We start from the raw sequence: 553,483 nt of genomic DNA, 5'->3' as shown, positions 1-553,483 counted from the left end.
TTCAGTCACCCATTCAACAAAACCTTTATTGAGTATTAAGTCCTAGGCATTATGTTAGGCACACCAGAGAATACAAAATAAGTCAGCACAGGTTATTATTCATTTGATGTGATTCCCATGGTCAACCTGGTACCAACCAACCAGAACATAAAATTCCTGCCATATCCCTCCCCTTCTGAGGCTCTTGTTACCACTTCCCAGCTAAGTCCACTGCCTCCACCGTCTTCCTGTGCCTCCTCAGCAGTGCATCCCCACTGGAGAGAACCCAGGTGCCAAGGCTTCTCTCTATCTCTCTCTTTTTTTTTTTTTTTTTTTTTTGAGGCAGAATCTTGCGCTGTCACCAGATTTGAGTGCAGTGGCGTGATCTTGGCTCACTGCAACCTCTGCCTCCTAGGTTCAAGCAATTCCCCTGCCTCAGCCTCCTGAGCAGCTGGGACTACAGGTGCATGCCACCACACCCAGCTATTTTTTTGTATTTTAGTAGCAGGTGCCAAGGCTTCTAAGCCCAGTCTAGCACATCATTTAGTCCACACACAAGGGGCAACGCATGGAGTGGGAGGACAGGCATAGCCGACGGTCCTTTGCTTCAAGGAAGTTATAATCCACTGTCTCTGAACTAGTCAGCTAGGAAATACTATACACTAAGTAGCTTTAAGAGAGATTTATTTTCTCACCACTCTGGAAGCTAGAAGCCTAAGATCAAGGTGCAAACAGGGTGGCTTTCTTCTGAGCCCTCTCCTTGGCTTGCAGGCTGCTGACTTCTTGCTGTGTTTTCACATGACCTTTCCTCTGTGCATGCTTATGTCTGTGTCCAGATTTTCTCCTCTAACAAGGGCACCAGTGTTGTTGGCTTAGGGTCCATCCTAGTGACTTCTTTTAACCTTAATCACTTTTTCAAGGCCCTATGTTCAAAGAGTCATATTCTGAGTACTAGGGGTTAGGATGTCAACATATGAATGTTGGGGAGTGGGCAGCAGACAGAGGGGACATATTTCAGCCCATAACACTAGTGATTCTGGAGGTTTAGGAAGTCCAGAATCTGCAGAGTAGGCTGGCAGGCTGGAGGCCTGGGGAAGAGTTGCAGTTTGAGTCCAAAAGTGGCAGAATTTCCTTTTCTTCCAGGAAGGTGAGTCTTTTTCTACTAAGGCCTTCAACTGATTGGATGAGGTCCACGATATTATAGCCAGTAATCTGCTCTACTCAAAGTCTACTGATTTAAGTGTTAATCTCATCTAAAAATTACCTTCCTGGAAACATATAGAATAAAGTTTGACTAAATATCTGTGTATCATGGTCTAGCTATGTTGACACATAAAATTAACCATCACAGTCCTGACGGCCACTTAGCTTCCCATCTATGTCTACACTCACCCATCCAGAACAGGAGAGTCCTGGTCACCCTGGCACTTGGGTAACTAATCAACTTCCAACCCATACTCTCCAGTAGCCAAATATGTATTATGGCCTCATAACCTGAATCCTAAGATTAGAATTAAACCCTCCCACAAAATGGCCTTCTTTTTGTATTTGACTTTATTTGCCTCTTCCATTGTTTTCTATCAGAGTCTTCAATCCAGCCAAGCCAACCTGCTTGCCATCCTCTTCGGGAAAGGGTTTATTTCCATCTAAGCTTCTACTTCTATCTAACGTGTTCTTCTGTTGCTTCGCCAATCTGTATTTCAACTCTGTCCTAGAGCCCTGCTCAAAACAGCCTTCTTCCCCACTGCCTTTTCACCCAATCCCCCGACTCCCCACTTACCTCTACCTTTAGTCTTACCTTACCTTATATCCTTCTCCCTTTGAATGCTTTATGCCCTTGTGTGTGTGTGTGTGTGTGTGTGTGTGTGTTTGTGGTTTGTCATGTAGATAACACACTCCTAGAATAGTTACCTTATTTTCTCCTTCTCGTTTAATGCCCCATCTATGCCCAGGTCCCCACAGAGTTTTATATCCTATGGTGATTCTGCAATAACTATTGCTGGGAGATTCATTCTAGCTCACTGCTGATAGTGGACATGTATCTACTGTGTTTTCCCAAGTCTGAGAGGCAAAATCTATCCAAGGTCAGACCCCCAGTCTCTGGGCATCCTTCTCTCTCTCATCTGGTGCCATCATCTAAAGGTCGACGGGTAGAAAACAGTGGGCTGTGTGATAGTCATCAGTCTTAACACTGTCAGCAGAAGACACAAAAGTCCAAAAGCTCTTTGCTAGAAACTTTTTCCAGCACTAAAATTGCCTTTAGAAAAATCTGCCCCCCTCCATCCCCCCGAAGAAAAAGAATTTAAATTCAAACAGCCTTTACCTGCATCCTTCCTCTCTCATTACCTCCCAGTTAGTGCTCAGCGCCAATTGTCCATGAAATTCCACTGCTGCTGTTAATGAAATGAAGAACATAAGAAGTTTGTGAACAGGAAGTGTCCGTGCAAACCTCCACCTGTTTCCTCCCTCACTTCCTACTTTCTACTGCTGGCCTCCTCTGCTTTGGTGTGCTCAGTTAGGCATCACGGTCCCGATGGCCCCTTAGCTTCCCATCCACGTTGATTCTGGCTTTCTCCACTTTCTCCTCCAGTTAACAGAGGAGGAAAGGAGGAAAAGGCCTGCAGTGAACTCCTCACTGTGGGGTCTCTCTCCTTCCCAACTATGCCTTGGAGAAAGCACCAGTGTCAGAGTTAGGAGTCCTGATGATTACAGTCCTGGCTCTGCCATTATCTAGCCAGGGGACCTCTGTGAGCTTCACTTCTCAGACTTCAACTTACCTTATTCGAAATTGGGGCTGTTTATATTTGCTCTACCCCTATCACTGAGTCATGAGGATCAAAATGAAAGAATGTATTGAACAATGCTTTGAAAAGTAAATAATGGGGCGCGGTGGCTCACGCCTATAATCCCTGCACTTTGGGAGGCTGAGGCAGGTGGATTACCTGAGGTCAGGAGTTTGAGACCAGCCTGACCAACAGGGAGAAACCCCGTCTCTACTAAAAATACAAAATTAGCCGGGCGTGGTGGCACATGCCCGTAATCCCAGCTACTCAGGAGGCTGAGGCACAAGAATCGCTCAAACCTGGGAGGCGGAGGTTGCGGTGAGCTGAGATCATGCCATTGCACTCCAGCCTGGGCAACAAGAGCTAAACTCCGTCACACACACACACAAAAAAGTTGAAAGTGCTTTGGGAGGGGGGAGGGATAGCACTAGGAGATATGCCTAATGTTAAATGAAGAGTTAATGGGTGCAGCACACCAACATGGCACATGTATACATATGTAACAAACCTGCATGTTGTGCACATGTACCCTAAAACTTAAAGTATAATAAAAAAAAAAAAAGAGAAGTAAATAATGCATCACAAAATAAAGATAAGACCTGCTTGCTATCAACAGATGGACTCCAGTCTTGAGTTTTTGGTGTGGGATCCGATTTCCAGCTCCCTCTATCAGAATCCAGCCATGGGCTCTGGTACTCCCCCAGTTGTTCCACTATTATAAGATCCAAAGGCAAGGGCTGAAGCCATCACATGCCTCCTCACAGAGAAACTTGTGTGGCAGGGGTTACCAAAGGGACTTCCCATTCCATCTCACGTGAAGCTCACCTTTGTTCCATTCTCAGATGACATTGCCCAGGTTCTTTACATCAGCCTCTAACAAGCAGCCCTTTAAGAGTGAAGCCTGGCCACCAAACTGGTCCCTGGTATACTTCCTGTGTCTAGTGCCAAGTGACCTTAATCTCAACTGCAGCCCAGAACTCATTCAAAGCCCCAGAGTCAGGTCTGCATCCTGAAGGAATGACATTGTAAACCAAAAATAAAATTCTAAGGGCCCCCCCAACCATCTGAATGGACTCCATCCTCTCAGTGAGGACATCCCAAAGTTAACCTGAAAGACTGGGGTTCAGGCCGTGATGGGAAGCGGGGGTCGGACATGTCTCATGATGCCCTCCTCCCTTTTGGAATTCAGGAAAAGTTGACCTGCACCAGCATTAACATTAACACAGATTTTAAGTCTGATAAGAAACATTTACAATCCGGCCGGGTGCAGTGGCTCATGTCTGTAATCACAGCACTTTGGGAGGCCGAGGTGGGGGATCACTTGAGGTCAAGAATTCAAGACCAGCCTGGCCAACATAGTGAAACCCCATCTCTACTAAAAATGCAAAAATTAGCTGGGCATGGCAGTGCATGCCTGTAATCCCAGCTACTTGGGAGGCTGAGGCAGGAGAATTGCTTGAACCTGGGAGGTGGAGGTTGCGGTGACCTGAGATCATGCCACTGCACTCCAGCCTGGGCAACAGAGTGAGACCCTGTCTCAAAAAAAAAAACAAACAAAACAACATTTACAATCTACTCTCTCTGAAGCCTGGAAGCTTTATCTGCATGATAAAACTTTGGTCTTCACAACGGCTTACCATAATCCAGACATTCCTTTCTATTGATAATAACTCTTTTAAACAATAGCCAATCACAAAAATTTTAAATGTACTTAGGATCTGAAACCCCCAGCCCCACTGGCTTTAAGTTGTCCCCCCTTTCTGGAGGGAACCAATATGTATCTTAAATGTATTTGATTGATGTCTCACGTCTCCCTAAAACGTACAAAACCAAGCTGTGCCCTGACCACCTTGGGCACATGTTCTCAGGGTCTCCTGGGGGCTGTATCACTGGCCATGGTCACGCATATTTGGCTCAGAATAAATCTCTTCCAATATTTTTCAGAGTTTGACTCTTTTCTTCGACAACATCATGAACAAATGGCACTACAGATCTCCTCCTGGAATAGTGTCCCTCTGTGGTGGGAGGAATATGGGGTGCCAGCAGCCCTTATTTACAGAGCAGCTTTAGCTCAGCCCCTCCAAATGTTCATACATTTCATGATTCCTGTTACATAGAGAAAGGAAACTGAGGAACAGAGCAAAAATGGGATTCTCCCAGCTGTGAGCGCTCCTACCATCTGCTCTTTCCCAGAATCCAAGGTGGTTTCAGCACTCACCAAGAAATCACAGCTCCAGTTCTGGGGACTTCACTGATGTCTAGAACAAAGACTTAGTTAACTCCCAGGCCAGCCAGGCAGCCCCAGTTCATCATGTTGTAGAACTTTCTCCTTAGTACAGCTAAAAACAGAGTCCTTGTCATACAGCCATGAAAAATTAGGCTTGCAGACACTTTGAAGGGTAAGAAAAATGGAATTTACTGGGCAAAAAGAAAAAAAAAATGGAAATAAGGACTCTCAGCAAAGCGAGAGTCTGCTAGCCAGTTTTCCCACCTCACAAATTGAATTCCTAGTTACCACATCCCAGAACAGGAGAGAGAGGCCAGGCTCCTCCTCCCCGCAAAGGGCACGAACTTTCCATGGCTCTACCCTGTTCTTCCAGTATGCAGGCTGGTCAGGGGTTCTCCAGGGATCTTCCCCCTTTGTACGTGGCTTTCTCAATTATATTTCTTTTTTTTTTCTTTTTTTTTTTTTTGAGACAGAGTCTCACTTTGTCGCCCAGGCTGGAGTGTGGTGGTGCGGTCTTGGCTCACTGCAGCCTCCACCTCCTGGGTTCAAGCGATTCTTGTATCTCAGCCTCCTGAGTAGTTGGGACTACAGGCATGCGCCACCACACTTGGCTGATTTTTGTATTTTTAGTAGAGATGGGGTTTCACCATGTTGGCCAGGCTGGTCTCGAACTTCTGATCTCAAGTGATCCTCCCGCCTCAGCCTCCCAAAGTGCTGGGATTACAGGCATGAGCCACCATGCCTGGCCTCAATTATATTACAAGATGACTTCTGAGTGCTGCTCTGGTGACCTCCCCGAGCCTCTGCAGCCTGGAGTATTGCCAGTAATCAAGTGGCAGAGGGTCTCCCTTTCCTCCCAAGTTACCCGCCACACCTTTTGCAGTTGTCCTAGAGGAGCAGGAGCTGCCATGATAAAGGAAGCTGAGTTTTTCACCTTTTAAACCACTGTGACACAACACGTCTCCTGTGGTCTGACTTCCCGGCCTGGATGAGCCAGAACCGGGAAGCCATGAGGGGAGCCAGAGCGAAAGTACCCTTGCTAGAATGCATCCTCCTCTCAGCTCAGCCCCAAGGCTTCCCCAGATGCTCCCACTTCTCAGAGATCTAATTACACATGTTAAGGCAAGGTTAGGGCCGGGTGCGGTGGCTCACGCTTGTAATCCCAGCACTTTGGGAGGCCGAGGCGGACGGATCACGAGGTCAGCAGATCGAGACCACGGTGAAACCCCGTCTCTACTAAAAATACAAAAAATTAGCCGGGCGTGGTGGCGGGCGCCTGTAGTCCCAGCTACTGGGAGAGGCTGAGGCAGGAGAATGGCGTGAACCCGGGAGGCGGAGCTTGCAGTGAACCGAGATTGCGCCACTGCACTCCAGCCTGGGCGACAGAGCGAGACTCCGTCTAAAAAAAAAAAAAAAAAAAAAAAAAAAAAAAAAAGCAAGGTTAGTAGAAGTGGGTGGAGTCTAAATTTTATCCTGCCCTGTGGCTCTGAGGCTTCTAGGAAACTTCAGAGCTTGGGTTTTAAGGTAAAATCCACCAATCTTCAGGTAAAATCCACCAATTCCTGCATGGTGGATTGTCTCCTCAGGGCAGAGAGCCCTTCAGGAAGGCTGGGTTTCCTTCCTTGCAACCCCCTCTGTGACCCTGGGCTCCACCTCAGCCATGACCCTGTCAAGCTTAGCCTACCTTGTCGTGTTCCCTGGATCAGACTCCATCTTAGCAGCCGGAACTGCTCAGTCCTGAGTTATTTACCTGCGGAGGCAGTAAGAGCTTCACAATTAGCTGAGCAACAGCATGGAGGCTTTTATGAGCAGCCACGCTCCCCACCACACTCTGGTGTCCGTAATTGAAATGACCCACACCAGTGATTAGATTAGGGGGCTGAAGAAGCCCAGCATGCCGCCCCCAGCCCCCTCCCCCATCCTGTTGGGGAGGTGATGTAGTTAAGTTTGTGCTTCATTTGGCAGAGGCCATAAAGCAGGAATTGCAGCAAGGTTTTCTGCAGGGGTGGAAGGAACTGCTGGGCTGTGGGCGGCCTCTGTGTCAGGCAAGACTCCAGATCTGAGTGAGAGGGAGCCCCTTGCTCCCCCTTTACCTCACCCTCTGTACCTCTCCCACAGCCTTTGCTGGGCTTTGAACACCTGGGGTGTATGTAAGTCTAGCGGGATGGTCATCCCTCCTCAGTGTCACTGGTGACTCAGGCTGCATATGGACAGCCAGCTCCTGGTCACCCTGTTCATCCTCTCTGGAGAGCACCAGGCTGAGAGCAAGGGAATCAGGTGCTGTTGGCAGTTCGTTTTCTCTCCACGTCCCTGCCCAGTCTCGGCTTGCAGCTCTTCCTTACACGAGCCTCCTTCTCTACCCCAGCCCCATTCTCCTGCGGTCTCTTCCCACCACCTGCCCCTTTTGCACGCGGGGCTGGCTTTGGCCAAGTTGTGCAATAGCTGAAGTTTCCTTTCATTCCTTCCTCTTTCCCACCCATATCTACCCAGGGACGTATGTCGGCACACTGCCCAAAGGACATCTCACCGTTGTGTTCTTCCCAAATCTACCTTCCCGGACACCGTGCACAAATGAGATCAAAATCTTTCCACTGTGCCAATGCCTTTTAAATACAGTCATTTAAAATTAATCTGTTCTGAAATACAAACTGGTGAAATGAGTTCATGCCACATTTTCAACCTGGGGTATATTTATCCCTGGCGTGGCTCAGCAGTGTGCTAGGTATACTCAAAACCCCAGAATGAACATGATTTCCCTCCTAAAGCATTGGTTTTACTCAACAGTATGTTGTTAGGAGAATTATTTACTTTCCTATGAAAATACGTACTGATATATTTTGGTGAAGAAACAAAAATTTAGAATAAAACATTAAAGATACAACTTTATTTTTAAAAATATTTTATTTTTAATTATTAGGGGTACATATTTATAGGGTACATGTGATATTTCGATACAAGTATACAATGTATAATGATCAAATCAGGGTAACGGAAATATCCATCATCTCAAGTATTTATCATTTTTTTGTGTTAGGAACATTCCAATTCCACTCTCTGGTTATTTTGGGTTTTATTTGTTTGTTTGTTTTGAGACAGAGTCTCGCTCTGTCACCCAGGCTGAAGTGCAGTGGCGCGATCTCAGCTCACTGCAACCTGCGCCTCCTGGGTTCAAGCAATTATCCTGCCTCAGCCTCCTGAGTAGCTGGGATTACGGGTGCACACCAGCAGGTCCGGCTAATTTTTGTATTTTTTAGTAGAGACAGGGTTTCGCCACATTGGCCAGGCTGGTCTTGAGCTCCTGACCTCAAGTGATCCACCCACCTTGGCCTCCCAAACCGCTGGGATTGCAGGCATGAGCCACTGCGCCCGGTCTCACTCTTTGGTTATTTTGAAATGTACAATAAATTGTTGTTGACTATAGTTGTCCTATTGTGCTACTGGTCACTAGATCTCATTCCTTCTATCTAACTGGACTTTCGTACCCATTAACTATTTCCTCTTTATCCCCCCTCCCTCCCCACTACCTTTCCCAGCCTCTGGTAACCCGTCGTTCTGCTCTCTGTCTCCATGAGTTCAATTGTTTTGTTTTGTTTTTAGCTCCCACATATAAATGGGAAGATGCAATGCTTGTCTTTCTGTGCCTGGCTTATTCACTTAACTTAATGACCTCCAGTTCCATTCATGCTGCAAATGACAATTTAATTCTTTTTTATAGCTGAATGATATCTCATTGTGTGTATGTACCACGTTTTCTTTATGCGTTCATCTATTGATGGACACGTAGGTTGATTCCATATTAAAGATGAAACTTCAGGCTTCATGGAAGGGGATCCTCTTTGGCTCTGCCCTTGCTTTAAAATATATCATACTAATACAAAATTGGAGGTATTGGCAAGGCCAACAGATCAGGAGACAATTGCTAGAAAAGATAGTTTATTACTCATAGTTCCCAACAGGGGAGCGTGAGCCACACTTCACCATGGGAAGCGGGGCACGCATAGCAGAAAATACCCAGGTTGATTACAGGGTTAGGGGGTGGGGAGGCACTGTGAGGAAGAGCCTTAATTGTTTCTGCAGGAAGGAGCAGGTAAGGCAGGGTAAGCAGGCTTAGGATAGGCTAGCGTGAATCATTTCAGGGGACTCTGGGGCATGGCGGCTCTCCCTAGCTGTCTGATATCCAGCTCTGAGATGATTAGGGCATGTGGATAGTGGCCTGGAGTATGGGAACCTGATAAAAAAAGTTATTGGGGATGTGGGCACTGGATTGGTTTCTATTTGAAAAATTTGCTTGTAGGCGAGTTGTTTGCTGTCTCTAGGAATTGGCTATCCCTGGAAGGCACAGTCTCGCCAAGGTCAGCAAGGCCCCAGATGTCAAAGCATCAGAATATAAAAAATAAAAGACATGGTTAATACAGCCCCTCTGAGATTCCAGTCAGGACGTATCCTTTTCTTCTGGTTTTCTGGGTAGGTTAGCAGAAACGGGCAGCAGAACTCAAAGGACTGGCTCAAGAGGTGAAAATGTTGGATATTGTGGCAAGCATGCAGGAAAAGATATTTGAGGAAAGCAATACCTGGGCAAGACATATCCATTCATGCATTAATCCACTCACCCACTCATTTGGAAGTAGTAGCTTGAGCATCAGCTCTGTGTCAGGGGCCTTGCCAGGTGCCAGAATAGCACCTTGAATAGGACACTCAGAGTTTCTGGCTTTAAAGGAGCTTTTAATCCAGCAGGAGTGGTGTAGTAAAAAGAATACAGGTTTGGGGGTCAGAAACATGTACTTAAGTTCCATTACAGCACAGTTACTTAAAGCTGATGTGGATTTCCTCTGAGTGCCAACCTGATGGTTTGGCAGTAGCTGCCTGGAGTATTGTCTGGAGACAGATTTTTGGGCCACCAGTGGGCTCTGTGGGAAAGCATGCTGTAATGTAATGAATTAGTGCTGTCAGCCACAGGTGACATCAGGCAAGGGATAATCAGAGCTTGCCATGTGCCAAGCAGTGTGCTGATGCTTTGGGTTGTAGTATTCTAGACCATTAGAATTTCTCTCAGTAGGTAGGTAGGTAGGTAGGTAGGTAGGTAGATAGTTAGATAGAGTTATGGATAATACTAGGGATGTTATAAAAATTATATATATGAGGATATATAAAATGACATCTCATAATATGTATAATCCTCATAATAACCTTAGTGTTATCATTCCAATTTCACAGTTGAAAGAAGACTGAGGCATAGAGAGATTAGGTAAGTTGCCCAAGATCACTGAGCTAGAAAGTGACCAAACTAGGATTCAAATCTAAGCATCCTGGGTTCAGACTCAATGCTCTTGGACAGGTGCACTCTGATTCTAGACATGCTTCCTTAACCTCTTTCTTTCAAATAGAGACAGGGTCTCACTCTGTCACCCAGGCTAGAGTGTAGTGGCACAATCTCGGCTCACTGCAGCCTCAACCTTCTGGGCTCAAGCGATCCTCCCACCTCAGTCTCCCAAGTAACTGGGACTACAGGCACGCACCACCATGCCCAGCTAATTTTTGTATTTTTTGTAGAGATGGGGGTCTCACTATGTTGCCCAGGTTAGTCTTAAACTCCTGGACTCAAGGGATCCACCTGCCTCAGCCTCCCAAAGTGCTGAAATTACAGGCGTGAGCCATTGCGTCTTGCCGAGCTTTACTTCTTAAAAGCCGCTCATATTTGCCAACTTTATATGTAAGAGGGAGGGGCTCATGTTACAATAAATTAATTTCATTTCCAACCCCACCACTCATTAGGTTTGTGACTCTGGGCCAGTTACTTCACTGTCTTAGAATCTCAGTTCTTTTCCATCTGGAAATTCTAGAAAGAGGTGAGGTTTGTTTGTTTGTTTGTTTGAGACAGTCTCACTCTGTCACACAGGCTGGAGTGCAGTGGTGCAATCTCAGCTCACTGCAACCTCCGCTTGTCCTGGGTCCAAGCGATTCTCCGGTCTCAGCCTGCTGAGTAGGTGGGATTACAGGCGCCCACCATCACGCCTGGCTAATTTTTGTATTTTTAGCAGTGACACGATTTCACCTTGTTGGTCAGGCTGGTCTCAAACCCCTGACCTGAAGCAATCTGCCCACCTCAACCTCCCAAAATGCTGGGATTACAGGCATAAGCCACTGCACCTGGCCTAGAAAGAGGTGTTTTGCTGAGGTGTTGAGAGAATGGAATAAGATAGATTTATTGTTCAGTTCTCAGGGAGTGGGGAGGGATAGCATTAGGAGATATACCTAATGTTAAATGACGAGTTAATGGGTGCAGCACACCAACATGGCACATGTAAACATATGTAACTAACCTGCACGTTGTGCACACGTATCCTAAAACTTAAAGCATAATTAAAAAGAAAAGAAAAGAAAAGATTTATTAAGTGCTGAGCACAGTGCCTTGCATTCAGGCATTGAAAGGATAGGAATTCTTCTTCATCACCACCTTACCACAGGGCTCTTATGAGAGCCCAAGGAGATCACATATGAAAGCGCTTTGCAAACTCGCCGGGTTTGCTCCTCAGAGTGTGGGTCCAGGACCAGCAGCATTAGCATCACCTGGAGACTTGTTAGAAATGCAGAATTTCAGGTCCTCACAGACCTGCTGAATCTGAGTCTGATTTCCAAGTTTTCTCTCAGGGGAGTGATGTGCACATTTTCTTTGGAGAAGCAGGAATGGAAGAATGATGGAGGTAAAAGGTGAGAGCGCAGACTCAGGGAGGCCTGAGGGGCTGGGTGTTCAGGGGCAGCCCAGTGTTACATGCAGCCCACCCCTGCTACCAGGACAGCTGGGCCCACGGGGCACCTGCCAATCACTGTGCTGCACTCGGTAATCTCCCCGCCTCACAATCAGGGCAGTCAAGCACTCAGCACAGCTGGGAGGCTGAATTATAGGCTGCAGGCAGATGGCAGAGATGGCTCTGCGTGTGCCATCCAAGGAGAGAGTGAGTGAAGGGCAAAGAGGGCCTCTTCCACAGCCCCCTTCCCCTGCAGCGACCACCCTTTTTTCTGGAGAGTGAGACTGGGCTGCCAGCACCGGCGATCAGGTGGGCCCCCCCGCCCGCCGTTTCCCAGAGCTCACTTGCTGCCCTGGGCCAGCCTCCGGGCCCTCCTGCTTGCTAAGTTATGGTCATGGTACCTTAAGGGACGTTCTGCCCGGTGCCCTTAGTTGTGTGAGTCCCTCTTCCTGAGGGAGAAGCTTTCTTTAGCTGAGTCTCCTCCTACAGACTCAGCCCTTTTGTTCATCCAAATGCTTCCCTTTCCCCGGAGCGTGAAACATAAGACATCAGGTGGAGACCAGAGGGACCATGCGGTTGTCATCCTTCTGTTTCTCCAGTTTCTAGCACAAAGGCTGGCACAGGGCAGAGGCCTGGAGAGTTCTGGCTGAAGGAACATCCATGCCATTTTCCCCGGAAGGCAGCCAGCTGGGCTGCAGCGAGGGAAGTGCCTGGCCGCCATCTCCTACCAGAGCCCTGGTGGTGGAGAGTGATGGGGAAAGAAGCCCAGGTGACAGGGGAGGCTGTGCTGCTGCCACTCCTCCTTCCCTTTCCTCCCAGAGGTGCCAGTGCTTGGGGGAGGCATCACTCTTGTAGACTGGATGCTCTGTCTTCTCATTCTGGTCCCAGGCTGCCGAGTGACTTGTTCTCCCTGCCGCCACCGTGTCTCAGCCCTGGTCCCTGGGAGGGATGAAAGCTATCTCCATCTTCCTGATCTTCCCTTTCTGGTGATATTTCAAACACCCATTAGGTTTTACAGGGCATTGCTTCCAAGGCTACAGGAGATGGCTCTGGGGCTGCACTCCAGGCGCTTAGATCCCCCTGAGCCTGTTGACTCTTCTGCCACGCAGCCAGTCCTCCCAACACACCCTACCCCCTTGAGCTTCAGCCACCACATCCCTCTCCCTGCCGTCCTGAGCTTGACACAGAGGGCACTAGGCAGAGCCCAAGCTTGTCATTGTGGCTTTATAGGCCTGGGGTCCCCTACTCTGCCTTTTTGGGCAGCAGAGGGAGAGTATGTGTATGTGTGTCTGAGGCAGTAACTTGAAGTTGGAGGAGAATCTAGACCAACTCATGCAAAGCTCTCATTCTGCAGATGAGACTGAGAGAAAATAAAAATATACCCAAGATAACACTAAAGACAATGATAATGATTACTGATAGCTACTGAAATGGGAAGCGTGTATGTGTCATGCACTGTATGAGGACTTTCCATGGTGAAGCTAATTTAGCCCACATGACCATCTCCCATGGTATTTTACATTTACAAATACAGAAACTAAGGCTCAGCCAGCTTAAGAAACCTGCCTACCATCACACAATGAGTGAGTGAAAGAGCAGAATTTGGTATCAGGATTATTTGCTTGAACATCAAGCAGCTTTAGTAGCTTCCTCTGAAAAGCAAAGTGGTGAGAATAAGAGCCCATGCCCCTCCCACCCCAGGGAGCTGTGGAGGCATTACCTGAGCTCCTGGGGTGGAAGCTGCAGTGGAAGCTGCAAAGGTGAGGGGTTATCATCCCCATGCAGTATTATACCCTGCTGGGGAAGAGGCCGCCGCTCCAGATGAGAAGATGCACACATTGCCTTGGGCTAGAATCCTAAGGCCCCCACGGGGGCCTCCCTGCCCAGGCTGAAGAAATGTAAATGGGAAGGGAAGTGGGGAAGGGAGAGGTGTCAGAAATGGGGCTGCGCTAGGTCAGCATGGTGGCTCACGGCTGTAATCCCAGCACTTTGGGAGACTGAGGCCAGGTGGATCACTTGAGGTCAGGAGTTCGAGATAAGCCTGGCCAACATGATGAAACCCCATCTTTACTAAAAATACAAAAATTAGCAGGGCATGTGGTGGACACCTGTAATTCCAGCTACTCGGGAGGCTGAGGTACGAGAATCACTTGAACCTGGGAGGCAGAGATTGCAGTGAGCTGAGATCACGCCACTGCACTCCAGACTGGGCGATAGAGTGAGACTCCATCTCAGAAAAAAAAAAGAATCTTATTCAGATCACTTCATTAAGTCCTCCCCAAAACTCTCTGGTAGGTGACAGTATCCATCCTCCTTTCAGAGAGGCTGACTGACCTGTCCAAGGCATGTAGCTAGGAAGTGGCAGAGCTGGCATTTGAATGACGTTAGGACAGGCTAGTTTATTGCTGTGGTAACACATGATCCCCAGATCTTTGTGGCTTATGACAGCAAACTCTGTGCCCACAGAGGTCAGCCCCAGCTCTGATCTTATGTCCTCGCCCTGAGACCCAGGCCACTGCAGCCTCCATTGGGAACATCACCAGTTACCACAGCAGAGAAAGATACACATGTGGCTCTGTGTAGTGACTCATGCCTATAATCCCAGTACTTTGAGAAGCTGAGGTAGGTGTGGATCATTTAAGGTCAGGAGTTCGAGACAAGCCTGTCCAACATGGTGAAACCCCATCTCTACTAAAAATACAAGAATTAGCCAGGTGTGGTGGCAGGCGCCTATAGTTCTAGCTACTCTGGAGGCTGAGGTAGGAGAATCACTTGAACCCAGGAGGTAGGGGTTGCAGTGAGCCTAGATCACACCACTGCACTCCAGCGTGGATGACAGAGCAAGTGAGACTCTGTCTCAAAAAAAAAAAAAAAAAAAGAATGCCAGGCATGGTGACTCATGCCTGTAATTCCAGCACTTTGGGAGGCTGAGGTGGGCAGATCATGAGGTCAGGAGTTTGAGACCAGCCTGGCCAATATGGTGAGACCAGCCTGGCCAAAATGGTGAAACCCGTCTCTACTAAAAACACAGAAATTAGCAGGTCGTGGTGGCACGCACCTGTAATCCCAGCTACTAGGGAGGCTGAGGCAGAAGTATTGCTTGAACCCGGGAGGTGGAGGTTGCAGTGAGCCCAGATTGCACCACTGCACTCTAGCCTGGGAGACAAAGGGAGCCTCCATCTCAGGAAAAAAAAAAAAAAGAAGATACACACGTCCTTTCTGCTCACAAGTCAGTGTCCTACTGTCCTTATCATGCAACCCACCGAACCACCACAAGGCCAGGAAGTACAATCCTCACAAGTGCCCAGAAAGGGGGAGAACTGGAATATTCGAGGCACAGTGCTCACAGTTACCACACAGTTTCCAATCACCAAGCTCGACTGATTCCCTCAGTGCACTGAGCTGCCATTTCCTCATTGGAAAGGTAGGAATAGTAACTCTACCTTGCAGGGTCGTTGTGGTGAATAAATGAGACAATATACAAAAATCTCAAGCCTAGGAACACTGAATCGTAGACATTAGTATGTTCACGTGTGAAGTTCAGGAATACTCTGGGGCTGTTCAGTTCGACCGTTTTTCAGTGCAATGACAAATCAAGACACGGGATTTAGAAGAGTCCTCTGAAACAAGAGGACAGGTTTGGGAAGTGAGTGCATGAAACCACCTTCAGGGAACCCAGAGAGGAAGGAAAATTTCCAGGAGGACAATCAGTGGCAACAGCCAATGTGCAAATGTGATTATGTCAGCATACATGCAGACTGCTGAGTGCTTCTGCAGGACTCTTCATTTAAGACTAATTAAATGCTTGGAACCAGGAAGATTGAGAGGGGCCTCTCCAGGAAGCTATTCCAGGCCAGCGAGACACTTCAGGGTCTATTTACAGAGGTGGAATGCTCCAGAGGAGGAGGTAGAAGAGGGTAGCTCTACTGAGAGCACAGAGGAGGAACAGGAGGCCAGAAGGGCTGAAAATCACTCAGGATATGGCGGGGTCCTCCCACCCCAACCTTGGCCTCCGAGGGTCTGAGGTTTCGTGTGATGTAAGAAAACAAAACTAGGGTTTGTGCTGGTGACTGCAAAATGGGCACTGCCTGTGGAATGGCATGGGTTCGTTTTCCTTTGCCACGGTGAAGAATTACCATAAATTTAGCGGCTTAAAACAACACGAGTTTATTCTCTTACAGATCAGGAGGTCAACAGTCCAAAGTCAGTTTCACTGGGTTAAACCAATTCTGCCAGCCGAGTTGGTTCCTTCTGGAGGTTCTCAGGGGAGAATCTGTGCCCTTGCCTTTTTCAGTTTCTAGGGGACACTGGCATTCTTCTGTTCTTGTCCCCTTCCTCTGTCTTCAAGGCTCAAATCCAGTTTCTGCTTCTGTTATGCACAGCCTTCTCTTCCGTCATCAAATCTCCTTCTGCCTTCCTCTAATAAGGACACTAAATCATTACATTTAGGACTGACCCTGGCAACCCAGTATAACTTCTCATCTTAAGATCCCTAATTTAATCACATCTGAAATTTTCCCTTTTGCCATCTAAGGTAAGAGTTATAGGTCCCAGAGATTAGGACCTGGGTATCTTTGGGGCCATTATTCAGGATACCACACAAAGCTTTTGAGATGGTTTGAATAACAAAAGGGCAACAATTGTCTTAGGCCATCTTGCATTGCTCTAAAGGAATACTCGAGGCTGGATAACTTATAAATCAAAGTTTGTTTGGCTCATGGTTCTGCAGACTATACCAGAAGCATAGTGCCAGCACCTACTTCTGATGAGGGCTTCAGGAAACTTCCACTGATGGTGGAAGATGAAGGGGAGCAGGCTTCACATGGTGATAGAAGAGGAAAGAGAAAGAGGGCAAGGCGGCTAGGCTCTGCAACGACCAGCTCTTGTATGAACAATTTGAGCAAGAACTCACTCATCACCATGCGGAGGGCACCAAGCCATTCAAGAGGGATCCACCCCCATGACACAAACTCCTCCCACTAGGCCTCACCTCCAACCTTGGGGATCACATTTCAAAACATGAGATTTGGAGGGGACAAACATCCAGACTATATCAACCATGAACCCTACTGCATCCATAGATCTTTCACTTGGCCCTGGGGTAGGGGGCACCCTGCAGGCCTAGCTGCAGATGGAACCTCTGGGGTGACCCCCAGCAAGCCTGTCTACACGTCTCCCTTCAGCCATGTCGCCAGTGCCCAATAGACAGTGATACAGAGCAGTAATCATGTCATGATTACTGTCGTGTTATCAACCAATGATTACATGAGTTGATTCCAAGAGATATGTCATGGAATCAACCAATCTATTAACAATCATGATTTCAGCATCTGTGTCCTGTGGCTGGCAATTCAGACCTGGGGCCCTGCAGATTCTCTGAGTAGGAGATTCAGTCAACAAATATTTATTGAGGTCCTACTGTGTGTCAGGCACTATTCCAGTCACTTGGGATAGATACATCAGTGAACAAAGCACACAGAGATCCCTGCCTTCATGGCGCTAAAGTTCCATCATTAGAGACAGACAGCAAAGAATCAATTGAAGTCAAAAGAAGTTAATTGTGTAGAATGTTAGGTGCTAATGGGGCTATGGAAAAATAGAAAAAGTAGGGCAGGGGAAGAGGGATCAGGCATGAGAGGGTGGGATGGGGCAGATGAGGGTATTACATGGAGTAGTCACGGGAGGCCTCACTGAGCAGGGGAGATTTATGTAGACTTGAAGGAGAGGGTATTCGCCAAGTGGGCATGCAGAGGGGGAGAGCTCCAGGCAGAGGGGAGAGCTGGGGCAGAGGCTGTAAGGCAGAGCACACCTGGTCTGTGCAAGCAACAGAAGGAAAGCCGTGAGGTTGGAGTGGGCAGACTGATGGAGAAAGTCACAGCAGGCCGGGTGTGGTGGCTCATGCCTGTAATCCCAGCACTTTGGGAGGCCAAGCCAGGTGGATCACTTGAGGTCAGGAGTTCGAGACCATCCTGGCCAACATGGTGAAACCCTGTCTCTATTACAAATACAAAAATTAGCCAGGCATGGTGGCAGGCACCTGTAATCCCAGCTACTAGGGAGGCTGAGGTGGGAGAATTGCTTGAACCCAGGAGGTGGAGGCTGCAGTGAGCCAAGATCACACCACTGCACTCCAGCCTGGGCGATACTCCTGGATGACTCTTTTGAGGGGAAAGAAAGAAAGTCACATCAGGGGAGGACAAAGAGGTAACAGGGGCCAGATGAGCTATGAGAGCCTCTATGCAGCTAACCAGGCCAAACCTGAAAAGAGAAAAGAAGACAAAGCAAAGGAGGGCTGCAAGCACTCTGGTATGAGACTCTCAAAAATCCTCCGAACTGGGAGCTAGTTCCTGTGTTGGGAGTTGCGTGACCTTGCTCGAGTCACCTATCACTGCAGAGATTCACTTTCCTCACTTACAAATTGTGCAGCTTGCACCAGATTCATTCACTCATACACCCATTCCACAGGCTCCCACTAGCACCTCCGAGGCCCCAAGCACATGGAACAGCACTGCAGACACCAAGATGAGTCTCTGCCCTCCCTGTCCAGAGTGCTTCCAGCTCCAACACTTGGTGCTGAAAGAATTGAGGGGTTTGTGCCCAGAGAAGAGAAGGTGTTTTGGTGTAAGGACTTTCACATCAAAAAGAAATTAGTCCCAAAGGATAGGACTGGATGGGTGGAAGTTTTAGGGAAACAGTTTTGGGGGTCAGTGTAGGAAAGAGTTCTCCAAAAATGAAATGGGCTATCCTGAGAGGTCTCATCACTGGAGGTCTGCAAAGGCTGAAAGATCATTTGCTGGGATGTCATCGAGGTTTGTGTGCTGGGAAGAGGCTGGACTAGGTGGTTTTTAAGGCCTGAGGGAGTTTTCTCTGCTACTCTCTCTCTGGAGGACTTGGACACCAAGGCAGGATTGTGTCCTTTGGGATGTGTTGAGGGTCTTGCTTTCCGCTGGGGATGGGCTGCCCTTCCACAAATGCTGAGGTGAATGAGACAATGAGAGACAGGACTAGCTGGATTTCTTAGGCTGACTGAGAGTCCCTAAGCCTAGCTGGGAAGGTGACCTTTTAACACGGGGCTTGCAACTTAGCTCACACCCGACCAATCAGGTAGTAAAGAGAGCTCACTAAAATGCTAATTAGGGAAAAACAGGAGGTAAAGAAATAGCCAATCATCTATTGCCTGACAGCAAAGCTGGGGGGGGGGACAACAATCGGGATATAAACCCAGGCATTTGAGCAGGCAACAGCTACCCTCTTTGGGTATGGGAGCTCTGTTTTCACTCTATTAAATCTTGCAACTGCACTCTCTTCTGGTCCGTGTTTGTTACGGCTCGAGCTGATTTTTCTTTTCCATCCACCGTCTCAGACCTGCTGCTGACTTCCATTCCTCCGGATCCAGCAGGGTGTCTGCTGTGCTCCTGATCCAGCGAGGTGCCCCTTGCTGCTCCCTATCGGGGTAAAGGCTTGCCATCGTTCCTGCATGGCTAAGTGCCCAGGTTCGTCCTAATCAAGCTGAACACTAGTCACTGGGTTCCACGGTTCTCTTCTGTGACCCACGGCTTCTAATAGAGCTGTAACACTCACCGCATGGCCCAAGGTTCCATTCCTTGGAATCTGTAAGGCCAAGAACCCCAGGTCAGAGAACACAAGGCTTGCCACCATCTTGGAAGCAGCCTGCCGCCACTTTGGAAGCGCCTGCCGCCATCTTGGGAGCTCTGGGAGCAAGGACCCCCTGTAACAGTAGTGGCCCCAGGGCAGGAGGGCAACGTGACCTCCTCAGTGGGTCTTGCCTCTCCACAGGGTAGTGTGGGCAGAATTCTCATAAGGTGAGGTGTCCCCTCAGAGGAACAGGGATGTGGCACCTCACTGCCTCCACCCTTTCTCCCACACCTGCCCTCTCCTCATTGTCTCATCTCTCTGTCTACTCATTCCGGGCTACAGGCTCCATGTCCCAGAGCATTTCCTTTCTCTAGGTAATGGCAGCTTGGGGGCCCAAATGTTCCCCATGGCCAGTGAGTTCCATTGTGTTTCACTGCTCGAGACAGCAGCAGACCAGAGTCCAGGCAGCAGTGGGACAAGGACTGTCTGCTGAGCACATTCCCAGAAATAGAGGAGGCAGCCAAGGATTCCAGCTCCAGGGCTGGTGGCATCCTTCCCCCTCAGTTGACTAGCCTCTGAGGGAGCAGGGAGAGCCCCAGGGCACAGGTGCATTTTGCCAGATCCCCCTATTTATCTGCTAACGCCACTCATTCATTCAACAAATATTTATTGAGCATCTACTATGTGACAGACACTCTTCCAGGTTCTGAGATTGGAACCAACAAAATAGATAAAAATCTCTGCCTTGTAGAGCTTACATTCTAGTGGTGGCAGGGGCAGAGAGAGATAATAAACCAGAAAAATACGCAATACATATATGTGGTACGTTAGATGTTGACAAGTGCTATGGAGAAGGACTCTAGAGAGTATTAGGGGGTATCATTTCATCTATAAAATATGGTGGTGGATGGAGAAGGTCTCACTGAGAAGTTGACCTTTGAGGAAGATGATGGTCACTTGGGTCACACTTGAGCTATTGCTTTCCAATCCTCTCTCCAGGATCTGCCCTTGCGCCTTGGAGACAGGCTGCTCAGAATAATCCCTCTTATGTTATATCGCTGTATTTAACTCTTTTAGATTGTTCATGACCTATTCATTTATTTATTAATCCTCTCAATCTCTTCTATTTGTAAATAAAAGGGACATATGGTTTGTTAGGGGTTATATAATTTGATAGTTTGCTGAGTATATGCTACATACGCTGAGTACTTTATCTACAACAACTCATTTAATCGTCACAGCAACCTATGAGGATAAATATGGCCATGCCCCATTTATTTATTTATTCATTCATTCATTAATTCACTCATTCATTCATTTATTTGAGGCAGGGTCTTTCTCTGTCACCCAGGCTAGAGTGCAGTGGTGCTAACATAGCTCACTGCAGCTTCAAATTCTTGGGCTCAAGTGATTCTCCTGCTTCAGCCTCTTGTGTAGCTGGAATTACAGGTACATGCCACCATGCCTGGCTAATTTTTTTCTTCATAGAGGTGAGGTCTTGCCATGTTGACCAGGCTGGTCTTGAACTCCTGGGCTCAAGCAATCCTCCTGCCTCAGTCTCCCAAAGTGCTGGGATTACAGGCGTGAGCTACTGTGCCCGGCCTGTGCCCAATTTAGACTTGAGAAAACTGAGGTTGGAGCTGGGTGCAGGGGTTCATGCTTGTAATCCCAGCACTTTGCAAAACTGAGGCGGGCAGATCACTTGAGGCCAGGAGTTCGAGACCATGCCTGGTCAACATGGTGAAACCCCTTCTCTACTAAAAATACAAAATTAGCCTGGCATGGTGGCATGTGCCTGTTATCCCAGCTACTCAAGAGGCTGAGACAGGAAAATTGCTTGAACCCAGGAGGTCGAGGTTGCAGTGAGCCAAGATGGCTTCACGGCACTCCAGCCTGAGCTATAGTGTGAGACTCCATCAAAAAAAAAAAAAAAAAAAAAAAAGAAAGCAAGAAAGAAAGAAAGAGAGAGAGAGAAAGAGAAAGAGAGAAAGAAAGAAAAAGAAAGAAAGAGAAAGGAAGAAAGGAAGAAAGAAAGAGAAAGAAAGAAAGAAAGAAAGAAAGAAAGAAAGAAAGAAAGAAAGAAAGAAAGAAAGAAAGAAAGAAAGAACAAACTGATGTTCAGTTTGGACACTTTAGTTATTGCTGTAGACTGCGTGATTGTGTCCCCCCCCAGCATTCACATGTTAAAACCTAACCCCCAATGTAATGGTATTAGGAGGTGAGGCCTTTGGGAGGTGATTAGTGTCCTTATAAAGAGATTCCAGAGAGCTGGTAGCACCGTGAATTATGGTTTTTATGATTTCTGTGTAGGGGGAAGAGAGAGTGGATATCAGAATATCTGGGAGAAGGGGCATGCATAATTTGAACCAGGTGATGTTGATATTGCCTTACCCATTCCAGATTAATAATTACTGAACTATAATATTCCCAAAAAGTCTGGTGAATTCTATAGATAGGTGAATTTGGTAGGCAGGGCAATTGTTTCTTTATTCCCATTAGATAGGTGATGAAATTGAGTATGCAATTAAGACAGTTTAGTTGGTTTGCCCAAGATCACACAGTTCACAATGGAACCAGGACTGGGGCCAGGCTCTATTCCATCTTCCCGCTGCTTCTTGTTAAAAACTCACTTCTTTTTTTTTTTGAAATAAAACACTCATTTTTAAAAATAAAATTTAAAGCATAACAGCGTGGAGAGTGAAAAATGTCTTTCTCCCCACCCTGTCTGCCAGACGTACTTTCTACCCTGAAAGGCAGCAACCGTTACATTGTATTTTCCTCCTGTTTACATTTTTCCTCAGTAGAAAAGGCAGAAGACAGGATCAGATCTTCAGGAGTGCTGTCTTAGCTTGGCTGAGGGTTCTATACCAGGTTTGGCCATACATAGCTGAGTGACCTTGGGCAAGTCAGTAAATATCTCAGAGTTGTAGTTCCTCGTGTATAAAGTAAGGGTAATGTCACTGATATGGTTTGCATATTTGTCCTCCAGAAATCTCATGCTGAAATGTGATCCACAGTGTTAGAAGTGGGGCCTAGCGGGAGGTGTTTGGCTCATGGGGCAGATCTATCATGAATGGCTTGGGCCATGCTCATAGTAATGAGTGAGTTCTTGCTCTATTAGTTCACGAAATACCTGATTTATTTATTTATTTATTTTTATTTATTTATTTTTTTCAGATGGTGTCTCACTCTGTCGCCCAGGCTGGAGTGCAGGGGTGCGATCTCAGCTCACTGCAAGTTCTGCCTCTGAGGCTCACGCCATTCTCCTGCCTCAGTCTCCCCAGTAGCTGGGACTACAGGCACCTGCCAATATGCCTGGCTCATTTTTTTTTTTTTTTTTTCAGTAGAGACAGGTTTCACCATGTTAGCCAGGATGGTCTCGATCTCCTGACCTCGTGATCCGCCCACCTTGGCCTCCCAGAGTGCTGGGATTACAGGCGTGAGCCACCGTGCCTGGCCAAGACCTGATTATTCTTAAAAGCCTGGCATTTCCTCCTCTCTTTCTTGCTCCCTCTCTAGCCATGTGACATGCCTGCTCCCCGCTCTGCTTCCACCATGGGTAGAAGCTTCCTGAAGTCCCTTACCAAAAGCAGATGCTGGCACCATGCTTCTTATACAGCTTGCAAAGCCACGAGCCAAATAAACCTCTTTTCTTTATAAATTTACCAGCCTCAGGTATTTCTTTACAGCAACACAAATGGACTAACACAGTCACCTGCTTCAGAGTGTTAGAATGAGTTCATTTAAGAGAGAACATTCCTGAAAGCATGTTGTAAACCATGCATGGCCATACAAAGATTGGTCAATGTGATTATTCTCTGCTTCTGGTTTTTTTTTATTTCCTCTGGAAGAGCTCATGGATGACCATTATGTTTCCACTCCTTCTCAGACTCTGAAAAGGATGGATTGGAGATGGGACTCATTTCCACAGGATGAAAGGATATGATTCAAAATTGTACCAAGTGCAATTAAAGTTAGATATTAGAAGAAACTTTGTTTTAGAATCCCCAAGGGACTTTTGAAGTCTCTTTGAAAATTTCTGAGAAAATACTGGTAATACATTAAGCCTCTGTTTTTCCCAGAAACAAGAAGATGGATAAAATAGCCTCTTTGGTCCCTTCTTTTCTAGAAGTTCTTTAGAATTCAAGTAAGAGGGAAATTTAAACCCAACCACCTTCTGCCCCAGATCCGGTTCCAGGGTGGCCGGATGGGCAAATGGCTACTCGCCATGAATAGGATGACCTCTCTGGTCCTTTCCTCCTTTAAGTTTATTAACGCTCTTGAGTTAGAGAGAAATCTAAGCCAAATGACCTTCTGCCCCCAGGTCTAGCTCTGGGGTGACCAATAGGCTGATTACCCATCACTGTCCCCATTAAAGCCTAGCTTTTCCTACCAGTTTGCTAATTTTAGATACAATTTCCAGGGTGACCTACCCTGAAGAGCACTCTAGAGTCATCTGAGTTGTTTGGGGAACAGAAAAAAGCTTCCACCCACAACTAGTTGAAAAAGCTAGAATTTAATGGAAATTGGGGGAAATGAGGAGGGGGAAAGTTTCATTTTCTAGGAAGGAGAGATACTCAAGATGCTAGAACATTTCCATCTTGAACACCTGTAAGAACTGGAGTGAAACCATCCTTCTGTGCCAGAAAGGAGGGGAAAGGGAAGAAAGAAGGAAGGATCCTGCCTGCTTTGCCATTTCTCACACCCATCATTCCCTGATGGCTTGTATGAAGGATTACCTCCTCCCTTATGAGCATAAGTCCCCGAATCTCCAGAGTTTAGCACCAGGAAGATCTCCAGGCAGACAGAGCAGGAACCAAGGAGCACCATGCAGTTCTCTGGGTCTCACCTTACTCTGGTGCTTCTCTCTCTCATACAGGTGTTGCTGCCACCACAGTGGCCTAACCAGGAACAAAGACCCCTTCCTTCTCTTCCACTCAATGTGGAGCATGAAGGTTGGAAATTTCAGTATGAATACATTAATGGAAGAGACAGGGGCAGTAAGCAAAAGGGGTGTGTGAAGATTGAACTATGAACATGTAACACCCAGGGGTTTCAGTTATTTTAGACCTGTGCAATTTTCCTGAAATAGCTTTACAGAGTCCCAAAAGTACAGCGCCACTTCAGAGGCCCACTTGGGTTTTTTAATTCCTTCTTCTTCTTCTTTTTTTTTTTTTTTGGAGACAGGGTTTCACTCTGTCACCCAGGCTGGAGTGCAGTGGCGTGATCTCAGCTCACTGCAACCTTGGCCTCCAGGGTTCAAGCAATTCTTATGCCTCAGCCTACTGAGTACCTGGGATTATAGGTGAGCACCACCACACCTCTCTAATTTTTGTATTTTTAGTAAAGACAGGGTTTCACCATGTTGCCCAGGCTTGTCTCAAACTCCTGACCTCAAATGATCCACCCGCCTTGGCCTCGAAAGTGCTGGGATTACAGGTGTGAGCCACCGCGCCCAGCCAGGTTTCATAATTCCTATTCCTTACCTGTATCCATGTAGAAGATGGCAATACACACACCCAACCAATAGGAACAACCTTCTGTTCATCTGACCTTTTGAGGTAAAAATCGAGAATAAGAAGCTTCACTGTGCCACTACTTTAAAATTTCCAACCTGTCCGGTTGGAGATCTAGAAGAGACCTCTTACCCTCTTCTAGATGATGGGGACAGGAGACAAAAAATAACCACACCTTTCAGATGAAGCCAAACCCCATGCCCTCAGACCCAACATAATAATAATACACTCCCAACACTCTAGCATCATTTCCCTACCATGAGGAGAGCTGCAGACAGCTCACTGCAGCCTCAAACTCCCTGGGCTCAGGTGATCCTCCCAACTCAGCCTCCTGTGTAGCTGGGACTATAGGCATGTGCCACCATGCTGGGCTAATTTTTCTAGTTTTTGTAGAGGTCACACCATGTTACCCAGGTTGGTCTCAATTCCCGGGCCCAAGTGACCCACCCACCTTGGCCTCCCAAAGTGCTGGGATTACAGGTGTGAGCCACTGTGCCTGGCCACTTTATCTCAATTTTTTCATCTGCGGTATGGGAGTAATAACAATATCTTCTTCATAGGAAATAAAGATTAAATAAGATAAAGAGCTGGGCACATAGTATATGCTCGATGAATGGGGCTACTATTGGTGGAGTGGTGCAGAACAGGGCCATTCCCAGGACCCAGGGCCTTGGTGGAGGAAAGCTCTGAGTCATACATGATAGGACAGCAGGGCAAAGTAGACCAGGAAGGAAGGTGCTCTTCTATGTCTGTTGAAGACACTGCTGTGCCTCTCTCCTTCCTATCATGCCCACTGCTGCCTCTTCGGGCAGGCGAACTAGGAAACTTGAGTCAGGCATTTTGCCATCCTGCTGGCTTCCACCCCCTCCATGAGTAGACAGCCCCTGAATTTTCCAGCCTCCATATCAGGTTGGGTCAAGTCTCTGGAACTGGTTAGCAGGAAAGGTGCTCCTTATCTGACCTCTAGCACAGAGAGAGGTAGGCTCTGCAGGGGCACTGTATGAGCAAGTGCCAACCATGGGTGCCCAACCAAAGGGGCGATAAGGGAAGAGGAAGGTAAATCTTCCCTTTAGCACTGTGATAACAAACCTTAAGCCTCCCCCAGCCCTTTTCTAGCAGGTGGGTCCCTAGTGTGGCCAGATGTTACTAAGGGTCGCAGAGTTTTGGTACATTTATAGGTTTTAAAAGGTCAGGCTCTTTGGTGGTAAAAGTTTTACAGACTAGTAAAATTTTACTGCAGAAGATGGGAAACACAGCTGAAATAGAAAAGGCTGGAGCCAAGAGTCTGGAAGATCTCAGTTCCGTCTGAAATTAGCTGTGGGAATTAAGGCATGTCATGGAGGTTCTCTGGGCTCTATGTTTTAACCTGGAAAATGGGAGCAAGAAAAGCAATAAGGGGTAGGACAAGGGGCAACGGCATCCAGCAATAGGTCGGAAGTTGAGGCCCATGTGTGATCACATCCTTCTTTCTGCAGTACTAGAGCCACTGGACACAAGGGGAAGGAAGGCTCAGGCCTGTGGGTCCTGCAGTCTCGGAGCTTTTCATTACCCAGACTGGATCGCTGCCATCTGTTCCTTCGGAGGAGACTGGCCGTCTGCAGGCAGAGCTCAGGAATCAAATTAGCCCGCCCTCTGCTTTTCCCTCATCCCCACCGGCCAAGGTGAGTTCATTAAGGCCTCGCACTAATTCTTATCTTATTTAAAAGGGGCAAAAGTGACTCCACAGTTTCATCTGAGGCAATTTACACCCCGCCACTGGCCACACGGCTCCAGTTTCCCCTGTCTCTTGTGCCATCAAATCCATTAATAGGACATTTCTTCAGGGGAAACTTGATTGCCGCTCCATCAGAAAGGCACACAGGCAATACATCTCCATCCGAGGCCATGGCCTGCCCGGCTCCCTCTAATCCTGTTACCCAAGGAGCTAATTCTCTAATGCACGCACTGTGCAGAGGACATCCTCTTTCCTTCCTAATACAATTGGATAGTTCCAGAGGATTCCAGGAGCTCAGTGCAGACATGAAGGCTTGGGGCCGATGGGACAGGATTTCCCGGATTTCTCAGGACCTCTGGAGGGGTTGTAACATATGCTCATAGCTGGCACACCACTCCCCCTTGCCGAGAGCCTGCTTTCTAGAGTACTACAGTGGGGAGGGGTGAGCCACACCCAGACCACCCTGACTTCACAGTTCAGCCACCTCCTGCTTCTGCTCCATCCTTCCTCCGCCTCCTCCTCTTTCTTTTCTCCTTTCATTTTCCTCTCTTTTTTCTCCCTTTCTTCTTTGCCTTTTCCACCAATCTTCCTTTTCCTCCTCAGTTTCTTTCCTAACTTTCCTCCTGTCTGGTCTTCTTTTTCTTCTTGTTCCTCTTATTTTTTACTTCTCCCCTCTTCTCCTTCTCCAGATCCCCACAACTGTGAAAATATTGTTTGACCTTTCATTTTTTTGTGCTCCATTCCCTCCCGCTTTGGTGCTGTCCTTCCAGAACAAGTTCAATTTCTAATGCTTCTTCCCAGCTGTCTCCAAATGGTTCAGCTCTGTGGGAGGAATGCGCTCCAGGCCACACCAGCCTAGGTGTGGAGCAAGAGGTAGGGAGGGCCTCGTGGATATACACAAACACCCCAAATACAAAATGGAGCATTGTGGTAGTGGTTAGGGTGTGTCAGGGGAGCAATTAAGTTCTGTTTGCTCTTCAGTGAGGAAATGATTATAATAGCAAGCCCAAATGGGTTTGTTACTGCTAAAGGCCAAACCCTAGCTTATGGCTGTATGAAGGGACCCCATCAACAAATGGCATAATGCTCTATGCAGATTTCATAATGCACATAAACAGGAGGAGAAAGTCGTCTAGAAATTTTCAGATTTCTAAGTGCTAATGGCCACTTACACGTAAGTGGGAGCTTAAATACTTTGTTGGCCAGGCACGGTGGCTCATGCCTGTAATCCTAGCACTCTGGGAGGCTGAGGCACGTGGGTCGCTTGAGCCCAGGAATTTGATACCAGCCTGGGAAACATGGCAAAACCCTGTCTCTACTAAAAATACAAAAATTAGCCAGGCATGGTAGCACGCCCCTGTAGTCTCATCTACTTGGGAGGCTGAGGTGGAGGGATCACCTAAGCCAGGGAGGTTGAGGATGCAGTGAGCTATGATCATTCTACTGCACTCTAACCTGGGTGATGGAGTGAGATCCTGTTTCAAAAAAAAAAAAAAAAAAAAAAAAGGAAAGAAAAGAAAGAATCTTTGTTGGGCTTGAAGACGCATTTAGGAATCCATAGTGTTCTGCTTGGGTCCCATTCAAGACCTCAGCCTGGTGGCCTAGGAGGCAGCCTGGTTCTTCTTGCCTTGCTTTATCCTGCTGTCAAACCTCAGGTATGAGGACATTCATTTTGGAATTCTGGAGAGGTCTGGCTCTATAAATTCTCTAGAAGTTTGGGGCCCTCTTTCTATTCACTGCCTTCATCTCCATTCCCCCAAGGGAAACGCTTGGAGCTGATTGTCCATGTTTTTCTGGACTGTGCAGTGATGAAGCACATGACTTAAGAGAAGAGTAGCCCAGGCTCCCTGAACTTGACTGCATGTTGCAGAACCACACCCCACTAACGGCCACAGGAAAGGACCCCAATGGTGAATGGTATAATGCTTTATGCAGATTTCATAATGCACAGGAATAAGAACCAAGAGGGATGCAGCCCTGACCAAGGTAGTTTCTTTCTTTCTTTTTAACTTACCTACAATTCAGAAAATTCCTCCTTACTGCAGGGTTCCTAGCCTATTCCACACTTAGGGTCAAGTGGAAAATAAATTAAAAAGAAAGAAAATGTTTTGTTGTTGACACTTAACATGATTGGTACAGGGACATCTACCCAAATGGTGAGCTAGGGTAGGACTCCTTCAAATAAAAATGCGCAGTAATTGTTCTTGCAGGCAACTTTAGGGGTACACAGCTGAGGCCTGAGGGATAGATACTTCCCTATTTAACTTGCAATGAAAAAAGAAACACTTCTTTCAAGAAAGACACTTCCATTTAAAAGGAAGGTATTGAAAATGCTTCCAAGGCCAGGTGTGGTGTCTCATGCCTCTAGTCCCTTTGGGGGACTACCAAAAATACAAAAATTAGCCAGGAATGTCTTGCATTTGTAGTCCCAGCTCTTCAAGAGGCTGAGATGGGAGGATCAGCTGAGATGGGGGAAGTTGGGGTTGCAGTGAGCAGTGACTGCGCCACTGCACTCTAGCCTGGGTGACAGAGTGAGACTCTGTATCAAAAAAAAAAAAAAAAGAAAAGAAAAAAAAGAAAGAAAAGAAATGCTTACGAAATGATATCAAGCAAAAAAAGAGGGTACAAAATTATATGTGTGTGATATTTACTTCATTGTATACACATTACTGAAGGAAATTATGGAAGAATATATACCAAAATGTGAAGAGTGGCTGTCTCTGCGTCGTAAGTTTACAGATGATTTTAATTTTTCTTCATATTTTTCTACAAAGTGCACATACTATTATTATTTTTACTATATGTGTTTATTATGTATGGCAAGAATGCATAAAATAAATATGTATAGTAAAAGTTTATTTTTATTATATGTTTTATTATTTTTAATATATATTTTACTCTTTAAGTATGACTAATTAGATGAGCACAAAAGGGCAGACCTGTGGTGACCCCAGTTACCCTTCCTGTAACTGCAGAGGTGCCCAGTCACCTGCTTGGTTATGTCACCCTGGGGAGTAAGAGAATGGCCTTCCTGCTCCTGCCTGACTCACCCTATCCTGCCCCAGCCCAGTGCCACAGAAGCATACTTGCCAAGGGACATCAGTGAAAGCAGCAGCATGGTGCACCTCCCAGGGGTCAGGCTGCACCCTTGTCTCATGGGCTTCTGCAGCCCCTGTCCCCACCTAAGTTACTCCTTGGGGAAACATGGCCAAGCCCCCTGGCTGAATGGGTGGACTGAGCTCCCACAGCATGACATCAGCTAGGGCGGACTTCCCTCTCAGCCGTCCCCTCCCCTTTCCTCCCGCCTGAAACATGATCCAGCTGAAGGACGGATTGCAGGAAAACTTGGCAGCTCCCCAACCTTGGTGGCCCAGGGAGTGTGAGGCTGCAGCCTCAGAAGGTGTGAGCAGTGGCCGCGAGAGGCAGGCTGGCTGGGACATGAGGTTGGCAGAGGGCAGGCAAGCTGGCCCTTGGTGGGCCTGGCCCTGAGCACTCAGCAGCACTCCTACGCGTGGGAAGCTCGCTATGCCGCTGTGGGTCCAGCAGGCGCTGCTCGCCTTGCTCCTCCCCACACTCCTGGCACAGGGAGAAGGTAAGCAGACTTCGGGAAGCAGCAGGACTTGGCTGACCATCTGCTGAGGTGGGGCAGGGGATGCTTCAATCCTCCGAGGGCTGTGGAGAGGAGGGTGGGGAAAGGTGTGGCCGCAGGAAGTTCTGCTATCTTACCACCTATGAGCATGACAGCATTTGAGGCATCATGGTTAAGCTAGAGAGAGTTAGGAATGTTGAGTCCTGGGGTGGGGCAAGAGCGGAGCTTGCAAAGTGGGGAGCAGAGAAGTAGCTTGGCGTATCAGAAATAAAAAGACAGGAACCAGGAGGGGGCTCCTCTCCTCTTTGCCCTTTCCCTAAACTATTTGAATGAAAGCTGCAAGGGACCTTAGAACTCATTTGGTCCACCCTTGCCTGTTATAAATGGGAATGCTGTGGCCCAGAGAGTGGGGAGCAGATTATTCATTCAAGGTCACACAGTTTGTTAGCAGCAGAGTGGGGACCAGAACTAGTCTAGTCATCTTTCCTCAGCTTCACCGGTTTTGTTGCATGAGTTCGTTCTCTGGGCCTGCGGTTCCCCAAGTTCCTTTCCAGGACTAAACTCCAGTAACACCCAATTTCTCTCCACATTCCCTATACCCGTCTTCTCCTGACTCCCTTGAATGTAGGGTGTTTTAGCCACAAAGGGACCTGCTTCCTTTTGCTGCAGACCATGTTCATTCCCCTCTAGGAGGTTTCTCTCCCTACAGAGCTGGGGTGGAGCACACTGGGGCACAATTAGAGGAAGTCATCCAGGGGTTGGACAGACGTGAAGAGCTCTGGGCAAGATGTCCTTCCTCCGAGGAGTGGTCATTTGAGAGTGCTCCGTGGGTTAAGCAAACGCAAGCTGTAAGTGATGACTGTGGTCGAGGGCTTCCTTGACTGAGAAGAAACTGTCCCTCCCAGCAATGGTCCTTTGCCCTGGGCCTGCTGGGATGGGTTCAGTGCTCTCCAAGCTGGTCAGGATCCCAGTCAATAGGACCCAGGCTGTTGCTGGCGTAGTAAAGATGCACACGGGTCTGCATTTGAATCTCAGTTCCTCCACTTGCAGGGCTCGGTGCTCACCTTTCTGGGGCTTGGGGATCCTTGTCTGCAAATAGCCACTCTGGTGGACTGTTCTAAAGTTAAATGAGGAATATGTTCATTGATGTTCTTCCAAAGGAGACACTTAAAAAAATTGTGTGTGTGTGTGTGTGTGTGTGTGTGTGTTCTCTCTGCTCTTCTCTGTCCTTCTGAAGGAAGCCAGCAGCTTATCAGGGAAAAGGGGGTGAAAGGAGGGGGAATCTGCAGGACTGATTTGTTGTACAGGTTGCACACAAGATGAGAGAAGACGCAGTCTTGTTTAGCAAAAGCCAGGCCTGCCGGCACCTGGTTAGTGAAAGACCCTGGCTACCCTGCCAGCTCCATCTCCCCTTTGCTGCCCGTATGCTGACCCTCTAGGTTGTACTCCCTTCACCGTCCCATAAATTTTCACTTTTGCATGTCAGGCCACCCTTCTGGAAGTGCTCTTACTGCTTCCAGTGTGAAAACTGAGCTGCACATGAAATCTGCATAGAACAGGACCAGGGTCCAGGAGCTGGGCTGTCTCATTACTGGTTTGTCCCCATAGGCCACCTGCCCCGGAAGTCGTTTGATTTCTTCTCATTCCCTCCACACCTCGCCCCAACCGTCTTTCTAAGCCCCTCAAGTTTGCCCATACAGCAACCCTAGGAGGTGGACTGGGCCAACCCTCCACCTGTAGCTTGTGTGTGCGTGGGGCAGGGTGCAAGGATCTTCTTGGGGTGGCTTTTGCAGGATGTAGGGGAAATGTCAGTTTTCACCAGATGCCCGCACTTCCTTCTTTCTTTACCTGTTTCATACTCAAAAAGGAGATGTGTGCAGATGCTGAGGTTTGACCTCGGCTGAGGAAAACCCTGATGCAGACCCTTGGGCTTAGAAATTGCGCACTTGGGGTCATGCTTTCTTGCAACCCTCTTGCTTTTAATATCACACCCTGACAGCCAGCTTCCCTGTTGCTCCCCAGAGGCCCTTGCTTAGGCCCCGTGGGCTACCTACTTTCCACCCTTCTTAGCCCTCAACCTGATTTGAACCTCAGCTGTCTCGTGCCACTTGCTCTTCCAAGCCAGATCTCTGCTTTCCTGTCAATGAATGCATAGGTCCTTTCTACAAGGTAATACATTTGAATTATGGTAGAAATCTCTGCAGACAAAATGGTCTAGTGGTGAGAATGTCAGTCTGTGTTTAGAATTTTGTGAGGTGGGATGGTGGGGATACATCTCTTTTAACAGCTTACAAACCAGGGCAAGAGAACAGGGGGAAATCTTGGGAGGCTGGTATCTACTTTGAACTGTTCTCCTTCCCAGCCAGGAGGAGCCGAAACACCACCAGGCCCGCTCTGCTGAGGCTGTCAGATTACCTTTTGACCAACTACAGGAAGGGCGTGCGCCCTGTGAGGGACTGGAGGAAGCCAACCACCGTATCCATTGACGTCATCGTCTATGCCATCCTCAACGTGGTGAGGATCAGCCCCCAGCTGCACACAGGCTGACCTTTTGGGGGTGGGAGAAGGCCATGTGAGACAAGTCACCCCCTATGCAGCTTGGTAGGCAGTTGAGAACCCATAGGACCTACTGTCTGGCACCACAGCTCAGGATGGATTGTAGCATCATCTGCACAGCTGCCCAAACCAGAAACCTGGGGTCACCTTGTGGCTGCTGCTCCCACACCTGTACAGTGAGGGGGTCACTTCCCACATGTGGTCCTTCCTACACTGCATAATGATAATCATCTGTCTATGTCAGCTGTATGAGGATGAAGACTGTCCCATGTATCTCTCTGCCACCAGTGCCTTACACACATCCCTGGTACCTGGCAGGTGTCACTAAATGATTGCTGAAGAATCAGCCAACAGATGAATTATTCCTCAGTTCCTTCATTAACTACCACAGTAGGGTGGGGTGCACTGCTCAGAAGAGGTGGTCAGACACTGTGCAGAGATAAACAAGGCAATTGCAGAGATGCAGTGGCTCTGTGTTGGGGTCAGGTAGGCAGGACCCAACTTCACAGTCTCTACTAATTTTAGTCGACTAAAATTACTCTACTAAAATTAGTCAGCCTGCCTAACTAATTTTTGTATTTTTAGTAGAGACAGGGTTTTTCCATGTTGGCCAGGCAGGTCTCGAACACCTGGCCTCAAGCCATCCGCCTGCCTAAGCTTCCCAAATTGCTGGTGTTACAGACATAAGACACTGCTCCCGGCATTATATGTATATTAGAAGTTGAAACATAAGTCACTGTTGGCAGAGCACGGTGGCTCACGCCTGTAATCCCAGCCCTTTGGGAGGCCGAGGTCGGCAGACCACTTGAGGCCAGGAGTTCAAGACCAGCCTGGCCAACATAGCAACTGCATTTCTACTAAAAATGCAAAAATTAGTCGGGCATGGTGGCACACACCTGTAGTCCCAGCAACTCAGGAGGCTGAGGTATGAGAATCGCTGGAACCTGGGAGGTGTAGGTTGCAATGAGCTGAGATTGTGCCACTGCACTTCACCCTGGGCAACAGAGCAAGCAAGACTGTCTCAAAATAAATAAAAAAATAAATCATTATTACTTCTTTCTAGGTGTGCTCTAGTGAACAACTAACTTTTCCTGTCTGGCCAGGGAGCTCCAGTCTATCTACTTTCCCCACCCCGGCCCCTGCTCTTCACTTTCACTTCCCAAAGCAATACGGACACAAGGAAACCCCTCCTTTAGGGGCTGGCATGTACGGGGTGGCCCTCCAGTCCACAGGGTTACTTGTTCAAGCTCCCTTTCCTTTCCCAGGATGAGAAGAATCAGGTGCTGACCACCTACATCTGGTACCGGCAGGTGAGCAGGCCCGCCCCTCCCTGCCCCCGTTACCCATCCTCCTGGGAAGGAGTCGGGAGTTCGGGAGTTTCAGTGGCCTCATCAAGGGAAGGTGAGGGGAGAGGTTGAGAAGCACCCTCAGCCTGAGATCCAGGAGTGTGGAATCTCCTCATCTCAGGTCTGAGAGTGGAAGGAGACTTAAAGATAGTGGAGGAGAAACCCTCCAACCCCCCTCTGGCTTCTGAAGTTCTTCAAAGCACCCCAAACTATGGCCTGTCCCAGCCTCTGTTGAAAGGAACTCACGAGCCAGCCCCTTCACTCTCAGCCAACTCTGTTTGCTAGACCATTCTTTCTTCTATTCAGCCAAACTGGACAGCAACCAAATTGGGTGATTGAAACAGGACGGTTCATTCCATCCACTTAGTCCTCACATCCTTGGCCATTTCCCCACTCTTTTAGCTTCTGATGGGCCTGGGTCAGCCCCTGGTGTGTGGATATGTCTGAGGCTTGGCAGGAATTCTGGCTTCGAGCTGGGGTGGGGTAGGAAAAGAGTGGAGGTCGCTATCCAAGGGTCCTGCTCTGGAAGCCCCTGCCTGGGGTTGTTGGGGAGAAGTCAGAGCAGAGGGGAAACTAAAGTGACTGAACCCACAGAGGCAGAAGCATGAGGACAGCTGACAGAGGTCATGCCCAAGAGGCTCTGGGGACACACCTGGCATAAGTGGGTCTCTGTTATCCCTCCCCACGGCTCATGGCACATCCATCACCATGACCAGGCATGGGACAGGGCGTGGGGTGGAGGAAGAAGCTAGAATGCTGATCCCTGAGATACTGCTCCGTCCCTGCCTCACAGAGGGATCCCTTACTGCAGTGCACAAAGGGAAGGGACCCAAACAAGCACAGGCAGCCTGGAGCTCCTTTCCCAGGACATCCATCCGAGCTCTCACCTCTGGACCTCTAGGGCCACTTGTCTGCCCCAGTTGCTGGCATCAGCAGTGAGGGAATGACAGTCTACATGCACCAGCAACTGTGCTAAGAGACTGGAATTAGAGACACAAACTAGTTCGAGGCCCTGCTCACCATGAGCTCACAGACCAGATACAGGTACTGACAACTGAAATGCAACAAGACAGCCACTCCAACGTGGCAAGGACAAGGTGCTAACTATGGGAGCACAGAGGAGACGCATGTCACCCAGCCTGTGGTGTGGGGGTCATGGACAATGTCCTGGAGAAGGGAACAGACAGATGCCTTGGCTAAGTCCAGAAGGATGAGAAAAATGCACCTTGGTAAAGAAGATAGGGGAGAAGGAGCAGGATATGCAGAGACATGGAGGTTCCAGCAGTGTTTCATTGCATACGGCTACAGTGTAGAAGTCACAAAGAGGCATGGCCAAAACATGAGGCTAGAGAGATAGCGGAGGTCAGATTATATCAGCCTGTGTTGGCTGTGAAGTTTAACTTTATCTTAAAGGCAATGGGGCACCCCTGAAGGATTTTAAGCAAGGGAGTGCCATGATCAAATTTATATTTTAGACTGGCCATCCTGGCCTGAAAATGGAGAATACTTTAATCAAAACTTAACAACAGCCATCTCCACCCTGTGAAGTAGATGTTATGATCTCCATATAAATACGTTGAGACCAAGATCCAAGAAGTTATTTGTCTGAGATTCTCAGCTGGCGGAGGGGGATCTCACAGTATTCGAAATGACTGACTTCCTTCCTGGGGCAAGGCTGCATCTAGCCGAGTTGTTATGTGTGGAGGCAGAGTGTGAATGAAGAGGTGGGGGAACTCTCAGTTACTGCTGAGGGATTTGGGTGCCACTGACACCTGCTTCCCCCAGGAAGATGCCCACCTGTTGCCTGGGTACTGAGGGTGAAGTCTGCCTGAGTTGCAGGCAACCCTCACTGGAGATGGAGGGGGCTGCCTGTGACCATCCCTGCTCCTCCCCTAGTACTGGACTGATGAGTTTCTCCAGTGGAATCCTGAGGACTTTGACAACATCACCAAGTTGTCCATCCCCACAGACAGCATCTGGGTCCCGGACATTCTCATCAATGAGTTGTGAGTACCATTATCCGTTGTGAGGTGGCTGGGTGACTTAGGGGCTGGAGAAACCCGGGGACAGAGAGACAAGATTGTCACTGTTGCATTTGAGATGTCCCATCAGGAATTGCAGACTGTAGATAAAGCTGGTGTGAGTCCAGATTCCCTTTGTCTTCCCCCACCCCCGACCTTTTTCTGTTCTCTTCTTTTTGAAAACTCCTTCTTTTCGGTGCTCGTTGTTGAAATTCCATACTTTGTAGTCCAAGGGCCCCTGCTACAGGGAAAGAAACCAGTGAATGAATTAACATTGAGTTATAATAACCTAATGGGACAGCTGCACTTCTAAAGGAGACAGTAAATGTTTCTTAAAAAAAAAAAATGGAGCACTTGGCCGGGCTCAGTGGCTCACACCTGTAATCCCAGCACTTTGGAGGCTGAGGTGGGTAGATCACCAGAGGTCAGGAGTTAAAGACTAGCCTGGCCAACATGGTGAAACCCCATCTCTACTAAAAATACAAAATTGGCAGGGCATGCTGGCAAGCACCTGTAATCCCAGCTACTCAGGCAGCTGAGACAGGAGAATCACTTGAACCTGGGAGGTAGAGGTCGTGGTGAGCCAAGATCATACCATTATACTCCAGCCTGGGCGACACAGCAAGATTCTGTCTCAAAAGAAAAAAAAAATTGGAGCACTGATAGTGGCTGTCGCTTCTGGCCTGCAAAGGAGATTTGGAGCTGGGAGACAAGCTCAGACCTCCCAAGTCACACATCTAGCTGACAGGCCACAGATTACTTCCCCAGTACGAAGTGGGTCCCACCAGGCTTTACTCCTGGCAGCCAAACACGGTCCCATTTGGCCCCAGACAACATTCCTTCTCCTCATCCTGCAGGTTCATTCAGGGCCCACCAACTGGGTTTCAGAATTCAAGGGCAGGGAAGATGGCTGGGAAGACAGAGGAAAAGGGAAGGTGACGGGTGGGATGAGCCATCCTCCACCCCATACCCACAGCATTGTCCAACTCCAGGAGGTGCCACTGACATTTTTCCAAAGGAGGTAGTTGACCTGGACCACAACCCATCCCCTGCATAGCTCAGGCTGGAGGGTTCTGGGAAATCCCAGTTTCTGCTGGCTCTCCAGTTTCAACAGTGAAGTGGCCTTAGTCTTGACTTCTCATCTCTCAGCCTGAACTCACAGAAGGCTGAGGGCTTAGCACCCTGGGCTCAGCCCACTCCATGCCACAGTGGTCACTCAGGAGGGCCTACCACTTTGAGATCAGCTAAGAGAGTGGAATGAGGTCTTGTGGGGCTTTTCTGGCTTTCCCCAATTCTTATCCATTTCTCTAGCTCATTTTCATCCAGAGATGATTATTTTCATTTCAAAGAACTTCTAGGGGTGGGAAGCAAAGAGAAGCCAGAGTCAGGATGGAACACAAGATCCTGCTCTTTCACCAAGCCTGCCTGGTCCCACAGGACTGGTGATCCTGGGAGCCAAGCTTTGCCCAGCCTGGGGCAGTGACAGGTTGGGGCCACTGGGCATGCTCCCTACTGTCCATGGCTTTTGGGCCCATGGGTTTTCCTTCCTGCCTTGTGTGGCCAGGAGCCAGGGGAATAAAGGAGAAATGCCCATGACTGCTTGAAAAGTAGCCTTGACAATGGCAGATCAGGAAGCCTAAGATAGGAAGGTTGGAAAAACCGAAGCCAGGCAACACATCCAGGTTGTCTGGCTGCCTATACCCTCCCCGAACTTCATTCCCTACCCAGTTGTTCCAAGATCTTCAGGCCCCCAGAGCTTGCCCTGCCTCTTGAGCTCCCAAACTGACCCCCTTTCCCCGGCCAGCGTGGATGTGGGGAAGTCTCCAAATATCCCGTACGTGTATATTCGGCATCAAGGCGAAGTTCAGAACTACAAGCCCCTTCAGGTGGTGACTGCCTGCAGCCTCGACATCTACAACTTCCCCTTCGACGTCCAGAACTGCTCGCTGACCTTTACCAGCTGGCTGCACACCAGTGAGTATGTGGGCTTCGCCGGGGCAGGGGTGGAGGTTGGGGGACCCCAGGGACATCTGAGCGAGGAGGGCTCCCCAGGGCGCCTTCTTGCATATCCAGCCTGCTAATGCCTTGAGCCTCTGCTTCCTTATCCTCTGCATGAGGTGAATCTGCTGCTCTTGCTGCCCCGACAGTAAGAGTTAATCACTTTTATCAGTAGAAACTTTATATAGCACAGTATATTTTTCCAGACCCTTCTCTACACATTTACATTCACACATTCATGTGTGCATATATATACACACATACACATCTATGGAAAGTACATGGAAATTGCTTTATGAGTTCTTATTTTACATTAATATATCAGTATTCAATGAGGGTGTGAATCAACTGCAAGAGACTCAGTAAGGGACAATTTTTCCCAATATCTCCAACAGGATCTGGCACTAAGCATCTCTCAGATCCATTTATTTCCCTTTACCCCCATGCAAGTCGCCCTCGTCTCCTGCCTAGGTTTCCGCTTTAGCCTCCTACCTGGTTTCCCCATGCATTCGTGTCCCCCTAAATTCGTGATTCTCACAGAAGCCAGTGAGATTTTAGTAAAATGCAAATCTGACCGTGTCACTTAAAACCCCTCAGTGGGATCCCAGATACCCTGGAACACAATCCACCCTCCTGAGCTGACTGCCACAGCCCGCTGCTCCAGGCTCATCTGCTCCCCTGAGCTCTGCTTCCGCCCAGCTGCCTTCCTTTCTAGCCCAAAACCCTCATATTCTTTCTCTTTATCACATGTTGTTTCCTCTCCTATGCTACCTGGCCCTTTCCTCCCTCTCCCATCCTGCCCCACACCTGCTCCCCCCAACCACACCTAGCCTGGCCAACCCTTCTACTCACCCTTCTGATGGCAGCATAAGTTTCAGCTCCTCAGTTTACCCTCTCATCCCCTAGACTAGGCCATCCCTGTTGCTCAATTTATAGCATCCTGGTCCTCTCCCACCTCTGTCACCCTTGTAAGTACTTGTTCAATGTGTCCTTCTCTCCTAGATATAAACTTAGAAAGAGGTGGGTGCAGTTGCTCACAAATGTAGTCCCAGCACTTTGGGAGGCCAAGGCAGGAGGATTGCTTCAGCCCAGGAGTTTGAGGCCAGTCTGAGCAACATGATGAGACCCTATAAAAATAAAAAGTAAAAAAATTTGGAAAGGGCAGGGACATGATTTTTCGCCCACCTTTAGATCCCCAGCACAAGGCCTGGCACAGAGGAAGGGTCTCAGCAAATGTTACCAAGCAGATGAATGCTAGCTAAGGGCTTGCTAGAGGGCTGGTGAAGTGCACACCACCCTGTTGCAAGAAGGCATCCCCCAGGCTGGGCGCGGTGGCTCACGCCTGTAATCCCACCACTTTGGGAGGCGGAGGCGGGTGGATCACGAGGTCATGAGATCAAGACCATCCTGGCCAAGATGGTGAAACCCTGTCTCTACTAAAAATACAAAAAATTAGCTGCGCGCAGTGGCAGGCGCCTGTAATCCAGCTGCTCAGGAGACTAAGGCAGGAGAATCACTTCAACTCGGAGGGTGGAGGTTGCAGTGAGCCGAGGTTGCACCACCGCACTCCAGCCTGGGTGACAGAATGAGACTCCATCTCAAAAAAGAAAAAAAAAAGTCATCCCCCACTTCTGTTCTGATGTATTCATTACCTTAAACTTAAGTTATGACAGTGATGCATGACTGCCTTGACCAAAACCAAAACTACAGATAAGGCTAACGTCTCCTTTGACTTCTACCCTCAATCCCAAACTTCACGAACAACAAGAGTTAACCACTTTTATCAGTAGAAACTTTATCTAGCACAGTATATTTTTCCAAATCCTTCACTACACATTTACATACACACATACACATCTATGGAAAGTACATGGAAATTGCTTTGTGAGTTCGTATTTTAGATAAATATATCAGTATATATATTATTATATACTACTACTTGATTCTTTTTACTCAACAATAGGTCTTGGACATTTTTCGAAGTTCATGCACATTTAGGTCTTCCTCAAAAATTTTAGCTGCTATAAAATAGCTCATGATTTTGGAAGGCAGCTGTGCTCACCACTACCACCAATGCAAACATCTAATGATTTTGGTTGCATCCTAGCTTATTAAGCATTTTCTGATTGATGGATATTTTAGTATTTTCCAATATTTTGCTGCAATGGATACTTCTGTCCTTCCTGGTACATATGTCTCTGCTGCAGATCTTGAGAAGTGGAATTGCATTCTATAAGTGAGGATTTTGCTTATTTTCTTAATTCACTTTTAAAGACAGGCAGTTCCATCAAGGCAAAGGTGAAGAATGTTGACTTTTGTTCATTTCTGCAATGGGCAATTCTAACAGGGAAAGCTAGAAAGCTGTTTGGAAGGGGTGTGTATGTGTGTGTGTTTGTGTGTGCGTGTGAAGGAGAGAGAGCGCTTTCTAATGAATGGTTTGCATGGTTCTTTGCACCGTGTGTTTTCATTTAAGACTCCATCTGCCCTCAGTGTGGCCCTGTGAGATAGGTATGATGAGTACCTCATTTTATAGCTGAGGACACTGAGGCTGAAGGTGATGTGCTGAGGCTGAGGTTGAGCCATCGGATATCAGCTCCCCTTGGTTGCTGCCCACCTGTGTCCCATCATCACAGGGTCCGGCAGGCTCTGGGCACTAGATTCCAAAGCTGGCTTGCTTTATTCTCTCTCAGTCCAGGACATCAACATCTCTTTGTGGCGCTTGCCAGAAAAGGTGAAATCCGACAGGAGTGTCTTCATGAACCAGGGAGAGTGGGAGTTGCTGGGGGTGCTGCCCTACTTTCGGGAGTTCAGCATGGAAAGCAGTGACTACTATGCAGAAATGAAGTTCTATGTGAGTGGCAACGAATGTGGGTAAAATGGTGAATAAATCTTCACACCCGGGTAGACTTAAGGAGGCATACTGGAAAGAACTTCTATAGCCTTTTTCCAACCCCAGGGTTGCACACATCTGGAACTTCAGTGAAGTAGAAGGAGAAACTCCATGAATGTCCCTTACTTATTCTAAACAGCCATAAGCCTGGATTGAGAGGCAGGGTATGGGGGTCTGTCTGTTTTCTTCTCTGAGCAATCCAGGCTGGAAGCCCCATAAAACAAGGAGTCTGAGCTTGTGGGGTGGTTCCTGGGAGCAGAGCCTGTCTGCCCCAGGCTTCCCACAAGCTCTTCTCCCGGTCCCAGGTGGTCATCCGCCGGCGGCCCCTCTTCTATGTGGTCAGCCTGCTGCTGCCCAGCATCTTCCTCATGGTCATGGACATCGTGGGCTTCTACCTGCCCCCCAACAGTGGCGAGAGGGTCTCTTTCAAGATCACACTCCTCCTGGGCTACTCGGTCTTCCTGATCATCGTTTCTGACACACTGCCTGCCACTGCCATCGGCACTCCTCTCATTGGTAAGGCCTCTCCTGGTAGCAGAGCTCAGTCTGGTGAGAAACCCACCCCCTCCCACCTCCTGCATGTGTCTCTTGCCTCTGCCCTGGGCTGCACAGGTGTCTACTTTGTGGTGTGCATGGCTCTGCTGGTGATAAGTTTGGCCGAGACCATCTTCATTGTGCGGCTGGTGCACAAGCAAGACCTGCAGCAGCCCGTGCCTGCTTGGCTGCGTCACCTGGTTCTGGAGAGAATCGCCTGGCTACTCTGCCTGAGGGAGCAGTCAACTTCCCAGAGGCCCCCAGCCACCTCCCAAGCCACCAAGACTGATGACTGCTCAGGTGAGAAACAGAAGGGAAGAGTCCATACAGAGGGGCTGCTTCTGGCTTGGATGTTGTGGAAAGTCTCCGGAGGGCGTGGCTTGCCAAGGAGGTGCTGTGCTGCACATGGCATCCCATGCCCTGCCTTACTGGGGTGGGGGGGGGCAGCCTTCAGCCAAAGGTGTCAGTCCAGACCCTTTCTTCACTTACATAACCTCTCATCACCTTGGGTGTTGACAGAGAGGGTAGGAATCCCAGGGGCTGAGCATGTCAGGAGCTGAGTCCTCTGGGCTGAGAATGGCCTCTCTCTAGGATGGACCCATGGGTGAAGTCAAATGGATGCCCCTTAGGAAATTATTGGTCTCCCTGCCTCACACAGTTAAATACTGCCTCTGGGGTTTCTAAAACTCTTATTCTAAACAGCCCAAAGCAGGGCATGGTGGCTCACGCCTACAATCCCAGTACTTTGGGAGGCCGAGGTGGGAGGATCACTTGAGCCCAGGAGTTCAAGACCAGCCTGGCCAACATAGTGAGACCTCATCTCTACTAATTTTTTTTTTTAAGTTGGCCGGGCATGATCATGCACTCCTGTGGTCCTAGCTACTTCAGGAGGCTGAAGTGAATCACTTGAGCCCAGGAGGTTGAGGCTGCAGGGAGCTGTGTTCACATCACTGCATCCCACCTGGAGACAGAGTAAGACACTGTCTCAAAAATAAAAAGTAAAAACAACAAATACACAGCCCAAAGACCAGGTTCCTTAGAATTTCAAATACCTATGAGGCAGAGAGACATTAAATGTGGAGTTCACACCTCCTGAGGAATTGTTATAGCTACCATTTGTTGTAGTTGGTGGTGGTTAGTTGGTTGGTTTATTTACTGAACATTTTGTGCCAGGCATGTGCAAAGCCCTTTGTCTACATGATCACATGTAATACTTACGACAACCCAAGAGGATTCTCATTCTCATTTTTCCAATAAGGAAGCAGAGCTATAGAGAATTTGCTTGTCCTAAATCACAGAGCCAGGAATTGGTAGAACCCAGGCCCATCCGACCCTAAGCTTCTCTTTCTAACCACTCCTCTCCATTCCACTCCCTTTTGTCCTTCCTCCTGACTAGAGCCAGGCCTTTTACATGAGATTTTTGGCTCGTCTAAGGCCATCTCATCGAGAGCTAGTGAACTAGTCTGCCAGCCTACTGCCTGATTTACCTTGGTGAAGGAAGCCACTTCTGTAGGTGTATTTCCTGGTCCAGGACCTGCAGTCATGGACATGAGAGCAGCACCCTCCAGCCTGCTGCCCCTCTGAGGCAACAAAATGGAGCAGAAGTAGCAGTGGATTGGGAGTCCAGATACCTGAGCCTTGGTGGTCTCATCATTAAATGATCCTCCAAGTATGTGACCACAGGCTAGTCACCTAACCTCTCTCAGCTTCACCATTTTTTTATATGGTGGGAATAGTTGGCTGGGCACAGTGGCTCACACCTGTAATCTGAGCACTTTGGGAGGCCAAGGGGGGTGGATCACGAAGTCAGGAGTTCAACACCAGCCTGACCAACATGGTGAAACCCCGTCTCTACTAAAATTACAAAAATTAGCTGGGTGTGGTGGCACATGCCTGTAATCCCAGCTACTCAGGAGGCTGAGGAAGGAGAATCGCTTGAACTCGGGAGGCAGAGGTTGCAGTGAGCTGAGATTGCACCATTGCACTCTAGCCTGGGCAAGAGAGTGAGACTTAGTCTCCAAACAAGCAAACAGAATAGTAATCACACCTACTCTGCCTCTCTTGTGAGGCTATTGTGAGGCTCAAATGAGATAATGTATATCAGGTTGCTGAGGAAAGCCCATAGGTTGAAAAGCAATGTATAGGAAGGATACTTCGTGACATTAATGATCTGGAAGAGGGGTGGAGGATGTGCGTAAGGAGGGGTATGCAAGGATCCTCAGTCGTACTGGTTTTTCAATTTAAATTGGATGGTGGATTTGCAGGTATGTAAGTTACTCTTTATACTTTTAATGTCTAAAGTTGTTCCTGAACAGCCACGGTGGCTCACACCTGTAATCCCAGCACCGTGGGAGGCCAAAGTAGGTGGATCACTTGAGGTCAAGAGTTCAAGACCAGCCTGGCCAACATGGTGAAATCTCGTTTCTACTGAAAAAAAAAAAAAAAATTAGCCAGGTGTAATGGCACGTGCCTGTAATCCCAGCTACTCAGGAGGTTGAGGCAGGAGAATTGCTTGAACTCGGGAGGCGGAGGTTGCAGTGAACCTAGATCACACCACTGCCCTCCAGCCTGGGTGACAGAGTGAGAAAAAAAATTTATTCCCCCCAAAAATTTACAGGCTATAGAAGCATAAGGGACCATGTTCAGGTCACCACCTGGGGTCTCCTTCTCTTGCCAATGCCCTGCCCTTCTTCCAGCTATGAGAAACCACTGCAGCCACATGGGAAGTCCCCAGGACTTGGAGAAGAGCCCCAGGGACAGATGTAGCCCTCCCCCACCACCTCGGGAGGCCTCGCTGGCGGTGTGTGGGCTGCTGCAGGAGCTGTCCTCCATCCGGCAATTCCTGGAAAAGCGGGATGAGATCAGAGAGGTGGCCCGAGACTGGCTGCGCGTGGGCTCCGTGCTGGACAAGCTGCTATTCCACATTTACCTGCTGGCGGTGCTGGCCTACAGCATCACCCTGGTTATGCTCTGGTCTATCTGGCAGTGCGCTTGAGTGGGTACAGCCCAGTGGAGGAGGGGTACAGTCCTAGTTAGGTGGGGACAAAGGATTTCTGCTTAGGTCCCTCAGGACCCAGGGAATGCCAGGGACCTTTTCAAGACACAGAAAAAGTCCCATGCCCTGTTTGCAATGCCAATTCATCTCAGCAATCCCAAGCCAAGGTCTGAACCCTTCCACCAAAAACTGGGTGTTCAAGGCCCTTACACCCTTGTCCCACCCCCAGCAGCTCACCATGGCTTTAAAACATGCTCTCTTAGATCAAGAGAAACTCGGGCTCTCCCTAAGTCCACTCTATTTGTGGACTTTTCCCCATTGACCCTCCCCTGAATAAGGGACTTTGGAGTTCTGCTCCTCTTTCACAACTTTGCTTTTAGGTTGAAGGCAAAACCAACTCTCTACTACACAGCCCTGATAACTCTGTACTAGGCTTCTCTAACCCCTAATGTCTTTTTTTCTTCATCTCACTTGTAGCAGCTTCCTTGAACACTCATCCCCCATCAGATGATGGGGGTGGGAAGAATAAAATGCAGTGAAACCCTAAACTCTCCTCTTAACCACTTTTCAGTAGCTTTGGGAAGAGGTTGGATGGTTAGAAGAAGAGATTTACAGTTAGCTAATCCCAAAACTTTGGGAGGTCGAGACAGGTGGATCACTGGAGGTCAGGAGTTCGAGACCAGCCTGGCCAACATGGTGAAACCCTCCTGTACCAAAAGAAAACCAAAAATACAAAAATTAGCCAGGCGTGGTGGTGCATGCCTGTAATCCCAGCTAATCGGCTGAGATCGTACCACTGCACTCCATCCTAGGTGACAGAGCTAGACTCTGTCAAAAAAAAAAAAAAAAGATTGGTGCCTCTAGGCCCAGGAAACTGGCAGATGACAAGTAGGTTGAAAAGCATTTGCACAGGAAGGATAAACACCAACTTCATGATATTAGTGATCTGGAAAAGGAGTGGAGGATGAGACTAAGGAGGAGTATACAGGGATTCTGTCATATTGGGTTTTTAATTTAAATTAGATGGTGGGTTTACAGTTATGTAGGTTACTCTTTGTACTTTAAGTAGCTGTTATGAAGAAGAAACACTAGGAGGTGGGATTTAAGGTATGAGGGTCAGGACCATGAATACTTAGCAATGGAGAGAAAAGAGGGGGAATCTCGGCTCTGCAACCCCTTGGAAAGATGCTGGAGGGGTCCACACAGCCCTGTTACCTGGGCTCATGATCTCTTAGTGAAGGTGGGAGCAAGCTCTCTCCCTGCAAGTGGGTACTGCAACGGAACGGAGACGAGAGCTTCAGCACCACGGCCAGCATCATCTGGTTTGGTGTTTGAGAAACACCAAGAAAGCCAAGGCTTCCATTTCTTTCTTTTTTTTTTCTTTCTCTTTTTTCTCTTTCTCTGTCTCTCTCTTTTTTTTTTTTTTGAGTTGGAGTCTCGCTCTGTTACCAAGCTGGAGTGCAGTGGCGCGATCTTGGTTCACTGCAACCTCTGCCTCCCAGGTTCAAGCGATTCTCCTGCCTCAGCCTCCCAAGTAACTGGGATTACAGGCGCATGCCACCACGCCCAGCTAATTTTTGTACTTTTAGTAGAGACAGGGTTTCACCATATTGGCCAGGATGGTCTCGATCTCTTGATCTTGTGATCTGCCCCCCTCAACCTCCCAAAGTGCTGGGATTACAGGCATGAGTCACTGTGCCCGACTTGGATTTCTCATCTCCTTTGGGAACAGTCAGCAGTCAGCAATCAGCCCCTGGCACATCCACCAGAAAGCAGGGCCAGGAGTAAGTAGAGTCAGCAGAATGGTCTTTGATCTTATTTCTCATATCCTGGTTCCCTCTCCCAGACATCAGAGTTTAAGACATGCTGAGTAACAACCAACCCATCACTTCATCAACCTAACAAGTAGTCAGAGAAAAAGAATGTGAAACCCCACCAAGGGTGACCTATCTTAGTGTCTGCAATGTATGGACGAGGCTTTCCTTGGTTCTCCCTGTCTCATTCCAGCCTTGTCCCTCTCCCTATCTTGGGCTGCCTGTCACTCTGAGGAAGACCTGGTGGAGAGGGATTAAATGCTGCCAGGCTAAAGGGAGAGGACTCAAAAGGAATATCTGGAATGAGTTCTTCTAACATTTTCACTGCCTCTTCAGTTGGTCCAGGTCATCCAATTATAAGGGACTCAGTATGGGAAACCTGAAACTGTATATTCCGCTGACCCCAAACTCTGTAATTCTAGTTCATAAACCATCCAGGAGGCTGGGTAGAGGGCAAAACTTTTCATGGGACCTTTGGAGCTTCATGTCTAAAAGAACACAGAGGCTGAGGAAGGGGGCTTATCTAGTTTAGCTTCTCTCAGCTTCTCACCCCAGATTCTTCAGCATGCAGAAAGAACTCATTGAATACTGTCTAACTGGCCAATTGCTCATAAGATGAACTAGGAATGAAGTTTCATCTGATACTTCCACTCCAGACATATGTGCTTTTGATTCTAGTTATCAGGGATTCATTAGAAATTTTATATTTATTTTTGCTTTGTTGATGGATAGAGATTAGGGTCTGCCAGCAAAAAGCAAAAGATTGTGAGGCTGGGGATTGGCCCTCACAGTCGTTGTCTCCTGCTGAGCAGAGATTGGGCTAAAGATGGGGAGTGTTCATCACTTCTTTCTTGGGATGTCCCCTGGCCCCCATCTGTTGGAGCCTGGTCTTAGAACAAAAAGCTGCCCCATTCCACTAGGACTTGCTTGGACTAGCCATGCTGTTTTGGTGATTCTCGTGTCTCAGGCCAGAGGGATAGGAAGGTGAACATTCTGGCACTGTCAATGGATCACTGGTCAGTAAATGGGTGGCTATTGGCAAAGTGTCCAACCAGAGAGCTAGTAAGACACTAATCATCCTATTGATTCTCCATCTTCCTCTCCCCACCCTTCACCCACAATCAATGGGGTGACAGAGCCCAGCATCGAGGCAGCCAATTAACCACCTCAAGAATGAGCCGCCACATGTAACATCTTCTGCTCCAGTAGCTACATCCAATCAGCTCATCGATCTGGCATGTGGGCTGTGTTGCCCAGGTATGAGAAACCGAGGCCCAGACCAGAGAACCCCCGCAGTGAGCTAACTCCTGATCATCAGTACCAATCTTGGTCTTCTCCCAAGGAGACCTTTGCTCCATCGAGGGTATGAGAACACCCAGAATTTCCCTCCCACCTGTTATACCTCCTGGAAGCTGCTTCCTCCCCTCCTCTTGACACTTTAGCCAGTTGCCTCTCATTCTGTCCCAGCAGAGAGGAGACCAGAAACACTCATGTCTTTATAAGTGCTTCCGGGAAGCTTGCCAAGTCTCTCGCCCATCCCCACTTCTCTCCTGCAGCCTTCTCTCTTCACCTACAAGTACTCTCAGTTCTCATTTCCTTTTCCTATTTACCCCATTTCCCAGTGATGTCATTTCTACTAAAAAGATTCCATCAGAGGTGCTGAAAGTGCCCAGCCTGAACCCTTCTGTGAGTTTGTGGCTGGTGCTGCTTCAAAGCCATGGAGTCTGTCTCCTGCCATCCTGGAAAGGACGCTGCCTTTCCTCTGGATGCTGGCAACCTGGCCTCAAGGATCTCAAGGACACCTCCCAGGAGTGGACACTCCGCAGTTTTCTGAATAGCTCAGGCAGGGTGGCTGCACTCAGAGGCCAGGATATGGGCATAGGGGAGATTTCCTTCAGAGAACGCGAGGCAGAAAAGTTGCCTGGTTGGGTGAAGGAGGGGGAGGAAGAGCTTGCAGAGAGGTGCAGTTCAGCATTCACCAGCCAGATCCTCTTCCCTCCCCCACCTCCCCCCAGCTTCTGAATCAATACATTTTGAATCTAATCTAATAACAGAGATTTAATGAGGGGATAATGCGTGTGGAGCCGCCAGGCGCTTTGTCTCTTCTTTCATGCAGCAGCTGGGGCCCATTATCTGGGGACAATGCCCCGTACTAATCACTCCCTCTCTCTCCTCCCTCCCAAATGTTTGGGGAGGGGAGGTGAGCGAGAGAGGGCAGCTCCTCCCTTGATTGGAGGGAAGCGGAAGGGTGGAGGGGGGAGGATGAAGTCGAGAAGGTTCTGGATGGTCCCCACACAATTGTCTTGACCTGACGCTAACTCACTGGTCTTCTTCCCGGACCACACTGTGCACCCTGATCAGTGAGAGGTTGGGGGAGCCCTACCAGTGCATACAAACAGCAGATAATTAATTATCAGCTGCAGTATCAGCTCTGGAAGTTGGGTATTTTTTTTCTTTTTTCTAACTTGGTCCTCTATAATTTAAGCTATCCCATTGAGGCCTGTGATTGGCCAGCCCTGACTGTCATGGTTAGAGAATTAAACCCTGGTTTTAGAGCCCAAGAATATCCCTCTCTGAAATAGAAGCCTGATCTATATTCTCTTTCTTCTATCTGGAGGCATGGAGTTTAGACTGTAGGAAGAACTTTCTGATAATTCTATTACTAACATGAATTAGATCGGGAGTGGAAAGGGAAGGATTGGAATCCCATTTCCTAGAAGGCTTTAAAAAGAGACCTTTATCTGTTGAGGTTGGGAAGGGGCAGATCAGGAAGAAGAGAAGATCTGCCTTGATATCCTATCAGAGTTCCAGTTGGGAGGGCTCCCAGAGCTGGCACACCCGAAGCCTAACCACTCCCATTCCTTTTTTGAAACATATTTATTGAGGACAGCGGAAGAGTGCCGTGTGGACAGGGAGATACAAAACTTGAAATCTGGCCCCAACACAGGCTAGCTCTGAAACCCTGGACAAGCACTTAGCTTCCCTGTACTTCAATCTTCTCACCTGCAAAATGGGAATCATATTAGTACCTGGCTCATAGGTGTGGTGGGGACCGTGCTCCCAATATGGGGCAAAAGTCCAGGGAAATCATGAGTCTGTGGCGGGGAGACGGCTAGTGGCGTGTCAGCCCTTCTCGGATGGCTCACATCTCATTCTGAATGGGTGAGAACTGCTCATAGGGCACTGTGGAAGAGAAGCCTTTCTCCTTCATGTCCCCATTTTACAGATGAGTGGGTGAGATGAACTGGTCACTCAGCATAAGCCCAGAGGGGGATAAAGCTCCTGTCCCTATCAGGCTGAATCCAGACCTCTGTGTCCAACACTTTCCTGACTCTTTTCTCCCATTACCACCTTCTCTCCTTTGCCTCTGCTCACTCACAGCTTCTTTGCACACAGTTCCTCCCTAAAACCACACCTTTGAGTTCCTGCTCTGGGAAAGCCTATGGGACACTGGCACACTTTTCTGGGTCCCTCCTATGCAACACCACCTCCTGTGTCCCTGTATCTGCAAAGGGAACTAAACTCTTGGCAGACAGACACATCATGAGTATGACAGCTGGGACTAGGGGAGCCTGGGAATTCACTACCATGAGCCTGGGAGAACCCCGACCCACCCCCACCACCCCCGCCCCGACCCCTGCCCCACTTCAGATGAGAAAGAGGTATCCATCCTAAAGACCCCAGTGAGATGTCAATCTTTGGCCGGGGCGGCCACAACCCTGCCTTCTAAGTGCTTTCCACAAGGTGGCAGCAAAGTCCAGAAGTTCTATGGAGGGGCCTTTATGAACTATTTTGTTGCCCCCTTCCCTCCCTCAGTCTCAAAATAAAACCCTCATCCCTCTCCAGGGGCCTTTGAAGCCCCCTTCCTTCAAGGCCAGTACTTTCCTTTGGGTCATCATTAAGGACTGTGCTCCAGAGCGCTTTGGAGTGCTTTTACTCTGTTCTGATGCTCTGGCAGAGGCCAGCCCCCAGTCCCCACCCCATCACACACCTGTGCCCAAGCAGCTCCCCCAGCAACTCAGCCTCCTACTTACGTGCTCACACCTGGACCTCACCCTCAGCTACACGTGTAGTTGCTCCAGCTATTTCCCTTTCTGCTCTTGCAATGAAGATATTGATGCCTGATGGCAAAGAAGGCCATTTTACCCCAAACCCACGCATACACAAGCTATGGACTCTCTGCCTTTCTATTCTGCCCATGTCTCTAAAGCCCCAACTCCAGCCCATCCCACACTGGCTCTGAGGTGCTCCTCAATGGTCCTAGGAAATCAGGGGCAAGAGTGAGGTGCTGCCCAGAGCAGGAGCTGAGGGAGGACAAGGTCCGTGGTTAGATGAGGAGGACGCGACCCTGGGAGATGCTCACTCATCGAAGGGCTCCAGGGCAAGGACCGGAGAGAGGAAGTTGGTTCTAGGTAGGGTTTTCATGACCTGATTGCCTCAGCCATCCCATGGCAGGTGCTGTTGCTCCTGCTAGCTGTGTGGACTAGTTTCCTGTTGCTGCTGTAACAAGTCACCAATGTGAAATACAAATTTGTTATCGTACAGTTCTGGTGGTCAGAAGTCCAACACATGGATCCACAGGGCTGTGTTCCTTCTGGGAAATCTAGGAGAGAATCTGTTTCATTGCCTTTCCCGGATTCCAGATGCAAGACACCTGCACCTGTATTCCTCGGTTCACAGTCCCTTTCTTCAGCTTCAAAGCCAGGAGCTCAGTACCTTCAACTCCTCTCTCTCTCTCTCTCTCTCTCTCTCTCTCTCTGTGTGTGTGTGTGTGTGTGTGTGTGTGTATCTCATCTCTGCTTCTCTGCTTTGCTTTGTCACATCTCCTTCTCTGACTCTTCTAACTCTGTCTTGCCTTTATAAAAACCTTTGTGGTTATAAAGGGCCCATCTAGATAATTTAAAATAATCTCCTCATCTCAAGATTCTTAAATTAATTGCACCACAAAGTCCCTTTCATCTTGCACCTTAACATAATCACAGGTTCTGGGGATTGGGAAGTGGGCATCTTTGGGGGCCCATCATCCTGTCTACTATCCTGAGAACTTGGGCACGTTGCTTGACTTCCCTGTTTCTTCACCTGTAAAGGTGACATCATAAAAACACTGCCTTATGGATTGCTGTGAGGAATAAAGGAGCCAATACAGGTAAAGGGTCTGGACAAAGTAAATGGTTGACAAATTTTAACTATGGTTTTATTATTGTTCTTATGCATAAATCTAGAAGCTTCCTGCACAACAAAGTTGAGGTATGGTTCATCACAGACCCGTTGAATTAATGCTGTAAAGGAAATAATACTTTTTATCATACATTTGTGTAAAATGGCAACTTTATGGTGATGAATATTGAGTTCCTTTACAACTTTGTTTTTTTTTTAGACAGAGTCTTGCTCTGTCACCCACGCTGGAGTGCAGTGGCACAGTCTTGGCTCACTGCAACCTCTGCCTCTGGGTTCAAGCAATTCTCCCGAGAACTGGGATTATAGTTCTCATCCTCCCGAGTAACTGGGATTATAGGCATGCACCATGCCTGATGGCAAAGAAGGTTTACCCAAAACCCATGTATCCACAGGCTATGGAGGACTCTCTGCCTTTCTCTTCTGCCCATGTCTCCAAAGCCCCAACCCCAGCCCATCCCACACTGGCTCCAAGGTGCTCCTCAATGGTCCTAGGAAATGAGGGGCGAGAGTGAGGTGCTTCCCAGAGCAGCAGCTGGCAGAGGACAAGGATCCTCCCCCAGCCAGGTCCACACCTGACTCACTTTTGTATTTTTAGTAGAGACAGGGTTTTGCCCTGTTGGCCAGGCTGGTCTCAAACTCCTGGCCTCAAGTGATCTGCCCACTTCGGCTTCCCAAAGTGCTGGGATTACAGGCATGAGCCACTGTGCCCAGCCCCTTTATAACTTTAGAAGAAGAGAATAGAAAAGCAGAGTCATGGAGGTAATGATCTCAGGACACCAGACTGGCAGGAGACAGATGGTCAGGCCAAAGACGACCTCTGTCTTTTCCCTACCTCCCCCTACTCCCAGGATCTGCTCATCTTCCTGGGAAGATGAGGGGTTTAGATGGTGGTAAGCACTTTTTTTTAGCAGAGTCTTGCTCTGTCGCCCAGGCTGGAGTGCAGGGGCATGATCTCTGCTCACTCCAACCTCTGCCTCCTGGGTTCAGGCAATTCTTGTGCCTCAGCCTCCCAAGTAGCTGGGACTACAGATGTGTGCCACCATTTGCAGCTAAATTTTTTTTTTGATAGAGTTGGGGTCTCACTATGATGGCCTGGCTGGTCTTAAACTCCTGACCTGCCTCAGCCTCCCAAAGTGCTGGGATTTCAGGCATGAGCCACTGCTCCCAGCCCAGATGGTGGTAAGGACTTCTTGAAGCAAGAGGTGTTAAACACAGAATGGGTGTAGAATTATTCACTCGGAAGCCTTTAACAGAGACACCCACCCCTTCCAAGCCTCTCCTGTAGAGGCAGGAGATGGACAGGATGACCTCTAGAGACCTTCCGAGCTTCAGGTCCAGGAAATCCTGCCTTTCCATCTGCGTGACACCTAATCATGGGCTCAGGCTCCAGCTCTGTGCACTCCATCCTTTCTTCTTGGCCGACACTTCCACCCCCTTGCCCTTTTCACCCAAGGGCTCATTTTTCTGGTTCTTACTAATGAAACTCAAATCCATATGGGCTTGTCTTTGGGCTTAAAATTCCCATGAGGTGTTCACTCCTAAAAGTCCCCTGAAGGTGAACAGAGCATTTCTCCTCCTACTTTGTCCTCAGCCCGGAAGTGCTCTCTCAATGCCCTCTCCTACGTCTGAACTCTCCCAATAACTGTAATCCACGTGTTTATTGTTGGGTGATTTGTTTAGCATTTATCTGGCTCCCAGCCTGTAAGTCTTGGAGGCAAATATTTCACACCCTCTTCTCCACTCACACAGCACTTGACACACAGCCCACGCTTTGTATTTAGTGAGCATGGCAATGAATGAATGGACTGGGGCTGGGAACAGGGACATGGACCATGCAGAAGGACGATCATATCTGAAACCCTTCTCTGAGCTACTCTTCAGCTCTCACCATCACTGCTGGTTTGAGTAGGGAGAAAGGAGTGGAGGCAGCTGAGAGTGAACCTTCTCTGAGACCCCTTAAGAAAATGAATTGGTGGCTCACGCCTGTAATCCCTGCACTTTGGGAGGCTGAAGTGGGTGGATCGCTTGAGTCCAGGAGTTTGAGACCAACCTGGGCAACACAGTGAGACCCCGTCTCTACAAAAAATAAAAAAGTAGCTAGGCTCATCCCTCTAGTCCCAGCCCCTCAGGAGGCTGAGGCGGGAGGATGGTTTGAGCCTGGCAGGTCAAGGCTGCAGTAAGCTGTGATCGTGCCACTGCACTCCAGCCTGGGCAACAGAACAAGGCCCTGTCTGAAATAAAGAAAAGAAAACGAGTCCTTCTCCCCCGGAAGTTCCACATTGTGTTCTAGTGGGTTTGGGGCTGTGTCTGCCAAAACCATGATCCCCTGTGGCAATGGCTTGACTGGATTTTACTCAGTGCCATATCCAGTCCTGCACGGTGTGCCCAGCATAGGACAGAGGCTCAATCTTTGTAGAATTAATGAAGTGGGTGCTAGCGCAGGTTCTCTTGAAGTCCATTTCCTGTCAGGATAACCATAAAAGTTATCATCCAAACCGGAGAGTTTCTGTCCTGGAAAAAGAAGAGCATTGACAATTGCACATGGACGACACCCTTAGGTGGGGCTGCCCCAGGCACGCAGGGCGTACGGTGACCCTACCTCTCAGGTTCTCCCCTTCTTCCTCAGCTGAGACAAGAGCCCCAGCTGGTTGGGCTGGGAGCTTCTGATTCCCAGGGATTCTCTGACCTGCCCTCTAGAGTCAAGAGATCTCTGGCTAGGGGAGGAGGGGAGAGGTTTCAGCAAGGCCCTTTGTCCACTGTGGGGTCATGGCTTTTCTCCTGAGGTTCGCCTCAGGTCAGAAGAATTTCCTGTGGGGTCACAGGTCAAATGCCGCACGTCCTCAGCAGAGCTAGGAGACCTCGCTCGGCCTCTGCCCTCCCCTCCCCCAGGAAGAAGGATGGGCTGATGCTGGAGCAGGAAGCAGCCACTGAGAGGGTCAGGAGCCCTGGCCTGCAGGCGGGGAGGGGCTCTGAAGGAATCCCCTTTCCTTCCCCATCACCCCACCACCCCTCACCATCAGAAGGACAGGGTTCTGGTCACTCCCTCCACCCTTACCCAGGAGGCATCCTTGTATGTGGGGTGGGTGGAGGGGCGCTACTGGCAAAGGGGACATGCTCCTTTGGGTGGAAAGTTGGCTCAACAGAGCTGAGCTGACAAGGGATCCCCAGATAAGCCATTGCCTTAAAATTCTATTCTTCGATAATAATCCCATTTGTAGAGGAGAAACCCATATACTTCCCTGCAGAGTAAAGAGAATGCGCAATTGCTTTTGCTAAAGGGGGAAATAGATTTGGGTCTCTCCAGAGCTTCCTGAAAGCTCCCTGGGGGTTCCCAGATTTGAGAGTGAAACAGAAATCCCTCTAGGGCCAGGCCATATCTAAGCAGCAGCCCCTCTAAGGGGCCCGATGTCAGAGAGCTGGTGGGAAATGAGGTAAGAAGCCCTGCCCCAAAGTCTACTATGGTGTATGCTGGGATTTGGGATCAGCATCACCATCTCCTGCTTGTGTCTGGGCCCCAGCTTTAGAGCATTGCTGTGTCAGGTTGCACAGGTTGTGCACTGCACAGGCCTGGGTGCACCATTTACACAGACTCTGATGTGAATGGACCCCTGGAGTTGTACCACTTAGGAAGCTCTCATCACATGGCTTTACACATGCTAGTTTCTCTGCCTAGAATGTCATTCTGGTAAGTTCCTACTCAACCTACAAGACCCAACTCAGAGTTCATCTCCTCCATGGAGTCTTAATGTCTTCTTCTTTGGATCATTTATCATGCGCACACAGACTTCTGTTCTATGACTTACCACACAGCGTTCCAATGATTTTTTTTTTTTTTTTTTTGAGCGGCATCTCATTCTGTCGTCCAGGCTGGAGTACAGTGGTGTGCGATCTCAGATCACTGCAACCTTTGCCTTGCAGGTTCAAGGGATTCTTCTGCCTCAGCTTCCCAAGTAGCTGGTACTACAGGCGTGCACTACCATGCCTGGCTAATTTTTGTATTTTTAGTTGAGACGGGGTTTCACCATGTTGGCCAGGCTGGTCTTGAACTCCTAACCTCAGGTGATCTGGCCACTTCGGCCTCCCAGAGGCTGTAATCCCAGAGTGCTGGGATTACAGGCGTGAGTCACCATGCCCAGCCCCAGTGATCTATTTAAGTGTTTGTCTTCCCCACTCTTCTCAGACTCTTAACCTCCCCCATGTCCCTGCCTCCCTAGCACAGTGGCTAGAATATGGAGGCACTGCGTGAATAATGATGACTGAGTATTGGAACTGGAAGGGCCTGTGGGGGATCTCGAACCCTTTTTTTGTACAGAAGAAGAGACTGCGGCCCAGGCAAATGAAGTGTCTTTCACCTTTGCGGCAGATGGCAACGTGCAGGATAGATTCGGGCAGTGACGAGCCCTCAGTACTGGGGACAGGGCAGTCTTACGGGAATGAGAGAGGTCTCTATTCTGAGAACCCTTGGAAACTTGGACCCAAACCTTCTTTTTAGTGGGTTACTCCCTCCTGTCCTCTTCTCTGTCTCCTCTCATTTCCACTGCTGGGCATTTTAAAGGCTATTTTGACTCTCTCTGTTGTAATAAGAAACTAGCAATTAACTATTATAAGGCTGTTTTACAGTCGGGTGGAAGCCCCTTTTACCCACTTTGCTTTAAATGGTTATATCTTTTATCCCTAGTTTTCAGGAATATAAAACTTTACAGCGTTTGCTGCAAACCTTCATACTTTGCTTTGCGGTTTATTGCTCCCTCTGCAGATGTATCTTTCCCATAAATAAGACTTTCATCTGTACAGTAAGTACTGGGCTTCGTCATTGCAGCTCCCTGTGATTTCATCCGTGGAACCTGGCCTTGGAGCACAATGTGATTCATATGGAGCCCCCAGATCCCTTGTCCTGTGATCAGGGCTGCAGCAGCAACCCTGGGATGAAGGAGATCATGGACCCCAGAGAGAGGGAGGCATGTGCAGAATCCTGGAGGGGGTGCCCCCATTCACCCTGTGCCTGATCTGAGGTTTGGTTCCCTGGAGACACAGGTCGAGAGTGTCCTGGCTTCTCCCATCCTTGGTTGGAGAAGTCTTCCCTGGAGGTAGCTAGGGAACAGCAGAAATAGACTTACTCAGAGCTCCCCGAGGCATGCCTGGGCAGAGGATGAACGGAGCTCGTGGGCAGCCACTGCTCTGGCCATCTTGAGGTGCCAGCCTGAGGGGCAATCTGAGCAGAGGCACCATCTGGAACAGCCATGGTGGCAGGGAGAACCACACAGACTCCCGGGTTTGAACTGATTTTCTCTTTTACTAAATTTGGAGTGTTTGGATCAAACACAAAAATGGATGAATGAATAGCCCCTCATATGGTGGCCATGAGAATGGCCTCCCCTGCACCCCCAACTACAGTGGGTGTAATGGACCAAGGACCTTACTTAGCACTGCTCTGAAATCCATGGCAGCCCATGGCTGCTTTTGTGCCAAGGCCACGCTGCTCCTAGCCAGTGACTGAGCGGGACAGGGCTGCTAAGGGAGGCCTATTCCTGGGAGACAGGGGACTCCTCCTAGGGCTGACAGGCTGGAGGACTCCCCAGTGGCCTTGCCAAAGCTTCCTTATGTTGCCTGGCAGTCTGGGAAGATCCTGCCCAAGCTTCCTTCCCTCCCTCCTTCACTCACGTCAGCACCACATCGCAGTCTGACAGCTCTCCCAGCCTTCCTTGGCTCCCTCCCCACTTCCCTCACAGGCTTTTGCCCTAATAAAATCTTTGCACATTTAATCCCGTCTTGGCATCTGATTCTCAGAGGACCTGGAATAGAGCATCTCTCATTTACATAAAGAGAGGACGTTGTATGTATGACTGTCACTGTTAGAGATTCCGTGTCTCCGTATTCTTTGTGTAGATAGTTGTTAGGAAGACACAGAGACAGGTAGAAGTGGCGTGTAAATGTTTATTTGCAGTGCTGGTAGCAAAGGTATATGTACCTCTAGGTATAGACATATGTAGGTGGGTATAAGTCAATAGCTATAAATATACTTTAAAACTTGTCATCCAACACTTGGGAATCAAATGCTAATTAGCTGGTGATGTTATTATATATGTGGAAAGAGTAATGGATGTGTAGCCATAATAGTAATTATCTAACATATACATCTTTATTTATACACATGATTTCACTTAATCCTCACAACAACTCTGGAAGTTCAGTTATGATCTCTATTTCACCATTGAAAAATGGAGGCCAAGAGAGGTATTCCAGTCGCAAGTGGCACAACGTGGATTTGTCTGCAGATAATTGTATGTATATGAAGCTAAACAATTAATGTGCATGCATAGAGAGGAACAGGTGGGTAAAATGCATGTATCTGAACATATGTGGCAGCTATGTGTGGACCAGCAAATAGATTAGGATATATAAACTTCTTCCCACAATCTTGTCTGTAACTTAGGACTCAGGATATGATTTGTTTGAACCTCAGCTCAGACTGTGTTTGAACCCCCATTTCTGCAATCTTATTTCAATGCTCAGCAGTGAAAAACCCCATTGCCTCCTCTTATTCATCTCATCACCTGGATTCTAGGAATCCGCGAGTTAGCTCTAGCACTTGGCATCATCAGTAGCAGATAATGATGCATAAATCACTTTGTGTTTTGTATAATTGTTCTCATGTCTTGTTTTCAAAACTAAACTGCTCTTGCTAAGACCAATAAAGACTTCCTAGTTGTCCAATCCAACGGACACTTTTCAGTGCTCCCTCTCTGTGACATTAACAGTGTTGAGCACACTCTCCCAAATCTCTTCTCTGTGGCTCCTTTGATGCCACCTTGTTCTGACTTTCTTCTCCTCTATCTGGATGCCTCCCTCTCAATCTCCTCTTGGCTGCCCTTTGTCAGTTCTGAGGCAGACACTACTCGTTGCCTACCTAACAGTTTTCTTCCTTTGCTCCTTTCTGATGGAATCCTGATTTTGGCCAAGCATCCCCCTTCCTCTGAGTGGCAATGGAGTTCCTGAGAGTTGAGCCCAGTCCTTACAATGAAGCCTGGTCAGTCTAATCTACTGGTTCTCAAAGTGTGGTCCAGAACTAACAGCATCCACCTCAGCCGGGAACTGTTAGAAATTTGATTTCTTGGCTGGGCGCAGTGGCTCATGCCTGTAATCCCAGCACTTTGAGAGGCTGAGGCCAGTGGATCACAAGGTCAGGAGACTGAGACCATCCTGGCTAACACGGTGAAACCCTGTCTCTACTAAAAATACAAAAAATTAGCCAGGCTTGGTGGTGGGTGTCTGTAGTCCCAGCTACTCGGGAGGCTGAGGCAGGAGGATGGTGTGAACCCAGCAGGTGGAGCTTGCAGTGAGCTGAGATTGCACCACTGCACTCCAGCCTGGGTGACAGAGCAAGACTCTGTCTCAAAAAAAAAAAAAAATTTTGAATTCTTAAGTCTCATGTAAGTCCTACTGAATTAGAAGCTCTGGGGATGGAATCCAGCAAGCTGTGTTTTAACCAACCCCAGGCCATTCTAATGCATATTCAAGTTTGAGAACCTCTGGTCCAAGCCAATCTTGGTGAGTAAGTGGTCTCATTCCCCTTTCCAGTGATTGGATTAGGCACGGATATGATAAAATTTTTGCAAATGCAAAATGAGAAGTTTGCTGGAGGAGAAGGTCTCAGAGAGATTTCTTTGCTTCTAGAAGAGACATGAAGAAGAGACGAGCCCTCTTCATCCGATGAACACTGTGGTGCCAATGTGGTCCCTGGGACTGTGGCAGCCAGGTTTGATAGTGAGGAACAGCCTACAGGCAAGCCAGCATGTTGAGAATGGCAGAGCAGAAAGATGGAAAGGGTCTTCTATGGGTTGAATTGCATCCTCCCAAAAGGAATGTTGATATCCTCATCTCCAGCACCTCAGAATGTGACTTTATTGATATAATAAGACCATTGCAGATGCAATTAGTTACACTGTCTTACTCGAACAGGGAGGGCCCTGCATGCAGCATGACTAGTGTAACAAGAGGAGAGAGACACTCCAGAAGAGGAGGGCCATGTGATGACAAAGGCAGAGGCTGGAGGGATGCATCCACAAGCCAAGGAATGCCAAGGACTGCTGGCAAAACCAGAAGGTGGAAAAGTCCAGGAAGGATTCTCTTCTGCCAGTTTCAGAGAGAGTGTGGCCCTGATGACACCTTGATTTTGACGTCTAGCTTCCAGAACTGTGAGAATACATTGTGGATTTAAGGCATCCAGTTTGTGGGACTTTATTATAGCAGCCCTGGGACACTAATACCAGGACCTCATGATCTAGAAACCAACCCTACAGACACCCTGTCCTGAGACCACTTGTTATGTGAAATAACTTTCCTTATCATTTAAGCTAGTTGAATAGGGGTATGTTTTTGTTTTTCAATTACTGGCTTGCTATAGTTTTCTGACTGATAACTCTTAGGTCTTCGTGTTCCTCAGGGTCTGCTCTTGGTCTCCTCTCTTCTAACTTTACAGCTGGGGAGACCTCATCCACTCTCACAGCTTCAGATACCACCCAGTGGGCTCCTAACCCTCAAATCCGGGTCCCCAACCCAGACTGCATGGTTGAATTACATATCTAGTTTCTACGTAACATCGTCCCCTGGAGATACCCCTCAAACTCAGCATGTGCGATTTCAATTCACTATCAACCCCCTCCTACAAGCTGTACTTTCTATGTTTCCTGTTTCAGTGAATGTCACAACTACCGACTTAGGGGTCCCAACAACACACCTGGGTGTCGTTCCATCTTTTTTCTCTCATGTCTGGAACATCCACAAGTTCTGGGTTTGTTTTTGGTTGTTTTGTTTTGTTTTGAGACAGAGTCTCACTCTGTTGCCCAGGATGGAGTGCAGTAGCGTGATCTTGGCTCACTGTAACCTCTGCCTCTTGGGTTCAAGTGATCCTCCCACCTCAGCCTCCTGAGTAGCTGAGATTACAGGCATGCACCACCACACCTAGCTCATTTTTGTATTTTTGTAGAGACAGGGTTTCACCATTTTGCCCAGGCGCTGATGTGGAATTTTTGAGATCAAGCGATCTGCCCACTGTGGCCTCCCAAACTGTTGGTATTACAGGCATGAGCCACTGAGTCTGGCCAAGTTCTGTTGATTCTACATTTTCTCCCTATTATCTGTTGCATTTATCCTCTCTTTACCATCCACATTTTTCCTGAAAGTCCACATCATTTTTGCCTGGGATATAGCAATACCTAACTCTAGCCTTGAACAATTCTCCATGTTACTGATGACTTAAAATGCATCTTTTAATGTTTGGTAGAATTCACAGGTGAAGTCACTTGGGTCTCTAATTTTCTTTGTAGAGATTTTTATTTTTTTAATTACAGATTCAATTTCTTTAATAGATATAGGAGGTCAGGTTCGGTGGCTCACACCTGTAATCCCAGAGCTTTGGGAGGCTGAGGCAGGTAGATCACCTGAGTTCAAGAGTTCGAGCCAGCGTGACCAACATGGTGAAACCCTGTCTCCACTAAAAATACAAAATTAGTCGGGCCATGCCTGTAGTCCCAGCTAGTTGGGAGGCTGAGACAGAAGAATTGCTTGAACCTGAGAGGTGGAGGTTGCAGTGAGCCGAGATTGTGCCATTGTACTCCAGCCTGGGCAACAAGAGTAAAACTCTGTCTCAAATAAATAAATGATAAATAAAAAAATGCAAGATTTCTCAAATTTTCAATTTCTTTTTGTGCCAGTTTAGTAAGTTGTATTGTATTAGCGGTGTGTCAATTTGATTTAAATTTTCAAAATCTTTTGGAATTAAATTGTTTGTTACAACATTTATAACTTTTTTTTTGGATACAGAATCTCACTGTATTGCCCAAGCTGGAGTGCAGTGGTGAGATCTTGGTTCACTGCAATCTCCACCTCCCAGGTTCAAGAGATTCTCCTGCCTTGGCCTCCAGAGTAGCTGGGATTACAGGCGCACTACAGCCACCAGGCCCGGCCAATTTTTTGTATTTTTAGTAGAAATGGGGTTTCGCCATGTTGGCCAGGCTGGTCTCAAACTCCTGGCCTCAAGTGATCTGCCCACCTCAGCCTCCCAAAGTGCTGGGATTACAGGCACGAGCCACCATGCCCATCCTGTTATAACATCTTTATATTAGTTTTCCAAGGCTACTGTAAAAAAAATCCTACAAACTGAGTGGCTTTCAAAAATAGAAATGTATTTTCTCGCAGTACTGGAGGCCGGAAATGAAGGTGCCAGCAGGGCCATGCTGTCTCTGAAATCTGGAGAGAAGAACTCTTCCTTGCCTCTTCCTAGCTTCTGATGGTGGTTGTCAATCTTTGGCATTCCTTGGATTGCAGCCATATCACTCCAGTCTGCCTGTTGTCACCTGGTGTTCTCCTTGTGTCTCTGTCTGCTCCTTTTTTTTTTTTTTTTTCTGAGACAGAGATGAAGTCTCACTCTGTCACCCAGGCTGGAGTGCAGTGGTTCAATCTCGGCTCACTACAACCTCCGCCCCCCGGGTTCAAGCGATTCTCCTGCCTCAGCCTCCCGGGTAGCTGGGACTACAGGCGCGTGCCACCACACCCAGCTAATTTTTTGTATTTTTAGTAGATATGGGGTTTCACCATGTTAGCCAGGATGGTCTCGATCTCCTGACCTCATGATCCGCCCGCCTTGGCATCCCAAAGTGCTGGGATTACAGGTGTGAGCCACTGCGCCTGGCCTGCTCCTCTTCTTATAAAGGCATTAGAATATTGGATAAGGGCCCATCCTACTTCTATAGGACTTCATCTCAACTTGATTACATCTGCAAGGAATGTGTTTCCAAATAAGGTCACATTCTAAGATAGTGAGGATCTTCACTATTCTAAGATAGTGAAGATTTTAACCTATCTTTCTTAGAGGACACAACTCAATCCATAAAAATCTTATTATAGTATCATAACTAATGCATTTATATCAAAATGCTAAAAGCCAAGAAAGTCTTTTAAGAAGGATAACAAAATTGGAAGATGTACACTATTAGTTATTGAGACTTATTACATAATCACATGCAAACACCGATAAATATACCAACGGAACAAAACAGAAAATCCAGAAGTAAACTCAAAACATACAGACACTTGATTTAGATGAAGGTGGCACTGCACAGTGATTGTGAAATGATGGTCCCTTTAACACACTGGGCTCCACATGGGAAAAAAATGTATCTTGATCCGACTTCACATCAATCACAAACATCAATTCTAGATGACTGATACATTGAAATGCACAAATTAAAATGATAAAGTTTTTAAAAGAAACAGAATACTTTCATGATCTTATAGTAGGCAAAGATTTTTTTAGCTGGACACAAAAAGCATCAACTATTTTGGTGATCTGTTACATTCGTGGCCCTCAATGAAACACACCCGATTGTATTCACTGCCTTGTGTGGTCCCTTTCCCTTAAATCTGGGCTGCATTTGTGATTCTAATCAATAGAATATGGCCTGGCATGATGTCGCATGCAACTGTAATCCCAGCTACTCAGGAGGCGGAGGCAGGAGACTTGCTTGCACCTGGGAGGCAGAGGTTGCAGTGAGCCGAGATCGCACCACTGCACTCCAGCCTGGGTGACAGAGTGAGACTCCATCTCAAAAAAAAAAAAAAAAAGAATATGGAAGGCTGAGAGTGGTGGCTCATGCCTGTGATACCAGCACTTTGGGAGGATTGCATGTGGCTAAGAGTTTGAGACCAGACTGGACAATATAGCAAGACTCCATCTCTACAAAAAATAAAATAGAATACAGCAGACGTGATGTTATTATGCTAGTTCCCAGCTACAGCTAAGGATTCAGGACCCTAGAGGGAACTCTTGCCCACTTTCCTGTAGGAAATCCCATCATACCTGACATCCCTGTTTACTTTAGGAAGCTCCAGAAGTCCAAGCCTTCTTTTAGACCACCTATTAGATCACTGGTCCAATGGATCACTTGTCTCCAAACTCCTGATCATATCTTCTAAGCTGACCCATTTCCCAGATCCTCCAAATGCTTTCACATCTCCTCTGGAGCTTCCAATCTATAACCAGTTAGCTCGGCAATATACTCATGTCTGTCCTCTGAGGACACAGTCTCCTCCGTAGTCCTCTCATGTAGTTCAGGGGTGAGCCCCCCACCACCGTGTTGTATATTTAACAAGTGGCTGGGTGATGCTGCTGCTGTCGGGAATCGCACCCTGAGAACCACCGCCCTTGATTCTCATCCTAATGACTGCTTTACACATATCCTCAACTCTCCAGCTGGGAGGATCCCTCTCTATTGTATTTACCTCGCAAAGCCACAACCTGATTGAGGCCAATTATCCACGTTCTGTGCTCCCACATCTGAGTAGTTGAATGTTCTCGGAGAAAACCAAACTGAGGTGACTGGATTTACCATAAATTCACAGCCTCAAACCACAGTGGACACTAAACATGCACTGGCAAACCTACACTTCACTTTGAAATATTTCTTACTCTCCAAATAATTCTTTTATTATTTCCCGTCTTTTTTTCAAACTTTCCACACCATTCTCACTTTGCTTCTTGGTTAGATGACCTCATCCTTTACTCCTATAGAGAAAATAGGTGCCATTGCAAAGGAACCGCTTCCTCTTCCCACCACCAAATCCACAGGCTGACCACCTCCTTCACCCAGATTCTCACAGGCTAAAATGCAGGAAGGGGGATTCTTTTGAAGGCACCCCCACCTCTGGTGCTCTGAGCCCCACCCTTATTGCCTTCTCAAGGACTCTGCCCTGCAATTATCTTCCCTTTCCTCTGCATCATCGCCATGTTGCCCAGGCTGGTCTCGAAATCCTGGGATCAAGCGATCGGCCTGCCTCGGCCTCCCAAAGTGCTGGGTTTTCAGGTGTGAACCAACATTCCTGGCCCACTTTTTTTTTTTTTTTTTTTTGAGGATCTCACTCTGTTGCCCAGGCTGGTGGACAGTGGCTCAATCATGGTTCACTGCAGCCTCGACCTCCTGGACTCAAGAAATTCTCCTGCCTCAGCCTCCTGAGCAGCCATGTCTACTGCATCATCCTCACAAACCAACAGATTCTAATGTCTCCTATCACTAAGAAAACACAAAACAAAGAAATCTCCCTCGAAACTGCTCCAAAGGGAAATTTGAAATAGCTTTTAATTTGCCTTTCCCACTTCTTCACTTTCAATTCTTTCTTTAACTTAGTCTGACCTCAACACCCATCACTCCGTGAACCTGTCTTTGTCAGATTTACCAGTGGCTATATACAAATGGCTGATAAGCACATGAAAAGCTGTTCAACATCAGCAGTCATTAGGGAAATGTCAATCAAAGCCACAATGACATATTTTTTTCATACCTATGAGGATGGTGAAAATAAAAAAGGCAGACAATAACAAGCAATGGTGAGGATATAGAGAAATTGGAACTCTTATACATGGCTGTTGGGGATGTAAAAAGGGTGCAGTGACTTTGTTTTTTGTTTGCTTGTTTTGAGACAGAGCCTTGCTCTGTCACCCAGCCTGGAGTGCAGTGGCATTATCTCGGCTCACTGCAATCTCTGCCTCCGGGTTCAAGCGATTCTCTTGCCTCAGACTCCCAAGTAGCTGGGATTACAGGCACACACCATCATGCCTGGCTAATTTTTGTATTTTTCGTAGAGATGAGGTTTCACCATGTTGGCCAGGCTTATCTTGAACTCCTGACCTCAGGCGATCCACCAGCCTCGGCCTCCCAAAGTGCAGGGATTACAGGTGTGAGCTCCAGCACCCGACTAAGTGCAGCTACTTTGGAAAACAATTTGGCAGTTTCTTAAAATGTTAAACATAGACCTACCATATGACTTAGCAATTCAACTCTAGGTATATACCCAAGAGAAATGAAAACATATGTCCATAGACAAATTTGTATGCCAATGTTCATAGCAGAATTATTCATAATAGCCAAAAAGTGGAAACAACCCAAATTTCCAACAATTGATGCATGAATAAATAAAATTTGCAATATCTATACAATGAAATGTTAGTCATAAAAAGAATGAAATATTGATACATGCTACAACACAGATCCTTGAAAACATTCTACTCAGTGAAAGATGTCTGATACTAAAGGCCACATATTATATAATTCTTTTATATGAAATATCCAGAATAGGCAAATCTACAGAGGCAGAAAGTAGATTCGTGGCTGCCTGGAACTGGGATTAGGGAGGGTTGTGAGGAGGAAAAAGGGGAATGACTGCTAATAAGTATGAGGTTTCTTTTTAGGGTGATGAAAATGTTGCAAAATTAGATTGGGATAATGGTTGCACAGCTCTGTTAGTATACTAAAAACTGCTGTTACTGTACACTTTTTTTTTTGAGACAGGGTCTTGTTCTGTTGCCTAGGCTGGAGGGCAGTGGCTCAATCACAGCTCCCTGTAGCCTCAGCCTCCTGGGCTCAAGGGATCCTCCTGCCTCAGCCTCCTTGAGTAGCTGGGACTACAGGGTTCACCATCATTCCTGGTTAATTTTTAAAAACTTTTTGTAGAGATAGGGGGTCTCACTATATTGCCCAGGCTGGTCTTGAACTCCTGGCCTCAAGGGATCCTCTTGCCTCAGGCTTCCAAAGCACTGGGATTACAGGCATAAGCTGTTGGGCTTGGTCTACTGTACACTTTAAATTGACGAATTTTGTGACATGTGAATCGCCTCTTGATAAACTTGGGTTTTTAAGAGTTTTTTAATTATTATTTTTTATTTTAAGAGACAAGGTCTCACTCTGTCATCCAGGCTGGAGTGCAGTGGCTCAATCACGGCTCACTGCAGCCCCAAACTCCTTGGCTCAAGTGATCCTCCTGCCTCAGCTTCCCCAATAGCTGGGACTACAGGCATGTGCAACCACATCTAGCTCATTTCAGATTTTTTTTTTTTGTAGCAATGGGGTCTTGTTATGTTGCCCAGGCTGAATTTTAAAAAGCAATTGAAAAACCTTACCAGCAGGCTTCACATCGCCAATTCCCCTTTTCCTTATTCCACTCCCCTTGACCTTCCAGCAGGATTTGACAGTTTATCACTGTCCTTTTCTCTTTCGCCTTCCATGAGCCCTCAGTCTCCTTTGTGGCTCTCTCGGCTGGAGAGCCCCAGGCTCTGTGTAGGACCTTCTTATCATCTCCATTGACACTTGATCACTCTGGGAGCCTATCCAATTCCATCCTATGACTTTAAACACCATCCAGATGCTGATGACTCAAAATAAATCTTAACATCTCCTTCTTAGTCTCAGATTGATCTATCCAACACCTATTCCACATCTCCCTATAGTGATCTCATAGTCGTCTCACACTTAGTATGTTAAAATGTGAACTTTAAATTCCCATGGTCCCCACTGCACCACCAATTTTATTTCTACTCAAGTTTTCCCGTACGAGTAAATGGCAACCCTACTCACAAAACTGTCCAATTCAACCTTGATTTATATACTTTCCTCCACCACTACACCCAATCATTCAGCATGCCCTGTCTGCTATATCCAAAATGCATCCCGAAGTCATCCACTCCTTCCCTCCTTTTTGACACTGAATTCAAGCCACCCTCATTTTCCACCTGCAACAGCCTCTTAACCCTTCTCCCTGCTTCTACTCTTTTTATTACTTTCCCAGTAAGATCCCTCCTTGACTTCCCATGATGTGCCACACCCTTTCCTGCCTCGGACCTTTGAACGTGATGTCCTTCTGCCTGAAAGGACTTAACCCTCTGTGTGGATGATGCATTTTATTTCTTCCTCTCCCAGCTCATGTCACCTCCTCAGAGAAGCCTTCCCTGACAGTTCTTTCTACCTCCACCTCCCCCTCAGTTATTCTCTAACATATCATGCTGCTTTTTTCCTTTATGACACCACAATCCATAATCATTCTCTGTATTCTACTTTTTGTTTTTATTTTTTTTGAGATGGAGTTTTGCTCTTGTTGCCCAGGCTGGGGTGCAATGGTGCAATCTTGATTCACCGCAACCTCTGCCTCCTGAGTTCAAACAATCCTTCTGCCTCAGCCTCCCAAGTAGCTGGGGTCACAGGCATTCGCCACTGCACCCAGCTAATTTTGTATTTTTAGTAGAGACAGGGTTTCTCCATGTTGGTCAGGCTGGTCTTGAACTTCCAACCTCAGATGATCTGACGGCCTCGGCCTCCCAAAGTGCTGGGATTACAGGTGAGCCACTGCACTCGGCCCTGTATCTCCTTTTTATTGTTTTATTTTATTTTATTATTATTATACTTTAAGTTTTAGGGTACATGTGCACAATGTGCAGGTTTGTTACATATGTATACATGTGCCATGTTGGTGTGCTGCACCCATTAACTCGTCATTTAGCATTAGGTATATCTCCTAATGCTATCCTTCCGCCCTCCCCCCACCCCACTGTATTCTCCTTTTATGGGTCAACTAATTTCATAAATATCTACTGTGTATCCTCTGTGCCAGGCACTGTGCTAGGAGCTAGAAGTAAAATGGTAAGCAAACAGACAAGATCTCTGTCCCAAGGAAGCATGTAACTTAGTGAGAGATATAATCATCAAATAATCATACAAATGACAACGTAGCCACAAACTCTGATCAGTGCTTGCAAGAAAAGCTGCTAGAGAATATAATACCTCATATTTACTGAGTGTTTATGATGTTCTGGATACAGAGCCGAGTTACAACCTGTCAAAGTAGGGACTCATGATGTACAAGTTTACTCGTGAGGAAATTGAGCCTGAGTGTAGATAAGGAACTCAAAGTCACATAACTAGATGGTGGCAGAGATAGGGTTCCACTCATGCGTGTCTGACTTTGCACCCCCTGTTAACATGGTCTTGTCTCGCTACAGTCTTTCGTCATTTTCCTCCTATCTTTTTTTTTTTTTTTTTTTGAGACGGAGTCTCGCTCTGTCGCCCAGGCTGGAGTGCAGTGGCGCGATCTCGGCTCACTGCAAGCTCCGCCTCCCGGGTTCACGCCATTCTCCTGCCTCAGCCTCTCCGAGTAGCTGGGACTACAGGCGCCCGCCACCACGCCTGGCTAATTTTTTGTATTTTTAGTAGAGACGGGGTTTCACCCTGGTCTCAATCTCCTGACCTCGTGATCCGCCCGCCTCGGCCTCCCAAAGTGCTGGGATTACAAGCGTGAGCCACCGCGTCCGGCCATTTTCCTCCTATCTTTAGGACTCCTCTCTTCTTAGTCTCTATCATCATAATCACTCTTTTTGCTCAATCTCTAAGTGCTGGCGCCTCCTTGGCTTCTGTTTCCAGCCTTCTCTGCCCTGGGTGTCCCAGCTGGGCTGGAGTGAAATCTGTACACTAGTCACAAAGAGGTAGGCAAATTTTGGAGAGCAGTCTGGAGCTACGTATCTAAATGACAAGCTAGCATTTCGGCTCCTGAGATCCCAAAGCAGTTTTTACTCTAGACCTGGAGGATCCCCGGACAAGGAGAATCACAATGACATTACCCATGAGGGGGCGAGGCTGCACAACCCAGGTGCCCGTCACCAGGTGGGTGCATCCATCAGTATGTGTGGTGGCTGCAGTGTGGAGTACTCTGAGTCCACTGGAAGCAACAGATTAGATATGAACATGAACAGAGCTTAGCAGAAAAGGTAAGAAACAACAGTACAGCCATAACAAAATATTTATGTACATTTAAAATGCATGTACCTTAAGACAAAAACGCATTTTAAGCCGGGCACGGTGGCTCATGCCTGTAATCTCAGCCCTTTGGGAGGTCGAGGTAGGGGGTATCACCTGAGGTCAGGAGTTCGAGACCAGCCTGGCCAACATGGTGAAACCCCGTCCCTGGCCAGGCGTGGTGGCTCACGCCTGTCATCTTAGCACTTTGGGAGCTGAGGCGGGTGGATCACAAGGTCAGGAGTTTGAAACCAGCCTGGCCAACATGGTGAAACCCCATCTCTACTAAAAATACAAAAAAAAAAAAAAAAAAATAGCCAGGCATGGTGGCAGGTACCTGTAATCCCAGCTACTTGGGAGGCTGGCGTAGGAGAACTGCTTGAACCCGGGAGGCAAAGGTTGCAGTGAGCCGAGATCATGCCACTGAACTCCAGCCTGGGCGACAGAGTGAGACTCCATCTCAAAACAAACAAACAAACAAACACCTGACTTTACTAAAAATACAAAAATCACCCAGGTGTGGTGGCACTTCTGTAATTCCAGCTACTCAGGAGGCTGAGGCAGGAGAATTGCTTGAACCCAGGAGGCAGAGGTTGCAGTGAGCCGAGATCGTACCACTACTCCAGCCTGGGCGACAGAGTGAGACTCCATCACGAACAAACAAGCAAACAAAAAACACATTTTATAGGAATATATAAAAGCAAAACCAGCCAGACATAGTGGTTTATGCCTATAATCCCAACACGTTGGGAGGCCAAGGTGGGGTCACTTGAGCCCACGAGTTCGAGACCAGCCTGGGCAACATAGCAAGACCTAGTCTCTATAAAAAATAAAAACAATAGCTGGGCGTGGTGGGGCGCTCCTGTGGTCCCAGCTACTCAGGATGTTGAGGAGGGAGAATGGCTTGTGCCTGGGAGGTCAAGGCTGCAGTGAGCCGTGATCGCGCTACTATACTCCAGCCTGGGTGACAGAGCGAGACCCTGTCTCAAAAGAACAAAACCAAAACCAAAACCAAAACAAAAGCAAATGTACACACAAAAAGTAAACCACATAGAATGGCTTCTTAGAGGTGACACAGGAACAGACATGCAGTACAGATGGGTGCCTGTGTGTTCTACTTGCAGCAGCAGGCCTAGTTTCCACCCATGAGCCCAGCATAATAAACATTAGAAACTTTTCTGTTCTTTTCTTTTCTTTCTTTTCTTTTCTTTCTTTTTGAGATGGAGTCTCTCTCTGTCGCCCAGGCTGGAGTGCAGTGGTGCAACCTCGACTCATTGCAACTTCTGCCTCCTGGGTTCAAGCAATTCTCCTGTCTCAGCCTCCTGAGTAGCTGGGACTACAGTTGCATGCCACCACAACTGGCTAATTTTTATATTTTTAGGAGAGACGAGGTTTCGCCATATTGGTCAAGCTGGTCTCGAATTCCTGACCTCGGGTGATCCACCCACCTTGGCCTCCCAAAGTACTGGGATTATAGGCATGAGCCACCGTGCCCGGCCTCAGCATAATAATCATTAAATTGCCTCCTTTTCTTCTAAAAAGTGCTCTTGTTGGTATGGTAAATATATGGTCACTGTAAATATGAAAATAAGAGGAATAAAGAAATAAGAGAGATCTTACACAGACCTCACATTCTCCAGAGGTGACATGAACTGGGGACTACACTTAACTCAACTGTCTGCACCTGAGATCCAAATCAAAATAAAACAAACCACCAGAACTAGAGTAAGCAAACAAAACACCAGCTCAAAAAACAAAAACAAAAACAACAAAAAAACCGCCAAGATTTACAAAATACTTAGGTCTTCAAGTACCTGTTTACATGAACTGACTCACTTGGGTTGAAGATGGTTGGTGTATGGGGACAGGGACTCTAAGTATCTCCATTTGGATTCCAGGCACAGAAAGCCACATCAGGTGCACTGGGAGCGGGGAGGGGGGAAAGTGGGGGTAGCTGGCAGACGACAAATCATAAGAACTTCGGAGCATCTGGGAGAAAATGCCCCATAAAGGAGACTGGCAAGATGAGGCACATACAACAACAGTATCTGGCAGTCAAAGGAGGGCAGGGCTCTAGGTACTGCAAGGCAGATGGTTTGGAAGAACCCTCAGAACCCAGTGGATGGCAGGTTGCACGCTGGGCTCTGAGTGTGGAGCTGAAGATCTGAGGCAAATCATTATGCTGTCAGTCACTATGACAGCCTCCTAGCCAGCAGGGAGGAAGCATTCCTCTTCTGAACCTCCCAGAAGGCAGCCACGTGGCACCACCTGCACTGCCTACAGCTTCTGTTGCACCTGGGGCAGAACTACGCTAGGCTGCTGACACCTATGAGAAGGCAGGCATGGTGGACCTTCTGCAAAGGTGGGATCAGTCATTAACAATGGATTCATGAATGTGGGTGAAGGCTTTTTAAGATGTCAGGAGTTCTTGGGGAAGCATCTTTGCAAGGATCTTTGGGTGGGGAATCAGCTAATAAAATTGATATTTGGCTAGGCATGGTGGCTTACACTTGTAATCCCAGCACGTTGGGAGGCAGAAGTGGGCAGATTCACTTGAGGTCAGTCAGGAGTTCAAGATCAGCCTGGCCAACCTGATGAAACCCTGTCTCTACTAAAAATACAATAATTAGCCAGGTGTGGTGGTAGGCACCTGTAATCCCAGCTACTTGGGAGACTGAGGCAGAAGAATTGCTTGAACCCAGGAGGCAGTGAGCCAAGATCGCACCACTGTACTCCAGCCTGGGTGATAAAACAAGACTCCATCTTAGAAAAAAAAATTTGATATTTCCCTGTGAATGTGCTAACATTTGTTCCTATGAACTGGTGAGATGAAGGGACAGCTAGCTGACACTGTCACAGTAAAAGGAACCATCTCTCACTTAGTCTCCTCAAGCTAAAACCCAGATGTTTTCATAGACTCTCTCTCTCCTTCATCTTTCAAAATTAATTGGTCCTTAACTCCTGTTCAACTTTTTTTTTTTTTTGAGACAGAGTTTCACTCTTGTTGCCCAGGCTGGATTGCAATGGTGTGATCTCGGCTCACTGCAACCTCCGCCTTCCAGTTTCAAGCGATTCTCCTGCCTCAGCCTCCAGAGTAGCTGGGATTACAGGCACGGGCCACCACGCCCAGCTAATTTTTGTATTTTTAGTAGAGATGGGGTTTCACCATGTTGGCCAGGCTGGTTTCAAACTCCTGACCTCGTGATCTGCCCACCTTGGCCTCCCAAAGTGCTGGGATTACAGGTGTGAGCCACCGCGCCTAGCCCTCAACTTTTTGACACTTTTCTAATCTATAATTATTGTGTAGCTGTGGCTACTGTGCTTGTTCAAGCCCTGTCGTTTCTCTCTTGATGTGATATTTATTTGTCAACTTGACAGAGCCATATGGTGTCCTGATATTTGGTTAAACATTATTATGGGTTTTTGAATGAGATTAAGATTTGAATCTGTAGGCCAGGCACAGTGGCTCATGTCTGTAATCCCAGGACTTTGGGAGGCCAATGCAGACAGAGCATCTGAGGTCAGGAGTTCAAGACCAGCCTGGCCAACATGGCAAAACCGTGTCTCTACTAAAAATACAAAAATTAGCTGGGCATGGTGGCGTGCACCTGTAATCCCAGATACGTGGAAGGTTGAGACAGGACAATCGCTGGAACCCAAGAGGTGGAGGTTGCAGTGGTAGTGAGCCGAGATCACGCACTCCAGCCTGGGTGACAGAGCAAGACTCTGTCCCCCACCCCGAAAAAAAAAGGATTTGAATCTGTAGACTGAGTAAAGCAGGGAGAGTGTCCTCCCTAATGTGGGTTAACCTCATTCCATCAGCTGAAGGCCTGAATACAACAAAAAGGCTCACCGCCCCATGAATAGAGAGAACTCCTCCTGCCTGACTGCTGCGAGCTGGGACATCCATTGTTTTCTGTTTTTGGGATTTGAACTGAAACATCGGCTCTTCCTTGATCCTGAACCTGCTGGCTTTCTAACGGGAACTTGCACCAACAGCTCTCCTAGTTCTCAGGCCTTTGGACTTGGACTGGAATTACACCATCAAATCTCCTGGGTCTCCAGCTTGCCATCTGCAGATCTTGGAACTTCTTAGCCTCCACATCCTGTGAGCCAATTCCTTATAATAAATCTCTTTATAAATATATACATCCATCCTATTGGTCTGTTTCTCTGGAGAACCCCGATACACTTGGATCACTACATTAGCCTCCTGAATAGTCTCCCTGTCTTACTAGGCCACTTGGCCTTCCACATTACTTTCAGAGTGATCTTCCCAAAACATAACCTCAGTATGCCTTTTTTTTTTTGAGACATAGTCTCGCTCTGCCACCCAGGATAGTGTGCAGTGGTGCGATCTCAGCTGACTGCAACCTCTGCCTCCTGAGTTCCAGCGATTCTTGTGCCTCAGCCTCCTGAGTAGTTGGGATTACAGGCACGTGCCACCACGCCCAGCTAATTTTTGTATTTTTAGTAGAGATGGGGTTTCACCATGTTGGCCAGGTGGTCTCGAACTCCTGACCTCAAATGATTTGCCGGCCTTGGTCTCTCAAAATGTTGAAATTACAGGCATGAGACACCACGCCCGGCCCTGAATATGCCTTTTTTATGTCTAGCTTCTTTCAATGACTTCCCATGCCTCCATGATAACATCAAAACTCTTTGGCTCTCCACAAATTCCTTCATGACTAACCACTATCCTATGCCCTTCTCTTACCTCTGTCCACATGCATAAATTCCAGTCTCACTGAACTGCCAGCAGTTCTTCAAAAGGGCCTGGCCACCTCTTCCCTTTCGGAGTTTGCTCAAACTGTTCTTCCTGCCTGGAATGCCTGTGCAGGACATGGCCCATAGCTGGTCTACGGGCTTGACAGCCTGACTCAGAGCCTGCAAGGGCAACTAACTTTTATTCCAGTTCTATACACTGAGTTCAGGAGTGAGCATGACCAGGCTGTGTTGGAGAGCTAGGATCAGGTTTTCATTACGACTTAATGTATTGTGTGCAAACCGGAGCCTGTATACTACTCTAAGATGATCATGCACTCGGTGACCCCAGGTGTGGGGGTCTTTGGCAATAACGCGGCATGGGTCATGTGCTGAATGTTCTAGCCTTGTGGGTAGGTATGGATATGTGTATATGAGTGTGAATGCAAGCACACTCAGAAGCTGAGTGTCAAGGCCCCTCATTTGCACAAATCCCTTCCAAGGCCCTTAAAAGATGAATGTTTGGCTGGCCGCAGTGGCTCACGCCTGTAGTCCCAGCACTTTGGGAGACCGAGGCGGGCAGATCACTTAAGGCCAGGAGTTTGAGACCAGCCTGGCCAAAATGGTGAAACTCCATCTCTACTAAAAATACAAAAATCAGCCAGGCATGGTGGCAGGTGCCTATAGTCCCAGCTACTTGGGAGTCTGAGGCAGGAAAATCACTTGAACCTGGGAGGTGGAGGCTGCAGTGAGGCAAGATTGCACCACTGCACTCCAGCCTGGGCAACAGAGAGAACTCCATCTCAAAAAAAAAAAAAAAGAATGTTTGCTGTATTTATTAGCTTTTTGCCTTTATTTTATTTATTTATTTTTTGAGATGGAGTCTTACTTTGTGGCCCAGGCTGGAGTGCAATGGCACGATCTTGGCTCACTGAGACCTCCACCTCCTGGATTCAAGTGATTCTCCCATGTCAGCTTCCCAAGGAGCTGGGATTACAAGCGTGCACTACCACACCTGGCTAATTTCTTGTATTTTTAGTAGAGATGGGGTTTCACCATGTTGGCCAGGCTGGTCTTGAACTCCTGACCTCAAGTGATCTGCCCACCTTGGCCTCCCAAAGTGCTGGCATTACAGATGTGAGCCACTGCACCCAGCCTTTATTAGCTTTTTAAAATGTGTGATTTGCTGACTTCGTTTTTCATTCTAAATAAATATTCACATTGTCCCTAATTGTATATTCATATTTGTATTATTCTTCTTGAAGAGGGCCCTTCATAAGCTTCACACCCACAACACCTTGGAGAGATTCAGGCTTCCAGAAAATCTAATGTGACCCTCATTTACTCCAAAGCCCTCATTTGCACGGTCCTGGGAAAGCGTGTTGGCGTCTCTGCCATGTGTCCCAAATCAGCTGACTTCCTTCCCAGTCTGTAAGTAAGAAGCCTTGCTTGATTGACCCAAGTGGGGCCTGCACCTGATCTTTCTCTCAATCCTAAACTAATGTGGTCATATAGGACTTCAACATCTGAATTTGAGGGACACACAACTCAGCATGTCACATAAGTATCATCTCCATTTTATATGTGAGCAAACAGAGACCCAAAGGGGTTCAGTAACCTGCCCCCTGCCAGTCAGGCAGTGGGCTGAGGAACTCGGTCTTCTGATTCCAAGTCCTGGTGTTTTCTGCTACATTCCAGTCTCTAGGGTCACAGCCCTGTCCTCTGATTCTTTCCAAGAGCTCTCTGTCCTCACTGTCATCTTCCTGCCGTTTCATTTCCTGCAAAGCAACATATCCCCAGATGCTATGTGAACCCTGGTAACCATGTAACCGGAGGATACATACTGGAGGCCGCATAATTGGAGGGCATGGGGCTAGGAATTCCTAAGCCAGCCCCGGCAGCTGCAGTAGTAGGCGGAGGAGGGAGGCTGAGCTGCAACAGAGAGGAGAGGTCAGGGGTGCACACCCTGAAGCCAAACCAGCCGGGTTCACATCTTGCTCACTCACCTCTCACTGTATGGCCAAGGCCAAGTTACTCAGCCCCTTAGTGTTTCAGTTTTCCCATCTACAAACTGGAGATAATAACAGTATCCACTCTGTTTATTATTTATGGAGATGATTAAATGAAGCAATATGTGACCAGTGCGCAGCACGTAGATGTCCTGAATGAATGATAGCAATAGTAATTATCAGTTAATTAATAATTATTATTGGCTGGGCGTGGTGGCTCACACCTGTAATCCCAGCATTTTGGGAGGCCAAGGTGGGCAGATCACTTGAGTTCAGGAGTTCGAGACCAGCCTGGCCAACATGGTGAAACCCCATCTCTACTAAAAATACAAAATTAGCCGAGTGTGGTGATGAGTGCCTGTAATCCCAGCTACCCAGGAAGCTGAGGCATGAGAACAGCTTGAACCTGGGAGGCAGAGGTTGCAGTGAACCCAGATCGTGCCACTGCACTCCAGCCTAAGTGGCAGAGCGAGACTCCATCTCAAAAAATAATTATTATTAGCAATAATTATTATTGCTATCATTCTCTCTAGGGATAGAGTTTCCTTAGTTCCACGTTTTCCCCATTGAGTTGAATTAAATCACTCTGAGGCGGTGGTCTTGGTTTCCTATTGAACACTTATAGCAGGGAAAGAAAGTCAAAGACAGACAGATGTCTGGACTATACCCAGATCTCAGGGAAAAAAGATACTTGCTTTCACCTTTGAACAACAAGGTTCAAGGAAACGCAAGGTCCTTGGGGTTTCGGGCTGGCAGGACCTCCGAGGCCGTCCTCCTGCCTCTGGGCAGCTGTTTTGGAGAGGCTCTGCTAGTAGGAGGCCCTAAGGAGCCAGGTGATGGCGGGTGGCTGCTAAGAAGCTTTACGGTGTGGCATGATAGCTCCTCTCTTTCAGGACCCACAAAGGTCAAAGTCAGTCCCCGCCTGCAGGGATAGAGAGATATGTGCGGGCAGCAGCTGGGTTTCCCAGCCTCCTGGGTCCCACTAACCAGGAGGCATGAACCTCGAACCCATCAAGCACAGGGGTTGACATAAACTCCGGTGCTGAGCCCCGAGGGGCTGCTCTGTACAGAGTCCCCAGTGAGCCAAAAATGCAGAGAAATATAACGTCGTACAGCTCATTCCTGGAGCTTGCCTGCCTCCACCTTCCCCATTCCCACAACCAATGGAGTAGCTTGGCTAACAATTAAATACAGTAGCAATTTAAAACTGCCCTGAGGTGGGAGCCCCCACGGGCTGAACAGGCTGCTGTTTACCCTGGCAAGGCTCAGATCCTCAGCCTGCCCTGAAGCTGGCACTGAAAACTCCCCCATAAAACACCCTGTAAAAGAAGCTCTAGGGGCCAGCGAGCCAGGCTTGTGACTGGGGCCTCCGTCCTCAGATCTTTTCCCCTGGTTCAGGAACCCAGCATACTCGGTGCTTGCTTTACCCCATGTCCAAGGGGCCCTGTAGATTTACAGGGGACCCCAGACCATCTGTAGGACCTCCAGACTTCCAGGTGGATAGATTTCAGAGCATTGACAGAGATCCTATCCAGGCACTCTGCAGAGGGAAGCCAGCTGTGGTGGAGAGGAAGGAACACTAGATTGGGGGCCAGAAGCCTCGAATTTCCATCCTGGGCCTTTCACTTACCAGCCATGACCACTGAAGTCAGTGGCCTCAAGGTCTGGTCCCTGAGCAGCAGCGTCTGCATCACTTGGGAACTTGCGGAAATGCCGGTTATCCACCCCTGACCTACTGAGTCAGAAACTCAAACTGGAGCCCTGCACACTGTGTTTTAACCAGCACTCAGGGCGAATCTGGTGCATACCCAAGTTGCAGAGCACCCTGCGGTCATTTCCCTTGTCTGAGACTTACTTTCATTCATCTGGTAAATGGGGAGAGAAAGTCTGTTTGCAGGGTTGTTGCGTTAAATAGGGAGACAGCATGAAGTTCTTGGCACCACATCTTGTCACACAAGGGGCTCTGCAGTGTTGGCTGTAGTGGAGGGCTGAGGGTCCAGGGTGGACCCGGCACCTCAGCCCTTACTCTTTCTGTAGAGGAGGGAGGTCTCTTATGTGGCTCAGGCTCTGAGGGATTCTAAAGCCAGACTCCATCTCAGCAAGGACCAGAGACACTGAGCAAGCAGGTGCCCCCAAAGGTCTCACTAAGCCACAGGCTGGAAGGAAAAAGAAATAAATCAAAACAAAAGCAGGTAAGAGATCAGAAGAAGACAGGAGAAGGTGGCCGGGCGTGGTGGCTCTTGCCTGTAATCCCAGCACTTTGGGAGGCCAAGGCAGGGGGATTGTTTGAGGTCAGGAGTTCGAGACCAGCCTGGCCAACATGGCGAAACCTTGTCTCTATTAAATATACAAAACTTAGCTGGGCATGGTGGTGTGCGCCTGTAATCCCAGCTACTCAGGAGGCTGAGGCAGGAGAATTGCTTGAACCTGAGAAGTTTAGTGGAGGTTGCAGTACACTCCACCCTGGGCGACAGTACGAGACTCTGTCCAAAAAAAAAAGAAGATGACAGAAGGTGAGAGTGAGAAGACGAAGTTGCGATTGGTAAACCTAAAATGGCCATAGACAATTATTTAGTTGACTTTGGTGCCAACGGTCACCGACTTGTGGAAACCCCTGTGGCTGTGGACTTGTAACCAGGTAGAAAGGCTTCTTGTCCATGTTGCTCTTCCAGACAGCATGGTTTCTAAGTCAGACTGCCACAGCCGCCGCATCTTGCCTGCCCTTTTGTTGAAACACCCTTGTTTCTCATCTGTGCCATCAACAAGTGTTGATTAGGCACCTACTGTGTGCAGAGTGCCAGCAATAGTAAAACACACTCACTTCCCTCTAAAGCAGAGGGCTCCAATATTTGGCTTCCGTTGGTCACACTGGAAGAAGAAGAAGAATTATCTTGGGCCACACCTAAAATACACTAACACTAATGATCGCTGACAAGCTAAAAAAAATATCCTCCCAAAATCTCATAATGTTTTAAGAAAGTTTACGAATTTGTGTCAGGCTGCATTCAAAGCTGTCCTGGGCCACATGCGGCCCATAGGCTGTGGATCGGGCAAGCTTGCTCTAAAGTATTACAGGCTGGTAACCCGGGAGGAAAAGTGTGTTCTGGCACCAAAGACAACCCGTATCTCTCACCTGGAGATGCATTGGTAGCTGAATGACTGTGGGGCATGGATGTGGCCCTGGGGGATCATCTTTAGACGTTTGTGAGAAAGAGAGGAGGAGAGAAGTGGGTAGCCATGAGCACGTGGGTGGGCTGCAGACCCCCACGTCTCCTGGAAGACACGGACAAGACAGGTGACACGGCTGCTTACTTTATGCTTCAGCACCTGGCTCTCCCCAGTCATTAGGGGACAACTATATCCCACGGGCAATGGGAACCCAGAAACCTAGAACCCCAAGGCAGGCTTGGGCCCCAGATCTTCACCTCAAGTGTCCATCCTTCTGCCTCTGGGCAGGACTGTTCTCGAACAACCCCTAAATCTGCTCTCTTTGCTAATGTTCTTCAGAACCTTCTCAGTTTGAGTGGTTCTAACTACATAAAAAATCATTAAAGTAGGCACTATTTATTAGCTATCTCATGCCAGGCACTGTGCTATGCACGCTGCTTAGCACACCCATTATCTGTTCAATCCTCATCATAGCAAGGAAGGAGCAAGCTATTCATCTTTGTTTTTACAAGTGAGAAAAACTGAGGCTGAAGGAGGGTGAGCAACTTACCCAAGGGCACATGAGAAGGAGCAGGTCTAGCATATCAGCTTGGTTATCATTTCAAAGGTCTTTCCACAATAAGCTGCTATGGGTTCTCCTATTTTTACCACTTGTTCATTTGTTCAGTTAACATATATTTTATTTTTATTTATTTATTTTTGAGGTGGAGTCTCACTCTGTCTCTCAGGCTGGAGTGCAGTGGCGCAATCTTGGCTCACTGCAACCTCTACCTCCTGGGTTCTCCTGCCTCAGCCTCCTGAGGAGCTGGGACTACAGGTGCGTGCCACCATGCCCGGCTAATCTTTGTATTTTTAGTAGAGACGGGGTTTCACCATGTTGGCCAGGCTGGTCTTGAACTCCTGACCTCAAGTGATCCTCCTGCCTTGGCCTCCCACAGTGCTGGGATTACAGGCGTGAGCCACCGCGCCTGGCCTCAGTTAACGTATCTTTTTGAGCACCTACTATGTGCCAGGCATTGTGCTTGGCACTCTAGCTAAACTGAGATCCTTCCGCGTCAGTATAAGCTATTTCTTATCTTTCTTATTAGGGAAAAAGGTAAAAGTGGACTAATGAGTGATTTCCTCCATTATTTAGGGAGTTGAGTCAAATATGGTAACATGAAAAACCTGAAAAAATGGTTTTGGGTCCTTGATTCTTTCTGTCTGTTGCTCCCATGCATCTCTCCAACAGCTGGGAGAAAGATCAGAGTTATCTCTGAATGTATGGGAGAGCCAGGGGAAGGTCTTCAAGGGCTGGGAGAAGCAAGTATCCTGCAGGGCCCGCTCCTGGTGCCTGGAGGTGTGTGAGATGTAACTTTATCAAGTTTATCTAGATATCCCTCAACTAATGGGCGTCCTCAGTCCCTTCCTTCCCCCATTCTACACACACACACACACACACACACACACACACACATTTGTTCTGAAATGGTCTAGGAGCTCCAACAAGGGCAACCTTGACTGGCCCAGAATCATGGATCCTTTGGTGCTGGGGACATGTCACAGGTTTGCCCTGCTATCTGCTGCTAGGGAAAGTTTTGCATTACCTTTCCTCTGACACTACTACTTAAGGGCTGATGTTGGCCATCAAGAAACCCCAGGGCTGCTGAGTAACTAGGGGTAAAAATAAGGAAGTCAAGAGGGGATAAAATGGCAGGTTTGTTTCTCTTAATGACACAAAGACCTGCAGAAATGGGACTTGTTAAAGAAGACTCTGAGTGTGTCATTGTTATGGAAGCAGGCTGGCTTGGCCATGGACTGTCTTATAGGCTTTTGGAGTTGGCCTGGGAAGAGGGCATGGTTGGCCTTGGTTAGATTGCTGTTTCCACACCTGCTGTCTGCTGAGGATGGCTCCTCTCTATGCTGGATGGGCCCAGGAGGGGACAAATCAATGAACCTTCTGGTGATTGACAGTTCACCCCACCCTAGGCTGCCTGGTTCCTAAATTAAGGGGACAAGATTGCTCACGATCCCACTGATGGGTTAAAAGTCTTCCTTCCCTTCCTGTAGAACAGTCATCAACTTCCCCCTAGGCTCTTAAAAATTATAAAATTCAAAGGGAGGCAATGGAGATCCTGGCGGCCATGACTGTGCCGTAAGAAAGGCATTTAAGGGGAAAGGCTCAGTAAAGGGCTTTAATAAAGGAACCTCCCTCTGGAGAACGAAGCTCAGCTGATGAACTGAACAGAAGATGCTCTTGGCATCAGGCCTTTTGGAAATGTCTATTGCTGTAAGGCCCAGATCCTGGATTCTATGGAAGCTTAGAAAAGACAAAGAACTGTGGGTTGGTTGTATGTGGACACTCATTGCAATGCCTTTGCTTTTGTGCCTAGAGCGGTTGACTCCATTTATTTATTAAATAGCCATGTATGAGGCACCTAATATATGGCACGTGCTAAAAAGCTAGGCTGTTCCCTCAGGCTCTGATGTGTCACTTTGTAAATTTTCTCCCAGGAGGAGGGACTTGGGAACTTGTGTCTAACTTCGTTCTCCCTGTCTGGCTCTCTGTATTTATGTTTCTCACTCTCCACATCTCACTACAAAATTGGTGAGATCTGAATAAAGTCTGTGCTTGAGTAATGGCATTGTGCCGATGTTAATGTCCTGGTTTTGATAACTGTGTTATGGTTATGTAAGATGCCAACTTCAGGGCAAGCTGGGTGAACGGTATGTGGGAATTCTCGTACTATTTTTTCAATGTTTCTGTAAGTCTAAAATTAGTTCCAAATAAGAAGTTACAAGTCTCCCTAGGAGTCTTGTCAACCCTCCTTTTCCATCTCTCTCTTGGTGTCGTCATTCCATCTGTCTTTCTATCATCCTTTTAGTCTCTCTCTGCCCTTTCTCTCTGCCGATCTCCCTTTCTCAGTTTCTGTCTCTGTCCTTCATCTCTCCTTCCCACAAAAATCTTCTCTCCTCCCACGTGAACATCTAATCAGTCAACAAATTCTGTTGATTAAACTTCCTGAATAGCCGTCAGCTCTTCCCTCCTTTCTAGTGCCACTTCCAAGGCTCCTGGGCCATAGCATTACTGCCTACACTTACAGTCACCTAGGTACCTCCAAGAGCCCCTCATTGGACTTCCCACCTCTTGTATGGGCTCAGCTAGTTCATTCTCTACCGTCCTGCAGTTCCAATTAGGTCTCTTCCCCAATTAACACCATCACAGGCTCTGTGTTGCCTACTGAAAAGTGCCCAACCAAGCTTCATCATAATCAGGTCCTTATTTCCCCAGCGTCCACTCTCCCCACCATGGCATAACTAGCTCAAATGAGTCCCAAAGCAAAGCCCAACAGGGATTCGATTCTGTTCTGCAAGAACAGTGCTTCTTTCTCCTGAAGGCAAGAAGGTGGGTTTGCATATAGAAAAGTGGGGTGGGTATGGAGGAAAGCAGAGGAGAGGCTAGAGGGAGCAGAGAGGGGATTTTATTTCAGTACCTCCAGGGGGAGCCTACCAAAGAGAAGGAGGGAATCCTGTAGGCCACTGTGGTCACGTGGTCTTTGTGGTCTGGTTGCCGCTGTGCTGAGACTACAAGTGATGCTAAAGCAGCCTGTGTCTTCCAGGTGGATAGGAAAATAGGCTGGGGTCAGAGCAGAATCTGTAGCCTCATCCAGCCACACCCACACCCTGTCCATTTCAGCTGCTAGCTTTCAGCAATGCCGCCTCTAGCCCTGTCATTGAAATGAGCTCACTGCATATGCTTTAGAAGTCACAGTTCCTGTGCAATGCAGAGGTTATATATTCCCAGTTTCCTAACTGCCTACCTCCTCCTCAATCTTTTATGTTTCAACAACGCCCAACACCTCACAATGTAGTAGCCACTGGGGGCAACTATTGACAGATTCGTACAAATGAATTCAATGAATATTTAAAGGCTACCTCCAGGGTGGGTAGGAGTCAGTTTGTATAGATTCCCAGGCACCTACAGCAAAGTAGGTTCCAGCAGCTTTGAAGACAATCTACAAAGGGACACAGGTGCTGGCTACTGGGAAAGAGCACACACTGGGAGTCCACGCACATGAAAATGGCAAAGGGATCTAAGGGGATGTTGACAGAGCAGGACGAAATCTGCTATGAAAAGGGGGTGTTGCAATGCTAGAGAAGGAGGTCCAGAGAAGACCTCCTTGAGAATTTGAATAAGAACCTGCAAGAAGTATGAGCCAGCTATGCAGGTACTCCCAATTTCCATCGCAGTGCCTGGCATGTAGCACCTACTCCATGTTGTTTGTTAAATAGCTGAATGAATGGATGAACAATGAATGATGTTTCTTGTTTCCTTTCACTGGCATGAGAAGGATTCCAGGCTCCTGGTCCCTACCTTGAGATTGGATGCTGGAGCAGGTGACTTGTGCCAGCCAGGAGGTCCAGCTGCAGGCCTCTTGCATCATCTCTCCTGCTGACCTCGCATAGCCGGGAGAGAAATTTGCATTCCAAGTCCCACAGCATCCTGGTGAAGAAAACACTCCAAGTGTTGGAGAGTTGCAAACTTGCTGGGTGCGTGTGGACTGCCTCGGGAGCAACAAATGAGCCTGTGCAGATGGCGCTGAGATAAACGGCGCCATCTTTTTACTGTAGCAGTACAGTCGTAATTTTCCAGAGACATTTATTAGATGGCGTCTCCCTTCTGCGGGACTGTGCTGTGGCTGGTGCGTAGAGCTGTTGCAAGCAAGGTGGAGCACGGAACCCGGTGCTAATGGCGTGATGGGCACCCAAATCTCTCCCATTCCTTTCCTCTCATTCCCGAGTCTGACAATTTATAGGTTAGTTTGATGCTTGAATAGCTGTGTCTCTCTAGTAATATGTATTCTTTGTAAGTATTCCCTGCTGTGGCATATCCTGAAAGAACTCCATCAAATAATTATCTTCCCTTTTATTTATTCTCCTTCTTTTCACTTGATCTGCATCACTATAAAATATTCCAGTGGTCTCCTCTGAGTAGAAAGTCTTCTTCGTGATTGTAAAGTGTATTTATATACAGTATTAAATGCACACTCGGTGGCTCTTCATCACAGCACTTGCCCGATGAGACAGAGCTCTGTCCATGGTGGGGTTGATGAGGTCCCACTACTTCCTGTTGGGAGAGGGAAAGCTGGGGTTTTTGAGGCCACTGGCTTGGCCACAGGCCCCAGTGGTATGGAGAGACCATCTCAGGAGCCTATGTTTAGCTTTAGCTTCCCGTCAACACACCTTGACTTGGAGAAAGCAGCCATTCCCCCACTGCCTCTGGGATCTTTGCCCAGCATCTCCAGGGAGCCTTCTTTGCCATGGGAGTCTTGGTCCTACTTGGTCCAACTCCCCACTCTTCTCAGAATCTAGAGAAAGTGAGAGCTCACTAGTAGACCACAGCATCTGTGTCTGGGTCCTGGTGACTTCCTTACTTTACTGTCCTCCGCCCTTTCATGTGCACATTGCTTCTCTAACTAGACAGAAAACTCCCTGTGGACAGGCACAAGATCATCCACCTCTCTTGATTTCCCCAAAGCCTTTAGCACAGAGTTGGGTGATCAACTTACAATGAGCAGTAAATAGGTATTGCCTTGAGTCCCTTTCTAGGAAGCATTGGCGGATTAGGTCCTTCATTCCATGTCCCTGATGCTCATATTAACTTGCATATTTAATACATGGCTTTGTCAAATGTTTAAAAGTCTTTTCAACCAGAAGACAAGCCCCTGTAGCATCTTACAATCTCAGAACTGGAAGCCTCCTCAGGGGTCCCACTGTCCTCCTTATATCCAATGTATGAATATGAATCCTGGAATTTCTTTTGCTCTTTTTTTCATTCTCTCAATGCCCAGATTATATAACTGGAATAAAAAAGATGCAAAAAATAATCTAGAAAGAAAACATACTTAGAGTCAAGACACCTGCGTTCTAGTCAATTCCTTCACAGAGTTACAGAACCTTTCTGGCTTTTATTTTCCTCATCTATAAAACATGGAAATACTTAGAATCTTACAAAAGCTAAAGATCTAAAGGTCATTTGGTTCAACCTTCTGCTTCCAGATGGGTATCTGTGTAACTTGGAAAGGCTGCCAGAGGGGGGAACTCAACAACTTTACTTAACAACTTTACCTGTGTTCTTACCTAGGGCTTAACCACCCTGGAGCTAAGAATGTCATCCTTTTGCCTCTATGTCTTGCATGTAGTTCAGGCAGAATCCCTGTGTTCCTCAATTGCTTACCAGGGAGAGTGTAGGTATTTCTCCTTCCACCATCTGGAGCTGAGAAGGGGAAGTTTAGAGTGAGGGCCGGGTGTGGACTTTCCAGGGGAAATAGTTCTCCATCCAGCTTTGCATCAGGAACACCTGTGGAGCTTTCAACACCCGCACAGGCCAGGGGCACATCTTGGATCTGTTGGATTGGAGCCTCTGGGGATTGGGTCCCTGCATCTGTGTTTTTCAAGACTGCCCCCAGTTGATTCTGAAGCTCCAGCAGAGTTCAAGAGCCATGTGGGGATCCTATGGCCCTTCTCCCTCACCCTCTACCTCTGTAGGTAGGAATTGGGAATACCTTTGGGGTCTCAGCTTCTATAACTGGGTTTGGTGGTAGGAATTATAAACAAGGCAGATAATAGACTCCATTTCAGGACCACAGCAGCAGCTGAGTACCACAGCCTCGGGACAAGCCCAGGGTAGCAGCGGTCAAAAACGAAGAGTGGGGCTGAACAGGATCATGGTGATCCTGTATCCTGGCAGCACTGCCTGGAGAAGCCGTCACCTGCACCGGCTGCCTGGCAAGTTGGGTTGACACAGTGCTTCCTCTCCTGGTCACCTGTGGAGTATACTCTTCTGATGTCCATCTCACTCAGGTTCCCAAGTGTGTACAGGCTAGCTGCTAAGATCAGGTGGTTCCCTTCCTTCTAGAAGCTTAACCTCTATAGCAATGCCCCATCCTTCATCCTACTCCCAAGCCTCAGCCTCTGCCTTATGTAGAGAACTTCTCAATGCCAAAGCTCCTGAGGCCTCTCTCCTATAAACCCTACTGTTGAGTTTCCATAGCCTACCTAAGATCCCTGCCTTCCAGAAGAGGCTGAATGTGCCTTAGACCACAGTAGGAAAAGGGCATTTGTCCTAGCTCTTGAGGAAGGAGGGACATGGCCACTCATGGTCATCCCTTGCAGGGTTTCACATTTTGGTCCAGACCCCTCTTCTACACCTGCCTCTGGGTCTTACCTGGTCTCAAGACCTTCTTAACTCTCCTCTGTACATTTTTGGCCTTCTTGGCTTCTCCGACCCAAGCTTTTCTCATTGTCTTCTTGACTTATGCAGAGATTCCTTATTTCCAATCTCCTCTCCCACCTCTCAATCTTCCCCCTTGGCCTCTCTCTGAATGCGGGAAAGTTTAGCACAAGGAGTGCCAAGAGGGGTTTCCCATCTCTTTCAGAGTATTCTTCTGGAAAGGAAATTTCTGAGCTCTCCAAACCACAGCCTGGGGCATTGCCATGGGAGGTGGCCTGGTGGATGAGAGGTGCCCTGGCACGGGCATCTTCTAGGGAGATCCAGGGTCTTGAAGCATTCTCTCTTGTCACACCTGGCTTGACCTGTTCCCAGGAAGTTCCCTTTCTACAGCCAACCATTCTCCTCTATCTTATCCAAGGCTGGAGGGCCAGTTACAAGCTCCGAAAATGAGCTGGGAAGAAATGCCTTTTTCCCTGGCATTGCGGTGTGCTCTTTTCACCCAGGGAACCTTCCAGGCACCACTGAAAGTTCAGCAGCAGCTGTTCGGCATTTACATTTTACACAGTGCAAGGTTATTTGACTGCCAGGATTTGATCTTCTCTAGTTAATAACCTTGACTTATGGAATAATAGCAGCAATGGCTCAGTTTCTTTTCCTGCCAGGGATTCCTGCTGCTGGGAGTGGCGGGTGAGCATAGACCCCGCTCTCCAAGATCTTCTGTCTTCTTGTCCCTCAATGAAGGATACCCTGTAGGACTGGAGAAGTATGCTCAGGTCTGCTACGGGCATCTCCCCTACGTCTTCTCTTTGCTTAACAAGGCTCCTTGGAACTAACTGGTCCCTTCCTTTGGGCACACCTTTCCTGACTCTTGTCCTTCTTAGTCCGCAGCCAAGTAGAATGGGCTACAATCTTGATCCTTCTCCTCTCTGGGAGTACTTCCTGGCAAGGGTTAACTGTGTGTATAAAATTGATTGCGATTTTAGTAATTCGGTATAATCACAGTCTACCAGCAGGTTGCTTTTCCAGCAGGAGGGTTTGGAATTATTTTCTGGAGTTTGCAATATAGAACTTAAATTAAGCCTCAGAAGTCAGGGGAGCTCCGCAGCATCCCTAATGTGGTGCTAAATTCTCAGCAGCACAGTCTCCGTATTAAAGCCTTTGCTGGCAATTAGGTTCATTAGCTATCACAATACCTTATTTATTACTCGTCTTGCCATATGGTTTCCCAGCTAAAGAATGGCGCCCGATCTCCTACAGACCATTTGGCATCATAAAAATGTTAACAAATAATATTATGGCTCTCGGGGGCACAAGGCCTCGCTGAGTTCTGGGTCTGAGCGGTGGGAGAGAATATGAAAACATTTTTCTTCTATGGCGAAATAAAAAATTCCTCAAGACAGAAGTATTCAAAGAATAGAGCACTTGCATAACATAAATGGGAGTTTTATTTACCCTCATAATGGTTATGTCAATATTTGCATCAGCTGGGACTGTCACTCATCTTCCTCCCCACTCTTTTGGGTTTGTTTTCACTTTCATCTTTCCCCTCTTCTCTATTTCTGTGGCATGAGGTCAATCTTAGCCCGCACCACTCCAAGGCCTGGGGGTTTGCTGCTGATGGGGTGACAGATGCGCTCGGGATTCTCCCAATTCATCTGCTCCTGGGGTCCGTCGCAGCCCAGCCCCCTGGCCCTGGCAGCCTGCTGGGCTCTAATCCCACCTCAGGGCTTCGTCTCCCTGTTCTGCCTTCTTCAGCTGGTGTTTTCAGCAGAAACTGGAAATGGATGCATGTGTCAATGTTGCCCTGTGTTGAGCAACACATTCTGCTGCCCAGGCCTTGCCAGCCCTCCCACTGTGGAGGGTGGGGCAGAGGTGGTCAAAGCAAGAAGAGGAGACTTCAGCAGGGGTGGGGAGATGTACCTCCTAGGGCCAATCCGACAGAGCCATCTCAAGAGGACAAAGCATCTCCCTGTTCTTTATCCCCTGGATGTGGAAGTGCAAGGCATTTGCCTTGGGGCTACAAGCAAAGAACTACAGTAGGAACTCTGCGGGTTCTTTAGTAAGCAGGTCCTCCAGCTGTGAGGGGCTCCCCTCATCTCCCAGCTGCAGCGTCCTCTGAATGAAGGGTGTGCCTGGGCAGTATTCCCAGGCAGGTTCCAGAGAGTGCTTTTTACTTTACCTTTTCTCAAATGACTCATTAGACCTGGATGGCAACTCTCTTTGGGAAGCCACCAAATGTAATGGTTAAAATTATAAACCCTAGAGTCTCTCATTTCAAATCCTAGTGTCACCATTTACTTATCTGTATAACCTTCTTACGGCTCAGTGTCTTCATCTGTAAAATGAGAATAATAATAGTACCTCGCCATAGGGTCATTCCTACAACTAAATGAGTTGGTCTCTTTAAGGGCCTAGGACAGTAGCTGGCACAAGGCAAGTGCTACACAGGGGAGAGCTGGGATTGGGGAAGGCTCTACTGAGCCATCTCTTTCTTTTCTTTTATTCTTTTTTTTTTTTTTTTTTTGAGACAGAGTCTTGCTTTGTCACCAGGCTGGAGTGCAGTGGCGTGATCTTGGCTCACTGCAACCTCCACCTCATTGGTTCAAGCAATTCTCCTGCCTCAGATTCCCAAGTAGCTGGGACTACAGGTGCAAGCCACCACGCTTTGCTAATTTTTGTATTTTTAGTAGAGACAAGGTTTCACCATGTTGGCCAGGCTGGTCTCGAACTCCTGACCTCATGATCCACCTGCCTTGGCCTCCCAAATTGCTGGGATTACAAGTGTGAGCCACCACACCCAGCCTGAGCCATCTCTTTCTTTTGCTCTGATGTTTCCTTTTATCCCTTTGAGGCATTTGGGAGGGTGGACTGCTCCCAATTCCACAATCACACTGCATCATCCCACATCCTGATTCTGACCCTGAGGTCAAGCCATGAGGGCAGGGGCAGCGCCAGGGTGACATTCCCCCCCCATTTCCACATCATTTCCTCCACCGGACCATGTGTCGTTTGGGGCTTACAACTACATGACTTCCCCTGCACACACTACCCGTACCCTCAAACCGTGGCAGCCAAGGCTGCTGGAGGCCTGAATGGAATCAGAGACTCAGAATGTCAGGCTGGATGAAACCTTAGAGATGACCAGAGAAGGCAGTGATGAGACCACCATTATACAGCAGGGAGAGGGCAGAGGCCAGTCCCTAGAATACGTTCCCATCCTCCAGCTCCACTCAGCAGACCAGTGAGGAAGGGAACTGAGTGCAGCAGAGGAGAACTTGAAATTAAATTCCATTAAGTGCCAATCACATGCAAAGCACAGAAGGGATCAGGCCTCATTGCTGGAATCAGTGGATAAGGCTTTGAGATGAGCTGGTCTAGCACAGCAGTGCAGGGAGAGCTGCCCCTCATGCCCAACCTTCTGACCCCAGAGTCCTTAGAAAGAAACAGGCTACTCTGGGTGAGAACAGTGTCAAAGGAAAGCCTGTTCCCATTTTCATTAGCCTGCTTCATCATTTGAGGTGAGAGTGATACAGATTGCCCTAACCAGTTGGCCCAGCAGGTTCCTTGGGAAGCTTTCCTCTGTCCGTAGGCACCTGGCTTCCTTTCCGGCTAGTTTTCTCCTACTAGTTGCGGCTGACCAGTTTGTTTCCCCTGGATTCTGCTAGGAGGGAGGGTGCAGGCCTGGGGTTATGCAGTGATAATATGCAAAGATGTGTGTGTGTGTGTGTGTGTGTGTGTTCCCACGTGCACAGATACAAGCAAATACTATACCTAAGTAGGTGCATAGTTCAGTGATATATTCTTTTTTTCTTTCAGTACATTTAATCAGATTCCCAGAGGTCACTTTCCTGATCTATCACCCAAGAACTGTGTGTCTTTGGGCTTGTTTCCCAATACCTCTCTGCCTCATTTTTCCCCATTTGTAAATGGGGGTCATAAAAGGTTCTACCTCAAAGTACTGCTGTGATGATTAAACACACCCTATCCGAAGCTTAAAACACCATCCTGTAGTGTGCACTAAATAAATACTAGCTATTACTGCACTCATTGATATTATGCATGATCATCAACCATGGGGCAGGTTCTAGTATCTATCTAGCTATCTATGTACATTATATATCTATCTATATATACACACACACACACACACACACACATACATTTCCCGATATTGTCTCATTTAATATTCTCTTCTCTATTTTGCAGAAGGCGAGGCATGCTCAGAGGGGTCGAGTTACTCATGGAAACACAGGCATTGGAGCCCATATGCTTGGACTCTAAGTCTGGCGCTCACTCTACCATAAGGTGTTGCCTTTCCTCTGCCTCCTGAAAGGACAGGCATGGGGAATGCAAGCCTCCATTCCCATGGGACCTCCGTGAGGGCTGAGGCACCAAGACGGACTGTCCCACTCCTGAGGGTCACGCTGTCTCTGGATGTTGCCTCTGCCCAGTTCCCGCAGTCTGGGAAGGAGAGGATCAGGCCAGTCAGGCCTGGGGGAGAGGGGTCTCACCAGGACTTTGCTCTACAGCCACATGTAGGGGAAGGAAGGGCAGTTTGGGACAGGCAACGCAATCAGGAGTGGATGTACCAAAAGCTGAGACCATAAGAAAGAGAAATGAGGAGAGGCAGAGTATCAGGAGATCATTTTCAGGAACATTAGATAGAGGCCAGAAAGGAGAAGTGGGTAATTTTAATCCCATGCAGCTGCTGGAAATTAATTTAATTGTGCTTGTGCTGGCTCTTCTCCCTTCAAACCCGTTTCATCAGGGCCTGATGGAGTGATGAGACCGAGGAAGACAGCCCAGCCGCACCAGCCAGCAACCCTGGGTATGCAGCTCCAGGCCGGACTTCCTCCTGTTCCTATGGCTGCTACCAGAGAAGATGGGAAAACTGGTACTTTTTCAATCTAGACGTTTCTCCTCTTGACAGAGGACTGAAATGAGACAACAGGAAGAACTTCCCAACGGCAAAGAGTATGAACTATGCAAATAGGTGAAGGGGGCTGCAAACCATCTTCTCTAACTCTTAAGGATAGACAGACATCGGTAGGACCCTTCGCCTCCTGAGTCTGCGCCTAGTGTATGAGTTCCACCTCAGCTCACTCACTCCATGCAGGCACACGGACCCACACCACAGTCAGACATCAGCATCACACACACAGACTATCAAGCAGGCACAAAGTCCACACTGTTGTCTGACACTGGATGCAGGGACAGACTGGATCAAGGACAGACAGCCATATGCAGACACTGACATCACACCCAGCGCAGACATCCACAGTAGAGGCGAACGAATGCCCACTTTTGCCCAATGACTCTCTATCAGGCTGCACGTTAGAATTCCCTGGGAGTTTTTCTGTGGGGGTGCATGGGGGCTTTGAGACAGGGTCTTGCTCTGTCGCCCAGGCTGGAGTGCAGTGGCACGATCGTAGCTCACCACAGCCTTGACCATTCAGGCTCAACCCATCCTCCCACCTCAGCCCTCCTAGTAGCTGAGATTGACTACAGGCACGCGCCACCATGCCCGGCTCATTTTTGTATTTTTTGCCAAGACGGGGTTTTGCCATGTTGGCCAGGCTGGTCTCAAACTCCTGGGCTCAAGTGATCCACCCACCTTGGCCTCCCAAAATGTTGAGGTCATAGGCATAAGCCACCGCGCTCAGCCTCCAAGGGAGCTTTAACAACAATGTCCACGCTCAGGTCCCACAGACGGCGATTCTGACTTAATTCTGAACAGAAGCCTGCAGTGGGGCTTGCACAGTGGTAGTTTTCAAAGCTCCCAGGTGATCCCAATGTGCAAACCAGGGCTGAGAACGCGCCTTGAGAGGTACCCTTCCTTCCCACTCTGGCCTAGCGTCCGTTCGGTTCTGCTCGGTGACCACTAGAGGTCAGCAGGGCTTGGAGGACGTGGCCGCGGGTGGCCCAGCAGGGCCTCGCCCGACGCTGCGCTCTGGCTGCGGCGGGACCGTCAGCCTTCTCCCCTTCTGGCCTCCAGCGGACGGAGGTCAGGCGCTGACTTGGCCCCGGACTAAGAGGGGACACCGCAAGGGGGCAGGGGCGGCCTGCTGGCAAAATCAGGCCCGTGAGCCGCAGAAAGTCAACTTCACTGGGAAGGTTTTAAAAAGCATCCCGGATTGCAGCCTCACAATCCCGCCCCCACCCTTCCGCAGCGGGAGCCTCTCTGCACCAGGATTCTCTGACCTGGTCACTGCCTGGCCCTGTGCGCGGGTGGGCGCGAGCTTCACGCGCACTCACAGCCGGCCCGGCACGCCAGGGCCCCCATAAGTATAAAAGAACTATTTTGTCTTTCCGTAGGAGGAGCCAGCATTTGGAACGCAAGGGTTGTTTATTTTGACTCACTGCTGTTTTTGCTGGAGAAGGGTAAAACAGAAAGTTCCTTTACTTTGGCTAAGATGTGGCACACATAACTGCCCTGAGCCCGAATTTCTGATGAGCAAATAGAAGCGGACCAGTGGTTCAATCTTCCTTCATCATCTTCAAAAAGAATAACGCCCAAGGGCACATAGGATCGGCTTCTCTACATTTCAGTTTAGGAGAAATGGAAAGAAGACTCATCTACCACTGAAGATACCTGACCTCAAAAATGAAAAATAAGATGGCTTCCCTGATCAGCTCCACGTTCTTCCTTCCTAGTTCTGGCTCCTGGACACCTCATAACCACATTGCACATTTGCACTCTTAGTGAGTGCTGCTCATAACAGGGTATTATGATTCCTCTTATAGAGTCCACCTTTCATTCCAAATTGTGAGGCTGCTGGATGGCAGAATAAGTTCTGGGCACATAGTAGGTGCACAATAAACATTTGTTAAACCAAAATGTTTGTTGTCAATCTTGTCTTCAACCTAACTTTTCTAATATGTAAAACCAACCCAGAGAGAAACTTTTCTAGACGCTTCTCTGTTAAGCTCCACACAGGTCCCCATTCTTTTTTTTTTTTTTTTTTTTTTTTTGAGACGAAGTTTCACTCTTGTTGCCCTGGAGTGCAGTAGCGTGATCTTGGCTCACTGCAACCTCCGCCTCCCGGGTTCAAGCAATTCTCCTGCCTCAGCCTCCTGAGTAGCTGCGATTACAGGCACCTGCCACCACACCTGGCTTTTTTTTTTTTTTTTTTTTTTTTTTTGTATTTTTAGTAGAGACGGGGTTTCACCATCTTGGCTACGCTGGTCTTGAACTCCTGGCCTCAGGTGATCTCCCCACCTTGGCCTCCCAAAGTGCTGGGATTACAGGTGTGAGCCACTGTGTCCGGCCACAAGACCCCATTCTTAACCTGCAAATGTTTGGTGAAGTTTGCTAAACCCTACCTACCCTCCCAAGAGACAGTGATTGGGTAGGTTTAGGGTGGGGTTCAGGAACTTGCATTTGTAACAACTGAGACTGGTGATTCTGAAATTGTCAAGGGGGAATTCATTCTCTCTCTGCTGCCCCCCATGCTGGTCTCTTTTTCCAGCCTTGACTTCAGCTCTGGTCCAGGGAGACAGGCTAGGGTGGGGTTTGACACTTCTAAGAGGGCTGCAGTCCTTTTGTCCTCCTAGCAGGATGAGCTGTGAGCCGCTCTCATTGGTTCCAGCGCCGAGGTCATCAGGGTGGCTCTACCTCTCCACCTGGCCTGGTTCTCTCTCAACGGCTCTTCTGTCTTTTCTTGTAACTCCTAATTTATGCTACCCCTTTCCTCGGTTCTCCTTACCAATCCCAGGAGCTGATGCAGGGCGAACATTCTGGGTCCACACCCCACTATGGGATAATTGTGGGGCTGTTTGAAACTTGACCTGTTGACCGAACTTGGGGCCCTTGTGGATGTCGTTCTGGGTCTTGCCCTGGCCCTTAATGGAGTGAAGAAATGAGGGGCAACCAGTGGAAAGAGGGCTCTGAGGACCTAGAGTTTAATTTCTGTGTTACCCAGCAACCTGGGCCCGCCTGGCTACTGCCTGGATCTCCATCGAAACCTTCTCCAAAGAGCCGCAGATCACGGTGATACAGCCCTTTCTCTTTTCTCACAAAGACACTGTCAAAAAGGCTGCCATGCAGCGAGCCATCTCCATGATCCCATCTAGATTAGGGCAAAAGAAAAAAAAAGCTATAATTAAAATAGCTACATAACTGAACACTTACTATGTTCCAGATATTAGACTAGGCACCTTTATATACATTACATTAAAACTATACCAACTTTAGGCTGGGCACAGTGGCTCACACCTATAATCCCAGACCTTTCGGGGGGCCAAGGAGGGTGGATCACGTGAGGTCAGAAGTTCCAGACCAGCCTGACCAACATGGTGAAACCCCATCTCTACTAAATACACAAAATAAGCCAGGCGTGGTGGCACATGCCTGTAATCCCAGCTACTTGGGAGGCTGAGGCAGGAGAATTGCTTGAACACGGGAGGCGGAGGTTGCAGTGAGCCGAGATTGTACCATTGCACTCCAGCCTGGGCAACAAGAGTAAAACTCCATCTAAAAAAAATAAAAACCTCACACCAACTTTGAAAAATACCACACATATGTACTACTAGCTCCTTTTTACAGATGAGACCCAGAAAGTTTAAACAATTTGCCCAGGATACACAGCAAGTAAGTGGCAGAGATGGGATTTGAACTCACATCTGTCTGGCCAATGCTCAACCTTAAAACAAAATAAAAAGTAAAGCCTCTTATTATTCTGTCCAAGCATTCTAGAACAAAGTGCTTAGGGCCAACAAATGTCTATGAAACTGTCTGACACCTGACAAATTGCACCGATTCCAAAATGCAAAGAGAAAATGATGAAATTGAAAGGTTTAAAAACATTTATTTAAGTGACAACAAAACAACATTGTGACAAAGTAGTTAACACAGCTCACATGTTATGCAGTTTTATAGAAACGATTTTAATGAGGGGCATATGCACATTCTGATAAGCTGGTGGTGGCCTCTAAGGGACAGCCTAGGATCTTCCCCTACCATACTCACCACCAAAACCTCCCTCACCCCACCTGGCCCTGTCACCTGCCCAGGTTCCTACAATAGAAATGTGAAGGAATGCAAGGAGGACCAGAGTAAATCCAGCTCTGAACAATCTCCTGACAGCTGCTTATTATTTCAATTTTCCTGCCTGCAGAATGGGGATGATATATTTGTCCTACTTAACTCCCAAGATAGGCGCGAGGCTCAAATAAAACCATCTTTTAAAGATCATCAAGTCCCATGGTCTATCCAAGGAGACTGGATTGTAAAAAAACAAGGAGAGACAGTTCTGGGATGATCATCTCTCAAAACAGAAGAGATGGCCTCAAATCAAAACAAGAAAACATTTAAATAATTTTTATAAGTGAAAAAAATTCCCAGTGGCTTATGTTGCTCTGTTCTATCCCAGATCTCACGGGGTTTCAGATTTCATAAGGATGATTACCAGCACTTACAGAGCCCTTCTCATTCCTCATCCCATGCAACGATCCTAACTATCTTGGAAAGTAAGTAGGACTCTCTTGCCTTTTTTGTTTGTTTGTTTGTTTTTGGTAACAGATGCAATATAGCTGATGCTCAGAGAGACGAAGTGACTTGCTCAGGGTCACCCAAATTGTAAGAGCTAAAGCTTCTAAGACCGATCCGGACACCAATGCCATTTATTAGTTGTGTGAACTTAGCTACAAATGTCACTCTCTGAGCCTGAATTTTCTCATTTGGAAATAGGTATAATACTGTCTTCCTCCTTTGGGGTGGATATAACAGAATGTCATAAACTGAGTGACTTATAAACATTGAGCATTTATTTCTCACAGAGCTGGAGGCTGAGAAGACCAAGTTCCAGGGGCTGGTAGATTCCATTCCGGTGAAGGCCCATTTCCCGGTTCCTACATGGTGCCTTCTGGTCGTGTCCTCACATGGTGGCAGTGATAAGGCAGCTCTGTGGTGCCTCTTTTATAAGGACATTAATCCCATTCATGAGGACCCTACTCTCATGACCTACTCACACCCCAATGGGCCTACTTCCTAATATCATCACCTTGGTGATTAAGTTTCCACACATGAATTTGAGGGGGGGTATAAACAATCAGACCATACGAAATACCCATCTTTAAAATGGGTATATAGCAGCCGAACCCATCTTCTAGGATTGTTGTAAAGTTAACTGTGGAAAAGCAGGAGAAATCACTCGCTCAGCCTAGTTACTATGGACTTAGCATTCTGTAAATGTAGACATCATTATTATCTATGACTATAATTATTATTATCACAGCATTCAGGTCTGTCCTTTCTCCCCCAAAGCCTCTTCTGAACCAACACATACATAAACTTTCTTTCCAGGAACAAAGATCTCAGATCTGAGTTCCTTGGGGAGACCAGGCCAAAATGTCAGCCTGACTTTGGCTTGATTCTCAAGATCATGCAAAGAAGACAGAAAAGTTAAACACAGAGGAGGAGGGGAAGCAAATAGATGGCAACTTAGACAAAAAATGGCGAGGAGGTGAGCCGCCAGAGTCTGGGCTCTGTACAGTCTGCATGTTAAACCTGCAAACCAGTTACATATCCCTGACGCCGGTGGCTCGAGGAAGGCTGAATGCTAAAAGGCAAAGTCTAAAAATGGGCCCTGGGTAGATTGGGGAGGTCCCGGGGAACCTGATTTCATTTTACAGCCAACAACTAGGATCCAGGTTGTCATGGGAAAATACTGTAACAAGTTGGTTCAAAGAGTGACTCACACTTAGCCAGGCTATAAAGTTAGCTCTGCCCAGGCTAAGTACTAAAGATAACTCCCCAACCCCCTTTTGCGCAGGGAATGTAGGGCAGGAGCCCTGGGAGGCCCTGGCTGGCTGGCTTGGTAGGATCCCAACCCTATGCCTAGCACTAACCTCCTAGATCTGGATACCCCTCTGGCCACCAGGAATGAGTTGGGTTCACATCTGATTTCTTCTTCTTCTTCTGTTTTTTTTTTTTTTTTTTTTTTACAGAGTTTCGCTCTGTTGCCCGGGCTAGAGTGCAATGGCGTGATCTTGGCTCACTGTAACCTCTGTCTCCTGGGTTCAAGTGATTCTTATGCCTCAGCCTCCCAAGTAGCTGGGACTACAGGCACACACCACCATGCCTGGCTATTTTTTGTTGTTGTGGAAATTTTAGTAGAGATGGGGTTTCACTATGTTGGCCAGGCTAGTCTCAAACTCCTGCCCTCAAGTGATCTGCCCACCTCGGCCTCCCAAAGTGCTGGGGTGACAGGTGTGAGCCATCTTGCCTGGCCTGATTCCTTCCAATTTCTTTTCTTTTCTTTCTTTTTTTTTTTTTTTTTGAGATGGAGTCTCGCTCTGTCGCCCAGGCTGGAGTGCAGTGGTGCAATCTCAGCTCGCTGCAAGCTCTGTCTCCCGGGTTCACGCTGTTCTCCTGCCTCAGCCTCCCCAGTAGCTGGGACTACAGGCGCCCGCCACCATGCCCAGCTAATTTTTTGTATTTTTAGTAGAGATGGGGTTTCACCGTGTTAGCCAGGATGGTCTCGATCTCCTGATCTCGTGATCCGCCCGCCTTGGTCTCCCAAAGTGCTGGGATTACAGGCGTGAGCCACCACGCCCAGCCGATTCCTTCCAATTTCTGAGACAATCATGGCGAAGAGGAAACCAAAGGAGAAGGATGGGGGCGGGTCACCCCAAACTAACTGTCAGCCAGAGGTAGTATCTTCCGGCCTTTTAAAATTCCATGGCACATGTATGGATTTCCCAGGACTAATGAGGAAAGAGGACCTTATGCTGGCATCAACTGGTCTGCCATATCCCAATACACATGTGCAAGGACTTATATTCATCCCTCATCTCTCCTCACCACATTCACCATCCTCCTCCTTAGCCTTCTCAGTGGCAACGTGCCTAAGGAAATCTGTAATCTAAGGTGCTGCAAAAAATCTCAGTATCTTTGCACTTCTCCTCATTTGGAACTTCTCTCTTCCTCTCATCTGTCCACCTAAATGTTCTCCAGACTTTCTGAAAGCGAGGCAGTGTGCTGGGCACAGGTGACCTTGGAGTTAGACTTTGAAGGAGAAATGATTTTGGTCTAGACAGACACAGAAGGGTACCTCGAGTAGAAGGCACAGAATGTTCAGAGCTGAGGAGGCATGATAGTGCATGGTCGAGTCAGGGAGTGGGGAGCGGTTCACCGGGGCAGGAGAATGGTGCCAACGTGTGAAGGTCTTAAAGGCCACGCCAAGTTGTTTAGCCTGTTTTTTTTTTTTTTTAAATGTAGGTCATGAAAAGAGCCCTTGAAGGGGAGTGACAGATCTGTCCTTTAGAAAATAATTCCATCGGCCATTTGGAGCGGAGCTTGCCAAGAGGTGGTTAGAAACGAGTTGGCAAAGTGGGCCAAATCCTCCTCCAAGATCAATTCAGTCTCTGGTTATTTCAATGCTATTTCTAGACAAAGAAGCATCAGATGCCATGAGAGAAAAGGACAGAGAACTTGCAAAAAACTCCAACGGGCAGGGCCAGGATCAGGTGAGGCGGTGTGCGGCATTATGGTACAAAATGTAAGGAGGCATCACACTTAGAATCACGCAAGTGCTCCGAGAGCGATACCTTTTGAATTTTGCATCCTAGCTGCCTCACTTGCCTGATCCTAGTCCTGGCCTTGCTCGCAAGCTTATCATCACCTGCCCCATCTACAGGAGCTCCGATTTTGACCTCTCCATGGGGAGCCAGCAAGCCTGTGTTCATTTTTTTTTTTTTTGAGATGAAGTTTCGCTGTTGTTGCCCAGGCTGGAGTGCAGCGGCACGATCTCGGCTCATTGCAAACTCCACCTCCTGGGTTCAAGCAATTCTGCCTCAGCCTCCCAAGTAGCTGAGATTACAGGCAGCCTGCCCCCACGCCTGGCTAATTTTTGTATTTTTGGTAGAGACGGGGTTTCACCATGTTGGCCAGGCTGGTCTCGAACTCCTGACCTCAGGTGACCCTCCCGCCTTGGCCTCCCAAAGTGCTGGGATTATAGATGTAAGCCACCACACCCGGCCGCCTGTGTTCATTTGTACTATGTTTAAATGCAAAGGCAAGAGTGCTGATGTTGCTGGTGGACCTGGATCCAGGTCTTAGCTCTATACTTTACAAAGTGGTAAAACAAGCTACTGCTATGTAAAAGTACTGGGTACAGGTCCACACAAATTTCAGACACTATCATTCATTTTGCCTTCTTTTTTTGTTTTGAGACGGAGTCTCACTCTGTCACCCAGGCTGGAGCACAGTGGCACAATCGTGGCTCACTGCAATCTCCAGCTCCTGGATTCACGCGATTCTCCTGCCTCAGCCTTCCAAGTAGCTGAGACAACAGGCATGTATCACCATGCCTAGCTAATTTTTGTGTTTTTAGTAGAGACAGTGTTTTGCCATGTTGGCCAGGCTGGTCTCGAACTCCTGACCTCAAGTAATCTGTCCACCTTGGCCTCCCAAAGTGTTGGGATTAAAGGCATGAGCCACTGTGCCCAGCCAGCCTTCTTCCTGGCTGACCCACCCTCAGACAGCAGGGACATAATGATGCACGAGGCTATTTCTTTCGGTTAGCAGTATCAATGAAAATAACCATAACACACAAAGGGAATCTCTACTCAGAGCCGATGGAAAGACATATTCCTTTCATTTCCCCAGCTGTTAATTTTTTGGGCCTGAATCCCACATTCTCAAGCACACCCTGCCTGTTTGTTTAAAAGTCTTCCTGGGGAGAAAAAAAATAGCACATTTCTTGTTTTGTTCTTTCATTCTTTGAACAAATATTTATTATGAGCCTCTCTATGCCAAACATTGTCCTGGAGCTTGGGGTATGACGGAATGAATCACAGTCTAGCCCTCTGCCTTCATGAAGCTTACATTAACTAGAGGGGAGCCCTAGGGAGTTTCCAGGAAGGGCGGCGACAGGAAATAAACAAGGTCATATACACAAAGGAAACCATTTCTGGGAGTAACAAGTGCTATAAAAACAATCAAACCCAGAAGAGGGCCTGAAGGAGAGGGAGACAGTTCAGACAGGGCAGTTGTAGGGAGGTGCTCTGGCTCTCAGTGGGGAAGAGCTGTTTGATGCAGATATTGAGAAGAGGGCCAGTGGAAACAAGAGTATTGTGTGCTTCAGAGAGAGCTACAGTCAGGGGGAGCAGCAAGTGCCAAGGCCCTGAGGTGGGCACTAGCCATCTTTCGTTATCTATTTCGAGTCAGGCATATGCTGTTTGGGCATGATCTCTGAACAAGGGAGGAACGCTGTTTGCAGACCTGATTCAAAGTAGCATATCTATACCTCTTTCTAGTTCTTCATCATCCCCTTCTATACCATGGACCTTATTTGGGTCACAGCTAAAGCCTCCATAACCACAGGTGCCATGCCTTCCTCTCCTACTCCCTCCTCTATGACCTGACCGTGGCTTCACTGCTGCTATGTTGTTTCCTTTCCAGAGCCACAGAGAGCCATCACTGGCAGAGGCGCCTTCCCATTTCCTGCTAAAGTTGAAGCCCAGCTTGAATTCACTCTCCTTGTTCTGCTCCTGTGTGTGGAGGCCTCTCATTTCCTGAGCATCCTCAGGACCAGGGGGCAAGGTTGTGATAAAGAGACCTTCCTTTAAGCACACCCACATCACACCTTCTCTCCGTCCGCAGCTGCCAGCACCTCATTTCAGTGTATCTGATAGAGTTCACAGAGTATTAGAGAATTTCCTAGGTAGAGCAGGTTTAGTAATAAAACTAGCTCAACATCTTAATGTTCTCCACAAGGAACCCAAGGAGGGGAATTAACTTGCTGAAGCTCAGAGTCAGTTAGAGACTAGTCTTAGAGCTCTTCTCAAAGAACTGAGCAAGTACTTTAAACCGGTCAAAACTTTTTCCGTATAATATCTCCAGTTTTACAGAGGAGAATGTTGAAGCACAGAGAGGTTAAGTGACTTGCCCAAGGCTACACAGGAAGTGTTTGGCAGAGCTGACCTTGAATCTAGGCCTTCTGAGTGGAAATCTAATGTTCTTATCATTTCACCATGCTCTCTCCAATCAGTCTGATGGAAATCAATAAGTAAACATTTCAGAACATTCCAAAAAGATGCTGGGGAAGAAAAAAATATTACCACCCCTCCATGATTTTTTTCTTGTTACTAAAGGCACTCAGCAGGTAGTAAACTCAATTAAGGAAAATTATCTTTCTGGAAAGATTGGATATTATCTTTCTTTGAGAAGAACTTCTACACGGTCAAATATTGGTGTAGTTTATTTGAATGCTTTCCCTTGAAAGAAAATCTCTTCTGATGACTGAGAGTTTATACAGAATGAAGAAACTGGAGAAATCCATGTTTTGCAGTAGACTGTAGTCAATTTATAGTCTTTCCTGCTTTTCACCAAATTTCTCTTCCTGGCAATATTTTTGGCATTTTATTTTTAGTCATGGGTGAGGGAGTGGGAGAGGATTTTTTTTTTTTTTTTTTACTGGAGTCTAATATACATACCACTAGAAACATACATAATCTTAACCTATTGGCTGCTTTCACACAGGGCAAAAGTGGTAGCTTTAAAAAGAAAAGATTGGGCAGGATCGGCATCTCATCTCCAATCCAATAGTGGTATTCATTCCCAGGGAAATGCCCTCTGCTTCCCTATGCATGGGGTGCAGTCAGAGGGACATCCAGGAAAGGGCCAGCTTTGGGAATCCGATAGACCTAAGTTTACTTCCAGCTTTGTCTGTTACGAATGGGAGATCTTGGCCATGTTCCTTAACTTCTTCAAAGTTACAGAGACCTTAGATGTCATCATTTATATTGGTAAAGAAACTGAGGCTTAAGAAATCTGCCAAACTTTCATAGCTATTAAATGACAGATCTGGGTTTGAGACCCACATTAGTATGATTTCAAAGCCTAGACCTTGACACCGCACATTGCTTCTCCACGGAATCATCTCTCACCCCAAAGAAAAGCATTAATGGATTGTGCATGTAGAAATCACACCTGTCAAGTAACAGGATTCTGACATTTAAACTAGTATGTCAGAATGACTATACACACCTGTATGGGTGTTTACACACATAGGTATACATATATATAAATAGATACAGAGATAATGTATCTCCCAATGTAGATTACATGTTGAGAAAATATATATTACACATTGAGAAAGAGGATATAATTCTTTTTTTTTTTTTTTTAGATCGAGTCTTGCTCTGTTGTCCAAGGTGGAGTGCAGTGGTGTGATCTCAACTTGCTGCAACCTCTGCCTCCTGGGTTCAAGCGATTCTCCTGTCTCAGCCTCCCAAGTAGCTGGGATTACAGGCGCCCACCACCATCCCTGTCTAATTTTTGTATTTTTAGTGGAGACAGGGTTTCACTATGTTGGCCAGGCTGCTCTTAAACTCTGACCTCAGGTGATCCATCCGTCTTGGCCTGCCAAAGTGCTGAGATTCCAGGCATGAGCCATGGCCCTGAGAATAGAATTCTTACCACTATGTTGCTATCATTGCTGGGTTATGAGCCACAGGAGGATTTCAACTTTACTGCTCCCTAGTCCCGCTTGTTTGTGACCTCAAATTTTATTACCCAGCTTCACCACCCTCTTGAGATATTGGTGCTAGTTTTGAAAATCAAATCTTCCCTCTGTGGGTAAGACATGCCATGACTGAAGATTTAAAAAAAATCAATGCTATGTACTTGGAAGGCAATACCAAAAGATCTCCAAGAATGGCTGAATGGCTTCCATGACATCCTCATGATGGCCCCAAACCGGCTCTGGTCCCAAGTCCTGGCTCTCATTGGCCGTATGGCTTTGGGAATGCTGTGCCATCTCTCTGTTCAGCTTCCTCCTTGTAAAATGGTGAGATTGGACTGATGCAGGGCAGGTGAACCCCAACCTGGGGCTTAGCCCATGAGGGTCGTTGGTTTCATCCAGGAAAGAATTCAAGGGCAAGCTGAGGTAGAAGAAAACAGCTGTACTGAAGCAGCCGTGTTATAGCTCCAGTCGTGTTAAGCTCTGTGACTGCTCCTGCAGACCAGGGCCACTCCACAGGCAGAGAGCAGCAGCTCAGGGCAGCTTTGCAGTCATATTTATATCTACTTTTAATTACATGCAGATTGGGGGTGGTTTATGCAGAAGTTTCCAGGGAAGGGGTAGTAACTTTTGGGTCATCAGTTCATTGCCAAGGAAAGGGGCAGTAACTCCCAAGTATTGCCATGACAATGGTAAGCTGACATGGCACACAGGTGGGCTGTCTTATGGAGAGCTGCTTCTGCCTGTCTGTGTTTTAGCTAGCCCTCAATTTGGTCTGGTGTCTGAGCCCCGCCTCTGGAGTCGAGTCCTACCACTCACCTTAGGACTAGTTGACATTTCAAGTCTCTTTTGCTTTTAAGAGTCTATCTGGCATTTTGAAGAGGGCAAGTATTTTGAAGAGGGCAAACTCTTGCATGCTTATGGAAAAGTGAACTGTCTTGTCTTCTAGTTATACCTAATGTATACGAATAGGCATGAGCGCCTGGTGAGTACTCATTTAGAAATGAACATAACAGCTTTACCAGCCTATCTATTTTTCGTACTAACCCACCGTCCCATTTCCTCTCCTCAACCTACAGGAAAGAAAAAGAGGCTGGGCGTGGTGGCTCACACCTGTAATCCCAGCTCTTTGGGAGGCTGAGGCAGGCGGATCACCTGAGGTCAAGAGTTCGAGAACAGCCTGGCCAATAGGTGAAACCCCGTCTCTACTAAAAATACAAAAATTAGCCAGGGATGGTGGTGCATGCCTGTAGTCCCAGCTACTCGGGAGGCTGAGGCAGAAGAATCGCTTGAACCTGGGAGGTGGAGGCTGCAGTGAGCCGAGATCGCACCACTGCACTCCAGTCTGGGTGACAGAGTGAGACTCTGTCAAAAAAAAAAAAAAAAAATCAAAAAGAGAAATATTGGTGTCCTCTGTTATATTTGGCAGGGGAAAGGAAGGGGCATGGCAAGAAAGCCAGAAAAGAGACCTAGGAGTGTCTCCATATTCAAAAATCATTTGGCCGGGCGCGGTGGCTCACGCCTGTAATCCCAGCACTTTGGGAGGCCGAGGCGGGCGGATCACAAGGTCAAGAGATCGAGACCATCCTGGCTAACACGGTGAAACCCTGTCTCTACTAAAAATACAAAAAATTAGCCGGGCGTGGTCGTGGGCGCCTGTAGTCCCAGCTACTGGGGAGGCTGAGGCAGGAGAATGGCGTGAACCCAGGAGGCAGAGCTTGCAGTGAGCTGAGATCGTGCCACTACACTCCAGCCTGGGTGACAGAGCGAGACTCCGTCTCCCAAAAAAATAAGAAAAAAAAAGAAATCATTCATCAGCCAGAGATTTTTTCTCTTTGCCATATATTTATCAGCCCTACGCTAAGTTATCCAGCTGAAATTTGCAGGGCGATGGCCAGCCCCTAGTTGTTAGCTAGTTGACCAGGACCATGTATATTTAGCTTAATTATACCAGGAACCTGGAGTTACAGAGGGCTGATCACAGTGTGTGTGATCATAGCTCACTGCAACCTCAAGCTCCTGGGCTCAACTGATTCTCCCACCTTAGCCTCCCAAGTAGCTGGGACTAGAGGCACGCTACCATGCCTGGCTAATTTTTATATATATATATATATAAATTTATATATATATATATATATTTGTAGAGACAGGATTTTGCCATGTTGCCCAGGCTAGTCTCAAACTCTGGCGCTCAAGTGATCTGCCTGCCTCGGCCTCCTAAAGTGCTAGATTACAGGCGTGAGCCATGAGCCCAGCCCCATCTCCTTCCCTTCTCTTGATGCAGGACCAAATGCCTCTGCCATCAGGAATGGAAATTAATCTAAAGAGGAAGTATGAGGACAAGCGGTCCAGGCATGGAGTCTGTGGGAGCTGGCTGCTCTTTAGCTGTGTGGCCTCAGGAAGGCTGCTTTATCTCTCTGTCTCATTTTCTTCAGCTGTAAAATGGGTTTGACAACAGTCCACACCTCATGGGATTATTTGGATGAGTAAAGGAGATGACACATGTCAAGAGCCAGAGCCTGACGCCGAGTGAGTCCTCAACCTGTGTTAGCCATAGGTTATTCCCTCTTAAGCGGTATTCAATAAATGTCATGGCCAAAATAAATGGAAGGTATGGCTTAAATTTGTTTACACCTATCAAATCAATATTCATTCTACATAAACAACGGAGTTTATCAAGCTGCTGGCAGGAGCCCCTCCAAGAGACTGTAGCAAATTGCTCAGTTAGACAATGGTTACTCTGTTACCTTTGACCCAGGCAGGCTCTGTGTGGTGCTTGTCCTCCCAAACACCTCCCCCTCCCCCATCCTCTTTCATTTTGGGAAACAACAGTAACACAAGGCCTCCCACCACCTGCCTTCCTGATTCCAGCCTTGCTTATTAAACAGTAACCTTCCTGAGGGCAGAATTATTTTTTTGACTGCAGATTCCCCCCAGTGCTGGCCCAAAGGTACCCTTGGATTTTTAACAAAGCAGCAACACAAGCACCCTAGGGCTGGGTGGTGGATTTTTTTTCTTCTCAGAGATTTTCAGAGACCAAACTGTTCAGAAAAGCAAAACAAGCTGCCCACATTCAGGGAACTGCCATCTCTGCCAATTCGTGATTAATCAACAAGGAAGAAGTTTGGTTCCTTGAAGGAAAATAAAAGAAATATGGACTGGAAGGGGGAAAGTCATGGAGAGTGGTGGATCTGGGATAGACGGCTTTCTTAACACTTTCTCCTTCCGTGTAGCCCTCTGTGACTCCAAGCTCCTGGTATAATTATGCTAAATACACGTGGTGTTGGTCAACTAGCTAACAGCAAGGGGGTAGCTGCTGTCCCTGCAAATTTTGCCTGGATAACTTAGCAGCTGGCTGACAAATATATGGCAAAGAGAAAAAATTCTGGCTGGCAAATGATTTCTGAATATGCAGGCACCCCTAGAAAATCTCTTTTCCAGCCGGGCGTGGTGGCTCAGGCCTGTAATCCCAGCATTTTGGGAGGCTGAGGCGGGTGGATCATGTGAGGTCAGGAGTTTGAGATCAGCCTGGCCAACATAGTGAAACCCTGTCTCTACTAAAAATACAAAAAATTAGCTAGGTGTGGTGGCGGGTACCTGTAATCCCAGCTACTTGGGAGGCTGGGGCAGGAGAATCGCTTGAACCTGGGAGGTAGAGGTTGCAGTGAGCTGAGATTGCGACATTGCACTCCAGCCTGGGCAAAAGAAAAAAAAAGAAAGAAAGAAATCTCTTTTCCAGCTTTCCTGCAATGTGCTTTCTTTTCCTCTGCCCAAATGGAACAGAGCACACCCAACATTTCTCTATTCACCCAGCACAAGCCATCTCTCACCCCAGACTGGTAGGCTGGAGCCTCCCAGCATGGCCAAAGTGAACACTCACATGCTTGCCTTTCTTGTAGAGAAGAGATGCAGGCTGAACCGAGGTGGGTGGATGGGAGCCTGTAGTCTGTGCCTGCGTCACCCTGGGCGTCTCTACAGACCCCCCTGGTCTTGTGAGTGTAATGCTAAAGGTTAATAATAATCACAACAGGCAGCCCATCATTGCCTCCCTGTCTGGCTGAGAGGTTTACAACTTAAACTCATGGCAGAGGGAGAAATTGGCTCAATCACTTGGAGTAATGGTACATGGAGAGCCAGTTGGGCATGACTGCTATTTAACTCAAGGAAACCAGGCTGCTGCGCTTAACGTACATACACACTAATAAACATGTCATGCTACGAGGTGAAAATTAACACCACCCCCTGCACACTCTGCCTCGCTCTCCATTTGCCTGCTCACCTCACTCCCAACAGAATGAACGAGACGAGCCTGGGAGAACAGGGCCACAAACAGCTGCGCTCAGCTGCAATTAGAAGCCAAGAAACACAGGTCATGCTTCATTCTTTTAAAGAGATTTAAAATTGGCCGGGCATGGTGGCTCATGCCTGTAGTCCCAGCACTTTGGGAGGCCAAGGTGGACGGAACACCTGAGGTCAGGAGTTCGAGACCAGCCTGGCTAAAATGGCAAAAATCCATCCCTGCTAAAAATACAAAAATTAGCTGGGCATAGTGGTGGGTGCCTGTAATCTCAGCTACTTGGGATGCTGAGGCAGGAGAATCGCTTGAACCTGGAAGGCAGAGGTTGCAGTAAGCTGAGATCACACCACTGTACTCCAGCCTGGGCAACATGGCGACACTCCATCTCAAAAACCAAAGCAAAACAAAACAAAAATAAAATTTATTACAATGCCTTACTCCAAATATTTACAATAAGTTATTTTGGAGGAGGAGGGTAGAAAGAAAGATTACCTGACAACACTAATATTACCTAACGTTTTCAGATCTTTTACTGTGGGCCAGGCACTTCTTGAGAATCCTCACAGAAACTTTAGTGAGGTGGATACTCTAATTGTCCTCAGTTTACAGGCGAGCACATTGCAAATCAGAGAGCTTAAGTAATTTTCCTGAGACCACCCAGGACCAATGTGGTTCACGTATTGAATATAGACCCACCTGATTAAATCAAAGCCCAAGCTCTCAGCCTTTATGCTACACTGGGTATTTATGGTACAAAGGAGGAAATGGAAGATGGGAAGATCACTGGCTTGACCAACATCTTGAATAGGTCCACATTATGACGCCTTCCTTTCTGCCCCCATCCTTGCACCCATAGAAACTCAGTCGGGCGGAAGAGGCTGCTAAGGAAAAAGAGGCTCGTAGGAAAATGGGTAAACTGGAAACTGTCAGGATCTTTCTTCACTTGCCCTTTGGCTCTGTCCACACAGGGTGCCCCATGCATCACTTCCTCGTGGTCAAATGGACCTGGAGGCCTCTCCTTGTCCCAGGTGAAATCCCAGCTCAGGTGCTATATCCTTGCTGCTTCTGGCAAATGAAACCAAGGTGTATTAATTAAGGTAATGCTAGCTACTATAATAAGATGAAAAATATGTAATAGCTAAAAGCGAGGGTTGCCAGATTTAGGAAAATAAAAACCAACAGAAAACAATTGCAATTTGAATTTCAGATAAGCAATTTTTTTTAGTATAATTATGTCCTATGCAATATTTGAGACATACTAAAAAGTTATTCATTGTTTATCTGATATTCAAATTTAACATTTTCATTAATTTATTTTATTTGGCAGCCCTATGGAAGATATCAAAAGTTTATTTCTTATTTATATAACGTCCAAAATAGATGTTTTTTAGTAGGCAGGCAGCTCTTCTCTAAGCGTAATTCAGGGCTCTGGGCTCTGTCCATTCTGGCCCTGCCGTCTTTTATCGCTCAGCTTCTAAGATAGCTCTGTGCTCATGGGGTCAAGTCACAGGAAAGAAAAGGGAATGTGGAGTTCCCCTTGGGAGTTTTTATGGGCCAGTCCTTGAAGTGGCACAGAAGATTTCTGCTCACAATCTATTGGCCAGAACTCAATCACATGGCCTGCACCTAACTGCAAGGTAAGCCAAAAAAATGTAGGTGCGCCCAGGAAGAAGTTTGGGGAACAGCTAGCCAGTCTCTGTCACACCTGGTAACAGCAGAGTGAATCTGTCAGTACTCGTGCCTGATGTGTGTCTCATATGCTAGTGCTGGATCCAGTCAGCAGTCCTACATCCACTGGGGTCCCTAGGAGGGCTCAGATGCTCTCCTCTCTGCCCTGAACTGGTTAGCTACTTGGGACTGGGATGACAAGGCCATTGTGGGAGTGATAAACAATATGATTCAAACAAATTCATTTCACTTCAATTCAATGCAGGTTTTTTTTTTTAGATGGGCTTTCATGCTGTTGCCAACACTGGAGTGCAGTGGTGTGATTACTGCTTGCTGCAGCCTCCTGGGCTCAGGCAATTCTCCCTCCTCAGCTTCCCAAGTAGCTGGGACTACGGGTGCATGCCACCATGTTCGGCTCATCTATTTTTTATTTTTTTGTAGACAGGAGGTCTCACTATGTTGCCTAGGCTGGTGTCCAAGTCCTGGGCTCACGTGATCCTCCCGCCTCAGCCTCCCAAAATGCTGGGATTACAGGCGTAAGCCACCATGCCCAGACAATTTAATAAATATTTATTAAAACTCCTAGGATATTGAGAAAAGCTTGGTTCTAGGCCCCTGGGGAAGACGTCAACTGAAACAGCCCAGTTATACCCTCAATTAGCTGTATACAATTAAATTCAACAGATATCCTCAACCCTTATCCATAGCCCATTCATCTTTCAAAGGTTGGTGAAAACATCATAGCACAAAGAATTCTGCCCTAAATGTTTGAATACAGAATGGTCCCCTCTCTCCCTAATCCCTAAACTATTTGGTCTCTATGTTCGTTAATTCATTTCATGCATGCATGCTTTCAGTTAGTTCATCGACAAACGTTTTCATCTACTCTGTTTGATAGTGTGCTAGGCTCTGGGGCTTGGGAGTGGAAATACTAAACTGAACAAGACTGAGGCCTCGCCTTCCAGAAACTCACAAAGGAGTGGGTGGTCAGAATGCACATGACTCAGTCAGATATAAGGCAGATGGTGGTAAATACTATGATAAATGTTCAGATAGTGCTAAGGGGCTTATGGAGAATGGGAGAAATTAATTCTGACTCAAGGGTGGGTGGAGAAGATTACATCCAAGATCCAGCAATGACTTCCAAAAGAGACAAATGAACCTGGCCTGGCAAGGGAGGCTCAGAGCCCACCACAGCCCTGGCTCACAGGCATCTCCTGGTCTTCCACTCACTCAGTCCTTTCAGGGAAAGGCACTGAGCTTTTCTCAAGGGAGAACTCCAAGGACGTCTTTCATTTCATCTTACGAATCCACACAAATTTGCAATTCCACTCCACAAGATGCGAGCATTTGTCTTGCTATAATTTTAATACGATTGGCATAAATTACCTGTTATCAAGTAAAATAGTTTCATCTTATGGCTTGTGTACCCCTGACATACCACTGCTATTTGAAAAGAGGCTTCTCCAGAAACTCGGCGTCTGAGAGTGCGTGACTAGAAGGTGAGTGTTCACTTACCCCTTGCGTTTTCTCCCTGTCAGGATAAATGGAATATTCTGCTTTAAGGACCCTAAGTCTGGCCATATCACGTTTTGTGAACAGCCAACACAGTAACTATAGTTGAGGCCTGTATTCGATGAATGAGGTTTTCATATGCTTCTTTCACATCAGGAGAGAGAGAGAAAAAAATAATAATAAACTTGGTAGAGGACATGGAGTTGTATTTCTGGACTATGGTGGCACCTCTAAGGAGCATGGTTTTCCTTTTGCATGGCTTTGTCCATTACTATAACGCTCCTGTTATAAAACAGCTGCCGTGGAGTGAAATCCATAAAGTTAACTAGAAAGTTAAGCCGTCCGCTATTATAGTTAAACAGCGTAAAAAAATGTTACATAGCCCCTCTTCCTGGCCCCCCAACAAAGAAACAGCAAACTGTTAAAAAAGCCCATGTCTCCCCATGAGGACTTGGGGTTAATTTTCAGCATGGTGTCTGGGGATTCATCTGTGGGACTCCTGTGACCCATAATAGGACTCATGCTGCTTCATTTCATGCACACGATATGGAAAATGCACCCTTCCCTAGTGGCGAAATTTTAGTTCTGAAATTGAGGCTAGCTTTTGCAGAACTAAGCAGATTTCCAGAAACACCAAAAACTATTCAATGTTGGCCTAGAGACTATGTGTCTGTGCTTAAGTGAGTATGTGTATCTGAAAGGGAGAAAATGCCTTCCTCTAAGTGCATATGCCCCTTTCAAAGACAATATTCAAACATTATGCCTGATAGCTGACAGCGATCAATAGTTGCCATGTTTCATCCCAAAGCTTTGTTAGGAACCCCATAAAACCTGGCACATGGTTTGTGACACCCAGTGAAACACCGTGCTTCTTCCATAATATCCTGAGCCCTGCTGCCTGTCATTAAGGGACCTCTCTTATTAAGCATCTCTTTTTTAAATGGCTGCCATCATCTGGTCCCAGTGTACATTAAATCCCATTATAATTATAAACACACTTCTCCATAACATTCGTTGCAGATCTCATCCTCAGTGCCTACCCCCTTAGGGCATCTTTGCACTAATAACAACTCAGATTTGCTATCTGAGTTGAAACATTAGGTCCCAACACCATTTGCAATATGCTGGAGAAAGAGATAGAGAGAGAAGAAAAAGCTTTTTCTTCCTCAATCACGAAGATCTTAGGGGCACAGTGACCCAAGGCCTCAGGAGCTAAAAAAAAAAAAAAAAAATCCCTCCTCCTACCCTTTTGAAAAGTCACTCTCTGCTCTACAGATGAGGGAAGGACATACTTGGCACCTGGAAGAGAAACTCAAGTTTTTAAACACCACCAACCAGGTCTCTGTTGGTTGGAGCGGTGATGGTGGTGGTAGTGGTGGGGTGGGGGATGAGGGATGATGGCAATCACTAGTCAAAGAAGCTTTCTTATTTGGTTCGCTAAGCCTCAACTAACCAGAACACATACATCACCTGATTCTTTCCCCCTCTGCTTTTTGGAGGGGGCATCTAGGGACGTAATGTGAAAGAATTAAAATTTAAAAACAAAAAGAAAATGTCAACATATACAGGAGTAAATTCTACTCTGCCTAATTTTTTTTTTTTTTTTTTTTGAGATGAGATCTTGTTCTGTCACCCAGGCTGGAGGGCAGTGGTCCAATCTCAGCTCACTGCAGCCACCACCTCCCAGGTTCAAGCGATTCTCCTGCCTCAGCCCCCTAAGTAGCTGGTATTATAGGCACATGCCACCACGCCTGGCTAATTTTTGTATTTTTAGTAGAGATAGGGTTTCACCATGTTGGCCTGGCTGGTCTCAAACTCCTGACTTCAAGTGATCCGCCTGCCTTGGCCTCCTAAAGTGCTGGGAGTACAGGAGTGAGCCACTGTGCCCGGCCTACTCTGCCCAATTGTTGCCATCACCTACAGCTCTATAGTAGATGGCTGGAATGATGATCTGAAGGACTGTAAGACTGTAAGATTTTTTTACTCCAGAAATGGACACAATAGGCTTGTGGTGTCTTCCCCTAACAGTCCCTGGTAGGGTAAAGGTCTGATGCCCTGGTACGTTCCCCAGTGGCAATCTGGAGTTCTCAACTGCAGAGAATATTTTTCCTCTACTCAGGGGCGTCACTACCTGCATCTCTCCCTGAACAGGCTTCATTTTCCACTCATCACAAGTTTTTGGGGAAATGCAAGATAGCATCTTCTCCCCAAAAAGTAGGGATCTTTGATTTTTTTTTTATCATGATAGAAAAGTTTACTTTGAAATAAAAAAATTAAATATATGTTCCAAATTAAGAGTTGGAACTTAAAGAGTTGCAACATTCCATTCATACGCAGATACTCAAAACACCACTATATTCTTCTTCCTATCTCTTTAGTTGAAGTTTTTTTGTGATTCAAAGCCCCCTGCCCAATTTCTGTCTGAGATTCTGACGGAGGAGGAAAAGTGTAAGATCCTGGGGGATCTAAGTCTGTTTACCTGGTGACCAAGCTGAGAACCATTTGGTCCTCAGCTTGGCTGGCTGCTGCACAGATCTTGGCCTCAGTAGAGTAAGAGAAGAAGGAAAATTAAAAGCCCTTGCTTCCTTCATCTATTTCACTAGAGGCTATATAATCTAGAAGTTAAGAGCATGAGCTTTGCAGTCAGAATGGTCTGATGTAAAGTTTCAGCTCTGATGTTTAATAGATCTACAGTCTGCAGTAAGGCACTTAATCTCTCTGAGCCTCAGTTTTCATGTCCACAGAAATTGGGAAAATAATAGCACCTGCATTAATAGGATTGTTATGTGGATTAAATAAAACAACATAGGTAATGTGTTAAGTTTCATAGTCAGTGCTCAGAATGAGTTATTATTTTCACTGTCTCCTTCTTGTATGATCTCTTAGAACTGCTATACCCTCCTGTTCCACTAACTGAGCTCTGAAAGGCTGCCAGTGGTGGGAGGTACATGGGTAAAGAAGGAGATGAGGGAATAAGAAGATTTAGCAATGGAATTCCATGCAAGGGCCAGCTCATCTATTCCTCTGTCTCTAGCATGATCTCCCCCTAAGATTGAGATCGCCTGTATTTTTAGAACTGATACCCAGGTTTCCCTTACAAGATCCTTCAAGAAAAAATGTAAAAGAAAAATCACTCTAAGTACATGAACATGAGAGAGACAGAAAGAGAATGGGCATGCGCGCGCGTGCGAGAGATTGAGTATTCTCTTGTAATTTTCCATCCTGCTTGTTTTTAGGTGCTGCCATATGAAATCTCTGAACTGAGGATTCTCATCAGCCTTCCCAGGACCCAAGGACACAGCTCTGGCTATAAATGGTGCCAGTTTTGGTGGGGGAGCTGCTGCTGCTTTATCTGGGCCCAATAAACCTTATCAAACTGCTGTGCAGCCAGCCTTCAGCGCTAAGTGGAAATGCTTGGAGCCCAATGCTGGCATTCAGCCCACAGCCTCGCCTGCCTTCTTCCTTTTTGTTACCTTCTCCACCTCTTAAATTCAGGCATTAATCTCTCTTTAACACTTACTAACAAGGGCTGGGCTTTTTAATGGGCAGAGTTTATGAAGCAAGGGAGATTTTCACATAGAGTGAATATGGCACGGGGGTGGGGAGGCCAGGGCCATGGAGGATTGTGCTTTCTCTCCCATTGTTTCCAGAGATTCTCTCTTTCTCTGATTTGAGGATTAATAGGAGATTAGGATCAGGGGTTAATTGTGTGCTTCTCCTGCTACTGCACTGAGGAGAGGCTAGTAGGTGGATGTGGACAGCAAAGCGGAAACCTCCAGCAGGCACTATCTAGGCAGAAGCTCAACAAGTGTAATGATTCTTTCTTCTATTTCCCTGGTGAGGCACCAGGAGGGTTTTTCTCCTCTCCTTACATCACTCTTGCTCTCCTTGCAGACCAGTTCTTTCCTAACTTTCTTTAAATCCCTTTCCTCTAACAGGGTGTATAGACCTTAGTTAGAAAAACAGGTAGTCTCTAAATGGGATTGCTCTTTATTGTTAATGAAATGAATACCCAGGGACTGGGCTTCCCCTCCCCTTGCCCTGGGTTTGGTGTGGTTGTATCCAGTGCTATCAGAGGAGCCCTTCCTTCACTCAAGTGTGTTCCCCTGCCCAGCTCTCTCCACAGACTCCTGCTGGGCTGAGCTTTCCCTGCTCTTAGGAGTCAGGAGTGGCTCTTGCTGGGATGGAATGACCCGTCTTTGGGGCTGCCTCATGAGCGGCTCTTGTGAACCCGGATCACTTCCGATGTGTAAACTCTACCGCCTGGCCTTCAGAGAACAGATACAGATTTCTGCCACCTTCCATGACCCTACAGTTCATGGGACTGGGTCTGGGGCAGTGACTTGACTCTTGGTCTGGGGCAGTGCCAGAGGCACGCATGGAGGTGTGATTCTAGGTGAGTCTTGCGGAAAACCTTTGGCCCACCCGCGAGTCACGGACAGAACATGCAGACTAAGGCCTTGGTGACACAAGCCCCGCATTGCTAAAACCGCGTGACCTCAATGGCTGACTGGCCTGAGACCCCTGGATGGCACTGTCGGCCACCACCACCTCCCACCCCAACCTCCTGGGCTTCGGTCAGAATCCACAGCCCGTGCCCGAAGAGCGCTTCCAGCCTCTGGCACCCTACCTTCGCTCAGCTCCAGGGAAAAGGGGAGAGGGCAGCTTTCTGCAGTCAGAGGAAGAGTACATTTTCTTTGGCTGCTCTACCCTCTAAAGTAGGGCGGCAGCTGAAGGAGGACACACTTTTGAGGGGCCCAGAGCTTGTCCAAGCTTCCCCCTGCCCCCTGAAGATTGTGCACTGAGCTGGGCGCAGTTCTCGGGAACTGTTTCCACCCAGATTGCTGGAGGGCGGGGGGTGGGGTGGGGTGGGGTGGGGGTGGGGGTGGGATGCGGGCAGAGCCGAGAGGCTGTCCAAGTCTGGGAGAGAGGTTTCTCCCAGGACTCGACCTTGGCCTCCAGCAATCGCGACAGCTAAAAAGGGGTGTCTCCCTTCGACAACAGATCCCCGCGGACCTTCTGGCACCTGGTTCACCAGGGCCCGCGAACTCTGCCTCGGGAGACTTATTGAAATCCGGATGCTCAAGCCGGGAGGCGCGCAGTAGCCAGGAGGATGAGAGGCCCGGGTTTGGGCTAGGAAAGCGGCCTTTTAAAACAGATGTCAGGGGCCACTGGGAATGCAGCCCCGAGCCATGAGAGAAAAGTTGAAGGCGAGATGACACGCACTGAATTGGGGCAAACATTAGAAGAGGGGACAAAACTGCGTGCTTGAGCACCGGGGTGCGGGGAGGGGGGACAAAACCTGTATCCAATGGAAATTAAAACTTGGGAGTAGGTGGGGGCTGCTGCGCGCCCTTCACCCTCAGTTCCCCTATTAAGGATTCCGAGTCCCCATGCACTCCTGTCCTCTGGCTCCTTCCTTCCTCACCGCTCGGCCGGTGAGAGGCGGCCGCCGGCGCCCCAGCAGCAGCTAGATGTCAGGCGAAGCCCGGAGCGCGGAGCGCGGGGAAGGGAGGGGAAGGGAGGGGAGGGGAAAGGAGGGGTGGGGCGGGGAGCGCGCGCGGGCTCGGCCAGTGCGGGGTGGTGGGCGGGCTGAGCCCGGGGACGGCGCGGGAGGGGGGAGGGAAGGGGGGCAGCTGTGGGCAGGGAGCCGGGCTCGGCCGCCAGCACTAAAGATGGAGAGGCGCCGGGGCCTTGCAGGGGAGGGGGCTCGGCGTTGACGTGGGACGCGGCGGAGGCGCAGCAGCCGGTGGTGATTTGCTATCCTCGCAGCAGAGAGGAGTTGAGGGCGATGAGAGCGGGTACTGCGAACTGCCGGGCGATGCTGTCGCTGCCGCCGTGATACGGAGAGCAACAGTTCCCCAGCAACACCCCTCCCCGACACAGGCACACACCCCCCGACAGGCACGCACACCCACCCCACAGTGCCCGGCTCGGCTGCGGTGAGTGAGGGGCCGGGAAGAGGCGCACCGCCCAGCGAGCGCCGCGCGCCGGGGCTCCCCGGGGCTGGAGAGGTCTGGGGGCGCGCGCTCGCTTCGGCCACTCGGCCGCTGGGCTTGTGCCTTTTATATTTGGCGTGTTCCCTTCCTGCCGCTGCAGCCGTCGCCGCCACCGGTTGGGGGTCGGCTAGAAGGGGGAGCCCCGGCTGTCAGCCTGGGCGCAGCTGCCTCCCCAGCCCTTCCTCTCCAGGGCACGGTCGGGGTGAGAGGTGGGGGGCGTAGCGGTGTGTGGGGGCTGAGGGCGTGAGCAGAGGGGTCGGGGATCCGGAGGCTTTGTACCGCCAGGGGCTGGCGGAGGAACAGAGCCCGTGGGTGCTCTTATGTATGCGGACCGGTGCGCGGGCGCGAGATAAGGTTGTGGTTTATTTATTTGTGTGTTTATTCGCCGGCCGGCTGGGAAGCTAGAATCGGAGGAGCTGACGAGTAGATCTGGGGGCGGAGGGGAACAGGACTGGGACTGCTTACGTTTTGTTTCTCTTTTGAAAAAACGTGGTGGGCTTTTTCTTGATTGGACTTTTGCAGGGGAGGGAGGGAAGCTCCAGAGGGTCTCCAGCGCTCCGGGCCCTCCTCGGCTCTCGGCGGGACCGGCGGTGACACCAGAGCTCGCCGTGCGCTCCCGGCCGCTCTCGGTGGGTGCCGGTCTCTGCACCTGATGCGTTCGGGATGCCTTTCCCACCCTGGCGCGCCCGCCGCTAGCTCGCACAGCGCCTCGCACATTCCCGCACGCGCTTGAAATGCGCACGGTCCTGCCGGCCCGCTTACCCACCCGGACGCACGGAGCGCTCCGCACCGACTCGCTCGCCGCCTCCACGAGACGCTCGCACCGTGCTTGGGCCGGGCGCGCCGGCCGCTGGCGCCGCTGGCCAGAGGCCCGGGACCCAGCCGGTCGCTCCCCGGGGGTCACGGCCCTGGGTCGGAGAGGGAGGGCGGGCAGACCCCTTCTCGCCTTTCCTCCCACAACTCGCTGCGGGGCTTTTGTGCTTCCCCTTCGCCGCGGGGCGGGTCCGCCTCCCCTGCTGCTCTCGCCGCAGAGTCCAGCCCGCCCGGACTGTCGCCTTTCCTCCCCGTCTCTTTCGCTTTCCCTCGTCCCTAGCTCAGCTCTCCTTTCAGGAGTCTAGCTCCTCGGGAAAAGTTGCTTCCCCAAGTTTGCTGAAGTCGTCTCCAAGTCTCGGTGGGGGTCGCTGGGAACTGGGGGCGTGTGAGAGCGCGGTCGATCCCCGGAGCTCGGGCGGGTTATCGCCGGCTCTTCCCCGCGCCGCCCGGCTGGACGCTGCAGCCAGCGCCAGCCGGATCGCGGGCGCCGAGCGGCGGGTGGGGAAGACGGCTGCCCGTGGGCGCCCAGATTTCCCTCAGGACCCAAAAGGCTTGTTTTGGGGCTCCAAGCTTCCATTCTTTTGGCTGTTCCCTCCTAGTTCTCAGAAACCCCGATGTCTGCGGGAAAGCACGCGGTGGCTCGGCTCGGCTGAATGGTCATCCCACCCTTGACGGCCTCCGTCCCCACCCCGGGGTGGGCAGCAAAAGTGTCTTGACCAGCCGTCCTGTGAATCCTTTCTGTGTGAGCTTGGTGGCTCCTGAACTGATAGAGCTCCTTCTGGGGGTGGAGGCAAGCAAGCAGTGTTCGAAGAGTGAGGGAGAGACCTTGCTGTTCCTTGCTCTCAGTGCATTCACTGCAATATTGGTCGCTGTAAGGCAGACACGGGGAGGGCCCCGGGCCTGCGCGGTCTTTCTAACACTCCTTAAGCGAGGTTTGGAGTCTAGGAGCCCTCTTATTGATCCCGAACAGGCTCTGGGAGAGGCCTTTGTTTCCCAGCCCTGTCTTCCTTTCGTACTAGTTGTAACTCACACCACAGATGCTGGTGCCAATATCACTTCCCAGCGCCTCTGGGCCATGTCCAGCATCCCTTGCTGCCCCTGGTCACAGGACTTGCAGACTCCTTGGAGCCTGTGGGACACACATGGAGTTCACACACCCAGCCCAGCATGAGCTGGGGTACTCCTGGCTGTAGGGGACCATATTTACTATGGTCTCTCTCCATACCTTAATGACCCATCCTTCTTCGTTTTTTAGATCCTCCTGTCCACCAGGCAGTTGTGGGCAGGAGGGTAGGTACAACACCTTATCTAAGTGTGTGTGTGTAAATACACACACACTTTTTTTTCTTTCTGAGACGGATTTTTGCTCCTGTTGCCCAGGCTGGAGTGCAGTGGCACAATCTTGGCCCACCTCAACCTCCGCCTCCTGGTTTCAAGTGATTCTCCTGCCTCAGCCTCCCGAGTAGCTGGGATTATAGGCGGGTGCCACCGCGCCTGGCTAATTTTGTATTTTTTGTAGAGACGGGGCTTCTCCATGTTGGTCAGGCTGGTCTCGAACTCCCGACCTCAGGTGATACACCTGCCTGGGCCTCCCAGAGTGCTGGGATTAGAGGCGTGAGCCACCGCGCCCTGCCCCACACACTCTTTCTGTCTGTCTCTGGCTGGTGTAATACACAGAGTTCAGATTTTATATTATACATACAATAACTTTGAGGCTTCCGTGGGTAGAAATGACCCAAGTTAGTGTGTGGGTTGTGTGTATGTTCCTGTTAGTACCTAGGGATGCGGACAGGGCTTGGGTCTGCCAGTGCTTTGCAGCCCTGAGAACAGTAGAAGGCCAGAGGCCAAGGCTGATGGTGAAAGGATAGCCTTTGCAGAAGAGAGCCCAGTGTCCATAGATTTCTGTGTGCCATGACTACAGGCTCCTGGCCTCCAATGAGTTTGACTCTGCTTCTGGGGCTCCTGTAGTGAGGCAGACTTTGGAAAAACTTTGTTTTAAAGATAAGGTTTGACATCCAGGGGGTTGGCGTGAAGCTGACAAGGAAGGGGCTAAAGTCTTGCTAATTTTAAGTAAGTGCACTTCCTCATAATGAATGTTGGCCTTGCCTAGGGAGCCCCTATTCTCAGATACAGAGAAAGCTGAGGACTTACAGGACTTCTCTACAATTTTCATTTCACTTCATCTAACAGATGTCATAGAGTAGTGAATTAGGCATCTGCTGTGGCAGAACCTTCTTTTTACTCTCAGCATCCCTGGGCTTGAAAGGCAGATTTGTAGATTTCTAGGAAGCTACTTCAATTAAAATGTCTAAGATCCTCTTGCAAAGGGCTTGGCAACAGGGAGGAGGGGGCATGTTGTAGTGGTTGAATTCTCACTTTTAGGGACACTGATGAATTTGTCTTTTGTTCTCTCATCTCTTTTGCTTCTTCCCCTCTTCTTTCTCCTAGCCTCCTCTATTGGCCCAGGAAGCCCACCCAGCCCCGCCACGCAGAGCCCAGAAGGAAAGAAAGCCTCATGCCTGAGCCGAGGGGAGCATCATGGATCTGACAAAAATGGGCATGATCCAGCTGCAGAACCCTAGCCACCCCACGGGGCTGCTGTGCAAGGCCAACCAGATGCGGCTGGCCGGGACTCTGTGCGATGTGGTCATCATGGTGGACAGCCAGGAGTTCCACGCCCACCGGACGGTGCTGGCCTGCACCAGCAAGATGTTTGAGATCCTCTTCCACCGCAATAGTCAACACTATACTCTGGACTTCCTCTCGCCAAAGACCTTCCAGCAGATTCTGGAGTATGCATATACAGCCACGCTGCAAGCCAAGGCGGAGGACCTGGATGACCTGCTGTATGCGGCCGAGATCCTGGAGATCGAGTACCTGGAGGAGCAGTGCCTGAAGATCCTGGAGACCATCCAGGCCTCAGACGACAATGACACGGAGGCCACCATGGCCGATGGCGGGGCCGAGGAAGAAGAGGACCGCAAGGCTCGGTACCTCAAGAACATCTTCATCTCGAAGCATTCCAGCGAGGAGAGTGGGTATGCCAGTGTGGCTGGACAGAGCCTCCCTGGGCCCATGGTGGACCAGAGCCCTTCAGTCTCCACCTCATTTGGTCTTTCAGCCATGAGTCCCACCAAGGCTGCAGTGGACAGTTTGATGACCATAGGACAGTCTCTCCTGCAGGGAACTCTTCAGCCACCTGCAGGGCCCGAGGAGCCAACTCTGGCTGGGGGTGGGCGGCACCCTGGGGTGGCTGAGGTGAAGACAGAGATGATGCAGGTGGATGAGGTGCCCAGCCAGGACAGCCCTGGGGCAGCCGAGTCCAGCATCTCAGGAGGGATGGGGGACAAGGTTGAGGAAAGAGGCAAAGAGGGGCCCGGGACCCCGACTCGAAGCAGCGTCATCACCAGTGCTAGGGAGCTGCACTATGGGCGAGAGGAGAGTGCTGAGCAGCTGCCACCCCCAACTGAGGCTGGCCAGGCCCCCACTGGCCGACCTGAGCACCCAGCACCCCTGCCTGAGAAGCATCTGGGCATCTACTCCGTGTTGCCCAACCACAAGGCTGATGCTGTATTGAGCATGCCGTCTTCCGTGACCTCTGGCCTCCACGTGCAGCCTGCCCTGGCTGTCTCCATGGACTTCAGCACCTATGGGGGGCTGCTGCCCCAGGGCTTCATCCAGAGGGAGCTGTTCAGCAAGCTGGGGGAGCTGGCTGTGGGCATGAAGTCAGAGAGCCGGACCATCGGGGAGCAGTGCAGCGTGTGTGGGGTCGAGCTTCCTGATAACGAGGCTGTGGAGCAGCACAGGTAGGCCCCGCTCCAGCCCTGCTCCAGCCCTGCACCTGATGTAGGACTTGAGGCCCTCACACCTCTCCTTCACACCCTGGCTGCTCCCAAGTTAGGGGCCTGGCTCCCCTGTCTTGACAATTTGTGAAAAAACCAGAACACTTCTTCTAAAGTTCTGTGGGGGAGGGGAGCAAATTTTTTAGAGTGTAGTGAGGGGGCCTAGGATCTTTCCAAAAAGCACCAGGGGACGCTTCTTAATAGGCCCTTCCCTTTGTTTTTGCTTTTGGGCCCCTGTTTGTTTTTTCTGCTGTTTGGTCTGTTCTCCTTTGCTTGGAGTGACTGATGAAATGGAGAGAAGGAGAAAAAGAGTGGGATGAGGGTCTCTTGTGCCCTGGATGTGACCATGTTACTAGGTTTCAGGTCCTCAGGTTCCCATGCAGTGGTCCCTGCGAAGACAGACTGTCCCTTTCTGCAGCTTGGGAGAATGGGAGGGGCTGGAGGCTACTTAAGCCACAAGAGCAGCTGCAGGTTCCAAACCTTATTCCTGGTGAAAGTTAATCTCCTTCCTCTGTCTCCCTTCTCATTCTCTGATCCTGCACATGCATTTAGGGGGAATTGATTTAAATGCAAGGGGAAAGAATGGGTATAAGAGTCTTGGTCTTGCAGCCTGTGAAGTCTCATTCTTATCCCATCTCTGCTCACACTGAATTAAATGCCGCTTCAGGCTAGCATTGGCTTCCCTCCGGCTTCCGTTTCCTTCTCTATGAAATAACCATTCATTGAGCTCTTATGACATGTTTGGTTCAGTACTAAGCACTTTCCATGAGTTGCATTTTCATTACAACAGCCCTTTGAGATAGGTAATGTCCTTCCTTTTTTTTTTTTTTGGATGCGAAGTTTCGCTCTCCTTGTCCAGGCTGGAGTGCAGTGGTGTGATCTCTGCTCACCACAACCTCTGCCTCCTGGGTTAAAGTGATTGTCTTGCCTGAGCCTTCCGAGTAGCTAGGATTACAGGCATGCACCACCATACCCGGCTAATTTTGTATTTTTAGTAGAGACGGGGTTTCACCATGTTGGTCAGGCTGGTCTCGAACTCCCGACCTCAGGTGATCTGCCTGCTTCGGCCTCCCAAAGTGTTGGATTACAGGGATGAGCCACCGTGTCCAGCTGGTAATGTCCTTCTTTTACATGGAACAGTACTAAGGCTCTGATGTCAAGTCTCTTTTCCGGGGTCACATAGATAGTAAGAGGCAGAGCTGGATTCAAATTTAGGTCCTTACCTCCTGGTACTTTGCTGCCTCTTGGAGTCATTTAGACTTGAAGAGGATCATGTCTATGGAACAGAGGGTTTTGAAGATTGCTTATTGGAAGTGGTGTAAATAACAGAGGGGATCAGTTGTGAGTTTGTTTTTTTTCCTTGCTTCTGTCATAAACCATGTGCCCATCATTTTACCCTCTAGTTTCTGGGTCAGATGAATGGAGTCAAGAAATCCAGCTTTCTGTTGTCATTGACGATAGCATTTTGCTGCACACCCTCTGATCTGCTGTTTTGCTGATCTTGGGTGGATTCTCCACTTCCTCCCTCTTCACCCCCATTCCCCTGTTGCTCATTCAGGTACGGGGGATGTGAGTGAGAGGGGTTGGGGTGGGGATATCTGGAAGTTGATCTCATCACCCCTAGCCGGAATCTGCTCTGACCCTGCCTCCTCGACAGCTCAGAGGCTTACCTTGTGGAAAGTGCGGCAGAGCTAAACGTAGCCGACTTTTTCCAGTGGGTGCGAAAAATAACCGCCACTAAGGTGTGTCTTCTTGATGCTTGTACCGCTCAGAAATAGACTGAGGTTGTGTTTATTTTTGCTCAAACTTTCCTAAAGAGGAAACCCCCTCCCCAAAGTTGACCAGATAGGTGTATCATCTTTCCGGATGTGAATTATTTCGGCTGTGTGCTATGAGAACTGGGGTATGGTGGGAAGTAATTGTTTTTCTGGCTCTCATCAGGTCCTGGTTCCTGGTTGCTTTTCTTTACCGAGAGGGCCACAAAAGATACCACTCTTTTGACAGTTCCAAGTTCCCCTTCAGCAAGACCCTCATTCCTCTGGGGAGAGAGGGAGAGTTGGCCATGTTATATTCGAAAGATCCTGGGTATTGGAATTGGCCATATTTAGTGGTGAGAGCCTGTGATACTTATTTAACCTTTCTGGGCCTTGTTTCACTCACTACTTTTTTTTTTTTTTTTGAGACAGAGTCTCGCTCTGTCACCGGGCTGGAGTGCAATGGCATGATCTCAGCTCACTGCAGTCTCCACCTCCCGAGTTCAAGCGATTCTCCTGCCTCAGCCTCCTGAGTAGCTGGGACTACAGGCACCCATCACCATGCCCAGCTAAGTTTTTGTATTTTTAGTAGAGACAGGGTTTCACCATGTTGGCCAGAATGGTCTCGATCTCTTGACCTCACGATCCACCCGCCTCGGCCTCCCAAAGTGCTGGGATTACAGGTGTGAGCCACCGTGTCCAGCCTTCACTCACTTCTTAAAATGGAGATGGTCAACAGGGTTGGTGCTGAATTAATGAAGTAAGATCCAGAAATCACTAGAGCTGTGATGGGCACATAGTCACTGCAGCGGTGAAGAACTGACCGTCTGTCCCTTGTGTTGTTTAGGCCTCATCTCTGCATGGTCCTCATTGGCTCTGAGTTCTAGTGTGTAGTGTCCACAGTGCTACCCTCCATGGGGGTTGTGTTGACTGTGAGGTGGTGCAGAAAATGTCCCTGTCCTTGTGAGCATATGACAGCAAGACACTGGCCCTGGAATCCTCGGTGTCACATGTGGGCTGCTGATAGGAAGAATGTGCTTTTGTTGTTGTTGTTGTTGAGGCAGAGTCTTACTCTGTCACCCAGGCTGGAGTGCAGTGGCATGATCTTGGCTCACTGCAACCTCTACTTCCCAGGTTCAAGTGATTCTCCTGCCTCAGCCTCCTAAGCAGCTGGGACTACAGACTTGCACCACCATGCCCGGCTAATTTTTGTATTTTTAGTAGAGATGGAATTTCACCATGTTGGTCAGGCTGGCCTGGAACTCCTGGCCTTAAGTGATCCACCTGCCTCGGCCTCCCATAGTGCTGGGATTACAGGCGTGTGCCACCCTGCTCGGCCGAGAATGTGCTTTTGACTGAGGGTGGAAAGTCAGCAGCTGCAACCCAAGAAGCTAGAGCCAGGGGCAGTGCCTTTGGTGGGAAGGTTGGGGGCCTAAAGAAATCAGAAAAGGGAGAAAATAATCCTGTGTGTGCTCGGCCCTCACTCAGATCGGCAGCCCCCCGGGTCCCAGCTAGATGTACTTTGTAGAAAGCTTTTTTTCTCCCCCTCACCCTCAAAACTCCAGGACTAATGTGCTATTCCCTTTTTTCTACTGTTCTCTGTCTCCCCCCAACCTATCAGCAGTCTGAGAAACGCTATGGTGGAAAAAAAAAAAACAGCCCTATAACCAGTACAAACAAAAAGCCAAGACCAAAAAAAAAAAAAAAAAAAAAAAAATCAGAAGGGGAGATTTTGATGCCAGGAAGCCGTGGCATTCACTGGAAATATATAATATATCAGTGATAAAATAACAGGCTACAGGGTTTATTTTATTTAATTTTTAAGTCAATAAGCCTCAGTGTTGGTAAAGACTAGCTACCCAGAAATCCTTCTTGCATTTCTTCTTGGGGTGGGGGGCAGAGGGGAATGTAGAGGAAATGAAGGCAGATTGCTGGTAAGTGAGGCAGGAAGGCAAGGAGTTTATTGTGGAATGTCATTGGTAAGTTTCCCCATGATTCGATCCCAAGCTGGTGTGGAGTGAAGGGTAACCTGTTGGCTCAACAGATAGTGAGAATCAAACTTAGTGGAGTTATAGATCCCGTTTCCTGCAGCAGACAGCAAGAGGTACAAGCCGTCCACTGCAGGAATGATGTGCTGTAAAAGGGATGCAGTGTCAAGTGTAGTCATGGATGGATGGGAAGACCAGACAAAGGCACCACACAGGTAAATCCAATGGGACTGACTTACCTAAACGAACCAGAAGGAAGTCAGAACAGTGGGAAGATCTGATAGATAAGCAGTATTCTGCAGGTAGACGAAGGAGCAAGGTTTGGGCCCCCAAATCTTCGCCAGTGCGTCCACATTACAGAGGATAATGCCTGAGGGAGGGGAAGATCATCTCAGGATTCTGGAACACTGGGCTCTCCCTTTCTCATTCTAAAAGGCTCGAGCAGTTCTGCATGTAGGCTTCTCTGGATATGGTCTAGGAACCAGCTCATCCGGGCCAGATGCACCTGATCATTCTCAGAGTTATGTACATATGCAGTAAGATTGCAGGGAACAGTATAGTTGACTTAAATGTGAACATAGTCCTCATTTATAGTCCCTAGTCTCCCATGGCTCATACAGCTTGGTCTTTCTGTGTTTCTGAATTTAGTGCTGTAGAGGCACAATGGGGTCTGACTTCTGGATCTTATACAGACAAGCACTTAGGTCAGCTGCAGTGGATGTCCTGCACAGACACCGTCACAACTGTTGCCTGGTTCCTTTTTTTTTTTTTTTTTGGAGACAGAGTCTCGCTCTGTCTCCCAGGCTGTAGTGCAGTGGCGCGATCTTGGCTCACTGCAAGCTCTACTTCCCAGGTTCACACCATTCTCCTGCCTCAGCCTCCTGAGTAGCTGGGACTACAGGCACCCGCCACCACGCCCAGCTAATTTTTTGTATTTTTAGTAGACATGGGGTTTCACCGTGTTAGCCAGGATGGTTTCGATCTCCTGACCTCGTGATCCACCTGCCTCAGCCTCCCAAAGTGCTAGGATTACAGGTGTGAGCCACCGTGCCTGGCCTCTTGCCTGGTTCTTGAGGGGATTCTCAGGAACCACAGGGAATGTCTGAGCCAGCTTTCTGGATCCTTGTGTACAGCCCTTCCCAGAGGCTTTGTAGAGCCAGCTCTACGGCGCATGAGCTTTGCGGCTAAGATATCAGAGTTGTGCCTGGCCCTTGGCCTTGGTCTCTCTCAGATGGTCAGCTGCTCTGTTTTTAGTGGTTGATCGTGTAGAAAGCCCACAGGTGTTGACCTTGGTTTAGGCTACTTTTGGGATTTTTGAGGTTTCCTGACACTCTTGGTTTTCTTTTATCATCCCGTCCAGAATGTCTGATGTCAAACTAAATTCTGTTTGGAAAAGGGTATGCTGTAGAATAATGATAGCCCCAGCAATAATATTAATAATACCTTTTATCGGTTGCAGCATTTTCTTCTTTGCAAAGCACCTCTAATGACTTTATCTCTCTTGCCCTCACAGCCTTCCTTGAGAGGGGGTACAGGTCCATAATCCCATATCTGTGATAATGAAGTCTGAAAAGCTCGGAAAACTAAAAGGTTTGCAGTAAACTCATTTAGTGGCAAAACCTGATCTGAACTGATGTGAGGCTATATTTATCCTGCTTAGTTTGAATATTCATATGTTTTGCTGCAAAAATATTAATGTGTTTGATTACAGAGTGCTGCCCTAGACTCTGCTGGGGCTGTTAAACACGATAGGTGTCAGAGTACCTTTCTAAAGTCTGAACAGTTTTGGTCGTTGAAGCACCTGAAGGTGTTGGATAAGGGATTATGAACGATTATCATTCTCTATTGACAAATGAGGAAAATGAGATTCGGAGCAAGTAAGTGACTTCCCATGGTCACACAGCTATAAATGGGTAGAACCAGGCACACAGCTTGCCTTCTAATTCACAGTCCTGGGCGCTCTGCACCAGGCCATATAAGAACATGAGCATTGCTCTTCTGGGTCAAATCCATCTGACCTAGTCTTTGGTTGCCAACACCATCCCTAAGATACCACCGTTGGAGGCTACAGCCATCTTCCTTGACGTCAATACTAAAGGTCAGGTGTATACCGGCTTGTCTTAGTAGCTATTTATGGCTGCCTTGTCATTCACAGATTTGCCAAAATCCTTTTTGAATCCATTTCCATTTCCAGGAAGTATCCTTTTTAGGGGTGATGAATGACTTAAGTTTATAATCTCCTGGGCTCCTGGAAATCTGGTGTTTTGGAGAGGTTGTTGGTTGTGACAATAGGAAGATGGCAGAAAGCTTTGTGGTGGTGAGGCCAGGTGTAGACCCAGCTCTGCGTTTTTCGGCTCTGTCACCATTGACATCGTTTTTTTCATTGTGAGCCTTAACTTCTTCATTTTTAAAACTAGGCACTTCAGTGATCTCTTTCTGGATTGTTGAGCTCTTTAAAAAATTCTTTTATTCTTTGTGTACCCACTTATATCTTCATGAAGCCCTTTCGGTTAATTGAATTTTGCTGTTTTGGCATCTGGATTGGTAGTTCAGCCAGCTAAGTAGGGGGTCAGTTTGATTTGATTCTGTGTGTTCTGACTTTTTTTTTTTTTTTTTTTTTAAATACTTTAACCTGCTTAGGGTTACTGAGCCATCTGGGATCTAGACTGAACTCTTGGAACTTTTGAAGATGATTTCCTTTATTTTATTTTCAATGGAGGAAAGTTGCCCACTCTTTCATCTTAGTGAGAAGTCCCATTTTAATTTGCCGTCACTATTGGATGGAGCTGCTAATTGCTGGGAGGGAGAAAGCTATAGTTTAGCAACACGTTTTCCTCCTGCTCGTTCTAGGAAAACTATTACGAATCTTTAAAATAGTGATTATCCTAAACTGTTAAAATCAAATTCTATTCACAGCTCTTTGATTTCTTGCTAATTCAGGAGAGAAACCTTTCCAATCACTTTAATTTTTTTTATTAATCAGTTTAAAGCAAGCCCTGCTGAAAGCCCAAGTGTATATGACTTAGAGTCTTACTAAATGAATACAGGTGTGCCTCAGTTTGTCCATTGGAGGGTTTCTGAATTTTTCCATAACTAAAGATTTTCTATTCTGTTTTGGCTGGGTGCGTGGGGTGAAAGCTCTTACTCTCTGGCAGTTATTTAAGTAGTAAGAAATTTGCTACAACTCTCCCCCACCCCCACGTTTTACAGATAGGAAATGTGCACTTTGACTGTCCAGGTCAGACTTCTGATTTTGCTACTTACTAACTGTGACAGTGGTTGTGTTACTTAACTTCTCTGTGCCTGTTTGCTCATTTGTGAAATAGAAATAATAGTAGTACCTACTTCATTGGGTTGTTATAAGAATTTATCAGAAAATATTTATCCTGTGTGAGGAATGGTGGCACAAAGTAAGTGCTCCATAAGTGTTTGCTAGGGTATTTTTCTTGTCGTTGTGTGAAGTAGGTCATGCTAGCCATGCAGGGTGAAAAATGTGTTCATGTTGGTCCAGATCCGGATTTCTCCCTGAGACCGTTCTTCCGCAGAGGCGTTGATCTGTACAGTGCTGTAAAACTGCTGCCTCGGCCACCTCATGTTTGCGGCCGAGACATTGCTTCTGTGTCTTCCCCAGAAGCTGATCTCTTGTACTGTGGTGGCCAGGGTACTCTTTGTCCCATTGACCTGAGACCTGGTGAGTCATTCCAGTTCTCGTTTAAATTTAGCTGGGCAACACTCCACTGCCATTGGGTCCAAATGCTGGGGAGGCTCACCGATGCGGTGTCCTGTTGCCTGTGCACGTGGCCAGGCGTGCATATCACTGTACTTATGAGAGAGATGAAGAGCATAGATATCACCTTACTGATGGGGGTCCTGGGGCTGGACTTGTGGATGTTGGGGGTTCCAGAGCTCCTTCCCTTGCCTGCCTGTCAGTGCAGGATGCTTCTAAAATGTGGACTCAGCAGACATTGTTTTGAGTGCTTGCTACATGTCAGTTTCTGTGCGAAGCGCACTCACAGCCAGCATCTCTGTAAGCTCTCTAGCTGTCCTGTAAGTTGGGTATCAGTTTCACATTCTCAGATGGGCCGAGAGAAGCCCAAGAGGTTAGTGGACTTTTCTCTAGTAAAGAGTTGTACAGGCTGGGAGCAGTGGCTCACGCCTGTAATCCCAGCACTTTGGGAGGCCGAGGTGGGCGGATCATGAGATCAGGAGATCAAGACCATCCTGGCTAACACGGTGAAACCTCGTCTCTACTAAAAATACAAAAAATTAGCCGGGCATGGTGGCAGGCACCTGTAGTCCCAGCTACTCGGGAGGCTGAGGCAGGAGAATGGTGTGAACCCGGGAGGCGGAGCTTGCAGTGAGCTGATATCACGCCACTACACTCCAGCCTGGGCGACAGAGCGAGACTGTCTCAAAAAAAAAGAAAAAAAAAAAAGAGTTGTACCAGGATTTGTGCTCAGGTCTTCTGGCTCCATGCTGTCTGCAGCTGGGTGACCAGGGGGCTCATGGCTTCACCAGCTCTGGCCTCCTCAGTTCCTCTGGTGGCTTCTTGCGAGGAGGAAGGTTACTGCAGAGGGTTCAGCTCTTTGGGGGCCCAGGCCACATGGCTCCAAGGACTACTACGTCATCTCTTACCAACACAGAGAGATCAGCTTCTAGTGATAGAGGCCTTTTATGCTGACTTGAAAAACAGAGAAAGAGAGAAAAAAGAAACCCATTTACAAAAATAAAAATCCCATGCTGTTAATTTCATGCCAGCATAATCAGAAATTCCCCTTTCTACTGTTTCCCCTTAAAAGCCCCGGTGTCCTTATTATGCTGGTGCAGTCTGGAAAAACTATGGTTGGGTTTTGCCTACGTGAGGCTTATCTCTGCAGCTGCAAGGAGGGGATCCGGTACTTTATTGTCAGCACGGAAACTTGGGCTAAATACTTAGAAAAACCTTCTTAATTCTAAATTCCTAGCTCACTTTCAACTCTGTCCTCAGGACCTGATTTTCTTCGGTGTGAACAGATTGTGTTCAGCATTGCAGTAGAAAGGGTCCAAGTTAGGTAAGAGAAAGGACTTCCTGAGACATTGGGGTGTTACTGAGAAAGTTGTTAGAAGACTGTCACAGACATTTTGATGAAGGGGGGACATTCTGGGCCAGTTGAAGTGGTTTTTAGAGTTCTTTCCTCTTTAGGGCCATTTGGTTTGCCCAGAAATAAGAAGAAAAGACATATACACTCACATAAACCACCACCACCAGGCTTGCTGAGAACAAGTCAAATGTGCCGTCAAACCATCGTCTTAGTGGGAGATGGGGGTGGCACTGCAGGGGCAGAAAGACTGATGTCTGATGGACTTGGGTTTGAATACTAGTGCTCCACGGTGAATTTGGGCAAATGACTTCACCTCTATGAAGCAGCAGTATCCTCTTCTGTGAAGCGAGGTTAGCCCCTACCTCTCAATGTGGTTTTTAAAGTATGTTAATGAGATCACTTGTAACCTAAAGCACACAGTGTGAGGCCACCTCCCTACTTCCCGCTTCTCTCATGACCCCAGCCTGACAAGGGAGCCGCTGAGCCCCCTGCCACCCTCACCCGGCGTTGTGCTGTAAGTGGATTAGCTCAGCGTTGTGATCTTAATGCCATTAGGCTTGTTGGCACGGCTCTCCTTGCCATAGTGAGAAGCAGATGTGGCCGACCATAATGGCCCTTAGGGTGATCCATCGGGCCCACAGTGCGGCGACCATTATTAGTGTTAATTTGGGGGAGCTTTTTATGGTAGCTGGGGGATATGTGGAGGGATTGTTGGAAATTTATTTAGGCTGTTCAGCAGGTTAGGTGCTGCTGGGGTCTACTCTGACAAAACCTCAGCTCCCCCCAGCCATCTCTTTAAGCAACGTCCCTCCCCAACACCGAAGCCCAGGCCTGATTACTTCCAGAGTTGGAGAGACAACTTAGCAGGCTCTTGTTTCTTGCCGATGTACCTTATTAGTAGCACCTGGCATCATAACCCACTAATGGGAACCAGTGCTCTCCTCCTGCGTGGCCAGTGACAAGTAGCCCTGTCAGCCGGAGCTCGCCGTGCGAGGAAGTTCCTATTAGCTTTATGGTCAGGAGAACTTGTCCTGTTCAGGAAATGAATGTTGCCGCTAAAGGTCCGCGGCCCTGACCCTGGCGGCATAACCTGTGCGGGCCGGAGAGACCCTGTGCAGGATGCTTGGGATTTCAGCCCCTCTCTGGTTCTTGTCATATGTAAAGAGGGAATCATTGTGGTATGTTGCAGCCTTGAACTTTTGATTTATGCCGTGAGGGCGACTTAACCGTTTCCATGCCTGGACGGCTGTGCAGTGACAAAGCTGTGTTGTGAGCGTATGTGCCTAGGTACGTGTGTGTGTGGGGTGGTCAAGGGGAAGGAGAGACCCCCATGTGCTAGCAGGGGCTGTTACTGGGAGCGGGTGATTTTAATGGGAGGATTCCTTTTCTTTTTTCTTTTTCTTGCATTCTTGCAGCATCCAAATTTCCTGCGATTGTTGGCTGCAAAGTGGTAAGAAGCTGGAGAGCATTGTGTCTGGAATTGAACCTGGGTTCGAATTAATATTCTGTCTCTTAGAGGCTGTGTGACCGTGGCAAGATTCTTCACCACTCACTTCCTCATCTGTGAGATGAAATTAATAACTTCTGATTCATACTGGTGGTAGAGCAGTGTTGTTAAGTAGGTGATGTATAGAGAATACATGGCCCAGCGTCCGGCCGGTGGTGTGGCCTCAGTTTGTATACTTGAAAGGATGTGTATACTTCAGTATTTTTTCCATTGTAAAATTAAGGTTTTTTTTTCTCTTTTTTCTTTTTCTTGAGACAGAGTCCTACTTTGTTGCCCAGGCTTGAGTGCAGTGGCGTGATCTCAGCTCACTGCAACTTCCGCCTCCTGGGTCCAAGTGATTCTCCTGCCTTGGCCTCCCAAGTAGCTGGGACCACAGGGGAGCACCACCACACCTGGCTAATTTTTGTATATATGTATATATTTAGTAGAGATGGGGTTTCGCTATGTTGGCCAGGCTGGTCTCGAACTCCCGACCTCAGGTGATCTGCCTGTCTCAGCCTCCTAAAGTGCTGGGATTATAGGCGTGAGCCACCGTGCCTGGCCTAAGTTTTTAAAAATTAAAAAGAATGGCATAGTGCTTTTTTGCTCTTTAACAGATCAAGACCAAAAGTTTTTCTCCCCATCATAGCCCGAAGTCCTAAAGAAAGGCTACTTAAGTTGTTCGTTTTCTTTTGTTTCTCCCATGAGTAATGTTTCTAAGTGTGATTTTTGCAGAGAACAGCAGTGTCTGACCTCATTCTTGAGGGGAACTTTTCTGCCTGCCTCTTCTTGGGAAAAAATGTTTGTGAGTTGTCTGGCAAATGGATGCATTACTTTTGCTGCTGTTGCTGCCGCTGCCGTTTTAAAGGCCCCTGGTGACAAAGGAGTGAACTGCACTTTCGGGGAAAGCGTGCCGGAATCTGGCCCAGAAAAGAGGGGCCGCTGGGGGAAGGGTTTGGAGATGACGCCTCCTCAGGAACTTTAAAAGAAATCTGTCCATCTGTCTCTGGCATTTATGGCATCGTTGACAGCAGTTCAAGGAAAAATAAAAATAAGTTCTTATCTGATTGCAGGGCTGATTGCAAAGCCAAAGGACTAGAGTGGCCAGCAAGTCGGGCGGCTGGATCTGGAGTTTTGGAGAAAGGGCCACTGGCTCATTTCTGGGCACGCACGCTCATGGAGGCAAGTTCTCACCTCCTTGTGGGCTTCTCTTCACTTTACGTGGAAAAACTGTGTACGTCTCAAATTAAAAGCAGCTCTTGCCCCGCTTAGAGCCGGTGAAAGCTGCTTCGAAGGCGTTTGTAGAGTAGGGATTGGAAATGTTCAATGCAAAAGTTAAATCGTGACAGTTGTCCCCTAAATGATCTGCTAAATTAAGGATCCGCTAACATTTGTGAGTCTACCTCCCTGCATCCCCCCCACCCCCACCCCCGCCCCCTTGGCAGAAGGGATAAAGATGGTACCTAAAAACAATGTGAAGCGGCTGCTAAATCGAGTGACTCTAAAAACATTTTTCTTTCCTTGAAGTTCAGTGTGGAAAACCAGACTGGACTTGTCAGGGATGCAGACCTATATAGGGCCCATGTGCCTGGCCCCTTTCCTCGATTTCTAGCACAATGGTTTTCGTTGCCACCTCTCCCATGCCTTTCCCCCCTTCATAATTATCCACTATGTTACTTTCTGTGTCCTGACAGCTACAAGAGTAGTTTTTGTTTTTTTGAGCTGAGTAGCTGCTAAATATTCCCCAGCAGCCAGATTCAACGGCTGGAGGGGAGAATAGGCCAAACCTTGGCATCCCCTGTTGCAAAAGTGAAAAATATTTCTGTTTGCAGTTAATTTTAGTGGCAAGCAGATCATGTTAACTGGATGTAATTGCTTCCAGATATGGCCGAGGGTTTTGTGTGTTGAGATGAAGGGTCTGGTAAGTGCTTACTTCCTGTGTAAATTAGCCTATTCCATTCAGTCTTTCATTCTGGCCAGCCCTGGATTCTGTCATTCTGCTCCCATTTTCCCCCTCCCCAGCCTGCAGCCTGGTGTGAGAAGCTGCTTGCTCTGTTCCTCTAAGTGTAATTCTTTTGTCACTTGGAGCCACTCTCCTCTTGGTTCTTGATGTGAGTTTGCCCTTAAAATAATGAGAAGGGTTTGAAAAGATGCCACCTGGACCCCAGGCCACCTCCCGCCTCTTTCCCAGCAAAGGCAGATCTGAAGAGCATCTCCTGGTCATGTGGGTTGCATCTTGGAACCCAGAACTCCTGGTTTTCTATGCGTTTTTTTTTTCCTACTGCCCTCTGACCCCCGACTCTCACCTTGGAGAACACCTTCTCTTTCTCTCAATTAGTCCGACACCTCCTCAGCCTGATCTAAGCACGTTCCAGTGGGTCCGAAATCTCAGAAAAAATGAAACGGCTGTTGCGCAGAGGAGAAGGCTGTGGCCACAGAAAGGAGTTGCCTCATCAGACCTGAAGCCGCCACCTTGCCTTGCAAAGCAGGCTGCACCTCCTGACACACCTGCCCCTCCCTGCAAGAAAGGGAGGAGAAAACCCACCCAAGAGAACCTTCTCCGGGTTCCTGTGGGTTTCCAGGGTTGCAACTGAAGAAAAGTGTTAAGATTCATGTTCTCCTAAATTCTGCTTTTGTCCTGTGGCCAGTCCCACATTCTTAGTGCTATTTGCATAAGAGGTTGCTGTTTATCTTCCTATATGAGCCCCACTGATAACCCCTGTGGTCTGTTTAACAACCTATGAGGAGTAGATTACTTGATAAATGCCAGTTTTTCCAATATGCAAAGATAAACTGTTGGGGTCAGGGTGAGGGGTGGTGTGTTATGAAAGAGGGGACAGGTGGGGAGCCGGGACCCTCTTTTAGATGGGGTGGAGAAGTGTGAAAGAGCCTGATGAAAGAAAACAGGTAGCTTGTCACATACAACCGCTGCATTTATCATACGGTTGATCAGCTTCCTGCCCTCACCTACTTTTCTCCTCCTTCATGTGGACATGTAGAATCTCTGAGAACATTTCATCAAGTGGGTTGCCTATGCCCACGTTAATACAAGACGGGAAAGGGTGGAGATTATTTTTGCTTTTTAAGTTCCCGTCTTTTTCTCCCTTGGTCCTCTCCCACCCCTACAAGTTGTTGACTGGTAAGCAATTGATGCTCAGAAAAATGATGTGCATCTGAAATCTTAAATGAGTGGACTTTTTCTACCTGCCCTGACTTTGCAGGTGCTTCTTGAAGAGCCTAGGAGAAAAGAAAACTTCTGACCTCATCACCTAGTCAATAAGCTGTCTGAGAATCAAACAAAAGAGTTTAGACTGGCTGCTAAAGCTAGGAACCCAGCTGATAGCTTTGTTTTGATGTCCTTGTAATGTTTGTGGATCCTGGAGGGTGCTATTTAGAGCAGGGGGCATCTACTGGGACAGACTCACTGGGAAGTTGAAACAGCTAGCTCAAAGTCCAAGAGATGCTAAAGATAGTGAAATACAGCCCAGGAATTGAGGGGGAGGGGGTTCCTCACTCAAGAAGGAGAATTTCTGGGAGGGGGTGAAGGTAGTACTTTCTAGGGACAGTATGGAATGAAGGGAAGCAGGTAGGCTTTAGAAGGAGGCACCCTGTGGGAGGCCGAGGCAGGCAGGTCACCTGAGGTCAGGAGTTTGAGACCAGCCTGGCCAACATGGTGAAACTCAGTCTCTACTAAAAATACAAAAATTAGCTGGGTGTGGTGGCAGGTGCCTGTAATCCCAGCTAGTCGGGAGAGACTGAGGCAGGAAAATCGCTTGAACCTGGGAGGCGGAGGTTGCAGTAAGCCCAGATTCTGCCATTGTACTCCAGCCCAAGACTTTGTCTCATTAAAAAAAAAAAAAAAAAAAAAGAAGAAGAAGAAGGAGGAGGCACCCTGGATGAAGACTCAGGCTCCAGAATTTACTATCTGTATGTCTTGGGCAAATGGCTTAATTTCTCTGAGCCCCTGTTTACTTTTCTTTTGAAAATGACCACCTTTTCCATGGTGATGAGGATAAAAAATGTGTAAAGTGAATAGCAGAGTGAAGGTGTACTGGGTAGACAGGTATGATTGTGCTGTAGCCCTGTTATGGCCCAGGGGAGAAACTATGAAAGGAACCAGTGAAATCTTTTGTTTTGGGCACTGCTAAATTGATGATAGTACTGACCCTGTGCTAGCAGCCAGCAGGTGAAATAATAGGTGAATAATGTTAGTACATTGTGAATATAAAAGTTTCCATTTGCGAAGTGCTACAGCTGTTCTAAAGAAGCCACATTTCTAATAAATGATTGCTTAATCCTGTGATGCTGCCACAGCCCCACAGAGTTTGGAAACCTTTGGGAATTCTTTCTGAAGTGCGTGCCGCATTCTTTTGCTTTGCCTTATGGGAGGGTAGATGTGACTTTTGGAAATGGTCAAAATAGTGTGGTAACAAATCTGGTGATTATAGTCAGTGATAAGCACGGTCGGCTGCTGTATCTGACTCGGAAGGCAGATGCTGGAAGGGGTGTGTGGGGAAGGCTTGTTGGCTCAGCACTGGGGTGAGTGTTGGCCTCTCTTCTTAGGTGGGAAGTGGACAAGGCCAAGGGGCTTTTGATTTCCAGCTACTGTGGCTGGACTCCCAGTGAGGAAGGAGTCGCTGCCATGGATTGCCTGGGACTGGGAAGACTCCTTTTAACTGCTGTAATGTTTCTGCATTTGCGGTTTGGCCTCCTGTGAGTTTGGGCTTCAGGGCGGCACTTCTGTTGTTAAAAGAAAAGAAAAGAAAACAAAACAAAAAAAAAACCAGGACTGTCACTGTTAGATGTTGGTTGGGGCTAGAAAGAATGGATTGAGTTTTGACCCCTACACCCCAGGGAGTAGGGAGGCCTGGGAGGCACATTGGCCTGAGTTTGAATTCTGACTCTGCCTCTTTGGAAGGTTCTGGAGGGTTAAAGGAGCTTGTGTGTTCAAATCTTAGCCTGGTACCTGGCATATACTCAGCATGTATTTTTTCCCCTTTCCTGACAATGTTCCTTGCCCCGAACACTTGGATAGTGGAGACAGGAATGTTTGCTTTGCCTCTCCATTGAACCATCACTCGCCCATCCACTGAGCCCGAGATTCACCTTAGGATTGTCTGCTGGACTCGGCTCTTTTGTGACCTAACAGTGCAGGGGCCCTGTGCTGAGCTGCAGATGCTCGCTCTCGCTGGTGCTGTCTCTCTCTCTCTCTCTCTCTCTGCATTATTTATAGTAAACCATATTAGAACAGAGTGTTAAAGAGGAAGGATGAGTCATTCCCATTGAAACCATTGATGACATAAATAAAAGCAAAATGCTTACTATGTGTTTTGTGCAGTATTTAAGGCCAGGTTGTGCTAATTTGAATGCTCCCAAACTGGATCTGTGAAGCATACATATGTGGGAAAAAATTCAGGTTTAACTAGAGTGAAGTTATTTATTGAAAATCCATTTCAGTATCTGCTTTCTCCCTTCTATTTACTTCAGATCCATATTCATATCATGCTTGTTGTTCTGGCTAACGAGAGGCACTGGCTTATTCACCAGCTAAGGTTTGTTTATCTTCGGAAGGTTGAGAATAGCACAGAGGGGTTGTCTAAGTGTCCCTGTCTCCATTCCTCCTCTTGCCACCTGTTGAGGAAGGCACTCTCCACCTGCTTTGCAGGTGTGGGCTCTCAATGTGTCCAAGAATCACAGTCAGAGCTGAAGGGCCCTTGGAATCATTTATTGCAACATGCTCATTTAGGGAGGAATAAGTGGAGGTCCAGAGAGGTTCTGTGATTTTCCTTAGGTCACACAGCAAGCTAGTGGCAAAACCAGGACCCTCACTCCCAGCCCACTTTAATTCTTCCTTCACAAGCCTGCCTGTGACTGCCCAGGTCTGTTCTCGGCTTCTACCAAGCGGGAGGCAAGCCTAGAATCTGACTTGAGAGCAGTTTCAGATCTTTGTCTGTGAGGGGTGCTGGGGGGTTTTTGGCATGGTGACTTGCCTCCTGGGGCACTCATTAACCTCTCTGCTGCTGAGCCTGAGCAGACTAATGTACATAATTTCCTTAGGATTTACAGGCAATGCCCTATGTTGGGGGTTTTGAGACCCAAAGATTGCTAAGACATGGGACTTTTCCTTCAAGAGCTTATACTTTGAGTTAAAATTGTTTAGATCTATGACAGAGAATAGGAAATGGAAAGACTATGATATATATATTCAGAGTTGAAATGACTTCTGTCTGGAGTGATTCATTTTAAATTTTAAAACCTTGTTGAGCACTTACTGTCTGCTGGGCGCCCGGGTAGGCCCTGGGAATACTGTGATGAGCAAGACAGACAAGACGTCTGCGCTCCTGGGGCTTCCCTTATGGGGGAGAAAGATCCTTACTTAGCTAGCAGTCCTGGCCATAACTGCGTAAGAGTGATTTTGATACATGTTGGGAGCCTGGATGAAGTAGCGCATGAGTAGGATATTAAAGGATAAGCAGGTTTTGAAGATGGCGACAGAAAGAAGGAAAACTGTGGTCAGGGCCAGGGGAGAAAACAAGAAGTAACTTTCTTTGGCAGAAATGAGGGTGATTCATGCTGGAATGGTAGGCTGGGGTCAGACTGTGGTGCTATAAATGCGGGGAGAGAGATTGGAGAAGGCAGCATGAAGAATGGAGAGAAAATGAATTTGAAGCTGAGCAGACCCAGGTTCAGATTTTCGTGCTGCCACTTGCAAACTGTGTGATCTTGGCCATCAAGGACTGTGAACTGGCTGGGTGCAGTGGCTCACACCTGTCATCCCAGTGCTTTGGGAGGCCAAGGCAGGAGGATTGCGTGAGGCCAGAAGTTTGAGACCAGCTTGGGCAATATAGTGAGACCATCTTTACAAAAAAAGAAAAATTAAAAAATTAGCCAGGTGCAGCTGTGCATGCCCATCATTCCAGCTCCTCGGATGGCTGAAGAGGGAGGATGGCTTGAACTTACGGGTTTGAGGCTGTGGTGAGCTATGATCACGCCACTGCACTCCAGCCTGGGCAACAAAGTGAGACCCTATCTCTATTTCAGAACAACAACAACAACACACCATGAACTGTAGCTTCTTCATTCCTACAGTGCAGTTATTGTGTGGGATAGTCTGAGGATTTGGAGTAATGTACTTAACACACCCTGCACAGTGCCTGTAACAGTGTAGTTGCTCAATAAATATAACTGCTGTTTGTTTTAACTGCTGTTTCTTTTTGGACTTTATCCCGGGAGAGTTGGAGCCTTGGAAGGCATTTGAAAAAGAGAGTGACGTGACTGGAGTGCTCCATACTGATGTGACATCCACCAGGCATGTGTCTGACTACCCCCTGCTCCTTCCCTGCCTTCACGAGCCCGTCTGAAAAGGAGTTTACTGGGTGATCATCAGCTCCTAAGGAGACCTCTCCCCTGCATCTTGTACCTGGCACTCTACCAAGATTTGATGAAAGGACATGAAATGGACCCTTGCCATCTCTCGGTGGGCGGGGAAGCTGGGAGAGGGGGCCTGGGGAGAGGGGATCTTCAGCTGTCAGGATCAAAGGAAGTGACACTCTGAAGCTGGTCTGCCGGACTGTTACCCGTCTCTCTGACTCTCTTTTAATAGAAACCCAGTCTCCCCTCTTGCCTCCCTGATAGCGAGCAGCGACGCTATCTCCCGCGGGCCAGTCTCGGCTGTGGTCGTAGCACTACGCAATGTCTGCAAACCGACAGTGGCACGGGGAGATAAGGGCCCCGACGTTGTGTAACGAGGGGCATGGGCTGTTTGCCCGAGTGGCTCCTGGCCCCTGGGTAACTGCTAACCTCAACGGAGGAGCGGGCTGGCCTTGGAAACGCTGTTCCAGGGCCCCTCGCTGGTTCCACGGATGCCTTTTTGTGGTTGGATAAAGGAAGCTCATGTAGGCCGCCCACAGCGCAGCATGGCCTTGGGCTACGGGTGTTTGGTTGTTTTGTTTTTCTCTTTTCTTTGTCTTTTTTTTTAAAAAAAAAAAGTTGAAAGGGGGACAGTCTTGCTTGGCACCTACCACCTTTAACCCAAAACCAAATAAAACAAACAGTTCCTAAATATAAATTAAACTTCAACCTGCAGTATAGACATCCTCCTTCCCTGCCCGAAAGCCGCTGGCCACTGGAGGCTAGCTTTAAGAAATTGGTTTTGGAGACTCTGGCTTGAAAAGGAGCCATGTCCACTTGTCTCACATCCCAGTCGCTGGCTCCAGGGAGCTGTGGTAGAACATATATTGTACTTCAGCTGCCTTTCCCCTCCAAGCTTCCTCAGCCACCCACAGCCCTTTCAGATGAGCTGAGCCCTAGCACTGTGCCCTCTGCCCTCTTAGGGTGATAGAATCCAGTACCCTGACATCTGCGGTTGCCCTGTTCTACTGTGATGGGAGATGGGCTGGAAAGGACTTCGGAGGCTCTCCCGTGTTCTGTACCACCCAGCTTCCCCTTGGATCCCCCAACCCCACAGCCAGGAGAGGGAAGTAACTGTTCTTTGAGCAGGACGTTTCATTTTCAAAGTATTCTTGATGTCCCCCCCAACCCAAGAATTCTCTCTGTGGGTGATATTTGTAAGGTAACTACATGGCTTCCTTATTTAGGCAGCAGTTTCTCTTCTGTGATTTTAGTTCCCCTCATGATTCTTATAACCCTCTCTCAGATACTTCCAGGATGATAAATCTTCTATCACTGTTTCATCTGATCACATCAGGGTGGTTATATTCTGTGACATAACCAGGTGGCTTTAATCAGTTGATAGAAGAATCAGGCTCTCACCTCCATTGTTTAAGATGTTATGTTTCTGCTAATCTGTCCACTGAGTGTCTCCATCCTATTGTTTCCATTGCATGCTCTCAGGTTATTTCCTTTGTTCTTGGCTGTCTGATTGCTCCCAGAAGCTGCAGTTATTTTATTTTATTTATTTTATTTTTTGGTGGGAGTAGGGGATTGATCTCTCTCTTGCCATTAGCTTGGATGGGTGGTCGTTTCCAGGCTTACACATTGCTCCACGCCCACTGTAGGGGTCTGGCTTAGAGATGGTCAGGGGAGAGAAGGTGGTGATTTAAAAGATTTGGAGGCAGTGGCTTACATTGATTTTAGCTTATCTAACCCTTTAGCTAGAGGCTGCTCTTCCCTCAAAGTGTCCAACTAGCTGTAACTTAAAGCAACAGAGAAATGTATATCATCTCTTTTCTTGCATTAATTAGGGCTGAGAAATTCATTATTTAGAGAGATAAGAGCTCCAGCGGAGGAGGGTTTTGAACTAATGTAGAGATCTGTGGCCAGCTGTGTGATTCTCAGGTAGCAGGTGGGGCGGGGGGTGGATGAGAGGGGTGAGAAGGAGCAGGTGCCAGGGTCAGGCAGGGGAGGGAGCCCCCACTCCATGCATCATCCCAGAGCTCTGTTCCTCCAAGCCCAGATCAGACACCCTTCTCCACGTGAGGCCTCAAGTTAGAAATCCTGGGAGGAGGCCTCATTGCTCAGGATCATCTGGGAATGTTGCTTTCTGGGTTTAAAAGACAGTCAATGGTTAGATGAACTGCTGTTCAGGCACATGGGCTGGTTAGCAAACGGTTAAATCCTGCATCCCGTTTTTAGTCATCAAGCCAGCTCAGATCTGCCCACCTTGGAGCCCTGTGCTTTCCTGCCTTAGTGGGCAGAGTCTAGGGGACCTGTGGAATGTTCAGTGATTGAGGACTCTTGTCCAGATTCCAAAAACCTACTGTGATGATGCTGTTCTGAAGCTGTGGTAGGCAGTGATTGAATGGAGTGTGTAGTGACCCTCAGGAATTCTTCAGAAGTTGTGATTTTGACGATACCTCTGATAAGTTGGGTTTTTAATTTGCTGGTTTATCCTAGAGTGGAGGCTGTGGCCCACAGCAAGTAGTACATTTTCCATCTCAGCCCAGTGCATGGACAAACGTACCTCAAACCAAAGGTTCAATGAAACTCTATTTATCTTTACTATGTGCTCTGGTATCCTCTCTTCCATTCTATCTTATTTCATTTAAGAACGTTAATGAAGACCCACTAATGGATTGCCACCCATGGTTCGAGGAGGTCCCCCAGACAGTGAGGCCTTAGCTATAGGTATTCAATTCAAAAAGCATTTACTGAGCATCAACTGTGTACTAGGGCGTTGCTAAATGCTATGGGGGTAATGCAGAGAAATTAATAAATCCCTGTAAGAGCTCACTGTGAAACAGAAATGACAGCCATATGTGTATGACTTTGTGTGTGTGTGTGTATGTGTATATATATATATATATATATCAGACTGTATATTCAAATATTATATAAGTGAGGTATGGGGGAGCAGAGGAGAGGAATTGAATCTTGAATTTTGATTGAAGATTCAAGAGGGCTTCATGGAGGAGGTAGCATTTGGCCAGGTTTTAGAGAATGGCTAGGCTTTGGACAAGTGGAGATAGGAACTGCCATTTCGAGGTAGGAGATGAGCTAAGGTGTGGCAGTGTATGGGTGGGGGCAGGTGCCCGTATACAAGGCAGTATGCTGGAATGGGGAGATGGGCATGGGGTAGGATGGGAGATCAAGCAGGGAAAGTGGATTGGGGCCAGGTCCTAGAATGATTTGAATACCAAGCTAGCTTTCTGGACATTTGTAAGGCATACTTGATAGGGGTTGGATCATTGCGGTATTATTGGAAGACAAAACGGGGAGGGTGTGAGACCGTGTGGCTGCTCAGAATGCAGAGCCCCTCTGATGTCCCCAGCCTTCTACGTATTTAGTGATGGGGGTGGTGGTAGTAAAGAGCCTTGCAGGCAGCCTGGCTTGGGTGCTTACTGTTTATCTGAAGTTCTTACGCCTACTAACTCCTGCCCTGCTCTGCGGCGCCTGCTGAATGGGGCATTAGGCTAGTCACACACCTGTCCTTTTTCACATTCATGCTGTACCCTTTGCAAACATTACACAGCAGTGCAAACTCAGCCCTGGGCCTCAGAGGAGCCAGGCGTGGCCAGAAGACCAGGATTTGGAATGGAAGTGCTTTTGTTTTTGGCATTCACTACTCCCCCACCCCCACTGCCACTTGGATTGTCCTTCTTTTTCTCCTTGGTGTCTCTCATCCTGTCCAGCCTTCAAGACCTCCTCAAGTCAGGCTTCTCTGGGAAGCGCTGTCTGTCTGTCTTGGTGCTTGCTGGCCTCCTCTTCTGTCTCCTGTGCCATCTCCAGTTTGCACTGTTTGAGTATAAGCTCTGCTGCCTTGTGTGAGTTTAAGTTTTATCCCCCCAACCAAAACCTAAGTTCCATGAGGATAGTGATTGTGGTTTATCTTCTCTCCCTCAGCTGTCTGCTGACACCATGCTGAATACATAGTAGGTACTCAGTAAATAAATAATAGCTAATTGAGCATTTTCTATGGACAAAGCACTTTACTTGCATTAACACATCCCATCCTCACAACCACCTGTGAGGTGAATCCTATCAAAAGGAATACTTGGGCGCTTTCAGAGTTATTCTCTCCAACTTTGGACTTCTCGTTTCATTTGCCCTGAGAGCTCCTCAACTCTGTTGATGCTGTTCTTTCAAAGGTTGCTTGTGACCTCTTAGTTCTCAAGAGCATTGTATTAGGTTGGTGCAAAAGTAATTGCTATTTTAGACATGACTTTCAATGGCAAAAACTGCAATTACTTTTGCACCAACTAATACTTTCCTGGACTCCAGTATTGGCTCCATTGATCCCTCCTGTTCCTGCCAACTTCTCCCCCTCCCCCTCTGGTATTTCCTGGAATTCCCTCCCTAAGGTCAGTGCCATGTGGTGCCTGGAACTCCCTGGGATCTGTGTTTGAATCCTGACATTGCCACTTTCTAAGTGGCAAACACTTTGGCCACCTCCCCCTCTCCCTGAGTCTGTTTCATCATCTGCAAAATGCTGGTAGTTTCTCTTGTCACGGGAAAGATGGTGGTTGTTCATCAATGTCTGTTGAAACTGTGATCCTCTCTGCCTAATGTAGATGCTTCAAAAGAAGATGACCTTACCAGTTCTCCTGTCTCTCCAGTCTCTTTCTTGACAATCTTGTGGTTTCCACAAGCACCCCTCTGTGGGTGATTTCCAGATCTCTACCTCTAGTTGTTTTTCATTTTTTGTCTTTTCTTGTGTTTCACACATTCTTTTCCAGTTGCCTCATGGGCACACCAGTCCTGCAAGGATCTAGAATGTGATGTTTGAGCTAGTTCAACACCTTCCTCTCGAATCGTCTCCTCCGTCCTCATGTTTTATGGTCTCTGCCCTCTTCCCAGGCACCCAACTGCAGACTTTGGCATCATCTGTGGCTCCTGCCTTCCCTTTGCCTTCCACATCCACCATTTGCCTCTCCAGCCTACTTAACCAGATGGCTGTCCTGATTTCCTCACCAGCCTTCCTGCAGTGCCCCCCCAAGGCTCATCACCCCACTTCCCTGAGCAGAGTAGGGCTCTGATGGGGTTGCTGTCCTGCTGTGAACCCTGCAGTGGCTCACTACGGCCTATTCTAGAGAAGAAATGAGAGAATTCTTAGCGTGGCATTCAAAGCCATCCGGGATCCTAGATTCCAGCTACATTTTCACTCTTCTTCCCTTTCGCTGCATATTTCTTAGAGTGTACACCCCTGAAGGCAGGGACCATCTTTTTCACATCTGTTCTACAACCTTTCAGTCCACTCTCTAGCATACGGCAAGTCAGCAGATGCTGCTGTTGAGCAAACTCTTATGTTTTCCTTCCCATGCCATATCCTTCTCTGGTCAATGCAACAGGGCCAAATCTCTCATGCGTCAGCATAAATGCCCTCTCCTTGAAGCATCCTTCCCTGGGGCATTCTTCCTCCTTGCATCCAGTTGGAAATAATATGTCCCTCCATTGAGTTCCCACACCAGAAGAGGTGTAGATAAAGCCAGATACTTTTTTTTTTGAGACAGAGTCTCACTCTGTTGCCCAGGCTGGGGTGTAGTGGCATGAACTTGGCTCACTGCAGCCTCTGCCTCTCAGGTTCAAGTGATTCTTGTGTCTCAGCCTCCCGAGTAGCTGAGATTACAGGCATGTGCCACCACGCCTGGCTAATTTTTGTATTTTTAGGAGGATGCGGTTTCACCATGTTGGCCAGGGCTGGTCCCCAACTCCTCGCCTCAAGTGATCTTCCTGCCTTAGCCTCCCAAAGTGCTAGGATTACAGGTGTGAGTCACTGCGCCCAGCCTGGATCTTTTATTATTCGTATTTCTGTTCATTTCTTCCCTAAGAAACCCTACGTTTTTGTGGGTAGGACCTGGAGTCCTATTCAGTTATACAGCCCCCCTTCGTCTACTGCTCCCCTTCAGAGTCTAGTGCTCTGGCCATCATAGGTATTCAGTACCTCTTGCTGGCTTAGGAACAGGAGGATGCCTGATAGACAGGGGGTTCCTCTGAAGCAGGGATGGCTGAGCTTTTTGAATATCTGCATTGTGGTAAGGGGTTAACTACCCAGGCAGTACTGGTGGGGAAGGGCCCCAGAAGCAGGCCCAGACTCAGGTATTGTTAAAGCAGAGTCATCTCTGCTCTGAAGTTTTTTCTTTTATCTTTTCTTTTCTTTTTTAATTGGGGGAAACCTTGTCCTAATTGGCATCTTTATTGTGGCAGGAATAGGCCAGGCAGGGCTGGGGGAGTGTGAAGTCTGTGAAGGGAGGTGGCCTGGGGGCCCCACACACAATGCCTGACTGTGCAGACACAGGTATGAACACATTGCAGCCTGTGTGCACCCGCAGGGTGACCACGAGCAAGGCTGGGGACAAGGACTATGAGGTCTGCAGCTGGGTCCTCTTTTCTCCTTCCACACCCCCACCCAGTACCCACCTGACTGGGCCACATCCCAGTAACGAGCAGTCCTTGTGGAAGAGCCTTCATGAAGACCTTTGCTGGGAGTGGCGGGCAGGGATCTGCGGGGAGCGTTGCTGGTTCAAGCTGGGGCTTTCCTATGGATGATGTCCTGTGAAGAGTAGATCCTGGAGGGACAGATAGGTGTCTGATCTTTGGCAGGCAGGGATGTCTCATTTGTTCATTATAGGTATTCAGTACTTCTTGCTGGCGTAGGCTTCATAATGTCTCATTTGTACATCATAGGCTTCAGTACCCCTTGCTGATTTGGTTAACCCAGTTGTTATACCACGATATTGATTTTTCATGCCATTTTCTTCAGGAAGATTGGGAGATCATTGAGGACAGCGACTGTGACCTTTTCTTTTCTCTACCCCAGTGCCCAACCTGGCAGGTAGCATAGCGCAGTGATCCACAATGTTTAATAGGTTGAATTGTAGAGGGGGCCTCTGATTCCAAAGACGGGGGCAGAATATCAGTCCTCTCCAGACTGCCTGGGAATCCTCCTCTCTCCAACCTGGGCCTGGCCAGTGGGAGACAGAGGCTGCTGAAGTAGCTGGCGAGGAGGCAAAGAAGATGATGACCTAGCTACGGTACTCATGTGCCCACTGGGGAATCATCTTTTTGCATCTGAGTTAGTCAATGTGCTGTGCATTCTCTGCAGAATTTGTGAACCTGGTATGGGTATGAGGTGAGAGAGGCCAGGAGGTCTGGCTGCTCCCCCTCTAGACTTTGCAGGTAAATCCCAAGGTGTGTGCCACATAAAGGTTCAGAGGTTTTATAGGCATCCAGATAGCACATGTAGGTCTCTACCCCTGCTTGGAGCCTCCCTGGGGCAGCCAGCCAGGCTCAGGGCAGGAAGCTGCTGATTCTGGGTCACTTGGCTGCTCTTGCTTGCTGCTGCTGCGATTGTTCCTACAATTAAGATCTGAGCTCCATAAGGGACATACGGAGGTCATCTAGGTCATCTCATGGCTCTCAGGCAAGAAAAGTAGCATTATTGCTCTCATGCCCACTTTATGGATAAGTGACTGAGGCCTGCAGAGGCAGAGTGGCTATTCCAGCCATTAAATGTGGTTCCCTGCTATTCTGTTCCCTGCCAGGATATTCTGTGGATGGTTAGGGGAGGGGTCTTGCCTCAGCTAACGAGGTGCATTTTCTGTGGGGTGAGGCCATTCTTGTCACTTAGGTGTCTGAGGCCTGATCGTGTTGGGGAATGTCCTGGTTCTATTCCCAGGGCTGTAACGTTGGGGAAGGATGGAGGAAGACAGAATGGCCTCTGGAACTTTTGGATCTTTCTGAGTTGAGGCCTTGTCTGGCCAACTCCAGGAGGCTGCTGGCGTGACAAGCAGGGTAGGGATGCCTGGCCTAGCCAGGGGAGCTCCCTCTCTCGCCTCTGCTGCCCCTCTTTCCACCCCCATCATAAACGTGTGGACTTTCTGGTGGTGAGAAGATGGTTTTGGAGGGCTGGGCTGAGGTCTAGGCAGGCAAGAGCTTCCAAATGTGTGGCTTTGATTCTCAGCCTTTTCATCCCTCAATCCTGGGAGACTCATTTTAAAACTTAAAAAAGGACTTCATTCTATTGGATGCTATGTGGGCAGGCCCTGGGCTGTTGTGGAGACGCCTGAAACCCACTTCAGTTTCCTGGACAGGCTGGGAGTGTGTACCCATGGGTTCCCTGCTGCCCTATTCCTGGAAGACACTAATATCCCTCCCAAACTCTCGGTTGGTTTCTGATTTTTTTCTGTAGCATTTTGTCTTTGTGGGAAATTTTAAGAAACGTATGTATGGCTTTTTGGTTTCCACTTATTTATTTTCCCCTCTGAGTCTCAGATTTCATCCTTCTCCACCCCTTCCCCCTGCCCTAAGGTGGGGCTAGTGCAAATCGCAGCGTGTGTAGTGGGATGGTTAAAGAGCCATCCATCCTCATACCTGGTGATGCAGACTGAGGCAATGAACCTTCTTTAGTAAAGACCCTTTCAGCTGGGTGCGGTAGGAGGCACTTTAGGAGGCTGAGGTGGGAGGATTGCTTGAGCCCTGGAGTTTGAGACCAGCTTGGGCAGCATGGTGAAACCACCTCTCTAAAAAAATATAAAAATTAGCCCGACGTGGTGGCATGCTCCTATAGTCCCAGCTACTTGGGAGGCTGGGGCGCAAGAAGTGCTTGAACCTGAGAGGTGGAGACTGCAGTGAGGTGAGGTTGCACCACTGCACTTCAGCTGGGTGACAGAGTGGGACCCTGTCTCAAAACAAAACACAACAAAAAAAGCATGTTTTCATGTCTTTCCCTTCCTCTCCTCCACCCACTGGGCATGAACTCTCAACTCTTAGCCTGTGGATGTCCGTTTCTATAAATGCTGGTGCTGGGTGGTCACCGTAGATGTCCGAGCAGCCCCTGGGGCTTTGGCTTGTGTTTTCTCTATACTTGTGAGGGTGGTTGCCACTTCTGGCCTTCTTTGTGCATTCTTTTTCTTTCCTTTCCCCAATCTTTTGTTCCTCCCTCCCTCCCTTCCTCCCTTCCTTCCTTCTGCTTTCCTGTTTAAAGTATATGGCTGCACCTAGCATGACACAGTTCCTATTTATTCCTCAGACTTGCTGGGACAGTCTCCTCTGTATGCGGCGACTGAGGGTGGGTTCCAGTGCCCCAGCCCACTCCCCTTCCCCTTGTTTTTGTCCAGTTGGCTGGACAAAGAGAACAAAACCAAATGGCCTCCCCTCCCCCTCTCCTAAACCGGTCAAGCAGTAGTGTTCTGGGATGATTTTCCCTGCAACCATTTAAACAAGTGCTTTGATGCTTCTAAGTCATTGGAGTGACCAGGCCTGTGCGCCCCTTCTCACTGACACCCTTAGACCAGGCTGGGCCTCACCCTTTTGTCTTGCTGCCCCTCGGTGCCCAGTGGGCGTGGGCAGTAGGGCTGAGCAGAGGGGCCGAGGCTGTGCTGGCCGGCAGCTCTGTTACAGTAGAGTGGAAGGAGGGCCCGGCCAGAGGGGCAGGTCAAACAGGCCTCTTTTATTTACAGTGCTCTCTTTCACGGCCTCACTGAAACAGGAGACCCGAGAGGCTCCGGTGAAAGGGCACTGTGTTTGTGCATTCAGGCCTTCCAGGGCTGGCTACAAAGGTGGGGGCACCCGGAGCACTGAAGGGGCTTTTTGTCACTGGCAGTTTGGCTTAGGGGAGAAGCGAGGGAGAGCCAGTGTGGGAGCCGCCTCTAGGATTGAGAGCAAGTGCCTGTTTAGACAGCTCCACGCTGCCCCTTAAAACCTATTTTGTGGTCTGGGGTTGGGGCGGGGGCACACTGCCTCGATCCTCTTATTGTGTGGAGCAAAGTGATTCCTCTCTCCTTGTGTTCTCCAGATGGTTCCGTTGTCCTCACATCAGTTGTGGTTGAGGATACAGTGCGGAGGAGACCCCGCTGTCCTCTGCTCCCCGTCCTCTCTCCAAAGAGAAGTTTCAGGGACAGCAATAGGCTTCTGTGGGGCCTTTGTTCCTTGTAGCTTTCATTTCTCAATTCTTCTTCTCCCTGTATTATCTTGCTAGGCCTTAGTTTGTGCATCTCTAAAATGGGCTGGGAGGTACTAGCCCGTACCTAGTATATAGGGCCGTTGTAAGGCTTAGGTCCCATAACTCATGGGGTTGGCTTGCACAGGGCTCTCTCTTTTCAGACTGGTCAGGCCATGGTCCTTTTATGAGTCTGAAGAGCCAAAGACCCCACTTTCTTTTTTTTTTTAAATTAATTAATTTATTTTTTTTTTGAGACGGAGTCTCGCTCTGTCTCCCAGGCTGGAGTTCAGTGGCGCAATCTTGGCTCACTGCAAGCTCCGCCTCCCGGGTTCACGCCATTCTCCTGCCTCAGCCTCCCGAGTAGCTGGGACTACAGGCGCCCGCCACCACGCCCGGCTAATTTTTTTGTATATTTAGTAGAGACAGGGTTTCACCATGTTAGCCAGGATGATCTCGATCTCCTGACCTCGTGATCCGCCCGCCTTGACCTCCCAAAGTGCTGGGATTACAGGCGTGAGCCACCGCGCCCGGCCGACCCCACTTTCTAGTATCCCCCATCTTCCTCCCACCTTTCTCTGGCTCTTGAGGATTCTTTGGGCATGTCCCCCTCTGGTCTCCATTATTATATAGGGAAGAGAAATTTTCCAGAAGCATATTTGAAGGATTAAAGTTTGAGGTTGTAGAATATATGAAAACACACACACACCACACCATGCCACACCACACCCCAAAATCACCCTTTTAAAGAAGATTAAAAAACCACCAGTGCCTGCCCTACATTGGTAAACTCTGGCAAGCCTCATAATGCTGACTTTACTGACCTGCCTGACTTCAGTGGCTGAGTCCACATGGGGTGTGAAGGCCCCACGTGTTTTTGCCTGTGCCCTTTAATTGTATTTTCAGGACCATATTTTCAGAACCAGAAATCACAGCCACAGTTTGGCAGTGGCACAGAATGGTTCAATTTAGGCCTGTCCCAGGGAGGCTTGGGTTGTCTGAAAAGTTCTGGGTGGTCTGTATTGTGGAGAGGTGCACACCGTATTGCGGGGGTATTGTGGGGGGGTGTTGCTGTTTCCCTGCTACAGAAAGGCCGGGCTTCCTTTTGAGCCTTTTGTTCCCTGATTCCCCTCTCTTCCTCCACTACACTCAGCCCTGCTGCTGCTTGCAAGGGACAACTCCCTTTCTTGTCTTTGCCCATCTTTGAGAGAGGCGGTGAATAAACACCAAGGCAAGAAGAAGCAACGGGACCCCTAGAAGGAGATGAGTGTGTGGCCCAAGGATGGTGGAGCATTGTCCGGAAAGGTAGAACCAAGACTATAGCCTCCGAGGCTCTGTTTACCATATTCTTGCCTTTTGGGCCACTTCTGTGTCCAGAAGCTGGAGCTTGTAGGAGAAAGATGGGAAAGACATACAGGAGATTTTCCCATTCAGCCAGCACTGATTTCTCTGCTGCCTGGTTTCTCAGGAGGCCTAACCTGTAAGAACAGTCGAGAACTTTATTTCTGCCCTTTAACCTATGTCCATTTTCTAGATAGTTTCTAAAAAAGGCATCACACCAACTCTTTGAGGCAGCATGTCATATGCAACTGTTGGTTTTGGGTGGAATGAAACTGAATTGTCAATGGACATTTTTTCTTTCTGTATTTGTGTGTTTGGAATAGTGACAACATCATTGGTTCAGACCTTAAGCCCCCTTCTGGTTAGGCTCTTTGGTATAAACCCTTAAAAATATTTTTGACTTTTCAGGGCCAGGCGCGGTGGCTCATGCCTGTAATCCCAGCACTTTGGGAGGCCGAGCGAGGCGGGTGGATCACGAGGTCAGGAGATCGAGACCATCCTGGCTAACACGGTGAAAATCCGTCTCTACTAAAAATACAAAAAAATTAGCCGGGCGTGGTGGTGGGCGCCTGTAGTCCCAGCTACTTGGGAGGCTGAGGCTGGAGAATGGCATGAACCTGGGAGGCAGAGTTTGCAGTGAGCCAAGATTGTGCCACTGCGCTCCAGCTTGGGGGACAGAGCGAGACTCCGTCTCAAAAAAAAAAAAAAAATTGACTTCTCCAGTAAAACAAAAACCAAACAAGTCCATGTAAAGTCTAAGATGTCAGTTCATCTCAACATTGGGATATTGGAATAGGCCACTTTGGAAGGTTTCTCTAATTGATGAAGGGCATGGGCCACCCCATGGATTGCAATGCTGTGGCTGTTTGGGTGGCATCCAGCTTCTAGGGGATGGTGGCAAACTTGGGTGTGCAGGCAGTAGGAAGGAGGAGGTAGCTTCCAGAGAGAGAGCTGTTGCTGGGGCTCAAGAAGTTTCTTTCTGGGCTCAAGCATGGTTGCTAGTGGTCCACACAGTGCTTTCGTGTGAATTAGAAAAAGCACCCTTGTTGTGGATGGATGTGGCTCTTAACTAGGGTCTGTCCCATGGTGAGCTGGTTGGGGCTGGATCTCAAACCTGTTTGCCCCTCAATCAGAGGCAGGAGGTCCCTGGCCCAAGGGGCTTCCATGGTTGGAGTGGTCGTCAACCAAAAGCTGTTCTGGTGAGATGTTTTGAGCTATCACTTCCAAGTTTCCAAAGGCCAAGGCCTCTGGGATCAGTTTCACTGATCCTTCAACCAGCTTATGTGCCCTATTAGCCCAGAGACCCCTCCAGGGTGCTTCTCACTGGGCTGTAGGTCACTGTGGCCCCACACCATAGAAGTTGGGGGCCTGTCTGCGTGTTCTGGCATCCATAAAGCTGCCTGCAAACGTGAGAGGGGGTTTATAGCACCCTTTTAGCATGACTGTCTCTTGTGACCGAGGCCAAGAAAAATAGCACAAAGATGTAGGAGTGGTGAGGAATGAAGATGCACGTGCAGGCGCCCTGCAGTCTCAGTCAATGCACTCTTTAGGGTTTAGTTTGGAAAACCACAGTGTCGTTTCTTATGTAACCATTTTCTTTTCTTTTCTTTTTTTTTTTTTTTTTGAGACAGAGTCTCGCGTCTTGCTCTGTCACCCAGGCTGGAGTGCAGTGGCTCGATCTCGGCTCACTGCAACCTCTGCCTCCCAGGTTCAAGCGACTCTCCTGCCTCAGCCTCCTGAGTAGCTGGCACTATAGGCGCCTGCCACCACGCCCAGCTAATTTTTTGTATATTTAGTAGAGACGGGGTTTCACCGTGTTAGCCAGGGTGGTCACAATCTGCTGACCTCGTGATCTGCCCGCCTTGGCCTCCCAAAGTGCTGGGATTACAGGCGTGAGCCACTCCACCCAGCCACCAATTTCTTATACGTAGGTTATGGAGTGGGGAGAAAGAGACAAGCAAACAAGGCAGAATTGGGACTTTTGCAAGAAGACCTTCTTCACTCACCCACTTTCTCATACTTTTACTCACCAAGGCAGGGTCTTTTTAAACAACTGCGAGGCTCAGGCCTAGGGGGTGAGGAGAGTAAACCCTAAATCCCTTTCACCCTAGCATGCTTGGGCGCCTTGTTGACAAGGGCTCTGAAGTGCCCATGGGAAGCAGACCAGGCTCTGAGAATAATTTCCATTTAACTAATTATTATTCTTACTCCAATAGATTTGAAATCTATTTAACTTTTCAGGGTCCCCTAGCCTTTTAAATGTTTCAAGTATATTCTCTCTGATAGGTTACCTTTTCTCTCCCTGTAGGCTATAATTAGTGTCCTTTACACAAAATTGGCTTAGAATTGGATTTAGAGAAGATAAGAATCAAATTACCAGTATTTATCTTGTAAATTCCGAAAGATCTACTTAAGACACTGTATTAAAAAAGGAGTATAAAAGAAAAGTTTATTCTATGAAAAAGTAAATTCCTCATGGTCTGAGCAACCAGGGATATTTTAATATCAAATCTCCAGACTTCCCTTGGAGGCACCTAAAATTGCCTTTTCCCTTGTCGCTCATTTTTATCTCCAGTTGATCTTCTGAAATATGTTGCCAGGCTTTGGATATTGGAGAGCTGGTGTGGTTTCGGCTTTCATTAAAATCTGGAGGTTTTGACTTATCTATTATTTCTGATTTGTGGTAAGACATAAACCTCTAAAATATGCTATCTTAAAGAGATACACACAAATTTTATCTTAGCATGTTAAGTTTTTAAGCCGTTGAGAGATGGGAGAAGAGACCTCTGTGGTCTCCTGTGTGCTTCTTCGTCCTAAAATGTCAGCATGCTGGTTTTCATGTGCTGTCTCGTACAGTAGGTCCTCAGCAGATTTAAATAAGGTTGTGTCAAAACATATGCCTATGTTTTTTTAACATCGTTGTCTCATAAATGTGCTGGGCAGTAATGGCATATTGAGACTGTTCATAGACTGGTCAGCTGCATTTCCCGCACCCGAGGAACCCTTTATTAAGGTGCATTTCTGGGGTTGAACTAAAACTGCTCACCCCCATCACATAAGGAAACTTGAGGGGGTTGCGGCCCAGCATTTTACGGGCACTTTTGCGACTGTGTGCCCTTGCGTGGCTTTCCACTTCAGCAACATTGTTGACTTCAGTTTTCTAATCTATTACTGTCTTTTTTTCTTTTTTGGTTTTGACGAGAATGTTGTATACCAAAGCACAAACGATGGATTCCTTTTGAAAGAACGAAAATATATTTTGTGAGCAGTTTTACTTCTGGGAGTGTTATGTGTATACACACACACACACACACACACCCTAAGTAATTGAAAGCAGGAACTTGAACAGATATTTGCACACCCATGTTCATAGCAGCATTAGCCAAAATAGCCAAAAGGTGGAAATAATTCAAATGTTCATTGACCCATGGATAAATTGACAAAATGTGGTATATACATACAGTGGAATATTATTCAGCCTTAACAAGGAAGGAAATTCTGACACATGGTACAACGCAGATCAACTTTGAGGACATTATACTAGGTGAAATAAGCTAGATAGCAAAGGACAGATGGTGTATAGTTCCATGTATACGAGGTGTCTATGCTTATATAAAGCAAATTTGTAGAAACACGAACTAGAATAGATGTTGCCAGGAGCTGGGGAGAGAGGGGAATGGGGAGTTAAGGTTGAATGGGTACAGAGTTTCAGTTGGGGGAGATGAAAAAGTTCTGTGGCTGGATGGTAGTAATGGTTGCACAACATCAGGAATGCACTAAATAACACTGATCTGTACACTTATTATAATCATTAAGATGGTAAATTTTAGTTACATAGTTTTACTACAATAAAAATGTATTTTATGTTAATTGCAAAACTTGGCATTTGAGAAAAAATTCTTAGAAAATACTGAGAATATGATACTGATCAAAACCCTCTGCTAAATTTTTTTTTTTTAAAACACACGTTGCCTGTACTCTTGAGTATCAGCGATCAGTCTAGCATTGCCCGTTAACTATCATTATTGTTATTGTTAAAGTGATTTTTATTAAGTGCTATCTCTCAAGTGGTATGATAACTTGTTGAGGTCTTGTGTTGGTATTTGTCATGTGATTCTAGAAAAATATCCCCCTTTTTGGCTCTGAGACATTCTCTAGTTGACCTCTTCCCAGAGGGAAGTTAAGGAAAATCTTCCATTCTGATTTTTTTTTTTCTGCACTTAAATAATTAAAATCTGTGGCCTTACAACACAGGGAGTTTTCAGTGAGGAAGAAAATTCAACTACATTTGCAAAATGTCTGAAAATTGTGGGAGAGGTGTTTCTGCTTTTAGACTTGGTACGTATGTGGTCAGGTTTTTAGAGGTTTTCTATTCACCATCTGTGACGGGCCTTGTCTCCTCCTGCAACTGGTGGCAGATGTAGCCAGAGATTTTGTGAGCTTCTCAACAGCATCTTTTTCCTGCTCTTCTTCCCTTCCTCTTTGTTTGGTTTTTATTCACATGAAAATTTAAAGACCCATAAGGAAATTCAAAGTGAAAATCTATGCCCAAATAAGTCAGGATCTCAAGATGAAAATATAAGTTCTGGAAATGGAAGTTTCCTCTGCCCCCGTGGTGGTATCATAGCCAGCAGCCTCATTCTGAGCTTTTGAAGGTTTAATGGCCTGCATGTGAAGGTAGGGGCGCACCATATATATAGTACCAGGCGTGTGGGCGCACTGGCACGGATCTGAAAAAGCTTGAGTTTGGCATTTCTAGGTTTATTTTAAACTTACAACCTTTAACGCCAGACACAGAGCTTCTTTCCCACTTAATGTAACTATACATTGATTGCTTTTAATTAGTGTTGGATCTTTTTTGGTGTTTTGCAGCTTGGGATATATAAAAAGTCTGACTTAAATTAAAAAAAAAAAAAAGCTAACTCCTGACATTCTCACGAGTCTTGCAAAAACCAGCACGGGAGCCTTAGAAATTCTAACCTCCTTGTCCTCTTTATTTTTATCTTAAGTCAGGTGGGCCAAGAAGCAAGGGAAGAGTCCAATATAACATACGTAATAGATGGAGGTAATTTCCTTGGACTGTTTTGGCAGAAATTAAGCGTCTGTATTTAGATAAAGGTAGTGGTGGGTTGGATTTTCATAGCATAAGCATAGTTGCTGAAGATCAATAATATCAAATAATGGGTTCTTGGTGAGGGGAAAAGGAAATGGGGGAGGGGTCTTTTCACTCAACAGTTTGGAAATGCTAATGATTATTTGTGGTTTTCAGCCCAGAATTCTTCATATTTGCTTGCAAGCCTCTATGGCACTGCCGAATTCTACAGTAAATATTTCAGACATCCTCAGCCCTGTTCTCCTTTCCCTGCAGTAAATTACATATTAAAGTAGCCTGGTAACTGAGCACTGGTTGCTGTGAGATAAGGGCTGGGAAATCAATATGTTTGCCATGTGGCTGCTTGTTTATGACACCTGCCTCTAGAACAGTTGAGCAATGTTCTGTTTGTTAAAGCTGCATTTCAGAAGCTTGTATCCTCCTAAAACAACCGTGATCTTACTGGGGGAGAGAGAGGTGCTACAACAGATACTGATTTTAGTTTTTCTAAGTATGGAATTACACTTCTAAACAGTGGTCTTACAGCCTGTGATTTTTTCCCCGTGAGGAGGAGATGTAGATACTCTGAATATATATATACACATACACACATATATAAAATAAATCTATTTTATAATGTTTATGATGCGGTCAGTTAAAAAAGGAGTGTAGTTTATAGTAAGGAAGTGTAGGTATTATTTAGATTTATCTCCTCTCTTGGCACCTGGCTTAAAAAAAAAAAGTAGTAACAAGAAACATAGCAGCTGCTGGGAAACATGCATTTTAACCTAAGTCTCCAGTGTGGTTTTAGTTTAACCAGTGGATGATACTGTAGTCTCATGGCTTAGCCTGCTCGTGAGTCAATGGTTCCTAAAGCTGTGTGGTGTCAGCTCAAGTGAGCGAAGCAGCGTGTGGTGTGTGTGCCTTGGAGGGTGAGGGGGTATGATGAGGTTGTCAGCCTTGGAGAGAGAAGGGAGACAGCCTGGGTCTTCTTTACGTGGCCTTCCATTTTGGAAAACAGAAGCGATGATACAACTTCTCTTCTTGCCCAAGGGATTCAGTAGAAAAAATTACATTTCCAAACACATTGCGCTAGAGTCATTGAACTTCAAAGTGTAAAACATGGATTGTGTTGGTGCACTTGTGGGTGCCCATGACACACACTCTTCAGTGCTCCTGTGCCTTCCTAAGAGGTGTCTGTCTTTCTCAACCCCAGTGTGTGTCCTCTGACGTCTAGTGGATTGCTACATACACAGTCAGCCCTCCTTAAAAGGTTTAAAAAGAAACATGAGCTCCCTTTTAGAGCACCCTGAAGCAGCCGCATTCTTGAGTTGGTGCCCTGCACTGGGATTCCCATGGACTGGGAACGTGATCTGTTAATGACACTAATATATTCTGAGATCTGATTTTTTGTTTGTGTGTTTTTTAACCCAGGTTGGCGGGTTCTCCTTAATCAGCAGCGGCAAAATGTCTCTTTCCTTTCTCCACGTAATGCTAAATGGCTTATCCAGTCATCTCTCTCTGCTCATGGTCAGCCCAAGGTGACATTTAAAATTGGATGGAGGTAGCTTGGGGTAGGAAGACTTGGTGATTTTGGTGGCACCAGATCAAACCCAGGGAAACTGAAGCTGTGTCTGCACAGCTGACTGAAAGGCTGTGTTGTGATCCAGGGATTCAAGTAAAAATATTCTTTCCTTACCACCCTCTATGCCCCCTACTCCCCAGTAATATTGTAGGCATGGGGGTTGACTTATTTTGAGGGGACTAGTATGTATTTAATATTTCATCTAATTTTTGTAGCTCTGGCCTGGCTGGATGACAAAAGTGTTTAAGACCAATTTGAGCAAGTATTTTATCCTCCCTCTCGGGAGAATATGAGCATAGAATGGTGTGGGGATTTGGAGGTGCTGACAAGTCTGGCCCCTTTCCTCTTGAGTTTACTCAGGCACAGATGGAAAAAGATGAAACTCAATGAGGACCCTTCTTGTTATTTTAGTTTTGGGGGAAGACTTTTGTCAAACAGTACTGAGAATTGACGCAACTGACTTTTCTGATGGACCCTTTTGTGAGATGCGGCACATTTTGCTTTATGGAATTATTAACCTTTTATAAGACTGGGATACTTACAAACTTACAGCAGGACCAGACAGTGACTGTCAGAATCCTCTCTTCTAAAGATCGGCGATCTACAGCTTTTGCAAAACCTAAGGCTGACTTGGGAATCCAGACAGCCCCTAGTATGGTGAGTGACCCTAGAGTGGTTTTTAATGAGGTGATACTCACAGGAGCCAGCATCTCAGGGGTCCCCGGGGGGTTCATGGCCAGGAACGTTGCAAGCTGGTTTGTTTGTCTGTTTTGAGACAGGGGTCTTACTCTGTTGCTCAGGCTGGAGTGCAGTGGCATAATCTCGGCTCACTGCAACCTCGCTTGCCCTCCCGGGCTCAAGCAATTCTCCCACATTAGCCTCCCAAGTAGCTGGGATTACAGGTGTATGCCACCACATCCTGCTAATTTTTAATTTTTTTGTAGAGATGAGGTTTCACTGCATTGCCCAGGCTGATCTTGAACTCCTGGGCTCAAACAGTCTTCCCACCTTGTCCTCTCAAAGTGCTGGGATTACAGGTGTGAGCCACAGCGCCAGGCCTTGTTTGGTGTTTTTTTGTTTGTTTGTTTGTTTTTTGGATAGTTACCTGTAAAGGAATTTAGAATACCCCCTCATTTATGATCCAGCCTTTCCTGCGTTTTCTAGCATTGAGGTTCTTTGGGGCCATAGAACTATGTTTTTCCAAGACTGATTGGTTCGTGTATTTAACCAGGTTTTTTTGAAGGGTTTGATATAAACTGAGTGACTGAAGAGAGGAACATGGTGTTATTTGGTAGAAAGATCTGTAATTTTGGAATCAAGACAGGCCTAGATTGAGAGCTTGGCCACTTTTAAAATTTTGTGTCCTTAGCCCCATAAACATTTTGAGACTCGGTTTCCTCTCCTGTGAATTGGGGACGCTATTGCCTAACTTGTAAGGTTCTTGCAAAGATCAAATGAAAAACTACACATAGATCGCCTGGCTATTATTGGAGTGCCCAGTAAATGCTAGTTCCCTTATCCTCTATTTTCTTCTTGAGAGCAGAAGACCTGATTTTATTTCTTTGCATTTTTCATGTCATTGCACAGAGGGAGATACATTCATATATTTGTTGCTCATTTTTGTATGGGTTATGGTGGTGATAAAGAAACTGATGGTATCCCAGATGGGGAGGGGCAGGTAAGGTTTTATCAGTGGCTTTTAATTTCTTCATGAAATTGGATGTGGCTCTAGGGAATAGACGTCTCTGGGATGGTCACGTTTTCCCTTGCCTTTTGGCTCCTGCAATGAGGACTTCTTTCTGTTGGTGTGGGTCTTGTCTGAGCATGCCAGGGATGGCAGTGAACACATGGATGGTGGTTGGGACGTCCTCATTCCCAGACCTCCGAAACATGGGTCTCAGCTGCTTTGCCCTGCAGACTCGTTCTCAGTTGCTATTTCCCTTTAGAGGAAAAAAAAAATCCTTAACCAAATGCTTTAGGAAGGCTTTCTTATCATGGCTCTAAGGTGCTGGTGGGTTGTTGGCAGCCAAGTTTGGGTTTAAATCTCACTGGGGGTTGAGGCTGCTGAACTGCTATTCCTAACACGCTCTTGTGTTTTTATACGTAGACCTTATTCTGGATCCTTGGTGAGTTTTTTTTACTCTGGGGTTTTCAGGAGAAAGGTTTGTCATTCATCATCACTCTTCTCATTCATCACAGCAGTGGTAACAGTGGTTAGAGGGAGAAGGTAGAATCAGTTGTTCAAGTTTTTTTTTTCTTCCAGGTAAGTACCCCCCCCCACCCCCCGCCCCCGGCTGCCCCTGCCCTTCCCCATTTTCTGGGAAGTGAATCTATTGGGAAATGCATGGGCCTGTGTTTCTGGGATGATTTTAGCATATGTAGTAAGAGGGGTACTTTTTGCTGATAGCCCAGGCATTGGTCCTGTAATCCTGAGGTGTGGTTTAATAAGAGCTGAACAGTCATTTAATTATTTATTGGGTGCCTGGAGAATTTTATAGGCAGGAGAGCCTAGAGCTATTCCAGAAAAAAGGCCAATCCTAGAGCTTTTTGTGTGGCTCCCTTCTTGGGCTTGAAGTATTTGATGCTCGCCAACATTCATAGTAGCCCCCAATGCCACCCACACATCGGGAAGGGACAACAGAGCCAGCTAAAGCTCTTTCTTTGTGTGTGCCCATATTAACCCATCTAATCAAATGTGGGTACCCTTCCAAACCATTATGTCTTGCTCCTCTCAGCTGCTGGGAACATTAAAAGAACCTTATTTGAAGGCAAACATTACTGTATCAGTGATGCTGAAACTGGAGGTCTGTCAATGGCACTTCATTGCCTTGATAATTGTTTCTGCTTTGAACCACAACACTGTGATTATTGAGGTTCAACTGTAAGGGCTGAGGGAGCCTTGAGGCCATTGAAAGCATTCTCCTGCCTTTAGGCCAGGCCTATGTTATAAGTGGGAGAGACAAGTGTGGAGTGTGCAGGGAGGGAATTAAGATAGATGGTGACCTGGAATTCAGAAGGTGGACCCCCACTACCCCCCCCCAGCCTGAGACCAAAGCACAGTTTAACTCTGTCATGGATCATGTGCAGAGGGAAGGGACTGCCCCAGAATTAGCAGTTGGCTGAACACTCTGCTTAAAACCTTTTTCTTTTCCTTTTTTGTGTGTACCGTCTGCTTGGACTAAAGAAGTTTTGGTGGTTGTTTTCTTAATTTTGGGCTACAGAGTCTCTGCCTACATTTGTGTTTTGGTAACCACATGTAACAGCCGGTGGAATCTTTTTTCTCTTTGCTTTCTCTGAACTTTCCAAAGAGTAGGCCCCTATCTCTCGGGGGATTAACTCCTTGTGGCCCCTGGGTCGTTGGTGCTCCCCCACCCTGTGTCAGCATCTAAACCTCTGCACACAGGATGTTTTCTCTAGCGCTTATCAGATGCTTTAGAAGATGCGGGGTGGAGATAGAGGTAACGTTTAACCCATCCTGGATTCCTTTCATGAACTCAGCCACAGAGCAGAGGGAGGCTTGGCTGGAGCAAACAATGTTGGGCCTTCTATTTCAAACAGAGGTGTGGGGGCTTGTGGTGGCATCAGTGGTGCACTGAACAACCCTCCCTGACCCTAGCGTGTGGGTTTGGAGCCCAGGGAGTCAAAGAGAAATCTAACAAACTCTTCTTTTTCACGTGTGGGCTGAATGAATTTGTGGGTTATCCACATCAGTTTCTTCTCTCTTCTCATCTCCCTCCTTCCTCGCAGACCAGCATTTTGGCCAAGGTGCCCAGTTTGAGCTCATTTGCCAAAGGTGAGTAGGGAAGGGAGTAGAAACCAAATTAGGCATCTGTCTGGCAACACGAAGCTCTTTTCTACAGTGGTGCATTTGGATTATGCAGAGTTTTAGATTTTCTGTTTTATCCCAGGCTGAACATGTGTAAAAAACTGAGACCTAACCATGTTCTTCTCTTCAGTCTTACGGTCATTGCTACTTTGAAGGCAGAAAGGATAGAAGTAACATAGGGAGTGGTTTACCATAACTGCAAGTAAGTACCAAGCATGTGCGAGCCTGTAGACATTGCCTGCTACTGGGGAAAGACGGAGTTAGCTGGGGAAATACATCAGTCTTCACTCCCAGCACCCAAGATGTAAACATTTCTTACTCTTCCTGGATCAGGCTATCTCTGCTTTGCCTTTTCTTTCACCCACCTCCTTTTTTCATGGCAGGAAGGGAAAGGAAAATACCCCCGAGCAGCCAGCAGTCAGCACTGGGGCCTCTAGGGAAGAGTGGATTGGTGTTGTTTTGCTGTGGTTTGCTGTGCGTTTTCCAAAATCCCTCTTGGATGACTATCAGATTCAGTGAAGACCTGCAGGAAGCTGAGAGATAGGAGATCCTGTGGCCTGGGAACCCAGAGGCCTGGGCCCTGGGAACAACTCACTACAGGACTCAGCCTGCGAAATAGGAAACATCATTGTAGCTTCTGCATCATGTTTTTCATGTTCCACTGGAAACCTATCTGTTGAATGGACATAGACCAATTCTTGCTTTTCTTCTTTCTGGTACCAAAGAGAAAGGTGGTATCTCTTGTCATCTAGATGTTCTTGTAGGGGCACCAGAGTCATTGCAACCATTCTGAGTAAAGATTAAGTCCACTGGGGCATCGGAAGGGGAGTGTGTCATTGCTGTTGTTACCACACAGGCCGTGGTACTTGCCTTTTCCTGACCCATTTTGCAGAGCAGGCCAGCTACTTAACCCCTCGCCACCCACTCACCTGTGGAAGACACATTTGCAAAACAATAGACCAGTTGGTGATTTGGCACTTTTTAGGTAGACATAGTGGTACATTGAGGAAGTTCCCCCTGTTAACTGACCTAGTTTTTCTTGCTGTAATCTGAATATACTTCTCTGATTTTTTGAAAAAGCTTGTGAGTGGAGGCTGGCTCGACAGCCCAAAATGCTGAATTAATTCTGTCTCTCTCTCTTTTTTTTGAGACGTGGAGTCTCACTCTGTCACCCAGGCTGGAGTGCGCTGGCATGATCTTGGCTCACTGCCACCTCCACCTCCTGGGTGCAAGCAATTCTCCTGCCTCAGCCTCCCAAGTAGCTGGGACTACAGGCATCACCACCATGCCCAGCTAATTTTTGTATTTTTAATAGAGATGGGGTTTCGCCATGTTAGCCAGGCTGGTTTCAAACTCCTGATCTCAGGTGATCCACCAGCCTTGGCATCCCAAAATGCTGGGATTGCAGGCATGAGCCACCGTGCCTGACCCAATTCTCTTGAGTGACATGCTGGGTGGGGCTGCTTTTTGGTGGAGGTAACAAAAAAGAGTTGAGGTATTGATTTTAGTTTCATTTGAGACAGCGATCTGTCCCCTCCCTGAGTTCCCTTGTTTGTTTGTAAACTGCTTAAATGAACTTTTTCCCATGTTCCTCCATCACCCTGCTGTTCTCTTCTCCTCCTCTTATCCTAACAGTCTCGTAGGTAAACTTAGAAGGAAGACAAATACTTCTCAAACTGTCACCGAGAGTACCATAAAAGAGACATTTGGACAGTAGTTCTGGGGAGATCCTTGTCTTTGCTTCATGTTAATACAGAGGGATTGGGGTAGCCCAGATCACCAGGGGAAAGTGGTTTTTCTTCATTTAGCTTTTAATTGCTTTCCTTCACTTTTATGTATAAAAGATTGTCCATTTAATTAACTCAAGAATGCAATTTCAAAAACACTAATGCTTTACACATGATGGCTTTTAAAATAAAAGTAGCATTCTAATATTGCATAATGCTTTTCTATCCCCTCCCTCTCCCCCGCATTCACCCCCACCCCTCCAGCCTGTATTAACCTTTCATAGTGGAGGGTTGTTAGGAAGAAAACGCTGTTCTGGATGGTGCCTCTCTGCCTCCCCTTCCCACCAACCAAGTACAGCAGCGCGACAGCTGCGGGCCTTTCTGAAGTGTTCTGTAGCTTCTGTAAGAAAGAGACTACTCATCCCTTCCCCCTTGGCCTGTTTCATGCCTATATTTACCCTCTTTTGGGGGTCACTGTGGCTCCTACTCCCATTGCTGCCTTTTAAGAAGCATCATTATGATGGATTACATAGGAAAATTAAAAAGAAAATAAAACCCCAACATTTAGCTCTGGTTTCTTTTGAATAATTTCATTAGAAGAAACTTGTATACATTGGTCTATGATTTCACGATCTTTTTTTTTTTTTTTTTTTTTTTTTTTTTGAGACAGAGTCTTGCTCTGGCACCCAGGCTTGAATGCAGTGGCACGATCTCGGCTCACTGCAGTCTCCACCTCCTGGGTTCAAGCGATTCTCCTGCCTCAGCCTCCCAAGTAGCTGGGACTATAGGCCTGTGCCACCACACCTGGCTAATTTTTAAATTTTTTTAGTAGAGTTGGGGATTCACCATGTTGGCCAGGCTGATCTTAAACTCCTGACGTCAAGTGATCCTCCCACCTCAGCCGCCCAAAGTGCTGGGGTTACAGGCATGAGCCACTGTGCCTGTCCCATCTTCTCTTTTCTGATGGAAAAGAAATCTAGCTCTTTCTCATTCCTTTTTATCCTGCTTCCAAAATGTTGTGACTTCCCCATGGCATTGGTCTTTCTTACTTTGTAATGGAAGTTCCCCTGATCCCAGAATTTTCCTTTCACACCAGCCCTCATAGCCCAGTCCCTGCTAGATGGGCTTTTTATTTTTGAAAGCACAGTAGTTCTGATGAGTTTTATTTTCAACAGTTGGACTTGGGAAGGGGCAGGATGCAGATGGAGATAAATGCACATACATATAGATGCCCCTGAGAAAGACAGCTCTGGAACCTGCTAGAGTGATCCCAGCCACGAGGCGCCAGGGCCCTGGTGATCACTCTGATTTTCTAGGTGAGATAAGGGAATGGAATCACAGAGGGATCAGTGACTTGCCCAAGGTCACGCTGTCAACAAGGGTCATAGCCAGAATGAGATCCACTTCCCAGGTGCACGGGAGGTATAAGCCGCACCTGCCTTGAAGCCTGCTTGTGTTTTGTTTCTGATGATATCCAGAGAAGAACTTTTTAGACATTGTAATGTGCATTATAAAACACTTAGCACTTAGATCTAACTTCACTCCCTCAAGTCTCAGATTAAGCCTGTGTTCTTGTGTTCTGTCCTCCCCGGTGATGAAATGCTTGGTTGTTTAGAGTGAACAAATCCAACAACCCTGCCAAGGGGTTCTCTGTGCAGGTCACTTTTCAAATGGATCTTTTCTCCCTTGGTGTCTCTCCTCCAAAGAGCATGATTTCTGAGCCTACCAAAGTGATTACTGTGCTAAAATTTCCACCCCAGAAGAACTATCGTGTAGCCGTGAGAAGCGACTAAAAGATTATTTTCTTTTCCCAGGGTGGGTGCGAAACATTGACTTTCTCTCAACGTGTGATGTGGAGATATGCATCTTGGGAGGAGATGCATAATATGTGTCTGATTCTATAATATGTTGGTAAAAATGACCTTGGTGATGAATAATTTTCAAAGAGGAACAGAGCTGGGCTGAGAAGAGTGGAGCTTGGGTTGGAGATGCTGTGCAGTCTACATTTTTTGTTTTCTGTTGTATTTGAGGAGAGAGATTTTCAAATTAATTTGGAGTGAACAGAAAATACAGTGGCAATTTGGGACTTTTTTTTTATTTTAAAGTCTGCGTTCCTTATAGTGGGATCCCATTTTCACCTCCTCTCCTCCCACCTTTATTATGATTATTGTTATTATTATTATTAGTTTGTACTTAGGAAGCATTGTAGAAGATGCTGGGAGGGTTTGAATGCTGCTTGTGAGAGGAAAGGATGAGGAGACCATACGGCTTTATCATTCATTAATTCCTGGGTTCATTCATTGAGCTATTTAAACTTCTGTGTGTATGACGGCACCCCCAGATGGTCTTTTGGTGCTTGCATTGGCTCTGAGACCCCAGGCCCTGACAAAAGAGGGTGCACAGAGCAGCTGAGTGTGTAGAATATTTCCAGCCATTAGAAAGCTGCTCCCGAGTCTTTCAGCTCAGGAGCTAGAACACCTATCATCTCCAGCATCTAGAGAATCCCTTTTCAGGTCTTTTTCCTTTTCTAAAAAGCTCAGTGCGAATCTGTGAGCCAGCTTCTATTACTGCAGCAGTAGTCGCAGTATCTGATTTTTAGAGTGAAATTGATGGCCATGGGGTTTTTTGCGGGTCTCCTTAGTAATTGCTGTCTGTCTTCTTGTTCTGGAAGGAGTTCTGTTAACACTGGTGAAACTTTGAGCTCATCTGCCTTCTTCCCCCTCCACCTTCCCCTTGCCTGCTCAGCTCTCTAAAAGACTTGCAGCTATTAAGAAATTTCCAGTCCGGGCTGATGAGGCTAGATGGGCGTGGCTGCCTGGGTTGGACACCTGCCGTCTGCCAGCCTCTGAATGTGGCGATGGTACACACAGCCCCATTCAGTCCCTGCAACAGCCCTCTGGCATCCTGGCATTACGGATGAGAAACTTCAGCTTTACAGAGAAGTTCAAAGAGGTTAGATGTTCAGCTCATGCTTTTAAGTTCGGTAGCTGGAAGTCAAATGCAGGTTTTCCTGATTGCTTGGCCTGAGCTCTTAATGCCTTCTTGGGTTTTCTTTGTGACTATTGGGACAGGCTAGCCTCAGTGTTGTTGGGCAGGTAAGGTACCCAGCTGGTCCTGGCTTCATCAAATTGCCACTCTGCCTACCTCCTGTGCGTGCTTCCCTAGTGGGGCTGTCCCACCTTTGGAGTGGAGACGGGGCTGATTTGTGTCCTAATCCATAACAGGCCTAATGGAACTGAGACCTGGCACTGCAGGAGCGGAGGCTTTGGGGGCAGTCAGGTGGAAGGAGGAGAGGAGCATGGGGCATGCCCCATCCTCCAGATGTCTGTTCTTCTAGTGGACTTCACTTTGGCCTTTCAGTAGCTCTCCATCTGAATGCGGCAGTTGTCTCAGGAATTTTGTCCTAGCGCTATCTGACTTCATTGCTCTTACAGAAAATGCTGGTTCCCCAGAAATAGTAGCTGGTCTGTGGTGAGTGAGGTTGGGTCATTGTGCCTTGAGGTGTAACATCTTCTTTGGCTTAGTCAGGTCTTTGGCTCGACTACAAATGTCTGCGCCTTTTCCTCACATCTCAGATTCTTGCAGCCAGGCTCTGTCCGCCATGCCCTGTTGCCCCTTACTGTTGGAGAGACCTGGAGGTTGGTGGAGTTCTCCAAGGCGGGAGTTGGGGAACACAGAGAGGCCGAGATGTTTTGCATAGTTCCTTCCATTGCCTCGATCAGGAATGTGTTCCCGCAGGATGGGTTATGGCCTGGAAGTGAGCCTAATGTAAACATCCTTGCGGAGGCCATCCCCTTAATCAAATAGAAATGGTTTGGGGGATGAGCAACTTGAGGGCGGGGGAGATAGGAAAGGAAGAGTGGGGGAGGGGAGAGATTTAGGGATTGAACTCAGAGAGAGCTGTCTGGGGGCCATCCTTCAAGCAGTCCTGACAGAAAACTGGCTTCATGGAGTTGGTGCAGTGCAAACTGGAATGATTGTCTTAGGGAACTTGGTTCTCTCAGACAGCGTGATATGTTGAGGGAAAGGAAGGAAATCATGGTTTGGCTGAACAGCTGGGCAGAGCAGCAAGGGAAACTGAAGTATGTTAGAAGAGCAGGACCAGAGGATAGAGCAGACGGGGGCCACAGGAGGACTTCGCTGGAAGGAGCCCACAATTCAACCCCTTTGAAGGCCTTCAACATCTATTTAACGTCCTAACATTTTGAAATTCTATTTTGAGGGGACTAGACTCTCAGAGAAGGGGCGTGAAGAATGTGGGGGACTTAGGTGCAAATGTGTGTGCTGGGGGGCGGTATTTAGGGCTCTTGGTGGAGCCCCTCATGTCATGGAGAAGCGAACCCTTTCCACTGTGCCCCCACCCCCTTTTCCTAGCCCTATGAGGGGTTCAGACTTTCTTGGAGATGTGGAGCATTTCAGCCAGACCCTACGGCCAAAGATCAGTCACAGAGCAGTCTTCTGTGGCAACCTATGCACAGTCCCCCAAGGCAGCAATCTGGGGTCACCAGGGAAGTTACTGTTACTAATCTGACCTGGGAAGTTTTCTTTTTCATAGGGGAATCTAGAAATACTCCAGGGAAAGCCACGGCCAAGCCTTTGCCCAGCCAGTAAACTTTTAGGGCTTTTATGTGAGGTTGGTTTAGAAGAATTTGCCGATGCCAAGGCTGCTATGTTGGTTTCACTGATGCAGATTTAAAGAAGGAGGGCCAGGGAGACCTCCGGTATAGGAAGGCAGAGGAAACCTTTCTATTCTGATGTCTTCAAGTCTTGGTGCTTGAATGTGCCAAGGAGAGTGAGGATGTAAATAATTTAGTTTGCCTTCAGGAGGCAGGATCTAATCTAAACATGATTAAGCTGATTTGATTTTATAGATTGGAATTTCTAAGTGATAGAAACTGATGAGGTTAATGTGAAATATTTACTTAATAAAAAGCTTCATTACCTGATGCTGAAGGGTAGAGGAAAAAAATATTCTTGGCAACATGTTTGATCTTTTGGAAATGAAGTTGGGTTAAAGTTTTCTTGGTAAAAACTGAATTCTGTGATCTTGTTTTTACACATGCTGTGCTTAAATATTAACACCAATTGAGCAAATTGCCTTTTAACTGCCTTTATTTGCTTTCATTAACAGTATAATTTAAAAGCTCAAGAATTTGCATGGAACCTGTTGTGCGTGTTGGGGGGAAAACTATTCATAAATTAATTAATCGTGAGAACATTATCTTTAAGGAAGGTCACAAAACATGAGCATGATTTCCGAAAAGCAGTGACATGTTTTTGCTGTTTCTTGGGGACGTGATGTACTTTTGGCTTAGAGATCTGTGCTGTGTGTGTGTGTGTGCGCGCGCGAGATAACTTGGCTGGATCAAGAAAAATTTTAATGACTGGGCATGTTTTAAGTTAAGTTGAGTGAACCTAATTACACTGTAGTTTCCAGACAGCTAAAGGCAATAATACCATTGGTATTTAAGCACTAGTTTGAAAATTAAAGCCAACCTATATAATTGGCCGTGCTCCTTAAATGGTTCATCTCTTTCTTCCCTCCATTTCTGAAATCCCCCTTTTCTTTCTCTTTCACTTTTAAACCAATAGAGAGAAAGAGAGAAACTGCCTAGCGCTGCGAACCAGAAGACGGTCCTTCCAGTGGGGAACATTAACTGCATTGTCCTCTCATGAAATGACTCTAAATAGTGTTAAAAGTTTCCAGTATGATTCCACTGAAATTGGTTGCTTCCTTCTGTACAGATGTTTTTGTGGTTTAGAACCTCAGCCAAGGCAAACATTATGAATGAGATGCAGAGACCACCATGTCCTATGAAGGCTGAAAGTTCCTTTGGGAGTTATTTTACTTGTGATTCTGACACCTCTGTTTTGACAAAGCTTCAGTCTTTCAGTCTCTTCTTTCCGTCTCCCTCTCCTGTTGCTATTGGTTTGTTGTGGGTGGTTTTCCTAATTAAGTTAATCTGCAACCTAGTTTTTCTGGGTCCACAGATGCCAGAATGCTGAATTTATTTATCGTGAATGTTTTTGTTGGCTACTGTTGAGACACATTCTTCCTCTTCCCCTTTTACCCCAAGTCTGTTTTAAACATTTTTTTTGAGGCTTCCAGACCCACTTCAATAAAGAAAGAATTTCTCTCTGGTGTCCATTTGTCATTTTTTTTTTGTGGGGGATATTTATTTTAAATAATATAATAGATATGTAAAAGGTTGTAAATAAAACCCAAAGGTTATAGAGGAAAAGATGTGTAAATTTGACTACATCCAAAATTTAAAACTTTTTGCATGACTTTCTTTCGGATTTTTGCCTTTTCCTTGCACATTTGTTGGTTCTCTTTCAATATAAATTAGAAAAATGAATCTTTTATCTGTCAAATGCATGGCAAAGATTCTTCCCAGTCTATCATTTATCCTACAGTTTTGATTATGGTTCCTTTCATCACAGAATATTTCTATTATTTATTTAACTAAAAAATGTCACAATGATGTCTGTAGAGTAGATTTGATAAAGCATCTAATGGTCACATTTTATAATCTAAATTTTGGAAAAGTATTTGGATAATGAGAGATGGAGAAGGTAGAGGGAGAGCAAGGCAGGGGTAGAGAGGGCACGAAGATGAGGAAGGGAGGGATGAGGAAGAGAAGAAAGACTGGTGAGAATGAATGATGTTAAAAGATTGATTTTTCTTCCTGTAAAAAAGTTGGCTGTCATCAGAACACTCCTTCTATCTAAGGGGAGTATTATCCTTTTGGCATGTACTTGAACCATAAAGATTTCTCTACTTGAAGAGACCTTTCCTAAGAGTTACCTGTCCAGAAGGCAGTCCTACTGTTCTCTCTCATAGCTCTACCCAGTCTTTAAGACCTAGTTGAAATGTAGGCTCCATAAAGCCATTTCTGTTTTCACACAGTTCATTTTCTTTTTTTTTTTTTTAAGACAGGGTCTCGCACTGTCACCCAGGCTGGAGTGCAGTGGCCTGGTTATATAGCTCCCTGTAGCCTCAACCTTCCAGGCACAAGTGATCCTCCCTCCTCAGTTTCCCAAGTAGCTATGACTACAGGGAATGCACTACCATACCTAGGTTTTTAAATATTTTAAAATTTTTTTCTTAGAGATAGGATCTCACTGTGTTGCCCAGGCTGATCATGACCACCTGGGCTCAAGCCATTCTCCCGCTTAGGCCTTCTAAAATGCCGGGATTACATGCATGAGCCGCTGCACCCAGCCCACACGCGTCATTTTTACTCTCAAGGTACCTGCTGCTTTCTGGCTTATGGAAGATACATTTCTGCATGTCTAATCTTTCTTCTTAGAGTGTCACTTGATAGCAGAGACCCTGTCTTCTGTCTCACTCATCTTTGAATTCTATACTCTCTTTAGCAGTGTATAACAACCATTTATAAGTACATAAGTGATTTACCAGACAGGTCAATTCTTATCCATTCTTTCCTCCTGTGCATTCTTCTGGGACATTCTTCAAAAGAGATATTTGGGCCTTGAAGTCCAACACTTCGGGTATTTGGCATAAATTAGGTTGAGGAAACTGGTTGGAATTTTGGGAAGAATGAAGGGGAGAGAACCAAGGAAGAAGGAATTCCAGAGCTGGTAGCACTGATTTCATAGTATTCTCAATCTAAATACCCTGTAATCGTGACCTATTCCCAAAGGTGAGTTCATGGCAGCTTACTCAACAGATATTTATTGAGTACCTGACAAGTGTTTTGCTTTGAGTGAGGCACTGTAGGGCAAATAGGAGTAAGTAAAGATCTTTGCCCTTCTGAAGCTGTTCTCCAGTTTGGGATTTAGAAAACTTGTTCAGGAAGAGGGCTTAAAAAATAGAGACATTCTGTAAATGACCCTTCTTTGAAATCCCTTATTCTACTTTGACTACTGCTGTCTATTCCTCTTCCTAAATGAAGCTGGTGGAGGCTGTCTTTTTCAAAATCAATTCTATGGAGGTCATTGGGGCAGATATAAGTTAGTCATCTAATCATCCAGTTAGTCCTGAACTGAAACCCGGAATTCATTCTTTTATTTTTATATTCATTTATTCAATTAGTCAACACAAAGTTGCACAATCAATATTAGCTAAATTAGCCAAGTTTAAATCCATGGTAAGGCGAAACTCCTACTTATTTTCTATTAGAAAGCTGATTTCTTAGTAGCAGTAATGGGTGGTAGGGATAAAAACTCATCCCATGGCTGTCTTAGAACCTCCAGGTGATTCAGTAGAAATAGTGCTGTTTCTATCTCCATGATTTATTTTCGGGAAATAAGTAGAGATACTGGGATCCAGAATAACTTGATATTCTAATTGGAAATGAGTTCTGGAGAACATGTCCCTGAGACTTGGCACATGTCAGCCACAATGTTGGGGAGCAATGAATGTCTTTTGAAAGACAGAATGATGGATGAAGTCCAAAGGTAGGAAATTTACAAGAGATGTTACTTTGGGATGACGGGGATGGGAGGGAAACCTGACTGGGGAGGGACCACGGGGCTTATATGAGAAGTTTGCTATCATTTGTTAGACCTTTCGAAGATCTGAAATATTTAAACAGTTTCTTATTATTCTCCTACTTGGTTTATCTTTATCTTTGCTGCTGAGTTTCAGGCTTAGCTCAATAGAGGGAACAGGGAGATGACTGAAGGCAGTGTTTGTAAAAAGAGTTTGTTTCATTTCTTATCAAAAAGTTCTTTCCAGGAACAGAACATACTTTTCATTATATGGGATGGAAATCAGGATGGAAGTAAATATGTTCCCTGGAATGTTCCAGCCCTGAGTTGATTTGCATAGAGGTCCTACAGATTCTTCTATGCTATGTTTTTTTTTTTTTTTTTTTTTTTGAGGCAAGGTCTCACTCTATCACCCAGGCTAGAGTGCAGTGGTACAATCTTGGCTTACTGCAACCTCTGCCTGCCAGGCTCAAGCGATCCTCCTACCTCAGCCTCCCGAGTAGCTGGGACTACAAGGTGTGCACCACCACGCTCAGCTAATTTTTGTATATTTTTTGTAGAGACAGGGTTTCGCCATGTTGCCCAGGCTGGTCTCGAACTCCTGAGTTCAAGCGATCCTCCCACCTCGGCCTCCCAAAGTGCTGGGATTACAGGTGTGGGCCACTGTGCCTGGCCCAGGTCATTCCATGCTGATGGGCTAGAGGGGCACAGAAATAAAGATCTCAGGGCACTCATTATTTTCTTTCTTCCTTTCTTCTTTTGTTAAGAGGGAGGTAGGAGAGAGTTGTGTAAGGATGGAATATTGCTGCAAACCTGTATACTTCTTTAGTTTCTCTACCCTCGCCTGACACACTGGAGCCTTTTACTACCATCTTTGGGAAAGACCTTCTAGAGAAAAGAACCTTCGCTTTTATAGGTGAGCAGGGATGGTGTGTGTCCTCCAGCATAGTTTAAAGTGTTTGGTCTGTTGCCTCTCCAGAGGTCAAAGGTGAGACAGACTTTTTGTTGGTGTTGTTTCCCTCCCTCCTTCCTCCTTTTTTTTTTTTTTTTAAACTCCCTTTCCTTGTTATCTCAACTTCCAAACATCAGCTTTGATGTCTATTGTTGGGACTTCAAGAGGACTCTTAGCACATTGGCAGGTGTTGGTTTTAGTGAGCAGGCGAGAGTCCCACATTCTTCCAGGGAGAGACATGGGTCCCACCACATTCCTACCCCTAGAGCAGAAGTTCCCGTGCTGCCCCTCTTCTCTGGCTGCTTGCTGAGGACGTCTCCCAGTGGGGTACTGGGTGTACACCAGCTTTCCTTCCTGTCTTTCTGAAGCCTGTCTGAAGGGATCTGTCTTCCTTCAGAGCAGCTGAAGAGAGGCTGTCTAACAGCCACGTATTAAGGTTTCATTAATCAAAGACACTTCCACTGCCCCTTTACAGAAACACAACTGCTGTGGCTGTCCTCCACTGACAGCCCGCTAATTTATCTTTCCCAGAGGAGGGGAGGGGAGAAGGACAGAGAGGCAGGCGCTGCCCCTGTCCTGTAGTAGGGACCTCCATACTGGCTCCCAGCGAGCATGCGCTCACGTGCTAACTCTAGGGGACTGTGCCCAGGGCTTTACATTTTCGTGCAGAGCCATGGGCAGCTGGCTATACCCGCTCCCCACCCTGTCCATGAAGTAGGGAATCAAAACCACTGGAAGCGGTTACTGCAGATAGATAGGTTTAGGTTGTCTTTTATTTGCAAGAAAATTTTCATTTCAAGCTTCAAGGTTTTCATTCCCAGCTTCAAGGTTTGCCGAAATTGGGGGCAGAAAGCTCTAGAAGAAATAAGAATATGGGTACATGTGTTTAAGTGTGCTTAATGGACAGCCTTGGCGAAGTGAGGGGTGATGGGGACATTAATGGCTGGGAAGCCACTGACCTGAAATGGTACAGTCTTCCTGTAGTTACTGACTGATGAAATCATGACTCTATGAAATTTTAATCCTTGGGTGTAGAGGCACAATGACTTTATCACAGGACCCCAGGTGTGTGTGTGTCTGAAATGAGTGTTTTGAATCTAACTGCATATTTGATTCCTTTCTAAAGTTTAGGCTTTGCTGAACTTCTCCTCATGCTTAGGTTGGAATCTGACCTTCTGTAACCCTCAGCTCAGAAGATGGATATTTAGGCATTTGGAAACCTCTCAGGGCCTCCTAAGTAGGTGATTGAGCATTGTGTCATTGCGTTGTCGTCGTCTTTTTTTAAAGCTAGGTCCCGTCCACTGGGGAGCAGCTTTGAACTCACTTTATTCAACTCATCAGGTATTTACTGAATACCTACTAGATGTGTTTGGCTCTGTTGGAGAAGTAACGGTGAGGCGTAATGCGTTCCTGGTTCTTAATTTGGAGTTAGAACTAGTACACACATGGCTGTAATGAAAGATAGAATAAAACATGTTCCCTAAGACAATTGGTAAATGCAGTGAAAGCTCCAAGCGGGGAATAATCACATCTGACTTATTTATTCAATGAGTGTTTATTGAGTCCTACTGTATACCAGACAATGGAGATACAGAAGTCCAAAAACTTGACCCTCGTCCCCAAGAATCTAATAAGCTAGTAGGGGAGGCAGACACTGAGACATAGCAGCACTTTATAGTAGAATACAAGTGGTAATAAAATGTAGAACAAAGTGTAGAGGAAATGGAGGCAAAGCAGCAATTGACTAGGCTTTGGGAGGGGCTATAGATAAGACTTTGCTGAGAAGGTGACTTGTAAGCAAGATCTTAAAAGATGAGAGGAAGATCACTGGTTAGACCAGAGGGAAAGGCATTCCAGGTAGAGGTAACAGCACACGCAAAGGCCGAGGGAAGGAGGGAGAGAGAGCTGCAAGCCATTTGGTTTCACCAGAGCTTGAGATGTATAAAGAGGTTGGTAGAGATGGTAGCTGGATGGTAGCTGGATGGTAGAGATGGTTGTGAGCCTATCATGAAGGTCTTGCTTGTGCAGCAGAGAGAGAAGCTGACCTTTTATTTTGTAATTTGGGAGAAGATATTGAAAGGTTTTAATCCCAGGAGTGAAATAATAGGAATTATGACTTGGAGCACCCTGAGTACAACATTGAGGATGGATATGTGGGAGTCAGGGGAACCACCTAGGAGCCCATCAAGTGGTCTAGGTGAGAGAGAACAAGCAGAGGTAGGGAAGTAGCAAAGGAGGTGGAGAGGGAAGGGCACATTGTAGGGGGAAATGAACAAGTTTTGTTGATTGGGGGTGAAGTTTGAGGAAGGAGTTGGTTGAGACTCCTGAGCTTTTGGCTTGGATAACTGGTGGATGGTGGGAATAGAGGAGGAGTTCTGGGTGGACAACCAAAGTCTCTGTGTTCGACATGGAGTTTGAGGAGGTCTTGGAAAAACTATGTAGAGGTAGTCTGCAATATTTGCAGTGGGTCTTGAAGGAAAGATACTTTGATAAGCAGAGGTTGTCAGTATACTAATTCATTTGCATTCATTGAGTTCTGATGATATTTTAGAATGAACAAGAATGAGAAGTATCTTAATTCCCTGGCAGAAAACAGTATTTTTGGAGTCCCTTGAATAATGTAAAGTGTTTTTCATCAAAGACCTTCATTCATGTGTGTGCTGACATCTGGAGAGCAGAGATAGATATTTTCCTTAGGTCTGGGTTCGTGAGCTATAAACTCTTCCATTGCTCCTAATTAATCCTTTGTAGTTACGGACTGATGAAATCATGACTCTATGAAATTTTAATCCTTGGGTGTAGAGGCACAACTGACGTTATCACAGGACCCCAGGTGTGTGTGTCTGAAATGAGTGTTTTGAATCTAACTGCATATTTGATTACTTTCTAAAATCCACAGGGTCTAGAGAAAATAGGCTAGAGGTGTTTTTGATTTTTGTTGCTGTTGTTGAGACAGAGGCTCGCTCTGTTGCCCAGGCTGGAGTGCAGTGGTGCGATCCTGGCTCACTGCAACCTCCACCTCCTGGGTTCAAGTGATTCTCCTGCCTCAGCCTCCCAAGTAGCTGGGACTACAGGCACCTGACACCGCACCCGGCAAATTTTTGTATTTTTAGTAGAGACAGGGTTTTACCATGTTGGCCAGACTGGTCTCAAACCCCTGGCCTCAAGTGATCTGCTCACCTCAGCCTCCCAAAGTTCTGGGATTACAGGCGTGAGCCACCATGCCTGGCCCAGGCTAGAGTTTTGGGAAGGATTTGTTTATTTATTTATTTGTTTATCTATTTATTTATTGGGCAGTCTTGGAAAGGATTTATTTAATTTATTTACCTATCTATCAGTCATCATGAGTAATTCTCAAATATCTATCATGGAATCTTGGCACTTGGGGATCACACAATTTGTTATCTTTCCTGAGGACACTTAGGCCCAGGGAGATGAAGTGACTGGAACCAGGGCCTTCTGCTTCATATTGCATTTCTACTCTCACCCCTAGGAGAACAGGTAAAAGATAATTTGTGTTGAGCGAGGGGTTATGAAGAGACAAATGTTTCTAATAAAAGGAGGGTTGCGTCTCTGTGATGAGACAGAGTGTTCTGACTTTCATGGTTTTCCCTGTCTGAAAGTAACAAGCTCTAGATTACAACAGTGAGGAACAGAGGTTGCACAGATGGCTCAGACAGTGACTTGGAGTTCAGGTTGATGTTTCAGGTTGACTTTTGTTACAAAGAATTTAGAGGGGGCCAGGTGCGGTGGCTCACACCTGTAATCCCAGCACTCTGGGAGGCTGAGGCAGGCAGATCACTTGAGGTCAGGAGTTTGAGACCAGCCTGGTCAACATGGTGAAACCATGTCTCTACTAAAAATACAAAAAATTAGCTGGATGTGGTGGTGGGTGCCTTAGTCCCAGCTACCCCAGAGGCTGAGGCAGGAGAATCGCTTGAACCTGAGAGGCAGAGGTTGCAGTGAGCCGAAATCACACCACTACGCTCCAGCCCAGGTGACAGAGTGAAACTGTGTCTCAAAAAAAAAGAAAAAAGAATTTAGGGGGCGTTGTTAGGGGGTATTGTATACGAGTTTGTGTGTGTGTGCTCGCGCGTGCATGTGTGTGTGCGTCTGTGTGTGTGTGCACATGTGTGTATATAGGTTCACTCTCTATCACTGCTTTCCCCTTTGCTGACTTGGACTGGCCTGCTGGATTTCCCACCAGGAACTCTCTAATGCAGTGTCCACTGCTATTCTCAATGAGGCCCAGCACTGTCTTGGTGAAACTGGAAAGAGAAAGTGTGACAGGTGCTGTGTTTTTCGTATGGCAGTTGTAGGATCAGAGAAGTTTAGAGTTGGTGGGGCACTCAAGAATGGATAGAAAACTTCTGTTTGGATCTCTGCAGTGATGGAGCAATGTGAATTTTAACAACCAGAGTAGCAGCTCTCATCTCATGAGCACCTGTATCGTGTCAGTCTCTGTGTTAGGTTCTTTAAAAGACAGAGTTTTGTTAATCCTCACAATTTTGCGGTATTGTTGAATCAGAGTACAGATGATAAATGGAAGCTTGGAGTGGTTAAGCGCTTTTCTTGGTGTCACACAGCTAGCAAGCGGTGGAGTGAGGATCTTGACTAATACCGCAGCTTTTCCCACTTCCACGGCACGCTGCCTCCTTCTAGCATTCAGTGAGGAAAGCTCTCACCGCTGGGAGTTGTTCACTCTAGAGTGAGTACCTTTCTTAGAGAAGGGATTTCTTGGAGAAAGATTGCAGAGTCTTCTCTAATGACTACAAGAAGGACAGAGTCCTGGTGGACACAGTTGGAGGGTCTTGTCTGGAGGCAGTGGAATGAGCCAGGTGGCCTCTTGGAGCTTTTTCAGGAGGGAAATCTGTAAGGGAGAGGAGATGGGACTCTACCTTCGATCACATAACATCATCCTGATGTTATGGGATGAATGGGGACAAGGGGCAGGGCAGCAGGCCGGGAGCAAGTGAGGTTAAAGACCACCTTAGTGAGTTTTCCCTTTCACCAGACTTCCCCTGGCTCCCCCTGGCTTTGTTCATCTTGAACTGCCTTCACCTCTTCTGCTGTTTCATCCCTTTCCTTCAGTCCACCCTGGATCTCATCCTTTAAAGCAAAATCCTCTTTCCTGAAGAGGAAAGAAGGAAATCCTGACTCCTCAGATCACTGTCCTGTGAGATGAAAGTTGCTCTTCTAATTTGTCCCATTTTCCTCAACCCTTCTTCCCCTCTGTCCCTGCTCCACATTCACTGCTGGCAACCACTGAGTCTGAGACCCTCCCTTACACTTTCTCTGCATGTCTTCGGATGCTTTATTTACTTAAGCTGACCACAGGCTCTAAAGGGTGGCAGTGTCACTTTGGGGCCCGTCAAGGGAGCAGAGGGCCTTTGTCAGAGTCTGCAGGTTGTGGGGATAGTGACTGGCCTGGAGTCGGGGTGAAGCAATGGGAACTGTAGAAGAAAGGTGAAGGAGGGCAGGGCAGTGTGGATGCTGGATCTGTCTCCTCTTCAGCCTTTTGGACTCTGCCTTCCCTCTCCTGGGAAGCCATACAGCCTTGGCCGCTTCAAGAGGGTGCCTCCTTGGGCAGCACCTACTCTGGAGTCAGTCTGCATAGTTAAATGGTCGGAAAAAAGACTGGAGAGCCAATCAGGGATGCTCACTTGCAGTTCGTGTGAATCCTGCCTGACCACGTTTAGAGACACCATAGAATTGTACAGAACCTTAGGTATCAAACTGGGTTTTTCAGATCCCACTTTCCTGGTGAGAATATTCTTCTGTTGATGTGCTAGGAAATGTTTAATCCAGGTGAGAAACACCAGATTGGTAGTGTTTGCGATTTCTATGGTGTAAATACTCCCACCATGGCTAATTCCAAGCTGCTGGTGTGGTCACTGAAGGCAGAGTTGAGAAAAGGTGTACACAGTGGTGCGAGCCAGCTCCGGGGCACCGTGGCTTCTGAATGCAAGTGTGGAAGCACTAGGAGTCCTAATTGCTAGGCTCTAGAGTGGAAGTTGAATCCTTAGTGGGGCTGCCAGTAAGGTGGGGAGGTCATTTTCTCACTAAATCAAAACACAAAACCCTGGCTGTGTTGTCTTTCTTATTTTCATGCCTGGTTCTTGATTGTGGCTAGCACCATGGCTATTTCAGGATCACACTCATACTGCTGCCATTGGTTATATGCTTACATCCATTATCTCATTTAGTCATGACAGCAATCCCATGACATAGGGACTAGTATTATCTCCATTTTGCAGGTGAGGAAACTGAGGCACAGAGTGAGTGGGTCAGTAACTTGCACAGGGTTCTACAGCCTTTGAGTGGTAGAACTGGAATTTGAAATCATGACTGTCTGATCCCAGATCCCAAATCCTTGCCCAGTATATTATACTCACAGTTTTGTAGCTTTTCACAGACATCTCCAAATTCTGAGTCTACTCTCAATGCAGGGTCTTCTAGTATAACCTTTGTTCCTGTTGGCAACCCTTCATTTTGGACTGTCAAGATGCATTTCCTGAGATGTGAGATGTCATGACCCTGTGTTTGGTAAGTTTGGCTGCAAGGTACTGGCTGTCCTCTAAGACACTTCCTGAGTCCCAAGTCCACAGATTTCACTGAGGACTGAAATGGCTGCATTCTTCCTAGACACTGAGTTTGCCTGTTCCAAAAATGGTGATTTCTATAGCAACCATTTATTCTAGCAGATGTGTGCCTGGTATGGTTGGCAGAGAGGGTGGGACCAAAAATGGAAACGGCCTTTTATTCTTCACTTCCTGAATGCACGCCCTGTATGTGAGGCATATAGGAGGAAAAACATGGCATCCTTAGAATCTGTAATAGATCTATGGCTCAGGAAAGAAATACGTGTTGCTTCAGACTGCTTTTTATCTGGAGCTTGAGTTGGGCTGTGTTTGGTTTGTGGCGTGTTCTTTGGCAGATGTACCTGTTGGTTTCAATTCAATGGATGTTTGTCATTTGGTCTCTGCAGAATATGCACATTTACTGTGGGGGTAGGTGGCCAATAAACAGAGAGAAGACACTGGCTTGGCTCTTAAAGATCGTGACATCTATGTAACCGTATATTACATAGGGCTTTTTTTGGCAGAAAGTAAAATAACCAATTTGTGCCAGCCTAAGTAAAACAAGAGGACTTAGTATCATAATAAAGGAGGGTTTTATGGAGCCCAGGGACAGGAGCATGGCCCCATCTTTGAAAGGCAAGTGAACGGAACTAAGAATGAGTTGTTAGAAACTTAGGTGGAATTCTCTGTCTCTTTCTCATGCTCGTTTAGTCTTTGCACCTATTTTCATTTTCACCTCTCTGCAGACCACAGAGTCGAAAAATGAGCACCTCAGGACTCCCAGGCTTACACGTGACCAGGCTTGATTCAGCTTTCCGTGTGTGTATCCCAAATTCTAGAAAGAGACACAGTCTGTCTGATGTAGCTTGGATCGTTATCCACTCTTGGCCAATCACTCACTGAAGGCTTTGTGGTGAGTGTTGTTTATCTAAGTCTGCTCAGGCTATCATAACAAGATACTACGGACTGGGTGGCTCAAACAACAGAAATTTATTTCTCACAGTTCTGGAGGCTGGAAAATCCAAGATTAAAGTGGTAGCAGATTTGGTGTCTGCGGAGGGCTCTTTTTCTGGCTTGTTGATGGCCTCCTTCTCACCGAGTCCTCCCGGGGTGGAGAAAGAGACAGTGAGCTGGTGTCTCTTCTTACAAGGACACTATTCTGTCAGATCAGGGACCCACCCTTAGGACTGCATTTAACCTTAATTACTTCCTTACGGGTTCTGTCTCCAAATAACAATCACATTTGAGATTAGAGCTTCAATATATTAATTGTAGAGGGGCACAATTCAGTCCATAGTAGTCATGTAGGATAACATGGCTGCTGGGATCAACTCTTGGGCCTTGGGAATAGAATGGGGCTGATTGGCTCCCCCAGAAGGAGACCAGTGCAGATGAGAAGGCTGAGTATCCTGCCAAGACAATGTCATGTGCCAGATTAGAATCTAAACCTCACTGTTGAACTCAAACACATTGCACTTGGGGTGAATAGTCCTGCTGTGCGTGTGTGTATCCATATACGAGGTGTGTGCATATATACACATATGTACAGGCATATATATACGCATATGTATGTATGCACGTGTGTGTGTGTGTGTGTGTGTGTATAATTAGAGAGGACTTTCTGGAAAAGGAATGTTTGAGGGTGGCCTTGGGTTCCTGTTGGCTGTGAACACACTCCGAATGAGCTGCCCTGTGTGTCAGTTTACACATGGTATTTGAAATTGAGTCTAAATTCCCCTTTCTTGTACTTCCTGAGGAACAGTCAAGAAAGAGCCAGATTTACAGTTTGCCAGTCTCTTAGCTCTATGTTCCAAAGGAATTAAGTCACTCTTCTTGACAATGGCCTTAAAATAGGGTTTTAATAAAATAAAAAGAGGAACAGTGGAGCCACCCACCCCTGTCACCTGTGGCTAAATGGATATACGGGCGCCAGGCTGCTACAGGAGCCTTTTGTGGTGTCTCCTCCAGTGCCAGTGGGATACGTGCCGCAACAGAGACCAGATGATGAATATATTTTTAAACTTGGAACCCATGAACCACTTATTATTTCTGAATTAGGAATCAAAACATATGAATAATTTCAACAGGGTTTCAGCAGATGTATTCTGCTTTTAAGGTCACTCTGCTTTGGGGAGATGGTCGGGGTAATGGGGAGTGAAGTCCAGCCTGATTCTCTTTATGACTCTTAGGACATCTGTATCATGTTTGCTCAGTTTAGCAGTCACCGTAAGTGTGATGCGACGCCCTCATCGCAGGGTCAGGGTAACTCATGGAAGCAAACAGCCTTCTTTATTTTTTAATACATCACTGTCACCTGTGCTTATGCCAGGGGTTGTTTGAAGAAGAGGGGCTCTGGGTGGCCATGTGTTCATGGCTATGATGACTGAAAAGGCCACAGCATGCAACAGAGTCCTCAGATTTACCCCCAAATGCTTCTCCCACCCTCTCTTCTCTCTTAGCATCTCTCCCTGAACCTCTTTCCCCAACCCCCTACCAAACAAGGTCTGGAATTGAGGTGTTCTGGACTTCCAGCCTTGCTAAGCTCTGGGATTAGGGCCAGTCATTTGGAAAGGGGATGGTAGAAGAGGCAAAAAAACAAAAACAAACAAAACAAAACCCAACATTAACCCCTTGGGTCCATAGCACTGAGAAGACCTCACCATTTTGGCCACTGGCGAATCAGCATCTCTTGGCCATATCCCCGAAACCTGAGCTTCATGTACCAGAAGGAGACAGTTAAGCCAAGTCAGGCTGATGAAAATCTCTCCGTTCTAATGACTGTTCAGGGTATACCTGTTCCAGCCTCTCACTTGCTCTCATTGTCAGTTGGACACAGGTATTGAATGACCACCGAGTGTGGAGTGTAGCACGAGGGTGCTGTGGAGGAGGAGAGTTCATGGGCAAGAAGAGAGAAGCAGTCTCTTGACCTCAGGAAGCGTGCACTGTGTCTGGGGAGGCATGGTCATGCTCAGTCTCTTGCTCTCCCAGCACAAAGGGAGTGGGCTAAGGGGTGGGAGGGAGGCAGATACTTACTGGGCCTGACCCTCTTCTCGGGGTCAGCCACAGATCCCAGATCCTTTACCTTCCTCATCTGCCTATTTTCCTTTATAGTTTTGTTGGAGTTAAAAAAAATGACAGCAGTATCAGTAACACACACTCATTTTAACAAGAGAGGCAGTACAAAGATATCTATAAAGAGTTAACAGTATTCCTTACTTGCTCTCTACTTCAACTCTCCTCTAGGGAAATGAATGTGTTTTATTTTTATGAAATAATTTCGAGCTCACAGAAAAGTTTCAAGAATAATACAGAGAGCACCCATATCACCTTACCCATTTGGAGTTTACTGATTTTTAATAGTTTGCCCCACTGGTTTCCTTCCTGATCTATGTAACCATAGAGCAGCCTTTTGGGTAGGAGACAGGTGGTATTATCTTTTTGTGTGTTAGAGGTGAGAAAGCTGTGGCCCATGGAGTTGAGGAGTGTGCCCAAGGTTATCTAACTATCCGACAACAGGTTTCCCACACAAATTGATGTCATTCTTGTTTTCATTTTTGTCTTTCCTCATAGGACTTTTTTTTTTTTTTTTTTCATCAGGCCTGCAGAAGGGGCCTGTCTTGCCTTCACAAGGAGGAGATGGTTGCAGGAAAGTAGGAGGTGAAAGGCATCCTCCCAGTCTCCTCCCCCAGATCAATCGGCCCTCCTGGCCTCCTTTGGTTTTCCCTCTAGGGCAGAAGCAGGGCTGGCTGGAGGGGGTCGAGGTGCTGTTTGTTGCAGGAGCACCATCTTGCTTTAGACCTTTTTCGTTTCAGACAGCTAGAGGATGTCTTTTACGGTCCTACTTGACCCCCATCAAGGAAATTCACTCCACAATACGCATCTGTTTTCACATGAAGAGGCAACAGAGGGAACAAAATGAGCAAAGCAGCCTTCTCATGAAGAGGTGAAAATGTTACTGCCTTTTGGAGCCAGATCTGGATTTGCACACTCCAACTCTTGCAGTGATGTGTCCTTATTTGTAAAAGGAGAGGTTTGGAGTACATTGGGAAGCAAGTCGTCAGTCGTATCCATAGCCTCCTGCCCCTGTTAAATGTGTCCTCCTAGATGGAAAGGTTGGAACAAGCTGTGCCCCATAGGTTCTGCCATTTTTAGGATCTTTCTGGCACTGAGCCTTTTGCTTCTGTGATCTCTCATTGGAATCCATTTCTTTTGCCCAGGTGTGGATAATGCTTTTGTCTAATGCCAGCTCTGCCCCATCTGGTCTTAAAATGAGGTGAATCTGCTGCTCTGTATTGAAATATGTGATCTAGAAAGAGCCATAAAATAGGAACCTTAATAACTCTTTCTCTCTGTTTTATTATCCATGCAAAGTTTTCCTGGCAGCTGTCCATTCTGGCCTCATTCCCACCTCTGGGACATGTCAAGTTATTGAGGTGGTACTGGCTGTGGGTGACTATAGGTCTGCGCCAGCCTGTTCAACTGGGTCTTCTGGGGTTGGTCCTGGGTAGAGCTGGGTGGATGTAGTCTAAGACAGAGAAGGTAGTGAGGCCCTTCACATCCATTTTAAGGAAGCCGAGTATTGTTGAGAGTGGCCCTGGCATTGTCTTCATCAAGGATGGGGTTAGGGATCCGGCTGCAGTGACACTGGTGAGGTGAGAGGTTGAAGGGATGGTCAGACATTACTGTCTCTTGAGCGAGGTTCTGAAAGTCTATTCCTTGGAGACTTTCACAAACTGGAGGGAGGCCCTGTGTGTCCTTGGCTGAAACTAGAGGCCCAGGTCACATGACCTTGGGAGAGAAGCCACTCATGGCCTGAGGACCCAGTGAGCTCCTTGACCCAGGAGCGGCCATCCTGATTTCTCCACTTCCCAGTCGACTCTAGAATGGAGTCTCTTCCTGACAAAATTGTGGTTATTTCGAAATCAGCTTGTCATGTTCCTTGATTGTTTGGGGTGTAATAGTCTCTTCTCCGCAGCAGGTTGTAAGCATCTTGAAGGCCAGGACCTTGTCCTTTCTTCTTCCATTGGAGCAGAGGTTAGGGAATGCTGGCTTCCGGACCCAGCCTTGGGCCCCAGGGTTAGCACTCCCTGGCTCTTGCAGTTCCCCCTTGCCCCCCAACTCCACTGTTCCCCTGGATCACAGAGCTTGGTGACAGCAGTGTAGCCCCTTCATCTCAGTGTGATCGTGGGAGGGGGTCATAGGCATTTTCAAAGCCTTTCCTGTGTGATGTGCCCTCCTGGTGCAGCTTCTCTCATGAGAATCCTCATCCTAGACGTCTCTTTTCTACCACTGCAGATCAAGGGTTCTCAAAGTGACCTGCTGAGCCACGTGCATTGGACTTCCATGGTGTGCATGTGAAAATTTCTCAGCCCACATGGATGGGCCAGAATCAGAATTCCTGGAGTGGGAGCAGAACTCTGTATTAAATAAGCCCCCTCAGATAATTCCAACGTATACTAAAGTTAGAGAACCACTGTAATCGTCTGATGTCCCTCACACTCTCCACCCCAGTACACACACACACATGCATGCACACACATACACACTCTGTTAAATGGCTGCTTCTGCTGTTGCTAAGAATACTTTGCTTTTCAGGTGTTTGTGGATGGGTAGGAGGCAGTGCCTGATTTTGAGCTGTTGACTAGGAATTGTGTCAATAGAGGAGGGAAGGATCAGAAAGGGAACCTCAGAATGGGGTTATTTGGGGGCTGGGGAGTCAGAAGAACTCAGAAAGGGGCCTACTACATTGCTGGTGAAGCCTGAATCTTCCATCCACTGTTAGCACATGGCTATGCAGACTCTGATTCCCATCTGGTGCCATATGTGCTTCCTCCACAGTCCGGGAGTGGAGCTTTGGGTTATGTGATTAGCGTTTTGCCCTGGACAGCACAGCTAAGCTCAGCACATGTCTTGGGATGGAGCTGCAGAATCTTGGTGCCGTCTCCTCCCTAGAAGGCTAGAGTCTTGGCACTGAGAGTAAGGAAGTCCTTCCTCCATCCCCAGCCTCCTGACTGCATTGCTAGCGACTCGCAGCAAGTTAAGAAAAATTCAGTGGGAAGGGTATAGGGCTGGGAGTTGTCTGGATCTAAGCCTTTCTTGCTCAGTTTTGATAGACTTTGGAAAATCTCTGTCTGTGTCTGGGAACTCAGTCCCATCTGGTCCCTGGCTTTAGTACAGTCTGTCCACCATTGCAGCCACGGGTGAGAAGCCACTAGAGCTATGTCCCTTCCTTAGGAGAGCCTGGGGGGGATCCCAGGATGTTGGTGGTTTGGAAGGGCAATGACCCTGCATGACCAGGATTAATTTGCCCAGGCACCTGCCCTATGCCAGCCTGAACACCCGGGAGCACCTCCTGGATATGACAGCCACCCACTACTTCTGCATGGCCATGGCCACATGGGCACAGTGGGGTGAAGTGAAGATCTCAGCCTCTGGAGTCAGACAGTCCTAGGTTTGAATCCCAGCTCCGACACTTCTAGCTGTAGGATCTTAGGCAAATTGCTTAAACATCTGACCTTTAGTTTTTCACCTGCAAGATGGCAGGTAAAAACTGCAACTAGCTCATAGGGTGTGTTATGGGATGCAGTGAGGTGAAGCCAATAAAACCCTTATTAGCATCTGGCACACAGTAAGCCGTTCATGAGGGTTAGCTGTGCTTGTTGTTCCTGGGTGTGTTTGGAGGAGACTTGTAATCTTGTAAAGTGAAGTTCAGGTCCTCAGAGACAAGCGGCGTCTGGCAGTGGGTTCTGGCCATTGAAGGCCTGGGTGGTTTAGAAGGGTTTTAAGTTAATGCCTTCCCTAGAGGTGGGCACACGTCTGTCACCTGCCCCTGATGTGCTATTTATCCTGCCAAGCCCTGGGGCACTGAAGCAGCCCAGAGGAGGCTACTGCAAACACCAGGGAGAAATAGAGTCTCCAAGACCCCAAATAGAGTTTGCAGGACCTCTTGAGCTCTGGAGTAAGAAGGAAAGGGACAGAGACAGGCCCCAGTGTCAGTGGCGGGCTGGGAGGGAGCAGAGCACAGCTCCCCATGTGCATTCAGGTGCCCAGAATCTGTTTGGCCACTTTCATCTGGGTCTGCATGGGTGGGGGCATGTGGTAGCCCAGAACCCACTTGGCACCAGGTACAGTTTTGTCTTCAGCTCCAGTGGCTACTTTTTTCTCCTTTGCTTCACTTTGAAAATAGTCAGCAAAATCCTTATTTCCATAAGCATTTTTCTGGCTGTAAAAAGCTGAATCCCAAACCTGTTATTATAGCTGTTCATGCTATTTTAATCTGCTCTGTTTAGAGGTGAGAGGGTAGCAGTGACTCTGCAATTACTGAGTACATTTGATCCGTGGCGCAGCCACCGGAGCCGGCAGAGAACCCTTGGAGTAGGATGGTGTCGTGTGTGGCAAATCACTTTCAGATTTACTAAAAATATGCCCATTTGCAGCCATGCAGATATCATAATTTTCCTCCCCAAGGCTTGTTGAAATGCCCATTTGCTTCCTGCCTTACACAGCCTCCCAGCACGCGCCCCTTGGCCCACCTGCCCGTTCCCTTTCATTCTTTGTCTTGGCCAGATTCTGTCTGGTCTCTCTTGCCCTCTGCCCCTTCTTTTTCTTCCTCCCTCTTCATTTCCTGCTCAGAAATATTTTATATTCTACTGACTGGCATGCTTGTGAAACCATTTTCCATTTGCCATGGTCAGAAGAAAAATAGTTAGCGTTTTAAATCTACCAACTATTTCACATTTAAACAAGCTGGCAAGCCGCAATGACGCTGCGCCTCCTACATACAGTAATTGTTGCATCCCTAGGCTCCCTTTTCTATCTCTGTTCCTATTTCATTCATTTTTCTATTTACAGCCAGCACAGAATATGGGCTTCTCCCCCCTCCTTCTCTCCTGCAGCCCGCTTTCTATCCAGTGACCTTGGCTTCTCTGAGTGCCGCACTGTAAATGAAATGTGGCATTGCCACATGTATCTTGATAAAATATATCAGTGGATGAATTGATTTTCATATTGATTTCCTTGGACGAGCAAGTTGTGTGTGGAAATCAAGTGTCTCTTAATGATAGTCCTAGAGAGAGACAGGATGCCTAGGGAGGAGCAGGCTTTGTTTTTCTTTCACTTACGAAAAGTTTCTGCTTGTTAGCTTGGGAGGGAGGCCTGTTTGCTTTGAAGGCGCACTCTCTTTCTGGGGGTAAACAGCAAATGTCCCAAGGGTGTGTCCTGATCCCTGAGAAGACTGCGCCATCCAGGTGACCGCCTAGGGCTTTAGGGAACGCATCCCTCTGGACTCCACCAGCTGCATTGTCTTTGGAGAGAGCTGAAAAACTCTCAAGGCATGTTGGAGACCCTTGTGCACCCAGCAGGGTGGAGGGTCTTGGTTGGAGAGTGGCCTTCTCCCTGGCCACTTCCACTTTCATATTTCAGGTTAGTTGAGACGTGGCACTTGTGAATCTAGGACTGATGCTGTGCCCCAAGGGCATGACTGTGTATAATTCATAAGTGTCAGCATCGATGGCTGGCTGTGTATGGGCATGTGTGCTTGCAAGCACACACATCTAAAGATCTCTATGAACTTTGTATATGGGTTGGCTATGAATGTGGGTAGGCAGCAGTCCCTAGGCTTGCAGTGACTTTTATTAGCGAGCTCTGGACAACCAAAAAGGCAGCATCCAGTGAGGTGATCAAAACTTCATTTTATCCCCTCTGCAGTTGCTTTCCCAATTCACTCTCCCAGCTGCTCCTAAATAAAATAGATGCTTTCAGCTCAGAGTTGAATTTCTTTATGAGGCTAAGTACGCGTGGCTTAAGGTGATACCATGCATGTGTGTGTATGCGCATGTAAAGAAGATGAAACAGTTAACTGGAATATTCAGGATAGAGTGATGATAATTCATTATATTTTCTGGCTAACTGAGGCTTAACTGGAAAATCCTTTTGGTTCAAGCGCTGCTGAAATGCTTTGTAAAACAGAGTAGGATATTTTCCTGCTTTTGTAAGTAGAAGGTAGTGAGGTAATTGCATCCTTTGATGTTTCATGATCTTGCAGCACACGGGGGCCGGTATTTTGGTTATCATTTGTGATTGCACAGTGGCATACAGGAGATGGAGAACTAGCTTGGATTCATGTTTACCCTTTGATGGTGCTTCTCAACGGGGGACAATTTCGTCCTCCAGGGCACATTTGGCAGTGCCTGAGACATGTTTGCTTGTCACAACCTAGGAGGTTGTTTACTGATGTGTAGTGGGTCTAGAGGCTGGGGCTGTTTCTGAATTTCCTATTGTGAACAGGACAGTCTCCTTCTCCTGCTCCCCCACCCCACTACAAAGAATTATTTGGTCCAAAATGCCAATAGTGCTGAGGCTGAGAAACCCTTTCAAAATTTTTGTCCAAAATTTTTTACTAAATTCTTGCACATAAAATCTTTTGTTTTCTCTGTTTTTTTCTTTTTAAGGGTCAGGTGCTGGAAACGTTCTGAATAATTGAAACTTCGAATTCATTGACGTTTATTGTTCCACAGAACAAATAGGGAAGCCTGCCAGTTTGCAGATAGGCAGGCCTGTCCCCAGATGGCCCTCCAGTGAATGCCCAAATTCATTCAGTTATTTAGGGCCATTAAAAACCATGAGGGCCACACTAGCTTTAAGTTGAGCTAGGCAGAATAAACAATCCAAGAGGGGGACATAGCTCCCCCTCTTTTTTTCATTGCAGTTCAAACTAAAATGCTCAGAGACTTCCGGTAGCACTTTCTAATGATGCAAGGTTTATTCTGCTTACCGCGGGTCAGAGACAATCTGAGGATGACAGACTTAGAACTGCTTTCAGAATATATAAACATGTTCATTGGTTTGAATGGCTCTAAGTGAGTCTTCGGCAGAATCTGTCAGGTTTTGGTATGATATATGTATCTTGGGGAAAATGGGGAGATTTTGCATACTCTGTATCTTTGACTTTCTTTGAGAAAATACTTGGAAGTCAATGAGTTCACATACCAAAAAAGTCTTATGCAGAATCTAACTAGGGTGTGTGTGAAAGGGGGAGCGGGGGAAGTTAGGAAGACTGAAGGACCTCCTTTATGACAGTAAAAAAAAAAAATATTTTAAACTTAATTTCAAATGAAACTTTAGTGTCAAATGTTCTGGAACTGTCACACATCATTTTGTTAACCTATACCTATTAGGTCTAGAATGTTGTACAAGACTGGTTAAATGAAGTCTATGTGTGTCTGGTGAATGCATATGAGTAGTTAGAGATACATCATTCAATACTTGATTTATTTGTGCAGGTTACCTATCATGGTAACCTCTGGCAGGGACTCATTATTTCATATAAACTAAAAAGGAAAAAACTATCCCTGCAAGACTGATTGATTTTCTAAATCACTCACAAAGGGCGGCTGTGCAGCCCAAACACAGTTCATCTTTCAAGTTATATTTTAGCCTTTTGCCTTACAATGTCTGTCAATAGGGACAATGGCAGCACCAGGGGCCTGGGTCAGAGTCAGAGGGATGAAGTTCCGCTGCCCTCTAGCTGTGCGACCTTGGACAAGTTGCTTACCCTCCCTGAGCCTCCATCCTGCCCCCTCGCAAGCTTGTTTTCAGGATAAAGGGATGGGAAAGCCCTCTGTAAATTGCCAAGAGCTGAGTAAATATCAAGTGCTCTGGACATTGTTCCATTGTTAAGCAACGGCAATACCATTTATAAACCAGGTTTTGAGTCCATCTCGAGCATTGTTTGTGAGAGGGGCCGGAGCCTCTCGGCAGGCACTCCTTTAAGAACTGTTACCACGGATTACTCCATCTGCTGCTTGCTAGCTGAAATGCTAAATGGAGTTGTGGGTGTACCTGGGGTCTTTCTTGTTATAGTACAGACTCTGAGGGGGTCTAGATGTGTCTCCCCTCCTTTCTCTGAGATAGAAGTGTATTTATAGCCTGGTGTAAGTACAATCAGAAGGTTCCTATAAAACTCTGTTATTACTGCAGTGCAAAGTTAGAAATGCTTGAGGTTTCGGCTTCTTGGCTCTTCCATGCGGCAATGAATATTTTATGGGAAAGGAAATACTTAGTGTCTGACTCTTTTTATAGTGCAGCTACTCACAGGGCTGGTAACCTTCCAAATCTCACCAAAATCAAAATTGCTGCCTGTCCATCTCTCTACTCCCTTCTTCACAAAATTGACTGGTGTCCTGCCTCGCTGAGGTGTCCAGATTCTCTTGGTGGACGGGTCCATTTACAAAATGTGGGGGGTGCAGTTTTCAATTCTAGTGAATGCCCTAAACCAGAGGCGTTGGCTCCTCCCCACCCCCTGGCACCTTGTGGTGCTGGTCAGCCCCAGCAGGGCCTGCTGGCAGAGTGCCCACTGGATCTTCCATTGAAGGTCTCCATCTGCCTTTTCTGCCATGCCCCTTTCCTGCGTGCCCACTAGCCACTGAGTGGAGGTGGCCCAGCCTCTCCAAAGTTCACTCTGATCTTGGAATTTAAAAAGCAACAGGTGAGTTTGAGGTCCAACAGGCCCCTGAGGGGCTTTTAAATTTTAAGGCCTGAGCTTCGGCTGAAGCCCTGGCACAGAGCAGTCATCGGGCTGGTAAGATTTCCCTCTCAGGTCCTCTTCCTGTGGTCCCTTCAGTGATCCCACGCATAAGGCAGGAAAATGGGGCCTCAGTGGTCTTGGCCCTGGTTTACTAGATCAGGGACTTTAAGTAGAGGAAATGGGTCTCCTGGCAGGTCAGCATCCATGGAAATTGCTCCCCTGGTGGCCCAAGGGCATCGTGGCACAGGTGTTCCACTGGCTTGACCCCGTGGTCCTCAGAAACCTATTAGGACTATAGCAGGACCACAGACTAGGCTGATGGCCAGATTACAGTGTCAAAGAACACTTTTCTCAGGCAGCTACCCCTCATGGATCTCCTTAGAGGCCCCCACAGGCTGGTGAAATATTGACATCTCCCATGGAGGTGGGCTCAGTGGCCTTGTCTTTTTACCAGTACCCAAAAAGCCCAGAGTGGAGAGCTTGGCAGGTGTGAAGTGCGGCTCCTGAGGTGCACAGGAGCACAGCTGGTTGTGTCTCAACAGTGGATCATGACAGTTTTTCTTAGCATGGGCAGGGCTGTGAAAAATGCTTAACATAATCTGAATGTGGGCTCCACACTTAATTTAGTAGGACTCTGGGAGCTCACCAGCATCATTGCATTTGCCTTCTGCTCTGCCCCTGGTGTTTGTCTTGGCGCCAAAGTAGGTAAAGGGAAAAAATGATTTGCAAACCTCCGGCAGCTTTGGTTTGATCTCCCAACTCTGGTTGCATTACTGCCAAACAGAGCTGTATTTTCACATGACAGCTTTGTACTGGGCCTTTCATTGTCTTTTCTTTCTTTCTTTTTTTTTTCTTTTCTACTTTTTGGTATCCAAACTCAGTGATAGCAGAAGGCAAGGTGGGGAATAGAGAGTTTTTGGTATCATAGGCTTAGAGGCTCATTTGTCTCTTAAGATGTGAGGGTAAGGAAAGGGTTAGTTATTATTTTTGATAAATGGGAATGGGATCAGCCAATGGCTTACTGGAGAAACTGAGCACAGCCCTTTATACTTAGGATTGACCACACAGTTGAAATTAATTAGCACAGTTGAAGTAATTAGCACAGTTAAAATTTAGGGTTCCTATGACCGTGAAGTTGATGGGTGGGAGATAGGTAAGGCTCGAAGAATGGAAAATCCTCAAATGTGCTAAAAGCTTGATTATTGGCCCTTGTTCATATTTTAACTCACCCTCCTCATCTGTGAAGTCATTTTTTTTAAACAATGAAAATGGATAAAAGAAATGGAACCAGAGAGAGAAGCAAGAAAGAAAAACTTTAATTAAGTGCCTATTGTATGATAGACACTGCCATGTTCTTTTAAATAAATAACTTTCAGATTAATTCCAAAGCTAAGATTTAGCAATTCCCTTGTTCTGGGATTATTTGGCCCTAGGATCAGATAAGCCACCAGTATTCACTGAGTCATTCAGACTCCAGAGTTGCGCCAGATCCCATGGAAGATGCAAGAATGCATATAGGTTGTAATTCCTTCTCTTGGGGGTTGAGATCACACACCCATATACCCATGTGTGCACACACAGAGGCAGATACTGCTAGTGGATCATGCCGGTGGGAACTATACATTCCAGGGCTCCAGAAATTCCTGGCATACTGTGCCTGGGGTATTAGGAAGGTGACTTGTGAGTCCCTCCGTGGGACACTCCACCTCCTTCTGGCAGCTTGTGGCTGCCATGATGAAATGAAACATCCTCTCCTAAAGATGTACAATTTGTGAGTGTGGTAGACAAAATAGTGACTCCCTAAGGATGTCCTCATCCTAGTCTCTGTAACCCATGAGTATGTTAGATTACATGGCAAAGGAATGACTTAAGGCTATTTACCAGCTGACTTTAAGATAGAGAAATTATGCTGGGTTATCCACCTGGGTCCATGGTAACCAACATAACCTCAAGGGTCTTTAAATGTGGAAGAGGGAGGCGGAAGAGTCAGTGTCAGTGTCCAGAGTTAGAGGGGGAGTAGCCATGGGCCCAGGAATGACAGCAGCCTCTAGACACTGAACAAGGTAGGGGGACAGCCTCCCCTTGACCCTCCAGAAGCCACAAAGCCCTGCCAGCACCTTGATTTTAGCCTAGCGAGACCCATTATGAACTCCTTCCCTACAGAAGTATAAGATACATTTGTGCCATTTTAAGCCACTCAGTTTATGGTAATTTGTTATAGCAACAAAAGGGAACTGATATAGTGAGGCAGAAGAAATCTGAGTGGCTCATCCTTGGGCAAATGGGAGCCAGTGCTGATCCTTTTACTGTTCTCAGGTGCTCTTGCAACAAGAAGTGACTTGCAGAAGTCCTTTTTTATCTGAAATGCCAGGAAAGATGGACTCTTATTCAGCCTAGCTTCTATTCAGCTCAAAGGGAAGAACATCTGCCTTTTCCACACATCTTCTCTGTACCCCTCACTTCCTTCCTGTAGGGGAGGTTCCTTTTCTGCGGTGAGTTCCCTTCGCAGTGTGGAATCTCATGGCAAGGGCTCTGAGTAAAGGATGAGGATTGCATGGAATGCCATTGAATTCGTTAGGCTTGGACCCTAGCAAGAGTGTTGCCTGGGGTGCTGATGTCCTTCCCAAACTTCCTTTGCCGGAGTCCTTCTTGTAACTTGTCTTCCTTTTGTGAACAACCTGGGTGTAGTTTTTAAAATAAGCGAATTCTCCTAGAAGTGTTAAAAATGGCATAGCCTTCGAGTACTATCTCGGCATTTTGCAAAGGTTAAAGCCCCCATTGTTTGGGCGCTGAGGGTGCTCTATGTAGGGCCACCCAAAAGCAACTGTGGAAACGGAGTCTGGCTTCAGTCTCTCCAGATGTTGTGCATATAAGGGAGGGACTCTTGAGCTCATAGATCACAGATCTGTCTACTGGCTGTCAGTAGGAAAGAGCATCTTATTTTACAGATGGGGAAACTGAGGCCTAGAGAGCATAAGTGGTCCATGCAAGATCTTACAGAGAGTTTGTGAGAGTCTGAGAGCTGTTCCCCCTACTATTGCAACATCTGGAATGTTCTGAGGTTCTTACCTTCTATCGTTGTCAGTTTGAGGGCTGTAGATGAGTTGTGGTAGCTACGGAGATGAGCTTTCCAGTGTGCCCCCACCAAGAGATGAATGAAAGTAATCATCAGGCAGATCACTGCCTACTAAAAGGGGTGAGTTTTTTGGGGGGGAGGTTTTACTCTCACAGAACTTGAGAATATTTCTACTGAGGATGACTTTGTCTTTGGGGCTTCCATTTTATTTTTAAGATTCAAGTGTAGTTTTAACTACAGGGCATTACCTCCCTTGTAGGTCACCTTGTGCTGTCTCTGGGGTTTATGACTTAGCTCTTATTCCTTAGTCACATGTCCTATACTCACACTTCCTATCCCATTTTCCTGCCCCACCAAGATCACCACAATTATCCCAGGTTCTATATGGCATTTCTTTTCTGGAGGTCTTTAAAAATATTCTGGAAGATCTGTCTGGAATGCTTGAGTACATTCATTTATTCCTGTATGCATAGAGGACCCAGGGACCTCCCAGGCTCTCTGAGCCCTCTGATTCTTAGAAGGTTAAACTATTATGGAAACAGACATTGCATCTGTGTCTTCTCTTGTTTCCTGCATGCAGCAGTGACCTTTGGGGTACATTGTTCAGGAGACCGACCCTTTTCTACCATTTGAAGTCTGCTATTCTCATCTCTCTACCAAAAGAGAAACTAAACTTCATTGTCATGATTAAGGTCACAGCCAACAGCAGTTAAAGAAGCCGTTGCTCTTCCCACTCTTACCACTGCCCTCTCCCTAGCTCTCAGGAGGAAGAGCTCTCCAAGATGGAAGGGTCTTGGGAAAGAAATGGAAGTGGAAAGAGAAAGATGAAAAGGCCACCGATGGCACTTCCCGTGTCTCAGCCTCACCAGGGAAGGAACTTGGCTGCCCACTGGTTGGGTATACCAAGGTGACACAATGTGAATGTTCCAGTGGCAATTAAGTATTTATATGACTAGACTCGAGGATTTCCAGGCCATGACACTTCCAAATCCTTCTAGCCTGCTTGTGGAGAGAGGCCCGGAGGCTTCCAGCGAGACAATTAGAGTGTGAATTAGATTGTGTCTTCTGGAAGGGAGTTGAAGTTCCCTGCCTACTCTATTACAGTTTATTTCATTAAGGTTGACCATGCCCTTTTCTTTGGGCAGAGGGAATAGGATGGATTCTCTGGAGAAAACAGTGTAGCAAGGTAATGGAGAAATGCCTACACTGGAGTAGGGGGCTTTCTGGGACCCGGACGGAGTCTCCTTCCTCCCCTAGGGAATAGGACAGAGGTGGGAAAGGTGCTGCCTGACTGCTCTGAGCACATCTGCGTGTTGGTGATGAGTGTGGCCAGCCCCATGCTGTGCATCGGTGAGAGTACGGCTCAGGCAAGTGCTGCTGTTCTGGCAGCTTCTTAAGAAGGCAAGGAGCAAGGCGTGGGCTGTGGGGCCCTTGGGGCGGAGCCTGTCATGGAGCGGGATGAAAGGGTGCCCAGGACCTGTTGGCAGGCCCAGCCGCCAGGCTCTGTTCCCAAGCTGGAGAGAGAGACAAGCGGTGTGGGAGGGCAGGAGGACCGGTCATGGGTTTGATGTAAAATGACAGTTATGGGGGTTGCCATTTTAGAGTAAAACAGGCCATGTGACTGAGGAGCAGGTAGCATTCATATTTCAAGCTTGGTAGATGCAGAATTTTGCAATGGGGGCCAGGAGAGGATGTGAGAGCTGCAGGATAGAGGCATAGGTGGTTGTGGTGTTCCCCGATGGCAATCAACTTCACGGAGAGAAGAGGTTATTTTTTACTTAGGTTGCCTAGAGCCTACATTCCAAACTTTTAGTCCTCTTCATCTAGCACTAAGTTTTGCATCTCCCTTATTCCTGTCATACATTATTAGTGTGCACTGTTTTAAAGTCTTTTACATACATGTGTCTTGCATTCCCTACTTAATTGTAAGCTCCTTGAAGGCATTGCCTGTGTATTAGGTTTCTTTGAAACTCTCTGTGGTGGCTAATGCTATGTCCTGCATTTAGTAGGCAATAAGTTTGTGTTGAGTTTTGAGTCAACTACCACTCTTTTCTCCCTTCCTCTTTTTTTAAAATTTATTTTTATTTTTTAAATTATTTTTTATTTTTTATTTGAGACAGAGTCTTGCTCAGTTGCCCAGGCTGGAATGCAGTGGTGCGATCTCGGATTACTGCAACCTCTGTCTCCCGAGTTCAAGAGATTTTCCTGCCTCAGCCTCCTGAGTAGCTGGGATTACAGGCGTGCACCACCATACCCAACTAATTTTTGTATTTTTAGTAGAGACGGGGTTTCACCATGTTGGCCAGGCTGGTCTCGAACTCCTGACCTCAAGTGATCCACCCGCCTCTGCCTCCCAAAGTGCTGGGATTACAGGCGTGAGCCACTGTGCCCAGCCCACTCCCTTCCTCTTACAAGGCTACTTACTCATTTCCTGCTCCTCACCTGCTCTCTCAGCCCAATTTTCTAAAAGAAGAGGTAAGAGATGGATTGCCAGTCTCTTTCTCCTCAAATTTTTGTGATTTTGTGAGGATTTGTACAATGCAAGTCTTGAGACGCAAATGGACATCTAGGAACAGAGGAATTGCTGGAGCATGGAGATCACACTTCTGAAGATGGAAGGAGACCCTTCTCCAGGCTGTCGCTTTTGATTTGTGGTTTTCCCACTGCCAGTTGCTCACACTGATCCCCAGTCCTGAAGGGGATGGGGGCTGCCGCTAATTCTCTGGCATCTCATGACTTCCTATTTTCCTCCAGTTATTATTTTTATTGTACTTCCTTCCTGCTTCTTCACTCTCCAGCTTCGCCAGTTTGTTCCGTGTGATCATTTCAGCTTTATTTGGAAACTGGAAGCCTCATTTTACTATAATAGTTTCTTGACGATTTTCTAAATGAAACTTGCATACTTCATCTGCTCCCCCACTGCTCAGATATTAAACAAATATCTCTAAGAGGTTTCCTTCTCCCCCCCAGAGACCAGCAGTTTGCTCAAACAGATGGCAAGAGATGGCGTGTGTGGGTATGTGCCCGCGGTCCACGTGTGTGTGTGTGTGTGTGTGTGTGTGTGTGTGTGTGTGTGTATAGTAGGGGATTCTTATGGAAGATGCCAGTTTCTGCAGCATCTTCTTGCCTTTTTGGCATCCAACTACGGAGCAAGACAGAGCCTCCTGGCAAGTGACCAAACAGAGTGAGTGTCCGGAAGCCCGTCACCCTGATATTCACGCAAAGAATCTGTTTCTCCGTGAATGGGCGGCTGTGGAGGAGGCCGGGGGAGCAAGTGGCTGGCCAGCCTCCAAGGCCAGATGTTCTGTAGTACCATATGTCAGGATAGGAAGGACGGCACTGAGGGCTCCTAGAGCGTGTCAGACCTCAGCTCTTGAACTCTGTAATCCTCATGCCCCCTTCCGTCCTCGGTCAAGAACGAACAATGCTTCCCTCTTTGTCTGCTTTTCAGCCCCACCTCTTTTCTCCATTAGCTTTCTGATCTAAACTCATTATTGACACCCCTCCACAACACTCACCTCGCCTCTCCTTTGCCTGGCCCCAGGCTGGCTGCCCCTTTTTCTGGAATGATGCTGTTTTGGTGCCTGTTTTCCCCTCATCTGAAACAACCATCTCCTCTTCTGTCTGCTGCCTCCTTGGTATCTTCTGAGCCCAGGCATGAGCCCCCCTCCTTGGGGAGGCCTGAGCTTTTGATTCCCACTCAGGCTGGGTGTTGAGATTGTCCTCTGGATCTGACGTGCACATATAAGTACTGGTTTCTGTTATAGTGTGTATCGTCTTCCTTCTTCAACTAAAGCTTTAGGAGGGTAGGTTGGTGTCTTATGCTTTGGTTGTATCCTTCACTATGCCAAATAAATACCTATCAATCAATCAGTCAATGGATTCTCAACTTGGCTAGGCCCAGAACAGAGGAGATCTGTCTCCTAGCCATGTTGAGTTGGTAGCCAGTGCAGGGTGCCGAAGGGAAGAAGTGTAGCTCCTCGGCTGCCCATTCTTGCTGCCATCTGCATTCTGATGAGTAGAGGATGGCATGTGTAGTTGGATGGAGGTAACAAACAGAAGCAACAGCTCTTTTGAGTTCCCTGCCGTGGTAACTCGTACTCCATGGAGTCACTCAGGCACCTGTGCTCTGGAATAGATAAGTTAGGAGGTTTGTTCCATTCTCTTTTTTCTTCTACCTTCCTAGGGAATAGCAATGTCCTGTAGATGTGTGACAGTGATACCATGTTGGCATTTTATTCTGGAAGGCTGACCTAACTACTGTCTTTGGAAACATTCTCCTTCTCAATTTAGAATTTGGGCCCTTTTCTCTGTCTGTCTCCTTCCATGGTTCCTGCCCACGCTGAGCCTCCCACGCCCAGCCAGCTCCATTGTTTCAAGAAGGGATTTGGGGCTGCTCAATGACTGCAGCACTGGGACCAAAGTCCTCAGCATCAGTCTCAGGACTCCGCACCATCAGCCCACTCTACCGCCTCCACAGGCTCCTTGCCACTGTCTTCACCACCTGCCCACTGTGGATGAGCCAGGCCAGCCTCCTGAAGGCTCGCCCGGCAGGATATGCTCATTTCTAACACCAAGTCTTGGCTCATGCGATGCCTCCGTCACACGGTGCTCCCCGTCTCATCCAAGGCTTTTCCATTCTTAACATTCCCAAATATGGGTAGCTAGAACCCTTCAAAGCTTCCAGAGCCCCCGAAAGGACCGACTGAATCTCACCGTGTCGTCAGACCGTCTGCAGTGACAGCAGCTGCTGTTGATCTGCTCCTCTTCTGCACACCCATAGTCATTTGTTGACATATTGGCACATCACCACATCCTCCTCTGTCTCTTTCTCCAGCTCTGTCTTGTTGTCCACTAGGTTATGGGGTGGCCAGGGACAGGGGCCTTTCTTCTTTAGCCTTACACTAGCTACACATTTATCATAAAGACATTATGTTCTCAGTGTCGTGCTAAGTTGTTTTACATGCACAGTCTCATTTATCTACATTCTGAGGTAACAGTATTGTTAGTCTACTTGACAGATGAGAAAACTGAGGCTTGGAGGATCCCAAAGTCTTACAGCCTAGCAAGTTGTAGATCTGGAATTGGCAGACAGGGCTGGTGTCAGCCTAAGTTCTTAAACTTCCTGTTCTACGAACTAGTTGTATCAGGCTCTGCCACTTACAAGCTTAATGACCCTGGGTGAGTTGTTTATTTCCTTGTGCCTCAGAAAGAAATAGAAATGAAAATACCGGCTTCATAGAGTTGTCCTGAGGATTGAATGAGATAAGGCATGAAAATGTGCAGAATAGTGCCTGGCACATAGTAAGTGCTCACATATGTCTTGTACAGATTTGCTTCTAATTCTTCTTCATCATCAATATCATCTAAACGTTGTTGGTATTACAGTTATCACTTTTCGTGTCTCTGACATCATTTAGCACCTGAGATGATGTTATGCTCTTGGCTTGTGCTCAGGAAATGCTTAATGAATGACTGAAAAGGCACTTGGGCTTCTGGAGGTGACTTGGTGACAAATGCTCAGTGTGATGTTGTCTTTGTGGCAGATGCTGATTATGAGGTTGTCTTTGCCTATATTCAGGCTTGGCAGGTTCTTGTGGCAGTGGTGGTTAGGGGTTAAGGCATTGTGTGGAGTATGGTGGAGGCTGCAGCTGACAACCTTCCTGTTGCCTAAAAACTTTTTTTCCTTCCCACCCCCTTCCCCAGTAGCTCTGTGCCCTGCCAAGTCTGTGCACAGGCCTTGAAATGACAAAGTACCCTTTAGTTAATTGCACAACGGATTGCCTAGAGTTAAAAGTTCTGATTTATATGACTATAGCTCTAACTGCTCAATAACACAGGCCTGTAATCTACTTTCATTTCAAACAGAACGGTGATTTATAGGGCAGCATGCCGCTTTAGCTCAGAAATGAGGTGTTCAACATATGCTCTGTTGACATAAATTTGGAATTTATCGCTGTTGTCAAAACTGCCTGTTGGACAAAGGTGGGTATTAAGGCAATAAATGGCTCAGAATAGTTTTCTGTCACATTTCCTAACCATTGTATTCAGTCTATTTGAGGGAAAAATATATACTTAAAAGTAATCAAATGTCCAAAATCCATGCATCTTGTTTTGAATGGTGGGAAGGGAGGATGTAGGGAGGATGGAGGAGCATGGGGCCTTGGGGAGGGGGAGCTGGGGGGATTGTGGAGGAGAAAGCTTTTCATGAAGTTATGGCCCGTTTAAAAAAGATTCCACTCTGCTTCCTCCTCCCATCCCCATTAGGAGGTGGGCTTTCCTTTCTCATTTACAAAAACGGGGAGGAAAAATGAAAGCTCATTAAATAAAAATAGTAAAGGACATTTTTATGTGTGGGCTTAAAACCAGCAATGTCAGGGAGGAGTTAGTGAGTGGGGCTGCGAGGGAGGCAGAACAGGATTTTGTTTATGGGGAAATAAAGCCCCTGGCCAGCGTTGGTTTCTCCGCCGCCTTGGTGAGCGTGGGCTTGCTCCCACCTACCCTCCTAGGTTCCGAGGCTCCTGTGCACAGGGTGAACGTGTGCTGGCTGATGAGGGTGAGGAGCGGTGGGTACCCGGCTCTAAGCAATATGCTCTACTCCATCCAAATCCCGATTGATTTATTACCCACTGTACAGCCAAGATGCAATCACCCCTCATCCATCCACTAATGCTGTGCCCTCTGCAAGGCTTGAGAATACAAGATGAATGAGGCAAAGCCCTGTCTTCATGTAGCTGCCCATCCAGCTGGAGAGACAGAGAAACAAGCAGATGCACCCTAGTGAGTACATCTGCTCCAACAGAAACACACTTGAAAGACAGGGGCTGGGGGGGACAGGGGGTCAGCTTTGAGAGGGGACAGAGGGGAGCTACTGGAGAAGCCTTCTAGGGATGGTACTGACCCTCTTGCCTAGTGAAATGTCCTTTTGGAAGTATCAGGTTCCTGCAGGGAGATTACACAAAAATGTAGAAAAAAAATACGCTAGTGACGGGTCCTCCCTCCGTCCCAGATGTGTGATGTTGTGGTCAGGCGATCACTGATGTGTGTCAGTGTATTGTAAGAGTGGGGCCAACGTCCTCGTGCATTGAGGCTCCAGCCTCTCTTCTCCTCCATGCCATGGACCGTCGCTGCATCATCTAAGCACAGGGCACCCAGGCAGGTAGCACAGGTGACTTAGCAAATGCAGTCAGAGTCAGGGTTAAGAATCGATCTCTTCATTCTGTTTCAAGATTACATAGCATGCAGTATGTTGTTGGGTATTGTGTCGCGCTGTGAGACTGAAAGTGTGGACGTTTCCAGAGAGCCGCTGCTTGCCCTCTGTGCTCGTTGGGCCTCGAGTCACTGGTATTATGCATTTCCTGTGTGCTGGGGAGCCTTGCATGTAAGGAGCAAGAGGAGCACGCAAGCTGCCTGGTACTTTTCCCCATGAAAATGAGGCCCAGCAGGGAAGAGGATTCGTATTTGTTGCTTTTATTTTATTTTTCCTTTTATCTCCATGCCCACACGCTTGGACCGTCTCAGCATTGATAAATGTGTGCTCTCACAAACATGCACACAATCCCCTTTCTCTGGCCTGTGTGTTTGCCAGACACAAACACATACAAACACACACACACACACACACACTCCCACGCACACTGGGCATGGACACCAATTGTAAACCTCGTCTTTGTGGCTCACCCTCCTTTTGCCACCAACCCCTGTCCTTTTCACACAAAGCTCCCTGTTGGGAAAACTCATAATTTTTACACCACACAGCCTTGACTGGCCATTGCTGGAATTACTGTCTCTTTGAAGTGCTTTCTGCTGGGGCATTTACAGGCCGTTTTAATTACCTGCAGCTTGCAAAGGGCCTTGCTCTGTCCCAGCCTTTGTTTGTTTGTTCTTTGCAAGGAGTCTGTGCAGAAAGGAATACGGCTGACTTCTTTTACAAAAAAGAAAAGGGGGGAGAAAAAGAAGTTTGGGGAGCCCCTTAACAGCGCTTCTTACTGCAGCCTGCTCTGGGACACCCTGCCCACTCTAATAAGCCCAGGAAGAGAGGCTGTCGCCCTTGGCTGTCTTCTCAACAGGTTCCAGCACCGTGGGTGCCACTCCTGGAGCTTGCCTGGGATATTTTTGTTCATGCATTTTTGTTTTAATTATTATTAACTATATTTTGAAGCTTTCTACCAGAGACAGCAGGGCTGTCAAATCATGTTTCCCTCACTGTTGACCAAATCAAAGCTGGCTTCAGTTGAGCTGGGATCCCTCTTATATTTTCAACTAAATCTGTTCAAGGAATGTGCATTATTAAATTATTGAGTTTAGAGGTGGGCTGGAGGGTAGGGGTTGAAATCACGTATGTGAAAGCAGTGCCCACTTTGAGCTGTCTGGTGTTTTTCTTGCCTTTTTTTTCATTTTCACTTGATTCTCTAAAAGGAACTACATATAAATAGCATTCTTTGGGGTTTCTGTTAAACATGAGTGTAGCATGTCATGTCTGCAGATGAAGATGCTAGTTTACCAAAGAAGCCTCAGAACTGCATCCCCTTTTTCAGGGGCTTTTACAGCAGAAGGAATCTTTATTCATTTATTCACTTAGTCCAAAAATGTATTGAGAAATTGGAAACCTCATACATTGCTGATGGGATTGTAAAATGGTATAGCTGCTTTGGAAAACAGTCTGGCAGTTCCTTAAAAGGTTAAACATAGAGTTACCATATGAGCTGGCAATTCCACTCCTAGGTATATAACCAAGAGAAGTGAAAACATATGTCCACACATAAAACTTGTACACAAATGTTCATAGCAGCATTATTCGTAATAGCCAAAAGGTCGAAACAACCAAATGTCCATCAGCTGATGAATGGATAAACAAAATGTGGTATATCCCCACAGAGGAACGAAGTACTGATACAAGCTATGATAGGAATGAAGCTTGAAAACATGCTGTGTGAGAGAAGCCAGACCCCAAAGGGTGCATATTGTATGATACCATTTATATGAAATGTTCAAAATAGGCAAATCTGTAGAGGAAGATAGTACATTTGTGGTTGCCAAAGGCTGGGGGTTGACGGGGGGAATGGAGAGTGACTGCTAATGAGTATAAGGTTTCTTTTCAGGGTGATGAAAATATTCTGGAATTTGATAGTGATGATGGTTGCACAGTTCTATGAATATGCTACAAACCAGTGAATGGTATACTTGACAAGGATAAATTTTATGCTACGTGGAAAATACCTCAGTAAAGCTATTTAGAAAAGTGTACCGAATGCTTACTCTGTACAGCACGCACTGGCGTACTCTGAGGTTATAGTGGATGGTTTCTGCCTTAATGTAACTTACAGTCTAGTAGAGATAAAGAATACTAATAAAAAACTAATATATAACTGAAAATTGTGTTAAATGTTATAAAGGAAACCAACAAAATGCAATGATGGAAAGTTGCATTGATGGACAACCTACCTAGATAGGCTGTCGTTCAGGAGCAGCCTGACTTTACTGGAGTCCAGCATACAGTAGGCGCTTAACAGATACAGGGTGAGTAGCAGTGGGGCATGAGTCGGCCTGCCTTCCCTGTAGAAGATTATAAAGTCCGTGTGAGACCCACAGCCTGTCAGTGGACTCTGGGTGCCATCATTCAATTTACTTTTTTTCTTAGAGGTCTCTCTGTTCTTGCTTCTATTCAATTAGATTGGGAAAATCCCAGGAATGCTCTCGGTGACTCCCTTTTAGCTGCTGGTTTTCCTGCCCCTTTCAGGGAAAGACTCTGGCTTAGGTAGGAATATGAAGGCAGACCCTGCGGTGAGAAGTCTGACGATGTCTGCCTGTTTATAGGGGCAAGTAAGTCATGTGGCCTCACTTTCCCCATCCACAAAATGGGCTCTATACTCTCCATGTCAGCCACAAGGTGGTTGAGATGATCCTCAGGAAGCCCTTTCAAAGTCAGACATGATCTATAAGTGCATTACCTTATTTATCATTAAAACCTCAGTTGGGGCTAGGCACGGTGGCTCATGCCTGTAATTCCGGCACTTTGGGAGGCCGAGGCAGGTGGATCGCTTGAGGTCAGGAGTTGGAGACAGCCTGGCCAATGCGGTGAAACCCCCTCTCTACTAAAAATTAAAAAAAAATTAGCTGGGCATGGTGGCACATGCCTGTAGTCTCAGCTACTCGGTAGGCTGAGGCATGAGAATCGCCTGAACCTGGGAGGCAGAGTTTGCAGTGAGCCGAGATCGCACCACTGCACTACAGCCTGGGCGGTAGAGTGAGATTCTGTCTCAAAAAAACAAACAAACAAACAAACAAAAAAAACCAAAACCTGGGTTGACTAGATATTCTTTTTTGCATTTTTCTAGAAGAAAGGAAGAAAGAACCAGTAAAGAAGCTAATATCTGTTTGGCTTTTGCCTTTTTTCTTCATTAAAATGACAATAATGTTTACAATGTGATTTGGTGCCGGTACAGGTAATCTGTTCAATCTCTTATCTTGTGTTCATAATTGATGTTTAGAGTGATAGCTCTCCAGCTCAGAATCCTCATAGAAAAGTAATTTAATTTTCAGTGTACCAAAGCAGAAAGAATGAGGCAATATACATTAAAAAGGTTTTCAGAATGGTTTAATTCCAGAGGAACTTTCTTGTTAGACATTTAATAAACCTCAGTTATTCTCAACAATCTCTGAGTTTCCATGTCTGGTCCTTGGGATCTGAAGGTAGCATTGTGTCTTCCTGGCTAGAGTGGAAACATATAAAAATGATCCTAGATAACCAGGAGACAACGTTTCCTCCAGATGTATCCAGGCAAAACAAGGAGATAAAGGAAAAGTCTGTAGCTTTTTGAAAACTGTTTTCCCAGAAATTGCTTATTTGTGCTGGTTAAAAGCCTTGTACGGGAGAGGGAGAATAAAAACCCTGTTCATCCATAACCATAGTTTAATTCCCTTATAGGGCCTTTTAGGATCTGGAGAGAATATTTTGGATTTATTTTTGTTTCCCTTGGGCTGACATCATCAAGCATGCATCATGGTGCCCTGTTTTGGGTTTGGAAAAAGCTCAGAGAAGCTATAAATCTTAAGGCATTTTACTATTTTTTCCTTTTCCTTTTCTAAAAGCACAACTTTTCTGGTCTCTTAAAAGAAAAAGAAAAAGAAAAAGCTACAAAAGTATGTATTGATCTCTTCCCCTCGGATTTTAACTGCCCTGGCTGTAATACCTTGCTTACATCTGCCAGGTTTTTGTGCAGTTTTGCAACATCTCCTTAATCCAGTGAGCATAAATAGAACATTTCAATCATATTTGGCTACCAGGAACTTCACAGATAAGCACGCTAAGACCTTGTTGAAAGAGACTGTATGAGATTGTGTGCGATAAGATCATCCTACAGCCCAGTGCACAAATGAAAAACTTTTGTTCTTGGTGAAATTTGTTGATAGAGATATTTCAAATAAATGACTTAGGAGAACTCAGTATTTTAAAACAAAGGATTGGTTACGTAACAGCCAGAAGCCCAGGCCTCCTGGTGCTCCGCAGCCACGAAGATCCCTCCTTGAGCAGTTGCTGCAGGGAGATTAGTGTGTCCCTTTGTCATTTCTGACATTGTATTTTAGCACTCGCAGGCAGCCTTATCTGAAAGTGCTGTACTTGGTGTGGTCATGGCCCCAGGGAATGCCGTTGTCCTTCCTCATATTTTTAAGGCTCAGGACAGTTCCCTCCACTCTTCAGTCAGCTCGAGATTGGTCTTCATCTAGGCTAAGGCAGGATGCATATGATGCATGGCTTTCTTTCTCTCTTTCTTTCTCTCTGTCTTTCTCGCTCTCTCTCTCTCTCTTTCGAGATGGAGTCACGTTCTGTTGCCTGGGCTGGAATGCAGGGGTGCGATCTCGGCTTACTGCAACCTCCGCCTCCTGGGTTCAAGCGATTCTCCTGCCTCAGCCTCTGGAGTAGGTGGGACTACAGGCACCTGCCACCATGCCTGGTGAATTTTTTGTATTTTTAGTAGAGACAGGGTTTCACCATGTTAGCCAGGATGGTCTCAATCTCCTGACCTCGTTATCCACCAGTCACGGCCTCCCAAAGTGTTAGGATTACAGGCGTGAGCCACTGCGCCTGGCTGCATGGCTTTCTTTTTAAGAACCCCGTAGAGAGCTTCTCTTTTGGACAGTAGGGGCAACTGTTCTTTGACTGGTTGTGTTTGTGTGTGTGTGTGTGTGTGTGTATCCACATATGTGTGTAGACAGGGTGAGTTTTTTTCCACCTCTACATTTTTCTCTTCCGATTCCCTTTCTTGTTTGTTTGCTCATTCAGTCAACAAAAATGAGCCCCTGCCATGTTCTGAGGTCAGTGATGAAGATTGAGAGGATGAATCTGGTATGCACCCTTATGCAGGAGATATAATCCAGCCAGCACAGACCCATGTCAGCCCTACAGACTTTCAGTTTTGTAAAACTGATTGGAAAGAGCCTAAGAAATCATCTAGCTCAACCTTTGCATTGTTGCAGAGGTGTCAAGTGAAATCTGGAGAAACTAAGCAGTTTGGCCAAGGTTATTTAATGGATATCTGCAGAGCCAGGTCCCCTCCACTCAGCCCAATGTGTATATATGTACACATATATACATGGTCAATATACCACTTTTTAAAAGATGATTCTTAAGAAAGCACAGCTGGTTTGGTATTTTCTCTCTCTCCCTTTAAGCGGTTCCCAAAGAACCAAATGGCCACTGTCTTCCCTAACTCTCCTGGTCTGAATCCCCAGCAGAGAGGCACCTGCTGTGTGCTCCCAAAACCTGCAGCATGGAAGGTGTTAACTAGCACTCAGTTAGTTCTTGGTTGTTTTTCTTAATCTGTTGTTTGAAATCCTTGGCTTTTATTGGTATATTTACTTTATGGCATACATAAAGAGCTGTATTAAAAAATAAATTGTGTTGTAAAAGCATTTGGTAATGTTTATTAATATTGACTAGTCAGGGAGCAACGAACTCTATTGCTAGAAGGATAATTTGTGGTAATACCCGCTAAGCATTCACAGCTTGTCAAATGACTATCTAATCTCAACATTAAAAAAAAGTGGGCAAAAGCGTAATTTCCCTTATGCCTTGAGAAAATGAAAGTGACCCATTCCCCAGCCAACATTAGAATGATTTCTTCTTTTTCTCCCCTGGGATACCAGGCCTTGTTTCTGGTTCCAGGCAGTCAGTCCCATGGCTAGATTTTAGTGGTTAGGTATCCCTTCGTCTTAGGGTGTTTGGAAATTGCCTCATTAGCAATAGCTTCTCATATGTCTGTTCTGGCTGTCTGAATCTGTGCTGAGGCCATAAAAGACAGAGATAAAGACATAGTTCTTGCCCCCACAGAGTGTATAGTCTTAAGGAACTTATAAATGGTTTAGTCTTGAATCTTGAACTTCATATTCTTACAAAATATGTAAGGAGAATGACACTGGGTGTGACTAATGGCCTACTTAGCCTGGAATGTGGTACTTTTGGTGGCATGAAGAGACATTCCTTGGGAAGACACGATGTCACCCTTAGAAGGAAGGGAACATTCCCCAGAGTATCCCTGATGCCCTATGAATAACATGGTCTGGCTTAGGGTAGAGGCCGCTAGTAGAGCAGGCTCTGTTTAGAGTATTCCTTTCACACAAAAAGACACATAGAAAGTACAGGAGAACTAGTCTGGGCGTGGTGGCTCATGCCTGTAATTTCAGCACTTTGGGAGGCCAAGATGGGAGGATCACTTGAGCCTAGGAGTTCAAGACCAGCCCAGGCAACATAGCAAGACCTCGTCTCTATTAAAAACAATTATTTAAAAAAGAAAGTACAGGAGAATGGACTGAATATGGAAACACTGTGCAGTCTCCCTGGAAGTTGCTTTGGGGAGGAAATACTGATAGCCTCATAACTTTTCATTCATCCCTTCCTCTTAAAATTAGAGCACAGAATGCCATTGACTATTTCACCTTTCCTTTGTCATTTGAATTAAAGGTAAATGGATGTTGAAAGTGTGTTTTTGACTTAAAGGTCTAAGGAGGAAGAGTGAGCCCATTACTAAAGTACATAAGCTTTCCCTTTACTCAATTCTGTGTCTACTTGGAAAGGTGAATGAGGCTAGGGCAAGGTTCTCTTATCACCGAGCTTAGGAGTCGGTTGCTTTTGAGGCTGAGAGCATTGGCAGAGCTCCATAAAGGGACCTACCTTATGCTGTCCCCACATGGGGCCCAAGGCTGCATGTCAGCACCAACTGCCCAGGTCCTGCTCGACAGGACCAGGAAGTTTGCATGGTGGCTGGGTAAGTAGATGATCTTGGAGAGTGTTGGTTCTCATGGGGGCAGCGACTTTTTGGAGAAGAGAGGATCATTTAGGTCATGGCTTGGTTCTTACAGAATCTCCCATCTGCTTCCTATCTATTCTGAGTACCCCTCTGAAGCACTGAGAAGGTCAAATTGATGGTCATAGGATCAAAAAGGGGTAGTCATAGGATCAAAAAGCCCAAAGCATCGGGGTGACTTTTGCACTGATGAGGTCAAATTGATGGTCATAGAATCAGAAAGCAAAAACCCAAAGCATTGGGGTGACTTTTGCACGTGGAGTGGCCTCATACCTACAATAGGATGAGTTTGGAAGGCCCTTATGTACTGCATTGATGTGGTCTGAGTGTTGGTTCAGAGGATGGATCAGTTAGGCTGAAAACAAGGACAACATTGTCTTATAAATGCCCTTACAGAATGGATTTCCCACTTTATTTTTCCTCATTCAAAGGCGGGAGAGAGCAGTGGGTAGTCCAGCTGTGGAGCCCTCCCATTCACTTTTCCCAATTACAGGTCCTAGTTCCCCGTGCTGGTCTTTCCAGCAAAACTCACAGGTCAGACAATTTCAACCCTTGGATTACTGGAACTGAGGTTTCTTTCTCTAAACCTTCCCTGTCTGTTGGTCTGCTCCAACTTGAGCATTTGCCCCTGGGCTCAGGAACCTGGGAAGACATGTGACATTGGCAGTGCTGGGACATGAACCCCTCTCTGTCAGCTAGGCAGTGCTCCTGGGCTTTTCCCTTTGACACCTGCTAGTGCAGTGAGTTCTTCTCATAGCCTTCCCCCCTTGGTCCCTGGCTGCATAGGATGGAAGTGGGCCGAGCTTACCCTGCAGACAGTAGACATGGCAGATGCCCCTTGGGGCTCAGCTGTTGTGGTCAGCTCTCTCTGGAAGCTGAAGGTAGGGAGGATGGAGTATGGCTTGGGTCTCTCCTTGCTGCCCTTTATGCTGCTGTTGCTGTTCTAGGTAGGCTAGGTTGATAAAGGCTTAGCCTGAAGATGACAGGTTGGTCTAATGGCTTCATGCTTCTATGCAGTAGCCACTAGCCTTCTTTGTATGGACTTTAGGAGCCACAGGACAGGGTCCAGTTTTGAATTGGAGGCTGTCTATGAAGCTGTTGTACTTAGAATATTGTTAGGATGAGCAAAGGAATGTCACAGATGCCACTTTACAGAGAGGGATTTCTCCAGCATCCTTGATCAATCCCTTTTGAATGAGGCCTCATGAGGAAAGGAAATATAGGCACGGTCTCTGCCATTATGGAGTTTGTACTCTAAACCGGATGAAATCTTTATGAGTTTGCAGACTCACAGTAGCACAGAAATAGTTCAAATGATGAGCTTGTATCTTGCTAGCTTCGTTTTACTTGTGAGAGTTGTGTGGTTGAAAACCAGTGAGAAGGAATGAATTCTTCTCTTCAGTTTCTTGTCAAAAGGTTCAGATTTGTTTAGCTTGAATTTCTCATAATGATTCAGCTTTCTTGAGACAATAGAAACTTGTTAGAGGTTAATGTGTTCTTTGTCTTTTTGGACATAAGTGAAAATCTGTTACATGCAAGGTGGGTTTACCTAATGAGCCACTAAGAGTTAGGGAGAACTTGAGTCTGTTCCCTAGGAATGGAGAGTGAGGACCTGAAGCATATGGGGCAATGGAATCTCCACTGAGTATAGGATGGAGATGCGTGGGCTGTACTAGAACTGGGTTACTTTCAAAATGGTGTTCAGCAAGGTAGCTTCTCAGAGAAAAGAGTGTGAAAACTCTACCACCAACTAAGGCAGTGTGCAGAAAGGTGCAAAAATGTCCCCAGATGTCTTCCTTTCCTGTCGCAGTGGAGGCTGATAATCTCAGATGGCCACGTGCAATTAAACCTTACGAAAAGACAGGACTAGATTGGGAAGATGTGAGTGTGTGGTAAGGAAGAAGGAGGTGGATAGAATTTCCATTTTGATCTAAATGCTTTGCAGTTGCATAATGTGGTGATGGTAGTGGTGGGAGGTTGTGGTCTAAAGAGGGAATAGACTGTGAGTTCACACAAATTTGCACTTTTGCTCCAGGAGTCGGTTGGAATTCTATTTCCACATTGGCTGTTCTGCAGACTGTGCCATGGAGAGTCTGCTGGTAGCCAGGTCTCTCAAATGCCCTGAAATTCTCTACCATTATTTTCTTTGAATTAGGAGAAGCCTTCACTTTTCCACATTCTTCCTTTGGTATATGAACCAGAATTAAAGATATGAGCAAACCAGTGCTGGGCTCTGTTGAACTCCCAGGCCTGTGAGGTTGTTCCCTTTTTCTCTAATGAACTTTATGTGCTTTGCCCAGGTCTGTCTGCCAGTGAGGAAAGACCTTTGCCCTTGCACTTGATGTGGAATCACATGGACACCATATTAATCTCTGGTAACCTGTATGGGGCACTGAGTTAGTGGGTCAGTTGCAGGGCAGTGACCTTACGCTGAGGATTAGACAGGATAGGACATCCGGGTCTCTGAAGGCAGGGAAATGCATGACAACAGAGTCATTCCGAGGACAGGCTGGTGGTAACTTCTGGAAGTTTCTTTCACTGAAAGATAAATAGCAAGTGAGTAAAGGAGGAAACTCAGGCCACTTGGATTAAGTTTTAAATGACTAGATTGCTGGATTGGGTCTAGAGGTTTGCTTGGGCGATCCTAGCCTGGCTGCCTCAGTGTCAGAGGACATCACAGTGCACCGTAACAAGTGGGACGTGGCTCAGGGAGAATAATAGTGCCCCTTAGAGGACCACCTTGTAGGCTAGGTAGAAGGATATGGGTAAGACTTTTGAGTTACAAAATTTTGTCTCTATTCAAAATATTTGATGTGATCTACATCACTTTATAGATGATCAAACGCAGAGAGATTGTGATAGCATGACTTGTCCAATGTTAGTGGCCAAGTCAGGTGGGAGGATGCAGGTCTTCTGGCTGCTGGCTGGGCATTCTTCTCTGTACCCTGCCACCTCTGTAGTAAAAGGGCAAGTGCCTGTCATCTTTCACACCAAGCCAATCCAGTTGGCCAAGATAAGCCACTCCACCAATTGCCAGGCAAATCCATTCATACCTAGAGAAAAGGCAATAGTGTTACCCAAACCAAGAGTGTTTATCATGGTGAGGGATTTGATTTGGAACCCTCATGGAAAAGAGATGGGAGCCCCAGAGGGGAGTTTAGCCTGGTGGTGGCTTCCGAATCTGAAGACCGGTCACTCTAGTGTCCTTTTGGAAAATAAATCCAAATGGTGGGTGTTCGTCCTCCTATTCCTCTTGACAGCCACCCTTGAGAAGTGGGCACTCCAGGAGCTAACAAATCCCCGGTGAGGAAAAGGATGAAAATAAACTGAAACCCTTATGTGCCATCCACCAGATTTTACCATGACTGTGTGCAAGTTCACCTGCCAAACCCCTTATGAATAGAGCCTTTGCCACTCTACAGAACATCTCTTAGAAAAGCAAACATCTATCATGCCCGGGCAAGTGACAGGAACACTCCACCATCGTATGTGTTTGCATGCACTCACATCCCTAGGTACGTAGTTTAAAAGATACTTTGTCCAAAATGCTATTAGGACATGTCCCAGTTCCCAACATTGTGAAATCTATTTAGAGTTAAGAATGTTCAGTTAAAATGTTCTGTACTGTTAATATTTCTCAATTTGGGTGGATCAGCGTGGCAAGGAGCAAGAGAACATGGGGGGGGGGTGGTACCCCTACAGTGTCATAGATAAGGGTGTGTGTGTGTATGTTTGTGATTGAGAAATCATTTGTCTTTGGCAAGTGGGGAAAGGGAAAGCACGCAAACAAAACAATGTGATTGAGAAAGAGCTCTGCGGAGAGAACTTTGTGTGATCCCTATCAGAAGGCCGCACACAGTGGATACCGTATGCTGGTCCTCATGCTGTGGGAGCCCATTGACTGTGGTGTTAAGGAGGCTCACCTGGGTCCACCACATGGTCTTGACACACTGCTGGGTTCTCATTCTGGTACTTGGAAGTGTGGGTGGCTCAGTTTTGCTACCATCTAGATGCTGCCAGCTTGAGTGTGTAATACTCCCTCTCCCCACCAGCAGTTTTATCTGTTGTCAGTACCAGCTCTCCAGCCTTTTACTATGGTCTTAACACGTCAACATTTTGATGGAGATAGAGGGCCTTGTTTTCCCTTCTGCCTGCTCCACCGCCCACAGATCCGGCTTCTGACTGCCACGCCTGCCCTGTCCTGAGGGCCGAGGCCCCTGGGGAAGTTGCGGGGATGGCACAGAGCCTGGGGCGGAGGTGGAGGCCGGATCCTGGATCCGGCAATAGCATGTATGGGCCTGACAACAGGAGTGTGGGTGGGCGGCAGCTTGGAGCCTCTCCCCAGTGCTCGGCTCCCTGCTGGCGCACCCGGTTCCCTGCATCTTACCAGCTCCCGTGCTGGCTCGTGACTGAGCCAGGGGTCTGGTGGGAGAGGCCCCGGGCTGGGAGTTGGGATGGGAGCACTGCTGCAGATTGGGCCTGTGACCAGTTGTTACTGGGACCTCAGTCTTCCCAGGGGTGATAACATGGGCCCAGCCCACCTCACAGAACCATAGTGATGGCAAAATGAGAGAATATGTATGAAGAGCCACAGATGACTATGACCACCCTACATTTATAGAACGATGTTATCCAGTTTCTTGAAACTCTACTTTCTGCTGGGGCAAGACAGAGGGAAGACACTTCTAAAGCTGGGCCTTAGGGGAAAGGTGTGAATGTTGGGGTGGGTCATTGCAGTCTTAAGAACACCTGGATGCCAGAGAAAGAAGTATCTTGCGTCTATAAGGGCATCAATTTATTCATAGGCTTATTCAGAGCCTCCTTTGTGTCAGTCACTGTAGTGGAAGTTGGAGATAGGAGAGAGAAAAGATAAAGGTATAGCCCCCCTGGGTCCAATGGGCTTGCTCACAGTCACCACCCGGGGAAGGCAGTGCTGCACAGGGGTGAGCAGAGGCTGCGGGCCTTAGGTCTGTGCTAGTTTGACACTGAGCATTATGTCTGTCTGAGTGTCCTGGGTGTTTCATCCTTCCTCCCTCTGGAATTGGATCTGAGTTTTTTTCTTGGTCCATGTGCCAGTGGTAAAGCCCGTGGACAAGACCAGGAATGGGGGCTTCAGTGGCAGCAGTCACTGGGCAGAGGGCGTGATTTACGCTGTCTGAGGATCCAGGGATGTGTTTCCATCAGTGCCCTCCTGTTCCCTTCCGCCTGTCACCTGCCAGAGGGATGGCTGCCAAGCCCCCAGGTAGGGGATGGCCCTGCCTCCTGTCCAGCCAGAGCAGCAGCAACCTCTCTTTTCCTTTCCCTTACAGGAAGCTGCACAGTGGGATGAAGACGTACGGGTGCGAGCTCTGCGGGAAGCGGTTCCTGGATAGTTTGCGGCTGAGAATGCACTTACTCGCTCATTCAGGTAGGCAAGGTCGCCTTAGTGGCCCGTTCAGATACAGGCAACCATCTCCTGCCTGCCTTCACCCCTACTCAGATGAGTACCCACTGCCAGCTGGGGCCCTGGTCCATCTTGTTCCCTGGACCCTCCCTCCAGGCTCATGACACAGAAGATCCATCCTGATGGCGGGGCCACCTGGATGAACCCACCTTCAAGCTCTCCTGGGTTTCCCAGGCATTAGTGGCAACCAATGCCCCGTGTGATCTACCTTCCAAAGTAGACTGCAGTTTCATTAGTGAAACAGTTGTGGAATTAGGTTCTCGCTGTCTAATGAATCTGACTATTGGGTTCACATTATACAGGAGCCTTTAATTAAATAGATATAGAAAGGTTGGAACACAAAGCTAGTTGTAGCGTGCTGTCTTTTGCAAGTTAATTTTATACAATTCTATTGAGGTCGACTGTGTGGCTGCTGGTAATTTTGCTCATGTTTGGGCAAAGCTGCTCTGCCCCACGAGGCGTGGAATGGGGAGAAGCACCTGACATTTGGCAGGCCCGGGTGTTCTTGGTGGAGGGAAGGATCTAGCAGGTCTGATGGGGTGGCTTTGAGGCTTAGGTCACCTGACTTTAGTTGCGGAGGCCTCAACTCTTCTTTGCCAGGTGCATATTCTCTTCCTTTTAATTCCCTTGCCTTCCAACCTTGGAGTCATTTTTTAGGGGAGAGGAGAGGGCTGTTGTTTCATTTGGTCTTGTCTTCTCCTCGTGTAGGCCAAGGCCTGCCTCTCCTTTCCCCATATGGGCTCCAGAAACTGGCCCTCCAGGCAGTTTGGCATTTGTGAAATGGGCTTTGGGGTCAGGCAGACAAAGGTTCAAATCCTGCTTGTGATATGTGCTGTGTGACCTTAGCTACATTCATCTTGTGAACCTCAGTTTCTGCATCTGTCAAGTGCTGCTGTTGTTAACTTATATAATTTTTTGGAGGATTAGGTGACAGAATATATGTTGAAGGCATCTGTAGTAAGCCCCTGGCATACAGTTGGCATTTAATAAATGTTAATAGTTCCTGCTTGCACCTGCTTCCCTCATCCTTGTTTCTGAGCCTGTTGCCCCGGGGGCATGTCCCCATCCACTCGTTCCCTGCCTGCCTCGCCGTTTGTACTCTCTTTCCCCCAAGCCCATCATGTGTAGAGTCGTGGAAGTGCTCTTCAGTCACTTTTTCTGCTTCAGCTCACCACTGCCTTGCTGCAGGGCCCATGTGGTTCTGCACTGTGTTGGATGTGGTCTCTCCTCCTGGCCCTTATGGCCCTTCCTAAAGCGTCCTAACTCCTTCTCACTTCCCATTCTTCCCTCTTCACACGGATTTGTCCACAGCAGGCAGCTGGCAGCTGTCTCTCTCGGCGCATCCACTGTCCCCATGTCTTCGTGCATTCTTTTCTTCCTTCCTGTGGGCCCTCCCCACCCTGCCCGTGGCTCCACTGAATCATCCTCCTCCTGCCCATGTGTCTCACCTCGGCCCAGAGCCCTAACTTCAGGCATTTCTGCGTCCGGATCTGCTTGGCACTCACGTACACTTTTTCTTCTGTTTTAGTGACTTACACCTTGTATCTTCGTGCTTCCCTTCAGCTTTGTACGCTACTTAAGGTTCAGGGTGTGGCGAGTTTCATGAACTATCTGCCTACCAGGTTGGCTACCCTTCCCTTGCTTTCTTGGTCTTGATTTTTTCTGCTTTAGCTCACCACTGCCTTACTGCAGAGTGTGGGGTGTCCTGCCCTAGACCCCTGTGTGGCGCTGGGCACTTTTGGGGCAGTGCACTTCTAGCCTGTTAGTAAAGCCTCTTTGCCCCCTCAGCCCCAGTAAGCATCCTTTCTTATTGCCCTTTCCTTGAGTCCAGTGCTCTAGCCAGCCTCATCTTCTTGGTTTGCTTTATGGGCTTGTTGCTTTCTGAGCTCTGTGGCTTTGTTTGCCCCATTCTGACTACTTGGAATAACCCATCTCCCATCTTCCCAGATCTTCCAAGGTCCCTTCCATGATGCCATCCCCAGCTGTTCCCCACCTCCAGCCAGAAGCAGTCGTGCCTTTTCTGTGCCCATATTTCTTTATTTGAAGCTATCTTTGGGTGCAGTTTTTCTTCTGTGTTACGGTTATTTATGGACTTGCCTTATCTCTCTTACTTGGGAGGCGGGGTTACGTGGTGGAAGGAATTTGGACACCTACCTACTGCTGATGTGATCTGGGGCAAGAACCATAAGCTTTTACAGCCTCAGTATCCTCATCTGTAAAATGAAAATATTTAACGCTATCTCAGAGAAGCTGTGAGGCTCACCTTGAATATATACCACTATACCTAACATGTAATGGGGTCAGATCCTGTCCGCGTTATGTCCAGCACACTGCCTGGCACATTATTGGTGCCAAGAAGTATTTGTTGAGTGAATGATGCAGCCTGGGAGGCCGATGAACAGGGACACTCCTCTCTCCGGACAAGTCCCTCCTGTGGTAGGAACTGTTTATGTCTTAAGGACTCACTGGAGGGGCCAGCCAGGAGCCCCTGGCTTGTATTGTATCCCTCTTCCAGGCAGTGTGACCCAGTGTGAGTTAGCTAGTGTCTCTGCTGTGAATCACACATCAGCAGCATTGGTGGGGCTGGTGGGAGCGGCTGCAGAAAAGAAAGGGCTGCTTGCATACTCATGTCAGGTGGGCCCGGTGTCCCCAGTTCAGACAAGAGTGTGACTGTGCAACTGCCCTGTGGAGCTGGCAGTACCCTGGGGAAGCTGACTTTGGTCCCACCTGAGATGCTGCTTCCAGGTCCCCTGATCTCATATGGCTGCTCCAGAGGCTTTGGGAGTTGGGTCCTGTTTTCCTAGTTTTTCCTTTCCATGCCTGTCTTACTGGGCACTGAAGGCTGATTGTGTCAAATGATTTGTCCCTCTGCTAGTCACTTGCCAATGCCCTTGGAAAGGATGATTTGATGATTAGGCAGGTGCGATGAGTCATAGTAGTGTTTTAATTCACCCTTGCAGATAGCTCACGGCCTACATTCTGATATTTCTGTTCTCTTTTTCTTTCTGTTGTCCGGCATACTCCTCACCTCCGTGCTGAGAGGTCTTGAAAATAAAATAGCACAAAGGGCTTAGTGAAGCTAGACCATTTCCTGAATTGTTTGGCCCCTGTTAAACAGGCCCTGGGGGCCTCTGGAGTGACCTGGACTTGTTGGGGAGTTGGGGTCAGAGGGCTGGGCTGGTGGTGCTGGGTCTTCTTACAGATTCCAGTAGTGGTTTACATGTTCTGATGCCTGAAAACAGAACTAGGTGATGTTTTAGAAGAGACATTGAATTAGATGATGTGAGGTTTTCCTGCTGCTCTATTTTGAAGGCTCCATGAAGAAAGCTGACAGTGAGAATGGGTGCGCCAGGTCTATAGAGTAGACCCATTTTACAGAAGATGACCAAGGGTTCAAGCAGCCCACAGCCTGGAAGAACAGTAGTTGCTCCAGAACCCTGGGCGGGGGAGGCGGGGGGGGCGAGCATTTTGTTTCAAAAGGGGCAGGCTGTGGAGAAGTGGGTCCAGGATCTGGGTAGGCGTTGTGGTTGCCCCCCTAAATGTTGCCGCCCTTGCACTGGCACATTCCTGCTGTTTTCTTCTGCTCAGCGGAGCTGAACGGGCTCTCACTTCCTGGCTAGCTCTGTGTGCTGCCCCACCCCCTCTTGGCTAGCATCGCCTGTGTTTGTTATTGTAGTTCTGGCTCCAGGCCAGGCCTGGCTGGGAGCCAGACTTGTGGGTACAGTATGTACAGTGAGTGCTGAGCCAAGTTTGTCATCATACACGATTAATTTTTTTTTTCTAATCTGGTTGGGGTGGGGTGAAGGAGGAGGCAAGAAAAGAGTTTCTCCGATGCTTGAGAATAGGCCGCATTGAATTCCGCAGAGATGTCATTTCTGAAAGGGAGACAGAGCTCTGGCTTGTTCTTCCTTCGCGGTTTTTCCTCCTTTCTCTCCCTGTCGTCCTCCTCTCCTCTTCATTTCCCTATCACACAAAATCAGCCTGTAGGAGATCGACAACGCAGGTCTTATTTTCAGTGACTAGAATACTAAATTTACACTCCTAAATCAGTTTTCATTGTGTTGAAATTGACAATTTGTTTAATTAGAAGTTTGCCCTGTAGGAGGCCCTTCTGAGAGACAGTGCCTTCCCTTTTTCTCTCTGCCTTACTTTCTGTTTTAAGGGTTTTTTAAAAGACCCTAAATGGTAGTAGTGAATTTCAGTTTAATTGAAGTTTTAATTTCAATTTGAAAGTGTGAATTAATCAAGTGTTTATGAGCTATACCTGATGATCACAATAAGTTTAAACTAACTATCAATAACCGAACTCATTAACTAATGAGATGATCTGGCCAGGCCCTGCATTCTCAGAGGTGGTTTTGGGGGTCAGAAGGGTTTGCTTGTTGGGGAAAGAGGCTTGGGGTGGGAAGAGAGATGGCCTCCAAGGCTTTGCAAAGCTGGCCCTGATGGAGGGTGAAGCTTGGGTGTAGGACTGTGGCCCTTCCCCTTCCTGTGTCCCAGGAAGACTCTGAAACCTCCCTCCTCACCCTCTGCTACCTTACCCCTTTTGGGGATCTGGCCTTGAAGCATCTGTTGATCCACTCTCTCTTCGCCACTCCTTGTCGTAACATGAGAAGTGATTCCTAGCTCTGAGATGTCCATGCAGAGACCACAGACACATGCAGTGACTCAAGTTGGTTCTGAGATGGGCCAGTGTAAGGTTTCCCATTAGGTAGATTTCCCACAGCTTGGCTTAACGTCCTGGTGGCTTATAAGTGAGCATGCCTAGAACTGCTTGTCCCTATTTTTGACTCGGCTGCATACGATTAGGGTTTGAGTATTCATGTGGCCTGCTCCTATTCTGGGAGTGTCATTCATTTTTGGAGCCAGAGGATGTTTAATAAACATGAATTGTGTGTCAGGCTCTGTGCACTTAACAGTGAAGACTGCTACAACATCCCTGCCCTCAAGGAGCTTAAGTCTAGAGTGGGAGATGAGTATGACTATACAATCATACAAGATGGTAATGTGTGCAAAGTGCTAAGAAATCTGGGAGAAATTCGGAGTAGGAGAGTGTTTTGTGCCAGAGGGTAACAGAACAGCATTTTGAAAGGACTCGGTGAGGGGAAGCCCAAGCCACCTATGGAGGTGGGTGGTGTAACCTGCGAGTGTAGGCTGCGCCTGCGGGGAGAGAGCAGAGTGCAGGGTTTAGAAGAGATGGATGAGATACATCTGTGGAAGGAATAGCAAAATGATCTGCATTCTCCCTGAAGCACTGGAGAGCCACTGAAGGATTGAGTAAGAGGGTGACATATTTTTGTGTCTGGAGTAGAAGGGACTGTTGGGCTTTTTTATGTAGACTAGGCTAGAATATAGGGTGAATAAAGCCCGTTGGAGAACATGAAGACTGGTCGTCTGTATTGGGGTGTGGCTGGAGTGTTGAGAGGCCTGTGCCTTCTGTGCTGGTTAGGGCCATGTGGCCCCATTCTGCCAGGTGGGAGGCCCCATCCTTCCACTCCTCTCTTGCCCTTGTCAGGCACTGTAGGCCCTGGCTATTGAGAAGCATCCCTGAGACGAGGCTCTTCCCCAGAGTCAGAGCCATGGGGAAAGAATGAGAGCTTTCGTTGATAGATTTTCTGATTCCAGCAGCAGCATGGAGTGGCTGGGGCTTATCACCTGGGACCTGGGTCATCCTCCTGGCAGGGAAAAGGGCTGGAGGAGTCCTTCAGATTGGATCTCTCAGGCTTTCCTCTGTCACGGTTGGATGGAAGAAAAAAAGCATTACAAGATGGCAAAGATCTGTGGCTTGTCCTTGTTCTGTTTTATTTATTTATTCTTTTTTGGAGCACTGAGCTATGGGTTTCAGTTTCTTCTTCTCAAAGACAGAGAAGATGGGGGAAGAGAGGTAGCTGGAAAATTCCCTGTGACTGGGATGAGACGGTGCGAGGTGGTCCCCACTCTGATGATTGGAGAGGTGCCTTTGAGTCCAAAGATGGCTTCCCCTCACCTTGTCTCTCCTCCCATTCACCTCTCTCCTCCCAGATTAGGTATCTGCTCAGAGCAAGAGACTGGGGGCTGCCCAGGCTTGTGAGAGCCCATGGCCAATCCATGCACCCTCTGCCCACTCTTCAGTCAATACCAGCTTTACCTTCTGGTTAGCCTCCTACCATCAGGGCAAACCCAGGAGATGACCAGGAAGAAACTTTGTTCATGTTCCTCGACTCCCTCCACATTCCTTATGTGGGGGCGCCTTTGGTTTTTGGGTCAAGGAAGTGGAGAAGATCAGATGAGGGTGGCTCAGAGGCTGGGCTGCCCTCCCTTTGGTCCGCATGTATGATGCGGATGCAGAGAGAGGAAAGGGTGAAGGGAGCCACTTTCCCCCAGCTCGCTCTTGAACACACTTCTCTTTCTCTCTCTCTCCCTACTCTGAATTTGGCTTGCTTCCCGAACTTTTTCCCAGAGTGGTGTCGTCACTGGCCTGCCGGCAGGTCTGGATGTTCTGCCAGCATTCCAGAGAGTTTATGATCGCTTGCAGATGCGCCTCCAAGAACACACTGTACCCAAAGCAGAAATTAATGCAGGCTTGACTACCGTCCAAGCCCGTACACGGGAGAGAGGAAAAAGAAAACAAAAACTGTTTAATGCTGTTTATAAATTATACACTGGCTGATGAAAAATACATTTCTTTCCTCTCCCCTTTTACTCTCCCCCCTACCCGTCCTCAGTGCCCCCACCCCCACCCCCACCCCTTCTCGCTTTCTGCCTCAAGAGCCTAAACTGAGACCAGAAGAATATGGTTTTGCTTTTTAGCTCCTGTTTTGGCTGGGATCGGGAACCCTGCTGCTGATTCACAGCCAGAGTATTTTTCCCCTTTACCTGATGAAATATACTGATTTTCCAGCCCAGATGGGGTGTTTTTGGTTTTGTTGTGTGGGTTGTTTTTGTTTTTTTGGTTTTTGTTTTTTGGCCAGGGATTTTGTTTACAGCAAGTATCAGGTTCCATGATGGTGCTGGGTGCGATGCTGGCCCCAGGGCAGATAAATCCCCCACATAACCGCCACCTTAGTGCTGCGGTTATGCGTGCATGGGTCCCCCGGCCCTAGTCAGGCCAGCTGAACTGAGAAAGTTGGGAAAGTTCATTGCAGGTCATGGTTTTAAACAGTGTTTTCGCCAGTTCTATCCCACCCCTTCACCTACAGCCCCTGTGTGAAGAGGGGGTTCACATGTCCCTGCCCCCAAAGACACATGTCTCTGTCTCCATATGGTGCCTTAGCAGAGGTTGGGGAAGCTCGTTCCATCTACCCCTCTAGATCCCAGCCTCTCCTCCCACCCCGCAAATCCCCCATCCCAATTTATTCTATAAATTCGTTTCCACATTATGTCTATCCATTTACATGGCTTTTGTGTTTTTTAATACTGCTAATGTTTATCATTTGCCCAACAGGCTCGACAGATTTTGCTTCCTGTAGAGCATCGAGGCTTTAGAGCCCCCTCGTTGCTAAGTAGCAGTCTCCCTGTACTGTAATGGGCTGATTTTGTATTCTGTTCAGCGCTGTATCTTATTTTTGTATGCAAGACAAAGTGTTTTGATGGAGGACGATTGCGGCAGTGTCTGGAGGCTGTTTGGAGTTTTATGGGCTGTACAGTACACTGTGTGCTCTCCGAACAGAACACAGGCTGTTGAATTTTGGATTGGATTTGTCATTTTTCCCCCCTCAGAGAGGAGCCTGTCAGATAGAACATTACTTTGAGGGTGGAGGGAAGAAAGTGGAAATTATGTAATAACCTTCTTCCTTCTCCCTCTCTCGATGATTTTTCTATCTCAGCATAGGGTGGTTTCTTCCACACATACCCGCTCTCATACCACCACATGATTTTGCACAGCTAGAGGATGACGGTCTTACTAGGAAATGAATGGTGCCCTAGAGGGATGGATGCTGGGACATCTGTCTGTCTGCCATTTATTCTCCTAGTCTCCCTTTCCTCTCCTTTGCTCCTTCCATCCTTCCTACATTCTGGGTTGCCTTGCTGGCCCTTGTTATTGTCTGAGGATGAATAGATACGGGGTTACTGGGGAGGAATATTTACATGGGATCAACCTGATAATGGCAATGCCATTTCTGATTTCCAGGGCCTTTTCATCTTCCCTTGGCTTCGCAGACACACACCCTGCTGGAAGCGTTCTTAGGAGGCCTGCGTGCTTTCTCTTGCCCTCGGCCCCGTTCCCCAGCCCTCTAACCAGGCTGGGCCTGGGTCTCTGTATCTGGGGCTGTGCCCGAGGTTAGGCATCCATCACGCTACTGTGGCCCTTACTTTCAGTGTTCTCTTTCAGGTCTCTGTGGTGGCAGGTATTTATTTTTCAGCTTTCCCCTTCTCCTTCTATTTTTCCCCAATCTGCTTTCATCTGACTTCATCTCTTTGTCCCTGTCCTTTGTGTCTGTGTCAGCCTCGGCCTTTTCTTGACACTCCTGTGTATTTTCTGTCTTCCTTCTTATGTCTTCATCTGTCTTTGTCTCCATCTGTCTTGGTTGGTCTTTTCTGTGTCTCTCTCTTTCTCTTTGTCTCTGTCTCTGTCTCTCCCTGCCTCCCTGTCTCCCTGTCCTAACCCACCACCACAAAGTTTTTTTAGCTTGGAAGCTGGGCAGTGGTTGGAATGGAAAACAAAATGTCACTCTGGCCCAGAGGTCTCCCCAGAGGGGAGGACTCTTGAGCCAGTGTCCCTAGATTGCTCCCAGCACCTAGAATCTCATGTGCTCTTGTCCCTTGTCTCTCAGGGGCCAGAGTGGGGCTTCTCTGGCTTGGCCCCTGCTTTTCCTGGGTCCCTGGATGTTCCCCCCAATCCCAGTTGTGTTGAGAATGGGCAAGTAGTTGAGCAGGGTTAGGCTTTACAAGGCCCTTATTGGACTTTGCTGCTACTGTGCTCTCCTGGGCCTGTACTGTGCACCTGAGTGCAGGACTCAGCAGCCGCCCTCACATACTCATGCCCTAGCAAAGTGCCTGGTACGTAGGAGTGTTGTGCACTGATAGTATTTGTCAAATAAATGAATATCCTGTTATAAAAGTGTTTGTACTACTAGGGCAGATCTGGGTTTGGTGGGGCCTGAAGCGTACTCAGTTTTGAGTGCTGTCTCTCAGAAAAGGATTATAAATACCAAGTGTTAGAGCCCCTCCCAGGAAAGGGGTCAGTGCCAGGGAGAGGCCTGAAGCTTCAGCTTTACTGGCTTCGGGGAGAACAGGCCTCGGTGAACCACTTGAGAGGTTGCTGTTGAGGGGTCTCACTTGGAACTACTTAGTGGGGTGGCTCAGGGCTGAGGATAGGAGGGTGACATCTGCCCAGCTCTGGGGACCTTCAGAGCCTGGGACATCTGTGCTCACAGGCCTCAGGTTTATGTTCATAGAGGTCAGGCCAAATCCTCCTGCCTTTGGTAAGTGGCTGCAGGTCGCAGTGGGCCTGGAAATGTCATGGTATTTCACATGCTCCTCAGTGAGGCTGCTTGGTGGGGATGGACCCTGAGTTCCAGCTCACCCAGAGCCACCAGGTAGGCAGCCACTCTTGGTAGCATCCTGGCCTCCACAGTGACCCTCGGTGACTGTCAGTGAAATGGCATGGCATCCACTCCTCTCCCAGGTGTTCAACTGCCTAGGTCTGTGGTTGTGGCTCTCCTGCCTTCTTGGGGCAGTAAAACTGCAAGTATGGTGGGGCAGAGAACTGGTCTGTGTGTGTGTGTGTGTGTGTGTGTGTGTAACCATGAGGGAGAGGGGGCCTGGAGGTGATGGAAGGTGTTTGCAGACATCTGGGCATCTGTTCTGTGGCGCTTGCAGACTCACCCATTAAGTGAGGTTGGTGAAGATTGCAGGATTGGACAGTCCTTTGGGTAGAGGCACTCACTTGTTGGAGGGTATGGAAAAGCTGCAGTGTCTCCTAGAAATTGGAGACACAGTCCTAATCAGAACACCATGTGTGCATGTGTGTGTTTGTGTGTGCAAGCATGGGAAAAAAAGAGATTGAGAAGAAGCATTTACATGAAATACTCAAATTTGTTCCTTTGCTGTAATGGGCCCGCACAGACCATTACCTTGAAGATTTAAAAACTAAATGAGCTCATCATATCAAGTGACTTCCACCGACATTCATGCTTGATTGCAAAGCCTGCTTTACCTTTGAATTTCAACTTCATTGTTTGTTATTAATTCTCAGATGGTGGTGGTGTGTTTCTACCTTTTGGATTCAGCCATGAAAATGTTGATATTGTGTGATGGATGTGAACATTTCTCAACAAGACCCCACCGAAGAACCTTTTCATTTTAAAAATAGCCCCATGACCTTTAGGGCTCAGACTGGAGTTTCCGAGGAATCCAGCGGGCTGAGACAAGACTTGGGTTGACTTTGGAGGGGGCAGAAGTTTGCATTTTTTCAGTCTAATAATTTGAGTTTCATATGAATGATTCTGTGCTCCGTGCAATACTATGCATTTTCATAACTGTCTCTTTCACTTTGGGTAAAGGAAGGGAGGGAAAAAATAACAGCAGCAGCATTCTGTGGGCAAAGGAAGAAAACAAGAGAATGGGGCAGAGAACAGGCTAAATTTAAAATTGTAATTGGCTGACTTCCACTGGCTTGCGGGTGTTTTAATGACTCATAATAACTTCATTTAAAACCAGCTGAGCAGAAAATAGATTGGAGAGGAGCCTCGGGCCATTATGGATTTGTGGGTTTTTTTTTTTTTTTTTTTTTTTTTTTTTTTTTTTTTTGACAAGCTTGGTTTTCAGCAGCCAGGAAGGCTCTCAGAGAGGGCTTGGCTGTGTTTTCTCTCTCTCTCTCTCTCTCTCCCTCTCTCTCTCTCTGAGGGTTGGTGGTCTGCCCAGGAGAGATTGTATAGAAACCAGGGCGAGTTTTTTGTTTGTTTTTTTTTTTAAACTCTCCCTCCACCCCTCGTTTTTTTTTTTAACTGATTAAAAATAGATGCCTTGAGGTATTATTTTAGCATCAGTAGGATTTTTTTCACCTTTGATGTGGTAAATGGAACATAAATAAAATTGTTTTTGAAATTACTGAATTAATTAGGTAGTAAAGCAACTACAATGCATAAATGTCCTTGGCCGTCTGGTTTTTCTCCCTAATCCTGATCTATATTTGTAGGGCGTTCCCTTTTCTCCCCAACCCCCTCCTCCTCTCCCAGCAGCCCCTCCTTCCTCTGAGCCTGCACCTTCCCTTTGAATGGCAAGATTCTTTTATCATCCCGGCAACAGCTAAATGATTTTTTAAAATCCGTAGGATTTTGACAGTATTGGTTCTATCTGGTTATCTGGTCAGCTCCAGGAGTTTTGGGACTTGCCAGAAAAGGCTCTAACCTGCCTCTAGTTGTTTTAAATAGGTCCTGCCTGTTTCCCATGCTAGGACTGGTGCCCGACCGGCGAGCATTCCTTTTTCTCTTCTTTTGAAAAGTCAGCCGACTCAGCCCTAGGACGCGTCTGTCTGGGCAGGACAAGAGGCCGCCCTCCATCTGATTGCTCTTAGCCATTTATCTATCCCCTCTTATGGCACCTGTCACCTTCTTTGTTACATAGCTATTTATTTGCTTGGCCTTTTTTGCCTACTAGACTATAAGCTTCTTGAGAACATGTGATTTATTTGTGTCCCCTATACTACCTCGCTTAGTAACTCGAATGGCGGTTATAACTCAGTCATTTGAAAAATAACCTAATGGGTGAGTGAGCAGGCATGCGGATGGACACATGGTAAGGAACAGACCTGAGATGCTGCCTGCTTCCCTCCAGCCCCAGGAGTCAGCAATCTGGATGAGAAGACAAGGATGGAAGGCGGGGACCTTGTCAGTAGTGTGCTCTGTTGCATCCTCATAGCCGGACACATAGCAGGTTCTCAGGAAATATCTGCTGAAGAAGTGAAGGGCTCAGGATGCATGGTTTGGCTGCAGGAAGGAGAGAAAGACATTTATTGAAACTTGCTGTGTTCCAGGCATATCTGAACTCAATCTTTCTTCAACTTTGGAAGACAGATATGCCTATTCCGTTTTGCAGATGAGGACAGTAAAGAGTTAACTTACCTAAGATCATAAAGCTAGAAAGTAGCAGAGCTGGACTTCAAGCTCCCTCTCTTTCTCTCTCCTTCCACCCTGCGTCTTGCTTTTCTATTATAGTATAGCATGCTGCTATACCTAGCCCTGGCCTCGTGCTGTTTGAGTGCCTAAATGCCTGCTTCTCTGTTTGCAGAGCTAACCAGTCTCAAACTGGGGAGCTGAGACCAGGAAGGCCCTGTGCCCAAGGGTCCTGGGGGTGGGGAGGGTGGCATAGTAATTGGCTGCTGCCTGAGTGCCTTGCACCTGTGCCACCAGGAGCAGGTGTGGCTTATTAGCCTCTTCCTGCTCTGCTAGAGGAGCATGTGTTCAGTGGTTGTGAGTTGTGGCTATGGCTTCTCCGCAGTGCCTTGTAGGGTTGGGGATAGGAGGGTTCTGGGAGCATTGCAGGAGGGTCTGTGGGTTAGTGTGTGGCCCTCCCACCCAGGGAGAGCTTGACTGTGTCATGCCCCCCACTCCTCCTTTCCACTACCCTGACACGTAGAGAGGAGGGGTAGGAGGAGAGAGCTGCCTGTGGTCCCTCCTGCATGGCGATGCAACTGGGTGCTCTGCTTCTGGTAGATGCACCCTGTGATGCTGGGGTGGGGTGAAAGGGGCAGCCGACCTGTGCTGCAGCCCAGAAATGTGAGAGCTGTGACCACTTGGGCTATTACTAGTGCCTTAGACTTCAAGCATTTTAGAGTATGACACATCAGGAAGGTTGTGGCCTCCCTGACCTTTCAGATTATGTCCAGTGAAGCTGGATCACTTGACATGAGGCTGGTTGTGTCCGTTCTCTGACAGCCTCATCTTCCCCAGGCACACGCTGGGGATGCTGGAGCTTTCTCTGGGGAACGAAACATCAGCCAAATGGGAACCAGATGGTGAAGGCTGAGCAGAAGAGAAACCTCGATGACTACTCTGGGTCACACGTGTGGCCCTCTTTTGCGGGAAATCATTCGTGAAGTCATTCATCAGTTAGCAGCTGAACCTAGGGCCAGTGGTGTGCAAAGCTTGGCAGGGCGGACAGAGGGGTTGAAGCCAGTGTCCTTGTCTGCAAGAAGCTGGTGGTCTGGCTGAGAGGGTGACACAAGCCCCCTGGCAAGAGAAGGCGTTGAGCAAGGCTGGGCGTGCTCATTGTAACCGCAGGAGGAAAGACTGAGTGCTGCAGGCGTTTAGAGTGGGGAGAAGCTCCTAAGAACCAGGGGGATGAGGAAAGCTTCGGGAAGGAGGTTCATGGGATTTTGACGAGGTCTTTGCTGCTGGAGTGTCCAGAAGGAGTGCTGTGGTGGGAGTGGGCCGACTTTTCTGGACAAGAGGAAGCAAGAACTTCTGTGAGCTAGAACCATCAGGCAGGCATCTCTTTCTTTCCTCCTCATCCTCCTCCACCCACAGCCACCTGGCAGAGACTTACAGCCCAGTTTCTTGCACTTGGGAGTCCTCCGATCCCTGTGATGGCTGTGGGCCTCCTGGCCTGGAGGTCGAGAAACACTGCATTAAAGATGAAAAGCTGCCACTTCAGGGGGCCCCTCCAAGTTGAGGCAGCCACAAAACAAACACATGTGAAAGCAAGGCTTAAAATTGGGTGCAGACCCAGAAGATTGTAAATTTCTCATATAGGACTTGATGGACTAAAAAATATGTTACCAGTACCTAGAACCCCACAAAGCCTAGGCTGAGAAGACAGGTCAGACGGCTGCCTCTGGGTGAGGCTGAGGACACAGTTGGCCACCCTGGAGGGCCAATGGAGGAAGCATCCGAGGACTGCTTCAGGATGTGCCCCAGCCCACCTCCTCGGACCATGTAGGTGAAGCCCCTGTGCATGCCTTTAGTGAAGACTGAGCTTGTTCACCGCATAGATGGAAGCCAGTGGGAGAGAGGGGTGGATGCCTCTGTAGTCAGGGGCTCCTTTTGTTGGCTCTCTCCAGGATTCAACCTGACAAAGACATCTCTTCCAGACTTTTCCCCAGTAGTTAACGCACTCCCTCCTCCTTCCCCCAAACCAGTCCCATTTTGATTGGAATTCTTTCACTTGCCTGGGACAAGGGGGAAAAAAAAAAGCAAATTCTAAACTTTTCATTAGGTAGTTGGGATAAAAAGTCTTCTGGGGTAGTTGGATTAAACCTCAGCAGCTCTCTCACTGACTATTATAAGCTAATTGAGCACAGGGAGCTCATTGGCGGCTGCATTTTTGTTGGAGTAATTATGCAAGGCCACAGTCGTTTTCAGTAACAAGGTAACTCCGGGTAAAGACAGAACTCTCTGAAACTTTGGATTTGCTAGAGTCTTCCTTCCTCAGTTGCCTTTGCTAAGATAAGCCCGGGATAAAGGCCCAGAGACCAGATATTTTGGGAGGCTACTATCTTGCCTGAATATCCTGGATCTCCCAGTGCCTTCATTGGGGCCTAATGGACATAATCCAGCACATCTGAGAGAGCACTGCTGGGGGTCCAGTTTTACATTAATTGAGGTTTGGGGTCTGGAGTCAGACACTCTGGAGTATAGGCTCGAGAGGGACAGGTGCAGCCTTTGAAGCTGACCCGGGAGCAAAGAGAATCACAGTGCACTGTCTTCATTACTTATCTATGCACCGAGAGCAGGGTCTGATTATAGATAATGAGGCCGAATGATACTCTCTGTCTCTAATGAGGTCCTGTCTGTCCTGGCCGAGCAAAGCATGGACCAGCATATGTAGGACTGTGATGACAACCCTGGGCATCTTTTCTAGCCCATAGGATTCTTGATGGGGAAACATTCCTAGACATACAGTCCTCCCACTGAACTCCACCCCCATCCAGAATCTCTATCAGGAGCTAGGAGCCGGCTCAGTGGGCTGGGAAGGGCCTTTCAGTGCCCTTTGGAAGGGGCCCTGGGGCCTTGCCAAGCTGAACATGTCCTCTGGGTGGCCTGCCTCACCTCTGGCCTGCTGCCCGTCAGCATTGAATCATGCCCCTCAGAGGACAACATGTAACTGTGCTTCCCGATATAGCCCCCGGCCCCCTAAGGTGACAGGAAGAGTCATTGTCACGGGAGTACTCCATCTTTCTGACACCACAGTGCCGGTATGGGTTTCTTCCCTACTGCTCAGCCCTGCTCAGCCCTGCGCAGCCTAGAATTCTGCTTTGGGAGCATACATAGAGCTCACAGAGCTATTTTCTTTTCCTACTCTCCATCTCCCACTTTAGTTTTCAGAACTTTATCTTCAGTCTCTGGCACGGACTATCTGCTTCCTTCCTCCATCTCAACATTATAAAAGTTTGTCACAGTCAGAGGCTGGCTGAATCGAAGCAGGAATGTGGTGTTTGGTTAAATTGTAAAATTAGCTAGGAAAGTTAATGAGGCATTCCGCCTCTGCCTGCTGAAGAGCAGGACGTTTATGAAGGTGCTTCAAAGCACCCTGCCTGAGAAGGAAGGAAAGGGAGACAGGAGCAGCAGGGGAAGCTGCCCAGGAATGTGGAAGAGCCTGGTCCAGGTGAGTTTCTGGGCCTTGGACGTGCCTTTCACTCGCTTAGCTGAATGGAACCTGAGAAATCATCCCCTCAATACTCCTACTGTGGGTCCAGCTCCATCTACCCACTCCGACTCCATAGGAGTTCCTTACTGCACGTCCAAGAATGGCCCGCGACCGCACACAGCTGGCCATGGTTAGCCATTCTCGTGCCCAGATTTCCTTTTTGTCCTGGGCAAGGCAGAAGAGACAAAAACTGAACACTTTGTCTTAGAAGGAGCCCATGGTAGAAAGGAGGAAACCAAAGATAATGACAGTGGCAGCTGACATTTCCTGGAGGCCTACAGGTGCCAGGTACTGTGCCAGATTGCTTTACTTGGTCATCTCATTTGAGCCTCACAAGACCCATTGCAAGTTGGTACTATTAGGATGTCCATTTTACAGATGAGGAGACTGAGTTTACTTGCCGAAGATCACCTAGCAAGTTAGAGACAGAGCTGCGCTCTGACCCCAGGGCCGCCTGACCCTGAAGCCCCTGGTCTTAACCTCTGAGGCAAAGTTGTTTCTGTCCCCTTTCCAGGCTGCCCACTTCTCCCAGCCCATAGCTCACGTGGTACAGATTGCACGCTTGCAGATGCTCACCCTGAAGCTTTGGAAGTCACGGTCTCAAAGGTGCACGCGGAAGAGCTGCCAACAATTTTCTGCACACACCAAACTCGCAGGTCTTCTAATTACACCAAACAAACCTTTCTGTTTTCAAGCAGCTATGGGCTTAATATGGCAAATAGTTTCCCACCTGGACCTTTGGCATGGAGGGAGGCAGAAAAGACGAGTTTTGTTTTGTTTCGTTTTGTTTTTTTCCGGCAGGGAGGTGGTTCGTACTTAGAATGGGCATTAAGTGTGGCAGGCAATATTTCTGTTTTGAAAAGTGTGGCACCTTAAGGCTTCTGAATTTTGAGTCTGCAAATGTCAGTACCGTAGTTGTAATGTAACACCTCAATTATGGTGCAGGGGGTAAGGAAGCCAGACTCTGAAACCTGCAAGGCTCTTTAGATCCACAGCCTGAGCCACAATTAAGGTTTCAGAAACACCAAAGGCAAGCCAATGAGTGTCATTTTTAACCAGTTTGAACATTTTACTACTTCCTAACATCAGAAGCACCCGGGCTAGAGAGCCCGCTTCTTGTCCTCAATAAAGTGATTAAGCTGAATGGGTGTTGGGGAGTATTATTAGGCTGAGAAGGGCTAAAAATAGACATGCTCTGTTTTCTGAAAGCCACAGCAGGCCTGGAGAGACTGGCAGCCTCGAGGTGCCACTGAGGGGCCCGGAGAAGGGGAAGGGAGGGTGGCAGTCTCTGGGGCTCTGTGTCTGAGATGGGGATGGTGGGTGTTGTGACGGATGGGTCAGGTGGTGGGGCCTCTTTCCCAGCTGTCACCGAGAGTGGAATCACAGTGGAAGCACATCCGTACCCGTATATGTGTATTAATGAATTTAAAGTAACTGACAACTCTGGAGTCTCTAGGAGGAATGCCTAGGCCTAAAATTTACGTACTCAGCCCTAAGATAATTGAATTTACCTGCTGTTCTGGGAGAAGGAGTCCAATCTGGGCAGTGAGTAAAGGGCAGACTATAAGGGGCACAAGCAGAGGGACATGGGGAAGAGCAGAGGCCTTTACAGCTGAGAGTGAGGATCTGCTCGGCAAAGCCTTGATTAACTAGGATGCTCAGAGAATATGTAATCAAAGGACTTTTTGGTGAACTGAAGGTTAACCAAGAAACCTTGTCTATATTGGCCTTTGTCGTTTGCTATCATTCATCAATGTGAGAGTCCATTTTTCTACTTTCAGTGAATGCAACTGATTGTCTTTTATGATAGAACATCTTGCTTGCTTAGAAGTCAAAAGGAGAATGCCTAAGAAGGGAGTCAAGCGTGGAGGTATATGCCTAGAGTTTGATTAGAAGTCACTCTAGAAGATCGGTTGTACCGTTTCCTTCCTACATGTTTTCATACCTTTGAACTCATTCCTCTCTATAATAGCTTTAAGTGCTGGGAGGGGCAAGGAACATGACTTCCACTTTGTAGATGGAGAAACAGGCCAAGAAAGCAGGATCTTAGAATATACTGAGGTCTAAGCAGAGGCAGGTCTAGACCCTGTGCTGCTGCCAGCCCAGGCTCTGTTGGATAGACAGTGTTGTTTCATGCCTGGACCAGGAGGTGAGAGTTTTTCTTAATGGGCAAAGGACTCAGAGAAGAGAGTTAGGTGGGCTTCCCATGCTGCCATTCTGACTGAGGATTTTTTTTTTTCTTTTATGCTTACTAGCTATGAGATCTTGGGCAAGAGAACTAAGCTTTTTAAACTTCAGTTTGCGTATCTAAGGCCAGGCATGGTGTCTCCTGCCTGTAATCCCAGTACTCTGGGAAGCCAAGGCAGGCAGATCACCTGAGATCAGAAGTTCGAGACCAGCCTGGCTAACATGGTGAAACTCCATCTCTACTAAAAATACAACAATTAGCCGGGCGTGGTGGCATGCACCTCCTAGCATCTCTCTCCAATGCCACTTGCAACTGTCTTTATAGTGTGTTTGTGTGTATTTTGTTTCTAAGATAAAACATCTTTAGGTAATATTTCAACAAATGAAATAAAGCCTTTTAGAAGGCTCCTGATGCTGTCACAAATGTGATAATCATTGCACTCTTCAAGAAACCAATTGGCAGAGCTCTGTATGCAAGTTATCTGCTGACAGTTGGCTGTAAGCTGTACAAGCCCTGCAGATGAGAGCTTCTCTTCTGGAAACTCCACCAGGAAACAGTGCCATAGACCCCAAAGACATCCAGGTCAAGCTGCAGGGAAGAGGCAGGCTTCAGTAGGCATAGAAGGCTGTCTGAGCTGGGCCCGTGGGCCCGTGCTCTCATCACAGGCAGTTTAGTGGAGGAGCTGGGCTTGATGTTGACAGAACTGAGATGTTAGCTCAGCTACCCAGTAGCTAAATCAGGAGCGTTAGCAGCTTAACTCTCTGAGCCTTGGTTTCTTCACGTGTTAAAGAGATGATGATACATTCTTCCTACCCTAAAAGCAGGACTTCAAAGTTGCACAACAGCAGTGACACCACTCACTCAGAAATGGGACTATAAGGTTGTTGGAAGGTTTAAACAAGATGATGCACATGAAGGTGCCCAGCACAGAAAGGGGAGCTCAACAGGCACACAACACCAATACTTTCACTTCTTCCCTTCAAAGGATCCTACAAAGGCTGCCCTGCAATGAGGAGTCACAATGCTGCTGCTGCCATGGTGTTGACAGTAATCAGAATAAAAATACTAATAACATGTGTTGCCCATTCATTATGATGCAAGCATTGTGCTACCTACTTTACATGCAATATGCCAGTTAACTCTCCCAGCAACTCTAAGATTACCCCCCATTTTATACATGTGCAAACTTTTTTTTTTTTTTTTTTGAGACAGATCTCTTTCTGTTGCCCAGGCTGGAGTGCAGTGGTGCGATTTCAGCTCACCACCCTTGGAGGGGTCTTAGTTTTCTTTTTTCCATTGCCCAGCCAGTATTGTGAATCTTACTCAGGGGAGAGGGGTGTATGTGTGCGTGCATGCGTGTGTGTGTGTGTAAAATCCTCCATGCCATATTTAGGGTGGGGGCCTGTGATGGAGCGTTCTGAAGTTGCTTCAGAAGAAAGGAGCAGAATAAATGAGGATGAGAGGACACCGAAGGCTCAGATCACAGGCTGAGCTTTGGGACTGCTGGGGGCCAGCAGAAACTTCTCTTTTCATTCTGAACTTCTCTCCTGAGAATCCCCAAGGGGAGACCTGGGAGGAGGGTGATTGTTGGTGTTTAGGAGTTGCGGAGATGTCCCATAAAATCACGGCAGAAACCCTTACTCTCGTATCTCTGGCTTTATTATCCAGCCTCTCACAAATGCCAAGGTTGCAAAGCTATCTATCTGTCTTAAACAAAACAAAGTTATGAACACTTGAAAGCCCAGGTATTCCCTGGAACTCGGGTCAGTCTTTGGCACAGCCGCACTGGCCGAGCCTGACTCTGGCTAATGATTCTCCCAATGTCTGGACTCTCTGTTCCATTCTACCTGCCTGATAGAGCAGAATATTCACCTTGAGAAGGATTCTGCTGGCTGAACCAGGGAACCCAGCCCTCACTTGGTCTCAACAGCACCTTCCAAACACCAAGGGTTGTAAGCATTTGAGCTCTCGTGTACGGCCATGTTTAACTTTCTTTGCCATGAGTGCCCAGTTTCTCATGAACACCTGTTCATCTTTTCTCCCTTAGAGATGTCCCAGTTTAAAACTTGTCATTTCAAGATGGAGAGATGAAAGGATTCACCAAGGGTTACACAGCTCAGGCAGTGACAGTCAGGACCCCAAGTCAATTTCTTTTGGTACTTTGGAAAATCTTGGGTGCGCTGGCCAGCAGAAGCCTCCTTGAGCCAATTATCTACCCTGTCTCACCTAAGGGTGGTCCTGTCTCCCATTCCAAATAGCATAATATCATGTACATGAGAGCCCCAGAGAACACAGTGTCTCATTTACCCAGGCCATTTACTCATTGCTATTGGGCTTCTCCCAGAGCTGTGGGGCTGGAAATACTATGGGCTGCATACCCTGTAGGCTGTGGCCAGGAGCTGTCCTCCTGGAGCTCATCAGCTTGATGAAGTGAAATTATTCTATAATCATGATAATGACTGTGACTTGAGCACCTGCTATGTGCCAGGTACCTCATATAGGTTCTTGTTTAATCTATCATGTGAGGATGAATAGCTACATTTTCAGGAGGGAAGTGAGGCTGTGAAGTTGATGCCGGTACCGTACCGGTAGAACCTTAAAGCCATCTCTGGATTTGAGCTGCTGCTCTGTCACCAGGCTGGAGTGCAGTGGCGTGATCTCGGCTCACCACAACCTCCGCCTCCGGGGTTCAAGCGATTCTCCTGCCCCAGCCTCCCGAGTAGCTGGGATTACAGGCATGCGCCACCATGCCCGGCTAATTTTGTATTTTTAGTAGAGATGGGGCTTCTCCATGTTGGTCAGGCTGGTCTCCAACTCCCGACCTCAGGTGATCCGCCGCCTCGGCCTCCCAAAGTGCTGGGATTACAGGCGTGAGCCACCGCACCTGGCCCGGGACTTCATTTTGAGGGGGCCTGACCGTTAACCTCCGAGAGATCTCTCAGTTGGCAAGACATGTCTGGAAGGAAGTCTGGTTCATCACAGCAGGGGCTGACATTCCTGTAGTAAGAGAGATTTTGTGCCCCTGTGCTGACTACCACAATACCATGATTGCTCAGTCATAGAAGTTGCCAGGAGAAGAAAGAGATTAGAAGCAATGGTAAGGTGAACCCCTGAATCACTACTCTTAGACTTCAGGAATATTTGTGTTTTTTTTTGGAGACAGAGTATCACTCTGTCACCCAGGCTGGGGTTACAGGCACGAGCTATTGCACCTGGCCTGTATTTTTAAAAAATGTGCAACAAATTTACTCTCCTACTTGCATTTTATTTAAAATAATTCACTCATGTATTTTTAAAAACATAAATCATCTCAAACTGGTTTGCATTCCCTGATTCCCTTCTGGGTAGGCAGTAGGAGGGTAATAATACCATTAAACATTGGCCATGAGTGATGATGGGAGCAGACGGTAGGGGTGTCATTTCCTTGATCTCCTCCTGGGGAAGAATGATCTGACCCCATCTTTACTGGTGTGTTTTGGCTGGAGAGGTAAGAATATTTTAAATCGCGTGATATATCTCTTGCATGCATTTGATGTTTGTGTGTGTCTTATACATTGCTATTATTTTATCTCCTGATGTCAATGATGATGTTGGTGTTAATGACAACTAGCATTTATTGGGCAGTTACTGTATGCCAGACAGGGTATTAAACACTTTACATATATTATTTAAATTAATCATCCCTCAACCAACCCTGTGGCATAAACACTCTGAGCCCAGTTTTCTAGGTAAGAAACAGGCCTAGAAGAGATAATTCACTTCTCCAGGGTGGTAGCTAGACATGGTAGAACTGGGGCTTGAACCAGAGTTTGTTTGATTCCAGAGAGCGTGCTCTTCATTACCTTACTGTGCAGCTTAATATTGAGTGCATGTGTGTGTTCTGGCTGTGGACAGTGTTTCTAAGCCTGTTGGGTTACCCACTGACGCTAAAAGGGGTAACAAAAGAGCTTTCCGAGCCACTCTGGCTGAGAATTGAGTTGCAGGGATAAGGGACAAGGTAGACCTGTGTGCTCCCTGTGGGACTTGAGAGAGGGACTGCGGGATCCCAGTAAGAGACAAAGGCACCATGCAGCTTCCTAGTAGCATCACATTTATTAGGTAGGATAAGAAATGTTCTCTCAGCCATAGAGATGTCTCAGCATTTCCTCCTGACCCATTCCAGGGTTTCCTCTTCTGCAGAGTGGATATTTAGCCACACATGAGGTGTCAGTCATTTGCCAGGTCACTGGTGGGACACTGGCTTTTGGAGATCTAAAAACCACCTGTCCTCAATCCCAGGTGACTCCCGTTGTTCTGTTGCTCAGTCCAGGAGAATTTCCTGGTGTCTTTCTCCATCCTATATTTATGTGGGGTCCTGTATCATTATTTTATTCACCCTCCCATCCTGTAGTGAGGCCGGACTCTGAGGACCTTTCCCCACAGCCTTGTCAACCACAGCTACCCTTGAACCATATCCTGGACCGATCGATGGGGCTGGTTGTTTTCCTTTCAGCGAGCATTTGCTCACCTGCTTTCCCTTTCCCTCTTCCCTGAATCTGTGTACCTTCCAGAAACTCTGGTTCTGGATCAGCTTTTTGTTTTGTTGATAAAGGAGAAAGAGCAAGAGCGAGAGCTAGAGAGAGAGAGAGAGAGAGCCTTCAAGCTCCTCTCTGGGAGTACACATCTCCTTGAGGGAAAGAACACGCAGTGCCGGCCTTTGGAATTGGCAGCCAGTGTGCTGTTCTCCGTCTGATAAGAGGTACTGTAAATAAAACTGTACACCGTGGCCTGTTGTAAAATGCCCTGCGTCTGTACTCATTGTTCTGACAGCTTATGCTTTTTTTGGGTCTGCTGTTTTGGTACACTCTGTACTTCCTTATGTAAGCAGGCGTGCAGATCTCATCAGAACATTCAAGATGTTTATTTTAAAATCTCAAGGAATTTTGAAAAAAAGGACACACCACTCAACATTAGATGCTGGCAAACATTAGGTGTTTTTTCAGTGGTTCTTTTTTTCCCCCTTCTTATTATTAGCATGGGGGTGGGAGAGGCTTTGAAGAGGGAGGGATTTGGATTTTTTTTCTTCCCTCATTGGCTTCTGCCTTATTTCCTTCAGAGAGACACCACCCCATATCTGATTGCATTCAGTGTCTTCTGCTTCCTTCCTGGATGCCGGGACCCCCTCAGCCTCATTTCTGGTTAGGGCAGGTAGGGAGGGAGGCTCTTTGACAAGAGGGAGAGGGCAGCTGCAGGGAGCTTGAGACTGGATTTCAGCTTTATTGTCATTGGGATCCTGGGCATTTAGAGAAAGCTTTATGTTTTTGAAAGTGCCCTGCTGGCTGTTCCCTCCTTTGATTCCTGTGAGTTGGGGTGATCCTTGGCACAGAGGGAGAGCTGCTCCCACACACGGAGGCCTCAGTCCTGCTTCTGGCGTGTGCATCCTCTCTTTCCACCAAACTTTAACTGGCTTTGAACCTTCCTCCTTCCTTTATCCCCAACCTTCTGGAGGTGTCAGGAAGTCAGGGAAAAAGGGGAGAAGAGTAGGGGTCTGGAGAACCCAAGATGGTCAGGGAGCTCCCTGCAGGGTGGTGCTTAGAACATCCCGAATCCCTCATCTGTGGGGTCCCTGGGAGACTGGCAGGGGCAAAGATGTCTGCCTGTCTCTTTCACAGCTGGGTACCTGGAATCTCAGATAAACTCAGTGCCTGGGGTAGGCAGTAGTCACTCGGCAGATCACTGCCTGGGGGCAGGAGGCTCACTGACTGTAGTGGAGGGAAGGGTTGGTTGTTGGCTGCCACAGTGAGCGTTGGACTGGGTTGGGAGTAGACATGCTGATGAGAGGGAGGTCTTGCACCAGAGGAAGCAGACAGCCCTACTTTCTAACCTTTCCTCCCTTTTCCTCTCAACTACCTGAGACCTAGCCAGAGACCATGTCCTTGAGTTTCAAATAGGGGGTAGTAGAGAACTGAGTGTGCAGAATAAGGACTCTGCCACCCCCTAGGGGACAGACAGCTTGGCAGTGCCCTGAGTGGCCATTATGCCCTTCCCAGGTGAGTTCTGCACCCAGGAACCTGCCTGAGTCTTTCTTTAACAAGCATTTAGTGGGCACAGACTGTATGCCAGGCATGGCGCAGGGCATCGGGGATATGGTAAAGCCCAAGACAGGTGGGAACCTGCTCTCACAGTTACAGTCCACTGGGAAGACGGAAGAGAGCCCCAAATACAGGACAGTTGAATGGGGCTCCAGGGGCTTGTCCAGAGAAGACTTCAGAGCCAGGTTGGTGAATAGCTGCTGATACTGACTTATTGGTTCGATGGCAGATTTTTCTGCTCCCCTCAACAAAACAATCACTCATCTTTAAATTAGAGGAACAAGGTGGGGTGTGCGTGCATGTGTTCATGTATGTGCACATGTGGTACCATATGTCTTTATGAATGTGAGACTCACTTTACACAAGATAAATGGCCCCCAAATAATTACATCCAATTCCAGTAAATTCAGTCATACTTTAATTGCATGAAGGGAGCTCTTTCTTTAAAGGAAAAGTGACTGGAGAAGATGGTAGCTGCGACTTACTGGTTCTGTATATCTACCCACCAGCTGTGGGGTGGAGCACTTTCCCCACCTTGTCGCAACTCTCCAAGGCACATCCCCTTACTGCTTCCATTTTACAGCTGAGGCGACAGGCTCCCTGAGACTGGCAGCTTGCTGAGGGTTACAGCTGGTGACTAGCTTGCCTGGGATTTGACCTCTGATCTGTCTGACCCAAATGTTGAGCTCTTAACCACACTGCACTGCCTCCTGAGGTATAAATGGCACCAAGGACCTCTGCTATCCACAGAGTGTTTTGTGATTGACAAGGAGTTTTGTATTCATTCATGTCTATTATCCTGTTTGCTCCTCATAGCAGCCTCAGGGAGGCAGACAGATAGGCTTATGCCCATTTTACAGATTGGGAAGTCAGTTCATCAAGGTGTGATGACTGGTGTGATGCCCACAGCTGTGAGTGGCCAAGTTAGGCATGGGATCTCGTGCCTGCACCTCTAGATCCTGCTATTGTCCTCGGTTTGCTTGGATCTGTGATTGCTGTGGATAGCAAGGGTCTAGCGCCTTTTATCTTCTGCTATTCTCCCTCTGCTATTTAATTTCTTTCCCGCAATCTATCCCTTAACTTCCCCCACCCCCACGTCTCCCACCTCAATGTCACTCCATCCCGTGCAGCTGGCCTCCTTGCTCCTCTTCCCTTGCCTGGCGTGGATGTTCTCACGTGGTGGCCATGCTCTATGCAGATGTCAGCACATCAGCGAGGGCCTCATTGACTACCCTGTGTAAAAGAACAGCCCCTGGCACTCTCTGTTTATCTTTACGTAATGCTTTGTTGTTGTTGTTGTTTTGAGACAGGGTTTCACTCCTGTTTCCCAGGGTGGAGTGCAGTGATGTGATCTCAGCTCACTGCAACCTCTGCCTTCCGGGCTCAAGCTATTCTCCTGCCTCAGCTTCCTGAGTAGCTGGGATTTAAAATCAGCCACCATGCTTGGCCAATTTTTGTATTTTTAGTAGAGATGGGGTTTCACCATGTTGGCCAGCCTGGTCTTGAACTCCTAAGCTCAAGTGATCTACCCATCCCGGCCTCGCAAAGTGCTGGGATTACAGGCACGAGCCATTGTATCCGGCCTTCTTCACTTAATTTATTTCTCTTTTTATCACTTATCACCACCTGGCCTGTTTTATATTTACTTGCTCTTTAAAAATCTGCCCTCCCCTCTTGAACATAAGCTCCCTGAGGGCAGGGATTTCGTCTCTTTTGTTTATTTCCTGTAATCCACCTCTCAGCATATAGTTACTAGACATTCAAAAACCAGCCCCCGTGTGTAGGAAGGATATGGCAAGTCATGGCCATCCCAGAGCTGTGTCCTTGGAGTTCTCCCTACTCCAGGTTGAGCCCCAGGAAATTTTGTGGGTGTAAGTGCTGCTGCTAGGTCCATGTGCACCCGCTGTGTTCAGCTGGCGTGACCTTCTTCCCTCCCCCTTCGCCCCCTCCCATTGATGCTTTATAAATGTATTAGCGGCTGCATGATGTCACCGTAATGCATTTTGGGAATAGCCATGTGGTTTATACACACTTGAGTTGCTTTGAATGCAAACCTGACATCATACTGAAGGCAGCAGTGAACAACATATGCACAGTAAACAGGCAGAGACTGTCTTATTGATTAACAGATGAGGCCTCTATTATCGATCAAAGCTTGGCGAGGAAATTTATCACTTTTAATTTCAGGGCTGCCAAATATTTCTGCCTCTGAGCCAGCCATTACAGAGACAATTTAAAGGCACAAGCCTCCTTGGGAGAGAGGATTTTGTCTGTCTTGCTCTGCTCCGCTCACGTGTCCCTGGAACTGCCTGTCTTTGCTCTCACCCCGGAGAGTTGGGGGGAAGTCAGAGCCTGTCTGGGTGGGCGTGGGAGTGTTGGGGCTTCGTGAGTGGGGGCTAGCAATGGGATCTGACGTTTGTGTTATCCACGTGTAAGGAGGGACCTGGCCCAGAGTCACCGAGGTCAGGGGCTTTCACATGCTCAGCTCAGTGTCGTGACTTTAGCGAGGTGGGGGTGGAGTGGCGGGACTTTGAAGGCAAGCAGATGTGGTCAGGCTTGGGCCGAGGCAGCTGCCTTTACTAGATCATGTGTGCTTATCTGTCTTCATCTTCCTCTGCACTTGTCTGATGGTACACATCCGGCCCTTTATTTCCTACCTGGCCTCCTTCCTTTTTCTCTGTTTCTCAGTCATTAAAGCGAGAAGCTCCTCTAGCCCACAGTGATGGCTGTTTTCTAAGAACCCTCTGCACCACATCCCTTGGAAGCCTGTGGCATGGTGGGCTTCTCGCCGATTGGGGTGCCCTCCCCTTCCCAGCTGGTGCTTCCCTCCTCGGGCCTTTGCTTCCCCTTTCTCCTTTAGGGAGCTGTGAGAGCAGATAGAACCCAAGGAAGAAATACAATTAAAATCAGATTCCTTAGAGATCCACAGAAAAATCATTGATGGCTAATGATTTGGGACTGGGGGCAGTTTCTAATTGTGAGGGAGCTGTGACTTCATCCAGCCCCAGCTTTCCCATCCAGGCCCACTCTGCTCTTGGAGGTGCTTTCTGCATTTCCAGTGTAAATGGATGAAAGGTAGTCTTGGCTGCTACCCCTGTGAACACACGTTGTGACTACTTTGCCGTCACTGCGGGCTAGAAGTTTTCTTGGCTCTTTCTTTAAAGCTCTCTAAGCCGTGTACCAGGTGCTTGGCCTGAGGATGCCCTGTGGCTTGAAGGGACACCCAGAGGTCACCATGGGGTTCTGCCTGCCTCCAGGTAAAATTCAACCCCAGCCACCTAAGGCAAATGACAATATTTATTTTTAAAGCTCTTCAGGAAAAGCGAGTTCATATCTTCCCTGGGGCACTTTATCACCCACTTATCCAGCCAGTCGACTCACATTTATTGAGCACCTACTAGAGTATATCCTACTCATCAGGAGGAAGATAGGTGTCAGTGAGATAGAGAAAGTCGATACCCCCAGAGGATCCCACATTCTAGACCTCCTCTAGGGTCCTCATATTCTTCACTGTAAGAAGCATTCATTGGTATTGAAGTCCGTGCTGGAACAGCTTGTATTTGGAGTTACATTCCTTCAGTATGTGCTGATTCTCAAAGGCAGAGGTTTTCAAATTTCTAGAAAAGTAGTGGAGTCATTTTTCCAACCCCAAAGCCCTGATGTGTAAAATAGGTAAATTGAATTTTCATTCAGAGATGGGAGCTCAGACCCCACCCATGAAGTCTTATCCACGAAACATCTTTGCAGATGGAACCCTAGGGAGGCTGAAGGGTATGGGGATTACTCTGAATTCAGGCTGCCTGTGTTTGAATTCACCTTTACTGTGTTAACCACTGTGTGGCATTGGGCAAAGTGGTTAACCTCTCTGAGCTTGAATTTACTCATCTGCTACATGGAGATAATGATAGCATGTACTATCAATGGTGGTTGTTGGGACAAATCCTGCATATTAAGCATTTAGCATCATGCCTGGCATATAGTCAAGCCTCAGGAAATCTGAGGTGATTTGAAAACAGCACTGTGGGCTACAAATTTGTGTAAACAAATTTGTGTAAAAAGTAGTTCTGGCTCGTACAAGGCTCCAATACAAAACTAAAGCACAGGCATATTTAAAAAAGAGCTAAGGTGACCAGACACAGTGGCTCACACCTGGAATCCCCCAGCACTTTGGGAGACCAAGGTGGGAAGACTGTTTGAGCCCAGGAGCTCAAGACCAACCTGGGAAACACAGTGAGACCTCATCTCTTTAAAATAAATAAATAAATGAATGAAATAAAATAAAATAAACAAAAAAACAGAATTCGTCAGGCATGGTGGCGTGCACCTGTAGTCCCAGCTACTCAGGAGGCTGAGGTGGGAGGATTGCTTGAACCTAGGAGGTTGAAGCTGCCATAAGCTATGATTGCACCACTGCACTCCAGCCTTGGTGACAGACAGAGACCCTATCTCAAAAACAATGACAACAACAACAAAGTGCTAAGACGTGTTGAAAGGAACAGAGTGCAGTGGCAGATTGGAAAGGACAGAAGAGTAAGGGACTGGAGTGCTTGATGTCCACAAACTCTGGCCTTGAAAATGAAGTGGGATTGGAACAGATGGAGGAATGGGACTGAGCATTGCTCAAGCACAGAGACTCTGGGAAGGTCAAGCGGCGCCCAGAGAGGGCTGGTGAGGACAGCTTACCTATGGAGGTGGGTGGCTAACCAGGACAGGTTATGGAAGGCCTTGAAGCCAAGTAGAGGAATTTAGAGCCAGTACACATTGGGAGGCATTGTGTTTTCTTGAGTAAGAAAGTGTGAGGAATCAAGTGGCTGTAGAGGAGCCTGCATCTGTTGAGTAGATTGCGGGTGGCTGGTGGTGTGGAAACCACCTTGCGTCTTACAGTGTTCTGAGTGTGACGCAGCAAGGGCCTGAATGGGGTGGTGATTGCAGTGGAATCACTGCACCCAGTGCAGTGGAAGAGTGCATCTACCAGACATCTTGAAGGAAAAATGCCAAGGCTTGTGACAGCTGACCCCTGGATCAGATAATATAGTAGAGCCATGAAGACTATTAGCCAATGATAAAAAGTACTGTTTCATCTTGACATGGTGGCATTATCACTTTAAGCCTTCTAAATAACAGTTCTGAGAAAGTTTATTAAATTGAGTTGCACTGAATTAATTTTATTTATTCCACAAATATGTATAGTAATAGGTTTCCACTGTGTGTCAGGCAGATGTAGCTGTGCACAAGATGACACGGTCCCTCCTCCAGGGAGCTTATGCTGTGGAGAGAGAGAAAGACGGGGCCACAGGCATTTAGAATGGAGCACAGCAAGGGCCGAGAGCTGGAACATACCAGGTGCTATGGGAGCATAAAGGAGCATTGCCTCACCTACACTCGGGCGCCCGGGTATTGAAGTCGATGCATGAATGATGAACAGGAGCTAGCCAGAGAAGCGTGGGAGAATGTCAGAGGTAGAGGACATGCAGAAGCATGTGCACAGGCCTAGCAATGAGGAATCACATGGTTCCTCCAGGGAGCCTGTGTGGTTCAGTGTAGCTGGAGAAAAGAGAGCAAGAGTGAGGTGTGAGAGACAAAGCAGGAAAGAGGAGCACACCCAGAAGTGCTTTGTGAGTCACAGTAAGGAGATTGGACCTTGTTCTCCAGGCACTGGGGAGCCATTCAGCGGTTTTAAATGGTCAGATGCAGGCGGCAGTTGAGGGTAGATGATGAGTTTAGTTTTGGACACACTGAGTCAGAAGTCCCCATGGACATCCAGGTGTGTCAGCAATTCTTACCTTCCCATAAAGTATAGTTTAGGCAACAGGGCACATTTCCTTTTGTTGGCATCATTTTTCTTCTGTCCTCCCATCACCTGGAGCTAGGTCTTCAGATCCTCCTTCTTCTTGAGGTATCTAACTTGGAACCCATTTCTGTTTATCTTAGTTATTCTGATTTTGTTTCTCCTTCTCTCTAGAAGAGCCCTAGACAAGGGCATTCGGAATTCAGTTGGGTGAGTGTTCACCTCTTGGAGGAGGGTTTGAGCCATGGATGATCCCTCACTCAGGATTTTTGCAGGTGTCCAGTCCCCTGCCCTAGTGTCTACCTGCACAGTTGTGGCCCAGGACCTCCCTGCTCACCAATGGACTATTGCTGTAGCGGTAACTGCCTCTCCTTTCTTTCAGCGGGTGCCAAAGCCTTTGTCTGTGATCAGTGCGGCGCACAGTTTTCGAAGGAGGATGCCCTGGAGACACACAGGCAGACCCATACTGGTGAGTTGACTTGGATTGCTGTTCTCCAGGTTTTCCACAGTGTTGGTAGCACATGGACATGAACTGTCTGGGTGGCAACCTCTTTTTAGCAAATGTGACATCCAGTAATTTCCTGGGGGAGCTGTGAGTAGGATGGGCTTCTGCCACATTCAGCTACTCTTGTCTGTGTGGCTGGCCCAGCAGAAGTTTACAAGTATGACATGGCCCCATGAGAATGGCTGTCCTAGATGAGGCCAGGATCTGTCTCTAACCGGCCACTGAGATCCCATTTTCTTGGAGGTATCTAGTATGCTCTTGTTGAGGCCTTAGTCTGTGATATTATCAAAACGTCTTCTTCCCTTGGTCAGGAAATTGCTCACACCCATCTGATGAAACTGAAACCCTCATGTGGCCGCAGTTGGTTAGTCCTCCCTCTGCGAGAGCTGAGACATTCTCTAAAATCAGCGTGTACACAGGATGCATTTGAACAATATTAACTCACAATGATAGAGCTTTGTTTGATTTCAAAGGGATTGATTTCACCGCACCAAAGTCATCTGATCATTGTGATCAGAGTCATTGTCATCACATCATCACAGCAGCTCACACTTAGCACTTACAGTGAGGCAGGCACTGTTCTCGGTGCTTTATATCAGGGGTCCCCAACCCTAGGATCATGGACTGATGTCTGTGGTGGTCTGTTAGGTACCAGGCTGCATGGCAAGAGGCAAGCGGTGGGCGAGCAAGTGAAACTTCATCTGTGTTTACAGCTGTTCCTCATTGCTCACATTACCACCTGAGCTCCTCCTTGTGTCAAAGCAGCAGCAGCAGCATTAGATTCTCATAGGAGCACAAACCCTATTGTGAACTGTGCATGCAAAGGGTTTAGGTTTTGCACTCCTTATGAGAATCTAATGCCTGATGATCTGTCACTGTCTCTCGTCACCCCCAGATGGGACCATCTAGTTGCAGGAAAACAAGCTCAGGGCTCCCACTAATTCTACATTATGGTGAGTTGCATAATTAGTTCATTATATATTACAATGTAATAATAGAAATAAAGTACACAATAAATGTAATGTGCTTAAGTCATCCCAGGACCACCCTCCTGTACCCTGCCATATATGAAAAAGTTGTCTTCCATAAAACTGGTCCCTGGTGCCAAAAAGGTTGGGGACCATTGCTTTACGTGATCCCACCTGGCCAATCTCTCAGTAACCCTGTAAAGTAAGGTAGGAAGCTACTCTTATGTCATAGATGAGGAAACTGAGGCTGAAAGGAGGGAAAGTGACTTGCTGGAGTTGGTAGTGGGGACAGGCGTGGTAGAGCCTTATAGTTCAGAACTGAGACTGCATGGGTTTAATCCTGACTGCCACTTTCTATTTGTGGGGCCATGGATAAATTATTTAAACTCTCTTAATTTAGATTTCTCATCTGTTACAAAAGTGGAGTAATATTAGTGTCTACCTCATAGCATTAGGGTTGTTGTGGGGATGAAATAAGGTATTCTATTTGAAGTATTTCATGGAGTGTTTGGCTCATAGTAAGCACTCAATAAATAGTAGTAGGTATATTTAACATAATAGATATTTATTGAGTTTCTACAGTGTGCCTGGCACTGTTTAGGCATTTAAGATGTAGTAATGTATGAGACAGATGACATTGCTGCCTCTCATGGAACTGAGCTTCTAGCTGGGAGACAGAATCAGCAAATAAATGTACAATATCATGTCTGCTTATACATATTAAGTGCTACTAGAAAAGGATAAGGAGTAGAGAATAATAGGGAGAAAAGAAATATTGTGGATATTTAGGGAGAAATGTCGTGGATAGAATGGTTAGGGAAGGCCTCTCCAAGAAGGTGGTATCCGGGCAGAGTCTTAAAAAGTGAAGGAGTGAGCCACTCAAAAATTTCTGGGAAGAATGTCTAAGCAAAGGGAGTGAGCACTTGCAGAAGCCCTGAGGCTGGATCAAGCCTGACAAGTTTAAGGACCTGCACACAGAGCAGTGGTGGCCAGAGAGCTGGGAGTGATGTGTAGAGAGTGGTGAGGGATGAGGACAGGATCTGGCAAGTCTCTCAGCCCTGGTAAAAGATCTGGGTTTTATTCTGCATGTGCTAAAAGTCTTTCGGAGGGTGAGAAAATATTTGAAAATCATATATTTGATGAGGAACTTATAGCTAGAAATAGAAAGAGGTCTTATAATTCAAAAACCATAAACAAATAATCAAATTAAATAATGGGCAAAGGTTCTGAACAGACATGTCTCCAAAGATAGACAAGTAGCCAATGAGCACATGAAAAAGATGCTTGACTGCATTCACCATCAGGGAGATGCAAATCAAAACCACAGTGAGATACTGCTTCACACCCACTACAATGTGGCTACAATAAAAAGTACAGATAGTTACAAGTGTTATCAAAGATGTGGAAAAACCAGAACTCTCATGGGAGTGTAAGATGGTGCAGCCACTTTGGAAAACATTCTGGCAATTCCTCAAGAGGTTAGCCGAGGCAGGCAGATCACAAGGTCAGGAGATCGAGACCATCTTGGCCAACATGGTGAAACCCTGTCTCTACTAAAAAAATACAAAAATTAGCTGGGCGTGGTGGCATGTGCTTGTAATCTCAGCTACTTGGGAGGCTGAGACAGGAGAATCACTTGAACCAGGAAGTCGGAAGTTGCAGTGAGCTGAGATTGCGCCACTGCACTCCAGCCTGGCGTCAGAGTGAGACTCCATCTCAAAAAAAAAAAAAAAAAAAAAAAGGTTAAACACAGAATTATCACACGAAGCAGCAGTTCTTCTCTTAGGTATTCAGCCAAGAGAACTGAGAAGATATGTTCACACAAGAACCTGTACATGAATGTTTATAGCAGCATTATTCATAATAGCCAAAAAATGGAAACAACCCCATGTCTATCAACTGGTGAATGGATAAACAAAGTGTGGTATACTCATACCATGATATACTATTTGGCCCTAAAAAGGAATGAAGTACTGATACATACTACAACACAGATGAACTTGAACATGCTCCATGAAGGAAGCCAGATGCAAAATGATTCTGTTCATGTAAAATATCTAGAATAGGCAAATCTATAGAGACAGAAAGCAAATTAGTAGGTGCCAGGGGCTGGGGAAGTTGCGAGGAAATGGAGAGTGACTGCTGATGGAGCTGGAGTTTCTTCCTGGAGTGATGAAAATGTTCTAGAATTGATAGTGGTGATGACTGCACAGCTTTGAATACTGAGGCTCCTCGATTTACAATGGGACCGTGTCCTGATAAACCCATCATAAGTTGAAAAGATAATAAATTGAAAATGCATTTAATACAAGTAACCTACTGAACATCATAGCTTAGCCTAGCCTACCTTAAATGTGCTCAGAACACTTACGTTAGCCAACAGTTGGGCAAAATCATCTAATATAAAACCTATTTTATAATAAAAGTGTTGAAGATCTCATGGAATTTATTATATCCTGTACATTACTTCAAAATTGTGATGGTTTCCCACAATTATAAAGTTGAAAAATCCTAAGTCGGGGACCATTCTATGTATTAGTTCAACTGTACACTTTAAAAGACATGAATTTTATATTGTATGGTATGTGTATTAGGTCTCTGAAAAGCGGCATGGGTGTGTACGTGTATATAAATCAGCTCCGCCAGTGTCAGGAAGAGTCACTGGCATCACTCATGCCACCCCTCTCTGATATACACACACACACACACACACACACACACATATATACACACATATGTATACATACACACACAAACAGAGTGATGTGCCGTGTATTAAGCCGTTCTTGCATTGCTGTAAAGAAATGCATGAGACTGAGTAATTTACAAAGAGGTTTAATTGGCTCACAGTTCTGCAGGCTTTCCAGGAAGCATGATGCTGGCATCTGCTCAGGCTCTGGGGAGGCCTCAGGAAGCTTACAATCATGGTGGAAGGCAAAGGGGGAGCAGGCATGTCACGTGGCCAGAGCAGGAGCTAGAGAGAGAGAGAGTCGGGCGAGGGGGAAGCAGCTGCATACTTTTAAATGACCAGTTCTCTAAGAGAACTCACTCGTTGTCATGAGAATAGCACCAAGAGGATGGTGCTAAACCATTCAGGAGAAACCCACCCCCATGATCCAGTCACCTCCCACCAGGCCCCACCTCCAGCATTGGGGATTACAGTTCAACATGAGATTTGGGCAGGACAAATATCCAATCTATATCATACCATATAATGACATTTTGATCAACAATGGATTGCATATATGACAGTGGTCTCATAAGATTATAATGCCATATTTTTACTGTACCTTTTCTACATTTAGATGTGTTTAGATATGTAAATACTTACCATTGTGTTATAATTGCCTGCAGTGTTTAGTAGAGTAGCATGCTGTAAAGGTTTGTAGCCTAGGAACAATTGGCTGTCCCATACAGCCTAGGTACCATCTAGGCTTATGTAAGTGTGCTCTAGGATGTAGCCTAGAAGCTACCCATTAGGAAGTGGAGAGCTGGAACTTGACCCAACTCACGTGCTCTTTCCACGACTTCCCAGCTGCCTGCACATTGACTGAGTGTTGTCCATGGGCTAAGAGGCTCAGGATCATTTAGCTCACTGCCTCGTCATGGGCAGGGCTCTTTTGGCTCCCTGTGCCCTATTTAAGACAAAATTGTCTAATGAAGCATTTCTCAGAACATATCCTTATCACTAAGTGACATTTGACTGTACACACACATGCATGCACGCACATACACAAATGCATATGTAGCTTTACTGAGATATAATACATATACACACACACAGATGTGCATTTATAGAGAAGGGGGAAAAGTAGTCCATTGGAGGGTTTTGACTGGGAGAATGACATGACTTACGTTATTGTCATGTCAAATACATATAACGTTATAATGAATGACTTGACTTGACTTATTCTGGCTCTTGTGTTGAGGATTGACCATAGAGAGTGTTGTCATGTAACAAACCACTCCAATAGTAGCTTAAAACAATAAAGTGTTATTGTCTCTGACAGTTCTTTGGGTAACTGGGCTCAGCTGGGTGGTTTTCTCTTGGGGTCTCATGTGGTTTCCATCAGGTAATGGCTGGAGCTGGTGTCATCTGTAGACTCAACTGGGCTGGATGTCCAAGATGGCTCCTTCACTCAATTATCTGAGTCTCAGTGTTCCTTTGCATGGCTTCTCTCTTCAGCAGAGTAACCTGGACTTGTGTGACAGCTCAGGTTTCCGGGAGTCAGGACACAGGAACTGCCAGCCCTCTTAAAAGCTAAGCTGGAAGTACACAGCATTACTTCTACCATATTTCATCAATCAGATAGTCATAGGTCAGCCCCAGATTGAAGGTGGTGGAAGGCTGGACTCTCCTTCCCGGTAGGGAAGTGACAGAAACCTATAGAGAAGGAGGAATTGATGGCAGCCATCTTTGGAAACAAGCTACTACAGGGACTAAAGTGGAAGAAGGAAGAACACCAGTCAGCTGCCGTTAAGATTATTGTCATCAATATTTCAGCGTTCTTGTCCTTGCCTTTTCTGAGTGGAAAACATGGCTCCTGACTGGCATCTTGAGCTTTGGCCTGGAGAGGCCTTGCCCTGTCATGATGGGAAGAGAGCTTTACAGGTGAGCTGTCATTGCAGTCAGCATCTCCCTAGCTCAGTTATAGAGAAAGTGATCTGGCTAGGTTATTTTGCCCAGGGTTCCAGAGGTGGTTGTCATGAAAGCAAGGGGAGAACCGGGTCTCCCAGGGTCCCAGCCATTTTCTTATTGCTAGACCACATGTAACTGAGAATCCCACTCTGAGAGTTCTAATCTGGGGGAATGAGCTGTGAGCCAGCTTTGCCAAGCAGCTTAATTCTGTCCATCCAGATTAAATTTGCAGCAGTAGGGAGCAAGCTGCCCTCTCAGCCAGGGGCAGGGGAGTAAGCTGAGTCCCCGAGGGATGAGCAGCTGTGGAGGTTGTTCCTAGGCAGACCCCAGATGTATGGAGCACCCCCTGTGTGCCTGGCACCCGCTGGGGATATGATGGTGACCAACTCAGGCACATGCCCTGTTCTTGAAAGAAGCTGAAGGTCTGAATGTGGTGGTCTGGGCCTTTTGTTTTCCCCCCAGAGATCTTGTGGATGGGGCTCCTCGGCTGGAGGAGGGAGAGGTCAGCTACCGAGTGCCCCCTGCTGATGTTGAGGTAAAATGTGGCTTGCTCAATAGGCCACATGTGGTGTGCTCAATAAAGATTGAGTAAACTGAGCTCTTGAAAGGATGGGGAATGGAGAAAATGAATCCAAATTAGGGGTGAGAGACCAAGGTGGATGCTTTGAGAAAGGCTCCCTGCCAGCCTTAGTGTGAGCTGTGGGCGAGCTCCCCCAGCAGGGAAGAGCCACTTCCTTGTGTGGGGCAGGTGTCATGCTCAGTGCCGAGGAGAAATACGACAGCAGTTTTACCCTCAGGATAGGGCTGGCAAAGAGGGGTCCTGTGTGACCATGGTGACTCTTTCTGACATGTGGCAGAGCTCATTCATCACTCATAGCGCTACTTCCTGCTGAACTCAGGTGGATTTTCAGTTCTCCTAATAATCAATGAGAAATACAATCTGAAATCTATTTGCCCTTTCTGTTCCAGGAAAGGGGTCCCAGGAGGAAGGGAGTTGCCTGATGACAGGGAGCGCTGAAAATGTCACTAAAGCTGTTGGAGTGGGAAAAGCCAGGTGGGAGACCAGGTATCATTGGGAAGCCAACGGGAGAGTAGGTAGGGAAGAGCTCTGAAAAACAGAAGGAATGGAGACCCTGGAACAGTAAAAATAATGCCAATGCCACTTGATATTTTTGCTACCTTAGTTTATAAAACACTTTCCTCGATTACACCCATTTAACAGATGAGACTGTGGGGGCCTAGACACTACCCACTAGGAAGTGGAGAACTAGAACTTGACCCAACTCCAACTCATGTTCTTTCTACTACTCCCTGGCTGCCTCCGCATTGACTGAGTGTTGTCCAGGAGTCTGTAGGCTGAATGGTTCAGGGTGATCCTGTTTAGAGGTCATTGAGTTCATGGCCCTGCCTGGGAAGAGCTCTTTTGGAACCGTGTGCCCCAAAGAAGCCCCAACACCCTCATGTGCACATCCTCCTCCTGGAGTAGGATACAGTTTGCCTGAATCAGATCAGTTTCATATCCAAGGCTGCCATGTGGGAGTTCATGGAGCTCACGTGTGGCTTTGCATAGGGCAGGTGGTTATGGTGTCGTACAGGTATTCTTGAAACTGGAAAATGAATTTAATGGAAACTATTTCCAGTTGCAGCCTATCCAAGAGAATGGCATGTTCACATCTCACCCTTTTGACCCTATTTGACCTGGGTTTCTGCCCTGGTGTGTGTGACCCCTCCTTGCCCCCTGCCCTCAAGATCTTGACGGGCTCAAGCTGGTGTTCTAGGAGGCCACGCTTATGGTTGGGCTGGGCTCAGGCTTTGTTGTCACATTCAATTTTCTGTTTTGGTACAACGAAGGCTTTGAGGAGATAAACAGAGATCATTTTACACCTTTTATATTATGACAAATACATATTGCAAAACACTGCTGCTTCCAAAATGTTTGGGTTGCAGAGCAGTGAGGAATTAACAGCTAGGCAGTTCCCGAGATGCTTGTACTTCATTTACACATCAGAATTTTTTTTACACTGTTCAGTAAAATAAAAGTGAGAAAACACACATACATGCACGTGCACACCCACATGCACACCCAGCGCACCACCTGGCTTCTATATCAGGAATGTCTTAAATTAGTAAGTAGTTCTTTAAGTCCAGATAAACTGATAAATACCATTAATGGCTTAATTTATACTCTGGGTTTGAAATTTGACACACGGACACTATCTTGGCTCAGGAAACACAAGTGGTTTTGTGCCAGAGGTTTTAATGACCGATCAGTAATATAAATTGCTGCATCACTGAGCAGAAATAGCTTCTCCATGTCATTTGATCTGGAAACTTCTCTGGCCAGGCAGCAGTTAATAAATTTAAAAATAATTACCCTCTTTATTCAAAGTCAAACTAATTAGGAGTGGGTTTTACAAATCATAATGTTGTTCAAGCCACTGTACATCCCCATTTGGGACTTGAACAGGCCTGGGGGCAACAGACAGGATCCGGTGGTGTTAATTAGAGGGCAGCGAGATAACTTGGCTGCTGAGCTTCAGGGTAGGAGGCTGGTCAGTCTTCAGCATGCCCTCGGGAGAAAATGGGAGGTCTGAGTGAAGAGGCCATGAGGGTGACCTGTAGGAACCTTCAATTCTTTCAGTCTATCTGTAGGGGACCCAGAGCAACCACCTATTTGTAATCTGAACATGGGGGAGTTGGGGCCAGGGCTGGTCTGTGTGGGCCCGGCCAGAGAGACTGAGGGAGTCAGGGAGCAGGAAAGGGGGATGGGAAAATGACTGCCTGGGGACAAGAGACCTGCCTGAAGGCAGGGAAGTGGATGGGATGATGTCTAGAGGACATTACTTCCTAGGAAAGTTTGAGCCCTAACAGAGTGGTGCAGGTTTGTCATGCGGAGTGCAGGGAAGAGGAACCCCATGAAGCCTAAAGTGAGAGTGTCAAGTGCAGGGTATTCAGTGCATAGTGACCCAGAACTTGGGATCTGGTGTCAGACTATCTAGATTCCAATTCCACCCCCATCACAGATTGGATAATCTCAATATAGGCCTCGCATGGACAAAGTGCTCAGGAAATGGAGGTGCCAGTTTCTCTCATCAAATCATCCTGGTCTTCCTCAGAGGCCTCTGAAAACATGGATTTCCCCCACTGGTAGGTGACGGGGCCAAGTCAGTGAGGATGGTGTTGGAGGAACAGGAACAGTGTACACCTGCTTTGCAAGGCCATGGTGAGGTCTTCCAGGATCCCTGACTATGTCCTCTGGCCAAGGGGACATTTGCAACGTGCCCACTGAGTTAACAGCCACTGGGGCCCTCTCAGTGCAGTTGAGAGAAGTGAGGGCAGATTGAAGCTCCACACTTTGAGCAATCTCAGGGAGCAGATTTGGTAGATCTTAAGGCCCTGAGGTCTGGAGTGCCCAGAGCTTCCCAAAGGAACCATTCCCTGTTGGTATCTAAACAGGTGATGTGTAAACCCAGGCCAGACAGGCCTCAAAACTGGAATCGAGACTAAGCAGGTGTACCAGCCTCCAGGAGCACCAGGCATGTGCCCTTCCACATCTTAGAGGAGGCTTCAGTGACTGGTGCCCTCAAAGGCTCAGGAATTTTGGGTTCCTGGTAGGGTCCTGAACCATGTCTGCTATCACCAGGAACCTGGGTATTCCCTATCTCTTGACTTCTTCAAATAGAACCTTCCACCTCATCCTACCTTTTCCCCAGTAAGAAAAAAGAGGCAAAGAAGCAGACAAAGATAGCTAAGGTCATTCCTAGGTTTAGAAGTTCTGAGGCTGGGAAGCTTAAGGGCACCCTCTGCAGGCCCAGGGTACTAGGTTGAACTAGACCCTAGACTTACCCTGGAGGAATTCAGCTTTCTCCTCCAGCCCTCAACCTGCCCTGCAAGGTCCACCAGGTTAGTGACTCAAGTTTGCTGTCAAAATAGCCTGTGTAGCTGGCTTATCCTGTAGTTCCCTCATTTCCTCATTCTCTGAGTTTTTAAGTACCTACTGTATGCTAGGTGCTTTGTGGACTTAATACATAACAGTGAACAGAAATTGGGCCCTGCCTTCCCGAAGGTTACGATGTTGTGAAGGAATTGAGCATGTAGGTTGAACTTGCCTTAGGTACAGATAATTCAATAGCTGTACTCTTTTGGATACTTTTGAGTTATTATTTTATTAAGTCTTCACTATAGTCCAAAAATATAGACCTTTTTTCCTCCCTAATCTTTGCCAGAGAAAACTGAGTCCCAGAAAGGTTAAGGAAGACCAATCTGGGGCAGGACTTGAATGTATGCCCTGGGCTTCTGTACCCCAGAGCCCACATTTTAGCATTGTCTTCCCTCCCTGTGGGGGCCTGGGCATCAGCTCTCATGTGCGGATCAATGGATCAAAGCCCCTATTTGAAAAAGGGGGTCAGTTAAGAACAAACAATCCAAACTGGAATTAGGGCCCACAAGTTCAGCCCAAGGTTCTCTCTACTGTGACTACAAAATAAGTACTTTCTTTTACTGGCCTAGAAAAAGTTGCTTAGTTTCCACATTACTGCGTCACAGGGGAAGCCACTCAACCAGATGCAAATGTTGAGATGCTGGTTCTCATCCACTGTGTGTTGGCTGCAAGAGTCTTGCAATCCAGAAAGAGCATACCTCTGGCGGCTGAGGGTCCATGCTGCGGACTCTGCCCTTCTCTTCTAGCAGGGAGTGGGCATTGGAGGGAACCCCACCCAAAGGGTCCTCTTCGTTTCAGTGTGAAGGAGTCTAGGAGGCGTATACTCTGTCTTCCCCCCACTCTCTGTTTCTCTCTCTTTGTCTCTCTCTTTCTCTGCACTGTGCGGCCTCCCCCTTTGGAGGTGCAGAACCGTATCTCCAACCTTGGTGTTGGCTGCCTGCTTGCACTGGCCCCTCTCTCTCTCCTGATATGTTAATAATACTTGGAGGAAGCTTCAGGGACAGTCCCTGGCTCTGAACTTCAGAGTAGAAAATGAAGTCCTTGTTTGGAGAATTTTCTGTAGTGGGTGATCATGGTGGGGGCAGGGGGTGGGGTGGGAGTAGCAGGCAAGGCAGAGGATTTATTTTATTTTATTTTATTTTTGTTATTATTTTTGAGACAGAGTCTCGCTCTGTTGCCCAGGCTGGAGTGCAGAAGGCAGAGGATTTAAAAGGGTAAGCAGCAACGCTCCTTCCCTCAAGATAGCTGCTGGCCTTGCCCCCTCCTGCCCTGAGCTTGGCACGAGGGACAGTGCTGGGCACCAAGGAGTCCTGTAATGATAGGAAAACTAGCAACTGTTCTGGTTCCTCCTCTCAAGAACAGCCTCCCAGTGGCTGGTCCCAGAGGAGCTGGGAGGGGGCCAGATGATGACAAATAACCTAATCTACCTAAACTTTACATGAAAAAAAAAAAATCCAAACGAGCCTCAAACCTCTGTACAAGGTGGAGGGTATCGGGGAGGACAGGACAGTGAGTCATCAGAGGGACAGGCAGACTCCATGTGGTTTGCTGTGACCTCCCCATTGAAAACATAATAGCATTTGACTTTTATAAATATCAGAGGTGATTTGTATAGCATTTCACATTCTGTGCCAAGGAATTTAACATGAGAAAGCTCAGGCTCAAGAACGGCCGCGGAACGTCATAGGCACTTTGGGAGGAGGGTCATGTGCTGCTGTTTGTACAGTCAGTGCCCCAGCATAGATTTACTCTTGACCTAATTTCATGCTGTTACTATAAAGGCATGTTTGATGCCTAATATAGAGTTTTATTTTCCAAGCACAGGGCTCTCGGCTGTGCTGGTGCTGCTTGCTGTAGAGTAGGGAGGAACAACCCAGCCGTCTCCTGCTGGCCCAGACCAGCCATTCTTTCTCTCCATTGTTCACCCTAGTGGCTCCCAGGGCCCCTCTGGCCACCTTCTGGAGGGGCCCCCGATACTATTTTTTAAATTAATACATTTCATTTTTTTAAGAGCAGCTTTAGGTTATAGCAAAATGGAATGGAAAGTATAGAGTTCCCATCGTACCCCCTGTCCTCACATGCAAGTGCACAGCCTCCCCCACCATCAACATCCCACGCCACATGGGTGGTACCTTTGTTACAATCGGTGAGCCTACGCTGGCACATCGTTGTCACCCAGGGCCCACAGTTCACATGAGGGTTCACTCCTGGTGGTGTACAGTCTGTGGATTTGGACAGGCGTGTAAGGACACGCATCCACCATTTTCGTGTCATACGGAGTAGCCGCTTCACTGCCCTGAAAGTCCTTTGTGCTCTGCCCTTTCATCACCCCAGCACATTTTATATGAAGCATCACTTCCCTGGACAGTGATTTGAGGGGATCAATGGTGTTTGGCTCTTTTGGGATTGGAGAAGGAGAATTTAAGCAAGGCAGGTTTGGATTAGAAAGGGCTGAAGCTCATTTCCTCCACAGACATCTTGAGTGTTTCTCGATGCTAGACATGGATGCTGGGTCCTGGGACAGGGATTTTGGACATGTGTGCTGGGACCTGGCACTGGGATGCCAGACATGGATGCTGGGCCCCGGGACGGGGATGCCGGACATGGATGCCGCTGGGCCCCGGGACGGGGATGCCGGACGTGGATGCCGCTGGGCTCCGGGACGGGGATGCCGGACGTGGATGCCGCTGGGCCCCGGGACGGGGATGCCGGACGTGGATGCCGCTGGGTCCCGGGACGGGGATGCCGGACGTGGATGCTGGGCCCTGGGATGGGGATGCCGGCCATGGATGCCGCTGGGCAGTGGGCAGGACACAGACCTTGCCCTTCCCCGGCCTCCCACCCTAGCGGAAATGTGATTGCAAATTACCGTTGGGGATGTGGAGGCAGCACGGTGTTTGGAAGCAATAATGAATTAGGAGAAGGAGAACTAGGTTCTTATCCTGGCTCTGCTATGGACTTGCTTCATATGGGACAAATGGCTTCGTTTCCTTGCTTCTCTCAAAGGTAGGGTGTAGGAATTGGGCAAGAAAAGTGCTGTTTGGGGGGTTCTGTGGTTCCAAGGACAGCCTGATTCTGATCTTGCATTGATGGTCTGTGTTTTTCTCAGCCTTAGTTTTTCACATTTGTAAACTATGATTAATAATCATAATGGTTGCTGTAAGAACTACATAAAACCATACATGTGGGGCCGGGCACGGTGGCTCACACCTGTAATCCCAGCATTTTGGGAGGCCGAGGCGGGCGGATCATGAGGTCAGGAGATCAAGACCATCCTGGCTAACATGGTGAAACCCCATCTCTACTAAAAATACAAAAAATTAGCCAGGCGTGGTGGCGGGTGCCTGTAGTCCCAGCTACTTGGGAGGCTGAGGCAGGAGAATGGTGTGAACCCGGGAAGCGGAGCTTGCAGTGAGTGGAGATCACGCCACTGTACTCCAGCCTGGGGGACAGAGCCAGACTCTGTCTCAAAAAAAAAAAGAAAAACAGAAAAAAAATCATACATGTGAAGCCCTGAGCCCTGGGAAGGAGGACTGATGTATGCATAAGTGGTAGCTGCTTGCTACTGTTATTTTTAGAGGCCTGCAGTTTCTGTCCCTCACCAGTAGACAAGAATTCCTGCATTCTATTTAGTAGCTTATTCAGTAACAATGTATTAAATACCTACTGTGGCTGAAGAAGGGATTAAAGATGAAGATATTTTGCCTCTTAAAAACTGTTTAGAAATTGGAGGGGAAGGATTGAGTCTGATCTTTGAGGACTATTATTCAGAGTGTGGTCTGTGCCCAGCACTGTTGCTTTTTATGTATGGTCCAATATAGTCATCAGGACACCACTAAGGAGGGTTTCACTGTCTGCATCACTGATGTGGAATCACAGGCTCAGAGAGGCTTAAATAATACGACTCATCCAGTGGCAGGACTGGGATTCCAGGTTGGTGTTTCTTGGGGTGATCTGGCGGGACTCACCGTCCTCACTGGTGTGAGTTGCCCCTTCACTCTCAGAATTGTCCCCACATCCGAGTCCTGAATAATCAACCCCAGCTCTTGATCTCAGGTTTCCACTCGTCTCCCCTTGTGCCCATGCTCAGCCCCTCAAGCTTCTCCTTTATCCCTCTCTCTCCTGCTGTCCACTCCTGTGTTTCCTCTCTGACTTCTCACCCTTCTCCTTAGTGACACCACGGCTGCCCAATGACAGAAAGGAGTTAATAAAAACCAATGTGTAACTGAAACTTGAAAGGCCATAAATCGCCTTGTTTTTTCTAGGATGTTGGTAGCATTTTGATTTAATAGTTGGACAAACACAAGGGTCTATTTTATTCAGAGTTTACAGGCCTCAAGGCTGTTATTCCTCCAAAGTTAATAGCATTGAAATTGCAGGGTTTGCTATAATTTGCCTATCGCTTTCTGCTCCACCATTGATGTTTATTGTCAGCGGGATGGAATCTCAATCCGACTCACTTAGATAACATGTCTGTTAAACATTTAGATAATTGTACCATCATTAACTTGTCACATTATTTTAGAGATTCAAAACAGAGGCAGGGTAAGTAGAGGTACCCAAAGGGAGTGGAGGTGGGAGGAGGAGGAGGAGGAGGAGGAAGAGACAACCTCTTCTGAGTTAGACAGCCAGGAGAGGAGAAAGTTCATTGCACACTCTTGGCATTTCATTGGAGGTGTCTAAGTTAAGGAGGTGTGTGCCGCCAAGCCGGGCCCACGGTTGCTCTCTGAGGAGTCCGGGGACCAGTGTCTCAACCACCGACTGCAGTGGCAGTAGGGCCTGTTATCAGCAGGCCCCTGAGACAGTGTGGCAAATGCTCAGAAACTCTTGGCATTTCATCCCTGACTTTGGCCTTTATGTACCAAAGTTTCTAAACTTTCCTTAGGGATGCTGATTGCAACATTATTTGTAATTGCAAAGCAATGAGAATGACCTAAATATCCAAAGGTAAGGAATCTGTTAATGATGGTATGGAAAGATGCCCATGATGTTTTGCATGATAAAAGCTCGTTAGAGAAATCAGGTTATATAGTGTGGCCCCATTTCATGTAAAATACTAAAGCCACCCTGTAAGACTCTGTAATGCTCTATACCTGTTAACAATGGTTATCTTTAGAAGTGGGATTATAGGGCAAAGGTGTTTTACTTTCTGCTTTATCTATTTTTGAGTAATAATAATGATGATTAACAAGCACATATCACTTACATAATTTAAAAAATTAAAGTCACTTTATAAATAAGAAAAATATCACCTTCGAGTCTCATTCTGTCTATGGAAGGAGGACTTCTAAAAAGAAAAGGCTGCAAGTACAAGTAAATGAGTTTTGGGAGCGCTCACGGACATCAGTATCTCAGCCACACTGGCAGGTGCCTCAGTTTCCCACTGTTAGAACAGATAAATGCCAGATGGAGAATGCAGCACAGGGGAATGGGCCTGTGCCAGCACTCAGAGGTCAGCGCTGCTGTCCTGTTCACTATGGGCCTGACAGAGGAAGTGAGTAAGAAGAGAGCTTTTTCTTACACTGACATAAGGACTGAGGTCACACCTGGAGGGGGTGACAGAGGCCACAAATAAGAATGAGCTCAGCTGGAAGTGGGAGTGACTCCCCATGTGGAAGACTTGGGGATCAATTAAGTATCAACAGCAGTGGGGCACTGAGCTTGGAATACAAAACTGCCCTCGAGAAATAACGGGGTGTTTGCTCCCTGTTCCCATGGTACAATGAGGTCACAGAGGTGACTACAGTGCTGTCCATCTGGCTTTGGACACTGTTATCTCCTGCATTCCCAGGGCCTTCTGTGTGACCTGGGCAAGAGAACTGTCACTATTGCCTCTCTCCGATCTGTGTGTGCCCCTGTGACACAGGGAAAAGGAAACAAATGCACAAGGCAAAAACCACAGGTTAATGTTTCCCCAACTGTACCGTAAATAATGCAGATATTTGGGGATGGGAGAAACAAATAATATCAATATTTTATAGACTATAGGCTAAATAATGTATATATTTAGAAAAGCAGCTTAAATATTTCATATGCTGCAGTGAACATTCCTGCTTAGAGGCATAATTTGGGCTGGTGAGGGCTGTGGGTTAAGGATGGGGTCCTGCGGAGCCCGGGGGTGAGGGGGCAGAGGGGATGCAGTAAAAGTGTGTGTGTGAGATTGGAGTGTGGCAAGGACAGGCAGGTATCACTTATTTGGAACCCAAGTAGTTGGAAGTCTCAGATTTTTTTAACTATCCTGTGCTCTTTTTGTTTTTAATGTGGGAGAGAGACAAATGACAACCTAATAACAAGAATTTATTTTCAAAAGTAACTTCCAACCCAAGAGAACTGAAAACGTGTCCACATAAAAACTTACTCATGAACATTCATAACAGTGTTGTTCACAATAGCCAAACAGTGGAAACTGCCCAAATGCCTATCAGCTGGTGCATGGATATACAAAATGTGGTATATCCATACCATGGACTATAATTTGGCCATAAAAAGAGTAAAATATTGATACGTGTTACAGCATGGATGAACTTTGGAAATCCCGTGCTAAGCGAAACAAGCAAGACATGAAAGGCCATGAATTAGATGATTCCATTTATGTGAAAATGTTCAGAACAGAGAGCTCTAGACAGTTAGTAGATTAGTGGGTGCCACAGGCTTTGGGGAGGGGAAAATGGGAAGTGACTACTAATGGGTATGTGGTTCCTTTTTGGAGTGATGAAGATATTCTGGAATTAGATAGTGGGGGTGATCGTATTCAGCTTTGTGAATACATTAAAAGCCAATAAAAGGGCCGGGCACAATGGCTCATGCTTTGGGAGGTTGAGGCAGAAGGATCACTTGAGCCCAGGAGCTTGAGGCTGCAGTGAGCTTTGATGGCACCACTGTACTCCAGGCTGGGTAACAGAGCAAGACCCTGCCTGTTAAAAACAACCTCTCCGCAAAAACAACAACAACAACAACAAAACAACACAAAAAAACATTAAAAGGGTGGAATTTTATGGTACATGAATTATATTTCAATTAAAATAAAAAACAACTTCCAGGTATGTTGTTGGTTCTTACAGACTTAACCCAGTCTCCTATACCTGTGGCATCACAGGACTGTCTAGGTAATGCTTTGCATCATAGTGACCATTCAGACAGTGCAGGAGACCGTGGCACCTTTGGAATCATTCTATTCACAGAAGGCAGCAGGGAGTAGGGGTGGCTCTGGGATGCCTCCTTGCCCTCCCCATTCCTCCATTTTCAGAAACAGGAAGGAAGGATCAGGTCTGAACTGTGATCTGGTGAAGTAGTGAGTCCGACATCTGCAAAGTGAGGAGGAGACAGTGTAGTTGCGTCTGTGTAGATTTCTAGAAGAAAAGCCAGCCATCATCTGGCCTGGGAGGAGTCACTCTTGTCAAAAGCAAGACATGGATGGTATTGACCCAGGCACCCCATTTTAAGAAAAATCATGCCTGTAATACGGCTTCACTGTGGGGAAATTAGAAAATACTTACAAACAAAAGAAATATGATCTCTGTGTCCCGCTATCTTTTTTTTTTTTTTCCGAGACAGTCTTGCTTTGTCACCTAGACTGGAGTGCCATGGCACGATCTCGGCTCACTGCAACCTCTACCTTCCAGGTTCAAGCGATTCTCCTGCCTCAGCCTTCACAGGCATGCACCACCAAGCCCGGCTAATTTTTGTATTTTTTAGTAGAGATGGGGTTTCACCATGTTGGCCAGGCTGGCCTCAAACTCCTGACCTCAGGTGATCCACCCACCTCACCCTCTCAAAGTGCTGGGATTACAGATGTGAGCCACCACACCTGGTCTCATTTTTCTTTTAATCACAAATGGGGCTATGATATTCAGTGCATGTTGTTTTGTAATCTGTGATTTGCCTACCAACAGACCTATGTCTTGATGATCATTTTAATGGTTTCCCAGTGTTCTCCCTACACCCATTCGTTTTTTTTCTCCCCATAATCTCTGATGTTCCTTACTTGTGCACCAGGGACCAGACTCTGTATCCAGAGGACCTTCCAGGGGCTCCAGGCAGGAGAAGTGGCTAACAGAGATGCAGCTCATTACCACCTCTCCTCTATTGCTGCTTCTGTCAACAAGCTAAACTGGGCCCGCCAAGCAGTTTTGCAGTAGCTGTTTACTCGACCATTCCAGGCAAGCTTGAGATGCTGGGAACATAACCAGTCCCCACATTCAGTCTTCTTAGAAATTGTTTCCCTTTTGGTTTTCTCTAGGCTTGCAAGTGGTCACTCGCCCTGAGCTGGATTTGGGCAGGTAATTTACTTCTGCTGCTAATTTAACGAATGGCACTGCCCTGAGGTTGGGCAGACTGAGGAAAATATAGGCATCAATTCATCTGCCACGTTAAAACCCAGAGTTAAGTAACAAGTTAAGCATCTCCACACATTAAGTATCCCAGGCCCAACTAGGGAAGGTTTCCTGGAGCTGATGAGCCCCAACCAGGCATTAGGAAAAAGGCATTTAAAAAAAAAAATTTCGGCCGGGTGCGATGGCTCACGCCTATAATCCCAGCACTTTGGGAGGCTGAGGCGGGCAGATCACGAGGTCAAGAGATCGAGACCATCCTGGCTAATACGTTGAAACCTCGTCTCTACTAAAAATACAAAAAAATCAGCCGAGTATAGTGGCGGGCGCCTGTAGTCCCAGCTACTCTGGAGGCTGAGGCAGGAGAATGGCGTGAACAACCCAGGAGGTGGAGCTTGCAGTAAGCCAAGATCGTGCCACTGCACTCCAGCCTGGGGGACAGAGCGAGACTCTGTCTCAAAAAAAAAAAAAAAAAAAAAAAAAAAAAATTTCTTCTCTGAACCTTAGAAGTTAGCTAACAGAGGGATTGTAGGTTTGGGTCAGACGCAATGTTCCCTGCCCCCAGTAGGAGAAGATCCATTACAGATTGGAAATGACTTTGTCTCTTAAGTGTGCATTGTCAGATGGGACGCACGTTCCCCTCAACCAAACAAATATAAAATGCTTCCAGCCTCTGCCTTGGATTTTCTATTACTGTTTCACAGGACTCCAGAGAGTTTTAAGATAGCAATTTGATTAAGCTTATGGGGAAGATCCCATCAGATAACATTCTTTTTCTGCAGGTAGAGATAATGTGTTCAAGTATTAAGTATGTTTTAAAGGTAATTATCTTTTCCATATTCATTTTAGTTACAGGAATTGACAAGGGGGAGACTCTGCATCTGAAAGCTGCCCCTTGGGGCCCTAGAGTCACTCTGACTGCTCTCCTCTGGGGAACACCCTTGAGGCTTTTGACAAATGAATGAGCACCAAGGGTTTTTTTATTTTGAAATGGCTCGGGATCCCCTGTCTCCAGACAAGTGGTCCAGAGGGCAAGGTCTTGGCCACTGACCTCATCTGGCTCCCTAGCTTAGATTCCTTGTTCTGGGACATCCACTGGGCTCCAAATCCTAAGCTCCTGGATGTCAAGAGGGAGCCTGGCTGCTACTCAGAAAGAGGACTTGTCTCATCTAGTACCGAGTCATGGTGCCATATCACCAACCTTTCAAAAGTAGAGTCTGGAATTGCCATTTACATATACTGAGCCCAGTGTTGGGGTGTTTCCACATCGGGAGACACTAATTAGGGGTCCTAGAATTCTAAAATCTGTAGACTCCTAGCCTGCAGAACTGTTGCAAGGGGCTTTAGGGAGCATGATGCTGAGCTTCAGAGGGGTTCTGTGATTCATCTGGAATCACACAGCAGGCTAGAGAGACACACTGTGGGCTAGAACCCAGGAATCCCTGGTCTTAGACCACTCCTTCTGTCTCTCTACCCACAACTCTGTGCCATCTCCAGAAAAGCTCCTCTTTCCCTTTCCTGGAAATCTCCAAAGTAGGAGATTCTGCCCCCAGGCAGCCCTCCTTGGCCATCTGTGAGTCAGGGTCTGCCCTAGGGCTCTGTATGGGCCTGAAGAGCCCCCAGAGCAAGCCTGATGCTGATGGCCTGGAGTTCCTCAGACCTCAATTTGCCTGCTAGCTGTGCTGTTCTGAGCATTCTGTACATTTTTACAAAATAGAAAAATCAGGGCTCAGCCCCGCTTTCAGAAAGCTAACTATTGCTAGGAGGAAAACATATATATCTAAAAGATAAATAATAAAACAAGGCAATTGGATGTGATATACCTGCACTAAGAATTGAGGAGTGATGTTTGCAGGTTCCCCATCCCTTTGTCTGCCCAAAATCCAGTCTGCTGTGGCCAGACACCTATGGCTCCTGCACACAGCATTTCCCCCATGTTACTTCTCTGCCTGATCTCTCAGGTGCCCTTGGTTTGACAGCTGCAGCTTGTTGGTCTGAAGGCAAGTGACACTGGGAAAGGACCCCAGTGAGAGGTTTACCACATAAGACCCCAGGATGGCGGCATGCCCTGTTTTTGAATGACTGCCTCATTCCTATAAGACAAAGGTGGCAATGGAGGGTGGATGCAGAGTTGATGGCTGCAGCCCAAGGTTTTGGTGCTGGACCTCATGTGTTACATCCTAGGTAAGGATGGCTCTGCCATCTTAACACCCATACCTGCTCTTGCGTGTCTCTCTCTTATCCTTCAAAGGATCCTCATTGTCTTACCCAGCTACACAGAGAAATCATTTATTGGAACTTTATGAAAAAAATGCATTAATAGCAAGCAAAGGCTCCCACCTCAACCCGGATGAATCAGAACCTCCCGCATGGGGCTCAGACATGGATGTATTTTCAAGCTCCCCAGGGGATTCCTATGTATAACCAGGGTTTAGAATTTCCAGATGGGATAAGATTAGACTCTACTGCATGGCCCAGAAGGTTCCTCACAATCAGAGTCACAGGCCTCATCTTTTGCCACCCCCTATGATGCGTGTACACTGAGCCACTTAGAATTTCCCAGACTCTCCTGGCTGTTTTTCTCCTCCATGCATCTTCCACTAACCCCCACACTCTCATGTGTCTTGTCTGCCTGACACACACACAGACACACAGACACACACACACACACACACACACACACACACACACACACACACACATATTGAGGCAGAGTTTCGCTTTGTCGCCCAGGCTGGAGTGCAGTGGCGAGATCTCAGCTCACTGCAACCTCCACCTCCTGGGTTAAAGCGATTCTCCTGCCTCAGCCTCCCGAGTAGCTGGGATTACAGGCATGCCACACCACACCCGGATAATTTTTGTATTTTTAGTAGAGACAGGGTTTCAGTATGTTGACCAGGCTGGTCTCGAACGCCTGACCTCAAGTGATCCTCCTGCCTTGGCCCCCCAAAGTGCTGGGATTACAGGTGTGAGCCACCATGCCCAGCTAATTTTTGTATTTTTATTAGAGACGGAGTTTCACTGTGTTGGCCCGGCTTGTCCCGAACTCCTGACCTCAGGTGATCCGCCCACTTCGGCCTCCCAAAGTGTTGGGATTACAGGTGTGAGCCACCACACCCGGCCTTGCCTGCCTGGTATTAATAGAGTCTTCTCAGCTCATTTGTCTTCTCTTTGACACCCTTTTCACGGTTGACCCTCCTTCTGGTCTCCAGCACCATAGATGTACACCACTTGCCTTTAGCTATCTTGCCACTCCATGAGTTAGGGTGAAGATTGAACCACTTTGGGGCCTTGGCCCTTTCTACTGTGTTAGTTCAAATTGTCATTCAATAAATGTTTTTTTTTTTTTTTTGAGACGGAGTCTCGCTCTGTCGCCCAGGCTGGAGTGCAGTGGCGCGATCTCGGCTCACTGCAAGCTCCGCCTCCCAGGTTCACGCCATTCTCCTGCCTCAGCCTCTCCGAGTAGCTGGGACTACAGGCGCCCACCACCACGCCCAGCTAATTTTTTGTATTTTTAGTAGAGACTGGGTTTCACCGTGGTCTCGATCTCCTGACCTCGTGATCCGCCTGCCTTGGCCTCCCAAAGTGCTGGGATTACAAGCGTGAGCCACCGTGCCCGGCCTCATTCAATAAATGTTTATTGCATGATTAATCAAAAACAGAAAAGGCAGCTTCCTGATTAGAAGCAGGAATGAAGAATCTGTTCTTGTCTGGCTTCAGATTTTTGCTCTTCACTTGCCAGGTGAAGGACCTTGGAAGAGTCACTCCACCTTTGCAAGTCTCAGATTCCTTGTCTGAAAAATTAGGACGCCATACCTGCCCGTTATACCTCAAAAAGGGATGTGAGGACCAAAATGGTCTCAGAATGGGGTAGGGTCTTTGCAAGCAGTAAAACATGATTCAGATGTAAGGTGATGTCATTGCGATGTGTGGTTTCCTGTCATGGGCTCTGGCTTCAGGGTGCCCTGCAATGCCAATGCACCCCAGTCTGTGCCCTCTGCACAGCCTCCCATCCCAGCTTTTCTGGGCCCTTTTCTTCCCTTGGCTTCTTTTATCTTGCATCTGCCTTGCTCTCTCCCTGCATGTACCACCACCACGAATGCTGTACAAAAGCAAGTTAACCACTATTGTTTTGAATGATAGAGAAAATAATGAGGGAAACAGACTGGTCCATTCAGTGATTAAATATTCAGTAATTAAGTATTCAGTGTTAGGTGGTGGGCAGAAGTTAGAAAGAGAGGTATCTTAAGGTTTTTGATTCAGTGTCATCCGAATGGGTCAATGAGACAGGCAAACCATTCCAGATCCGTAACCTCTAGAGTGTAGAAAGTTTCAGAAGGAAGAGATTCCCCAAACTGTGTAATTCCCTTGCAAGTCTCATTCATTCAATGGGATTTGAGAACCAACCACTTGTACAGGTGCCTCTCTCCGAAGATAACTTGCCCTCAGGAGACAGCAGATAAGAAGAGGGCAGAGACAAAGATCTCTTTGTAGCTTGCATCATGGGTGCAGAAAAGGTGGATAACCCAACTCTGGTGGGGTGAGTGGGCAGGGAAGGTTTGGAAGCAGGAGGAGGAGACACTCAAAGCTGCTTTGGGGTGCACTTATTTTGTGTGCTGGAGAAGGATTTGCTGGCCATTTCTTGTGAAATAAACTTTTTTGTGTATGCATGTGTATGTAGGCTGTTACTAATCCCATTCCTTTCTTGACCTACTGTTTTTCAGGTTAGTGGTGTCTGGGATTTGTGGAGGGAGGAAGGATATAAAAGGGCAAAAACAGGAGACCCCTGTGCCTGGATTCAGAGCCTTCACATTCCGGAGATCCCCAGAGGCCCCTCTTCCCGGACTCTTCAGCTCCAGAAAGCCATTGTGCTCCCTCCTGGCCTCTGACCCTGAGGCTCTGGGAAGCAGCAGGTTGTTGACACTTGGACAATCATTTCTTGCAAGGCAACTGCCTCCCTGGGGGGCTCTCCTCTGCCTTAGGGTGGTGACTATTCCCCCAACCAGGGTTAAGGAAGAGAAAAATTAGCTGTTGGTCAGAGCAGGAGACAAGGAGAGAGAATCCTCAATTTCAGGCCCCCAGGCATGTTCACCCCTCTCTCACGTGCCACTTCAGGAGTACACCATAGCCCAGGGATAAGCTTCAGGAAAATGGGTTCAGGAGAGCATTTCTGAGCCCATTTTCCTGATGCCAGTTCCTTCTGGCATCCTGCTGTGGGTCTCATGTTTGTTGAGGGGACCCCATATTTCTTCATGAAGGATATCTGTATGTCTGCTACAGTCTCAGGAATGCAGCCACAGGAACAAAGAAATTTCTAGCCCTGGTGCTGCTACTTATTAGGAGCAAGACTTTGGGCAAGTCGCTTGTCCTATAGAAGCTTGGTTTCCTCATTGGTAGAAGAGGGTCAAAAAGGCACTTGCCCAGTGAGCCTGCTGAGAAAAGCAGATGAAGGAGGCGTACTTTGCACTCTGTGAAACATTGCAAATGTGCGGGTTGATCATTAATCTTTTCTCTTACAGCCAAAGCTTGTGTGTGTGTGTGTGTGTATGTGTGTGTGCATACCGTTTGTGAGTGTCAGGTTCGCAAGCATTTACTCTCCTCTCTCCTTTCTAGGACATTTCAGGAAGCATTATTCAAAAGCCGGTGAGGTGGGACAGAGGGACTATTAAAATTTTTAAGAATCACCTTGCATTTCTTTCACTTTGGTCTTAATAATAAATAACTCTAACCCTGCAGCCAGGAGCTGGGATGTTCTGTCCAAATTAGCACAAATCTCTGTCTCCAGCAGCCGAGCATCCCTGTTCAGTGGGCGGGATCAGTACCATTTCCCCAGCAATGAGAAAAAGCCCTCTTGCTAAGCTACAGAAAAATCTCCCTTGTGCTTTAATTTTGGAAGAAGCGGATTAGTGTGGCCATATTTAACCTTTGACCCTGAAACAAAAGCATTATCAAAATTAGTTACCAAGAGCGTCTGTCTTCTTCTCCTCGCCCCCACTTCCCTGTTTGCTGGGGCTAGTTTAGAATCTTGGTAAACTTCTTCAGAGCAAGAGCAAAATTTTGGAAGGGCCATCATTACCTTAGAGACGTTCTAGGCCTGGTGTCCACTGCCAGGGCTCTTGGGGTCTAAGGTGGGTTAAAGGACAGAGATGAGAATCTTATACCACAGTGGGGTTCAAAATTTGTGGATTGGATGTAAAAACTCTTTCTCCTCTGAAACTAGCCTAGTTTCTGGCTATCTTGGAGATTTAACTATTCAGATGATATATTGATTTTTTTTTTTTTTTTAAAGATAGAGTCTCACTCTGTCGCCAGGCTGGAGTGCAGTGTCTTGATCTCGGCTCACTGCAACCTCCGCCTCCTGGGTTCAAGCGATTCTCCTGCCTCAGCCTCCCGAGTAGCTGGGATTACAGGTGTGCGCCACCACACCTAGCTAGTTTTTCTATTTTTAGTAGAGACAGTGGTTTCACCATTTTGGCCAGGCTGGTCTCAAACTCCTGACCTCAGTTGATCCACCCTCCTTGGCCTCCCAGAGTGCTGGAATTACAGGCCTCAGCCAACTGAGTGACCTGAAAGTGCAGATTGATTTTTACCTTCTTCTCCTTCCAGGCAGAAATTCATAGACTTGGTGGTGTGGGGTGGAGGTATATCTAGACCTGAGCCATTTCTATGGGTTTAAATCTCATCCTCCCTGTCATTAACTGTCACTGTGGCCTTGGACAAATTATTTGAACTCTGAGCCCCCCACCTAGCTTCCTTATCTGTAAAATGGGCGTAGCGATAACAGTGCCCACCTCCTAGAGTTATTTTTGAGGATAGAGAACAGGATACACATGAAGTGCTTACTGTGGAGTTTGGCGCTTACTAAGTGTTGAGCCAGTACTAACTACTGGTACCACGGTTGTTACCACTGTCATCAGTATCATCCTTATTGATTCTTCATCACTTCGCCAGGTCCTGGTTGGCTCCCTTCCCCTCTCCGCTGCATTGGAGTGTTATTGGCAACCTGCCGCATTTCCTGCTTGTCCTCTGCCCTCGCCTTCTTTGCAGTGATTTTCAGAGTCCCTGTTTGCGTATGCAGTGGGGAGTTGACTTCATTTCATACCAGGAAGGCCAGCTTGCAGCGGGGGATTGGGAGGGCAGAGTGCTTTATAAGTTCGCGATGAAAGCTGTAAAACGAGATGGTCAAGGATCTGGCCAGGCCTGGTTCGGGATTATGGCCGGCCCCTGGAATGCTGAGGGGGGCCTCTTTTAAGAAGCCAGTGTCTATTTACAGTGTATCTCTCATAAACCCCAACGCTGGGGCGAGGGCAGGGGGACTCGCCCTCCTGGCATGTGATTGATTATCTGGTATTTATGCCATTGAGGACTTGTCAGCAGTCCGGGGTCAAAGGGTCATCTCATGTGTCTTGCCGCCAGCCCACCTCCTTTTGTACAGTGTGGACCGGGCGAGCTGTGCACAAAACAGCTTTTTCTTTTCCTTGGGAAAGGGGGGAGGGGGAGGGGGGAGTGTCAATGAAATTTTTTTTTCAGCCTTTTCTGAATAGTGTTCTTTAAATTCTAAAGAACTTTTAATTAAAAGTAGCAGGAAAATTCATCTTGAGAAGGTTTAACTTACCTTAACAGATACTTTTGTGTCCCAAGAAGCTGGGAGTGACTTTGAAAGAAAGAAAGAAAGAAAGAAAGACAGAAAGTAAGGGGCTTTGTTGTGTCTCTCCCCCTCCCCCAGGCATTTTCAAAGTTTCCTGGAGTTCTTGTCCACTCCTGTCTGGTGTGGACCCTGCTTGGGAAAGCAGGAAGAGAGGAGGTCATTCTTCTCCTTTAACATAGCCATACACATTTAGAAAGGGACGTGGGGATTCTCTGCTCCAATTTTCTCCTGTTATAGATGAAGAAACTGAGCCTTGACAGGTGAAAAGACTTCGCTATAGAGTCACACAGCTACACGGTTGAGGAGTCAGGCACCGGGCTCTGATTATCTATATTTCCTAGTGCTCCTTTGAGCATGCCAGGTTGCTTCCTGAAGCTGCTTCGGATGCCAAGTGAAGATAAATGTAATGATACCTTTGCTGTCGTTCAGTCCTGGATGTTCAAGACTTGGGAACCACTCTTAATTTCCTTGGGCTGGAAGGGTCCCTGAGGGACCACCTGGCTTATCCCCCCCATCCCCCATCGCCTGCCTCGGAGCAGGCAGTGCGTGCTCACATGTGCAGGAGGAATTGCTGTGGGTCCCTTTTCTAAAAATCTGCAGCGGAAGTCTCTATGTTTTCTGCTTGGTAGAAAATGCCAGCACCCCTCCCTCAACTTTCATCACTGGATGGTCTGGACGTCCTTCTGAACAGCCGGCTTTGTTTCTTCCTTCTGTGGCTCAGGAGTGGCCCACCCATGGAAGCTTGTCTGTCTGTTCCCCCTTCCCTCCCACCCGCTGTGTGCCCACAGGGGGCCATCCAGAGCTGTGACTGGCGGGGACACCTCAGTCTACTGTGCTGCTCCACCATGGCCTGGCTGCTGCAGGGAAACATTGACCCTCTTAACTCTCACCCAGGCTTTCGGTGACGTAAGGCCTTGATGAAATGCTGTGCCCATCGCTTTCAACTCATTGAACCAAGGTGGACACCAGGCAGAGAAATCATAGGCCAAGAGATAGGTGTTTGTGGGACTCGCATAAATTCTCGTGTCCTGTATCCTGTTGTTTGTCTTCTCCATCCCACCACCTCCTCATTTAAAGAATGCAATACAAAGAATTGTCTTCTAAAGAATAGCTTTAGAAATCCTCATTCCTTTCCATTCCCTCCATTCCCATTCAAATTAAATTAGGGAATGCTAATTTGGACTGATAGGGCACCACTGTGAAAAGGGTGTGAAGAAAGATCTGCTTCTTGCTCATGAGAGGAGACCCCAGCAGTAATTAGATTCTCGCTGAAGTCACTGGGTGCCACACACTGTGCCAGTGCTTACCTCAGACTGTTTTGTTTGGTCCTCATATTGACTTTCCAAGATGAACATTCCTGTGTCCAGATGAGGAACATCAGGGCTGGACATAGGTAGCCTTCTCTGGGGTATAATTTGCTTTAAGCTAAGTAGTAGTAAACATGTTAAACACGTCATCTCTTTGAATCCACATAAAATCCCTGTGAGATAGGGATTGTTGTTATCCTGGTTTTAGATGAAACAGAAACAGAGGAGTTAAGTAATTTACCTGAGGTCACACAGCAGTAGTAAGTGGTGGAGTGGGATTTGATCCACCATGAATGACTGCAGAGTTCACACTTGAACTACTTGCTGCTCTGCCTCTTTAAGATGTAGAGCTGGGCTGGAACCCAGAACTTCCTGATGCTGGCGCTCATGTTTTGTTTTGTCTTTTCCTACTATTCTGACATAAATCTGCTGGGGAGACACTATATATAGACATATACAAATCAGCCAGAGACCAGCAAAATGTCACTGTGTAATCAGATGCCAGCCTGGGTGGTGCGTGGAGAGGAATTTAGAGAAGGAATATGTTAACGAGGACACAGTATTTAGTCTCATGTCTGGACCCCCATAGTAAGGGGACAGTGCCTTACTCATCTTTCCATCTCCGGGACTTAACTTAGGGCCCGGTACATATTATATGTTCAATAAGTGCTGATTAAATTACTGGGAAAGAGTTAGTAGGGGAGATGGGACTTGAATTGAAGTTTTTTGAAAATGATATTAATAACTGTGATAGTTATTTGTGAAGTTTTTTGAAAATGATATTAATGGCATTACCTTTTGTGGCATACTTGCCAGGTACTCAGCTGCTCAGTTTATTATTTATGTTGTATTAACTCTCACAGCAGCCCTATGGCTATTATGATCCCTGAAGTAAACTGAGGCTGAAGAGAGATGCTGTATCTTGCTGGAGGATTTAAAGTCTCAGGGTGGTTGGTGTTTCTTTGGGGTTTATTTTTTTGTTTTTTTTTTCTGTTGTTGTTGTTGTTGTTGTTTTGAGACAGGGTCTTGCTCTGTCACCCAGTCTGGAGTGCAGTGGCGCAATTTTGGCTCACTGCAATCTCTACCTCCCGGGTTCAAGTGATTCTCATACTTTAGCCTCGTGAGTAGCTGAGACTACAGGCATGCGCCACCACATCCGGCTAATTTTTATATTTTACGTAGAGACAGGGTTTCGCCATGTTGGCCAGGCTGTGGTTGGTTGGTTGGTTGTTTTTTCTTGATTTTGAAATTATTTTTTTTCCTAAAGCAGAGAAGAAGGCACAAGTGAAGGGGAAAAGGCAGCCATAAGTGACGATGGCAGAGAGTCTGCTCAATTGGGGTGGAGGGACTTGGAAGCCAGAGAGAGGAACTTATCTTTTTTTTTTTTCTTTTTCCTGCTTATTGGCGGAAGTTGCTTCTTTGATATAAGGATTTCTGGATCTATGAGGTTAACTGTGTCCAGTTAATTGAATTTATAATTCAGCACCAAAATGCTGAAAAGAATTGTCTTTTATGTGCCTTAATGAGTGCTATAAAAACAAGTGGTGAATCTAATTTTACGAATGTTCCTTTATGACTTACCTGATAACTAGCAGTTGTTCAACACAAAGGACACATAACTCAGTCTGGACGTACACTGGCTGCCTGCCGTAAAATAACTTGTTTTCGAAGTTGGTCTTCTTGCTCGAGTGGCCCAGGGATTCCCTTCTCTGCTCCCTCTTCTCATTGAGGATCAGGCTTGGGCTCTTCATTCTGGAGGATTGAGATGGGTTACCTTCCCTGCCAGTCCAGGATGACCAAGACCTCACATCTCATTGGCTCTTTCCGAAAAGGGGAAGGGAAAGATATGGCGGCTCATGCAGCTGTCTCTCTGGTGCAGCATATTGCTTCTACCTAAAAGTTGCCTGGTGTGCCAGGAAGAAAAGAGAAATTAAGAGAAAGACTCCTTTTGTCTTTACCCTACAACGAGAGGTAAAGAAATTTAAAGCCGCAGCAGCCGCATTAGGTTAGACATTGGTGAGAACTTCCTGAGTTGCAAAGATATTCCTAAGAGAGACTGATAACTGTCCATCTCTAGAGCTGCTTCAGTTGTGAGTGGGCACATATATAGATGCCCTTATCTTTTTATAGCTTTTGTCTTTTTTTATGTTTTGAAAGTTTAATTTGAATTACTTTGTGATTACAGATCTTACAGGTAGATGTTGGGTACAAAATTCAAGCATTCTCTGATGGCTATTTGAGAAAGGTTGGCTGTTCCCATCTGCAATAGTCAGGGGCAGGAGCCTGGACTCACAGGCCAGTACAGCACTCAGGGAGACAGCCTAGAAATGGAAGGGCTTTTGGAGGAGGGAAGCTCTTGAACAGAGCAGACAGGGTAGGGGTGTGGGAGCGTTGATGAAGGAAGGCCAAGATAAGGCTGTGGTTTCCATTTGTTACCACCTCTCCCGCTTATCTTGAGTGAGAACAGGCCCTACAGCTCTGAGCGAACCTTTCCATGGGGCTGTTGAGCTGTGAAGAGGACAGATACGAGCTCTCCTACCCTCTCTTCCCAGTGCACCCTTTCCCTTGCACACACAGGCACCTGTAAAGGCTGCAGCTTTGGTCTATTGGATGGGTGGAGACAAATGCAGAAGTGTCCCTGTTCTGGGTGCTGATTACTTCCTAGCGGAGTTGGGGTTGGACTCGCACATTTGTCGCCCATGATCTGAGTCTTGCCTCTGCTGGCCGTGTGCTCAGACTGGCTAGTGGGCCATCTTCTGCCTTGTCCCACCCTTACCAGGCTGATAAATTGCTGTTCCGGTCAACAGGGGCTCTGACCCAGCCCTCATCTCTGGTCAGAAGGAGGCTGGGTGACAAGAACAGGGGGAGGGGCTGCTGCACAAGCCCAGCATTCGGACACTGGTAACCTTTTGCGGGGGAAAGCACACCCAGCTGGTTTCGGGCCCAGAGGAACATTCTGGCAAGACAGTGCTATCAGCCTAAACTCATCACACCGGAGGCAGCCTGCAGCACATACACATTTCTCTTGACTTACGGGAGACTGGAGATGGAGGGAAATAAAAAGTCACCTCCCCTTACCCCCTATTCTCACTGAGTTGTCATGCCACTAAAAGATCCCCTATTCCCTATCATTTTCAGAAGAACCAAGACGGCTTGCCACTCGTTCATTCAACATTTACTGCATATCTGCTGTGTGCTTAAATGCTGGGAATAGAAAGATGACTAGACCCAGTCTCTTGATTCAAGGAATTCAGAGTTGAGAGGAAGACAGACACATAAACAGGCAATTATAATGCAGAATGCTGAGTGCAGCGATAGAGATATTTATACACAGGATACTGTGGTAGCCCAGAGGAAGGGTGTTCAGCAGATACCCGGGGGACAGATAAGGCTTCTAGAGAGGAAGACACCACAAGGTTTTAAAGAAGTAGAAAGTAGCCAGGATGAAGGGAGAGAAGGACAGAGGAAATGGAACTGTATGTGTTTAGAAACAGTGACGCTGTGGCCTGAGTAGCTCAGCTGAGATAGAACTTGGCAGATGCAGTTGGAGGCATAGACCGGCCCAGGCCACAGAACCTTGTTAGGCTGTGTTTAGGAGCCTAGATTTTATCCACAGATGAAAAGGAGTTCTTGGAAGCCTTTAAAAAGGAAGTTATGAGATCAGATACATTTTGGATAGGTCGCACTGGTGGTGCTGTGCAGGTGAGATCAGAGGGAGGTAAGCTGTGTTTAGGAGACTTCTGTGGCTGTCCTGATGAGGGATGCTTACATGATAGAAGATGAGCTGGATTGGGGTATGCCAATCCCAATGTCAGGCAGGAGGACCTAGAGGCCTTCAGGGTGACGTCCAGGCATCTAGCTCGAGTGACCAAGAGGATGTTAGTGCTGACAGCTGAGATGGAGATCCAGGCGAAGCAGGTTTGAGAGGCGAAGATGTGGGTTTCAGGTTTGGATATTCAGGTTGAATATAAGATGCCTGCGGAACATCTAGGGAGCAGCTAGGTGTATGGATTTTGTGCCCAGAAGAGAAGTCCGGGCTGGAGGCCTCCTGGCTTCCTGGTGGTCACTGAGACCGTGAGAGTAGAGTTCACCTGGACAGATGGCGGGGCATGAAGTGTTGTGAGTTAAGGGCAGAACACCATGGTGAGGATGAGAGTTGGGCCAAAGGGCACTGCTCAGCAGAGAAGGGCCTCCTCCAGCCAGCTCCTTAGGCTCCGTGGAAGGTGAGGAAGGCAGGAAGCATGGGACCTCAGGTGTAGAGGGCTTCTCAGAGGCGGATTCTCAAGGTATGGCCCAGTGTGGGGATCCCTGCAGATAGATGGGGCTCTCCAGGGTGAGGAGTGCTCTCCTGGCCCAGCTCCTGGCGTTCTCAAATCCCAGGGATCTCTTGTGCACAGGGCACTGGCCCTAGGGTAGGAGAGAAGAGGCTGACAGGCTGAAGAATAATCTCAGAACTGGTGGGGACTTAACGGGATTGCAGATCCACCCTCTTGCTTCCAGGGGGATTGGATGGGCGGTCTTCCAGGCTGTTGTTGGAAAGTTCTCAGAGAAGGACCTGCTCTGCTGCACGGACTTTCCTGGAAGTCCAACCCAGGTGAACCCTTCTTGCTGGTTCCATTGCTACACATACCATCCCTTTGCACATGTGTCTTTTCTGAGGTTCATCATGCTTGGTTCTGTCGCGTTGTCTGGAGGGAATACAGGCACCCTGATTGCTTCCAAAGAAGGGGAGCTCAGGGCCCTGGGTCCTGCCCCATTGGGGCTTTACATTTCCTGAAACCCCTCTTCCACTTTCCCTGTCCCACACTGATCCCGGAATGAGCACTCCATTTGGGATGGGTGGCCGCTCTCCCTCTACACCCTCCTCCGGTGGCTTGGCACTTTGGGACCAGCTGCTGGAGTGATTGACATAAAGCCAATCTATAAATAAAGTCTTTTTCTTTTCTCATAAAGACTTTGTGGTTGAGTTTGCCTTCAAGGTCAAGATCAGACCTTTCTAAATAAACACATATCAAAGGATCATTAGCAAAGCAGCACTGTTAAATTGAGATATTAACTTCTGTCAACTGCTTGTTTCTTTTTTGTTCTGTAACTCATGACTGCAGTAGGTTTTTATTATTTTGTCCTTAGGCAGTAGCATCTGGCTTCTGTAGAGACTGTAAAAATTAAAAAGCAACACAAATCATTGCGAGAGAAAAGCAGTAAATTCAATGATAAGAATTTAAAATTAAAATGTTTCGGCGCTTTTATATTCTGCAAAACATGAAATGAGTGAGTTTGTTGCCTGTTGCCATAAACCTCACCCAGCTAATCGTCCGCTTAAGTTTTTTCCTGTCTCTTTCGCTCATCACCATCAATTCTGTCTTGGCACAAGGCATAAAGTGAGAGCCGTGTGTGTGTGTGTGTGTGCGCGTGCGTGTGCACGCCCATGTGCTGGCATGTGTATGCATGTACGTGCATGTGTATGTATAGTGGGGCCGGGGCAGAGTGGTGGATGCACTCACTGATCTCCACCTCATTAGAATGGAGGAGACAACAGCAGGGAGGCATCGTGTGGGAACCAGGGTAGGGAAGGAAGAGTTGAAGATTATTACATCCCCATGGGTCAGAGCTCCCTTTTTTCATCACCCTTTCTAGTTAAGAACAAAAACAAAACAAAAAGCCCCAACCAACCAACCAACAAAACACTCCGGGTCACAGACATGAGCATAAACAGCAACCTGTAGCATCCAAGTTAAAATGTAAAAAAGATTCCCTGAGCAAGTGTGTGATGCTGGATTAGGGGTCTGAGTGGGTGGCTGGGTCTTTCCCATTCCAGAGATGCCCGGCCTTTGGATGGGGTGCTGGGGAGTGGGATGGGAGGCATCTTAGGTTCCTTATTCCAACCAGAAGATTTAGGGTTTCTGTGTTGAGGTGACTCATTCTTACTGCAAAATCGAGTTGTGTCTCTGGGCCTAGCTATGTCCTGGGCTGTGAGGGAGATAAAAGTCAATCGTTTTTTATCTTGCTCTGGAGGAACTTTAAAAAAAGCTTTTTTTTTTTTTAAAAAAACAAAAAGTCTTTTAAACAGTCAGAGGACAATTTAAGACAAATGTGAGTAAGGATGTGATGGCAATTGTATAAGCTGTTTGCAGACATTCCGGAAAGCGTGCAGAGTGGTGTGGGGTGAGTTCAAGGGATGCTATTAGGCCTGAGTTGCCTTGAGCTAATTCTCCAGTCTGTTGGGCTTAGGGTCTGGAAGCCTTGGAAAGCCTGGGGTGAACACTGTCAGGGTGAGCTCACCCCCATGTCTAAACCAGGCCATGGGACTGGGAGAGTGAGGGAGAATGCTGCAGGTCCCTTTTCACGTAGCCTGTCCCAGTTTGACTGCTGGACCCACAGGCATGAGGCCAGAGCTCTTTGTCCAAGACGAACTTCTCCAGCCTAGAGAGGTAAGAAAAGAGAGCCAGTCCTTGGCCTCCATCAAAGGGAATGAAGGAAAGTGTGAAGATTAGTGGATGGAGGGGTCGAGTTAAGAGTGTATGACTAATAGGCTGGTCATTCAGATAGGAGAGCACATTGTTCTCTGGGCCCAGATGGTCCTTGGAATAAATCAGCTCAGGCAGAAGCAGACTTCCAGTACAAGGAAGTAGGAGCAACTGCTTGCCTGCTACTCTCTAATGACACAGCCCAGGCCCCTGGCCCTGAATAGCAGCCATTCAGGCCTCCACTGTGGTGTTGGAGTGGGGGATGTGTGTGTGCAATGCATGCATGTGAGTGTGTGAGCAATGCATGCATGTGAGCGTGTGTAAATATGTCATGTTCTAGCCTCCGATGCTTACAGAAGAGTGGATGAGTGTTTGTGTTGTAAGGAGCTGGTACAGGGAGATTTTTACCTTGGAGCCCTTCTCAACTTTAAATTCCAACCCTGAGAGTTGTGTTAAGTACTGGAGTCATTTGATTAATGTCTCCTTCAGTGGATGGGAAGCTCTACCAGGGCAGGGACTGTGTCAGTCTGATTCATCAGTGTCTCCCCAGACCCCACCTAGCACAGGGGCTGGTGGGTGCGTGATAGACATAGATGGAGGAAAGTTCTAGCAACATTCTTACTTTTCTCCATTGCCTTGCAGTCACGGCCCCCGTTAATTAAGTAGCATATAAGTAAATGAATGTATTAGCTCTTCTTCCCATGACTTCCCTGTAGGGACGGTCATGAGGCCAGAGTGAGCTGGGGTGGGGATGCGAACCACAGCAGTTACATAGAGTTTTGGGTGGTGCAGGTCCTTTACTTCTGTACTTGGGACACTCCACAGATAATGTGGCTTTGAAGCAGGACTTTCTGTCATGAAAGTTTTCCAGGTAGACAGCTTCCCTAGTTTCCCGGATTGAAGACGTGCAGGCACGTGCAGGTCGTAGAATACGTGTGAGCATCACGGTGATCTGTGGTGGCTTTTCTGGCATGGTGGCCAACATTGCAGTGGAAGGGCCCACCCACTCCCGCCTCATGCCCTACAGTCTCCATTCAAAGGCTGTGCTAGTTCCTTTTCCCTTCAGAACCCATTCAGCTTCTGAGGAAGGAGGGTAGGGAAGAGCCAAGCAGCAATATCACTGAGTAAACAGGAATAATCAAACAGATACTCCCTGGAGAGAGTTTTCTTTCTATGAAGATCTTAATTAATATGAACGCTTTGTCCTCGTGTTCTGAGGCAGACTTTCTATACCAACCGTGTGTGACTGCTGATCCAGCTCTGCCTAAATCAGATCACTGGGGTCTTTCATCCTTTGGGGAATAAGCTCCTTTGGAGAATCAAGCCAAATCTTGCCTGTTGGGAGATTAAATAAGTTGCCATGTCTTAAAATTTAAAATTAAGTGCATATTAAGTAAATGACAGTGGAGGCCACTGAAGACACCTTAGGCCTGGTAGCATTTGTGTTAGAGAATGTTGCAGGGACTCCACACGCATTCCCCTTCTCCACTCCACCCCCCTGTCATGCCATCCTGACTTTCCACTCACTGTAAGGTGCTTCAGAAGACCCAAGACTCAGGCTGCCAGAGTGGCTGAGTTGCGTGACTTGGGGGTTGTTTCTCTCCCATTCATATCTGAGATCCTGAATGGTCCTCTGGGCCATTTCTTGAGTGTTTCATTTTCCAGGCCTGTCAGAGGGAGGCAGTCTTTAGCATTCTCTGACTGTGCTGGTATTACTAGGAAACAACAGTCTTCTCTTAAAAGGCAATTTCAGAAAACACCTGCAACTGAATGACTCAGGAAGAGGAAGGAAAGGGGAATAGGATGAGTGAAATGTATGGCCCAGGAGCTTTTGGAGTCTGGAAGAACCAAGGAGGAATAAAGGATGGGTACGTGGCAAGAGGAGACCCATGTTACAGAGTGTCCATGATCATGCAGTGACCATCCAGCTTGGCTCTGCTGTCGCCTGCAGAGAATACACTAATGAAACAAGTGAATCTTGGGTGAGGGGTGGTGTGGAACCATGCTTGGTGGAAGCGTCTTTGGAATCACAGGGTCTTTCATTCTGATCCTTGAGGCGCTGAAAACTTCACAGAACTTCCATCTGGGCTCAAATGGGGACATTTAGAAGGTTCTTCAAATCCACTCCTCTCAGTGACTTTTGCCCGAAGACTCCAAGCCCACAATTACTCTAACCTGAATGAACAGAAAATATCATCCATGCTGTTTAATTCACAGTGGCCTCTTGGACTAGCCTGAAAGTCACAGCTCCCCCAACCCCCAAAATATAAGTTAAGAAAGAAGCATAAAGGTGATGGAATAAACACTATGGCCTTTCTTTCTTATTTTTAGGGGCTCTTTGAGAGAGGGAGAATCAGGAAGTGTAGGAGTGAGCAAAGTGATTCTGGGCAGAAACCTGAATGGATATGGCAAGGATGAGGGATCCTTTGTCCGGGAGCTGGTAAATCCCTGGGGGCTGCCTGTATTGTCACATTTGCTTGCGAGGACACCTGGCATTGTATCCACCGCCATCAGATCATCTCTAGATCCACAAGAACCAGGATCTTTGGCCAGGACTGAGAGCAACTCACATCTGACAAAAGCCTGTTCATCTCTTAAAAGAAGCCCCTTTTTATTTTCCTAGCAGGAGGGTGTTGGAGGTCATGATTTCTGGGCATACTAGTGACATGGCTTTTGGCATTTCCATTAGCATCCCTGTTCTAGAGGATCCCCATATGCTGTGAAAATTGATCTCAAAACAGTATATCATATATATCACCATCTGAGGAGGGATGAAAACCCACCAAGAGTGTGATTTGTGGGGGCCCACTGCTTGAGTGTAGAGGGCTCAGCCTCTGAGTTCAGCTTATGTGCCTGAGGGCAGCTCACAGCAGGCCCTGCAGGGATAGCTGAGAGCCTGCCCTGGTCTTGGAGGAGAAAGAGATAGGAAGTGTGCACCAGGAGACATCTACATGCTCCACCAGTGCCCAGGAGTTGTTGTCAGGTTTGATTTCAGATCCCAAACTGTAGGTGCTCATTGCCTGCAATCTCACAGCTTTGGCCACAGAGGGATAGCCTTTCTGCAGGCCTCTCTAGAGATCTGTGTCTTCAATTGTTGTGAATGACTCCTCATCAGGAAGGGACATCTGGGTAGCACTGCACTGGGTACCACATGAATGAATATTTCCAGGTTGAGAGGAGAAACCAAACCCACAAAAGCCTATGCCCTGCTCTTAATGCATGTGGATATGAGTGTACACCTAACAATCACCTGTATTAAAAGATATGAGAACATACGGGCTCAGAAGCCTGCAACTCATAGGGAATTGGGGATGGTGAGTGGGTGGGTGGCTTGAGAGAGGAGAGTAAGCCAGCATGTTTACTTGAGTTGAAGTTGGTCAGAGTCAGATATTAATGGCGTAGGCTCTGAAAATTATGACTTGCCTGGAGCTCTGGCTCAAGCTCACAGAAGTATTAATAGGTTATTTTTAATGTATTTATTTGTTTATTAATTCATTTGGTAAATATTTATTGAACACCCATTCTTACTTAGTAGTATATTAGGCTCTGGGAATACAGTGGTGAGCAAATCAGAACCCAGGTCTTCATGAGTTTCATGCCTTCTAGGGAGACACATAAGAAAATAAGCAAGTCATATACAGGATAAATATTGTTATATTGGAGGTATAGGATGTTATTAGAGCACACATGAGCAACCTCCAACTTGGATGGGGTATTGGGGAGGCTTCCTGGAGGTGGTGTCATCTAAGCTGTCATCTGAAGGATGAGAAGAAGTTAAGACAATGAAGGAATGGGGGAGAAAGGGAAGAATGCCAGGCTGAGAGTCAACATAGGTAAATGTCCAGAGTAGGGAGAGAGTGAGACAAGTTCATGGAACTGAAAATGGGAGTGGGGAGGAGGGCTAAGATCTGAACCTGGAGAAGTAAATGGGCATTAAATGGTGAAAGGCCCTTGAAAACCATTTTAAGTAGTTTTTGCCTTTTTCTGGGGACAATAGGGAGGTAATGAAAGGATCTTTTTTTTTTTTTGAGACAGAATCTCACTCTGTCGCCCAGGCTGGAATGCAGTGGCGCGATCTCCGCTCACTGCAAGCTCCGCCTCCCGGGTTCACACCATTCTCCTGCCTCAGCCTCCCGAGTAGCTGGGACTACAGGCGCCCACCACCATGCCTGGCTAATTTTTTATGTTTTTAGTAGAGACGGGGTTTCACCGTGCTAGCCAGGATGGTCTTGATCTCCTGACCTCGTGATCCACCCGCTTCGGCCTCCGAAAGTGCTGGGCTTACAGGCGTGAGCCACTGCGCCCGGCCGTGAAAGGATCTTAATCAGGGGAGGGACATCAGGTGATGTCATGGAAAAGTTACTTTGACTACTTGGTTTTGACTCAACTGGAGGGTTTAAGCTGAAGGCAGAGAGACTGGGATAATATTGCCATCATTTAGGTAAAGAATATGGTAGTCTGAACCAGTGTCGCTGTATGAGGGGGTGGATAAATAAATGCACAAAAAGATACTAGAAATCCGAAAACATTTGGTAATTGATCTCTTTTGAGAGGTGAGAGAGGAATCTAGGATAATGCCTGCTTTTCTTGCTTGGGCAACTGAGTGATAGTGGAGTTCTTTACTGAAATGAAGAATACAAGAAAAAAGAGCTTTTTTATTGTTATTGTTAGGATACTGAACAGTTTTCATATTACAGTAGCAAGGTGTGCATGACATCCAAAGGTAGGGTGTGCCTAGGAGGCATGTGGGTATACAGATGTATCTGGAATTCAGAAGAGAGAGACCCACTGGATATGTCCATTTTGGAGTTGTCATCAGCATATAAATGATCACTGAAGCCTTGGAACTGGGTGAGTTTATATAACAAGAGAGTATAGAAAGAGAAGAGAGCTTGGAATAGAATCCAGAGGAACCCCAACATATTCCACCCCTCCAGAACAATCCCAATCCACGATGGAAATTGAGGAGTCACTGGAAGAAATAGGAGGGACACCAGAAGAGTGGTGTCATGGAAGCTAAAGGAAGAGGTTTCAAAAAGAAAAAAGCAGTCAGTTTTAAATGGTGCTGAGAAGTCCCTTAAGAGGAAGACTAAAAAATGTCTGTTGCTCTTAGTGACATGGGAGTCGCTGGGTATCAAAGGCAAACAGCTTTGGTCTCAGTGGAATGATAGAAGCAGGAGTGGGATTACAGTGGGTTGAGGAGTTAGTGAGCACTTGGGAGGTAGAGGCAACGTGGGTTGGTTAGGCAGCTCTAGGAGTGGAGGAGGTGGTTAGTTAGACCGATCCAAGCTTAGGGTACAGCAGGCTGGTGAAATTGAAGGATCCCAGGCAGGGGAGTTCAGGAATTGGCCAGAAGTCAGTGGGGAGTCGGACGACGGGCCTTGAAGTGTGGACTGAATATGAAAGAAGTAAGGAAAGGAAAGGCATGCTAGGGAGATTTTTGAAGATCAAATAATGGGTTTGGTGGGAGTAACTGGATGGGAGAACTTAAAAGGTGGGAATGAGGTTTGAATATAACACTGTAGAGATAGAGCTCTTCTTGGTGATGAAAGACATGGAGTGTTCTCTATAAGCACCTCCTAGAGGGGGCCTAAGTGCAGCTCATGGTACCTGTCTTAGTCTCTTTTGTGCTGCTGTAACAGAATGCCTGAGAGTGGGTAATGTGTACAGAACAAAAATGTATTTGGTCCACAGTTTTGAAGGCTAAGTCCAAGATCAGGGTGCCAGCGTCTTACAAGGGCCTTCTTGCTGCACCACTCCATGGTGGAAGGCGAGAGGGCAAGAGAGAGCAGAGCACAAGATGGGGCTAGATTCATTTTTTCCTAAGGAACCCACTCCCTCGAGAACAACATTAATCCACATGTGAGGGCAGAGCCCCCATGACCCAAACACCTCCCATGAGGCCCCCCCTCCCAACACTGCTGCATTAAGATCAAGTTTCCAACACAGGAACTTTGGGGGACACATTTAAACCATAGAAGTACCTAAGTTAAAATACCACAGCCCACTGATTTAAATATCTGTACCCCACACTGTTCTTCACCCAGCCCACTGGATCAGTGTTCTAAGCAGCCACTGTTTCTCCAACCCCTAATCATGTGTCACTGTGATAGACATTTTTCATGTATTATCTCTAATCCACCCAGCAACCTTGCATGGTGGGTACTGTAACTCTAATACAGAAAGGGAACTAAGACCCAGAGATACTAAGTGATTTGCATATGATTATGTAGCTAGTAAATAAATGGAAGAGTCAGAATTTGAATGCAGGTGTGGTCTGACTTCAAAGCCCAGGCTCTTTGCTTTGTACTTCTCAGACTGTAAGCTTCTTGGGGCCAAGAAGTATTTTCTTATCATTGTGTAGCCTCAGGGTTTGATTCCTATACAGAATTGGAAATCAAGAAATTTGAGGAGCATGAGTGATTGAGTGAGTGAGTGAGTAACTGAGTGAGGGGTACATAAAGTAACTCTCTAATGCTGTTCCCCAGGGGAAATAAAGCACCATCACCCAAAGAGAGAAATGAAGAGCATTGGACAGAAGACAGGAAGAGCAGTAAGATTTGGCCATCAAGTGATGCTAGCGTTGGGTAGCTAGAACAGAAGTGTCTCTCCTCACTACTGTTTCTGACCAGGGTGCTGGACAGCCTGTGGTTGGCCGGAGAGAGTCAGCCTTAAGGCCTCCATCTGCCCCAGCGTCAACCCCAGGCTGCAGAGCTGTCAGGCAGCGGCCCAAAAACTCCAGAGGAGGAGCCGAAAGGGGAGGTACTTAAGAAACAAAACCCACGTGGGAGGAGAGAACCCCAAACCACGAAGTGACATTCCACTTCACGTTTCCTTTTAGTGTCGGCATCTGAGGCTGGGGTTTCTCTCCGGACCCTCCTTCAGGGTGTCCAGCGTTGGTGTGTCTGAACGTGTGAGGGTGTTGAGAGGGGGACCACGCTGCCCATTGGCTGTGTGAGGAGCATGCAGACCACCTAATATGACCTTGAAGTCCAGCCAGATGCCTGCCAGACACTCATCTTCCTTGCCTGAAACTGATTTATAGACTCAGGAGAGCAACCTACTTGAAAGGAGGGTAGTTCCAGATGTGGGAGTAATGGGAAATGCTAGTGGGCAATGTGGTCTTTTATTTTATTTTTTTCTTTATCATAATCATATTACTGTCTCTCCCTCCCCAAATAGCAGGAAGGACAGTATCTTCCTTCCAGGCTTTAAAATCCCTTGCATGCCGCCTGATGTTGTCTAAAAGCCTCTCCCTCAGGCCTATGGACTCCCTCTCATTGCTTGCCTATTCAGTAAGCCTATAAATTTACTGTCCCCTGTCCACCACCATCCCCACCAGCCTGTTGTGGCAGGGAAGGTGGCCTGGTTAGCCCAGTGGACTCCAGCAGGACTGCAGCAAAGTGGCTACTGCTTTGTGCAGCAGCCGGGGCAGCGCTGTCCCTGAGGTCTGCAGGAAAGTCCTGGGGCCCAGGAGGACAGTGGCCCATCACCCCCAGTATTGCACATCAGGTGTCCCCCACCTGTGTGCACCGTGCACACCCCCACCGTCCACCACCTGGGCCCCATGTGTTGGCGGAAGGTGTGGTCAGCAGATAGGGGAGGATGTCATGCTGACGGAGCCCCTTAGAACAATGGGAGCTTCACAGGATCACAAAGCCTATCCCCCCTCATGTTAAGTCTAGAGAAATGAAATTCATTTGTGCAATCCTTTATCCATCTATTCGTCCTTCTCTCCTTCCAATAAATATTCATTGAACACCTGTCAGAACCAAGAGATACAGTGCTGTGTAAGAGAAGTGAGGTCACAGCTCTCATGCAGCTTTCATTCTGACAGGTGGGGAAGACAGTAAGCCTTGAACTTAAAGCAAGTCTCTAAGTCTTGTGGGTGTCACAGCTGAAGACTGAGGCTGGGCCTCCTGCAGTGTCCTTTGCAAGGCCCCATACTCCCTGTTTCCTGGGAGGCCAAGCATTTAGTTTGGCTCTGCATTGCAGATGGAGAAGTTTGAGGGAATAAATCTCAGTTTGGACTAGATACTTCTGGGCGGCAGAAGGGTACAGGTAGTTTCAGACCAGGATTGGTTTTTAATTTTTTAATTTTGGTAAATTGTATGTAATGTAAAATTTGCCTTTTTAACCATTTTAAGAGGACAATTCAGTGGCATTAAATACATTAGCATTGTCATGCAACCATCAACACACTCTGTCTCCAGAACTCTTATCCCATAAAAGAGAAACTCTGTACCCGTTAAACACCAACTCCCCATTCCTTCCCTGGCTCCTAGACAGGGATTCTTAACTTTTTTGTGCCATTGGCTCCCTGGGCAGTCTGGCGAAACCCCTGAACACTTCCTCAGAATCAGGTCTTTAAATGCAGAAAGTAAAATACATAGGATTGTCATGGAAACTTGAAATACAGGTATCAAAATATTTTTTAAAAACCCTTTGTAATATAGTGATATGTGTGATTCTTTGTTATCCCATTAACCAATAAGATCAGGCCGTGATTGAATAACTACCGTATTTTTGCAGGAGTGGCTTGCATAGATGATACTTTGAGATGACTGCAACATTTCTAGTGCAGTGTGAAAATACCTGTAATGTCTACCGGTGACCAAGTAGTTACCAGTACTGCCCATATGACTGGCTGGTTGCTTATATTCCTAATGGAAGGAGCTACTGAATTTCAGTTGGAGGTTGGCGAAAATAAAGATGTCACTTTTTTCCCCTCTCTGAGTTCACCAATCTCCTGAATTCTGTCGCTGGACAGCTTAGGGGTTCCTTGGACTCCAGGTTAAGAAGCCATGCCTAGACCTGAGCTCGCTCCCCTTTTCCGCCTAGAGGGGCAGTGCGCAGTGCACAGGGCTGGGAGCGTGCTGGTGCGTAGGATGTCGTGAGTGAAGCAGTCCCTTTGCAGGGCATCACAGGAACCCAGCCAAGGGGAAAAGGTGCCCCCACTCTCCCCAGGCCGCCGGCCTGCTGTCTGAGGTGGGCGGGGCCGGTGCCCCCTAGAAGTGTGCCTTCTGGCAGCTTCCCCCGCCCCCTTCCACCCTCTTGTCCAAGGGCTCAATGCAGAAGGGAGCCATATGGTCCTTTGTGGACACATTTTCCCTAGTACAGTATCTTCCTGGTGTGAATGCAGGGCCTGGCGGGCGCCCTGGTGTCAGCTGTCCCTCCCCTTCCCTGGCGCCCCATCCCCCATAGCCAGCCCAGAGAGTAGCAGGTTGTGGGGAGTCGGGGAGCCCTGCAGAGTCGGGGTGAGTGAGGAGTCTTTCAGTAACACCCACACACACTCTCACACAGAAAACTGTTGGAAGTGAAGTCAAATGTCTCAAAGTCAGATCCCTTTTTAGTATGAATTTGCTGTGTCTCATTCTGAGCACTAATTCCAATTTAATTGCAAGTGGCCTGAAGCCTCTTCAATAGGAGTAACAAATGGTTTGATTTTGTAAACTTCATCAGACTGCATTTTAAATGCGACACAGTAGCCCAACTCGAATGCCAATGAAGCACTGGAGTAGCTCTCTGTTTACTAATTATCCGTTTTTACTCCAAGCCACGCTGGCTGGCTTGTCTGATTAAATCGGATTTGTGGGATAGAGAACAGCTAGCAGAGTTTTCTCTATAGTAAACGAGATTGAAACTATGGGCCGCCTGGCTGCACACTGTAAATTATATTTCCTTTTAAAGGGGACGTGTCTCTTTTATTTCTCTGTCATCCCTCCTGCATATTAAACTTTACGGTACAGAAGTGTACCCGGCTGCTTCTAAATCCAGCCTCTCACCCTCCACCTGGTAGCGCACTCTCACTTTCTATGATTTCTGTCTCCCTCTCTGAAGGACTGGAGAGGAAATTGGTAGCTACATTCTCTGCTCCTTTATCTTTTTAACCCTTTTCTTTTCTTCCCCTTTATTCTGGAATTGGCTTTTCATTATTCCATTATTTTCAAAGATACCTGTGATGACATGGATGCTTAGGAACTATATTGAGTTAGCTAAAAGAGAGTTCTGGCAACAGAATTTACCGGGACCTAACACAGATTGGGTTTTAGCCTTTCAGAAAGATGTGAAGATGGGTGGTATTGGGCCGGGGCAGGCAGGGGTTGGGCATGAATTGGTAACGATAGTTTGAATTGTGAAAAAAGAGTCAATTTCTGAAAAATCAAATGTGTTCCTTTGGTCCACCCGGAATGATGAAATCCTTTCCTCTGAACACAGTGAAATCAGAATCACCTGATTTCTACCTGTGGCCTAGCAGAGAAGGCCGTGGGGCAGGTGTTGGAAGGGTGAACGTTGGTGGTCCCTCCCTCTCGGTTGAAGGCCAGGTTGGGGCAGTGGGTGTGTCCTCTTTCTACTGCCTGGCTGGTTCTGGGTCTGACGTAGAGCTCCTGGGTTCCATTTATTGTTTATTCCTCTGACCCTAGGAAAGCAAAACAACCTCTGCCCTTGGTCCTTCCTGTAATGTGCACGTGTATGTGCAACACACACACGCACACACATGCAAGTACATGAAACAAACGCAAGGAGCCCTGAATCAGGTGTAATCAGGCTGTACGTACATTCTGCCGTTGCTAAGACCAACTCCATGAGCTCGACCTGCCCTGCCCTCGTTCTTGGTATCTATGTATGTGCTGGGAGCTTTTCTATATTTTAATTTGCTTCTGAATGTCCTGCAGAATTAACAGTATCTGTACTTTTCCCTTTTTGGCTATTGTGTGCCATACAGTACGGGAAGGACACATGGTGTCTCTGATATTGATAGCCTGGTTACCGTGGGAATGAATGGCCACCACACTCACAGGCCCACAGCCCTCCTTTTAATTGTTGACAGTGAAAAGCGTTTAAATGCTGCTTAATTTGTAATCATCTTCTGGTGGGGGGGGGGAGGAGAGGAGGCATTAAAATGTCAGTAAAATGAATAAATCTTCTTCTTTTTTGTTATTTTGTTTTGCTTATTTATATGGGGTAGTTTTTCTTTTCTTGCCCGTGTTTGGGAGATATTTAAATGGCGCTGAAACAATCAGTATTTCGTTTTATTTTGAATTTCTGTCTCGCCCAACCCCTGCTCCCCTCCCCACTCCACTCTGTCTCCCTGGGCCTTTGTCTTGCCTCTGTCTCCCTCTCTTTTCTGTCTGGGTCTCCTCCTGCCTCCTGCCTCTGCCTCCACCTCCCTATCTCTGGAATACATTGGGGTTTACTGGAAATTTTACATAACAGCCTAGCTGAGGTTTTTGGGTTTTTTCCCCAGAGAACCTACTCCTGGGCTGCAGTTTCTCTGCAGGGGCCTCAGGATGACTTTGGGAGTGTCTGAAACTGGAGAAAATGAACATCTATAGAAAGCATCTTTTACACTTGAAGAATACTGGAGATGAAAGAGTCCTGGGGATAACTTATTGTTCAGACAAGGAAATTGGGTCTTACCTTCACGTGGAAGCTCCGTGCCTCCCATTAAGCTCTGGAGACACTGCCAGAATGTAAATGCCCGCTGTGTGTTGGACACTGTGCTCTTGTAATGAAACTGCTAGATTCAGAGGGTCTGGTTCTCTGACTTGCTCTCTATGTGGGCTTTCTTGGGGGTCTTCTCTATCACTCTGGTGCTGGGGGCTTGGGAGAGAAAGCTCCCCCTCCATATTCCCCACCCCAACTGCCCAGCCCTCACCTGGCACAGAGAGGCTTCAGGTACTCTCAGACCCAGCTACTCAATAATTGCCTCTGTGAGTGTTCAGCCAGTTCTAGGAGGTCTTAAGCTGCTAACTGGTAGTCCCCTAGAAAAGGGACCTAGAGGTTCTCTCAAGTCCTGTGAAATTTTCCCATCTTCCTAAAAATCCCCATCTCACAGTGCTGCTTGAGAAAGGTTGAACCTAGATTGGCACCCAGCAGGTGCCCAGTCAATGTTGGATTCTTTCTTTGCCTTGTCTGTGACTGTCTCTCTGTCAGCCTAAGAATGTGGTTCCCTTTTAGTTAAAGGGATTCTCTTTAGCTAAAAGAAGGCTGTCAAGTCTGACTTTGAAAGAGAAAATGCTGACATCCATCTCAGTGGGAGAAAGGACCATTCAACCTGCCAGCACCCTCTTCAATAGAAGTGTTGAATATTAGAGTGGAGAAAAACCCTTTAAGGATCACTTATATCCCTCTGCATTTTACTGATGAGGAAACTGAGGCCCAGAAAGGTCTAGTAACCCAGGCAGGAGTGCACAGCAAGTTAGTCACTGAGCCAGGACTTGAGGCCAGGTTTTCTACTCTTTTGTTCCTGTTCAGTTGGGAGTCTGCAGTAAAAAGCCATGTGAGGGCAAGAGGATGGCTGGGATGTGAAGATCCTGGTCTGCCCTTTCATGCTCCGTCCCGATGTTCCTCCACCCACTTTGGGGCTTCTTTCCCTGAAAGCCTCTAAGATCAGCTGAATTCAAGACCAAGGGACCCATCTTTCTTGCAGTGCTCATGCAACCTTGCAGAGGGTTACAGGCAGAATACATGCCAGGGAATGGACTTAGGAAGAAACTGATTGTAGCTTTTGGTTTCTTTGCTACCCACCTACCCCCAAATGCAGGAAGTAGGGGGCCCTTTGGCTTTAGGAACCCTGAGAGTAAACAGGTGCCTGTCTCTCTCCTTTGAACTTTATTTCTACAGAACAAGCAGTGTAGAGAAACCAAGGAAAACAGTTCTCTGCATCTTGGGAGAAGTTGTTGAGCACGGGGCCCTCAAGTTGGCACCCTGCCTACTTGCTCCATCCCACAGTCCATCATTCTCCCAGCCTGATCCCATCTCAGAGGCATCTCTCTGCCAGAACGGGCAGTCCCTGAGAGAGGCTTCCACATCAGATGCCCCACCCAGGGTTGGGCTGGGCTAGGTTAGGCTTGCTCTGCAGAGCTGGGCTAGGTTAGGCTACTGCAAGCTGCCCTTCTCCTCTCTGGGTTGTTGAAGTTGGTCCGATTTTTCAATCGTGGGCCAATTAGTTTCACAAATGGGGGCCCCCGTGGTGCCAGGGCACATTTGTTCCGGGCCTGCGCACTGGCCAGGCCCCATTGTTCTGCCTCCCACCCCCGTGTGGGCCCATTGTCCTCGCCCCCAGCGGGTGCTGCTTACTGCTGATTTATACGGGCAGGCGTCCTGCGGGCTCCAGGCTTCTCTGCCACAGCTGGCGGAGGTGCTTAAGGCCTTGGACCCCGTGACCTTTGCCCTAGTCCTGCTGTCATTTTGAAAGTTACAGACCAGAGGGCTGCATACCTCTCCGGATTTACTTTCCACCCCAACTCACCCCCCCACCTTCACTGCACACGCGCGTGCACACACACACACACACACACACTCTCTCCCTTTCCTTCTTCCTCCACTTGCTCTTGGAGAAGTTTTAATTCATTCTGGAATGTCTGGAAGGGTCCAGCCACTGGACTGGAAACCAAGAAGGAGCTGCCGGGGCAGGTGGGAGGTACCACCCGGGGATATTAGTCTCTGCTGATGTGCTTGGAAGCAGCTACTTCCCGGAACACGGTTTTTAATCCTCAGATTCATTAGTTCCATATCTGATGCTGGGAGGAAGGAAGGAGGATGTTGCCGTCGGTGTGGCACTGGCAGGGAACCAGGACTTGATTTGGCATCTTGCAACTTAGCATGCACCCTTCCTTCCAGAGGCCCCTGCACCCTAGAAAGGGCAACACAGCATAGGAGGTAGACTGAATGTGAAGGTGGTTTTGTAGCCATTTGTACGAAAATGCAGATTTTGTCCCCTCTTAACCCGTTTATTCTCTCTCTTCTTGCAAACCAAACTTCTCTTCTTTTTTTTAAAACCTCTTGCCCTTTTTTTATCCACCCCTTTTCTTGTCCCCCTCCCTCATTTTCTCCCCCTCTTGGGCTGGTTTGTTGGAGTGATTGACAAAATTAGTAAATCCATTCATGTTACTTTTATTGTGCAGGTCTCAATAAATCCCCCATGTCCAGGGCGCACCTTAATGAGCTAGTGAGCTGACAAATTTGTTTACTGTAGCTGGAGGTGCCGAGTAATGAAATGCACTTGTGTCTGCAGCTCACTGCTAAACAAATACATGGTTTTTCGGGAGCCAGCTCTGCTAGCTGCTGCTGCTGCCTGAGGACGCAGCCACATTCCCCAAGAGACTGAAAGTTGTATGTGTGCATATGTTTTGAAAAATGTAATCACTCTCCCATCCATTGCTTAGTTTTAAAACAAATCTGAATCAGCTGCTCAAACTCCTCCCCTTTTTTGTTATGCAATGAAGATGCTTTTGCTCCCTTGACTGACGGTATTGAAACCATAACATTCCCCTTTTCTCTTGTGGAAATGGAATGTCATACAGATGTATAAATGCCCTCCGTGATTCTATGCAGATAAGAAAGGAAGGAAAAAGGAGTAGAGAGGGCTGGATAAAGAGACCTAAAATTGACAAGGATGAAATTGACAAGTGATGCTAAGGTTTTTGGCTCTTGGCTTGGTTTGGGAAGATGTAACTGAGCACCTCAGCAGTGGGTGACTCTATATGCAGGAGACAAACACCCATGCATGAGCTCAAAGCTAATTGAGTTTGAGACAAGTCTTCAAAGATGGTGTCTTAGTGTATTCTACCCCAGTAAAAAGAACTGGGGAGCTTGTCTCCCACTCACCAGCAGCTGATTGGAGTTTCCAGGGTTCGGTGGGCTGATTTGGCCTTCACTGCCCACATAGCTAGCCTTCTGAGGAACGCCAGGAGTGCAGTAGTGCATCCCTAATGATCCTGAAACTCATGCTCAAGAGGAAAACCAGAAAACTAAAGAGAGGGCTCTTGGCCATTTGTCCAGCAGATTCCTTGAAAAGGAGGTGAGCCCTAAATGATAGCACAGGGGAAGTCAAAATGGAGGAGCCACTCATATTCAAGGGCTGGACTTTGTTCCTTTCTGTCTATTCCTGGACTTTGTTCCTTTCTGTCTATTCCTTACCCCACCCCAGCCTTCTCCATCCTCTTAAGATGCAGACAGAGCCTTCCTGCCTTGGGTGGGAGTCAGCCTGGTGCTGCTTGTCTCTGCCTCTCTTTCTGTCTTGTAGAGCGGATGGTACAGCCCTGCTACCTTTTTCAGCAGCAACCTGGGGGCAAAGGGAGGAGAAGATGGGCAAAAGGAAAAGGCGTCAGTTTATGTGATGGTTTGAGTGTGTGGTCGCGAAGGTTGCCCATGCTGGAGATGGTGTCTTAGGAAAGAGTAATCCCCCAGGATGTCGGAGGGAGCAGAAAGACATATCTGAAGGATTTGGGGGCTGGGGGTGGAGGGAGGGGGAAGTTTCTAGTTTAAATCAAGGTTTTCACACCCTCCTAAATTTGATATTTTCTTTCTGTGGGGAGAAGAAGCTTTCGGGGTGGCAGGGGAGGCAGTCCTTCCTTTGTCGGGTGAGGTTGGGTAGGATTGGACGTGAGAAGCCCCTCCGGGGTACATGTGCATGCACAAGCACACACGGGCATGCACACACCCCAGCACATGCACACACAGCAGTCCCAGCCTGCTTACCAAAAAAAGCTGGAGTATATTTAGATCCCTCTGCTCCTTTGATTAAGAAACTGCTTATAGCAGGAGATAATAAGAGCTTTGCTCCAAGAAGGTGCAGCACCTGAACATCTTCTCCAGCTGTGTACCCCTCTGATCCTCTTCCTTCCCATTTATTAAAGAGATAATTGGTATGGAAATGGCACAGGTGTAAACATGAGGGGTTTTGTGTTTCATAATTTCAGACCCCATCATCACCTGGGTGAAATACCCTAGGTCTATGTCACCCCTTCTGCCTACTATTCCACCCTGGCCTGGCTCTCTCCCTTTCTCTTTTTCCTTTTCGTTTCTTTTTTCTTTCTTTTCTTTCTTTCTCCTTTTTTTTTCTAAAATTAAGCTTGTTTTAAATTGGAAGACTATAGTCAAAGCTAGCTGTGTCGCCACTGGAGGGTCTGATGTGGGTCACCTTCCCTGGAGATACAATTGATGCAAATGTGGTCCCAGATGTTTGCATGGACCCTGCCCATATTACTAAGAGTCATGTTCCTTGAGTCTTGATAGCATCATCCTTTCTACATGCATCCCCTTTTCCTACTTCAGATTCCCTTTGAGCAGATACCTTGGGAGTCCAGGCTAAGACTGAGTCCCATTCATTCTTCAGAAGAGCAGAGGTGCTAATTCCTTGACCTGAAAAATTATTTTCTTGGGTCAAAGCTGACTTATATATCTGATTTACATTGAAATGTACAGATTGATAGAAAAAATACATTCGTAGGATTTACATAATCAAAAACATTTGTCAGTTGCATCATAACAGGGCTATGAGGTTAGGGTTGGAAAGGGCAGGTTAGTTATGAATTCTCTTTCCTAGATGAAGAAACCAAGGTTAAGGACAACTGCTGCCTGGACTAGGATCGCAAATCCAAGAAGGGCTGTACCTCTGGGCCAGAATTGGGATCTCTGGACTGTTTCACTGTATAACATGGCAAAACTGATCCTTCTATGGTCTGGGTTTTTGCTTCTGAGCCACAGAGCTCAGACATGGAGTGAGAACGAAGGAGTCCTGTCCAGCCCACCAGACAGACACAGGGGGCCTCAGTGAGATCCGCTGCCTGTGGGTCACTTGTCATTACTGATTTCTAAGGAGAGTCTTGTTGGATGTTCTTAGTAGTGGTTTCATTTGTGGACTGTGGTCTGAACTTTCCTCATCCCTAGCCCTCTGTCTGTACCATGACTCTCCTCATACCTCCTCCCCTACCCTTTGTGATTGTCTCACAACCCCTTATTTATTTTTTAATTCAACATGCAGTTATTAAGTGCCTACTCTATATCAGGCTGTGTGCTGTGTGTTGGGGAATATAAAGATGAATACAATCGTTCCTACTTTGGAGGCTTATAATCTATTAGGCAGAGCTGAAAGTCCAAAATAAATGCAATACAGGGCTTTACGTGATATAACAGTGAGAGCTCAGAGGAAGATGGTGTTGTTGGCACTGAATCCTAAGTGGTGTAACTCTTCAAAGATGCTTTCTCTAGGGTCAGATTCCCAGAAAGTAGCAGCCCAGAGAGAACAAAACAGCTTAGGCATGTGTGTTGTGCAGGGCTGCCATGACTCATGTTCTGGGTTGTTCACTGCACAAGGGTACCCAGCTGAGGAGGGAAGGGCCCAAAACCCAGCCCTCTCTGTACTCACCATAAATATGCAGCCAGGTCTGTGGGGCTGCCCAGAGGAGGAGACATGATTTTCTAGTTCAGATGAAGGTGTTGTTTGGCCGGCATTGGCTCTGTGACCACATTATAAAGTTTTTTCGTGTGGATATCTCATTCGATGTTCTTGATAACCACAATATGGCAGATAAGGAGCAAATGGATCTGGCGAAAAGAATGACTTGCTCAGGGCCACAAGGCAAGTATGTGGGAGAGCTGGGACCCCTGTGCTGCTTTTCCTTCCCCTGTGTCATGTGGACCATCTGACTTCTGAGGGTCTCGTTTATCCAGTCAGAGCACCTCCCCTCTCCCCAGTGGTACCAGGCCTGACATCTCTCCATAGCAGAGGACGGAACCCAGGTGTTGAAGGGAGCAGAGCGTTCCAGTGCTGCCGGGCCCCCCTGCCCCGCCGCACGTCTCACTGCAGCTAATGAATTGCTAATACAATTTTCTAGATAATTTTATTTCCATAGTCCCACATTTTAATGTGTTTCCAAAAGCTAGCATTTATTTGCTTAATCTCCCAGTGTAATAGAATCTGCCCTGACTCATCATACATGCGAACAATCAGCTAGGCTGAAACGCCAGCAAATTGTTTAATAACTCACATCTAGTCTCTAGATTTTTAACTCGCATGCACCAATAGCTTTTCTTGTGTCTCATCCACATCTCCCCCGCCCTTTTCCACTTTTTTAAAATACTTTTCTATCATCATAGCTGTTAGTCTCTAAGCAGAAAAATGGGGAAAGTGGATGCTGAGTCTCAGAGGCTCTCCTTTCTTCCCCTGGGAGCCTCGGTTGGCGGGTAAGTGGCCAAGGAGCACCCCTGCACCTTGTGGAATGTCCCAGGAAGGAGAGAGAGACCACTGTAGGGACATCATAGCGTTTCCTTTCCAGGTGGTGACCATATAACTTCCAGCCTGTTGGCCAGGTGTGGAACTGGCCGTCTGGGATTTTGTGTGTGCCATTCCTCCCTTGCTGTCCCACCTTTCTAGGATTTTCTCTCTCCCTTTGCCCTGGCAGCCTCTGCCGTGGTCTGGTCCCTACCCTCCTCCATTGGCCCATCAGCCCTCTCGCTGCTTCTAACCACTTGCTGCTGCTGTTGGTCCCCATGTGTGCCCAGAGTCACTGGCTTCAAACACAGGTCGGATCGTGCTAGCACCACTGGTCTTAGTCAATTCAGGCTGCTGTAACAAACTGCCATGGGCTGGGTGGCTTATACACAGCAGACATACATTTCTCACAGCTCTGGAGGCTAGGAAGTCTGTGATCAGGGTGCCAGTATGTTCAGGTTCTGGTGAGGGTCCTCCTCCTGGTTGCAGACTGCTGACTTCAGCTAGCTCTCTGGGCCCTCTTTTACAAGGACACTCATTCCATTTTAATTACCTAATGATCTCCCCCAGGCCCCACTTCTTAATACCATTACCTTAGGGGTTAGGATTTCAAAAAAGGAATCAGAGGGGAACCCAGACATCAGGATCATAGCAACCCTTGGTCCTTTCATGGCACTGCATTGCTTGTAGAATAAAGTCCAACCTGTCCTGACTGGCATGTGCAGCCCTCTGATCTGACTCCCATCACCCTCCCAGCTTGTCTCCATCCCCAGGGCCTGACCTTGGCCCCATCTGCTCTGACATTTGCCAGCGATATCTCTCTCCTTAGCCTGGCACATGTGTCCCAACTTCTTGTCCTTTGCTTCTCAGATACTCAACTTTTAAAAGCCTAACTCAAAATCTCAGAAGCTCTTGGAGTCGCCCTGCCTTACCCTCTGGGTGGTTGTTAACTCAACATCTCCCACTAGTCTGGGACCCAGTTTCTCTGCTTAGCCTCAGCCTGCCCCTGGTCACCTAGCACAGTGCGTGCACTTGGTAATGGCTCAGTGAGTTGGCTGAATGGACATGAAGTGGCTTCAGGCCACCCCGAGAAGTAGGGACAGCATAGTGGGGCAGCATCGAGGGGCCTTGGGAAGACCAAGGGGGCAGAGTGCCGCGGTCTGCCTTGCTGGGTGGTATTGACACTCAGAGCACCTCTGGGTCTGGCTGTATAGGCTGAGATGTCCCAATGGGAATGCCATTCATGTTCCCTCTGCCCATGTTCCTTCCATGCGGAGGAATCTCAGAGGATACATAAGGAGAAGCCTTGGCTCTTAAAGGGCATGGCAGGCCCCCAAAGCCTACTCAATCCTACTGATTTAAGGTAGCTGTTTGAACACCTGGCTTAATTTGGGCTCTCTGTGGTGGGGGGCGGTTAAAGGCAGAGAGGGGGTAGATGCTGGGGGCCCTCAAGTTGAAGGAGTGGGGGCCACCGGGCACAGAACGCATTGCAGATGCACTGTCCTCCTGTGTACGTAGGCCAAGCAGGGAGGGACATTGAAGACTCACTGTCAACTCTTGGCATTGCTTCTGTCCGGAAAGATACATCTCTCATTATGTCCCCCTCCAGCAAGTGGAGCTGAGTAGACTACTCAACATTTCTGAGAGACCTTGGTGGCTCCCAGTGGGATTGGAAGGCCTCAGAGAGCTATGCCTTGTGGACCCAGCCCCAGCATCCGCCCGCTCCTGGCCAGGAGTTCTCTAGCCGTTGCTGGAGTGAGTCCTCTGTACCGTCCTTACTGGGCCTCTTCCAGGGTAAGCCCAGACAGGCAGGCAGTCAGCTCCAGAGGTAGCATTGAGCCCAGCCCCGTGGTTTCTGAAAGACAAACCGAGATATGTTCAGATCCCAACTCTGCCTCTTTCTGTGTGATCTTAGGCAAGTTATTTAACCTCTCTGTTTTACACTAGTAAAAAGGGGGATAAGAATGCCTGCCTTGTAGGACTGCAAGTTTTAAATGAACTGACCACATAGATAAAGCACCTAGCATAACGCCTAGTTTTGCTCCCCTTCCTTCCTGCTTTTTGTTGGCCAGGAGCAAAATCCAGTGCTGGCTGCTATTCCCCTTTCCTGCCCAGCCTTCCTGACTGCTGGCGAGATGGGGCGTGGCTCAGTGCTTAGACTTCAGTGTCTGCAAAGGGAAGGGATATCAGGGTGGGTGTGAGGGGCACAGAAGTGTGGAGGACAGTGAGAGGTGGGCCTTGCCTGCCTACTAGTCCATCCTAACCTAGCCGTGAGTGGGACGGAGGTGGTGAGGACCAGACCTCTCACTTGCTATCTCCATCGACGGCCAGGAAGGCAGGGAGGTTCTTCGTGCCATTCCTTCTCTTCCCCCTACCTTCCACCAGACACTTCCCGATTCCATGCTGAGCAGCCTGTGGCTTCTAGCAGCCAAAGCTTTGCCCCCTCCCCCCACCCACTCTGGACTGGACTGACAGATGCTAGGCCTACTTACGTTTCCTGCTTGTGCCTCCCCACACAGGGGACAGCGATTTGGGGCCAAGTGCAGGTGATATTGCCCAGGCAACAGCACAGAGACACACAGATGGGCCTGCCAGGGAGCTCCAGTGCTCAGGAAAACAGAGCCCAAAAGGGTGGGCACCGAGCTGCCAGTTAGGACTCAGACACAAGGTCAGGTACTTCCTCCCATGGTGCTGCAGCTGGAAATTTCGGCCATGGCTCCAGAGCAGTGTCAGAAAGGGGTTGGTAACAAACAGAAAATGGCAGCCTGTATGCGTGGGGTACTTTGGGGGTGAACAGCCAGTTAGAATTAAATGAAAATCTCACATCACTTGCTAGCTTTCAATCCTTTGACAGTTGCCCATCGGGTTTAGGATGGAACCTAAAGCTCTTGATGTGGTTTGCAAGACGCTGCATGGCCTGGCCCTTGCCTTTCCCTTTAGCCTCCTCTTCTTCTTCCCCAGCTGCACTGCACCATTCCTCTGTCTGATCCTCCCACCGGCCACGTTTCCTTCTGGCCCAGAGTGTTCACAGACACTATTCCATCTTCCGGATTCCGCCATTCACCTGGTGTTCTGGGTAACGTCGGTCATGAGAGCAGGGACTCTGCATGCTCTTCCGTGGTTATATCCCCAGTGCCAAAAGGACAGCCTTACTTGTAGAAGGCACCAAAGAATACTTGTTGAGTGAATGGACCTAAGATTCATGCTTTAGTTAGTGGAGAAGTAGTTAAAAAAAAATACAGGATCTGTAGCTAGTCTTGGGAAAGCATTAAAATCTAGGGTGCGTGGGTGTGAATCCCAGCCCTGCCACTTATGAACTCTATGGCAGGAGTCCCCAACCCCTGGACCATGGTCTGTGAGGAGCTGGGCTGCACAGCAGGAAGCGAGCGAGTGAAGCTGAGCTCCGCCTCCTGTCATATTAGTGGCAACATTAGATTCTCATAGGAGAATGAACCCTATTGGGAACTGTGCATTCAAGGGATCCAGGTTGCATGCTCCTTATGTGAGTCTAATGATAAATGTAATGTGCTTGAATCATCCCAAAACCATCCCCCCACCATACGTGGAAAAAGTGCCTTCCATGAAACCAGTCCCTGGTGCCAAAAATGTTGGGGACCGCTGCTCTGTGGGATTTTGGCCAAAGTACTTAATCTCTCTGTGCCTCAGTCTCCTTGTCTAAGGGGTGAGGATAACAGAGGCTAGCTTTTTGAGTTTTGGATTTATGTTAGTTACGTTAGAACAATGGCTGGCCCATTGTTATTGTTTTTTCTTGGAGGGTCTACCTTGCCTCCCCCACTTTTTGCCCCGGATTCTGTGAAGTCCATCTGGTATATGCCCTCTTAGTACCTTGCCACCTTTTACATACCACCCGACACAGTTGCACATTACCCTTGCTGTTGCAATGTATTTGATCAATGTCTATCCTTCTCCCACTAGACTTTAGCTTCCAGAGCTCGGGAATGACGTCGATTTTGCCCATCACTGGGGCCACATACTGGGTGCTCAGTGTTGCACAGCCCGGGCCAACTGTGGATTTGCCCCTGAGCATGGGGATTTGGAGGTGTGAGTCCCGACACTGGCTCTCACTCCAGATGGGTAAAGAATGCGCCTTGTGTTCCCACCTTTCTGAGGCGCCCCCTCTCCTGTCTCCCACAGGCACTGACATGGCCGTCTTCTGTCTGCTGTGCGGGAAGCGCTTCCAGGCGCAGAGCGCACTGCAGCAGCACATGGAGGTCCACGCGGGCGTGCGCAGCTACATCTGCAGCGAGTGCAACCGCACCTTCCCCAGCCACACGGCCCTCAAACGCCACCTGCGCTCACATACAGGTAGGTCAGTCCAGCTGATGGGTGGATCAGGGTCTCTGGGAGCCAGTGTCTATATTTACCTCCAAGGACGTAAAGTGGAGGTGGTGGGCTGAGGTAGCCCTCAGTCCTGCTCAAGGCTTGGGCATACAGGGGCTGCCCATCATTCAGGTAAATGTGGACAGTTTTCCCAGTCCCCTCCTGTGGACCGTTGGTTCAAAGTCTTTCCGTGTTCAACACAGGATGCTCATTAAAAAGGCAGGCTCTTGGGTCCCACTCTCAGAAACTCTTATTCCATGGGGCCAGGGTGGGGTCCCAGACTCAGCATTATTAATACGTATTCCCAAGGGATTCTCATGTAGGTAGAGCCAAAATGAATTTTGAGAAAAACTGACCTGCTGGGTCTCTTAACATTGCCTGCCCTGCCTCCCACCACTCTTGATGCCCCCCCACTCTATCCATACACATTTCTGAAGTCAGCTTTGGGCTTCTGAGGGCAAGTTGAAGAAGTGATCCTGCTTTCCCCACAATAACAAAGTCCTGTACTTGGACCTTAACCCTGTTTAGGGAAGACAAGGAGGGCATTTAAACGATGAGCAATGAAATAGCGCTGCTCAGCCAGTTCCAGGTGATGGGACAAGGGAGGGGTTACAAGGTAAGGAGGCGGGGCCAGGTGCTGAGGGGCTGGCCATTCCCTGCCACCAGCCTCTAGGGCTTCAGGGATGGGGACACTTGGTCCCTGATGGCCAAGAGGCATTTGCTTTCCTGCAGCAGCCCTCGGTCTTCCCTAACAGGGGAGTGGATGGCTTAAATTCCTTATTTTCTCTGACAAAACTGGGGCTCTGCTGAAACTACCTGGTTAAAGCAATGCCCATTTCTGAGTCTGCCTTTGTGTGCTGTGTTTGTAGGGAGGTTGGGGTCAGGTCTCTATCGGGGTATGTGACAGAGTGTATACTCGTAAAAACCTCTGCATGCCACATAAAGGAACAGTAGGCCCTCTCCTCATTTTGAGAGTCTTGTCACAGCTCAGAGATTGAGTATGCAGACCAGGTCTTGCATGGGTGGCAGGCTCTGCTAAATAAGGGAAGAGCTTTGCTTCTCATGGACTGAGCTGGCCTGGCCAGCCAGCTGTAGGTATCCTCATTAAGGAGCCTTCCTGGCTCTCACTTCTGGATGCCATTTTGTTCAGGGGAGCACATTGCCTTAGCATCACCAGATTTGCACAGAACTACTTAAAATTTCTGGGATAGGACGGGGGTAGGGCCCAGAGGGGTGGGCTCAATAAGAAGGGCCCAGGAGGGTGGGATGTTGACAAGGACTTTCTCTATGGCAACTACATAAGTGTCTCCCCTGCAGGTATATGCACCTTCCTATGAACGCCTCCCTCAATAGGTCCCCAGGTTCATTCGGTCTTATGAAAGATGGCTAGATACCTTTCAGCCACTTCTGAGCGTGCTGCTGGGTCCAATCAGTTGGCTTCATGTGACTTGAATGATGTCAGTCCTGCTAAATCCACCCAGGATATGCCCTGCTCTGGCCATGCCACCTTCTCAGAGCTCAGATATGAAAATGTCACATGCTCTTAAGTCAGTCATGGCTCAGATCCACGGGGAGGGGCTGTTTCCAGAGTTAGGGAGAAGCCCTTGCTTATTCTAGGAAACACGGAGCATGTGTGCTGCCTATGCACACACAGAGAAACACCCATCAATTTTCACACCAGCGAGGCACTGTGCACACAAGCCATATACAGGCTGTGTACACCCCACACACAATGCCTCATTAATATTCCGTTGTTCTTGGCCCATTTGCTGCTGGGGCCGGGTGTTTAGCATCAGCAGCTGTGTTTGGTAGGTTAGTCCAGCCGTGCTCTTGGCATTGATGGATCCCTGATTCACACGGCTCATCATATAATAAACTCTCAGCTGTGCTGAAGGGAGGGGCCAGGAGGGAGGGGCCTGAGGAGCCAGCAGGATGGGGCTGGGGTGGGGAGGACGACAGACACAGGGCTTGGCCAGTGCCAAAGAAAGCACCAAGTAAGGACAGATTGGGGGGAGGTGGGGGGGTCACAGGTGCACCGGGCAGGCTGGAGGGGGCTCTAATTAGTCTCGTTTGTCCTGCACTTAATGTCAAGCTCATTAAAGAGGCTACAGAGTTAATCAACATACCACAAATTGGATTTTGAGTTCTGCAGCCAGTTTTGTGTACATTGTGGCCACACTGACACAATCAGCTCTCAGGGTGAGGATTTCACGCCAGGTGCGCACCGTGCTTCCAAATCGGGATGGGGATACATGTGTGTTGGTGACTTTTTCTTTCCTTCTTTTTTTTTGTTGTTGTTTGTTTTTCCTTCTAAGTTCTTTTTGTTCTTTTTGCTGGGCAGACTCAAGAATTTCCTATTTAAACTCATTTAACATGTGCTTCACTTCATAATTAAATTCATAAAAATCGGATCAAACAAACTCCTCTGTCTTAACCCTTTGTTTTATAAATTGTTAGGGACCCCTCTGGAGGGGAAAGGCACAGGCAGCCGCCCCCTGCCCCCCCCCGCCCGCCACCGCCGTCTTCCCCCCTTCCCCGCCCCCCGCCTGGCTGGGTGGCTGCCGATGTACGTTTTAATTACTGGCTCCGGCTGAAGTCTCACGTGGCCTTGGCTTTATTTATTTATTTATACCTTAATGAGGATACTGAATCTTTGATTAAAGTCGTAATCGTTGCCGATTCAGTAAGGAGGGGGAGTTGGATGTCAGACCAGACGGGGCTGTGAGCGGAGACACACAGAGAGGGTGGGTTCGGGCGCACACACACAGACTGGCCCTTACTGTGTTAGACACACAACTAATTAGTACCAGGATCTGCACAGCCCTCCACTCCCTTAAGTTTGATGGGGCTGGGGCCAGGCAGTCCCCATGGCTCTGACAGTGAGGATGGGCAGGTAGCAATTTCCCCAGCTGAGAACCCTGGGCCTTGGCCCATCCCCAGATCTGCAGGTGAGGGACTCGCTGGCCGAGCCTCTGAGCCAGTGCAACACCCCATAGATTGGGATGAACTGGTGTCAAGGCACGATGCCACTCTTTGAGCTTCTCCCATCTGATTACTTGATGGAAGTGCCCCTCGCATGGCATGGGTGCTTCTTGCAAATCTTCCACCCATGAGAAAGTCACTGATCAGACCCCAGCATCTGCTCCCCACAGAGCCCTAAAAACCCCTCAGAGCCATCAGAACAGATGAGAATTTATATGGGTACAGGGGCCTAACTTTGGGAGGGGGGGAGCTTTGGTTAGTGGCCCGAGGAGGGGAGAGAGAGGAGAGAGTAAAATATCATTTTAAAAAGGAAGTGAAGGCACAGGCATGCGAGTCTATAACGAGAAGGACAATTTATGCCCAGGCACGAGCGCAGTTTGACATGGGGATAATGAAAAAACGTAGGTCATTGTGGAAGACTGAAACCTTCAGCAGCTGAAGAAAATGTATGAAATGCAGAGGACATTACACGGTTGGCAGCCCCGCACATCTGCAGAGGGGCAAGTGAAATACAGTGGGCCATTCTTTACCATAAACTGTGGTTGTTGGAGATGCAGCCCAGAGAAATTGTAATTACAGTGACAAGACGAATCAGCGATATTTAAATATTCATGAACAAAGTCTGGGGTGATCAATCTATCTTTATTGTCTGTGCCTTCACTCCTGTAATAAATAAGTAGCTGGAGTCCTCACCTTTCATCCCCCAAGCCCCCCACTTTAGGTATGAAAGGCAAGATGGTTATTCTCCACACCCCAACCTCTCATGCTCTGGAGATTTAAGAGTGGGATCCTCAAAAAAGAAAAGGCAGTTCTCTCCAAGTTTCACAGACCCACCATTTCCTGAGTCTGTTCTGGATCCCCCCTGTGCAATCCCCCCTGCACTGAGGCTACAAGGATGGGTGAGGCTTGCTTCTTATCCTGGTGGTGCTTCCCTGCTGGAGGTATAGTGGGCAAGCCAGTAGATACAGCACAGTGTGTCAGCAAGCTGACGAATATATGGTACCCCGACTCTAGAGCCAGACCCAAACCTGCATCCCAGCTCAGCTCCTTACTTGCTATTTCACCTTGGGGATGGTGTGAAGCATCTCATTTTTTCTCAACTATAAAATGAGAATAATACCTTTCTTTAAGGTTGTTGCCATGATCATCTCATGCGATCACATCACACATCTGAGTGCTCAGGAAATGTAGCCCATTTTAATGCGAAAGTGCCATAAAAATGATACCACACTAATAAAAGAACAAAATTCTGGGCAATTCTTCTCTTTGGGGACACAGAAGAAAGTGTGATTCATTCTGCCTGGGGAACTAAAGGGAAGCGTCCACATGGGGGTATCATATGAGCCGGGCTTTGAAGGATGATTAGGAGTTCACCAGGGAGAAAAGAAGAAATCGAGCAGAGGAAATAGCTATGTAAGACTGTGGAGGAAGGAAATTGGGGACTGTAGAAGGTGTTTGGGGGACAATGTGAAGTTCCCCAAATTGGAGAGATTTCTTTGAAGGTTGGGGAGTCAGGCTGGAGTGACTTTCACCCTTAACCTAAAGGAAGGGGAGAAGAGGCCATCTAAGAAGCAAGATGGTGAGGTCTCATGTATCCACAGCGGGGCTTGCTTTCTGGAGACTGCTGTCCATCCCTGAACCAAATGGGCTCCCCTTGTCCCACAGATGATCATGGGGCCACAGTAAAGTATGGTCATGTGTGAAGACAGGTATTGCTTGTTTATTCAATGGAGGTGTGGCCGTGGATCCTTAAGTTGTCTTTGGAGGTGGTGAATACAGGCCGTCTCATCCTTCTCATGCACTGAATGTGCCCTACTGTCCCCTGAAGAGGGGGCAGGGAGAGGAAAAGGCCTGATCCAGCCCCTTGTCTCCACAGGCGACCACCCCTACGAGTGTGAGTTCTGTGGCAGCTGCTTCCGGGATGAGAGCACACTCAAGAGCCACAAACGCATCCACACGGGTGAGAAACCCTATGAGTGCAATGGCTGTGGCAAGAAGTTCAGCCTCAAGCATCAGCTGGAGACGCACTATAGGGTGCACACAGGTACCAAAGGCCAGGGAGGGGCCTGAGCTGGCTCTGGGACCTGGGTGGAGGTGGGAAGCAGATGGTCTCCTGGAGAAGCCTAAGTGAGGAAGATCCCAGGCTGAATCAAAGAGTAGAAGAGGTTCTATTAAGGGCTGGTATGGTGGCCTGAGGGCCACCACACCCCAGTCAAGGCGGCCTGAGGGCCACCAGTCAAGGCCAAGGCAGACTTTACTAATCAATTCCAGCACACTTTCCAGTGAGCCCCCATCAGCCCTCCAGGCAGCTATGCCAATAGTTCAGAGGTGACAAGCAAAATGATGTCTGTATATGAGTCCTGAATTAGGGGTAAGTTGGTCCAACTAGCTGAAAGTGAAGGTTAGGGTAATTTCATGTTACTCAAGGGTTAGAGTAAGAATTGGGATGCATTGAATTAGGTTATTATGAAGGTTGGGAAATTATAAAGTTAGATTGTGTTCGGTTCTGAGATTAGAAGAACAGATATATTTAATAATCCCTGTATGCATATGATGTTTTACCATTTCAGAGGGCCTTCACATTTTTTTTTTTAGATGGAGTTTTGCTCTTATTGCCCAGGCTGGAGTGCAATGGCACGATCTCAGCTCACTGCAATCTCTGCCTCCCGGCTTCAAGCGATTCTCCTGCCTCAGCCTCCCAATTACCTGGGATTACAGGCGTGTGCCACCATGCCTGGCTAATATTGTATATTTTTTTAGTAGAGACAGGGTTTTGCCATGTTGTTGAGGCTGGTCTCAAACTCCTGACCTCAAGTGATTCACCTGCGTCGGCCTCCAAAGTGCTGGGATTACAGGCGTGAGCCACCGTGCCTGGCCACATTATTTTTTGTATTGGAAAAAGAAATGTGGGCCACTGTTTTCCCTGAGGTCAAAAGACAAAACAAGTGAAGGGTCTTCCACAGTTTCCCAAGTTGGGGTCAGTGGAGTCCTGGAGCTTGCTTGTGAAAGCTAATTTTTCACATCTCTTCACAACTTCAAGTTCAGTGACACCACCTTAGTTGCTTAAAATTGGCCATGGTAGGAGTATTCACATCATAGCAATCAGCAGATGCTACAAACCAGGGCTTTTTGGAAAGCCAGTCATTAAACATTTACCACCAGCACACTGCTGGTTGTGGGGAAGGTTGATTTACAGAAGGGTAAGAGGTGGTGGAACCTGGAAAACAAAGACGCCCCCTCTGATCAGGGGAGACAGCTGTCCTGTCCAGAGGAAGGGGGAGAGGTGGTTTCAGGCAGGTCCTGCTGTCTTAGAGGAGAGTACGTTGCCTTTGGAGAGGAAGGGTGGACAGAAGGAGCAGTAAGCAGAGCTATGTGTTGTCAGAGCTCAGTTTTCGTGCCCCAGTTTGAGCCCACAAGGAGAGGGTTGAGTGTCCGCTGATGACAACTATAGTGGTCCAGATGATTTCCCAGAGCCCTGGGGTTTCCTTAGCCCCTTGTCGGGGATGTGACCTGGCAGGTGGATCATTAACTGTATTGGCAGTGACTATTGTAAATAGCTGGTCGATAGTTAGATCACTTTGGCTGTTCATTACTTCATTATTTGCTGGGGCCTGTGCGCGGGGGAGTATTGATAGTGAGATGGCTGGCCAGTTAATTACTGTATTGAAACAAGGTTCCCTTACATCCTCTGCTCAGCTCTAAGGGACTCTATGGAAGGAAAGTTGGGGTATAGAAGGGTAGGGTGTGGCTGTGTACTCCCAGGTTCTTTATCCCTCCCATCCCACCCCACCCCCAACTCCAGCCTCAGCAGGGAGGCAGGGTCCAGGGCAAGGTCTTAGCGGTTTTAGCAGGATAGGCTGGGAGCGGTGGCTCATGCCTATAATCCCAGGATTTTGGGAGGCCGAGGCAGGCAGATCACTTGAAGTCAGGAGTTCAAGTCCAGCCTGGCCAACATGGTGAAACCGTCTCTACTAAAAATACAAAAATTAGCAAGGCATGGTGGTGGCACCTGTGATCCCAGCTACTTGGGAGGCTGAGGCAGGACAATCACTTGAACCCAGGAGGCAGAGGTTGCAGTGAGCTGAGATTGCACCACTGCATTCCAGCCTGGGCAACAGAGTGAGACTCCTTTCCAAAAAAAATAAAAAATAAAAAAATAAATAAAAAGAGCTTTAGCAGGATAGATGTCCCCAGGTGCAGCATATTTGAAGGACTGGGTTCCATCAATTCCGCCCCCTCCCCCCCCCCCCCGCCAGCCGCCGCCCCTGTTCCCCACCATCTGTAGCCCTGAAAGGTCTCAATCCACCTGCTCTCTGGATGGAACTGTGGCTTCAAGAGCCATTCCTGAGGACTTTGGGGCCTTTCTCTTTCTAGACACCCATTTTCTTAATTAGAAAGGGAAAAGACTGTGGCCTTGGGAGAGTTAAGAACAGTAAGACAAGGAGCTGGGCAATCCACTAGTCAACTAGCTACATGTAGCTATTTAAATTAGTTACAATGAAATAAAATTAGAAAACTGTAGAGCTCCAGTCGCACCAGCCTCATTCATAGCCAGGTGTGACTGGTGGCTGCCGTCTCGGGTGGTGCCTTCATTGTCCCAGGAAGTTCTGTTGGAGCAAGCCCAGCTGGAGGAACCCAGCTTCCCTGGCACGCCTGAGGGTGACATGGTGCCCTCACCGCTCTCTGTCTGTCCTCACTTTCTCCTGCCCTGTCCCTCCGCCCTCAGGTGAGAAGCCTTTTGAGTGTAAGCTCTGCCACCAGCGCTCCCGGGACTACTCGGCCATGATCAAGCACCTGAGAACACACAACGGTGCCTCGCCCTACCAGTGCACCATCTGCACAGAATACTGCCCCAGCCTCTCCTCCATGCAGAAGCACATGAAGGGCCACAAGCCCGAGGAGATCCCACCCGACTGGAGGATAGAGAAGACGTACCTCTACCTGTGCTACGTGTGAAGGGAGGCCCGCGGCGGTGGAGCCGAGCGGGGAGCCAGGAAAGAAGAGTTGGAGCGAGATGAAGGAAGGACTATGACAAATAAAAAAGGAAAAGAAAAAAAAAAAGAGAAGGAAAAGGAAACCTGGTAGCTTTTTGGCCTTGGATTCTCTCTGGGCTCCAGATGACCTGGATGCCAAGCCACTGCCCCTCCTCTGGGGGCCTCCACCCTCCTCTCCCGGCTGGAGGTTTGCCTGATTTTCTGGGATGGGGTGGGGTATTTTGTTCACTCAAATGGTGGCACATTTTTCTCCTCCCTTCGCCCAGACCTTCCTTTATGTGTCCAGAAATGGAGGCTAGAAAGCAGGTGAGAGGTCCTCTGGTCACAGCCACACGGTCTGTGCCGGCCTTCCTCCACCAGAAGATGAAGGGAGGGAGGAGGGGAGCCAGAAGGGCGCTCCCCTGCTGATGGGGCTGGGCTGGGTCACTAGCTGCTCAAAATGGCAGCTCTAGTTTGCTGGCGGCTGACTGGGGAGGGGAAGGGCTCTGTTTCTCTTCCCACCACTCAGCCCACCTGCTGCTTTCCTCTGCTTTGCCGCATCTGGGTGTCCCCTGGTGGTCTCTGAGAGCCTCGGGACCCCTGCCCCTCCCCCAGCTCTTTGTTTCCAGCCTCCCCTTGACTCCTGTCCTCCAAGTCCCAGGGGAGTCCCAGCCCCTCAGGGACCTGGCGGTGTCTCCATCCTTCTCCGGTTCCCTAGTGGGACAGCTGCCTCTGACTTCAGGGCCCCTCCTACCCTCAGCCTTCTGAGAACACAAAACAAATCCAATACCCCACCCTAGTCCAGCCCCATCGTGAGCAAGATTCCTGCTGCGCTGCTTCCAAAATGGAAAAGCATCACAACTAAATACCTAATATCCTACCAAACAAACCACAGTCCCTACGTAGCCCTACTTCAGTCCCAGGAGAAGGAATCCATGAACGGGCTGAGGTTCCAAGGGTGGGTTGTGGATGTCTTTCTCTAGAGGGGCCCCACACCTGGAAAAAAGGACACCCAGTCTGTGGGGTGAGGGAAGCTGGGCAAGGGAGAAAGTTGTTGAGTCACACTGGGGACCCCAGATGTAGTGAGCTCAGCAAGAAAAGCCAGGTCCAGAGAGAGTCGCACAGAATTCCTGACTCACACCCTCGGTCCACAGTGGAGAGGAGGAGGAGGAGGAGGAGGAGGAGGAGGAGCTGCAGGAGGAGGAGGAGCTGCAGGAGGAGGAGGAGGAGCTGCAGGAGGAGGAGGAGTTGAAAGCGCTTTGGCCTTGTGTTATGTTTTGCTTCTTTTCTGTGTCCCCTGTTAGCACATTGTACTTGAATTACCTCAGTTTTTTGTGACCTCATGAGCTTTTTTAACCTCTGTATCTCTTTTTTGGTTGGGGCTTGGAGGAATGGGGAGGGTGTTCTTTTCAGTTTCTTGTGTAAATTAAGAGTTGTTTTTATAGACTTCAGCTGGCCAAGACCCTCCCCGTGTCCCTGGAGACCAGCCTCCCAGCTGGCAGAAACTGTGCAGGAGGAGTTGATACTCAGGATCTGAATGTGAGGGCCGGGGAGGGCAAACAACGTGGGTGGGGAAGCGATGTTGCATTGGGGTCTCATGGTCCCCAAAGGACACTAGGAAGTCACTGCTGGCTCCGCCGGTGCGTGAAGTCACCTGTGGCCACCATCCGTTCCGCCTAAAACACTCTGGAGAGAATCCCACCTTTCTTACAATTTGCTGGGCCATTGAGGTTTGAGGGCCTGTGTTTGGATCCTTGCAACTGTGTGGTCTCACCTCTGTGTGCATTCTCATTGCCAGAATTGGTCTATTTTCATGGCCGGTCTTTGGGGAGGGGGGCGGGATCCAGCCTTTGTTTTGTTGTGTTGGGGTGGGGGTGTTGGTTTTCTAAAAGCTACCTCTTATGTTTGTCCAGTTGTTCTTTTGTTCCTTTCCTGCCTCCCATTCTGCTGCTCTTCCTCCCTCTTTTCCCCAACCTCCCCCGACCCTCCTGAATTTTGGAAAGCACATTTGCAATATTCGTGTTTGCTTTGGGACGGACCCTCCGTTTCATCTCATGCTTTATGTGTAAGAGTTTTTTATTATTTTTTTTTCTTTCCTTTCTCTCTCTGAGAAAGTTGTGGCTGCGTTTTGATCTTAGGTTTTACAAAGTGGTTTAGGGAAGCGGTTTTGGGGAGAAGGATCACGAGGAATGTAGGGAAGCCGGAGGGATGGGTGCTGCTGCGACGACCCCCCTGTCCCTCGGCCCCAGCCCTCCTGCCCTCCCCTTCAATCTCATCCACCAAATCTGAAGGCCTTAAAATTGTGTGTTGGGAGGATGTGAATTGGGAGGACGGTGTCACTAGACTGTTGATTAGGGATGGTAAAGTAGGGAGGATGCTATTTTGCAACTATAATAACGACTTAGTGCTTTGGAAAGGAAAAGAAGTTAAACTTGAAATACGTGACTAGAACAGTTGTCATGTTTATAATGTGAAAAGGGTGAAATCATTTGGGGGAGGGGCCGTCTGTAAGAAATCATTATGCACTATGGCTTCCTCCTCTGGTCTGGGAAGAAGCGGGGACTGGCTGGCCCTCAGGGGATCTGTAAATCCCAGAAAATAGTATTTTTAACAGCAAGATGTCATTCAACATTGGTGGGGAAGGAAGAGAAAAAATCAAACTATTCCATAGAACTAGCTGGCCCCCTCACTCCCTTGCCCTTCCCATTCAGCCTGGGCCCCTCCTCGCTCCATTCATAAAAGTTGAGAGGGTTGAGCTAATCTTTACAAATTGTAATATTTTTGTAGTGTCTGTTAGTTCCTTCGTCAGTTCTGCAGAACCTTGCCCTTTCCTTTTGTAATGTGAATAGGAAGACAAAAGACAAAAAAAAGTCCACCACCACCAAAATATCCCTTTGTACATGTGTGTGCGTGTGCGCGTGTGCTTTGTGTGTGTGGTTGTGTGTTAAATCATGCAGTATTGTCGTAATCTGGTGTTGCAGCATTGGATGGTACTAAATCAGCACCTGGATGCCCCACCCAACCCCATGTAGGCCCCCTGCAGACCCCAGTAGGGAGGTAGGGGGAGAGCTCAGGGGAGTGTGGTTTCTGAGGGCTACTGTCTGGGGACACCTCTGAACTTACTGTACCCTCCTCTCCCCATGAAGACACCTGAATAGAGTCTAACATGCCTCTTCTCCAACTTCCCACCCACAACAACAGAACAATTCTAATGTTGCAAGTCCTAGTGGCCAGGGGGCAAGCTAAGAGGCTGTCTGGAGGCTTTATATGTGTCTGGAGTTAAGGGGAGAGGAGGAGGGTAGAGGGGGGTCTTTCCCCAGGTGGGATCTGAATATCTGTCCTCCCCTCTTCTTCATGTCACCTGACTCCTTCGGCCCCCTGGCTGCCTTTAGCTGTGGTACTGCTGACAACCCTGCTTGCTACTGCCTTATCCAGCACAGTGAAAAACTTCTCCAGCCTGGCAAGGCCACGTTGGTTAATAGTCCCTTTTCCATGTCCAGCTCCTACAAGTATGTCCCTTAATGCATTTGGTGACATTTACACCTCACTCATGTGCTCTTTCCCTATTCACTCCTTCACTCATTCAAAGCATTAAAATCCTATGTATATATAGGATAGACAAATATATAGATATATAGATATATATATATAGCAAGAGATTGATATAAAATAGTAAATATCATTGCTGCTTTGGGCTGCTTTGGAGGAGGAGGCCATGAATATGGGGAAGGCAGATCTGGGGTGCAGGGGTGGGTAGGGAGGCTGGGGGACCCAGTGATTCAGTACAATCCAAGGGATGCAACGCGGGCTTGTTTAATCTTTGTGCCTGAACAGTTTTTCCATGTTGAGAAAAAAAAAGAAAAAAAAAAAAACTGCTGCAATTTTTCACAAGTGTATGGTACCTTTCTGGATGCTATTGGTACAACTGCTGTGGATGGAAGAGGGCCATTGAGCTTACCTCCCTACAGGGGAGAGAGCAGAGGTGGGGCAGCCTTTCGACTCTGTCCATGAGGGGTGGCAGGGTCGGGGTAGTTTTTGGGCCTGTTTCCTGGCAAGCCAAGCTAGGGTGAAAACTGGGGGCGCACCAGGATGTGAGACAGAAGATGAGACTCTGTTCATTCACTTTTCCTAGGCCCATCCTGTGGTCATCTTTCCCCCTCCCATCTTACCTCCTCCTTCCTGGAGCCTCTGCTGGCTTGGCTGTAATGGTGGCACTTACCTGGATATTTCAGTGGGAGGGTGAAAAGCGAGACTCACCCTATGCGGTGGGACGGATGGGGAGAGGAAAAAGGCAGAGAGATGGCCAGGAGAGGGGCGCAGGACAAACCAGAGAGGTTGGGTCAGGGGAAAAGGGTGGGGAGAAAGAGGGGTGCAGGCCCTGCAGGCCAGTTAGCCAGCAGCTGTGGCCTCCCCGGGCCCTTGGCATCCCACTTTGCAGACAGGGTACCAGCCTCCTGGTGTGTATCATAGGATTTGTTCACATAGTGTTATGCATGATCTTCGTAAGGTTAAGAAGCCGTGGTGGTGCACCATGACATCCGACCCGTATATATAAAGATAAATATATATATATATATGTATGTAAATTATAGCACTGAGGGCCCTGCTGCCCTGCTGGACCAAGCAAAACTAAGCCTTTTGGTTTGGGTATTATGTTTTGTTTTGTTATTTGTTTGTTTTTGTGGCTTGTCTTATGTCGTGACAGCACAAGTGCCAGTCGGATTGCTCTGTATTACAGAATAGTGTTTTTATTTCATCCATGTTCTAGTTAATGTCTACCTCAGCACCTCCTCTTAGCCTAATTTTAGGAGGTTGCCCAATTTTGTTTCTTCAATTTTACTGGTTACTTTTTTGTACAAATCAATCTCTTTCTCTCTTTCTCTCCTCCCCACCTCTCACCCTTGCCCTCTCCATCTCCCCCTCTCGCCCTCCCCTCCTCCCTCTGGCTCCCCGTCTCATTTCTGTCGGCTCCATTCTCTCTCCCTCTCTCCTGCCTCCTGCTGCCCCCTCCCCAGCCCACTGCCCCGAGTTGTGCTTGCGGCTCCTTATCTGTTCTAGTTCCGAAGCAGTTTCACTAGAAGTTGTGCAGTCCTGGTTGCAGCTTTCCGCATCTGCCTTCGTTTCGTGTAGATTGACGCGTTTCTTTGTAATTTCAGTGTTTCTGACAAGATTTAAAAAAAAAAAAAAAAGGAAAAAAAAAGAAAAAATGAATTTACTGCTGCAGGTTTTTTTCTCTCTCCATGTGTCACTAAGTGAAGTTTGTGCCTTCTATAGCAAAGAGAATATTTTTTACATCCTACTAACAGTAGATTTTTTTGTAGTGAACATTTTTTGTATTTTTATTTATAAGTCTCATAAGAAAAATAGCAATGTTCAGTTGTATACCTTGAATCTGCAGTTAGAAGAGAATAAAGTTAATTCAGTTGTCTCTCGCTTGAAGCGTCCCACCTTTTTATTGAAGTACTTGGTTTTTTTTGTTTTTTTTGTTTTTGTTTTTTTTTGCCTTTTCTTGTGTGGGGAACATGGTAGAGGAATTAAGATTTCTGTCTGGGGACTGGGAAAAAGAAAGCTCTGTATTACACATATTTAGACTTATGTATGTGTCACTTTTATGCCACGTTTACAAGGGACATACGCACTGAATAACATTTTCCTAATACGTTTTAGTTAAAAAAATGTTAAATACGTTAATATGGTATGATCCTTGGTACAATGTGCTAGTTAGGCACTTGTTCACTTATTCAGCAAGACCACCGTGTACCAGTTACTGTTGTCGGCACTGGGAATTAACAGCAAGGGACAAAACAGACAAACCCTGGCCGCCCTGGGGCTACCATGCTAGCGGGCCGCTGAGTCGGAATCTGTGGCTGTGTTAGGATAACTTGCTCAGGACTGCACGGCTGGTGAGCAGCAGTCAGAACTCCATCCACCTCTCCTGACACCAGGCCAGGTTCCTTTATTCCAGAGCTCCCAAAGCTGGGGTCCCACGTCTTCTTTGGTCTTTAGAGAGACATTTTCAACTGACTCCTTAGCAGCTAAGCAAGCTTCAGAAATTTCTCAACAAGAAGCTTCCACACAATCAAAGGTCCCTGCCTGCATCTGTGGCAGCCAAGAGCTGTTAAGAAAGGAGATTGGAGCAGGTGGCCTTGTGCAGGGGAGGGGATGGGTGGGAGGCGGCCGTGCAAGCTCTGCATTGTCATGGACAGAATAAAGGATTTCCACAACACTCAATGGGTATGATTCCCTCCCTGTCTCATCTCCCTGTGTCTGGGCCAAGCCCTCTTCTCTGGCCCTCTCCCCATTCCTCTTATCGGGGATGGAAGCATCGCCCTGTCTTTAGCTGTAAAACCAAAGCCACCCAATCCTAGACATGGTGCTTCAGCACGTCTGCCTGAGGCCATCCTCACTGCCTGTCCTCTGACCAAAATAACCCCTCTCCTCATCAAGGCCCAGGGGACACAGCCATGATTGTCATGCTGGGTCACTCCGGTGTGGTAAACCCACGCCAAGCATCAGGCCTGGCCTCCGGCATCACCAGAACTCACGGGGAGCCATCACCCCATGCGCCACCGCCACCCACCTGGGGAGCCAAACAAGGCCTGGCCTGCCAGGGGTGGCACTGGGAGGGTTACCATTCAGCCGTGTTCTCCTGGGCCCAAGGCCCGGGTCTGTCTGACCCTGGGGTTGCTGAGCAGAAACCACCTGGAGCTACCCCTACCGCCGGACGATCTTCCCAGGAGGAGGAACAGGTGCAGCCTGGGGGCCTCCAGCCCCCAGAAGTTGCTTCTCTGTCTTTGCTTTCTCCTCTCTCTCTTTGCCGTCTGCTGTGCTTTCTTCATCCCTCCTGCCCCTCATCTTTTTCCTCTCTCCCAATCTTTTTTCTCTCCTTTCCACTCCTCCCCTCTCTTCCTCATCTGTTGTCTTTTCTCCTTTCTTTTTGCTTTCGTTTCTCTGTCCCACCTTATTTTCCCTCTCCATATATTTCTCATCTGGGAAACCAGTCCTTAACCAAAATTCTGTGTTTTGATTTTGAGCGGTTGCCTCCATTCCCCCAAGCCATCCTGATCCTGGCTTTTCTTGGGCCCCTGCCTATTTCCTCACCCCCACACTCTGCTCCAACTCCCTGACACACACACACACACACACACACACACACACACACACAAACACGCCACCTCGCCCCTCCCCCAGCTCCCCTCCCCTCCCTCAGGCCTCAGCTTTCTCTTGACAGATGGGAGGGCAGTGAGCACTCCCTCTTTAAAACAACATTTAATCGCCGTTTTCTGTTCTTGGACATCAAAGCTGGGGCTTAGGCGCTGTGCTGGGGTCGCGGCGGCGCGGGCGCTGGGGGAGAGGAGGTGAGTGAATAGGGGCTGGGCTGAATGGGCTTTGTGTGACCGCCAGCTCTGCCAGCTTTACATGCTCTTTGACCCAGATATGATCTCATGGAGAGAAAGGGGCCCTGGCCAGGCCAGCCTGAGAATGCTCCCTCCGTGGCCTGACTCAACCCCTCTCCTCCCTGCCCGGGGCAGGCGGCCCCACTGCCGCCCCCTGCCAGCCCTGGCTGCTGGCCGCTGCTGCCCTCTGCCCCAACCCTGGCAATTGTGGGCAGCGTCCTCCAGAACACACTCGCCAGGAGGGCACATTGCTGGGGTCAGAAGAGGGGACAGGCACCGAGGCAGGGGCTGGGAAGATGCCGCCGCAGGGCTGCAGGGCGTTCTCCAGGGACCTTAAGCGGGAACTCCCCGCATGCCCTGTAGTCTTGGCTGGGTTCAAGGAGGCGCTTGAGTCATGTTGGCCTTAGCAGCTCTCCTCCCAGTGGCTCTGAGGAACTCCTCTCCTGACCAAGGTGGAGGGCTGAGGCCCGGTGCCAGCAGAGGTTTTCTGAAGACTCAGGCAAGTTGCAGCCCGTGAGAAGAGGCATCAGGGAAGCCAAGGCCAAGTCCGCCTCCCTCCACTCAGCACGGCCAGGCCTTCCCTTGTGGGAGCCCCTCACACCCCTGGCACCAGGAAGGGAGGGGACTGGGGATCTGAAGGTGACTGGCCTCCGTGCCCTGCCTCAGCCCAGAGCCTCTCTCGCTTCCATCCTCTGCTTTGCTTGCTACCCAGAGTAATTTTCCAAAAATGCAAATAGCATCATGTCACTCCCTGGTTGAGAGTCCCTGGTGACTCCTCAGTACTCTAAGGATGGAATTCAAACTCCTTAACAAAGTTCCAAGACACCCTCAGTGACAGAGCCCCTGCTCAGCACCCAACTTCATCTGAAGATCACTCTTGAGCCCCTCAGCCAACCCCTACTCTGCTCCAGCCAATGGGACCACGGGTGTTCTGGGCCACACCGAGCTGCATTCCCCCGTGGGCCTGTGCGTGTGCTGTTTCCTCTTCTGAGAGCTACACAAACACACACATCCCTTCTGTCTGGCTCTCTCAACTTCTCCTTATTCACTCTTCAGCTTAAACCTTCTCTCAGGAAGCCTTCCCTGGACCCCTGAAGCTGAATTAGGCATAGAGTCTCTATAGTACCATTTAGTCACCTGTTTCCTTAACTGTCACCATTACCAGACTGTCAGTTCCTTGAGGTCAGGAATTGTGTGTTGTCTATCTTTGTGTTCCCAGAGCTTCATGCTGCCTGCAACGTGACAGGCACTCGGTAAATCTTTGTTGTATAAATAGATGAAAGAAAGAGAGGGAGAAGGAGGGAAACAGAGAGGTAATTAGCACTCCAGGGCTCATGTTGCAGTTGTCAGAAGCACGTGAAAGCAGAGAAGGAGAAACATCACATGCCCACTCGGGCACCTCCCCAGGACACGTGTACACACATGGCAGAGGCCCGGTGGGGCGCTCCTGCATCCCCACACCTGTGCTCATGTCGATTCATAGACCACCTGACCTGTGTCTGCCACATGCCAGAGGAAGGAGCAGGAGGCAACAGGGCAGTGGCGCTTCATAGTTGGGAGCTGCCTGGGTGTTGCTGGGCAGGATGTGGGGCAGGAGAGGGGCTGGGGGGTTGCATATGTAGACACCTGGTCCTCGGCCCATGGGGCAGGTCCATCCCCCAGCTCTCTGTGTGGTTTCAGCCCAGCCCCGCCGCCATCCCCACTTCCACTCGTGGGCTGGCAGGAGGGCAGGCTCCTCTCCAGGCTGCGGTTTTCTGCACCCGGGGGTGCCTCAGTGAAAGTGAACTCGCTCATTTAAACCTGACTCTGCCGCCCTGCAGCCTCCTGCAGCGCTAATTACCCTGTAGTTCTAAACTGATTGCTGTACACTAAGCTTAACCCTCCTTTATTTATTTACTGACTACATTAATAGCAAAGCCACGCTGCGTTCAGCCGCTCCCAACTGTACACCGGCTGGCTGCGCCCGTTCCTTCATGTCTTCCCAGGGAGGCGGGGTGCAGAGATGCAGCCTGGCACAAGGCCCCCTTACCCACCACCCTGACTGAGTCGCCAGGGCCAGAGAACATGAGAAATCATTGACTTCATCCATACCTACTCCGGGACCCAACGGGGCTCCTCTTATTCTGACTCTGTGACAGAGTGGGAGCACACCACATAACGGCTCACCAAACACAGGGGTCTGCTATTCACAGCGCGCTCAGAATGCTGCCGTTCAGCCTTCACCTGTGGGATGAGGTGCTGAGCGCTGGCCTCATTTTACAGATGGGTAAACTGAGGCTGTGACTCCATAGCTGGTAGGCGGTATCTCAGGCATGCTGTCCATCGAGGAGATGGCCGCCCCACTTGTCCCCACCCAGCCAGGTTTGGCAATTTCTGTTGTGTGTTCCCATAACTTCTACCCCTTGCCACGAGAAGGGGAGCCTTTCCCTGTGTGAAACTGAAACTGCTTTTTTGCCCTCAGCTTTTCTGCCTCATTCACCTGCTTGTCTAGAATTTGCTGGCAACTTTGAGAATAGAGCCTTTCCTTCATTCTTAGCCTTTACCAAGCAGGTCTAAGTCAGACCTTCGACGCCATTCCCCACTTCCCGCCAGCACTCACACACCCAGGGCTGTCTGGGGAGAGGAGGCCTGCTCCGTGCTCCCATGTGGTCAAGCCCCACCGGTTCTCCCATTCTGGGGTACGGAAGTGCCCATAAACACTGTCCTTGCCTGCATCTCTGAGTGCCCTCAAATCCCCTGAGGCGGAGCTGGGCTCTGGCCTTGGGGCACAGCAGCTCTCTGAAGCCCAGATGGGCCCCATCAGGTGCAGCATACGGACCCACGGAACCAAGCATCCAGGCTCTACTCTGATGCCAAATAGTTTGGTGGCTACCGTGCGGTGCACCCCAGAGGAAGAGGGGCAGCTGAGATTTGGCAGAATCTGGGATTCAGTCGAGGGGACCTGGGTTTGAGGCCAGCTCTGCTGTGTACCGCGTGACCTTCGCTGCATCTCAAAGGCTCCCGAAGGCCCCACTTCCTCAACCATAAGACTGGGGTCAGCAAATTACCTAGCCCACCCATCCTCAGGACGATTGTGCAGCCGACTAGGGTAACGACGTGACTCAGCTTTCTAAACACCACGATGCTATAAACGTGAGTTATCAATGGGGACAGGCTCTGGCTGGTCTGGAAGGGGAGCTGGGGTCCTGGACATTTATTTCCGGAACAGGAGCCCACGGAGCCGGGACCCAGGAGCCTGGGGTTCTGGAGTGAGTGAGGCTGCTGCCGGCATCTCCGGGACTCTGTCTCCACCTAGTGGGCACTGACTGCAGGTGCTTCTGCTGCTAAGGCCGCCTGGAAAGCGACTGGGGTTGCACATCCCCTTTAAAAGCTGCCTTGGGGCCGGGCGCGGTGGCTCACGCCTGTAATCCCAGCACTTTGGGAGGCTGAGGCAGGCGGATCACGAGGTCAGGAGATCGAGACCATCCTGGCTAACACAGTGAAACCCCGTCTCTACTAAAAATACAAAAAAAAATTAGCTGGGCGTGGTGGCGGGTGCCTGTAGTCCCAGCTACTGGGGAGGCTGAGGCAGGAGAATGGCGTGAACTCGGGAGGTGGAGCTTGTAGTGAGCCTAGATCGCGCCACTGCACTCCAGCCTGGGCGACAGAGCGAGACTCCGTCTCAAAAAAAAAAAAAAAAAAAAAAAAGCTGCCTTTTGTTTCCGCCGGGCACGGTGGCTCACACCTGTAATCCCAGCACTTTGGGAAGCCGAGGCGGGTGGATCACCTGAAGTCGGGAGTTTGAGACCAGCGTGACCAACATGGAGAAACCCCGTCTCTACTAAAAATAAAAATAAAAAAAATTAGCCGGGTGTGGTGGTGCATGCCTGTAATCCCAGCTACTCGGGAGGCTGAGGCAGGAGAATTGCTTGAACCTGGGAGATGGAGGTTGCGGTGAGCCGAGATGGCGCCATTGCACTCCAGCCTGGGCAACAAGAGCAAAACTCCTTCTGCAAACAAACAAACAGCTGCCTTGGTTCCTTTGGGTCCCCTGCTATCCCAGGTCAGGGTAGGCTGGGTAAGGAGGGAATGTGGTCCAGATTTGTGCCAGAGAAGAAAGGCTTTAAACTACTCGGGGTTGGGGGGGGTGGTGTTCCACTGGGCCTTTCCAGAAATCTTTCTGAGTCAATATTTCTTTCTTGACTTTTCTTCTCCCATCCACCAACTGGCCATATCAAATCCAACTCCTCCCATCCCTAAAAAGCTGAATGGGAAGCTGCTGTCAGTCAGTCCTGACCCCAGGGATACGTGAGGCGCCATCTTGCACTGAGGGAAGATCAACCTCAGATGGAATTCAGCTTCTCGAAAGCTTTGTGACTGGGAAAGAAGCAGGCAGGCTTCGAAAGGTTTGCAGAAGGAGCCCAGAGTGCCCCTAGGGCTGGGTCACTGAGACCCTGGGACGTGACAGTAAGAGGCTGCAGGGCAATGGGACAAACTCTTACTTCCTGAGGTCCTGAACCTTCCGAAGGCCTAGAAAACCCATAATGGAGGATCGCTGAAGTCAGCTCCTGCCTTTAAATCCAACTGCCCTTTTTACATTTTATTTTTATTTTTTATCTTCAGCTTTTAAGTTCAAGGGTACATGTGCCGATGTGCAGGTTTGTTCCATAGGCAAACATGCGCCGTGGTGGTTTGCTGTGCAGATCATCCCATCAGCTAGCTGTTAAGGCCAGCATTCATTAGCTATTATTCCTCAGGCTCTCCCTTTCACCCCCCAACCCAACACAGGCCCCAGTGTGTGTCGTTCCCCTCCATGTGTCCATGTGTTCTCATTGTTCAGCTCCCACTTACAAGTGAGAACATGCGGTGTTTGGTTTTCTGTCAAACTGCCCTTTTAATGCAGTGAGTGAGCCTGGTGCCTGTCCTAAACCCTCCACACCCCACTTCCGGCTCTCCAAATCAGTTGACCAGCCAACCCCTGTACTCTGGGCCTACAGATGGATTTGATTGGAAGTGATCTTAGGACGGGCCGTCTTTTCACTCTCCTTGCCTCTGCGCTTCCAGCCATCTCAAATGGATGCAACTAAATGGTTTGGAAAACCCCTCCAACATAAAACTTCTAGGATTCTAGGACTCTAGGACTCTGCTATAGAGCCAACTATAAAGATCTTCAGAGAAACACATACCCCTGGCTCCATATCACCTGTCAGCACTTTTTAAAGCAGCAGCATTTCACTTTGTTTTCCCCTCCACGCCGACCAGTGTGGTCTGCAGCATAGAGTGAGCTTCTAGTGACACGAGCTGGAGGGAAAGAGGAAGTGCATCATGACAGCTCGTCCGATGGACAAGGTAAGGGAAAGATCTTCCCTAATAACTCTCCGTTTGGGAAGGAGGGAGTCACAAATGGCAGGGGAGGTGGGGACACTGGCCCTCACCAGCTCCACTTGAGGAATACTAACCTTACTCTCAGAAATCTGCCGATTACCATTCCTTCACCCCCATCCCAAGCTTGGGTACTTGACCTTTTCCTGAATTCTCCACAGCTGAGACCAGCTGAATTCTTTTCCTGAATTCTCTGGCACAGCTGAGACCAGCCTGGGATATTTAAATTAGATTTCTCTGAAGTCTCAAGGACGGCAAAAGAAAACAAGCACCAATGAAACTGAGTACCCCCCTGTTTCTAAGAGAAAAAAAAGTTAATTTTTTACAATTACGATTATTTTCTTTTCTCTTTTCTCCTTCCTCCTGTTCCCTGCTTCCTACTTAGCTCTTTAGAAATGATTATAACCTTTACCCTCCCTTCACCAGACACTCCCTTCTGGGCAAGCTTATCTGACTGTGTGCTTACTTAGCAGCTCCAGAGCCAAACTCTTTCCTACCAGGAGCTTGCATCGAGAGACAACAGTCAATTATTTACAACCTGAAGCGTGCCCATTACAAAACTCTTTCCCACCTGAAGAGTATCTCAAGATCACGGCCACTTTATAACCTAGCTCTGCCCATGATGGCACCAGCTCAACCACCTGGTAGATAACGCACAAACCACGTAGACCCCACACCTGCTCGCTCCCTCCCCTGTATGCCGTTCAAACCAAGTCCCCCTTTAAAAGTCCCAACTTTCTGCCCAAAAGGGAAGTGCTAGCCTTAAATGCAGAAGCCTGGACTTCCTCCCCTAAGCTATAAACTTTGGAATAAAGTCAGTGTCTTTATACCAGACCTCTTGTTAGTTGAACTCTACAGGTGGCAATCGACTGAACCTCCATTTTGGTTATACCAAGAATAGCATAACGTTAGATCATCCGGTTCACAGGCAGCAGCATGGGTCTCCCATATCATGCGTTCCTGCCTGGTTCTCTGCCTGCCTTCAGGAGACAGGGCCCATCTTTAATCCCTGCCACTGACAAGCCTGATAAAGTGAGACCCAGAGTGACGTGGGCTTCCTGTTTCTAATGCATTATGTGTCCCTCCTCCTATTAAAGTCAGCTCCTCCTCTTGGGATCTGGATCATATCCTCTCAGTCTTTCCAAGTTCTTTGCTCCTGTGCTTGTCTTCTCTTTGCTACATCCATTTCCCCCTCTCTTCCTAATTATTCACATCAGCATAGAACACCGCCCATTTTAGCAAACCTTTCCTTGAGCACACATCCCCCTTTAGCTTCCACCCATATTTCTCTCTTCCTTGGAAGAGCAAAATTCTAGAGAGCTCTCTGCAGACACTGTCTTCCTTCCTTTTTCTTACAACAGTCTCCAATTTGAGTTTTATCTCTGTTATTCCTTTAAAATTGTCTTTTCAAGTTCACTAGTGGTTCCACCATGCAAAATGCAATGGCTTCTTTGCTGATCTGTAAATATAGGATTAACAAACTCAGTTTCTTCCTGCCACCCTCTCACAACATAGTCACACACAGCTTCTGATACCTAATGTAGGGGGCTTCTCCCCACACACCAAGCAAGCACTCCTCCAGTAGCTGACACCAGCTGGGTGCCCTCTAACTCAATTCAATTCCAACACTACCTACCTGGAGATAGCATCAGATCCCACAGGTTAAGGGTTCAGTCCCACAAAAGCACCTCCCACTTCCAATGCCAATCGCAAGCTCCAGGTTGTTTGACCTGTGCTTCTGATGACCGGCTATATATCAGGGTTCCCACAACCTCCTCGCTGGGTTTGATTAATTTGCTAGAGTGGTTCACTGAACTCAGGGAAACATCTACATTTACCTATTTACTATAAAAGATATTACAAAGGATACAGTTGAAGAGATGCATAGGGCGAGGTATGGGAAGGGGCTTGGCACTGGGTGTGCCAGTCTCCAGGAACTTCCAGGGATGCAGTGGTCTGGAAGCTCTCTGAACCCTGTCCTTTTGGGGTTTTATGGAAGCTTCATTATATAGGCATGATTGATTAAGTTACTGGCCACTGGAAATCAACTCAACCTTCAGCCCCTCTCCTCTCCCCGGATGTTGTGGGGTGGGGGTGAAAGTCCCAACCCTCTAATCCTGCCTTGGTCTTTCCAGCAACCAGCCCCCATCCTGAAGCTGCCTATGGGCTGCCAACCCCCCAGTAAACTCATTCACATATGAAAAGGCACTTTTTAACATAAAACCACTTTGAAGATTTCAAGGATTTTAGGAGTTGTGCACCAAGAGACAGGGACCAAGACCAAATATATATTTCACAATATCACAGCTGGCTTTATCTTCCTTGATCTCCCAACAGCTTTCTATATAACTGACTTGCTCCTTTTGGAAACACTTCTGGTTTCCCTTCCGTCACTGGCTGCTGCTTCTCAGTCTTGTTGGCTCACCCCATCATCTTCTTCTGCTGGAGCTCTGGATATTAGACAGTCTCTGAAAGGTTCCTTGATGCTTTTACTTTGTCTAGCTACATTCTCCCCCACCCTGATGTCTCATCTATTTCTGTTGCTTTTAGGGTGTACCTCTGGGAGATTATTCCTTAACTGTTCCCCTGGCCACGTTTGAAGTGAGTCCTGGGATTGAGTCTGCCTTGGGACAGTGTGGCTTTCAGGACCAGCCCAATTCCTGCTTGTGCAAGTCTGGGAGACTGAGTGTGGTTTTAAGCTGTGAGAGTCAAAGACATTATCAGGCCAGGTTCATGGACTTTTGGCAATTCAATTTCTCTGAAAATAGCCTTTGGCTGTATTTGCTTCCAATCGATTTCTTATGCCAGTACCCCGTTAACCACGATTAAAGTTCTTTCCTCGACTTAGTTGTCCAATCTGTTATTATTATTATTATTTTTCTTCTGCACTTCCAAGTCTCCTTGTCAACTTGCTGGTGGTTACCTTGGGGTCATCTGAGAGCTAGCTTGGGTGGGAAAAGCGACACCTTTAATCTGATGTTTGTCACAGTACTGAGTCTCTTTGTAAGAGAATTTTTAATAGTGAGCCTTTAATCCTTGAAGCCTTTTCCAGTTTCATTCCTGTAATTTAGGGTCCAGAAGCAGTTAGCTTTCCTATATCCAAGAAAACCCAAATTTTTGGATTCCTCCTACTTACATTCATTTCTTCTTGGGAAATTGTCAGTTATTACTTGAACACATCTCTTCATAGTAATATCTTGCTACAAACACTGAGGAGCAATCAACACATACTAATATTATGTCCCCCACCCCAACCTCACTGTTTCCCTTAGAGCTATAGGCTTACTATATACTTGGCTTAGTCTACCTTTTAAGTTGTTGCACTCAAGAGTTTTCCTAAATGTTTTATTCATGCCTATCACAGGGCTCTTTCTAACTAGCTATCTTGCTCTTCTTGCTGCCAGCAAAGGCTCTAAATAAACCTGCCACTGTCTATCTTTCTGACCATCTTCTTCCACTCTTTTCCCACCTCTGTACCCAGCCTCACTGTGATTCATTTGTTTCCAGAACAGGACAGGCCTTTGCATGTGCTGTTCCCACTGCCAAGAGCTCCTTGCCCACCCCCACCCCTAATCCCACTCCATATCTTTGCATGGCTACCTCCTTCACATATAATTTGGGTCTCAGCTCAAATACTGCCTCTCAGTGGGGTCTTACCTGACCATCTGCTATGGTTTGAATGTGTCCCCCAGAAGTTTATGGGTTGGAAACTTAATTCCTCTGCCTTCATGAATGGATTAATATTATCATGGGAGTAGGTTTCTTACCTTGATAGTGACTTTGTTAGAAAAACAAGCCCTCTCTGGCTTGCTTGCTCTGTCTTGCCATGCAATTCTTTCACCACGTGATGACAGCATAAAGGCCCACCCAGATGCTGGCGTCATGCCCTTGGACTTCCTAGCCCCAAAATCATGAGCTGAATAAACTTTTATTCTTTGAAAAATGATATTTAGTTATAACCAGAGAAAATAGACTAAGAAACCATCCCATCTAAAGTTTGTTTTCAGCTGGGCACGGTGGCTCACACCTGTAATCCCAGAACTTTGGGAGGCCAAGGTAGGGAAATCACCTGAGGTCAGGAGTTCGAGACCAGCCTGGCCAGCATGGTGAAACCCCATCTCTGCTAAAAACACAAAAATTAGCTGGGCATGGTGGTGCACACCTGTAATCCCAGCTACTCAGGAGGCTGAGGCAAGAGAATCGCCTGAACCCAGGTGGCAGAGGTTGCAGTTCGCCAAGATCATGCCACTGCACTCCAGGCTGGGTGACAGAGTGAGACTCCATCTCAAATAAATAAATAAATAAAAATAAAGTTTGTTTTTCCTAGCATTTACCACTGCTTGATATGATCTTCTTTATTTGTTTACTTGTCACGGTTCATGTCCTAGTCTCCTGCATGTGGACCCTGTGAGAGCCAGGGCCTTGTCTGCCACCATATCCTTGGTGTTATGAACTGTGCTTGCCACATAATTGTTATGACTAGAAATACCGATACCTACATAATACTCATTGTATGCCAGACACTGTTTTAGTTCTTTGTTAAAAATATTTTAATATTTTTAATGAATTACGTATATTTCAAATATACATAAAAATAGAATAATATAATGAACCTCACATAATGCCCATCACCCAGATTCAACATCGTCCAGATTTTGCCACACTTGCTTCATCTATTCTTCTGTCTTTTGTTCCTTTTCTGTCTTTCATTTCTTTTTCCTGTCTTTTGTTTCTGCTGAAATATTTTAAAGAAAATTCCAGACATCATGTTGTTTCACCACAACATACTCCAATTCATGCATTTTTCAAAATGAATTTTTCTCGTTTAACCTCAGTGCCATTTATATCTTTCCAAAATTAGGAAGGTTCCTCCGTATCCTCACTCAGTCTGTGTTCAGATTTTCCTGATTGCTTCAAAAATAACTTTTTAAAGTTGATTTATTTGAATTAAGAGCCAAATCATACCCACATACTGCATCGATTCGTTATTTCTCTTAAGTTTCATTTTCCCCATGCTGTTAACTTGTTGTGGAAAGGGGTGATTATTATTAACTATTCAGTTATGAGGTGATGAGGGCCTGAAATGGGGCTGGGTAGTAGGAGTAAAAGGAGGACATGATCTGAAGAGACCTTATGGAGCAGAGTCATCTGGTTAACCCAGCTTTAGGCCAGTGGAGTGGCGACATCGCTGACCTTTCTGAGACACTTGGGAGCGACAAGATCAACAGTGGCCTTGTTTCCTCTTACAGGGTCCCTAGTGTGACAACTGAAGGGAACCTCGCAGATGAGCTAATTGTACCTGTTGTTTTAGTCCCTTTTCCAACCTCTCCCAGCTAGGCAGAACATCTGTACAGTCCTCCCACTTGTTCACAAAGTTCCCTCTTTATCTTGCATGCTCTGGAGCTTGTTAGGAGAGGGTCAGCCTCCATACATGGGACTTACCATGGTTACCAAACCAGCCGTGCAACCAAGCTTATGATTGCTTAAAAATATACTGAAACAGACCGGGCGCGGTGGCTCACGCCTGTAATCCCAGCACTTTGGGAAGCCGAGGTGGGCGGATCACGAGGTCAGGAGATCGAGACCATCCTGGCTAACACGGTGAAACCCCGCCTCTACTAAAATACAAAAAATTAGCCAGGCGTTGTGGCAGGCACCTGTAGTCCCAGCTACTCGGGAGGCTGAGGCAGGAGAATGGCGTGAACCTGGGAGGCAGAGCGTGCAGTGAGCCGAGATCGCACCACTGCACTCCACCCTGGGCGACAGAGCGAGACTCCATCTCAAAAAAAAAAAAAAATACTGAAACAGCTGGTTCCCTGCCTTAGACCTCCTGAATCAGAATTTGTGGGCATGCTACCTGGGAATCTGAAAGCAGCTGTGTCATAGGTTTTGTCCGGTTTTGTCCAGTTTTGTAGCTGTTTATGGTGAAAGGCAATTCCAGTAATTGTTACTCTGTCATGACCAGAAGAAAAATTTCTGTTCTGATTTTTAAATTTGAATTAGTTCATTTAATCCTTTCACCAACTCTAAGAGGTAGATTATTATCCTTGTGTTTTCACACATTAAAAAAAAAAAAGCTGGGGCCAAACAAGACTAAATAACTTGTCCGTGGACACATTTTGTAAGTGCTAGAGCCAGATTTTGAATCTAGGCAGTTTAGCTCCAGACTCTGTGCTCTTATACATCAACCTATTATCTTACATAATACCTGCTTAATTAATGCATTTTGGATAAATGCAGTGAAGGCTTTCTCTTCTATCTTTCTTACCCATTTAAGTTCTGTTCTCCTTGCCAGAAAAGCCTCAACCTTACCTTAATCCAATGTCTTCTCTTCTGCACCAAGACATCTCAGCACACTGCAGCAAATCCAACTTCTGGGCAGATTGAGTTCCTGTCAAGTTATCTGGGCTCTCAACCATCCCTAATAATTCTGTATTTCCCTAGTTTTTGCCTTCTGTTTTCCATAGAGTTCTTATCTGAATCTCAGACACCTGCACCTCCCTATTCATTATTTTCAGGAAAAACATCATTTTCAGCTCAGTTTTCTACTCATCCCTTATAAATTTGACTCGTATTGGCATCTGTCCTTGCCTTTCCTCCACTGTCAAAATATTTAGTGTTTCTCTATCAGAGGTTCATCCACTTTTAGCTACTGCCCTGTCTTTCTTCCCTTTCACAGCCAAGCTTTCAGAGGTGTTGTTTGCATTTTCTGTCTGCACTTCCTCACCACCCTCTCACCTCCAGCCCACTCCATCACTACAATCTGGCTTCTGTACTCATCACTTTATTCGTTTACTAGTGTCGGCTTTTATCTTTATTAATTTTGTCATTGCATGTTATTTAAATGTACTTGTTATTCTTTTTTTTTAACTTCTTGGTTTAGATGCTTAATTCATGTATTAATCATCTTCTGTTATTAATATAAGTAAATAAGGTCATAGATTTTCCTCTCGTTAGTGTCCTATAGATTCTTATGTGTAGAGTTTAAAAAATTCTAGATAATTTTCAATTTTTTTGGTTTCTTCTTTGGTCCAAAAATGTTTAAGAAAAAAATTTAAAATTTCCGGGTGGTAGGGTCTTTTGTTTTTGTAATGAATATTTATTTTGTTGCAATTTGATCAGAGAATATTTTGTATTATTTCTACCTTTTGAGAATTTAAACAATTTCTTTGAGGCTTTTTATGTAGTCAGTTTTTGTGAATATTCCATGGGTACCTTGAAAAGAAGGTATATTTTCTATTTTTAGATTAGAGCATTCAATATGTGAATTAACTAGATTTGAATTATTAATTACATTTTAATATCTTCTATATTCTCATTTACTTAGGAACATGTGAGCAGAGGAAACCTGTGCCGTTTCCGTGGGCATAGCCTAGAAAGTGTCAAGACCCCAGACTCATCTCTATTCTCAATGTGGTGCTGGAGCAGAAGCAATGCTTTGATGGTTGTTGCACAGCCCAGAGTGTCGTAAGCACAGGGAGAGTGATTTCTCTTACTCCCAGGTGAGTGTATGAGTTTGCTAGTGTTGCCATAAAAAAAGACCACAGACTGGGCGGCTTCAACAGCAGAAATTTATTTTCTCACTGTTCTGGAGGCTGGAAGTCCAAGATCAAGGTGCCAGCAGGGTTAGTTTCTGGTGAGGTCTCTCTCCTTGGCTTGCAGATGGCCACCTTCTCACTGTGTCCTCCTATGGCCTTTTCTCTGTGTGTGTTTCCCTCTTCTGATAAGGATAGCAATCCTATTGGATTAGGGCCCTATTCTATGACCTCATATAATCTTAGTTACCTTTTTGTTTAGTTCTTTTGTTTTTGGTCTTGCTTTGTTGCCCAGGCTGGAGTGCAGTGGCACGATCTCAGCTCACTGCACCTTTGCGTCTCAGGTTCAAGCAATTCTCCTGTCTCAGCCTCCCGAGTAGCTGGGATCACCAGCGTGCACCACCACACCCTGCTAATTTTTGTATTTTTTTAGTAGAGACAGGGTTTCACCATGTTGGCCAGGCTGGTCTTTAACTCCTAACCTCAAGTGATCCACCTGCCTCGGCCTTCCAAAGTGCCGAGATTACAGGCGTGAACCACTGTGCTCGGCTCCTAATTACCTTTGTAAAGGCTCTATCTCCAAATACAGTAGTCATATTGGGGCCAAGGGGTTCAACATATGAATTTTGGGAGTGGGCAGGGAGGCAGGCACAATTCAGTCCATTAAAGTAGAGAATGGGAATAGAAGAGAGAGGGAAATTTGTTTTAAAAGGGAGAAAGACATTGAGATTGTGTAAAGGGGATGTTGCAAACTTTTAAAATCTGTGATCTCAGACCAAATTATACAATATAATCTCAGTAGGTGCCAATAGTAGGGAAAAATGTTAGCTCTCGTGTCTGGCACTAAGTACCACCCACCCTAACCCCGGTGATGGGAGCCTCTAAATGACTGAGATTTAATGTCTACTACCCACTTGAATGGGGACTTGAAGAAGAAATTCAGTGCAGTTATACAGCAGGTGCTTTTTGCACACTTATCCCCACTGCATCTGTGGCTCCAGCTCAGGTCTGTCTGTGAGTTTTTGAGCTGCATCTGGGTTAGATGCAATTTTTTAGCCTCAAGCCAAGCATGCTCCAAATGAAACTCCTCATTTCTCATCATGTCATCCTCTTCACCCTCATCTAAACCTGTTCTTCTTCCTGTGTCCCCTAGTTTACGAATTATCAGCATCGACTCAGTGGTCTGGGACAGAAACCAGGGTGTCGTGTTCGGGAGCTGAAAACACTAAAGACTAAAACCCAATGAAGACACCTTCATCCTAGTATCTCACAGCTCCTGTGGGTTCACAGGAGATTTTGTTTAAAAATTAATTAGGTATGCTACTTAAAAACCCACTGTAGAAGAGAGTGCAGTACAGTGGAGCAGAAGAGACGGGAAACCCTAAGCTGCTGAAAAGCCTGGGGGCTGGTTGAGGGGGGCATCTGTGCAGAGAAGGAACTGGAAGGAGGGAGAAGTGGTAGTGACAGAGGTGAATACCTGGGAGCGGAAGGTTCAGGAAACTTCCTTCATTGTCTGTTCAGTTCTTCACCTAAATGTCTAGAGGTGGAGCTGGGCTTGGGGGATGGTTACTGAGTCTGAACTCCATCAAGAAGGGCCCAGGGGATCAGAAGGTTTGCTGCTTCCTGGACAAACTCCCTGCCCTCCATGACTCTTCTGGAATCCACAGCACCTGACATCTTTTCGGTGGATTGTGAGCCCATAGCCCGCCTGGACTACTTCAAATCCAGCCGGAATCTTTTGGGAAATGGATTCCTCCATTTCCTGTGGAAGGACTACGATGACATGATTAAGTCAGATGCTGATCTCCTTCAACCTTGTGGGAGGTCTGTGGGTGCTCAGGGTAGCTGTGAAAACTTTAAATCAGGTGCAGCTCTACTTCAACCCCGAGGCAGGGTTAGAGAGGGAGGTGGGCGAGAGCCACCAGGTAACTGACAGACACTTTGGACCTTCAGTGTGTGGACCTGCCCTATGGGAAAATTTTAGTTCCACTTGATACATGGTCCATGGTGGGAGACCCTCAAAGTCTCTGAGGTTTCTGAGGTTGAGATTTCCTGCCCCCATATAGTCTAAGAGCTGTGTCTTTGATGGTCCTGAGTGAAGCTGCAAAGGCATCGGAAAGTAGGAAGCCTCTCTCCACCTGCAGGGTGGCCTTGACTGCTCTGCCCCGTCACCACTATGGCTCAGGAAAACATCATTGTGGATGGCTTCCAGATTTGCTCCTAGGGAAACAATAGTACTAGCCAGGTTAGACCATTGAAATCAAATAATGGGTATCTTTTCATGATTAACAGGAGAAAAAATAACATAACCCACTAGATAGACTTTTCCCACTTACAATTTTTCTGCCATAAACTTTTCTTAAACCTCTGATGCCTGCCTCAACCTATCTGCCACTGTACCCTACGGATAAAACAAATGAGCGGGGAGCAAATGAAGAGTAGCAGCAGAACCCAGGAGTGAATGAGCATGCTAAGTTCAATAGCCTGTGTTTCTGCGTTTTCCTGGATCTGCATGTATGTGCCTCTGATTTTATATTGCCTATGGACCTGACTACTGTAGTGTGGTATGTTTCCTGCTGGCAAAATTGTTCATAATTTGTGTATTAGAATTAAAGAGATGACTAGTTCCTGTTGTTTTACAAAAACGACCAAGATTTCCAGGTGCTCTGCCATCTGAAGACATTTAAAGACCAGTTACAGCTCAGGGATAAGAGGGTGAAAGCTTCCAGCTTAGGCAGATGGCGAGAGGTGCTTCTTGCTGAACAAGAGGTTAGAGGCTGGGCCAGAGGAGGAATTATAACAGATTCAGCTCATCTTCTCTCCTCACTGCCTTGTTCATTTTGGAAGCCCCTTGCCAGAGTCCAAATGATATTGATATTTTGTGTCGACTCAGTCTCTCCCTAGCTGGAGAGAAGGCAAGATAGGGATAAGAGACCAAGAGTTCTGTGTGCAGACCCTATATTCTCATTTTAGTCCCCATGCTGCCGAGTAAGATTCTTAGAACACAATTGATGCTTAATAAATGTTTAAGGCTGGGCGCGGTGGCTCATGCCTGTAATCCCAGCACTTTGGGAGGCCGAGGTGGGCGGATCACCTGAGGTCAGGAGCTCGAGTCCAGCCTGGCCAACATGGTGAAACCCCGTCTCTACTAAAAATACAAAAATTAGCCAGGTATGGTGGCACGTGCCTGTAATCCCAGCTACTTGGGAGGCTGAAGCAGGAGAATCACTTGAGCTCATGAGTCAGAGGTTGCAGTGAGCTGAGATTGCTCCATTGCCCTCCAGCCTGGGCAACAGAGTGAGACTTCATCTCAAAAAAAAAAAAAATAAAAGTTTCAGACCATGTTACAGATGGTCTCAGCGGGGCCATACAGCATTTCAGTGAAGAACACTTGGAATAGGAAAGCCAGTGTCCTCATGAATGTGACCAGGTATCTCTGAACAGTTAATTTGCAGTGGTCGATTGGTGGTTGAAGTGACAAAGCTGGTTCTCTGCTGGTTGCTGCCCCACCCCTCAGTGCCTTACTTCTCCTAACACTCCCCTCCTACCCAAACCATCCCTGCTCAGTGCTGGGAACTGTGCTCAGTGGTGCCTAAGGCTGTTAGTACAGATAAAATTCCAAATCTTAGAGTTTGCATTCCCAAGTGGTTGACTATACCCCAAACAAGCATGTCTCTCTAAGAAGTTTAGAGAAAGTAGAACCTTTTGGGAAAGGTGGACCTCAGAGCCATGCTTAGGTACTGACGATTTAGAAATATTCTTGTTCTAAAACAGGTGGGCTGATAGGAAAGTGACTAATTGGCATTGGCCCTGAGGCCACCATTATCAGCTCCTCTCTGCCTGTGAGTCTGTCTAGGAGACCATTGCCTCCAACTACATGGGCAAGAATGGCCTGGAGGAGAACAGGTAGCAGAGACAGAGGCTGCAGTCATTTGACTGGTCTCCAGTGGTAAAATACGTACGTGAGCTTGAAGGGATTAGGCAAGGAGTTCGGTGTTTGTTTTTGCACCTTGAGGATGCCAGAGCTTCACGTGGCTCTCTGAATCAAGAATTTTCTGTGGGGCTCATGTAGAAATGGCAAGAAAGGTGGAGACTAAGAAAGAAGGACGTCAGTGGAATTGCAGGAATAAGAAAAGAAGAATGAGTTCTATAAAGCCCGAAGGAGGGAACCGAAATAGACGGTTAGACAAGCCTGGAGCCAGAAAGAAACTGTCCCAGATGCCAAGATCTGAGCCCAAGCGTATGCATAACAGACAGGATGACAGTCAGCTGGCTTTTGATGACAGGCAACCATTCTGACTGGTCAGTGTTCCTGTTGTTCCAATTGTAACCTCCAGACTTTTGACCCCAAACCCGTGGAACCTTTCTGTGGGTCTCCTGAGGTGACCTTTCACTGCTGGGAACATAGAAACACAGAGAAGGCCATCGCTGGGTTTGTTGGGAATGGAATTAAGACCAATCTAACTTTGAGGCAGAATAGAATTTACTTACCTTGTATAATTTCAGGCACCAGGAAAGTCCGCCATAGCATCTTCACTCCCAAAATACCCCACACCCTATTTAAGTAAGAAGGTTGAAGTTGTTCATTAGGTCCTTCTTCCTTTTGCTTAAGACAATAACATTTGTAATACACTATTGAAGAGCTGTAAAGAGTAACCCTTTAAGTGCTAGTCCTTATTCTTACCTCAGTATGAATGAGCCTCATAGCCTATAATAGGTATTTAAGAAGAGAATGTGACAACTGAGTGGAGTGTGTAGCCAGGAGACACTGGGAGGGAAAGATGATGGAGGTACTGGATGTCCTCAACAATATCTACCAAGCTCACTTTGTATTAATAGTTTTGCCCTGCTGGTTCCAGGCAGACTTTCCATTTCCCTTTGCACTTGCCTGACTTGTTTTAAGTCATGGACCAGGCAGAGAAAGAACTGGACGATTGTCAGAAGCACATTGCAGAGAGAGAGCTGGCAAGTGGAAAGAGCACTGACTGCAGGGTTGGCGGGCCCTAGGCTTGCCCGTGCCAATAGCTGATGTCATGACTGCGTCTCCAGGACGCAGTGTCTTCATCTGTAAAAGCAGTGACCTGATTCTGATATTCTGAGATTCCGTGAGTGTGTGTATGGGTTGGGGTTAGGGTTATGGTTAGGTTTTGTGTTAGAATATTCTGATATCTTGCGAGTGTGTGTATGGGTTAGGGTTAGAATATTCTGATATCTTGCGAGTGTATAGGGGTTATGGTTATGGTTAGGGTTAGGGTTAGAATATTCTGATATCCTGTGAGTTGTGTATGTGTTAGGGGTAGGGTTACAGTTAAGATTAGGGTTAGAATATTCTGTTATCCTGCAAGTGTGTGTATGAGATGCAGAAAATGACCAGGAGTGATCTATATGTCCCATGAGGTAAGCTTGACCCAGCTGGCCACTCTTTCCACTTCCTTCTTTCCAGAGAGAAGTGGGCTGAAAAGGAGGAGTGTTTAAGGAAAGCTACTCAAATGTGCTTACATGTGACATTTGGAAAGAATGGCCTCTGAAACTTGCAGTCCTGCCCCTGGCCGACTGCCTCGTTTTCTCCCTGTGGTTTCAGGCTGCCCCCCACCGCCACCACCCACCCTGGGTACCTGCCAAGACACCTTGTGCCAACTTGGGACCCTGTTTCAACCCAGGGACCATATGCCACAAGCAGAGGCTTTGAGACCAGCTTCTACATGGTGGGGGACAGGAGGTTCTCCACACTGCCCCTAGAGAGGAATTTCTGCAGGAGCCCCTGCAGGAGACAGGCTTGGATTTTGAGAAGTTGGAGAAGGCTCAGCAGGCAGCTGAGAGCCACTTCCATGACTGCCCAGTTGACCCAGGGATGTTCTCTGTGGCCCGGTGAAGGGACTGATGCAGCAGACTTGGTAGGAGCTGGGAGGGCACAGGGGCAGGATTTCTGGCTGCCATCCTGCTACCTCATTTGCTTTCCCCTCCATTTAGTCTGTTTTATTTAGAACCCTTACCAGCAAATGCTTTTAGAGTCTTATTATACATGATTGCCAGGTAAATAGGAATGTTGATCTCAAACAGAGAGGTTTATAATATGCTCCACTCATGGCCCAGGGAGGAGGGGAAAGAATTGGACCAGAGAAATAAAGCTGTGCTGCTTCTTGTTTCAAGGGCTCTGCAGGGTTGCATAGAGAGAAGAGGGGAGAGCCCCCTATGATCTCCTAGTTTAGGCCATTTGTCACCACACAACTTCTGAGCCCATTCAGCACCTCCATCCTCACCCCTGCGAATATTGCAGCCCTACCCCATGAAATGAGAAGAACACAGGTTTCTGCATCGGGAGACGTGGCTTTTCCTCTTTGGCTCTCTGGCTTACTTGCTTTGTGACCTTTGGTAGGTCACTAACATCTCAGAGCCTCAGTTTCCTCATCTCTGAAATGGAAATAATTGCCAGGTGCGGTGGCTCACGCCTGTAATCCCAACACTTTGAGATGCTGAGGCGGGTGGATCACCTGAGATCAAGAGTTCAAGACCAGCCTGGTCAATGTGGTGAAACCCCATCTCTACAAAATATACAAAAATTAGCTGGCATTGGTGCTCATGCCTGTAATCCCAGCTACTCGGGAGGCTGAGGCAGGAGAAACTCTTGAACCCGGGAGGTGGAGGTTGCAGTAAGCCGAGATCGTGCCACTGCACTCCAGCCTGGGTGACATAGCAAGACTCTGTCTCAAAAAGTAAATAAATAAATAAAAGAAAAAGAAAAGAAAGAAAGAATTGGAAATAATAATACCTATCCCCAGGGTTATCGTAAGATCCCAAAGATATAATAGGAATGCACTTAGTAAATAATTATGTGTGTGATGTGGTATGTAAGAGTTTTGGCTGACTTTATATATACGCATGAAATGAGCAGTTCTAAAGAGAGCTGCATAAGCTGTCTTCTTTCTGGATCCAACACAAACGATCTAACCCGGTCTGAGGCAGGGAGGAGGCACTTGGCAAAAGACTTTTTGAAGGAAGTAGCAGCACATTGGTGAGATGTAAAGGATATTTAAGGGTAAGCCACGTGAAGGAATGGGGTTGAGGGGTGAAGAGCAGGAATTCCCGCGTGCTGAGACCTGGAGAAGAAATAACATACTATGTTAGGTGAACTTCAAGAAAAGTGAAGGAACCTTAAATGTCATTGTGGCACTATCCCTAGAGGGCACTACTAAGGCTGTGGTAGAACAGGAGAGTGCTCCAAGCCAGCAGAGAGGACCAGAGGTAACTGTTGATAGGCATGGGAGGTGGGCAGGTAAGTGATCGATTCATTCAACAAATATTTGTGGAGTACTCTGTAAAGCTCAGTGCTAAGCTCAGCATCAGAACCTTTGCCCGGGGCTGGTCCTCACACTAAACATAGTTGCAACACATAAGCCCTTGACCACATTCTGCCTCATGTGCCTACTCTGCCTCTTTTCTCTCCGTTAGTGTTGACATTGGTAGTTTTTACCTTATCCTTTACCCATTACTAAAAGAAGAAATATATTGGCTACTGTGTTAGTCCATTTTGCAATGCTGTAAAGGAATACCTGAGACTGGGTAAATTTATAAAGAAAAGAGCTTTATTTGGCTCATGGTTCTGCAGGCTGTACAAGCATGATGTTAACATCTGCTCAGCTTCTGTTGAGGCCTCAGGAAGCTTACAATCATGGCGGAAGACAAGGGAGGAGCAGACATGTCACACGGCGAGAGAGGGAGCAAGAGACAGAGGAGGAGGTGCCAGCCTTCTTTAAATGATCTGCTCTCTTGTGAAAGAGCTCACTCATTACTGCAAGGATGGCACTAAGCCATTCATGAGGGATTTGCCCCCACGACTCAAACACCTACTACCAGGTCCCACCTCCCACATTAAAGATTACATTTCAACATGAGATTTAGAGGGGACAAATATCCAAACTATATCAGCTATATCAAGAACACTCACTTTGTACTTAGGTATAAAGGTTGTGGCACTGTCCCTAGAAGGCACTACTAATGTTCTGGGCACCTGGTGTGATAGAACAGGCCAGTGCTCCAAGCAGGCAGAGAGTACCAGAGGTGACTGTTGGTAGGGGTGGGAGGTGGACCTAATCCTCATATGTGTGTGTGTGTGAGTGTGTGTATTATGTATGCATATGTGAGTGTGTGCAGATGTATGTGTGTGGTGATTCAGGTAGTGGATGGTGGCTAGATCTGTCTGTGGTGCCAGCACGTGGGTAATGGATGAGGTTGTGTATCCCAGGTGCTGGGGTCAGATCAGAAGTTGGATACCAGGAGAAGCTTGCAGCAGATGGGACCAAGACTGAGTGTTAACTCCATCCAAGGGGAGCTCCAAGTGTACACAGGAGTGTGTAGCCAGAAAGCTGCTATGGGATGGGAAGGCATAAGGCAAAGAACAAGGCAGCCAGGTACATGTGCAGGGTTTCTAGGGCAGGTGCCCTAGGCAGGACTGGGTTGCCTGGTGCTCCCCTTGCTGCATAAAGTAGGATGGACCTGCTTGGGCCACCAGATGAGGGTGTGTGTCCTGGGATAGGTTCTTCTAAGGACCTGGTGTTAGTTACATGAACATTCACATTGGGAAACTATTGGCTCCTTTGATCCTCAAGTCACCATATACATGTGGGCCCAGTGTGAGTATTGCTATTGGCCTCATGGGAGAGAGGGTGATACCGACATGTGCAAGGCGTGGCTAGTGACAGTGAAGAGCTTACAGTTCACTGAATTTATTAAAAAACACACAGCTTGCTTTTATTAAGTCCCCACTGAGTAGGCATGGGACTCTACTACAAGGCAGAATTTGCTAATTCTAATACAAGGGGATGATGGGAAGCACAGAAAAGGAAGGGATTAGTTCCTGCTGGGGAACAGGAGAAGACTTCATGGAGCAAGCTACAGCGAAGATGAGTCTTAAAGGAGGGTGACGGTTGGAAAGGCATTCCTGCTAGAGGAAACAACACTGCTAAAAGCATGGTGCTGGGGTCAGATCAGGAGTACAGGGAGTGACTGGGGTGGGTGGTCCATTCTTGGGGACAAGGCAGGTCATCCTGCTGAATGTGTGTCTCTGCAATGTGCCCTTTGGGAAAAGGAGGAACAAGGACAGCAGAATGGCTGCAGGCACCAGACCAAGACGTGTTTTTGGGTTATTTCCCTTGTTTTTCACTCTCTGGGCACAAGAGGGCAGCCGAGTCTTGAGCTTGGCGGGCTGCAGGGCCAGTGGAGTGGGAGGGCTTTTCCCTCCTTTGCATGTCCTCGGCCTGCTCATTTGCCTGCAGCCTGCACTCCTGTTCTTCCAGATCCTGACCGATGAATGGGGGAACCAGGAAGAGGAGGGCCGCAGCCAGCACAGAGTGCCCTGATCTCCACCGGGCCATGTTTTCTACATGTTGCCTGGCCTCCACCACAGAAGCTGAGGCCCAGGAAAGCCAACCCCGACCTGCTGGCCCAGGGTCCCACTAGGGACGTAGGCTAGCCCATATGCTGCCTGGATGACAGACCAAGGGAGAGGCACAGCAGCCGGCCCCTGGAGGAGAATTCTTCCAGCCTCTCTCTGCTATGGTAAAAACCTCCTTAAAGCCCACGAAGCTGGGGCAGTAGGGCCAATTGCAGCAGATGGGGCACAATTAGCTCACTAGATCCGTTCCATGGCTATTAAGGCCAATCCGTGCGTTAGGGCCCATGCAAGCGGGAGGAATACAAAGACGAATGGGATTCAGGCTCTTCCAAAAAGCTTACTTTCTAGTGGACAAATGGCCATTGCAGCATCATGTGGCAAGTTTAGTGACAGAGAGATGTTCAGGGCACTGGGAAGTATAGAAGAGGTCCATTAACGTAGCTCTGCGGGTGTGGTGGAGGGAGGTCAATGAAGCCTTCCTGGAATTCATGCCTAAGCTGAGTATTAAAGATAAAAGAATTTAGACAAGCAAAGGGAGGGAGGGCTTTTCAGGCAAAGGGTCAGAGAGTGTGAGCAAGAAATCAAAGTCAAGACACAACATGAGAGGGATTAGAAGTTCCAGTGTGTTTGAGAAAGTTCCAGTTTGGCACTGTTTACTGTTGCAACCATTTTAATAGATACATGCTCCATGAGCTGGCTCTCGTCTCCCACTTCGGCCAGCTGAAAGGGCTTCTTGAACAGGTTTGCACATTTCCACAGGGGCTTTGGAGAACTGAGTCTTTCTAGGCTAGGGACTACAGGAGGGACTAGGAGAAATTGGATGCTGAAAAAGAGAATTAGAGGCAGGGAAATTAGCTTTCTGGCAGGCCTTTTTTTCTGGGGGAATGTCTTCTTCGCTGTGCCCGAACAAGTGACTCGTCTGCAAACTGGAGACTGATGAGGAAATTGACCAAGGAAGGTAAAGTGACTAAAGACTTCTGTGCCTGATACAAAGTACACTCAAGAAGAATCCAGAGGTTAAGATCGTAAACCCCAGCCTGGGCAACGTAGTGCGATCTCCACTCTACTAGAAATTAAAAACGCCAGGCATGGTGGCATGCACCTGAAGTCCCAGCTACTCAGGAGCCTGAGGTGGGAGGATCACTTGAGCCCGGGAGGTCGAGGCTGCGATGAGTTGTGATTGCACCACTGCACTCCAGCCTGGGCCACAGAGTGAGACCCTTCTCAACAAACGAACAAACAAATCCCCCCAAATTGTAAACAAATACAAAAACAATAAAAAAATTAGATTCCTGCTTGATAATTAGATTCCTGCTAAAGTGATCAGGCAGACAGACTGGAAGAAATATTTACAGTGAATAAAACCAACAGGGGACAGATATGTTCTAGAATATACAAGGAACTACTGCAAATCAACAATAGGAAAAAGTCTAAAGACAAAAAGGAGCAAGAATATGATCAGGAAATATATAGAAGAGGAAACTCCAAAAGCTAGCAAGCATTTTGTGACACAGGTTGTCTAACTCCTCCCCAGTTTGCATGCCCTTTTTTCAGCTGTATTACATCCAGGCTGTATTTCGCAGCCCCCTTGCCTCAGGCCATGTGATGGAGTTCTGACCCAAAGAATATGAACAGATTAATGTATGGCAATACTTAGGCTGTGTCCTCAAAACCCTCATGTTCCAATCTCCTCCAAGAGCTCTCTCCCCTCCTCTGCGGGCTGGATGCAGAGAATCCAATGGAAGGCTCTGGGGCCCTAGAGCCACACAATGGAAGAAGTCTGAGTGCCCAAAGGACCACTGGGGGAGTACCCTTCCCTTGCCCCCCACCATGGTCTGCGATGTGAACACAAACATTTATTTTGTTAAGCCACTGAGGTTTGAGGTCTGTTACATCACTTAGCTTATCTCACTGATACTGATATGCATGTTTAGAAGTGCTCAAACTCATCAGAGAAAGTGTACAACTTCACTCATTCTCATTAGACTAGCAAAAATTAGTATAGCAGATCATTCTAAAAATTGATGGTAGGGATGGGAGGGGGTGTGGTGATACAGGAAACCTCATGCACTGCTGATGGGGGTGTAGACTGGTATAGCCTTGCTGGGGGCAATCTGGTGGTTCTTACTCAAATATGTGGATACCTTAGGATTCGCCAGTTCTACTCCTGGGAATGCACCCCATAGGAATTCTCACACAGGTCTCTATACGAAGGAGGCATGGATGTCTCTGGAATCATTGTGTTGGGGAGTTGGAAACAATCTGGGTATCCGCTCCTGGGGGTGTGGATAAACAAATGAGGGGTGCAAATCATGAAGAACTCTGCAGTGGCATGAAGCTGTGGGTCACATACACACGTAATGTGATAGGGCTTTAATGCATAGTGAAAATGATGCAAATACAAATATATGCGTACACAACAGCAGCACACATTGTACCAAAATGCACATAAAGAATAGACATCAAACACCTTGGGATGGTTGTCTATGAAAGGGAAATGAGAGTGGAAAATAAAAGAGGAGGGAGAAAATAGAATCATATGAGTGAATTTCCTTCCACTGTACAGATTCTCGGTTCATTCCGAAAGCGTTTTGACAAGAGATTGAAGACTGACAGTCACAGCTGTTTCACTTCCGAGGCTTAGTTTTCTTTACAGAATCTTATTTCCGTGAGATTATTACGTCTATCCTCAATTTTTAAAAAAGCTCATATTCTGCCTTTGCTCCTTTTCTTTCAATTTAATAAGCATTTTCTTTTAACCACCTGACCTCGTGCTTTTTGAAAAACTAAACAAAACAATAGAGGAAGAAGAGAATTACAAGATCCAATCTTAGTCCTAACATCTTTTACCCTGAACATAAAACGATTTGCTTTTTACATAGGTAACAAATAGAGGGAGAAGAGTGAACTCCATTATCTTGATATTTGTATAGCATTAGTAGTGATAGGACAGATGTCCTAAATAGGTATCGTACCATTACAGTAATTAGTAGGAAGCCAAGAAAAATCAATGGAACAGAGCAGATAGCCCTAAATCAGGTCCCAGTTTTGTAAGTAAGCATGTGACAAAGGAGCAACAAGCAGAGGAGGAAAGGAAACAAAGCGAAATAGTGCAAATAGCACAGAAGCCACTCAGGTTTTCAGCTTTTGCCAGCAGGCTATTGGGGAGGCTCCACCCTGATTTCCAGCCTCCCTGTGCCAGGCAGATGTGGATCTCCAGCAAGCTGGCCACCTGCCGCAGCAACGCTGCTGGTACCTGGCTCTGCCAAAGGCCCTATCATCCTGGATGCCATCTGCCTGCAGTTTACAAACTGTATAGCAGGGGTGGGTCGGGGCTGGACACCTTGTGGCTGGACTATGGAAACTGGTCCTGGCTGAGGCTCAGGAATCGCTTTCCTTTCCAAGTAGTCCTCAACCGCCTTCACCCCGAAATGGTTTTTTGTTTGTTTGTTTGAGATGGAGTCTTGCCCAGGCTGGAGTGCAGTGGTGCTATCTTGGCTCACTGCAACCTCCACCTCCTGGGTTCAAGCAATTCTCCTGCCTCAGCCTCCCAAGTAGCTGGGACTATAGGCGCGTGCCACCACGCCCGACTAATTTTTGTATTTTTAGTAGAGACGGGGTTTCACCGTGTTAGCCAGGATGGTCTTGATCTCCTGACCTTGTGATCTGCCCACCTTGGCCTCCCAAAATGCTGAGATTACAGGCGTGAGCCACCGCGCCCGGCTGTCTTTTTTTTTTTTTTTTTTTTTTTGAGCAGAGTATCGCTCTGTCACCCAGGCTGGGGTGCAGTGGTGTAGTCTCTGCTAACTGCAACCTCCACCTTCTGGGTTCAAGTGATTCTCCTGCCTCAGCCTCCCAAGTAGCTGGGATTACAGGTGCATATCACCATGCCTGGCTAATTTTTGTATTTTTAGTAGAGACAGAGTTTCATCATGTTGGCCAGGCTGGTCTCGAACTCCTGATCCACCCGCCTCGACCTCCAAAAGTGCTGGGATTACAAGTGTGAGCAACCGTGCCTGGCCCCAACATGTCTTTTCTTCCATCATGCTTCTTCTTCCTTTAGCCAAGAAGCTTGCCACCTTACACCCTTCCTCTCTCTCCCTCCTTGGCATCCCTCTCAATGCTTTCTGTAACCTGAGCAATGGATTTAGAAGCCAGTGAAAATATTTGAGACGCTTGAATATTGATAACCAGATAATTAGATAACTAGAGTTTCTGGCTGAATCAGTGTCTTTGTGGCTATGGATTTTCAACCCAAAGCTCTATGAGAGGGCACACTGTGAGAACCAGGCAGAAGGCAGCCCTCTGCATACATACAGTGATGCCCTTATGGTCTGCAGCCTCATTTTTACCCCCACAGGTAGCCACAACTTAAGAGTGACAAAAGAGAGAAGCCAACAGGTTGTGGACTCCAAGAAAGGGTTCCCTACCTCCTTGCAATTAAGGCTTATATTAATCACCCCTGGACTCACCATACGTATCCACTAAAATCTAGAGCAGGCCCTGCGGGAGCACATCAAATTTGATGGGTTATAGTTTTGCTGATAATTCTGTTTATTTGTTATTAATTACCAAGCACACGAAAGGCTCCCAAATTACTGATGCCTCTTACTCCAGGAGTTGCTTAATTTGGCTCTGCCTTGGAATTCTTTCCTGGGGACTCACGCCTGCCACAAGGTATGGTTTGAGCAGAGAAAGAGGAAAGAGGCTCAGTAGTTGCTTCTCTGCAACATATGTGAATACCCCACCCACAACTGCAGCAGGAAGAGGTGAAGGGAGCAGGCTCCTAATTGCTGTGGCGTACCCAGGGGTACATTTCTTTCTTGGAGATAAGCAGAAGGCAAGGAGTGTCAAATGAGAGATCACTGCCTACAGAAGTCTGTGTCATCTCTGAAGCATCCTGGGGCCCTGTGATCTACAGTAGGCCTTGATGTCATCTGAGGCACAGAAGGACTTCTTCCAGCATTGGAAAGAAAAGCTTGGAGGGAAAGCTTCAGCTGCAGTTTCTGTAACGTTCTCCTCCATCCTTGCCCCATTTTTGTGAGATCGTTGTTTATCCTTTAGTACCATTGAGTGGTTTAGCCCCACTGGGTAAAAGTAAGTGAAAAAGAAGCACTAGGTCCTGCCTCAGAGAGGAAAGTTGGGAAGATCAATATTATCAAGTAGACTTGATCTCTAAATTTGTGCTTGTTTCGAGGGACTCTGCGTCTGGATATGCAGGATGTTTTTTAAATTGTGAGACGCATCTACAGAAAAGTTCATAGAACATTTACATAGAGCATAAAGGTTAATATAAAATGCAGGAGCACTGGTTAGCACCGCAGGATCTTTGAAGCCCCCTCTTCCCCCTGTGTTCTGTAACCTGGGCACAACTTCATCCTCCCCAGTCACCCACAGGCAACCACTATCCTGACATCTAATGTAATTATCTCGTTGTTTTTCTTTAGTTTTCCCACCCATTTATGCATCACTAAATAATAAAATTTCCTTCTGTTTGTTTTGGAATTTTGGACTTTATAGATGGAATAAAAAGGAGGTCTTCCTTGGGACTTTCTTCTTTCACCCTGCATCATTTGGAGAATCATCCATGCTGATGCTTGTAGCTGTAATTGGTTCATTTTCATTGCTGTACACTCCAATTTATTCTACCATTGTTGGACTTTTAGGTTGTTTCTAGTTGGGGGCTGTTCCAAACAATGCTGCTAAGAACATTCATGTTTATGTGGCAGATTTTTCTCTGGATGTGTACCTGGACTGTAATTCCTGGGCATAGGGTACGCAGCAACTCAACTCTACCAGTCAATGCCAGACCATTTTTCATAATGCTGTACCAAGTTACATGCCTGCTAGAAATGCACAAGGACATCTATTGGTCAAGGCCTTTGGTGCTGGTCAGATGTGATTTTTGCCAGTTTGATGGCTGTGTAATTGTATCTCATTGTGGTTTAATTTGCATTCCACTGATGAGATTAAGGATCTTTTCCTAGGTTTATTGGTCACTTGGATTTCCTTTCTCAGAAAGGGTCTGTTCAAGTTTTTTGTTTTCTTTATTTTCATATTGATTCACAGAAGTTCTTTGTAAATTCTGTTGTCAGAATTCATAAATTCTTGCTTGTCAGTTTTATGTGTTGTAGTATCTTTTCCCAGTCTGTAGAGTGTCTCTTCACTCTCTTAAAGTGTCTTTGGTCGAACAGACATTCTTAATTGTAATATACTAGCATTTACAAATCTTTTATTCATGATTAATGGATTTTGTGTCTGGTTTAAGAAATCCTTATCTGCACCCAAGGTCATAAAGATATTCTTCTACATTACCTTCTAAATCTTTAGAGTTTTGCCCTTCATATTTAGTTTTTTAATCTGCCTGAATTGTTTTTTGTGCATAATGTGAGGTGGGGTTCTAATTCCTTATTCCTCCCTACAGATACCCAATTATCTTAGCACTATTTATTGAAAAGTCAATCTTTTTCCCCACTGATCTAAGCTGTCACCTCAATCATATATCAACTGTTCATAAAAGTACAGGTCTGTTTATGGGCTCTCTACTCTGTTCCATTGGTCTATTTGTCAGTCCTACTGCCAATACTACTCTGTCTTAATTACTACAGCTTTATAATAAGTATTTATATCTGGTAGACCAAGTCCTCCCACCTTATTTTTCTTCTTTAAGAGTAACTACTCTTGGCCCTTGGCACCGTCATATAAATTTTAGAGCCAGCTTATCAAGTTTCACCAAAAAACTATTGGGATTTTAATTGGGATTTTACTGAGTCTACAAATCAATTTGGAGACAAATGACATCTTTACCATGTGGAGTCCCCCCATCCATGAAGTGGCATATTTCTCCATTTATTTAGGTCTTCTTTAATGTCTTTCAATAAAATTTTATTATTTTCTCCATTAATGTCTTATACATAGTTTGCTGGATTTATTCTTAGGTACTTCATATTTTTCAATGCCATTGTGGACAATGTCTATTTTAAATTTCATTGTATAGCTGTTGCTGATTAGAAATGAATTTAATTTTTATATTGATTTCATATCCAGATATTTTGCTAAACTCTTATATTGTAATAATTTACTTGTAGATTATTTTTCATTCTCTCTCTATATCATCATGTTATCTGCTAATAATAACAGTTTTTTCTTTTTCCTCCTCAATACTTACATTTTTAACTTTTTTTTAACCTACTGTACTGTCCAGGATGTTGAATGAAATTGGTATTTGTTAACATTTTTGTCTCTGTTCAACTGGAAAGGAAAGCTTGAAAGGAAGAGTGATGTTTGTTGAGGTTTTTGTAGGCAATCTTTATCTGATTAGGGAAGTCTTTATTCTATTCCCAGTTTGGCAAGAATTGTTTTTGTTGTGAATGGATACAGAATTTAAGCTTTTTGTTTTTTTTTTTTTCTGCATTTGTTGAATGGATCAGAAGGTATTTTTCCTTTAACATGTACATGTGATGATTTGTATTAATTGAATTTTGAATGTTAAATCACTTTGTATTCCTGGGAAAAACTCACCTTGGTCATTGTATAGCTGCTAGAAAATTAGGCTCTTGAGTTAGACTGCCTGGGTCTAAAACTTGGCTATACCACTGTCTAGCAGCGTGACCTGGGCAATTTACTTTACATTTTTGTTCCTTGATTTTCTCATATGCTTGGGGATAATAATAGCCCCTAACTCACCAAACTTCTGTACATTTTAGTAATATGTCCAAAATGCTTAAACCAGTTCCTGAAAAATAGTAAGCACCATATACATATTTGCTACTTTATTGACCAGAAAATAACTTGTTTAGGATTTTTATACTCATGCTCATGGGTGATTTTTAGCTTGTAATTTTTTTCTTCTCATAAGTAACCTTGATATTAGGCTTTAGCTAGACTTATAAAGTTAGTTGAGGGGTATTTTCTCTTTTTTTGTTCTCTGTGTTTGTGTAAGATTAGAATTACTGATTACTTAAATATGTGGTAGAATTCACTGGTAAAGCCATCTGCTCTGAAGATTTTGTATGAAACTAATTTCCCATTTAAATTCTTTAATGTTTACAAAGAAAGTCAAATTTTATATATTTATAAAATTTATAAATTTATATAAATATATAATATATTTGTATATATTTATATAAATTTATATATATTTATATAAGTTATATATTTATTTGGAAACTTCTAAATTTAATGTTTCAATGTATAGGCATAAAGTTATTTGTAATATCTTGTTATTATCTTTTAAATGTCTGTAGCATCTGCCATGAGGTTCCCCTTTTTATTCCTGACACTGGGCATGTGAGCCTTCTCTCTTTTTTGCCTTGATCATTCTAGCTAGAAATTTGTTAATTGTATTTATCTTTTCAGAGAACCAACTTTTGGGCCTGTTGATTCTCCCTATTAATTCTTAGCTTTTCTACTGTGCAGGATTCTCTTCTTTCTACTTTTGTCTATTTTGCTGCTTCTTTCTTAACTTCCTCAGCTCATTAACTTTCAGTTTTTCTTCTTTACTAGTATGCATATTTGAGGACTAGAGTTCCCTTTAAATCCTGCCTTAGCTGCAACCCATGAGTTTTTATACGTAGTATTTTTATTACTACTCAGTTAGAAATATTTTATAATTTCCATTATGATTTCTTCTTTGACCCATAGGTTGTTTGTTGGTGTGTTTCTTTATTTCCAAACAAATAAGGGTGTTTTATTTATCTTTTATTTTTTACTTTTAGCTTAAATGCATTGGTCAAATAGCATGCCCTATATCATTTCAGCCCTTTGAAATATGTTGAGGCTTGCTTAATGGGCTAGTATATAGGAATTTATTAGGGGCCTATGTATTCTTGAAACAAATGTGTGTCTTAGACCATTTGGGATGCTCTAACAAAATGCCATAAACTAGGTGGCTTGTAAACAACAGAGATTTGATTCTCATAGTTCTGGAGGCTGGGAAGTACAAGATTGAGGCACCAGCAGATTCACTGTCTGGTGAGGGCCTGTTTCCTTCTTCATAGATAGCACTTTCTCACTGTGTCCTCATGTGGTGAAAGGGTGAATGAGCTCTCCTGGGCCTATTTCATAAGGGCACTGATCCCATTCATGAGGGCTCTACCTTCATGACCTACCACCTCCCAAAAGACCCCACCTCCTAATACTACTTTGTTGAGCATTAGGATTTTAACATATGAATTTGATGGGGAGCAAACATTCAAATCATAGCAGTGGGTGTTTGGGTGCAGTATATTGTATATGTCCATTAAATCAAGTTGGTTAATCCTGCTGTTCATGTAATACATATTTTAACTGATGCTTTTGTCTGTTTTTAATCCTCCACCAAATATCTTGTTATTTTATGCTTTGTATTTGTCCTTAAAGAGCTGTTTCTTTTTCTCTCCATTCTTACCTTCTTTCGAATTGATAGTATTTTGACATTCTAGTTTTTCTGCTCTACTAATTTGGAAGTTAATACACTTTGATTATATTATTTTGTGGTGTCTAAAATTGGAGTGTAAGTATTTTATTTTGGATCCCACTGAGCACCAGTGAGGGAATGGGGAAGTGAGACAGAGAAAGCAAGCTATCTGATGCAGGGTAGATTAATGTGGAAAACTAGGGCTCAGCCACTTTAATTCCATCTTACTTATTTTTAACCACACATGGCATTATTTTTTACGTCTATTAGAATGATCCATATGTTGGCCTTCTCAGTTAATTCTTCATTCCTTCTTGCATTTCAGATCTTCCACTGGGGTTCACATTCCTTCTGTCTGAAATTCATCATTTAGAACTTCCTTTAGAGAGGACGTACTAGTGGCAAGCTTTTAGTTTTGCCTGCTACTTTCTTTATGTTGTCCCAATTCTTCAAAGACTTTTTCTGGTTGTAGAATTCTAAGTTGGCAATTACTTTGTTTTAGCACATTTACAATATCATTCTCTTGTCTTCTAGCATGCTTCCTAGTCCTGCAAAGGCGGCTGTTAGTGTAACTATCACTTGTGTTTTTTCTCTAGATGTTTTTAACATCTTTTGTAGTCTTTGGTGTTGCAGTTTTTTACCAGTAAAATGTCTAGGAGGGAATTGCTTTTCAAATATTTTGCTTGTGATTCACTGGACTTCTAATCATAGTCCTTCCTAGACTATTACAATGATTAAATGAGTTAATATGTGTCAAGCACATATAGAACAGTACTTGCACAAATAAGTGCTCAATAAATACTACCCATTTTGGATTCTGTGTATTGATGTCTGTGTCAGTTCTTAATACATTCCTTCATAGCTCCAACCCACCCTTCTGTACTCTGTGGTGTGAGAGCTAGTCTATGTCTCTTAGCTTTCTCTTTTATTTTTTCCATTTCCCTTTCTCCCTCTGCTACATTTTGCATAATTTCTTTTAGCCTATCCTCCAATTGCAAATTGGACAGATTTACAAATTGGATTTTGCACACACAACTTTCCTTTGCCAGTGCCTCTATGTTGGTTCCACCAGTGAGAGATTCTGGAGGGACATGCAAGGCTTGAGGAGGAGGAAGGGACTTACCATGTCCTGTTTTTTTTGTTTGTTTGTTTTTGTTTTGTTTTGTTTTGTTTCTGAGGTCTAGTTGTGGGCTTATGATCCTGTGAGCAATCTTGGCAATGGTTGTCTTCATGCAGCTGTTGGCTCAATGCATGGCTCATCTCTGCAGTGGCATTCCTTGGGTTCCTCAGGTGTCCAGCATTCCCGCAGCAGCTGTGCTTTCTCATCAGAGCTTTTCGATGCTTGGTTCTGTGGACTCGTCCTCTAAGTTTCTCCTGGTTTCCTTGTTCTGTCAGCCCAGTGACTTTCTGCATTTGCCACCTCTGTTACACTCCAGAGTCCACCTTTACTCTCTTAGCTGTTAACCACTTTTTACTTAGTCAATTCTTTATACTAAATTTTATATTAATAATTTCTGACTCAAGTTTAAGGTGGGTTTCTGTCTCCTGACTGGATTCTGATACAGTATTTATCATCAGTTCTGGAAAATTCTCTGTCTTTATCTGTTTAAATATTATTCTAGTCCATTTGATCTCTCTTATCTCTCAGGAACTCCAGTCTGACATATAGCAGAACTTTCTCCTCTATGCTCGATGTCTCTTAGCTTTCTCTTTCACTTTTTCTGTTTCCCTTTTGCCCTCTGTTACATTTTGCATAATTTTTTTTAGCATATCTTCCTATTTACAAATCTTCTATTCAATTACATATAACATTCTGTCAAACTCCTCTACTGCTAATATATACAAGGTATTTTATATCTATATATCAGCATGTTTAGCTTTTTAGCATTTTAGGCTTTCGGGAAAAGGGTATATCTTGAGAGTTAGCCAGACATGTTACTGCAACCTGATATGTCAATATTTGGAATCTTTTTTTCCAGCAAACATAAGCAATGCTGGTGTTTACACTTTTGGTTTGTGTCATATTTTCTAGCAATGGATTTGATCTAGCACCTCTGGAGTCTAGAGTGAGGTATTTTCTAGGAGAATGCCCCACTACATTGATTTTTGTGCATTAAGTATTATAGCACTATTTTCTCATGAGGTCATAGCCTGGGACAATCAACCAAATTCTTTACCAGCAGACCATGTGGGAAGAACAGCCACCAGTGAACCAAATACCCAGACAATATGGAAATAACATGTTTTTCTTTCTTCTTGCCTTCCTTCTCACCCTTTGTTTCTTCCCTTATATGTGCATTTATTTACTCATAACAAACATTTATTTAAGGGTGGGTAGAGGGTCATTACAAGGAAACAGATTCCATCTATAATAAAAAATCTGATTCTGACTGTCAATCTTGGAAATTTCTGGAGAGGGTAGAAAAAAATTAATGATGGAGTGAGGGGAAAGGGGTACAATATCAAGGCCACATATATGCTATATCACTACTATGTCTAAAATTCCCTGGTAAATTGACCCATGAATGGGAATGGGACACATTTCCCAAGGTAAGGATTCAATGTAAGGAAAGCTATCATTGAAATTCCTCAATACCTCATACTGAATAGTAAAATACGTACTGTTAAGTTCATTTTACTCACCAAAACTGAGGCTTAAGAGTCTCAAAAGTTAGTTTTTCTAGCTGTCCATTTTACAACTTGCTAGTAGCAAACCAGGATAACAACTTATGTCTTTGGACTTTCTGGATGCCTCCTGCTGTGCTCCATTACTAGGGCAGTCAGCAGAAGCAGGGAGTGTCTGTGCTCCAGCAGCAGTACCTGGGGTCAGTCCACAAAGACACCCTGCTTCCATTCTACATCTCCTAAGTCTATGAATTGAGATTTGAAGATACAACAGTTGCAATAATCTGAGACAATTTGCCTGCCACATGTAACTTCTTGCAATGGGCAATCTTAATACCACACAGGTTTCCTTTACTCCCCTTCCCCACCCCAACACACTTAGTGAGCAGGATCAATGACTGATCTAAGTTCAAGGGCAGAGGCTACCATTTGGAATTGCCAGAATAGAGCTGTGTGCATTCCAACCAACAGTGTACAAGGGTCCCCTTTTCTCCATATCCTTGCCAGCATTTGTTATTGTCTGTCTTTTGGATAAAAGCCATTTTAACTGAGGTGAGATCATATCTCGTAGTTTTGATTTGCATTTCTCAACTACAAGATACGATCTCACCTCAGTTAAAATGGCTTTTATCCAAAAGACAGACAATAACAAATGCTGGCAAGGATATGGAGAAAAGGGGACCCTTGTACATGGTTGTAATGTAAATTAGTACAACCACTATGGAGAACGGTTTGGATGTTCCTCAAAAAATTAAAAATAGAGCTACCATATGACACAGCAATCCTATTGCTAGGTATATACCCAAAGGAAAGGAAATCAGTATATCCAAGAGCTATCAGCACTCCCATGTTTATTGCAGCACTGTTCACAATAGCCAAGATTTGGAAGTACTCTAAGTGTCCATCAGCAGATGAATGGATAAAGACAATGTGGTACATACACATAATGGAGTACTATTCAGTCATAAAGAAGAATTAGATCCTGTCATTTGCAATAACATGGATGGAACTGGAGGTCATAATGTTGAGTGAAATAAACCAGGCACAGAAAGACACACTTTGCATGTTCTTACTTATTTATGGGAGCTAAAAATTAAAATAACTGAACTCACAGAGATGGAGAGTAGAAGGATGGTTACGAGAGGATGGGAAGGGTAGTGAGGTGGGTAGGGGGGATGTGGGGATCATTAATGGGTATAAAAAATAGTTAGAGGCCAGGCGCAGTGGCTCACACCTGTAATCCCAGCACTTTGGGAGGCTGAGGTGGGCAGATCACCTGAGGAGTTCAAGACCAGACTGGCCAATATGATGAAACCCCGTCTCTACTAAAAATACAAAAATTAGCTGGGTGTGATGGTATGCACCTGTAGTCCCAGCTGCTTGGGAGGCTGAGGCAGGAGAATCTCTGGAACCCAAGAGGTGAAGGTTGCAGTGAGCTGAGATCGCGTCACTGCACTCCAGCCTGGGTGACAGAGTGAGACTCCATCTCAAAAAAAAAAAAAAAGTTAGAAAGATTGAATAAGACCTAATATTTGCTAGCACAACAGCGTGAATATAGTAAAATATAATTTAATTGTATCTTCAAAAATAACCAGACAAGTAAAATTGGATTGTTTGTAACACAAAAAAATAAGTGCTTGAAATGGTGGATACCCCATTTACCCTGATGTGATTATTTTGTATTGCAGGCCTCTATCAGAATATCAATGTAACCCATAAATATATACACCTACTGTGTACCCACAAAAAGTTTTTAAAAAGAAAAAAGTAGCAACCAAAAAAAAAGAGAGAGAAAAGAAAAAAGAAAAAAAAAATCAAGTGCCTGGCTGGGTAGAATAAATTCTAAGGCCACAATATTACTGACCATGGGTTTTTTGGCTCTCACTGTATAGAAATTGACACAAGGCCAATAGTCTTCCCAAACATGCTTTACTGGAACTTATGCCCTGGCATAAGGGCAACAACAAAAGAGAGAGCGAATTCTCTGGCTTGCTGACTCCTTGAAAAGAAGCAGTAGGGGTTTTTTTATTAGGCAAAGCACAGGAATTGACGTCAGAGGCAGGATGTGCTGCTGGGCAAAGCACATGAGAAGTAGGGTATGCAGGTCAGCATTACCTGGTTGCAATGGTTATCTTGAGGAATGGGCCAACTGGTGGTCTGGCCAGTGGCAACAAGGCCGTAAATCAATTATTCAGCATTCCTTCCCGAGGTGGGACACCCCGCAACATTGTTTATCTCCTAAGGCCAGTTCCTGGAATTAAGTAAGAGGATGACTAATGGACATGTCGTCAGTGAGGTAGTGGTGTGGGTTTTGTGATCAGTGGGAAGGCATGAAAGAATGCTTTAGCGGGGAGTGAGCTGAAGCCAAGCCCCATCCCTACTCTGTCTCAAAGTGAGTTCAGAAAAGGGGATTTAAAGAATTCTTTTTTTTTTTTTTTTGAGACAGAGTCTCGCTCTGTCGCCCAGGCTGGAGTGCAGTGGCGCCATCTCGGCTCACTGCAAGCTCCGCCTCCCGGGTTCACGCCATTCTCCTGCCTCAGCCTCCCAAGTAGCTGGGACTGCAGGTGCCTACCACCACGCCCGGCTAATTTTTTGTTTTTTTTTTTTTTTTTAGTAGAGACGGGGCTTCACCGTGTTAGCCAGGATGGTCTCGATCTCCTGATCTCGTGATCTGCCCGCCTCGGCCTCCCAAAGTGCTGGGATTACAGGTGTGAGCCTCCGCACCCAGCCTTAAATAATTCTTAAAGGAAGTAAAGTTAACTTTGAAAGAACTATCAGGATTTGGATTGACCAAAACGAGTGGGGAGGCTTAGGGAGGAGGTGCTTGCCAGACACTGGGTCATGGCAGTGGTCAGTGAAGCTGCAGTTGCCTAGGGCAAGGATGGAGAGGGGGTCTGGGCATGAGGAGAGGGTCTCAGGATGTTTCGCTGGACTAGACTTTACAGAAAGCCTGATCCAGGCTTTTAAAATTACTCTTACCAGACTTCATCTGAGACTCCTTCTTCAGCCAACATTCCTTAGCCCTGAATACATTTGCTATCCTCATCTTTCCCCTCTTTTTTTTTCCTTTCTTTTACATGTTTAAATTTAAACCATTCTTTGTCACCCCTTTTCCTGGGGGAATCATGGCAAGAACAAGAAGAATGATGATGCTTGTTAGGAGATGTCCTGTCTCTCTGAACTTAGGGGTCCTATGCATTAAATAATTTTCCTGACGAGCTCAAGTGCTCCCTCTGGTCTACAATCCCTGGCGGCTGGCCTTCACCCCTTGGGCAAGCATTGCATACAGCTCATGGCCCTCCCTCTACCATACCCTCCACCCCCGTTCGCCTAGGCTCCCTTCTGCAGGAATTTCATCACTTCCTAGAACAGCCAGAACATTTGTGGTCTATTTCTCTGTTAGTGTTTAACCAAACATCTGTTCTAAAAGAAGGGCTGAACTGATGGAAGGAATGCTGATAGCCTGAGACTCAGGAAGACAACTTCTGCAGGGTCACTCCCTGGCTTCTGGAGGAGAGAGAAGGAGGGCAGCGCTCCAGTGGCACAGAAGTGAGACACAATGGAATCAGGCTTCACCTCCAAGGACACTTATTTAAGCCATTTTAACCCTCGGGATTACCTAGAAAAATATTACAAGTTTGGGTCTAGGCACTCTGCAGAAAGCCAGATTCTTAAGCACCTTCTGGAAAATCTTTTCAAGATATTCTGCCTAGGTAAGTCTGTTGTCTGCATGTCACCCCACTAATATGAGTCATATAGATGGAGTCTCAGGGCACAACTGGGTTTTGTGTCTATCGTTGTTGCTTCACAGCTCTTTTGGCATCACCTATTTATTTAACTAGGATAAAAATGAATATTGGTATAGCGATTCCACAGTTTACAGAGTGCTTTTGTATCCACTGTCTCACTTGATCAAGCAAAAGGAAACCAGAGGACCGGAGTGCTGTCCTGAGTCTACCTTGATTTGCTAGGCAACTTGAGGGAGACTTTTAGCCTCAAAGGGCCACTTAAGTGGAAATTCTAAAACAGTACCTATTCTGATCCTAACTCAAGGGAATGCTGTGAATATGCATGAGATAAAGACCTCCCAATATATGAAGAACTGGGTGCTTTTTGGAGAACGACATTATATACTCAAATTTTTTTAAATTAACTTTCCTTGAAAGTATTGCTTAATAGTTTTTACATTCTCCACGTAACAGACTTTCTGGATCTGGTGTTCAGTCTGTACACCAGATGTAGATCTTTTTTACCTTCTCCTAGACCTTAAAATTCCTGGCAACATGCCTCCACCCTGGATTGGGGAATAAAAAATGGAAAGTTTTTTTTTCTTTTTGACTTTAAATTTTATTAATGTTTGAAGTTTTTCAAACTGATGTGCTTTATTTAAAATTCAAGTGAGACATTTTTAGTCTTTTTGATATTTATATTTTCTTTGTCACTATGATGTAAATTACAGGGGTTTGGGGAAAATATGGGATTTTTTTTTTTTTTTTTTTTTTTGGAGATATAGGTCTCACTCTGTTGCCCAGGCTGGATGGAGTGCAGGGATGTGATCACAGCTCATTATAGTCTCGAACTCCTGGACTCATTGGATACTTCTGCCTCAGCCTCTCCAATAACTAGGTCTTCAGGCACACGCCACCATGCCCAGCTAATTGTAAAATTTTTTTGTAGAGATGAGGTCTCACTATGTTGTCCAGGCTGGTCTCATCCTCCAGGCCTTGAGTGATCCTCTTGCCTTGGCCTTCCAGAGTATTGGGACTACAGGTATGAGCCACTGTGCCTGGCTCAGAAAAGATGTTTTAAAAAAACATTTTGAGGGAAAAGTTGTGAAAAGTAGTGGTCTGTCTTTGAGGATCGCCAGCACAGTCCCAGGGAAGACAATGTAAATTTGACTCTGCCCACTGCCATGAGATGCCTGACCTCTCCTCTTTGTTCCTCCCACTAACCCAGACGGTGTGAAGGGAGACCTGCTGATTGACATCGGCTCTGGCCCCACTATCTATCAGCTCCTCTCTGCTTGTGAATCCTTTAAGGAGATCATCGTCACTGACTACTCAGACCAGAACCTGCAGGAGCTGGAGAAGTGGCTGAGGAAAGAGCCAGAGGCCTTTGACTGGTCCCCAGTGGTGACCTATGTGTGCGATCTTGAAGGGAACAGGTAGAGAAACTGGTATCTACTTCTTGGCTTTTGAAGGTACCTGAGTGATGGTAGGCAAAAGCAACAGACAGATAGGGACCAAAGAGAAATCCAAATGGAGAATGAGTGATAACGAGAGCGAGAGCAAGAGAGATGAGATAGACCCATGTGTGTGCGTGTTTGTAAATTTGTGTATTGTATGTGCACGTGCGTGTGTGCACCAGTATAATGGAAGACACAGGGAGAGGGTTGAAGAAATGGATACTGAGCAAAGAGGAGTAAACCCCCAAACTTTCCAGGCCTGTGGGGACAAGAGCAGTGTGCAGTCAAGTACCTTGGGACCTAGGTTTAGGACAGCTGCAAGTAAAAGGCTAACCCAGCTTCTCACCAGCAGCTTTTGGATGTCAGGGCTTGTCCCTCGCCTCACTGTCATGCTGTTGTAGCCATCCAAGCCTATAGAACTTGGCTGTGAGTGTGGCTAAAGCTGACATCACCAGATACAACCAAAATCTGACTAGGTTTTTAAACTGAGGTAAGCAAGATAAAGGAATTACTTGAAAAGAATTTATTAATCACCATCCATGAAAGTAGACTTCATATACTCACAACTAATGGTCAAGATCTTACACTACCACATGTACAAGTAAATTTATGCAAATGAATCTCATTTGTTCATATAAATTTTAATTTCTTCCAACGCAAGAAATTGGCAATAGCCTATTAGCCAGAGGTAGCCACGTCTGCAATTCACTGTCTTTCTCATGTCCTTATGCACCTCCATCTTTTGCTGATTGTCTGACAATATCCAGTCTATTCCCCAACTGACCATTCACTCCTGGAGCAACATTTCTCTGCTGCTATGTGTATTGTTGAGACCCCACAGACTTCTTTGCAAACTGCATAAAAAGATGAATGTATGCCATTATAGTATCTGCAGATAAAAATAGGTTTTGTTCTTCTATTCCAACTTTACACTTTTTATTTATTTTTCTGCCCTTATTATATTGGCAAAAACTTTCAATACAATATTGAATAGAAATGATGACAGCAGACCTCTGTGCCTTATTCCATATTCTAGGAGAAAAAATGTTCAATGATTTATCATTAAGTATATTAACTGTTGGTTTTTCATAGATATTATTTATCAGACTAAGTTCTGCATTCCTAGCTTTTTTGAAATTTTAATCAAATGTTGAATTTTGTCAAAATTTGTTTGCATTTATTAAGATGGTCATAGGATTTTCCTCCTGTATTCTGAAAATGTGAATTACACTGGATGATTTTGAATGTTACACCAAAGTGGCATAAACTACTTGGTCATGAAGTATTATTCTTTTTATGTACTGCTGGATGTGGTTTTCTAATTTTCTGTTAAAGATTTTTGCATCTATATTTATGATGGATATTGAGCTATAATTTTCTTCTAGTGTGCTTCACAAATTTTGATATCAGCATGATGCTGGAGTCATAAAATGAGTTGGAAGTGACTTCCCTCTTCTATTTTCTGAATGAGTTTGAGTATTATTAGTATAATTTTCTTCTTAAATGATTGATAGCATTCACCAGCAAAGCCAGGTAAATCTGAAAGTTTTGTGCAAGAGGAGACTTTATTAAAAATAGTATTTCTTTAATGGTTACTTGGATTTTCTGTTTGTTCTTTTGTCTGTTTTGGTAAGTGGTATTTTTCAAGAAGTTTGTCCTTTTCATCTTGGTTGTCAACTTTATTGGCTTTTTTTTTTTTTTTTTTACAATATCCTTTTAATGCCTTGTTATGTCTGTAAGATCTGTAGTGATCTCTCCCCTTTCATTCTTGATATTGGTAATTTGTCTTGTTTTCTTTCTTTTGTCTTGATCAACCTTGCTACAGATTGACCATTTTATTAATCTTTTCCAAGAACCAACTTTTGGCTTTGTTGATTTTTCTCTATTGTCTGTCCATTTTCTATTTCATTGCTTTCTGCTCTTATGTTTGATCATTTTCTTTCTTCTAGTGATTTTAATTTTCTTTTCTAGTTTATTTTTTCTAGCTTTCTAAAATTTCTTGTTTTTAATTCTTCTTTTAGCTTCTTAAGTTGGAAACTTTTATCATTTATTTCACATATCTCTTTCTTCTAATGTAGGCATTTAATGCTGCAAATTTCTTTTAGCACTGTTTTAACTGCATCCCATGATTCTTGTATGTGGTATTTTTATTATTTTCAAACTCAGCATATTGTCTCATTTCCTTTGTAATTTCTTTTTTGACCATGAATTATTAGAATTATATTGCTTAATTTCCAAAGTATTGGGATTTTTCTAGTTATCTTATTGTTATTGCTTTCAAATTAAATTTTGTTGTACTCAGAGATTTATTTTGTGGCTCTGCATATGGTCTATCTCAGTAAACGTTCTATGTACTTTCTACATTGGAAAGAGTGTATATTGTTCAGTTGTAGGTATAGTTTCTATAAATATCAATTAAGTCAGGCAGGTGGATAGTATCATTCAAATTCTCTACATCCTTCCTGACGTTTTGTTTACTTTCTCTGTCAATTACTGAGAGTGGGGTGTTAATGTCTCAAACTATGATTGTTGATTTATCCTTTGCTCCTTATAGTTCTGTCAATATTTGCTTTATGAATTTTGACACTTGTTTTTAGCTCTTTTATATACATTTTTAGGATTGTTATGTCTTCTTGATGAACTGACCATTTTACCATTGTGAAATATCTCCCTTTATTTCAAGTAATGTATTTGTCTTGAAGTCTACTTTTTCTGATGTTAATATAGCAACGTCACCCTTCCTGTGCTTGCTGTTTTGCATGGTGTGGTTGGCAGCCTCTAAGATGGCCCCCAATAATCCTTGTGTCAGTATTTTCACCTTTGTGTAATCCCCTTCCCTAGAATATCCACTGGATTGAGTGATTCAGTACTGACAAGTTTCGTAGAATGCAGCATAGTTATGGAATAGCAATTGTGATATTAAATTAAAAAGGACTACAGCACCACTACACACCTATTAGATCTAGGCCAGAATCCGGAAGACTGACAATACCAAGTGCTGATGAGGCTGTGGAGAAACAGGAACTCCCATTTATTGTTTGTGGGAATTAAAAATGGTGTAGCCACTTTAGAAGACAGTTTGACTATTCCTTGCAAAACCATTCAATCTAGCAGTTGCACTCCTTGGTATGTAACCCAAAAAGTCAAAAACTTATGTCCACACAAAAAGCTGCACACAGATGTTTATAGTAGCTATATTCATAATTGCCAAAAATTGAAAACAACCAAGGCGTCTTTCAGTAAGTGAATGAATAAACTGTGGTACATTTAGACAATGGAATAATATCCAGTGCTAAAAAGAAATGAGTTATCAAGCCATGAAAAGACGTGAAGGAAATGTAAATATAATTACTAATTGCAAGAAGCCAATCTTAAAAGGCTACATGTATGATTTCCACTATATGACATTGTGGAAAATGCAAAACTAGGGAAGAAGTAAAGAAGATCAGTGGTTGGTAGGGGTCAGGGGAGGGAGGGATAAATAGGTGGAGTACAGAGGATTTTTTAGGGCAGTGAGACTACTCTGTACGATACTACAATGGTGGACACATGTTGTTATATATTTGTCCAAATCCATGGAATGCACAATACCAAGAGTGAATCTTAATGTAAATTACAGACTTTGGGTGATAATGGTATGCCAATGTAGGCTTTCTGCTTGATTTTGCAGTGAACCTAATGTGGCTGTAAAAAATAAAATCAATTTTTAAAAAATGACAGCTTTTTGTTGGGTATTCTCTCTCTATCTCACTCTCTTGTCCTGGGGAGTGAGCTTAGAACCAAATTTCCCCAAGTTGAAGCAGAAAAAAACAGTGAAATAAATGTTTGTCATTTTTAGCTGCTAAATTTGGGGGATAATTTATCCTGCAGTTATATATAACTAATATACATGATATATCTACATCTTTTTCTACCCTTCTGTTTTCAGATTATGTTTTCTCTTTTTAATCCAGACTGACAATTTCTGCCTCTAACTGGATTGTTTAGTCCATTTACATTTAATGTAACTACTAATATTACAGGGTTGAATTTAAATCTACCATCTTGGTATATGATTTCTATCTGTCCCATCTGATTGTTGTTCACCTGTGTCTTTCTTCCTGTTTTCCCTTGGTGAATGCAGTAATTTTTAGTATTCCATTTAGTATAAGTGTACATATTTTTAGTATTTCTTTTTTATCTCCTCTATTAACCTTTTCTGTGTCTTGTGTGAGTTCGTGTGGTTTTTCTAGAAATTGCAATAGGCATCCTTGACATATCTATTGTCTCATGAAGGATGTAAGATATTCCGAAAGTGTAATTTCCTTAACTGACTTTCCTGGCCCTTATATTCTTGTCATATATTTTATTTCTATGTATAACACTATAATACATATATTGTTATTAGTTTTGCTTTAGTTAGTAGTGCTTTTATTTATTTTTATTGTCTTATTTTTAATTTTGATTTTTAAAATAAAATTTACCATCTTTACTATGTTTAAGTGTTAGTTGAATAGTGTTAAGTATAGTCACGTAAGTCAGTATACAGTTTTAAACAATGTATATAACAATATATATTAAACATAGGAATTTTGGACTGAATGTTTGTATCCCTCCCTCCTAATTTCTGTGTTGAAATCCTAACCCCCTTATGATAGTATTAAGAGGTTGGGGCTTTGAGAGATCATTAGGTCATGGAGGTGGAGACTTCATGAATGGGATTAGTGCCCTTATAAAAGGAACCCCAGAGAGCTCTCTAGCTCTCCTTCTGCCATATAAAGATACAATGAGAAGTCAGCTGTCTGTGGCCCAGAAGAGTCCTCATCAGACCCTGACCAGGCTGGCATCCTAATCTCAGACTTGCAGCCTTTAGAATTGTAGGAAATAAATTTCTGTTGTTTATAAGCCACACAGTCTATGGTATTCTGTTACAGGAGCCCAAACTAACTAAGGCTATATTATGCATATATTTAAGATCTTTTATATTTACCCACATATCTTTCTTCTCTAGTGTTTTTCATTCCTTTCCTAAGATCTGTTCTTCTATTTGGCATCATTTTCCTTCACCTGAAGAACTTATTTTAGTATTACTTATAATGCAGTTCTGCTGGAGAAAAATTCTGTTAACTTATCAAGTCGGGTAAAAAGTTAGTAATTGTTTCCCTCCCTGCTAACTTGAGGAATTTAACAATTTTTGATAACCAAAGTCCCCTGGCATCTCTCTTCCCAGTATTTATTATTGAAATCTGAGATTTTAAAGCTCAAATAATGTAATTTAAAGTATTATTTTTATATTTTCTTTCAAGATCAGTTTGGACATTTGCTTTTGGTTTGTAATCAAATTTAGAATTATTTGGACGTATGTGGTGCTCATTTTATACAATTTTTCTAGATAATTGAGTCTTTAATTTTGATTCATCTGTCAACTGAATAGATCTTCAAATATTAGTTTCAAGAAGAACATACAGTGACATGTTTTCTAAGTCCATGCATATATGAGAATATATTTTGTCACTCTTACACATGAACAAAATCATAAAATTGTTTAAATATTGCCCCATTTTTTTCTGAGATGTAGTAAGAAGTTGAGAGAGGCTATTCTATTTTTTTTGAGACAGGTTCTTGCTCTGTCACCCACACTGGAGTGCAGTGGTGAGATCTCACTGTAGCCTTGACCTCCTGGGCTCAGGTGATTTCCCACCTGAGCCTCCTGAGTAGCTGGGACTACAGGTCCACACTGCCATAGCTGGCTAATTTTTTGTAGAGATGAGAGTTTTGCTCTGTTGCCCAGGCTGGTGAGAGCACATTTTCATATGCATTTTAACCTGTATACCCCTGACTTAGAATTTTATATTGGCTATAGCCTTCAAAGTGGGGCTGTATTCTTCAATATAAAAATAATTTCGTAGGTCTTTTTTTTTCTGTTGACTATGTGATTCCACAGAATGAAATTGATATTAACTAGAAACAATTGCAGCTATGACAATTTGGACAATATCTAAAGTCATTTAGTAAGTAAGGAAATTCCCAGGATTTGTAGAATCTCAGGGAAACTTTGTAATAAATAAATAAATAAATAAATAAATAAATAAATAAATAAATAAATCTTCAGTCACTGTTAGACAACACAGCTTTCCAAAGTCCAAATCATCTGTCAAGAAGGCTTTTGAAATTTTGTTCTCACTTTCTGTATCCACCACGAGCCTTTCCATCTCATTCAAAAATAAGCCTTTACAATCTAGCAGGATAGTAAAAGCATTACTTATCTCACACCTGAAATGTCAGCTTGGAACAACTGGCTCTTGAGACACTGTCCCCTCCGAATCACTCTGTTGGAAATTGCATTTTTGGCAGTAAATTTCTGCATTCTTACCCTTATCCTTGTGCTAGATCCTGTGGCTTTAATTATTTTGAGAATGATAATGATCCTATGCAACTCATGTCTTTCCTGCATCTTCAAGTAGCTTTATCAACCTACAACCTATTTCCTTCAAGACGATTTCTTCTTTATCTGAAGCTTTTTCTTGTGCTAAAGGCTGCCAAAGACATATGTACTATCTCCTGTTCTTCTACCTCTGCATTTAAATACCACTCATTTTAAATTAGCTGGCCATGGTGGTGCACACCTGTATTCCCAGCTGCTGGGGAGGCTGAGGAGAGAGGATCACTTGAGCTTGGGAGATCGAGGCTACAGTGAGCTGTGGTCACATTCCAGACTGGCTGGCAGAGTGACACTCTGTCTCAAAAATAATAATAAATAATAAAAATAAATAACCCTCATTTTTACAACTATCCAAAAAAGTCGTAAGAAAGTCAAACACTAAGATACAACTACTCAAGCTTATACCATGAACAGAGGAAAATGAGCTCTTTCCTTAAGAAATTGTAGAAGCTGCATTACTTAACCTATGGTTCCTGGAACTTGGAATGCATAGCTTAGGTTTGTGGTCCCTGGACTAGCAGTTTTGACAACATGTGGGAGCTTTTAGAAACGCAGGCTCTCAGGCCCCACTAGCTACCTACAGAATCAGAACCTTCACTGTAAGATCTGCTAAGGGTGTATGCACATTACAATAGAAGAAGCACTGGTGTCTGGAGCAGGGCTTCCCTCCAGGTATGCCAAGGCACACACACAGGTGGGTGGGAATCAGTTGCAGGCGTGCTGTCCAAGCTGTTTTCCTTGGCCCTCTGGACAGCAGGTGGAGCCTGAAGCACCTCCTGGTTGCCTCTGTAGAGAGTGGCTCCTCCTCTTTTTTTTTTTTTTATTATTCTTTAAGTTCTAGAGTACATGTGCACAATGTGCAGGTTTGTTACATATATATACATGTGCCATGTTGGTGTGCTGCACCCATTAACTCGTTATTTATGTCAGGTATATCTCCTAATGCTGTCCCTCCCCCCTCCCCCCACCCCACAACAGGCCCCGGTGTGTGATGTTCCCCACCCTATGTCCAAGTGTTCTTATTGTTCAATTCCCACCTATGAGTGAGAACATGCGGTGATGGTTTCCAGCTTCATCCATGTCCCTACAAAGGACATGAACTCATCCTTTTTTATGGCTGCATACTATTCCATGGTGTATATGTGCCATGCTTTCTTAATCCAGTCTATCATTGTTGGACATTTGGGTTGGTTCCAAGTCTTTGCTATTGTGAATAGTGCCACAATAAACATGTGTGTGCATGTGTCTTTATAGCAGCATGATTTATAATCCTTTGGGTATATACCCAGTAATGGCATGGCTGGGTCAAATGGTATTTCTAGTTCTAGATCCCTGAGGAATGGCCACACTGACTTCCACAATGGTTGAACTAGTTTACAGTCCCACCAACGGTGTAAAAGTGTCCCTATTTCTCCACATCCTCTCCAGCACCTGTTGTTTCCTGACTTTTTAATGATCTCCATTCTAACTGGTGTGAGATGGTATCTCACTGTGGTTTTGATTTGCATTTCTCTGATGGCCAGTGATGATGAGCATTTTTTCATGTGTTTTTTGGCTGCATAAATGTCTTCTTTTGAGAAGTGTCCGTTCATATCCTTTGCCCACTTTTTGATGGGGTTGTTTGTTTTTTTCTTGTAAATTTGTTTAAGTTCATTGTAGATTCTGGATATTAGCCCTTTGTCAGATGAGTAGGTTGCAAAAATTTTCTCCCATTCTCTAGGTTGCCTGTTCACTCTGATGGTAGTTTCTTTTGCTGTGCAGAAGCTCTTGAGTTTAATTAGATCCCATCTGTCAATTTTGGCTTTTGTTGCCATTGCTTTTGGTGTTTTAGACATGAAGTCCTTGCCCATGCCTATGTCCTGAATGGTATTGCCTAGGTTTTCTTCTAGGGTTTTTATGGTTTTAGATCTAACATTTAAGTCTTTAATCCATCTTGAATTAATTTTTGCATAACGTGTAAGGAAGGGATCCAGTTTCAGCTTTCTACATATGGCTAGCCAGTTTTCCCAGCACCATTTATTAAATAGGGAATCCTTTCCCTATTTCTTGTTTTTGTCAGGTTTGTCAAAGATCAGATGGTTGTAGATGTGTGGTATTATTTCTGAGGGCTCTGTTCTGTTCCATTGCTCTATATTTCTGTTGTGGTACCAGTACCATGCTGTTTTGGTTACTGTAGCCTTGTAGTACAGTTTGAAGTCAGGTAGCCTGCTCCTCTTAACCTCAGCATACCTGACAGAAGAAAGCTTAGGCCCCTGTCGAGGTGGCAGTTCTCTGAGGTAAATGCTCTCTGTGCAAAGACCTCCAATTCTATTTAAAAAGATGTTTGTATGTTGTCCAAAACTAGACACAGTTGTGCCAAATGTGTTCCACAAACTAGTGAACCACCTCTATTCCAAAGCATCTCTGGACTTTCATGGCTTGCAAAAGGATATTGATATACTTTTTCAAAACCAGGATCTTGATGATAATGATGATTATTTCAGTGATACCTAGGAAACATTCCCGCCTTTTACAAGGATGCCTCTCTCTTAAATAGGTGCTCTTGCCACCTTACATCCCCAGGAAAACTCACAGGGCAGGTTAAGAAACCTTCAACTAGCTATTTCCTCAATTGTAAACATTTCTACTCACAGGTCTTAGAGCACTTAAAACTCGGTGTGTCCAAAACAGAGCTACGATCTGCTCCAGATCTGCTTATTTCTGGTATTCTTAGCTCCTTGAATGGCACCATCATATAATAAATTGGACAAGCCAGAACCTGGAAGTCAATCTTGTCCTTTCCCTCTCTGTCATTTTCCATATCTAACTTAACATCAAGCTCTGTCCATTTTACTTCATGACTTACTCTGTAACCCATTTCTTCCCGTGTTTACCATCACCTGATCCCAGCTACCCCTGTCTCCCTCCTGACTGGCCTCCCACTGCCACTCTTGCCCCTCCACTCAATTCTTCTCTGCTCTGCAGCCCAAGTGACCCTCTCAAAGTGTAAATCTGATCATGTCACTCTCTCCTTAGTGCTCCCTAGTGACTCTCCAGAGCTTTTGGAATGAAAAGCAAAATTCCTGTCATGGTCCACAAAGCCCTGCCTAGTCTGGCTCCTGCCAACCTGTTTCCCCACAATCCAGCCACGTTGGCTCTCTCCTCCTGTGTTTCCTGACACCACGTGGCCTTTGCACTTGCGGTTTCCTCTTACTGGAATTTCCTCCCGCCCTCCCTGCTTGCTTCAGTCTGGTTAACTCCTACATATTGATCCTCTATATCTCTGCTTGCCCAACTCCTTTTTGGAGGAGCTTTTCCTGAGTCTCTAGGTCAAGGGGAGCTCCCAACATCTCCCCATTAGTGCCACGCTCCTTTCCTTCCTTGCATGTCAGTTTTAATTTCCACTTCTGTTAGTGATCACTGGGTTAATGCTTTCTCCCGCCACCCACCCGTCTACAGTCTCCATGAGGTTAGAATCTGTTTCTCATTTGTTCATCCTTGTGTCACCAGTGCCCAGCCTATTTCCTGTAACATAATAGAGGTTCAAAACATATTTGGAAAATACATGAATACTCACATTTTGCTTTTCAGACTTTTCCTCCTAGAATATCATTCACCTGATTCGGGTGTGGGGTGTGGTCTGTATCAAAGGTGCCCTAATGATTATTCCTTGCCCATACAATTCTCACAGTGACCTCCAAGCTTACTTAGCCTTGATTTCCTTGACCTGTTTTGATGGTTCTCTCTCAGGAGAGCCTGCAGGAACTTCTGAGGATGGGGCTTTGGGGATGTGAGGACAATGACAAACAGCTTGTCAGGGGGATTCTGATGCACTGCCGGCCTTGCCCTTGCCGAAACAGGGCAGGAAGAACCACCTCTAAATCTCAGGATAGTTCTCCTGGAATGTGGGAAGACATTCTCAGAAACGGTTCTTCCGGGGGCCCTCCTCTTCATCCTTTCTTGCCTCCCTCCCTCCCTCCCCATACCCCTCAGGCTTTTATAGATGCATATTTACAGAGGACAGGGCTGCCTTTTTTTTTTTTTTTTTTTTGCATATTGATTCATTTGAAAGGGTAGATCTTTAGAACTAAAGAAATGGCCACACCGCTGTTAGCTTTCTGCAAAACAGCATAGCACTTTCCCGGTGTGTGTTTATTACCTACCTGATGAGCTAAACGTGAGGCAAAGTGATAATTGGCTGGGTCTCTGGTGAGTCCATTTCCCTGCGTTGCCCCGAGGTGTATGCAGGCTTTACACAGCTACCTTGGCAACTGACTTCCCCAATGTTTGCTGCATGTCCAAGCACAAGCAGGGATCTATGACACTGGGTGTTTCTGGCAAATTTCCCTCTCAAATTGGCACATTCTCTGTGAGATTTGGAGACTTCACAGTGTGGCTCACAGTTTGGGAACAATTTGCATCATCATCTGACTGGCAAGTTCTAGTTCTGTGGTAACTCACGTGTTTCAAACAGCTTAATATGCAATAGGGCACGGAGGTTCGTTCTGCTTCGGTTGTAATCAAACACACATTTCCACAATGTTCCCGTTATACAGGATCATCCCGAAACACATCCCCCAAAACACTATGTTGTCACTACTCTACCTTTTGGTATACCCTTCATTATTATTCCTATGTGCAGATAGGTTACTTAAGTTTTTCTGTTGTAGATTAGTTTGTCTATTCAAATACATGTTTCTTACCCACTTCTACAGTGTTTTTTTTGTTGTTGTTATTCTTAAAGTGTTCTATGAAATCTTCCGTGTTGTATCAAGGCTGGGTGGTAGCTTTGTAACTAGTTTCCCACCTTAGAATGACTGTCTGCTTTGTCCAGGACTGCAAGGGGGACTTAGAATATGGGATTTTTCAGTGCTAACACTAGAAAAGTCTGAGACAAATCAGGACAAAGTGGTCACCCTGCTACCATTTCTAGCCTTGATAAAGGAGCAGGTAGACCCAACCAAGGATAATTTTTGTTTTCTATGTAGATACCAGTTTAGTGGTTGGTAGGAATTCCCCCAAATCAACACCTTGCTAAGCTTATCTCTCTCTCTCTCTCTTTTAATATAACAGCTTATTGAGATATAACTCACATACCATACAATTAATGCACCCATTTAAATTGTGAAATTCCGTAGTTTTTAGTATACTTTCGGAGTTGTGCAACCTTCATCACAATCAATTTTACAACATTTTCATAATTCTCAAAAGAAATCCTGTACCCATTAGCAGCCACTCCCATTTCTCTCCAAATCCCTCAGCTCCTGGCAACCACTGGTCTGCTTTCAGTCTCTGTAGCTTTGCCTTTTCTGGACATTTCATATAAATGGAATCAAACAATATGTGGCCTTTTGGTTCTGGCTTTTTTCATTTAGCCTGTGTCTTCAAGGTCCATCCATGTTGTAGCATGTGTCAGAATTTCATTTCTTTTTGTTGCCAAATAATATTCCATTGTATATGTATATCACATTTTATTTACCTATTCAGAAGTTGACGGTTGCATTGTTTGCACCTTTTAGCTATTTATAAACATTCATTACAAGTTTTTGTATGGATATATGTTTTCATTTCTCTTGGGTATATACCTAGACAGATTTCCTGGGTCATGTGGTACTCTATATTTAACCTTTTAAGGAACTGCCAGACTGTTTTCCAAAGTAACTGGACTATTTTACATTGTCAGCAGCAGTGTATGTAGGTTCCAGTTTCTGCAAATCCTTGCCAACACTTGGTATTGTCTGTCTTTTTTATTATAGTCATCATAGTTATGTGAAGTGGTATCTCATGGTTTTTATTTGCATTTCTCTGATGACTGACAATGTTGAGCATCTTTTCATCTGCTAATTGCTAAGCTCCTTAAATGGAAAATTATAGCAAGCATAAAGCATGTTTGAAAAGAAGTGATTACATTCGCTAGGATTAAGATTTTAAGTGAATATTTAAGATGCCCATGACTAGTGTCCACTCTCTCAAATCAAGTTTTATTTAAACCATTGACTTTTCCTCATGACTAGAAATGGTCCCAGTGAAAGTCTCCCTCACTTGCTGGAATGTGGGGCCATCTCTTCTGTCTGTCAAGCCTTGATGCCCAAGTGGCCATTGTCTCCTGGAGTCTGCATCAGATGGTGGAGTGTCTGTTTCCTGAGTGTGAGACTGGATCTGCTCCACAATGCTTTGCTGGTTACAGTACTCCTTCCAAGAGTGCAATACCCAGGGGTCACTCCTACTCTTAGTGCTCTGGGGCCTGGGCCCTTAACACACTCAATGTTTCTTCCCCTTTTCTCACTTATCTGATCTTCTGCTACTTCTTTCTCCTTTGTCCGCCCCTGCTCTCTGGTTTCTCTTGTGCACTCTGTTTATTTAATTTTGATCATTTGTTTGTTTGTCCCTTTCTTCCTCCTCTAACAAATTCAAATAAGATACAAGCCACTCTGTCCCATCTCCTGCCCTTGCCTTCTTTCTTTCATTCTTTTATTAACTGATTTTTCTCTCGAGAATCACCATTGGGCCAGGTGTGGTGGTGACTCATACCTGTAATTCCAGCAGTTTGAGAGGCTGAGGCAGGAGGATCGCTTGAGGCCAGAAGTTTGAGACCAGCCTGGGCAACATAGGGAGACCCTGTCTCTACAAAACATAAAAAAACTAGCCTGGTGTGGTGGTGCAAGCCTGTAATCCCAGTGCTTTGGGAGGCTGAGGTGGGAGGATCCCTTGAGCCCAGGAGTTTGAGGCTGCAGTGAGCTGTGATGGCGCCACTGCGCTCCATCCTATGCAGCAGAACAGGACCCTGTCTCTAGAAACAAAACAAAACAAAAAACCCAAAACATGCCATTGATTTGGCAGAAAAGGACAAGGTTCCTGGCAAGGCTACCAAAAACATGATCTCTGTCAGAAAACATACTATCTGCAATATTTGTTGGAATCTGAGAATGGGAAATGTAGTTTTCTTCTCTCCAGGAGTGCCCTGTTCACAGCTGTGGGATAATGATCAATAGTTCCTAAAAATGTCTATGGATGACCTCACCGCTCTTATTGATCAGCAACTACTGCAAAGATAATGTTTCAGCATTTGAAACTCCTTATTATTAATACTTGTTCTGTATGGGTCAAGTAGCCACTACCTTGCAGTTTGGCAGATGGATCAAGTATAATAATAATAACATATAAATACTAATAAATGAGCCAGTATAGTATAAGTGAGTACTGTACTAAGCAGTGAAGGAAGAATAATTTCATGGAGGGAAGTCCATGGTAGAAGCAGGCTGCTAGGTATTATCATCATTTTCACATACTATTCACTTTGTAAAGAGATTTAACATAGCTCAGGGTAATATGGTCTCATTCAAATGCCAAAATGGACCCTCAGGTCTTCTTTCTCTCCTTTCCCGATAGAGGTGGCCCTAAGGATACACATCTGGGACAATACGGCCATTTTTAGCCTTGACCCAAGAGATCTGGGTTCCCCAAGACTAGAGTGGAAAACAATGTTTGTGGGTTTGTGTTTTTCAGAGTCAAGGGTCCAGAGAAGGAGGAGAAGTTGAGGCAGGCAGTCAAGCAGGTGCTGAAGTGTGATGTGACTCAGAGCCAGCCGCTGGGGTCCATCCCCTTACCCCCAGCTGACTGCGTGCTCAGCACACTGTGTCTGGATGCTGCCTGCCCAGACCTCCCCACCTACCACAGGGCGCTCAGGAACCTCGGCAGCCTACTGAAGCCAGGGGGCTTCCTGGTCATCATGGATGCGCTGAAGAGCAGCTACTACATGATTGGTGAGCAGAAGTTCTCCAGCCTCCCCCTGGGCCGGGAGGCAGTAGAGGCTGCTGTGAAAGAGGCTGGCTACACAATCGAATGGTTTGAGGTGATCTCGCAAAGTTATTCTTCCACCATGGCCAACAACGAAGGACTTTTCTCCCTGGTGGGGAGGAAGCTGAGCGGACCCCTGTGATGCCTGTGACCTTAATTAAAGCAATTCCTTTGACCTGTCCAGTTGACTTCAGTCCTTGGTTCTAACTGCCAAGTCATGTGCTGAGTAGAGGCTCAGTGGTTGGGGCCCGATGGTTCATCTAGGATGGGACTGGAGAGGTCAGTCTACAAACAATCCATTGACCACTTACTTGGTGCTGCACACAAATGTTGGTGCTATGGGACCCAAAGATGAGCAGTTAGTATTCCAGCCTTCATTGCTTGTGTTTACAAAAGAAGACCTCACTTCCCTAAACATCTAGTTATGGCGGCTGAAGCCCATACCTGTCTACAGAGAAGTGTCTGCAGTTACTCACTATTAGTTTCCTAAGGGGGCACTGCTGGCTCCTTCTCTCCCAGGAATGGGCTTCTCCTGTTCTTCAACTCTTGCCTTCTCCCTGCAGAGGCTACCAAACCCTGGCCTCTGCCGCTGTTCAGGCTGCCCTGTGGTTATAGCTGTTTGCTAGACTCCATTCTGGTCTCAGGGGCCAGAGAACAGCTGTCCAGCATTTCTGTTCATCCCAGCAATCCAAAAAAAATTTTTTTAAGCTACAAATATCACTCCATTTTCGAGGCCGGGTGCGGTGGCTCACGCTTGTAATCCCAGCACTTTGGGAGGCCGAGGCGGGCGGATCACGAGGTCAAGACATTGAGACCACGGTGAAACCCCGTCTCTATTAAAAATACAAAAAAAAAATTAGCCGGGCGAGGTGGCGGGCGCCTGTAGTCCCAGCTACTCGGAGAGGCTGAGGCAGGAGAATGGCGTGAACCCGGGAGGCGGAGCTTGCAGTGAGCCGAGATCGCGCCACTGCACTCCAGCCTGGGTGACAGAGCGAGACTCCGTCTCAAAAAAAAAAAAAAAAAAGATCACTCCATTTTCAAATTCAGACTCTGCCACTTATTAGCTGTTTCTCATTAGGCAAGTTATATAGCTTTGCAGTGCCTCACTTTTCTCATCTATAAAATGAGATTAAAATAGTCTTTTTATTAAGATAATTAAAGTGAATTGTGGCCAGGCACGGTGGCTCATGCCTGTAATCCCAGTGCTTTGGAAAGCTGAGGCAGACAGATTGCTTGAGCTCAGGAGTTCAAGACTGGCCTGGGGAACATGCAAAACCCTGTCTGTATTAAAAATACAAAAAAATTAGCCGGGTGTGGCGGCACATGCCTGTGGTCCCAGCTACTCAGGAGGCTGAGGTGGGAGGATGGCTTGAGTCCGGGAGGTGGAGGTTGCAATGAACTGAGATCGCACCACTGTGTTCCAGGCAGAGTGAGATGCTATCTCAAAAAGTAAAATAATAAATAAAGTGAATTGTTACATGTAAAGGACCTAGAATATTGCATGGTGCTTGATAAACATTCAGTAAATGTTAGTTACGATCATTATTATTATACGCATCATCATCAATATTAGTTGCCAAAGCAGCTGAGAAAAGATGGCTTATTCTCCAAGCAGGAGAGAGGATTCCTGTTCTGGGCTACAGGCACTGGACTCTTTACTGGCATTGCCTTTGAGAGAGGCTGTGATACAACTCAGCTTCTATACCACATGCTGCCAATTCCTTTTTGATTTAAGAAATCTCTAGCAAACATTGAGCACTCTCCAAGCATCTTTCTTTCACGCACCAGGCACAAGAACGAAAATGAAATCCCAGTGTCAGCTGACTCAACAGCCCTCATCTTCATAGTCCTAGAAACACCCTAAGTGCTCCCAGGTCCTTCCAAGGGCACTAGTGTACCTGCACCAGCAGTCCCCACCCAGAATCCCCCCTGTTGAGGCCGTCCTGCTCAGGCTGTGGTGCTGGGGGCCCTGAGCCCAGCCTGAGGATGCTGGAAAGGGGCCAATATGCCCTCTTTTGAGAAAGATACTACCCATGCCTAACATTCTGCTTTAGATACCTCAGAGCCATCCTGGTTTCCTCCCAGAGTGGTAAGAAACACTTTCCATTTATTCCAGGGATTGGTAAACTTTTCCTGTCAAGGCCCAGATAGTAAATATTTCTGGCTTTGTGGGTTATACAGTCTTAATTGCAACTACTCAACTCTGCAGTTGTAACAGAAGCAGCTATAGAGAGTATGTAAACAAATGTGCATGTTTGTATTTCAATAAAACTTTATTTATAAAAACAGATGGATGGATAGATTAGGCCCAAGGGTTGTAGTTTGTAGACCCCGAATCTAGACCCTTAAGTAGCCTTGTTCATGCCTGAAGTTTACAGATGATCCCCAACTTATTTATTTTTATTTTATTTTTTTGAGATGGAGTCTCTCTCTGGAGCCCAGGTTGGAGTATAGTGGCGTGATCTTGGCTCACTGCAACCTCCACATTCCGGGTTCAAGCAATTCTCCCGCCTCAGCTTCCTAACTGGGATTACAGGTGTGTGCCACCATGCCCAGCTAATTTTTGTATTTCGTATGTTAGCCACGTTGGCGAGGCAGGCCTCAAACTCCTGACCTCAAGTGATCTGCCCACCTCAGCCTCCCAAAGTGCTAGGATTACAGGAGTGAGCCACTGTGCCTGAACCCCAACTTATGTTTGACTTACAATGTTTGGACTTCATGATGGTACAAATGTTATATGCATTCAGTAGAAATTGTACTTCAGATTTGGAATTTTGATCTTTTATTTTTATTGTTACAAAATTGGCTTTGTGTTTGATGATGTTGCCCAGTTTTTGGCTAATGAAAGAGTTCTGAGCATATTTAAGGTAGGCTAGGCTAAACTATGATGTTCGATACATTAGGTGCATTAAGTTTATTTTGGACTTATGATATTCTCAACTTATGATGGGTTATTGGGATGTTACCTCATCATCTGCCGAGGACCGTCTGTATACATTTTCTTGTGAACAGTCTGGTCAGTTTCTCCTTATAGGAGCTCAAGGCAAGTCCAAGGGGCTGGACAGAAAATAGGCAGAATATGGTTTCCTCTGTGCTCCATCCCTGCTGTAGCTCTCTCTTTCTTGCTCAATCTCCCAAACAAAACTCTTCCTCCTGAATGGCATGAACCCGGGAGGCAGAGCTTGCAGTGAGCCAAGATCGCACCACAGCACTCCAGCCTGGGCCTGGGTGACAGAGCGAGACTCCGTCTCAAACAAACAAACAAAAAAGGAACTCCTCCTTCCTCCCCTACTTTGAAGCATTCAATAAATACAAACAGAAAATCTGAAAACAAGGGTGGTGGGGGATGGCAGATGAAGTGTTACCTACACTAATATTTCTCAGACTGCAAGTTGCCATTCATCAATGTATTATAAAATCAATTTGGTGCACCAAATCCACATTTTAAAAACTAATAGAGAATAAACTAGAAAACAGAATCTCAGATATTAGCACCGCATGTGCTATATTATTTTGGGAAATTTCGTTTCCATTTTACAAACATCTGTCTTTCTGTCTGCACATGTGCATATTTGTTACTGGATCATGATATAACATGCATTTGTTACTCTAGGTTGTGATTTTTAAAACGTTTGAAAGCCACTGGGCTGTCCTCTGGGCTCTGGGACTCTGCTCTGATAACCAACATTTTTCTTTCCCACGGAGATGAACGACATAGCCGCTGTTCTTAAAGAACTGCAAGTCGTGGGGAGAAATCAACATGCAAACAGTTAAGACACAGCAAGACAAGTGCTCTGAGATGCATAAGCACAGGGTGCTAAGGGGGAGGATGGCAAGAAAGGTGGCATTTGCTCTGGGCCTTGCAGACTGAATAGGGGTGTGTTTGACAACCGAGAGGAAAAGGGCAGTCTAGGGAACAACGTGTACGAAGACATGAAATGACTCCTCCTCCTGATAGCAGCCTCCTCACAGGTCTGTTCTCTGACAGAAGCCGGGACCTAAGTAAATATTTGGCTTCTGGTTTTTCATTTGCTTTCCTTGAAATCAAACAGACCGACCAAGTCATGAGCAAACAAGGACTAGGGTCATTCTGGTCCTAACTTGTAAATCTCTTTGACCGCTGACCCAGCTCTGGTTTTTTAAGGTCCTACTTTCTGGGAAAATGCTCAGCAGTCTCACTTTAAGCAAACCTTTGTGATGTAGGAAGCTGCAAGTCTCTGTGTGACATCCTGGGGAAAGAGTGGGGAGAAGAAAGCTATTAAAAAGGTCGTTCACCCATTTGGTGTCATGCAGCTCAGTCTTCGTGATTCCCATCATCTGGCTGTCAAAAGTAATAAGAGATGTCCATGGTACGACTTACTAGGCTGAGCTTTAAAAGCTATAACTGCCCCCTCTAATTTTAGTCTCAGCCAACTCGGAGAATACGAGGCAACAAATAAATCTTATGGAGGCTCAGAGAACATGGAACAAACATGGACTAAGGGACAGAAAACATGTGTGAATCTTAGCTTGATCACTTGATTGTTGTAAGAGCATCATTCCAGCTTTCTCAGGCTTGGGGACCCTCTGGAAAACAGGGATAATAATCATTTCTCAGGACTGCATTGAGATCAAGTGAGGTACTTGTGAAGGCATTTTGTAACCTGTTAAGTGACAAATATTAGATAACTCTGATAGTATTAACCCATTCTAGGACAGCCATTAAGCCACATGTTGCTGCATTCATGAACAGTTCCTTAGTGAGAAAATAAATCATTCTACCAAAAAGACATATGCACCCATATGTTCATCACAGCACTACTCACAGTAGCAAGACATGGAATCCAGTAGGCACCTATCAATGGTGGATCGGATAAAGGAAATGTGGTACATTTACACCATGGAATACTATATGGCCATACAAAATGAAATCATGTTCTTTGCACCAACATGGATGCAGCTGGAGGTCATTCTCTTCAGTGCAGTAGCCAGAAACAGAACGCCAAATACCGCATGTTCTCATGTATAAGTGGAAGCTAAACATGGGTTCCACATGGACACAAAAATGGGAACAATAGACACTGGGGACTACAAAAGGGGGGACGAGGGAGAGGAGCAAAGGTTGAAAAATTACCTATTAGGTACTATATTCGCTACCTGGGTGACAGGTTCAATCACAGCCAAACCTCAGCATCACACAATATATCCATGTAACAAACCTGCACACATACCCCCTGAATCTAAAATTAAAATTGAAAGAAAGAAAATCTTAACACTGAAAAAACTTTCTTAATGAACTGAGTATGGCCTTCAAAATCTGTCTTGCATATGCTTTCTATGCAAGTCAGCACCATAGGCACCTTGAATCCAGAGCCTTCTTCATAGTTGCTTATTCATTCAGAAGATGTTTCTTGCATCCCTGTTATGTGCTAGGCATTTGGCCTGAGCTGAGGATCCTACACTGAAGATGATGCAGTCTCTGGCCTCGTGGGACTTATATCCCTGCAAGGAAGACCAGAAAGAAATGCACTCTGACACAGCCTGAGCAGAAGTGCTAGATTTTTTTTTTTGATACTCAAGTCAGCTAGTCAGGACCTTTTGCCCACCCAAATGAGACAAACCAGGCCCTTCTTACAGCTGTACCTTCTCATGTATAGATCAGCTTCACTCAGAAAAAATGTTGAGCTAGGATTATGTGTTTAAGGAAGATTATCACAAAGAAAAACACCATTGCGAGTAAAGTCACTGAAGCTTTCTGTTTCATATCTTCCAATGAAAGCAGGGATTTACACTTTCTGAGTCTAGCCCTCTTGTCTCCCTTGCTGGCCAGTTTCACACCGAAAGGAGATGCTTTCCTTGGCCTTTCAAATGCTTTCCTTGGCCCTCTGATCACCAGCAGAGGGTGCATGTGGCTCTTGTTGAAGCCCTTCATTCCTGAATTTGACCATTTACACATGAAGGAATTTAAATTGAGTTAAACCTTCCCAAACAAGACGCTTCTCCTCAGTGTCTCCTTTTTCACAATCTACTTATGAGGCTGCTAGGAAAAGGGAAAGAGGAATTCAGCATATTTTTCTTTAACGAAAAATATGGATAATTATTTTTATGGATACACAAATTTAAAAATTTCCCTTTTAGGTCTATACACAAAATGCAAATTTTAATAAACTGTAGAGAGGATCTTGGCCAGATTAGCATGAGAAATAATAACTACTAGATTATGCAGTTAACTCACCATCACCTTCTATTTGCTGTTTATTCAAAGAAGAGAAAGAAGGTTTTTGTGCTTTTTCAAACCCTAGTTTTTTAATATTTAGAAAATGAAGAAGTCTTTCTATGGCTGTGGTTGCTGGACAAACCACTATGCTTATCACTTTAATTTGTACTTTAATAGTGTCTGATGAATTCAGGGGAAGGGTTGAGGTTGAATTTCAAACTCTCAACAAATAATTGTGAGTTATTATTGCCTTTGTTTGGACTTCAGTTTTGAAAGCCAGGAAGTAGTTTCTTTCTTGGTAGGTTATTGTCTCTCTTCCTTTCAGAGAAAAGCTTTTGAATGTTTAAACAGAAGAGGAGTTAAAAAACTGTAAACATCAGTTAGGCTGCTCTTTAGAAAGATCGGTAATAGCGACCAGGCACAGTGGCTCACCTGTGTAATCTCAGCACTTTGGGAGGCCGTGGTGGGTGGATCATTTGAGGTCAGGTGTTGGAGACCAGCCTGACCAACATGGTGAAACCCTGTCTCTACTAAAAATACAAAAAAATTAGCTGGGTGTGGTGGTGCATGCCTGTAATCCCAGCTACTTGGGAGGCTGAGGCAGGAAAATCGCTTGAACCTAGGAGATGGAGGTTGCAGCGAGCCAAGATCACACCACGGTACTCCAGCCTGGGAGACAGCAAGACTCTGTCTCAAAAAAAAAAAAAAAAAGCATCAGTAATAACAAGAACAACTCACTTTGAAGCCTTCCACCTAAGCGACTGGTATTTTTCTTAAGAGCAGGTATGTAAACACTTCATTTGCATGAGGAGGAGAAAGAGGTTTCTAGAAAGGGGAGGGTAAGCAGTTAGTTTATTGCTCCTTTACCTCTCAAGGGTCCATTTCTGGCCCCTTCTCAGTGCTGTCTAATATTTGTTAAATGCTATAGAAATCCCAGGTATTGGTCAGGCACAGTGGCTCAGCACTTTGGGAAGCCATGGCAAGAGGATCACTTGAATCCAGGAGTTTGAGACCAGCCTGGGCAACAGAGCAAGACCCCGTGTCTACAAAAATATTTTTAAAAATTAAAAAAAAAGAAACCTCATTTGTTTAATGTGACCTTTGCCCTTGCAGAATTTATAATCTTGCTTGTGAGTTAACATTTACAAAATTACCAATCAAATCCTCTTATTTTAGAGGTGAAGAAATGGAGACTGTAAGGGGGCAAGGAGCTTTACCTTTCTGTGCCTTAGTCTACTGTAAAATGAAAAGTTGAATTACATATCTGTGAAGTCCAGTGTTTTATGATTTATGAATTAGAGAACAATGCTTGTTAAAATAGGGTTCTAAGTAAAGGACCACTTGGGTTAATCTCATCCTTTAAGATTCAAGTGAAATTGGCTCAAACCCTGTCCTTCATACAGCCCATAATTTCCTCTCGTCTTGCAGGGAACTGTCGGGGGGCAGTGACTTGTATTTCTCCTGGTGACCCCTGGAGTGGAGCTTCCACTTGGTCTGTGTTCCAGTGTGTGAATCACTCACTCCTAGCACGGGCTGATCCTTCTCTGCAGCACATGACCCCTAACCAGACCCATCCTGATCCCTTTATTTGCTAAAGTTCCCCTGGCCCTAAAATATATAAGTAGCAGCCTTTGCCAAAGCCTCAAGACAACAGAAGGGGTTTACGCTTAGGACCCTACCAACTTAAAATACTTGGCATCCTTGCTGTTAATCTCATGGGGAATTTCTCAGTGACTCAACTTCTTCAGTTGACCCTGGCCATGTTGCTCTGGCATCTGTCCTCCCTTCTCTGGTCCCCAGCCCACTCCTCTTGGGCTGTTTGCCTCCCCTCCTGCATTCCTGTACTGATCTCTTCATTTCACTTGCTTCTTCAAGTCGGGACCACACCCCTGGGGCTTCACTTCCTTGAAGCCTTCAAGGTGTTTTCCTTGAAAGGAACTTTAGTGCCCATATTTAAAATTAGAAAGTTCTCCCCCTTTACCTAATCAGGGGCGCGGTCTCTGAGCTTGCTAGCCTCCAAGGCAAAGAGGAGAAATATCAGTTACAAGGTTCACTGTGTTCATCAGTGCAAAACAATGCTGTTCAATGCAAGCACGACTTTCCCCTGAAAACTCACTCGAAGTTCATGATGATGGGGGCATAATATGTGTATCACTCTCTCCTACCTGCCTCTACTGTGCTGTACCTGGCTTCGCTCAATTACTGATTGTAACTTGATGTTTCCCAAGTCTGAATCCTTTAGAAGAGCATTATGAAATCCTGTATGCAAAAAGCATTTATTGAGTGCCAGAAATGAGTCCAACTGTTACATAGAGAGTAACCCAAGACAGACGTGGTCCCTGATTTCCTGGAGCTCACAGTTAAGATGGGCCCAGATAAGATCTAATATGGAATGCCATGCAGATGCAAAAACACAGGAGAGTCGAGTCTAGTCATGAAAGGTTGGCAAAGGTGTCCTGGAGGAGGCAGTGTCTAAAATGAAGTAAGATTTATTTGAGAAAAAGGGAAGAAAACAAGTTCTAGACAGAGAGAAGAACTTGTATGGGAATGCCCAGCGGTGAGAGGGAAGGTACACAGGATTGGTGACGCTCACTGATGCTGCGGTGCTACACCTGGGCCCCCTTCTCCAGGTCAGCACACCCAGCCCCCAGCTGCTCCGAGTGGAGTGTTGCTGCTCGCAGCTCACAGCTCACAGCTGCTCCTTCTCAGGAGAACTACTCTTAGCTAATCAGAGCCACCTCCTCAATAAATGTACTCAATAAATGTTTTTTGCATACAGGATTTCATAGTGCTCTTCTGAAGGATTTAAACTTGAAAAACATCAAGTAACAGTCAGTAATTGAGCAAAGCCAAGTACAGCACAGTAGAGGCAGCTAGGTGAGAGTGACAGACACAGTAAGTTACAAGCCACCATCCCCTCCCTCACCCATAGCCATGACTGACTGATAGGGGGATTCGAAAGCCTTGTCCCCCTCCTGCACTGGGGGACACTCATCAATGCAGTTTCTGTTTCTGCACCTCTCCCCTTGTGGATCTGGCCAAGATTGGATTTTTCCTGAGACCACATCCCTGATTGGCTCCTTCTCCCTGTCTAACCAGTTCTCCCTAAAGAGCACTCCCTCAGTGAATTACATGTTCCCAAATCCCTATCTTGGACTCTGCTTCTGTGGAACCCTGGCTGAGACAATGACAAAGGAAAAACGTTGAGATTGAAGTTTGGACCTATGCACTAGGTCCAAATTTGAGCCCCAACCATGAACAGGTTAAGGCTTTACTAACTTAAATTACTACCATTTTCAGTGAAAATTCTTATGTGATGCATCCATTTAAATTGGATTATTAGGAATACAGTAAATTAAACTTAACTCTGACTTACTGCAGCCTCCTAAATTGTAAATAAGGACTCCAAGACCCAATAAATCATGACGTTCAGGTAAAACCTCAGTCTCTTTACAAAGAGAGAATAGTAATCCATGTTCTCTCTGCTTTATCAGTGTACAGCTAGCATAAAACGTTCCTCAAGAGACGACTGGCCATGGTGCCACATGCCTGTAGTCTCAGCAGTTTGGGAGGCTGAGGCAGAAGGACCACTGGAGCCCAAGAGTTTGAAACCAGCCCCGGCTGTTAACATGGTGCGACCCCATCTCTAAGAAAAAGAGAGAGAGAGAGGATCTAATGTTCTTTGACCTTCTAGGATGTGAGGACAGAAATGCCCTGAATCACAACTTCTAAAATTCCAAATTCTGGAAATGCAAACTCCTCATACCAAGTAAAAATAGTCCACTCTCTGGTGCTGATTCAGTCTCTTATGAATCTGACTTGCATAAGTGAGTAACCAGACCAGCCACAGAGGTAATAAAAAATCATGTTTCCTAACCTACAAGACCAGACACTGAAATAAGACACTGATGTTTTCTGAGACTTAACCTGCACTAGTCAAATGTTTTCATCCCTCTCTTTAATTTCCTTGAGATCAGGGTGAATGACCTCCCATAGTGGGGCAGGATGGGAGCTGGAACTTAAAGGGTGAGGAGAAAGAACTCCAATAAGACCCACCGGGAGGCAAAGAAGCAGAACGCCTCCCCACAAATGCAAGGTGCTTTTTAGTTCCTTGCTCCCAGGCAGTAAGTATAATCCATGAATTAAAGATAATTAGTGTCCTTTTAGAAAATGCAACTGTAATTGTAGACATTTAAGTGTACTTTGTGCATTTGAGAAGAATTGATTGTTTCACAGTTCAAAAAAGACCCTGCTGGCTGGAGGGCAAACTCAGCACCGTTAGCAACTTTATAATCATTAGAAGAGTGGGGCTCGAGGAAACCTGGATCTCAGGAACAGTATAGTCCCCATAGTGGAGAATGGAACATTTAACCTTTAACATAATGGAAAACCCCACTAATTCCTAGGCGAGGGGAGCTAAATGCCCAAGTCTCCCGAGGTGAACTTGTTTGTTTCCCTCTGTTTGGGCTCAGAGGCATCTACTACGTGTCAGGCACTAAGTACTAGGGAGAGAAACAGTAAATTGGACATACATGGTTCCTGCCGTTTCCAAGTTTATGGTCGATTGCCAAGTGCTAGGGACTGAGTGTTTGTGTCTCTCCAAATTCATATATATTCATAAATTCATAACCCCATTACCTCCCAAAGTCCCCCCTTCTAGTCCCCAGTGTGATGGTATTGGGGGTGGGGACTTGGGGAGGTAACTGGATTATGAAGGTGGGGCCCACATAAATGCGATTAGTGCCCTTACAAAAGGAGACACAGGAGCTTGCTCTTGTGCTCAGCTCTGTGCCACGTGAGGACACATGGGGAAGAGTGTCATCTGCAAACCAGGAAGAGGACCTTCAACAGGCACCAGATCTGCTGGGACCTTGATCTCAGACTTCCCAGGCTCCAGAACTCTAAGAAATAAGTCTGTTGTTTAAACCACACAGTCTATGGTATTGTATTAGAGCAGCTGGAACCAACTACCACAGCAAAGATGGGCAATAAAATCAAGCAAAATAATTCAGTATGAAAAGGGTCATATAGAAACACATGTAGGTATGATTTCCTGGAGAAAGTGAGTTTCAAGCTGAGACCTAGAGGACGAAGAATTAGCAAGGTGCATGTTGCAGGTAAGGGTTGGGAGAGGGGGATCTATATTCCAGACAAAATGCAACAAAGACTTGGGGACAAGAGAGAGCATGGCTCATCTGAAGACACGAAGGAAGTTCCATGTGGCTGGTCTACAGAGCCTAGTGAGGAGATGGCTGGCTACAGGTGGACTAAAGAGAGAAACAAAAGCTGAGTCAGAAAGAGTGAAGCTGTTTGTACTTAATTGCAAGCACAATGAAAGGCCCTTGAAGGTGGTTAAGGAAAGATGTAACAAATTCTGGCCTTGAGAAACAGAGACTTCTATTGTCTTTCAATGGTTTCAGGGAGGGAAGCCATAGCTTCTTTGGGTTGCTTATCCTAATGGTTAACTGAAAGAAAATGTTTTTTAAAAAACATTTTTTTAAACTTTTATTTTAGGTTCAGGGGTATATGTGCAGGTTTGTTATTTAGGTATACATATGTCATAGGGATTTGTTGTACAGATGACTTCATCACCTAGGTACTAAGCCTGGTACCCAATAGTTATTTTTTCTGATGTGTAGGTTTGTTATTTAGGTAAACTCATGTCTCAAGGATTTGTTGTACAGATTATTTTGTTACCCAGGTACTAAGCCTAGTACTAAATAGTTATTTTTCTGGCTGGGTATGGTGGCTCACACCTATAATCCCAGCACTTTGGGAGGCTGAGGCAGGTGGGTCACTTGAGGTCAAGAGTTTGAGACCAGCCTGATCAACATGGCGAAATCCTGTCTCTACTAAAAATACAAAAATTAGTCCTGCATGGTGGCTCATGCCTGTAATTCCAGCTAATTGGGAGGCTGAGGCAGGAGAATCGCTTGAACCTGAGAGGCAGAGGTTGCAGTGAACCGAGATTGCTCCATTGCACTCAGCCTGGGTGACAAGAGAAAAACTTGGTCTCTAAAGGAAAAAAAAGTTATTTTTTCTGATCCTCTCCCTCCTCCCACTCTCCACCTTCAAGTAGGCCCCAGTGTGTGTTGTTCTTCTCATTGTGTCCATGTGTTCTCATCATTTAACTCTCACTTATAAGTGAGAACATGTGGTATTTGGTTTTCTGTGCTTGTGTTAGTTTGCTAAGATAATGTTCTCCAGCTCCTTCCATGTTCGTGCAAGGGATATGACCTTATTCTTTTTTATGGCTGCATAGTATTCCATAGTATATATGTACCACGTTTTCTTTATCCAGTTTGTCATTGTTGGGTATTTAGGTTGGTTCCCTCTCTTTGCTATTGTGAATACTGCTGCAATGAACATTCTCATGCATGTGTCTTTATGGTAGAATGATTTATATTCCTTTGGGTATATACCTAGTAATGGAATTTCTGGGTCAAGCAGTATTTCTGTTTTTAGCTCTTTGAGGAATGGCCACACTGCCTTCTACAATGGCTGAACTAATTTACACTCCCACCAACAATGCATAAGCGTCCCCTTTTCTTTGCAACCTCACCAGCATCTGTTATTTTTTGACTTTTTAGTAATAGCTATTCTGACTTGTGTGAGACGGTATCTCATTGTGGTTTTGACTTGCATTTCTTTAATGATCGATAACACTGAGCTTTTTTTTTTCATATGCTTGTTGGCCACATGCCTTTCTTCTTTTGAAAAGTGTCTGTTTGTGTCCTGAAAGAAAATGTTTAACATGGACACAGAGAGGGGAGCAACACACACCAGGGCCTGTTGGGGGGTGGGAGGGTGAGGGGAGGGAACTTAGAGGATGGGTCAATAGGTGCAGCAAACCACCATGGCACACGTATATATACCTATGTAACAAACCTCCACGTTCTGCACATGTATCCTCATTTTTTTTTTTTAGAAGAAATAAAGAAAAAAAAGAAAATGTTTAGTTTTACCTAAGCCTTTTGCTCCCTGGCCACATTTGCTCATTCCGTACTCCTGCCTGTAAGCCTTTGGTGACTCTCCGTGGCACATGGGATCAAGTTCAGACCCCTTAGCATGGCATCCAGGGTCTGTCTCAATGGCCCCACCTACATCTGCTCCTCACTCTCAGCCCTCATTCATACATGCCTGACACTTAGAATGTGTTCAGTAAATACTTATTAAATGAAAGAACCATGGGCTGTCTTTGGGCATCTATCTCAGTGGTTGATAAATGTGCCCCGCAGGCCTTCAGGCTTTGCACATGTCACCCCTGTCCTGGACCCACCAGGAAGGTGAATGGTCAAAACTATTGTGTGGAAGGAAGGATTTTCTGTTGACAGATGAAACAAGTAAGGTGTGTACTTAGCCTTGGCAAATGAATTTTTCTCCTTGGACCTAACTGCCTGAGGCAGTGGCAGAGGTACTGCAGGGTCTTGGTGGAGGCTCCCCAGCAGCAGAGGGACAAGGCTGGCACCCAGAGGGGACCCAGCCCTGGCCTTGGGGTCCTTTGCCAAGTCAATCCAGAAGTCCCTCTGCTGAGAAGTCCCTGCCTCTGGCAGAGCTGATAGACCCTCCTCTGGGTTCTTTCCATGTACATTTGTTTCTTGTTATTGTGGTCATTACATTCTATAAAATCATCACAATACTGAATTAGTAAATATGGATCCACTGCTCCTAGGAAAATTGCAGGGTCAGTTCCCTGCCAGCTTCTGGTTACATTTTCATCAACTGACCAATGCATAACTTTGTTTTCTGTTTTAAAAACCCCTTATTTACTATATATTGTTATTCATTGATTTTGAACTCTTGGCCAACAGCACTATGACTCACCCTGCATGACGCTTGTCTAACATGCATATTTTCCCTCTAAGGCACATCACAGCCATCTTGTGCTTAGGAACAGAAGACAGCACTTCACTATGCTTTGGGGTCATTTTAAACTGTGAAACAACCAACCAAAAGCACAAAAATGTAAAAACAAACAAACCAAAAAACATGGCACCAAACAGACCATGAAAGGGACATTTGTTGATAGGATAAGAGCTGAAACAGAAAGACAGAGCATTGCCTTGTTCGACCTCAGCTGAGAATATGCGTGCTGGGCAACTCAGATGTTTCACCACACCACATGCCCATAAATGACCACAAATGTGATCCAAGTGTCGATTTGGAGGTTACAAATTTTAGTAAGCAGGCAAATCAGCAAATCCAGAATCCATGAATAATGAAAATTGACTGTATTTCTATTATAGCATTTATTACCCTGAATGAAAGTTGGTAATTTATGTCTCTTCCACCAGAGTCTGGTGACTCTGTGTGTCATCAGAGTCTGGTGACTACAGTGTGGGGTCCTTGAGGAGTTGGCATACAATAAGAAATAATGCCAACAGCAGATGAACATGGAGATCTTACCATGCAGTTTTCCACATGCAACTTTCTCATTCAGTGCTCACAAGAATTCTCTGAATTATGTGCTGTTATTATTATTCCTACTTTATGGATGGGGAAACCAAGGCTTAGCAGTGATAGTATAAAACTTGCCTATAGTAACATAGCTAGTAGTGGTAGCAAGATTTTCACATAGCCTAGAAGCCCACATGCTTAGTTGCTGTGTTATTCTGCCTGTGGATTTAAGCCCTTTTGGAGAAATGTCTAGGAAAAAAACCACAAGACCTCAGCATAATGGACCAATCAACCACTGAAAGTGACAATTGGCCCAACTGGTGAGAGAGGAAGGAGTGGCTTCGAGAGGAGGCAGAGTTGATGGCAAGACCTCTTATGCATATCCCCTAGAGGACTGTATTTCCTCATTAGTTTGAAAAGGTGAATGGCCAAAGTGATTGTGAGGAAGGAGGGATTTTCTGTATGTGGGTGAAACAAGGAAGGTTGGTACTTAGGCTTGGCAAGTGAATTGTCCAAATTGGACCTAAGTGCAGGGCATGGCAGAGGCACTGCAGAGCCTTGGCAGAGGCTCCCTAGCAGTAGAGTGACAAGGCTGGGACCCAGGGAGGACCCAGACTCAGCCTTGGGGTGTGAGGGCCTTTCAGGTAGCAGCCTGGCATCTGGTGATGTCAGGAAGAGTACCATCGTGCCTCAACCACCCAGGATCTAGAAGGTCCTGTGTAGCATGAGAGAATTCTCTATAGGGAATACATCGCAATTATCATTCCTCACATTCTTTGAGGTCAATGTTGGGTACTTGGAAAAGGCCAAAGCTCTAGCCATTGAGTTTTATACCATTATCCCGTTGACAGTGTGCCCAGGCTGCTCAACCTGGAGGAAATGGCTGTGTGCTCAGGGAATGAATGAGCATAAAAGGAAATACCACCTTAGGTACAAGGACATCCATAATTCCTCCAACCAGAGAGCTCCTTCCCGCTCCGAGGGAACTGAGAATCAAAGCCCTCTTTGTGGCCTAGATATTTTGATTCTGAACAAAACTGCACTCGGTTCTCATAAAACACTGTCGCCATTCACATCTTGAGCTGCTTACAATCCTCACCTAAGTCCTTCAAATGGTCACAGGAGATTAGGGGAGCCAGCTTAGAATGTCTGTGGCTGGAAGGAGTCTCTGGAATGTCTCCAGTGAGAGCCATTTCCATCCTTCAGAGCAACTTGTCAGATCTTTCCAGGAACAGGAAGGCCAACATCTCTGGAGAAGGTACGACTGCTGCCTATATACAAATTCTCTTTCTGCCAGAGGGAATGCTTGCCATTTGTCTCAATCCCCCCATGCAAGATGAATAAAGAACCAGCTCTGTACACTTTTCCCTCCTGGCCTACCTGCCTGGCATTGCTCTGATTCTTTCATCTGAAAAACCAACCTCCTTCCCCACCCTCAGAACTTCTAAAGTAACTTACCTTCCCCAAGGGCCATTCATCTACTCCCTCCACTTTCCAAGGATGCAGCTAAGGAGAATTACAGTCTTAGTACAGCCCAGCACAGTTGGTAACATTTTCACTGTTTAACAAATTCTCCCTTGACCACGATTTATATCATGCAGGTGTCATCTAATTTCTCCAAGGCCTTGTGGCCATTTGTACAACAAGAATGGATCTGGTCAAAATGATGAAGTGGCTGAAATTTGTCTCCATTAATCCCACACCACCCAGTGCTCTTCCTTCTTTAGGTACTGGCTGCTTGTGAGTGGCTGCTGGCTGCTCATTCTCCTTCCTCACATAGCAATAGGCTTCTTTTCCAATCATGGAGATTGTGTGCCTGGGACTTTCACTATTAGGAAACAGTGTATGAATATGTAACCCAAGTAAAACTAGGCTCTCTTGTGGCCAATATTACTTTCAAATGAAATAAAAATCTGAATCCAAAAGCATTGAAAGGTAACACTGGTTTTTTCTGAGGTGTCGTGAGGCAGTAATGTGTCATGTTGTACAACTCAGAGAAAGATTTCCTAAGCATTCACTTTTTAGGCCAGATGCAGTGGCTCACACCTGTAATTCCAGCACTTTGGGAGGCCAGGGTGGGAGGATTGCTTGAGCCCAGGAGTTCAAGACCAGCTGGAGCAACATACCAAGACTTTATCTCTAAAAATAAATTCACTTTTAAAATCTCTATGCAGTCCCATTCCTCACAACAGAAGATTTTTTTTTCCCTCTTTAAAACTTTTCTTCCCCAACTACCTGACTGTCTCTGACTCCTCATGGCCCAGCCACCCTACAGCTAACCCCTTTTCCTGTCGCTTAGATATTCTTCCCACCATAGCCCTATACTCTGCCCCATTTTTTGGCCCATTTCTCTCATTTTTCTTTTTCAGTTTTGCATTTTACACATTTTTCTACTAGTCTCAATAAAAGCCTGGTCGTAGAGCAACAGAAAGAGAAGTTCTGAGCTGGTAGGGAAGGCAGTATGTCATGAATAACAGAAATGAGTCACAGCAGTGGTGCTACCTGGCTAAGATGCTTCTTCTCTTGTGTGTGTACTTAGGAGAGGTATGCAAAATGCTTTGTCCAAGTCAAAATCCAGGGCTCCTTAGAGCTGTGCTGGTATTTCTGATAGGTGAGTGGGACAGAGATTTGTTTTTAGAAAAACCTTTTCCAGGAATGAATAAATGGCATTTTCCACAACCTGGATGGGATTGGAGGCTATTATTCTAAGTCAAGTAACTCAGGAATGGAAAACCAAACATCACATGTTCTCACTCGTAAGTGGGAGCTAAGCTATGAGGATGCAAAGACATAAAAATGATACAGTGGACTTAAGGGACTCAGGGGGAAAGGGTGGGAAGGGGGTGAGGGATAAAAGACCTGAAACTGGGTTCAGGGTATACTGCTTCCGTGATGGGTGCACCAAATTCTCACGAATCACCCCTAAAGAACTTTTTCATGTAACCAAATACCACTTGTTCCCCCCAAAAACTATGGAAATAAAAAATCTAAAAACAAAAACAATAATAAAAATAAAAATATTTTCCTGTGGACAGACACAGTGACTCATGCCTGTAATCCCAGCACTTTGGGAGGCCAAGGCAGGTGGATCACTTGAGGTCAGGAGTTCAAAACCAGCCTTGCCAACATGGTGAAACCCCGTCTTTACTAAAAATACAAAAATTAACTGGGCCTGGTGGTACATGCCTGTAATCCTAGCCACTTGGGAGGCTGAGGCAGGAGAATCACTTGTACCTGCGGGGCAGAGGTTGCAGTGAGCTAAGATTGCACCATTGCACTCCAGTCTGGGCAACAGAGTGGGACTCCATCCCCTCACCAAAAAAGAAAAAAAAAAAATTCCTATGCTTAAAATCATCCAGTGAGCATGTTGCTTCTAATTGTTTCAAGCTATTTTTCAAATTTGTCAGTTCAGAATCTGTCCCTTGCCTACTATTCTAGTATTACCTCCAGTTACTTGCTCACGTGTTTCCTTCACTCCTTCACTCGAATCTTAATTGATTATTAATATCTTTTTGACTGTATTATTTCATTTTATGTCATAATGCCCTCCATCTCTCCTTTCTCTATACTATGCTCTCCATACTAATTGCCAGTGACTTTCTGATTTCCCACTAGATTATAAACTCTAAGTTTCTAAGAAGACATATGATGCATAGTGAGTTCTTAAAAACATATTTTGTATGAATGAATGAATTAATCAAGAGCTATAAAAATTACAATGTATTTCTAAACTTTGGTCAATTTGTTTGTTAGAATAATTTTGGTGAAATTTTACTACTTCAAGTAAACCAGATTACTGAATGACTTAAAAAAATTCTAGGGATTTATGTCTTTTTTAATTCTGGAAGTTTCTCAGTCCTTTATCCCTTGTAGTATTTTCTCTCCCCATTTTAACTATCCTCTCTATCTGGAGCAACAATTATACATATGTTGGAGCTTCTCAGTTGATCCTCTATAATTTCATTTTCATTTTTCTATGTAGTTATCTTGTTTTACAACATTCCAAGTTTATTTCTTGTCTATGCCAAAGTTTGATGCAGACTGGGGGCTCTTTGGAAAGGTTTCCTCTCATGACTCAGAAATTTAACTTCCTTTCACCTTGTGATGCTACCATCATCAACCTGTGGTCTTCATGACCCCCAAAGAAGGAGATGATCACCCAGGATGTTTTGTGGCCAGATCTAAAGCTATATGCATTACTTTCATCCATATTCCAATCACATGACCCCAATCTCATTACAAGGACATCCAGAAAATATGATTTTCTTATGTGCCCAGGAAAGAAAATTGAATTGGTATTTACTCAGCTTCCATCAAATTTATTTAGTTTTCTTTTCCAATATGCTGATTTTCTTTTACCTTATCTTGTCTACGATTTAATTATATATACTAAGTTTTTTACTCAAATTTGTATTTTCAATAATTTCTAGTTCAGTTTTTATATATGCCTTCATTATTGACTTATTGTTAGTTTATTATAAGAATGCTATTCTACCCAGATATATGAACTAAACATTATTAGAAATAAATGGAGAGACAGACCCCTCATGCCAAAAAAGAATGCTATTTCTTTATCTCTTTGAGGATTGTAAACAAACTTGTGTTAAACACCTTGGCAAGTTCTCTATTATTTCTATTTCCTTAGGTGTGATTTATTCTATTTATTGGATTTGCCAATCAGCTCTCATTATTATGTATGTCATTATGTGCTTTGTAATTTTTGTATGAAAACTGATCATGAATAGGAATTTTTTTCATGCTTTCCCCTTCCTGTTGCATGGTTTCATTGTTACCTCAGTCTGGTTGTCTGAGATGTACAGTTTTGAACCAGATCTTCAAATAAGGATTTAGGCATTTTGCTCTATTATATAGCACCATTTTTGGATATAATACTTATGCACAGCAAAGGTCCAATTCCTGTTTTTATATGAGAATCATTGCTTTCTGGCCAGGTATGGGGGACTCACACCTGTAATTCCAGCACTTTGGGAGGCTGAGGCGGGTGGGCCACCTGAGGTCAGGAGTTTAAGACCAGCCTGGCCAACATGCCGAAACACCATCTCTACTAAAACTACAAAAAAAAAAAAAAAAAAAAAAATTAGCTGGGTGTGGTGGCAGGCACCTGTAACCCCAGCTACTCAGGAGGCTGAGGCAGGAGAGTTGTTTGAACCTGGGAGGCAGAGGTTACAGTGAGCCAGATCATGCCACTGCACTCCAGCCTGGGCAACAGAATGAGACTTCATCTCAAAAAAAAAAAAAAAAAAAAAAAATCATTGGTCTCTATTCCTCCAAGTAGAAAGATTCTGACAACTTAGAGCTGTCTTAGCCCCAGTTCACTTGTGGAGACCTTTGGCTCCATCCCAAGTTTCAGGCAGGGAGCTGAATTCTGATTCCCATCTACCCCGAAGGAGCTCTTGGGCACTTTTCTCAGAGAATGATTGAAGACTTAGCCTCCATACAGTCTAGCTGGTCCCAGTTTTTCTTGCACTGCATGGCTTCGGTTCTATCTCCTTGTAAAACTTTCTCCTATCTTTTCAAATAAATGTGAATTTATTAGAATTAAATGTGCCATTTTCTGTTACCCAGCACATATTACATTATAGTTATTTGCATATAGCTATGTCTTCTTAACTAGACTGTAAGCACTTAGAAGGTAGACACTATGCCCAATTTATCTTGCTTCCCTAGTGCCCGGCACAATGACTACAGATTAGAGGTACTCAATAGTGTCAAAACCGAATTTGAGATGTTTTAGGGCCTCTTGAGAAATCTGACTTTTATTATAACCCAGAAATGAGTCTCCAGAGATATAACATGCTGTTTGTGAAAGATAATTTACAGACATAACCAACAGGCATGTATTTGGACTCTGTAAATGATGTTCTGATCTTCCTGTTTGTATGCTAACTTGTGCAAGGCCTTTTATTTGCTCTCATTTTGCTCCTTTGAAGATATAATTGCTTCTTGGTTCCATATTTCTATTGCTCATTACACTGTTCCATACCATTTCATTCTGAAAATAAAACAAAATAGGATATTTAAAATTAATGATGTGGCGCACAGCTTTTTTTTTTTTTCTTTCTACCTCTAGGCAGAATTTGCAAATGGCTTGAATGTCAGCCATTTTTTTTATCGGAAGCATCTGGGTTTCATTAGTGTAAGAAAAATCATTGATTACAAGAGGAGAGACCCCAGACCTTCTTTGCAATGGGTCACTGGTATGTTTATCTATTCCTACTGCCTCCTCCTCAAACCTGGCAAGCTTATGATGGCTACTTCTGTTTAAAAGGAAATTGAAGAGTCATCCCCACTAGTTTTAGAATTTGAAGATTTCTTGTACAGGAGTTTTCACATTGGTTTCATTTTCAAGATTCAGAAAATGAGCAGTTTTTCAGATGCTATGATGTGGTAGAGCTCTGTATCTTTGCAAATGGTTCCTGTCCCTGAAGAAGCTATGGTACCAGTAGGGCCAAGTGGTCATGTTTTTAATTTATGAGCGTAGTTGAAAGTTTGTCCCTTCCCCTGAGCAGCAAAACTAGGTTAAAATGAAATTTGCAAAGACACATATGGAACCATCACAGCAGGTAATAGGACAGTCTGTGAGAGGTTTTAAAGAAGTAATAATAACTGGTCCAGCATGTAAGAAGTTCAGAAATCATCACTCCATCTGAACAAGTAAAAAAACTGAACAAACTAAAAAATCAGCTCATCTTAGATCCATAAGAAAAGTAAGGTCAGAGGGCAAACTTGTCCCCAAAATCAAAGGGAAAAATGAGCAAATACAGAGAATCATAACTTATGGAGCAGAAACCCACAAGCAGAAATCTCGGCAGGAACCAGTGCTTAAGTGGAAAAACCTGAACCATAGTTGACAAATTGCTGGAGGCTCAGTACGGACAACTCTGAGAGTTAAACGCTCCAGGGGGACCCAACTATGGGGGCAGGGGGCTACACCTTCTGAGTTTTACCCCCAGGAGCTCTATTTGATTCTTTCATTGAATATTGGATAAAATCCCCTCATGTTGGAAGGGAAAACAATCATTTTGAAATATGCCAAAGCATTTTGTTCTTCTTAACAGAGTTTGTCTTAAGGAGAAACTAACCAACCAGAGCCTAATCTGCTGGGGTTTTATCAAAGCCTAACTGACCAGGGAAAAGAAAATACCCAACTCCAACCCACTCTCACCATCTTCTTCCACTTAAAGGGGCAGGTGTGGGAGATTGAGAAACACTTGTGATGTTTGTAGTCCAGAGGTACAGGTTCACTAAAAGACTGAGACCTAATCATAACACTATAGAATGCTTCCCCTCCATTCATACCTCACCAACACATTACTAAAGGCCTATTTAGAGCAGTTTCTTTTACCGAGCACATAGTGTCTGGCTGTCAAGGAAAAAATTACAAGGCATACTAAAAGGCAGAAAAGACACAGTTTGAAGAGACACAGTGAGCATCAGAATCAGACCCAGATATGGCAGGGATCTTGGAATTAATCAGACTGGATGTTACAATAAGTATGATTAAGATGCTAAGGGCTGTAATAGGGCTGGATGAAGCAGACAGAATGCAAGAACAGACGGACAATGTAAGCGGCAAGATGGCAATTCTAAGAAAGAACCAAAAGGAAAGGTTAGAGATAAAAAACACTGTAACAGAGATGAAGAATGCCTTAGATGAGCTCACTAATAGACTGGACATGGTTGAGGAAAGAATCTCTGACCTTGAGGATACTTCAGTAGAAACTGCAAAAACTGAAAACAAAGGGAAAAAAAGACTGAAAAAAACCCAAAACATAATATCCAGGAACTTTGGGACAACTATAAAAGGTGTAATATACAGGTCATGGAAATACTGGAAGAAATATTTGAAGCAATAATGACTGAGAATTTCCCAAAGTGAATGTCAGATACCAAACCACAGATCCAGAAGGCTTAGAGAACATCAAGCAGGATAAATGTCAAAAAAACTACACCTAGCTGTATCATATTCAAATTATAGAAAATCAAAGATAAAGAAAATATCTTGAAAGAAGTGAAAGAGAAAAAATACCTTGCCTACAAGGGAGCAAAGATAAAAATTACATTTGACTTCTCAGAAACTATACAAGTGAGAAGACAATAAAGTGAAATATTTAAAGTGTTGAGAGGAAAAAGACCCACCAGCCTACAATACAATTCTGTATACAGCCAATTTATCTTTCTTTTTTTTTTTTTGAGACGGAGTCTCAGTCTGTCACCCAGGCTGGAGTGCAGTGGTGTAATCTCGGCTCACTGCAAGCTCCGCCTCCCGGGTTCACGTCATTCTCCTGCCTCAGCCTGCCGAGTAGCTGGGACTACAGGCACCCGCCACCACACCCAGCTAATTTTTTTGTATTTTTTTTTTTTTTTTTTAGTGGAGACGGGGTTTCACCATGTTAGCCAGGATGGTCTCCATCTCCTGACCTCATGATCCGTCCGCCTCAGCCTCCCAAAGTGCTGGGGTTACAGGCTTGAGCCACAGAGCCCAGCCTCCAATTTATCTTTCAAAAGTGAAGGAGAAATAAAGACATTCTCAGACAAACTGAAAATTTGAAAATTTGAAAAATTTATTACCAGTGACTTGCCTTGCAAGAAATGTTGAAAAAAATTATTTAGAGAGAATAAAAATTATCGGTCAGAAACTCAGCTCTACATAAATAAATAAAAATACTGAAGAAGAAATAAATGAAAGTAAAATTTAAAATTATTTTTCATATTCTTAATTTATCTAACAAATAACAGTTTATTCAAAATAATAATAGCAACAATGTATTTTATTACACATGCTTATGTATAAGTAAAATGAATGACAGCAATGATACGAGGGAGGGGGAATTAGGATTATTTTGTTATAAAAAGCACTAACCAAGAAGCAGTATAATGTTTGGTGAAAATGGACTTGGATTAATTATAAATGTATATTGCATACCCTAGGGCAACCACTAAAAAAAGTAAAAAGTATAACTGATAAGAAAGGAAAGAAAATTGAATCATATAAAGTTGCTAAATTAAAATAACTAAAGACAGAACAAGAGTGGAAGACAAAAATAGAAACAAAGAACAAGGGTAATAAATAAAAACAGTAACAAATATGATAGATATTAACCCCATTATATCAATAATCACTTTGAATGTGAGTGGTCTTAAACACAACAATTAAAAGACAGAGAATGTTAGGATGGATCAAGAAACAAGACTCAATTACAGGTTGTCTATAAGAAACCTGCTTTAAATATAAAGACTCATATCAATTGAAAGTAAATGGGTGGAGAAAGATATACTATGCTAAAACTAATCAAAAGAAAGTGGAAGAAGCTATAATAATTTCAGACACAGAACGCTTCACAGCAAGTAAAGTTATTAGGGATAAAGAGGAGCATTGCATAATGATAAAGGGGTCAGTTCTCTAAGAAGACATAGCAATCCTTAATGCGTGTGCACCTAATAACACAGCATCAAAATATATGAAGTAAAAACTGATAGAACTGTGAGGAGAAATAGATGAGTCCACTAGTATAGTGGGAGAGTTCAACATCCCTCTGTCAGAAATGGACAGATTCAGCAGGCAGAAAATCATTAAGAACATAATCAAATTCAAAAACATCATCTATAAACTGTAAATAATGGACAGCTACAGTCTAGTTCATCCAGCAATAGCAGAATACACTGTACATTCTTCTCAAGCTCACATGGAATATTCATCAAGATGGACCACATTCTAGACCACATAATATACCTTAACAAATGTAAAAAAAAGTAGAAATCGTAGTGTCTTCTCTCAGACCACAATGGAATTAAACTAGAAATTTATAATAGAAGGATAGCTGAAAAATCCCCCAATACTTGGAGATACAAATACAACATGTGTCTAAATAATACAAAGGTCAAAGCAGAAATCTCAGGAGAAATTGAAAAGTACTTTGAACTAAATGAAAATAAAAACACAAGTTATCAAAAACTGTGGAGTGCAATAAAAGTAGTGCTAAGGGGGAGACTGCTAGCATGGAGTGCATATATTAGAAAATAGGAAAGATTTTAAAAAGAAATCACCTAAGCTTTCATCTTTGGAAACTAGAAAAACAAGAGCAAACTAAATCCATAGTGAGCAGAAGAAGAGAAACCATAAAAATTAGAGCAGAAATCAATGAGATTGAAACAGAAAATTAATAGAGAAAAATCAATAAAACCAAAAGCTGGTTCTTTGAAAAGATCAATAAAATTGATAAGCCCATAGCCAGGCTAACTTAGAAAAAAGGAAATGTGCCTTTGTCTTTGAGTAACACTAATTAGGTTCTATATCCATCCCTGGCCACTCGTGGGGTGGGGTGGCCGTGTCGATAGCCTTAAGTCAGTCAAGCCTGATTCTTGGAACTGGGTGTGAAGTCAGCTTCCCTTCCAGCACAGGGGCTGTGTGAGGGAGGGGTGAACGCCCAGATGGAAATCAGGGTGCTGAGTCAGGAACTAGATGGCATTCGCTCCAGGGCCGCACATTTCCTCAGGAGAGAAAGCTCTTTCCTTTCCTTTCTCTGTCTTGGAGTGGAAATAGCTTGGTGGCTCAGTTAGCACAGGATGAGACTCCAGGAAAGGACGCAGGGAGTGGATTCATCTCCAGTCTAACCCCTAGTCTAGCTCACACATGCCTCCACTCCTACCCCTCACAGTTCACCTGGATAGCAGACCAGGCTTGAGAGCAAGAGTCTATCTAGAAACAGGTGGAGCGCTCTGCTAGAACTCCTTGTCTATGGCTATTTTAGGAACCCACAGGGTGGCAGCTGCAGGCAGCAGTTGAGCAGGTGGTGGCACAGAAACTGGAGGTTTAGGATGCTGGCCATCTTCTCACCACCAGCACCACTAAGAAAGAGGCACCTGCAGACCGACGTGTATACTCACCAGCTTTGTGATGATAACTACATCATTTAATGTTCCTGTTCTTTCTTTTCTTCATCTATAAAGTGGAGATCACATGATAATAATAACCTCCTTGCCTATTTTGTGTTGAAAAAAGAGGAAATATTTCTGTTCCCTGTCTCATCTTTTAGTCTTGACCTATACAATTGGGAACTTCTACCCCAAGACTTCTGGCTTCCCTTTCTTCTCCCTTGCTAGTTCTTCCCAAAGGAAGGAGGATTTACAGATTGTACTGGTCAGCCACTTATCACTGATAGAGCCACCCTTGATAGCAGGGTTACATCACAGGAAGTGTTGAAGGCCAGCACTAATGCTTGGCACAGCCCCCTGCATCATCTTCCTTTCCCATTGCTGTAGGTAAGCAGATTCATACATCCTCGAAATTGGTAAACTCAGCCAAAGATCCTTTCAAGATCTGTGCAGCTCTCTGGCCCCGAGAGTGCCCCTTCCAAATTCAGATGGATTGGAGATAGGAGCCTCCACTTTGACATGGGCTCACCACCCCCAGTTCAGCTTTTACCAGGCCTTTGTATTAGAATCTTGGGTTCTTCAACCCAAATATCCATCAATGATAGACTGGATTAAGAAAATGTGGCACATACATATACACCATGGAATACTATGCAGCCATAAAAAATGATGAGTTCATGTCCTTTGTAGGGACATGGATGAAGCTGGAAACCAATTCTCAGCAAACTAAAAAAAAAAAACACCATTTCACATAGTGGAACGAACAATGAAAACATGAACAGAAGGAACATCACACACGGGACTGTGTGGGGGGGAGGAGGGATAGCATAGAGAATACCTAATGCAAATGACAGTAATGGTGCAGCAACAACATGGCACATGTGTACATATGTAACAACTGCACATTGTGCACATGTACCTAAACTTAAAAGTATAATAATAAAAAAAAAAAAAAAAAAAAAATGTGGCACATATACACAAGAATACTATGCAGCCATAAAAAAGGATGAGTTCATGTCCTTTGTAGGGACATGGATGAAGATGGAAACCATCATTCTGAGCAAACTATCGCAAGGACAGAAAACCAAACACCACATGTTCTCACTCATAGGTGGGAAGTGAACAATGAGAACACTTGGACACAGGGTGGGGAACATCACACACCGGTGCCTGTTGTGGGGTGGGGGAAGGGGGGAGGGATAGCATTAGGAGAAATACCTGATGTAAATGAAGAGTTAATGGGTGCAGCACACCAACATGGCACATGTATACATATGTAACAAACCTGCACGCTGTGCACAAGTACCCTAGAACTTAAAGTATAATAATAATAATAAAAGAAAGTCATAACAAGAATTAAAAAAAATCTTGGGTTCTTGTCCTGCCATCTTTTAATAAAGTGAGAAATCCTTCTCAGCTGGCTATTGATCTTTGTATACGTGCTCCTTTGGCAGGAAACTGGGAGAGGACTTAGGAGTGGGGTTAGGAGAAGGTGGAAATACATACCAAGGCCTATCTCAGTCCCCTATACCCTGCTGGGTTGTGGAGGTGAAATGAAGTTGTATAGTTGAAAGTATTTTAGAAGTGAAACTGAGCACAGATGTCAGGCAGCACTAGCCTCCAGGTGAATGGTGTAAGGAGTGATGCCCTCTCCTGGGAAATGGCTGGTGCAGATGTCAGTTCTGTAAGGAATATTCCCACTCCAGATACTGGAACTTCGATTATTAGCTGGGAGATTTTCTCCTCCAAGATGTGGCTTGAATAAAAGTGTGTCCTCACATAAGACATTGAGTGGCCACCACTCAGAAGTTGACTGATGTTGTTATTGAGTAAAAGGGAGGGTGCCCAGTGCACTAGAAGCCAATACTGTGACACCGGGTTTTGGAGAAAAGAAAAGCTTGATGTTGAAAGTGGACTCTCAAGTTCAAATCTGTTTCCCTGCCCTGGCTTCCAAGCAGTATTTTTATTAGAAAAGGTTCAGGAGATAGATTCTGAGACTATATAGGTAATTGGTGAAAGGAAAGAGGGAGGTCTGGGAAGGCCCTGCGCATGTCCAGTTGTCTCTTCCCACTATCTCATGGGTCACATGTGTGCATTCCGGGGGAGTTAGTATGAAACATGTGGAAATTCGGGCTGGGACACCAGCAAGCTTGTTCTGTGCAAACTCCAGTCGGCCATCTTAGTTTCCACCGATTCTAGCCAGGTTTTTCTTGATCTCAGCGTCAGAGTCTCAGCAAGTTGTTTTTTTTCTTACCTGCTGTCCTGCAAACAAGAATTTTTGTTAGTCGTTGGTTTCTTTGACTCTTTGGGACACAATTCCAATGTGCCCTACTTGGAGGAACAATTAGTAGCAGATCCTCTCTTCTTCCTCCTCTATGAGAAAACATAACTTTTTGTTAAGTCCACTTCCTTCCAATGTGCTTTGAATTTCAATATGTCCTGGGATACTTTGTCCTAACTCTGTCTTTTCCTTTTAGCTGCCCTCACTCTTTTTCTTTCTACTTCCTTTTACTATCCAGCCTCTTCTTCCTTAGCTCCAGAATGATTTTCATACCAATGGTGGTACTAAGTTGCTCTCTCTATTGTCACCAATGATGTCATAATCATCTCATTCACATTCAAAGTTCTGTTTTAGTTCTCATCCTCCTTGATGTCCCTGTCATTGTTGTTCGCCATTTTAAAAAAAGTATTTAATGTCATCATTGCTTATTTTTAAAAGAACATCCATAATTGCACTCTAATGCTACTACACAGATATCTTTTTGGTCTTGTCTAGTGTCTTGACATACTTACTGGTTTTTTTTACAAAGTTGGAAACCATGTACATATTGTTTCTTTCTTTGTTCTTTCATGTAATATTATTTCCAGACACATCATACAAGGGTAAAGCTGAAGGAAGCCTACAGATCTCATATGCCCCCTATATTTTACAGGTGAGAAAACTAAGATTTGTTGGAAATGCTCAGTGGAAAGCAGCAGTAGCCAGGACCAGCAATCCCCAAATCCCAGTCAGCCCTCTACCTTGGCTATAGAACCCACAGGAGGGTTTCCCCAGTTTGGAGAGAGCACTTGGGGTGTTTATTTAAAATGTAATTTCGTGAACCTACCACGTCACAGATCAGGCTCCTCAATAACGGAGCATACACATTTGTAGTTTTTAAAAAGATACCTAGGTGACTCTTCAGCATGTTACGATTTGAGGCCAGGTGCAATGACTCATGACTGTAATCCCAGTGCTTTGGAAGAGCAAAGTGGGAGGATTTCTTGAACCCAGGAGTTTGAGGTTACAGTAAGGTATTACAGTGCCACTGCACTCTACCCTGGGCAACAGAGGGAGAACTTGTCTCAAAAAAATAAAAATACACATGTACCCCTGAACCTAAAAGTTAAAATAAATAAATAAAAATAAGTAAAATTCAAGAACCACCATTTTAAAGAGTTTAAGTCACAGAAGACACAGAGGCAAATGTTCAGCACTATAAACCAGGACTTCTGAGCTGAGCTAGACTACCACAGACATTGCCAAAACCAGAGGCAAGATAAACAGCCAGTTCCTTGTCTAAGCAGAAGAAGTTACCTTCAGACCTGTCTTACCACAACCAAACAAGCAGAAATCGATACACTTGTTCATATGAACTATAAGTAGCTTGTTCATGTTACTATAAGTAATTCATATGGTTTCTGGGTTTTTGAGCTATAGGAGAGAAGAAGGAAGAAAGAAATAGCCTAAGAGAGATTCAAGAGAGCTGTTGACACCATCTAAGAAACAAGTTAACCCAGTCCAGTTGTATTAAATATCACTTTATTCTTCCCAACACGTATGCCCTATAAGTAGAATGGCATAAAATTGCATGCTTATTACAATTTCTGCCATCTATGGCTTCATTTCAGCCATGGTTTTAAAAGTAGAGCTCTCTGGGTGTATTGTGTGAGTGGCTGCAGGTTGTGGGGGTTGGGGAAACCAAGAAGTGTTGGAGAGAGGAGATGGGCTGGCAGTAAACCTTTGAGCATGCCTATAAATTAGACCAGTGTTGTATGAACTGCTGGTTGTGATATATTAGGGGGTTTGAAATCAATTTAGTGACCAGCAGTTTTATATGGAGTGGAAAGGAATGAAATGGATAGTAGAACAGAATAGAATAGACCATCACGTATTACTATTATTATTATTGAGACAGAGTCTTGTTCTGTCACTCAGGCTGGAGTGCAGTGGCATGATCATGGCTCACTGCAGCCTCAACGTCCCAGCCTCAAGTGATCCTCTTACCTCAGCTCCTTGAGTAGCTGGGACTATAGCTATGCCCCACCATGCCCAGCCAATTTTTGTAATTTTTTTTGTAATAATGGGGTTTCACCATGTTGCCCAAGCTGGTCTTGAACTCCTGGGTTCAAGTGATCCATCCACCTCAGCCTGCCAAAGTGCTGGGATTACAGATGTGAGCCACTGCACTGGGCCTACCATTATTACAGGTGATTACGTGTGTGTGTGTGTGTTTATAAGGAGTCAATGTAAAATTTCCTTTTTTTCAACCACTTTATTGAGGTATGACAGATCTCACTTACATGTAGAATCTAAAATAGTCAAACTCATAGGAGCAGAAAGAATGATGATTGCCAGGAACTGGGGGGTGGAGAAAATGGGTTGGTCAAAGGGTACAAAGTTTCAGTCATGCAAGATAAATAAGTTCTGGACATTCCTACCCAACACAGGACATGTGATTGCCAATGCTGACAATACTAAAAATTTGCTAAGAGGATAGATTTTACGTTAAGTGCTCTTACGACAAAAGAAGAAAACATTAAACATTTTTAGGTAGTGGTCAAAACATTTGAAAACTGCTGTGTTTTGGTGGAAAACTGCTTTGTTAGAAGATGAACAAAGTTCAGAGAGGTTGAATCCTTAGGCAAAGGTTACTTAATTTTAGATCTTTAAACTCCAAATCCAGTACTTTTCCCCCAACATTTCCATGTAGCACACATTTCCCTTTGCTTGCAGAATCTTCATGTTTTCATTTCTAATGAATGAATATTAGGTTTATATCGCATTATTTGTTTTATTATTTATGTAATATTGAGTATTTTGGTAATTTCACCTTTAGCTATTATAAATAATTCAGCTATAAATATTTTTATAATTGTAGTTTTGTTCTTTTTATGAATTGCTTATATAGGCTGTATTTTCTGGTATGATTATTCTTGTGGCTCTTCACTCCACAAAACAACCAATTTACACTTTTACCAGCAACCATTTCCCAACAGTCTCACTAGTGCTGGATTTTATCATTTATTCTTATACTTGTTTATCTGGTATGTGTTAAATGGCCCCTTAGAATTGTTTCCATTTGAATTTCTTTAATTAACTTCCAAGGTTTAGTGTTTCACATGTTGGTTTTATGTTGGCTTTCCTGGTGTATGAACTATCTGTGTGTGTCTTGGTCCCACTGGCAGCCTGGTTTGAATAAAAGCAATATACTTTAGATATTAAACTTTTGATATGCAGCCATATTTATAGCAAACAGTTTTTCTTATTTTCTTACACGTCTTTCTGCCTTGGTTTTGTGAATTTTCATTATTTCACCATCTTACTTTATTTTTATTTTTTATTTTTTGGTGCAGTGGCAAGATTTATTAAAGCGAAAGTGAAAATAAAGCTTCCACGCGGTGGAAGGGGACCCAGAAGGGATGCTGTTTGTGGCTTGGGTGTCTTATGCTTATATCCCCTTATGACCCCTCCCCTTTTCCTCTTTCTGTCCTGTAGAATTAGCTTATTTTCTATCCGCTTGTGGGTTGGCAGGCCTGATTGGTTAAAAACATCAGGCTGCAGTTAGAGCCTAAACTCCCTATATAATTGGTTGAAATTTCAATCCCTTAGCTTGCAGCTTTGACTCATTTTGGCTTAGGGGAAAGTCCCCTTTGACTGGTTGAAGTTTTAATTCCTTTGCTTGCAGCTATGATTTATTTTGGCTTAGGGGAACGTCCCCTTAGGGAAGTCCCTATTGACCCAGGGAGTCCAGCCAACTTAGCCACTTAGTCCCTCAGTCCCCTCTCTCAACAGGAAAGCCCAACTGCTGTTTGCAAGTTGGGCGACAATCGTTCTAGCTACTTCTGGCTGAACTGGGGCGTAGAAGGGGCTCTGTAGTTGAGGTTTCCTTGGGAGGGGAGTCTTCAGTGTCGTGGTGCCAGAACGCCTTTGTGGGTCAGTCTAGGGGTCCTCCATAGTAGGTGCTAGTGGTGATCGTTTGGGGCTCCATTTGTCGAACCATTTTCAGTTTCATGGATTCTATTCTGGAAGAGACAAATTTTACAAGGAGGCTAAAAATGCAGGGTCCAAAGATAAGCAACATCACAATAGCCACCAAGGGTCCCAAGAAGGGGAGAAGCCAAGGCATCCATTGGTTGACAATACTCCAACGTCCTGTGTCTTGGAGGGCTTGTGCCCGGCACTGTATCCGATCTCGAAACTCTTTAACCTTCTCGTTGACAATTCCAGATTGATTAATGAAATAACAGCACTCTTCTCCTAGAAAAAGACAGGTTCCATCTCTTTCGGCTGTTAATAAATCTAAGACTGTCTGATTTTGAAGGGCTACTGCTGATAAAGAGTTAAGCTGGTTTGTAAGGTGACCAGCGAATCTGCGACTTGTTTCATGTCATCATTTAACTCTTGTGATAATTTGTAATAGAATTGGGGGGAGGTGGTAATGCCTCCAATGCCGGTTCCTAGTCCTCCTAGTATCCCAGCCCCAATAATGAATGGCAGGACAGTCCAGGTAAGCTGAAATGCTGGTTTGATGGATCTTTAAAGGCAAATAAAAATTGACAGTCAGAATGCAGAGGGATGCAGAAGAAAGTGTCCTTGAGATCTAGGACTGTAAGCCATTCTGCTTCCTCTGGTATCTGGGAGAGTAGAGTATGAAGATTAGGTACAACTGGATACAGAGGAACAACGGCCTCGTTGATAATTCTGAGGTCTTGCACTAACCTCCATTGTCTGCTGGGGTTTTGTATGCCTAGAATAGGAGCGTTGCATGGACTGTTGCATGGCTTTACTAATCCCTGTGCTTTTAGGTCTTTAACAATCTTTTGTAACCCTTGTTGGGCTTCTGGTCTGAGGGAGTACTGCCTTTGATAAGGAAAGGAGGTAGGATCCTTTAATTTAACTTGAACTGGACAAGCGTGTTTTGCTCATTGATATTGTCCTTCCTCTGCCCAGACTTCAGGATTAACTCCTTCCTCCAGTAGAGGGCAGCAAATGGGTATTCCTTCTCCAATATTCAAGTATATAATGGCCCCTGCTTTAGCTATGTCCTTCCCTAGTAAAGGAGTAGGGCTCTCAGGCATAATAAGAAAGGCATGTGAGAAAAATAAGGTTCCCCAGTCACAACTTAGGGGGTGTGAGAAATACCTAGTGACTGGCTGTCCTAGGACCCCTTTGATGGTGACAGACCTGGAGGATAGTTGTCTGGGACGGAAGAGTAAAACTGAGAAGGCCACGCCAGTGTCCAGGAGGAAGTTAGTTTCCTGGCCCTCAATGGTTAAGCTTATCTGGGGCTCTGTGAGGGTGATGGCATGGGCTGGCGCCTGCCCCAGGCACCCTCAGTCCTGTTGTTGGACCATCTTGTTAGTGGCCTCTGGCCCAGAGGATCTTCTCCCTCAGGGGCAGTGTGCCTTCCAGTGATCCCCCTGGCACAAGGGACATGGACGAGGGGGCGGCTTATTTTTGCCTGGGCAGTCCTTTTTGAAGTGCCCCTGTAAGCCTCACTGATAACAAGCCGTGTTAGGTGGGTTGCCTGCCCAGCCCTTCTTTCTTTCAGAGCCACTGAATTTCATCTGCCTGAGGGCCATGACTAAGGCAGCGGCCTTTTTCTTGTCTCATCTGTCTCGTTCAGCCTGCTCCTCGTGATCCCTATTATAAAACACTGAAGTTGCCAAATTCAATAGAGTTTCCAAATTTTGCTGGGGGCCCAGGGCAGACTTTTGAAGTTTTTTTCTTATGTCTGCAGCTGACTGAGTGATAAATTTATCCTTTAAAATTAGTTGGCCTTCAGTAGAGTCAGGTGACAAAAGGTATGCTTTCTTAATGCCTCCCTTAACCTCTCCAAAAATGCTGTAGGGTTTTTTTCCTTTCCCTGCATTATGGGGGACATCATTGAGTAATTCACTGTTTTTTTTCTGGTCTTTCTTAATCCCTCTAGTATACAAGTCAGTAAAGGCCCGCGACTCCAGTCTCCATGCTCCGAATCGAGGTCCCAGTGGGGATCCACACTGGGAACTGCCTGTTGGCCTGTGGGGAATTGTTCCCTTTCTTCTGATGTCATTTTATCATTTACCTGGCTTAGATACCAGAGATCCCCAAACTCCTGGGCTGCAGCTAAGGTGGCCTCTTTCTCGCTGGGCGTTAATGTTTGACCTAATAACAACATAATCTCTCTCGATGCTAAATCAAAAGATTGTCCTAATTCCTGTAAGACGTCTATGTATCCATCAGGATTATCTGAGAATTTTCCTAGGTCCAGTTTGATCTGTTTTCACCATTTTACACTTTTATATAATCCTACCCATTATTACTTTATAATTTGAATTTCTTCTGTTCTCTAAGTCATAAAAAGAAATTTCTGATTTATTAATTACAGTTAGAAAAAGTATTCTATTTAATTTTTTGTAACATGATTTGTAACTCTCTGATACACATGCACAAAATGTTTAAAAATCCCTCACCTGTGTGGAATGTGAGGGTCTAAGTTAAGAACTGAGTGCTAAGAGCCTTTTTGCTCTTTTTCTAAGTCAGTGGTTCTCAATGAATGATGCCAGATCAGCAGTATCTAGGAACTTGTTAGAAATATAAATTTTCAGGCCACTGTTCCACTCCTACTGAATCAGAAACTCTCAAGAATGGGGCCGAGTAATCGATGTTTTTTCCTTTGTTTTGTTTTTCTTTTTTGTAGAGACAGGGATTTGCCATGTTGCCCAAGCTGGTCTCAAACTCCTGGGCTCAAGCCATCCTTCCACCTTGGCCCCCCAAAATGCTGAGATTACAGGTATGAGTCACCGGCCCAGCCAGTAATCGATGTTTTTACAAGCCTTCCAGGTGATTCTGATGCATGCTAAAGTTTGCATACCTGGGTACAAACTCAACAGCCACGATTACACTCACTTCTAACTTTTAATTAATTGGTAGTAGACATCATCTGCCTTTGCTAGGCAATCCCCTTAGGGCCCACAGAGCATCATTTATTCCGTTTATCAAAATGCGTAACGACAATGTCCCTCCATCCCCACCCCTTATCAGTGTAGCCAGTTATAATATATGCCCATGCCTGCAATTTACAGTCTTGCTTATAGCTACCCTTCACTGGAAACCCCACTACTACTTCATACTTGTTAAAGTTTGCATGAAGATATTCTTCCGGTTACCCTCCTGGGTTATTAGCCTTAAGATACGTGTATTTTTATTTTTGCTTGTGGGGAATTTCTCAGCTATGTTTTCTGATTATTTCTTATTCTCTTGTGTCTATCCCTCGTGGCTTCATCGCTGATCTTTTTTCTTCTCCCAAGGTCAGTTTTGAAACACATTTTTTTTTTTTTTTTTTTTGAGATGGAGTTTCACTCTTGTTGCCCAGGCTGGAGTGCAATGGCGTGATCTCAACTTCCGCCTCCCGGGATCAAGCGATTCTCCTGCCTCAGCCTCCCGAGTAGCTGGGATTACAGGCATGCGCCACCACGCTCGGCTAATTTTGTATTTTTAGTAGAGACGGGGGTTTCTCCCTGTTGGTCAGGCTGGTCTCGAACTCCTGACCTCAGGTTATCCACCCGCCTCAGCCTCCCAAAGTGCTGGGATTACAGGCATGAGCCACCACACCGGCCTTGAAACACCTTTCAATAGTAAATCTAAGATTAGCAAAAGACAACACTCTTAAAATATTAAACTTTATCAGGAAAATTTCAGAAATTTTCAGGAATATAAATAGAAAATGTCAATCTTGCTAACTAGGAATGCCTTTAGCTATACCGGAGAACTTGCAAACGTCAGGATGTTTTTAGGGTCACAGGAAGTAGTCCAGGTTATGGTTCTACCTCTAGATAGCCATAAAGTAGATTTTATCAGTTTACCCACAGTTACATTACTGAAAACCCAACCAGTAATGCTGAGCTTCAAACACACCAATGCTATTTGGGACAATCCTCTGTGACCCGCCTTTCTTTGATCCCTTTCACATCTACTCCCATCTACGGAGGCTCACTTTGTCAGTAATAGCATTCCTGCTACTCCTGGTCTAAATAGATGCTACTCACCAGAACTCAACTGGCCTTTGTAATATGAAATAGATGCAATGAAATGGCAATTATATTCCTATCAGGCCCTGCACCAGCTCCATCACCTTATGAATGGAGAGGACTTTACCAAAAGAGTGATCCTGAGAACCAGGAGCTACCTTTAGAATGCCCCACAATGTATCACAAATACTGATTGGGAGAGTCCAAGGGTGTCTCAAAACCACCTTACTGAGCAGAAAACTGCCTTAAAAGCAAAAGCACCTATCTGTGGGTGGGACAAGCCCGTTCATATTCCATGCCTCTAGCAACCAAGGAAGTTAAGCTGTAGACATCCCAAAGCCTTTTGCAGCCAAGCTCCAGGCTTCTTAACACCTTTTCCCAACTTTCTGCTATTCTAATCCTCTCAAAGCCAATGGCTTTCACATTGTGGACCTCCTCAAGTAGAATCCCACTTGCCCATGTTCCCTTTGTGTGCAACCCACACAAGGAGCCTCTGGTGGGCTGGGCATGGTGGCTCATGCCTGTAATGCCAGCATCTGGGGAGGGTGAGGTGGGAAGATCACGAGGTCAAGAGATCGAGACCATCCTGGCCCATAGGGTGAAACCCTGTGTCTACTAAAAATACAAAAATTAGCTGGGCATGGTGGTGTGTACCTGTAATCCCAGCTACTCAAGAGGCTGAGGCAGGAGAATCACTTGAACCCAGGAGGAGGAGGTTGCAGTGAGCCGAGATTGTGCCACTGCACTCCAGCCTGGCAACAGAGTGAGACACCATCTCAAAAAAAAAAAGAAGCCTTTGGTGTCACCCCAGATTTACAGGAGATTGCAGTGCACATTTACCACACACCTCAGTCTAGAGCCATAGCTCCATGGAAGCACTGAAAGATGTAGGTGTTCTATAGAGCCTGCACTTGAAAAACAGCGTGCACTGGGGCAAGTCAACTCTGGGAAAATAGCCACCTTAGTAAATAATTCGCAGAAGTGAGGACAGAACCATTGCGCAGACAGGCTCTGCTCCTTGGATCAGCTGTGGAGGCTTCAGGATAATCTTAACTCCCAAACATGTTAAAATAATTTAGAACAATTTCCTAGCCTCCTCATATAGCTATAAATTATCAATATTTGTATGGGGGGATGAAGAAATGCATTATTTTATGTTTGAGATGTAGCAAGTCCCTGTCTATGCGTTGCATAGAACTTCTGAATTTCACCTGGTCTGAGGGTCCCACAGAGAACTTAATTAACTTGTCACTCAGCAGCTCACTTAGGGATGGGTCCAGGTAAGTAGAGCCACCAGAGTGGGGCTGCTGTCCCAGCTACCATCTTGGAAAGTACCACCAGTATGATTCAGATATAAGTGGATTCTGAGAGTTCTCGGGGATGAAGTTCATAACCCTGAACATATCAGCACCCATCTAAATTAGCACTACAAGCTGGCCATCTCAGGCCTTCCCAGCAAAGTTAGAGATGTAAGCATTCACGTGATGTTTTCTATATACCACAGAATGCCGTCTTATTAACTTACAGTGGTGGCTATACTTTTCTGGTGGCTGAAAGTGACTTCTTTCCAGGAAACCTATGTATTGTATTGAGTATTTGGACATCCAGATCAGTAGTCAAAAGGCTGCTTTGTGGGCAAATAATCAGAGTTTATAGCTTAGATAGTCTTCAAGGATTTCATTTATCCCATGAAAGCCTACTGAAGCCATCCCTACTATGTAGAAAAAAGAATGAGGAGAATGTTTGTGCTCACTAAATATAGTGTTTCTCTCTCTCTCTCTCTCTCTTTCCCCCTGCACACCCACATCTTTGGAATGTATTGGATTGGACAAATACTAACACATTGTTACTATTCATTTGCCTTTCCTATATGGTAGAATAATTCCAATAATAATGAAATATTAATTGATTGGAATTAGTAATGCTTATGTTATTAATGGTTTCATTCCATTTATATTAATTTATTCATTCTTGTAGCAAGTATTTATTGAACTTTTTCTATGTGTCAGGTACTATTCTAGGCACTGGGGATACGGTATGGAAAAAGTAAGAAAGATTTCTGCACCCTTGAGAGCTTACATCCTGTCTCCTATATTTTCCAGAATGCACGCTGTTCACTTTAATTGAATCTGGGGTTTTGCCAGCACATTGCAGAATGAGGTTAGATATCATTCTTTAAGAATGACTATCCTGTGTTTGAGATCATCTATATATGGACCATTCCCATGAAAATGAAATATAGCTTATTTTGGCAATGACCACTATTATCTGGCATTAATATAGCATTTTCTAATTAAAGAAACATTTTGCTTTGGCAGCAAACAGCAATCAATAAACAAGAGATTATCAGTGACATATAGGCAAATGTGGCAGAATTCATATCAGGCTAGGTTTTGTTTCTGTTTTTGTTTTTCAGTGACACATAAGAAGCACAGCACTTAAATTTAAGGGAATACTGGATTTTTAATTGTGATCTGATGGCATTTGGAAATTCTTCCCTGAAAATGCATGTTCTTGAAACAAATGTACACCTCCCATTGTATATGCATTTTATGAGCACGAATAAAAAGAAAATAATGATTCCATAATTTCATGCAAGACCCAGAATTTTTCATCACTGTAAACAAGATGTCCACATGAAACAAGAAGTACATGTAACCTGAGCACTATTCTGTTAACACGTGCACTGTCTTTGTAATAATATCATATCTGCATCAGGATTGTGACTGATGCTATTGGTTCCCTTCCCAACAACATTCCTTGCAAGCAGAATCATTATTTTTTTTGAGTGGTTTAAGGAGAAAGACCTCCTTCTGAACCCAGAAGATGAATCATCACTAGTCTATGACCTCATATTCCTTGCCAGTGATTGGCAGGCATGAATATTTGATGTATTCTGGCCAATGAGAGATGAGGAGGAATCCTCCTGGGGGCTTATGGGAAGGGTTTTTTCACTCATAAAAAGAGACAAAGAGAAAGCAATTTTTTTCCTGCCTTTGAATATTGTGGATTGAGGATGGGATGCTTGAAGTTGCTGTCTTGCAACTGTGAGGGGACAGACCTGACCTGAGAACAAAATCTAAAACCATACAGATGTTGACAGAGCACAAAAATGAAAAGAACATGAGTCCTTAATGTCTTTTAGCCACTAAATTAACCATCTTGGAATCACTCTAAACATATTTTATAATGTTCATATTATTATATATGATATATATTATATTTATATAATAAAAATTTATATAACAAAATTATATTATATATTTACATAATAAAACTCTTATAATTTAAGCCAGTGATCTCCAAAATGGAAGAAAGAAAACAATAGAAAATCAATTTCTTTCTATGTGATAACACCTCATTTTTTAAAAGCATATTTAAAATACAAATTGAAATCAGTAGCTCCACTTAGTCTATTATTTGTCAGAAAGCTGTGTCTCCAGACAGAGCCAGGAGACAGGAGTGGGAGTTTCATAAGCATAATGGGACTTTTGACATATTATAATTTACATATGCCCAATTAAGTGGACTCAAAGATTATATTTTCTTAAATAATATAATTTTCAAAATTTAGGCAGAGTATTTTTTAAAGGATATTTGGAAATGTTTTCATTACTATGTATTTTGTTGCTAAAAGTATGTCATTGTGTCATCACGCATAAGACCACAAATTTATCCGACTTTTCAAAAATCTTTCTAACAGAGTATTGCAGTGGGTTTTGAGCAAATTTATTAAAAATAAAAGCTAATCTTCCAATAATAATTTTCAAGATAAATGTTTTTCATTCGTGGAGTTGGTAATATACTGACCAGTTTCACAATTTGGGGATGGGACTGACATACTCATTCTACCCTCCCTTCAACCCCTAGTCATCACTAATCTCTTTACTGTCTCCATAGTTTTGTCTCATCCGGAATGTCATGTAGTTGGAATCATACAGTATGTAGGGTTTTAAGATTGACTTTTTTCACTTAGCAATACACATTTAAGCTTCTCTGTGTCTTTTTGTGGCTTGGTGGTTCATTTCTTTCTAGCTCATTTCTTTTTTTTTTTTTTTTTTTGAGACGGAGTCTCACTCTGTCGCCCAGGCTGGAGTGCAGTGGTGCAATCTTGGCTGACAGCAAGCTCTGCCTCCCGGGTTCACGCCATTCTCCTGCCTCAGCCTCCCGAGCAGCTGGGACTACAGGCGCCCGCCACCACGCCTGGCTAGTTTTTTGTATTTTTAGTAGAGACGGGGTTTCACTATGTTAGCCAGGCTGGTCTCGATATCCTGACCTCGCAATCTGCCCCTAGCTCATTTCTTTTTATCGTTGAATAATATTCCATTTATTCATTCACCTACTGAAATACACTTTGGTTACTTCCAAGATTTACTTCCAGCAATTATTAATAAAGCTGTCATAAACATTTTATGTGTGTTTATTACCATTTGGTAAAATACCATTCTTAAGAAATGACAGCCAGCTATGAACTTCTTTCATTTAGATCTATGAACATTTGCAAAGGGTTTTTTCTATTCTGACAGCCACCAAAACCTAGTACAAAAACAAATTTAGACTCTCAGATTGTTTAATTTTGAAATATTTTTCAAGTTTCAAAAATAATAAAGCAGAGTACCCCCGCTAAAAATGTCAGTAATAAGTATAAAACCTGGAACTGTTTTTAAAGTTTATTTATATTTATTATATTGTTAAAATTGTATTTTTATATACGTTTATAAAATGTATAAAATTGTATTTTTATATGCGTTTATAAAACGTACATAACATATTGATACAGGTAATGTGTATACTTTATATATAAATGAATACATCCTTTTATATAAATTGTTGAGTGCATTCTCAAACAATTTTTCTTTTACTGTCAGGTGTGCACAATCAAGAAAACATATAGGCCAGCCACAGTGGTGCCCAGCATTTTGAAAGACCAAGTGGGAGGATCGCTTGAGGCCAGGAATTCAACATCAGCCCTGGCAACATAGCAAGAACCCATCTCTACAAAACTATTTAAAAATAGCCAGGTATGGTGATGTGGGCCTGTAGTTCCAGCTATTGGGAAGACTGAGGTGGGAGGATCCCTTGAGCCCAGGAGTTCGAGGATGCCGTAAGCTATGATTGTATCACTGCACACTCCAGCCTGGGGGACAGAGGGAGTCCGTGTCTTGAAAAACAAACAAAAAACCACACATATATTTTAAATGAGTTTTCTATTACTTGTAGCCAAAATATCCTTATATAGTGCTTTACTTAGAAATGGCTTTCACATACGCTTTTAAAAAATAATAGACTGTTGGTCGGGCGCGGTGGCTCACGCCTGTAATCCCAGCACTTTGGGAAGCCAAGGTGGGCGGATCACGAGGTCAGGAGATCGAGACCATCCTGGCTAACACGGTGAAACCCCGTCTCTACTAAAAATACAAAAAATTAGCCGGGCGTGGTGGCGGGCGCCTGTAGTCCCAGCTGCGCGGTAGGCTGAGGCAGGAGAATGGCGTGAACCCGGAAGGCGGAGCTTGCAGTGAGCCGAGGTCGCGCCACTGCACTCCAGCCTGGGCGACAGCGAGACTCCGTCTCAAAAAAAAAAAAAAAAAAAAATAATAATAATAATAATAATAGACTATTTTCGATAATAGTTTTAGGTTTACAGGAAATTGAACAGAAAATACAGAGTTTCCATGTACACTTCCCACCCAACCCCCATTTTCCTTTATTATTAATGTTTTGCATTAGTGTGGTACATTTGTTACAACTGATGAACCAATATGAACTAAAACCTGAAATTTATTAGAATTAGAATTTACTCTTCGTCTTGTACATTCATGGGTTTTGACAAATGTGTCCACCCACCCTTACAGTACACCCTTACAGCACAGTTTCTCTGCCTAAAAATCCTCTCTGCTCCATCTACTCATTTTACCCTCCCTTCAATCCCTGACCATCACTAATCTTTTTACTGTCTCCGTAGTTTTGCCTCTTCCAGAATGTCATATAGTTGGAATCACACACTATGTAGCGCTATAAGATTGTTCAGTTAGCAATATGCATTGAAGTTTTTCCACGTCTTTTCATGGCTTGATAGTTCATTTCTTTTTATCGTTGAATAATATTCCGTTTATTCATTCACCTACTGAAAGACATCTTGGTTACTTCCAAGTTTTGGCAATTATTAATAAAGCTGCTATAAACATTTGTAAGCAGGTTTGTATGTGTTTTCAACTCATTTGGTTTGAAATATTTTCTCCCAGTTTGAGGCTCATCTGTCATTCTCTTAACAGTGTCTTTCACGGAGCAAAATTTTTTCAGTTGAATGTGTTGGGAAAAAGCTGAGTGTTGGGAGGGAAACTGAGGCAGGGCTTGCATAATGTCCTCTGGAATGTGTCTAGACTTGCTGGCTCCTTGCTTCTAGCCCTCCTAGGCTCCTAGTCTCCTGTTCCCATTATCTCAAGTAGCAAAATATGTTCCATATAAATGCTGAACCATCACAGCTGTAAATCATGTGCTTAATGCAACCTGCCCTTTTGTCCTCCAAATTCTCACCACCTGTTTCTTTGTTGGATTACCAATAAATAGCATGGGCTCGCAGAGCTTGGGGCCTTCGCAGCCTCCGTACGCTAGATGGTGTCCTCCCTTTCTCTCTCAAACTGTCTTTTTCTCAATCCTTTGGCTCCGCCGGACTTTGTCACCCCAACGACCTGGTGTTGGGTCTGATCACCCCAACAGAATGAAGCTCTTCTTGCCAATATTTTCCTTCATTGATCTTCCTTTGCTGTTGTATCTAAAAAGTCATCCCCAAAGCAGAGATCATCTAGATTTTACCTGTGATGTCTCTCCTAGGAGTCTTATAGTTTTCTATTTTACAGGTAAGTCTGTGATCCATTTTGAGTCAATTTTTGTGAATGATATAAGGCCTATGTCAGGATTCATATTTTTACATGTTGATGTACGTGTGTTCCAGCACTATTTGTTTAAAAAAAAACTGTCCTTTCTCCATTGAATTGCCTTTGCTCCTTTGCCAAAGATCAGTTAACTGTATTTGTATGGGCTTATTTCTGACCTCTCTCTTGTGTTCTATTGATCTATTTGCCTGTTCTTTTGCCAATACCACACCGTCTTGATAACTGTAGTTTTCTAGTATGTCTTGAAGCTGGGTACTTTCAGTCCTCCAAGTTCATTTCTCAATATTGCATTGGCTATTCTGTGAGGTTTTTTTTGTTGTTGTTGTTTGTTTTGCCTTCCCCTATAAACTTTAATTGTCATTTTTATTTTTATTTATTTATTTATTTGACGGAATCTTGCTCTTTCGCCCAAGCTGGAGTGCAGTGTTGCAGTGGTGCTATCTTGGCTCACTGCAACCTCGTCCTCCCAGGTTCAAGCAGTTGTCCTGCCTGAGCCTCCGAGTAGCTGGGATTACAGGCACCCGTGACCTCATCTGGCTAATTTTTGTATTTTTAGTAGAGATAGGGTTTCGCCATGTTGGCCAGGCTGATCTTGAACTCCTGACCTCAGGTGATCCACCCACCTTGGCCTCCCAAACTGCTGGGATTACAGGCGTGAGCCACTGCGCATGGCCCCTGTAAACTTTAGAATCAAGTTATAGATATCACGTATGCACTCTTTGAAATTCACAACTCTGACACAGTGGTATGGCAAAGGTCATTTAATTTACCCATTCAGGGTAAGCTGAGGCCCAAGACAGTTAAGAATTTGTCCAATGTCATAAACAGACTCAAATTCAGGTCTCCACTGCCAACCCCCCAGCATTTTTCTCTCTACTGTATCTCCAGACAGAACAATGAAACGTGTCTATGTACTGGCTCCAGCTGATTGCCTCATATACCTGGCCTGTATGCAAAACAGAACCCAGTATTTATTAGAAACACAGATCTACTGCACAGCAACCTGCCTGTAAAGCTACCAACAGTTCAGAGTGACTGAGAAACTGACAGCTTGTGGTGTTAAGAGGGCAGGGAATGAGGAAGTTGGCACCTCCACATGCCAGAAATGAGAGTGGTCAAGCTGTTAGGATGTGGCTGCCTGAACTGTCCTTCAAAAACCAAACAGCTCTCTGGAACTATCATTAAGATACTGAGATACCAAGTAAATTGTCTGTGCTAAAATACAGCTATCCCTTGATCTTAAATCCCTTGCTATTTCACAAGTACATCTCTAAAGCTGAGTGGAAAATTATTCTCTTGTGTCATGTATGACACGTGACACTTCTTCTCAAACTGAAATCTAAAAAAATCTATTTTTCTATATATTTTTTTCTTGTTAGAGAAATAATACCAGTTTTAGGAAAAAAATTTAAAAATGCAGAAAACTATAAGAATAAAACCAAAATCATATATTTGTATCACACTAAGATAACCACTATTACAAATTTAGTGTTTTCCTTTTAGTATTTGTTCCATGTTTATACCTAGTATCTGAGGATTGTTCTTTTTAATTAATTTTAATTAATTATTTCACTTGGCCCACTGTATTGGGATGTGTGTATGTCTGAATTTCTTGTTACAGTATCATAGGCATTTCCTATGACATTGCATATTTTCATGATGACTTTCAATGGTTGCATTATATTCTATCATATGGCTCAATAATTATTTAATAATTCTGCTACTGTTAGAAAATTTGCTACTCAAAGCACGGTCTTGTACATGTCTTCATTTATATCTCTGATCTCAAAATTGTCCTTAAGTAAGGACAAGGATGCTTTTTGTCTTAGGAGGCAGCTCTCTTCAAAGATTTTGTTGGCAGTTTTGTCAAAATGTGTGTGTTTTTAACACATTAATGCCATATTTCTCCCACTGTCTTCACATCTGAAAACAATGTAAGACACTTATCTTGTCTCTTTTCCATCAGTTTGTTTGTTTTTACCCTTCTGATAACTCTCAACCAGATACAAATGTCTTCTTTAAAGTTAAGATAGAGATGTGGGACAGTGACCTTTAAAATGGAGATCCTCAAATGAAAACTAAACCAGGTAACTGTCAAAAAAAAAAAAAAAAAAAAAAACCCATACAGACTTGTCACTAATAAGGACCTGCCAGACAGAACTTGCCAATGGTTTCAATGCTTCTGTGCATAAGAATTACTGAGATGGCCTGAAAAACTTTCTCTTCCAATTTCAATGAGTTGAATTTTCTCACATTTGAAATGTGCAAATATAAACATAATAAAATGATAATGAAATGGGAAAAAATCCAACTTCTTTTTCTCTTCTTCCCTCTTCTGAGAATATATAAGGCTGATGGCTGAACTCTTTCTTTTGCCATCTTAATTGCCTTTTTCTGTCCAGTTTATCAAATCTGTGCAGTCATTTGTATTGAGTGATTGAAATCATCTAAGGCACTACACTAACTCTATTTTTAAAGCAGTGTTTAAACCATATATATAAAGTGTCTTAAGGTAGAGTGGGCAATTGATTGACTACTGGTATAATTTTAGAGTCACCAAAGAGCACATCAACTTTAATATACTTTCCCACAGCCACAGTCACTTCCATATTATGTGACCTTTATTACAAGAAAGGAATACTATAGGCTAAAATTTCTTGTAGATACATGCAAAAATGCTCAGCAAAATATTAACAAATGAAACCAGCAACACGCATAAAGAGTGACAAAATGGAGTGTATTCTAGGAATACAAGAATAGTTTAGCATTTGAAATCAATAAGTATAATTCATTATTTAACAGAATAAAGAAGCAATGCAATATGAACATCTCAGTAGATTAAGGAAAAGCAATTAGCAAAATTCAATATCCACTTATGATAAAAAAAATCAGGAAACTGGAAATAGAAGGAAACTTCCTCAATTTGATGAAAGGCATCTATTAAAAAATCTATAGTTAACATTAAATTAGCTAAACTCTGAACATTCTCCCACTAAGATTGGGAATAGGGAAAGATGTCTGTTCTCATCATTTCTATTTAACATTATGCCAAAAGTCCTAACCAGTGCAAAAAGGCAAGAAGAAGAAAGAAAGGACATAAAGATTGGAAAAGAAGAAGTAAATCATTATTTATTTGAAGATCATATTATTTTTTATGTAGAAAGTTCTAAGAAATTGAAACAAAAATCTAATAGAACTAAAACATAAGTTTAGCAAGATCTCAGGATATGAGGTCAACATGCAAAGATCAATTGTACAGTATTTCTATATACTAACAGCAAATAATGGGAAACATTTTTATCCATTTGTAATAGTGTCAAAAATAAAATGCTCAGGAATAAATTTGACAAAAGACATGCAAAATATGTTGAAAACTACAAAACATGGGCTGGGTGTGGTGGCTCACGCCTATAATCCCAGCACTTTGGGAGGCTGACGCAGGAGGATCGTTTGAACTCAGGAGTTGTAGACCAGCCTGGGCAACATGGCAAAACCCTGTGTCTTCCAAACATACAAAAAAAAAAAATTAGGCAGGCATGGTGGTGTGCACCTGTGGTCCCAGCTACTTGGGAGGCTGAGTTGGGAGGACCACTTGAGTCTGGGAGGTGGAGATTACAGTGAGCTGAGATCACACCACTGCACCCCAGCCTGGGTGATAGGGTGAGACCCCGCCAAAAAAAAAAAAAAAAAAAAAAAAAACTACAAAACATTACTGAGTAAAAATTTAAAAGACCTAAATAAATGCAGAGATATACCATTTTCATGGAACAGAAGGCTCAATATTGCTAAAATGTCAGTTCTTCTTCTATTGAGTTATGGAGCCAATGCAACCCCAGTGATAATACCTATACCTATAAAGTATACCTTATACCTGTATAAATACAGGTCAACTGATTTTTTTTTTTGAGATGGAGACTTGCTCTGTTCCCCAGGCTGGAGTGCAGTGGCGCAATCTTGGCTCACTGCAACCTCCACCTCCTGTGTTCAAGAGATTTCTCCCACCTCAGCCTCCCAGTAGCTGGGATTACAGGCATGCACCACCATGCCCAGCTAATTTTTTGTATTGGTCCATTGATTTTAAACAAATATGCCCAATAAATTCAATGAAAAAAGGGAAGTTTGTTCAACACATGGCGCTGGAACGATTGAACACACACACACAAATATATATTTGAATATGTGAACATATATGTGTGTGTATATAAATATATATATACGTAAAGATAAACCTTGGCCCCATCTTATATCCTACAAAAAATTAATTTGAGGTAAGTTGTATACCCTAATATAAGAGCTAAAATATTTACACTTTTAGTAGAAAACACAGAGTAATATAAGCTAAAAAAATCCTAAGCTCCCTGACTGAACAGACCCCCTCTTAGCCAAGGGGACCCCAGAGAAACCTACAAATCTGAGTTCTTGGTTATGATGGGAAGCGAAGTCAGTAACGCCTCATCATGGAGCCTAGGCACAAATGACCAACATTAATGTTAAAGTAGAGGTCATAAGACTGACAAAACAGGCTTTTTGTGGCAATAGAATACCAAATTATAAACAAAACCTAAGTCTATGCAAGGCTAGGGTTAAGTAACACACCATAAAATCCCGTTAATGTGTGCGTGTGTGTGTGTGTGTGTGTGTGTGTGTGTGTGTTTTAAGTAACCTGGTATAATGTGGCTTACTTTCCAACCAGACTCTGGTGTAGCATCACATGACAGATAGCAGACTGTGTATCTTAAGCTTTTTTTTTTTCTACTGACTTCAAGTCTTTAGATAAAGCTTCACTCTGTCAAACCAATTGCTAACTAAAGAACACCTAAAACCCACCTATAACTTTAAGCCCCTACTTTGAGATGTCCCACCTTTTCAGGCCACACCAATATATACATTCCATGTATTGATTTATGATTTTACCTGCAATTTCTGTCTCCCTAAAATGTATAAAGCCAAACTATAACCCAATTGCCTTGGGCTCACTTTTTCAGGACCTCTTAAGACTGTGATACCTGAGCTGCAGTCACTCATATTGACTCAGAATAAACCTCTTTAAAACATTTTACAGAGTTTAAACTATATTCTGTTAATATCTTGTGATATTATAAAAAATATACATATGGCCTCTGCCCTGGTTTCCTGGCACATCTCTCTGAAAACGCTTGGAATCTCCAAAGTGATGTTTTTTTTTTTCAAAATAAGCTAATAAGATGACTGATGGGTGGGGGCTTCTGAAGAGATAGGGACTGATTGCCAGAGGAACCAATCACGGGATTCGGGGTTGGAACTTTCAGCCCCAGCCCCAATCTCCAGGATGGAGGGGCTGAAGATTGAGTTAATCACAAATGGCCAATAATTTAATCAATCATGTCTCTGTAGTGAAGTCATTATAAAACCCTAAAGGAAAGGGTTCAGACAGCTTCTAGGTTGCTGAATACAGCCACGTGCAGGGAGGGTAATGTACCACAACTCCTGGAGGAAAGAAAAAGCTGAAGAAAAAAATTTTTAAAAATGGCAGCCCAAGATGGCTGCAGGCTGGATATACAGTTAATAACTGTGAACAATTAATATAAACTAGGCCTATGAACAAAAGCTGAAATCTCAGCCTGCAAGCCTAGAGTATGTCAAATATTCCACTGACCTGTGTTGATGACAACCTTGCCTATAGATGAAGAATAAAGGCAGGATAAAATCAATCATCCCTCCCCAGACCCCGAGATGCCTACATACATGTTAATCTTTTACCCTATATACCTGAACCACATATTTGGTTTATATTATTTGTAACAACACTGAGCACCAATTAGAATTGTAAGAATGTCACCTTTCCTTCTCGGCCACCTTCTCATTTTCTGTGAAAGAGAATGTATAAGTACTGTGCTTTGGGTAGTCCACACCGGGACACATTCTTGGTTTGCCCTGAGACTGTTTCCAGGGTACAGTTAGGAAATTCTGACATTCTGGGATGGGCCATTTGGAGGTCTATTTGCATAAGGACCAATGTAAACTTGGGAGAAGTTATCTAGAGACTTTTAGACAAATGGTCAGATCTTAAGGCTCCTCAATTAGGACTCTCAACCAAAAGGAAGATCATTGTCCACCTCTAGGAGAGCCCAAGATAGCAAAGAACTTGCCCAGAGGTAAGAAGGCCCCAGGACAGTGGTTGATTGGAGGGGGAGAAAGATGCTTTTGAATGTGACACTGTGTTGGTCCTTACAGACGTTCTCTGATCAGATCAAATGGAGTTGGTCTTAAGTTTCCTGATGGAGGGAGCTATAAGAAAATGGGCAAACAAAATCACATGTTAGTGAATCCTCGTAAGTGACAGCAACCCTGATGAGAGAGCCCTTCCCCATCTCAGGAGGTGTGATATTGACGAGGTGAAGCTCCAATGGCAATACCAAGGTCAATCCATGAGGCAGGCGTAATAACATTTTTAGGAAACTGAACAAGCCAATAAATTGCATTCTTTTCTTCCAACAAATTCCTGAACGAATTGAAAAAGGAGATACAGGGATGAGGTGGATGAAGAGGAAATGATTATTTTTATTACTGTTGAAGTTGATGTAGAAGAATGTGAGTTTTATCTGGAGGCAGATGGAATTCCCAAGACTAAATTCCAGAACTAGACAGACTTACCTACTCAGCAACAGGTAGTTCCAGACCCAAACCAATTTTTATAATTCAGTTTCCCCTGGTTATCCTTGCATTGCTATGGTCTGAGAAAGCAAGAACTGTACCTTTATTATTTTTTAATTATGGAAAGTATAAAACACTGCAAAAGTATAATAAACACCAATGTAACTGTGAACCAAAAGGTTAAATAACAGGGCCTCCAAATAACCCAACCTACAAGGGCAGAATTTCTTAACTGACTGCAGATTAGGCTTTCTCCTGTCGGAGTTGTAGATTTATAAGAAATGGATCTCTGAGGATCTCTCCTCAGCCGGAAGACTAGGTCAGAGAGGTTGGGTGACTACCAAGGATTCCCAACTAGGAAATAGCATAGGTTAAGTAGTCTAATTACCAATCCAGAATTAAAAGTCTTATCTATAAAGATATGCTCTTAAGGAGTTTTTTGTTTGAATGAAAGAAAAGAAACCCAATGCAAACTAGTTTAAACTCAAAATGGAATTTATTGGAAGGAGACAGGTAGTTCACAGAATCAAAAGAAAAAATACTAAAAACAAGGATACACTGAAAATTTCAGGGAATAGAAGTGTGGACACAAATACCATTAATACTCTTTGTCTCTCTTCTCATTTTTTTTTCTTTTCTTTTAGATAGTTCCTCAGAAATTTCGTACCAATAATAAAGTCCTTGGGATTGCAGATGTGTTTTAAAACTAAATTAGCGCAAATTATGGTTATTCTTATAAATGCATTAGAATTATATTGAAGTGCACAGAATGTTTTTTCCTCTTTTTTCCTGGTATTACATTTAGAAAATTTACTATTAAAAAAATTTTAAAAGGCAATACCTTGATACTTAATTGTACATCTTTCCTGGGGCAAGTTATCACACTTCTCTCAGTCTGCCTTAACATTGGCTTATTTCAGTATCAGATTCCTCCACTAGATAGTCTCCTTTCCAGCTTTAGGTTTGCCACTCCCCTTGAGTATCACTGCATTTTATTTGCATCCTCACCAGTCAGGAAGATTATGTTAAACTTCACTTTCTGTTGTTTATATTACAAAAACAATAAGTATTTTTTCACACACATCCTGTCCCACCAACCTACCACTCTTTGGCATGTGGGATGTTAGGAAAGGCAGTCTTGGGCAGTTCGTTGGACCCTTGCAGGCTGTGTAAGAATGTACATTGGGCCTGGTACACTTCCTTTCATGCTGATAAGGACTCTTTATGGCCTGTGCTGGGCTTATTGTCGTCTTTGGGAGAATTTCTCCCTATTCTGGGCTTGATGTGTACTTCATTGTTCTGCTTAAAGTATATGGGTCATATAGCCCCTGGCCAACCCCACAGCTATGGAGGAAATGGGTCCTTTACTTGCAGCACAAGAAGGGTGCATGCAGACCATCTCTCTGTGTCATCTGCAAGGTGAGAACCTCTGGCCATGGGGGACCCATGCTTACTATTAAGGCTGATCTTGTCTCTTCGCTATGTGAGTAAAGCCTTGTTCCCTCCAGTGCCTGTGACTTGATGCTTTGAGTCTTTCCCGGTGATCCCGATGCCTGCAAACCATGCAGTGGGTTGACATCTGGGGCCTGTTGCTCCTGGTGGCAGGCATTGTTATGCTGTTTCCTATCATCCCCACAGTGGGACTCTCCTAGAAACAGTGAAAGGGGTCGCTTGCTCAGCAGAGGGGGATGTTGGGAGCATGTGGGATATGCCCTTCCTGCATATCACTTGAGAAACACTCTCTATAGAACCTACTTATTTTAATTCCTTGCCATTCCTACCTTTTCATAGACGCCCAATACATGGTACTTGAAGAAATTGGCCTGTAATAAATACCACCTCAAAGTTCCCGCTGGGCAACTCGGAGAGCCGCAGCCCCACTCCTAGGGCCATTTCCGAGGCATCTACTCTATGGAAGAGGAGGATGCTCCTTCACCTCAGCCCTGTCCCCCCAGGGACAAAGGTGCCTTGCCTGAGGCAACCAGTCCACAACCTGATTACCACAACTTCCCCTGGAGATGGAGTCACTGACCCAAAAAGAACAAGGGCTGAGGTTCCCAAACCCTCACCTCAACTGCAGGTCTGATCTAGTAGCACATCCAGACATTTAGAAGTATCTGTAGTTAAGACTGTAACAAAATCGATCAATAACCTGCCAGTCCTTACTTGCTTGTCCAGTGATTAAAGTGAGGTGGGGTGAAAACACATGACAGTATCAGGGAACTGGCAGTATTAATAGTTCCAGACTGTCCTGTACTTGAACTGCAAATGCAGAGGGAAAACGAATGCCTTAGGTTTTGTTCTATACACACAGCTGTGGTTATGGCCATAAAGCCCTTGCTTTCTAACTCAAAGCTGTCTCCTTGTTCCTACAACAAATGCGTGACTTACTCACTGAAACAAATCACAGAGTCCATATATAAATGCATCGCTAGAGATTTCGACAAGAAGAAGACCAAAAAAAGACTGTTTTCCCTGCTCAGTGAAGATGTCAGTCAGCGCCCAAGCATTCCGGGAATGTGACGGAAATTGCATATACAGAAAAGTATGCCGTTAGTGTACTAGCAAGGGTGACCTATTCTTTTAGGCTATTCAGAGAAATAACTGTCATTTGCAGTGATTTTAGTCAACTGCTCTCTCTATCATTTTGTGTAATTAGGGACAGACATTTTCTCAAGGGTAGCAAAATATGCAGAGATTCAATTCTCCCCCTGCCCCATAGAACAGCTCCATTTCTGTAAGCCTCAGAACGTTAATGGTCTTTGAGCAAAACAAGTCATTGAGGCAGCCGCGGCATCAACATGGAACATGAGGGTAACCAGGCAGAGGGGCACAGCTGACATGTGCAATCAGCTCCATGGGCGGAGGAGGGATGAGTGACAGAGCTGTTTGTGGAATGTCCTACCTGTCCATCACTGGTGCCAAAATGCCCTCTTGGATATTCGGCCTCTTATTTTTCTCTCTGGAGATCAGAGCCCCTAAGGATGTCAAAGCTTTATGTATTTTAACATGTCAGAGGAGAAAGACATAAAATTTTCCTGCCACACAGGGTAAAGGGAATTTAAATATGTAACTGTTTTCAGAAGTTGCTTCGTTCTAGCACTACCCTTTTATCTACCGCACTGAGAAATGACTTCATTTCGCCAAACTCTTCCCCTCCCGCCTCTACCACAGGCTTTTTCAAAGCATAAGCCACATGGCTTCACTTCATTAGTGTCTTTGTTTGTGTACCGGCATCATTGATGATATCAGTTATAGCTCTGGGAGTATGGTTTGTTCATACATTAACCATCATTAGGAACAAATAGCAAACAGCTTTTCTCAGGAGACAAGCCCATTCCCTGAGCTGACACTTAGAGCCTAAGAAATGAAGCTCCATCTAGGTACTGTTTATACCTGATTCTTAAGCTTTGCTTTACATTAGCTCTGGTGTAGTCTCCTGAGTTTAGACAACTAACCCCCTATGCCAGTGTAGAAAGAGCTGTTGTTGTTTTTTCATAAGATTCACAAACAGTGTCCTTGTCACTGACAGCACCTAGAAGTCACAGAGTCTTCGTTTTTTATGATTTTTAGCTGTTTCAGGTTGTCGTTAAGTCATGGATGATCTTACCTGTGGCATCCAGAGACTAAGTGAAGTCTTGGCTCTGAACACTTCAATTTACACAGCTAAGTACTTTAAAAAAGAAGAACATATACATTAAGAAACAATCCTTTGATTGTAGATTTGGTATCTAATAAGTGATAGGCTTTGGCAATAAAAATCAAACCATTGTATTACTAGCATTGGAAGAATATGATTAAGAACACTTCCAGGCCGTGCACGGTGGCTCACGCCTGCAATCCCAGCACTTTTGGAGGCCAAGGTGTGTGGATCACCTGAGGTCAGGAGTTCAAGACCAGGCTGACCAACATGGTGAGACCCCGTCTCTACTAAGAATACAAAATTAGCCAGGTGTGGTGGTGGACGCCTGTAATCTCAGCTACTCAGGAGGCTTAGGCAGGAGAATCACTTGAAACCAGGAGGCAGAGGTTGCAGTGAGCCGAGATGGTGCCATTGCACTCCAGCCTGAGCGACAAGAGCTAAACTCCGTCTCAAAAAAAAAACAAAAAAGAACACTTCTAATAGGAGTTACTTTCTCCAGTGCATTTCCTGTGACTTGATTTATCTGAGTGGTGAAAGACCTACTTCTGAAAAGTGGTAGATGATAGATATGGTGTAACTGAATCAAATCCTTCAGCTGATGCATTTTCCCAGTCATCTAAAATCCACAGTGCAAAGCAATCCATTGATTACTAAATTTTCAATACTTTTTACAACTAACTCTCACATTCGCTTTATGTTTGATTGATTTCTTGGGCCAAGGCTATTAATGAAACAAAAACGAGTCTAAAACAGTGGATTCCTTGAAACACACACAGACATGGCCAAAAACCTTGCTTCCTCTCTTTCCAGCATAACTTGATTATCTGTAAATGGTGACAGACACTTTGTCTGTGATCTGAACTGTCCTATTATTAAGTGACCAAAAAGATTAGTCATATTTTTTTAATCCGATGCCTCAGGTCAAATGTATTGTGGACAGAAGAGATAGGAACAAACCTTCCCTATGCTAACAGACCATATCTGCTTGAATTCTTCCTTACCTGTGATGCAGGCAGAAAATTTCTGTACCGTGGCTGACATTCTGTGGGTCAGTGTGAGAGGGGTTCCTTAGGGAGGATGTTCCATGCCCCAGGGAAAAGCCTAGGAGTGTGTAGAATTCTCTCTGCAATTTATGTGTTGCTGGAATACCTCTGCTCCCCATGGAGAAGCTGGTGGTTGGCAACGAGCAATGTTTGTGTTCTTAGCCGCAATGTCACAGACTTAACCTGTGGCAGGTATGATGTCTGCCAAAAACAGACAGGTCTGTCCTTGCAGAGCTTGATATTCTGAGGTTATATGACTCACTTTAGATATAATTTTGCAATTCAGCTAAGCTACCATGGATAATGAGTGGTATAAACCAGGGATTTAGCAAACTTTTTCTGTCAAGGGAAAACACAGTAAATATTTTCAGCTCTGTGGGACATACAGTTTTTGTTGCAACTGCTCAGTTCTCTCATTGTAGCACAGAAGCGCCTATCCGCAATATGTAAAAGAATGAACACGGCTGTGTTGCAATTAATTTTATTTTGAGACAGGGTGCCGCTCTGTCTCCCAGGCTGGAGTGCAGTGGTGCAATCTTGGCTCCCTGCAACCTCTGGCTCCCAAGCTCAAGCGATCCTCCCACCTCAGCCTCCCCAGTAGCTGGGACTACAGGTGTGCGCCACTATGCTCAGCTAATTTTTTTGTGTTTCTTGTAGAGACAGAGTTTTGCCATGTTGCTCAGGCTGGTCTCCAACTCCTGAATTCAAGCGATTCTCCCACCTCAGCCTCACAAAGTTTTGGGATTACAGGTGTGAGCCACCATGCCACCATGCCCGGCCACAGTTAATTTTATTTACAAAAACAGGCAGTGGGCTGGATTTGGCCTGTGGCCCATAGTCTGCCAACCCTTGCTCTAGAGAAGTTACCTTCAATTCTTTTGATTTTGCATGCTATCAGTTTAAATAAAACAAAACACTCACATACATACAAACCCACAATGCCTTAAATATGAACCCCAATACTGTATATTTTTATTTATGTATAAATTATATACAAGTATGAATGTGCTAATATATTGTCTTCATTATAAAACATTTAAGAAAATGTTTAAAAATGAGATATAGATGAATAATGCTTTTGAATGTAAATTTAATTGTGATGACTTCATACTATCATTTCGTAAGAACTGAAAGTACAATATATACCGAGGGCTAGGTTCACAGTTTATGTCAGAAGATTTAAATCCATAATTCAAATAGTTTTCTTGGTAATTGAAAAAAATTTGGCTAACTTTCTATTAGATCTAAATAGGTCCTTGTTTTTGTCTTGTGATGTCACTGGCAAAAAACTGAAACTATTTTTTATTATAACAAACATATTATTTGCTCTATACTAGACACTGCCCTAAGAGTTGCAAAAATATTAGCTTATTTAATTATCATAACAGCCCTGTGTGATGGGTACTATTAGTAACCCCTTTTTAAACATTTGAAAACTGTAGCACACAGAGGTTAGGTAACTTGCACAAAGTCACAGCTGCTAGGTGGCTGGCTCCAGAATCCTTGCTCTTAGCTAACTGAATTAAGCTGCCCAATCAGGCATAGGAGAAGCATTAGCTCTTCCACTTTCTTGCCCTCCCGTATACTTTCACTATTAGAATTCAACTTCGGTCCACATATTCAGGAATATCACTTGTCTATTTGGTGTATGGTGACTTTAAGTCAAACTAGATGATGTAGTCCAAAAATCCACTTAACCAGGCACACGTAACCCCGCAATGTATATTGCAATATAATGAATGGAACTGAATGAATGAGGGCTCCACTGTCGAACCCTCAACCTTATGGAATTCCCTCTTCCCCTTTAGGAAAACCAGAGAAACATGTCCATCTGATAGATGGACTAACTGAGGGTGCCAGGGTCATTTGAATATTAAAAATTATTTAGCCTTAAATTTTTCTTGTATTTTTGAAATATAGAAATCCTAACATATTCTTTGAATCCCCTGGTCATCTTGGGTACCTCTTGATATATTCCATCCACAATCATCTACAGGAGTGATCTTATGTCCCAATTATATTATACTGTGTCCCCAATAAAATGTTGACCTTGTGTACAGTAATAAACATAATAAGGACTAATCTACACCATGATTAGCATTACATTAAAATAATTGCAAAGGTACAGTCAGATGTCATTGCATTAATCTTCAGCTATTATTAATCATTTTGTTAACTTAAAAGCCTGCTCCTCTCTTCTGGACTTAGAAGATAATCTGCAAAGGGACTTGAGCACTGGGCAGCAGCTTGTTGTGAAATATCTCACCCAGCAGTATTCCTTCTACTTCCAATTTCTCAGTCTGTGGACTGGTGCTTAACACTCTTGACTGGTTCTCACACTTACCTGCACACCAGAATCACCTGGAGGGCTTGTTATAACACGGATTACCCTGGACTGGAGCTTCTCACTGGGTAGATCTGGAACGGGCACCAAGAATTTGCATCTCTAACACGTTCACAGGTGATGGTGCTGCTGCTGCTCCAGCAGCAGCCACACTTTGAGAATCACTGCTCTAGATAACTATGTGGTCCAGCTCTCCCCAGGAAGCAGAAATTGGCTTTCTGTTGTCTGTGTAAGTTTTCTATTCCACATAACCTTGTTTTCAGCCATCAATCTTGATCTCACATCCAACCGCATATCCCAGATGAACCACTTAGAGCTATTCATGCTGTCAGCCCTTATTCCATGCCAATTCCAGCTCAGTCCTTGCTCAGCAACCACCCACTACCAGACCTATCCTCAGCAGTAATTCCTGGCCTGTGGTGGGGCAGAAGCTGGCATAATTATGAGAAGAACTGTACAAGGTTGTATGCTTTTCCTTCTTTGCACTCTCTATACTTACTCCATTCAGTTTCATATGGTCACACCCATGTTTCAACTATCACCTCAAGGTACGACTCCTAAACTGTACATCTGCAGCTCTTACCTCTCTCCTGAGCCCCAGACCTACACATCTCAGCTTCCCACTGGACATCTCTACACTGATGGGCCCTAAGCATCTGAAACTCTATTATGGGTTGAACTGAGTTTCCCAAAAAGATATGTTGAAGCCCTAACCCCCACTACCTATGAATGTGTCTTTATTTGGAAATAGAGTTGTTGCAGATATAATTTACTTAAGATGAGGTCATACTGGAGTAGGGTGGGCCCTTAATCTAATCTGACTAGTGTCCTTATAAAAGCAGAAGAGACACAGACACATGTGGAGAAGAGGCCATGTGATGACAGAGGCGAAGACTGGAGTAATATGCTGGGCACTGTGGCTAACACCTGTAATCCTAGCACTTTGGGAGGCTGAGGCAGGAGGATCATGAGGTCAGGAGTTCAAGACCAGCCTGGCCAACATGGTGAAACCCCGTCTCTACTAAAGATACAAAAAATTAGCCGGGCACAGTGGCACATGCCTGTAATCCCAGCTACTGGGCAGGCTGAGGCAGGAGAATCGCTTGAACCTGGCAGGCAGAGGTTGCAGTGAGCCGAGATCGTGCCACTGCCCTCCAGCCTGGCGATAGAACGAGATTCAATCTAAAAAAAAAAAAAAAAAAAAGTTTGGAGTAATAAAGCTACAAGCCCAGGAGCACCAAGGACTGCCAGCAAACAGCAGAAGGTAGAAGAGGTGAGGAAAGATTCTCCCCTACAAGTCTCAGTGGGAGTACAGCCCTGCTGACATTTTGATTTTAGACTTTAGCTTCCAGGACTACCAGACAATAAATGGTGGTGGTTTTAATCTACCTAGTTTGTGTGATTTGTTACAGCATCCCTAGAAAATGAATATACTGATCATGTCCAAAACCGAACACAACAACACCTTTCCTCACCAATAACCCTAACTTATTTTTGCTCCAAAGCTCTTTTTTCAAATAATAGCAACACAGTCTACAGTCTTCTCAACTATATAAGGTAGAAACTTAGATTCATTTTATACTTTTTTTTACACTGCACGTCTTATAAGCCACTAAATTTTGTTACCTCTATTCCCTATCCAACTTTCTCTTTAACATTGCAACAATTTCCAAGGCACCTCTTTCTTTTTTTCCTTCCTTGTATTTCCAGTAAATTCTTAATATCTCCTAAGTGGTCTGTTTACAAGATTAAAATACTTACAGTAATAATAGCTACCCTTTTCTGAGAGTTTACTTTGTGCCTGGAGATGTGCTAAGTTCTTTCACAGATATTTGATCTTCACAATTTGAGGCGGTAACTACTATTATTATCTTCATTTTATGGATTAAAAAACTGGTGCCCAAATTCACAAAGCTATCAAATGCCAGAGTTGGGATTTGAAGTCTTACTCACTCTGTTATACTGTTTGTGGTATATCACGTCACCTCCACAAAGTACAAAGTACTGGCATGGCACTCAGGCCAAGCCTAAGCTATGTTTCCATCCTGTCACCCTACACATTCCTCTGCAACCCTCGGCTCCAGGCACATGAGACTGCCCATCAGTCCCTGAACATGTGATTCACCTTCATGCCTTTATGGCTTAGGTTGTACAGTTCCCTCAATCTTTTCCCTCTAGAAAGCCAACAAGTTTTCATTGCCTAAAACTCTTCAGATACTTCAGAGCCAAGCTTACCTATTATCTCTTTCACCAACACCCCAAGTCAGAATTACCTGTTCCTTCCTCATGGTTGTCTACTTAGAACTTAGGCCATTCCACCTTGCTTTATAGCTAGTCATTTGCATGTTTATTTCTCCCACTGTCTTGCTGGCTTCTTAATTCAAGGGCTATGTCATTTAATTTTGTCATTTAGTTTATTTCCATCTTTTTTAACAGTGCCTCAATCAATGTTTATTGATTTGAATTGCTAATAACAGCAATAGTAATTACGATAATAATGTCAGCAAGCCTTTGCTAGGCATTCATACTCAACAATTTCAGTAAGATTTGAAAAACGAAGTTTTTTTTATTTAGAAATGTTGTATCAGTTTTTCTTTGCCCACAACTGAAAATAAATTTCTTGATCTATTTACCTATTTTGATATCATACAAGAAGCTTCATTCGAAATGCCTATTCATTTCTATTCAATTGGATGTTTCTATGAGATGTAGACACTTATTGTGTGGTAACATCCAAATCTGTTCCTCATCCTTTAGAAATAAAACACTCACAAAGGGAAGGAGAGGGGAATCCATTTCTTTTCCTGCGCCCCAGAACATATTCCCTTTACCCCTGGATCTTGAAGCAGGTCTTGCCCGTGTGAGGTTATGTCACAGCTAGTTTGGACCTAACCTGGTACTCTGATACATTTCGTGAGAGGAGGTCAGGCTGAACTGAAAATAGTATGTTCACCTCACCACCCTTATGGTTCTGGCAGCTTAAACCTAGCCTTCATTTATTTTGGCGTCCCTGAGAACTGACATAGGATCAAATTCCACACTTCTGAGCAAATGGGAGGAACCCAGAGAAGAAAATAGAGAAGAAACTAAATGAGCCTTGTGGGAAATCAAGCCAGAGTGGACATTCTGGCAAAGTGGCAGAATGACTTTCTGCTTAAATGAGAAACTATTTAGAAGTCAGTCGTGTGCAAATAATTAAACAAAATGGTTATAAATGTGGGTGCCTTAATAAGGAACAGACTGAAGAACATGTTAGGAAATAATTAAAAGGAAAATAGTATTTTCTACAAAGCAGAGAAACGTGGGGAAAAATAAGATAATCACTCTGCCCCCTTGGGCTTTATTTTTTCCCAGCTGGAAAAATATCCCTATTTCTGCCCGTGATTTGAAATATCTAGAACATTGAATTTATTGACAGGAAATATATTTACCATCTAATCAGAGAAATCCTAAAAGGAAAAGAGTGCTGTACACATCAGAGGTACCCTAGAGACTCAGCTGTTCATAACTCTGCATGAATAGGGCGGAAAGTGCCATATTCCCATTAAATAGCAACACGGTTGGTTAAAGAATGAACAAAAGGCAGCATTTCTTCATTAGTGTCATTGCAGGAAGCTGATGCTGTGAAAGCTGGAGGCCATCAAATGGGATATTGCAGCAATAAAACAGAATGAAAAAATGAAATGCTCCCTTCTCTTGTCAATCTCATATCCTTGTCTCTTTCTTTTTAATATACTAGGCACTACCCTGGTAAGCTAATGCATATTTGCAGTTCCGTTTTGTGTTTCGTAATTGTGCTACGGGCAATTATTCATTTGACAGAATTTGCTTTAAATGAGGGAAACTGGCAGGTTGGAAGAAAAAAACCCAATGTTGCCTAATCACCAATTAAGGAAACTGCCAGAGGGAAAACTGGACCTGGGACTGGTATCAGTAAAAATGATATAATGATGCTGCACTTCAAAAGACATTTTGAAGAGACACTTAATGAAGGAGGTAAGAGAGGAGGATTACAGGGTGGCTAATATATATATGACTGCCAAATTTAGACCATGAAGATAGACACAATGGGGTACAGCCATTTTTGCAAAGTTTTGGACATCTAAACAACAAACGTATCCAACTGTGCTGCAGTTGACAGGCTGATTATTTTCCTGTAAATGGAGAAAGTCGGCCTCATAATCAATTTGTTGAGAACTCCTTATTGTGAAGGGATGTCACCCTGGTAGGCACCAGGGATACGAAAATAAGTAAGCCATAGTCCTGGCCCACTCTCATGGATCTCCTAATCTAGCAAAGAAACAGGAAGGCACGAAGGCTAATTGTGTGCAGCTACAGAGGACGAAGCAGGCTATTCCTCTACATTTCCCAGTGAGTCTCTAATCAGTTGCCTATCAGTATCAGGGTGACCTTTCTTTCTCCCTCACTCTTCTTCCCTATGGGATCCTTGATTTTGTTCAACTTCTCCAATTCCCCAACCCCAAGATTCAGCTCCATCTGGAGGAGCAGCATCAAATGGAATCTATCTTGGAATTGCTGAAGAGGCTTTAGTTCTCTATATTCACAAATTAATAAACCCTTTCCCTCTTGCAAATATCGATTGCTTCTCACAGATTAACTTCAGTGAATTATTATATTAACCAAATCCTTGTCTCTTTACTCTGTCTTACCAAAGAGTCCCCTCCCAAGAAAGTGTGAAGGAGAAAAAGAGGAGAGAAGAAAGCTCTAGCTTGCCCTGGATAACAGGCACCAAAATCGTGGTGTGAACAAAGTCATGTGAAATTCCTGAGTACTTGGAGGGGGCATCACAAAAGATTCCATGGAAGAAGAGAGGCTGAGTGAGTGGGATGCTTGTGCACAACCCTGTGCTGTATACTGCCAAATTAAAACACGTAAGCTTTGACTTCTGTCCTAAAGAAGCTTTGAATTTAGCCAAGGAGAAAAAATAAACACACCTGAAATTTAAAAATAAGACAACCTAGAGTTGAATGTGTAATACAAATACATTGAAATGTTTAGAACTGAAATTTATGTCCCTGTTTCTGTACTAAATCAGACTAGGACTAGGCAAAAGTAACTTAGCTAACGGTTTCTGGAAAAATTTGTTTCTGCAAGTTAACGCTGTGAGCCAACTAAACTAGCTTACTTATCAAAAGACTGACAGCTTGCTTGGCAGTACTCACTTTAAAAGCACCCTTACTTTGTGTGGTCATCACTCCAGAGCTCTCCTGTCATTAACTCTGCTCAATACCAACTAGTTCTCTGCCTTTAAATACCTGCCTTAAGTCACCCGGCCCTGGCCCTAAAATACTGAGAATATCTTTCTCTCATTTTTCCCCTCTGAGAAGATACTAAGACTGTCAAGGCCTTTACTGCAGTGAATCTAACAAGCTTTGCTTGATCAAAAGACTTTTCTCATGATCTTTTTGGGAATTGGCAGAACAAATTAATAATTTTCTATAAAGACAGATGTCTGGGCTACCTGGTAATTTTTGTAGCCATACAATTTGTGCATAAATACTTCCTTTATTTCTTAATGTATCTGAAGATGGAGCCCAGGAAGAAAGCAATAGCCATGACTGAAAGGTTATGCATCAACAACACTAACAGGGTATTGGAATAAAGAAAAGCATTCATCTAGGAGGTGCCTGGAGACCCTTGGGGGTGGTACTTTTGTTTTCTGGTGGTACTGATGATGGGATGGACTAGGGCTGAGATTGGACACAGCTTTGGGTAAGGTTTTATAACCTCATTTAATTTCCTGGTCTCTATTAGCCAAGATTCCTCCTGGAAAAAGAGTAAGTCATGTCAGTGCTCGGGATATACACTGAATCGTGTCAAACTAGGGATGGATGGATGCTCCAGGAGAGCCAATTTACAGAGGGCAGGGCACAGAAAATTCATCCTAAGGTGAGAGAACATATGGAATGAGCGTCAGGGCCTAGGATCAATGCATGGGCAGGTGTAGGCAGCTCTTGGTCCTGGGACTTACCAGGCCTGGTCATTCTAGCAGCACACACACTCTGGGAAGTGTATGGAACTCAATGAGCCGTCTCATGGGACCGGCAACCCCTCAGGGACCAAGCAACCCTGCTGTGGGAGTCCCGTAAGGGTGTGAAACAGTAGAGGAAGTGTTTCTCTGCTCAACCCTTGACAGGTCAGGGAGCTTGGGGCACAGACCATGAACAATGAGGGTTGAGTATCTTTTCCTTGGAGGGAGCAGAGGCCCACAGAGGGAGTGCATGTTACAGCAGCAGAGGCCCGAGAAGGCGACCCTGAAACATGAACATATGTCAGACAGCCCGTTCCCCCATACTCTCAGAAGGGGTTAGGGGCTAGGGTTTTAGAAGGAACTGGAATTACTTTTATGAGTCATCAAAGCCTAGAATTAATAAGATTTTGGTTTGAATCTCAAGGAACCCCAAGCTTGAGTCCACAGGCTGCTGATGCTTAGAAATGTCTGAGTCACATCATGCAAAAGCACTGGTTTCAGGATGATTTCGTAGGAGTCCTGGTAGCAGGGAGGTGGCTGGGATAGTCAGTGTCATGCATGCCAATGCAGGAGAGGACAGAGCATAATTGGTTCAATCTGGGTCTTTTTTGCCTACTGAATTCTTACTCTCCATAGACTGATTATAGCGGAGAAACAGTCAAGAGCCTAAGGAATTCTAAAATAATAGAAGCTGGTGGGAACTGGAATAGTCATAGAAAAACATTTGTGGCAGAGGTAGATGACCTGAGAAGGTTGGTAAAGAGAGTGAGAGATGGGCTTTTACCAGTATCTCTGCTTGATTCTGTATATCTGCATGCAGTCACTCTCCAAAGCCTAGGACCCCAGCAGGCAGTGCAGCCACCAGCTTGGAGTCTTCATCCTTGGGAGGAGGGAAGGAAGGCAGAAGGAGTGACAATGCTGTCACTCTCCAGCACCCACAACTTTTGGCCTCCTGGGTGGGTGTTAATAACACCCCAGCCTTTCCAGGGCAGCTCTAATTTCAAATGATCTGTCCCAACGTCTTGGAAGAATGGTAGCAATAAGAAAAGAACTGAGGAGCCATAACCAATGCCATTGCTCCAGTGCTGTCTCTTCGTTAGCTGTGCTGTGGGTCCTTGATTGAGTCACTTCCCCTCTCTAACCCTGTTTCCTAGTCTGTAGAAAGAAGGACTAATACTGACCTTATGTAAGGGTGACATACACTGCTGGCTTTCCCTTTTCCCTCCTTCCATAGTAACAGAAATGGAGCCAGGCACAGGGCTGACCAGCTGGGCCACCTTTCTCCATCTTCTGTGAAGAAGATGTGACTAAGTTCTCTCCAGAAGAATATGACAGAAGTGGTGCCTTCCATTTCCAGCCTGGCCTCTTAATACCAGGCCAGCAGATATCAAAAAGGTTTCCTTTTTCTACGGGCTATGACCCAGGTGAGGCACCCACACAAAATTGGACAAAGAAAGAAGATGGTGAAGACTCTGGTCCCTGAATAATTGTAGGGAAGAGATCTGCTTGCTAAGCTAGTTTATGAAATAAATAGTTTTGCTTGAGCAATTGCATATGTCAAGTCCCTGAAGTTCAGCCTTATCCTAATTGGGTATGTCTCACAGAACTGTAGGAAGCCAAGGAGAAAAAAGGAGGAGGCATCCTCTTATAAACTGTAAAGTATTTTACAAATATATTATAGCTGCTGTGTAATTGAATGAACCATTAATGGAAGCAAAAATTGTGAAAAACTAAAATTACCCTACTGTCTGGCTGAATTCTCCAGCCTAATCTTACTACTCTGAGCAAATTAAGCAAGGATGGTAAACACAGTAGACACATTGGGTGTTTGATATCAAGCCTCTGTTCCTATTAAAACCCCTCCTTTCTGGGGAGTCTCACAAGGTAAGGACCATGGAGCCTAAGGGGCCACATCCTCCTCCCCCTGCCTTGGCATGCAACCAGCCTAATATGAGGCTAGCAGGAGTTCATGTCCATTACGCTGCAGAGTGGCAGAGGCAACCTGGACCGTGCCTGGGGCTTCCCCTTTGATCCAGAACAGGAACCTTGACTGATGCCCCAGGCAGTTGTCAGCTCCCCACATCTAAGCTTACTCACAGACACAACCTAAGCAATTAAACAATATCTGTCTTGAAAATCTCCCAATTCCCTTCATTACAGGCTTTCACGAATCCTCTCAACATCCCTCAGAAAGTGGAAAGCCGGTGTAGCTTTCCTAACTTGACAGCAAGCAGATGTTTGGGAAAAGAATTAGGCAGCTCATGAGGGCACACAGGAACAGAGCTGAGCGTGGTACAGCTGCCCTGGGCACCTGCATCTGACCAAGGCTGCTAAGCCCAATCTCTACCTAAAAATAGTGTCTTTCCTGCCTGCCAGGAGGCCAAAAATACTAGGCATTACACTGCTGGAGATAAGAGAATCATTCCTTTATCTTTCCTAGGAATTATCTTTCTTAAGATGCAAAAAGCTTTGGAGGAGGGGTCTCACACAACTTAGGTAAGAATGAGGGGTTGAATGAGACCCCTCATTCTTACCTAAGTTAATGAATCACAATGGAGGCGTGGAGCCCCTGGGAGGAGGGGCACACAAAACACCCACTTATAAATGACAGAGCTGGGATAAGAACCCATTTCTCTCCCACAGTAGGGCCTAGACATGCCCTTTTCATGTTACCACACTTGGTCCCAGAGCTGAAGAGGACACAAGTGAAGACATCTAATTGGGTCCTCTTTCTGAAACTCCCTCCATTTATTGCAATGGAACCTCCTGAGGAACAGATTTTTGCTTCAGGTGCTTTTCTGTTAAATCAACTTTTGCTGTCTCCTCATCAGGATGTTCTGTCACTGAGCAGTGCAAATTATGAAATCTTCCTTAACAGCTCCAGCAACATGAGCCAGCTGAGGGACCAAAGGAGACTGGACCCCTGGATGCAGTAAAACACAAATATGTTCTCATCTGAGTGCTCTGCTATTGCTATGCCCTCCAAAAACAGGTGTACACAAACTTTATCTTTCATTCATGCTTAGGCCACCAACTTACATGCTTATACAAAACAGGACACAGTCTCTGAGCGCTTTAGACCAGTTTTGGAAACAGAAATCTTTTCCTTTTCCCTCAACTTCCTATTGACACATTTATGTCAGCTTCTGATCTTTCTTTAAATTCTCTCCACTGCCGAGAGCCTTGATTCTCTTAAAGATCAGTCTCTCCTCCCAGCTTATGAAGACTTGATCTTTCTTTGAGATAAGTGCCATTTACTTCTTTAGAGGGGAAAGGAAGATCTAAAAACTTGTTTCTAACTTATACCTTCCCTTTGTTCTATGTCAAAACTGAAATCTCTTTATTAAAAGATCACGCTAATCACACAGGCTGTTGCTTTCACTGTAGGCAGGTGCCTTAAAGGAGTTTTTCTGCAGAGGTAGAACTTGAAATGAGCTCTTGAAATGAGCAGGCAGACCTGGATCTGGAGCTGAGCTTGGCTACTCACTAGCTGTGACAATATGGGTTAGTAACTTAGTGACTCAGTTTCCTGCTGTGAAAAATGGAGATAAAGACCCCTTTCTCACAGGCTTCTTGTAATAATTAAAGTGTATTATACATGTTAAATACCCGGAGCTCAATAACTACAATTTCCCTCATTTTCCAACATCCTATAGATAAAGAATCTGGGGTTGGCCGCGGTGGCTCATGCCTGTAATCCCAACACTTTGGGAGGCCGAGGCGGGTGGATCACCTGAGGTCAGGGGTTCAAGACCAGCCTGGCCAACATGGTGAAACCCCGTATCTACTAAAAATACAAAAATTAGCCAGGCGTAGTTGCGTGCACCTGTAATCCCAGCTAGTCGGGAGACTTACGCAGGAGAATCACTTGAACTTAGTAGGCAGAAGTTGTAGTGAGCTGAGATGGCACCAGTGCATTCCAGCCTGAGTGACAGAGAAAGACTCTGTCTCAAAAAAAAAAAAAAAAAAAAAGACTGGAGGGTGAGGTGGCATTGAGACAATACTATGGTTTACCTGCTTGAGATATGGTCCAGGACCGCTTCCACTGTGAAATATAAAGAAGCATTACAGAAGAGATTGCACACTCCCTGTTAGCTCTTGGCTCTCACACAGTGAGATGCTGTAGTCTTAGCGGGATCTCATCAAATAGAACAACAACAGACTGACAACCTAGTTTAAATTCACTACAACTGATACACTAACAAGTTACTCCCACAGTTATTCTAAAATCTTAAATTACAAAATGTCAAGCTGGAGAAGAAAATAGAATGTAACTATTTACTTGTTCGTTTTTTGAATTTTTTTTTTTAAACCTCCTGAATAACTACATTTAAACTCTCTTAAATCAAAGCACACTTGAATTTTTATTTGGAGTCTTAAAGATAAACTATGTGTTTCCAAACAGTCCAACATTTGGCACGAATTTAGGTCACTTAATTTTGTTTGACAAAGGAAGGTATCCATATTAACAGATGGGGTGAGGTATAAACAAGTTTATGCGTGAAAGCCAATGTGTGTGTTAGTCTTTATACCTTCAAAATATATAATACAGTCATTGAAAGAACAAGTTTGATTAAGTGACCTGTAGAGCAAAAATGGAAATCTTCCTATGTACCATATGCATAAAGTAATTCCTTTTGTTTTTTTATTGCAAAATGGCCTTTGAATTTGATTCTTAGGGAAGGGCATCTGTTTGGAGCAGGAGCTCTTATGTGAACCCCAGACTCCTTGAAATCATTTGCCAAATTTTGCATGCTTATGACTATGTACTTTTTTTTTTTTTTTTTTGTATAGAGAGCTTACATCTTTCAGCAGATTCTCTTTTTAGACAAACTTTTATTTTAGGTTCGGGGGTACATGAGCAGGTTTGTTACATAAGTAAACTTGTGTCACAGGGGTTTATTGTACTGAGTATTTTATTATACAGGTACTAAGCCTAGCACCTAATAGTTATTTTTTCTGCCCTTTCCCTCCTCCGACCCTCCACCCTCAGCTAGGCCCCAGTGTCTATTGTTCACTTCTTTGTGCTCGTGAGTTCTTATCATTTAGCTCCCAGTTATTACCGAGAACATGCCTTATTTGGTTTTCTGTTTCTGTGTTAGTTTGCTAAGGATAATAACCTCCAGCTCCATCCATGTTCCCACAAAAGACATGATCTCATTCTTTTTTATGGCTGCATAGTATTCCATGGTATATATGTACTACATTTTCTTTATCCAATTTGTCATTGATGGGCATTTAGGTTGATTCCATATCTTTGCTACTGTGAATACTGCTGCAATGAACATTCACATGCATGTGTCTTCATGGTAGAATGGTTTATATTCCTTTGGTATAAAATAAATGGAATTGCTGGGTTAAATGGTATTCCTGTTTTTAGCCCTTTGAGGAATCACCATACTTCTTTCCACAACAGTTGAACTAATTTACACTCCCACCAACAGTGTATAAGTGTTTCCTTTTATTTGCAACCTCACCAACATCTGTTATTTTTTGACTTTTTAATGATAGCCATTCTGAATGGTATGAGATGGTATCTCATTGTGGTTTTGATTTGCTTTCCTGTAATGATCAGTGACATTGAGCTTTTTTTCATATGCTTATTGGCTGCAGGTATGTCTTCTTTTGAAAACTGTCTGTTCATGTTCTTTGCCCACTTTTTAATGGGGTTGTTTTTCTCTTGTAAATTTGTTTAAGTTCCTTATAGATTCTGGATATTAGATCTTTTTCAGATGCATATTTTGCAAGTATTTTCTCCCATTCTGTAGGCTGTCTGTTTACTCTGTTGATAGTTTCTTTGGCTGTGCAGAAGCTCTTAAGTTTAATTAGATTGCACTTGTCAATTTTTCAGCAGATTCTCAAAGGGGTTCTTCACTCCAGAAAAGTTTAAAAGCCTGCAGTTTGAAGGAGATTGCATAATGCCAAGAGACTACCCAATCTTAATGTTTCTTATTATCATGTCTAGGCCAAGCCATCAAGTTCACCCTCTCCCTTTTGCTATCTTCTCCTTTCTTCCCTGCCGCAAGCTGAAGGAGATGGCAACTGAGACTCTGACTGTGCTTCTGCTCTATTTTATCACAGAAGACATAGTTCACTAAACCTCTCCACCCCATCAGGCTAATTACCTCCTCCCAGAAAGACTTCTCCTCCTGATGCCATCAGAGCAAAACAATATGTGTCAACTAGAAGTGACCTGTTCTTCAATGGGCATTGAGCACTGGTTCACTTCTAGGAACTTTTCTACAATTAAATACTTTGCCTAAATTAATATTCACTACAACTCCATGAGTTGCCTTTTTTTTTTTTTTGAGATGGAGTCTTGCTCTGTTGCCCAGGCTGGAGTGCAGTGATACAACCTCGGCTCACTGCAACCTCCACCTCCCAGGTTCAAGCAATTCTCCTGCCTCAGCCTCCTGAGTAGCTGGGATTACAGGCACGCACCACCATGCCCGGCTAATTTTTTGTATTTTTAGTAGATACAGGGTATTACCATGTTGGACAGGCTGGTCTTGAACTCCTGACCTCATCATCCACCTGCCTTGGCCTCCCAAAGTGCTAGGATTACAGGTGTGAGCCACCGTGCCTGGCCGAGTTGGCTCTTTTTATTATTATTTTAAAGAGGAAGTAACTGAGTCTAAAAATGGTTAAGTAAATTGTCCAAGTTCACATGTCTGGCGTATCCAAAAGGAAACCATTGAAGGATATTTAAGTTGGAGAGTGGTATAGTCAATTTGCATTCTGAAAAGATTACTGATGCCTGTGTGGAAAATTAGTTGAAGGAGTATAAGAGTAGGATGAGAGAGAACACTTTACAGGCTATTGCAGGACTATAGACAAGAGATGATGGTGGCTTGGAGTAGAGAGGTAAACGTAGATGGAGTCAGAGTATAGATACAGTAGACTGGATTTGATATTGACCAAAGGTCGTAAAGAGAAGGAGTGGAGTGTCAAAACGACTCTTGGGTATCTGGTATGAGCCATTGGATTGACAGTGGTGGTAACCAGCCTCCAAGATGGCCCAAATGATCCTTATCTCCTGGTCTTTACACTCTTATGACTCACCTTCCACATTAAATTGTGGCTAGCCTGTGTGACTAAAAGAATACTGAGAAAGTGACAGTGTTTGCCTTCTGAGGCTGGGTTATGAAAGATATTGCAGCTTTCTCCTTGTTCTCTCTTGGATTGCCTGTTCTGGAGAGGAAGTCAGCCACCATGTTGTGAGGACAGCCAAGCAGCCCTCTGGAGCCCTATGGAAAGGTCCATATGGGGAAGAACTGAGGTCTCCTACCAACAGACTGCACCAGCTTACCAGATATATGAGCGAGCCATCTTGGAAGGGGATCTTTCATCCCCATTTGAGCCATCAGATGGCTGCAGCCCTGGCCAACATCTCACTGCAACCTTGTGAGAGACTTTTAGCCAGACCACCTAGGTAAACTACTCCCAAATTTCTGACCCACAGAAACCGTAAGGTAATAAATGTTTGTTATTTTTTAAACCACCAGATTTTTTTGTAATTTGTTTCACAGCACCAGATAACTAATTCATTAGTGCCAGTTTAGGGTTTTTTGAATAAGGAGTGATAAGTTTGGTTTGGGCATGTTGAGTTTGAGATGCCATCTAAATGGAGACAGTAAGTAAACAGTTATGCATATAAATTATTATACACAATCTGAAGCTCAGGGAGATCTGGATTAGAGATTTGATCTGGGAGTCCTCAGCGTATGGATGACATTTGAAATAAGTATGAATATGAAGAAACAGAAGAAAAGAGAGCATGGAAGGCTTCTGGGAGGAGGTAATAGCTGATCTAAATTTTTATGTATGATTAGGGGTTAGCCTGGAAAAGGAGCCAAAGATATAAACAGGAGAATTCCTAGGAAGTTAGGATATAAATAAGCTACTTGTTTTGATTTGATTTGAGGCTATGTGCATTTCTAAGAATCCCCTAGGTAAATGATAAAGTTCTCAGTCCATCGTGTACCTCCTCCAAAGGCTATCCCTGATAATTGTGTTAAAGGGATAAATGAAATTACTACATAAATATAAGCATAAATATTTGTGCTTAATAAAGAATATATATGCAGCAAAAAATTTATTTTTGCAGATAGAAAAATTAGAATTAGCAATAACAAAGTAATTGGTAACAATGCTCTATACCTCTTCAAGTCCTCTTTCATAAGCCAAGTGGTTGGAGAAATAGGTATTTTCACTCAGCTACCTCTTTCATTTCTCTTTATGTGTCCTGGTTGCTACACGGAACCTATATTATAAATAAAACTGTAATATTTATATATTGAATGATGTATTAAAAAGTGGCATCAAGAATACCTGGAAAGATTTCAGAGATGAGTTAGATTCTAAGAGTCAAATAAGAACTACAGAGCTAGTAATCAAGAAAAAACGATAGATATTTAAAGTTACTCTGCCATTTGATTAGCCCAAATGGCAAGGGTCTACGTACACAATTCCTGTGTTCAATGTTCAACAGAAAAAAAGGAATGTGAAATGTGTTTTCTTCTCTGTCACAGTCATGTGAGAAAGGATTAACTCAGCTACCTGACTTTTGAAATTTAATGGATGTATTTATGGAGGGATATTAGAGGAGACTGGTCTTGATTCAAAAATGTTAAATTTCTTAAACCTGGACTACGTTTTCAAAAATTCAAGATGCATTTAGCAAAGCAAGGAAAAATAAATTCAGGCTGCTAGCTTGGCAGCTGGTCTGGATACAGTATTTTGCTCTGTTTACTCTGTCAGGAAGCCAGTTCCATTTGATTAAATTCTGAAATTAGAATGCATGCACTCTGGAAGATACTAAGCAGCTTCATGCTTTTACCCGTATGGAAAACGTGATTAAGGAAATGAACTCAATGGCTGTAGCATCAGAAGAGATCAGTGCAACAGCTGTATTCAACTGGGCTCAATGGGCTAGACCTTTACTTTATTAAAATGGATGGCTTTAGCATGGAAACTGTGTCCACATCACAAAACTGCCATATTGCTCTGAACTCAGGCCTAGAAAGGAGCCAAGTGGAACTGCCATCAAATATTATGGCAGCAGTGGAAATGCAGATCTGCTCTCACACCACAAAGCTAAAATTTAGCCAAAACGAGAGATAATTAAAGAATTTATATGCAGCCTTTCCACACCAACATATTAGATTGTTTCCAAAACTGCTGGAATGTCATCATTTGGCAAGTTTGCCAGAATTCCCCCACAAAAATCTTGAAATTTCCTGTGGCGTGGCAACATCTTTTGCTTTGCCTGAAATGAAGTAGCCTATAAATATTAATTTATATGTAAAATATTGTCAGAGGCCAGCTACACCCAGATAACCCAGCAACAAAGACCTCACTGTGTCCATTTACCCAGTTAACAGCAAGAAAGTTAGGATTTTATTGGAAAATACTTACACTGTTGACCTATGATTGCCAAGTCTTCACTTTGACCATATAGGCTTGTTAATAAGTTGAAAAATGAAATGGAATTGAGGTATTATTGTATCTGTGAAGTGCAGGGGATGTAAAGGAATTCTGACCTAAGAGATGTTGAATTGGAGGATGGTCGAGAAAGGGCTTTCTAGAAACAGAAGTGCATTAATACAGACACTGTGCTCTAGGAGCTGATCCTCAAGCTTCAGACGTTAAGGAGCACTTTGTAAGGGCCTCCAAATATGATGAGGTTCTTTGGAACTGTCTCATACTAACCACACTGACAAAAAGTTGGTACATAAAGCAGAATGCCAATAACCATGTGCTATGGTTTGAGTGTCCCCTCCAAAACTGAAGTTGAAATTTAATTGCAAATGTGATAATATTAGGAAGTAGGACCTTTAAGAAGTGATTAGGTCATAAGGGCTTTGTGGGAGTTTGGCACCTTTTTTCTTTGTCTCAGCCCTTGCTTGCTCTTCTGCCATGGGATAGCACATTGCACAGCATGAAGGCCTTCACCAGATGTTGGCACCATGCTCTTGGATTTCCCAGCCTCCAGAACTGTTAACCAAATAAATCTATATTCTTTACAAATTACTCAGTCTGTGGCATTCTATTATAGCAGCAGGAAATGGACTAAGATACCTTGGGGCTTGGAATGCTCAGATGAACTGAGTACACTCTCTGCCTCAAGACATGCTAGATCAATGTTTGCTTTTACAGCTTGGAGCAAGGACAAAACAACAACAACAACAACAACAGTGACAACAACAACAACCGATGGGTTTCACTTGGCAGTTTTATCTGCCCAGGCATCCATCTCTACCAATGAGATGTTAGTGTTCTCACATTGGGGCACACACTTCCCTCAACAGGAGAAACCCTGGCAAATACTTGCTTATAAGATTGTCTCTTTATAAATACCATGTAGACTACCCTTTTTGCAATAAAATACTTTTTATTTTCTAATTTTATTGAAATATATAATTTATATACAGAGCCAGGTGTGGTGGCCCACATCTGTAACCCCAGCTACTCAGGAGGTTGAGGTGGAAGGATCACTTGAGCCCGGGAGTTTGAGGTTACAGTGAGCTATGATGACACCACTGCACTCCAGCCTGGGCAATAGAGCAAGACCACATCTCTAAGTAAATAAGTAAATAATTTATATAAAATAAATGCATCCATTCAAAATGTACAGTTTGATAAGTTTTGACTGTTATATATACCCATGTAATAATCATTACAATCAAACATAGAATATTTTCATCACCCTCCAAACAATTTCTCTGTGTCCCCTTTTCCCAATCAATTATCATCCTCAACAACCCCCAATAAACTTTTACCAATATTCATTAGATTTGTCTTTTCTAGAGTTTCATCTACATAGAATCATATGTATATAGTCTTTTGTGTCTGGCTGCTTTCACTCAGCATGTTCTTGAGATTTATCGATGTCGTGTGTATATCAGTAAATAATTCCTTTTTATTGCTGAGTAGTACTTCATGGCATAAATATACTACAACTGTTTACCGACAATAGCCTTAGATAGTACTTTCAGAGAAAGTTTATAAGGTCCACTCTTATTAGAGCCAATTATGAAATGGAACTTAATATAAGATGCAGTTAATTTTTGTTTTTTCTATAGCCAGGGTCTCACTCTGTTGCCCAGGCTAGAGTGCAGGGGTGGGATCATAGCTCACTGTAACCTTGAACTCCTAGGCTCAAGCAAACCTCCTGCCTCAGCCTCCTGAGTAGCTGGGACTACAGGTACACACCGCCACATGCTAATTTTTTATTTTTTGTAGATACAGGATCTCACTAGGTTGCCTAGGCTGGTCTCAAAGTCCTGGCCTCAAGCAATCCTCCTGCTTCAGCCTCCCAAACCCCTGAGATTATAAGCGTGAGCCTGTGCCTGGCTAGGGTCTATTTTTGGTAGCCACATATAAAGACGATTTAGTGACATCATCTTAAGACCTCATATATGATTTTGCACATGTATATTTTGCAGAATGATCAGAATTATGACCTCCCAAATCATATTATATACAGGCTCATGCACATAACTTAGTTTTACAAATGTATTTTAAAATGATTTAAAACAAGCATTGAAAAAAGGGCTTCCCAGAATTAAACAACGAAAAAACAAAAACATCATCTGCACATTTTAAATAAGGTTTTATATATAGGTATTTTATAGATATAAATAAACACATGTTAAACTAAAGAATGCCGCTTTCTCCAGTTAATAAAGAGACTACTTGTGCTCAACAAATTCATTGAGTCCAGGGACCATAATCTAACCCACTATTGTATCAATATGAACCATCTTTGTTGTTTTTTTTTTTTTTTGAGACCGAGTTTTGCTCATGTTGCCCAGGCTGGAGTGCAATGGCACGATCTCAGCTCATTGCAACCTCTGCCTCCTGGGTTCAAGTGATTCTCCTGCCTCAGCCTCCCAGTAGCTCGGATTATAGGTGCCCACCACCACACCTGGCTAATTTTTTGTATTTTTAGTAGAGACAGGGTTTCACCGTGGTGGCCAGGCTGGTCTTGAATTCCTGACTTCAGGTGATCTACCCGCCTCGGCCTCCCAAAGTGCTGGGATTACAGGCATGAGCCAACATCCCCTGCCCAGAAAATACTTCTAAAACTTTAAATTATGTGTAAAATATTTAAATAAAGCTATTACTATTTCTCTTTATTTCTTTTTTTAATTAAAAAAAATTTTTTTGTAGAGATGGAAGTCTTCCTATGTTAACCAGCTGGTCTCCAACTACTGGACTCAAGCAATTCTCCTGCCTTGGCCTCCTAAAGCACTGGGATCACCAGTTTGTACCACAGCACCTAGCCTCTCTTTATTTCTTTTCTTTTCTTTTTTTGAGACAGAGTCTCACTCTGTTGCCCAGGCTGGAGTGCAGTGGCACGATCTTGGTTCATTGCAACCTCCATCTCCTGGGTTCCAGTAATTCTTCTGCCTCAGCTTCCCAAGTAGCTGGGGGTACAGGCATGAGCCACCACACCTGGCTAATGTTTGTATTTTTAGTAGAGACGGGGTTTCATCATGTTGGCCAGGCTGGTCTTGAACTTCTGACCTCAGGTGATCCATCCACCTTGGCCTCCCAAAGTGCTGGGATTGCAGGTGTGAGCCACCACGCCTGGCCTACAATCTTTGTTTTGATAGAGTTTAACAATCTTTGTTTGACAGTGTTTAAGAAAAATGATTCTGCAGAGCTAATGCATTTGTTCTTTGGCCTAGGCTATAGCCTCTATACATAATTTATTATTATTTTGAAATGACCTACTGGGAGGACAATGCAAGAATTGATTGATTTATGTTAAGTAGTTAATAATAGTCTAAACTTAATATGATTAAGAGATAAAGAGTCCAGGCATGGTGGCTCACACCTGTAATCCCAGCACTTTGGGAGGCTGAGGTGGATGAACACCTGAGGTCAGGAGTTGGAGACTAGCCTGGCCCACAAGGTGAAACCCTGTCTCTACTAAAAATACAAAAATAAGCTGGGTGTGGTGGCTCATGCCTGTAATCTCAGCTACTCGGGAAGCTGAGGCAGGAGAATTACTTGAACCCAGGAGGTGGAGGTTGCAATGAACCAAGATCATGCCACTTGCACTCCAGCCTGGGCAACAGAGCGAGACTCTGTCTCAAAAAAAAAAAAAAAAAAAAAAAGAGAAAAGAAATAAAGAGAGGCTGGGCACTGTGGCTCATGCCTGTAATCCCAGCACTTTGGGAGGCCAAGGCAGGAGAATTGCTTGAGGCCAGGAGTTGGAGACCAGCTGGTTAACATAGGAAGACCCCATCTCTACAAAAAAATTTTTTTAATTAAAAAAAGAAATAAAGAGAAATTGTAATAGCTTTATTTAAATATTTTACAGATAATTTAAAGTTTTAAGAGTATTTTCTGGGTGGGGCACTGTGGCTCACGCCTGTAATCCCAGCACTTTGGGATGCCGAGGTGGGTTGGCTACCTGAGGTCAGGAGACCAGCCTCGTCCAACATGGTGGAACGCCATCTCTACTAAATATACAAAAACTTAGCCAGGTGTGGTGGCGGGCACCTGTAATCCTAGCTACTAGGGAGGCTGAGGCAGGAGAATCACTTGAACCCAGGAGGCAGAGGTTGCAGTGAGCCGAGATCATGCCATTGCACTCCAGCCTGAGCTATAAGAGTGAGACTCCATCTCAAAAAAATAAAAAATAAAATAAAATAAAATTCCGACTGGGCGTGGTAGGTCATACCTGTAATACCAGCGCTTTGCGAGGCTGAGGTCAGAGGATCACTTGTAGTCAGGAGTTCAAGACCAGCCTGGGCAACATAAAAAGACCCTATCTCTACAAAAAGTAAAAATAAAATAAATACGTTTTCTGATTAAAATTTGCAATTATGCATTCGGAAAAATATGATGAGCAAAGCACAAATCACAAAAAATGCCATCGCTTAGAAATAACATTTTGGCAATTCTAGTTTTTTAATGCATATTTCATTCATATAGGTAAAATCATATAATACATACAATTTCATATCCAATTTTTATCTTAAATAATATAAATGTAATTATATCACAAATGAGTTCATATTACTAAAATTTCAAAAATATTTGAATGGCTGCATGTTGAACACCATCTTAAATCAGGGGTTGCAGACTCAAATAGCTTCAGGGTCCAGGTAGTAACTAAAATACAGAAAGTGGATGAGTATAAGATGGCAGGGAGTGGTGGTAACCAAAAATGCATGTCCCAGCAAAAGGGACTCAAATTTATTTTATTTCTAAACATGTGCTGACAAAATTCAGTGGGACAATAAGCAAGTCACAAAAGAATATGTGCAATATAATATATTATGTTGTTTTAAAACATGTAAAACAATTAGATATTACACTTAGGGATACATCAGGGATAGACACATAGTTAAAGCTATTTTTTTAAAAAAATAAAGCATGGGAATGCAAAATACCAAATTCAGGACAACGATTATGTTTGGCAGGAAAAAGTGATGTGGGCAGATTATCAAGCTGAGTTAAACCAAGCGGATTTAACATATGGAGCAATATTTTACTTGAATGGTAAGTATACAGGTTTGGTTGCATTCTACTTACACTGTTTTGTACATATTAAATATTGTGGCCAGGCACGGTGGCTCATTCCTGTAACCCCAACACTTTGGGAGGCCGAGACTGGCAGGTCATTTGAGCCCAGGAATTCAAGACTAGCCTGGGAAACATGGTGAAACCCCATCTCTACAAAAAAATTAGCTAAGGGCTGGGTGCTGTGGCTTATGCCTGTAATCGCAACATTTTGGGAGGCCGAGGCGAGCGGATCACTGGAGGTTAGGAGTTCCAGACCAGTCTGGCCAACATGGTGAAATCCCGTCTCTACTAAATATACAAAAATTAGCCAGGCTTGGTGATGGGCATCTGTAATCCCAGCTACTGAGGAGGGTGAGGCAGGAGAATCACTTGAACCCAGGAGATGGAGGTTGCAGTGAGCTGAGATCATGCCACTACACTCCAGCCTAGGTGATAGAATGAGACCAAAAAAAAAAAAAAAAAAAGGGAAGAAAAAACATTAGCTGGGTATGGTGGTGTGCGCCTGTAATCCCAGCTACTGGGGAGGCTGAGGTGGCAGAATCGCCTGAGCCCAAAAAGCCAAGGTTGCAGTGAGCCATGATCACTGCACTGCACCCCAGAGCCTGAGCAATAGAGTAAGATCCTGTCTCAACAACAACAACAACAACAAAAATTATACAATGCATCTTTTTCAGAAAAAAAAAATAATAATAATAATCCTGTTAGCCACAGAAAACCCCATGCCAGGTCTGCCCACTGGCCGCTCTAGCATGATAAGTGGTATTGCATAGTCAACAAGTGAATACTCCCTCCACCACTACATAGTTTTGTGCCTTTAGGCAGTTACTAAAATTCTCTGCAAACTAAGGCCTGAAGGCTAAATCTAGCCCTCTGCTAGTTTTGTACAGTCCTCCAGCTAAGAATGGTTAGTACATTTAGAAATGATTGGAAGAACTACCTTTAACCACTGTTACTGAACTGTGAACGGGTTCAGCCATTAGCTTTTGCTGCAGACTTACATTTCTCAAACCTAAAATTATAAGGCTAAACAGCTCTTACATGCCACACTTACAAGGTGGTAAAGTCATTTCAACAACAACTTAATATTGTTTGAACACCAGCATTTCAAGCTGCTTTATGCCTTCCTATCTGTTAAAAGTTAAAACAAGAAGCAAGATCTACATACCACACATATTTGCAGTAGATAAATTTTACAAGCTCAAGGTAGAGTTCTAACAGTGTCTTTTAGACCTGGACATAAGTGCAAAGAATATGTTCACAATTCAAAATCCATTTAACTGTGCAATTGAGGAGCCTCTACTTCAATTGGAAGCAACTAATTTGCAATGTAATGACAGGCTAAAAGGCAAATATCAAGAGAAAAATGTAATAGAATTTTATAAATGCCTTCCCAACGATGAATATGTTCAATTAAAATCATATGCCTGTGGATTCATATCAGTATTTGTCAGTACCTATCTATATGAAAAGACATTTTAAAGATGAAATACGTAAAATCTCATTAAAAATCAGCATTTATAGATGAGCATTTGCTATTGATTTTGATGATAAAGAACACTTAATTTTGTACTTCAGTTAAGTTAAATGGTATCCCTGAAAAAAAGGAATTCCATCTTTTCCTTGAAAGCATTAGCACTACAAAAAATTGTATTCAATTAGTATTATACTTTGAATTTCATTTGAACAAATTTTGTGAAAGTTTGTTTTCTCTCTTGTTATATAAGTATTTACATAAGAGCTTCGATTTTACCTGTTGGACCACAAAGTCTAAAATATTTACTACCTAGGTCTTCAGAAAATGTTTGCCAATCCCTGTCATAGCATGATTGTGAGGATTAAATAAAAGAATCCTTGTGAAAGTGGTTAGCAGCAAACTAGAATATAACTTTTTTTTTTTTTTTTTGAGACGGAGTCTCGCTCTGTCGCCCAGGCTGGAGTGCAGTGGTGCGATATCGGCTCACTGCAAGCTCCGCCTCCCGGGTTCACGTCATTCTCCTGCCTCAGCCTCTGGAGCAGCTGGGACTACAGGCACCCACCACCACCCCGGCTAATATTTTGTATTTTTAGTAGAGACGGGGTTTCTTTTTCTTTCTTTTTTTTTTTTTGAGACAGACTCTCACTCTGTTGCCCAGGCTGGAGTGCAGTGGCACCATCTTGGCTCACTGCAACCTCTGCCTCCCAGGTTCAAGTGATTCTCCCGCCTCAGACTCCCAAGTAACTGGGATTACAGGCGCCTGCCACCACGCCTGGCTAATTTTTGTATTTTTAGTAGAGATGGGGTTTCACCATGTTGGCCAGGTTGGTCTCAAACTCCTGACCTCAGATGATCCGCCCACCTTGGCCTCCCAAAGTGCTGAGATTACAGGCATGAGCCACTGCGCCCGGCGAGACGGGGTTTCACCGTGTTAGCCAGGATGGTCTCCATCTCCTGACCTTGTGATCCACCCTCCTCAGCCTCCCAAAGTGCTGGGATTACAGGTGTGAGCCACCACGCCCAGCCAGGTATTGACCTTTTTTAATCCATCATCTATTTTGGGCATAGGTTTCCAGGGGTTTTTAAAATTATAAACAGAAAAATGTTAAACGTATTAAATGTTTATGTTCATAAATATTTGTCCACATCTTGGATTAGGATGTAACTTTAGGTTGTATTCCTAGAGGCAGGTTGATTTCAAACTGAAGTAATCCTTTAAGAAAAATTTATCTTACCGTGTTACTCTTATTTGCCCAGGCAACTAAATAATTGTAGACCAAAGAGACTACAATTTATGCCCTTGCCTTCCTGACATGTTCTATTTTTGGATTTTGATTCCAAGGAGAGCCAGCCTATCTGTGAAGGTTATTCGTTATTCAACAGGCATTCATTAAATATCTACTCTTTGGGCACAGGATAAATTTAGACATGTTGCCTACCCTCAGGGAGCCTCTACAGAGGAGAGATAAGACATAGATTACACCTCTGTCCCTGGAATTAGCTGTGAAGTCTTACCCAAATACTTGAACACAGAGTGAGAGAGGAGGTGCCCTCTGCCTTTCCAGCTCTGTCAGTCAATATAGTTAAAATAAGTGTGTTCTTTGAATGTAAAATAAGTGTGTTCTTTGAATGTAAGGAGCCATTTACTAATCTAGATGGATAAAAGTCTAACCGACAGAAAATGAGGACAAGCAGTTTAGTTAAGGTGACTAGAATAGGCATAGCCACAGATGCAGAGAAGAACAGCGACTACCTGGGGCAATTAAGGAGGAAAGGCTGGCAATGCAGCTTGGTCACATTATGGAAAGTCTTAAATGTTTTTGGAGTGTGCAATGTATGAGAGTTGCACTGCTTCAGTGACTCTCAGGTCTTTGGGAAGTTGAAGGCAATATTTTCTTCCTCTGATTTAGAAGTGCATTTTGAAGTAGGGCAGCCTTCAGATATTCTAGTGAAATAAGGAGCCAAGTAAACTGTTACTTTAAAAAGAAAATACATCATTAGCATTGTTAAGAAACACTTGAACTCACCTGTATTCATCAGTGGATGTTCCTAATGTCTGTCATGAGTAATAATACCAATTTTGATCCTCAGTGCCTAGGGTATCTGCAGCTGCATGCTTGCTTCCCTCCTCCCACCCACTTGCCAAAGACATTGATAGGTATGGGTCATCATGTGCAGTCAAGATACGGTTGAACCTTATCAAACCAGGAGTGAGAAAACCAGCCCATCTGCCTTATGAATAACGTTGTTTGTTTAGAGACAGTCTCCCTCTGTTGGCCAGGCTGGAGTGCAGTGGTGTGATCATAGCTCACTACATTCCTCCAAATCCTAGGCTCAAGGGATTCTCCCACCTTAGCCTACAGCCTGGGACTACAGGCCCGACCAACCATGCCCCACTCCTAAAATTCTGGAAGCTTACCAAAGTCCGACACACTATATAAAAGTCTATTTCTAATATCTGAAAAATTGGATCCAGTAGGGAACCAGTGGAGTTTTTTTTTTTTTTTTTGAGACGGAGTTTCACTCTTGTTGCCCAGGCTGGAGTGCAATGGCACGATCTCGGCTCACCGCAACCTCCGCCTCCCAGGTTCAAGCGATTCTCCTGCCTCAGCCTCCCTAGTAGCTGGTATTATAGGCATGTGCCACCACGCCCGGCTAATTTTGTATTTTTAGTAGAGACGGTGTTTCTCCATGTTGGTCAGGCTGGTCTCGAACTCCCAACCTCAGGTGATCCGCCTGCCTCGGCCTCCCAAAGTGCTGGGATTACAGGCGTGAGCCACTGCACCTGGCCCAGTGGAGCTTTTTAAGTAAGGCATTTCTAATTATGTTTCTGTAGAAGAGAGGCTCCCCAGGAAGGCAGTAGTATGCAAAGATTTTAAATTTATGGACAAATAAATTTGTGAAACGCTAGTCGAAAATCATCAAACAGGTTTCTTTTGCTGAACCTTTAACATGCCCTTACACATTATGACTCCCTAAGAAGGCGATAAAGCATGTGCTTGTCAAATTTATTGGCCTCATGTCTTTTTTTCAAAGGTGTATCTTGTATTTCTAGTGAAAGTTCTGTAGAATATACTTTGGGAAACACTAAAGTATTAGTTACGTGATAAGAGATGTGCTTTAGGAAAATTAATTTGGAGGCTACACACATTTAGGATGAAATAGAGAGAGGCAAAGGAAACAGGCTATATGTCCAGGTAAATATAGTCCAGGTGATGAGAGTGACTACAAAAACGTAACATAAATACATTTTGAGTTTTAATTGGGCAGGACTTTGCAACTGAATGGAAATAGGCAATGAGGAAAGGACACAGGTGGTACGGAGTCATAGGTATTCAAACATACATTTTGTTAGCTAGAAAAATTGGTACACTCTTCATAGAAATTAAAACAAAAGCTGCACCTTAGTGGGATCTGGATAAACTTACCAAGGGAATGAAAGACATACAATTAATTCTGCTGGAAAGAAACTTGAACCTTACTCTTTCCTCCTATTGGACTTTTCGCCCTCCTTTCTTTTTCTTTTCTACCTTCTAAGTCAGCCCTCTTAAAGTTACCTTTATCACCAGATTGGCTACTGAGGGAAGCAATCTCATTGGTCTCTTTTTTCAATCTCCCAAATGGATATTAAAACAAAACAAAACAAAAATAACACAATTCTTCTTTTTCAGAGTTCTTAAAACTGCGTTTTAGGAGTTTTAGTGCTGATGAATAGAGGAAGTAAATATCTTATTAAGACCCCACTTCAACATATGCTAGCCAGTTGCTTAGTATGATGTAAGTAGGGGCAGTAAAAACAAACTGAAAGTTACAATGGCTTTTTAAAAACTTACAGAAGTATAATTGGGACTATTCTTAGAACTCATCTATTTTAGAATGACAACATGCTATGTTTAATCATTGATATTATATAAAAATTCATTTTGTGCACAAATATATGAATGTTTAATAATATGGTCTGCTCTTGGGAAACTTAGTTGTCCCTGCTTTAGATAACTTAATTAAAAAGGGGTTTATGTTGGTTTGTGCTTCTACAATACAGTCTTTGTTTGAATGCTACTGCAGATGTTAAGAACAAGAATTTAGGCTGGGCGCGGTGGCTCACGCTTGTAAACCCAGCACTTTGGGAGGCCGAGGCGGGCAGATCACGAGGTCAGGAGATCGAGACCACGGTGAAACCCCGTCTCTACTAAAAATACAAAAAATTAGCCGGGCGTGGTGGCGGGCGCCTGTAGTCCCAGCTACTCGGAGAGGCTGAGGCAGGAGAATGGCGTGAACCCGGGAGGCGGAGCTTGCAGTGAGCCCAGATCGCGCCACTGCACTCCAGCCTGGGCGACAAAGCGAGACTCCGTCTCAAAAAAAAAAAAAAAAAAAAAAAAAAAAAAATTTAGGTATCCATTGACTCAGATTTAAAATAATGGAGCATTTATGTGAACAAGGTTCTCCTCTTGCCAAGCAAAACACGAACCACACCATTTTCTTTTTTATTGCACATACACTATTATTCAACCAAAGCCCTATTCTTGATTACTCCATTCCAGAACAAACAGAAATGAAGTCACTCCCACTTGGTTCTTCCTTGTTCTTGAGCACTTTTGTGTACTTTTCTTCCTTCATTTGACAAATCTCATCCTCTTTTCCCTCATAAGCTAAAAAATATGCTTCCAAGGCATATTTAGTGCTGAATCATTTTGTAGGTGATAATTACGTGAGCCAACTGGTCCGCCTGTCACCTCAGCATAATTGATGGCACCCTCTTCCACTCCCAAGTGCCTTCATTTGCTGATATGGTCACTTGATATGTCATACCTAATTTTTCTCTTCTCATCCCCCAATTCCCCATTTCAACTTTAACCGAGTTTATTTTTTAAAGCATAGGATTATATACTAAATGGGAAAAAATGAAGAAGTCATCTAGTCATATTTCGCACTACGAGAATTCCTTTGACAAAATCCTTCTCAAGATTCAGCCTCTCTCTGAACTTCCTGGCAGCTAATTCATTACCTTTCGAGGTGGTATTTTCCACTACTAGGCATCTCTAAGTTTTAAGAAAGTCTTCTTTATCTTCAGCTTTAATTTTATTCTTCTTTCCCAGTCTAACACTCTGTTTATAGTTTGGAATTCCTTTTTCAACCACGGGCTTTTGTAATGCCCACATTAAGGCATCTATTGTATACTACAAACTAACTTCTTTTTAGTTATCTGAAAAAAAAATTACATATTATCCTTGGGAAAATTGAGAAAATAGTTACTCAAGTCATTTTTTTTGCATTCAGATGAGGATCCTCATTTGAAAGGCTGCAGGGCTCTATCATTTACTAGCTGTATGACCCTGGAAAGTTTATTTTATCTCCTTCAGGCTGTTTTTCAGTAACAAAATGAAAGTATCCCTCTTATGGGCTGCTGTGAGAATCAAATAACATATAAAGTTCCTTAGGAACAGATACTTTATCATGTTTACCACTTTATTCTAAGTGCTTACTGCAGGCAGTAGCAGGTACAGAGTAAGTTCTCAATAAATATCTCTATAAACAATAAAAGTCCTAGCACACTGACTTGCACATAGCACTCAATAAAAGGTAGCTATTACTATTCTTTCATTCTTCCTATGATTTGGCTTCTAGAATTCTCACTATATTAATCACCCCCCTATGGAAGCTATCTTGTTTACTCAACATTCTTCTTAACATGTAGTTCTAACAATTCAATACTATGTGATATATGGAGATTTTGATTTGAAGATAATTATTTTAAGGAAGTCTAAACGACAAGCGTCTGCTGGGAAAAAGCTAGTCTACCTGCTTATATAAAGAGCTGGCACTTACAAAACCCATTAACTTTCTCACAATACCCCCTTTAAACATTGGGAAATGTATGGTTAAGAGAACAAAAATATCAGCAAATAAGCAGTGATCAGCCAGGTAACAGAACCAGGATAGTGCAGTGTTATGATGGAAAAAAAAAAAAAAAGTCACTGCAACCAGTGTTTATTAGGCTGTACCTAATAAATTGCCCAGTATGGTGATTCCTATTCACTTAGTAGCCTCCCTATCTAGAATATACTCCGTGATCTTTCTTGATGGCCAGACTGTGTAAAATTCATACACAGTGTTTACTACAGGGATCCCCAAATATTGTTAGTTGAATGAATAAACACACATTTCAAGGAGGGCACTACAGTGAGTAGATGAACAGTTTTCTGATAGGAGATTGTACAACTAATGTTTTCACCAGTGTATTTTAGGACAGCAGATTCCGATTAAGGCGCTGGGACTGAATGCAAATAGTAAAATTACAAATATAATGTAAAAATTTGGAAACTTTGCCAAAGAAAGGAATGTAAATTAATTTAATAATTTGAAATAAAGGTTTAGGTTTTGTTCTTATTTGTAGTGCGACTGAGATTGGAGTCTGTTGACATATCTGAAAAAAGTGAAGGGGGAGATGGAAGATGGTAAATGCCAAGGAAAAGATGGAAAGATAAATCAGTGTAATAAAAAGGAGCACTTCTTTTTCGCCAACAGAAGTAAAGGTAAAGGTTAAGTGTCTGAGTTAACGAATGGATTGTTGACCTCTGCGGGAGGGTGGTCCCATCAGCTCAGCTTTGTGACGACCTAAGAATATCCCTTCCACACCTTTCCTGATCTAATCATTCTGGCTGCGTAAAACCACCTGAATCAATCAACTGTTACACTTCCCTTAGTGCTAGGATATATTCGTATAACTCCCACGTATTAAATGAAAATACATCCATCTGAAAATAAGACAACAAGATTGCTGCTACAGCAAGAAAGGATTTTAAAAAGGCCTGTTCACAAGCTAAGTGAGGGCCAGAGGAAAGGCGTTCGTTTAAACTGAAATTCGAGCTGCGATAACACCTCCTAATGCAATCAAACGCTGTTGCAGCACACTTCTTAGGAGATCGGGTTCAACAGCAGGGATCGGGTAAGGTGAGAATCTGGCTTGGCGGCTCCTGCCCCGGCCATCTGGTTCCCTCCCATTTATAAAGCGGGTTGGGCTCCGGCCGCCACCATTCACTCGACGGCTCTCGGCCCGAACGCTTGGTCGCACCGCCTGCCGAGGTCCTAGATGAATCGCTTCAGGCCTGGAAACGAGGAAGCCGTCTCCGGAGACCATCGCCAACGCTGACGCCCGCGGTCTGAGGTCGCCGTGGGAAGAGCGGTAGGCCACCCTGCTCCTCTGATCACCGGCGGACAGGGACACATTGTTTAGGGCCATCTTCAAACACTGCCCGCAGTATTTGCGCTACGTCCCTTGGTCAAGGCAGGCCCTTCGCGGCTCCCCAGATCAGTCCAGCCTGTGTCGGACCCGCTGACTAACCACACCGGAACCCATAACTGAGCCTGCGGAAGAGCCAGAAGCCGCCTTGCCTTTAACGAGCGCTATCCTGGCGAGCATGCGCAGACCGTCCGCGCACGTCGACGCCCGCTGAGAGCAAGCGCAACGCACGTTTACGTTGGTGGCGCCAGGGAGCGTGAGGACGTGGGGCTTCCGTGAATGCGCAGTGGGTGCGTCGGCCACGACCTTTTGGCCAGGTCAGGGAGGGGGCGACGCTGAAATGGGGGCGGCGGCGGCGGAAGCGGATCGCACTCTCTTTGTGGGCAACCTTGAAACGAAAGTGACCGAGGAGCTCCTTTTCGAGCTTTTCCACCAGGTAAGCGGCTGGGTTCGGCTCTTTGCCTTTCGTTTTCCGTCTCGCCTAGGGCCTGGCCAGCGGCCACGCCGTTTTCTTTTCGTGGCCGTCAGGGGACCCGACGGGTGGCTGTTTGGGGGTGAAGGGCGGGTCTGGGTTGCGAAACGCTCGCTGGGTGTCGCTTTCCTGGAAGATATTGGTTCGTTTAGGCCGAAACTGACGACTAAAGGTGGTGGAGGGATCCTCGATCAGGTTTCCCGTGGTAGAGAGCCAGGGGTCCTTAGGAACATAGTGTGTGTGTAGGGTCTTCGTTGAGCAGTGCTTTTTCTTATCCGTCCTGTTCTCATCTTCCCCTTAGGGTAATTTGTCTTTGGTTTATCTGACTGGGAACTTAATATTTTAATTTATTTGTGTCTGTTTTCCCCTAAAGTTTGCTTATCAAATTGCAGCATTATTAAAATATGTAAAATAAAATGGTTAAGTACTCCGTAGAAAAACAGCATTTTAGTGTTGCTGTATTAAAAAGTGTGAAAAATTCTGAGTATCCCATTCTCCCCATCCCTATCCCCTAATAACTGGTATTGTTTGATTAATCAATACAAAAGTCAGTTTTTAGTTAAAGAAAATCATTCTCTTGTTCTTGATAAATGTTCATTTTCATGGAGTGGCAAAATAATGGCGATTGGTCACTATGTTAAGCCATACAGTGCTGTGAATTGCAAAAGTGTTTGTATTTCCAGTTCCTTATGGGCCCCCTTCCCCAAATAAATCTAATGTTCAGTCATAACTAGGATGTTTACTGTAGCCAAAATGGAAATCCGTGCATCATTTTAAAAAGAAGTTTCTGATTACGTTTCTGTTGTTTTTAAACTTTGTCATATCTTATTTGTAAAATTTGAGTATTTTCCCTTAGTTGCTTTATTTAAATTCTAAACACCTTTTTGTTTGTAGGCTGGGCCAGTAATAAAGGTGAAAATTCCAAAAGATAAGGATGGTAAACCAAAGCAGTTTGCGTTTGTGAATTTCAAACATGAAGTATCTGTTCCTTATGCAATGAATCTACTTAATGGAATCAAACTTTATGGAAGGCCTATCAAAATTCAATTTAGATCAGGTAACTGTCCAATGAGGTTAGGGGGGCATTGTTTCTTGCTGTTTTTAAATTTATTATTCAGTTTTAAAGAACCTCTTATTTATAGATGAAACTTCTTTCTTAAGCATTGTGAGTAGCAAACTTTATATATCCCTGAAAACGGGTAACATTGACACATGGATTTTGAAATTATAATTTTAAAACTGAGCTTAAAGTTTCATTTTGGGTTAGTGAAAAGAACATAAACTATATCACTAAGAGAGCTGGGCTTGGGTGCTCTGAAAAGAGCTAGGTTTATTTTCTGAAAATACTTCTCCTGGCTGCTTTGTAATTACTTTTATATATTTTGATTCTTGATCATGGGAGGATGAAACTCCATGTATCCAGTCTTACAATTTATGGTGGAGATCAGAAAATTATGGTCAGATTGGATATTTATGGAATGCTTTGTTTTGCTTCTCTGATATTATACACTTACAGTTTTCACCCTGATGAAGCCATAAAGCAGTCTACAGCAGTTTGAGATTTTTTTTTTTCTTTTTTTTTTTTTTTTTTGAGACGGAGTCTTGCCGTGTCACCTTGGCTGGAGTACAGTGGCGCAATTTCAGCTCACTGCAACCTCCGCCTCCCGGGTTCAAGCGATTCTCCTGCCTTAGCCTCCTGAGTAGCTGGGATTACAGGTGCATGCCACCACGCCTGGCTAATTCTTTGTATTTTTAGTAGAGGTGGGGTTTCACCATGTTGGTCAGGCTGGTCTCGAACTCCTGGCCTCAAGAGATCTGCCCACGTCAGCCTCCCAAAGTGCTGGATTACAGGCGTCAGCCACCGCGCCCGGCCAGCAGTTTGAGATTTTTCTCTTTTAGATTGTGTTTACCTTTTTGGAGTGATTTCAAGTGGGGAAGACAAAATTTCGAATTAGATTTTCTATCAAGAATAATTTTTCAAATTGTTTCATTTTAGGAAGTAGTCATGCCTCGCAAGATGTCAGTTTGTCATATCCCCAACATCATGTTGGAAATTCAAGCCCTACCTCCACATCTCCTAGCAGGTAATATTTCTCACTTATTGTTAAGATCATTTATCAGGAATTCTTATAGGGAATAGCCTCAAAGCACATGAGTAAATAGTTTCTTTCATTATTCTCTTATCTCTTCATTCTGCCGTATTACTTGCCTTTTGGGGTTGTTGTCATGTATCTATTCTAAGGGGGCTATAGACAAACACATTGTATATAGTCCCCTTAAAATAGATACATATAACTATTTGTTCATTTGTAGTGACATAACTATCCCCACATATGTGTACAGTACATGTGTACACTTGAAACGAAATTTCTCAAAACATTATTTACTCTCACTACTTGGATTACTTACTATTTCATTTAAAACATTTTTAAATTTATTTTATAATCATTAATTGGTTGTTACTTACAGCTGAAAAATACCAGTTAGTCAACAGACTGTTGGACTAAGAATTCCTAGAATTGGATTCTAGGTCTGCATCTATCAACTGTGTAATCTTGAGCTAGTCTCCTTTCTTTAGTCCCATCTTCCCATGTGTAAGGAAAATAAGTTGAATTAAATGATTTGTAAAATCCCTTCAGGTACTGAGTATTAGAAAGTATCATATTTACTTAAATCATTTTATTTGCTTTGGGGAGGTTCATATTTTACCAGGGACAGTTTTTCCCGGTATATCCATAGAGCTATTTAGCAGTCATTTAAGAAAGATTTAATAAATACCTGCCATATGTCAGGTTCTTCACCACATCTTTTACATACATGATTTCATTAATTCCTCACAGCAGTTTTATGAGGGTAGGGATTATTTTTATCTCTACTTTTTATATGAAGGGAAGTGAAAAACGGAGGTTAACTTGCTCAGGTTCAGTGGGCTGGGATTCAAACCCAGGCAGTGTAGTGTGATTGAGCCCAGCCACTATGATGTGTTATCTAGAGGAGCTTAAAGTCTAAATGAAGACACATATTATATATATTTTTGTGAATACCTGTTCAATTACTGTAATAAGTTCTCTAAAGGAAGAGTACAAAGGGCTTTGAGAAAATTGTAAGAGAAGGAGATGATATAGATAAATGTGGAACTGAAAGAAGCCAGTGTACCCAGATCATAATGAATGAAAATGGAGAGCAGTAGGGGATTTTGGTAGATAGGCTGGAGAGGGTCTTTTAAACTATAATCAGGATTTTGAGATTTTACCCTAAAATGGAGTAGGAAGGCAGTGAAATGTTTTAGGAAGGGTACTGATAGGAACAAGATTATATTCTAAGAGTTGTTTGGTTGCAGTGGGAGAATGGATTGGAGGGGACAAGAGTGAAAATAGAGCAGTGAGGAAGCTTTTGGTAGCAAGGCATTGATGTTGGAAGCTACTGATGGATGAGGTTGATAGTTTAGATTAAGGTGGTGCCATGAGCTGCAGAGAAGTGGATGGATATGAAGAGATACTGGAAGGTGGAATAGTGAGCCAGCAATAGTGCAGAAAGTGTACCCTCCCAATGTTCTTTCTTGCCAGCTGAAATTGTTTAACAGTGTTTAAACATTTCTTGGTAAAGTTGGAATTTAAAGCACTTCCAGCCTCTTTAATGGAGTCTTCAAAGGCATCCTAGGTAGAGGAAAATAAAAAGTTTTCCCTCTTAGAATTTGCTGGGGAGAAAAAACCAGGTACAGTGACCCATTCGTATAGTCCCAGCTACTTGGAAGGCTGTGGTGGGAGGACCACTTGAGGCCTTGAGTTTGGGACTAGCCTAGGCAACATAACAAGGCACTCTTTCTTTGAAAAAAAAAAAAAAAAAAAAAAAAAAGTACAAGTAAATACTTTGGTTTTAATCAAAGGCTAGAGAGTTTATAATTCTTATACTATAAACTAAATTGTACTCCCCCCCCTTAGCATACAGATATTATAACCTGATTTGAAAAAACCCAAAATTAAAAGATCCACACTGTAAGACCAGCCAATTGGTTATTTGATTCTAAAGACATTTTAAAATAATTTAAAACATTTTTAAAGTGAGCTTTTCTGTAGAGCAAGTTATCCCTTTAATAAATAAGGAATAAGGTATAAATCCTCAAAAGTAATATCCTATGTATGTTACAGAACTCTTTATCCCCCAAAACCTCTTTCTCTTTTCTGTCTCAGGAAATGTCTACCTAATTGCTCAAGCCAAGTTGAGATTTGATCCTTTATTTCTTCCTTCATTCCACATATCCAGTCAATCAAATTCTTTTCATTTTAATTTTCAATCTAGGTCTTTGCATTAGCTCAGGGACTGACAAATTATTTCTAGAAAGGGCCATATAGTTAATATTTTAGACTTTGCAGAAGGTACTGTTTCTGTCTTTGCCATTGTAGCACTAAAGTAGCCATAGATAATACAAAAACAATGGTGTGGCTATGTTCCAGTAAGACTTTGTTTAGGGAAAACTGAATTTGGCAGTTTGGCCCACTGGCTATACTTGCTCACCCCTGCGCTAGTCCTTCAGCTGGGAAGTTTTTGCCTCTAGGTAACCTTGGTGTTCACTTCTAACTACAAATGTCACCTTTTTAGAAAGGCAGTCCCTCACCAGCTAAAAGATAGGGGAACCTCCTATCTGTTTCACTTCCAATTGATCGTTAATCATACATTTTATCACTTACAATCATGAGAAAATATCATGTTGTCTGTATCCTTATTCTAGCTGCATGAGAGCAGATACCTTGCCTGTCTTGTTCATTCCGACCTTTGAGAAATGTGTTCTGCTCATGGTTGTCATTTAGTAAATATTTATTGAATGAATGGTTATATGTTGGTTTTCTTTTTAGCCGGTACGAAAGGACTATGGATAACATGACTTCATCAGCACAGATAATTCAGAGATCTTTCTCTTCTCCAGAAAATTTTCAGAGACAAGCAGTGGTACGTTGACTATTTTTCAACTTGAATTGCCAAAAAAAATTCATCCTTAGAAATAACTGGTTTTTAATTAACTTTGTTAAGTTGGAGGTTTTATTCGTTTAGTCCTCAAGGCGTAAATGAACTTTTTAGATAACTTTTTCTCAAATTTTTGTTAGACTAGCATGATCTTTGTAGATTGAGCACTCATTTTAGTTTTCACTGGGCTGAAATATATACTTAAAAGACTGAAGATAAATAGAAGTAAAACTGCTTTTACATTTGTTTTTCTTTTCAACCATCATTTACTCATTGTCTGATGCTCTTGTACCCTATTCTGAGTGACTTCTCATAAACTTGGGTCTTCTAGACCAGTTCCAGTTTAAACTTAACCTTTTTTTTTTGGTGGTGGTAACATCATCATGAGACTAGGCTTAAAATCTTAGCTATCTTTTACTGTTTCATCTTTGTCATCACTTGTTCAAGTAGGAAGTTGTTGGTAACTATTTGGTGCCTAAATCATGATCTTGACTTGTAGTCCCCAGGCTTTTGTAATTCATAGGTCTGCAAAATGAAATATAGAAGTCAAAATAAATTTGAGAGACCAGTATAAAGGATGTTAACTTTTATGTACATATTGCCTATTTTTCTAATTTTACTGTAGACTATTAAAATAAAAATGATCATATACTAATATTTATCCACAGGCAGAATTTGGGAACCGCCAGTCTAGTCAATTATGCCCCCATTTTCCCGTCACTAGTTCATCTTGCACACCATTTCAGAATTAATATTACAATTCTGTTTTGTTTATCTTCCTTGCACATTGACTTTCCATTGTTTGTAAGATGAAGTCAGATTCCTCTAGCCCAATTATTAGGGGTTCTTATTGTCTGATTCCGTAAACCCTGTAGCCTTACCTTTATTTGTTTACTGCTTATTAATATCTGAAGGCAGGGCGCAGTGGCTCACGCCTGTAATCCCAGCACTTTGGGAGGCCGAGGTGGGTGGATCACAAGGTCAGGAGTTCGAGACCAGCCTGGCCAAGACGGTGAAACCCTGTCTCTACTAAAAATACAAAAATTAGCCGTGCGTGGTGGCATGTGCCTGTAGTCCCAGCTACTTGGGAGGCTGAGGCAGGAGAATCGCTTGAATCTGGGAGGTGGAGCTTGCAGTGAGCCGAGATCTGTAACCTGTCTCAGCCAGAATTACTTGGTATTCTATGAACCTGTTCTGTGTTTCCCTGTTATTTTTGTTTGTGCAATTTCCTTTTCTTGGCATATCTCCCCCTTAAAATATTAAAATATTCCATCCATTGTTTTAATACCCAGATCATATGCCACCTTCATGAAACCTTTCCTAATGATACTGACCTCCTGATTCTTTGTTTTTTACACAGCGATTTTGCATTATAGTCATTTTGTGTGACTTATTCTGAGTTGCATTCTTGAGGACAAAGAGTAGTATTTATGTATATATATATATCTTGTAGGTATACATTGGAATGATTGAAGCTATTGTACTGCTTTAGTTGTGGATCCATCTAGGCAAGAGTGACTTTATTTTCTTTCATTATCTGTTAACTGACCAAATACATATTAGCTTTGATATCTAGAAGTATTAACATTTCCACTTTTCCTATTCCTCAGATGAACAGTGCTTTGAGACAAATGTCATATGGTGGAAAATTTGGTTCTTCACCTCTGGATCAGTCAGGATTTTCACCATCAGTTCAATCACACAGTCATAGTTTTAACCAGTCTTCAAGCTCCCAGTGGCGCCAAGGTACACCATCATCACAGCGTAAAGTCAGAATGAATTCTCATCCCTACCTAGCAGATAGACATTATAGCCGGGAACAGCGTTACACTGATCATGGGTCTGACCATCATTACAGAGGAAAGAGAGATGATTTCTTCTATGAAGATAGGAATCATGATGGCTGGAGCCATGACTATGATAACAGAAGAGACAGTAGTAGAGATGGAAAATGGCGCTCATCTCGACACTAACACATGTTAAAAGGACATTGTTTTTATAGGGTCATTTTAGGCCCTTTGACTAAGTTGATATGGAAATATTTTGTTGAAAAACTGTACAGAGCAGAGCAGCTTTACAAGTTGTCACATTTCTTTATACATTTTTTTAAAGCTACAGTTTAATACAAAATGAATTGTGGTTTTATTACATTAATAACCTTTCACCTCAGGGTTTTATGAAGAGGAAAGGGTTTTATGCAAAAGAAAGTGCTACAATTCCTAATCATTTTAGACACTTTAGGAGGGTGTGAAGTTGTATGATAAAGCAGATATTTTAATTATTTGTTATCTTTTTGTATTGCAAGAAATTTCTTGCTAGTGAATCAAGAAAACATCCAGGTTGACAGTCTAAAATGGCTACTGGTATTTTAGTTAATTCAAAAATGAAACTTTTCAGTGATTCACTTTACTAACATTCTATTTGAGAAGGCTTATTGGTAAAGTTTGGGGATAAAGGCATTGCTTAACTTATATAATTTAGGTATAAATTCTGTGACATGCTCTTGAGCTTTACCCTAGTTGAACATACATGTGTAGCTCTTACACATACTGTTTCATTCTAAAATTTAGAAATTGTTCATTAAATCACATTTGAGGTATAAGTCACTCAGGAAGTTAAAATATCTCTACACGTATATTTTTACATTAAAAATACAGTGTTAGCATATATCCCCTTTTCAGGAAGAACAAAAATGTCAGTGCATAGTTAGATAAAATGGTAAAATGTTTTACTGAAAGCATACTTTTTTGGAAAAAAGATTCATGAAGCCTTTAAGTGCTGCTTCTGTCAGTCGAACGTTAAAAACTTTAACATTTTCAAAGTGCCCAGAATGTGTACAAAGACACATGTAATGGAGATTGTACAGGTTGTTTTTTTTGTTTGAACCTTTGAAAAAATTTAATCGTTTTCTAATTTTAAAATCTTGTTTAACAAAAACTTGTATTAAGATACTGTTTTCATTTCATTACAGAATTGTTTATAAAAGTTCATTTGTTGAAAAATAAGAATCCTTTTTAATACCACAGCATTTGTACTGTTCCTTTTTAATATACTGAAAATATAAAAGGAAGGGTGTGTGTTATTTTTTTTATGTCACTGACTTCGGAGACATTGTACACAAAAGAGTTACTTTTATTCACTGATTGCCTGCTGTTTAGAATGTCAGTTCTTTAATTTTGAGCATCCTGAAATATATCTTTTGTACATACAGAGCATGATATTTCACAATCAGATTTTCAGTGACCCCTCGATTATAGTTTGGAGTACTTTAGTTACCCTCGGTGGTCTCTAGGAGTTAAAGTACACTTAGATTTCCTGTTTATAAATGAATTCAGTTTTTCTGTATCTAAGTAAATGGAGCTATTCAACTACTCACTGGAGAATTAAGATAAACAATTTGTTTGCTTAAGCATTTTCACAGAATTTGTTTTCAATGAGATTATTATTTTTGGGTATCTTATCCATATGAAAACTTAGTAGGTTTGTAGATGTTAACAAAGATTAATACTGCATGTTTGTTTTTGTTTGTTTGTTTGTTTGTTTTTTTGAGACAGAGTCTTGCTACGACACCCAGGCAAGAGTGCAATGGCGGGATCTCAGCTCACTGCAACCTCCATATCCCGGGTTGAAGTGATTCTCCTGCCTTAGCCTCCCGAGTAGCTGGGATTACAGGCACCCACCACCACACCCGGCTGGTTTTTGTATTTTTGTAGAGATGGGGTTTCACCACATTGGCCAGGCTGGTCTCAAACCCCTGACCTAAAGTGATCCACCTACCTTGGCCTCCCGAGGTGCTGTACTTAACAGGTGTGAGCCACCATGCCCAGCCTAATACTGCTTTATTACAACGTTATCTGTGGGTCAGATCCTTTCATATTGGTTAACAGATGACCCTGACTCAGAATAATCTTTTTCAATGGCTTTTTGAGAGAAGCTTGTGAAGTTCTGGTGAATCTTCTTTTTCACTTCACTTTCAGTGAGCTGAAAGTAACCAAACTAAATACATGTGTTGTGTAAAGGGACAGGACAAGGCAGCCTTAAAAAATTGAATATAGTTGGTGAGACAACTCGGAAGTACAGGTTGAGCATCCCTTATTCAAAATGCTTGGGAAGTGTTTTGCGTTCTGGAATATTTGCATTAATGCTTGCCGGTTGAGCATCCCAAGTCTGGAAATCCAGAGTGCTCCAATGAGCATTTCCCTTGAGTGTCACATCTGTGTTGGCACTCAAAAAGTTTCATATTTTGGAGCATTTCAGATTTCAGATTTGGGATGCTCCATCTATATTGACAGCTGCAAGAGCAGAAAGGAAGAAGAGATTATTTTTGTGGGAGAAGTTTCTCCCATAGTGTTTCCTGTGGAACGCTAGTGTCTCATAAGGTGTTCTAAAAAAAAAAAAAAAAAATCAAATGTTTGGAAGCCATTGTGTGTTATTGTGTGACTTTATTTTACTCAAAAACAGCACCATAAAATTTCTGACAAGTACTATAGGTAAAGAAATCCCTTTATACTTAACCTAGTATTTCCTACCTTTCCCCATCTAAAATAAAATTTTTTATACCACTTTCTAATTATGTTGTGTGTGCCCACTTTCCCCATACCCACTGCTACCATCTTAGAGTAGGCAATTTTCTCAAGAGGATTATTCCAAGAACACCCTAATGTTTTCCTGCTTCCAGTCTTCTTTCCTCAAATTCATTCCACACTCTTAAGAATTGAAGATGTAAATCTGTCACTTGCCTGAATAAAGCTTCAGTTGCCTCTGACTTAAGTACAAAATTCTCAACTTAATATGACCCCTATTTGGCATCTGCTACTTCAGTCTCCTCTGATGGCTTCACCACTTTAGTTCTCATAGTAACTGTCCTTCACTGCTGAATCTATGCACTACTTCCTTTAGAAAGCCTTTCCAGAGCTCTGAAATCCAGATTCAGTGCCAAGTTATGTATTCCCCAAATATCTTTTTCTCTTATCGTAGCCTTTAGACTGTATTATAATTTTCTTTTTACTTGTCTGTCTCTATAGACAGCTTCATGAAGACAGACCTTATCTTATTCATCACTGCATTCCCAGGATCCAGTGCCTGGCATATATTTAACATTGAAACTTTTTGATGAAAGGAAGAACGTCTGTTAATTGAATAAGGAGAAGGAGGATTCAACACATAAAACTTTGAATAGCCTCTCTAAACCTAAAACATTGCATCCTGAGAATTACATGTCACAGTACATGTATTCTAGAATTCTATTTGTTCATTTTGTCAAACTTCAAAAAGTTTTGGATCTGTATTCATGAATAATGTGTGATTTTGTTTTTATTTTAATTTATTTATGGCAGAGCCTCACTCTATCACCCAGGCTGGAGTGGAGTGGCATAATCTCAGCTCACTGCAACCTCCGCCTCCCGGGTTCCAGCGATTCTCTCACCTCAGCCTCCCGAGCAGCTGGAATTACAGGCACCCACCACCACGCCTGGCTAATTTTTGTGTTTGTAATAGAGACAGGTTTTCCCCATGTTGGCCAGGCCGGTCTTGAACTCCCAACCTCAGGTGATCTGCCCAACTTGGCCTCCCAAAGTACTGGGATTACAGGCGTGAGCCACTGCACCTGGCCTGATTTTGTTTTTTAATTGTGTTATCTTAGTTTGGTTTAGGAGTATGGTTCTGCTAGCCTTATAAAATAAATTGGCAAGCTTACCATTTTCTATGCCCCCCCAAAATTTGAATAATAAAGGAATTAGCTGTTCAAGATTTGTTGAACTCATTTATACAACTATCTGGGTTTGCTTTAGACATAGCTCTTTGATTCCTTTATCAATTTCCTTTATAGTTATCTTTTCAGGTTTGCTACTTTCTCAGGAAACAATTTGGATAATTTATACTTTTCAAGAAAATCAACCTTTCCTTTTTTCTGAATATATTGCTATAGAGTTGTACATAGTATTTCTTACAATTTTTGTAAAACTCCCAATATCTCTGGTTATAGTGCAGTTTTAGTTCCTGACAATATATTTTACATTCCCTCTTATCCTCAGATGAGACTGGCTGTGCTGTTTCGGCATACATTTTACATTTATATATGTTATAAGCCCCACACTACCTTGTTTTTGTTAAAATAGGCAGATTCTTAAATAATAGAAAATTATATATAAGAAGAAAAAATAGGAAAAAAAAATCTTACTATTTACCCCCATAGTTACCATTTCTGGAGCTCCTCATTCCTTTGTGTTAGATCTATTTATCTATCTGGTATTATTATTTTGCTTGACAGGTTTCATGTGGTATTTCCCATAGGGCAGCTTTGCAGGTGATGAAATCTTTTAGCTTTTGTGTATCTAAAAAAGTCTCACCGTTTTGAAATATATTTTGAAGAATATTTTGAAATATATATTTAAATACATTCTAGGTATAGAATTCTAAATTGAAGAGGTTCTTTTCTTTCAATTCATAAAAATAGTTGGTCCATTGTTCTCTCGATTATTTCCCATAAGGAAATCTTATACATAATGCGTCATTTTTCTCTAGCTGGTTTTGAGCAATTGATTACTATATGCCTTGACATAGTTTTCTTCGTGTTTCTTGTGCTTGGGGTGTATTGAGCTGCATGAATCTTTGGAGTTTTCGCCTGATTTGAAAACAAATTTAGACATTTCAATTTTTTAATACCAATTTTCCTCTCCTTTGGAAACTCCAATGCATTTATATGAGGCTGCGTGATGTTGTTATATAGCTCTCTGGTAAGTATAAAATGTTATTTTATTTATCTTTTGGAATTTCATTTATTTATAGATAAGGTCTCACTTTGTCACCCAGGCTGAGTGCAGTGGTGCGATCACAGCTCACTGCAGCTTCAACCTCCTGGGCTCAAGTGATCCTCCCACCTCGGCCTCCCGAGTAGCTGGGACTACAGGCACATACCACCATGCCTGGCTAATTTTTTATTTTTTGCAGTGTAGAGATGGGGTCTTGCTATGTCACCCAGGCTGGTTTTGAACTCCTGGACTCACACAAGCAATGTGATCCACCTCAGCCTCCCAGTGTTGGGATTACAAGCGTGAGCCACCACAACTGGCCTATTTATCTTTTTCTTAGGGACAGGATCTCCCTCTGTTGCCAGGCTGAAGTGCGGTGGCACAATCATAGCTCACTGCGGCCTCAAACACCTGGGCTTAAGTGATCCTGCTGCCTCAGCCTCCCCAGTTGCTAGGACTACAGGAACGCACCATCATTCCTGGCTAATTTTTTCTAAAAAAAATTTGTTGCCTGGCTGGTCACTAACTCCTGGCCTAAAAGTGATTCTCTTGCCTCAACCTCCCAGAGAGCTGGGATTGTGGGCATGAGCCATCTTGCCCAGCCTAGTACAAAGTTTCTAAAACTATTTTTTCTCTTTTTGTTCATTGTGAATAGTTTCTAATGCTATGACTTCAACTTTACTAATCTTTTCTTTTGCAATGTCTAATTAGCGATTTTCAATATAATCTTCATTTTAGACACTGTAGTATTCCTCATAACTTTTTTGGGAAGATCTTTTTAATGTCTTTTTTCTTTTTTCCTTTTTTTAAATTTCAAGTTATTTACCTGATCATGGATCTTTTTTCATATCTTTGTTGTCTCTACCTACATTTTGAACATTTAAAATATACTTTATAGTAATTTTTAATGTACTCATCTGCTAATTCTAGTATCTTTGTTGGTTCTGGGTTGGTGTCCCACCCTCCTTATTAGTAGATGTGTTTTTGTGCTCTTTATATGCTTTATAATTTTAATTGTATGCTGGGCATTCTGAATTTTACCAATAAAGTAAAATTATTATAGTATTTGTATTTCTATAAATAATTGTGAGTTTTGTTCTGGGACACAGTTAAGTTACTTAAAAACAATTGTGTCCCTTCAGGACTTGCTTTTAAGGTTTGTTAGGTGGCATGTGACAAGTATTTAGTCTTGGGTTAATTCACGCCATTAGTGAGGCAAGTCTCTTGAATACTCTAATAGGTAGATGCCTCATGAGTTATGAAATGTCCCATTCTGGCTAATGGGAACAGACGCTGATTCTGGTCACATGTGAGTGCTGAGAAGTATTCCCTCTAGTTCTTTTGGGACATCCTTTCTCCATCTTTAGGTAGTTTCTTCAAACCTGTATACTGATCAGCTCTCTCATGAATACGGGAGAAAACCTGCAGGTCTCTGGGAGTTGTCTCCCTGTGCAACTTACTGCTTTTCAGTGCTGTGTACCGTCCATTCCAGCTGCTTTTGTTTCGCTGGACTCTGAGTCATGTCTTCTGAACTCAGTTTGCCAGGCTCTGCCTGCCCTGTCCCCCAACCCCACACACTGCAGCCTAAACATTCCCTCAAGGTAGCACGCAAGGCAATCATGCAACTCACTTCCTTTGTTTTCTGTTCCTCTGGGATCACTGTCCTTTGTTCCTGATGTCCATGGTCTTGTTTTAGGTATTTTGCCTTTGTATTGGGTGGTTCAGGCAGGAGGGTAAATCTAATCCCTGTTACTCCATCTTGGCCAGAAGTTGAAGTTAACCTATGGATTTTGATTTGTAATGCACTTACTCTTCTTCATTTTTAATAGTCTGTATTTTTAGTTTTGATTTTTCTCTTTTAACTTTAGATATTCAGAGGAGTCTTTATTTCTAAATGACCCTTTTTCTCCATTCTTCTGTTGTGATTTCTAATTACATAGCTTTGTAGACAGAGAATGTAACCTGTGTGATAAAAACCCGTAAAGAGACAAACCAGATTGCTGACTGGTTGATAACAGGATTTTTCTAGGTTGCCTGGCAATGAGTTAGCTAGGCTGAACCGCTGCTCAAGCACACCTCTCCAGAAGATGCCAAGAGACTCTAGGCCCACATCCAACCTCCCTGGCTGAGTCTGCCATGCGCTGTGTGACTCTAGCATGGCATCACATTAGTTGCACGGTATTTGCTTCATGATTTCTTTTCCTGACTTCTATAATGGTTTCATGGATGTTTGAAAAAGATTTGTTTTCTGTGTGTCAAAATTTTATCTTTACAAAATGCTCTCTTACCTGATAAGATTTGTAAACGCAAAAGTCAGACTGAGGGGTCATTTAAAAAATAAAACATTTCTATGCATTTTATTTTAATGTAATACACAAAAATATACATTCAGTTGTCTTTTGATGCAGGGCCAGGACCTTTTTTTAGTCTTTAAAAAAAAATCTTGAGTACACTGACTGGAGTTCAGTCTGCTTTCTTGTATAAATCACTACCAGACTGCATTGCCTATGATTTCTAATTTGGGTTTCTTTATGGTGCAAGGCAAATGTAAAGAAACTGGTGGAGTATTCAAGTTTTCCAAGATTCTCACTCAAATCATTTTATAGTTGTCTTATGCATACCTCTCTGACAACAAATTTCAAAACGATCCATCTTTATTGAATGTTTACAAAGTATTCAACTAGTTTTCTAGAAAGAACTACTATTTTTTACCTTCATATTTTATTGGTTTACATAATATTTAAAAATAACATTAATAAGATCTGACATTAGAAGATCTGGAATAACTTGACTGGTGAGAGAAAAAGTGGGTGAATATACGAAAGTGGCTAACTCCTCTAGCCTTCGCATGTCAAGGGCATTGGCATTTGTTATAGGAAGAATACAGAACATCAGTTAATCCAATGAATCAGGTATGTGGCATTAAAAGAGCTTCCAATATGATAGATAAGGCTTGTTAATTATATTTTTCAAATTCTTGATATTTTTTCTCTTCTTAATCTCTTAATTCTGAGATGATTTTACTTTCTCATTTTTCTCTGAGTATGTCTGTCAGTTTTTGCCTTGTGTAACTCCAAGCTATGCTAGTTGCAAAAAGAAAGAACATTTCTTCATCATGTACTATAAACTTTATCAATGTAAATACCCTTGGCCCATTTTCATTCTTTTAACTTTTAATTCTATTTTGTTTTATATTATTATAATCATTTCTTTATTTTAATTAATATTTATCTAATATGTCTTTGTCTATTGGTTAATTTTTAGTACTTCTCTGCCATTTGAATTCAGGAGAGTCTCTTATGTTCTGATGTATTCCTGCTATGCTTTCTTGTATGTGTATGTTTGTGATATTGATCACCTTTCTTTGTTCTTTTTCTTTCATCTACTGCAGCATTTCATAACTCTGAGTGCAAACTGTAACCACCTTTGAAAAAAAAATAGTGCCTAAACTTTACCCCAAAATCTCAGAGGAAGAGAGTGATACCAGTATTTTTTTTAAAGACTAATATTCTGTTAGGGTTGAGAACTCTAGTATCATACTATTTTTATTCCCATGGTGTTTCCCCTTAAATTCCCAGCAATCACAAACTTGTCATTTTCTATCAATGGATAGACTGAAACAGTTGTTATCAGTCAAGGTAAAAATCAGAGAAGCAGAACTAAGAGTGATCTAGAGTAAGAGTCTGATTCTAGGGATTCAAACATTATGCCACTGGAATTGCTGGTGGAGCAATCTGCTGGCCTGCATGTGGTGCTGGGCCTGAAGTCACTGTGGGTCAGCCAGACCAGCAGTTGGGAAGGAAAGGTGAACAAGAACAAAAGCAGGAACCAACCAAAAACTTCTAGAAAAAGATGGAGTTTACATCTGTCTCTCATTACTCCACCTTATGTGACTTGGATGGCCTGAGGCCTGCAGGAGTAGCTGGTACCTCTAGCTATAGGGCTGCACATATCTTTGGCCCAGAACACAGAGAAGTTTGAGGAGATGTGGCAGCAGCTGGGGGAGCTGCGGGTTGGGTGTTGCCACATGCCAACAAGGTGAGCCAACAAGGTGAGCCAGGGGATCAGCAACAATGTGCGTGAGGTACCACAGTGCCTGGCACCCTGCATCAATCTTCCAGAGGGTAAAAATTATGGCTGCTACTTCCCTGTGACTTCCAGATCTCAAGCAAATTTCTCTTGTGGTCAACTGCATTGCAATTCTGACACTAACTGCTTGGAGTTAGGCCAAATTTCACAGGCTAAGGGCTCGGTCCTCTATGAGACTGCTCTCAATTCAGACATCAGCCGCATGCTCAGGGATTCCCAGGCCACCCACACTTCTGGCCAATTGGCTACAAATTCAAGGGTTTCCACTATTTTCTTGGGTTTGATAACTTGCTGGAAAGACTCATAGAACTTTGAAAAAGCTATACTTAAGATTACAGATTTATTATAGCAAAAGAAAACACATCAAAACCAGCCAAAAGAGGAGATGCACAGAGTAAGACCCAGGCAGGTCCTGAAGGTGAAACTTCTGTGTTCACTCCCTGTCACTGTGTATTATCAGCTTGGAACCTTATCCAAGCTTTAATACCCAGAGTTTTTACTGGAGTTTCATTACATAGGCATCATTGAATCCTTGGCCATGTGATTGAACTCAGTCTCTGGTTCCCTCCAATCCCAATCAATATCAGACTGATATCACATGGCATAAAGCCCCAACCCTATAATCATGTGGTTGGCTTTTCTAGCATGGCCAGGCCTCATCTTGAAATATCTAGGGACCCTGTAGAGGTCATCTTTGTAGCATAAATGATCAGGGCTGACCAGGAATAATAAAGACACTCCTGTCACTTGGGAAATTCCAAGAATATAGAGGTTCTCTCCCAGGAACCAGGAACAAAGGCCAGTCAAATTCTGGCCTTTGTTGGCATTGGTGTACAACACCAACTCTAAATGGAAACTAGACAGGGAAAGGAATTCTGGGAACCATAGTTCCACCTCACCTAAGTAGACACAGTACAAAGCCACCACAACAGTATTATATCTGTCTCCTCTGCACTCCACCAAGAAAATACCTTTAGCAAACTCTATTAGTCCGTTCTCATGCTGCTATGAAGAGATACCTGAGATCTGAGACTGGGTAATTTATAAAGGAAAGAGGTTTAATTGATTCACAGTTTAGCACAGATGGGGAGGCCTCAGGAAACTTACAATCATGGTAGAAGGGGAAGCAAATACATTCTTCTTCACAAGGCAGCAGGAGAGGGAAGAATGAGAGCTGAGCAAAGGGAGAAGCTGAGCAAAGGGAGAAGCTTATAAAACCATCAGATCATGTGAGAACTCACTATCACAAGAACACCAGCATGGGGATAACAAACCCCATGATTCAGTTACCTCCCACTAGGTCCCTCCCATGACACGTGGGGATTATGGGAACTACAATTCAAGGTGAGATTTGGGTGGGGACACAGCCAAGCCATATTACATACCTTCACATTCCTTGCTGCTTCTCTTCCATCTCTCACATAAAGACCACCTCTAGTGCAGTGCTTTAACACAATCACTTAGATTTTAGTTTCACATTGTCATTAATATTTTAAAACATTATCCCATCTCATCTAAAAAAATTGAACTCATAGAAGTAGAGAGTAGAATGATGGTTATCAGAGGCTGGTGGGGTAGACAGGGAAAGGGGAAGCATTGGTCAAAAGGTACAAAGTTTTAGTTAGACTGGAGGAATACATTCTGGTGTACTATTGCACAGCATGGTGATCACAGTTAATAATAATGTATTATGTGTTTCAAAATAGCTAAAAGGAATTTTAAATGTTCCGAAGATCAAATTCTAAACTATTATGTTTATTTTAATTATGTGTGGCAGCATTGAACATAGACAAAACTGCTTTTGTGGCTTGATTTATGAAATTCTTATGTTTTATGCTTAAAATAAGAACTTGTTTAGTTTTTATTATTTTGGTAATTTTCTGTCTATAAATGATAATAGCAAAGATGCCAAGGGTATAAATACTTACGCAACAATTACAGTTACATGTAGTTTATATTCTCAGTAAATGAAAAGCCAAATTGAACAGAAACATTGTTATATTTATCTTAATATTGACTTCTGAAATACAAAGCTCTATTGATAATACCATTTTAAAATGTATTTATTTGTGTTGCTTTTACAATTTATTTCTTAGAATAGATAATACATTTGTGTGGTTCAAAAATCAAAACAATATTAAAAGGTGTATATTGCGAAGTATTCCACTCAATCCTGTTCTTGTCAGCTCATTCCCTACCAGTTCCCAGTAAGGAATCATTTTCTTAGTTTGTGTCTTTCTACTGTTTCTTTATCAAATAAATTTTCACGTTCTCTATTTTTTTTCACATGGTGCTTTTTGCACTTAATATAACCCAGAGGTCTTGAGTTGTGATTATTTGAATGCAATTTTTATGGATCTGATAAGAACATTTTTCAGGAAATTTGCAGATTATCATTTTATGTGTCTTATTGCTTTGCTTTATTTTGGTATCAGGGTACAATATACTTTCTTTTCTAAAAAACAAATAATAATGTTTCCTTAAATAAACATTAATATTTCTTTGCCTAAGAAACAAGAGAGTGACCCAGTTCCTAGCAGTGAAGGTAAAAATTCATTTGTTCTAATTATCTATTGCTTTTTAACAAGCCACCCTAAATCTCACTGGCTAAAAAAACAATCATTTGGCCAGATTCAATAGGGATGGCTCTTCTCTGCTCCACTTTATCACTGAGGTGACTTAAATCGGGGCTGAAAGATCCACTTTCAAGGTGGCTTACCCACATGGCTATCAAGTTGGGGCTGGCTATTGTCTGGGTGCTCAGAAAGGGCTGTGAGCTGGGTGCTTTGGTTCCTCTCCACGTGGGCCTCCTTGGGCTTCCTCACAGCCTGGTGTCTGGGTTTTAAGAGTGAGCATCTCTAGACAGCCAGGTGGAAATACAGGGTATTTTACGATCTAGCCTGAGAAGTCACTTCTAATGTACTCTATTGGTCAAAGCAGTCACAATCGTCTATTTTCAAGGTGAGGGGGCACAAAGCCTACTACTCAGTGAGAGGAATTTCAAAGTCAGATTGTAAGAGAAGAGTGTGGGACAGTAGCTATTGTTTTGATCATCTTTTAAAAATTCAATCTGCTGGCTGGGCACGGTGGCTCATGCCTGTAATCCCAGCACTTTGGGAGGCCGAGGTGGGTAGTCCACCTGAGCTCAGGAGTTCGAGACCAGCCTGACCAACATGGAGAAACCCAATCTCTACTAAAAATACAAAATTAGCCGGGCGTGGTGGCGCATGCCTATAGTTCCAGCTACGCGGGAGGCTGAGGCAGGAGAATTGCTTGAAGGCAGGAGAATTGCTTGAACCCAGGAGGCGGAGGTTGTGGTGAGCTAAGATCATGCCATTGCACTCCAGCCTGGGGAACGAGAGTGAAACTCCATCTCAAAAAAAAAAAAAAAAATTCAATCTGCCACACCATTGTTCCAGGACCTGGATTCTGCAAAAAAGAAAATCACCAAAACTAGTTGCTATTGTTTTCTTTGAGCAATTTTATTTTTAATTTTTCCCATTTAGATGCTTAATCCATTTAGACTTTATTTTGGTGTAAATTGTGAAGTCAGGAGCCATTTAAGATTTTTTTCCAGATAACTACCCAATTGCTAATACAATTTATTATTAATCCATCTCTTCCCCAGGCTACTTTTGGGAAATGTTTGTCCACTCCAAAACTCATGTTAAAATGTAATTGTCAATGTAACGGGATTGGGAGATGGGGTCTTAAGAGGTGATTAGGTCATCAGGGCTCCTCTCTCATGGGTGGGTTTAATGCCTTAATAAAAGAGCTTTTAAAAGTGGGCTTTCTCTCTTGGCTCTTTTACCTTCTGCAATGTGAGAATACAGCCTTTTTCCCTTCTGGAGGATGAAGCAAGTAAGGTGCCATCTTGGAAGAAGAAAATGGCGTCACCAGAAACTGAACCTGTAGGCACCTAATCTCAGACTTCCCAGCCTCCAGAATGGGGAGTCAATACATTTTTGTTTGTTATAAATTACCCAATCTCAAGCATTCTATTATAAATAGGAGCACAGGCCGGGCACGGTGGCTCACGCCTGTAATCCCAGCACTTTGGGAGGCCGAGGCAGATGGATCACGAGGTCAGGGATCGAGACCATCCTGGCTAACATGGTGAAACCCCATCTCTACTAAAAACATACAAAAAATTAGCCGGACGCGGTGGCGGGCGCCTGTAGTCCCAGCTACTTGGGAGGCTGAGGCAGGAAAATGGCGTGAACCTGGGAGGCGGAGCTTGCAGTGAGCCGAGATAGCGCTACTGCACTCTGGCCTGCGCAAAAGAGCGAGATTCTGTCTCAAAAAAATAAAATAAAATAAAATAAAATAATAAAAAAATAAATTAAATAAATAAATAAATACATAAATAGGAACACAAATGGACAAAGACATCCCACTTATGTGAAGTGGTGTCATTACCATATTCTAAATTCTCCCATTGTGTTAGGTCTATTTCTGGACTTTATGTGTAAATATTTGACTATTTACTGCCTAGAACCTAATTATTGGAGGACTTCCCCCATACCCATGCCATATGCCATCACTCTTCTTTTTCAGAATTTTGCTGATTATTACATGTTTATTTTTCTTTTCTTTCTTTTTTTTTTTTGAGACTGAGTCTTGCTCTATTGCCCAGGCTGGAGTGCAGTGGCATGATCTCTGCCCACTGCAACCTCCGCCTCCCGGATTCAAGCAATTCTCCAGCCTCAGCCTCCTGAGTAGCTGGGATTACAGGCATGTGCCGCCATGCCCAGCTAATTTTTTTGTATTTTTAGTAGAGGCAGGGCTTCACCGTGTTAGCCAGGATGGTCTCGATCTCCTGACCTCGTGATCCGCCTGCCTTGGCCTCCCAAAGTGCTGGGATTACAAGCGTGAGCCACCACGCTCAGCTTGTTGTATGTTTTTAAATTTGAGGTTATCATGAGGCTTGCAAATACCATCTTATAACTCATTTTTTATTCTGATAACACTGCATAAACAAACGAGCCGAAAGAAAACTAATAAAAACTCTACACCATAACTTTGTCCTCGCACTTTTTAACTTTTGGTCATTTTTATTTATATCTTATTGTACTGTCTATGTCTTGGCAAGTTGTAGTTATTACTTTTGATAGGTTCACCTTATAGTCTTTTCACTTAAGAGTAGTTTACATGCCATAGTTACAGTGTTATAATATTCTGTGCTTTTCTGGGTACTTCCTATTACCAGTGAGTTTTACACCTTCAGATGATTTCTCATTGCTCATTAACATCCCTTTCTTTCTGATTGAAGAACTCCATTTAGCATTCCTTCTAGGAAAGGCCTAGTGTTGATGAAATCCCTCAGCTTTTGCCTACCTAGAAAAGTATTTATTTCTCCTTCATATTTGAAGGATATTTTTGCTGGATATACTATTCTAGGGTAAACAACTTTTTTCCATCAGCACTTTAAATATGTCATATCACTCTCTCCTGGCCTATAAGGTTTCCACTGAAAAGTCTGCTGCCAGAAATATTGGAGCTCCATTGTATGTCGTTTCTTTCCTCTTGCTGTATTTAAAATCCTTTCTTTATCCTTGACATTTTGTAGTTTGATTATTAAACGTCTTGAGGTAGACTTCTTAGATTAAATCTGCTTGGTGTTCTATAACCTTTTTGTGCTTGGATATTAATTTCTTTCTCTAGGTTTGGGAACTTCTCTTTTATTGTCCCTTGGAATAAATTTTCTATCCCTATCTCTATCTCTATCCTCTCTTTAAGGCCAATAACTCTTATATTTGCCTTTTGAGACTATTTTCTAGAACCTGTAGGCATTCCTCATTTTTAAAAAATTCTTTTTTTCTGTCTCCTCTGTCTATGTATTTTTAAATAGCCTATTTTCAAGCTCAATAATTTTTCTTCTGTTTGATCAATTCTGCTATTAAGATACTCTGATACATTCTTCAGTATGTCAGTTGCATTTTTCAACTCTAGAATTTCTGTTTGAGTCTTTTGAATTATTTTTAAAATTTATCTGATAGAATTCTTAATTCCTTCTAAGTGTTATCTTGAATTTTTTTTTTCATTTCCTCAGCTATGTTGAATTCTTTGTCTGAAAAGTCACATATTTCTGTTTTTCCAGGATTGGTCCCTCGTGCTTTGTTTAGTTCATTTGGTAAGATCAAGTTTCCTGGATTTTTTTGATGCTTGTGGATGTTTGTCTGTGTCTGTGCATTGAAGAGTTAAGTTCTTATTGCAGTCTTCACAGTCTGGGCTTGTTTGTTCCCATCTCTCTTGGGAAGGCTTTCCAAGTATTCAAAAGGACTTGGGTATTGTGATCTAGGCTATATCTGCATTAAGGGTCACCCCAAGCCCAGTAACACTGTAAGTTCTTTGAGACTCATAGAGGTGCCACCTTTGTGGTTTTAGATAAGATTCAAAACAATTCTCTAGATTACCAGATAGAGACTCTTGTTCTCTCCCCTTACTTTCTCCCAAACAGGGTCTCTCTCTCTCTCTGTGCTGAGCCACGTGGAGCTGGGAATGGGGTGACAGAAGCACCCTTGAGACCACCACCACTGGTACTATGCTTGGTCAGACCTGAAGTAAGCACAGCACTGGATCTTGCCCAAGACCCTCTGTAGCCACTATCAGGCTAATGTCCATGTTTGCTTAAGGCTCTAGGGCTTTACAATCAGCAGATGGCAAAGCCAGCCAGGCTTGTGTCTTTCCCTTCAGGGCAGTGACTTTCCCCAGACTCCAGGCAGGTCCAGAGATGCCGTCCAGGCGCTAGGGACTGTTCAAACACATTAGAAACCTATGTGGTGTTCTGTTGTTCTGTGGCTGGCACTCAGACTATGAGACAGTCCTTCCTATTCTTGCCTCCACTTTCCACAGGCACAGGAGCTTCACCCCATTGCCACCACCACTACAGACCCATGAGGAGTACTGCCAGGCTACCGCCAATATTCACATAAGGCCCAAGGTCTCTTCACTCAGGTTGTGGTGAATGCTGCCATTCATGGGATTCACCCTTCAGGGCAGTGGGCTCCTGCCTGGCCCAGGGTAGGTCCAGAAATGCTGTCTAAGAGCTAAGGCCTAGAATCTGGAACCCCAAGAGCCTGCTTGGTGTTCTATCCCCCTGTGGTTGAGCTGGTATCTGAGGTACAACACAATGTCTTCTTTACTTTTCCCTCTTCTTTTCTCAAGCAGGAGAAGTCTCTCGCCATAGCCGCCACAGCTGGAAATATGCTGGGTTCCACCTGAAGCTAGCATGTCTCAGAGTGTCACCCAAGGCCCATGGTGTAATGTCCATGTGTCACTGCTGGTTATTTAGGGCCCAAGGGCTCGTTAGTCAATAGGTGATATGTCCTGCCTGAACTGCGTGCTTCCTTTCAATGTAGTAGATTCCCTTTGGGCCTGGAGTGTGTTTAGAAATGTCTTCTGGCCCGGAATGGGGGCCTGAAGACTGACTGGTGCCCTACCATACTGTGACTAAGCTGGTATCCAAGATTCAAGGCAAAGTCCTCTTTACTTTTCCTCCCTCTTCCCCTTCTCTCCTCAAGCATAAGGAAGGGGTCTCTTTTGGACCTGCAATCTGTGCTGCCTGGGGCTGGGGGAGAGGTGGTGCAAGCACTCCCTTACCTGCCCTGGCTTGTGTCTCAGTTGGTTGGATGCCTCTGAAGGCCACTGGCTCTGAGCCCACCTCAGCACTAGGACTTGCCTAAGACTTGCAGTTCCTGTGGCCTGAACTGCCTTTCATGTTTAGTAGGGGCCCAGACCATGTTAGCCCATGTGGCATGGCTTGCCAGAACTCAAGTTCTGACCACTGAAATGGGCTGCTGGGATGGGTGATTCCTGACTAAGGCTTGTCTAAATACTCCCTCCGTGGGCTTGTGTCAGCTAAGCTCAGCCCAGTTTTGCTTTTTGCTGTGACTGGGCATCACTGAGTTAAGTGAAAAATCTCACTATCTGTGTGCTCTCCCTCTCCCAAGCCATGGATTCTCTCTCTGCACCACGTGGTTGTTGGGGATGGGGGAGGCATGCCGTTGGAAATTGAAAACTATCTTTCCTATCATTTTCAGTGCCTCTTGCAGCAGTATGAAGTTAAAACCAGGTACTTTGAGTGCTCACCTGATTTTTGGTTCTTGTGAAGGTGCTCTTTTTGTGGAGATCGTTGTTATAGTTGGTGCTCCTACAGGGGCTGAGGATGATGGGTAGAGCCTTCTTTTTGGTCATTTTGCTCCACCCCTCTCCTACTCTTTTGAGATTTATACATTCCTTTCCTACCCCCCCCCCAACAAAAATTCAGTCATATGTTTGCACAATTTTTCATAACTTTGTTTTTATATTTAACTGTTTAATCCGTCTAAAATTTATTTTAGTAATTTGTATGAATTCTAGTTGAACCAGTTCTTCCCCTAGTCAATTTCTCCCACACTATTAAACAAATGCTTTCATTTATCTAATTTTTCAGAGCTCAAAATTGGATTAAAACACTACTTTTCAAGTTTGAAGAAAAATTCAGTTATGATTTTGACTGTGATTGTGTGAAGCCTCAAAGTAATACAGGAAGAACTGGCAATATAGCTTGAGTGTGAATTTAATGTCCTCTAGTTTATATTTTAAGAAGATGATCCCAAATTTGATGATCTGCAAGTTTTAAATTAAAATTTATAATTCGTTTTCATTATGAAATAATTCTATTACAGTCTTTCATTGGGTTAAAATATATGTAACATAAAATTGGCCATTTTAACCATTTTAAGGTGTACAATTTAGGAACATTTAGTGCACCTACAAAGTTGTGCAACTATCACCCTAAAACTTTTTCATCACCCCGAACTGTACCCACTAAGCATGGTAACCTCTAACCTACTTTCTGTCTCCATGAATTTGCCTATTCCAGTTATTTCATATAAGTGGAATAATGCAATATAGTCATGAACCACATAATAACATTTCAGGCAATGACTGACTGCATATATCATGACAGTCCCATAAGATTATAATACCATATTTTATTATACTGTTTCTGTTCAGATATATTTAAATACACAAATACAATTCTGTTATAATTGCCTACGGTATTCAGTACAGTCACATGCTGTACAGGTTTGTAGCCTAGGAGCAATAGGCTATAACATATAGCCCAGGCATGTAGTAGGTTATACCATCTAGGTTTGTGTGAGTACACTCTATGATGTTTGAACAATAATGAAATTGCCTAAGGACACATTGGTCAGAATGTATCCCCATTGTTAAGTGACAATGATTGTATTTGTCTTTCTATGTCTTGCTTATTTTACTTAGCATAATGTTTTCAAGGGCCATCCATATTGTAACATGTATCTGAAGGGGTGGCCTGCCCCTCCACACCTGTGGGTGCTTCTCGTTAGGTGGGACGAAAGACTTGAGAAAAGGAATAAGACACAGAGACAAAATGTAGAGAAGGAAAAGCGGGGCCTAGGGGACTGGTGCCGTGCTTACAGAGGACCCACACCGGCCCCGGCCTCTGAGTTCCCTTAGTATTTATTGATAATTATCTTTACCATCAAAAAGATAAGGGAGTGACTGGACAATAGGATCATTGTAGGGAGGAAATCAGCAGTAAGACATATGAACAAAAAATCCTTGAAACATCAATAAGTTTAAAAGAAAATGCTGTGCCTTGAGATGCATATGCGAACATCTCCATAAACCTTTTAGCAGTATTGCTCCAGCAAGCCCCACCTTATTCCTAAAGGCGGTTTTCTCCTTACTCAGTAAACAAAGCACACAAAGGGTTTTACCTGGAGATGCTCCATCTCCCAGGGACGGGCAGGAGACAAACGTTTTTCTTTTTCTCTAGATTTAAGAGAATGGTGATGACCTTTAACCATAAGCAGCCTTTAGGCACTTGTTTAACAAAGCACATTCTGCACCGCCCAAAATCCTTTTAACCTTAAGTCACCACAGCACATGTCTCTTGCAAGGACAAGGTTGGGGGTAGGGTCACAGATTAACAGCATCTCAAATACAGAACTAAATGGAGTCTCTTATGTCTACTTCCTTCTATATAGCCACAGTAACAGGCTGATCTCTCTTTCTTTTCCCCACATGTATCAGAGCTTCATTTCATTTTATGACTAAATAACGTTCCGCTGCATGTGTGTACCACATTTTGTTTATCCATTCATCTGTTGCTGGACACTCTGGGTTGTTTCCACCTTTTGACTATAGTGAATAGAAATAATTCTATTTTAATCAACCACTTGGTTATCTATCACCAAACTTTCACGTTTTCTTTCCTAAAGAAATAAATAGGTGATTAGTTTTTGAGCAGCTCTTAGAAACAACTAACCTAAAAAAAATTAAGCAGATTAGGAGTGGTCCAGTGCCAAGAAGTTCTTGAATATATGTATGGTTCTGTTTCCTGTCTCACTGAACTAACTTTTTCAGAAACATAATTCCAAAAAAAAAAAAAGGGGGAAGCATAGCAGTTTTTGAATTGCAAAATATCCTGTTCTCTGTTGCTATGCCATTGGAGAATTTTAAGAACCTAAAAAGAAGAAAAAGGAATATCTATTAAAAAAATTCTCAGATATCTGCCAAAATGTATTTTCTGAGGGAGAAACAAATATAATAAAATAGTTTTCATTTATTATTTAATTATAATTATAAATAATTTCATCCATTTATCATAGGATGTGGCTGACACATGAGTTGATGTAACCTTCACAGTAACTTCAAAAAGTAGGGGATAGTTTTTGTTTTTTTAAATCATAAATGGAGGAAAAAGCAATTTAGATAGGTTTTATTACTAGTCCAAGTCACGCAGTGATCAGTAGAGTCAGAATTTGAACGCAGATCTTTCTGACTCCTAAACCCATGGTGAAACACTGAGGTACCACATATTCTCTCTCTCTAGCCCCCATGAACCGTTTTGCTTTGGAAACAACTCTTTATATGTGGCAAAAAACCATAACATTAATTTTTTTATGTCTGTTGTTTTTTATTCCCTATTTTTTCCCCTTGGAATAAAATTATTAATAGACCACTTTGAGGTCAGCGTTGAATTGGAAGACAGGCAATGGGAGATGTCCTCCTGCTTAGAATGTTTAGGATTAGTAAAGTGTTTTCTAAAGTGAAGTACATATTTCTTATTGCTTTAAAAAATGTATTTTTTATGGATACATAATAGATAAACATATTTTGGGTGTAGATGCAATAAATTAATACATTCACATAATTCATCTTATTGATTTTTATAGGAAGCAAAATAGAGACAATAAATTCCTGGAATGAAATAGTATTGAGGAGTTTGTAAAGTCTGCATTTATGAGAATGCCTAAATTTAGCATTATCACCTTTATAATTTTTGTAAAACAAAATGCAATTAGATGAACAAAAATATATTATTAAAAACTTCAGTTCTGGCACAAAATGGGGACTGAAATTTAGACGTACATGGTAAGCTCTGAAGAGCATTTGATTTCCTGAACATGCTTCTGCTATATTAATTTACTCTCAGTCTATTCTTTATCAATTACAATTTTAAAAAAATAGAAGGCCCATTTAAGCTAATTATGTAGTTTCCCCAACAACTGCGTTTCCATATGAAGACTTTTGTTGTTGTAAAATTTTTCCCTGTTCAATATTAAATACTGTGTTGTTATGCTTATTTAAAATGTAATGCAAGTATTTGAAGATGGTACTTAATTTACCAGGTAGAAATAAAATTACTGTTGTCAGCACTTACATCTGAAAAACATTTTGTCAGTGAAACATAATCAGTGAATATAAATCAATAAAAAATAATCAGTGAAAAACAGTTCAGTCAAAGGAGAAGATCCCTTTATAAAAATGGTAATTCTAAGGCTTGTCCAATAGCTGTGCATCTGTGCCTATGGTTTTGTTCTTCCAGAATCTTTTGCATATATCCCTTTCTAAGTTTTATTTCTCTCTCCACCTCTTTCATTTCTTAAGCTTTTTCTCTTGGCTGCAATGTACTCTTTACTCTTAGCAAAGTTTGTTCCTTTACTACTTTTCTTTCATTCTTTCTAAGATATCAAAAGAGAACATTTATTTCCTGTGTTTTATCAACTTGCAATTCTCTTGTTTCTCAAGCTGCAGTAGAATTTTGCTTCTAGTGAGAAATACAATGACATCTTTTGAGACCTCATCCTGAGTCTAATATCAATGCCTTCACATCTTCATTCAAACTTTCTCTTCCTTTAATTTTGTAAGGCTGCATTTTCTTGAATCTCTCCCTCCCATTCTTACCAATGGGATTTGTTTCCTTTTCTGAGTTCTTTTCCTTACTCACCATTTAAATATAGGCAGTCTCCAAAGTGAGTTCTGTATGAGTTAGAAATCGGGTTAGGTGGTAAACATAGTGGCTTAATCTACTAGGGATTTTCTTTTACATGACTTAAGTTTCCAGTTAGAATGAAAGCTCCCCTGAGCCACCATCAAGAGACTTAGGTGGTTCTTTTCTGCTTCACTGTCTTCCGCTGTCCTCACAACTAGTTTCATTCTCAAAATGACATCATGTTTCAATATAGACACTGGGGCATCATTGCCAAGCCAAAATTCCAGATATCAGGAAGGGTAAAGGAGCACTTACTTTCTCTTTTTCTTAGAGATGGGGTTTTGCTATGTTGCCCAAGCTGGTCTTGAACACCAGAGCTCAAGTGATCCTCTCACCTAGGCCTCCCAAAGTACTGGGATTACAGCAAAAGAACCCGGCCATGGGAGCATTTTCTCAACTAAATCAACTGCTTTTAAGAAACCTTTTGGAAATCCCATAATTTCATAGGCCAGAACTTAGTCACATGAGCAAACCCAGCCACAAGGATGTCAAAGTGCCCAGCTAAACACCAAAAATATGTTCTTAATGAAGAAAGAGGTGTATTTGATAGGCAATTATCAAGTCTCTGTCACAATCTGTTTTCTCAAATGTTGGCTACATGATGAGAAGTGATCGGTGTTTATAATTTTTCAGTGGAGTGGGCTTATTAAATAATAATAAGTGACTTATTTATACTACTTATTAAGAACCTACCATGTGCCAGGCATTATGTTGCCATCACAAATATTATCTCACACTTTTACAATCATTCTTCAAATGAAGTAGTGCTTTAACTATTTTTAAAGGGAGTAAAATGAATCTCAAAAAGATTAGAGTGTTTGTTTCTGGCTGCTTTTTCCTTTAGCTGAGTTTTCTCCCAGGGCACTCCTTTTCCAAGAAACAGACTTTAGGCAGGCGTTTTCACCAGTTTGTTCTATATGTGCCAACATGTACACATTAAATTGAGGATCTACTTTATATGCTAATTAGTTTGCAAGCATCAACCTGTTTGAAGAAATACAGATATAAAGTAGCTGAGATAGGGCTTGAATTCAGCTTTGTCTGTCTCCAAAGCCTATTGTCTTTTTTTATTATACATAGCCTGCACTGAATCTTTATTCACACCTATCTCCTTTTGTCCAATAATCATTTAGATTACTCTAGTTTGATGTCATAATTTCTCATGGAATTAAAACTGGACTCTTCAAAATGATAGAGTTGTCTGAATTTGGCTGCAATGCGAATTACTGATTGATTCAAGTTTGTTATCAAGACACCTAGAAATCACCAGGTAAGTTGGTAGTATGGGAGGTGGTTAAATCTCAATAGCATGTGGGTACAAGTGTGTGATATCACATTGACAGAAATAACTCGCTGATGTCCCCCACCTGAATAACACAGGATAACTGCTCTCTCCAAAGCCTGCTGCCCAAGCATTTCTAGGATTCCTAAAAAGTTCCCCTGTCAGGACACTGTCTTTGCTTTGGTTGGCAAGTATACTAGAATTCTCACAATGCCACTGTTTCAGTGTGGTTCCTGGTGAAGTGAGCAAGGATGTAGTTGGATTTTTCCTTTAGTGAGGAGTGGTGAGAAAAATAAAGATGGCGCTAGATTGCCCATGTCTAATTTGTGTCCCAAATCTTGATGTTTACTTCACCTTTTTACAGGGGAATAAGAGAAGCCAGGTGCAAGGGGCCAGGAATGTTATGCTAGAGGCACTTCCTCCACATGGAAAGAAATATCAAAAGTGAAGAGGAAACATTCCTCTCTGTTCCCCATTCCTGCTACTGCCTTGTGTCAGTTTTGTCTGTTTTAAAAATTGCGCTACCAGAGAACTCAATCAGTATTGTGTGATACATTATTACATGTGCTTTTTATTGAAAAAGCCCTTTTAGAAAACCTGCAGCTCTCTGTCTGCCATTGGCCTTAGACATGAATGAGTCCAGTAAGGACTAGGCTAGGAGACAAATCAACATGATAGTTGCTGTGCTGTCAGAATTATTCTCTCCCTCCCTCCAACTTAGCTTTCATGCTGTACCATGCTCTTTGCTTCTGGCTGATTTTTCCTTTAGCTGAGTTTTCTCCCAGGGCACTCCTTACTTTTCCAAGAAATAGACTTTAGGCAGGCTTGCTTCACGAACAATTTGTTCTATATGTGCCGACATGCACAAATTAAATTGAGGATCTGCTTTATGTGCTAATTAGTTTGCAAGAAATAAAATTCTCAAGGTTAAGATGGGTCTATAGCTGCACTTTTTAGACAACTTGCAATCACTTTACCTCCGACAGCTTCAGGTATCTTCTCTATGTAGTTGCCTTCTAAGTGCAAGTCTCTATCCCTGCCCTCTTTCCAGCTGCCTGCTGGATATCCCCTTGCAGATCTCCCTCTGGAAACACAATTGCAGTCTTTCCAAAACTGAAGTCATCAACTCTTACCTGTTCCTGTTCTTCTCTTTCACTTAAAGGCACAATCATCCTAGTTGCTTAGGTCCAAGATATTCTATCGGTCTGGGATATTGTTACCTACAGCAATTGCTGTCATAGTTCTCTTCTTTCAAGAGCTAACCCAATTTCATCCTCCTGTATATCTTCAGTCAAAATGAATCCCCTTTCCCTTTATTCCTATAGCACTCTATAATTCTTTAAAGCATTGGCACCATCTTCTTTATATTGTCTTGTATCTCCTATTTGCTTAAAGAAACAAAGCAAATGAGCACCTATTATGTAATGTATACAGTGTTCTATATGTTTTTATTTAATCATCATATAACCCATTTTACAGATGGGAAAGTTAAAGGCATTTCCTTATCTGTAAAAGAAACAACTCCAAGTTCATAAATACTTAAATACCTATAGTGTCCAGTATAATAAATATCAGTTTAACAGATGTATTTTTTTATAGTTGTAGTCTAGTATAGTGTTGGATACACACTAAATACTCAGTAATTCTTTATTGAACTGAATTGAGAAGAAATGCAATTCAAATTTCATAAAAACTTTTAGAGTATCCATTTTGTACAAGGTGGATTTTTGAAGATTACAAGTTTGGCCACTATTTTTATCCTGCATTTTTACAGTGACAGAGGGTAAAGCCAAAAGATCTGTCATCCTTTATTCCTTCCCAGACCACTGGAGGGATGTAAACAGCAGTTATCAGTTATCAGCAATAAACCCTTATATCAACATTTATCAAGATAAAGTTTCACAAAACAGGAAGAGATATCATTATTAACCAGTGAGTATTCATTGGGTACCTACTGCATATTTTTAAATGCTTTTAAACCATAGGACAGTTTATAGGCATGAGACAGTTTCAGTAGTTTGGTGACCACTAACCAGTACTACCAACGTTACTACATGGCTCTATGCTAGTACTATAAAAGTATAAAATAAATATATTCCGTAAATTAAACTCTAGTTTAATAGAATGGTGATAAAGTATATCAGATAAAGTTCCCAAAGAACATAATTGTAACAATGTTAGGTTTATGAACTTCCTGTAACAGTTAACATGAGGAACCAGGGGCCTCTCCTAAGAGAAAGTAGGGAAGTACTTTTTTTCCTTTTCTTCCCCTCCAGAGACAGAATCTCACGCTGTCACTCAGGAGTGCAGTGGCGTGATCACGACTTATTGCAGCCTTTAACTCCTGGGCTCAAATGATCATCCTGCCTCAGCCTCTTGCGTACCTGGGACTAAAGGCATGTGTCGCCATGCCAGGTGTATTAGGCTGTTCTTGCATTGCTATAAAGAAATACCTGAAACTGGGTAATTTATAAAGAGGTTTATTTGGCTCATTATTCTAAACGATGTACAGGAAGCATGCTGCTGCTATCTGCTTGGCTTCTTGGGAAGCCTCAGGAAACTGACAATCACAGCGAAAGGTGAAGGAGGAGTAGGCACATCACATGGCCAGAGCAGGAGCAAGGGAGTGGGTAGTGCCACACACTTTTAAACAACCAGATCTTGCAAGAACTCACTCACTGTCACAAGAACAGCATCAAGGGGATGGTGATAAACCATTCATGAGAAACCCACTCCCATGTTCAAATCACCTCCCACCAGGCCCCACCTCCAACATTGGGAATTACAATTCAACATGAGATTGGGTGGGGACATGTATCCAAACTATATCATTCCATTCCTTAGAGTGGTGGTTGGAGCCCAAGCAGCTGGACGTAAGGAGCAATGTCTCGAGGCTGCTTTTATTTTCTACCACATGGCCAGGCTGCAGGTTTTCCTTTTATGCTGTTTCCCTTTTAAATATAAGTTCCAACTTATTTCTTTGCTCCCACATCTGAGCATAGGTTGTTAGAAGTAGCTATGTCACCTCTTGAACACTTTGCTGCTTAGAAATTTCTTCCAGCAGATACTCTAGGTTATCATTCTCACGTTCAAACTTCCACATATCCCTAGGGTATGGACACAATCCAGCTAAGCTCTTCGCTGAGGCATAAGATGCGTGACCTTTGCACCAGTTCTCAATAAGTTCCTCATTTCCATCTGAGATCTCCTAAGCCTGGCCTTCACTGTCCATATCACTATCAGCATTTTGGTCACAGCAATTTAACCAGTCTCTAGGAAGTTCCAAACTTTCCCTCATCTTCCTGTCTTTTCTGAGCCCTCCATACTCTTCCAACCCCTGGCTATTATCCAGTTCCAAAGCTGCTTCCATATTTTTAGGTTCCTTTATAGCAATGGTCCACTCTCGGTAGCAATTTTTTGTATCAAGCCATGTGTGCACTGCTATAAAGAAATACCTGAGACTGCATAATTTATAAAGAAAGGAGGTTTCATTGGCTCATGGTTCTGCAGGCTGTACAGGAAACATGATGGCATCTGCTTCTGGGGTGGCCTCAGGAAGCTTACAGTTATGGCAGAATGCAAAGGGGGTAATGGCATGTCACATGGCCAGGGAAGGAGCAAGAGAGAGATAGCAAAGTGCCACACTTTTAAACAGCCAGATCTTGCGAGAAGTCATTCACTGTCATGAGGACAGCACCAAGGGGATGGTGCTAAACTCTTAATGAGAAAATCCACACCCACGATCCAATCACCTCCCACCAGGTACCACCTCCAATACTGGGGATTACAATTCAACATGAGATTTGGGCAGGGACACAGATCCAAACTATATCACCTGGATAATTCTTTTTTAAAAAATTTTAAGTTTATTTATTTATTTTAGAGATGAGATCTTGCTTTGTTGCTCAGGTTGGTCTCAAACTCCTGGTCTCAAGTGATCTTCCCACCTCAGCCTCCCAAAATTCTGGCATTACAGGTGTGAGCCACCATGCCTGGCTGAGAAGGACTTTTAAAGATACAATTTGGGATAATTCTAAAAAGGGACCAGGGAAGTGGGTGGTCACTTGTGGATTGATTATCACAGTGATCTTTGTTCAGAAGTTGGGAAAAACAAAACTGGGCTGGGAAAGTCACTGGTAAGAAGGGAGCAATAATAATAATAAAAATAAAAAATAAAATTAGGGCTGGGTGCAGTGACTGATGCCTGTAATCCCAGAACTTTGGGAGGCTGAGATGGGTGGATTGCTTGGGCCCAGGAGTTCGAGACAGCCAGAGCGACATGGTAAAACCTCATCTCTACAAAAAATACAAAAATTAGCCCAGTGTGGTGGTCTGTGCCTATAGTCTCAGCTACTTGGGAGGCTGAGGTGGGAGGATCACTTGAACTCCAGCCTGGATGACAGAGTGAGACTCTTTCTCAAAAATAAAATAAAAAATAAAAATAAAAATTAAAAACCATGTAAATATTCACAATAGCCACGGGGTGGAAGCAACAAGAGTGTCCATTAATGGATTAATGGATACAAAATGTGATCCATACATACAATGAAATATTATTCAGCTTGAAAAAGGAGGAACATTCCGACCCATGCTACAACATGGATGAACTTTGAGGAGATGACAGTAAGTGAAATAAGCCGGATATGAAAAGACAAATACTGCGTAAGTCTACTTGTAAGAGGTACATAGAGTAGTCAAATTCTTAGAGACAAAAAGTAGAATGGTGGTTGCCAGGGGCTGGGAGTAGTGGTTGGGTGGAGACGGGAGTTAATGTTTAATGGGATGGAGTTTCAGTTGGGAAGATGAAAAAGTTCTGGAGATAAATGGTGGTGATGGTTGCACGACAATGTGAATGTACTTAATGCCACCATGCTTTATACCAGTGGTCCCCAATCTTTTTGGCACCAGGGACCGGTTTCATGAAAGATAATTATTCCATGGATGGGGGTGGGGGAGTAATGGTTTCAGTATGAAACTGTCCCACCTCAGATCATCAAGCATTAGTTAGATTCTCATAAGGAGCACGCAACCTAGATGCCTCGCATGCACAGTTCACAACACAAGGTTTGTGCTCCTATGAGAATCGAATGCCACTGCTGATCTGACTGGAGGCGGGGCTCAGGTGGTAATACTTGCTACCCTGCCCCTCACCTCTGGCAGAGCAGCCCCGTTCTTAATATGACACAGACTGGTATCAGTCTGCACCGATCTGCAGCCCAGGGGTTGGAGACCCCTACTTTATATGGAAAATAGCTAAAATTGTAAATTTTTATATTATCTATATTTTATCACAATTAAAAAAATAAAAATTAAAAAATATGTAAAAAAGAAGTAGTTATCTCTCAAAAGAGGGAAGGGTTTGTGTGTCCTTAGCTATGTTGTGTTAGAAACATTATTCCAGTAGTAAAGTTGAAAAAAATGGTGTTCTTTAAAATTTTAAATACATAATACTTTAAGAAGATAATAAAAAGCCCAATGATAAGTTTTCTGTACTTCAACTGACTCTACTTTTTTTTTTTTTTTTTTTTTTTTGAGACAGAGTCTTGCTCTGTTGCCCAGGCTGGAGTGCAGTGGTGCAATCTCAGCTCACTGCAACCTCTGCCTCCTGGGTTCAAGTGATTCTCCTGCCTCAGCCTCCCGAGCAGCTGGGACTACAGGCGTGCGCCACCACGCCCAGCTGATTTTTGTATTTTTAGTAGAGACGGGGTTTCAGTATGTTGGCCAGGCTAATCTTGAACTCCTGACCTCGTGATCCATCCGCTTTGGCCTCCCAAAGTTCTGGGATTATGGGTGTGAGTCACCGTGCCCGGCGTCAACTGACTCTACTTTCTATGAATGAGGTTTAAAGCTAAGAAAAAACGAAAGAAGAAATGCGGACCATTTTTTATAAAGTAGGCTACAAATGAGTAAAAAGGTATAGCAAAACAATGTGACATCAGGCAATGCAGGTAAAATATATACGCATTGGGCACAGTAAGTCTTTATGTGTATAATCTGTGCATACCTTTTGATGACCCTTCAGAGTTTCTCTAGGCCCTTGCAGGTGGTGGGTTGGGTACACAAAATCAGTAGAAGGTGAAATCCAGTACCTTACACTTTCCTTAAAGCTCCAATTAGGCAACAAAGTTTCTCTCTCATAAAACCAGCTCACCAGTTAGCATGGACCACAAGCTCTGTAATGAGTACCAATATGGCTTTCAGAAAAATACACAGAGTTTATAATTCAAAGCCGAGATTGATATTTGTGGCAAAGTGGCACTCTGCCACAAATTTGTTACTGAATAGCCAAGATTTAAGAGACTCACAAAATTTGACACTCCAGGGCCTAAAGGTCCTGATGCTGGCCACCTGGACTCCTAGAAATGATGGACGTTATAGCTGTCATTGCAGGAGATTAAAGACAGCTGGATCAAAGCCAAAGCAGATGGCAGAGCAGGCAGAATTGTTTTAGTTCATTTTAAGTTAGTTTGCTGCATAGATTTGTTATAGGAGGACGAAATTTAACTTCGAGAACTTTTAAGAACAGAGTAGCAAGTTGTCATCATGCAGTCACCTAATAGCTGAACTGAGATGCAGGCCGCGTTTCATAAGGAATAAGGGGTAATCCTTGGCCAAATTGTCAGAGGCATTTGAAGAGTAACCCTATCTTGATTAGGGGCTGGGTAAAATAACACCGAGACCTACGGGGCTGCATTCCCAGGAGATTAGGCATTCTAAGTGCTAGGAAGAGATAGGTCAGCATAAGATACAAGTCACAAAGACCTTGCTGATAAAACAGGGTGCTGTAAAGAAGCTGGCCAAATACCACTAAAACCAAGATGACAAAGTGACCTCTCATCCTCACTACTCATTACACACTAATTATAATACATTAGCATGCTAAAAGACACTCCCACCAGCGCCATGTCAGTTCACAGATGCCATGGCAACCTTAGGAAGTTACCCTATATGATCTAAAAGCGGAGGAACCCTCAGTTCCCGGAATTGTCCACCCCTTTCCCAGAGAACTTATGAATAATCCACCCCTTGTTTAGCATATAATCAAGAAATAACTGTAAGTATACTCAGTCGCCCATGCCCCTGATCTGCCTACGGAGTAGGCATTCTTTTATTTCTTTACTTTTAATAAACTTGCTTTCACTTTATGGACTCGCCCTGAATCCTTTCTTGCAGGAGGTCCAAGAACCCACTCTTTGGGTCTGGATCTGGACCCCTTTCCCTAAGAAAATGAAGGAAGGTAACTAACTTTGACTGAACACCTAATACGTACTAAATTATTTGTCAGACAAGATCTTATTTAAATATTTCTAAATGATTTGATGATAATGTTAATGGCCTTCTGGCCCCCAAAAGCACACTGCCTCTTGGTCCCAAATAAATGAGGAAAATATCCAGTTTGTGGAATAGAGGGGCAGGTAAGTAAAAAAAGAAAAAGAAATGCAAAGAAGGAAAGAGATACATGAAAAAAATGTCATACATAGATAATCAGATCTTTTCCAACCAACTAAAGTTAAGAGTTCTTTTTTAACTGCGCGGTTACAGCTAACCAAAACTCAGGAAATAACTCCTGGAAGCAAACAAACTTAGCAGTGAAAAACAAGCGCGTCCAGTAACACCCGAAAAACACGTGGCGGGGGTGGGGTATCCGGTCGCAACCGCAGGTGAGACTCTAAGTCCCATCATTCCCTTCGGCAGCCAAGCCAGGCTGTTGAGGGCGAACCGGCGCACCGCAAGCTGGGACGTGTGGTTTCAGCTCGTGCGCCTCCCCGCGGGTTTGCGACGTTTAGCGACTATTGCGCCTGCGCCAGCGCCGGCTGCGCGACTGGGGCCGTGGCTGCTGGTCCTGGGTGATGCTAGGCGGCTCCCTGGGCTCCAGGCTGTTGCGGGGTGTAGGTGGGAGTCGCGGACGGTTCGGGGCGCGAGGTGTCCGCGAAGGTGGCGCAGCCATGGCGGCAGGGGAGAGCATGGCTCAGCGGATGGTCTGGGTTGACCTGGAGGTGAGTGAGGTCGTCGGGGGGCTTGGGGAGGCGAGTGAGATTTCGCGCGTGGAACCGAGGAGCCGAGCCCGTCCTGGGAGAGCGGCGGGGGTCTGGGTCCCAGGTGTGGCAGGTGAGCGCGGCCGGTCAGGGGCGGTGCAGGGCAAGTCCGGAGGCAGGAGTCCTGCGGGTGTTGGGCGCCGTGCTGCGCTGTAGGGCTTCTTTCCACAAGGGAGGAGTCCTCCGTGTGGCTTCCTCTCCTCCCTACCCCTCCGCCCAGATGTGGACTTTTCCTAACGCTCTGGCGTCTCTGGGCTTGGGTCACTGGAGTGAGGGCGGGGGCAGCGGCTCTGTTCCCAGCCTCCCCCAACTAAATCCTTAAAGGACCCTAGGTCGTTAGAGGCAGACGGGACTCCGGAGATGACTCAGCCTTACCCCTCATTCCATAAGTGAGAACATTGAGGCCCACAGAAAGGATTCAACTCATTTAAGGTCGTGCTGTTAGTGAGAGTCTGAGTTGGGACCTGAACCCAGTTCCTATCGCTTCAGGCTTTCCATGCCCGAAACAAGGGCTCCTCCCTCCGTTGAGCCTCAGTTTATATGAAGTGAGGATAATAACAGTAGTTTTTCCATTAGATTGTGAAGATCAGGTGGTGTAATTAATGTGAAAACTTTGTAAACTCTGCAGAGACGTGGTGGTGGTAGTTACCCAACTCTTCCAAAATTGAGTGATGTCAGCACTCAGTTTTACTTACTTTGCATCTGTCCCGGAGTAGAATCTCAGTGTTTGACAAATAGCAGGCCCTTGGTAAATGTTTGTTGAATAAATGAGGACTCGTGTTTGGTACCTTCAGTAGTTGCCCGAGGAGCATTCTTCTCTTCTGTTTCGGCTATGGATTACAAGCTGACTATGTTTGAGGGAATTCTTGTTAAATAAACTTGGATAAAGGAGGCCAGAATGATGGCTTTGTGTGTGTTATATATTTATTTTTAATTGCAGATGACAGGATTGGACATTGAGAAGGACCAGATTATTGAGATGGCCTGTCTGATAACTGACTCTGATCTCAACATTTTGGCTGAAGTACGTGATGCCAAGTAATACAGTCATACTTTTTAAAGGGCACTGGAAATACAACCATCATTTTTGCAGCTTCTTTATTTAAAAAATAAGAAAGTTGAGGTCTATATGGGTTAAGGTAATGTGCTAGGTCATGGTGGTACTAGAACCAAAGTAATCCATCTCACAGCCTAGTGAAAAATTAATTAAAAATTAAACATTATTTTTTAATTAACCATGCCAGAAATTTACAGAAACATAAATTCTGTCATTTACTGAGAGCTTACTGTATGCCAAGTACAGTTTCTGTGTGCTTTATATGTCTTTGTTCTTAGTTCTCACAGCAACTATAAGTTAGTTATTGTTAGAATGCTCATTTGATAGATGAGGACGCTTGAGCATAGAGATGTTGGGTAATTTGTCTGAGGCCCCAGTGGCTATTTATTGGGGGAGCCAATAGTTCAACTCAGGCTGTCTCAGTAAGGTGCTTCTAACAAGTAGAACAGCCAGCTGTCCTCCCATCAGATTTGGTGACTCGTGCCAATGTTTGCGTCTTTATATCATAACCTTGACTTTAACTTGACTCCATATTTACAGTTCTGCGTTTTCAACTGGGACGTGTGATTCTTCTAGATCAGTATTAAGATTTTAGAATTTCTGTTAATGCACACCCGTAAAGTGTTCTCTTGTTGACAGATTGGGCATGATTAAGGTTTTTGCGTGCTACTTCCAACTGAAACATTTAGCAAAACAAATAAAACACACCTGCTGCATTTCAACCACTCATGAAACATTTAATAAGGATGTGACACCATCTGGTAGGGGGTGAAATCCCTGACCCTGAATAATTCTGTTTTATACTGTCAGCAGTATTCACAGCCAGAAACTCTAGAATAGGAATAAAGTAGGGATATTCGTGGAAAAGAGAGTCTTGTTAAAATAAGTTCCTAGAGGGTAGCATTGATACGTTACTGGCACTGGATAAATTTCGTAAATCTGCAGTTAACACTTTTGTTTGTTTTGCTGTGTAGGTAAAAGAGGTGAGGACGTATTTCTAGATGAATGACTGCGTTTGTGGAGTACCAGGGTTATCCTCCCCACATATCAGCTGTAGGAAAATCATGAGACTTTGTATTTCTCATCATAACAACTTTTTTTGACTTTGTATAAATAAAGCCCTGAGTTTTAGATTTGGTTGTTTTTTTCTGTTACTTGGGATTTACTGGAGATGAATAGTGAAGAGAAGTGTCTTTATTTTACCAGCCAAACTTACCCTTGGCTGAAGAAGAGTGTTTCCTTTAGACTGTTGATATAATGTGAAATACTGACAGTTTAATGGACCGGTAGGTTGATATGTACCCTGGAGGAAATTTGGGTATGTATTCACACAGCTGCAGATGAATGCAGCGTTTGTAAATGGACTAAGTCAGATGAGGATAAAGATGTTAAAAAAAAAAAAAAAAAAAAAAGCTTAGGGGCTATCAGTTCTGTAGTATGTTTTATTCTTTTATAAGAGTCTGAGAAAAATGTTTTATGCTGGTAGAAGAGCAGGCATCCTACTCTGAAAATTTTTCTGTAGGTGTGGTCCCTTGGCTTGCTAAATTGGGATCTAGAATAGGTATCTAGCATTAGATCTGTAGTAGTTTGATTTTTCCATCATTGTTAGTATTTTTTTTTAATAGTATGAGTATTTTTTTTCATTTTCATAGGTTTGGGTTTTCTTTTTCCTTCGTGACTATCATAAAACATCTGTTATCCGAGCAAAATTTTTTGTTTCTTCGCAGAGATTGCCAACACCAGTTTTCTTGTTTGGCTAAACCTCCTTTTTAGTAGTAGGATGTCAGGCGTATTTTAATTAAATTCTAGCCATTTCTTTCAGTGATTGTGAACTGTTTTTACCACCTTAGTAGTAATAATACCTTGGATTTATAGCATACTTTTCTACCAGAGACTTCAAAGAGCTCATATCTATAATTTCTTTTATCCTGTTAACATTTCTATGAGGGAAGGGGTACAGTTTATTATTATCACTATCTTACAGAGGGAGAAGCTAAGGTGACTTGCTTTAATGCCATAGCTACTGTTAACTGCCAGGACTTATCTGAGAGACTCACACTTGGATGTTCTATGAAATGGAGCTGAGAATTTGAGGGCTACTTTGTGTTTTGGATATCAACAATTACCTCTTTAAATTTTTTTTTAAATATAAAAATACTGTTAAACAGTGTAACTATCCAAAGTATGTGTGTAGTAAACTACTGGATTTTTGTCCTGTTCTATTGCTCCTTCTTACTGCAAGTTTATGTATTGTCTTGATATTTTGAATGCTTATAGAAATGCGTTTTTTTTTTAAAACAAGTGTAAATGAAATCATACCTATACATATATGGTTTTGCAATTGTTTTTTTCACCTGCAATATAGATACCTTTTTTTTTTTTTTAAGAGATAGGGTCTCACCCTGTCACCCAGGCTGGAGTGCAGTGGCATGTAGCTCACTGTAACCTCGAACTCCTGGGTTCAAGTAATCTTCCTGCCTCAGCCTCCTGAGAAGCTAGGACTGTAGGGGTGTGCCACCAGGCCCACCTAATTTTTTTTTTTTTTTTTAATTTTGTAGAAGTGAGGTCTTGCTATGTTGCCTGGACTGGTCTTGAACTACTGGCCTCAAGTGATCCTCCCACCTCAGCCTCCCAGAGTGCTGGGATTACCATGCTTGGCCTAGACACTTTTCAAAATGAACTCATAATCAAGGGTTGACAGACTTTTCTGGAAAGGGCAAGTTATTAAGTTGTTTAGGCTTTGAGTGCAGTCACATTTTCTCGTCATATGTTCTTTTTTTTTTTTAACAATCTTTTACAAATGTAAAAATCATTCTTAGCTTTCTAGCTATTAAAAAATAGCTGAAGTGTGGGGCCATAGTTTGCTGACCCTTGATAGATATCTGTGTCATCTATTTGTAGGATTTGAGTTTTCAGTGGTGTGTGTGTGTTGGTGTGTTCTATTTTGCCTTAATGAACAGTGCTGGAATGAAGGAGGAACACTTTTAAAGTATCCTTATCTCTTACTTTCTTTGATATGTATATTTAGTCCTTAAAACAGCTTAAACTTTCCCTCTGAAAGTAAGGTTATTCCTGTTGGTTCTTGGTGACTGATGGCGTTTCCCATCCACAGGGTCCTAACCTGATTATAAAACAACCAGATGAGTTGCTGGACAGCATGTCAGATTGGTGTAAGGAGCATCACGGGAAGGTAACATTACCAAATAACAGGATTGCTGCTTTGGGGATCAGTAACAAGCTTTTTGCTCCCACACCTGAATCCGGTACCATTGTTGGATGGTATTTTAAAAAGGCTTAGAGAAGATTGCACGGCAAGCCTGGGAAACTGCTTGCTTGTTTACTTTTCATCTTTGGGACCTCTCGAGATCATCTTCTCCTGAATGTCCTCTTTTTTTTCTCTCCTACATTCAGTCTGTCGCGAACGCATTGTGGATTGTCAAGTATTACTCAAGTCAGTCTTTTGGATAAGGTTAGACATCAACTTTCAGAGAAGGGGGATTGCTGCTCTCCTGTTAATAGTTGTTTCTTCCCAGAGGTTAATATCCTTGGACTTTGAACACCATCTTTTTTGACTGTGGACATGCCATTAACAGTCAGGATCATTACTAAGTTGGCTTGGATTCTTTTAAGAAAAAAAAAATGGTGCAAAGATGGCAGTTGCAATTTGAACTTGAGCTCTAAAAAGGGTCTATTTGTGGTTATATTTGCCCATTTTAAAAGTGAAGTTTCATTTCTGGATGCCTTTGAAAACTGACTTCACATGTGTTTTTGGTGGGGGGCTGGGGATTCTCTCTTGCAGTCTGGCCTTACCAAGGCAGTGAAGGAGAGTACAATTACATTGCAGCAGGCAGAGTATGAATTTCTGTCCTTTGTACGACAGCAGACTCCTCCAGGGCTCTGTCCACTTGCAGGTAAAATCCAATCCTATGTATATCTTATAGTCTTCCATATGTAGTGGTTCAAGAGACTGCAGTTCCAGAAAGACCAGCTGAGCCCATCCATGTCTTCCACGTAACCCTGCTTTGGGTTACACATCTTAACTTTTCTGTTCAAGTTTCTTTGTGTAGTTTATAGCATGAGTATTGGGAAAATGCCCTGAAACCTGACGTGAGATCTGGGAAACACAAACTTACTCAATAAAAATTTCTCCCATATTTTTATGATGGAAAAATTTCACATGCACAGAGGAGTGTATTTAGTAATTGTTAACCTTGTGTCATGTTTGTTTTACCTATTTTTTGTTGGACATTTTAAAGGAAATTGCAGGCATCAGGACACTTCATTCCTAAATACTTCATCAAAACTCCTAAGAATAAAGACATTTTCTTATGTAATACAATGTCATTGCATTGAAGATAATTAAACATTATTCAGTATCATGTGATATCTAGTCCACATTAGATGTTCCCCAAAATATTTGTTTTTGAACCAGGATTCAGTCAAGGCTCGTGTATTTCATTTAGTTATATTTCTTTAGTCTCTTAATGTAAAACTTTCCACCTATTATTTTTCCCCTGTGACATTGACTTACCCTCTAAAGAGACCAGGCCTGTTCTACCAGCATTTTTAAAGAGGTGACATTGCCAGAGGGAAGTTCATGTTTCTCTGAAGGTATATGTGCCTTTGTATATGTAAGTTGATGTGGTAGCTAATACTGTTCTTAAACATTTATAAAAATAAGTTTTGGCATTTAGTACTAGAGCATATATTGTGTAAATGTTTCCGCCAACCAATGTGGCTGATATCTATTTTAAAGGTCTCATTTAAAATTTAGTGTTTTTAGTATAAGTTACTTTTTGGAAACATAAATATGCATATGATTTGTTTAAAAATTTGGATTGTAAATAAAGGTTTATCTACCTATGTGATTCAGTTAAATTTTTAGTGTTAGTGGTATGAATTTTGTGACACTGGGAGAAAGTTTGCATATCTGGTATGACCTTAAAAAGTAACAAATAGATTTGTGCATTACATCAAGCATGTGGAATGATAGATTTGTCCTTCTGTTCATGAGAGGTCATTTACAAATTGATAATGAGCTAAACTGACTAAGTACTTGGAAATCTGTACTTGTAAGCTAATCACATTTACCCAAACCTGATTTAGAAATATAGAGGTGCTTTTAGGAATTGTTTGAATTTTAAAAAATCATCTCCATTTCAAATACATTTTATGAATTTTGATATCCTGTTGTATACTACTAGAAATATAGAGACGCAGTATGCTTCGTGTCTTTCTAGGAAATTCAGTTCATGAAGATAAGAAGTTTCTTGACAAATACATGCCCCAGTTCATGAAACATCTTCATTATAGAATAATTGATGTGAGCACTGTTAAAGAACTGTGCAGGTAAGGGCTATATTTGGGATCCATTAAATTACCTCATTTAGCATGTTTTAATTGAGAATTTGTGGAAAGTAATTGGATAGAGCTGTAGAACTAAGGCTGCCAAGTGGGTTCATATCTTCCTCATCCCATTCTTGCTTGTATAGGACCTTAACTTATCCTGGACTGGTGAGAATTGGGAGAAACAATGTCAGACATGTTCCCAGTAAATTAGCCAATGCCTGGCACAAAATAAGTGCTCAATACATTTTCTGGATTGATTAATATTATATGGAAGTCTTCTGACTGGGAGCATATAGATGAAAAACTCTTAAGTACTTTAGAAAGTAGTACATTGACATATGTGTAAAAAACACACCCTAAAAATATACCCTATGATGACTTCTATAGTGAAAATGTGCATATGGACTACTGAGGTCACAAGGGAAGCAGCATCTAACTGCTGGAGCAAGAGGAAGAGGAATGGGGAGTCAGAGAAACCTTTACGTAGCAAGGAAATAGCTTTGAAATTGAGATGTGAAGAAGAATAGAAGTCTTCCAGGCATTTTATTGAGGAGGGAGCATTCAGAGAGAGCAGACAGAAGTATAAGATTGTGAGGGAGCAGGAAGCTAAGGCAAATGTGTTAAACGAATCCCAAACCATTCATTAATGTTGGAGTGCAAAGCATGAGGTTGGAGAAAGTGGGAGGTGGTTCTAGGGCCTCAAGGGCTTGCATGCCATGCCAGTGAAGTTCACTATGATCTTGCAAGGAATGGGGTTTCTTTGAGAAAGTGTAGGTAGAAGAGTGAGTGATACGATCGTTCTGATTCGAAGGTGGCAAGAAAAGTGGTAGAGAGATAGAAAGGAGCCTTTTCTGCCATCTTGGAGAGAAGAATGAACTGGAGAAAGGGCAGGGCATGGAAATGAGGGGCTTGTATGATAAAAATGTGAGAGGGTCAGTTGACACTCAGTGTTCGAATGAGGTGGTGTGAAAAGGAAGAGGTATAATGTGATTCTGATGTTTCTAGTTTGAGCAGCTTTGGTGGATGATGGCAGTGTTCAAATAAAAAGGAGAAGAGGAAGAGTAGATATGGTGGATGGGGCAGGGGAGGTGCTGAGGATGGTGGGTGTGTTTTGATATATGTTGAATTAGAAGTGTCTGGTAGATTTTTAGATGGAGATATCTAGTGGACAGTTGCATATCCATGACAGAAACTCTAGGGAGGGCTGGGCTGGATTTCCAGATTTAGCAGTCTTATACACCTATAAGCTTGCTCATAGAAAGTATATAGAAGAAAGAGAGGAGAGGGTGGAAGATAGAGGCCCCGGCAAAGAAGCAACTTGAGAATCATGACTCAAATGCCATTTTCAATGTTAATGGATTACTTGAAGGAGGTAATTGTTCAGTGTATTTGAGACAGCTTCCTTTGAGAGTTCCATTTCTGCTGTGTGTAGACGCTGGTACCCAGAAGAATATGAATTTGCACCAAAGAAGGCTGCTTCTCATAGGTAAGTTTGAGTTCTACCAAGCGTTTTTCCAGTCTGACACACACTAACACCCAAATTCCTGACTGCTTGAAATAATGTCCCTTAACTCTTTTTTCTCAGGGAAAAGATAAAGTTCAACTAGCATAAACATAACATTCTTTTACTGTTAGGAATTATGGTCAGGATTCCAGCGTTCCATTCTGAGAGGGTTATGTAGCCTTTATTGCTGTTTTAAAACTCTTAGATAGCTTGGTTTATAGGTATAATGAAACAATCTGTAATCTTTCTAGTAATGAACCGTGTTAACTTTCTTCCCACAGAGGATATGGACTTGCAGCCTTTTGAAATTAGAGCACTTTTTGTGTGCAATTGTGTAATATAGTTGCCTACTTTGACACTTGTTATAGTTTTTCTGATTGTTTCTCTTATGTCTGTAGCCTTAGGTACAAGTAGACAAGGAATTTAAAGATCTTGTATATTTATGTGTCCCGTACTGGTTCTTTTCTTTTTGATTTTGTAGTCTTTCAGGAGAAACATGAAACCTGATGGGAAGTTTAGCAGCTGGATTCTAAGAGTAGCATTTATTAAACCATTTACTGAACCCCTACAATGTACCTTGCACAGTTGTAGGCAAATAGAGAAAGACCAATCCCTAAAGAGTCTGGCATTCTTACGTTATTTTATTGAGTGTATGTAGACTGTAGCACAGACATACAGGCCTAGACTACCTTATCTGAAACAGCTGGGGTATGTTTTGGATTTCAGAATTTTTCAGATTTTAGAAAGGTGATACTACATCTGTATTGTTTATTATCTTGTAGCATCCCTAACAAGGTTTGAGAAGCAGCCCATAATAAAACACATAGGTATTCTGCAGTGAAACGTGTATATTCACACCAAATGGCATAACTAATGATGACTGTCAATAGCCTCACATTAAGATTGCTCAGGTTTTGCTACATAATAGGTTATGTAAGTACTGTGGGTTTTCAGGTATGTTTTGGATTTCAGTTTTGTGGATAAGCGATTGTGTGCCTTTATTTAGCCAGAGGCTATAATTTTGGCAGCTTCAGCTCTGACATATATCCAAGTCCTGGGAAGAAAGCAGATGGTTGCCTTAGCCGCACAAATAATTGTCATAAAACTCTTGCACTAAAATTTGTGCAGGGAATTCTCTAGAAGTGGCCCTTGGCCCATGATTCAGAGCTTATTGATTTACTTGCACACTGTTCTAATAATCTTGGTTACCTGATTTCTCAGACTACAACAGATGAGAAACAACATGTTCGAAGAAAAGAAAGGCTCTTAGATGGAGGCAGGCTGCCACTGATTATAGCACAAATCACCATGAGAGAGGAGGTAGATCCTCTGGTATGGTTAGGTACTGTTTGATAATTGATGTTTGTTATGATGACTGAGTCATGACTACGTTCAAGTATGTCAGTCTGTTTTGTTCAGGGACATCATCAAGTATTGGGCAGTGTTTCTCAAACTGTGTTCCATGAGCTGTTTATAAGTATTCTACAAATGTGGTCGATTAAGTTTTAGAAATACTAAAATTTATTAATTTTAGAAAATGAATATGTTAGAAATATAGCACAGCTTCCTTTTGGGAATTCATAATACACATTAGTATATTAAATGCTTTGCAACTTTTTACTTCAGTAAAAAGTTTAATCTAGTTTTTCCTAAACTTATTTGACCGCGGAATTATTTTTTCTCCCTGTGGAACATGTCACCATCTTATGGAATAATTCGGGAAACTTTAATCTTTTATATTTTACACATTTTTTTGTCAAAAGTTTTTAAAAAAACTAAACATTTAAAGAAAATTGCTTTTCTGAAATGTTCTACTTTTGATGATGCTAGACAGTGACATTCACAGTAGCACCCATTGTTCTTAAGTCATTTTTTAAAAGTTGTACTTTTAAAATGATTTTCATCTCCTGGTTTTGGACAGTTCATTCATTGTGGTATGTTTGCTTATAGGGCACTTGATGACATTAGTGAAAGCATCAAAGAGCTTCAGTTTTACCGAAATAACATCTTCAAGAAGAAAATAGATGAAAAGAAGAGGAAAATTATAGAAAATGGGGAAAATGAGAAGACCGTGAGTTGATGCCAGTTGTCATGCTGCCACTACATAGCTATCTGGAGGCAACTTCTGGTGGTTTTTTTTTTTTCTCACGCTGATGGCTTGGCAGAGCACCTTCGGTTAACTTGCATCTCCAGATTGATTACTCAAGCAGACAGCACACGAAATACTATTTTTCTCCTAATATGCTGTTTCCATTATGACACAGCAGCTCCTTTGTAAGTACCAGGTCATGTCCATCCCTTGGTACATATATGCATTTGCTTTTAAACCATTTCTTTTGTTTAAATAAATAAATAAGTAAATAAAGCTAGTTCTATTGAAATGCAAACCTTTTTGTACCATCTATTCTTTAGTAGTTTAATCATTGGGAAAAGATGGCTTTTTCTTTTTTAAGTGGTATGGCTAATGTTTAAACTCTTGTAATGCAAGTAGGAATGGGTTAATAAGTTCATGTCAAACAGGAAGTGAATATGTTTTGCTTTAGAATAACCGCGGATAAATTTAAAGAAGCAGATGTTGGCTCGTTGTTAGAGTTATTGAATTAACAGCACTGGACTAGGCTACTCTGCTACATTCAGGAAATTCAATTCAGACGGATTCTGTAACTAAGGTTTATTGCAAGTAATAATTAGGGCTTATTTGTATGCACAGCAGTGACTGCGTGGTTTACAGAATGTAAATAGCTTGTTGCCCTAGTTCTAATGGTCAGTAAGTAGCTGAGAAAGGATTTCAATTCGAACATACTAATTCCTAAGTTTACATATTCTAGACCACAGTACTAAGGTGATTTCCTAGCCAGAGTGTGCAATAGAATCATCTGTAGAACACATCTCATTGCTTTGTGCACCTCATTCTGACAAATTCCCCTTGAAGACAAATCAGAATTGGGAAAGGCCCACAGGTTACTTTCCTTTCCTTGAGAACCACTAGGTGAGAAGACTTCTGTGGTGATGTCAAATTACATTTCTATTCTGTTACAGATATGAATATGGTAGCGTGATCCTGATGTGTGATAGTTACAGATAGATCACTAGCTAGTAGATCAGAATAACCCCATAATATTTTCATCTGAGTAACATTTTAACATGTACTAAGTTGTGTTACCTATACTATAGCTGTATCAGTGGAGAGAGGGATTGTAGTGTAACTTTTTCCAAGTGAGTGAATTAAGACTGAAATTCATGAGTCTACTAAGAATGAATTTATGAAAACATAAGTCTGCTGATCTTTTTGACCACTTCTTTCTGGAATGGCATGGGTTTTAGCTCATGCACCAACTTCAGTGGCTTGGAAGGCAGGATTGGGTGGTACGGTTGACCCTTGGACAACACAGGTTTGAACTGCAGAGGTCTACTTACATGCAGATTTTCTTCTGCTTCTGCCACTTTCGGGACAGCAAGACCAACGCCTCCCCTTTCTCCTTCTCAGTCCACTAATGTAAAGATCATGAGGATGAAAACCTTTATGATGACCCACTTCCACTTAATGAATAGTAAATTTATTTTCTCTTCCTTAAGATTTTCTTAACATTTTCTTTTCTGAGAGCTTACTTTTATTGTAAGAGTATAACATATATATTGTTCCTGATGTTTGTATAAAAAACATATTATCTATTACATATAACATACAAAATCTATGTTAATTGACTGTTTATATTATCAGTAAGGCTTCTGGTCAGTAGTAGGCTATTAGTAGTTAAGTTTTGTGGGAGTCAAAAATTATACACAGATTTTTGCCTGCACAAAGGTTTGGCACCCCTAACCCCCATGTTGTTCAGGGGTCAACTGTAGTTAAGCACAGGGCTCTTGAATCAAACTCTTAATTCAAGTTCAGGCTCCTGACATACTGAGTGACTTTGGCAAGTTGCTTTTCTAAGTCTCAGTTTCCGTATCTGTAAAATGAGGTTAATAACGTTACTTAATGAATTGTTGTTAGAATTAATTTAAATGCTATTCATACAGTTCTGAGCTCAGCACAGTGAGCATCTTGTAATGATAGCTAATGAATATTGATAATAGAGGGTACTATGATTAGTTATGAGGCTGGAGGCACTATCTTAAATCAGCGTTCACTTAATGCCTATGACTGCCTACATTGTGCTGAGGACTGTAGTAAACTTCACTAATAGTGTGAGCTTGACTTGGTTTAGTGTTTCCAACTAAATTTGGCAAAAGGGTCTTTGCCCTTACTTGGCTTTCAGGAATGTTAAATTCTAACGTGATGATAGATAAGAAAACACTGGGCTTAAGAAAGGTTCGTAGGAACCAGATACTGCTATTAATGCCTCAAGGTTTCTTCCACACAGCTAGCTGGTTTATTCACCAGTTTAACTGTTGAAGCCAGTTTAAAAATTTTTAACTCCTGGTGTTACTGCTTTAATGCTGTCTTCTGTATCTTAATTGTGTAGCTAATTCTATTGTCCTTTAATGGAGCTTGTGTTGAATTTTAATAAAATAACTGGCAGACTGTGAGTTAAGCAAAACCAGTCTAGTACAGGTATATATGAAGACATGCTGGTTCAGTGATTAGTTCATTATTTTTAAGTTAAGTTTAAATTTGTAGTGCTGGTATTTAGGATTTCACAGGGGATTCCTGAAGCTATGAAGTAATTTCTGTGAAATGAACTGCAGTGCAAATTGGTTTAAATAGAACTACAGCTTGAAAAATGATCAGTATATTTGCTTAGTAGAGCTTGCCATTCTAGTGCTCTTGGGAGGCCTCTCATTTGGTGGTTCGTTCTGTGCAGTAATTGTCCTGCAAGCTATGTTCTTAGGATCGTCCAGGTGTATTTCCCCCCTATTAAACTCAAGGTGAATGAATCAGTACAGATGCATTTTGACTTACAGTGGGGTTACATCCCAGCAAACCCATTGTAAGTTGAAACTATTAAGTAAAAAGTGCATTTAATAAATTCAGCCTACCAAACATGTTAGCCTAGCCTACCTTAAATATGCTCAGATCACTTACATTAGCCTATAGTTGGGCAAAATCATCTTAACAGAAAGCCTATTTTATAATAAAGTGTTGAATATATCATGTAACTTAATACTGTAAAGAAGGTGAAAAGCAGAACCGTTGTATGGGTAGTCGAAGTACAATTGAAATAGTATAAGTAGACTGCTGCTCTCGCCAAGACACTGAACAGCAGTGCTGCCTCCTGCACCCAGAGTGTTTGCTATTACCTGACCTAGAACATCTGGAGCCCATAGATCCTGAAGAGCAGCTTTTTGAGGAATGCAGGGCTGTCCTGGATACTTAACCTCCCTGGTTCCAGAGAGGTTTTGTGGATCTGGGGGCAGACTCCAGTAACTACCTATCTGTTAAAGAGTCATGCAATGGAACAACTTCATCCAAGCTCTTGGAAATACAAAGAAAACTTTGTACAATGCCGTGTTGAAGCACTCAAGTGAGAAGAAAGGAAGCTTCTCATGCTAGAAGAAATCCTATTCTACCAGCCTGATATATTGTGCCTCCAAGAGGTAGAAAAGTATTTTGAAACCTTCCAACCACTCCTCAGGAGGCTGGGCTATCAAGGCACTTTTTTTTTCCCCCAAGCCCTGGTCATCTTGTCTAGGTACAGAACACAGTAGTGGACCAGACAGCTGTGCCTAATTTTTCCTCCAAAACCAAATCAAGCTAGTGAACAGTGCCAATATTAGGCTGATGGCCATGACATTGAAAACTGATCAGGTGGCCATTGCACCGTTCCTAGAGTGCAAGGAGTCAGACCAACAGTTCTGCATCAGTGTCACCCATGTAAAAGCACACACTGGCTGGGAGTGATTTTGATCAGCTCAAGGCTGTGACCTTCTTCAGAACCTGCAAAATGTCACTCAAGGGCCAAGATTCCCCTTGTTGTTTGAGGGGACTTCAATGCAGAACCAACACAAGAGGCCTAGAAACACTTTGCCTCCTCCAGCCTCAACCTGAACAGTGCCTACAGGCCCCTGAGTGCTGGTGGGCAGTCAGAACCCCCATATACTACCAGGAAGATCTGGACCCCAGGGGAGGGCAGGCACACCCTGGATTACATCTGGTATTCTAAACATGCCCTAAATGTAAGGTCAGCTCTTGATCTGCTCACCAAAGAACAGATTGGATCCAACTGGCTACCATCCTTCAGACCACTGGTCTCTGGTGTGTGACTTCAGATTTAATGAGGAATCTGATGGACTTATATAAACACTTGTTTTTGTCTTTTTAATCACAAGAGTCTTAACCAGGGATGTTTCAGGAAACTGAAATAGGATAAGTTGCCTAATGAAGGATAGAAACATGGGAAGTTTTTGTCATTTCACTTTTTATATTTCTAGCATGCCCTTGGGAAAGGATCCCACTAGTTCACAAATCTATAGCAAAAAGGTTTTTGCTTTTGCACTCCAGTTTTGGCTTGTATTGTTTTATTTTCCTTAGCATTACATTTTGATTGTTTAAGGGCATTAAATTGGCTTGTTTTAGCTGGGCACAGTGGCTCATGCCTGTAATTCCAGCACTGTGAGAGGCTGAGGTGGGAGGACTGCTTGAGGCCAGGAGTTTTAGACCAACCTGGGCAACATAGCAAGAGCTTGTCTCTATTTCTTAAATACATAAATAATTAAGAAAAAATGGCTAATTTTGAAGCTTTTTCAGTTTGAGGATGCTATAAAAACTCAGAATTGCTTGAATCCTCCATAATTAATAAGTATATAGGAGCAGTTTCTCTAGATAGCATGTCAAGGTATTTGTGAGTTAAAGAAATGTCAACAAGGCCAGGTGTGGTGGCTCACGCCTGTAATCCCAGCACTTTGGGAGGCCAAGGCGGGAAGATCACGAGGTCAAGAGATTGAGACCATCCTGGCCAACATGGTGAAACCCCGTCTGTACTAAAAATACAAAAAATTAGCTGGACGTGGTGGTGCAGGCCTGTAGTCTTAGCTACTCGGGTGACTGAGGCAGGAGAATCGCTTGAACCTGGGAGGTGGAGGTTGCAGTGAGCCAAGATGGAGCCACTGCACTCCAGCCTGGCGACAGAGCAAGACTCCATCTCAAAAAAAAAAAAGTCAACAAGATATGCATGGAGATATTTTAAAAAAAATTCACATAAAATTAATAACAAATTATAGCATTATGAACTTTTTAGAACCATGTAAGACACAAATTATAGAGAAAGTGGTTTTTGATAATTTTCTTAAAGCTTAAAAATATTTTCATTTGGGCTTTAATAAAATGTGGACAAAGAACTATTTAGCCTGAGGGGGGTTTTGTTTGTTATTTAGGTGTAAGTAAGTATCGGGTCTCCTTCATACATTATAAATAATCTTTGCTGTGCCTTCATGTTCCCCATTATTGTATTTCTCGAAGAGATTACAATTAGTTTTCAATTTAAACACTGTTAGTATCTAAGCTTTTTCACTGGAATAATATTGGTATACACTTGAGGTCACTCAACGTCATCATTATTGGAATGTGCTTCTCACAATAGGTTATTTACAAGCTGAATGTGGTAGTGGCTAAGAAAGTCAGTAGGACTACTTTTCAGTGATGGGAAACTTTCTGGAAAGCCTGTTTGTTAATGGGCTGTCATTGACATTTCCTAAGATAGCCAGATACTGTGGTTCCAAACATCTACAAAAGAGAATGTAAAAAGTTAGAAAGGTAACGTAGAATTCTCTCCCATTGGTAATAAAAGTGGTAAAGATAACAGTTGAAGCCTCTTTCAAACAAAATTACCTATTGGTATTAAATTGATAAATATTTTAACCCATGAGTCATAAATACTTAAAATTAATAAATGGTCTTTTAAAGCTAAAAAAAGAAACAGAAAAGTCATAAGTCAAACTGTAAGTTGGGGGACCGTATGTCCTTTCCTGATAGTCTAAAGTCAGTGTTCTTTGAGTGCTCTTAGCCATGGTACTGAGTATGTGGGCAAGAAAGATCTCCATTTTTTAGCAGTTCAGCCATAGGAGAGGAGAATGAATCCTGAGACACCTGTGTTTTCTCATTTACAAAACAATATATCTCTGTTAAAAAACCAGCTTACAAATTTAGAGGGAAATTGATAGTTTGCTTTGCGTGAACTGCTGTTCTTGTATGTGTATGCCTTGAAGAACAAATAATAGTCGTAATGTTCAAGTGCAATTTTGTCATATTGATTGCTTTGTCGTAGTGCATCAATGTCCCAGGTTCACTCAAATGCTGTAACATTTTGAAAAATTAAGTAGCAGGGACAATGGAAAATTGGTTGTTGCAAGGATAAGCCTTATGTAGCAGATTGATGAGGGCAAAAACTGTTCTATTTCATATCTGCTTATGAGGACAAAGGCTATTATGTTCTATATCTGCTGATGAGGACAAAAGTTATTATGCTAGGTATCTATTGATAAATACAATTGTCCCTTGGTATCCATGGGGGATTGGTTCCAGGACCTCCTGCAGATACCCAAATCCATGGATGCTGAATTCCTTGATATAAAATGGTGTATCATTTACATAAAACCTAAGCACATCCTCCTGGATACTTTAAATCATTTCTAGATTAGTTATTGTATAATAACAAATACAATATAAATGCTATGTAAATAGTTGTGTTAATGTATTGTTTAGGGAATAATGACAAGGAAAAAAGTGTACATATTCAGTACAGACACAATTTTTTAGAAAAATATTTTTGATCCACAAATGATTGAAGCCACGGATATGGAACCCGCAGGTATAGAGGGCCAGCTGTATGCTGAATGTCTATTGTGAAAATTAGTTGAGTTTTAATTATTTGAACAAAGCATTTAATTTTATGTGGCTCATAGTGAAGTATAGATAGCCATGGTAGTAAAATAAATGAAGAATTCTTCTCTGGTTGAGCAATTTTCTATTGTGTAAAGGACTGCTGTGGCTTCAAAATTTCTTTATCTCTATAAAAACAACCCCCAAAATTAACTGGGCATAGTGCGCTTGTAGTCCCAGCTATCAGGAGGCTGAGGTGAGAGGATCACTTGAGCCTGGGAGGCTGAGGCAAGAAGATTTCCTGAGCCCAGGAGGTCAAGGCTGCAGTGAGACATGATTGCACTGCTGCACTCCAGCTTGGGTAATAGAGTAAGACATTGTTTCAAAGAAAAAAAAAATCGTGGGGGGATTGTAAGTTTTCATTCCACTAGAACACAAGCATTTCACAGTTGACATGTCAAGTTGAATGTGCAGGACCTGAGACAACTTGGTCTTCAGGGTAATCTAATCAGTTTAGCAATTTAATCACCCAGGTTATACCACTGGCTAGGCTACAGCAAACAAGTCTGTGGAGCAGGTGCTCCAAGAGTGTGGAACAAAATATGTTATTGTACAAATGAAAGCATACTGTGAGCAGCTTGCAGAATCCTTGGGGATCCAGGATAAGAAACATGATTTTGGTTATATGACAGTGTAACTATACTTAATGCGACTGCACTGTACCCTTAAAAATGACAAAAAGGTAAATTTATGTGATGTGTATTTTATCACATACACACCCATACATGTGCACACACAAAGATGCATAATTTTCCATGATCCATTTTCAGAATGATTCTGTTTTAGGACCAATATGTAATGGGACCAGCTTGGAGGAACTGAACTCTGGGACCCTTGCTTGTGCCCTTAGGAAGAGTAAATTCCTTTTGTTTCTCAACGTGGAGTAACAGGAAGTGGACAATTTAGGGAGGTGCTTTCTTTTATGTCATCATCAAAGTTGTATAAGGAATTGCAGTTTTGGTTTACAGATAAAGGAAATTTAACAAATTAATACGTTTTAGGAGCATGTTGCCTTCTTACCTCCACATTTAGTCATGAAATGGGGAAAGAGATGCTGCTGAATTCTGAGTTAGGTGTACTCCTTGGATAATCTAAACTAATAGGCCCATGTAGGTTTGCCTTGGAACCTAGCCCTGTTTTGTTTCTGTGGAAAAACTTCCATTTTGAATTCCACTTAAACAGCTTACAATTCATACTGAGCAATAGAATTAATTGTTAAATTAGAGACTGCATGCAGTTTTATACTTTCACTCATCTTGGTTATACTATCTTTCCCCAAATCATTTGTTTTTCTTATGCATTTTCTTATCTTTACCCTCCTATGGGCTCTAAGATATCTTGTTAGATCATTCTACCTTATTCTGTCATCAAATTTTTTTGTGAAAATGATAGCCCAATCATTTTGTTTATAAGTAACAGCTAGCAGACAATTCCAGAATTGAAGGATAGCATAGATCTTAAGGACACTATGAAGAAAAATCTTAGCTTCGCTAAAGTGGAATAGGAGAGCAAAGGTTGCCACTGTTCAGCTGTTTTTGTTGAAATATGACCTTCCAGAAATATGGGACTGGCATTACATGCCTCAGGGCCAACTCTTCCTAGAAAACCTTGTTCCTTCTTTAGGCCATCAATATTTGTTTAACACAGCTTTGGGTTTTGTGAATAGTACATTTTTTTAAACATTATTTGGGTACTCTCTAGAAGTTGCCAACTTTTATTTTGCCAAATAAGGATGTTAAAAACACCACCTGCTATCCCCATCATTTCATAAAAGAAAAGACATTTTAAAACACACAAAGGACAGAATTTCATAATAAAGGACAGGCACTTTAAATTGAATACATTTAGTGTTGTGAAAAATTCAGTTATGTCTGTATTTTCTACATAAAAATCCAATAATGTTCTTTAAATTAATTTAAAAACACTCAGATTTCATCTGGGGCATATATCAGTCCCTCTGTTGGAGTTTGGGACTCTGGTGTATTTATGCCTGGGACTTTTGTCTGAAACCTTCTCCTACAGCATCGGAAGAGAGAGGGAAATGACATGCTATACTACTAAAATTATTCTTGTTTTGCAAGTTATTAAATGAAAGCACTTCAGAAATCTCGAAAAAAGCCTTGTAGAATCTAGTTTAATAAAATTATACGGTCTGTTAATGATCAGAGCATTAATGAAGATACCTTGTTCATGTGTTTCACACTACTGCTGACTTTATACAGTCTTTCTAGGAATGCTGCAGACTCTTTGGTTATTTGACCTTTGGTTTTCCACTTTTGATGTTCTGAAGTGGTTAATTGTGACCTTTAGCCATGAAGCCTGATGTTCAAACATTGCTTTTCTGAGGATGGATGGGGAGAAGGAACAGGTATGAGTTTTAAAATTATTTTAGAGTTTCAGATATTATCTGAAAATTTTATAAATAATTTTATTTGAATTAAATCCTAAATCTAGTTTAGGTTTGAATAATATAGATATGTGTTTCCTGTGGTTAATACCAGTTTTTTGAGAAAAGCATGACATATGCTTTTAAACGTTGAGTTACTGAAAGACTCTTGGAAATGGGATGTTGTAGACAATTGATTTTTAAAAAGTTCTAAAGTTATATGGGAGAATGGTCCATGGTTTGGAAATTTCTTCTTTGAAAATATATAGCTTAAACTACTTAAATGTGATAGCACACACCCAAATTTCTGCAGAATTAAATTAGATATTATTTGATAGAAAATTTTTGATTAAGAATTCATTGTTTTACTTAATTCATATTTATTGAGGATTCTAGTTTGTGTTGAGTATTGTAAAAATTAGGGATCTAGCAAGGACTTAGACATATCCCTACCCTCATAGAGTTTATGTTCCAATGAGCAAGCTAGACAATACATAAGTAAATAAAGAATTGTGATATGAAACAGAAAGATGTTGTGGTAAACACAAATGATGGTGGGTGCTGAAGAGGAGAAAGCCTACTTTAAAATGGATGGTTAGCGCAGGTGCCTTGATTAGGTGACAGTGTAGTCCAGGAACATGGGAAGAAGGCTGTAGGAGGCACAGAGAACAATGGCCTTGTGGTAGCGAATAACTTAGTGTATTCTTGGAACTATCAGAAAATCAACTTGGATGAAGCATGGTGAGCTAAGAAAGGGACACGCTAGGCTCTAATAGGGCCCTAGTAAGTGTTTGCTTAGTGAATGAGTAAATAGATGAGTGAAAGATTTTTACAGTCTTAATTCTGGCCAGTACTTATTGCAGATAAAGAGTAATGATGAATCAGGTATAGATATCATTGAGGGTGATGGGCCAACTGGTCAACTCAGAGACTCTAGAGCAGCATCTCAGTTGGTGCCTAAATTTTAGGCTTCGTGCTACAGGCCCAGAAGTTTGATTTCAGTATATCAACAGTGGTCTAATCCCTTGAGGAGGAACTTATTCCAACCAAACACACAGGGACTGATGTGTTAATTCAGAATGCTGATCAATTTACATTGAGATCTTATTTTCTAATGACCAAAATACCATATTAATGTATGTTGTAGGGAGCATTCCTTTTTCCAGCGTGAGGGCACTGGCAAATTGAATTAGTAACCAGAAGCCCGCTCAGTAAATTTAGAAGAGGATCAAGATCTTTGGGAGTATTTTGTGTGGGTCAAGTTGATGCTGGATGAAATATCCTTGCTCTACAGTGAAGAATAATATTACAAGTGCATGTATTTTTTTGTAGGTCATTTTTTTCTGATTATAAAATAACAGGTGAATACCTTAGAAAACAATTCTGTACAGAGAAGACCATTGTTAATATTTGTAGTTCTCTACATCAAGATCATGAAGATAATTTACATAAACTTTTATTTGCTTTTTATTTTACTTTTGCTTTTCACGTTTTGGTTTTAATACATCTGAAGTCCACATTTGGAGATTATGTGAGGTGAGGATCCAACTTAATATTTTCCAGGGAGTATACCAATTTTCCTATCCCCATTTCCAAAATATTTATCCTTTCTCCACTGGCTTGTGATATGACCTGTATCATACACCAGGTTTTCATATGGGTCTCTTTCTCAGCTTTTAAATTCTATTCCATTAGTCTTTGATCATATGCTACTGTTTTTCTTATTGTGATTTTTGTACTATGCCTTAATTTTTTAATAATGCCTTTTAGTTGGATGGTAATTATCTTGGGTTTTCTATGTGGATTATCAAGTCAGCTTCAAATAATGAACACCCTCTCTTCTCTTCCAATTGTTTTAACTTGTTTCTTCTTCTTGTCTTATATTAGCCAGAATGTCATATAGTATATTGAGCAGTAGCTATGGTGGCGGTGTTTTTATCTTATTGGACTTAAAAAGAAGTACATCAAAAGTTTCTCCCTTAATTATGATGTTTGCTATAGGGCATTGATAGCCTTCAAAAAGTTAAGAAAGTTCTTTTCTTTCTAGCCTTCAAGGTTAAAAAGTTTTTAAAAATCTTAATTGAATGTGAACTTTATCAAATGCCTTTCTTATGTCTATTGAGATAATCATGTATTTTCTTCTTTAATACATTCCTGTGATGAAATATGTTAATACGTTTTCTGATATTAAATTATCTTTGCATTTCTAGAATAAAACCTAATAAGTATTATTAGTGTTATTTTTCTCAAACACCTGATTGGATTCTGTTAGCTCATATTTTATTGAGTGGATTTCCTTCTATGTTTGTTAGTGAAATTGGCCTACAATTTTCTTTGCTGTCCTCATCAGATAGTTTTAAAGATTGTACCAAACTGAAAAATGAATTGGGTAGTTTCCACAATTTTTCTAATTTTGGCTAAATTTATATAACATAGAAATGCTCTGTTTCAGTTCAGTGGGACTCCCTGTAAGATCATTGGGTAACACTATTTCAATTTTTCATGGTTGTCTATTCAAGTTTCCTATTTTATGTTATGCTAATTTTATTGGTAATATAGTTTTTCATTCTATTGTAGGTTTTCAAAAATATTTGGCTATAGGCGTTTTATAATAAAACTACTTTTAAAGTCTTTATTATAGCTATAATTTGTTCCCTTATTTAAGTATATTTTGTTTGCTTGCATTCTATTTTTATTTTGTTAAACTGTTATTTCCTGAGGTTATCAGCAATAGTCTTTTTCTAGAAGAAGCTTCTGATAGTATTAACCTTTTTTTTTCTATACCATTCCATTATTTTTTCTTGGGTTCTATCTTTTCTTATTTTCTTTCTTTTTGTTTCTTTGGGTGTACTCTGTCTCTTGCTTATGTCTTCAGTTGTGCTTAGTTATTTTTCAGCTTTTCCTATTTTCTAATACATGTATTGAGAACCAATAATTTCCCTCTAACAAACTTGTCCTAATGAGCTTACACATAGAGCACTGTCTCCACCAAGTTGAAGTTAAACCTTCTTTTCAGGCACATGATAAAGAATTACAACAAATATTAGAAAATTGGAATCATTCAATGTTATGAGAACAATGCAATTAAGCTACGACTCAACAATTAAAGAGTAACTTGAAAAATTTTATATGGTTTCAAATAAAATTCAGGTCATAAATCAATTTAAATAGAAATTAGAAAATATTTTAAATTGAAGGATCATGGAAGCGCTACAGATAAAAACTTTTAGGGTGCAGCTAAACAGGACTTTGAGGGAAAATTATAGCTATAAATCCTATATTAGGAAGGAATAAAAGTGAAGAGCATGTTAAAGTCATGAGCAAAAATTAATGAAATAGAAAATGAATATTCAGTAGAGCATGTTCAGTAGAGAATAGCAAGTAAGCTAAAAGGAATAATAAAACTGAAACTTTTGGCAAGATGGCTCAAGGAAAAAGAAGACGTATAGCCAGTATTAGGAATGAAAAACATTCAAGTGCTGCAAACAGGGAAAAGATAAGAAAATAATGTGAACGACTGGGCGCGGTGGCTCACGCTTGTGATCCCAGCACTTTGGGAGGCCGAGGCGGGCGAATCACGAGGTCAGGAAATCGAGACCATGGTGAAACCCCGTCTCTACTAAAAATACAAAAAATTAGCCGGGCGTGGTGGCGGGTGCCTGTAGTCCCAGCTACTCGGAGAGGCTGAGGCAGGAGAATGGCGTGAACCCGGGAGGCGGAGCTTGCAGTGAGCCGAGATTGCGCCACTGCACTCCAGCCTGGGTGACAGAGCGAGACTCCGTCTCAAAAAAAAAAAAATAATAATGTGAACAACACATAACATCAGGCTACAGTATAACAACCATTTCATACCTATTCCAATGTCAAAAATCAAAGGTTTGACAGTACCAAGAGTTGGAGAGGATGTGAATCAGTCGTATCACACAGTTTGTTGGTGGGAATGTACATTGATGCCGCCATTTTATGTGACAGTTTAGCATGATCTTAATAGTTAACCATTTGTATGCTCATCTGCCAAGCACGTCCACCTCTAGGTTCAGGAGGAACTTGAAAATATATGCTAGGAAAAATGTACAAAAAGTTTATAGCAGCATTATTTGATAAAGCAGAAACCTGGAAATGATTCAGATGCCCATGGACAGGGGAATGGATAAAGCACATTCTCAAGTGAATATTATATGGCTACAAAATGATTGAACAATATCTATATTCAAAAATTCTACTACATAAAATTGAATGAAATAATTAAGTTCCAAAAGGTCAAATATGCTTAATATTCAAAGAGCAACTTAAACTAAGCCACATACTCTTCAGGAATATATCTATATCTGTGTGCATATCTATTATTTATAGAGAGACATAGATATGAGTGATTGCAAGATTCAGGAAATATTTTGAGTGTGGGAGGTGGGGGATGGGATGGAGGGAAGATCACATAGCTGTATAAAAATGTCAGTTTTCTAGTTCCTATATTGGGTTCACAGTGTTTATTATTAAAAAAAAAAAAAAGTTGGCTTATATGAACCAATGATGGGAGTGTTACAAAGCAAGGATTTTGAGGCCGGGCATAGTGGCTCATGCCTGTAATCTCAGCACTTTGAGAGGCCGAGGCAGGCGGATCACCTGAGTTCAGGAGTTTGAGACCAGCCTGGCCAACATGGCGAAACCCCATCTCTACTAAAAATACAAAAATTATCTGGGTGTGGTGGTGCGTGCCTGTAATCCCAGCTACTCGTGAGGCTGAGGTAGGAGAACTGCTTGAACCCAGGAGGTGGAGGTTGCAGTGAGCTGTGATTGGGCCTCTGCATTCCAGCCTGGGAGACAGAGTGAGACTCCATCTCAAAAAAAAAAAAAGGATTTAACATTCTAAGGGAGAAAAATCATATGATCATCTTAATAGATGCAGGAAATCATTTGTTAGACGTCACCATCCATTTGTGACTAAAGGAAAAAGCAAACAAATTAGGAATACAAGGCAATTTACTTAAACCTGCCAAGGGGTATCTACAGACAACAATACTGCAGACATCAAACATCACTCTTAATGGTGCAAGTTCATAGCATTCCCAAGACTGAGGAACTTGTCAAGGATGGCTACTACCAATTCTGTTGCTCATCATACTGGAGCTAGCCCACATAGTCAATAAAGAAATTAAAGATATTAGGACTGGGGGCGAATAACAAAACTCCTCCATAGATGATTTGATTATCTACATGGAACATCCAAAAGAACTGTATACATATTTACTTTTTTTTTTTTTTTTCTCAGACAGCGTCTTGCTCCATTGCCCAGGCTGGAGTGGAGTGGCACAAACATGGCCTCACTACAGCCTCCATCTCTTGGGCTCAAGCAGTCCTCCTGCCTCAGCCTCCAGAGTACCTGGGACCGCAGGCACACCACTATGCTTGACAAATTTTTCAATTTTTTGTAGAGATGGGGTCTTGGCGTGTTTCCCAGACTGAAAATATTTTTTAGAGATAAGAATTTGGAAAGTTAGTTGGATATGAAAACCACTACTGACCATCCTCAACCTACAATGGTTTGACTTAGTTTTTTGACATTATAATGGGTTTATTGTGGTATTAAATACATTTTTGACTCATGATATTTTCACATTACTTTAGGTTTATCAGGACATAACCCCATTGTAATTCAATTGTATGTAGTCTGTATACAAAAATCAGTTGCATTTTAATATACCAGCAGATATCAGTTAAAAATGAAAATTTAAAAATATACCATTTACAATAGCATAGAAAAATATGAAATACATAGGAACGAGTTTAAAAAGCTATACATACATGTACACATGAGCACATAGCATAATGGAAATGACTAATAAATTCAATTGCATTAATATGAAGAATTTCTTTTCTCTAAATCTACCATAAAGGCACAAGTCACAAACTAGGTGAAGATAATTGCAAATTATATAATTGACAAAAACTCATACCTAATATACAAAAATATTTCCTACAAAAAAAGAAAAAAGAAATCCAATAGACAAATGAAGAAAGCATGAGAACAAGTACTTCATAAAAGAGAAACTTGAATGTCCAATAAACAGGAAAAAATCTTCACCTCATTATTAATCAGGAAATTCATATTAAACTACAATAAGAAATTTATATTCCCACCACACTGGCAAATATAAAGTGTGATCATATCTGGGGTTAAGAATGTGAGTCTTAAGCACTTACTGGTGAGAATGTAAATTGGTTCAACTACTTTGGAGACTCATGTGACATTACTTAGTAAATTTAAATGTGTGTTCATCCTAAGATCCAGTGGTTCTACTTCTAGATATTTAAAGTAGAGAAAATCTTACACATATGCACAAGAAGACAAGTGTGAGGATATTCATAACAGCCCTAAAATGAAAATAACTCCAGTATTTATCATCAGTAGAATTCATAATTAATTGTGTTTATATGATACTGCAATAAAAAGATCTGCAGCTACATTCAGCAACGTGGATGACTTTTACAGACAATTGTGCAAAATAAGCAGGCTACAAAAGAATAATTCCATATGATTTCATTTAAATAAAATTAAAAGACCTGACAAAGCTAAGCAATGTATTTTTAGGGTGTACATAGTGGAATGATTATGAAGGAAGGCCATCAAAATCAGGATAGTGGCTTACCTTCATGAGGGAGGAAGGGTATGTGATTGGAAGAGGGCTATGCAGGAAGTTTCTAAGGTTTTGGCAATATTTCCTTCACACTAAAAATGTGTTTACCCGTGTGTTTGCTTTATTATCTTTCTCCTTTAAAATACACATGTGCTTTATTTCCATAGTTATTTATTTTACAATAAAAATACAATTACATAGTCCCAGCTACTTGGGAAGCTGAGGCAGGAGGATCATTTGAATGCTGGAATTCAAGGTCAGCCTGGGCAATATAGCAAGACCCTGTCTCTAAAAAATAAATGAAAAATAAATTTAAAAGTTTCAATGTGATAATGTATGAAGAACTTAACGGCATGGCACATAGAAAATACTCAATAAATATTTATTATTGTTTTGTTATTAATATCAAAATGTTTCCCCCTATATCTAGTTATAGCTGCAGCCCATACATTTTTCAGGTACTGCTTTTATTTAGCTTGAAGTCTTTAACAAATTTCCCTCCTGCTTTAAAACAAGTATTATTTAGTAGACTATTTTAGTTTTCAGGCATATAGGATTGTTCAATCAATCTCTCTCTTTGTCTTATAATAGTGCTGCATTAGACTCAGAAGATGTAGTCTGTATGAAGGTAATTTTTCTGACAGTTATTGAATAAATTTATTTGTAGCTTGAAAAAAGAAAATGTACTTAGATGAATAAAAAATACCTTTGTTGAAATTCCTGCAGTGAAAATAATTTCAGTATTGTAATTCTGTAACTCTCTACTCTTCCTTTCTCTATTACAGTCTTGATTTTAGTATCTCTATTTTTGAAAACCCAAGCCTTCTTAGTATTGTAACCATGATGATACTATATAAAACACTATGATTTTGTGTTTATGTGTATTGTTTAGTATTAATTTATACCACCACCAGCAGTGTAAGAGAGTGTCTGTTTCCTTGTCCCTGGTGAGCAGCATTGGATAATATTTAAAAATAATTTTTGGCAATTGGATTTTTTTTCTGTTATATTTATTCCTTTACTTGTTAGTAAACTTTAATTTCTTGAATATATATATAGTCCAATTTTCATTCTATGTGAATATTTATGTACTTTACTAATTTTCTATTGTGAGAGTAGTGTTTTTGGTTTATTTTTTTCAAAAATTAATTTGTAAAACCAGTTTATATATTTAGGATGGTATCATTCCTTGTTGCAATTTTCTTCTCCCCAGTTTGGAACTGGCTTTAAAATTTCAACTTATTCTTTTTTACCTATCGTCTTTTCTTCCTCTTCTTCAGGAGCAAATATTCCCAGCCTTTTCTTCTTATTTCATGTAGAGCAGTTTAGTCTTCTTTTATTGCAGGGGGAAGATGGTCATTTGGCTGTGATGATGTGGCCCCGATTGCAGAATTGAGTTGGAGGCCGAAGCATGTGAGCTCTGATCCTTGCCAGTTCCGTAAGTCAACAAATAACACATCCATTTAGACAGCTTCCAGACAACAGATAGCTGTGAAATATAATCTCCTTTATGATACAATAGTGATCCTAAATTTAAGTATGTCAAGCATTTATAACCTTCTGACTCCTTGCAAAATTTTATCTTAAGTGATTTCAATATACTGTGCATACTTTATCAGGCAATCCAAAGGTAAACATCTATCTGTAGTGAAAGCATAACACTGACGTTTGTCAAAGGTCAAAGATTCGGAGATTTAACTTATTAATAAATCTATAAGCTGTTAGTATTTTTATACTGTGGTGGTAAGAAAATTTGCAGGATTTTTAAAAACATGTTTTAGTTCTTACCAAGAGTTCCTAAGTACATTGTTTTTCTAGTAAAATCCAGTTTGTTCCAAATTTTTGACTGAGAAAAGCTAAATCTTTTCTTTTTGGGAAGAAAAGTTCAGTTTTTAAGGAGATCTAGTCCTAAAAATATCAAGGATAGAGGCTTAGGAATTATGTAAGCCTCCACAGACTTCCCCACATTCCCCAAACTACTTAAGATGATCCCCAAACAGGACCAGCCCTAAACGAGCCCTGGAAATAGGGAAGAAGGCTATCTGTATGCCTCAGTACTAGGGACCATCTACTTACTGTCACACAGGAGGAGTTATGCTGAAAGGGGACATTAGAACTGGCCTGCATTGTTGCTTTTTCAAAACTATCGGTGGGTGCAGTGGCTCATGCCTGTAATCCCAGCCCTTTGGGAGGCAGAGGCAGGCAGATGGCTTGAGTCCGGGAGGTGGAGGCCAGCCTGGGAAACATGGTGAAACCCCATCTCTACAAAAAATAAAAAAAATTTGCCGGGTGTGGTTGTGCGTACCTGTAGTCCCAACTACTTGGGAGGCTGAGGTCGGAGGATCACTTGAACTTGGGAGGCAGAGGTTGCAGTGAGCCGAGATCGTGTCGCTGCATTCCAGCCTGGGTGAGAGAGAGACACCCTATCTCGAAAAACAAAACAAAACAAAACGAAACAAAAAAAACAAAAAAACAGATCCCTAAGAAATAAATAGAAGAAATTATGGGAGAACCTAATGATAGCCCTTCATTTAGAGCAAGGGTGTCCAATTTTTTGGCTTTCCTGGGCCACATTGGAAGAAGAATTGTCTTGGGCCACACATAAAATACACTAATACTGATGTTAGCTGATGAGCTAAAAAAAAAAATTGCAAAATTCTCATATTTTAAGAAAGTTTATGAATTTGTGTTGGGCTGCATTTAACGCCGTTCTGGGCCACAGGTTGGACACGTTTGATTTAGAGGGATGAGAGCTAGAGGTGGGGTGGGCTTGGGACAGAAAGTGAGCTCTCTCTGCTGTGAATCAGCTGCATCTGAAGCAGTGGGCTGGGAGACCCCAGGGTAAGTGTGGCCACATTAAGTAGTAGTCTGTGGCAATGGGGCTTCTGACATACCACTGGGCTTTTGCATGGTGCAGTGGCTAGTGGCCCAGAAAGGAGAAAGGGTCACATAATAATTGCCACAGAACACTTATTTAACAAATGCTGATGTAGCCTTTATTACCTCCCAGGGATTGTTTTAAATTATTGGTTCTTAACTGGAGGTGGTTTTGCCCCCCAGGGGACATTTGGAAACGTCTGGAGATATGTTTGTTGGCACAACTGGGAGGAGACTGCTACTGGCATCTAGTACGTTAGAGACCAAGGATTCTACTGAACATTCTAAAATGCACAGGATAGTCCCCACAACAGATTATCAGTCCCCAAATACAGTGTCAAGATTACAAACCCTGTTTCAAATATTTAATAAATATTAAGTAACTTAATCTTCATAGCAACCCTGTGAAAGCTGCTCATTTTTCAGGTAAGGAAATGGAGGCAGATAAATAACTTGCCCAGTGTCATATCTGATGGAGACTCCAGGCCAAAGGGAAATATGCATGTTTGAAAAATGCAAACATTCCAGAGAAGAGCAGTTACATTACCACTAGCCTAAATAAAATTTAAGGTGAAATGATTTACAGACAGGGTAATTTTTTAACAAAAAGGCATAATTCACAATGAAAATAGTTATAAAACTTTGGACACTAAATAGTATAACCCTGAAATATATAAAACAAAATCTGTTAGAATGTAAGGAGTAATTTAAATACAGTGCTAGCTTTTTTTTTTTTTTTTTTTGAGTTGGAGTCTTGCTCTGTCGCCCAGGCTGGAGTGCTGTGGTGCGATCTCGACTCACTGCAAGCTCCGCCTCCTGGGTTCATGTCATTCTCCTGCCTCAGTCTCCCCAGTAGCTGGGACTACAGGCGCCTGCCACCACGCCCGGCTAATTTTTTGTGTATTTTTTAGTAGAGACAGGGTTTCACCGTGTTAGCCAGGATGGTCTTGATCTCTTGACCTTGTGATCCGCCTGCCTCGGCCTCCCAAAGTGCTAGAATTACAGGCTTGAGCCACCGCGCCTGGCCACAGTGCTAGCTTTTTAAGAATAGCTTTATTGAAGTATAATCAACATACAATAAACTGCACAAATTAGAAGTATAAAATTTCATACTTTTTTTTTTGAGACGGAGTCTCGCATTGTCGCCTGGGCTGGAGTGCAGTGGTGCGATCTCGGATCACTGCAACCACCGCCTCCCAGGTTCAAGCAATTCTCTTGCTTCAGCCTCCTGAGTAGCTGGGATTACATGCACCCCCACCACACCCAGCTAATTTTTGTATTTTTAGTAGAGACGGGATTTCACCGTGTTGGCCAGGCTGGTCTCGAACTCCTGACCTCCTGATTCGCCCACCTCAATATATGTCTATGCCTGTGAAATAATGCCACAGTTAACATAATGAACATTTCCACCATTCCAAAAGTTTCCTCATGCCTGTTTATAATCCCTCCTTCCACCCACTTCGTGCCCTTTCTCCAATTCTGTCAACCAGTGATCTTCTTTCTGTCTTTATAGATGAGTTTGCATTTTCTAGAGTTTTATATAAGTGAAATTATGCAGCAGATACTCTTTTTTTGTATGTATTCTTTCACTCAGCATATTTATTGTGATATCCATGTTTTTGCAAGTATCAACAGTTCATTCCTTTTTATTGCTAAGGAGCATTTCATCGTATGGATATACCACAATTTGTATATCGATTTACCTTTTGATGGACATTTGGGTTGTTTCTATTTTTGGCTACTATAAATAAAGATGCTGTGAACATTCATGAACAAGTCTTTGTATGGACATATGTTTTGTTTCTCTTGGAAGAATACCTACGAATGGAATGGCTGGGTTATATGGTGAGTATGAGTTTAACATTTCAGGAAACTGCTAAACTGTTTACTAAAGTTATTGTTCCATTTTATATTCTCACCAGCTATGTGAGAGAATTCCAGTTAATATCCTTGCCAACATTTAATATGCTTACTCATTAGGATTTTAGACATTTAAATAGGTGTATAGTGGTGTCTCATTGTAGTTTTAATTTGCGTTTCCCTAATGCAAATGACTGATGATGTTGAGTATCTTTTCATGTATTTATTTGTCATCTGTATGTCTTCTTTGGTGAAATGTCTGTTCAGATCTTTTGCTCATTTAAAAAATTGGGTGTGTGCATGGATACATATGTAACAAACCTGCACATTGTGCACATGTACCCTAAAACCTAAAGTATAATTAAAAAAAAAAAAAAATTGGGTGTGTAATAGGGTTCTCCAGAGAAAAAGAACTGACTCTGTGTGTGTGTGTGTGTGTGTGTGTGTGTTTGTGTGTGTGTGTGTATACAGAGAGAGAGGTACTTGTTTAAGGAATTGGCTCACATTATTGTGGGGGCTGGCAAGTCCAAAATCTATAGGGCAGGCTGGCCACTGGAGTCCTTGGGAAGAGATGATGCAGTCTCAAGTCCAAAGGCTGGAGGCATAATTTCTTTTTCTTTGGGCAACCTCACTGTTTCCTCTTGAGACCAACACCTGATTGGAGGAGGTCTATCTACATTATGGAGAGTCATCTGCTTTACTCAGAGTTTACTGATTTAAATGTTATTTACATCTAAAAAATACCTTTACAGCAACATCTAGACTTCTGTTTGACAAAAAACTGAGTACAATGGCCTAGCCAAGTTAACACTCGAAAATTAACCATAACAAGTTGTTTGTTTTCTTACTGAATTTTGGAAGTTTTTATATTCTGGATTCCAGTCCTCTCTAAGATTTGTGATTGGCAAATCTTTTCTCCCAGCCTGGGTTGTATTTTCATTCTCTTAACAGTGCCTATCTAAGAGAATGTCTTAATTTTCATGAAGTCCAATTTATCATTTTTGTCTTTAATAGATCAGGCTTTTGGTGTCATATCCAATAAATCATTGCCCAGCCAAAGGCATAAAGATTTCATCCTTTTATTCCTCTATAAGTTTTACAGATTTAGGTTTTACTCTAGGTCTATAATCTATTTTGAGTTAATTTTTGTATATGGTTTGAGGTATGAATTGAAGTTCACTTTTTGCATGTGGGTATTTAGTTCTTCCAGCACCATTTGTTGAAAAACAGTAGTAGTTTTTTACAGATCAAGTATGCAAAAACACATATAAGGGTATAAATAACAGAATTAATAATATACCCTCATTTAAAGGCTATGGATTCTTGAAAGGTTTATGGAGCATTTATAAAAATTGACCTTATTAGCCATATATAAACTCTTGATTTGGGCCACGTAACACAATAAAACTGGAAATTAATAATTAAGTGTAAACAACAAGAAGCACAGAAAACTGCCATGTCCTCATCTCATTCTAATATAGTCAAGAAAGCCCATTTAATCAAGGCAGCAGAACAGCTGCTGCCAATGCTCATTTCCCATTGGTTGGTATTGAGCCTTGGGTTATCTCCTCCAAACGTCTTGTCAGTAATTAAAGCTAGCCTTGGTAAATGACATATATGATAATCAGCCTGTAGAAAATCATAGCTTAAATGTACATCTACCATATGACTCTATCATTCCACTTCTAGGACAAAGACTTGCACATGAGGGTTTATCATAGCTTTATTTGTGATAGCCCTAAACTAGAAACAACGAAAATGTCCTTCCACAGGTGATTAGATAAATATATTGTGGTATATTTATACAATAGAGTGCTATTTAGCAATGAAAAGGAATGGACTTACATGTGGAATCCAAAAAGTCAAACTCATAGAAGCAGAGAGTAGAATGGTGGTTGTCAAGGACTTGGGGCAAAATGAATGGGGAGATGCTGGTGAAAGGGTACAAATTTCAGTTAGATAAGATGAGAAAGTTCTGGAGACCTATTGTACATATGGCGACTATAGTTAATAATGTTTTGTATACTTGAAAATTGTTAAGATATTAGATATTTAATGCCCTCACTACAAAACAGTAAGTATGTGAGGCAATGGATATATTAAATCGCTTAATTTAATCATTTCACAATGTATACATATACCAAAACATTACATGTACACTGTAAATATGCATAATTTAAATTTGTCAGGTATACCTTAATAAAATGGTGGACATACAAAGAAAGACATCACCCTCCACAAAAAAGGAAAGAATACTCAATAGTAAACCTGAAATTTTGGAGTTCTGTGGGAGGAAAAGTGTATGAATAGTAAAATAAAGTTATTGTAAGAAAAAGAAAAAGGAATGGCTACTGACATGTGCAGCAATATGGGTGAAACTTCGAATACTATGCTGAGTGAATGAACCCAGACTGGGAGTAAATACTCTATGATTCTATTTATATAAAATTCTAGAACATGAAAATATTGGGTAACCCAATTCAAGTATTGAATTCAATACTTGAACAATTCAAGTATTGTTATCTCCTTATGTATAAAAGAAAAAGAATCCCTTTGTTTTTGTTAGAGCATGGTAAGTTGGTTTGGCTAAAAAGGACAAAGTTCTCGATAAGTAAAGTATTGCTTTGCCTTTGGTGATCAGAGTGAGCTTAACAAAGAGTGGTACCTAGTAAAACAGTTTTACATCCCTCAGTGTTGCACGGAAACCTTTAACATACCTAAATATCTATGGACTAGAGTTCCTGCTGTATCTGCTGGCCATTGTTTGACACTGCCCCCTCCCCCACCCCAAGTAAGAAAGAGGTTGTAGTAACACCATTTGTCACACACACATAGTTCATCCTAGATTCACCAGGTAATGAGGGTGGACATTGGTGTTTGGTAATTGCTTTTACTCAAAGCAATAATAGTACTTCTCATATCTCTGTGACAGGGAGGTAGTTACAATTTGGAGCCAGATACTTAAATTAACTCTTCACGGAGTCTCGGAGATAGGGGCACTGTCTTCCTTGATGTTTACATTTCAAAGAGATGGCTTCCAGGTCCTTGAGAAAGACATTCCTTGGTTGTAAAGCTGGCAAGAAGGTTTGTTTAGCTTTTGAAAAGATTTACAGCTATCTCAAAGAATTTACAATTGCAAATTTTCTGAAGCAAATGCTCCAGGAAAAGGGAGAGGAGGTGTCTTTCCCTTTCTCTCCCTTTTTACACCAGGATTTTTATTTTTTTATTTTTTTTTGGATTTGGATTTACCCTTACAGTACTTATAATCTGAAATTCCTTGAATGTGGTCCAAAGTATATTTCTGTTCATTTGATCTCACTGGAGACTAGAGAAGAGTCTCCAAATATAATTTAACTTTGAAAAGTAAACTTTCTCCTTCAGGCCACTAATTAACTTACTCCAATTATTGTTATCCAAGCCGTTTCTTGGTTTGTTCACTATCTCAACAAAGGAAGGCATTTTTAGGTAAGTTTAACCAACCCTGCTTTGGAGAAAGCCCTTCAAATTAAGTTCTCTTTTATTCTGGCAATGCCAATGAATATTAAATGTCAGATGTTGTGCCTATTGTCCCGGGCGCCAGGGACAAATGGTAAAAAAGACAGGCATGCTTCTGTTCCCTCTGGAGTTTATGTTCTGGCAGGGAATGAGACATTTAACCAGTGGTATTACCAGCAGGAGCCAGTGCCATGAGTGTGACTCATGGAAAAGCACAAAGTGCCATCTATAGGACAATATTGTGAAATGTCCTAACCTAGAACTGCAAGAGGTCAAATTATGGAGGGCCTGCAAACCTTAATAAAGATTTAGGATTAAAAATTCAGTGCCTTGAGCCTGTTTCTAGAGCTTTTGATTCTTTGGGTTTGGTGCAGCTCAAGAGCCCATACTTTAACAAGCTCCTCTATAGGATTCTGATGCAATTAGTCCCAGTACTTTCCTTTGGACACTCTGGGCTATAAACCCTTTGAACATTTTAAAGCCAGAGATTGGTGTAATTGGATTTGAATGGATTGGTGGAAGGATGGGGCAAGAATGGTTGTAAGGGATTTAGGGAGCTACTGTAGTAGTTAGGCAAAGAATGAGGGTAGCTTGGACTAGTGGGCATATAGAGAAGGGACATCTATGTCACTAAGCATTTGAGAAATATTTAGGAGTGGAATAGGATCTTGTGATTGTTTAAATGTGAAAGGAGTTGCTGAGGCACATGAAGGAATCAAGGATGACTCCCAGGTTTCAGACTTGAGTAATGGGCTGGGTGGTGGTGTCATTTTCTGAGATGGTGAACACTGGGAGGAAGAGCAGTTGGAATTGAGGTATAGGAAGGAGGAGTTAATATTTTGGACACAGAGACAGCCATGCAGAGATGTTTAGTAGGCAGTTAGATCCAGCAGTTTGAAGCTTAGGAGAGAGGGCTGGAGTTTGCATGTAGATTTGAGAGTGGACAGCTGAGAGATGGCAATTGGAGGGCAATGGATGAGACCCCACGGTGTTAGTTTGTTTTGCATTGCTATAAAGGAATACCCAAGCCTGCGTAATTTATAAAGAAAAGAGGTTTATTTGGCTCACAGTTCTGCAGGCTGTACAAGAAGCATAGGGGGACATCCACTTCTGATGAGGGGGTCAGGAAGCTTATAATCATGGTGGAAGGTGAAGAGGGAGCAGATGTGTCACATGGAGAGAGAAGGAGCAAGAGAGACATCAGGCTTTTTAAAATAACCAGCTCTCCTGTGAACTAATGATAACTCACTCATTACTGTGGGGAGCACACTAAGCCATTTGTGAGGAGTCTAACCCCATGACCCAAACATTTCCCACTAGGCCTCATCTCCAACACTGGGGATCACATTTCAACATGAAATTTGGAGGGGGACACACATCCAAACCATACCACCGCCCAAACAAAGCCTCTAGATGGAGAAGGAAAGAAGATCCAGAAGGAAGCCAGAGCAATGTCAGACTAGGTTTTGGTCAAGGAAGAGGAAGAAGAGCCAGCAGTAGATACTAAAAAGGAACAGCTAGGGAGATGGAAGGAAAACTGGGAGATTGTGGTATCCATGTAAATACCTATGGAGAATGGTCCCTAGTGATTTTCTATATTTGTAATTTAGCCAAAGCACATTCAAAACATTGCAGCATCCTTTCCAATCACATTTTCTGGAGGGTGGATATTCTTAGTGCACATATATGGTTCTATTCCAGGGACCAGTCACACTTACGCTGAGCACTTAAAAAATATTCTATTCTTTAGGATAAGAGAGTTATTACAGCCACAAAGGCTACCAAGTCCCTCTCCTTCCAAATGTACATCTCTCATGTTTTCCATCTCACTTTGGTGTCTGAACTTCTCAGGAGCAGACCCTCAATGGCCTTTTGACTTGTAGATGAAAACATCGATAGGAAAGGGTGATGACAATGACTGGGTTGTCTCTTGCTACCAGGTCAATTTCTTGGGTGATATATTCATATATTCATCTTTTAGGTCAGATGCGGTGGCTCATACCTGTAATCCCAGCACTTTGGAAGGCTGGGGTGGGTGGATTGCTTGAGTTCAGGAGTTTTAGATCAGCCTGGGCAACAGGGCAAAACCCTGTCTCTATAAAAAATACAAAAATTATCCAGGCATGGTGGTGTGCACCTGTAGTCCCAGCTACTCCAGAGACTGAGGTAGGAGAATCACCTGAGCACTGGAGGTCGAGCCTGCAGTGAGCTGAGATGGTGCCACTGCACTTCAGCTTGGGCATCAGAGTGAGACCCTGTCTCAAAAGAAAAAAAAAATTCAACTTTCAGTGAGAAACTCTTCAGAGTGATAGATGGGAGTCCATGTCTTTTCCACTGAATGTGAATGTCCTGCATTTTGAGATACATGATTTTTAAGTAATCTAGTTCCATAATAATTTTTTAAAAATTAATATTGATGAAAAATAATAGATTTTTTTTTTTTCAAAGGAAGGCATCTATCACTTTAAAATGTGTGACTGTATTGGCCATATATCTGCTAAATCTTGCAAGTGTATGAATAGGGTGGCATATAAATAAAGTAGAGCTCAGGGAACTGTCTAGCCTTTACCCTATCTATAATCCCTTGGCCAATCACTTGGCCAAGTGGACAGAGGCATGTGTCTAAATCCCAGCGGTAGGATTATAGACACATGCCTCTGTCCACTTGGCCAAGTGATTGGCTCAGGGGTGGCCACATGGCCCATACAGATTTCTTTCTAGGATAGATAAATGAATGTTGGGGAGAAAATTCTTTCTTTCCTATTGTGGTTGCTAAACTAAAAAGACGTTAATCTGGTCCATGAGCAGCCACCTTTCCTGCTGCATGTGAGAGCTTTTCTGAAGAAGGAAGGTGGCGCACAACCAGAAGCAAAGTTGAGAAATGGAGAGAGATGAGCTCTGATGACACTGTGTGAGAGGTGAGTCTAGCTGTCATTTTGAATCCCTTATTTACCAGTTATGTGACCTTTCTTACCTAAGCTAATTGACTTACTTAAGCTTTTACCATTAGCAACTGAAAGTATCCTAATTAATACAGCGACCGTTGGTTAAAGTATTCACTTTATTGTTGTGGGAGACCCTTATTAAATACCCTTTATGGGCCTAAAGCCCACTATCCTATCCCTCTGCAATTACCATAATAAAAAAATAGGAAAATTAATTTGCGACTTTTTAATTTTAAGTTACTTCAGAACAGTATGCTCCTTTTCAGGAAAATAATTATATTTATTAACAACAAGGGAGGGCAGTATTCGCTAGGTTCCTTTGAGAAATCTCTAGAGATGATACTTGCTTGCCGTTTTAATGTTTTAGCTAGGGGACGGAGAGGGACCTGCCTCAAACAAGATACCAGAGTTATGATTGGATTTGTCGAGATCCCTTTATTTCTATCCCAGGGGATAAATAAAAGGAGGCAGAACCCTTGTGCTGTTATGTCCACAAAACTTGGGTGTTTAACCCTCAGGACCAGGTGAGTTCCTAGCTTAGTGTGGGGCAGTGGCAGAAAGGTTTCCCACTTTTGACAGAAGGCTTAAAACTGTGATATAATATTTGAATAATACTTAGTGTTGCCTGAGGAGAATGATCAGAGAGCTTTGATTGGTCTTTTGTGTCTTGGTGTCCCGAAATTTCTATCTCATTGCTTAACAGGTTTCAAAGTAAGCCTAGCACAGAGAAAGAACTCATCTCAGATTTTGGTAAGGTTTTAAAACACATAAGATAATTTAGTTTAGAGCATTGTTGCCTAAAAAGAGCAGTACACTGGCTCAGATAAATTAAAATGGCAACAATAGCACTTTCCTTAGAACATGTGAAGAGGGCAGATACTTTTAAATGTTTTGTGTGTGTGTGAAAAAGGAAGTGAAATTTTAAAAATAAAAAATACAAATCTAAAAGGTGAATGACACCTGGTGAGAACAACAATATAGATCACATTTAAGGAAATTCATAAAATTAAACTTGAATTTTAAAGTTAAGTTAGAAGACATATAATTTAAAAACCTTTGGGAAGTAGTAAATCTACTGGTACAGTGTAGAAATCTCCCATGTAGTAATTCAGTTTCCTTTTCAAATGGTCATTGATGGCATTTAATTCTGTCTGTTGGCAAATTTTTGAAATCTATCTCCCTTCTAAAGGGAACTGAGGACTTCATCTCAATTGTGTACTTTTCATTCACTTTTTCACTCTCCGGTAAAACAAATACCCCTCATAAGCAATATTCAACACCAGTATGTTTATACACCACCCTTCCTATACACTTGCAAGTACCTGTAGCGAAAGATTCAACCATCTTTTCCTCCTCCCTCGGCATTGAAGGAACATAGCACAGGTACCATTAAGAATAGCCATACACAAATTGAGAGAGGCTTTAATCCATCTTTCAACTGAAATGCATGAAAGATGGATTAAAGCCTCTCTCATTTTGTGCTCCTGAGCAAGTGGTGGCTGGCATGCACACATTTTTTGAGTGCCTGTACTGTGTCAGTAGCTATGCAAGGTTGAGAGGATACAGAGATGAAAAAAATATATTTCCTGCTGTTAAGTAGTTCACAGCTTATTGTAAATTCAAATACAAAACACAGCAGTGTATAGGCTCCTCAGCATTGAGGCTGAGGTTAGGAATGCAGCTGTTAGCTCCAAAACAAGACAGTTGGCTGACCTGGGATCCACATTCAAGACACTGGCCTTGTCAAAATTGCAGTTTAATAAACTGAGTTAAGCAACTAGAACTATCTGTTCAGTCTCAGTGTTACCCTGAGTACTCATGAAAGAATTTCAGAAGAAATTCCTAGGCAATTTCCTCTTTACAGACAAAGCAATCCTAACATGATTTTTTATTTGGGATTTAGAGCATATTTTTCATTAGTTTTGACTATATTTTCAACATTTACATATCCTCTTTCTCCCTTCCTCCCTGCATAACAGTCAATTATGTTTCTTCAGTTATACATCCCTGTTTGAAAGCAGGTGCAAGGTGCCTTAGTTAATACAGCTGCAACTACTAAGGTCTTGCATGGACACCTTAGCCCCATAATGTCATCAACTACTATCACATTTGTCTAATCTGTCAATCCCATGCCTTCCACCACTGTATTTTGAATCTGAGTACACTAAGACTTTCTCCAACACTTCTCTACTCTGTATGCGTGTCATTTCATAAGAAGCTTTGTTCCCATAGGAAGTGTGGTTGCCTTGAGAGATCTGAGAATGTACAATCAATCCACAGAGATTTTTTTCAGCCAATTGTTAGTTGTAATTTCACATCATTGGATTACAACAATTAGGTTCCTCCCACTGCTCCCAGCATCCAGCTACTAATAATTCTACTCCTCCTTCACTTCCTAGAGCTTGTCATTCACAAAGTTTCTACTTAGGAAACCTTGCGAAACTTACTTTATATTCTCTTTGCTTTTCATTTTTCATTTACTACTACCCTAATCTATAGTTTGTATATTCCTTATAAACATAAGTTATGAAAGCAACAGTAAGATTTTACAATTTCAATAAATAGATTTGTTAAAATACTTAAATTGTTCAGGAAATAGCAACTGACATATCTTGACCCAGACTGCTTTGGTTTAAACCCCAGCTCTGCCACTCGCTGGTTGGGCTACTCATTTGGACTCTTTAAATATCTGAAAAATGAGTATAATAATAACATATAGATAGTATTATATAGTGGTTAGAGTGAGAGGATTCTGGCGTTGGGTTCAAATCTTAGCTCTGTCACTTCTTTGCTGTCTAATCTTGATCCAATTTACGTAAGTTTTCTAAAGCACAGTTTGCTCTTTTATCCAAGGATAATGATAGCACCTGCCTTAGGACATTGTTGTATAAATGCAAGGCCTTAAGCCCAGTGCCTGGCACATCTTAGTACTAAACACGTGGTCGCTGTTCTTAGGAAAAACACATAACAGAGTTAAAATTGATCAACTAAAACTCAGATATATAGCTTTCTAACTTTTCTGTGTCTGGCTTAATATTGTTCCTGTTGTTGATGATGTAGGGGAAAAAGTAAAAGTTCCCATCCCAGGCTATAATCTGTTACAGTTTAAGCGGGTATCTTTCAGATGACTCCCACATTTCTTTTGTTGGTAGAATGGAAAGTCTTAGAGGATTCCTCTCCCTGCCATACCCCTGTGATCACACTCCCTTCCTTCTTCTCTTTCCCTGATTGGTCTCTGGGCAGAGAAAGAAGCTTGCATCACCTCGTGGTAGTAGGAGTTCCATCCCAAGAGGACTGTTCCTCTGCTGGTTCCCACTGACCCCTGGCTGATGTGTAACTCATGCTACCTCACCTTTGAGTGTCTGATTCTATTCTTTCTGTATCTACCACTGATGCTTTTATATCATGTCTCCCTGATGACTGAGCCCCCACTGGGCTCCTACTGATGCCGATGACCTAATGTGACTCAGCAGCACTCCTCTTCCATACCCCTCCCCTATCCCTTTGTATTGTTCAACTCTGCTGTCCTTTCCAATTGACTAATGGAATTATATATCCTGCAAATTATTCAGTTATTAAAATTCCAAGTGGAAAGTGAAATTCAAGTCCCCCCTTAACTTTTGGCATCACCTCAAACTATCTGGGATATTTTTATTGCACCTTCCCTAAGTTTGGGATGTTGGGGGTAGAATTTAGGACGTCCTTGATGACTGCGTGTGCTCTCTCCCTCTCTCTTTTTCTTTCTCCTCTCTGGGCTTGTTTTCCCAGTGCCCAAAGGGTCTTCTACTTTTCCTCTCTAGGTAGCAGGAATGCCATATCTTTTTTGTTGTCTACTCTGTGGCTTTTTGTAAGATTCTGATCAAGTTGGCCAGACTTGACTCTCTTGATTTATGATCTACAATATATGAAGGGATATTAGAAACCCCCGTTATTCTCCTTAAAAAACAAACTAAGTTAGCTTTCACGCCTTTTCTGTTTCTGCGGGCTAGAATTCTGGTTTGAACATGTAAACTGAGCAACACTTCTCTTTCCACCTGAAATGATGACTATTGTTGATTAGGTAGGTGGGACTTGCAGGATAACATGACATATGGGAAATGAAATTTATATCACTTTAGTATTTCAACAATATTCTTATTTCTATTTGTTTATAGAATGATAAAAAAGCAGAAAAATAATCATTCATAATTCCATCTCCAAGACATAGTCACTGTTAATAGTATTTCCTAGCTGGGTGCTAACTGGGTGACTTAGAGCAAGTTAATTTATCACTTTGATCCTTAGTGTCCTTTTCTGCTAAATGGGAATAACTCTTCCTTCTCCTCCCAGAGAGGGTTGTTTTGATTCAAAATGGTATTTTTTTAAATTTCAAATTTTTGTGGTAACATAATAGGTGTATGTATTTATGGGGTATATGAGATATTTTGATATAGGCATACAATGTGTATTAAACACATCAGGGTAAAAGGGGTATCCATCACCTCAAGCATTTATACTTTCCTTGTGTTATAAACAATTCAATTATATATTTCTAGTTATTTTTATTTTTTGAGACATTCTCTTACTCTGTTGCCCAGGCTGGAGTGTAGTGGCACGATCTTGGCCCACTGCATCCTCCGCCTCCCAGGTTGAAGCAATTCTCCTGCCTCAGCTTCCCGAGTAGCTGCTATTACAGGTGCCCACCATCACGACTGGCTAATTTTTGTCTTTTTTTAAGTAGAGATGGGGTTTCACCATGTTGGCCAGGCTGGTCTCGAACTCCTGACCTCAAGTGATCCTCCCATCTCGGCTTCCCAAAGTGTTGGGATTACAGGCATGAACCACCACGCCTGGCCATTCTAGTTTTTAAATGTACAATATATTATTGTTGACTATAGTCACCCTGTTGTGCTGTCAAATAATAAATCTTATTTATCCACTATATTTTTGTACCCATTAATCATCGCCACTCCCCAAACACACTACCCTTCCCAATGTCTGGTAACCATCCTTCTCTCTATCTCCATGAGTTCAATTGTTTTAAGTTTTTAGCTCCCCCAAATAAGCGAGAACATGTGAAGTTTTTCTTTCTGTGCCTGGCTTATTTCACTTAACATAATGACCTCGAGTTCCATCCATGATGTTGCAAATGACAGGACCTCATTCTTTTTTATGGCTAAATAGTACTCTATTGTGTATATGTACTACATTTTCTTTATTCATTCATCTGTTGATGGACACTTAGGTTGATCCTAACTTTTGGCTATTGTGCTGCGATAAACATGAGAGTGTAGATATTTCTTTAATATACTGATTTCCTTTTTTGGGAGTGTATACTTAGCAGTGGAATTGCTGGATTGTATGATAGTTCTATTTTTGTTTTTTTGAGGAACTACCAAACTGTTCTTCTTAGTGGTTGTACTAATTTACATTCCCACTAACAGTGTACAAGGGTTCATTTTTCTCCACATTCTCACCAGCATTTGTTATTGCCTGTGCTTTGGATAAAAGCCATTTTATTATAACTGGGGCAAGGTGATATCTCATTGTAGTTTTGGTTTGCATTTCTCTGATGATCAATAAGGTTGAGCATGTTTTCATATACCTGTTTGCCATTCCTATGTCTTCTTTGTAGAAATGTCTGTTCATATCTTTTGCCCATTTTTAAATTGGATTATTAGATATTTTCCTATAGAGTCATTTGAGCTCCTTATATATTCATGTTATTAATGCCTTGTCAGGTGAGTAGGTTGCAAATATTTTCTCCCATTCTGTGGGTTGTCTCTTCACTTTGTGGATTGTTTCCTTTGCTGTACAGAGGCTTTGTAATTTGATGTGATCCCATTTGTCCATTTTTGCTTTGGTTGCCTGTGATTATGTATTATAGTCAAGAAATCCTTGACTACTCCAGTGTCCTGGAGAGTTTCCCCAATGTTTTCTTCTAGTAGTTTCATAGTTTGAGGTATTAGATTTAAATGTTTAATCTATTTTGATTTGATGCTTGTTTATGGTGAGAGATAGGGATTGTTTCATTTTTCTGCATATGGATATCCAGTTTTCCCAGCATCATTTATTGAACAGACTGTCCTTTCCCCAATGTATATTCTTGGTACCTTTGTCAAAAATGAGTTCATTGTAGATGTATGGATTTGTTTCTGGGTTCTCTATTCTGTTCTATTGGTCTGTGTGTTTCTTGTTATGCCAGTACTATGCTGTCTTGTTTATAATACGTCTGTAGTATAGCTTGAAGTCAGGCAATGGGATTTCTCCAGTTCTGTTCTTTTTGCTCATGATAGCTTTGGCTACTCTGGGTCTTCTTTGTGGTTCTATGTACATTTTAGGATTTTTTTTTCTATTTCTGTGAAGAATATTATTGGTATTTTGATAGAAATTGCATTGAATCTGAAGATTGCTTTGGGCAGTATGCACATTTTAACAATATTGATTCTACCAATCAATGAAGATGGAATATCTTTCCTTTTTGTATAAAAAAATTTCTTGCATCAGTATTTTATAGTTTTCATTATAGAGAGCTTTCACTTCTTTGGTTAAATTTATTCCCAGGTATTTAATTTTATTTATAACTATTGTAAATTGAATTACTTCCTTGATTTCTTTTTCAGATTGTTCACTATTGGTATACAGAGATGCTGCTGATTTTTGTATGTTGATTTTGTATCCTGCAAGTTTACTGAATTTTCGTATCAGTTCTAATAGTTATTTGGTGGAATCTTTAGGTTTTTCCAAATACAAGCTCACATCATCTGCAAACAAGGATAATTTGACTTCTTCCTGATTGCTATAAAATTTCCTTTCCAGTTTGGATGCCTTTTATTTGTTTCTCTTGTCTGATTGCTCTAGCTAGGACTCCCCATCCTATGTTGGACAACAGTTGTAAAACTGGGCATACTTGTCTTGTTCCAGACCTTAGACAAAAGGCTTCAAGATTTTCTCCATTCAATATGATACTAGCTATGGGTCTGTGGCACATTACTTTTATTGTGTTGAGGTCTGTTCCTTCTATACCCAGTTTTATTAAGGGTTTTTATCATGAAAGGATGTTGAATTTTATCAAATGCTTTTTCAGCATTAATTGAAGTGATTGTATGGTTTTTGTATGGGATATGATGTATCACATTGATTTGCATATGTTGAGCCATCCTTGCATCCCTGGGATAAATCCCACTTGGTTATGATGAATGATCATTTTAATGTGTTGTTGAATTTGGTTTGCTAGTATTTTGTTGAGGATTTTTGCATCAGTGTTTATCAGTGATATTGACCTTTTGTTTTCCCTTTTTGATACATTATTATCTGGTTTTGGTGACAAACAGCCTTCACAGAATGAGTTTGGAAGTATTCTAACCTCCTTTATTTTTTGGAATAGTATGAGTAAGATTGCTATTCATTCTTTAAACACTTGGGAGAATTCAGCAATGAAGCCTTCAGGTCCTGGGCTTTTCTTTGCTGGGAGACTTTTTATTATGGCTTCAATGTTATTACTTGTGATTGGCCTGTTTAGGTTTTGGATTTATTCATGGCTTAATGTTGGGAGGTTTTATGTGCCTAGGAATTTATCAATTACTTCTAGGTTTTCCAATTTATTGGCATGTGGTTGCTCATAGTAGCCTCTAATGATCCTTTGAATTCATGTAGTTTCAGTTTTAATGTCTCCTTTTTCTTCTTTATTTATTTGGATCTTCTCTCTTTTTTTCTTAGTTGAGCTAAAGGTTTGTCAATTTTTTATCTTTTAAAAACATCAACTTTCCTAGTTGGAAGTAAAGCACTCCTCAGCAAATGTAAAAGAACAGAAATTATAACAAACTGCTCTCTCAGACTACAGTGCAATCAAACTAGAACACAGGATTAAGAAACTCACTTGAAACCACTCAACTACATGGAAACTGAACAACCTGCTCCTGAATGACTATTGGGTACATAACGAAATGAAGGCAGAAATAAAGATGTTCTTTGAAACCAACGAGAACAAAGACACAACATACCAGAATCTCTGGGACACATTCAAAGCAGTGTGTAGAGGGAAATTTATAAGATTAAATGCCCACAAGAGAAAGCAGGAAAGATCAAAAATTGACACCCTAACATCACAATTAAAAGAACTAGAGAAGCAAGAGCAAACACATTCAAAAGCTAGCAGAAGGCAAGAAATAACTAAGATCAGAGCAGAACTGAAGGAGATAGAGACACAAAAAACCCTTCAAAAAATCAATGAATCCAAGAGCTGGTTTTTTGACAAGATCAAAAAAATAGACCACTAGCAAGACTAATAAAGAAGAAAAGAGAGAAGAATCAAATAGATGCAATAAAAAATGACAAAGGGGATATCGCCACCGATCCCACAGAAATACAAACTACCATCAGAGAATACTATAAACACTTCTATGCAAATAAACTAGAAAATCTAGAAGAAATTGATAAATTCCTTGACACATACACCCTCCCAAGCCTAAACCAGGAAGAAGTTGAATCTCTGAATAGACCAATAATAGGCTCTGAAATTGAGGCAATAATTAATAGCTTACCAACCAAAAAAAGTCCAGAACCAGATGGATTCACAACCGAATTCTACCAGAGGCACAAAGAGGAGCTGGTACCATTCCTTCTGAAACTATTCCAGTCAATAGAAAAAGAGAGAATCCTCCCTAACTCATTTTATGAGACCAGCATCATCCTGATACCAAAGTCTGGCAGAGACATAACCAAAAAAGAGAATTTTAGACCAATATCCTTGATGAACATTGATGCAAAAATCCTCAATAAAATACTGGCAAACCAAATCCAGCAGCACATCAAAAAGCTTATCCACCATGATCAAGTGGGCTTCATCCCTGGGATGCAAGGCTGGTTCAACATATGAAAATGAATAAATGTAATCCAGCATATAAACAGAACCAAAAACCACATGATTATCTCAATAGATGCAGAAAAGGCCTTGGACAAAATTCAACAACCCTTCATGCTAAAAACTCTCAATAAATTAGGTATTGATGGGATGTATCTCAAAATAATAAGAGCTATCTATGACAAACCCACAGCCAATATCATACTGAATGGGCAAAAACTGGAAGCATTCCCTTTGAAAACTGGCACAAGACAGGGATGCCCTCTCTCACCACTCCTATTCAACATAGTGTTGGAAGTTCTGGCCAGGGCAATCAGGCAGGAGAAGGGAATAAAGGGCATTCAATTAGGAAAAGAGGAAGTCAAACTGTCCCTGTTTGCCGATGACATGATTGTATATCTAGAAAACCCCATTCTCTCAGCCTAAAATCTCCTCAAGCTGATAAGCAACTTCAGCAAAGTCTCAGGATACAAATCAATGTGCAAAAATCACAAGCATTCTTATACACCAATAACAGACAATAAGAGAGCCAAATCTTGAGTGAACTCCCATTCACAATTGCTTCAAAGAGAATAAAATACCTAGGAATCCAACTTACAAGGGATGTGAAGGATCTCTTCAAGGAGAACTACAAACCACTGCTCAATGAAATAAAAGAGGATACAATCAAATGGAAGAACATTCCATGCTCATGGGTAGGAAGAATCAATATCGTGAAAATGGCCATACTGCCCAAGGTAATTTATAGATTCAATGCCATCCCCATCAAACTACCAATGACTTTCTTCACAGATTTGGAAAAAACTACTTTAAAGTTCATATGGAACCAAAAAAGAGCCCGCATCGCCAAGTCAATCCTAAGCCAAAAGAACAAAGCTGGAGGCATCACGCTACCTGACTTCAAACTATACTACAAGGCTACAGTAACCAAAACAGCATGGTACTGGTACCAAACAGAGAATAGATAATGGAACAAACAGAGCCCTCAGAAATGATGCTGCATATCTACAACTATCTGATCTTTGACAAACCTGACAAAAACAAGAAATGGGGAAAGGATTCCCTATTTAATAAATGGTGCTGGGAAAACTGGCTAGCCACATGTAGAAAGCTGATACTGGATCCCTTCCTTACACCTTATACAAAAATTAATTCAAGATGGATTAAAGACTTACATGTTAGACCTAAAACCATAAAAACCCTAGAAGAAAACCTAGGCAATACCATTCAGGACATAGGCGTGGGCAAGGACTTCATGTCTAAAACACAAAAAGCAATGGCAACAAAAGCCAAAATTGACAAATGGGATCTCATTAAACTAAAGAGCTTCTGCACAGCTAAAGAAACTACCATCAGAGTGAACAGGCAACCTACAGAATGGGAGAAAATTTTTGCAACCTACTCATCTGACAAAGGGCTAATATCCAGAATCTACAATGAACTCAAACAAATTTACACGAAAAAAAAACCCCATCAAAAAGTGGACGAAGGATATGAACAGACACTTCTCTAACGAAGACATTTATGCAGCCAAAAAACACATGAAAAAATGTTCATCATCACTGGCCATCAGAGAAATGCAAATCAAAACCATAATGAGATAGTATCTCACACCAGTTAGAATGGAGATCATTAAAAAGTCAGGAAACAAGTGCTGGAGAGGATGTGGAGAAATAGGAACACTTTTACACTGTTGGTGGGACTGTAAACTTGTTCAACCATTGTGGAAGTCAGTGTGGCGATTCCTCAGGGATCTAGAACTAGAAATACCATTTGACCCAGCCATCCCATTACTGGGTATATACCCAAAGCATTATAAATCATGCTGCTATAAAGACACATGCACATGTATGTTTATTGCGGCACTATTCACAATAGCAAAGACTTGGAACCAACCCAAATGTCCAACAATGATAGACTGGATTAAGAAAATGTGGCACATATACACCATGGAATACTATGCAGCCATAAAAAACGATGAGTTCATGTCCTTTGTAGGGACATGGATGAAGCTGGAAACCATCATTCTCAGCAAACTATCGCAAGGACAAAAAACCAAACACCGCATGTTCTCACTCATAGGTGGGAATTGAACAATGAGAACACATGGACGCAGGAAGGGGAACATCACACACTGGGGCCTGTTGTGGGGTAGGGGAAGAGGGGAGGGATAGCATTAGGAGATATACCTAATGCTAAATGACGAGTTAATGGGTACAGCACACCAACATGGCACATGTATACATAAGTAAGAAACCTGTACGTTGTGCACATGTACCCTAAAACTTAAAGTATAATAATAATAAAAATAAAAAATAAAAACATCGACTTTCCATTTTGTTGATACTTTGTATTTTTTGTTTGAATTTTATTTCTGCTCTGATCTTTATTATTTAAGAGCATATTGTTTAATTTTCATGTATTTGTATAGTTTCCCAAAATCCCTCTTGTTATTGATTTGTAGTTTTATTCCATTGTTTTCAGAAAGATACTTGATATAATTTCAGTTTTAAAAAAATCTTTAAAGGCTTTTTTGTGGCCTAACATATTGTCCATCCTTGAGAATTATCCATGTGCTGAGAAGAATGTGTATTCTGCAGGCATTGGATGGAATGTTCTCTAAATATCTGTTAGGTCAACTTGATCTGTAGTGCAGATTAAGTCCAGTGTTTCTTTTTCTTTTTGTTTTTTACATGGACTCTCGCTCCATCACCCAGGCTGGAGTGCTAGTGGGATGATCTCGGCATCTCGGCTCACTGCAAGCTCCGCATCCTGGGTTCACGCCATTCTCCTTCCTCAGCCTCCCAAGTAGCTGGGACTACAGGCACCCACCACCATGCCCAGCTAATTTTTTTGTATTTTTAGTAGAGACAGGGTTTCATGGTGTTAGCCAGGATGGTCTCAATCTCCTGACCTCGTGATCTGCCTGCCTCGGCCTCCCAAAGTGCTGGGATTACAGGCATGCGCCACCGCGCCTGGCCTAAGTCCAATGTTTCGTTGTTGATTTTCTGTCTGGATGATCTGTCTAAATTTTCCAACTATTATCGTATTGGGATTTTTGTTCTCTTTAGCTCTAATAATATTTGTTTTACATATCTGGGTGCTCCAATGTTGAGTACTTATATATTCACAATTGTTATATCCTCTTTCTGAATTGACCATTTTATTATTATATAATGCCCTTCTTTGTCTCTTTTTATAGTTTTTGTCTTGAAATCTATTTTATTTAATATAAGTATAGCTACTCCTGCTATGCTTAAAAATTTTTTGGTTTCCATTATCATGAAATGTCCTTTTCCATCCCTTTATTTACAGTCTATGTATGTCTTATGGTGAAGTATGTTTCTTGTAGGCAACAGATTATTTGGTCTCCTTTCAGCCACTCTGTTACTTTTGATTGAAGAGTTTAGTTCATTTACATTCAATATTATTATTGATGAACAAGGGCTTACTCCTGCCATTTTGTTATTTGTTTTCTGTTTGCTTTCTGGTCTTCTCTTCCTTCTTTCCCTTCTTCATGTCTTCCTTTTAGTGAAGGTGATTTTCTCAGGTGGTATGTTTTAACTTCTTGCTTTTTATTTTGTGTAACTGTTATATGTTTTTTGATTTGTTACTGTGAGGTTTTCAAATAATATAACCCATCATTTTGAACTGATGACAACTTAACACTGATTGTGCAAACAACAAAATAACAAGCCAAGGGTAAACTAATGTGCACACTACACTTTATCTTCTTGCTTTTTAACTTTTTATTGTTTTTATTTATATTGTATACTGCCGATGTCTTGAAAAGTTGTAGTTATTATTTTTTATTTGTTCATCATTTAGTCTTTCTACTCATGATATAGTTTATACACTACAATTATGGTGTTATAATATTCTGTATTTTTCTGTGTTTTTACTATTATTAGTGAATACCTTCACATGATTTTATATTGCTCATTTGCATCCTTTTTTTTCCAGACTGAAAAACTCCCTTTATCATTTCTTATAGAAAAGGTCTGCTATTGATGAAATCCTTTAGCTTTTGTTTGGGAAAGTCTTAGTTTCTCCTTCATATTTGAAGGATTTTTTTGCTGGATATACTATTCTGTGGTAAAAGTTTTTCCCTTCAGCACTTTGAATATGTTATGCCACTCACTCTTGGCCTGTAAGGTTTCCACTGAGAAGTCTGCTGCCAGATATATTAGAGCTCCATAATATGTTACTTGTTTCTTTTCTCTTGCTGCTTTTAGGATCATTTTTAAATCCTTGACCTTTGGGGGTTTGATTATTAAATGCCTTGAGGTAATTTTCTTTGGATTAAATCTGCTTGATATCCTATAACCTTCTTGTACTTGAATATTGATATATTCCCTAGGTTTGGGAAGTTCTTTGTTATTATCCCTTTGAATAAACTTTCTACCCCTATCTCTTTATTTACCTCCTCTTTAAGGCTAATACCTCTTAGATTTGCTCTTTTGAGACTCTAGATGTTGTAGGCGTACTTTCTTCTTTTTTATTCTGTTTTTCTTTTGTCTCCCCGTCTGTATATTTTCAAATAGCCTGTATTCAAACTTACCGATTCTTTCTTCTGCTTGATTATTTTGCTGCTAAGAGACTATGATGCATTCTTCAGTAGACCAATTGCCTTTTTCAGCTTCAGAATTTCTGCTAGATTCTTTCTAATTATTTCAATCTCTTTGTTCAATGTATCTGATATGATTCTGACTTTCTTCTCTGTTATCCTGGATTTTGTTGAGCTTCCTTAAAACAGCTATTTTGAATTCTCTGTCTGAAAGGTTGCGTATCTCTTCCTCTCTGGGATTTGTTACGGGTGTATTTAGTTCATTTAGTAAATTAATGTTTTCCTGAATGTTCTTGATGCATGTGGATGTTCTTCAGTGTCTGGGCATTGAATAGTTAGGTATTTATTGCAGTCTTCATGGTCTGGGCTTGTGTGCACCTGTCCTTCTTGGGAAGGTTTCCAGGTGCTCGGAGGGACTTGTGTGTTGTGATGTAAGTCTTTGGTCACTGCAGCCATATTGGCTGTAGGGCACATCCTAAACCCAGTAATACTGTGGCTCTTGTAGACTCAGAGGTACCACCTTGGTGGTTTTGGGTGAGATCTGGGAGAATTCTCTGGATTGCCAGGCAGACATTTTTGTTCTCTTCCTTTACTTTCACCCAAGTGAACAAAAGTCTCTGTCTTTATGCTGAGTTGCCTGGAGCTGGGGGAGAAGTGACACAAGCACCCCTGTGGCCACCACCAGTGGGACAGTGCTGGATCAGACCTGAAACCAGCACGGCACTGGGTCTCACCCAAGGCCTGCGGTGACCACTGCCTGGCTACTGCCTATGTTCACTCAAGGCTCGAGAGCCTCTACAATCAGCAGGTGGGAAATCCAGCCAGGCTTACGTCCTTCCTCACAGGGCAGTGAGAGTTCTCTCTGGCTACTGGTGGGTCCAGAGATGCCATTCAGGGGCCAGGGCCTATAGTTGAGAACCTTAGTGCTCTATTCTACTGTGGCTGAACTGGACCCAAACCACAAGACAAAAGTTTTCTCCACTCTTTCCTCAAGCAGAAGGGTCTTTCCTCATGGCCGCCCCTACCCCAGGAGCCCACTTGGTGCTCTGCGCCACTGTAACCAAGTTGGTACCCAGGCTGCAAAACAAAGTCCCCTTTACTCTTCTTTCTTCAAGCAGAAGCAGTCTCTTCCTATAGCCACCACAGCTGAGAATGTGCTGGGTCACACCTGCAGCCAGCATGGCTCTGAGTCTCACCCAAGGCCTGAAGTGAGTACTGCCTGGCTACTATTAGCTTATTCAGGGCCCAAGGGCTCTTTAGGTAGCAGGAGATGAATTTCACCAGGACTAGGTCTTTCACTTTAAGGCAAGGGGTTTCCTTATTCCCCAGGGTATGTTTAGAAATATCTGGGAGCTAGGACCTGGAATGGGGGCTGTAGGATCCTGCCTGGTGCCCTATCCTACTGTGGCTCATCTGGTTTCCAAGTTGCAAGACAAAGTCCTCTTTACTCGTCTCTCTCCTCTCCTTGAGCACAGGAAAGAAGTCTCTCCTGGAGCCGCAAGCTGCACTGCTTGGGATTGGGAGACACATGACACAAGCACTCTCCTGGCCACAGCAGCTGGTATCTCACTTGGTCATGTGCACCCCAAGTCAGCTGACTCCAAGCCCAGCATAGCACCAGCACTTGCCCAGGAGTTGCAATCCCTGTGGCCTAGATTGCCTTTCAAATTAATTTAGGACCCCACCCCAGAGCTTTTTTAGCCCATGGTGGTGGGTCTTGCTGGAACTCAGGTCCTTACTTCTGGGATGGACAACTTGTCTCTCATTAGGGCTGGTCTAAATGCTCCCTCTGTGGGTGCCAGCTGAGTTCTGTCCCATGTTGCTTTCCAGGGCAGGACTTAGTTTCAATGCCATGTCCCACAATCACTGTGCTCTCCCTCCCTAAGTGCACAGATTTTCCCTCTATGCCATGCCACTGCTGCTAGGGAAGGGGTGGCATAGGCAATTCAAGACTGTCTTTCCTACCCTCTTCAGTTTCTCTTTCCTTAATATGATGTTAAAACCAGGTACTGTGATATCCCTCATCTGATTTTTGGTTCTTTAGGTTCTTTATTGTATGGATAGTTGTTCAATTTGTTGTTTCTGCAGTGGGGAGGATCACAGGAGGCTTCCATTTGGCCATTTTGTTCCACCTCCTCAGCTTTTTTTTTGTTTTATTTTGTTTTTTAATCATAGAAGTAGTTATATATAATTGGTTCTGATTCTTGATTTTCTATCCCTGTTACAATACCCAATTACTCTAATATGTGTGTCTTTATAGTACGTTTTGATAGTCACCTGCTGTGTAATGTTTTGATGAACAACAGACCACATATATGATGGCAGTCTCTTAAGATTATAATGGAGCTGAAAAATTCCTATTGCCTAGTGATGTAGTAGCTGTCATAACATTATAGTGTAATCTTACTTATGTCTTTGTGCTGATGCTGGTGTAAACAAACCTGTGCTACCAGTCATATAAAAGTATAACATATACAATTACGTATGGTACATTATTGATAATGATAATAAACGATTATATTGCTGGTTTATGTATTTACTATATGATACTTTTTATCATTATTTCAGAGTATACTTTTTCTACTTATTAAAACAGCCTCAGGCAGGTCCTGCAGGAGGTATTCCAGAAGAGGGCATTGTTATTATAGGAGATGACCCACCATGTTACTGCTGCTGTGCACCTCACTGTCAGACAGTATGTGAAGGTGGAAGACGGTGATATTGATGATCCTGACCCTGTGTAGACCTAGAGTAATGTGTGTGTTTGTGTCTTAATTTCTAGCAAAATTTAAAAAGAAAAATAATTTAAAATTAGAAGAAAGCTTATAAAGATGTAAAGAAAAAAGTGTTTTTGTACAGCAAGTGCAAATGTTTATAAACTCCATAATAGTGTATGTAACGTCCTAGGCCTTTGCATTTATTTACTCATCACCACTGACTCAGTCAGAGCAACTTCCAGTCCTGCAAGCTCCATTTATGGTAAGTACCCTATACAGGTGTACCATTGTTTATCTTTTATACTATATTTTTACTGTACTTTTTCTATATTTAGATATGTTTACATACACAAATATTTATCATTGTGTTACAGTTGCCTGTAGTATTCAATACAATAAATGCTGTACAGGTTTGTAGCCTAGGAGCAATAGGCAATACCATATAGCCTAGGTATGTGGTAGGCTATGCCATCTAGGTTTGTGTAAGTACACTCTTGCACAACAACAGCGTTGCTTGATAATGCATTTCTCAGAATATATCCTTTTTATTAAGCAGTGCATAACTGTATTTGGTAAAACACAAAGATATTCCACATATTTTATTATGCTATTAAGCATCTTTTAAAATAATTTGTGTCAATTATAACTTGTTTATTCTTTCACATGAACATTGAAATCATGGAGTTTACTGCTTAAGCATTTCATTGGTATCTTCATTTAAATTGCCTTATGTTTATGTTATTAAACATACTAATAAACAGGTTTTCTTTTTTGGGCCTCAGTGAAGTTTGGTAGTTTTCATTATATAAGATGTTTTGCATTTCTTGTTAGGATGTTTCTTACGTATTGCATGTTTCTGATTATTGTTAAAGATGGAACTTTTTTCCTGTTAAATTTCTTAAGTGATTACTGTTGAGATCTGTGTCTATATCTATTATCTGTATCGATGCCAATATCTGTATATTGCTGGGTTTTGTATCTTTTTAAACTAGTTATCTTACTGCCTTCTACATTTTCATTTTATTTACTCAGGTTTTTCCATGTAGAGAAGAATCACTTGAAAATAGAGAGACATTTTTCCCCATTTAACAATAACTTATTGTATATTTTAAAATAACTGAACGAGTGGAGTTCGAATGTTTCTAACACAAAGAAATGATAAATACTTGAGGTGATAGATATCCCAATTATCCTGATTTGATCATTAGACATCGTATGTTTGTATCAGTATATCACATGTACTACATAAATGTGTGTAACTGTTATGTATCCATAATAATTAATAAAAAATCAACAATTAAAAAATTATTGTCCTTTATTACATTGACCATAACTTACAGAAAAATACAAAAGAGTAATGAGCACACTGCTCTTCTTCCTAAATTTAATGAGAATGCACTCTGTATTTTATCATTAACCATAATATTGGCTATCAATATGCAATAACTATTCTCTATTAGATTAAGGAAGTTTTCTTCTATTTTCAGGCGGCTTTTGTATTTATTTTAATATTGCTTTCATTTTAATTATTTTTAATCTTTGCAGTTATTGAAATAATTATTTTTAATCTTCAGAGGTATTGATGTGACTAATTAATTGACTGGTGTTTTTAACATGCTGGTGGATTAGCATGTTATTTATATTAATAGTGAGATTAGTTTGTGATTTCCTTTTTTGTGCTGTATTTATGTGTGGGCGTTGGTATTAGAGTATTGGTGGTTTGGGGAAATGAATTGGAAGCGTGCCATCTTTTTCTGTGCTCTGGAACAACTTAAATTGCATGTTAATTATCTTTCCTTGAAGCTTCAATAGGACTCACTTGTAAAATTGTCTGGACATGATACAGCTTTTGGAGTTATTTCTTAGGCAAAAATTTCAACTTCTACCATGGTTATTGATATCCAGATGAACTATTTTCTCAAGTCATTTCTGTAAGTTTATGTGTTTTTAGAAAATCACGTGTCTCATCCTTATTTTCAGGATTTTTAGCTTAGATTACTGTGTTTAAATTTCTTACACCATTATAACATACTTCTATATCTGTGAATAAAGCCTAATTCTTGCTTTTAATGTTTTGAATGTGTTTTCTGTTGTTTAAATCTGCAAGAGGTTTGTCCATTTTATTGATATTTGCAAGGACATTAGCTCTTGGATATATTTATCAAATCTATTTTTATTTTCTAGTAATTTCTCTTGATCTCTTAGGTTTTTCTCATCTTGTTTTTTTGTCATTTTTCAAATTCATTTTCACTATTTTTAAAAATGAATATATTTAAGGCTATAAAATTTCTTCTGAATATGTTCTTATATCAATTTTGATTTGTAGATTTTACTGTATTTATAGATTTAATAGCCTGTAACTGCATTTTTAACCTTTGTAACAAATAAGTATAATTTACAAGCAATAAAATACACATATCTTAAGGGTACAATTAGATGAGTTTTTTAATGAAGTAAAATTTATACAGAGTGAAATGCACATACATTAATTGTGCAATTTGGTGAGTTTTGACAAATACATATGTCTGTGTAACCAACACACCACCGAAGACACAGAGTACTTTCACTACCTCAAATGTTCTCTCATGTCACCTTCCAGTCAGTTCCAACTCCTCATGGACAACTGCTGCTGATTTCTGTCCCTACTGATTCATTTCATTGATTATTGGGCTTTGTGTATATGAAATCTTACAGTATGTGCTCTTTTGTGTCTGGCTTCTTTCCCTCAGCAAAGTGATTTTGAGGTTAATCCATAGTGTTGCTTATATCAGCAGTTCATTCTTTTTTTTTTTTTTCTTAATTGCTGAGTAGCATTCCATGGTATGACTATACCACAATTTGTTGTCCTGTCTCTAGATGAACTTTTGGGTTGTTTCAAGTTTTTTGGCTATTACGCATAAAGTTAACATAGGAATTCCTTTAAAAATCTTTCTGTGGACATGTTTTCATTTTTTGGGGGTCCACATTTTTGGGGGTCCACATTTTGGGGGGCATATTTAGTGGAATTTCTGGGCCAAGGGGTATGGTTAATTTTATCAGAAACTGACAAACTGTTTTCTAGTGTTTGTACCATATATATTCCATACAGAAATGCATGAGACTTCCATTTATTCCACATCGGTATTAATAATTGGTATTGTCAGTCTTTTAAGTTTTAGCAACTTTATTTGGTACAAAGTAGCATATCATGTGTTTTTAATTTGTATTTTCTTGATGGATAATGATATTGAACATCTTTTTGCATGCTTTTGGCCATTCATATACTTTTGTAGGGTGAAAGTTTAGTTCAGTCCTTTTTTCCGTTAAAAAAAATGGGTTGTATGTTTTCTTTGTTATTTGAGTTGTAAGCGTTCTCCACATATTCTGGATATAAGTTGTTTGTCAGATTTATGTATTGTAAATATTTTCTTCTAGTCTGTGATTTACCTTTTTTACAGTGTCTTGAAGAATAGAAGACTTTAGTTTTAATGCAGTTCATTTTTATCACTTTTTCTTCTATGGTTATTGCTTTTTGTGTTTTACTTAAGAAATCCTTACTTACCTAAATATCGTAAATTCATTTTCTTCTTACAGCTTTATAGTTTTGTCCTTGATCCCATCATTCATTCCAAATTAATTTTTATATTTGGTATGAAGTAGCATTAATTAGTATGAAGGAGAGGTAAGGGTTCATTATTTTTTTTTCGCATTTGGATATCCAGTTGTTCCAACACCATTTGTAGAAAAGACTGTCCATTCCCTATGGAATTATTTTGGTGCCTTTGTTGAAAATCGGTTGAGTGTATTTTGTGGGTCTTTTTCTGGACTTTCTATTCTATTTCTATACTTGCAGTTTGAAGTTTCTATATTTGATACTCTGACCCATGAATTATTCAATTATTTAGGAATATGCTGACATCTTTAATGACAACTCTAACTTATGACACAGAAAACCATTATTTTAGGGCCATGTCAGTAATGACACCGAATAGTTATTCACCTGAGTAGGAATGTCCATCCTTTAAAAGAATTCTGAAACCTAGCAGTATACATGGGGAGTTTTTTAAAACAATACAGATTTTGGAACCCCACCCTAGACCTAATTTTCACTGTAGAAACTGGAGAGTTTCTGTTTTTAGAAAGCTCTTCCAGTTGATTCTGAGACATCCAGTCAATTTGGAAGCCATTGTTCTAAGCGCTACCCCTTACAGCAAAAAGCAGACTTAGGGTTACTCTCTAAGCCCTCAGTGGATTCAAAGCTTTTCATTATTTCAATGTACAGAATCAACCCTCAAGAAAGAGGAAGAGACAATTAGCCTGTTTTTCCCTCGAGCATTGAAATCACCACAAATCTCAGGTTATCTTTGAATGAACTTTTAACTTGAGAGAATATAATATTTATGGTTATTGTAGTACATTTAAGGTATTCTACAAGTTACAAAAACCATTGAATTCTGAGTGACTGTTCTGCTGTTCAAATATAGTGACTTAAAGATTCAGGGAGGAATCTTTGGGACTATGAAAGTCAGTGTCTTATTTATTCCAGGGCTAATGGATCAGAAAAGCTCCAAGAAGGCCAAGAGATCTGTCAAATGAAGTGCACTAAAGCTCAAGATCAGAGAGAAGGGCTTTGGAGGTAAGAAGGGCTTTGGAAGAGACTTAGTATCTCAATGTATCAGTGAGAACATTAAAAAAAAAAAACCTGTAGCCTCTCAGTAGATATTATATATATTAAATCACCATCTTCTCTTAGACCAGTGGTTCTTAACTAGAGGTGATTTTGTATTCTAGGGGATATCTAGTTTTTGTTTTTCACAATTAGGAGGCGTGCTAACTGGCATTTAGTGGGTAGAGACCAGAGATGCTGCTAAACATGTTACAATGCACAAGACAGCTTCCCACAGCAAAGAATTATTCAGCCCAAAATGTCAATAGTTCAATGGTTAGGAAATCCTGTCTTAAGCAAATAATGTGAAAGAAGATTTTTCCACAAGGGACTACTTGGCAGCTACTTTTGACAGCCCAGAGATTTCCCAAAGCAATATGTCCCATATCAAGTTCATGTTCTTTCCAGCCAAACCCTAGACTTCTTTTATTCTTCTCTATCTCAGGAAAAAGTACCAGCATTCATTCTATTGTGAATACAAGAAATGTGTGACTCCTTTTATATCTCTTGGGTGTTCTGTACTGTGCCTAGGTGTAGATTTCTCTTTATACTGCTTGGGGCTCCCTGGGAATCTTAATCTAAAGATTCACATATTTCTTCTAGAAAATTCTTAATTATCTTTTCCGCTCCCCACAAAAAAGGCTCATTCTAGACTTTCTCATTACATACTTTAAGTCTCTAGCCTTCTATTTTATATTTCCATCTTCTTTGTACCATATTCTGAGTAATTTATTCAGGTCTATCTTCAGTTTCACTATTTCTATCTTCATCTTCGTCTAATATGCTGTTTGACCCATCTGCAGAATTTATAAGATTAGGGACTTTCTAAGATTATGGGACTTTATAATATTACTGTTATTTGCTATTTTAATGACTATATTTTTCATATCTGGAAGTATTGTTTAGTACTTTTGCCAACGTGTGTGATGTTTTTCCTAGTTTCTTCTTTCACATATATTTGATTCTATTTTGTAATTTTAAATGCTTGTAGTCTTCAGTGATGACTCTCATATGAATTTCTTGGAGATCTAATTCCGTGAAATCCTTCTATTTTTGCTTATGGTAGATGGTTTTCTTGTGTAATTCTAGATTATGATCTTATGATTGGTAGGACATTGCCTATGAAAACCTATGTGGTTTGGCTTTTGTGTGTGAATTCAGAAAGAATTTGATTTGTTTCTTTTAAGTTTCCCTGGGAGAATTATTATCCCCAGCTTGCTTACTTATTTATTTACTTTTTTAGCCACTGAGAGTGGCTAGGAGTGGAAAAACAATGAATACTGAGTCACAGTGGAGAAATGTATCTTCAAGGCTCCCAGATAAAGTGTTCTTGGCACCTATGATTGGGCCTGAAAGATCACACATAGGATTTCGGCTAGGAGCTGGACTCCTCAGAGATTAGATACTTTTTTTTCCATAAGAAATTGAGCAGGCCAAGAAAAAAGCTTCAGATGCTGGTATTTGGGGGTATACGTCCTGATGAATAGACCTGTTTGCCACCTCATCACTGCACAGTGAGATTAATCAGTCCCATCCATATACACAGAGCATCCAGGTGGCTTTTTAAGTGGATATCATAATGGTTTGAGGAGATGGCCAAGGATTTCAGGTATTTGATGAACATTTCCTGTGTGAAAGAGAAACCAAATAGTCACACAGATAAAAGGAACCTGGAAGAGACAGAGACAATTTCAAGAATAAAATAAAACTTTAAATAAAATGTGTATTAGTAATAAAATGAATATATTCATAGAAATCAGGGAAAATGTTGTATCCAGGAAACAACTGAATTCTGTGAAAAAGAACATTCAGAGAACAAGTAGGATCTTTTTAAGATGAAAAAAATTGATGACTATAAAAAACCATCAATAGAAGTGCCAAAAGATATGTCAAGATAATTTTGCAGAAAATATAGCAAAATTATAAAGAGGTATAAAGTTTAAAAATTAAGAAGCTTAGGAGATAAATCCAAGAGATACGATATTGAAGTATCAGGAATTACAGAAGAAGAGAATAGAGAAATTGGCAGGGAGGCCATTATCAAATAAATAATAATAATAATACATTATCAAAGAAATAATAATACAATATCAAAATTAAGAACACTGGTCTCTAGTTTGAAAAGATCCATAGTGTATCCAATACAATAAATGAAAAAGTCCCTACTGTCAGACCTGATCTCTGCAGGGTAGTCTTGCACATTGGACAGGGCTGGTCCAACCTGAGCACTCTTTGGTCTACTGGCCTCTCCCAGGGCCCCAGCCTGGCCTTGCCTGCTTACAGGGCAGTCTCGGGGGGCTCTGGAGGCCCACACCATAACTTCTGTGCCTGTGGACTGTGCCTGACCAGTGGAAAGCTCCAGAGAGGTCGCCTCTATGGCCACACATCAGCCTGCAAGTTTCCCCCCATACTGCAGCTTCCCCTGAGCCCATGGCAACTCCCCACATCACTTTGTTGATGTGTGTCTGCTGGTGTGGGTTTTGCTTCATTTGCCCTGCCAGTAGCAGTGCAGTATGAATCCCCCCAACTCCCAGTGATGGCTGTTGCAGACAAATCCTTTGCTGGCACAGAGCCAGGAAGCCCCACCTAGCCAGTGCCCCACCCTTGCACTAATCCTGTACAGAAAACAGGGGATCCTCCCACACCCTGAATGATCACTCCTGCTTATGGGGCACAGAGAAGGCACCCAAACCTGTGCCACCCCAAGCCAATACCACCCCCAGTGCAACAGCACACACAGTCTCCAGCAGGGCACCCCCCACACCCTCAGCCTTGCCTCTACCGCTGCGGTGAATGCCCACCAAGGAGGCAGGCACCCCCACATTCTCTAGCACTATGCTGTTGCTGCCGCACCCTGGCATCCCAGCACAGTGGACTCCAAACCTTGAGGAGCCAGAGAGCAAAGTCAGGCCCAATACAAGTCCCCTACAGTGACAGCATGCACTCCAGGAGTTGGGAGCTGAGTGTTGGCCCCCTAAATCTCCCAGAAATGAAGACAGCTGGCTTAATATGCCTTATTCCACAATCAGACCCTCAAAGTCATCAAATAGGACAAAGGAAAAAAATCCAAAGGTCAGTAACCTCAAAGATTGAAGGTAGATAAGCCCACAAAGATGAGAAATAATCGGCTCAAGGAATGCTGAAAACTCAACAAGCTCGAGTGCCTTCTTTCCTCCAAAGGATCTCATCATCTCTCCAGCACGAGTTTGAAACCCAGCTGAGGCTGTGATGACTGAAATGACAGAAGTAGAATTTAGAATATGGACAGGTGTGAAGTTCAGTGAACTACAGGAGAACATTGTAACCCAATACAAGGAAGCTAAAAATTAGGTTAAAGCGTTGCAGGAACTGACACACAAAATAGCCAGTATAGAGAAGAATGTAGTTGTCCTGATAGCAGTGAAAAACACGCTATAAGACTTTCATAATGCAAGTATTAATAGCAGAATAGACCAAGCAGAGGAAAGACTCTCAGAGCTTGAAGACTGGCTTTCTGCAATAAGACAGGCAGACAAGAATAGAGAAAAAAAAAAAAAAAGGAATGAACAAAACCTCTGAGAAATATGGGATTATGTAAAGAGACTGAATCTACAACTGATTGGTGTACCTGAAAGAAATGGGGAGAATGGAACCCATGTGGAAGACATTTCAGGATATCAGCCATGAGAACTTCCCCAACCTAGCTAGAGAGGCCAACATTCAAATTCAGGAAATGCAGAGAACCCCAGTAAAATGCTTCACAAAAAGACTATCCCCAAGACACATGATTATCAGATTCTCCAAGGTCAAAATGAAAGAAAAAAATGTTAAAGGCAGCCAGAGAGAAAGGCCAGGTCACATACAAAGGGAAGCCCATCAGGCTAACAGCAGACCTCTCAGCTGAAACCCTACGAGCCAGAAGAGATTGAGGGTCAATATTCAAAATTTCTTAAAGAAAAGAAATTCCAACCTAGAATTTCATATCTAGCTAAACTAAGCTTCATAACTGAAGGAGAAATGAGATCCTTTTCAGACAAGCAAATGCCAAGGGAATTTCTTACCACCAGATCTGCCTTACAAGAGCTCCTGAAGGAAGCAATATGGAAAGGAAATACTGTTACCAGCCACTACAAAAACACACTGAAGTACACAGACCAGTGACACTATAAAGCAACCACATAAACAAGTCTGCAAAATAACCAGCCAACATCATGATGACAGAATTACATCCCCATATACCAATAATAACCTTGAATGTAAATGGGCTAAATGCCCCATTTAAAAGACACAGAGTGGCAAGCTGGATAAAGAACAAAGATTTCTTGGTATTGTGTCTTCAAGAGATCCATCTCACATGCAATGATACACATAGGCCCAAAATAAAGAAATGGAGAAAAATCTACCAAGCAAATGGAAAACAGAAAAAAAGCAGGGGTTGCAATCCTAGTTTCTAACAAAACAGACTTTAAACCAAGAAAGATAAAACAAACAAACAAAATAGACAAAGAAGTTAAAAAGTTCAAATGATAAAGAGTTCAATTCAACAAGAAGATCTAGCCAACTTAAATACATATACACCCAACACAGGAGCAGCCAGATTCATAAAGCAAGTTCTTAGAAACCTTCAAAGAAACTTAGACTCTCATGCAATAACTGTGGGAGACTTTAATGCCCCACTGACAATATTAGACAGATCATTGAGACAGAAAATTAACAGAGGTATTCAGGAACTGAACTCAGCACTGCCACAAAGAGAATAAAATACCTAGGAATACACCTAACTAAGGAGGTGAAATATCTCTACAAGGAGAACTACAAAACACTGCTCAAAGAAATCAGAGCTGACACAAACAAATGGGAAAACATTTCATGCTCATGTATAGGGAGAGTCAATATTGTTAAATGGCCATACTGCCCAAAGCAATTTGTAGATTCAATACTATTCCTATTCAACTACCATTGAAATTCTTCACAGAACTAGGAAAAACTATTTTAAAATTTGTGTGAAACCAAAAGTGAGCCTGAATAGCCAAGGCAATCCTAAGCAAAAAGAACAAACTGGAGGCATCATGCTACCTGACTGCAAACTATACTACAGGGCTACAATAACTAAAACAGCAGGGTATTGGTATAAGAACATACACACAGACCAATGGCACAGAATAGAAAACTCAGGAATAAGACCGCATACCTAC

General features: G+C 44.3%; 6 protein-coding genes and 1 pseudogene across 13 annotated transcripts; 6 read left to right on the top strand and 1 right to left on the bottom strand.

The window, feature by feature from the left end:
- The first annotated feature begins 29,642 nt into the window (after positions 1-29,642).
- HTR3A (5-hydroxytryptamine receptor 3A) lies at positions 29,643-45,038 on the top strand. 3 transcript variants are annotated; one of them, XM_030829034.1, is made up of 9 exons: positions 29,643-30,153; positions 32,513-32,664; positions 33,972-34,016; positions 35,949-36,058; positions 37,878-38,047; positions 40,762-40,922; positions 41,267-41,477; positions 41,574-41,795; positions 44,192-45,038. In XM_030829034.1, exons 1-9 carry the CDS (start codon positions 30,087-30,089, stop codon positions 44,488-44,490), a joined length of 1,437 nt encoding a protein of 478 aa, XP_030684894.1. In that variant the 5' UTR covers positions 29,643-30,086; the 3' UTR covers positions 44,491-45,038. The 3 variants fall into 3 exon arrangements, with proteins under 3 accessions (XP_030684894.1, XP_030684893.1, XP_030684895.1); XM_030829035.1 differs by lacking the exon at positions 29,643-30,153 and adding an exon at positions 32,243-32,319; XM_030829033.1 differs by having other exon boundaries at positions 41,267-41,795.
- A 70,750-nt stretch (positions 45,039-115,788) lies between these two features.
- ZBTB16 (zinc finger and BTB domain containing 16) lies at positions 115,789-312,280 on the top strand. 2 transcript variants are annotated; one of them, XM_003253165.4, is made up of 7 exons: positions 115,789-116,076; positions 119,395-120,752; positions 212,206-212,303; positions 242,336-242,422; positions 297,914-298,084; positions 302,958-303,125; positions 305,808-312,280. In XM_003253165.4, the coding sequence occupies exons 2-7, from the start codon at positions 119,485-119,487 to the stop codon at positions 306,035-306,037; spliced, it is 2,022 nt and encodes a 673-aa protein (XP_003253213.2). In that variant the 5' UTR covers positions 115,789-116,076; positions 119,395-119,484; the 3' UTR covers positions 306,038-312,280. The 2 variants fall into 2 exon arrangements, with proteins under 2 accessions (XP_003253213.2, XP_030685352.1); XM_030829492.1 differs by lacking the exon at positions 115,789-116,076 and adding an exon at positions 116,098-116,335.
- A 5,136-nt stretch (positions 312,281-317,416) lies between these two features.
- NNMT (nicotinamide N-methyltransferase) lies at positions 317,417-367,325 on the top strand. Of its 3 annotated transcripts, none has more exons than XM_030829495.1 (5): positions 317,417-318,779; positions 326,140-326,314; positions 351,194-351,473; positions 352,717-352,924; positions 366,852-367,325. In XM_030829495.1, the coding sequence occupies exons 3-5, from the start codon at positions 351,320-351,322 to the stop codon at positions 367,282-367,284; spliced, it is 795 nt and encodes a 264-aa protein (XP_030685355.1). In that variant the 5' UTR covers positions 317,417-318,779; positions 326,140-326,314; positions 351,194-351,319; the 3' UTR covers positions 367,285-367,325. The 3 variants fall into 3 exon arrangements, with proteins under 3 accessions (XP_030685355.1, XP_030685354.1, XP_030685353.1); XM_030829494.1 differs by having other exon boundaries at positions 351,191-351,473; XM_030829493.1 differs by lacking the exons at positions 317,417-318,779; positions 326,140-326,314 and having other exon boundaries at positions 350,407-351,473.
- Positions 367,326-443,366: 76,041 nt separating this feature from the next.
- C15H11orf71 (chromosome 15 C11orf71 homolog) lies at positions 443,367-452,895 on the bottom strand. Its single transcript, XM_003253171.4, has 2 exons — positions 452,352-452,895; positions 443,367-443,584 (listed from the first exon to the last, which is right to left on the bottom strand). Exons 1-2 carry the CDS (start codon positions 452,710-452,712, stop codon positions 443,484-443,486), a joined length of 462 nt encoding a protein of 153 aa, XP_003253219.1. The 5' UTR covers positions 452,713-452,895; the 3' UTR covers positions 443,367-443,483.
- A 14-nt stretch (positions 452,896-452,909) lies between these two features.
- On the top strand, positions 452,910-462,716 carry RBM7 (RNA binding motif protein 7). 2 transcript variants are annotated; one of them, XM_003253170.4, is made up of 5 exons: positions 452,915-453,148; positions 454,079-454,241; positions 455,181-455,268; positions 458,038-458,131; positions 459,757-462,716. In XM_003253170.4, exons 1-5 carry the CDS (start codon positions 453,053-453,055, stop codon positions 460,117-460,119), a joined length of 804 nt encoding a protein of 267 aa, XP_003253218.1. In that variant the 5' UTR covers positions 452,915-453,052; the 3' UTR covers positions 460,120-462,716. The 2 variants fall into 2 exon arrangements, with proteins under 2 accessions (XP_012351408.1, XP_003253218.1); XM_012495954.2 differs by lacking the exon at positions 454,079-454,241 and having other exon boundaries at positions 452,910-453,148.
- A 27,567-nt stretch (positions 462,717-490,283) lies between these two features.
- Positions 490,284-519,897, top strand: REXO2 (RNA exonuclease 2). 2 transcript variants are annotated; one of them, XR_004033549.1, is made up of 9 exons: positions 490,284-490,573; positions 491,553-491,636; positions 494,782-494,859; positions 495,469-495,580; positions 496,910-497,018; positions 498,451-498,504; positions 500,473-500,796; positions 517,707-517,799; positions 519,422-519,897. XR_004033549.1 is itself a non-coding variant. In XM_003253169.3 (7 exons), the coding sequence occupies exons 1-7, from the start codon at positions 490,427-490,429 to the stop codon at positions 500,600-500,602; spliced, it is 714 nt and encodes a 237-aa protein (XP_003253217.1). In that variant the 5' UTR covers positions 490,284-490,426; the 3' UTR covers positions 500,603-500,909. The 2 variants fall into 2 exon arrangements, 1 of the variants encoding a protein (XP_003253217.1); XM_003253169.3 differs by lacking the exons at positions 517,707-517,799; positions 519,422-519,897 and having other exon boundaries at positions 500,473-500,909.
- On the top strand, positions 502,802-504,946 carry LOC100599497 (annotated as a pseudogene).
- Positions 519,898-553,483: the final 33,586 nt, after the last annotated feature.

The sequence above is a fragment of the Nomascus leucogenys genome, chromosome 15 (genome assembly GCF_006542625.1).
Source record: "Nomascus leucogenys isolate Asia chromosome 15, Asia_NLE_v1, whole genome shotgun sequence".
Taxonomy (NCBI): domain Eukaryota; kingdom Metazoa; phylum Chordata; class Mammalia; order Primates; family Hylobatidae; genus Nomascus; species Nomascus leucogenys.
Note: the sequence above shows the minus strand (reverse complement) of the source record. Positions and strands in the feature narration are given on the sequence as shown.

What these genes read in the sequence shown, in the direction of transcription:
- REXO2 (XM_003253169.3), top strand. Translation starts at nt 490,427, where the DNA reads ATGCTAGGCGGCTCCCTGGGCTCCAGGCTGTTGCGGGGTGTAGGTGGG. An exon ending in TGGTCTGGGTTGACCTGGAG is followed by an intron (nt 490,574 to 491,552) that starts GTGAGTGAGGTC and finishes TTTTAATTGCAG; the next exon opens with ATGACAGGATTGGACATTGA. An exon ending in ATCTCAACATTTTGGCTGAA is followed by an intron (nt 491,637 to 494,781) that starts GTACGTGATGCC and finishes TCCCATCCACAG; the next exon opens with GGTCCTAACCTGATTATAAA.
- HTR3A (XM_030829033.1), top strand. Translation starts at nt 30,087, where the DNA reads ATGCCGCTGTGGGTCCAGCAGGCGCTGCTCGCCTTGCTCCTCCCCACA. An exon ending in CCTACATCTGGTACCGGCAG is followed by an intron (nt 34,017 to 35,948) that starts GTGAGCAGGCCC and finishes CTCCTCCCCTAG; the next exon opens with TACTGGACTGATGAGTTTCT. An exon ending in ATGCAGAAATGAAGTTCTAT is followed by an intron (nt 40,923 to 41,266) that starts GTGAGTGGCAAC and finishes TCCCGGTCCCAG; the next exon opens with GTGGTCATCCGCCGGCGGCC.
- C15H11orf71 (XM_003253171.4), bottom strand. Translation starts at nt 452,712, where the DNA reads ATGGCCCTAAACAATGTGTCCCTGTCCGCCGGTGATCAGAGGAGCAGG. An exon ending in GCGTTTGATTGCATTAGGAG is followed by an intron (nt 443,585 to 452,351) that starts GTGTTATCGCAG and finishes TCTGTATTTTAG; the next exon opens with TTACTACCTGGACCCTGAAG.
- RBM7 (XM_003253170.4), top strand. Translation starts at nt 453,053, where the DNA reads ATGGGGGCGGCGGCGGCGGAAGCGGATCGCACTCTCTTTGTGGGCAAC. An exon ending in CAAAATTCAATTTAGATCAG is followed by an intron (nt 454,242 to 455,180) that starts GTAACTGTCCAA and finishes GTTTCATTTTAG; the next exon opens with GAAGTAGTCATGCCTCGCAA. An exon ending in ATTTTCAGAGACAAGCAGTG is followed by an intron (nt 458,132 to 459,756) that starts GTACGTTGACTA and finishes CCTATTCCTCAG; the next exon opens with ATGAACAGTGCTTTGAGACA.
- ZBTB16 (XM_003253165.4), top strand. Translation starts at nt 119,485, where the DNA reads ATGGATCTGACAAAAATGGGCATGATCCAGCTGCAGAACCCTAGCCAC. An exon ending in GAGGCTGTGGAGCAGCACAG is followed by an intron (nt 120,753 to 212,205) that starts GTAGGCCCCGCT and finishes TTTCCCTTACAG; the next exon opens with GAAGCTGCACAGTGGGATGA. An exon ending in CCACCTGCGCTCACATACAG is followed by an intron (nt 298,085 to 302,957) that starts GTAGGTCAGTCC and finishes TTGTCTCCACAG; the next exon opens with GCGACCACCCCTACGAGTGT.
- NNMT (XM_030829495.1), top strand. Translation starts at nt 351,320, where the DNA reads ATGGAATCAGGCTTCACCTCCAAGGACACTTATTTAAGCCATTTTAAC. An exon ending in TTTCAAGATATTCTGCCTAG is followed by an intron (nt 351,474 to 352,716) that starts GTAAGTCTGTTG and finishes CCACTAACCCAG; the next exon opens with ACGGTGTGAAGGGAGACCTG. An exon ending in TGCGATCTTGAAGGGAACAG is followed by an intron (nt 352,925 to 366,851) that starts GTAGAGAAACTG and finishes TGTGTTTTTCAG; the next exon opens with AGTCAAGGGTCCAGAGAAGG.